The 517,811-nt window shown below is 40.6% G+C and overlaps 11 protein-coding genes, 1 long non-coding RNA gene, 1 other non-coding gene and 1 pseudogene across 24 annotated transcripts; 8 read left to right on the forward strand and 6 right to left on the reverse strand.

Moving 5' to 3' along the window:
- Positions 1-14,640: 14,640 nt before the first annotated feature.
- FIG4 (FIG4 phosphoinositide 5-phosphatase) lies at positions 14,641-150,430 on the reverse strand. 2 transcript variants are annotated; one of them, XM_007190679.2, is made up of 23 exons: positions 150,153-150,430; positions 126,570-126,668; positions 118,784-118,907; positions 112,640-112,796; positions 109,291-109,341; positions 104,595-104,743; positions 101,132-101,260; positions 98,747-98,847; positions 97,328-97,490; positions 96,787-96,884; positions 87,741-87,874; positions 86,368-86,484; positions 84,552-84,597; positions 83,376-83,524; positions 82,217-82,383; positions 71,099-71,237; positions 64,063-64,121; positions 62,107-62,254; positions 59,447-59,530; positions 57,473-57,668; positions 56,379-56,461; positions 54,213-54,299; positions 14,641-14,998 (listed from the first exon to the last, which is right to left on the reverse strand). In XM_007190679.2, exons 1-23 carry the CDS (start codon positions 150,216-150,218, stop codon positions 14,821-14,823), a joined length of 2,724 nt encoding a protein of 907 aa, XP_007190741.1. In that variant the 5' UTR covers positions 150,219-150,430; the 3' UTR covers positions 14,641-14,820. The 2 variants fall into 2 exon arrangements, with proteins under 2 accessions (XP_007190741.1, XP_057384143.1); XM_057528160.1 differs by lacking the exon at positions 150,153-150,430 and adding an exon at positions 130,075-130,145.
- LOC103003538 (uncharacterized) lies at positions 34,646-57,489 on the forward strand. The gene is made up of 3 exons (XR_451785.1): positions 34,646-34,725; positions 48,876-48,931; positions 57,403-57,489. It is a non-coding gene; the product is annotated as an uncharacterized LOC103003538 (long non-coding RNA).
- An 827-nt stretch (positions 150,431-151,257) lies between the features above and the next one.
- Positions 151,258-274,478, forward strand: AK9 (adenylate kinase 9). The gene is made up of 40 exons (XM_057527853.1): positions 151,258-151,331; positions 158,097-158,224; positions 159,489-159,552; positions 161,112-161,164; positions 161,264-161,360; positions 166,717-166,829; positions 170,024-170,212; positions 172,496-172,624; positions 176,264-176,338; positions 183,769-183,867; positions 187,466-187,605; positions 187,686-187,866; positions 192,133-192,277; positions 201,298-201,375; positions 203,329-203,412; positions 204,880-205,028; positions 208,933-209,089; positions 209,914-210,028; positions 213,201-213,277; positions 216,416-216,559; positions 226,284-226,373; positions 226,848-227,048; positions 227,414-227,532; positions 234,214-234,426; positions 237,882-238,142; positions 239,376-239,500; positions 242,843-243,062; positions 249,052-249,120; positions 255,155-255,358; positions 255,716-255,934; positions 258,838-259,051; positions 261,148-261,349; positions 264,294-264,440; positions 264,542-264,762; positions 268,828-269,024; positions 270,092-270,261; positions 270,495-270,593; positions 271,572-271,674; positions 272,817-272,931; positions 273,343-274,478. The coding sequence occupies exons 2-40, from the start codon at positions 158,108-158,110 to the stop codon at positions 273,543-273,545; spliced, it is 5,598 nt and encodes a 1,865-aa protein (XP_057383836.1). The 5' UTR covers positions 151,258-151,331; positions 158,097-158,107; the 3' UTR covers positions 273,546-274,478.
- On the forward strand, positions 177,978-180,503 carry LOC130704776 (zinc finger protein 883-like). The gene is made up of 2 exons (XM_057528170.1): positions 177,978-178,451; positions 178,962-180,503. The coding sequence occupies exons 1-2, from the start codon at positions 178,041-178,043 to the stop codon at positions 180,501-180,503; spliced, it is 1,953 nt and encodes a 650-aa protein (XP_057384153.1). The 5' UTR covers positions 177,978-178,040.
- Positions 184,898-187,473, forward strand: LOC130704740 (alpha-2-macroglobulin receptor-associated protein-like). Its single transcript, XM_057527854.1, has one exon. It carries the CDS (start codon positions 185,055-185,057, stop codon positions 185,826-185,828), a length of 774 nt encoding a protein of 257 aa, XP_057383837.1. The 5' UTR covers positions 184,898-185,054; the 3' UTR covers positions 185,829-187,473.
- Positions 219,515-219,587, reverse strand: TRNAG-CCC (transfer RNA glycine (anticodon CCC)). Its single transcript has one exon. It is a non-coding gene; the product is annotated as a tRNA-Gly (tRNA).
- Positions 274,479-283,740: 9,262 nt separating the features above from the next.
- ZBTB24 (zinc finger and BTB domain containing 24) lies at positions 283,741-299,043 on the forward strand. Its single transcript, XM_057527686.1, has 7 exons — positions 283,741-283,889; positions 284,556-285,539; positions 287,915-288,082; positions 288,582-288,665; positions 289,352-289,435; positions 297,139-297,220; positions 298,006-299,043. Exons 2-7 carry the CDS (start codon positions 284,585-284,587, stop codon positions 298,724-298,726), a joined length of 2,094 nt encoding a protein of 697 aa, XP_057383669.1. The 5' UTR covers positions 283,741-283,889; positions 284,556-284,584; the 3' UTR covers positions 298,727-299,043.
- An 8,181-nt stretch (positions 299,044-307,224) lies between these two features.
- On the forward strand, positions 307,225-320,997 carry MICAL1 (microtubule associated monooxygenase, calponin and LIM domain containing 1). Of its 8 annotated transcripts, none has more exons than XM_057527684.1 (25): positions 307,225-307,415; positions 308,915-309,248; positions 309,342-309,549; positions 309,829-309,933; positions 310,152-310,256; positions 310,367-310,522; positions 311,248-311,348; positions 312,084-312,341; positions 312,595-312,710; positions 312,914-313,040; positions 313,236-313,317; positions 313,912-314,059; positions 314,467-314,672; positions 314,879-314,970; positions 315,094-315,135; positions 315,361-315,444; positions 315,560-315,716; positions 316,033-316,109; positions 316,398-316,668; positions 316,785-316,882; positions 317,149-317,262; positions 317,387-317,480; positions 317,672-317,771; positions 317,885-317,958; positions 318,354-318,655. In XM_057527684.1, exons 2-25 carry the CDS (start codon positions 308,991-308,993, stop codon positions 318,500-318,502), a joined length of 3,222 nt encoding a protein of 1,073 aa, XP_057383667.1. In that variant the 5' UTR covers positions 307,225-307,415; positions 308,915-308,990; the 3' UTR covers positions 318,503-318,655. The 8 variants fall into 8 exon arrangements, with proteins under 8 accessions (XP_057383667.1, XP_057383666.1, XP_057383668.1 ...); XM_057527683.1 differs by having other exon boundaries at positions 308,947-309,248; XM_057527685.1 differs by having other exon boundaries at positions 308,950-309,248.
- On the reverse strand, positions 318,773-321,704 carry SMPD2 (sphingomyelin phosphodiesterase 2). 2 transcript variants are annotated; one of them, XM_057527688.1, is made up of 10 exons: positions 321,571-321,704; positions 321,277-321,373; positions 321,085-321,161; positions 320,637-320,730; positions 320,399-320,488; positions 320,072-320,154; positions 319,812-319,944; positions 319,612-319,716; positions 319,277-319,430; positions 318,773-319,166 (listed from the first exon to the last, which is right to left on the reverse strand). In XM_057527688.1, the coding sequence occupies exons 1-10, from the start codon at positions 321,618-321,620 to the stop codon at positions 318,787-318,789; spliced, it is 1,263 nt and encodes a 420-aa protein (XP_057383671.1). In that variant the 5' UTR covers positions 321,621-321,704; the 3' UTR covers positions 318,773-318,786. The 2 variants fall into 2 exon arrangements, with proteins under 2 accessions (XP_057383671.1, XP_057383670.1); XM_057527687.1 differs by having other exon boundaries at positions 318,773-319,169.
- A 503-nt stretch (positions 321,705-322,207) lies between these two features.
- Positions 322,208-357,644, forward strand: PPIL6 (peptidylprolyl isomerase like 6). Of its 3 annotated transcripts, none has more exons than XM_007190673.2 (8): positions 322,208-322,314; positions 325,495-325,590; positions 328,712-328,900; positions 331,993-332,055; positions 332,160-332,307; positions 341,021-341,077; positions 352,477-352,612; positions 357,444-357,644. In XM_007190673.2, the coding sequence occupies exons 1-8, from the start codon at positions 322,213-322,215 to the stop codon at positions 357,553-357,555; spliced, it is 903 nt and encodes a 300-aa protein (XP_007190735.1). In that variant the 5' UTR covers positions 322,208-322,212; the 3' UTR covers positions 357,556-357,644. The 3 variants fall into 3 exon arrangements, with proteins under 3 accessions (XP_007190735.1, XP_007190736.1, XP_007190737.1); XM_007190674.2 differs by having other exon boundaries at positions 332,202-332,307; XM_007190675.2 differs by lacking the exon at positions 325,495-325,590 and having other exon boundaries at positions 322,213-322,314.
- A 7,522-nt stretch (positions 357,645-365,166) lies between these two features.
- On the forward strand, positions 365,167-379,683 carry CD164 (CD164 molecule). Its single transcript, XM_007190667.3, has 6 exons — positions 365,167-365,455; positions 368,397-368,480; positions 369,895-369,966; positions 371,434-371,469; positions 375,462-375,518; positions 377,181-379,683. Exons 1-6 carry the CDS (start codon positions 365,272-365,274, stop codon positions 377,345-377,347), a joined length of 600 nt encoding a protein of 199 aa, XP_007190729.1. The 5' UTR covers positions 365,167-365,271; the 3' UTR covers positions 377,348-379,683.
- Positions 379,684-390,761: 11,078 nt separating this feature from the next.
- LOC103000602 (coiled-coil domain-containing protein 162-like) lies at positions 390,762-433,576 on the reverse strand. Its single transcript, XM_057528005.1, is given in 15 exon segments — positions 390,762-390,925; positions 392,717-392,770; positions 392,773-392,846; positions 398,394-398,514; positions 400,290-400,499; positions 402,727-402,858; positions 403,105-403,164; positions 403,166-403,261; positions 405,154-405,321; positions 405,964-406,017; positions 406,604-406,753; positions 414,706-414,815; positions 427,870-428,013; positions 428,939-429,168; positions 433,513-433,576. Coding segments are annotated over 12 exon segments (1,335 nt in total). The 5' UTR covers positions 414,796-414,815; positions 427,870-428,013; positions 428,939-429,168; positions 433,513-433,576; the 3' UTR covers positions 390,762-390,799.
- Positions 433,577-434,697: 1,121 nt separating this feature from the next.
- LOC103000327 (coiled-coil domain-containing protein 162-like) lies at positions 434,698-452,299 on the reverse strand. Its single transcript, XM_028168728.2, is given in 5 exon segments — positions 434,698-434,802; positions 436,657-436,810; positions 444,833-444,971; positions 449,403-449,568; positions 452,056-452,299. Coding segments are annotated over 5 exon segments (588 nt in total). The 5' UTR covers positions 452,080-452,299.
- Positions 452,300-457,227: 4,928 nt separating this feature from the next.
- Positions 457,228-493,828, reverse strand: LOC103000330 (uncharacterized; annotated as a pseudogene).
- Positions 493,829-517,811: the final 23,983 nt, after the last annotated feature.

Raw genomic sequence — 517,811 nt, forward strand, 5'->3', positions numbered from 1 at the left:
TTTAGGGGCTGTTTGCATTCTCAAAAGTGCTATGGGGAGAAGGGAGACCCAGGGCTGATGAATCTCTTGACACAGTTGGACTAAATTTCTTTTGAGAGTTTGATTTGTTCTTTCTGCTTTTCCTGAGGATTGTGGTCTCCAAGCAGAGTGTAAACTCCATTTTATTCCTAGGATTCTAGAGACTCCCTTAGTAATTTGAGAAACAAAGGCAGGCCCATTATCACTTTGAATGGATTTAGGGAGCCCAAATCCAGGGATTATTTTCTTGGGCCCTAGAGACCTCCAAGGCAGTCTCAGTTCGGATGGGGAGTGCCTCCAACCAGCCGGAGATGTCAGTCAAAACCAGCAAATATCTAAAGTTTCCTCATGCCTGGGGCATGACTGTAAACAATTTGCCAGTCTTGACCTGGTTATGTGCCTCTTTACTGGGTGGGGGTCACTCCCTTGACCTTGGGGGGGGCGGTGAGTGTTGGAGTTATTCTGGAGGCAGATAGGGAAAGCTTCAACCACCTGTTTAAGGAGACTTCAGAAACTGGGAGTAGTCAAGGATTTGATGAGCCACTGATATAGGGCCTCCTGCCTGTAATGTGTGCTCTGGTGAGCTTCCTGGAGGGCTTTGAGTGCAACAGCTGATGGAAAGAACAGCTGCCCGTGATCCTTAACCATCCATCCCAAGTATCCTGGGCCTTTAAAATAGCCCCATCTCAAAGACTTTTTTCTTTCTTTTGGGGTGTATATGGGACTGTAGGAGTTTAGGGTCTGGGGGAGCCGGTAGGAGTGAAGTCTGTCCCCACCCTCTGCTATTTGTTTTAGCTGCCATGTCTGCTCTGTTATTGCCTTTTATTATTTCTGCTTCTCCCTTTTGATGGCCTCTACAGTAAATAACTGCCACCTAATTTGGCGTGTTGCATAATCTCCAGCCCCACCCCCCCCCCCCACCCCTTTTAATCTGTTTACTTCCTGAGGTCAGCGTTCCTCTCTCCTTCCAGATGGCCCCATGGGCATGTAGGATTGAATAGGCCTATTTAGAGTCACTGTAGATATTGACGACTTTCCCTTTCCCCAGTTCTAGTGCTCTGATTAGGACAGTTAATTCGGCCCCCTGAGCAGAGCAGCCAGAGAGCAAGGCTTTAGCTTCCACCACTTCAGTGATGGAAACCACCACACATCCTGCCTCTAGTTTTCCCTCTTTCACAAAACTACTTCCCTCAGTGAACCATTCCAATTCTGCATTCTCTCTAGGGGAGCTCTTTAAGTCAAGCTTGCTGGAGTAAACCTGTTGTGTAACTTCCTCACAATCATGAGTTAGTTTTGGACCTGTCTGAGGTAGCAAGGAGGCGGGGTTAAGGATGTTACAGGTCCTCAGAGTCACAGGGGTTTGTCTAGAAGTGTGGCTTGGACTTGGAGCCTTTGATCAGGGGATAACCAATCTGCTCCCCTTTCCTTCATGGGGGGTTGGAGGTAGTGTGGGCTCCAGATGGTCAGGGGCTGTCCGAAGGTTAATGTGTTAGCTTCTTTGAGAAGCTGAGAAGTAGCAGCTACAGCCTGTAAGCATTGGGGCCCTCCTTTAGCAGTTTGGTCCAATTGTTAAAAAAAAAATAGGCTACAACCTGAGTCAGAGGTCCCAGTTTTTGTGTAAGCGCCCCAAGGGCAGTTCCTTCCCTCCCATGTACGTATAAATGGAAGGAGCGGCTCAGGACGGGTAAAGCTAATGCTGGGGCTCTGTGAGACGGTTTTTCAATTCCAGGAATGCCTGGTCACAATCGGGGGTCCACTCAAAAGGGTCAAGGTCCTTCCCTTTTTAATCATACAAGGGCTTAGCATTTAATCCGAAGTTGGGGATCCATATGCAGCAGAACCCAGCCATCCCCAGGGAACCTCGGAGCTGTTTTCTCATACAGGGGGGTGGCATCTGGCAAATCAATTCTTTCCTTGGATAATGTCCTTTGCCCCTTTTCTATTATGAATCCTAAGTATTCTACCCGCTAGAGGGAGATCTGGGCCTTTTCCTTTGAAAATTTACATCATCTCTCAGCCAGATGACTTAAGGCGTTAACTGTGTTATGGTGGGAAAGTTCTTTGGTGGGGCTGGGGATTAGAATGTCATCCACATATTGAAGTATAGACCCCTGTTCTAACTCAAGGTCATCAAGATCCTCAGGTAAAACCTCTCTGAAAAGGGTGGCGGAGATTTTTAATCCCTGGGGCAGAACTGTTCAGCACAATTGTTTTCTCATGTTTCCAGGATCCTGCCATCCAAGTGCAAAACTGTGTTGAGATTTCAGGGCTAAAGGCACACAGAAGACGGTGTCTTTTAAGTCTAATACTGAATACCAGATCCTCTCAGGGTTTAAGGTAGATGTGATGTGCACAGGTTGGGCACCATGGTGTGAATTTCCTCCATAGCTTCATTTACAGCTCGGAGGTCCTAAACTAGCCCGTGTTTTCCATTTGGTTTTTTTATCGGCAGTATAGGAGTGTTGCAAGGGGACTGGTGGGGTCTAAGGAGCCCTTGTTTGAGTAGCTTTCTATTATAGGCTTAATGCCCCTAGGGCTTCTTTGCTTAAGGGGTATTGTCTTTTATTTGGGTGATTGTAGCCAGGTCCCAGTTTGACTACAATTACTGGTGCTCTCCTGGCTCTGTCCACAGTGTGGTGTCATGGGCCCAAATGGAGGTTTTAATCTCCCCAAGGTTAATTGAGCCATTATTCTTGGTAGAGGGCAGTAGCGCTAGAGCTACAGAATGGCAGGGAGTTCTAGGTATTTCAATGGTAAGGTTTTTGTCTCTGAGATAAATTGTAGCTCCTAATTTATATAGTAAGTCTCTTCCTATTAGAGGCATTGGGCATTCCGAGACACATAAGAAAGAGTAAGATAACATTTTCCCTTCCAAATCACACTCAAGGGGCTCTATAAAATTGTGTTCCTGTGGCTTCCCTTCCACTCCCATTATCTTACATTTATCTTTGGTCATTTTGCCTTGTCGGGTATTCAAGACCGAGTAGGTGGCCCCTGTGTCAACTATAAAGTCAAACTTTTTACCCACTAAGTCAGGGTCAGCCAGGGCTCCTCGGGGGTAATTTCCAGGGCACTCTGAGGAGATCCCGGGCCCTTCAGTCCTCCTCTTCTTTTATGTGTGCTACTAGTGAGGATGGACCAGGACATGGTGGTCCACTTAGTATCCTTCTGAGACATTTGGGGCATTCCCCTTCCATTGGCCCTCCTCCATGCAGTGTGCCCACTGATTGGCTTGAAGCCATTCTCTCCCTTGTGCGTATGGTCTTCAAAACCTGGGGCAACTCGCAGACATCACAGGGTCCTTTGGGGAAGGGGACGTCATCCTTGGGAGGTCCACTGACCCTGAATCACTAAGGCCAGATAACTGACAGTTCGTTGCTCTCGTGTATCTCCCTTTGCATCAGCCTCTGGATCCCGGTTGTTGAACACCCAAGATGCTGATTCTGCCAGCTGGGAAGTGGACGTGGTGGGCTCTATCTCCAACTTTTGTAATTTTCTCTTAATGTCTGGGGTGCTCTGGGAAATGAAATGGGACTTAAAATGGCCTGCCCTTCCCCTGACTCCAGCTTTACATTGTGTAGCTCAGAGGCACTCTCTTAGGCACTCAAGAAAGGCCGAGGGATTTTCCTTCCATCCCTGGATGACTCCCTGAACCCTACTCCAGTTTATGGGTTTCTTTCCCGCTGATTGAATGCCCTTAAGAATCAAATCCCTGAAATGTGTGAGGTGCTGCTGACCGCTTTGCTCTTGATGGTCCCACCCAGGGTCCGTGTCAGGAATGGCCTGGACTCCAGGCTGGTATACAGCATGCCCCACATTATTTTGATCGGCCTTATCAGCTTCCTCCCTTGCATCAGTTATAATCAGTGCCTTTTCTTCCCCAGAGTATAAGATGCTTAGGAGGGTTTGGACATCTGCTCAAGTGGGGAAATGAGTGGGATATTCCCTGGACTAAATTAAGGACTCCCTCAGGGTCTTCCTGTAAACCCTTGGATCGATCCTTCCAGTTGTATAGATCTGAAGAAGATAAGGGTATATAAATGGTGGTGAATCTGCCCTCTCCATTGGGGACCTCCTGAAGGGGGATAGCTTATTTATTCCAGGGGGCTGGTACTGAGCGCTGCTGTGGGTGTGCATTGGACTAGTCCCTGAGGGAGGCCCACTGAGAGATGAAGGTGGGAGAGTCGGGGAGGGGGGCTCACCTGTTGGGAGGAGGAGGGGGCACAAGGGAGGAAAGTGGTGAATTTGAGGGAGTGGAGGACGTTGGGGATTCAGGAGAGGTAGGGGTAGATGTAGATGACTCAGGAGTCTTGGGTGAACTGTTGGAAGGTGAGGCAGCTATCCTTGGCAGAGGGAGGAAGTCAAGAGGATCCTCAAGCTGAGATTCCAATGATGGGAGAGTGATATTTGAGCTAGCCTCACAATTTTTATGGAGGCCCTTGTTTTGGCTAAGTGCCATGAAAAATTGGACATAGGGGATCTCATCCTATTTTATTTAATTAAAAAATTTTTTTAATTAATTTTTATTGGAGTATAATTGTTTTACAATGTTGTGTTAGTTTCTGCTGTACAGCAAAGTGGATCAGTTATACATATATCCACTCTTTTTTAGATTTCCTTCCCATTTAGGTCACCACAGAGCACTGAGTAGAGTTCCCTGTGCTATACAGTAGGTTCTCATTAGTTATCTATTTTATATAAAATAGTGTATCTATGTCAATCCCAATTTCCCAATTCATCCCACGCCCCTTGCCCCCCTTGGTAATCATAAGTTTGTTTTCTACATCTGTGACTCTATTTCTGCTTTGCAAATGAGTGCATCTGTACCATTTTTCTAGATTCCACATATAAGCGATATTATACGATATTTGTCTTTCTCTCTCTCTGACTTCACTCTGAATGACAGTCTCTAGGTCCATCCATGTTGCTGCAAATGGCATTATTTTGTTCCTTTCTATGGCTGAGTAATATTCCATTGTATATATGTACCACATCTTCTTTATCCATTGCTCTGTCTATGGACATTTAGTTTACTTCCATGTCCTGGCTATTGTAAATAGTGCTGCAATGAACATCAGGGTGCATGCATCCTTTTGAATTATATGGTTTTCTCTGGATATATGCCCAGAAGTGGGATTGCTGGGTCATATTGTAGCTCTATTTTTAGTTTTTTAAGGAACCTCCATACTGTTCTCCATAGTGGCTGCACCAATCTACATTCCCACCAACAGTGTAGGAGGGTTCCCTTTTCTCCACACCCTCTCCAGTATTTATTGTTCGTAGATTTTTTGATGATGGCCATTCTGACTGGTGTGAGGTGATACCTCATTGTAGTTTTGATTTGCATTTCTCTAATGATTAGTGATATTGAGCATCTTCATGTGTTTTTTTTTTTAGCCATCTGTATGTCTTCTTTGGAGAAATGTCTATTTAGGTCTTCTGCCCATTTTTTGATTGGGTTGTTTTTTTGATATTGAGCTGAATGTGCTGTTTGTCTGTTTTGGAGATTAATCCCTTGTCAGTTGCTAGATTTGCAAATGTTTTCTCCCATTCTGAGGCTTGTCTTTTTGTTTATGGTTTTCTTTGCTGTGAAAAAGCTTTGCAGTTCAATTAGGTCCCATTTGTTTGTTTTTATTTTCATTACTCTAGGCAGTGGATTGAAAAAGATCTTGTTGTGATTTATGTCAGAGTGTTCTGCCTATGTTTTCCTCTAAGAGTTTTATAGTATCCAGCCTTACATTTAGGTCTTTAAAACATTTTGAGTTTATTTTTGTATATGGTGTTAGAGAGTGTTCTAATTTCATTCTTTTACATGTAGTTGTCCAGTTTTCCCAGCACCACTTATTGAAGAGACTGTCTTTTCTCCATTGTAGTATATTCTTGGCTTTGTCATAGATTAGGTGGCCATGGGTGTGTGGGTTTATCTCTGGACTTTCTATCCTATTCCACTGATCTATATTTCTGTTTTTGTGCCAGCACCATGCTGTTTTGATTACTGTAGTTTTGTAGTATAGTCTGAAGTCAGGGAGCTTGATTCCTCCAGCTCTGTTCTTCTTTCTCAAGATTGCTTTGGCTCTCTGGGGTCTTTTATGTTTCCAAACAAATTGTAAAGTTTTTTGTTCTGATTCTGTGAAAAATGCCCTTGGTAATTGTTAGGGATTGCATTGAATCTGTAGATTGCTTTGGGTAGTATAGTCATTTTCACAGTATTGATTCTTCCAATCCAAGAACATGGTATATGTCTCCATCTGTTTGTGTCATCTTTGATTTCTTTATCAATATCTTATCATTTTCTGAGTACAGGTTTTTTGCCTCCTTATGTAGGTTTATTCCTAGGTATTTTATTATTTTTGATGTGATGGTAAATGGGATTGTTTCCTTAATCTCTCTCTCTGATCTTTCGTTGTTAGTGTATAGGAATGCAAGAGGTTTCTGTGTATTAACTTTGTATCCTGCAACTTTACCAAATTCATTGATGAGATCTAGTAGTTTTCCGGTAGCATCTTTAGGATTTTCTATGTATAGTATCATGTCATCTGCAAGCAGTGACAGTTTTACTTCTTTTCCAACTTGGATTCCTTTTATTTCTTTTTCTTCTCTGATAGCTGTAGCTAGGATTTCCAATGCTGTGTTGAGTAGAAGTGGTAACAGTGGACATCCTTGTCTTGTTCCTGATCTAAGGTGAAATGCTTTCAGCATTTCACCGAGTATGACGTTAGCTGTAGTTTTGTCATACATGGCCTTTATTATGTTGAGGTAGGTTCCCTCTAAGCCCACTTTCTGGAGACTTTTTATCATAAACAGGTGTTGATCATCCCATTTTTTTAAAACACTGGCAATAGAGGTCCATTTTAGAGTTTAGAGAGCTGTTAGTTGGCCAGCTTTCTCTATCCGCCAATTTATGTCGGGGCCATATGGTGCTACAAAAGAAAATAAGCTGTCTCTTTGTTAGTGGGTGGTACTTGAATAATTTCCAGTTACAGAGAATGCACCCTAGTGGCTATTTTGCCAGGATAGAGACTTGGTTACCCATACTGGGGAGTCGTTATTTTTAGTCTGTTTCCAATTCTCAGTGGTCTCTTCCTAGGGTTGGTGGCAATGCGGATCCCACAAGGTCTGGCCCACACCAAGCTGTCTAGACGCTCTCACTGAAATCTAAACCAAATCTTCACAGGGGCTGAAAGGGGAGACGCTGTCTAAAAGGGCCTTAGTTATAAAGTCCCCTCTTTAGTCAGCAACTAGATGTTCCCAGACCCACCGTGGGGCTGGAGGAGATACCTGATGTGGGTGAGTGCTTTCAGCGAGCAGCCCCCAGAGATAGGGTGAAGGGTGAGTGGGAAATAAGGGTTCTCTAATCAGATAAATTGCCCAGAGAGCCTCTCCAGCAGTCAAGGAGGCTTGTTCAAAAAGGGCTTGTCCCTGCTCAGTTACGGGTAATCGGGTAGGGAGACTGAATGCACATTTGGCATGTGTCCAGTTCTCTACACTCTCAGCTACAAGGATCCAAGGACTTTGGACAATGCGGGGGTCCTCTTCTTCCTTCCTCAGCCAGGCAAAGTGATTTTCCTGAAATCTAGCAAAAACAAGGATTTTTAAAGGGTCTGTGTCTCAGAGGAGGGATCCCTAGGCATCTGTGATGAAGGGTAGTGTGGAGAGACCTATCTGACAGAGACATATACCCTGCCTGGGGATGGTAAGTTAGGGCAAGATGAACCAACACAGAAGACATGCTCTTGCATTTTTTACTATACCCTAGAGGTGGGAACACCTCAGGGGTTGGGGCTGTGAGTGTTTTACAGTGTGCCTACTTACACGGACATTTGCTTCTGGCCAGCAGAGTGCCTCGTGATCATCTACCCTGGTCCATGACCAATTTATACTTTCACAGGAGTCTTTTTGGTGGTGAGTCTCCTAGTAGCCTTTAAGTGCCCAGCCTGTGCCCACAGATGCAGCAAGTATTGCCAAGAGCATTAGGACAAACAAAACCACATAGAACAGAGATTGAAGATTCACTTGCATCAAAAACAGAGACTAGGGCTTAAGTCACACACACAAAACAAAGAGATATTCTTACTGCATGATGCCCTCTGGAGGGCTTCATGTCCAGTGCAGTCCCCTTACCGGGAACTGGTACAACCAGGTGACCAGTTGTATAATGTCACCTCGCCCGTCGCCAGAGGACTGGCTCAATTTAGACAACCAACCACCCAGTCCAGTCCTCTGGACAGAGGTCTGGCTCCAACCAGATGGCCAAGATGCTTTCCCTGAGCCAGCTAATCCCTACAACCAATCTTGGCTTTATCGGCCGAAGTGTGATCAGGGCCCCCTGTGTCGGGTGTCCCTTGGACACTACCTCAATCGGTAGCAAGCATCCTTGCTATAGATGTGCTGGGGGAGGGGGTTTTTACCTGGGGAGCACTCCACTTGATCCTTGGCTGCTTTTTGATCTCAGGCTAAATTTAGGAGCCCTCACTGGCCCAGAGGTCGCGAATTGGGGCCAACTGCCCAGTTATTTAGCCAGTTTTGTTGGCCCTGAGTCGGCGAGTAAGCCCTGAGTTACCTGATGGAATGGGCCCCACGTTGGGCACCAACATTTCTTACCAAATTAAGTTGTATGGACCCTGCTTGAGCTCTAGCCCAGCTGAGGCTCTCTGTCTTGGCAAGGGAGGGTTCTTTTTCTGTTTGGGTTCGAATAGGTGAATAACAAATCTGAAGCTGAGATCCACACAGCACAAGCTTTATTCAGTGGCCAAAGAATGGAGAAGCAGAAGTTAGTTCACAGATCAACTTCTCACCCACCTGGCGAAAATTATTTAATTTTAAAGAGTAAATACAAAGGGAGGGAGGAGTGAGGCTAATAAAGGAGAGGCATATGCATTAGTCTACCAGGGAGGGGGCAGGGCTCTTTCTGAAGGAGTGGGGTACCACCTCCTTTTTATCCTTTTTTGGTCCTTAATGTCCAGTCATGGTCTCTGGTAGATGTCATTTAATACGCTAATGTAGTAAAATCAACATATAATGAGACTCAGTGTCTGTTGGAAGTCAGATTCATTGCTATCTTGGTCTCAGCTGATTCCATCTGGGTTTTTTTATTTGTAGCTTCCTTATCTCTGGACCCTTTAACTTAAAGATTTATGTTAACTCCTGCTGAAGGTGAGGAGGGGGGCTGGCAGGTTTTGAGTGAGGACAGTTTTGCTAAAGCGGGGATTGGAGGGTTGTGAACAAGGACACTCCTGCTAAAGGTGGGGAGGGGGGTTGATGGGTTTTGAGCAAAGACCTGGAGCAGCTCTGGCAACAACTACAGTGGGGAAAAAGGTTAGACAATAAGATGGTGGCTGCAAGCTGTGGGTTGGCTATTGCATTTTATATTAAGAAAAGCCACAGAGGCTGAGCTAACAGCTGAGGTGAAGGTTAACTTGAATGCTGATTCATGTTCCTCTGAAAGTGAGGCATGTGAATGTGAGTGAATGATACGTATTATTGTCTATTACTGTCATTTGTTTAAACTGAATTGGCTATTTAGGGGAAAATATCCCTGAAAATGTCTAAGACGGGACTCTTTTGACATTCTAAAACTGGTTTTTTCATATGCCCTTAGAGGAAGTGAGCTTTCTAGAAGGAATTGATATTTCTTGTGCCTTTGAGATGTAAATGATCTATCTGGGCTCTCAGGAACTTTAATCACCTGATCCCTGAGAGTGAAGAGAAAAAAAAAAAAGAGACCATTTTAAATGCTAGAAGGAAAACTGTGAGATCTGTCTATATAGGTATATATATGTCCATGTGTACCTTATAAATATGATGTGTCTCTGCCTCCAAATGGCATCGCCAAGACTGGTTTGTGGATGAGCTCTATTTATTTGGCTTAAAAGAAAATAAGCACTTACATAAATTCTCAGAGATATAAAGGAAACTAGCCATAATGAATTTCAGGTGCACGTGATCTGGGAAATATTCAGTACTGAATGGATACCTGGTATTGAAACTAGTTTAAGCTTGTTGGTTTCATTAATATAGACTTGTCTTTAGAGTTATGAATAAGTATAATATTGTTCTTGTACCTAGGTTTACTAGAGGTCAAGTAAGACCTTATATCTGTTGCGAATTTGTCAGCAAGGAAAATAACTTAATATGATGAAATTTAAAGCAAATGTAAATGAGCTAAGAGCCTTTAGGTAAACTCTATAGGAATACTCATGTTTTGGGAATGTCTGTCTAAACTAGTCTCTCCAGATTTGGGTAACTTAAAACTAAACTAAGTTAAATGAAGAGAATTCATTAACTATCTGGGTCATTTCAAATAGGATAAAGTATTGGAACATTAATTGCTGGGTGGGTCTAAGTTTACCTACTTTTGCCTTCTTTGGAGAGGAAGACTAAGGCATAAGTTTTGCAATCAGGAAATGTGGGTATGACAAACAGTTCACAATTACTTGCTTCTTGGTTTTTGCCAGAGATTAAGGCTTTTCAGGGTTAAGATTACAATCAGTTATAATTCTAGTTACTGTAATAAAGTTTCTTTATCAATTACATTGTAATCGGGTGTTTAACCATGCCTTTTTAAGTCTTTTGTCGTTTATAGACAGTTATTGTACTCTGATGCTTTTGCAAAAAGCGCTTCATCTTCAAGAAAGTTCATAAGAACTTTTTGACAAGTAGAGGTCTCTGATAAATTTCAGATTATACCGCTGAACTGGCTAAGAAATGAGAGAATCCTAATGGAAAACCTGATAGCTTCATAAAAAGTTAATGAAAGGATTGGTTACTGAGTGAACTGGTGAATATCGTTATAATTTTTATGGGTTTTGTCTGGAATATTACTGGATTGATCTCTTTTCTAGATATAGGGAAACCCTTCCCCTCAAGTTAGTTATGACTTACAGCAATTTGGTAAACTACACCTGTGGGTAGAATTGAAACGTATTTCTTTTCTCTCTGCCTGATCCCTCCAGAAACTGGAGACTCGTAGTTCTGAGCAGCCTAATCAGGTGAATGGGAAAGACTGTCTCCTGGCATGTGCAGGAATCTCGGTGTTTTGGGGACCTCTAGAAGAGAGAAATCCACTGAGTGGAGTCTGATGGCAGGCCTTTGGCATGGCTTTCCTGGCTTTGAGAAGCCTTTTGGGAATTCGGTCTGAGACTCCTTCTGAGGAGTTCCACCACAGCCAGTTTGGAGGAGCCTGTGTGGTCAATTGACCAGACTTATTTTGCAAGCAAATTAGTCTTGATTTGATAGTGTTTGGTGGAAATAAGGGTAGTTTTAGAGAGAAAAATATTATGTTTCAGTGGATGTTAAATTCTAGTTCTGCTAATTGAGGTCTAGATTTATGAAAGTTATTGCATTAGCCACATTTTTGTCCTGATGTTAAGGAGGAAAAGAAAATTATCTAGTTATTACAGAGTATAACTACTCATGATGTGTAAACTGCTTGCTTTAAGTCTGCTTGTGTGACAATTCAATAATTGGTAAAATGTATAGCCTCTAATTCCGCATCAACTACCTCTGAGCTTGTTCATGATATCTCATCAGTTTTTCCCCAACGTGGATAACTAGGCAACTATAAAGGAGGTCTAACACAAAGGTACATGATCTGGACCTAGGGCAGGCAGGCAGCATTCACCCTGGCTTTGTGGGATATGTACTTTGGGCTATCGAAAGTTCTGCAATCAAAAGGGGAAATTATGGAAAAATCTTCACATGTGGAGGTATGGGGAAATCATTCTGGTTTACACATGGTTTAACTTAAACTTTACTGACCACAGTGGCCTGTTTTGTGGCTTATTGAACGTGCGTTGCGCATCTACTTTGGCCACTGAGGAGGGGAATGCATTTGAAAGTCAAAATGGAGTAGCTGTGGTTCTTACAACAAAGGTAAAACTAGGTGGTTATTGTGAACATGATTTTAGACTCATTCCTGTATTACTGAAAACCTCAGTTTTCTGAACTGTATTGCAGACCAGGACAGAAACCACAGGCGCTCAGAATGCAGTTACTGTTTGTATATTGCTTAATTGTCATGATCTCCCCTGTGTGTTAGATGGCTTACATTTCGCCCTGAGCAGAGGAAGTCTACTCAAGGACTGAGCATCAACAATGGCCTCACTGTGAAATGAGTCTAATTGCTGGGTCTACAGTGAGATACTGTTGTTGTCTTCCCCTGGACTTCCATGAAAAATTGACCCAGCTAATGCAACCGTGTGGGGATGACTGACAATGGGGGGGGAAGACTGACCATCTTCCCGTCCCGCACACCAGTACGTCAGAAAGACCCCTGTCGGTAAATGTTAACCATACCACGAATCAGACGTTTTACCAGTGACTGCCCGTGAGCCTCCCTGGACTGTGCAGTGTGGAGTGGAATAGGCTGGCTTCTGGACACATAAGTCCGACTAGTGGGATTATTTTTTGTTTGGAAAGACCTAATGGGTCCACCCCTAGTGGCACTGAACATAACATGGGGTGGCACACTTGTAACTGTGCTGACTCCCGGCTAGGCCACCGGAATGTTTTAGAGCTGGGCCTTCCCCTCCCCATGAGGGTGGGTCTGGGTCTGTGAAAGCCAGGGGTGGCCTTGCCTTCCTGGTAACTGGACAGGGCGCAGCTACACTGACTCCCTCTCCATTGACCTGGTGAGCCCTTGGCTCCAAAATTTGCCCACACCCTGGCGAATGGCTGTTCTTAGCATACTAGGTACTATCTTGCTTTCGATTCTCTTTGGTGGCCGCTGTCTGTACTGTATCGTGGTATCTGGTTGCAGGCACCCCCCCGCCACCTCCCCCACCCCTGCCACATACCTGACCCCAGGAATGTTACAGAAGAGGGCTGGACCAAGATTGTTAGGGTTGTGCAGGGTATGCAGAGGGGGAGCGTACGAGCGGGCCGCCCAAGGTGGCTGATCTCTTGCTCTCTGTACATCCTCTGCTCCACCAGCGCCTGTCTCACCTACCCCCTACTCACATGACTGCCCTTTCTACATACTCGCCCCCCGAACCCTGCAGCCGGCGACTGTTCTAGTCTTTAGATCAGGACAGCTCCACCTGATAGCTTATCAAAGGGGTCGTGAGGGGCCTGCCCCTCTGCTCGTTTCTCGGTAACCGATGAGCCACGTGACATCAATTCCCCCTATATCTGGTTAACAAACCCCTCCCTGGGAGCAAAGACAGCCACCACGTCCCACCTGCCCTCAGCCCCACAGGGTGGGGTGTCACTCCGGGACCTTGCTTCAGACGTGTAAGCTCCCCCTATCCATGAAATCATTGACGTCTCTGTCGCTGACTCCAGGCTCTTTCTTCAGTCTTGAAGCTGGGCCTATACAGGCCTTGCAGGCCTGCGGGGTGCAGCCCAACAATATCCAAACTGTGCCAACCGAAACTCCTGTTACCAATTATTTCATCATTCTTTAATCCTGATTTTACGATGGCATCGATCAAAACCATCTGTGAATTTTATCTGCAACACAGAACACTGCATAGAATCCCAGAATCTCGGGATTTGTGATACCTTAAAGGTCACTTAATTTAGGCTGATCAATTTTCATCTCCCTTTAGATGGCTTGTTTTTCTTCTCTGTTTTATTTGTGAGAAGGGAAAACTGAGACAACTTGTTTTATTAAAAAAATAAAAAGCATAGACATAATAAGATCAAATCATTTGTGTAAAACTGTCAGAAAATGCAGGAAGTTGTCCACATTATATTTGGCTATGTGGAGAGCAAACCATATGTATACATGGCATGTCAACCCTGACTAGACATCAAATATCAAATTATGTAATGCAACTGCTCACCACAAAAGCTATGCAGAGTAATACATTTTTAATGTTTTATTTATTTATTTATTTTTAATTTTTATTTATTTATTTATTTATTTTTGACTGTGTTGGGTCTTCGTTTCTGTGTGAGGGCTCTCTCCAGTTGCGGCGAGCGGGGGCCACTCCTCATCGCGGTGTGCGGGCCTCTCACTATCGCGGCCTCTCTTGTTGCGGAGCACAGGCTCCAGACGCGCAGGCTCAGTAGTTGTGGCTCACGGGCCTAGTTGCTCCGTGGCATGTGGGATCTTCCCAGACCAGGGCTCGAACCCGTGTCCCCTGCATTGGCAGGCGGATTCTCAACCACTGCGCCACCAGGGAAGCCCTAATGTTTTATTTTGATATAATTTTATATTCACAGAAGTTCAAAGAACTTCTGTTTACTATTTTCCAGATTTACCATTTATTAATATTTTGCTGCATTTGCTTTATCATGTGTTCTTTTTTCCTGAACCACTGGAGAGCATTTTGTTGACATCTTGTCTCTTTATCTGTAAATATTTCAGTGTTTATTTCCTAAGAACGAGGGCTTTCAAAATAACACATTTTTTAAATCAAGACACAAAGTTAACATAACCATCAGAATAAATTTTTAAAAATGTTAACTACAAAGAAAAATACTCTGCCTTCGTTTCACACAGGAGGAAAATTTTGGCCCGTTTTGCTAACTATGATATTCCCAGACTCTACCATAGGGCCTGGCATACAGCCAGTCCTCAATAAATACCTGTTAACATCTTAATGTAATGGTGTGATACTAGATTAACCACATTTCTAAGCAAAGTATTTCTAAAATAAAGGCAACGACAGCAAAATATTCAGTCATTTCTTTATTACCAATGATTTGTAATTCCCCAGTTACAAAAAGAGTAAAAGCCTTCTGATGTAAAGGACTGATGGGAAATTACCTTTTTAAGATGAGACAAACAAGTTAGAGCATAAGTAAATGGGACTTTGTTGGTCCCCCTCTGGGCCACCCTGGGGACGTGCTGTCTCTTCACAGGTAGCGGTTTCTGATGTATTCTCGGTACATGGAGGTGTCTTCCTTCCCCAGGGGCTGCATGATACCTTGACTGGCCTGGATGTGGGCTTGGAAGATCTCTGTAGATTTTCTGTCTACTTGTGGAGGCTGAACTTCATAGATGTTGTCTTGGGAGAAAGCTGAGATGGGTGTTCTATAGAAGAGAAGTGAGGACAGAGCTACATTAAAGAAAATAAAGGAGCATAGGGACCTTGACCTAAAAAGCACTTGAGAGCCACTGACCTTGAACGAGTGAACTTAGTAGTAACAAGTGGTGGTAGTGACCTCCCTGTTCCCTCTCGGTTGGCTTCCTCCTCTGCCTGAAAGAGCAGGACCAGCACTTGCCCAGGGAGCCTTCCCCGGCATGCAGGCTGGATGGGCACCCGTCCTCTGTTCCCGCAGCCCTGGGCACACCCATGTCTGTGTGCCCATCTGCCTCCCTCACATGACTGAAGTAACCTGAGGTAGGGGCTGTACAGACTTTTTGCTCTCTTTCCTTGGTACCTGGTATGTACTCAATAGTTTTCTTAAGTAGGACTTATTAGCAGGAATCAGTGAAGTAGCGGATACTAATAATTCCTACCTCATAGGTTGATGGCAGGAGTAAATGAGTTTATATCTGTAAAGTGTTCCCTTAGCATAGTGCCTGGCACACTATTAGTGCTCAATAAAAGTGTACTATTGTTAACAATTACCGGTGCATAATTCCTTGGCTGCAATTCTGAAATGCTAAAAGCTGTAATAACCAAACGTTATTTTGCCAGCAAATCCTGACCCAATTGAAACTCATCTGGTGGTACAACATACAATACTCGGCCCGCTTCATGTGAATATTAATGTGTTTATTTATCAGCCTCAGATCACACTGGGGATGTTCTTATAAGGTATATGCTAACACCCCCAAAATTCTGAATTCTGAAACACATCTGGCTTCAGATTTTTTGGATGAGAGACTATAAATCTGTAATAGGCAGCTTCCTTCCTTTCTGGGGTGATTTGAAAAGCACCCAAGAACCTCTCTATTCAAAAATATCCCTCCATTCCCACCCCACCTAGACTGCCATAGTGCCTGAAATTTCCATCCACGCTTGGGGAAGGCGCTGTCTCCAAAAAAGGCCTTGTCAAAATGCAGCTGGGTGCCTGACACACGCTTAACTCATCGCTGTGTGAGCACCTGCTAGTGATTACCTCCTTGGCAGGGGGCAGGCCCTCTAAGGATGAATCAACCACCAAGTCAGGCATGCTGCAGAGTGCGTGTGTGTGGAAGGTCAAGAAGAGGCAGGCCGTGGGTAGGCGAGGATGGTATGCTACCCCTTGTGGGGGACTGGGGGTACAACGACAGCACCCTCCACCACTTAGCCCAGGGCTGGCCCTGCGGAGCAGTGGGGGTTGGTTCTCCACATCAGGGTACCAAGACCACAAAGAGAAAAGATCTGGAGAATCTATTCTGCTGGGCTGGGACCTCAGTCTTGCTCATGTACATCATATCAGAGGAACAGAAAGGCATCCTGGACGCCTGGCTGTTTGGTTAGCTGGGACCCCTGGAGCTGGGGGGCATTCCCTGCAGTCAGAAGCAGAACTGAACCTCAGACCCAGCTAGGACTGTACTTGCAACATCAACATTTTGTGGGACACTAGGATGGTGCAGTGAGCGACACACAAAGGGAGACAAGAGTTGTCCAGTAAAACCCTCCATCCTCATAGGATGCATTACAATTACACTTAGGTCTTTCTTACTCTCCTAGAAAACAGTCAAGGTAGCTCCCTGTACTTTGCCTTTAGAAAACTAACACATCCTGCCTTGGCTGGAGACTCTGCTTAAAATCGCTGTGAAATAAAATACAACTAAAGGTGGAATATTCTTTCTGTAAGTCAACCTCAATTGTTTTGACCTTGGGGTAATATATTTAAACTCAAATTTGGTAAATGGCTTATGAAATACTCTCATTTTTCCAAAGCACTCTAATAATTTCACATGATCTTAGACTACACCCTTATTTAAATAAATAAAAACCAAAGGTTAGTGATTTACTCGAAGTTTAAAAAAAAAAAAAAAAAGACCCAGGTGAAAGAATCCTGAGCTGAGTCAATTTGAATTCCAGCTTGGCAGCAGTGCTTTTCTTCAAAATACAAAAGTAACGTTATAATGACAAATGGTTGGGATGATTAATATATGAACTCTTCTTCTCAATTTTCCCTCACAAAATCATAGCAACTCTTCAGTCATGTACATAATTCAAAGCAAGATGCTAGAATTCTTTAACGGTTGTTAATATTCAGGGTCAAACCATTTTAACCTGAACACTTAAAAAGGAGGCTTCATTAGTGGTTTTAGAGATTGTCATCAAAGTGCCGGCCACAGCAACTCCTGAACCCCACCATCCACACCTGTCTAGTGTCTTACACCCTCCATTTCACAGATGAGACATTTAAAGTCAATTTAAAAATGGGACTAATGGTTTCTGTGCTTTAAGCCAGACCTTTGCCTGCAACCCTGTGTGCATTAACCAAGAGCTTTCCGGCAGGCATCACACCAGAGAGATACCATCTGGGAACTAAACCTTAATGCAGCTGAGAAAAGGAGAATCCAAGTCATCAAGTCATTGTTTTGTCCTTCAGCAGCTCAGCTGAATACACAGGTGGGCAGGCTGTAGGGAGAACAGCAGCAGGGCTGGGACAACCATGAATAGGGCCACAGACCAGCCACTGCCACCCACTGCCTGGGGTTTCTTACCAGTAAATCAATCAGGAGTCCTCACCCTACTTCTCAGTAAACTGCTTCAATGCCCCGTGGAGTAATGAAAAACCATTACAAACACTCTAAATGTGAAATGTCAACATCAGCCTTAAATGGTATCAGACTGAGCGGCAGGTGGGTTTAGGGCTTCAACACCACCTCACCGTGGTGTTGATTTTGCTACTCGCTACAGTTTGAGAGTCTTTGGTCTAAGGAGACCAAACTGTAATCTAAAATGCTAAATAAAATCTTATTTGTGGTCAGTCAACAGCACTGAACATTTTTAAGTAGAAACTTTCTTCTTAAATGATACACTACCACTAATCCTACACTGAGCAGGCATCATTTAACACTTAACTATAAAGACATGAGTAGCAATATTACATTTCCTAATGTCCTCACACTTGATTTCCCCATTGGCTTATGCAAGGCAAGGAAGAAATATAAAAACATCCAAGACCCTCACAAGGGGCTGCTGGTGGGCACCTTATCTCTGAGGGGCACTGGAAAGAGATGGAGGTAACCCCAATAACACTTCCAACACTACATGTAATAGTCTTTTTATTAGCTTAGATGGCATTTGTTTCTGGGTGAAAAGACCAGTGTTTAAGCACTAAATGATGTGGAAATTGTAAGACTACTTTCTTTTATTCATTCCAGTAGAAAGAGATGGCTTATTATTGCACTTTCATGGTGGAAAAAAACGTTCGACATTTCTCTCCTGTCCATAAACAGAATTTTTGTTTTCAGCTTCTCCCCACAGTCCTCAAAGGGATAAGACTTATTGCCCTTAATTCAAATGCTAGTAGTCTTTTTGGAGATGAATTATTATAATTACAAATTTGCAGGCTCATTTCTTTTTATCTACAAAACCTAGTCCCATCTTCAAGGAAGTCTCTGTATTTCCTCTCAAGGAACGTTGCAGTCTTCTTTAGTTCATTTATGGGCTGCTCAGTGTACTCAAACACCAAGGACTGATGACACTTAGCCTTAACTGCAGTTCCCATTCACAGAAGAGAAACACTTTAGGCAGAAATTCATTAGACACACTACATGTTTTTGAAGAAGATCCTTATTGGTGCCCTTTTATGCTCTTTCTTAAATGTGTTATTATTCGTTTGGTTATAATATGACCATGTCCTATAATAATGGTATCTTACACTTGGATGCATAACAAAAGTTTGAGTTCCTTTAAAAGTTCAATTCCCGTTGAGGGTATTTCTGACTTATACATATTCAGTACCCAATAAGCATATGTTGGTTTGACAAGAAAATATTTAATTGGTCAGACTGAAATGTCTTCTGGATTTAGTAATGATATGACGATTTGTGGTTGGTGATAGAAGAACTAGATAATACTTGTATTATTTCAATAATTTTATACATGTGATACTTTTCCAATATATTAAAACCTTATACTTTTTCTATGATGAGCATTTTGGCACACCATTTGGCTTTTCCAGAAAATTTAGTAATGGTTCTAATCACAGGATATATTTCCCTTCCTGGTGATCCCTTCTGTTGCTACCACAAACTCCCAAGTTTTCCCAAGTTGCTGTTTTCACATCAGCAAATGGTTCTGTTGGTTCATGACTGAGTGACAGAATCCAAAGACTATTACAGCTGAAGAGGCCCTTATGGAAGACCCTGACCAACAGCCTTATTTGCAGATGATGGTCAGCATCAGGTCATTCCTCTCTTTACTTTCCTCTACCTTCTGGGAGAAAACAATCATTAGGGCGGGATCAAAGTTGATCAGGTGCTCCGGTCTCAGTGGGGTAAAACCGCAGCAAATGTCTTAATAGCACAAGCCCTTTATTATTCTATTTGCCCTTCTGCCGGCTTTGTAATTTCTTTTAAGCAATAAGGGCTGTTATTTCCTAACTGGCAGAGGGGCCTATGGCACACATTGCCATGCAATCATTTTTTTAAAAAATATTTAATTTTTATGGCTGCGTCTGGTCTTAGTTGTGGCACATGGGATCTTTCGTTGGGGCGTGTGGGCTCTTCGTTGTTGTGCGCAGGCTTCTCTCTTGTTGTGGCATGCGGGTTTTCTCTCTAGTTGCGGCACACAGGCTCCAGAGCATGTGGGCTCTGTAGTTTGCAGTGCACAGGCTCAGTAGTTGTGGCACGCGGGATTAATTGCCCTGCGGCATGTGGGATCTTAGTTCCCCAACCAGGGATCGAACCCGTGTCCCCTGCATTGGAAGGTGGATTCTTTACCACTGGACCATCACGGAAGTCCCTGCAATGATTTTCTGTCTTTCTAGCTTTTAATACTGCTCAGAGCCTTTAGCCCTCAGTTTGTGGGTGCCATTCTAACATCTTTTTGTGACCATCCATTGCTTCTCGTTAGTTCCCTTATTAGGTTGCTTGTATCTTTCCAACAAAGCATTCATACATTGAAGCCTAGTCACGAATCTATTCTACCAAGATGATACGGTGAGAATGCGTTTGCTTCTTCATGTTAAAAAGTCAAGATAATGCTGCATATTCCTCCCATTCAGTGTACAAGTATAGACACCTAAGTCCAAAATGTAGCTCTCAAATCATGCTTGTCCAATATGGTAACCATTAGCCACATGTGCCTATTTAAATTTATATTTATTTAAATTGATTAAAATTAAATAAAATTTAAAATTAGTTCCTCAGTAGCACTAGTCACATTTCAAGTTCCTGATGACCACATGTGGCTAGTGGCTACTGCATTGAACAGTGCAGTATAGAACATTTCCTTCATCACAGAAAGTGCCATTGGACAGACTGTTCTAGAACCTCTTTCCTGCTATTTTTTTCTCAGAAATCCTGAGTATCTCTTTCTAAACTCATTGCCTTAATATAATATGTCCCTGCATAGCACTTATCACTATCTGATCTTTTATTTATCTGTTTATATATTTTCCAGGATGTGAATTCTATCTTGCTTACCTCTTTACCCTCAATGCCCAGAAGAATCTTTGGCATATAGTAAGTGTTCAATAATTATTCCCTGAATAAATGAATGGCGTCTGTTTAAGGAAGATGATTTTACCTTGGATTTCTAAATTCAGGACCTGAAAGCAGTGTGATTTGGATTACTCTAGAATCTAGAGTCTAGATGATAGGGAGGTATGATTTCCAACAGAAGTCTGGCTTTTAAGTTCGTTTCCTCAGATAACCATAAGGTGGACGGGGCACTGAGGGGAAGCTGAGGTGCTTTCTAGCGGGGCAAAACTATCCAAGTAGCTCAAAAAACAAGGGTGAGGCAGGAGGGGTGTGTTCTAATCCCCCTTTAGAGGTGAGAAAACAATGACTCAGATTAACAAACTCACTAAATGGGCTGAAATCAAGAGGAATGTGTCAATTTTCAAACCACCTCTAATAAAACGAAACAAAAGGCAAAATAAGTCCCTATATCCTGGGATTCTAGAAAGCAGGCTCCGCCTATGTAATTTGCTTTCATATACCCTGTCAAGCCAGTTTCAGTGTTGGAGATATGGGCAAGCACATTTGCTGCCTTCCACACATATGCATTGCCCCGACCCCCCAACCAAGGGCACTTGCATGTGTCTTTGGGTAGACATACATGACATCACAGTAAAGGCAACAGGCTTGAGGGGCAAACACTTATCCATGTATTAGGACATGAAACCATGCTATTAGCTGCTGATGACATTCTAAACATCAAGGTAAAAAAAAATTAATTTTCTTTTTATTCCTGCTAAAACAGCAAATCTATATAGTACACACAAAATACTATGAACCTAATGCATGATTTCCCCACAGTGCAATTAAATTTTCAGTCTTGTTATGCCATTGAGAGCTAATGAGCGAGATACAGAATAGTGTATAAATCTGATTCCTTCAAATCCAAACAAACTCCAAATCCTTTAAACAGCTGCTATTACAATGGGATGACTGAACCGTCCTCCAGCAGAGATACTGGAAGAGAGGTTAGAAATTTCATTAAGCAGGTTAAAATGCATTAAAGCAAATACGACAGTAATGCCAGTCCCTAAACAACCCACCATTAGAAGGAGCAAAAGGGGTGATGAGAAGGAACTGAAGAATATAATCGGTGATGATGGAACCTAAAATGTACAGTCTTGTAGACCAGGGGTGCAGGCAGCCTTCTCTGTATATAAGGCCCTTCAGAGGCTCAGCAGTAAGGAATTTCAGCTGCTTACAGCAGACGAGGTCTTTGTAGATTCTGATAGGAGAGGAGTATGTCATTCGGTTATGGAGTGTGAGGGCAGCAAAGCTCTCATTGTGTGGGTTTCTCAAACACTCATCTACCTTCAACGTGTCAGGAGCCATGTCAGTGACAGGCCAGCCAGAAAGGCACTGCACTCTCACAAAAGTTAGGATTTAATGCCTAAGCCTAAGCCACATTAACAAGAGAGAAAAGTTATTTATAGATCAAAGTACACAATGACTTTAATATATCTCAAAGAAATCCATGCATGTGAATGTCTAAGGCTGCTAAACTCTTTTTTTTTTTTTTTAAGCTTTACTGAGGTACAACTGACAAAAAACTATCTTTTGAAGACTTATTTTTCATCAGATCAACTAGATGAAAAAAGTGTATGTATGTACATACACATACACATGTATGTTATGTACACAGACATATTTATATGTAACAGTTATGCTTATATATACTAATATATACATATATTTTCTTTAAACATAACGCTGAGGTAAGGGCTGTGTGTGTGTGTATATATATATCTCAACACTCCCCACAGTGATATACTTCAAATGAGTCCATGTGACCTCATTTTTATAATGTCCATTCCACTGTGCAGACACTGAAACAAAAGTACAGTTGCTTTTAACATGTGACTTTCTAGTTTACAGTGTTATACATAAGAGCCTTAGAGACTATTACAAGCTTGTGAGAGTAAAGTTTTTGGTTAAAATGTCATAACATCACTGCCCTACATATACGTTGGAAAAAAAAAACAACTAACAATGCTTACCTAATAGTTATCATGGAAAACTACTGTGCTTCAAATCTATCAATGCTTTTCACCTTTTTATTATAAAATAAGACAAATAACAGAAAACCACACAAAACAAACACAGTTATTAGAAGGTAAACACAAGCTGGGTCAAGAAACAGAAATTTTGGCAGCCAACCTAGAAGCCCCTTCTATGTGCTCCATCCCCATCACAACTCCTCCCTCCCCTCATAAGTAGCCATCAACCTGACTTCTACAGTAATCACTTCTTTGCACTTTAAAAAAAAAAAAAAGATTTTTTTCATACAAATGTGCATCCCTATAGTTTAAAAGTGTGATCGGGCTTTTAATCTACAGATTCTCCCTTCTATCTTTTCCTTACAATTTGTCGAAGAAACCAGGTTGTAGAGTTTCTCTCATCTGGGTTTTGCTGATGGCATATTCATGACGCAGTTCAAAAATGTTCCTTTGTCCTTTATATTTCCTGCAAGCCAGCAATTGGATCCAGAGGCTTGGTGAGAATTAGCTTCAATTGCTGTGGCGAGACCACAGGTGGTGGAGTGCTGTGTCATCAGGAGGGCCACAGTGTCTAGCTGTTTATCTTTTTTGATGCCCACAGTCATTGATATGAATGCCTAGATCCATTAATTCACTGGGGATTGCCAGATGATAATTATCTTATTTTTTTTTCATTTATCAGTGTCACACTTTAAAAATATATATATTTATTTTATTTATTTATTTTTGGCTGCATTAGGTCTCTGTTGCTGCGCACGGGCTTTCTCTAGTTGCGGCGAGCGGGGGCTACTCTTCGTTGCAGTGTGCGGGCTTCTCATTGCGGTGGCTTCTCTTGTTGCGGAGCACGGGCTCCAGGCGCGTGGGCTTCAGTAGTTGTGGCACGTGGGCTCAGTAGTTGCGGTTCGTGGGCTCTAGAACGCAGGCTCAGTAGTTGTGGTGCACGGGCTTAGTTGCTCTGCAGCATGTGGTATCTTCCCGGACCAGAACTCAAAGCCGTGTCCCCTGCATTGGCAGGTGGATTCTTAACCACTGCACCACCAGGGAAGTCCTGTCACACTTTCTTAAAAAGATTTTTTTCCTCATCTCTTGTTTGGTTACCCAACGGTACAATTCATATGATTCAAAGTCATATGCTTGATTCTTTGTCTGTTTTCCAGATAATGAAATAGTTCCTTATCATCCTTCTAAGGTGACCAGATTTTTAAAAAATCATCATAAACTCATGGATTTAAACATATTTGATGAGTTCCATCCTACTGTAATTAATATCCTTATTGAAGTGCAAATTTTCCCATCTTTGTCCAGTGGGAGCCAGCATCACAAGAGAGTATCATACTGTATATCACTGCCCAGGAAAAGATCAAAATTCAAAATCTGAAGTATGGTTTCCATTGAACCCATACTGCTTTTGCCCCGTCGTAAAGCCCCAAAATTTTAAGTTGAACCATTGTAAGTTGGGGACCATCTGCGCTCCATTTTTTTTTTTTCTGACATAAAGTTTTTTTCTCTGACATAGCCTGAGAATAATCTAATTTTCTTTCCCTTAAAAGTCACTTTCTCTTTTTAGATGTCTAAAGGATCTTTTTCCTTTAAAGTCCAGTTAACATACTATACTGTATCACTTTTGGTCACTATTCTCAGGTATGTGTTGTGCTATTCAAATACGTAGTTTTAAGTAGTTATATTTCAGAAAAAAAAAAATTGGCATTACTGTTTTTAGTATTTGTTTTGTTCCCTTGCTTTGTTTTTCTTCATCAAGACGACTCCTATCCATGCTAAATCTTCCTTGCCTATTGCCAATATTTGACACTTTCTCTTAAATCTTTTTCTTCATTTCTTTTTGAATTTTAAAGTTTTGTATTTTAAGCTCATTTTGAAATAGTATGCTTCAGTTTTGACCTCTTTTATCAAGTTGTCTTTCTGGCATGCTTTCATTGGAGGGATGTTATTCTGCTCTGTGTTCTTTCATTCTCCCAATAACTTTATATGGGTTTGGACCTCGATACTTTTCTGTTGCTCATTATGCAAAATTAAATTTTCCTGAACCTTTAGAATGGAGTAGTTCAGGAAAATCTGACTAACTTGACAGAACTCCCTCTTTTGTTGTTTAAAACCATGTCGGCTTGCTTTCTGAGATTTCCTTTACTTCTTCTCTTCCCCTCTTCTATCTGGACTTTCTCGTTCCCTCATGCCTCCTGCCACTGTCCTGCCCAGTTTTGACTCCACTGTCATCACTTTCTCCGGGCCTGGAAGGGAGCTTTGGCCGTCGGGTTCAGGAGTTAATCTGGCCCAGACTGCCTCAGCTCTTTTCAGAACCCACCAAGAGCCCCTGCACTCACCTGGCACTGAACTGGGTAAAACCCCTCCCAGTTTCAGCTGCTGTGCTCAGATTAGCCAGCAGTCATTTCCAGTGCACTCCTGTTAGCTACTCTGGGGCTCTCCTGGTCTCAGGTCTGTCAGATGCCCTGCTGTCCCCTCCTGACTCCTTCCTCTCGTACAGCACAGACATCACGCAGGTCTTGTGGCTGTTGGCGGTTTACCTCCACCACCTGCTTATATTTTGTGATTTGTAGATAACTTATGCGGTTTGAGGTAAATGCTGTCCATGTGTATTTGGTTGTGCTCCCTAGTTGTTCTGTTTTATGTGATGATTCAGAGATTTAAAAAACTATGTTGCTGCCGTCTTCTTCCCAGAACCAACTAGGCATGTCTGTTTTTAAAGTATATTTTTCACCCATCCCCAAAGCTGGTCCCTAAATGTGACATATTGTTGCCTGCATGGCTATACTGTCCTTGCTGCTGAGGTAGGCGTTGCCACACCACTTCTCCTTACCCAGAGCTTTGCTCAGAGAAACTCTTTTCCAGCTCAACTCCCATTTCTACTCCGTCAGTACTTGGTCTCCTCAGAGACAGCTGAATACCACAGGGTCCAGATGTGGCTGCTATCCTAGTGATGCAGAGACTTGGGGGAAGTGCGGAGAATGTGGTAGAGCCCTTAATCTCGCGGTTCACTTACATCTGGCTAATCAAGCATTATTACAACTATGGCAGCAGAAAGAAGTACAAGTAGAGTTAGGAAAATTAAAAAATGACTGCCTATCAGCTTTACTTTTATTGCAGCTAATGGGAGATGGCTAGGACATCAGTTAGATTTGGGTCACGGGCTTAATGAACAAGGGAGTCCTTCCGATGGCTACTCAAGGACCTCACTCCATCATGCGAGCAGGGTGCTTTCACCATTCTTGCCTAGTGGCATTTGATGACTGCTAATACAAATGGCAATTGTACATTTCTATTCTCTCCCTTTCTGGATAGTTTTAATCCTCCTTTGCCACCAGTGTATATTGAGAGCAGACAGGCAGTCTTTTAATTTTTTTTTTTTTTATTTTATTTATTATTTATGGCTGTGTTGGGTCTTCGCTTCTGTGCGAGGGCTTTCTCTAGTTGTGGCAAAGCAGGGACCACTCTTCATCGCGGTGCGCGGGCCTCTCACTATCGCGGCCTCTCTTGTTGCGGAGCACAGGCTCCAGACGCGCAGGCTCAGTAATTGTGGCTCACGGGCCCAGCCGCTCTGCGGCATGTGGGATCTTCCCGGACCAGGGCTCGAACCCCTGTCCCCTGCATTGGCAGGCAGATTCTCAACCACTGCGCCACCAGGGAAGCCCCAGTCTTTTAATTTATAGGTCACTAGATCACAAAAAGCCTCATCTGGACTTCAAGAGAGCTGCACAAAGCCCAGAGATCCTGGACTTTGAGTGGGATGCAGTGATGTATGGGGGAGGGAGTGGGTTCTACTTATAGCAAGAGGAATATGCATAGGTAACTGGGTAGCTAGCAGGGCAGACTCCGACAGATAACATAAATTAGATTCCTCAGTATCCATCTGAACTCCCCTTCCTGCATGCAGAGGCTGAAAAACAAAAAATAACATCCCAGAGTCCCTTGCAATTTGGGTTCAAAATGTGATTTAGGTTCTACCCACCACTTATACTCGCAGGAGTCTGATTTGGAACTGACTCATACGCGAAGAAGCAGCATGTAGGGTATCCTTTTTGCAGACTCTGGCAAAGGCGACGTGCTCTCGAGTTGGCCACCCCAGTGGCAGCTTCCTGATTATAGCTGAGGTGGCTGGTTTTGCAGCCCGCAGCTGCTGTGATACCTTCCGGATCTAGGCAGATGCAGCAGCCACTCTGATGATTTGCCATGTGCTTTGCGGAGTCATTCCTGGCAGCTTGGTCTACAGTCTGTCTCTTTAGCCCTCTGGTGATTCTGAAAGCCACTGAAAATCCCATAATAAATCACTTTCTGTTTAATCTACCTAGAGTGGATTATGTTTTCTGCAACTGAACTCTGACCACACAGCCAGCCAACGTGCAAAAGCACAGGAAGCTCCAGCTCTTTCTTGCTTTAGCTGGGAGCAAGCACACGGGCGCCTAAGTAACCCTGTTCCTGGATGGTTCTAGCAACAAGGGGATACTTCCAGCAGTTGGACACATTTGTGTTCACTGCCCTAGGAGACAGAAGGGACAGTCTACTACAAACACATATATGAGTGGCAATGGTGGTCCTTTTGATGTTTGGGCCATAGCTGTTAGTATTTTTATTGGTCCATGTATGGCAGAATGATACTCTTCTACATTCTGACAACTATAAAATTAAACTGTTGTTTGTGTTTTTAAAAGGACTTTTGGTTTTAGACAAAGTAAGATGACTTTTGGACCTGAAACAGGTAAAATGCCTCTAATTTAGGATGCAATTTATAAGTTGTAGGATTTCCCTCCCATTTTGTAGGATATATTGTCTTAGTATAAAAAGAAATGCAGTTTTTCCTCTGTTTCAGCTGTGTCTAGTATTACAAACACCAGGAGAGCACCCAATGATATTTGGCTGCACTGTTTTGTAGGCCATAACGTGAACATTTCAGCTGCTGTTTAATGAGAGCACACTTGGCTTTGAGCCACAGGCAACAGGAACTGGTTACCCTGCACAGCACTGGGTCTGTTCTGCCAGTAAAGGACAGGTTGCACATCAAGCCTGTAACAGCTGTTCTCAAAGGGCAAAGAATACAACTGCCCCTCCCAGAGTCATCCTTTCTCCCTGCCTGTACGCAGGCCCAGACTCTCCCTCAAGGCAACTGGTCATCTATCAGACATTTCCACGGTGACCTTTGGGAGCAATCTGTCCCTTCTGTCCTCAAATTTCCTGGAACAGCAGCAGCAGTGGCCTGTCACTCCTGGAGACGCAGACCAATGGGCTGCAGTAATGGCCCTGTGTCTTATCTCCCACATGGAAGTGATGACACCTACTTATATTCTTTATGCCCATTTGAATATTTTCACCTTTTCCTGATGATTTACAGAGTGCTATCACTGAGCCTGCCATGTCACATCATTACATCTCCTGTTACCTGCATCTTTTTTCTAAGACTTTTTATTGTAGAACCTCTTCAGATTTATAGAACTAGAGTTCCCACATACCCCATACATACCCCAGTTTCCCCTATTAGTGACGTCTTCCATTAGGATGGTACATTTCTTGCAATTAATGAACTGATATTGACACATTATTAACTAAAATCCATACTTAGTTTTTACCTAATGTCCTTTTTCTTTTCCAAGACCTCATCAAGGATACATTACATTTAGTTGTCCTCTCCGCTTAGGGTCCTCTTGGCGGTGACAGTAGACTGACCTTGTTGCTGATGACCTTGATAGTTTTTTTTTTTTTTTAAAGTATTTGCTTATTTATTTATGGCTGTGTTGGGTCTTCGTTTCTTTGTGAGGGCTTTCCCTAGTTGTGGCAAGCAGGGACCACTCTTCATCGCGGTGTGCGGGCCTCTCACCATCGCGGCCTCTCCCGCTGCAGAGCACAGGTTCCAGACGCGCAGGCTCGGTAATTGTGGCTCACGGGCCCAGCTGCTCCGCGGCACGTGGGATCTTCCCACACCAGGGCTCGAACCCGTGTCCCCTGCATTGGCAGGCAGACTCTCAACCACTGCGCCACCAGGGAAGCCCAACCTTGATAGTTCTGAAGAGTACTTAACCTGCATCTTTTCAGAGTTATCCTTCACTTTAATAACAGTAAGGATCAGACAAAACTGACTTTGGAAGGAGCTATCAGTAGGATCATGAGCCTTCAAACCAAAACCTACCTGTCCTGAGTTTTCAGAAAGCTCATGTGGCTTCATTGCTGTCAGGGTTCATCTGTGATGGGGTGTTGGGCACGCTGCCCAGTGGATACTCAGACACAGCTGCTGAGGGAACTCCTGTGGAGGATTTGATGGAGCGGGGGTTCCACAACCTGTCTGATTATTACACTCAAAGGAGAATTTTACAAAGCACAGATACCCAGGTCTTAGCCCAGGTGTACTGAGTTAGAATCTCCAGCAATAGGGTCTGGAAGTCTGTATTTTGTATTGCTTAAAAAAACAACAGTCTTGCTAATTATGTTTTTAATATAGAAAATTATAGAACATGGCCCATAATCCATTAGTATTAGTAATATAAAGGTATAAATGTAGAAAATGTAAAGAGAAACCAAAAGTCTAAAATGAAAACTGAATGCCTCCCTATAATCTATTTAACCATTTTCTAAGGACGCTTTGATTGCTCCCTGTTTTTAGTGTTGTCTTCTGTTTGCTTGAGATCTGTATTTCAGCAAGCTTCCCAAGATATTCTGGTGTAAACAGAAATTTGGAACCCACTACTACAGACGAAATTCACAACTGAGCTGAGGGGGAGCAGAAGGTCCCTTTCCATGCTGGCATCCTTCTGAAATCACAAAGCCCTGCTCTTCCCTTTCCTCCCCTGAACAAGTCAGCCCGAAAGCCATTAGAAGGGGGCAGAGCAAGGAGAGGCAGCCTGTGACAGCCTGTGGGGTGTTGGGGCCCAAGTGGGGTGAGAAGGGCAGATCCAGCGTGGGGAGTTTAGGCCTGAGTGCGTGAGGAGGGCGTCCACGTGTAGGGGCAGCCTGAGGTGGTATTTCAGAGCCTGAGCAGGGAGAAGTGGGTGTGAACATCCATGTGGAGCGGTGGCCTGGGGCCCAAGGGGATAAGGAGGGCACTCATGAGGGTGGTGTCTCTGAAAAGGTGTCAGTGCCTGAATAGAGGGCATCCATGTGGGGCAAGGGGTGGATGCAGTGGTGACGGAAGACTGGTTATATACGAGGGAATGAATCAGATAAATATAGTGAGGGTAACGGAGCCATGTTTCTCACTGTTGGAGAGGGAGGTCACTAATATGGAAAGGGAGACGGACGGAATAACCCCAGAGTACCCTACGATTAGAGGCATCAGTATGAATTTATAGAATTAAAGATATATATCTATATTTTATTTGTATTATACTTACAAATATATAATTTATATTATATGATATATATAATGTAGTATATATTTGTATATACATATATGTATATATTTGCATATGTCTGTATATATTTACATCTATGAGTATATGTAAATATATATATGTCCTTTGAGTGGGCCTGGGAGCAATGACACCCCAGTGGCAATAGTGCCCACACCTTGGCTTTAATACCATTTTCCACTAAAAAGAACCTGAGGTCCTTGGAGAAATGACTGATTTCAGGGCTGGGGCAGGCAAAGAACATGATGAGCTTAGAACATCTTGTGCCAGAAATCAAGGATGTACTTAAAGAATGATGAGGATGTGTCCAGAGAACACAGGAGCCAGGCTGAAGGGACGCAGGTGAAATTTGGAACAATTTGAGTATCAAAATAAATAATGACAGTAACAGACTATATCCCATCGAATAAAACAGAAAACCAAGATCTCATACTGAGAAAAATAAGTAAATGAAATAATTGAAAGTTTGATGAAGAAAGGGATGTTTACATCATTTCAAAGTATCTCCCACAAAATATTTGTTAATTAAAAGAGAGGGGGAAAAAAAAGAGCAAAAAGTGGAAAAGCCCAGAAGATTCCATTTTAATCAAGGGACTGAAATAAAGATGATTAGTAATGGCATGAATTGGAATTGTGTGCCACCTGATAGGATGCAATAAAAAGAACCCACCATCACTTCTGTGATATTCCTGCCTGTATTCATTATGTACTTTAAGCCAACGAACATTTATGATGTCACAGTTTCTGGGGGTCGGGAATCTGAGAGTGGTTTAATTGGGTGATTCTGGTTTTAGGTCTGTTATAAGGTTGAAGTCCTGCTGCTGGCTGGGGCAACAGTCACCTTGAGGTTTAACTGGGGCTGGAGAATCCACTTCCATGCTCACTCACATGGTTGGCAGGCCCCAGTTTCTCACTGGCTGTTGGCTACATGCTTCAGTTCCTTGCCATCTGGGCTTATCCATAGGACGTTTGCTTGCCCCAGAACAAGTGATCCAAGAGATTGCTTCTATAACCTAACCACTTCTGCTCTATGCTCTTGGTCACAAAGATCAACTCTGGTATAGTGTGGGAGGAGACTGCATGAGGGTTTGAATAACAGGAGGTGTGGCCAATTTGAAGGCTGGCTACCAAACTGCCAAAGATAACCATGACAAACTCAGACTGGGAGCGGTTCTACGAAGTCATTAGACTGTATTCTTCAAAGTGTCAAGGTTATGAAAAATCAAGGAAGACTGGGGAACTGTTCCAGAATGAAGGAGACTAAAGAGACATGACAACTAACTGCAATGTGAGATGCGGGACTAGTTCCTTTTGAGATTAAGGACATTATTGGGACAACTAGCAAAAGCTTGAACGGGGTTGAAGGATTAGTTGGCAGCAATGTATTGCTGTTAATTTCCTGATTTTACTAGATTGTACTGTGATTTTATAGGAGAATCTTCTTATTTATATAAAATACCTACTCAAACGTTAGGGAGAGACAGAATATCAGGTCTGCAACTTACTCTCAAATGGTTCGAGGCGGGGAGGGAAACATTCTTTGTTCTGTAATTGCAACTTTGAGGTAAGTTTGAGACTGTTTCCAAATTAAAAATGTATAGAAACTATAAAGACCTATGGGAGAAACTGTCTAAGTTAAGGTCGAAAATCCTAATTCTATTAGGTAGAATTATAAGCCACTGCTGTTTTCGTAGGTCAAAAATATATGAGTATTGGTAACTTCATATGGTTCAACTTAATACAAGAACATTCCAACAAACTAATCAACATCAAAGACAATGAAATTTTGGATTCCAATAAAGAGGCAAAACAATTCACAGGGCCCTTTCAAGGATCTCTCTCCTGCAATTAACTACTCTGTCCAGCACCCCCAGTATCTGACTCTCTGCAGACCACCTGTCAGCACAGAGAACTGCTGTAGTAGCTCCTATTCTAGAAATGATCCCTATACCCTCCTCCCAATGTCCTATTTCTCTGCAGCCCTCCACAGCATTTTTGAAATGGTTTCTGCTCCCCATGTTCTCTTACCCCCTTCCCATTTTTTCCTAAATTCACTGCAGTGGGCTTGCAAAGCTACCACCCATAAACATTTGCTCCTCAAGGCCATCAATACCTCCCTGTTAATTTCTCTGTATTCAAGACTGCTGCCCACTCCTTCCTTCTCGAAACATTTTCTTCTCTTGGCTTCTGTGAAACCACACTTCTCTAGAGTTTCCTCCTATTCCCCTCTTTGCTTATATCCTTGGCCCCTACAATTCACCCTCCAGAAAGCACCCATAGTCATCTTTTAGAGAGTGCATTAGAGCATGCCACTTCTCACTGAAAACGACCCCCCGCCAACCCCCCATGCTTCTCACTGGATAAATAACAGCAAAGCTCCTATGAGATTTGGCCCCTACCTATGCCTCACTCCATCCCAAAGCACATTCCTCTGGGCCTCTCTCACTTGGCTTTGTTTGCTGCTTTTTTTTTTTTTAGTGAAATGTTTTTGCTGTATTTTAATCTATATGCTTTCAAAAAATTGAAGTATAGTTGATTTGCAATGTTAGTTTCCGGTGTACAGCAAAGCGATTCAGTTTTACGCTTACACACATATTCTTTTTCATATTCTTTTCCATTATAGGTTATTACAAGATATTGAATATATAGTTCCCTGTGCTATACAGTAGGACCTTATTGTTTATTTTATATATAATAGTGTGTATCTGTTAATCCTAAACCCCTAATTTTTCTCTCCCCCCACTACTTTCCCCTTTGGTAACCATAAATTTGTTTTCTATGAGTCTTTTTCTATTTTGTAAATAAGTTCATTTGTATCATTTTTTTTTAGATTCCACATATAAGTGATATATTTGTCTTTCCCTGTCTTACTTCACTTAGTATGATAATCTCTAGGTCCATCCACGTTGCTGCAAATGGCATTATTTCGTTCTTTCTTTATGGCTGAGTAATGTTCCGTTGTATAGATGTACATCTTCTTTATCCATTCCTCTGTGGATGGACAGTTAGGTTGCTTCCATGTCTTGGCTATTGTAAATACTGCTGCAATGAACTTGGGGCGCATGTATCTTTTCGAATTATATATGGTTTTCTCCAGATACGTGCCCAGGAGTGGGACTGCTGGATCATATGGCAACTCTTAGTTTTTTTTAAGGAACCTCCATACCGTCCTCCATAGTGACTGTATCAATTTACATTCCCACCAACAGTGTAGGAGGGTTCCCTTTTCTCCACACCCTCTCCAGCATTTATTTGTTTGTAGACTTTTTGATGATGGCCATTCTGACTGGTGTGAGGTGATACCTCAATGTAGTTTTGATTTTCACTTCTCTAATAATTAGCGGTTGAGCATCTTTTCATGTGTCTGTTGGCCATCTCTGTGTCTTCTGTTTGCTTCTTAAATATGCCAAGCTTATTCCTGCCCTGGTCTTCTGCACATGTTCTCTCTGCTTTGAACACCCTTCACCAGTCATCTCAGGACAGACGCCTCCTCTGCATTCAGGTCTCAGTTCAAACCTCAACTCCTCAAGGAGACTTTCCCTCCAAACCTAATTTAAAGCAGCTCCTGACTCTCACCTGCCCCAACCACTCTCTCCCATCATCCTGGTTTGTGCTCTTCAAGGCATTTATCCTAATATGAAATTGTCTTATTAGTTCAGTGCTTGTCGCCTATCTTAGGACATAAGTGCCTTGAGAGACCTTGTCAGTCTTGTTCTTTACTGTATCTCCAGTGTCTAGAACAGTGTCTGACACATAGTAGGTGCTTAATAAATATGTGAATAAATCACGTACTTTCTGCTAATGATCCCATCCAGCAGATGTCTCATGGCTGTGATAATGATAATTACAGAATCCTAGAGATGACCTTCCTTCCAAATCATCTTATCCAACCTCAGATTACAAGAAGAAACTCTACAACACTGCTGGTAGAAGGTTATCCAGCCTCTACTTGAGGACTCTCAGTGATAGAAGAACTCATGACTTTTCATAATGGAATGTTTGCATGTCATTGTTTTTTGAAATTTTTATTTTTTATACAGCAGGTTCTTATTAGTTATCTATTTTATACATATTTGTGTATACATGTCAATCCCAATCTCCCCATTCATCCCACCACCCCCCCCCCCCCCCACCCCGCTTTCCCCCCTTGGTGTCCATACGTTTGTTCTCTACATCTGTTGTCTCTATTTCTGCTTTGCAAACCGGTTCATCTGTACCATTTTTCTAGATTCCACGTATATATATGTTAATATACGATATCTGTTTTTCTCTTTCTGACTTTCTTCACTCTGTATGACAGTCTCTAGGTCCATCCATACATGTCATTGTTGATAGCTCTAATTGTTGAAAAGGTTTTCTCTTCAGTGACCCTAAATCTTCCTCCTTATATGTTCCACTTATTGATCCCAAAACAACTTGAAAAAGCCCTGCTTCACTGGACGGTAATTCAAGTATTACTTGAGGGAATGATCACATGATTCTATGCTCTGAGATGAATACTCCCAGCTATCTCAACACTTCATGTGACATGAAAAATTAACCAAGCCTGCACATGAGAAAGGTCTGCAAAATTTTAGCAGCTTGGTTTAAGTAAATAAAGCCTTTCTAAGCATCTTATCTGAAAAGTAAAATGTAAGCATGCCCTTGGGTATTCAGAGAACATGATCTCATCTCTCATGGCAGTCTTTCTGTTCTTAACAGACTGCTTCTCTGCATCACGCTCTTTCTGATACTGAGGGAACTGCAACAATCACAGCCAGCCAGGCCCACAAGCATCTTTCCTGAGACAAAGACTTGTCTTTTGCAGAACATATTTGTGAGTATATGTTCTCACTTCTGAATCAATTTTATATTTTAATGAGATGAGAGAGAACTTTCATGATGTAACTGTTCACTAATGAGCTTTGTGGCAAGGGCTCTTTGCCGAAGGCATTAAACAATTTATTCTACGAGTGAAAAAACAGTTTGGCTCTTATACCCTTTGGGGCTTTCAGTGTGTGCAGTGCAGGAGGAAGACCATCTGTTATGATTAAACAGGCAACATTCTAGTGCATATTTGTATCCTTCCATGTGACTTCCGCAATACAATAAGCACTCTATGTAATTTTTTAATTTTATTGGAGTATAGTTGATTTACAATGTTGTGTTAGTTTCAGGTGTACAGCAAAGTGATTCAGTTATACATATATTCATTTTTTTTCAGATTCTTCTCTCATATAGGTTATCACAGAATACTGAATAGAGTTCCCTGTGTTCTACAATAAGTCCTTGCTGGTTATCTATCTTATAAATAGCAGTGTGTGTGTATGTTCATCCTAAGCTCCTCATTTTTCCCTCCTCCCAACATTTCCCCTTTGGTAACCATAAATTTGTTTTCTGTAAGTCTGTTTGTTTTATAAAAAAAATTGATTTGTATCATTTTTTTAAAAATTAGATTCCACATGAGTGATATCATATGATATTTGTCTTTCTCTATCTGACTTCACTTAGTATGATCTCTAGGTCCATCCATGTTGCTGCTTATGGTATATATATACATCTTCTTATGGTATATATATACATCTTCTTTATCCATTCCTCTGTCCATGGACGTTTAGGTTGCTTCCATGTCTTGGCTATTGTGAATAGTGCTGCTCTGAACTTTGGGTGTGTGTATCTTTTCGAATTACGGTTTTCTCAGGGTATATGCCCAGGAGTGGGATTGCTGGATCATATGGTAGTTCTATTTTTAGTTTTTTAAGGAACTTCCATACTGTTCTCCACAGTGGTTGTACCAATTTACATTCCCACCAACGGTGTAGGAGGGTTCCCTTTTCTCCACACCCTTTTCAGCATTATTTGTCGATTTTTTAAGTAATGTCCATTCTGACTGGTGTGAGGTGATACCTCATTGTAGTTTTGATTCGCATTTCTCTGATAGTTATTGATGTTGAGCATCTTTTCATGTGCTTTTTGGCCATCTGTATGTCTCCTTTGGAGAAATGTCTATTTAGATCTTCTGCCCATTTTTTGATCGGGTTGTTTGTTTTTTTGATATGGAGTCACAGGTTGTTTTTTTTTTTTGATATGGAGCTGTTTGTGTATTTTGGAGATTAATCCCTTGTCGGTCGCTTTGTTTGCAAATATTTTCTCCCATCCTGTGGGTTGTCTTTTCATTTTGTTTATGGTTTCCTTTGCTGTGCAGAAGCTTTTAAGTTTAATTAGGTCGCACTTGTTTACTTTATTGTTTACTCTAGGAGATGGATCAAAGAAGATATTACTGCAATTTATGTTAATGAGCATTCTGCCTATGTTTTCCTCTAGGAGTTTTATAGCGTCCAGTCTTACATTTAGGTCTTTGATCCATTTTGAGTTTATTTTTGTGTATGGTGTTTGAAATTAGAACACTCCCTTTCTTTTATATGCAGCTGTCCAGTTTTCCCAGCACCACTTATTGAAGGGACTATCTTTTCTCCATTGTATATTCTTGCCTCCTTTGTCATAGATTAATTGGCTATAGATGTGTAGGTTTATATCTGGGCTTTCTACCCTGTTCCATTGACCTATATGTCTGTTTTTGTGCCAGTACCATACTGTTTTGATAACTGTAGCTTTGTAGTATAGTCTGAAGTCAGGGGCCTGATTCCTCCAGCTCCGTTTTTCTTTCTCAGGATTGCTTTGGCTATTTGGGGTCTTTTGTGTTTCCATACAAATTTAAAAACTTTTTGTTCTAGTTCTGTGAAAAAAGCCATTGAATGAAGGAGTGAGCAAGTGAATAAAGGAACCAATGAATCAGGGGGTCTCAGAACTATTTGCTTCCTTAATTCCTTAAACAAACAAAACTATAGAAAAGAAACATTTCTTCAACTGGTCAGGAATATCACTCCTCTGGTAAGGACTGAACAAAGCTATAATGTAGTAATGCCTTGGTTGCCTTAGTGCTGCATACGGACATAAACAGTCAAATATTCTACACCTTTTTAGTCTCAGGACCCCTTTATACTCTTAAAAGCATTATTTAGGATCCCAAAAAGCTTTGGTTTATTGGGTTATAGCTACTGATATTTACTGTATGAGAAATTTTTAAAATCTATTAATTCACTTAAAAGTAACAATAATAGGGACTTCCCTGGTGGTGCAGTGGTTAAGAATCTGCCTGCCAATGCAGGGGACATGGGTTTGAGCCCTGGTCTGGGAAGATCCCATATGCCATGGAGCAACTAAGCCCATGTGCCACAATTACTGAGCCTGTGCTCTAGAGCCCGAGAGCCACAACTACTGAAGCCTGCACACCTAGAGCGTGCTCCACAACAAGAGAAGCCATCACAATATGAAGCCTGTGCACCACAGAGAAGAGTAAGCCCGTTCGCTGCAACTAGAGAAAGCTCACGTGCAGCAACAAAGATAAATAAATAAATAAATTTAAAAAAGTAACAATAAAAAACCTAATAAATATTAACATAAATAGTTTAATGAAAAATATTTTCCAAAACAAAAGAAAATTTAAAAGGAAGTGATGTTTTACATGTTAGCAAACCTCTTCAATGTCTGGTATAAGAGAAAACAACTGAATTCTCAAATCTGCTTCTGGCTGAATCAGTCATAATACGTTGTTTTGGCTGAAGTATAATGAGGAAAATCTGACTTCCCAGAGACATGTAATTGGAAAAGGAAGAAGTATTTTAATAGTCTTCCCAGATAATTGAGGATATTTTTCTTTGATGCTACAGCAAAACTTGACAAATTTCTTAAAGGTTAGTTGCAGTGTAGAATCTGAAATCATGTCAATGAACTTTTCATGTGCTTTTATCTTAAAACCCATTGGTCTGTCTTACACTTGGAATGGGTTTTCTTATTCATGGATGATTTTTTTAATAGCATGCAATGGTCATTTGGACAATATTGACTCACTGAGTTATGAAGATCTTCCAAATGTAAGACATTTCATTACACAATATCAAAAAAAATCACATTTGTTAAGATCGTTACCATCTCACCGGAAAAACCTTTAAGTAAGTATTGCTAATGATGGTGGATATAAGTTTTCCAAAATTCTGATTTTGGCTTGAAATATCTAACTTTATCACTTGTAACAAATACTTGCAATTGTTTTTCTTGAAGTGACAGGCTTACTCTGTTCATTTTTGAAAAAGTGTCTGCCAAATACTCGTCTGAAGAACCATAGTTTGTCAGTCATTATTTTAATTGGTGTTCTATGAAAAAAGTGATGAGTTCAGCTCTCACATGTGCTTTTCCTTGACAACCATCATATTTTGATATACAACAGAAGTCTTTTATGTGTATCTCCCACTTTGCCCCCCAAAATACTAGAAAGACATACATTTAAGGGTTGATACTTACTTAATAATTTTTATTGCTTCATTAACTGGCCTGCCTCCCCCCACCCCCCGCTTCCCAGGCCCTTGCCCCTTCCCTCATGGCCGTTCCAATGCTGAAAGCCTGCCTGGGATGGAGGTGCATTCATTATAGGAGCCAGGCCAGAGAAGGACTTGACTCAGTGGGGGCTGGAGGACTCCCCAGGAGTTTGCAAACCACATTTTGAGCCTCACTGCTTTATGCTTTTTAGTGTTGTCTTTTTCTTCCTTTGGTGGCGAGGTGCTAGTTGTCACTATTTGTTACTATCCATGCTGCCTGTGGGAGGCTCCCCCACTTTTAGCTGCACCCAATAGGAGTATGGGTTGGAGAAATTCCAGCTGCCTGGCTCAGGCTATCATGTTACTGGACTTTGGGTTTAAGTCCCAAAGAAATGAAGTTGAGTCCCGGCTTTATCACTTAAGAGTTCTGTAACTCTGAATGAGCCGCAGACCCTCTCCAGGCCTTGTTTTCTCAGAAAATCAGAGGACTGAGTCCAGTGACCCCTAAACATCTTCCAGTTCCCAAATTTCACAGTCCTAATATGCTAAACACACATATGTACACGAATGGGACATTCTGAGAATGCTGTCTTGCACCTTTCCACACAAATCTGACTGTTATCTATGTATCTCTAGAAGCCATTTATCTCCAGAAGCCATTACAGATGGCTTTTGGGAGGAAAGAAGTATGTGAAGAATTCAGATGACACCAATTGATTTTCTCATGATGAGACTGTTGGGAAATATCCAAGATTCCATATGTAAAAACAGAAATTAAACACTAAAATGAAATAATAAACTAGTAAACAATAAATTCAATTTAATTATATCATCTACATGATATATAAATAAACCAACAACTGATTTTGTTACAGCATGAGAAAATCCAAGAAGAATAATACCTACTGTGTTAAAACTGTTTGAAATAAGTAAAAGCAAAATCTTTGGACAAGTAAGAGTAATAATGAGTAGAAGACAGTATAAAGGACAAAGTTATTGGTCTGAGAAGCTTCAAATATAATTTTATTTAGAGTTCCCAAAAAGATACCTAAAATTATATTTTTGCTCTTTATCTAAACATTTACTGACGTTTCTGAGATTATCAGAATTTTTTTTCCTAGCTCTACTCTATTACTGAAAGTAAATGTATCCGAACATATTAACTAGTCAATTTACTTTCCTATTTTCTAACCACATGATAAATGAACTACCAATTTAGCTATTCATCTTTTGAAATAAGCCTGAGTTTTATCTTTGAAGAGATATTACTTTGATGTACAATGCTTAAAAAGCACTGACTTAATTTTGACATTAAGTAATGAACTTCTAACACAATTATAAATAGTAAGACAAAATGGTTAAGAAAGTCAAGATAGTCTCAAGTCCTCTTTTTTCCTGCATAAGGACAGGATACATTTTATTCAGATATTCTGGGGCTTAATTAGTGTTTTGGTGACATCACACATACAGAATAGAAACTGTGACCCTTTACTAATGGATGTAAACCATCTTATAAAGAGTGTTTTTGCAAGCAAATGGAAAGTGGGTTTGAGAAGGAAGATTTTTTTAAATGTAAAAATTTCCCTTCTTTCCAACTGAGATCAAACTGCCATAATTTTTTTAAATTGTAAGATTCTAAGAGTAAGTTAAATACAAAAAGAAAGCAAAACTTTCAGGGTTTCATGTATTTAGAAACAATAGGCAAATGGAAATCAAGAAATCTTGATTCAATTCTAGGCATGTTGATCAAGGGATTCTTTTGAAGAGCTTCAGCAATTTGAACTGAAAATAAGAAAATCATGGATCAAGATGGCAATGTAGGTTGTCCCCAACATCATCCCCCTCACAAGAAAACCAACTAGCAACTATCCTTAGACAAGTCACCATTGTGAAAATCCCAGAATCCAGGGGGTGAAGTGGAAGCACCCACCCCTGGACCCACAGAGACGAAGAAGGAAAGCATTAGAAGAATAAGAGGAATGGCTACACTCTGACTGCACTGCTCATCCCCTGGATAGTCACAAGGCCACACAAGAGGGCCCCCAGGTCTATAGTTTCTACAGTGGGGGAAAAAAAGAGCCCAAAGTAAACATCCAGCTCCCCCAGCCCTGCAGGGTACTTCCCAGGGGTCCCACTTGGGTCTCACCTCACAGGGATCACTGGGGCAATCTCTGGAGCTTGATCATGGAGAATCAGAGAGAAATGGAGAAGGGGGGCAGGGCTTACAGTAATCAGCACTCAAATCCTGGCAGAACATATTCCTCCCTGCAGCTACAACTGAACACAGATCCCAGCCAGAGGCTCTTTGCATCTGCAGAGCTGAGCTGGTGGCCCTGTCTGGCCAGGGAGCTCGCTGGGCAGTGGAAATAAAAGGATGCTAATTAACACTGTGAAAACATATGAATGTGTAAATCTCACTGGTAATATAAATATATAGTCAAAGTCAGATTCTCTAATGTTGTAATGGTGGTGCATAACTTGCATGCAACTCTACAAGTTAAAAAAAAAAGTATTAAAAATAACCATAACTAGAATAATTTGTTATTGGGTATATAATATTAAAAAGGTGTAAATCATACCATCAGTAACCTACTACCACATAACGGGTGGCGGGGGAGATGTAAAAGTATAAAGTTTCTGCATGCTGTTGAAGTTATTATCACCTTAAAATAGGATGCTGCAAATATATCTTCTGTAAGTCTCATGGTAACCACAGGGAAAAATCTGTAGTAGACACAAAAAAGACTGTGATAAAGGAGTCGAAGTATATTGCTACAAAAAGTCATCAAATCACAGAGGAAGACAGCAAGAGAGGAAGCAAGGAACAAAAGATCTACAAAACAATGAACAAAATGGCAATAGTAAGTCCTTACCTATGAATAATTTCTTTAAATGGATTAAATTCTCCCATCAAAAGACACAGAGTGGCTGAATAAATTAAAAAAGAAGATCCAATGATATGCTGCCTACCAAGAAGCACAATTAAGCTTTAAGGACACACAAAGACTGAGAGTGAAGGGATGGAAAAAGATATTTCAAGTAATTGGTGACCAAAAGAAAGCAGAAGTCACTATACCTATACCAAACAAAATAGAATTTAAGTTAAAAATGGTCAAAAGAGATGATGAAAGTCATTATACAATGATAAAGGGAGTTAATCCACCAAGAAGACACAAAAATTGTAAATAGTCATGCATCCAACATCGGAGCACTTAAATATGTAAAGCAAATACTAAAAGGAGAAATAAACTGCAATACAATAATAGTAGGGGACATTAATACCCTACTCTCAATAATGGATAGATAATCCAGACAAAATAAATTAAACAGGATTTGAACACTATTAAACAAATATACCTAAGAAACATATACAGAACATTCCATCCAACAGTAGCAGAATACACATTCTTCTCAGGAGCACATGGAACATTTTCATGGCTAGATGATATGACAAGTCATAAAACAACTCTCAACAAATTCAAAAGACAGAAATTACATCAAGTATCTTTTCTGACCACAATGGAATGAAACTAAAAATAACAGGAGAAAAGCTGAAAAACTCACAAAGACATGTAAATTAAACAACACACTCCTGAACAGCCAATGGATCAAGAAGAAATCAAAGGGAAGTAAAAAATATCTTGAGACAAACAAGAATATAAACTAACATGCCAAAAAACTCATGGGATGCAGCAAAAGAAGTTCTAAGAGGCAAGTTTACAGACAGAAACACATTTATCGAGAAAAAAGAAAGATCTCAATCTAACTTTACACCTCAAGGAACTAGAAAAAGAACAAACTAAACCAGAAGTTAGCAGAAGATAGGAAATAATAAAGATTAAAGCAGAAATAATGAAATAGAGAATAGGAAAATAATGGAAAAGATTAACAAAACCAAAGGCTGGTTCTCTGAAAATATAAACAAAACACATAAATTTTCAGCTATAATAACCAAGGAGAAAAGAGGACCAAAATCAATAAAATTATACATGAAAGAGGAGACATTACAACTGATATCATGGAAATACAAAGGCTCATCATACAAGACAACTATAAACAATTGATATACACCAACAAACTGGACAATCTAGAAGAACTGGATAAATTCCTAGAAACATACAACCTACCAAGGCTGAATCATGAAGAAATGGAAAATATGAACTAATAATGAGTAAGAAGATTGAATCAGTAATAAAAACCTCCCAACAAAGCAAAGCCCAGGACCAGATGGTTTCACTGGTGATTTCTACCAAAAATTTACAGAAGAATTAATACCAATCTCTCAAACACTTCTAAAAAACTGAAGAGGGAACACTCCCAAACTCATTTTATGAGGCCAGCATTACCCTGATACCAAGGCCAGATGAGGACATTACAAGAAAAGAAAACTACAGGCTGATATCCTCAATGAATATAGGTACAAAAATTCTCAACAAAACGCTAGCAAATCAAATTCAACAGTACATTAAAGTTATTATACACCACGATCAAGTGGGATTCATCCTTGGAATGCAAGGATGGTTCAACATATACAAATCAATAAATGTGATACATCACATTAATAGAATGAAAGACAAAAATCACATGACATCTCAATAGATGCATGTGACAAAATTCAACATCCATTCATGATAAAAACTCTCAACAAGTTGTGCATAGAAGGGACATACCTCCACATAATAAAGACCATATATGACAAGCCCACAGCTAACAGACTCAATGATAAAAGGTTGAAAGATTTTTCTCTAAGATCAGGAACAAGACAAGGGTGCCCACTCTCACCACTCCTATTCAACACAGTACTGAAAATCCTAGCCAGAACAATAAGGCAAGAAAAAGGAGTAAAAGGGATCCAAATCAGAAAGGATGAAGTAAAATTACTTCTATTTGCAGTTGATATATAGACAGAAAATCCTAAAAACTCCAGGAAAAAACTGATAAATGGATTCAGTAAATTTGCAGGATAATAAATCAAGATACAAAAAACCAGTTAAGTTTCTATACACTAACAATGAATTATCTGAAAAAGAAATAAAACAATCCCCTTTACAATAGCATCAAAAACAAAGTACTTAGGAATAAATTTAACCAAGGAGGTAAAAGAGCTGTACAATGAAAACTACATGACACTGATGAAAGAAACTGAAGAAAACATAATTCAATGGAAAGTATCCAGTGTTCATGGTCTGGAAGAATAAATAATGTTAAAAAGTAATTATAGATTCATTACAATCTCTGTTAAGATTCCAATGGCATTTTTTATAGAAATAAATGATTCAAAATTTTTTATGGAACCACAGAAGATCCCAAAAAGCCAAAGCAATCCTGAGAAAGAAGAATTAAAAAAAACAAAACAAAACTGGAGGCATCGGGACTTCCCTGTGGTCCAGTGGTTAAGACTCCAGGACCCCAATGCAGGGGGCCCAGGTTCGATCCCTGGTCAGGGAACTAGATTCCACATGCCACAACTAAGAGCTCACATGCCACAGCTAAAAGATCCCCCACACAGCAATGACAATCCTACATGCTGCTACTAAGAACTGGCGCAGCCAAATAAATAAATAAATAAATATTTTAAAAAACAAAACAAAACTGGAGGCATCACACTTCCTGATTTCAAACCATATTACTAAGCTATGATAATCAAAACAGTATGGTACTGGCATAAAAACAGACACATAGGCTGATAGAATAGAATTGAGAGCTCAGAAATAAACCTATCCATACACAGTCTAGTAATATTTGGCCAGGGGGCCAAGAATAGTCAATGGAGAAAAGATAATCTCTTCAGTAAATAATGCTTGGAAAACTGGATATTCACATCCAAAAACAATTGAAAGTGGACCCCTTTCTTACATCACACACAAAAGCAGAATTGGATTAAAGACTTAAATGTTAGGCCTGAAACCATGAAACTCTTAGAATAAAACATAGGAGAAAAGCTCCTTGATATCGATCTTGTCAATGATTTTATGGATATGACACCAAAAGCACAAGCAACAAAAGCAAAAATAAGCAAATGGGGCTATATCCAACTAAAAAGCTTCTGTACAGTAAAAGAAGTGATCAACAAAATGAAAAGGCAACCTATGGAATGAGAAAATATTTGTAAACCACATTATCTCATAAGGGGTTAATAGCCAAAATATATAGGGAACTCATACCACTCAATAGCACAAAAACAAATAATCCAACTAAAAAATGGGCAAAGGACTTGAACAGATATTTTTCCAAAGAAGACATACAAATGGCCAACAGGAACATGAAAAGGTGCTCAACATCACTAATCATCAGGGAAATGAAAATCAAAACCATGATGAGATATCACCTCACACCTATTAGATTATCAAAAAGGAGAGATAGGGCTTCCCTGGTGGTGCAGTAGTTAAGAATCCACCTGCCAATGCAGGGGACACGGGTTCGAGCCCTGGTCCAGGAAGATCCCACATGCTGCAGAGCAACTAAGCCCATGTGCCACAACTACTGAGCCTGCACTCTAGAGCCTGTGAGCCACAACTACTGAAGCCCATGTGCCTAGAGCCCCTGCTCTGCCACAAGAGAAGCCACCACAATGAGAAGCCCTCGCACACCGCAACAAAGAGTAGCCCCCACTAACCACAACTAGAGAAAGCCTGCACACAGCAACAAAGACCCAATGCGGCCAAAAGTAAATAAATAAATAAATTTATTAAAAAAAAAAAAAAAAGGAGAGATAAGTGCTGGCGAGAATGTGGAGAAAAGGGAACCTTGTACATATTAATGGGAATATAAATTGGTGCAGCCACTATGGAAAACAGTATGGAGGTTCCCCTAAAAATTCAAAATAGAACTACCATATGATTCAGCAATCACAATTCTGGCTATTTATTTGAAGAAAACAAAAACACTAACTCAAAAAGATATATGCACCCCCCTGTTCATTGCAACATTAATTACAATAGACAAGACATGAAAGCAACCTAAGTGTCCATCAATGGATGAATGGATAAAGATGTGTTATATATACACAAAGAATATTATTTAGCTATAAAAAAAAAAAGAAGGAAATCTTGCCTTTTGTTAAATGGATGGACCTTGAGGGCACTATGCCTCAGTGAAGTAAGTGTCAGACAGACAAAGACAAATACCATATGATCTCACTAACAGGTGGAATCTTAACCACCTCCTCCAAAACAAAAACAAAAACTGAACTCAGAAACAGAACAGATTGGTAGGTAGTTGCCAGAGACGGGGTGAGGGATAGGGGAAATGAGTGAAGGTGGTCAAAAGGTACAAACTCATAAGATAAATAAGTTCTGGAGATGCAATGTACAGCATGGTGACTATAGTTAATAATACTGTATTGTGTATTGAAAGTTGCTAAGAGAAATAGATTTTAAAAGTTCTCACCACACACGCACACACACACACACAATTTTAACTAGGTGAGGTGATGGTTGTATTAATTAACCTTATTATGGTGACCATTTTGCAGTATATACAGATATCAAATCATTACATTGTACACCTTAAACTTACACATGCTATATGTCAATTATATCTTAATAAAGCTGGACAAAATTAAATTTAAAAAGAAAATCATGATCCTATTTTAGCCTGTCCTACTAACATAATGTATAAATTAACTAGTAAGGACATCAATGGTTTGTCAATTGAGAAAATCATGAGACCTGCCAAGAACTCTGTGTTATTACATCTAAAACTGAAAATATACTATAGTGAAATAAAAACTTACAAATATTTATCATTTGTCTTGCCGTTTGCTTCAATTTGTTAACACATTTCTCCCTTTTCCTCCCTCACACTTAACTACTGCATGATATTCCTTAAAGAGGTAAAACTACTGAATATCAAATATTATTCATTCATAATTTATTTAATGCTTACTGCACACAAGGTATTATGCTAGGGACTGGGGACCCAAAGGCAGTTAAGCCTTGCCTCAAGTAACAGTTTTTTTTAGATTAATTTCAGATTAAAAATACCACATAGTGGGGGTTTTTTTTCCTTCTTTTTTTTTTTTTTTTTTTTTTTAATTTTAATTTTTTTTTTTTATAGCTACTTTATTTATTTATTTATTTATTTATTTTTTGGCTGTGTTGGGTCTTCGGTTCGTGCGAGGGCTTTCTCTAGTTGCGGCAAGTGGGGGCCACTCTTCATCGCGGTGTGGGGACCGCTCTTCATCGCGGTGCGCGGGCCTTTCACTATTACGGCCCCTCCCGTTGCGGGGCACAGGCTCCAGACGCGCAGGCTCAGTAGTTGTGGCTCACGGGCCCAGCTGCTCCGCGGCATGTGGGATCCTCCCAGACCAGGGCTCGAACCCGTGTCCCCTGCACTAGCAGGCAGACTCTCAACCACTGCGCCACCAGGGAAGCCCTTTTCCTTCTTTTTTAACCAAGGACTTTCTGTTCCCATAAATTGGGAGGGATGGAAGAAGGGTGATTACAAAATATGAGCGTACCTTTAATTTTGAAAATATAATGTAATTGATTTGCATGGTAGTTTTCTTCAAATTTCTTCATAAAACCATAAGGAAAATGAATAATAATACTAAAATGTTAACCACAGAAAATTATGATACAACATTAAAAGACTATTGATGCCTGTTGGTGGATTTTAAACACAATTAGGACTTGATGGGATATGTACTTTATTTTTAAAATCATGTGTAAAAGCCCCAAGGAGTTCTGAGTCACACGTAGGATGACAGACCTACATTTAAATATAAAATTAAAATGGTTTTTGTTGTATTTCAACCCAAATTTTATCTTAACTGGAAAGACTTCTTGCATAAGCTCAGAGAAGACAAGGGCAATGAATACATCATACCTGGGCACACATCATCACTGTGCAAAAGGAAAGGCTGTCAGGAAGGCACGGTGACATAGCACAAGGCTCAATAACCACTCCATCTGCCCGAAACCATCCCACTCACCTTCCATACACAGAATTGATGATAATTGGTAAACTAACAAAATAACAAAAGGTTAAACAGTTACAAAATGTGATTCTTGTATGCAGAGCTAAGAAAACCAATGAGTAATAACCCTCACATGGCTGTATCAGATATGCAAATTTGTTCCCCCAGGATTAACCTGCTTGCTCATGTAAAAAAAATAAGTCAGTGCTTTATGGGCTAAAAATACATTTAAAACCCTAATAAATTCATCTCTATCAGTAATTGAAGGATATTTTTCCTTTTAATTGGACCGTGGATCTCAAGAAAATTTAAAAACCATGTATAATAACCTATTTAACTTAGACCCCCATTAGAGAAAGATACAAAATTTAACTTACTTGCTTTTTAAATCAAGAGCAGAAAAACCCCCACAAAATTACTGAATCTCTCTAATCTAAAACCTCTTGAGCCCCAGACAAATCATCTTGACCCTATTATTGTCGAAAACGAACGACCTTAGCTCCCAAACTTACGTTTGTCATGTACTTCCAATCCTGGTAACCAGACCTACTCAACTAAGCTAGAAAACTCCTGCCTCTAACACATTCCTCACATCTAATCCATTACCAAAATTTACCAAGCCCTACAGAGTCTACCTTTACAAAATAAATCCCTTTCTTTATTTCAACTGCCAATAGCAAGCAGACTCCAATCATTTTCTTGTCCTGATGTTTCCAACAGATATGCTGTTTATCTCTCTCCAATCCATTCTCCATGCTATTTCCAGAGTGACCTTTATCACTCCCCTGATTAAAACAGGCTTCTAGGACAAGGGTCACTCTCTCTCACTTAGCATCTCTTTCTGATCTTGTTCCTGCCGGTCTGTCTCTCTGGCCTCCTTGCTGACAATCCCCTTGCACTAGACACAGAATTCCACATGGGTCTCCAAAAGCGGTGTGTGGTCTTGACCCTCTGCCCTCTCTGCCTTCTTCAACCGGGCAACTCCATTTTTCCCTTAGAATTTAGCCTGAGGGTCAGCTTGCCCAGGAATCTGTCTGATTTGGATTCTTCTCTGCACCCCCAGAGCCTCCTCTGCTAACACCTTCACAGCACCTCCTACACCTGGAATCACTGACCACCCCCACCCCCGCCCCCAGGTCAATGTAAACCCTCAGAGGCAGGGACTATATCTCACTCAACTGTGTATTACTGTATGTACACCCAACCTGGAACATAGTGAACAGTCAATAAATACCTGTCATTTAATGCCTATAATGCCTTACCTAGAAGGTAAGTATACCTTACCTTATAGAAGTGCTAGCTAGGTTCTTGCAAAAAAAGAAAAACCCATATTAAGGGGAGGTACTCAAGTCCTCATGTGAACCTACGGAATCCCCATAAATGGTATGCTTTGTAGTCACCAAAAAAAAATAGTCAATATACTAAATTTCTAAAATATCGAAGTCATTTTAGATACATTAATTACACAAGTACCTACAATTAAATTTCCATTTATTATTCCTTATATGCTAGAAACCTTTCAGGATAGCCTACTCTGAAAGGTACAAAAAATTCACCCTGTTGCATTAAATTTTCTTGTTTTACATAGTATACATAGTGCTATTGTAGATAATATTCAAACAAAGAGGCATTCAACTTTTTTCTGTTTTTCCTTTATCCATCAATCTAACAGCTTTTCATTTTGACTTTCAGCTGTAGCTTCCTGCCACCTCCTTCCCTTGTTTGGTCATCCCAGCTCTCAATTCACTGTGAGTAACAAGAGTGTATTTTCCAAGGCCTGAATTTATTTTACCCACTTTGGATACAGCACAGAAACCCCTCATCGGTTCCTGACGCCTTTTCTTCGTGACCTCTCTCTTCTCTTTGCCTAATTATTCTCAACAGGAATCATTCACACATATTTTCATTCAATCAACAAACATTCATTAAGTGCCTAGATATAAGGAACAGAGTTAAGATTTTTAATTTACGTGGTTTCAGAAAAGGTGCATTCATATAAATCCAACCTGTGACTGTTATCCACAGTGAGAAATGCACTTTGCATGGCAAATTGGTACACAATGCTATATTTATGTACAGAAATAAAATTTCATGAAACAAGACTTAACCATACTATGTGCCATGCACTGGAGCCTTCTACTGGATTCAGTTCAGTTTTGTTTCATTTTGTTACGTGGAGGCCTACTAAATTAATTTCATGGCCCACTAATGAGTCCAGGATTACAATCTGGAAAGCACTGTCTGAAAATACAGGAAGGAAATTTGTGTTGTGGAGAGATAACTGCATTTAAAAATAAAAAGAGCTAAAAATACCCTGGCGGGGTTGGAGAGAGAATGAAAAAAGGAAAAGAGAGAAAGTAGAAGTGAAAGTAAAAGAAATAGGGAGTAAGGGGAAAGCAGAAAGATAATTAGAAAAGTATAAGAAAAGCCGGAGAGGGTTAAAGAGAGAAAAGTAAAGGCCAGAATCAAAGAGAAAGAAAGACTTCTGTGGTAATTTCTGGGGTGAGGGAAGAGGTCACAGCCTAGTTTCCTTGGGCTGAGGAATTGTCACCTACCATCTCCCACCTGTGGAGGGAATTAGCTGATTAATCATTGATCACTGCCTCCCAACTGCTCTAATCCTTAAACCTTTAAAGACTGTACTCCCAGGTGTTTGGGAAAGATAACAAGAGTGACCCATTAAGGCAGAAATACTTCTTTAGCCTGCAGCAGAGAAGACAGTGTTATCTGCAGAGGACTAGCTGAAATCAATGAGGCAGGAGCGGGGGTGGGGAACCCCAGAGAGTGACTTGTATGTAGGGACTCATCACTGAAAACGATAGGTGAAAAGTCAACAAAGTTGAGCTAATCATGGCCTAGTGTCATGCTCACCTCATCGGTGTGAAAAGGTGCCCTAATTCTGACTGTGTTAACAGCACGCTCTGATTTGTGAAATGCCTCCCCTAGCAGAAGCCCATTCCCAGGGGCATTCCCTCTAAGGTCAGTAAATGCTACTTATTGTGAGATGTACTCAGGGAATAAACTCAACCTTACGATCCTAAAACAGTAAACACACTTATTTAGTTCATCCTGCATTGGAAGAATCCTAAATTAGACACGTTTTACCCAAACTCTATGTATTACATTTTGAACCACTTCTTAGAGGTAAGTTTTAAACAAGTGAGACATGTTCCTAGAATAGGTGAACCATGGAATAGCAGGCACTAATAATAGGCGTGTTCATGTTCTTTTTAACCTACACTGATTGGCACTTGCTGCTTGGTTAAAAACTCCTCAGAACTGGTGGGAGTGTACAATGAGGGCAGGGTGGTCTGGCATGAATACAGCAAACCACCGCTGGGCTGCACAGCACCCCGCCCTCCCTGGCACAGCGAGTCCTTCCACGCAGGCCCTTCTCATTCTGCATTTGGTCACAGGTGTAAGTGGAAGCAGGACAGAAAGAAAAAATGCTAAAACCTTGGTGTGCTTACTTTTTTCCTCTATCAGAAGGCAGGAGAGGGCAGAGGGCTTATGAGCAGGAAATAGAATAGGGGAAGAACTAAACAGTGTTCAAGGATGGGTGAGGTGGGCTTCTAGGGATGCTCATGGGGCCCCATGCAGGCTCTGATGGTAATGGGAGGGGTGGGGGGTGAGAGTCAGTACATTTCAACAAACATTTACTGAGCACTCAATTTAGGTACTATTCAGGAGGCAGCAGGGAACACAAAGATGGGCTGCCCTCTAAGAACCTACAACTTACTAGGATGACAGTAACTCTAAATAGCAGTAGCACTGTTCTCATGATGGCTTAAACAACCTCCACATCATGTTATGAGTCAAGCAAAGTATGCTTGCCCAGGAAGCGTGTCTACATTTGGGACAATATGCTGGGTACCAGGAAAAGAGTAAAGGTATATTCTCTTTAAATACTAGAAACAATTTTCAAGCTCATTGGAGCTGAAACATTATGTCTGCATACAGAGCTGCCTACAAACCAGATCATGTCAGAAGATCAAAATGAGGGTTGTTCACACTAATAACCCAGTATTTTTACCACTGTGGGTATAAGAGCAGCTGGTAACACTAGGCATTTATAGCTTAGTGATGGACAGCCAGCTCGTCTGGGTTTGAATCCTGGTTCCTCCACTTGCTAGCTGTTTGACCTTGGGAAAGTTACATAACTTCTCTGTGCTTCACTTTCCCCATCTGTAAAATGAAGATGATAGTTAAGACCTACTTCCTAGAGTTATTGTGAGAATTGAGTTAATACAGATTAAGGTACATAGCACAGTGCCCATCACACACTGCTCAGGAAATGTTGGCTGATGTCATTTCTCCCTAATCACCACCCATACACTTAGGGAGTGGCATGAGTTGAAGGGAGGGTCACACTCACACAGAATACAGCTATGAGTGTTTGGGCTGCCGGTGCAGACATTGACTAGTTTGGGGTTTAACATCCGCTTCTAAGAAATGTCCTGCAAGAGCTTGGGTGACTGTGCCCAGCTCCCCATCCAGGTTTCTGCACCTCTGCTTCAGGAGCCCCTAATCCACTGGCTCCTTGCCCATTGTTTACTGTCAATATATTTTACATTGGTTGTTGTATACCTCATATTTAGAAAAGGAGTATTGGTTTGCCTCATAATTTCAAGAAAAACTGGTAAGATTATGAATTGTCCAGAGATGAGTCGATACATATGTATATAAACTTAAGATAAACTTACTATCAATATATTTAAAAAAATACCAGAACCCAAAACATAAGATGAGAATTTCCAGGATCTCATATAAATCTAATTTCTCTTTAGTTTTGGCATAGCTTTAGAAATTTAAAATTGAATAGCTGACATTTTAAGAACCTAGTTACAGTTTCAATTTAAAGCACGTGTGCACACAACCAAAAAACAACACTCTTGGGCAGTTGCCATGACAACATAATGCAGAGCCTACCAAGCTCTTTGTTATCCTGCTGAAGATGCTGCCCCAAGACACACTCATGTTCGATTCTTTACTAATTAAGTGGAAAAGGTTAAAAAAAAAATCCTAGATTCACATGGTTTTCATCTGTGCTAAGACTCAGAAAAGCAAACACTAAATGTTTTAAGAAAAGGAATTTAAAAGTAACTTAACAGCAAGACCAATTACAGATCAAAGTAGACACGGTGTTGAAGGAAACGCGGGAACATGTTTTCCTTTTATTTTGTACGCTACGTTCACTTCCTCACCTGCTCCTCCTAAGCTGCGCCACACTATTTTAATGGAAGAATCATTAGAATAATACAATTTGGTTAACAGAGTCTCTTGCTTTACTAACACACTGAAATACTTTCCTTCTTTGGCCACATCTATATCAGTTCATTTGGAAGCTCATACTTCCATATGCTAATTAGACCTACAAAAGAAAAACTGTCTCTAAGTTAATAGTTCATATGTTTTTTAAAAAAGAGAAAAAAAAAATAGTGAAGGGGAGAGAAAGAAGGGATAAGTAGCCCTTTTGGAGGCGGCTGTGATAAAAGTCTTGGTTTTCCTTCCCCTTCTCCGATGAGCCATCTCTCTCTCCTCAGCGTTAAACTCAGATCCCCTCAAGACTCAGCTGTAGACCTTTTTCTCACTGTTATTCTCTTTTTCTAAGTGGTGTCATCTTTAACCAGTGGCTTAATTATCACCAACATGCATTCACATTCCCAGAGGCTCTTTTCTGAGTTCCAGATCAGCTGATTCAACTGCCTCCTAAACATGGCCACTTTGATCCCCCTTGAAAGGCAAACGGGTTCCTCCTACAGTGCTCCTTACCTTGATAAATGGCAGCTGTCAATGGTCCTGACACAGGTCCGAATAGGTATTCAATACCTATTTGCTAAATGAATGAATGAATCAAACCTATTGTTTCCAAAAAACCTAACGGCCATCCTTGGTAAGGTCTTTTCCCCATATCCAACTATTTCACTATCCAGTCTATTTCACTTCTTAATATTTCCTAGATTCATCCCATTTCCAAAATCCTCCCAGCCACTGTTCTCTAAGGCACCAGTCTTTGCCTGGATCACTATAGTAGCCTCTTAACAATTAGGAACCTGCACATGTAGTACATGGAGAAGTCAGGCAGTCAGTATCTATCAAATAATTTATTAAACAAACTGATAAAGTTGTACCAAGAAAAGGGAAGAGAACATTTACTAAATGTCAACTCTGTGCCAGACACTGATCTAGATGCCTTGCATATCCTACCTCATTTAATCGCCACAGTGACCCCTTTTTATAGAAGAAACTCAGCTGAGCATATGGCATCAGGAGCCACTCCTGGTCACAACCTTTGCTTTGTTTGGTCCCAACAAGCAGAGAACAATGATAAATATGAAGAAGAAGGGGACAATGGTGATGATCACAACGTATTGAGGATTATTCCAGACACTGATCTAAGCACTCTGTATGCATTATTTCATTTCAGCCTCACCATCCTCCTATGAAGCAGGTGCTACCATTAACCCATTTTGCAGATAAAGAAACTGAGCCACATAGGACTTAAGTTACTTGCTCAAGGTAAAAAAACACAAGAAGTGGCAGAGTGTTAAGTCAGGATATGAACCTAGTTCTATTTATTTAAGAATTTACTAAACTCCAAGTTATTCACTAAACAGCAAGTTAATAGAACTGGTGAAGATACAGAGCTAGAAAAGACAAACCACTCCTGCCCTCAAGGGTCTTGTACTGAATTTGAGGAGCCTGTGTCCAGGGTCAGAGCTGTTTTTTCATCCCACTGCTATCCACTGGAGAGCAGAGTTTCTGGAGGAAAACCCCCACCAACTCCAGTCCCACCTCCAAAGGGTGCATTTCAAGCACAGGCAAGGCTCCCAACCTCTTCCCCATCCCCACAGCTACCCAGTTTTCCTCGGATATGGTATTACATCAGGAGGAGATGCTTTAGTGCTTATACTAATTTGGGGACAAGACAATGTCTTTCTCATAAAGTCTTAAGAAAAAGCACCCCGAATGGCATGAATACAAAGGTTTTTTTTTTTTTTTTTTTACAAGGTCTAATCTAGTACTTACAATTTTATAACTCCATCTGGGCACCTGGAACAGAACTGCTGGCTGCTCTTGTCTTGTTTATGTTGACTCTGCCCCAGCTGCACAAATCTACAAATTATAACAGATACAAAGCTAAAGAACTACCTGCCACAAATTCAGTAGATCACACAAAATGATATGGGCCTTCAAACGACAGTTATATGCTTACGTCAGAAAAGCACACAAGAGTACCCTATGTGACACAAGACTCGATTTATAAATGACTGCCTGATGTTAGAGTGGGTTTATGAGAAGTAAAGGAGGAGGAATGGGTTAAAATGTAAGTCGTAACCATGGGCATAGGAATGAAACAAAACGTGTACTTCGTTGCATTCTGTTTACTCAAATGTGATACAGAACTTGAGCCAAAATGTTCCTGAAGCCAGGGAGATGATCTTGTAAGGCCTCGCATATCTAAGGGTGACAGCAGCAGGAAGCATGGGGAAACGTGAGGTAGTGGTGGGGACGGGGATGTCTGCAGTGAGACAAACAACAAGGAAATGCCAGATCGGGATAGGGATCCATCTCCTGGAGCAAGGATGTTGCTAAGCACCCAGGGCATGGAGTTGGTTTCCTCAGGACCACAGGAATCCCCAGGTATACCTACGCCAGCCGCTCGGAAGAGTACTTTCATCTGAGCTGGAGGGGACGGAGGAGACCACCTGCTGAGCACCACTGGCCCCCCCCATCCCCCTCAGAGAAGCCTCCAACGACACTAATCCCCACTTGCAGCTACCAAAGGGACTCGCCCCAGGCCAGCTCGGCAAGGTAAGAGGATGCCTGGCAATGGGCCACTGATTGGATCACTGATCTGTATCTCAAGTGTACCCATCTGAAGTGTGGCCTGTGCTACGTGCACCCATCTTCCCCTCAGGGATGCAGTTTGTAGTTTTTATGAGCTTTTTTTAAAAGTCAGGAAAAGTGCTGAAGAAACTGCCAATTATTAAATCAGTACAGCACTATGAAAAACTTTTAAATTAGATTACTCTTATCCAAACTTTTATCTTCAGCAAGTGAACAGCCTTGACATGTACACTTATGCTCTCTGCAATAAATAAAGTCATATTACTCAGTCACTAACCCCAGATAAGTCATTCTTCCAGACCATGTTGCTTATGAAGGCCCACTTCAACTACTAAAGAGTTGAGCTACAGAGGGTGACAGCTGTATGAATGTCACTGCGTGTCTGTGTATCCAGGAGTGAGGAGGGTGTGGCTGAGTTCTGAATGACTCAATTGGCTGCGAGTAAGACAGTGATGCACAGGCATACCAGTGCTTCTGTAGCCAAGAAATGCTGCACATTTCTATATTTCACATATTCTACAGCAGATCTTACTAGTTTGAAGCAGAGAGCTGAAAATATCCAGTTCAATGGATTCTGCAGAACAATCACCCTCCTTAAAAAAGACCTGGAGGTTAGTGCTCATTTATATTACAGTTTACATAAGCCAAACTTAGATGAAGTGGGTCCATGTTCACTTGCAATAATTGTCTTCTTAATGCATACATTAGGTTGAGGGGGCATTTACAGTGGTCTCGTAAGGGTTTTAAGGATTTATAGGTGAGAATTTCTTTTAAGAATCTGATAACTATGAATCTTTGCAAGCGCACACAGACACACAAAATTATATCCGTGATTTCAGGGAATACCTTTTTGGCAGATCGCCTCCTTTTAGCTAGGTCTTCCTAAAAAAGGTCAATAACATTCTGAATTGGTGCCCCTACATCACTGCTTCCTTCTCCCTCCTCAGCCTCCACTCCCACCCCAAGCTGAAGGGAATACAAGGTCCTCAGCTGTCCGTATCCCAAGTTCATTTTGTAAGAAGGTACTTGATCTTGAGGATTTGTTAATGCAGGAATGCAGAGATGTATTTGAACTTCAGTTTGCAGCTTACAGGCAGTGAAAATACATGTAAGCATCATAAATTTTTATCATTGAGGGGCCCTGAGAGTCTCAGGCAGTAAGTAGGCCTTTTAACTCCAAATATAAATTGTTTCAGAATTTGACCTAAATGCTACTATTTTATTCCAAGTGGAATTCACTTCCTTCTGTATTGTTGACTATTTTCAATTTTTAAACGTTATACTAGATAAAAGGTATTGTATTACATTTGCATTTGTCCTTAATCTCTCATGAAAATACTTTACCTTAAATAAATGGAGAGATCTTCTTCTGAGAGGCCATCTGAGAGATTGATTCCATATACCTCTTTCATGGGCTGGACCACATTCTGGGGTCAAAAGAAAAGGGAACCAGGAAGAAGTTTTAGACATCTAGAATATGAATAATTTCCAAAGATGAAGAAAATGAACCTGTGAATTTTCCCACAAAGGCAATCACAATGTTTCTTCATCCTGGTTCATTAAATTTCTCAGTTAATGGTTTTTAAAAATCTGACTTCATTTTCACTAAAATAGTTTATTTTAGGGTAAAAAACTATTAGGTAATTACTAATTGCTTTTGTATAGTGCAGAAGTTGGCAAACATTTTCTGTAAAGGGCCAGACAGTAAATATTTTAGGTTCTTTGGGTCATACTGTCTCTGCCATAACTACTCAACTCTGTTGCTGTTATAGGGCAAGAGCAGCCATAGACAATATATAAACAAATAAGTATGGCTGTAAATAGGCATGGCTGGTTGTAAATAAAACTTTATTTACAAAAACAGGCAGCAGGATGTTTTGGCCAATAGGTTGTAGTTTGCCAACCCCAACCCATGGCAACGCGTCTAGCTTTAATGACTTTTGGCCATTTCTAGAAAGCAAATTTCCCCAAAGCTAAATTTCGTTCTTCTGTGGTTTACTTGCCTTTTGTTTTCCCTCAATATATTGGTAATGTCGAATTGAACAGGATGAACTTCCCACTGGGGTTATGCAAAGATTGTGAGGCCTAGATCCAAACCCTGCATTCCAACAATGTGCTGAGCAGGGGAATAAACGGATGGGCTACTGTACCAAAGTAATAAGTGGATGGGCTGCTCAAAGAGGGACAGGATTCTCTCAAGAATTCTGAAGTGACAAGAAATTTACTGTTACACATGGAAGCAAAAACACCCGTTTCAGAAACCATTTTCAGTAATGTCTTTGCCAAATGTATTCAATCTCTGCAGTGCCTGCAACACTGTTCATTAGAAAGGTGTGAGTGAGGTAATGTGACTTTTTCTTGCTCTCAGCCCTTTAACTGAAAGCGGGATTTTGGAGATGAGCCTCACGCCGGACTGCACACTCTCCTTGGCCCCTGACCTCTGTCACTTTGGCACTGTCGCCCGTGTCAGTCATCTTCACTGGCGTGGAGCGCTGGGACACGGAGCCCTCCTCCTCCCGGTCGGTCCCGGAGTCATCCTCAGAGCTGCTGGACACGGCCTCCTCGCTGGGCGGCGGAGGGGCACTGGCGGCCGTTTTCCGCTGTAACACAGCTTCTTCTCTGTTGCTCTTGTTTCTTTAAAAAGATGAATACGGATGTGAACCATCTGTAAACCGAACCCTCAACGCTTACTGTGTATCACTCTGTCCCAAAGCCTTAGTCCTGGTGAAGCAGAAGAAAATGACTGTGAGAAGCTAGCTTCTGGATTCAAGCTGTGCTAAAGGGAAAAGTTTAATATTTTATCATGTATGTGCTGACCTTATATGAATTTAAGCTTTGTTATAAATTCAGAAAATAAACAAGTATGTGCTTGTAGTGTGCAGAAAAGTCTTTTCACCGCTTGGCTACTGTGTCTTCCTTTGGTAACTGAAATCAGTATTTTCAAAATTTATAATATCATAATAGAAGACTATTATGTTTGAGATATTAGTAAAATTACCTATAATTTGTAGAAGCTTCAAGAAAGGGTCGATAGCCAAATCCATATATTTCTGTCCCTCCTATGAATTTTTAGCAATCACAGTGGCAGCTGATTACTTGTACCAAAGTAATGAGCAACTGATGAACATAAACAAAGATTTTAAATTGTTTTATTACTAAATAACTATATTTTCTGAACATTCCTTCTAATAATAGGGAGTAGATGGGGGGAAAAAACATAGAAAAAGCCCACACTTATTTACTTTTATTTTAGTGCCAAATTTGATAGTAAGAATATTGTCTTAATTCAGAAAACATTTTATGGTAATATTTTTGGCTTTTATGAAAAATATTTAATATATTTAATATTTCACTCTTACTTTAAAAAATTTTCTGCAAGGGACTTAAAATACCATAATATTCTGCATTTTCTAGGAAAGAAACATGCAATACTATCTAACTATGGGTTAGATATTATAGACAATAAATTCATTTCTGACTTTCTGCAACTAAAAATTAAAGTTGATACATTTCAGTACTATACACTAATATAGCTGGCCATTTACGTATTTGTCCCAGGAACTCCTTAAATTCTAAATGTCCTGAGGATGTTAACCTTCTTTTAAATTCCTCTTAGCATCTGGTCCAGGGCTTAACATGCAGCTATTTAATAAGGCCACATATTTAAGCCACATAAATGGTGTATCTAGAAAACAGTAATATATATCTCATTGTATAAATCACATGTAGCTAGAATCCAATCAGGCCCCCGTACACATTCCCAAATACAATTAGGACTCAGAATCTACAGGCTGGCCAGGGTTTCTGGCCAGGGCCTAGGAGAAATCTTATCACTGGGATTACTCAGGTCAGTGGCAGTAACAGAGATTCTTACGCTAGAACACATTTCATTCCAGTCTCAAAGCATAAAGACTGTAAACATGGTTTGTTCTCTTCCTCATATTATTGCATATAATAACAGTCATCCCCAAAACAATGTTACAGTAATACACAGAAAATCTATTAAGTCCTCTGTCTGAGCATTTGCTTTAATGTTGCCTCAGGATGCCAACAAAAATAAATACAACTAATATAAATTTTTACCTAAGTATTTTATGTTGTGGGAAACAGAGGATGCTGAGTTATTAAAGGACATACATGATATCTGCTACCTGCCTTTATGCCATCTGTGAAACTCCTGATTTAAAATAGTAAAATGCATTGGGTTGCTGGAATTCCCATGAATTATACTTTCAGTGTCTAACACTTTTTAATGATCCCAGTGCTATAAAAAAGCTACCTGTATAGATGCAGTGAATGGACTGCTCCAAACTATGTGACTTGAAGTTATTCGTTTTTGGTGGAAATTATATTGTAAGCGCTATATTATTTTACATGAATCTTTAAAATTTCATTCTATCTGCAAATCTTACCCCAGTACTGATTTTCCGGTTTCATCTGGCTTACGCACTGTAAACGGACTTGGATCAATGCCAAAAGTCTTAGGCATGAAGTCACTGAAGAAAAGGGAAAAAATTCCACGTGAATCACTGTCCATCCAATGACTGTCCACTTCCATCTCAACTCACATTCTTACACGATTCCTTCTTAGCCCTAGGAGGTATATATATTCTAAGCCAAATAATCAGGGGAGTTTAGGTAATCTGGGCCATAAAACCCCATGAACTAATGGTACTCAGTAACTTCAATGTTAGCAGTCCTCACTGTGAATTTTCTCTGATTAAGAGACCCAATAGTTTTGAATTTAAGATTTTGTTTACTGGAGGAGAATTGGTATCTGAATTACTGCTAAGATGCATACCCTCTGGCTGTATATCACGAATTCGTTTTCAGGTAAAATTAAACTCATAAAACCAATGGCAAGACACTTAGCTGCTCAGGTTTATGGACAATGTTTTTATTACACAATACCACCTAAGGAGGCGGACATAATAATCAAAAACGCAGTGGTATGAACTGAAGTATCAACACCTACCTCATTAGGCTGGGGTTAATTCATTAAAACACTGTTGGAACACTTTAAATAGAAACTGTTAATTTACCACTTACTGAGATAAGCTGAAGCTACTTCCTCACGATACAGGGCCTACCTTACTATTACCGCTGAAGCCAGACCAAACCCTTTAATAGATGCCAAAAAGGCAACAGTTGCATGATTTATGCAGATAAGACTCATAACTTCTGGCAAGGATACTGCTCCAAGTGTGTGATTCAATATTACATTTTTTGAAGGAAAAGAAAGTAATATTGAATCTGACTCAAAATGCCTACTTAACAGTTTGAAAATGTTGTTTTCAAAATGCAAGTGGTTTTATTTTTCTTTCTTTTTGAACATACACAGTCCATCTTCATTATTTGTGGATGCCATATTTGAGAATCTGCTTACTCACTAAAATTTATTTGCAACCCCAAAGGCAACACTCAGAGCTTTCGTGATCACTTGCAGACAAGCGCATGCGCAGAGCAGTGAAAAAAATTAGAGTAACCACGCTCACATTCCCAACCGAGGGAGAACAAGGTGACACTCTGCCTTCTTGCTTTAGCTCTCATACTGAAAACAAGTGTCCTTTTCACAGTCTATTTAGTGCCATGTTTTTCACATTTTTGTGCTTTTTGGAGATTTCACTGTCTAAAATGGCCCCCAAGCATAGTGCGGAAGTTGCCTGGTGTTTCTAAGCAGAAGAAAGTTGTATGTTATAGAGAAAATACATGAGTTAGAGAAGCTTCATTCAGGCATGAGTTATAGTGCTGTTGGCTGTGAGATCAATGTTAATGAATTGACAATATATATTATACAAGGTATCTTTAACAGAAGCATACAAAATAAGATTACGTATTGATTGGTTGACGAAAATGTTATGACCAGATGTTTTCAGGAAACTAACCCTGTATTTCTCCTAAGAGCAATGGTTCAGTGTTCTCTAACTCAGTGTTTGTAGGAACTTTACAGAGCATAACTCCTGCCAATAAATAAAATCAATTGTATATCTGTACATACACATATACGTAATATCATTCACCCTTTGCTGAGTTGAAAAATTCTGGAAAATGACAATAACCTTACAGTTACAACTGCTAAACTTTAACAAGTGTAACTGAAAATCAAGCAAGTGAAAATTCCAAACTTTCTATCTGAAACTGAAGCAAAATGTAGAGTGATTTCTAGGAAACAAACCATGGAATATGTTTCTACATGTACCATGTTAAGTTTAGGCATACATGTATCACATTTGAAGTAAATGAAAAATACAAAATGTAAATACAAAAATGTAAACTTCAGTATAATACATAATGATCAAAAACTGACTTTCTTTGCCTAATTTTCTTAATCTAGTACCATCATCTTCCTAAAAGGCTCCGCCAAACTCGAAAAGAGACAGAAAAATGAAGTATGTTCAAAGGTGGAGAGATACCTACAAACAATGTCATATGAGTTATGAAACAAGGATATTTACCCTTAAAAAAATTAATATTGCTTCCTCAAATATCTAGAGGGCTGTCACACAGAAGAGGAACTAGACTTGTCCTGTGTCTAATAAAAATAGTAATATAATAAGAGTCACCATTTATTAGTCACCCACCTGTGTCAGGTACTACATTAGGCACTTGGTGCATGTGTGTCTGTGTGATACACATTTCTATATGAAATGAAGAAACAGACTCACATAAGTTGGATAATTTTCTCTAGGTCACACAGGTAGGCAATGGCTGGTCTAAGATTCACATTCCGGCCTTTCTAACACCAAAGACTATGCTTTTTGTCCACTAATTTATGCTGGCTCTCAATTTCTAAGTTCAACTTAAAAAGCTGAGTTTATTCCAAATGACAAATTAGGACCGAAGAGAGGCAGATTTCAACTTATCTAAGAGAAGAATTTAACTCCAGTTGTCTAACTGTAGAAGGACAGCCTCCTGAGTAGTGGGCTCCCAATCGCAGGAGGAATTCAGAGGCTGGACAACCACCTGCTAGAAGGCTTGCAGAACAGATTTCGAGTAAAGTAAGATATAGCTGTACAAACTAGGAAAACTATAGTTCCCCAATTCTTCCAGTTTCAGAGAACTCACAACATACCGCGCTGAACTCGTCATAGCCAAGCAAAAGGTGTCATCAAAGCTACTCAGCTCGTAGGGTCGAAAAAATTCGTTGTGGATGTCAATCTCCTCTTCATATTTGTGAAACTTCTTCACTATCAACTTCTTTAAGTTCGCAGCACAGATAACTAAGAGAGATACTGCCTGTTACTCTTAAAGTCTTTAGATTACATCTCTCAAATATTTCTGGAATATCAACTGTGTTCACAGAGAGCGCACTGAACAAGTTCAGCTCCTGCCTCTGGCACTTTCACGCTTGGAAAAGGAACAAGATATGTGCACAGAATACATACTGCAAAGCTGAGCGTGACAAGCTCTAAGGAGGTGGAGGCCTCTGGAAGCTGGGGTAGGAGTGGGGATTTATTTTAGAAATCAAATTATTCAGTTCTTTAAATTCCTTTTTGCTCTTAAATAAATACCCTCTGCCTTCTAGACAAAAATTATGCAATTTCACTGAATTTTCCTTTATATTTCAAATCCTATTTATGGGCAATATTAGGCTGCTGAAGTCCTATCCTTTTTCCCAGAACAACCAAATCTTAGCAATATGAGTTATGATTTTGCCCAGAATTTCAAGGTAACAAATACTTTTTAAAAGTTAATTAATAATTTATTAAGAACCAAAAGTCATTTGCAACCTTTTTACTTTATGGCCTTCACCACTCAAAGTTGGGATGGTCAACCATGACTAGATGGAGTCCTCAACTGGAATGTTCCAGATTGGCAATAGATCTTAATATCCTTTCACAACTGGGAAAACTGGCTTGCCCGTGGTCAGGGGAATCAGTAACAGAATCAAGAATAAACTCTATTGCAAACTGGTCAATTATTTAATTTATTTGGAAACAAATTATATTCTTTTAATATAAAAATTTTCCTGCCTTTCTGACAAATTAATAGATAATTTAAACTTCAGTGACTAAAATGTACTTCTATACACACATCTGTACTTTTTTTCACTGCTTAGATATAGGAAAAGTTTTTATTTCTCCTTGTGAATGGGTCTTCACTTCCTCCCCATTCCCCCCAAATATCTAGACATACATCAAGTACTAATTTTAAATGATGAACTAATATATTATATCCACTAAACATTTGAGGGACATACCTAATAACTGTAAGATACAATAGATAAAAGTATAACACAATCTCTGCCCTTAAAAAAGCTAAGATGTTGTACCCCAATGTTCATTGCAGCACTATTTACAATAGCCAGGACATGGAAGCGACCTAAATGTCCATCAACAGAGGAATGGATAAAGAAGATGTGGTACATATGTACAATGGAATATTACTCAGCCATAAAAAATAACAAATGCCATTTGCAGCAACATGCATGGACCTAGAGACTGTCATACTGAATGAAATAAGTCAGACACAGAAAGACAAATATCATATGATATCACTTATATGTGGAATTTTTTTTAAAAAAAGGTACACGTGAACTTATTTACAAAACAGAAGTAGAGTCACAGATGTAGAAAACAAACTTATGGTTACCAGGGGAGTAGGGGGGAGGGATAAATTGGGAGATTAGGACTGACATATACACATTACTATATATAAAATAGATAACTGCTGTATAGCACAGGGAACTCTACTCAATTCTCTGTAATGGCCTATATGGGATAAGACTCTTAAAAAAAGAGCGAATGTATGTTTAACTGATTCACTTGCTGTACACCTGAAACTAACACATTATAAATCATACCATAAATCATAAATCATAATCATAAATTATACCCCAATAAAAATTTTTTTAAAAAAGCTAAGATGTTACAATCTCCTATCTATTGTAATAGGAACATAACACTGAGTAGTCATTCATTTCTTTCTAATAAAATATTATACGCAAAGAATTGAATGCATCAAGCTCATTTAAGAATAATTCCAAAATATATTAGTATAAAAACTAAAAGAGAAACAGTATACCTACCTTCATCATAAGGCAGTGGTAAATGTTTTATTACCTCTGGTGTCCACCAGTAAGTATAACTATTAAAAAAAAAAAAAAAAGGGATAAGATGGCCCAAATGTAAATGTAGATTTTCTACAATTCATTGGATAAAAGGGTGTATGGTCTAGAGTAAGATGCTGTCCCGTACTTCAAAGTTAATTTTTTTCTTTTAAAAACATGGCCGTGAAGCTTTTGGCACAGTAGGTCTTCAACATGTTCATTCCTTTCCCAACCCCTTCTTGTTTCAACTACATCACAGATCTACAAAAAATGCCATGTACATGTCTGAGTGTCAAGGTGCTGTGATGTTACCTACTTTTAGCTAAAAATGATTCGGGTATACTGAGCCAGACTCTACGAGCTGCTGTTTACTGTGCCTACTTTATTACCCTGCCACCCGGTGAGCAGCGGGACTGTGACCCAAGTCCTACAAGTAGGATTCTCCTGCGTGTAGTTACCTGAGAGTTAGATTACTTTTTCTACTCTGCTCTATGTGTCTGGGTCTGTGTACATGGTTAAACAGTTCAGCAAAATCATTAAGTAAATGGATAATCCTAAAGAACAAATTTCCTTAAAAAATAGTATAGCCCCTGTTAATCTTTAACTGTAAACATTCACTACTTGATTATAGAGGCCAGTCAGAGTAAGCCTGGGAATTTCAATCATCTGGATTTCTGCTAGAAAACTCAGAGAACCTGAAAGAATCCTGAACTGCCTTTTCTCTGAACACTAAATTTAATTCTAAATCAAATTCTGATGAAATGGATATTTACGAGGAAAATGCTATATCAAAGTTAATGAGAGCTAGGAAGGGGAATGATGTAAAATGGGATATCAAATTAAAAAAAAAACAGATTTTCAAAAGGTTCAGAAAAAAAAAGCCTACAGCCAAAAATGCTAAAAGATCATTTAAAATAAATGAAAGGCTTTCTAAAAATAAAATGTTGACATTACGACCTTGAATAACCCCAATTATGGGGAGTATCTAAAGGAAATAGGCAATGTAGAGAACTCTCCTAGAGATGGCAAGCAGATACATGACCAAGGATGACCAACAAAAGAACCAGGAAGCCTAGTGAACTGTGGGGGTAGGGTGGGTAGTACTATGATAACAGGAAAGACTCCTAAAGTTTTGCTTGAGACTGAAGTTACGCTTTAGAGCACTGCTTCTCAAAATCAGTGTATACACAAAAATCACTTGGAGATCCTGTGAAAAGGCGGATTCTGATTCAGTAGGTGGGGCCTAAGATTCTGCATTTATGACAAGCTCCCGGTGATGCCAAAGGGGCTGGTCCTTAGACTTTTTGAATAGCAAGGCTTTAAAAGCATGAAAAGAAGAGAAAAGGGATAAGTCTGCTGCTTACAGAGAATTCATTGTCTTTAAACATTTATTAAGCACCTACTGTGTATCAAGTACTGCTCTATGTGTTAGAAATGCCATGTTGAAAATAATGACAGAGGGTGTAGAGCTACTTAATTCCAGTATCGTTTCCATCTTCACCAGGCATAGTAAGTTTCATGCTCAAAAGAGAAATACACAAGATAAGAAGGAACTGTGCACAGCCCAAGAGGTGGAAGGAAGCAGTAGAACATCTCTAAGAGCACTCAAGTGTCCTGGTACAGTTGAGATCAATAATCTTTTAAGGAACAGTGAAGAACAGAACTGACAATGGGAATGGGCAAATGCAGTCTTGATGTTCAAAAGTGAGAGGGTGAAAGATTCCAAAAACTGTACAGCAATAAGTGTGATGTCAGTGCAGGCGAGATAACGAAACAAATATTTACTAGAGACGTACTGTGAGTAACCTAAAAAGATGACCAGTGGCTTCTATGAATCCACATATATTCACGAAAACAAGCCACATCAGATCAGGGGAATGAAAAAGACGTGTGTGTGTGTGTGTGTGTGTGTGTGTGTGTGTGTGTGTGTGTGTGTGTGTGTGTGTGTGTGAGAGTCAGAGAGAGAGAGAGAGAACTCGCATGTGAGCAAGAGAAGGTATCAGCTTGCATTAAGTAATTTCCAAAAAAATGGTGCACACAATGAGCTTACTTAGGAAAAAGAAGTCAACATTATAAAGAACGTGTTTTAACTCAGAATGTACCATGTGGAGAAAAAGAATTAAGAGGATCATCCTAATTAGTGCTTTTTTTTTAGTATTAGTGCTTTGAGACCAGGCCATAGATTTTTTATTAATATTACTAAACTGTATCTCCCTAAGCAAGATAAAGCAACTTAACAATACTTTTTTAAAAGTCCAACTCTGGGACTTCCCTGGAGGCCCAGTGGTTAAGACTCCACGCTTCCACTGCAGGGGGCACAGGTTCAATCCCTGGTCAGGGAACTAAGATCCTGCATGCTGCATGGTGAGGCCATAAACAAACAAATAATAAAGGTCCAACTCTTCTGAGTGGGTCTCAAGCAAAGAAGCCCAAAGAAACACCTGCCCTGGGGAAGCTGGGCTGAGATGGATGGAAGAGGAGAGCACCTAAGAGGACTGAGCCCAGGACTGGGGGACCTTCATCACCCGACCCACCAGGCACATTCACTCAGGGGAAGAGCACATGCACTGGGACAGAAATCTGCTTTGGGACCAGGTATCAGAGGACAGGAGAGTGCAGGTTGGTGCCACTTCCTCCTTTGCAGAAATACCTAGTAAGTCAGCTTCTTTTCCCTTTTTCAGTCCCCAGTATTAAGAGTGTTCAATTCCACTGGCTCACATAGAAAGGTTAGGAAGATTTTAAAATACTCTTTACTTCCCCTAGTAAACTTGGGAGCCCTCTGAAATAATATACATGGACTTGAGCAAAGCAATTGATACATGTGGACAATATAGAGACATGTGAGCAGGATGACAGGATAGTCAAGTGTTGACAGCATAGTAAGTTACAGCTGTTTAAATGATTCCAACCAAACATCACAAAACAATGTTAAGGTGGAAGGAGTTGTGGGATGGTATCCCACAGGGCTCTGCCATCTACCCTATTCTATTCAAGGACTTACCCTATGTCATCAAGGACTTGTAGGATCAAGATGGCCAGCTGATTAATTCTGAAGAAGCTACAAAACTCGAGGAAAGAGTTAATAAAAAGGATATATATTTACATACTTTTTTTGGAAGCAGGCAAAGCATGTACAAGCATGACAAGATGGCATAGACAAGGCGTGGCAGTAGGACATGTTAAAAAGACTTGGGAATCCCAATGGATAGGAAGCCCAAGGAATTAACATTACAATGGCATTACTGAAAATAGTTAATGTAACCTTACACTTAATGATTAAAAAATAGATTATCCAGGACAAGGGGAATAATGGTACCAATGGTCCCACAACAGTTGGCACAAATCAGACCTAACTCTGACTACTATTGGACCCAGGTCTGGATACCAGAGTTTAAAAAGAGCACTGACATAGGCTGGAATACAGAAGAGAGCCTTCCGAATGCTAAACAGACTTAAAACTACAGTATAGGAGAAACAGCTAAGAAAGTGGAGCTATATTTAACCTGGAGAAGAAGAGATTTTGAGAACGTGTGAACTTGTCTTCATCTATTTAAAAGACTATCAAGTGGATGAGGAAATTGTGTTCTCAAGGTCTCAGGGGTTGAACTAAGATTAGTAAGTAAAGTTATAGAGAAGCAGATATCGGCATGATATGAGGAAGAATCGTGTAAGTGAACTGTCCGAAAACAACTACCTCTCAACCAGACATGCCCCGGTTGACAAACAAGGGCCAGACAAGCATAGTCTGGGAACACAGAGGGAACTCACATATCAGACGGAGAATAGAGCCAGGAAACCTCCCAACTCTGAGTCAATGAGATAATTAATGCTTAATGTCTAAAAATATCTTGGTGACATTATCAATATTCATTCAATAAATGGCATCTGAGATGATATATGACACATTAACCTATTTCAGAACAAAGCTTCAATCAGTGGTTTTGAACAGATCAATAAACATGGGGTTTTGAGTCACAAAAGTAGTTACCTCAAGAGGATTGGTTTGGACAAATTTTAGGCAGAGCTAGGTTTATTCCCCCTTCCCTTATCATTCAATAAAAATGTTATTTCGGAATAAATCATTGGTAAACACAGTATAAAATACATGATGGTCATCAAGTTTGGAAACACAAGCAAATACATAAAGTGTTCATTGATATTATGTTATAATAAGTGATAAAATAATATTATCTAAGTTTCTAGATTTTATGGCCATCCTATATGATTTTTAATTAATGTTACAACTAGGGAATGTAATCCCTTTAAAAAATAATAACAATACAAACATCTGTTGGACTTAGTATGTGGTAAGGATTTATATGATCTCATCTGATTCTCAGAAAAACCTACACATCAGACACTATCATTATCTCTATTTTACTGATGTGGAAACTGAGAACTGGACCAGTTATGTGACTTGCCTCTGTCACACAGGTATTAACTGCAGGCAGTCTCTCCAGAGTCTGGCTGTTTCAGGACTGTGTTGATTGTGTGTCAGACCCAGTACCAGGTACTTCTCACCCATTTTCTCATTTAATCCTCAAAATGACCTGTGAGGTGTGTATGGTCATCTCCATTTTACAGTTGGGAAAACAAGTTTTCCAGATGTTTAGAAAACAAGTTTTCCAGATGTAAGGTAACACACTTGCAGAAATTCCAACTCAGCTCCACCCTGATGTCCATGCTCCTGTCTGGTTACTGCCTCTGGCTAAACTGTTCATTCTTTCTGAGAATTATAATACTGATTTAACTGTCATCAAAATAACTGGTATAGGTGGTGACACTAGAAGGTCGAAAATAAAGCACTGAAATTTATCTGACAGTCTTTATAAGTACTGTGGATGAGGAGTATCAATTGTTGATGCCAAAAACCAATTTTTGGAATTTTGACATTCTAAAGAAAAAAAAACCAAACAAACCAGGAGACCAAGTCAACTGCGAGAGACATAGTATCTACTTTGATAAAAGTTTATTTTCAGTGGGAGACTTCTAGCTGATTCTTGCTGTAACATATAACCAGCTGAATAATCTCAGTCAAGCCACATCCCCTCTGCACTTGTTTCCTTTTTTTTTTTTTCCAATGGGAATGTAACATCAGCTTCCTTTTATTCCCACAAATAAGCGCCAACACTGCCTGCCTCAGTTATGTAACTCAAGGTAAGCAAGTGGTTTTAACTTACGCTTGTAATTTACTAGCTAATTTCAGCAAAATCGAGTTTTGTTTGTTCCCAAGTTGTATCTTAATAGCTTCAATACTTTAAGTTAATATAAAGTTTTAGAAAGTCAACCACATTTACCCATAGTCAGCTGTATCAACAAAGCTAAATATAGGTATTTACACTTATCTCTCATCAAATAAACATAATTAGCTCCAGATTTTTTGTCAGCAAAAATTCACAGCAATCATTTATTAATCTTAAATGTAGTGGAAAAACCAGCACTGCTTCATTTATAGGGAAAGTAAGCTCAAGTATTAAGCTGGCTATTCTAATAATATATGTACTTAAAAGAACAAAGCTGAGGGCTTCCCTGGTGGCACAGTGGTTGAGAATCTGTCTGCCAATGCAGGGGACACAGGTTCGAGCCCTGGTCTGGGAAGATCCCACATGCCGTGGAGCAACTAGGCCCGTGAGCCACAATTACTGAGCCTGTGCGTCTGGAGCCTGTGCTCCGCAACAAGAGAGGCCGCGATAGTGAGAGGCCCGCGCACCGCGATGAAGAGTGGTCCCCGCTTGCCACAACTGGAGAAAAGCCCTCGCACAGAAACGATGACCCAACACAGCCATAAATAATAAATAAATAAATTTTTTTAAAAAAATTGTACCAAACTACCAATTGTACCAACTACCAAAATTGTAGTTCCCAGAGGCTCTCATTAAAAAAATAAAAAATTAAAAAAAAAAAGAACAAAGCTGAGAAACATATAAACTCTGACGTTTCCTTAATATTTTAAATATTCCTGAAGTAACACAGAATTTGGTAACAGCTGTAACATCAGCACTTGCTGATTCACCAGTTGTTTGTGGTCTGTCCACACAATTAGCCCAGACTGGCAATGACCCCTGTAGTGCTCGAGAGGCATCGCTGCACAAAACAAGGACTGTATCACACTGATCCTGTGAGAGGAGAGCATTGGGAGCAAACTTGACATCACAGGCCTTTGAACAGAAGGCACCAAGCTCCAAACTCATATGTGAAAAATGTTGCCCATTATTAGTACATGACTCTTCAATTAAAAATGCTAAAGAGTCCTCTAATTAAATCCTCATAATGACTTTGTGATGTGTGTCCTGTCATTTACTTTTTGTACATGAGGAAAAAGAGGCTTAGAGAGGTTAAATAACTAGTTCAAGGTCACACCACTGCAGAGACTCCAATTCTACCCGACCCTGAGGCCTGGGCTACAAGGCGTCCTGTCAAAACACCTCAGGGAAACAGTCCATTTCTTTGGGGACTATTACTACCAATTTAACTGTCATCAAAATAACCAACACTGGTGAATGACTCTAGAAAGCTCAGACTGAGCAGTAGGGGGGGTGGGAGTGGTATCTGCCACTAGCGCCACCGCTCTAGTTTCCTGTCCTCCCTAGTGTCACCAGGAGTTCCTTGCGCTTCTTGGAGGAAAGAACGTTGGAATTCCAAAGTGAGGCTGCTTAGTACACCACACTTAAAAACCAAAGACTGACTCCTGAAATGCTGAGTTCTTTATCATTCCACATTTGTACGAAGCAGTCAAAAATGATGTTAATGGTTTGCTCGAGTGTAGCTTCAACTTACATTCAATGGTTAAGTTCTGAAACTTTATATCTTATGGAAAATGCCAAACAACTGTATTTGTTAATGATGATTTCCCAAACCTACTATCAGGACATCAACAATACTAAATTCCTCATGGCAAACATGTACCAAGACTGACTTCTTTAGCCTATATGACCATTTCTCAAAAAGAAAACTATCTCACATTCATAATAACATCGAATCTGAGTTTACATAGTAGACTAGGAAAAAAAAATACCTTCTTCTTGTTGGTAAAAGTCTCATGGTATTTTTATGATGCAAATAAAAGTCTGTTGGGAGTTCCCAGAGATGAGGTTTCCCTTCAGTGGGATGGAAAACTCCCAGGAAGAGATTAATGGAATCTTGTCTATCAGCATCTAAAAAGCAAAAATATGTATTTCAGGAAATCCATTACTGACATAAACAACACAGGGGAATGTTCTCTTAGGAGGATAATGGTACAACTGTGATTTCATAGAACATACCTCTGAAAATAATAGCATTTATACTTCAAAAGTCACACACATACACAAAATCTAAAACAGCCAAGATTTTGAGAATTAAAATCTTGCTTCAAAATGTTTCCCTTTTACTCTGTACCTCTCATAACACAGAGGATGGTGAACATAAACTGCTTCTTGAATTTTGAGAGACTCTTAAAAATCTTTAAGGGCTTCCCTGGTGGCGCAGTGGTTGAGAGTCTGCCTGCCAATGCAGGGGACACGCGTTCGAGCCCTGGTCTGGGAAGATCCCACATGCTGCGGAGCAACTGGGCCCGTGAGCCACAACTACTGAGCCTGCGCGTCTGGAGCCTGTGCTCCGCAACAAGAGAGGCCGCGATAGTGAGAGGCCCGTGCACTGCGATGAAGAGTGGTCCCCGCTTGCCACAACTAGAGAAAGCCCTCGCACAGAAACGAACACCCAACACAGCCAAAAATAAATAAATAAATTAATTAATTAAAAAAAAAATCTTTAAGAACAGCCATAGTACCTTAGTGATTGTATTTTTAGAAAACATTCTCACTGTATGTTAGTTTACCTGAAACAAAGGACATCTTCACTTTATTGCAAAGACAAGTAGAGATGTCAGAGACAAATAAAGTGACCCAACTTCTACCCATATTCTGTTGCACAACCTTGAACAAGTCAGCTTCCAAGTTTCTGCTTTTAATCCATGAAAAGACATTCTCCATTTCCTTAGCAGAGACAATGTTTACATTTTCTGTCTCCTACAGCTGTGTTTGATAATGAAGGCAGAGTGAGCACATGGAAAACAGCCTCATTCTAACCATTCAACCACTCCAAAATTACCTTTTCAAAATATACTATGAACTAATAAAACTGACTACATATATATATGCTGTATCTCCTCTTCTTTTTCCCAATTATATTTTGGTGAAAATGCTGATAAGCACTGAAGCAGCCTCACGAGCCATCCTTCCCATTCTGCACTGTCCCCTCCCCAGCAAACTTCATTCCTTCCCCTCATTTCCTTCTTTCCATTCTCATCTCCGATCCCTTGTATATTCAAGTCTGGGGCAGGCTTCCACAATATAAATAACCTCTTTCTGAAAATGAGCACAGAACCAAAAAGACAGCACAATAGAAATGACTGCTTTTGAAACAGGATAACATTATCATAAAATCAATTTCCTTCCAGCAGCTATAGTGAAACACAGAAAAATCTGAAATTAGCAATATTGTTCTCATTGGGCTATTTGGTCATTTTGGCAGAAGCATAAATGAAATACGGTACATCAAACATGTATTCCAGTTATATATTTTGACAGGAAGCATTCCATTAAAACAGCACTTACCTTTTAGGCTAAAAGTAATATATAAAAGGGATGTGTTTATATGATGAATATATTTGGAGCCTTTTTTCCATTTGTTGAGAGAAAACATCCAAGTACTAAATGATACAGGCATTACTGCCCCAATTTTCACCCTCTTAACACAATACGAAAGTAAACATACTGCTTTTATAGTAATTATATTCTTTATGCTTCTTGAATGGCCTTAATGGCACAATAATTCATACTATGCAGTACCCCAAAATATCTTAATACTATCTAAAGAAGCTTTCCATTTTTCAGCCATGTTTTCAAGGAGTTTCTTTTATCCCTTATTAAGCTTACTAGTGGCTTCCTTTAATTTTTAGCAAGTATGATAAAATGTAAGATTGAAAAACATAACCAAATAAAGGATATTCCTTCAAAGGATCATAATGGAGACTTCTTGCATGTCCTGCTGTTATTATAACTTAAAATATATCCATAGTATTTATGGTCACCTACTAAGCTTGGAATCTAAGGCCAGCCCTAATGAGCCTGAGAATCTTCCTGGCTACTTTTGACCGCAAATAACGCGATCACCTTCTGGAAGACAGCAGTAGTTTGGACACAGACAAAAGCTTAAAACAGGTAGGTTCTCTGCAGTTGGAGATAACAAGAGGGCAAAACGACTATCTACTTTTGTAATCAATCATGCTCTAAAGGAAAAAAAAATATGCACCTTTCATACTCCATCCAAACAGGTTAAACACTAACCAGTTTTATTATGCACTGTATTTAAATAGGTCAGGCTTGAATATAACAATTCTTTTTAATTAGCCAAGAATTTTAACTTGGAAACTAGAATATTTGTTGACCTAATATTAAATTAAGTTCGTGATAAAGTGGCCTCTGAAATCAGTAATGGAAAGGGACACTATTCAATAAACAGTACTGTTTAACCATTGTGGGGGAGTAGATAGTGACGTTAGATCCCTACCTCACACTGTACGTTGAAATAAATACCAATTAAATGTAAGAAGAACAAAGATCAACACCCTCACAGAAAAACATGCAATTTTTAAAAGAAACAAGTAGACAATGAACATACATAAACTCAACTTTACTAGTTATTAAACAAATGCAAACTGAAAACAATATACCATCTTCTACCTTTTAAGCTGGCAAATATTTTTCAAAATGGGCTCTCCTATACTCTGCTGAGGGGGACTTGACTGCTATATCCTTTGGTAAGGCTATTTGGCAATATATATATTTTTAAAATGTCCTGAAAATATCTATACTCTGACCTAATAAATATGCTTCTGAAATTTTCATAAGATAAAAAATATGCAAAAAAGGTGTATGTTCAAAGATGTTTGTTTAAAAGAAACCTAAATGCACACTAAAAACAAATAACCTCACTATGGTGCTTCTAAAGGATAGACTGCTACAAGGCTACCAAAAATCATGTTGTAAAAGAATATTTAGGGTCATAAAGATTACTCACATTATCTAAAAGGGCAAAAACAGATATACAGTACCTGTAGAGTAAAACTAGAAGGGTCACGTTCTGCTAAATATGAACAAGTTGCTATCTCTGAAAGGTGAGGATTACATGATTTGTGAGTTATTCTATGCTTCTTATAATTAACATACATTACCTTCATAATTAAAAAAATACACCATTCATTCATTTATCCAAGAGCCTACTATGTCCCACACTAGGGATACAGTCTATACAAGACTGATTTCTGGCTCTCGTGGGGCTTATGTCCCACAGTGGGAAACAAAAATAATATACAAGTAAATAATGTACAAGGTACTTCCAGAGGATGTAAGTTCTATGAAAAAAAAAAAAAGAGTGACGAGAGAGTGATGAGAAAGGAGAGGGACACTTAGGTCGGGTGGTCAGGGAAGTGGGTAGAGGCTGGGCAGCTCCAGGAACAGCAGGAAGGCCGGGGGGCTGGAGGGCAGGGAGCAAAGGAAAGAGCAGGACTAGGGACAGCCGAGGCAGAGCACACAAAGCCTAGTAGGTCACGGTAAAGAGTGTGATTTTTAAGTGCAATCAGAAGCCCTGTAAGGGTTTTCTGAGAGGGGAGTGATAAGATCTAAGTCTTGAAAAGATCACTCTGGCTGCTGTGAAGGGCAAGAGCAGAAAGGGAGGAATCAGGAGCCACTGCAGGTGTTCAGATGAGAGCCAACAGCTGTCCACACCAGCCTGGCAGCAGTAAGGATGAAACACAGCAGAAGGGTCTGGGATATATTTTGGAGCTAGAGCCAACAAGATCTGCTGAGAGATGAGATGGGGGAGGATAAGGAGAATAAAGAAATCAAGGATGATTCCTAGGATTCTGAACTGAACAGTGGGAGCTGAGGTGGAAAACAAAACAAAAAACAAAACAAGTAGAGAAACAGGTCTGGGGCAGAGTCAAGAGTTCCTGTCTCAGAAATTATCAGTTTGAGATTCTTCTTAGATATCTGTGGTAGGAAGAAACTTGGCCCCATGACCTTTCCTCCCTAGTTTCCCATGAATATTTTACATTACATGGCAAAAGGGACTTTGCAGATGTAACTGAAATTACTAATCACTGACTTCAAGATAGGGAAATTATCTTGTCTTATCTGGGTGGGCCCACTGTAATCACAGGAATCCTTTAAAGGCAGAGGAGGAAGGCAGAGAGATTCGAAGCACAAGGGTTTATGCACCGTTGCTGGCCTTGAAGATGGAGTGGGCCACAAGCCAAGGAGCCTTTCGAAACCAAGAATGAGCCCCAGCCACAGGGACATCTGCCCTAGAACCGCCTGGGATTCTGCCAATAACCTGAAGGAGCCTGGAGGCCTCCGGATCAGCATCCACATTCTGCCTTCATTTTGATTTCATCTGACTTCATTTTGATTTCATCTGACTTCACTGCTTTCATTTTGACTTCAGCCGGGTGAGACCCTAAGCAGAGAACACAGCTGAGTAATGCTGAGCCCAGACTTCTGACCCACAAGCACTGTGAGATAACAAACAGGTGTTGTTTTAAGCCACTAAGTCTGTGATAATTTGTTACAGCCCCTATAGAAAACTACCACAATATTCTGGAGGAATTGCCTGGTAGGTCGGCATGTAGATAAATAAGTCTGGAGTTCAGTGGAGGAGCCAAGGGAAGAGATATAAATTTGAGTGTCAAATGCATGGTACTTAAAAGCTGGGTAAGATGCCCCAAAGGTGAAAGTATAGAAGGAGAAGAGGAAGGTTTAGAAATAGGGCAGGAGAAGTCACCAGGGAGACTGAGTGAGACAGCACAGAGGTGAGTTTCAAGAAAGAGGGAGTGCTCAACTGTGATACAAGCTGCTGAAAGCCTGAGTAAGATGAAGACAGGAAAGGAATCACTGGATTTGGCAATGGGGGATTGTTGGTGATTTTGACAAGCACAGGTTCGCTGGCATGACAGGGCAGAGGCCCAGGGAGGCAGGTGGAGAGAACAGGATATGCGAGAGGAAACAGGTGTGCAGATAACTCTTTCAAGAGGTTTTGCTTTAGGAGAGCAGAGAAATAGGACTTTAGCTAGTGGTGGGTGTGGAATTAAGGACAGGAGGAAAGGTTAGACGAAGAACATAAGGTGTGCTTTTATGCTAATGGAAATGAGGCAGCAGAGGGGAGCAACTGACATATATGGCAGTGAGCTGTACGATATGAGGTAGAAACAGTGGGTGCAGATAAGGACAGGCTCTGCATTTGGTGCTAAGAAGGAGGAGTTCCCCCCCAATGACTTATTTTCTCAATGAAGAATGAAGCAAAGATACCAGCTGAGAGTGGTTTAGGGAGAGAGGACAAGGTATGAATGGTCACTTTGGAGAGTGAAAGAATGAACATACCAGGGAAATTTAGCAGGACTCTCAGGCTGTTTTGAGTATCCTTCAGAGAACTGCAGTCAGTTTTAACTGAGGGTCATAATTCCAACTTTTTCTCTTGCCATGTTTAACTGCTTTGGTTGCAGAACAGGTGGACAGTTGGGTTTTAGCCAGAGTTTTATTAATGTGATTTTAAATGTTATTAAAACATAACATTTTCCAACTGTCTTCTTTCTGCTATGGCCAACTATAGCTTACTCACTCTAAACCTGCTGTGAGAAGGATGACCTTAGAAGGCTAGCTCAGTATTCTTGATAAACAAAAATGTGCTCAGATGCTCCTTTGCATGTCCCTCTTTCAGGGGTGGGCAGAAAGGGAAAGACACTGCTCTACTACCTCACGGCACTACCATAATACTGGTGATGCCATCTCGACACTGTTTTCTGTAATCACTGCATTCCATGCATGGTGAGCTTTGAAGTCTTTACCCCATGAGCTTTTTTTTTTTTTTTACATCTCTATTTGAGGAGAATATGACTCCCCTCCATGCATGAATACACACACATTCACACATTTAAATTACACATGTGTGCATGTATGTATGTATATATATGTGTGTGTATATATATACAGCTGGTCTATTATTAACCGTTGCAGGTATCTTATCTTTTTATTTTTTTCTTATAATAGGATTTCAGTTCAACAAGCTTCAGGAAATAAAAAGTCAGGCTTACCCAAATATAAATGTAAAAAAAAAAAATTAGAAAGAGCTTGACAGGGTCCTTCAGTGAATTATAATTACAAAGTTCTTCCTAATATCCAAAGGGAGTACCTAGGTACCTATTCTTTCCTTGTTGGCGTCCTATAACTGCTTACGTAGCCAGTTATATTAGAAACCAAAGGACATTTCTTAGAGACAAACCCCAGAAGATGGTAATATGTGAAGCCTCAAGAACAGGTTTTATTAAAATGAGCGTGAAAGGGAGTCAGGTGGGTGACTCACATAGCATCAATCTGTCTATATGAACCAAGGATAAAATTCCTAACAACCTAATTTCAAGTACCTTCCTGCCTACCCCAGAGGCATAACATGAGGAGATTAACTTTTACGAAGTTATCTTGAGTGCTTTAAAGAAAATGGTTCTATTACTATATCACCATTATATAATATCCATTGTAACTTAAAAGTAAGTTGTACACCCCAATGACACCATGCTTCTTAAAATAAAGAAGTCTATTTTAGCCACATTATTCATAAAATAATTCCTTTCATAATAGTTCCTCTTTCAGTTGTGCATAATTTTGCTTTACCTTTCCATCACGTGCATGTTACTTATTCATGACCATCTTCTGTCTTTTAATGGTTCTCCTTTCTTTTTTAATCATGCACAGCTACACATTCATTCTCTGTGCTCTAATCTTATTGAAAAACACATTACTTGGGCTTCCCTGGTAGCACAGTGGTTAGGAATCCGCCTGCCAATGCAGTGGACATGGCTTGAGCCCTGGTCTGGGAAGATCCCACGTGCCGCGAAGCAACTAAGCCTGTGCGCCACAACTACTGAGCCTGTGCTCTAGAGCCCGCGAGCCACAACTACTGAAGCCCACATGCCTAGAGCCCGTGCTCCACAACAAGAGAAGCCACCACAATGAGAAGCCCACGCACTGCAACGAAGAGTAGCCCCCGCTCGCCACAACTAGAGAAAGCCCGCGCGCAGCAACGAAGACCCAATGCAGCCAAAAATAAATAAATAAAACAAATAAATTTATTTAAAAAAAAAAACACATTACTTGATCCTTAAGTGTCAATAATGACTCCCAATTCAGGGACAACCATGACAGGAGAGGGCAGAGAGTGGACGACCCTTTCCATCAGGGCAGTTTTAAACCTTTTTCATGATAATATACACACCGAGAGGTACATGTATTTGTTGGCACATAACTTGCACAACTGTTACAAGTTGAACTGTGTCCCCCCCAAAAGATATGTTGAGGTCTTAAGCCCCAGTACCTGTGAATATGACTCCATTTGGAAATCAAGTCTTTGCAGATATAATCCTGTTAAGATACAGTCACACTGGAGTGGGGTGGGCCCGTAATCCAGTACGACTGGTGTCCTTATAAGAAGAGACACACACACACAGGGAGGAGAACGCCACAGACACAAAAGAGGGGGAGCATGTCATGTGACACCAGAGATAGAAATTAAAGTGCTGCAAGCCAAGGATCAGCAGCAAACCACCAGAAGCTAAGAAGTAAGGATCTTCCCCTGGAGACTTCAGAGGGAGCACAGCCCTGCTGACACCTTGATTTCTGACTTCAAGCCTCCAGAACTGTGAAACAATAAATTTCTGTTGTTTTAAGCCACCCAGCTTGTGGCTGTACTTTGTTACAGAAGCCCTAGGAAACTAGTAAAACAATGAAGCATAGCCAGTGAGATGCCTTCAGAGAGATCATCTTAAAACCATTCTAATTTATAAGAACAAGTGAAACCATGTATTATTTTTATAATAATCAATTACTTGCAATACATGTTATAGCCAATTGGAATACCTCAATAAATATTAATATCTTCATTGACAACCACAGCAGTAGGTATAACAAAGGATGATGGGAATACTTTAATATTTTTGCTTTAGAAATCTAGAATTTAAAGTTATACCACTGGCTTGAATTTCTAAATCTGACTTTCCTAACTCTTAGTTTTTGTTTGGATTAATATTCTTTGATTGTAAAGTTCCTAAATTCAGCTCAAGAGTCATGCATACAGAGGAATATCTAAATACTCTTAAGGTCTATAGTGGCTTTGTGGTTTATGTTATACATTGAGCTGACCCGGAGTTGTTCAATGGGCATGATTCTCAGTGAATTCGAAAGACATGATCTGAGCAGCCTAAGAGCATTACTGATAGGCTACATGTTATTAGGTTGACATACTTAGTCCTGTCAATTTTTTAATTCAGGGAAAAGGGGAAGTTGGGGAGGACACAGGGAATGAATTAACTCATGCATTTATTAATTCATTCCATAAACAGTTCTTGTGCCATGAGCAAGGCATTAGGGACACCATAGTGAACGAGATGCTCACGGAGCTCTTGGGTGTCACGGTAGGGGCTGGGGGGACACACAACACGACTAATAGCACAGTTAACAATTTAAGTGCAATTGTGCCAAGTGCTACAAAGGTAGAGAATGTTACAAGAACAGAAACTGAGTACCTTCCTTGAGGAAGTGAAAGGAGAGTGAGCTCTAAAGCTCAAAATTCTGCAGTCATGTGTTCCAGTGGGTGGAGCAAGAGCCTGTGGCAGAAGAAGCCTAACTTACTCGGGAAACAGTGAGAAGGTCCGTGTGTCTGGAGAGCAGTGATGGGGGATGGGAATGGCGTGAAAGGCAGGATGGCAAGGTAGGTGGGGCCAGACCACCCAGGACCTCTAGGTCTGTCCTGCATGTCCCTCCCACACCCGCCAGGCTGCCAACCAGTTTCCAACCCCTCCATAGTGTGTAAATAGGGATGGTCTAACTTGATGTGGTGGACTCCAAAGTGACCCCCATGCTCCCCACTTCCTGCTGTTCCTGCCTTAGTGTCATAATCTGTGCTGTGTAGTGAATTGTGTCTCCCTAAAAAAATATATTGAAGCCCTAAACCCCAATACCCATTAATGTAACCTTATTTGAAAATAGGGTCTTTGCAGACATAATCAAGTCAAGATGATGTTATACTGAATTAGGGTAGACCCTAACCCAATATGACTGGTGTCCCTACAGGAAGAGGGAAATGTGACACAGACCTAGACACACAAAGGAAGAAGGCCATGTGACAATGGAAGCAGAGATTGAAGTGCTGCAGTTGCAAGCCAAGGAACACCAAGGACTGCTGGCAAAATATCAGCATCTAGGAAGAAGCATTCTCCTATGGGTTTCAGAGTGAACTTGCCTCTGCTGACAACTTGACATTGAACTTCTACCCCCAACTGTGAGATTAGTTTCTATTGTTTTAAGTCATCTAGTTTGTATTATTTTTTTACAACAGCCTTAGGAAACTGATACAGATTTTGCTTGTGTGTGGGTGGGACCAATGATTTGCTTCTGAGCAACGAGATATGGCAAAGTGATGGCATGTCACTCCAATGATTACATTATGTTATATAAGACTCTGTCTTGCTAGCAGACTTATTCTAGAGACCATCTTCCCCATGCCAGCTATGAAGACGCAAGTCGCTATGAGTCCTACAAGGAACAAGTCCACATGGAACTGCAAGGAATTGAATTCCACCAACAAACATATGAGCAGGGAAGTGGATTCTTCCTGAATCAGGCCTCCAGATGAGACCACAGCCTGACTGACATCTTGACTATAGCTTTGTGAGATCCTGTGCAGAGAACCCAGCTAAACTGTGCTTGGAATTCTGACCCAGAGAAATCATGAGATAATGAATACATGTTGTTTTAAGCTGCTAACTTTTTAGTAATTTGTTAGATAGCACAGAAAACTAATACGCTTGAACAGTAGTATACCAAACTGTTAGTAGTAGTTTAGCCTTTGCATTCTCTCTGGGCATAGGAAATGTTGAAAGCTGACTCTTTTACGGATATTTTCATGCACTCTTCTGAGGTTCCCAACACTGGGGACTCTCCTGCAGTTCCCTTGGTGTGAGCACATGTATCTTTTCACATCAGGCATTTTCTTGCTACTCCTTCCTTAGGAATCCAGTGATCACTTCCCTGGTTCCTGCTGCTACGGTCCCTCTGGCCAGGACCTATGCCAACACCATGCCAGCACTCTCCCCCATGAGGCCTACCTCTGGGCACCTATAAACACTCAAGGATCCTTTGGCCTAACCAACTCTGGGAGGGTAGGCCATTCCCAACATGGTAGCCCTCTCCTCAGCCTGTCCCTCTGCTTCAGCTTTGCTACACAGCAGTCCAAAGCCAACAGCTCCATGGGGTCCCTCCAACAACAGAACGCTACATTAAGCTTGTCCAAAGTCCTAGTTCTCTCTAGGCTGGAGGTGAAGGAGTAGGGGTGGGTGACAGTCACTGCATGGCAACAGTGCACTCCAAAGACTCTCTTTACCAATCTCTTCTCCACATTCTGTAAACGTTTTTATCTTTGATCTGGTTCAAGAGTCCAAGACACACGGAATCAGCCTGAGCACTTCCTTTATAAATTCTGTGCGTGGGATCTGTCTCACAATCACTTTGGTCTGTGATATCTATTGTTTTGGAAATCCCATCAGAATGGAGGCAGGAAAAGTGCCATTTTAACCACCTGTTTCTTTTAGTATTCCCAAGTCATAAAATAAGAAAAGAGTAAAATTCAGTGTTAATGTTACAACTCATTTCTAGCTGACATTTAAAAGAATCAGTGATATTTACATTCTTAGACAATTGTTAAAATGATGAACTCTATTTGAAATAATTACTCAACACTCTTGAACAAATTTATCTATGTCTTGCAAGCAGAAATTCAGAACGAGGCAGAAGCCAAGGAATCAAATATTCTCAAGTATGTAAAAGCTCTAATTATGGGTGGCCAAAGTGCCCTATTTAAAATACAAAGTTTATTCATTCATTTACTGAACAAATATTTACTGAGTACCTCCTAAGTGACAGACTGTTTTATTTAAACTTTTAAAATATTTAATTTTGACTTTACTTATCCAGTTAGCTTAAAAAAAAAAGTATAAGAGAAAAATGCACATCAGGATAAGTCTTAGAAATGCATATTACTCCAGAATTACCTGAAAAAGCATTGCTGTAATATCTAGACAGGGTCTGCATGATGTCTTTTGAGTGCTGGGTCCACGGTGCTATCTTTCTGTAGGTTTTTACACGATGAACAAGTTGGGAACCACCATACTGAAGGGACAGGGTATCCCCATGATCTTCATAGAGTTCCTCAAATAACCTAAGCAAAACACACAAACACTAAAGAATTTCACCCAAAGTATTACACACGTATTCACTTAGCCGTGGACTCAAAACAAGTATTTTACTTTATGAATTCCTCTAAGCCTTTCTTTTCAAGTAGACTCTTCAACATCTTGAAGATATATGCACATGCAAAATATATTATATTTTATAGTAATGGTCTAATAAGCAACAAAGTCAAAGAAAATGCTATTAAAAAAAAAAAAAAAAGCAGGGGCACCAAAAGCATAACTCACCAAAGCCAGACCAAGGTGGTTTTAACTCTATTAAAAGAATCCTAACTTTCTGCAGCCTGCCAAATCAATTTACCTCCCACGACAGAAATTTCTGTTCTCTCTGAATTGCCTTTGGGAAAAAGGACATGCTCTTGTCACAAACAAACCATATTCTTTCCTAGAAATACACGTTTGAAACTTATGTTTCTTCAAGTGCCTGTTAAAGACTTTTTAATGTAGTGATATCTGAGGACCTGGCCATTTGTAAGCTCATCACTTTTTTTTGACAGAGCCTTTATGATTATCTCAGAGGACCTATAACAGCGATCACTGCATTTTCAAGAAATGGTACTTCACGCAATGTCATGGACCCAACGGACAGTGAAGAAACAGTATTCCTTACTTTAGAATCAATCTTTTATCTGTCTTATATGTTTAATTCAAAATATATGAAGGCTTACTACTTTTTTTTTCCTAATGCAGTCTGGCTTTGTTTTTTAAGAAACCCACTAGTTTGGATTTATCTAAAGTACATAAAGTTTATTGATAATTAACACAAATAGGAAAATAAAAACCATGGTAGCAATACACAAGGCTTTAACAGAAATATATATTACCAAATTAATTTGAATAATGTCTTTTAACAACATAGTTTTTGAGAAGCTGAAAGGAGAAACAAGTTCATAAAAGTCCTTATTAATCAGGTTTGCTTTCTGTCATTAACAGCATTCGAAAGGCAGAAAATAAGGCTTACCTAACTGCATCTGTATCAAATTGTAGATTCGGTTTGTCAATTAAGCCCAAGGAATACAGCTGATAAGCCAGCGCACATTTCCCCACCATAAACTGTGCTGTGTTGGTGCGATCCAAACAGTCCACACAGTTGGTTCGAAGAACACCAGTCTAAAGAGAAACACCTTGAACTGTCATTCATTATTCAGTCACCAAAACTACCTCCATCCTACTTTAGATTTCTTTAAGCAGTAGAAGATAGCTGTACGCAGGGTATTATTCCTGAACAAATAATGAAGAACATTTTTTTCATTATAAAAGGTTATATTTGCTGTTCACTTAATACTGCTGCAACAGCATCGTTGCACCCTCTAGTCTATATTTGAATTATTTTCTTGAGTTTAACAAGATAAAAATAGCTAACATTTTCCACATGTATCAATTAGTAAAATATGTGCTTTTTTCCCTGCTCTATCTCCTTTACTGTACAAACTAAAATATTCAGTGGGTGAGGCCATTTCATTCTTAAAGCATAATTAATATATATACTGTTGTATTTGGCTCATTTTCCAAAGTCTTTCTAATTTATTCTTCTCACATTTCTGTTTATGTTTCTATTTCCAATAACAAAATTTATACTATATAGAAAAAATCTGTGGGCGATTATTATTTCAGCTACAAATCCTTTGCAAGAGTTAAACACTAGCAGTAAGGCTTTTAAAACTCATTCTCAGGACTCCCCTGGTGGGGCAGTGGTTAAGAATCTGCCTGCCAGTGCAGGGGACACGGGTTCGAGCCCTGGTCTGGGAAGATCCCACATGCCACAGAGCAACTAAGCCCGTGCGCCACAATTACTGAGCCTGCGCTCTTAAGAGTCTGCAAGCCACAACTACTGAAGCCCACACGCCTAGAGCCCGTACTCCACAACAAGAGAAGCCACTGCAATGAGAAGCCCGTGCACCACAACGAAGCATAGCCCCTGCTCACCGCCACTAGAAAAAACCAGCACGCAGCAACAAAGACCCAACGCAGCCAAAAATAAATAAATAAACATATTAAAAAAAAAAAAAAACCTCATTCTCAAATGATTAATAATTTTGCATTCAATAAGAAGTATTTCTCTCCATGGTTGCTTTCAGAAAACATCATACACTGTGGATACAGATTCTATTCATTATTACTACAATGTCATCTATACCTGCAGGCGACCAGTGGAAATCACACATCCTCCTAGTTCATTCCACCTGTGTTTAAAAATACATGCTTTAATTAAACATTTTAATAACATAATCTATATTCATATTTGGTACTAGCTCTTTATTAAGAATCAAAGTAATAGGGCTGAATGCCCCTGAATAATCAGCTGATTCAGTTTACTTTCATTCTCTCAGGAAAGTGAATATGCAAGTCACAGGGCTGGAATGCTATCCATGCTCTAAAGGGAGACCAGGAAAGGAGCATCTTAACCTGCTCCAGCCCTACACTCTTAGCATTTTGTCACCCATGTTCAACCAAAATCTCTCATGCTTTAATTTAAGCCCATTTCCTGTTTGGTCTCTACAGACATGACTAATAATTGCAGGGCAACTTTATAATAAAATCTTCCAAGCCTGATCCTTCTCCCCTCAACGTTAGGAGGCCCCACCTCCTCCAGCTTTTCTTCATGGAGCTTTGTTACAGTCCTTCAGTTGTTTTTACAGTCTTCCTTATTATTTTCTTTCCTACATACTTTCTCCACGTGCTAATGAATGCCTGGGGAAATGTTCTTATTACATAAGTACTATATAATGATATTACTATTTTAATTATTTAAAATATTTTAATTATTTAAAACAAGGTGCAGTGCAGAAAAGAATTAACACAGCAGGCCTGACTGCTATCCTCAGAAAGGCCTGCTTACAAGGCTGGCCCTCGGCTGGAGTCTGGAACTTCAGTTTCCACCATTCCCAGAACAGATAAGAGTGGCTCAATGTGCCTAAGCCGTCTGTAGAAACAACATGGTTTGCTGAACATCCTTTCCTTCTGCGAGACTGAAATTTTGGAAGCTGCCAGGCAGAGGCTGCCTATAGGACCACCTCCAATAAAAACCCTGGCACCAAGTCTTTCATCATCTCCCCTGGTTGGCAACATTTCACACACACACCGTCACAAGTCGCTGGGGGAATTAGCGCTCTCTGTGTGCCTCTACCAGGAGAGGACTCTGGAAGCATGCCCCTGATTTCCTCTGGACTTCACCCCATGTGCCTTTTCCCTTGGCTAATTTTGCTTTGTTTTGTTTGGTAGTAATAAATCATAGCCAAGAGAACAACAATATGCTGGGTCCTTTGAGCTCTCCTAGTGAATCACTGAGCCTGGGAGTGGTCTTGAGGACCCTGGTCACAGGTGCCCCGAAATTCAAACTATAACAAAAGGATGACTTGCAAAGACGTACACATTAGTAGTTGGTTGTTTTTTGTTTTTGCTTTGTGTGTGTGTGTGTGTGTGTTTACCATTATAGTTAACTTTACTAACTGAAAATAAAATACTGGAAATATATAATATTGGTCCCTTAAAAGATAAATAAAGCACATTTGCTTGATCTGAAGGAGCTCACAAAGTAGTAATGAGGAAAGACTTGTGAGCAACTAACTATAATACAATGATACATTTTCATTAAAACGTTAGTTTAAATACTAATGTATACACTGGTTTATTAGAAAAATTTTCCTGCTCCTATTTAATACTGAAGAATAGAATTCATTACAGAAAATTTTACTTTACAGAAATATTTTATGTAATGTTTATTCTAAGAAGCAAGCGATTCCATGGCTTCCATCTCAGGGTATATACCCGCAGAGGAAACTGCATGCCATCATGAACGTTCGTTCCACAGTCACATGGGCTGCGTGTCTTGTCTCCCCAAAGGAATAAAGTCCTCCATCTTCCAAGGAGTCAAACTGCTCATATTTAGAATATTTTTTATCTGTAAGAGCAAAATTCTTGATTTCTTTTAGGTTTTAAAACACCATACATACTTTTCATCTGGCCGCAAAATGCTACAGTATGAATCAGGGCGGTTTACAAAGAAACCTGTTTTCTTCACCACACTTTCTGCAATCACGTTCAGGCGATCCAGAACATTACACAGCTTGCTGCGGGCAAGGAGGAAGAATGAGAGAAGTGAGAAGAGCCCACGTCTTAATACATATTTATTCTCACATCTAAAGCAAAATCCACAGTAATGATACTCAGGGATTTAATTTTTTAAATCTCTGGTTTGTACTCAATAGGAACATTGTAAGAATTAATTTCTAGAATGCAGTATGTACTCAATAACTAGCAAGATTTGGTGCAAGGAGACATGAAGGGCCTGTAACTCGATAGCAACTATTGGCAAGCAAACTCGGCACATGACATCCCCCTGCAAGAGCTTTTCCCAAAGCCTTTCACTCCCCAAGAGAGCAGTCAGTTAAATATGGATTCATGAAATGTGAGGAGAGCACAATGCACAGTGCAGTGGCAAGGGAAGAAAACACTGGAAAATAAATTACTACTAACGGCACCAACCTGCAACCAGGCTTATACTCTGGGAAAGTGTGTGTGTGTGTGTGTGTGTGTGTGTGCGCGCGCACACACGTGCATGTATCTAACTACATAAAATGATGCAGAAAAAAGTACAATGAGTCAAGTGCAAAACGATACAGTGACATTTAAAAATAACGGAGACCTCAATATGAGCCTAATGTTTGTGTGACCCCTAGTAAATGAATGCAAGTTCCTTGGATGAGATGAGTTTTGAATCAGATCTTGAGAGAGAGAGGTGGGAAAGCAGCCAGTGGAGGGCAGGGGGAAACAACAATAGGAACAAAGGTTCCAGAATTGGACCTTGGTTGCTGCACTGGGGACAGAACATGAAGGTTAGCTTTTCAGGAACAGAACAGCCCTGGGAATAAAGAAGAAGTTATACATTCTGGAACCAACCAGGTGATGGGGCTTTAACATTACACTAAGGGGTTTGGATTTACTATAAACAGTCAAGAGTTAGTGCTGGTTCATCCATGCATGAGATAATCTGAAAGTGGTGTCTGAGAAAGTGATTAAACAGGGAGAAAGAATGAAATAGAAAAAAGTGAAACTAATGCCTTTAAGGAAAAGTAGCAGAGTAAAGATGTTCTGAGGTCACTAGATACTTCAACGAGAATTTCTAAATGGTAAAAATGGTGGGCAAAAAGAATTTGGTCAACTAATTTAAGCCCTCAAATTATACACCAGCAGTTAAACAGCCCCTCAAGCCGGTTCACAAAGGAAATGAAAAAAGTAACATTCACTTTAGCAGAGAGATCAGCTTCCTGCTATTTTACATCACAAGAAGAGGAAAATATAACCAGACGTATGAGCATCTGCTCACCTTTTGGTGTACTTGGCCATATCCCAAGGAATATAAATAATCCTGTGCTCGGGAGGCAAAAACTGGTTGAGGTAGGTCACAGCAGCTACGAGTTCTTCACTCAAAATTCTCTCATGCTTTCTTTTCTCTCGTTCCTTTACCAAAAATTAAACATTTTTAATTAAGGTTCTAACTACCTTAAATCAGAGGAACAGACTTTTAACATAACTTTGCCACTAAGACAAAAAGCTGAAGTGCTAAATATACAAAAATGAAACCTACCTACTCAAATTAAAATAATATAAATGCAAAGAAATAAATGCATCACTGAATTACAGTCAACAGATAATGAGCATTAAAGACTCAAGGAGATCAGATTTCTTCCTCATAACCTCCTACAGTCCCAAGAAGCCCAGCTCACCCTACACAGGCCTGTCCTACACACTCCACACTCCACTTTGGCAAAGGAGAACTTCCCAAGGACCAGAAGAAAGGAACCTCCAACCCCAGCCAGCTAAGGACCAGAGAGAAATCAACTGGGCCTAGATGGCTAATCCCCAAACTGGCAGAGCGGAGGACGCTTTCGCAGGCTTCATAGGCTTTTTTTTTTTTGGCTGCGTTGGGTCTTCGTTGCTGTGCGCGGGCTTTCTCTAGTTGCGGCAAGTGGGGGCTACTCTTCGTTGCGGTGCACAGGCTTCTCATTGCAGTGGCTTCTCTTGTTGTGGAGCATGGGCTCTAGGCGTGTGGGCTTCAGTAGTTGCAGCACACGGGCTCAGTAGTTGTGGCTCACGGGCTCTAGAGCGCAGGCTCAGTAATTGTGACGCGGGCTTAGTTGCTCCGCGGCATGTGGGATCTTCCCGGACCAGGGCTTGAACCTGTGTCTCCTGCATTGGCAGGCGGATTCTTAACCACTGGGCCACCAGGGAAGTCCCGTTCATAGGCTTTTAAACTTGACTTTCATAAAATCCCCGTGAGGAAGCCAAGGCAGCCATGTCTTCCCCTTTTACACTGTGGCTGGATGAACTGAAGCTGAGAGGCGTTCATGGGACCAAACCTCCTTGCCTGCTGTAGCTCCTTAGACATCATACTGCCTCCCACTCAAGAGAAGCTGGTGCATAGCATCCAGCTTTGTGGTTGGAGTGCTGGCTCTGCCTCTTACCAGCCACATGGCCTTGAGCAAGGTTCTCAACTTTCCTGGGCCTCCATTTCTTCATCTGTAAAATGGGTAACAGTAGTATCTCCCTTACAGGATTAATGTGAGGTTTAAATGAGATGAAACATGATAGTTTCTTATCAGAGCATATGACACACGGTAAGGATTAATAAAAATTAACTTTATTGTTATCCTGATCAGGACTTCACATAGAAACAAACAAAAAACAATTAATTCAGCAATATGGATACAGCACTGAGGTACTATTGCTGGCATCAAAATAGGTCTACACTGTTTTCAACCATGGTGATTACTTTTCAACTGTCATGAATTTAATTAGATAATCACTGAGGAAACAGAAAAAGGGTATCTATTTTGCACAGCTGTATATATAGAGGAATTAGATAAGAATTGATTAAGAACAGCATTAAATCAGTTTGGGATGAACAAATATTTAGCTTATTTTTACATCTGAGGAAATTAAATTGTATACCTGTAATTTTCTCAAAAGCACTTTAAGCCAACTAGAGAAACAAAAAGTTTTTGAATTTCTTCTATCAAATCTGACATTTAATGAGATGGAGAGATAAGGTTATTTCATCAACTTTCAATCATCTCTATGTAAAGAATCTGCTTTATGCATTGTCTGCCCACAGTGGATTAGCTAGTGGATTGTTTCATCGACCTTCTTTGGTCACAGACCCCTTTAACAACCAGATGAAAACTTCACATATGCAAGTGATTGTTTCAAAGGGTTCAGAGACATCCCCCAATGGCCGTCCATGGCCCCCAGATTAAAGTCCTCTGATGTACAATGACATCAGATCCCTGGCTGGCTTCCTATTGATCCCCAGTAGCAGCGCTGACAGTATAAGGATTGCTGCAAAATGTCTGACAAGCAGTGTCTCAAACCTCCACATGGTGGAGTGGAGGGAGGGCAGGAGATAGTGCACAACACAGGGCAAAGAGAAAAGAAATCAAGAAGAGTATTCCACTTTAGACACGTCATACGGAGGCAGAATAAAAAGTGAACATCTGTGGGCTTCCCTGGTGGCACAGTGGTTGAGAATCTGCCTGCTAGTGCAGGGGACACGGGTTTGAGCCCTGGTCTGGGAAGATCCCACATGCCGCGGAGCAACTAGGCTTGTGAGCCACAACTACTGAGCCTGCGTGTCTGGAGCCTGTGCTCTGCAACAAGAGAGGCCATGACAGTGAGAGGCCCGCGCACCGTGATGAAGAGTGGCCCCCGCTTGCCACAACTAGAGAAAGCCCTCGCACAGAAACGAAGACCCAACACAGCCAAAAATAAATAAATAAATAAATTTGTCAACATACTCTCAAAAGAACCCCGAGCAGTGCAAAAGCCCAATTACGCCTGGAGCAGTATTAATCATGTTTGGCCTTTGAACTGTAACAAATAAGCCTGTAAAAAAAAAAGAGTGAATATCCGTTGATATCATGCTACACACACACACGCGCACACATACACACATTCTTTGACAATAAGGAATTCTTCTAAGTGAACTGAACATCTTCTTTTATCCTATGAATAAAATAACTAATGACAAAAACAACAGAACATTTTTTTCTATTCTACAAAACAGCAACTTAATCTCCAAACTATTTTCTAGTTATTGCCAGGATTTTTATGGCAATGGAACAATAAACAAGGACAATTTTAAAATCCACTGACTGCCCTTTAAATATTAAGAAATAAATGTTCATTTGAGAAAGCTGGGCAGGAACACTTTACAACAGCACGTATCTGATATTATATTTTGAACCTACATATTTAATAGAGAAATAGATTATTTCAGACATCATAAACTGAACTTTCACTTAACCATAGCTTTTAACCACACTCTAAGGACTCTGTAAAATAAGAAGAAGATTCACTAATTAAGGTCGATGTTTAAGTTCTAGCAATAACCTTGTAATTTAGTGCTTCAGCAATAATTTCTATACTAACAATCTCTTACTGCCTATACATTTACTAAAAAAATGTTCATGAGGGTTCTTATTACTAGAGTTTTCCTTTTTGAATTTTTTGATTATGTCTCTTACAGCTACTGTTCAATATCAGGCTGAGGTTATGGATCATCCATCTACTGCCGTATGTTATTCTGAGTTGATAGGGGGAGAGACATGAAAATGAAACTTCTGAACTGATGTGAACAAAAGTCTAAAAAATGATGTATTTAATACCTGAATGATTTATTTTACAAAGTCAATCCCTGATAGGATGCAATAATTTCATAAAGCAAAGAGCAACAAAGGAAGAAATAAAGCTTCCTGCCTCACTGTCCCCAGCTCCTCCTCCCCACTCCCCTCCTCCCTGGGCCACAGGCTCGCAGGCACACACACACCCCCTGCTCCTGTGAACCCTCACACTTAGTTCTACGGTCCTGGATCTCGGTCTGTGCCCCCAGCCTGGGCGGCTCCCAGTACCTGCTCCTCCTCCTCCACTCTAGCTAAGCCATCCTTCCCACCCTCACATCTCAGATCAAGTCATCACCACAGGTAACTCCTCTGCCTTCAACATTGCTTATCCAGAACCTCTTTTATTTTCAGATGGCTTGTTTTAAACACCCCACCTCACCAGGACCCCAGTCCACCGACAGCACTGCTTTCTCCATCACCCTCTCCATTACTCCCCCTCCTCCAGCTCAGGTTTCATGGTCTGCTTCAATTAGACTTCCACCAACATCCAAAACTCCTATTATCTGTCTTTCTACATCATGCCTGCCTGGCAAAACTGAACAAACCCAATTATCTACTTCCTCTGTGCTCATAGCCATACACAAGCCCTGCCAGGAAAAGTCAGGCAATAGCAGGACTTAAGAAATCTTGGGGCACTTCCTTGGTGGCGCAGTGGTTAAGAATCTGCCTGCCAATGCAGGGGACACGGGTTCGATCCCTGGTCCTGGAAGATCCCACATGCCGCAGAGCAACTAAGCCCGTGCACCACAACTGCTGAGCCTGAGCTCTAGAGCCGGCGAGCCACAACTACTAAGCCCATGTGCCGCAACTACTGAAGCCCACGCACCTGAAGCCCGTGCTCTGCAACAAGAGAAGCCACCGCAATGAGAAGCCCGCGCACCACAACGAAGAGTAGCCCCTACTTGCTGCAACTAGAGAAAGCCCACGTGCAGCAACGAAGACCCAATGCAGCCAAAAATAAATTAATTAAAAAAAAAAAAGAAAGAAATCCTGATCACCAACCTGAAATTAGCCCTTAGCATTGCCTGGAGGTCTCTGGTCAATCCACCCTCGCACATACATGAAGGCTGTGAAACTTCCACCACCCTCAAACCTCTGCTCTGAGCAGGTGACCTTCCCTCTTACCTTAAGGAGAAGTTAAAGTCATCAGGAAGGAGCATGTGCGCATACACAACACACACACGTACCCTTACTATTCTCTGTCCTCCCATTAAAATAATTCCTCCCTCCATGTTTCAGATTTCCTCCTTTCTGAAGCACATGATGCCCCTGATCGTCCTTTCTCTCTCTCGTGTTTTATACCTCTCAAGGATCCCAAATGGATCCTTCCCACAGGCTTTTAAACACATCATTATGCTCTCTTAAAAAAAAAACAACAACATACTGATGAAAACACCAACTCTTCTTCATTTCTCATTAGGTATTTCATTTCCCCAGGACTAGGGAAGTCCTCCTACAGCTCAGTCCACTTCAGTCAGTGCTCTCACTGTTGGTAACACCAAGGAGCATATTTTCTGTTTTCATCTTACTTGACCTGTCAGCAGCCTTTGCCACTGTTGACTGCTTACTTCCTTCATCACGAAACACACTTTCTCTTAGTTGTCATAACGCAGCGCTCACCTGGTTTTCCTCCTACTTTTCTGTCTGTTCTTTCCCAGGCTCCTTTACAGACTCCGCCTGCTCTAACTGGACATTAAGAGCTGGGGGGTCCTCAAGACAAGACTGGAGGCTCTTCCCTCTTCTCACTCTGTACCCTCTATATGGGTATCACCTCCATGCCCATGTCTTCAAATATCGCTGGGACACACATGAGCCACAAAATCACATCTCAGCCCAGACCTCTCTCCTGAGCTTCTATCTCACACACTGGCCACCCACTTGCCAGCTCCTCTGACAGGACTCAACCCATCTCAAACCTCAGCACATCCAAACCGTACTAACCATCTTCCCTCACAGACTGAGTCCATGATCCCCGGCTCAGTGAATGGCATCACCATCCATCCAGCTGATACTCGCCAGAAACCTAGGAATCAAGCCTGACATCTCCTTCTCCCTCATCTCAGACCCAGCTCATCACCAAGTCTACTGCCTGTGTCCACTTCTCTCCACCTCTACCACATCACCCGAGTTTAGGCCAGTTACCCTTTTCTGGATAATTCTAACAGCCACCTATGTGGTCTTCCAACATAGACTTTAGCCTTGTACCAATCCATTCATTCTCTAGGTTGAGGTCACGATCATCTTTTCAAAACAGAAATCTGATCACCATCCTCTCAACCATACAAAACCTTCAATGGTTTTGGAAAGTCAGGATAAAGACCAGACTCATTAACATACCCTACAAGGCTCTGCATGTCTGGCAAAACTCCCTCATCCTCTGGGACCCAGCCAGACAGGCCTTTTCCTCCTTAAATCTACCATATCCCTTCCTGTCTCAGGGCCTTTGTACCTGCTGTTCTCTTTCTTCTTGGCCTTGTTCATGCCTCTTCGCTCAGGCTGAGCTGACTCATCGCTTCCTCAGGGAACACTTCTTTCCCCTTATAAGCTCTCATAGCATTGTAACCCTGTGTTGGTACCTCTGCATCACTTCACCATCTCCTCTGTTAGACTGGTAGCCCTGGGAAGGCAGCGACTGCTTCTATGATTGCGCTGGCACAAAGGAAACCTTCAAAACTGCTTGTCAAATGGTGGACTAAATGGACATAGGATTCCTTGGTTTTTAATTAAATTGAATTATACTTACTAACCAACTTCTCAGAATAATCTCAGATACTACTAGTTTGTCGGCCAACTGCCACAAACATAATATAACAAAACCCTTGCTTTTCATACACTCAGAGTTTTCCTGGCCGCAGAATGAGATTCTTCCATTTCATTTTGCTGCAACAGAGACAGCTATGATTTCTTTGTTTTTAAAATATAAAATTCAGTATTATTTTATTATTGGTTTGTGACTTCTCTTTCTGTTTTTTTTAAACATCTTTATTGGAGTATAATTGCTTCACAATGGTGTGTTAGTTTCTGCTTTATAACAAAATGAATCAGCTATACATATACATATATCCCCATATCTCCTCCCTCTTGTGTCATCTCCCTCTCACCCTCCCTATCCCACCCCTCTAGGTGGACACAAAGCACGGAGCTGATCTCCCTGTGCTATGCAGCTGCTTCCCACTATCTATTTTACATTTGGTAGTGTATGTATGTCCATACCAATCTCTCACTTCGTCCCAGCTTACCCATCCCCCTCCCCATGTCCTCAAGTCCATTCTCTACGTCTGTGTCTTTATTCCTGTCCTGCCCCTAGGTTCTTCAGAACCTTTTTTTTTTAAGATTCCATATATACGTGTTAGCATACAGTATTTGTTTTTCCCTTTCTGACTTACTTCACTCTGTACGACAGTCTCTAGGTCCATCCACCTCACTACAAATAACTCAATTTCGTTTCTTTTTATGGCTGAGTAATATTCCATTGTATATATGTGCCACATCTTCTTTATCCATTCATCTGTCGATGGACACTTAGGTTGCTTCCATGTCCTGGCTATTGTAAATAGAGCTGCAATGAACATTGTGGTACATGACTCTTCTTGAATTATGGTTTTCTCAGAGTATATGCCCAGTAGTGGGATTGCTGGGTCGTATGGTAGTTCTATTTTTAGTTTTTTAAGGAACCTCCATACTGTTCTCCATAGTGACTGTATCAATTTACATTCCTGCCAACAAGCAAGAGGGTTCCCTTTTCTCCACACCCTCTCCAGCATTGTTTGTAGATTTTTTGATGATGGCCATTCTGACTGGTGTGAGGTGATACCTCATTGTAGTTTTGATTTGCATTTCTCTAATGATTAGTGATGTTGAGCATTCTTCCATGTGTTTGTTGGCAATCTGTATGTCTTCCTTGGAGAAATATCTATTTAGGTCTTCTGCCCACTTTTGGATTGGGTTGTTTGTTTTTTTGATATTGAGCTGCATGAGCTGCTTGTAAATTTTGGAGATTAATTCTTTGTCAGTTGCTTCGTTTGCAAATATTTTCTCCCATTCTGATGGTTGTCTTTTCATCTTGTTTATAGTGTCCTTTGCTGTGCAAAAGCTTTTAAGTTTCATTAGGTCCCATTTGTTTATTTGTGTTTTTATTTCCATTTCTCTAGGAGGTGGGTCAAAAAGGATCTTGCTGTGATTTATGTCATAGAGTGTATGTGCCTATGTTTTCATCTAAGAGTTTGATAGTGTCTGGCCTTACATTTAGGTCTTTAATCCATTTTGAGTTTATTTTTGTGTATGGTGTTAGGGAGAGTTAATTTCATTCTTTTACATGTAGCTGTCCAGTTTTCCCAGCACCACTTATTGAAGAGGCTGTCTTTTCTCCATTGTATACTCTTGCCTCCTTTATTAAAGATAAGGTGACCACATGTGCATGGGTTTATCTCTGGCCTTTCTATCCTGTTCCATTGATCTATATTTCTGTTTCTGTGCCAGTACCATACTGTCTTGATTACTGTAGCTTTGTAGTATAGTCTGAAGTCAGGAAGCCTGATTCCTCCAGCTCCGTTTTTCCTTCTCAAGATTGCTTTGGCTGTTCGGGGTCTTTTGTGTTTCCATACAAATTGTGAAATTTTTTGTTCTAGCTCTGTGAAAAATGCCATTGGTAGTTTGACAGGGATTGCACTGAATCTGTAGATTGCTTTGGGTAGTATAGTCATTTTCACAATGCTGATTCTTCCAATCCAAGAACATGGTATCTCTCCATCTGTTTGTATCATCTTTAATTTCTTTCATCAGTGTCTTATAGTTTTCTGCATACAGGTTTCTTGTCTCCTTAGGTAGGTTTATTCTTAGGTATTTTATTATTTTTGTTGCAATGGTAAATGGGAGTGTTCCCTTAATTTCTCTGTCAGATTTTTCATCATTAGTGTGTAAGAATGCAAGAGATTTCTGTGCATTAATTTTGTAACCTGCTACATTACCAAGTTCACTGATTAGCTCTAGTAGTTTTCTGGTAGCATCTTTAGGATTCTCTGTGTATAGTATCATGTCATCTGCAAACAGTGACAGTTTTACTTCTTCTTTTCCGATTTGGATTCCTTTTATTTCTTCTTATCTAGCCTCCCTGCCCTCTACCCCAGGCCTTTGACCTGACTGCCTACTCATATACACAAGATATGTTGACCAGACAGTGTACTCTGACAAGGAAGCACAGAATTATGAGGCCAGGCTACCACTCTGTCCACCCGATCCTTGAGCTACAACCACACCCAATTTCTGAATCTAGTCTTTAGATCCCATTACCACATATTATCTTGCCCAGCAGATCTTTTGGATGGTCAAAGAAAGTGGTTGTATCAAGGCTACGCTGTGGCTGTTTGATCTCCATGCTTCCTTCCCCAAGCTGTCCTAGAAGCTGAGGCAGAATTTCACCCACACCTAGTTCACCCCAGAAAATCAGGAGACTGACACACTCATTGCTCTCTTCCCTAGGGAACACACCACGGATTCTCCCACATACCCAGGGAAGAGGCCACATGGAATCAGAGGCCAAAGGACAGAGGCTCAGACAGTTCAGACACCGTGAGCCATCATAGCATGATAAATCCACAAGTCTCTCCTCTGGGGAGAAGTAAAGCAGGCTTGTTAAACCCCTCCGTGTTGTCCAGTGTAATTGAATTTCATAACCAAACAGATAGCACGTCATACCTTCACTAAATTTAAGATGATGATGGGGGAGCCAAACCTCTGAAGCATCTGGTCAAAGTGAAGGGCAGCCACATGGGCAAATGGATCGGCCTGATCCACTGGGGGGACAAAAAAAATGAGTAAGTACCAGAATGAAAACTGTAAAGAAAGAATAAAAGAAGTACAGTGTTTTGTTTTGCATTATAATGTTTAAAGAAATGCAATTCAACTAATCTTCTGGTAGTTTCATGTCTCAAATTCCTCTTGAGCTTATCAATCATTCTTCATGTATTTACTGAATTTAAATGATTCTTACATTTCTGAATATAAATAATTACATTTATATTTTATAATATAAATAATTTACTAGTGGCCAAAATTAAAAATACATACATAAAAGTTATTGCATAAAAATATTAGTAGTCCTTCTTCTAAATGATCTACTTTTCAGTACTAAAACTTCATTAAAACCCAAGCATTTATGAGATTTCTGTGACAGTAGTTCACTATCTCTAAATGTGGGTAAAGAAGAGTTACTATTAAAAAAGACTGTTCTACGCACATGTAATAGGTGGCTTAGGCATCATAGTTGAAATGTCCTGAGACCAGTATAAGGGAACTGATCCTCTAACTTGCACATAAGAAGAATAACTTCCTGCAGTAAAAGACATGACAGAAGCATCGCAGAGTATTTGTTCAGTTTCCACTTCATTTGCAACATCACCCTGGAAAGAAAGGTGCATTTAAAAATATTTTATATCCTTAGAATTTTTTAATGGAAAAAATTTCAAGTACACAATGAAAATATAATTCCTAGTCTTAGAATGTTTTAAAAGAGGTAAATGTTAATCAACATTCATGTGCATATTAAAAAAAGGAAAATCATTAAAATGCAATAAAGGAAGCAATTAAAAATAGCAGAGACTAGACAAAGGAAAAATCAAATTAAATAGCTAATAATACAAGTAATAGATAGAGAACAGCTTGAGTGATATAAATGGCAGAGAAGAAGACCAAAAAAAAAACAATCACATGAAATTATCCAGGAGGTTAGGAAGACCAGTGAAATATAAAAATTCAATTCTGAAGACTAAGGAGAAATAAAAGGACAAAAGAAAGAGTGAGATTCAAATAAAAGATGCCTGACGGAGAGAAAAAAAAAATCGTGAGATAGCTTTACCTATAAAAGTATATGATGATATGACAAAGAATAATTTTAGAGGCATTAATAATGTACCTGTTTAATTACCCTTGAAATATTCAAAAGTAAATAATAGAGCTGCAAAATTCTGCTTTTTTCTTAAATCACCAGTTATAACTATGTTCATTGTTGATATAATTTTAAGAACATATGTTGCTATTTTAAGGCAGGATCAAAACCTAATGTCTTGCTCCATCTGTCTACTCAATCACACATCTGCCTAAGACTCAAGCTGTCTATTGCAAAGAGAGATGGAACACTCAAAGGACATTACATGACTGAAGGTAGGACAGATGAATTTGTTGTTATTTTCTAGGGGTGAGTAGAGAAGGAGTCTGTCTTGAGCCAAACTAAAGCAGAGGGGAGGGGGTAAAGGGTTTCCCATGACTTGCTCTACTCAGTCTTCTTGTCAAGGATGCATTTCCAATGAGTGCTCCCCTCCATTTATTCCTTGGGTGGAGGTGCTTTGCTATTTTAGTCTCTCCACTAAATATGTACTACATTTTTTCATATATTACAGAAATGACTCATCCTCCAAAACATTAGACATTTCATAACTTCCTAAGGTATTGCATAACTCTAAGATAGTTAATTTTTCAGAATATCTGTACATTAGTCATATTTCTCACAAGTTTCTGATACTCTAGAGAATTCATTATTCTCTTGATAATGTCCCAAACTAAGAAATTCCACTTTCTAAAATTCCACTTTGCTTCATCTGTCAGCAAAGCTGATATAAAAAGTTAAATTGCCAGCAGTGTTGTTGTTTTCCCATCTTACCTCACAGTTTGCACCTCTCTTGAGAAAACGGGTGCCAGCAAACTTACTGGATCTTCTAGCTATTAAAGTGACATACACAGGTCGTCCATAGATCAACAGCTCTTGGAAATCAAGTTAAAGCTATTTAGCACTCATGACTGCCACACCAAACCAAGAGAATCATTATACCCAATATACTTTGTCCAGTAGGTTAAAGAACACCAAAAAGCTCCACCCAAGAATGGAACAACATTGGGTCTAACTGTTCTTTCCAATTACGTAGGTATTAAGGCAAAAACGAACCTCACTAAGGAGTGGTTTCCATGAACTTCAGAGGAAACAGTAACCAGATGTAGGGTTATCGGCCAAGGGAAGACCTGTAGTCCCTCCTTATAGCCAAGTAAGGATGTAAACAGGTACAACTAATCCTTCCTTAGTCTTCAGAGACCATATACCTGTCACAGTGAGCATATGTCACTTAACAGGGTGTTTAAATTATGAAGCAATAGACAACTCTGAGGGAATGGAGTTAGTATAATACAGTGAGAGCACCCAAATTTGTCACCTAACTGCAAAACTGAACACTGGGAACTGTTTAATCAAAATAAAGTTTATTAATTATGTCACCTTATTTAACTTTCTGAGCCTCCATTTCATCTTCTGTAAAATGGTATAAGTACTAAAAAAAGTAACCAATTTTATTAGGTGGTTGGGAAGACTAGGTTACGTAATGTGTGTAATGGTTACTACTGCCTGGCCTATAGCAAACGTTCAGTAAATAGCAATGACCTTTATCATCATATAGACTTCCAGAATTCATTAAATGCTTGATAACTGGGAGACTGGAGTCAACATTTGAACTAACGAGCTTTAAAATTATAATCTATGGTGCTATTCATTACTTTAAAAAAAACCATTTATTGTACTTAATATATGCCAGGCCCTGAGTTGGCTCTTGAGAAATACAAAACAGTTTAGAATTACCTTTTAGAAACTGTCTTTAGAAACTGTAGCACATTCTTTTCAGTGTCCTTGGTGGTGAAAACTGTGTGCTTTTACAGGTTGATTTTACTTTTGGAAACAGAAAGAGTAATTCAGAGCCAAATCTCATTATTCAGTGAATGATCAAGCAGATAATACCACTCACTGGTTGAAAATGATTATAAAGTAATGAGCCATTTCAAGTGTAGCACACAAATCTCACTCATCTTCATTCCAAAAGTCCTCTGCGTCTTCATCTAGCCTCTCCTTGCCCTCATTTGCCACAAAGAAGGCAGTACAGGTCCTCTTCAAGGCTAATCTATCCAGCTCTACCCCCTGACTCCACTCCTCCCAAAAGTTCTGATGCAAGAAAGCATAATATTGGTTCATCACATTCACCCACTTAATGGTCTCAAAACAACCACTCCTTTAAAGTTTTCACTCTAGGTTTTTAAAAAACCTAGAACACAAGGAAGAATGTCAACTAGAAAGCAGGCTAGGTGCACAAATGCCCTACCTGATCTCAAAAGGGGACAGGAAAAACCTAAATACCACTTCTAGAAAGAAGACACTGCCTTCCTAAACCTCATAACATAATAAAACATCCTTGAGAGGTTTCAACATAGCAAAATTAAAGGACAAAAGGTATTTATAAAATTGAACTCATCAGCTTAACCCAAGGCTCAACCTATGTCTATTTAATCTATTACGCCCTAATCCAGACCTTCATTACATTATGCCTGAACCACTGCAATCTTTTCCTAACAAGTGTCCCTTGTTCTAGTCTCATTTTACTTAATCCACCTTGAAAATAACTATCCACTCAAGCTTCCTAAGTACTAACTTGTATGTTACCCTCTTGAAAAAAAACTTTCAAGAGCTCTAGCACCAAACCCAAAGTCCTTGGTCCAACCACCAAAGCAATCTGGTGACTGGCAATCTGACTCCCCCTAAATGATCTCCTTCCTACTACACTGTACCTCCCAGGGATTTTATCGATATATACAAACCACAAGTACACTCCCATGAACTTTTCCATCTCAACATTCATGGTGCTTCCCCAATCCACAATCTCATTGCCAAGGCCTGCCTTTTGACTGAGGCCAGGCCAAGTTCAACTTTTCCTGTGGGCCTGCCCCATCCTCCCCACCTGTCAGGGATTCTGCTCCTTCTCTCCAGTAAGAATGATACTTACTACCTGTATCACTTCCTGTGCACATAGTGTTTTCTTCCTTGTTATTTGTCTCTATACATAGTAGATCTGCATTCCTGTTTGTATTTCAACTACGTGGAATGCATAGGTAATTATAATCTATCTGTTGGATGCATAGATAATTGTAATCTTATAATTCATACATAGCTTTCTACAAATTGGTACAGCATAAGTTTAATAATATGTATCTTAATTTTTTTAAAAAAGGATACTTGACTGCCCACAGAACCCATGAATAATATACAGCAGCCAGTCACGATGGACAGTATTTTTAATTATATCCAGAAGTTCGCCATTCCACACGTACTTCATATAAGGCTCACTACAGATCCCAAATACACCTGAAAAATAAGAGTTGGTATCAGAAAGATAAGGAAATTGGTTGACATTCGTTTTTAAGTTCTTAAACTTTTGTTTTTAATTTCAAAATGCCTGATTAATATCATTGCTGTTTTCAGTAGATATAACTCATCTCGTTGCCCAGAACACTGTGCTGATTCTGTACAAAGTTAACGAAAACACACATTTTCTGATTTGTGAGTTTTTAACCTAAGAGAGAAGAAAACAGCTGGGAAATTAAGGAGACATGTACAAACACATCAATAAGGCCGAGAGACAGCAAGGACAGCAGCTGGGAGCATGGCTCTGGTGTCAGAGTGCCTGGGTCCAAATCCGAGCTCTGCCTCATCAGCAGGGTGACAGGTGTGACCAAGAGGGGTACTTACGCCCAGTGCCCCTGTTTCCTCACTTGTGCCTGTATCATGGGATTGTTATAAAGATGAGATAAGTTGATAATGCACATAAAGTGCTCAGAACAAGTCTGGTGCCTTACTGATACTTCCATAAGTGGTAGTTGTTATTATATCAAGCTTTTTCTATACAACAACACTAATTTCATCAAGCATGATTTCAGGATATCCAAATAAATTAAACATCAATGAGTTTTACAAAACTTATATAAAAGTACAAAATAAGAAACAAGTATATTTAAAAGATAATGGCTTAAAAGATCGTTAACAGTTCTGGATAGAGGCAGTCAATACTCTTTTTCTTCTCAAAACATGTATGTTAAGAGTGTTTATATACTATGACAAACACTTTGGTTTTATTCATAAAAACTAAGCCTTCTCTACCCCTTCAATGACATTACACTGAGCATGAATAATGGATTGGAGTCCTGTCTTTGTCACTTACCAGCTCTGTGACCTTTGGCAAGTTACTTAACATCTCAGAACCTCAATTTTCTAAACTGTGAAATGATGGCACTACTCACCGCAGGGATATTATTCAGATTAAAAAAAATAATATATGCAAAGTGACTAACATGCTGCCTGACACATTAGAGATTTTTTTTTTTTAATAAATTTATTTATTTATTTTATTTTTGGGTCTTCGTTGCTGCGCGCGGGCTTTCTTTAGTTGTGGCGAGCGGGGGCCACTCTTCCTTGCTGTGCATGGGCCTCTCACTGCGGTGGCCTCTCTTGTTGTGGAGCACGGGCTCCAGGCATGCGGGCTTCAGTAGTTGTGGCTCGCAGGCTCAGTAGTTGTGGCTTGCAGGCTCTAGAGCGCAGGCTCAGTAGTTGTGGCACACGGGCTTAGTTGCTCCGTGGCATGCGGGATCCTCCCGGACCAGGGGTTGAACTCATGACCCCAGCATTGGCAGGCGGATTCCCAACCACTGCACCACCAGGGAAGCCCGAGATTTTTAAAAAATGTATTATTTTCCTTTTCTACCTACCCCGATACCTATTACCCTCACCCCCTCTTTCCTATCAGTCTCCCCCCTGTGTAGTAGGAGAATAATGCATCCCTCCCCTACAAAAAAGATGTCTATGTCCTAATCACCAGAACCTGTGAATATGTTATGTTACAATGGCAAGAAGGAATTAAAGTTGCAGATAGAATTAAGGTTGCTAATCAGATGACCTTAAGATGGGGAGACTATTCTGGATTGTCCAAGCGGGCCCAATGTAATCACAGGTCATTATAAGTGAAAGGGGGAAACAGGAGTGTGAGTGTCAGAGTGACGTAATGTGGGAAAGTCCTTGGCCGGCCATTTCTGGCTTTGAAGATGAAAAGGGCAAGAAAATGGATTTTTCCCTAGGGTCTCAAGAAAGGAACGCAGCCTTGCCGACACTCTAACTTTAGTCCACTGAGACCTCTTTTGGACTTCTGACTTCCATAAGATAATAAATTTGTATAGTTTTAAGTCACTGAGTTTGTGGTAATTTCTTATAGCAGCTATAAAAACCTAATACACAGTTATTCATATCTATCAAGTAGAACTGATTGACAGATAGTAAAAAATTAAGTAGCTTTCAGAGGCTTAATTCAGATCCCAGAAGAGATATTCAAATTCAGATGTGGGATGAGACACAGTACAAATTTAGTAATACTTTTACCTTTTCTATTACTAAGTATGATATTTAGAAGAAATGATGTGACAAATATTCAGGCACACATTATTTTACCCTCCACCTGTCTCTAGTGTCACAGGTTACAATCCAGATATCTGAACCATGGCAAATTTACGTGATCTAGATGTTTTGGGGTAGGGAGGGTGCACTGGGTTTGGCCTTAGCTCAAGAGATATTCAATCTAATAAACTAACAAGAGTCAAGGCAATAACAGAGATGGCATTCAGTCTAAGTGACAGTCTAAGTCTTCTTAGAGTGGACCAGAACCTTTGGCAAAATGCTAACAGAGTACAGCCTCTTCCTGTGTGTCCTGTAAGGACAAACCTTCTGAAATTTACATTCTACCTCTGCACTCACATCTCCATCACTATATAGAAGTAGCACTGAGGAAGGCACCCAAAGACACTACTGACTTTTTATGTTTCCATAGTAAGCCCAATTCAGCTAAACTGTCTTAAGTTTGAAGCAATTCCTTCACAACATTAACTCTAGCAATGTCTCTGGCTTTAGATTTCTAGACCAACCCCCAAATCTAGGGATAAAGGTACCAATTCTATTCTGTGACTGGTTAGTCCCAGATCTCCAGGGTCACCCTAGACTAGTCACACACAGGTCCTGCAGTAATCCCACAATGGTCCTGACAGAAGCAGGGCTTGTGAGGGACCAGAGGGGCAAGTTGAGACCAATCAAAGTCAGAACAGCCTCTGACATACTGCAATGGTTCCTCTAGACATTGGCCTTGTGATCTTAATCTCTAGGCCTCAGTTTCCTACTTAGCCTTCATTTCTTTCAAAGTAGCATTACACCTACTGAGCAGAGTTTTTATGAGGATTAGAGATATGACATATAAATGTCTAGGATGCAATAGGCAAGCCATGGTAACTGTTTTCTAAAACTCAATCCATACACAATTGGTCTCTATGAAGAAAAATAAGGTGGTGGTGTGTATTCTCCAATATTTAAAAAGAAAATTCTCCATTCAAAGACTAAACTGAATGTATTCCATAAAAGGTGCATGAAATTTAGCTAGAAAACATCAGTATACAATTTTCTGGCTTGCCCACAAATAAAATTCATTTGGTGATGCATGATCTCTATAAAAATGCATTGGTCAAGTTCATATACCTGAAACAACCTGATGTAAGGACAAAGAGCAAAGAGGAAAGGAGAAGTATGAGGGAAATGTGAGTGAACTTAATGAGATGCCGTTTCACAGATGCCACATTAACATATATTGGATGTGCTGAAAACCACCTACCGCTTCCACCCTGTGTAATTAATCCTTCATCTTCAAAGATGTCGAAACTCTCCTGGCGAGTCTGGGTCGTTTCTGACTTTAACATCTCCAGGGGCATTCGCAAGACAGTGAGATTATATTGAAGTGAGTGGGACAAATCATAGCTGTAACTGAGAAAAGAACTGAAACTTAATAAGAATTAGAAAAGTAAAACATATTTCATAGTCTTGGCTCCCAGAAGGAATTAAAACCTATGAACTAAATTACTTAGCACCTGTTAGTTTCCTTGGAAGCAATGCTGTACAAATAAGCACATTAAAACACAGTAAACCATGAATACAATTGGAAATTTAAAAATCACTGCATGACAGGCATTTGCATAACTAGAAATATACAATACAATGTGAGTAACCTACATTGATTTGCAATGTGCATTTTTTGCTTCACGCTGAAATTAATCTAACTTCAGGGCCTTGTACAAAGGGGTCACACTCTCATATATATCTGAATGGAGTATTAAAAATGTTACAATATCCACTGTAACAGTGCATGGTCTGTACTCTAGTTTACCTATGAATGAAAAGAATTCTATTAATTATTACTGGTGGTACCATAACTGACTTAGTAATAAAACAAGAATAAGCAAATAACACAAGCCTTCACAGTAAAATATGTTTGAAAAGCATAATAGTCATCCAAAAAATTGTATAACAGTCTGTGCAAACAAAATTTGCACAAAATTAACAATTTTTATAAGTATCTCTAGCTACATATTTTTAGCACAGAATTTCAGACAGTATCTAGAATTCTTTACGTTTATACAAATTTGAAAGTATTTTAGTCATATTTTAAGATGGTTACAATTTTGTCTGGAGACTCACACACATTATTTTAATTATTTCTTTAATTTATTAACTATAAAATTTATTGATTTACTATTTATTTGTTTGAAATTGATTTATTTCATCTGTGAAATTAAATTTTACCACATTTGCTTGATAGAGCCATTAGTTTTACTAGCATCTAATCTCACAGGGATAAAATCTGTATTAAGAAGTTGGTTCTTCAATCGCATTTACAAGAGCATAAAAAATACTTAGGAATAAATTTAACGAAGGAGGTAAAAGATCTGTACACTAAAAACTGTAAGACATGGATGAAAAAAATAAGACACAAATAAATGGAAAGATATCCAGCGTTCATGGAACAGAAGAATTAATATTGTTTCAATGTCCATACTACCCAAAGCCATCTATAGATTCAATACAATCCCTATCAAAATTCCAATGACATTTTCCACAGGAATAGAAAAAAACAATTCTAAAATTTGTATGGAACCACAAAAGACTCCTAATAGCCAAAGCAATCTTAAGAAAGAAGGTCGAAGCTGGAGGCATCAAACTTCCTGATTTCAAACCTTACTGCCAAGCTATAGCATTCAATACCGTGTGTTACTGACACAAAAAAGACACCTAGACCAATGGAATCGACTTGAGAGCCCAGAAATAAACCCACTCCTATATAGTCAAGTAATATTTGACAAGGGAGCCAAAAAGACTAATGGAGAAACGATAGTCTCTTCAATAAATGGTGCTGGGAAAACTGGACAACCACCTGCAGAAGAATGAAATTGGACCCCTGTATTACACCACTCACAAAAAATTAACTCAAAATGGATTAAAGCCTTAAATGTAAAACCCAAAACTATAAAACTATTACAAGAAAACATAGGAGAAAATTTCCTTGACACTGTTCTTGACAAAGATGTTTTTTGGATATGACACCAAAAGAGCAAGCAACAAAAGCAAAAATAAACAAACTAAAAAGCTTCAAACTAAAAAGCTTCTGCACAGAGAAAGAGAGTCAGCAAAATAAAAAGGTAACTTATGGAAGAAAATATTTGCAAACCATCTAACTATTAAGGGGTTAATAGTCAAAATACATAAGGAACTCATACAACTCAACAGCAAACATACAAATAATCCAATTTTAAAATGGGCAAAAGACTTGAATAGACATTTTTCCAAAGAAGACATATACAAATGGCCAAAAAGTACATGAAAAGTTGCTCAACATCACAGTATAGAAATGCAAATCAAAACTGCAATGAGATATTACCTCATACCTATTAGAATGGCTCTTATAAAACAAACAAAGAAACAGTAAGGGTTGGCAAGGATGTAGAGAAAAGAGAACCTTTTGCACTAATGGTGGGAAGGTAAATTGGTGCAGCCACTATGGAAAACAGAATGGAGGTTCCTCAAAAAATTAAAAATAGGGCTTCCCTGGTGGCTCAGTGGTTGGGAATCCGCCTGACAATGCCGGGGACATGGGTTCAAGCCCCGGTCCAGGAAGATCCCATATGCCGCGGAGCAACTAAGCCCGTGCACCACAACTACTGAGCCTGCACTCTAGAGCCCATGAGCCACAACTACTGAGCCCACATGCCAAAACTACTGAAGCCCACGCGCCACAACTACTGAAGCCCACGCGCCTAGAGCCCGTGCTCTGTAACAAGAGAAGCCACTGCAATGAGAAGCCCGCGCACCACAATGAAGAGTAGCCCCCACTCGCTGCAACTAGAGAAAAGGCTGCGCACAGCAACGAAGACCCAATGCAGCCAAAAACAATAAATAAATAAAAGTAAATAAATAAATTTAAAAAAAAAATTAAATATAGAACTACCATATGATCCAGCAATCCCATTTCTGGGTACATATCCAAAGGAAATGAGATCACTATCTCAAAGAGATAGCTGCTCCCCCACGCCCACTGCAGAATTAATGACAACAGCCAAGACATGGAAACAACCTGAGTCCATTAACAGATGAATAGATAAAGAAAATGTGGCATATATAAATAATGGGGTATCATTTGGCCATAAAAAAGGAAATCTTACCTTTTGCAACAACATGGTTGGACCTGGAGGGCATTATGCTAAGTGAAATAAGTTAGACAGACAAAGACAAAGACTATGTTATCACTTACATGTGGAATCTTAAAAAGCTGAACTTATAGAGAGTAGAACAGTAGTTGCCAGTGGCAGGGGGAGGAATGGAGAAATGTTGGTCAAAGGGTACAAACTCTTAGCCATAAGATAAATAAGATCTGGGTATCTAATGTACAGAGCATGGTAACTATAATTAACAATACTGAATTATATACTTGAAATTTGTTAAGGGAGTAAATCTTAAATGTTATCACTACACACACACACACACACAATCACAATTGTGTGATGGGATGAAGGTGTTAACTAACCTTATTGTGGTAATCATTTTGCAATATATACATGTATCTATACATGTATCAATCATCACATTGTACAACTTAAACTTACATATGTCAATAATATCTCAATAAAGCTGGGGGGTGGAGAGAAACTGGGCTTTTACTTTTAACAATCAATTCTTCCTGCTTTATTCTAGCTGAATCATAACAATGCAGTATAACCTTTTCAGAAGTCTTTAACCTCATATTTTTACTTATGGAATGACTTGTTCAGAACTCAGTATGGGGATGCAGACGAAGTTGAAAACTGTGAAGCAGGAGAAGACCATTTCTAACAGTACCACTGAGCTTCAGTAGTAACTCACAGAGACTATAAACATAATTAAGCAATAAAGGCTGAAAAGCAAATGATGGAAACAAATACAATGGAAATATACTTTCAATAAACACTGGTGGAAGCAAAAATTATTTCTTTAGGAGTCCTTCACTATACTATTGCTAAATTAATTGTCTTCGGTTTCACATCAATGAAGACATAATCCACTCTACACAGTAGACAAGTTTTTCTTTATTTCATAGATAAAGAAATGGTTAACTATATTAAGTTTAAAAATAAATTTAAAATAATGCAAAGTACCCCAAAAGTATGTAACACCAATAGCTACAACATTCTGGGTCCTCTTCTAGTCCCATGACTCAAGTCTTATTGCTATATGCTATTTTATGTTCTACTTTTTAGTTTGGACGTTATAGCCGATAGAAAGTTATTAGGCTACATGGAAAATTCTATTTACCTGGCCTACATATTGGTCTCATCATCAAAGGTATAATATTTTATCATGATGCTCTGCTATAATTTGCTTGCTTATTTTTCAATTATCGATATTTGGGTTGTTCCTGTGTTGGTTGGTTTGTTTGTTTGGGCCATGATAAATAGAGAAGCTATTAATGTCTCTTTACAAATAAGGATTAATATTTTCTCTCCTGATATATTTTCTTCAGCTATATTTTCACATATACTTAATGGTACGTTCCTCTCCAGGAAAGTTATTAATTTACAATGCCAATAGCATTGGTATCAATGTTGGTATTTCAACAGTTCTTCCTATTTTGAATTTATTTTTACCTAATTTTGCTAGATTGTTAAATTGAAAACTGTGAAACTGTTACAACTCTGTATATAGATTGAATGCAGACTTCATTTTTGTAGTTCAAAACTAAAAAATAAGAATATTTCCTTAAAATCCTAATAAAGATGATTTTTATAGTGAGAATAATCACAATCTATCCTTTCAAAATTTCAAATATCAGATTTTTAAAAGGAGGAAATACTTGTATTTGTACTATTTTAGATGAAAAAATTTGGCTATTTTAAAAAAAAAGAATAACTGAAGTACTACTGCATCCTCTGATTCTGTTTTTACCCTATGGAAAATTATATAAACATTTAAGAGACTGATAAGAGCAAAATTCAGCTCAAACATACCTAAAGTAAAAATTGCTGGACAGGTCCACATTTTGAAATACTCGTAGGTACCTAAAAAAAAATGATGACTATAGTTAACAACCTGATGACTATAGTTACCACTGTTATATGATATACATGAAAGTTAAGAGAGTAGATCCTGAGTCCTCATAACAAGGAAAGAAATTTTCTTCTTTTTTTTCTTTTTCTTTGTATTGTATCTGTATGAGATGACAGATGCTAACTAAACCTACTGCGGTAATCATTTCACAATATATTATATCTAAGTCAAACCATTATGCTGAACACCTTAAACTAACACAGTGATGTATGTCAATTTTATCTCAATAAAACTGGGGAAAAAAATGACCAAAAAACCCCAAAGCATATTGCATTCACACAACACCATTATTTGTTCATAGCTTAACATATACATATATATACACTTATATTTGTAAATACACTCATTGAAACAGAAATTCAATCCATAACTGGAGAAGAGATTTCATCTGGAGCAATTTCTAAGTATCCTGATCATCACTTGAGACCCTTAACTTCAGTTTGACCATTTCCTCATCACTGATTATGCCAGAGAGGGAAAGTCATGCCCCTACATATATAGGGTGCTTAGACTTTGGGCAAGACAGAAGTAAATACTGTTCTTGTTTTCACAATATGCTTTGAGGTTGGAGAGAGTGGAGGAACAAAAACAAGCACAAATGTTTGTGGGTCACCATAATTTTAAGTTGCAAAGTTTTTTTAAACTGAAAAAAAAAGTGCAGAATAAAGTATCCATGTATCTACCACTCAGGATTAATAAATGTTAACACTTTTTCATATTCATTACAACCTTTTAAAGACACTGATCACAAATGGGTATTGAATTTGTCAAATATATATATATGAAAAATATATATATAAATATAAATACACACACACATATTTTTTGGCCACGCCGTGCGGCTTGCGGGATCTTAGTTCCCCGACCAGGGATCGAACATGTGCCCTCGGCAGTGAAAGCGCAGAGTCCTAACCACCGGAGAGCCAGGGAATTCCCTCAAATATATTTTCTACATATATTAAGATAAACATAATTTTTCCCAACAATATTTTAACGTGGTGAATTGCTCTAGCAAATTTTATAATGTTGATACAACCATACATTAGAGGGGTAACCTCTAGTTATCATTTTGTATGAAATGTTTTACAGTACTTTATTTCCTAATATCATACCAAACATTTTTACTTAAATGCATTATTGGATTACATAGTTTTGTAAGTATGGTAAAAGTTTACCTATCCAGTAATAGTATAAGTCCACCTATAACAAGCTATTAATATAATTGTATCTTATTCTGGATTATTCCATTTACTATACAATATTAATCACAAGATAAGTTCACTCTTTAAAGATAGTCATATCACTATATAGAAGAACGTAATTTGTTTTACCATTCTCAGCTAAAGAATCGTAAAGATGAGGCTTATAAATAATATAAACCTCTTCAATTTTTCCCCATCCCTTGGATTTATATGCACTGGCCTATCTGATTCACTTTTTCAAATTAATTTATTTTGTATTGAAGTATTGTTGATTTACAATGTTTCAAGTGTACAGCAAAGTGATTCAGTTATATATACATATACACACACATATATGTATACATATACTCTTTCAGATTCTTTTCCATTATAGGTTACTACAAGATATTGAATATAGTTCCCTGTGCTATACAGTAGGTCCTTGTTTTTTATCTATTTTATATATAGTAGCGTGTATCTGTTAATCCCAAATTCCTAATTTATCGCCACCCCCCTTCCCCTCTGGTAACCATAAATTTGTTTCTTATGTCTGTGAGTCTATTTCTGTCTTATAAATAGGTTCATTTGTATCATTTTTTTAGATTCCTCTCGGATTCACTTTCATTCAACATACTATGCCTGCCTGTAAGCTACAAGAGACATAATTTTTTTCAGTTAGTATAAGACAAAAGTCCACTCTATCCGGTAAACTCTACTTACCCTTGTGTAAACAAATTATGTTTTAACTACTCCGCTTCCAAATACCAAAGACAATGTCACAAAGGTCCAGAAAACCACTATCTAAGAGGGTCTTAAACAAGAGAGCCACACCACCTTTAAATTCTGGTTCATGTATCTAGAACAACACTATGAAAGTATTGAGTGTAATTAAAATCTAAACTGTTACCTTCCCTAAAAACTTATAAGCATGCCTAACTTTGTTCCATTTTAACCTTTATAATATTAAAATAAACCAATTCTAGTCTTTTCTCTATCAATTTACTAATTTATTAATAGCCTTTCCCCACATGCCCAAGGTTCCAGTAATTTCCCCCCCAAAACTTTAAAGGTTTCAAATCCATAGAAAAATTGGGGGGAAAAATAGTGTAATAAACAGCAGTATATCCTTCACCTGAATTCACTGTTGAATATTTCTCATTATACATTTATACACACATACATTCTCTCTCTTTAAATACACATGTACATTTTATTTTTCTAAACCATTTACAGTAAGTAGCAGACATGATGAAACCTCAGTCCTAAATATTTTATTATATATCTATTATGAACAAGGACAATCTCCTGAGTAACCACAATATCATTATACACCCAAAATTTAATACTGATCCAATATCCCCTAGTATATGGTCCATAAACAAACCGTTCCAGTAGAGTCCTTTATAGCTGTGTGTGTGTGTGCACGCGTACATGTACATGAGCATGCACGCACATGTTTTAATCCAGGATCTAACAGAAATTCAAGTGTTGCACTTTGTCATGTCTATTCTAAACTCTAGAACAACTCTCTGGCTCTTCCTGTGTTGCACGACATTGACATTTTTGAAGGGTCCAGACCAGTGTCTTACAGAAAGTTCCACAATATGGATTTATCTCATTATTTCCTCATGCTTAGATTCAAGTTAAATATTTTTAGTAAGAAAACTACACAGGTAGTGGGTGTCCTTCCCATTGCTTCACACTAAGAGGCAAATAATGTCAGTTTTGTCTCACTATTGGTGATGCTAAGTTTGATCATTTGGTAAGTACGTCTGTCATTTTTTTCTCTTTGTAAATAATAAAGATAGTTATGGAGTATGGTATGTTGAGACTGAGCGAATATCTGTTCCTCAATAATAACCTCTCACCTAATGGTTTTAGGAGCCATTGTTGATTCCTGCCCAAATCAATTGTTTTAATGGAGGGTTTTTAATAGCCCTTGAACAAAAGCTGTAGCAGTCTGAGCCAGTATTTTACATTTTAACATAACATTTATAATCTTTTGACTATGTTTTATTTTCTAACTGGTCTACCAGGTAAAAAAATAGCAGTTACCACCAGTACATACCTAGCTTCATCAGGATGAGTAATCCGTACAGAATCATTGGGTATATAGATCATATTTGTATCTTCAATCTTATATATTGCATGACCTCCAATATCTGCCATCTTCCTCCTTTTGGTTATTAACACAATATAATAGCCTTCTAAAAACCTGACAAAACCTACACAAGAAAAAAAGAAAGATAAATACATTTCCTAAACTTAGTAATGCTTTTAGATACATGTTTAAAAGGCAAAAGACTTTTGACACATTTCCTACTTTATTATTTCTATGATTTACAGCCATACAAATTTTCGGTTGTCTTAGAATTATTCTCTAGAAATATTTATCTCACTTAATAATGTTGCTCTAAACAACCTGATTAAAGAAAGACCACATGTATTAATGTTCAGTAGCACTAAGTTCTCAGCAACATACTAGTTACCACACAGTCTTGGTTAAAAATGTTCTGGCTCCCAGAACTTTTGCTTTGGGAGTTAAAACTAATTCTCTTGTTGGCTGGGGGGAGAGGGAGGGGAACACTTCTGAACCGGTTACGTGAGGAGCTCAGTAGAGCCCCTCCCCAGTGAAACAACCACAACTGGTAAAAATTATAAAAACAAAACAAAACAAAACATTGAAAGTTCCTGGAAATTCTCCTAATGGCATACAGCAAATGGAGAAACATTTATTCAAGAAAATCTACTAGATCTTGGAAAGAACAGCAAGTCTGTGACATACGAACTGCAATTTGTTTCCCTTCTACACCCTTCTCCCAATTCAGTGGGACAGAATATCTACTCCCGGCAGGTGTCGCCAAAAAAGACAGTACCCCTTCCTCCCTCCCCAGCTCTCAGTCTAGAGCCTTGGTTTCTGCTCAGGAGGTGCAGGCCACCAGCATTTCCCATTCCTTCCAGCTCTGTGTTGCAGACACTCTATTCCAGGCAAGCACATCTGAAACTGGGGGCTCCTTTCTTCTACCCAGTCCTACTTGTAGAGTGGAGGCTTTACCCCAGCACAAATACTGGATCCCATCACCCCCACGCACTGACAGGGTGAGTCAGATACGGTCACTTACAGCTGACTGCCCATCAGAAAGAGTAGAGGCCAGAAGGCTGTGGGATAACATATTCAAAGCACTGAAAGAAAAACTCAACCAAGGATCTTATATATAGCGTAACCATTTTTCAAAACTAACTTTCTTATGTGCATGTGTGGGTGTACTCACTCGCTCTCTCTTTCTCTCTCTCTCTGAGTGTTACATTCTATAAAGCCTGAGCTAGGATCTTGGTGCTATAAATGGTTGCTCTAGAATTGGCAAATACCCATTGTCTGTGTCTTGTTATTCTTAACTGACAAAAAAGAAAATTAGTAATTGAACATATTAACATAAATGAGCCAAAATATATAAAAGACACCTCAGGGATTTTATGAACCTGGCTACTTCTATTAAAACCATGAAAAATACTTATATTTGAGAGATCCACAAAGCACATTTTTAAAAAATGTTCATTTATGCTCCTCCCCACCTCCCCTTGGAGACTAGCTAAAAATTCCCTGACTAAAGCTAAAGGATTTAAGATAGGAGAAAAAGCTAAAGTCAATCTCATTAAAAGCAAGTTAGGAAGCAGTTATCCTTTTAGAAAGCTAAAACCTACAAAATTAAGGGTCTTGGGAGCAGCGTAAAAACACCCAAAAAAGAGAATCTAATTGGCTTTAAAGTAATAAATATTCCCAAGATGAATGAGTGTCCCCTTTGTTCTTGCTATATATTTATTTTTTATAGAAAAAAAAACCTCTCTATAATAATTTCTCCCAACCTGCGTTCCAACTGAATTTTAATTTTATGTTTTCAGCTCTATTTATTTCATCCTACATGTCCCTTCATAATTTTGATAAGGTAAATATACTGCACAGAAGAATATTTTCTACCAGCATAAAATGCTTTCAGCATATTATGAGATTATTTTCTTTTTCCTTTTTACTACCAGTTGGAAACGTCACTCCTTTTTAAAAGGTTCCTATCAAATATAACCAACAATTAAAAGGCTTTAGCTTGGCATAGACCTGTGTCAAGAGTCAGCCTATTCATTGTTTTAACATACTGAAAACCAGAACAAGTTTTTTCATCTTCATTCTACGTACTTCTGATCCCAGACCAATTTCCCTGAGTATTTCCCAGATGCCTAGATGACAGTCATCATGCAAAAGTGATTTCTCTCTTTCCGAGTAGAGAAGGCTGTGTCATTTGAGTTGGACACCAAGCAAAGTAAATAAAAAAGGACAGTGTGAGAGGATGGAGAGGTGTGGAGTTCTGGTGGCTGGAGAGGACCCACAAGCCCACCAACAGGGAAGAGGGCAGTATCCTGCTGGGAGGTCACCGTGTCAGCTAGTCACTATCCTAAAAGCCTTCAGGGAGAAGAGCACTCTGGCAGAGAAGTATCAAAAACCACAAGGGACCAAAGTGACTCTCTAACACCAAATCTACTGTTCCCTTACTAGTCTGAGGCTCACACTCTATTGTTGTTTTCCCTATATCTTGGATCTGCAATCTATTTCTAAGGGTGTTGCTTTAAAGAACAACTGAGTCCATCACTTAGTCTGCTATAATGACACATTGTACTACTAGCAGCTTACAAGAGTATCTTCTGACAGGTGACACAGGCAGAAAAAGGACATATATCAAAAGGGCCTGGATGGTCACAGAGCTGAGAGTAGTAAAGACTACAGGCCACCAGCCACCGACTCCATCCGAGTGCCCCAGGACCAGATAAAACAACTTTGTGAGGGATGCTCATGATCCCATCCAGTGGTTTCCCAAGCCTCCTGCTGGCTGCCAAATAACAATGGAGTAGGTCAGAAATGGGCAAGGTAGCTACAGGACAGGATCAATCCATGTCTGGGGACCAGTGATGGTCCCTGAGCTTTCGGTACCAGCCCATGAAAAGACAAGTAAACGAATTGAAAGTAAGGGTTTAGAAACATCTGAGTTCATGATCAACGAACTTGCCTTGAACAGGCAAGACTAGGTTGGGTATTACTGAACTTATGTGAGGAGTCACATGTGGCCCAAGCTGAAGACAAGCTATGCACAGTAGGATCCTGTGTTGGCCTGTGACACATTTCTGGAAAAAAATTGGTCCTTTACTACAGATAGTTGAGAAGCACTGCTCTATATTCTTATAGATTGTGAATTAAATTAACCATGATAACAGTCCAAAACATCCCAGCCAAAGTACTATTCACAAATTAGGCATGCTGAAAAAGCTGAGAGAAAATATTTCAGTCACAGAAGACAACCATTCTAGTCCTTTCACACATGTATTATTTTGACAACCAGACTATACATTTTTCAAAGATAAGCATTTTGTGTTTTGCTATTTCAGTAGCCCTCATTATCTCTAAGGCAGTACTAGACAAATCATAGCCCTTTATTTACTCCCTATTTACTCTTAAAAATTCTAAGCTTTATCTACATGGTTGAACTAGAATACATAAAGTGCATTGCCCTGAAGATAACAAATGCTTACTTAGTACATAACTGTGTCACTTTACTGGTAGCTTAGTCTTTTAGTGACTTCACCATCCAAGGACAGTCTCAAAGAGGCCTCAAATTGTGTGAGAAATTGCTACCACAATACCTGAGAGTGCCACCTAAGAGAAACATGGAGACACCTTCAGCCCTTACCCAAAGTTTATTAACTAATACTTGTGTATAAAATGAGTATCTGGTTATAAACTTGGTTATCAATTGATTAAAATAAAGCTTTGGTTTTACAAGCTTAGTTATCAACAGATTTAAAATGAGGCAAGGAGGAATTGGGAGATTGGGATTGACATATGTACACTAATATGTATAAAACAGATAACTAATAAGAACCTGCTGTATAAAAATAAATAAAATAAAATTCAAAATAAAATAAAATGAGGCAAGGAATATTGTTAAAAGCAAATATGCCCAGAACAATGAAGAATGATGAAAGTACCATTACAACAACACAGTACAGCATCTAGAGGCCACTTAGTGTAAAGGCAAACTGCCCAATACAACTCCAGAACAGCCAAGGGCAGCTATTTTTAAACAAAGTTCAATAACTGATCTTCAATTCGTTATACTTAATCATCAAGGAAGGTTCAATTTTGAATAATTAACCTTGGCTAATGAGGCATTCAATATTACATACACTTTAGGAAATTTCCATTTTAAAAAGCTGTAATAAAGAATCAGCATTTAAAGGAATGAATTTAACCTATTAAGTAACTAATTAAGCCTACTGTATTTAAGACACATTTTACTTAAAAGTTTTTTTTCTTTAACATATAAGTAACACTTAAAGTGGAATTTAACACATATGGAATGTATGGAATTTAAACACATGAACTCACATGACATATACCGACATGCACATGCCCACAAACAGGTACCCATTAAACATGAAACCTCAAGGGATTTGTCAAGACTGAGCAGAATGTACAGAGAAGGGGCCAGTCCTACGGAGAAGAAACCAATCATACCTACCACTCTCAACCTTCCTTGGCAGCCACCTAAGGCACAAAATGCACCTAAATGGATTACACATGAAGGGCTATGAGAGCACACCAAGAAAAATGAACTTCAAATACAGGGGAATATGCATAATCAAAGTCTCAACAAATATAGGGTCACCAAATAGAAAGCACTAATCAGAAAAATGAACATAAGAGAATATGAAACTATATAGCATAGTTCAGACCATATTAATTTTGTTAATATCTATAGACACCAATCACTCAGTCAATACTGCATACAGTCCAGTAGGTTTAAGAAGCAGAGAGATAATTTTGTAAGTGTTAAAAAAAAAAATAGACTCGAAATAAGGCTCTGCCAACAGGGAAGCTGAGATACAACTGCCCTCTGCTTGGCTTCCAAGGTCCCAGTGACCTGGCCTCACCCAACTACTTGCCAGCATCCCAGGACCCATGGGCATCTTCATGCCCGCACCTCTGCTGCTGTCCCTACTGGAGCTCTCTCCTCTCTTCCCCACATCCATCCAAATCTTGCTTCTCCTCCAGGGTCCAGCCTGAGTCTCATCTTCTCCAGGAAATCTTTCCTTGTCATGCCAGGTCCAAGAAGTCTACCTCTTATGTAATCTCCAATACCATTTACCTTTGACTACACAGCTGGGCTCTTAATTCCAATCCTGGAGTTGTTTTCATATGCACTGGGTTTTGTCCCCCATCCTAGTCCAATCATCTTAAGACTCCCCGGGACAAACCCATGGTAGAGCAAAGACAGATTACTGACCCACTAAGGACAATGCACCAGAAGAACTGTGGGGCATCTCACAAATGCCCCACAAGCCAGACCACAGACTCCTTAAAGGCCAAGGCCATTTCTATATTTGTTCATGAATAAATAAAGGCGTTATTATAGGATTTGGGGACACGATTAGGTAAAATTTAAACGAAGAGACTCAAACCAAAGCAAGACGGTATGTAAAGAGATAAACATCAAGTCTAGATTGTGAAGCAGACTCGTGGTCTCATTTCTTTGAAAGCAATAAAGTTCACAGAGCTGTAGACTGCTGTGTCCAGAAACCCCTTTTCTGAAACTCTGCATGAGTTGTCAATCGAGGCTGCTTCTCTGCGTCAAAATGACTTAGCTCATCCAGGCAAGAGGGGCATGTTTTCTCTTACTGACACAATTTTAAAGAGCAAAGTTTCTGATAGTCTGTGATTTTAGAGAACAAAGTTTCTCAGTGAGTAAGAAAGCAGTTGTCATTCAGAGAAAGGGGTTATGACACTTTACACTGTAGCATGTCCTTGGGAGAAATTCCTCTTAACTTAAAAGCTGGTTTTACCTGTATCTGTTTTTCCAGCTGATGTTTACAATCCAAGCCAATTTTTAGTTTTTCATTCCTTGACAAGACAGGCTCCTTAAAGGTCCAAACCATCGCTACATTTGTTCCTATCCTACACGAAACTGAACACAGTCCTAAGCACATAGCAGATGCTATATAAAGGCTGTTTGACACTTGGCTGATAGATAATTCAGTTTTAAACAACCAAAGCCACAGAGGATGGGTCATATTTATAAACCTATATAAATATAAGCCTTGCAAACTATCTTCAAGGAGTCTATGTAGGAAAAAAAAAAGAGAGGTAGTAAGAGGGAGGCATGTTTCTTACCTACAACACCAAAAGCTGAAACAGCTCGAAATAACCCGGATGATCCTTTCTGTCCCATCTTTGTCCTATTTCCTAGATCCAAGCGGCCAAGAAGTTCTCGCACTTCTTGCTGAGTATATACATGCTAGAAATAAGCAAATTTAATCTGTAAGGTTGTGCTCGCTTTTTAGGTTCATTATTTATTTACCCCTGAAAATTAGAAGCTGCCTACAACTTTACATCATTAGCTATTTCAGAGAAGTATATATAATAGTGCAGGATTAAGCTACAATTTTAAAAAGCCAACAAAATTTTTGTAACATCTTTATTGGAGTATAATTGCTTTACAACGGTGTGTTAGTTTCTGCTTTATAACAAAGTGAATCAGCTATACATATATCCCCATATCTCCTCCCTCTTGCATCTCCGTCCCATCCTCCCTGTCCCACCCCTCTAGGTGGTCACAAAGCACCGAGCTGATCTCCCTGTGCTATGCAGCTGCTTCCCACTAGCTATCTGTTTTATATTTGGTAGTGTATATACGTCCATGCCACTCTCTCACTTCGTCCCAGCTTACCCTTCCCCCTCCCCGTGTCCTCAAGTCCATTCTCTACCTCTGCGTCTTTATTCCTGTCCTGCCCCTAGGTTCTTCAGAACCGTTTTTTGTTTTTTTTTTTAGATTCCATATATATATGTGTTATCATACGGTACTTGTTTTTCTCTTTCTGACTGACCTCACTCTGTATGACAGTCTCTATGTCTATCCACCTCACTACAAATAACTCAATTTCGTTTCTTTTTATTAAAGCCAACAAATTCTTTAACGTTAGCAGTTAAGGGTGGTTCCTGGCTCCCAGGCTGCTGTACTAAAAAGGTGTATCAAAACCTTATCTTCTGGACAGAGATTCAGAGATTTAAGGTATCCACAGACAAGTTTCAAGAAATCTATAAACCCCTTAAAATTGTATGCAAAGTTTTGGTTTAACGTGCATATGTGCATTTTTTTTTTACAAGTGATTAGTCTTTATTTTATTAAAACAATTTTTAAAATTTTCTAAGGCTTTAAATTTTTTTTTTTTTTTTTTAGGATACCATTTTCATTCTTTTTTTTTTTTAAACATCTTTATTGAAGTATAATTGCCTTACAATAGTGTGTTAGCTTCTGCTTTATAACAAAGTGAATCAGTTATACATATACAATATGTTCCCATTTCTCTTCCCTCTTGCATCTCCCTCCCTCCCACCCTCCCCATCCCACCCCTCTAGGTAGTCACAAAGCACCGAGCTGATCTCCCTGTGCTGTGCGGCTGCTTCCCACTAGCTATCGATTTTACATTTGGTAGTGTATATATGTCCATGACACTCTCTTACCCTGTCACATCTCACCCCACCCCCTCCCCATATCCTCAAGTCCATTCTCTAGTAGGTCTGTGTCTTTATTCCCGTCTTGCCACTAGGTTCTTCATGGCCTTTTTTTTTTTTTTCCCTTAGATTCCGTATATATGTGTTAGCATACTGTATTTGTTTTTCTCTTTCTGACTTACTTCACTCTGTATGACAGACTCTAACTCCATCCACCTCATTACAAATACCTCCATTTCATTTCTTTTTATGGCTGAGTAATATTCCATTGTATATATGTGCCACATCTTCTTCATCCATTCATCTGTCGATGGACATTTAGGTTGCTTCCATGTCCTGGCTATTGTAAATAGAGCTGCAATGAACATTTTGGTACATGACTCTTTTTGACCTATGGTTTTCTCAGGGTATATGCCCAGTAGTGGGATTGCTGGGTCATATGGTAGTTCTATTTGTAGTTTTTTAAGGAACCTCCATACTGTTCTCAATAGTGGCTGGATCAATTTACATTCCCACCAACAGTGCAAGAGTGTTCCCTTTCCTCCACACCCTCTCCAGCATTTATTGTTTCTAGATTTTTTGATGATGGCCATTCTGACCGGTGTGAGATGATATCTCATTGTAGTTTTGATTTGCATTTCTCTAATGATTAATGATGTTGAGCATTCTTTCATGTGTCTGTAGGCCATCTGTATATCTTCTTTGGAGAAATGTCTATTTAGATCTTCTGCCCATTTTTGGATTGGGTTGTTCGTTTTTTTGTTATTGAGCTGCATGAGCTGCTTGTAAATCTTGGAGATTAATCCTTTGTCAGTTGCTTCATTTGCAAATATTTTCTCCCATTCTGAGGGTTGTCTTTTGGTCTTGTTTATGGTTTCCTTTGCTGTGCAAAAGCTTTTAAGTTTCATTAGGTCCCATTTGTTTATTTGTGTTCTTATTTCTATTTCTCTGGGAGCTGGGTCAAAAAGAATCTTGCTGTGATGTATGTCATAGAGTGTTCTGCCTATGTTTTCCTCTAAGAGTTTGATAGTGTCTGCCCTTACACTTAGGTCTTTAATCCATTTTGAGTTTATTTTTGAGCATGGTGTCAGGGAGTGTTCTAATTTCATACTTTTACATGTTCCTGTCCAATTTTCCCAGCACCACTTATTGAAGAGGCTGTCTTTTCTCCACTGTATATGCTTGCCTCCTTTATCAAAGATAAGTTGACCATATGTGTGTGGGTTTATCTCTGGGCTTTCTATCCTGTTCCATTGATCTATATTTCTGTTTTTGTGCCAGTACCAAACTGTCTTGATTACTGAAGCTTTGTAATATAGTCTGAAGTCAGGGAGCCTGATTCCCCCAGCTCCATTTTTCGTTCTCAAGATGGCTTTGGCTATTCGGGGTCTTTTGTGTTTCCATACAAATTGTGAAATTTTTTGTTCTAGTTCTGTGAAAAATGCCAGTGGTAGTTTGATAGGGATTGCATTGAATCTGTAGATTGCTTTGGGAAGTAGAGTCATTTTCACAATGTTGATTCTTCCAATCCAGGAACATGGTATATCTCTCCATCTATTTGTATCATCTTTAATTTCTTTCATCAGTGTCTTATAATTTTCTGCATACAGGTCTTTTGTCTCCTTAGGTAGGTTTATTCCTAGATATTTTATTCTTTTTGTTGCAATGGTAAATGGGAGTGTTTTCTTAATTTCACTTTCAGATTTTTCGTCATTAGTGTATAGAAATGCAAGAGATTTCTGTGCATTAATTTTGTATCCTGCTACTTTACCAAATTCATTGATTAGCTCTAGGAGTTTTCTGGTAGCTTCTTTAGGATTCTCTATGTATAGTATCATGTCATCTGCAAATAGTGACAGCTTTACTTCTTCTTTTCCGATTTGGATTCCTTTTATTTCTTTGTCTTCTCTGATTGCTGTGGCTAGGACTTCCAGAACTATGTTGAATAATAGTGGTGAGAGTGGGCAACCTTGTCTTGTTCCTGATCTTAGTGGAAATGGTTTCAGTTTTTCACCATTGAGGACAATGTTGGCTGTGGGTTTGTCATATATGGCCTTTATTATGTTGAGGAAAGTTCCCTCTATGCCTACTTTCTGCAGGGCTTTTATCATAAATGGGTGTTGAATTTTGTCGAAAGCTTTCTCTGCATCTATTGAGATGATCATATGGTTTTTCTCCTTCAATTTGTTAATATGGTGTATCACATTGATTGATTTGCGTATATTGAAGAATCCTTGCATTCCTGGGATAAACCCCACTTGATCATGGTGTATGATCCTTTTCATGTGCTGTTGGATTCTGTTTGCTAGTATTTTGTTGAGGATTTTTGCATCTATGTTCATCAGTGATATTGGCCTGTAGTTTTCTTTCTTTGTGACATCTTTGTCTGGTTTTGGTATCAGGGTGATGGTGGCCTCGTAGAATGAGTTTGGGAGTGTTCCTCCCTCTGCAATATTTTGGAAGAGTTTGAGAAGGATAGGTGTTAGCTCTTCTCTAAATGTTTGATAGAATTCCCCTGTGAAGCCATCTGGTCCTGGGCTTTTGTTTGTTGGAAGGTTTTTAATCACAGTTTCAATTTCAGTGCTTGTGATTGGTCTGTTCATATTTTCTATTTCTTCCTGGTTCAGTCTTGGCAGTTTGTGCATTTCTAAGAATCTGTCCATTTCTTCCAGGTTGTCCATTTTATTGGCATAGAGTTGCTTGTAGTAATCTCTCATGATCTTTTGTATTTCTGCAGTGTCAGTGGTTACTTCTCCTTTTTCATTTCTAATTCTATTGATCTGGGTCTTCTCCCTTTTTTTCTTGATGAGTCTGGCTAATGGTTTATCAATTTTGTTTATCTTCTCAAAGAACCAGCTTTTAGTTTCATTGATTTTTGCTATTGTTTCCTTCATTTCTTTTTCATTTATCTCTGACCTGATCTTTATAATTTCTTTCCTTCTGCTGGCTTTGGGGTTTTTTTGTTCTTCTTTCTCTAATTGCTTTAGGTGCAAGGTTAGGTTGTTTATTCGAGATGTTTCCTGTTTCTTGAGGTAGGCTTGTATTGCTATAAACTTCCCTCTTAGCACTGCTTTTGCTGCGTCCCATAGGTTTTGGGTCGTCGTGTCTCCATTGTCATTTGTTTCTAGGTATTTTTTGATTTCCCCTTTGATTTCTTCAGTAATCACTTCGTTATTAAGTAATGTATTGTGTAGCCTCCATGTGTTTGTATTTTTTACAGATCTTTTCCTGTAATTGATATCTAGTCTCATAGCGTTGTGGTCGGAAAAGATACTTGATACGATTTCAATTTTCTTAAATTTACCAAGGCTTGATTTGTGACCCAAGATATGATCTATCCTGGAGAATGTTCCATGAGCACTTGAGAAAAATGTGTATTCTGTTGTTTTTGGGTGGAATGTCCTATAAATATCAATTAAGTCCATATTGTTTAATGTATCATTTAAAGCTTGTGTTTCCTTATTTATTTTCATTTTGGATGATCTGTCCATTGGTGAAAGTGGGGTGTTAAAGTCCCCTACTATGATTGTGTTGCTGTCAATTTCCCCTTTTATGGCTGTTAGTATTTGCCTTATGTATTGAGGTGCTCCTATGTTGGGTGCATAAATATTTACAATTGTTATACCTTCCTCTTGGATCGATCCCTTGATCATTATATAGTGTCCTTCTTTGTCTCTTGTAATAGTCTTTATTTTAAAGTCTATTTTGTCTGATATGAGAATTGCTACTCCAGCTTTCTTTTGATTTCCATTTGCATGGAATATCTTTTTCCATCCCCTCACTTTCAATCTGTATGTGTCTCTAGGTCTGAAGTGGGTCTCTTGTAGACAGCATATATATGGGTCTTCTTTTTGTATCCATTCAGCCAGCCTGTGTCTTTTGGTGGGAGCATTTAATCCATTTACATTCAAGGTAATTATCGATATGTATGTTCCTATTCCCATTTTCTTAAATGTATTGGGTTTGTTATTGTAGGTGTTTTCCTTCTCTTGTGTTTCTTGCCTAGAGAAGTTCCTTTAGCATTTGTTGTAAAGCTGGTTTGGTGGTGCTGAACTCTCTCAGCTTTTGCTTGTCTGTAAAGGTTTTAATTTCTCCATCAAATCTGAATGAGATCCTTGCTGGGTAGAGTAATCTTGGTTGTAGGTTTTTCTCCTTCATCACTTTAAGTATATCCTGCCACTCCCTTCTGGCTTGCAGAGTTTCTGCTGATAGATCAGATGTTAACCTTATGGGGATTCCCTTGTGTGTTATTTGTTTTTTTTCCCTTGCTGCCTTTAATATGTTTTCCTTATATTTAATTTTTGACAGTTTGATTAATATGTGTCTTGGCGTGTTCCTCCTTGGGTTTATCCTGTATGGGACTCTCTGTGCTTCCAGGACTTGATTAACTATTTCCTTTCCCATATTAGGGAAGTTTTCAACTATAATCTCTTCAAAAATTTTCTCAGTCCCTTTCTTTTTCTCTTCTTCTTCTGGTACCCCTATAATTCGAATGTTGGAGCGTTTAATGTTGTCCCAGAGGTCCCTGAGACTGTCCTCAGTTCTTTTCATTCTTTTTTCTTTATCCTGCTCTGTAGTAGTTATTTCCACCATTTTATCTTCCAGGTCACTTATCCTTTCTTCTGCCTCAGTTATTCTACTATTGATCCCATCTAGAGTATTTTTAATTTCATTTATTGTGTTCTTCATCATTGCTTGGTTCCTCTTTAGTTCTTCTACATCCTTGTTAAATGTTTCTTGCATTTTGTCTATTCTATTTCCAAGATTTTGGATCATCCTTACTATCATTATTCTGAATTCTTTTTCAGGTAGACTACCTATTTCCTCTTCATTTGTTAAGTCCAGTGTGTTTTGAGCCTGCTCCTTCATCTGCTGTGTGTTTTTCTGTCGTCTCATTTTGCCTATCTTACTGTGTTTGGGGTCTCCTTTTCACAGGCTGCAGGTTCGTAGTTCCCGTTGTTTTTGGTATCTGTCCCCAGTGGCTAAGGTTGGTTCGGTGGGTTGTGTAGGCTTCCTGGTGGAGGGAACTAGTGCCTGAGTTCTGGTGGATGAGGCTAGATCTTGTCTTTCTGGTGGGCACGTCCACGTCTGGTGGTGTATTTTGGGGTGTCTGTGGTCTTATTATGATTTTAGGCAGCCTCTCTGCTAATGGATGGGGTTGTGTTCCTGTCTAGCTAGTTGTTTGGCATAGGGTGTCCAGCACTGTAGCTTGCTGGTCATTGGGTGAAGCTGGGTCTTGATGTTGAGATGGAGATCTCTGGGAGATTTTTGCCGTTTGGTATTACGTGGAGCTGGGAGGTCTCTTGTGGACCAGTGTTCTGAAGTTGGCTCTCCCACCTCAGAGGCACGGCCCTGATGCCTGGCTGGAGCACCAAGAGCCTTTCGTCCACACAGCTTAACTTGATCTTGAGTGTGACAGGGGCCCTGAATCGGCTGAGCGTCTGCTGTCCCACTGCAGGAGGGGCGCGGGGTCCCAGGCGCTAGTACCCAGTGAGAACCCCGAGGGAGAGAGATGCGAGGCACCACGACCTGGTCTCCATATGTGCATTTTTATGAGAAGGCCCATAGTTTTCCTCAGGTTCTCAGAGATCCCTGATCAACCACTCCTACCCCCAAAGAAAGCCAAGAATCATTACATTATATTAATAAAAACTCCCAGATGGTGCGTGTGTTGGGGATGGGATAGGAACCACGACGCCCAGGAGTACAGGAAGTCACAAAATACAATTTATCTAAAATTATTATAACATAGAAAATAGCTTTGCAAAGAGCTTATGTAAAATGGCTTCCAAACTGTAGCTACTAACATATTTGAAAAACCAGGAATCTACATGGATTCAGAAATATTCACAGACAGGAACCTCCATACAAAGGGTTAGTTAGGTGCTCTCATTTGAGAGTTAAAATTAACTGTTCAATTCCACCTTATTGTATTTCTCTTTTGACTACAAGTCTCATATTTTTGTGCCACCTGAATTAAGTCTGTATTTCCAACTCTGGATAATATAACATCTGGATAAGAATAGTTTAACATTTCTCCAGCAAGTGATCAGAAGAGACTCTACCAGTCCTTTGTGACTTCAAGTAGCTTCATATTAAAGCAGAGTAATAAATAATCTCTTTGGTGGATGAAATATTAAGAGTTATACTGAATCCTTAAAATGTCACTCCTTTAAGAAAATATATTCATTATCTTATCCAAAGAGTTTGCTTTGTAAAACAAATCAAAATGAGGGACAAAATGTAATTCTGGCATACTTTCTGACATCAGTAATTTCTAGAAACCAGATAAGAGATTCAAATTCTAGCCAACCATGAAAAATTGTAATTTTTAGATGTATGATAAAAAAAAGTATATATCACTAGAAGCTGTAAGGATATTTCATATCCTGTAAACAACAAGTACGAAAGTTTCTGTTTGTATTCAGGTTTTCAAGATACTTACCCTATCATCAATTATTACCAAATCTTTTGGTTCTGTTCTATCAATTTTCAAAACACGGTATTTTGTTTCTGCATGATTGCTCCCAACTAGAAAGTATCTCTATAAATAAAAAGAAATGTCATTAGTTTTTTTAAGGCAGTTTGCCTTATACACATTTTATAGTCACTTCAGTTTTTTAAATTAAATACAGTAAAGTCAGGTTACTTTTTAAAAGAAATATTTCTGTTAAGTATATCTGGCAGATTAAAGGCTGATTCTAAAAGGTCAACTTTAAAATTGAAATATTCGTAGTGGTGTCATGATAAGCATCAGTCTGATATTTAAAATGTACCCAGTAACCAGGTCAGATGAATTTAATTATATTATACAGAGATTAACCTAACTGATTGGAGACTGATGTTTCAACTTTACCAGGAAGCAGCAGCTCTGGTAAGAATTAGAAAGCTCAACATATAATTAGGAATGCTTAGACAATTATAGCTAATTGATATAAATCAATATCAAATATTGACATTTTAATCAAATAAATCTTTACAAATTTTCTGTAGAAGACTAAAAATGACTTTAGTATAACAACTATAAAAATCCACCCCTAAGTCCTATAAAAGATTAAAATGAGTGTACTTTCCCAAATGGCTTTTTATAGATAAGCTATAGGAAATAATTAGTATTCCTTCTTTTCTGACACACTTCCTTGGAGTGTGTGTAAAACTACAGAAAAATAATCATTCTACATTCAAAGAAAATGCTTTTAAGAGAACCTAAACCAGATGAGTAAGTTTTGAATTGTGTTTAAGAAAATAAGTAAAACTCCATTAGGAAAAATAAATTATTTAAAGATATTTTGCTTCAAAAAAGTCCTTTGAAGTGACACTTTTTCAACACTGCAAAAATTGAGAACACATTGCCACCATCAACTGGCATCTAACCATCTCATAGGTCACATAAGATACAGATACACAAAGCAATTAAATAACAAATAAGATTCTCTAGATTAATGGCCAAACTGAAGTATGTAGACCACAGGATCTCAGAGCAGGAAAGATTAATGTTGGGTACTACAGATGCAGAAAACGTCAGAGGAGTTAAGACTTGAATTGAGCCTCAAAGGATGGGGAAGATTTTTTAAAGTAAGAATTTATAACAGAAGATATGTAAAACAGAATATAAGCACTTGGTTATATTGTTTTAATGCTAAATCTGTAGAAATAGATGGATTTTTAAATTATTAAGTATATATCTGTTTATAAAGATCTGACCTAGACTTCCAGATTATAAAGAACAAAACTCTATGTTAAAAGATGATGGCTTAGCCCAGACTTAAGGGGAAAACTAACCAAAATACTGAATCCCTCATCTCCTAGGGAGAGGTAGAGTCTGGATGACGGTACCAATTATCATGAGGTAGAAATAAAGCAATTATAATAAAAATTAGTAAACTAATTCGAGACATCCAGTGACCAGGATGCACTGGGGAAGCAGCTAGAAGGGCAAGGACACAGCGAGAGGGAGGAAGTCCAACGTGTTCGGGCTGACCTCAGCGAATTCCTCCCTGAGACCCTACCCACCCCTGAGAGGAGAGCAGGGTCACCAGCCTAATAAAATCAACCTCAGAAGAATGGTTTGTAAACTATACATGTTTGTTAGCAGAAAAGGGAGCCACCTTCTTGAGGACTTGAGGAAAAACAGTTCCCAGGAAAGGAAATAGCAAGTGCAAAGACCTGAAAGGGGAAGAAGCTTGGCAAATTTGTTAGAGGAACAAGATTAAAGGAGAAGATGCTCATAAAACACCTAACACAGTGAATAGTGTTCAACACAAAGAAGGCACTCAATGAGTGCTACTTCCTTTTCTTTGCTTTACTTTTTAAGATGTCAGCAAGTCTATGCCATTGTATTTGAGAAAAAGATCCCCAAAAAAGAGGAAAAAAGAGATACCCCAGAGGGGAAAAAAGCATATGCAAGACCGGAATGGAACCAGAGTGGGAAAATGCACAGATCTATTAGTAATCAGTCTTTGTCCTCAGGAGAGATGAACATGCAAATTCACAGCCCTGAATAGACGTCTGAACTGGACGTGATGACAACACAGGAAGGGCACTTCACTCATTTGGGGAGGGTCAGAGCAAGCCAGCTGGAGAGGCTGGTGTTGTCCTGATGCTGAGTTTGGCCTTGAAGGACCTCTAGACAGGACCTGATGTACTGAGCCAAGATAGGGCACGTGACACCCACCCCCTCCTCCTGCCCCCGTCAAAGAACTTTTGCTTATATCTGAATTTAGCACTTCCTCTGGGCACCTTGTCCAAATTTGTTTGGGGCAGGTCTGCCCCCTTCACCTAAATATAAGCAGCTCAGGAGTCTGGGGCTAACCCCCTAACCCCTGTGGTTTTTAATTCTAGTCTAGTAGCACAATCTGGTTCCACAGGCACTGGGTAAGTTAGTCCACTCACCACGGACTAATCATTTAATCTGCTGGGTAACTTTCTACAGCATTTATACTAACCCATCTTGTTTGGTTACCTACACAGAAAGGCAGCCCTTTTAAGTCAACCACTCAGTAAAAGAAGGCACATCACAGCTTTAAGAGAGGGAAAATCCCTGAGTGAAATTCCTAGAATTTCAATAGATCCTAAGGAATCTAAAGATGAACTGTAGTAGGACTATGATTTGGCAGTTTGTAATAAAAAGACAGATATAATTCCTGGGATGCGAGTGGGCAAATGCACTATTGGCCTTTGGAGCACACACAGGAGGGCAGATCTACACCCATCTTATCCAGACCCTTGCATGAAGTCTACTCCACGAAGCAGAGGGGTCAAGGCAAAAATCCAAAGAATTCAGAAGCAGATCGGAGTGGGGAGAAAGAAACGGAAAGCAGTACAACTATCCACATTCTCTATTTTTTTTTTTAAGGAGAAAAAAAACAGTTTATTAACACATGCATCGTGCCTACACGTGGGAGAACTCAGCAATGAGTAACTCAAAGGGGTGGTCAGAACTTGAGCGTATATATAGCATCTTGACAAGGGACCTCTGGGACAACATTAAACGCACCACATTCTCTATTAAAGTGGTCTAAGAATCTTGAAAATGTTTTGTGCCAAGAGGAGCGACCTCTTGTGGATCCAGTTGAGTGAGAAAGAAAACCAGAGCTCTCAGCTGTGCACAGAATCACTCTCCTGCACTGCCCTCTGGTGGGCGGTTCACCATCGACCTTCACACCAAATTTTTAAGAAGTAACTTCTCCAGAAAGGCCTTATTTCTACTTGGTTTTATTTCCATCTTGTTAAATAAATCAGCTCTATAATTATGTATATACTTAGGCTTTATTATATTTAATATTATGCTTCAAAATGAATTTCAGCATTTGGGGGCTTATAAATTGCCCTGAAATATCTTTTCCTTAAATTCTTCTCCACTGATTTTTTCTAATTTTTTTATTTTGAAGATTTTCAAACCCACAGTAAAATGAACAGAATAGTACAATGAAAACCCATATACCACTCACCTAGATTCACCAATTGTTAATGTTTTGCTGCATTTGTTTTCTCCCTCCTTCCTTCTTGAGATAAGCTTTTTTTCCTTCTGAACCACGTGAAAAACCAGTTGCAGGTATCATAATACACCATCCCTAAAAACCTCAACTTGTATTTCCTAAAAACAAGGACATACTCCCACATAATCATAACACCATTGATACAATATTACCTATATACAATCCATCAGATTTCCCCAAATAGCTGGCTTAAAAAACAAAAAAAAAACGGAATTCAATCAAGGATCCTGCATTGCATCTGGTTACCAGGTCTTATTTATTTATTTATTTTATTTTTGGCTGCGTTGGGTCTTTGTTGCTGCGTGCAGGCTTTCTCTAGTTGCGCCGAGAGGGGGCTACTCTTTGTTGCGGTGCGTGGGCTTCTCATTGCGATGGCTTCTCCTGTTGCGGAGCACAGGCTCTAGGCACACGGGCTTCAGCAGTTGTGGCTCACAGGCTCTAGAGCGCAGGCTCAGTAGTTGTGCTGCACGGGCTTAGTTGCTCCGCGGCATGTGGGATCTTCCCGGACCAGGGCTCAAACCCGTGTCCCCTGTATCGGCAGGCGGATTCTTAACCACTGCGCCACCAGGGAAGTCCCAGGTCTTTTTTAAAAAATGTCTTTTAAACTAGAACAGTCTCTCTGCCTTTACTTTCAAAGACTGTCTTTCAGAACATTTTTAAAGGTTCACATTTTTAACACCAATTTTCCTGGTTCCCTATTGACATCATTCACTTGGCCATTTACCAGTGAATGTCTCATATGCGCCAGGCACTGGGCTAGACACCTAAGGGCAAAGATAAATTGAAGATAGATTTTGGGCATAGAACTTGCTAATGGATTAAACTGGAAAAGAAGGAGTAATCAATCCAATTACTTTTGCTTGATGAGCAACTAGCTACATGGTGGTGCCGTTTACGGATGTAGGCTGGACTGGAGGAGAAGCAGGTTTGAAGGAAAAACAAGATTTCTGTTTACAACATTCCCAAAGGGATCAAGTGGGAACTGAGTCTGGAGCTTAGAGGAGAGACTTCAGAGGGTGTCATCAGCACATAAACTGCATTTAAAGTGAAGCAGCCAAAAAAACCCAAAAAAACAAACAAAAACACCCCTAACCTGAGGCAATCTAAATAAAATTATTTAGAGGCTGAATATGGAGAAGGAACCTGCTGGGAAGACTGAGAGGAAGGACCACTGATTGGGAAAAACCCCAGGACAGCTAGAGTCATCAAAGCAAAGGAAGGACATGATTTGGAAAAGAAGGGAGCGGTCACTGCCACATCAAATGCTGCTGAGAGGTCAAGAAAGATGAGGACAGAGAAGCGTCCAGGGGGTCTGACAATAGGAGCTTGTGAGTGGCTGTTCCAGGGGCAAGGGGCAGTCCCCGTGAAGCAGGGGCAAAATCCACAGCAGAGCTGGGTGGAGAGCAAATGGGTAGCCTCCCGGGTAAAGACAGAGGAGTGAACACCTCTGTTCCTCCCAGAAATGTTACGAAAATCATAATAGTTTTTTATGGTCATTTTTTTTAGACATAAGCCCCAAGGGCAAGAGAAAGAGTGAAGTAGCAGCAAAAAAATCATTTGAAACTGAAAAGCATGCCCAAGAAAGCAGTGGGGAGTCAAGAAGCAATCCAATTTATACTACAGAATCTCCAAAGGCACGGAAATTTGTGGCATCTTTTATCTCTGGAGGTAGGAGTGTAAAATTTCGGAAAACTGAAGCTAAAAAGGAGCTAGCACAGCTTCTAAAGAGGAAAAAAAAGGCTTCAAACTAAAGATCAAGAATAGTGCAACACTGGGACTTCCCTGGTGGCTCAGTGGTTAAGAATCCGCCTGCCAATGCAGGAGACACGGGTTCGAGCCCTGGTCCAGGAAGATCCCACATGCCGTGGAGCAAATAAGCCCGTGCGCCACAACTACTGAGCCTGCGAGGCACAACTGCTGAGCCCACGTGCCACACTACTGAAGCCCGCATGCCTAGAGCCCATGCTCTGCAACAGAGAAGCCACCGCAATAAGCCTGTGCACTGCAATGAAGAGTAGCCCCCACTCACCACAACTAGAGAAAGCCCGCACACAGCAACAAAGACCCAACGCAGCCATAAATAAATAAATGAATGAATGAATGAACACTAGAAAGGCCCCACAGCAACACTGAAGGTGGAAGACAGGGACATAATGCCTTCAAATTTTTAAGGGAAAATTAATTTCAATCTTTAATTCAATATTAAACCTATCAATCAAACCTGAGGGTAGGATAAGGACATTTTCAGAAATGTATGGGCTCAAAAAAATTCCTGTCCATGAACCCTTTTGAAACAGGAGGGAAGGGGGTAGAGCACAACCTTTAAAAGAATGACATAGCTCGAGGACATGACATAAACTGATTAGAACCAAATAGGTCCAGGATGGCAGATGAGTCGACTTCCACTAGACTTGAGCCTCAGTATACGTGCATTGTAACATATCAGCAAGCTAAATGACACACCCACAAGCACCATGACAGTTCCAAGACCATAAAGGTCAAAAAGTGGGCGGTGGCCCAATTCCTGGAAATCCCCACCCCCTCCCCAAAATAGCTGGAACACTCCTCCTACCCATTAGCCTATGAAATTATCCACCCCTAAACTGACAACCCTGTACCCTGGTGCCTCTCTTGCCTTCTGAGACGGTGCACACTCTGTCTGTGGAGTGTGTTTCCCTCTAAATAAATCCACTTCTTACCTATCAACCTGTCTCTCCCTGAATTCTTTCTGCGATGAGACATCAAGAACCTGAGCTTCATTAAGTCCTGAGACCAGGGTGTGATCTCAGTTAAAAGACTGTGGGTTCAAGTCCCAACCTGGGTTTTGTCTGGATTCGAGTCCCGGCCTGTGGGTTCAAGTCCCAATCTGAGTTACACAGTTTCACTTTCTCATGAAACAACTGAAGGAGGTGCTCCACCAAAATGAGAGCATAAATCAAGAAAGAAAAAAATACAGGCTCTGGGAAAGTCAGGAGATCATCACAAGAGAGGTTGTTGAATGATGGTCAAGGGAGATCCAGGATGGCGGCTGTGCTGGAGGCCTTGGGAGCAACCAGTCCAGATTTCAGCCACTGCTTCAAGAAGATGAAGCCAGTAAGAATACCTAACATGCGTGAATGTGCAGAGAAGAGACTTACACATCTGGAAAGTTGGGGTTAAATTCATTGTAAGTTCTTAGTAATAACTCGAGATTGTAGGAAGAAGGAAAGGTCATCTCAAGTACTGGCAGTCTGAAGTTCAAATGGTGAAGGTGAAAAAGGAGGTAAATAAAATGCCCAAAAGCAACCGGGAAGGAAAAGGGAGCAGTAATTGGAGTGTACAAGACTTCCATAGATCAGGCACGCATCAGCTAGACTGCCTGAATGCATGCATACACGCGGATGAGATGAATTGACTCCACGGGGGAGAACATCTGTGTATATTAGTAGATTTGTTGGGGGGTGGCGGTTTGGCAAGAACTGGGGTGGAAAATTAGGATACCAAAAAAAGCTACCTTAAAATGCCTATTAAGATAGAAGATGATCTGACCTGGCTCTCTTCTGAAAGTTAAGTATCAAGAAAAAGCTTAAGATTTCAATATGTAGCTTTAACAGTGGTGACTTGGTTTAAAGATGAATGTCTTTCTAAAATATATACCTGAACTCCAAATGGAATACAATAGGTAATCCACTTAACAGGAAATTCGGTATCTACTAACATTATCATCTCCTTTGATAATGACAGGCTAATTAATCACTCACTTTTCAGCTGAGGGAAGAAAAATCAGCCTCCTTGAAAGAGGAGACATTTTAGGTTGTCTGACAGCTTCTATTAATGCTAAACTTCACTTGAACTTTCAGAATAAAGGTATTATTTTTAAAGATCATCACGAAGTTACTTCTCACAATCTTTAACAGTTTTTCAGGCCTGCCACCTCTCTGATTCCAGCAATCCCACAACCAGGTAACACAGCCCAGAAAGAGAAAGGAGCCTCTGATACTCAGAGAGGGATGTCGCCAAGTTCACACTCCTCACAGCTTCAGGGCTTTACTGATGGGCAAGTGTCAAATCACCTCTAGAAACAAGTGGAAACTTTGTCACCTCCAACCAAATCTTCTAAATCTGCTATCATCACCATGATTCTCTCTCCAGTTTATATCATTTGGTTCCCAGTTCCACAGTCCCTTAGTGAACCACATCCTATGCTGTCCTCTCCTATCCCCTAATTCCCAAATCAAGACTAATATCAAGGGCTAATTAAATAAGGTACATTCCTCATGAAGTGGTTCTTACTTATTTTATTCTATTTCGTGTGATGGGGTGGGGAGGAGGGAGAAGCTTCCTTAAATCTTTTTAGAACGAGGCAGGAATTAAATAAACACAAAGATACATACACACACACTAACAATTCTGAGCTAGCAAAAGTAAAAATTATCTTAACAGCTTCACTCCCACAAAACACATGCAGACACAAAAATCATGCAGACACAAAAATCTGCCACAGTTCTGTTCAGCTACCAATTTTAAAGTTAACTGCTATGTGTTCATTTCTTTGTTATGAAATGGTCACTTATTGCAATGATAAGACCCCTAGAGCATCATGTATTAAGGGCTAGAAACTGGAAATCATCTAAGGTAAACTGCAGGTTTTTTCCAGGATAACTTCAGATTGCTAAATCACCTGTGGGCAACTCCTGGTTGCACTGGGGTGTATGAGCATCAGGGCTGGATCTGGCCTTAGTTTATCTGTAGGCCTGGGTCACATGAGCCAAAGGACAACATGAAGGTGCTGAGTGCCAGAGAGAACAGGTAAAGCTTTGGAGGAAGCAGAACCTTCCCAAGGCCAGAACTGTATCTCCTGCACGCTATCTAGCAACCCATCTCCCTTTCCTCTCCAAACAGTCCTCAAAATCCACCTCTAAACACAAGGTGACAATACCAACATGAACCTCACCTCCGGGCAATTCTACCGAATTACTCTTCTAAATGAAGGCTCAGTACAAGAGGCACACTATCTTGCTCACTGTCTCTTTTGTTCCTCAATGTGTCCCCTAACTCCTTCACAACCAATTAATACCCTCCCCACCAACCAAAACAAGAATGCCCATTTCTTTCATACACTTGTCAACAATGACTTTGGTCAATCTTTCCAATCTTTGCCATTCTGACAAGTGAAAAATGGGAATCTATTTTCACATTATTGCTTTAATTATTAGCAAGTTGAACATCATTTCATATTCATACATTTTTGGCAAATCACCTATTCAGGTCCTTGTCCTTTTTTGTCAGGTGTTTTATTTTTCAGATTGTTTTATAAAAAAAAAAAAATTTGTATATAAGGATATACTGCTTTATCTATTGTTCAGGCTACTAATACTTCTTCCATAGTCTTTTGACTATTTTTTTACTTAGATTTATAGTTTTAAATGCTTTGTATTAGAAAAAAAAAATTAAGTCAATGATCTAAATTTGTACCTTATGAAGCTAAAAAAAATGAACTGATTAACCCAAAATCTGTAAGAGGAAGAGGCTTATCTATAAGCCTAAGAGCAAAAATTGATTAAACAGAAAACAAACAATAGAGAAAATTAACCAAGTCAGAAGTTGGTTCTTTCAAAAGGGTAATAAAATTGATAAATGCCTAGCAAGGTGGATCCAAAAAAATGATAAAGAACACAAAACACCAATGTCAGGAATGAAAGAAGGAGCTTCACTACAAATCCTATAGAGATCAAAAGGTTAATAAGGGAATATTATGAACAACTTGATGCCAGTAAATTCAACAACTAAGATGAAATGGAAAATTTTACTGAAAAACACAACTTATCAGAAGTGATTCAAGACCCACTGAAATTCTGCATAGCCCTATACCTACTATAAAAAATGATTCATTATCAAAATTTGCCCAACAAAGCAACTCCAAGTCCAAATGCTTTCAGTAGTAAATTCCAGCAAACTTTTAAAAAATCAAACAGGAAGGAGACCAAGATGGCAGAATAGGAGGATGCAGAGCTCACCTCTCCCCATGAACACACCAAAAATATATCTACATGTGGAACAATTCTCACTGAAAACAAACTGGAGACTGGCAGAAAGACTCTTACACAGCCAAGACTCTAAGAAAGAGCACATGGTGTCGAGTAGGAAGGGAAGAGAAGCAATCAGTTTGGGACCTGGGCCCCTGGGAGGGGACACAGAAGAGGAGGGGGTTACATGGGCTTGGAGATATCCTCCCCAGCGGGTGAGCAGTTCAAACCACATATTGGGCACCCCAGCCCTGGGGTCTGACACCAGGAAGACAAGTCCTCTTAACTGGTTTGAAAACCAGTGGGACTGACAGCAGGGCTGTAAAAACCTAGACTCCACTTGTGAAGAGCACACACGTGCTCGCTTACTCCTGAAACAAGGCAGAGGAAGCGGATTGAAACTGACCAGGATTCTGGCCAGCTTCCCATGACCGTGCGCTGGCCTGAGCTAAGCACTGGCTCCAGACTCTCTTGCTCTATGGAACACTAGGGTAAAGGTTGCTGCAACTGAGGAGAGTGTGCAACTCTGGGGGACAGAGCCAGCTTGGACCAGCAGGACACCTGAATGGGACAAGGGCAGCCACTCCTGGTGCTCATGGAGGCAAAAAATTGGAAGCAATATGGAACTCTGATTGCTGTGCTGAGACTGCCCTAGTGTGCCCTGGCCTACAGCAGGCACCCACTCTGGCCCCGCTTTCTCCAGCACTGCTCCCCTCTGGGGTGAAGGTGCCAAAGCTGGGAGGGGGGAGAGCACACACTTAGAGGCAACAGAACCAGCTCAGACCTGACCCTCCAGCAACTTGGGATGTGACCCCACCACCGATAGGGTGGTGTAGGCCAATGAGCAGAGAGAAGCCCTGGTTCACACTTGGCTGTCGCTCCAACCCCTCCATCCCCAGGCCCACCTCTTACCAAGGTGATAGCTACCAGCACACCATGGGGGAAGACATGACTCATGCTCACAACAGATCTAGTTCTCGCACCAAAGCCACTGGGTACATGCAGACTGTATAGGGACACTCCCACTAAAGGACACCATTCAATACCAGGCTAGGTAACTATTTCACCTAATTTCATAGGGCAGAGAAAGTTAAGTGAAATGAGAAGATAGAGGAATTTCTTTCAAATAAAAGAACGAGGGAAAAAAAACACAAAAAACAACTAAAGAAACACAGATAAGTAATTTACCAGACAAAGAGTTCAAACCATTAGTAATAAGAATGCTAACTGAACTAGGGAAAAGAATAGATGAACAAACTGAGAATTTTAACAAGGAACTAGAAAATATAAAAAGAAAACCAGTCAGAACAAAAGAATATAATAACTGAAAAACACTAAAAGGAATTAACAGCAGACTAGATGATGCAGAAGGACGCATAAGTGATCTGGAATATAGTATAATGCAAATCACCCAATCTAGGAAGTAAAAAAAAAAAAAAAAGCAAATTTAAAAAATGAAAACAGTTTAAGGAACCTCTGAAACAACATCAAGTGTACAAATATTCACATTATAGAGGTGCCAGAGGAAAAGAGAGAAAGGGGTCAAAAATGTATTTGAGGGACTTCCCTGGTGGTCCAGTGGTAAAGAATCTGCCTTACAATGCAGGGGACATGGGTTCAATCCCTGGTCAGGGAACTAAGATCCCACATGCGGCGCGGTGCTAAGTCCATGCACCACAACTACTGAGCTGGCATGCCTCAACTAGAGAGGCTGCGTGCCACAAACTACAGAGCCCATGTGCTCTGGAACCTGCACACCACAACTACAGAGCTGACACACCCTGGAGCCTGCGTGCCACAACTAGAGAAGAGAAAACCCGCATGCCACAACTAGAGAGAAGCCCACGTGCTGCAAAGAGCCCACGCGCCACAATGAAAGATCCCACGTGCCTCAACGAAGATCCCACATGCTACAACTAAGACCCAATGCAGCCAAAAATAAATTTTAAAAAAATAAATAATAAATAAATCTTTTTTAAAAAATGTATTTGATGAAATTGACTGAAAATTTCTTGAACTTGAAGAAGAAACAGATATCCAGGCACAGGAATCACAGAGTCCCCAAAAAGATGAAGCCAAAGAGACCCACACCAAGACATATCACAATTAAAATGGCAAAAGTTAAAGAAAAAAAGAAAATTCTAAAGGTAGCAAGAGAAAAACAAGGAGTCACACACAAAGGAAATCCGATATGATTATCAGCTGATTTTCCTGCATAAACTTTGCAGGCCACAGGGAGTTGCATTATATATATATAAAATGCTGAAAAAGAAAACCTTTAACTGAGGATAATCTACCCAGCAAGATTATCATTCAGAATTGAAGGAGAGATAAAGAACTTCTTAGGCAAGCAAAAACTAAAACAGTTCATCAATACTAAACCTACCCTAAAAAAAATGTTAAAGGATTTTCTCTAAGTGGAAAAGAAAAGGCTACAACAAGTAAGAATCTATAAGAAAGGAAAAAATCACAATAGGAAAGAAATATATAGTAAAGACTGTGGATCAATCACTTAAATAAGATAGTATAAAGATTAAAAGACAAAAAAAATTGTGAAATCAACTATAACTACAACAAACAGTTAAGGGATAAACATGAAGATATAAAACATGACATCAAAACACAAAACGTGGGGAGGAGAGTAAAAATATATAGACCTTTAGAATGTGCTTGAACTTAAATGACTACCAGTTTAAAACAAGTAGATATAGTTAATATGTCAACATATATGAACCACATGGTAACCACAAATCAAAAACCTACAATAGATACATAAAAATGATCAAGAAAGAAACACAAGCATACCACTAAAGAAACTATCAAACCACAAGGGAAGAAACTAAAAGAAGAAAAGAAGAGAGAAGAACTACAAAAACAAGTAACAAAATGGCAGTAAGTACAAACCTATCAATAATCACTTTAAATGTCAATGGACTTGGGCTTCCCTGGTGGCGCAGTGGTTGAGAATCTGCCTGCTAATGCAGGGGACACGGTTCGAGCCCTGGTCTGGGAAGATCCCACATGCCGCGGAGCAACTAGGCCCGTGAGCCACAACTACTGAGCCTGTGGGTCTGGAGCCTGTGCTCTGCAACAAGAGAGGCCACGATAGTGAGAGGCCCGCGCACTGCGATGAAGAGTGGCCCCCGCTTGCCACAACTAGAGAAAGCCCTCGCACAGAAACGAAGACCCAACACAGCCAAAAATAAATTAATTAATTAATTTTTAAAAAAATGTCAATGGATTGGACTTCCCTGGTGGCGCAGTGGTTAAGAATCCGCCTGCCAAGGCAGGAGACACGGGTTTGAGCCCTGGTCTGGGAAAATCCCACATGCCGTGGAGCAACTAAGCCCAAGCGCCACAGCTACCGAGCCTGTGCTCTAGAGCTTGCGAGCCACAACTACTGAAGCCTGTGCACCTAGAGCCTGTGCTCCGCAACAAGAGAAGCCACCTCAATGAAAAGCCCGCACACCGCAATGAAGAGTAGCCCCCACTCACCTCAACTAGAGAAAGCCTGTGCGCAGCAACAAAGACCCAACACAGCCAAAAATTTTTAAAAAAAAACAAAAAAAAAGTCAATGGACTAAATGCTCCAATCAAAAGACACAGGGTGCCTGATCAGATTAAAAAACAAGACCCATCCATATGAGGCCCACAAGACACTCACTTCAGAGCTAAAGAAACACACACATTGAAAATGAACAGCTGGAAAAATATTTCATGCAAATGAAAACAAGAAAGCTGGGGTAGTAATACTCATATCAGACAAAATAGACTTTGAAACAGAGTCTATAACAAAAGACAAAGAAGGGCATTATATAACGATAAAGGGATCAATACAAGGGAGGCTATAACATTCATTAACATATATTCACCTAATATAGGAGCACTTAAATATATAAAGCAAATATTAACAGACATAAAAGGAGAAATTAACAATAATACACTAGTTGTAGGGGACTTTAACACCCCACTTACATCAATGGACAGATCATCCAGACAAAAAAATCAATAAGGAAACAGTAGTCTTAAATGACACATTAGACCCTTTGAAATTAACAGATATCCACAGAAATTTGCATCCAAAACCAGCAAAATACACAGTCTTTTCAACTGCACATGGAACACTCTCCAGGACAGACCACATTCTAGGCCACAAAACAAGTCTCAACAAATTTAAGTGGACAAAAATTATATCAAGCATTTTTTCCAGACAACAGTAGGAAACTAGAAATGAAGTACAGGAAGAAAAACGGGAAGAACACAAACACATGGAGACTAAACAACCTGCTACTAAAAAACCAATGAGTCAATGAGTCTATGAAGAAATCAAAGAGGAAATCAGAAAGTACCCCGAGACAAATGAAAATAAAAACACAACTTTCCAAGATCTACAGCATGCAGCAAAAGCAGTCCTAAGAGGGAAGTTTACAGCAATACACGTCTACCTAAGAAACAAGAAAAATCTCAAATAAACAACCTAACCTACCATCTAAAGGAATAAGGGAAAAAAGAACAAAGCTCAAAGTCAGCAGAAGGAAGGAAATAATAAAGATCAGAGATGAAATAGAGACAAACAAAAAAGAAGAAGAAGAAAAGATCAATGAAAACAAGAGCTGTTTCTTTGAAAAGATAAACAGAACTGATAAGCCTTTAGCCAGGCTCATCAAGAAAAAAAAACCCACAGGACCCAATCAAACAAAATTAGAAATGAAAGATGAGAAATAACAACCAATATCACAGAGATACAAAAAAATCTTAAGAGAATACTACTACAAACATTTATATGTTAACAAATTGGACAGCCTAGAAGAAATGGTTAAATTTCTAAAAACGTACACTCTTCCAAGACTGAATCAGGAATAAATAGGCAATCTGAAAAGACGGATCACAGTAGTAAAAATGAATTTGTAATAAAAGAAAAACCTCCAGGGAGACAAAAGTCCAGGGCTAGATGGCTTTACAAGGGAATTCTACCAAACATATAAAGAGCTAATACCTAGCATTCTCAAATGATTCAAAAAATTGAAGAGAATGGAATAATCCCAAATTCATTCTATGATACTGAAATCAGACAACAACACTACAAGAAAAAAAGAAAAGAAAAGAAGATTACAGGCTAATATGTCTGATGAATATACATGCAAAAATCCTCAACAAAATACCGAATTCAACAATACATAAAGAGGATGAGACACATGATCAAGTGAAATTTATTCCAGGGATGCAAGGTGGTTCAATATCCACAAATCAATCAATGTGATACATCACATTAACAAAACAAAGGATAAAAATCACCTGATCATCTCAATAGATGCAAAAAAAGCATCTGACAAAATTCAACACCTTTTCATGGTAATAATTGTAATCAAAGTTCATACAGATGGAACATATCTCAACATAGAAAAGCAATTTATGACAAACCCACAGCTAACATCATACTCACAGTGAAAAGCTGAAATTTTTCCTCTAAGATCAGGAACAAGACAAAGATGCCCACTCTTGCCACATAGTATTGGAAGTCCTAGCCACAGCAATTATACAAGAAGAAGAAATAAAAGGCATCCAAATTGGAAGGGAGAAAGTAAAACTGTCACTATTTGCAGATGACATGATACTATATACAGAAAACCCTAACATCTCCACCAAAAAGCTATTAGAAATAATAAATGAATTCAGTAAAGTTGCAGAATACAAGATTAATACACAGAAATCTGTTACTTTTTTATACACTAATAATGATCTATCAGAAAGAGAAAGCAAGAAAACAACCTTGTTTAAATTCACATCAAAAAAATAAAATACTTAGGGTTAAATAAACTTAACCAAGGAGGTGAAAGACCTATACTCTCAAAACTATAAATATTGATGAATGAAATTAAAGATAATACAAAGTAATGGAAAGGTATCTTATATTCATGGACTGGAAGAATTAATATTGTAAAGTGACCATACTACTGAAAGCAATCTTCAGATTTAATGCAATCCCTATCAAAATACCCATGATATTTGTCACAGAACTAGAACAAATAATTCTAAAATTTATATGGAACCACAAAAGACCCCGAATTGCCAAAGCAATCATGAGAGAAAAGAACAAAGCTGGAGGTATCAGTTGCTGTAACTTCAGACTATACTACAAAGCTACAATAATCAAAACAGACACATAGATCAATGGAACAGAGAGCCCAGGAATAAACCCATGCACTTACGGTCAATTGATCTATGACAAAGGAGGCAAGAATATAAAATGGAGAAAAGATAGTTTCTTCAATAAGGGGTGCTGGGAAAACTAGACAGCTACATGAAAAAGAATGAAATGAGAACATTTTCTCACACCACATACAGTAATAAACTCAAAATGGATTCTCAACTTATATATAAGACCAGAGACTATAAAACTCCTAGAAGAAAATATAGGCAGCAATTTTTTTTGGATCTTTATCCTAAGGCAAAGGAAACAAAAGCAAAAATAAACAAATGGAACCTAACTAAACTTAAAAGCTTTTCACAGCAAAGGAAACTATCAATGAAATGAAAAGACAACCTACTGAATAGGAGGAAGTATCTGCCAATAATATGACTGATAAGGGGTTAATATCCAAAATATACAAAGAGCTCATACAACTCCATATTAAAAAAACAAACAGTCTGATTAGAAATGGGCAAAAGACCTGAATAGACATTTTTCCAAAGAAGATATACAGACAGCCAACAGGCACATGAAAAGATGCTAATCATGAGAGAAATGCAAATCAAAACCACAATGAGATATCACCTCATACCTGTCAGAATGGCTATCATCAAAAAGAACACAAATTGGTGAGGATGTGGAGAAAAAAGAACCCTTTTACACTGTTGGTGGGAATGTAAATTGGTGCAGCTACTATGGAAAACAGTTTGGAGGTTCCTCAGAAAACTAAAAATAGAACTACCATATGACCCAGCAATTCCACTCCTGGGTATATATCTGAAGAAAACAAAAACACTAATTTGAAAAGATAATGCACCCCAGTGTTCACAGCAGCATTATTTACAATAGCCAAGATACAGAAGCAAACTAAGTGTCCATCAACAAATGAATAAAGATGTGTGTGTGTGTGTGTGTGTGTGTGTGTGTAAAATGGAATATTACTCAGCCATAAAAAAGAATGAAATTTTGCCATTTGCAACAACATGGATGCACCTGGAGGGTATTATGCTTAGTGAAATAAGTCAGACAGAGAAAGACAAATACTATATGTTATCACTTATATGTAGAATCTAAAAAATAAGACAAATGAATGAATATAACAAAACAGAAACAGACTCAAACAGATATAGAGAACAGACTAGTGGTTACCAGTGGAGAGAGGAAAGGGGGGAGGGGCAAGATAGTGGTAGGGAATTAAGAAGCACAAACTAGTATATATAAAATAAATAGGCCACAAGGATATATTGTATAGCACAGGGAATATAGCCAATATTTTATAATAAGTTTAAATGGAATATAATCTATAAAAATATAGAATAACTATGTTGTACACCTGAAACTAATATAACATTGTAAATCGACTATACCAATCTTACACAACCACTTTCAGAAAACAGAGGAAGGAACACTTCAATCATTTTATGATGCCAGAGTTATCATGACACCAAAATCAGACAAAGATGTTAAAGAAAATGATAAATCAAAAGCTTGACCATAAAAGTTAAAATCCTTAACAAAGTATTAGCAAATAGAGTCTAGCAATATATGAGGACAATAACACAGCATGACCAAGTAATATATACCAAAAAAAAAACAAACAAAAAAAACTCAAGGTTTTTTTTTTAACATTTGAAAATGAATTAATGTAATCCACCATACTAAGCAAAGAAAGGAAATGCCATATACAGATGCAGAAAAAACATGTAACAAATTTCAACATCTATTCATGATTTTTAAAAAAAAAGACCTCCTCCTGTTTGGGAAAAGCATCTTAGGAACTTATTTGGAAACAAGAATTTTTTAGAAGTCTGCTGCTCTAATCTACAGATCCTGGACTTCACCTGCAACATTTCCAGCCTCCAGCTAACCCAGCTCACAATCCGAGTTGGCTCTTGGCAATCTATCCTGTTTGTCCTGAATTCAGTGGTTTTTACATACTGATAGACTCCTTGGTTTGTCTCAAGTCTGAAGTCAAGGGGAGATTCTGTCAGCAACCAAGGACCTCTGTTCAGTCCTGAATGGTGGGTTTTTCCTCCAATAGCAGTGCTTGTCCCTATACTTGTGCTCCTAAGTGTATAGTTATATAGTTAAACCACCCCACCAGATTGTCCCTATTTGTTGAATATATTGTGCAGTGTTAAATACATTGCACCCTTAAAGCTGTCTGTTCCTTTATCTTTATTTCAAAAATCTGAACATATGGCCAGGATATACTTGAGCTCATTGTTGGTGAAATTTAAATGTCAACAAAATAGTATACTCATTAAAGAACTTTTATAAATAAAATAAAATTTTTAAAAAACCTCTCAGTGAACTAGTAACGGAAAGAAATCTTCCTCAACCTGATAAAGGGCATCTATGAAAATCTACAGCTAACATCACACTTAATGGTGAAAGACTGAATACTTTTCCTCTAAGATCAGGAACAAAACAAGAAAATGTCTGCTCTCACCACTTCTATTCAACTTTGTACTAGAAGTCCTAGCCAGGGTCATAAGACAAGAAAAAAATAAATAAAAAGCATCCAGACTGGGAAGGAAGAAGTGTTCCTCTTCCTAAATGATAGAAATATTCATGTAGAAAATGCTAAGGAAATGACAAAAAAGCTACTAGAATAAGTGAGTGTGATGAGAAAAAACACTATTTTGAGTTGCTGCCTAGGCATTTTACAGTGTTCTACCCTGCTCATACCAACAGTGCGGACATTTAGATAAACACCAAGCTTCGGAGTCCTGCCATAAATTCCTGCTTTGCTTTTCCCGGGGCACCTTTTAAAACAGTCACTTAGAGCTAAGCCCTCAAAAAGTTAGTGATCTCTACCCCAACCACCTTAAATGTACTAGGTGCTTGCTACCCTGCTTTCTATCTCCTGTTTGCTTGTGAACTGAGATGGAGGACTGCCCTTCCCCCATTCATTGTGCCTCCCCCCAACATTTCTGAGATATATAAGTAATAAATTTTGTGACTCTACTTCCTTTGTGTGGATGTATTCAAACTATGCCTTCAATCAAAACAAGCTCATGGTTTCATGTCCCCAGAGTGAGAGCTCAGATACTGAGAGAGCTACCTGCCAAACCCCTGTGGATGGCTTGTGCCCCCTCATTCAGCAAGTCATAATCTGCATATTCTTAATTCAATACACCAGCTCCAGCTTCTCAACACAGTGAGTTTAGCAAGGTTTCAGGATATAAGATCAATATACAAAAAGCAATTTCTATATACTAGCAATGATCAATTGTTAAATCAAATTTAAAATTCCATTTGCAATAGTATAAAAGTTCATAAAATACTTCTTAGGAATAGGTTTTTTAAAGACATATAAAACTTCTACACTGAAAACTACAACATATTGCTGAGAAAAAGTAAAGACCTATTAAATGGAGAAATACACCATGAATTGAAAGATTCAATATTATCAAGATTCAGTTCTCCCCAAATCTGATTTATAGATTCAATGAAATCCAAATCACAATCCCAACAGGCTTTTTATTATAAATTGATAAGCTGATTGTAAAATTCATATGGAAATGCATAGGATCTAGAAGAGGCAAAACAACTTTGGAAAAAAATAAAGTTGGAAAACTTACACTTCCTGATCTCAACACTTACTATAAAACCATAATAAGCAAGACAAGGTGGAAATGCCATAAAGAAGAACAAATGGATCAATGGAACAAAATAGAGAGTTTAGGAATCAATTCACATTTCTTCAACTAATTTTTCACAAGAATACCAAAAAATTCAATAAAATAAAAGATAATCTTTTCAACAAATGAGGCTGGACAATTGATGTATGGAAAAAAGTGAACCTCAATCCCTGTGGTTGCCAGCCTCCAAGAACCCTTAAAGACTCTCATCTCTTGGTATTCATGACCTCGTATAGTCCCCTGCCACAGAACAGGGCTGGTCTGCATGAACAATAGGATATTGCAGAAATGATGGCGTGTGACTTCTGAGGCTAGGTCACAAAAGACATTGCAGCTTCGCCCTTGTTTCTCTTGGATCATTCTTTCTGGACAAATCCAGCTACCACATCATAAGGACACTCAAGAAGTCCTATGGAAATGCCCATTAGGTGAGGAACTGAAGTCTCTTGTCAACAACCAGCTCAACTGCCAAGCATGTGAGTGAGCCATATTGGAAGTAAATCCTCCAGCCCAGTCTAGAGCACTGTAGCCCACCTGACATCTGCAACTTCATGAGATCCTGAGTAAGAAGCTCTCAGCTAAGTCACACCCAGATTCCCAATCTACTGAAACTGTGAAATACGAAATGTTTGTTATTGTTTATATATTTTTTAATAAATTTATTTTTTTTTTTTATTTTATTTATTTTATTTATTTATTTTTGGCTGTGTTGAGTCTTCGTTTCTGTGCGAGGGCTTTCTCTAGTTGCCGCGAGCGGGGGCCACTCCGCATCGCGGTGCGCGGGCCTCTCACTATCTCGGCCTCTCCTGTCGCGGAGCACAGGCTCCAGATGCGCAGGCTCAGTAGTTGTGGCTTACGGGCCCAGTTGCTCCGCGGCATATGGGATCTTCCCAGACCAGGGCTCGAACCCGTGTCCCCTGCATTGGCAGGCAGATTCTTAACCACTGTGCCACCAGGGAAGCCCCTTTGTTATTGTTTAAAGCCATTAAGTTTGGAGGTAATTTGTTACACCACAATAGATAAGTAATGCAATCCCTGCATCACACCATACACAAAATTAATTTAATATGAAACACATCCCTAAAAGTAAAGTTAAAAGTATAAATCTTTTAGAGGAAACATAGGAAAATATCTTTGTGCTCAGGGAGTAGGCAAAGGTTTCTTAGATAGGACACAGAAAGCAATAACTACGAAAGAAAAAAACTGATAAATTATACTTCATTGAAATTAAAAACTTCTGTTCATCAACAGATTGCTAACACAATGTGTATATATGTATATAAAATTTTATATATATACATAAAATCATCACATTGCACACCTTAAATATCTTACAATTTTGTCAATTATACCTCAATAAAGCTGAAAAAAAGATCATTAATAAAATGTATAGGCAAGCCGCTGACTGAAAGAAAATATTCACAATACATATATCATGAAGGACTTGATTCCATAATATATAAAGAACTCCTACAAATCAATAATAAAAAGGCAAACAGTCTAATTTTTTAAAGTGGGCAAAAGACTTGAACAGACACTTCAAAAAGGAAGATATAAACATAGCCAATAAGTACATGAAATGATGTTCAACATCACTAGTCATTAGGGGAATGCAAATTAAAACCATAATAAGATGCCATTATACACCGCTAGAATAACTAAAACTAAAAAGACTGACAACACTAAATGCCGGCAATGATATGGAGCAATGGAGACTTTTATACCTTGCTGATGGGAGTGTGAAATGGTGCAACCACCTAACATCAATCCTATGACCAGCAATTTCATTTAGAGGTATTTACCCAGGAGAAGTGAAAACATATGTCTACAAATATAACTGTTCAAGAATGTTCACAGCTGGCTTATTAACAACAGTCTAAATGTGGAAACAGTCTAAGTCAATAGGGAAAACATAAACAAATTGTGGAATATGTATACAATGGACAACTATTCAATAAGAAGAAGAAACAAACTACTGATACACACAACAACATGGATGAACCTCAAAGACATTATGCTGAGCAAAAGACACTAGATGAGTGTGTACTGTACAATTCCATTCACATAAAATTCTTGAACAGGCATATCTAATCTAACATTTAAAAAACAGAATATTAGTTGCCAGGAAGGGAAAGGGAGCAGTTGACTGGATAGGGACACAAGGGAACTTTCCACAGCAACATAAGCGTGTGGTTAACACATGTATACTTCTGTCCAAATTCTATAGCTTAGATTTGTGCATTTCGATTTACATAAATTTTAAAGAAAAAGAACCATATAAAATAATAAGTTGTGGGTGGGAACTGGAACAAGTTACAGATAATAGAGGATGACAGAATGTTGGTAATTCTGGAGCTGGGTGATGGCTAGATGGGAGTTTATTATACTATTCTGTTTACTTTGTATTTGCTTGAAATTTCCATAACAAAGCTAAAAACAGAAAGCCAAACACATAAACCATAAACCCAATGTTTAGCTGATTCATCTGAAATACAATTACTCTGTCAAATTGCTGTATAAGTTTCTAATCACTCTCAATTTCTACATGCAATTTGTTGCCATCCAGTTACAAACTATCTATGCCTGGCACCAGCGGCCAGCCCACACTATTCAACAGCACCGTCCTAACCTGTTTTGCCTCATTTTTCTTCTTCACCAAATAATAACAGGAATAGCAACAACATTTGCCCCTTAGAAGTTTTATGAGGATTAAATAATAAAGTATGTAGAGTGCTTTGACCAGTGCCTGGCATAGAACTCTTCCAAAAGCATTAGCTATTAGTCTCATTAATACAACCTGCTACCATTTGTTTTTAATTCCTAGGATCTATTTAGTTGCCAGTAACTAAACAGGCAACTAAGAGATACAGAGTTTACTCTCCTCAGAATGGGAGCCACTGAAGGGTTCTGAGCAGAAAAGCCCTATAATATGAATTGTGCTTTAGAAAGAACACTCACATCTCAGCCAGTCCTCATGAATGTTCAGCTTATTAATGGGCTGAAATTTCTGTGTTTTAAATATAGTATGTATGTTTCTACCTAGGGACATTTATCAGCACTTGTACAGAAAGCAGAAGGTTTTGTTTCAAAATGATACTTCTGTACAGCTCTCCTCAGAGGACAACTGAAGATATTTGCAAATACAGTATATTAGGTAATTTCATCTTCTGGTCTGGATCTAATCAAATGAAGTTGTCACCAAAACTAATTTAGGGTCAACAGTGTTTCTACACTAATGATGACCTGAGGCAGACAACCTATTAGGACCCTGTTATAACTGAGAAACTGTTAGGATAAGTACCTTCTTATACTCTTCTATCTAGTAGAGACAACCCAAGTTCCACTGACTGTGCCTTATAAGACACTCTATAGCACAAGGAAGAGTACTGTGCACGTTTCCAGCACATGCAATCTTGTTACCATAAAGTGTAATTTAAACACAGACCCTAATATCACTGTTACCCCAATTTTAAAAAGTATACTTTATTTTCCAACCACACAAACGACAAAGTACGTATGTCTATAAACACCATTCCCTAAATTTTAGGGAACTAGTAACCTAAACATAAAAACGAATCTGCTTATTCTACTAGCAACTATTTTCATGGCAATTTGAAGTAATAAAACAAAATAAAATGTGTTGGAAAAAAGTCAAGAGAAAAGCAAAATAATGTTACCCCAACAAATCAACTGTCTTTAAACAGAATAAGTTTTTCTTTCCTTTCAAATAAAGAGAACCAAAACTGTCAGCAATAAAAGCGCACGTAATTAACATAAATCATAGCGATGCTATGCCATAGAATAGGAAAACAGACAAGTTACCGATTCACAGGTCAAAAACATTCTCCATACCCCTGGCTGTATTGTAACCAGTGAACTGTAGAACTCTAAGACTTCCTGAAAGTTGCAAAGAATTTCAGTAACTCGTATAAAACCTCATTAACAGTTACTGAGATACCACAAACACCTGTTGCCAGTGTGTTCCGACCGTGGCTTTTAAGTGGAAATGTTTACGTGCAAAAGCCCTGGGTGCGATAACTGGGCGAAGCCCCCTCAGGCATATTCCCGCCGCTGGGATTAGAGAATTGGGAAAATGGGGGGGGGGGGCGGGGGGGGAAATGCTGCCTCTGCCCCACACCTGCTCGGCCGCCATCCTCCCGCCCGCGCTCCACTGCGCAGAGTACTCACAGCTCTAGTCTCGTACAGGACCAGTTTCTGAACCGAGCTGATAATGGGGGCGGCGGCTGCGGGCATGGCCCGAGCTAATGGGGGCCCCCACGGCAGGGACCCAGGCCGCGGCCCAGGTTGTGGCAGCCTCTGGACTGCCCCAGGAGACTCGAAGAGAAGACGTCTCAGACCCTGCACCCCAGCTTCAACCGGGAAAAACACCGCCTGGGCGATAAATACATAGACGACCAACTAATACTGCTTAAGTGTTTCCGGATCCTACGCCCCACCTCCAGGCAAGCCCAGCCCCAGGCACGGAGGGGGCGGGGCTGGAGGATGCACCATAGAGAGGTCGTGTAGAGGTTCCCAGAACCTGCGTACTGCCGAGGGAGGAAGCAAAGAGCGCCATCTTTGGTACTGGCAAGAGAAAAAGTGGGCGGGGAAAAGAGCTGCTGGTTTAGTTGAATCTCTCGTTTATCTGGTCCTTCTCTTTAGAAAAGTGGATCTTTTGGGACTGGATTGCTTCTTTTGAAGAGGTTCTCCGAGTTGCAGATAGATCCATTCCCAAGTTGGTCTGTTTTTCCCTGCCTGCTTCTGCCCTTGAGTTCTTGGAAACCTACAACGTTCTTTCACTGAGTGTCTGTGTTTCCCCCCCGCCCTCGCTCTCTTTGTTGTCTATTTTACCCTTAGGAGAGTCAACAAAACCCACATTGTCCAGAGGGTGTGTGGTTCAAGCAATTTTTTTTTGAATCATCTAAAGTTGGAAATTTCCAACTTTGCCACATACTTGTGCACGAGGTTAACCATCTGTAAATTCTAAAAATGAACTGCCGAGTGTAATGCAGTGCAGTGTAGCACTGGCTTTGTAGTTCTGCATTAAAATAAGCTTTCTTCCTTTGGATGTGCGTGAACATAAATAGACAATACATGTACCTTCTTTGACCATCACCTTCCATTTTTGTGAAAAGAGTGTATTCTAATTATGAATACAAAATTAGGTACAAAAGTGAATATTGAAAATGAGAAAATAAATCACAGCCCCACCTCCCGAGGCCCCGCCCCCCGAGAGGCTTTGCGCTCTTCTCAGCTCTGGGTTCCCTTGGCAACCGCTCAGCAGATCCCTTGGCAACCGCTCCACAGAGAGTCCCGGGAGGCGGCTAAGGCCTGCTGGTGGGGTCCGCTGGAGTCCGCTGCGGCCAGGTAAGTAGGGGTCGGAGCCCACCGCTCAGATGCATTTGGGTGTCGCACGAATGGGATCCCACCTCCTGTGGGAACCCCAGACCAGTTCCTTTTCTTGCAAAACTAAACTTCGGGATCTCCGTAAATTCCGCTTTTTAAACCCACTTCCCTTTTCAAGTATCAATGTCTTCATTCCACAGATAAGTACTGAGCACCTACTGTGAGATGTAAGATGTACTCTAGTGACAGCTAACCCAGCCTAGGCAGAAGTGCTAGGTTTCCCAGGAGATGGGCCCCCTGTTAACCGCAGAACCCACTGCTAGAGGATTTCTCAACTGCTATAAGTGTAAGGAAACTTTAAAATTTAAAATCCATAATGTGGCATTAGGGATTATATTGTAAATTCAAAATTGAGAAATTACAAATTTTTAAATTAATATTTAATTATTTATTATTTTACATTTTCTTTCATAGTTTGGGACCCTTTTTATTAAAAACTAGAAACATGGCCATGTCAGTTCTGGCATTTTGCATTGACTTAGATCTTTTAACTGGGAAAAATATTTAGTTCTGTTCCACTTCATAATGGAAACCAACTCTTCTGAACATGAGTTAAGTATTTGCACAATGTTTTTATTTAGGATAACAACTCGAAATAACTGTAGAACTCTGGTTTTCCAATATTTAGTTTTCAATTATTATGTTATACTATAATTAAGGACTTTCATTCGAACCTGGTCTTAGTTTTGTTCACCCAGAAGTAGATCCTGAGACAAAATTTGAGGACAAATCATTTACATGGGCAATAATCTAGCAAACAACAGCAGGAAAGGGAAGGAAGCTAATAAAGGGAATATTATCAAGCAAATTTCTCTGTGGGCTGAATTCACTGGGGAATGCTTGGATGTCTGTCCCAGTTATTCCTTGTAAGGGGAAAGGGAGCTGGGGTATTTATTCACCAACTCCCATCAGTTATTGGTTGAGGGCTGCTATGGCAGGACATTAATTCCCTGTAACTTCTAGTCTGCCCTGTGCTCAGGCAGAATAAGTTCTGGCAGCTAGAAAGAGTCCTTAGACAAAGAGTCCTTAGACAAAGAATCACACATGCCAGCACTTGGAAGTTGGGCTGGCCATCCCTGGAAAAGGCACATATCAAGTGGATAGGGGCAGGGCACTAATAACATCTGCTACGTTCCACTCTTTGTGCCACTCATAGCCACTCCCCTCCCCACACATTAAATTTCCAACACCTTGTCACTGGTTCTTCAAGGCGGTGTCTGGTCCCAGTTTCTAAAAGAAAAGGAAGCACAAAAATACAGATATCTCCCTGCCCCCAATTATGCAGCAGCAACTACCTCCACCTGCCAGTGCAGTAACTCCTTATACAAGGGTGTGACTCATTGGGGATCACCATATATCATGTTTGTTACACCACTCTCATAGCCCCATTCACATGCTTCTTCCCCAGAGCTCTTCTTTCTCTTATCATCCAGTCTTGCTCCTTCCAGGCCCTGCACCAAGCCATTCAGCACTGTTCTCCAAATTGAGGACCTAGGAATACTGCTTAAAGCCCTACCCGCCAGGAGGATTTCCCCTAATCACCATCTCTCAGGGCTACACCTGAATGGGACTAAAGTCTGAAAGCATTCCATTTACAGCTTGCACCGATATATCGTGATTCATCCATGATTTTTTTTTTGTTTTTTTATCAGCTGTTCCTAGGGAATGCTATATGAGGTATGAGCCAAGAGACATTGGTGAGCCAGAGATAGGTGACATGGGGGTGTCTAGGCTGCTTGCTTATGAAATGTATTTGGCCTGATCCCAGTGTTCCATTTTTCTCATTCAGTGGATTACTGCTGTGCCTGCCCAACTTGAGGATTTGATTGTCTGACATACCCAGCTCATGATGGGCACTTCCGTGTGACGTCCCATGGCCAGGCATTCTAAGATTCCAAAAGGTGTCCTACCCACCACAGCTACCTCTAGCATCGTGGGATCTGGCCAGGTATATGGCCCATGAAGCAAGGCCTCGGGCACCGTAGCCTGAAACTGCTGCAGAGCTCTCTCTTGCTCTTGGTCCCACTCCAAACTGACAGCTTTCCAAGTCACCCCTTAAATGGATCAGAGCAGTATTCCCAAATGTGCTACATGCTGTCTCCAAAAACTAAAGAGACTTACAAAATATTGCACCTCTTTTTTAGAGGTAGAAGGTGTAAGGTACAGTAACTTGTCCTTTACCTTGGAGAGAATGTCTCAGAATATCCCAGACCACTGGCCTTTTAAAACTTCACCAATATAACAGGTCCTCGAATCTTTGTAGGTTTATTTCCCACTTTCTGCTGCCCACACGTCTTAGGAGGGCATCCGGAACACTTGCTACTTCCCGCTCACCAGGTCTGATATTGTCAATATTGTGGATCAACAAGACCCCTTTGTACTATATTTGTTACAAAGAGCAGGAGAGTTCCCGGGGTAAGACTAAATGTCCATTGCTGACTGTTCTAAGTAAATACAGACTGCTTCTGATCCTCCTCCTTGATGTGTATTGAAAAAAAAATGCATTTTCCAGCTGAGTAGCTACATAGCTAGTATAAGAAGCTGTGTCCGTCTAGCAAAGTTCTCTGCACAGCAGTTGCAATTGGGGCTGCCCCTAGTTAAGTTTACAGTGGTCCAATATCATCTGTCATGATCTGGTTTTTGCAGAAACTCAGACTAGAGAATTAAACAGGACGATGCATCTTTTAAATAGTTTTGGGGTAGCACTCTTCCATTTCATTCAGGATGATTTACTATTGTTTATCTAGGGCAGAGGCTAAGGAGCAGGTGTGCAGTTTCATGAGCTTCCACTTGGCCTTTTCAATGACAGCGGCCCTTATTCCACAGTTAGGGAATCCCTGTGAAGGTGTTTCCAGCTGCAATCCCTGTTATGCACTCAAGGACCAGGAAAATAACCACCGAGTGATCCTTCAGACCCTTTGGATGCACTGTAAGACAGACTTGAGCCAAGGTTCCATTTATCACTGGTTCTCCATTCACCCTCACTCTAATACGAGGCTATGATGGCATTTTGGATCTGCTGGTATTGATGTCAGCTGAGACCCTGTGTCCTATAACTGTTGAAAGAGGAGAATATTCCTATTTCCACGGTGTCTATTTCTCTGGTTAATGGTTGTAGGTTCTCTTGGGGAGAACCTATAAGTATTCTCTTATAAATACTTGCTATGGAGTTGTAGGCCAGATCCTCGAGGACTCCTTGCCGTCCCTTCAGTCAGTGGGCTCTGGAATCATGAACAAGGAATCATGATTTCCACTGTGGCTGCTGACATCAGCCTTTGGTTCACTTGCCCTTTTTCGTTTTTAGAAATGTAAGTTAATCAACACTTTCATCGACTGCTCCTCTGTCTCACCCCTGGGGTGCCCATGGTTTATCACTATCACCGCAGATCTCTGTGGGTCTTGCTTGTGGCCATTCTGGGCTTGCTGCCCATTATAGTAATTATACTTACTTTGTTTCTGACAGTTAAGGGCTGCCACCTGGCCTCTGCTCTTCCAGACCCCGTCATCCCCACTGACACATGAGAACCCAGTATCAAAGCGGCCTCTCCCTTACTTTAAATCCTAGCCCAAAAAAGGACAGCCACCACTGAGCTTCTTAATGATGCCAGCGCTCCCTTACTAGCTCATTCCTTAACATCTTAATGAAAAGAGTGCCCTCTGTCCATCCCAAAGAGCAGAGTAGGCTGATGGTTCTCTGGCCTAACATAATAAATCGATTTAACATGCCACTTCTGTGAGTATTTAACACCTGCCCCTGTGCCCTGTCAAGGCAGTTCTGGCATTTACACCTCATTGTTTTTTTCCAAGCTTCAAGTAACCATACCAGCAGTGAATTAGGACTTGCTCCAGGTGTCCTAGCTAGGATGTTAAACTATGAGTCGTGGGAGACAGCCCACTATCAATAAACTCCTATCCAGTCTGCATTCCCCTCACCTGACACCCTCAAGATCTTTCCCAGGCCTGTTCTCCTGGCTCCTGTTGGTACATCATAGCCAGGCCCTGGAGCTCTTTAGGTGCATAACACCTTTCTTCCTGTCCAGTGCCTCCCCAGTTGGGCTGGGCTGACACTTGACCCCAGTTACTGCTCTAGAAGCTATGAGGGGAAATAAGCTTGTAAAAGTTGAGCATTGTCTTCTGAGGCATCTGCCTCAGGTGAGGCACGAAGAGACTGCTCTCTTCCATAAATGAGAAGGTTACTTCTGTTAATACAGAGCATTTGGGGGTAATCTTGGGGTTCAAAACTCAAGGTACTTAGACATCCAACTAGATATCCCCATTCCAGGCCTTATCACCCTGGTTTTAGTGTGCTTTACAGAGACTCCTTAATAAATGCATTATCTCTCTAAGAGGTTTAGATGCATTTTCTCCTTTACAACTACATTTTATACTAGCATTACTTATTTTGATGGTATTTTTTAAAAACTTGAAATTTCAGCCCTTTAGTTCATGAAGTTCTCATCTCAAATTTTTTTAATATACTAGTAATACTTCTTACTACATCTTATTTCATATTGTCATATTAAAATAATATTGGTATATTAAGCCCATTTGAATATTCTTAACTTCCACAGAGAAATGTAATCATATCGCATTTACCTGGAAGTATATAGCCCCCTCCAATCTATTTTTCATTGTTCTGTGAACAATGTCCCAGATCACTGGGACAAAGTTTTGTTCCATTTTTCAAGTCTATTCATTAAAGTATTTTCATAAGGTTTTGTAACTTTTCCATAAAGGGCTTGTATATCTTTTGTACTATTTAATCCTGTTTATTTTATATTTTTACTGCTAAGTCATATATATATTTGGTTAAATTTTCTAGCTATTTTTGATATATAGAAATGCAACTGAATTTTGTATAATGATTTTGAATTCAGCAAATTGGATTATCTTACTAATTCTTAAAATTTATCTGTGACATATTTGGGTTTTCTATGTAGACAGTCATATCAACTGGGAATAATTACACTTTTCTTTCTTTTGTCTTAAAAAGAACATTTTAAATATTTAATCATTAAATATAAGGGTGTCTTTCATTCATACCCTTTATCAATAAAAGAAGTTCCCTTCTATTGTTAGTTGCTAAGAGGTTTATCTTTTATTGAACATTAAAGGGTGTTGAATTGTCTCATACTATTTCTACATCTATTAAGATAATCATATAGTTTTTCTCCTTAAATTTATTTTAATATGATAAATTAATTTTCTCATACTAACCATCCTTGAATTCCTGGGGAAACCCAACTTGGCCATGATGTTATTATCTTCTTCATATATTGCTAGATTCAACTTGCTAATAGTTTGATTAGGGTTTTTAAAAATCTTGTTCATGAATGAAGTTGGCATATAATTTTGCTTTTTTGCACTATTCTCTGGTTTAGATATGGAGGTTATATGAGAGCCATAAATTAAGTAAGAAGTCTCCACTTTATCCTTTTTCTGAAAGAGTGTCTATAAGATTGCAAGACTTGGAGCACTTCAATAAAACCATCTGGTTTCCTTATTGGAAGATTTTTAGTTACTGATTCAGTTTCCTTAATGGTTATAGAACCACTCAAGTTTTCTCTGTTTCTTAAGAAGCTGATTTTTCTAGTAATTTGTCAATTTTGCCTAAGTTTTCAAATTTGTTTGGGATAACTTTATGATAGCCTCTTATTATCTATGTATCTGCAACATTATTTTCTCTGTGGTCCTTCCTCCTATGTCTAATATTGTTTGACCAAGTAGACAGTAAATCAGTAAGCATTATGTAAGATTTAACCAATAAAATTCACAAACTTGATGTAAACAACATTTAAAGAACACTACATCAAACAAATATAAATTGTGTATCCTTTTCAAGGATGTAGACAATTTTTTTGAAAATTACCATGTGGTAGGCCATAAGGCAAAACTCAACAAATTTCAAAGAATTAATATAATATGGAGAACAGTCTCTGATTATAATGAAAGAAATCAACAACAAAGAAAACGTAGGAAAATCTTAGTTTTGAGATGTGAGAAAACACACCTCTAAAAAACTAATGTCTAATATTGTTTAATTGTGCCTTCTATCTTCTGTTCTTGATCAATCTTGACAGAGTTTTCTATTTGTAAATTTCTTCAAAATACCGCTATTTAGCTTTGTTGACCTTCTTTATATAATGTTTTTCTATTTTTCTTTTTATAACTTCTTAAATTGTGAGCTTATATATTTTGTTATATATTATGTTCATTATTTTTCAGTTCTACATATTTTCTCATTTCCATTAGGATTTCTAATTAGAGCCATTAGTAGGCCCTACACACATACCCATTGACAAATTTATATGTGTATACACATATAACATATTTAATTTGATTTTTTAAAGCATTTGCTATTGGGTTTTTGTTTGGCTGGTTGTGTGTACACTAATTTGATCTTTAATAGAATACACACATCAAAACATACATGTGAATATATACATGTATGTATTTTTTCCTTAACTTAGTCTTTCAAAGATACTTTATTTTAGCTGTCTTATATAGCATATAGCTGGCCTTTGCTTTCTGTCTCAAACTATGAACCTATTATTGTCTTAATAGATCAGTTTAACTTATTTGCCATTATTGGCAAAATCCATCTCTTAGTGGCGTGGAACGGCTTCTGGGCTAAGTAAATTCACAGAATAGTCTAGTTCTCCCTAACCTGCCTTCCTGTTCCTCCTAAATTAGGCACTTTAACAATCTTACTCTTTCTTACTGTAGTATTTTGTATTATGACTTCTCAAGAGACGACAGAAGAGCATCCTTTTCTGGATATATTTAATGAAGATGAAGCTGACAAAAACTTTATGTTGTCTAAACCTGTTTGCTTTGTTGTATTTGGGAAACCAGTAAGTTATCTCTTCTAACTTATTATTTAATATGTTTTTTAATTTTTAAAGTCATAATCTCATGTTACCATACAAGATTGAGAACCACAGAGTGTGCTAATTTTTTTGAGTGTTTGTTAGACTTTCACTGTATGACAAACTCTGATATAGTATTGGTTGTAAATTATAACTTTCTCTCCTTTTGTACACTATTATTGAAAAGGAACCTAGATTGTATTTATCTTTGCTTTTATATTATGAATAAATTAACTCATCAAAGCACTGCACCATTACAATTGTTAGTAGTATGTGATCCAAGGTTATTTCACACTTAACTTTCATATAAAACTTTCTGTGAAATTTGTTGTGAGGCTCTCTGGATATGTGAAGACAGGACACTAAAGAGACAAATGGAGGATACTCTCATTAGTGTCTAAAGCTCCTGAGAGGGGATGTGCTTCATCTTTACCCACAGTGTGTTAGTGGACCTATGTATTATCTTTCTGCAAAACAGGAAGAAACCAAGAATGGCTGTCATAAGATAGCTCACCTTCCTAGGCAGTTCTAGTAAGGACCTCTAGATGAGAGCTTTCTTCAGCCTCTGAGCCTAGTTGGTAGTTACCATTAGAGGGCCTAAGGTGGTTAATATAAAAGCCTCTCCAGAATAGCAGAGTCTAAGGGCTGACTTGATTTTCTAGAGACCCTGGGACAGGGTCAAGAAATGGTTCCAATAACTTCTATTATGTTTCTAAAAAACAGAATAGAATTTTAAAGTCAACAGTGGAAGCAATGAGATGCAAGTGTTACTTCATTAAAGTGAACTTTTATCTTTAAACTATGATACTTTTCAAAGATGTACATTAAGAAGGAATTTTTGCTCTTGAAAGTTACTAAATGGAAGTCTGTCAAGACATTCACAATTATAAACTTTAGGAAGGCAATAAAATGATGAATCTCAATATAATCACAATGATTTGTACTCAAAATTACAAAATTTAACAATCGAAAGAGTGCAATACCTAGAATACCATTATAGTACAGCTTCCTGGTTTCAGGGCTATTTTCTTAATTAAAAAAAAATCACTTCATAAAATGTGGCAAATGGGACAGTTAATGGAGAAAAATGAAGCTATAAATATCTAGGGTCTATTCTTTATTGTATGGAAAAAATTTTACTTGATAATATTATGTAATTATAGTAACCATCAATAGAATCTTTTAAAATATCTGTTTTATTGGCAAATAGCTATTCTATTGGGTTTTAAATAATATCTTTGTTTTTAAGGGGGTTGGGAAGACAACATTAGCCCAACAGATAACACAGGCATGGAAATGTATTCGTGTAGAAGGTAAATTTTATCTTTTTTCCCAAATATTTTATTATGAAAACTTTCAAATATGCATTAAAATGTAAAGCATTGTACAGTGAACACCCATACGCCCATCTACTTACTATCTATTAGAGTCTATGATTAACATTTGCTATATTTGCTTTATCACACATCACTATCAACCCAGTGAACATTATCTTTAAAATAGCATCAAACATGTTTTGCCCTTCTGTGAGTCTTAGTTTTGGTCATAGAATTTAGGACGTTTATGAAACATCTTTGACTCCATCCTACTGCTTCCCATTCTCTAATTCCATAATTTAGAACTATTGGAGATATGTGTGTTTTGGGTGTCTCCCTGTGAAATATGAAAAGAGATGGAACGCTCACAGCTGCTCTTGGGAAGATTTTTCCAGGATTTAATTATCTTCAATGATAAATTTTATTTTTTATTAATTATAATTTGCTTTGCATTCTTTGCAATATATAAGACAGGGATTGATGTCTTTTTATATAAATATTCTTTTAATCAATAAAACCATTTATGCCTTAATAGAAAAATAAGCAAAAGAATGAATCTGTAATTCATAAAAGTGGAAATAAAAATGGACAAATATAAGAAAAGAGTTTAACTTTGCTGTTACTCAAAGAAATGCTAATTAAAACAATGCTGATCCATATTTGCCTAATAAATTGGCAGTGAATCTTTAAAGTTTCTACCATCATTGTTGGCAAGAATGTTATCAAATGAGCATTTCACATGCCATTAGTGAAATTGTGATCTGGTACAACTTGGGGGAGAGACAGATTCTGCAACACGTAACACACACACACACACACACAAAACTTTAAAAATTTCCCCTTTTTTAATCAAAATAAAATTCACTTGTAGGAAATCTTAAAAAGTACCAAACTTTCCATAGATTATTAGCAGCTAGGGACATAATCAGCTCCTGGGTCCTCCCCTAGGTTATACCTCTGTCATTTCTGTCCCAGGATATCTTCCATCACGGAATGAAATATCTCCTCTTAAAAAGGAACCAAGTTATTAGAATTTCAGCCTCAGGACCCCTTTTTGCTAGATAAATTTCCATGTTTATCTATTTTTAACATTTCTTGATGCATATTTTCCTTTTATACAATCAATGTGCAAAATTAATGGGCTGTAGGTGTAACTACGTATGATTATAAAAGAATCTGGACCGGTAATACTACTGTATACTTTGTATGATACTTTGTAATTTCCAAATCACTGTCATATACAACCTCATTTCATCCTCGTATTCCCTTGCATACTACACAGGGCACAAGCATGCAAGGTGCAAAGGTGTTTGGGAAGTTAGCTTCCCCAAGATCCTTTAGCTAGTGAGTGTCAGAGACAAATTTTCTGTGGAATACATTCTGCTACCTTATACTTTAGTTAGGCTTAAATGACATAATGTGTATAAATGTGCTTTGTAACCTCTAAAGTGACACAAATATTAATCTTTGTTACTAGTTAAAAAACACACAAATATGTTTCTTAACTTGGAAATTCTAATAACAATTTGTGCTAATATTTTGAATTCATATTTTAGCTTTACCAATTTTGGAAGAACAGATTGCCAGTGACACTGAATCAGGAGCTATGGTAAACAAATCTAACTTTCAAAATTGTTACGATTTCCTTAAAAGCTATGTGTCACAGGTACATTATACAATCATGTACAATATCTGTGTTTGTTCTTAGTTGCAGTCGATGCTGATCAGTGGTCAAAGCATTCCAGATGAACTTGTCACAAAGCTAATGTTGGAGAAGCTCAACTCCCCAGAAGTCTCTCACTTTGGTATGCTTATTTTCATATAGCAGTGGCTATCAAAGCAGCCTTAAAACTCGTGGTTTACCTGAGGCACAAATAATTCCTGAAGTTGCAGGTTTTTTTTTTTTTTTGCCCTGGCATAGGAAAGGAATCCCAGAGTCCGAATTCAGTTGAGCAACTCCAATAGTTTTATTTGCTTGTTCACTTGTTTTTATTCTTCAGAATCTACATTTGTTTTCAAATTTTAAGTTTATATGATTCAATCTTCTTTTAGTAATGTGTTATCCAGCAAAAGCATCAAAAATCTGCTGTGGTCCTTGATGCAGTGCTGACAGCCTCTGCTGATTGCCTTCCTATTCACCCTGAGTTTTATTACTAAGTCCTGACAATGATTAGGTTTCTCTGCATTAATCCACACTAATAAGGCTGGAATGGGAAATACAACGACACCAGCGTACCCTCTGGCTCCAGATATTGGCAGGCTGTAGCCTGTTCATCCAGTCTACCCTCTGCCTCTGGACCCAAGAAATCTCCCTGCCCTCAAACGGATGCTGAGAAGGGGCTTTGGACCTAATTTCTCAAGAAAGACTACTGAAGTTCGGAATGACTAAAAAGAAAAAAGCAAACTCTATGGCATTTGCAAAAGAAGGAAGAAGAATTAAAATGTGTTTGGGAGAAAATCATCCACCTGAAATGGATTTATTGAATGAGAGCAGAAAAATTTAGAGATCTGCTTTATATTCTCAGTAAATTAAGAGAGGACACTGTCACTATTAAGAATACAGGAATACAAATAAAGTGCAGTACAATGAAAATCAATAGTGGAAATAGCAACAGCAGACTTGTCACTGAAGACCATATATATATATATATATATATATATATATATATATATATATGTATAACATCTATGTCTATGTAGAAAGATCTATATATAGATTATGTACAGAATGAACTATATCTATTCATATATATATAGATATATATCCAGATATCATCTCCTTTATTTCATATAAATATGCTATCTGTCTATCCATTTATCTATCTACTGATCAGTAATAAAGAGGATGAACTTGGGAAAAACACCCAGAATGTGGGAAGTAAAATGAGTAAAAAGGTAAAAAGGACAATCACGGAATTCCAACACAGGTCAATAAATGACCTCAAAAAGTATAATGATTGAAACTGAAAATGCATATATAAAGGTAGATAGGCAAATATCTTTCTGTTTATTCTTTACCTCACCTTACCTCTTGAGAAAATTTAGAGTGATTTACATGGCAACAAAAAAATGGCATAAATTATAAGTATTGGCAAAAAGAGAAAGCAAAAAACATGAGAAAAATAAATCTACTCAGCTATGCCATTCAGTGTTCATAACCCTTTTAACTTCTTATTACAGAAAATTTCAAGCAAAAGTAGAGAGAATGATATAAAATCCCCCCATGTGTCAAAAACCCAGCTTCAACAATAACAACTGTTGTTTCATCTTATTTCATCTATGCCTCTGCAATACCTCCCCCCGCAACCTACTTTTTTTTTTTAATTTTATTTATTTATTTATTTAATTTTGGCTGTGTTGGGTCTTCGTTTCTGTGCGAGGGCTTTCTCTAGTTGCAGCAAGCGGGGGCCACTCTTCATCGTGATGCGCGGGCCTCTCGCTATCGCGGCCTCTCCTGTCGCGGAGCACAGGCTCCAGACGCGCAGGCTCAGTAATTGTGGCTCACGGGCCTAGTTGCTCCGCGGCATGTGGGATCTTCCCAGACCAGGACTCGAAACCGTGTCCCCTGCATTGGCAGGCAGATTCTCAACCACTGCGCCACCAGGGAAGCCCCAACCTACTTTATTTTGAAGCTAATCCATATCATATCAGTTCATCTGTAAATGTTTTAGTCTGTATCTCAGAAAGATAAGGACCCTTTTAAAATTTATCACATTACCATTATCATACCTAAAAAATTAATAATAAATCATCTACTAACCAGTCTATTGTCAAATTTCACTATGTGCCTCATATTTTTTTCTAGTTGGTGTTTTTTTGTTTGTTTGTTTGTTTGATTTTGGAAGCAGGATTCAACCAACCAGGTTTCACATATTGCTACTGATCAGTATGTCACAAGTCCCTTTTAATCTGTAAATTGCCCCTACCTCTTTCCATCATCTTGTGTTGTCTATGCTGAAGAAACTGGTTGTTTGTCTTTTAGAGTTTCCTACCTTCTGGATTTTGCTGATTGCACCCCCTGCTATCATTTAATGTATTCCTCTTTCCCCTAGACTTCCTGTACACTGGTAGTTATCCTGAGAGCTTGCAGAGGAAGAGTGCTATAAATGATTTCTTTAATATAAATTTATTTATTTATTTTTGACTGCGTTAGGTCTTCTTTGCTGCGCGGGCTTTCTCTAGTTGCAGCGAGCGGGGGTTACTCTTCATTGTGGTGCGTGGGCTTCTCATTGAAGTGGCTTCTCTTGTTGTGGAGCATGGGCTCTCGGCACGCGGGCTTCAGTAGTTGTGGCTCACGGACTTAGTTGCTCCGTGGCATGTGGGATCTTCCCGGATCAGGGCTCAAACCCGTGCCCCCTGTGTTGGCAGGCGGATTCTTAACCACTGCGCCACCAGGGAAGTCCCTATAAATGAGTTCTTGAGTCTGAGGGCCACACTATCAGCATGCAAGTGCATGGCCACGGTCTAGTCATGCACAACTGGGCTCATTTAAAGGCTACAGTGAAGGCAGGACTTTGAGCCCCTTCTGCCCAGACTCCCCTCACCTGTCCTACAGCAGCCCCAAAGGAATTTATTTGGAACCTAGCACTTTGCTTAACACAGTTTGAAACTCTCTGCTAAGCAAGGATTCTTTCTGATGTTTGGTCTTACCCAACAGCCTGGTAGATGGTGGAAGCAATATTGGAAGTGATGGACTTTCAAAATAGAGATATTAACTTGGGTCAGGGGCTGGGTAAGGCTGGGTAATTGATGACTACAAGATCCCTAAAGACAGATAATGTGCTGTCAGTAAAGTATTGCCAGATCCAATCTTAATTTTTTTCTGTACCAGAGCCCTTTTATACTTGGAGGTTCTGTCACTATTTAGAAAAAATTTACACAATCTATAGTTATAATCCTTTCATTCACAACCTGTCATGCTGTGTTGGCCTTGAGCCAAAATCAGCTTCCATGAGCTGTATCCTCACCTGAGAGAAAAAGGCAGAGTCAATTCCTGGGCACCCTGAGAAGCCCTTCTCTGCATCCTCCTTCTAGATTCCAGAAAAAATCATTTTCCTCAGTGAGTGATGGACAGCCCTGGTCTGGGCAGTCCCTGCCCCAGGTATATAGCACATTGTGGATGGTACTGTAAGTCACTGGTCACCAATATGGCCACTCATGCCAGGCTGGGCTGAGGTGAGATGACTATTAGGGCAGGCTGGACGCTAAGCTACCCAATGTCCATGAATCTCTCAACACTTCGATCTAAAAGCAGTAGCATACCATCTTCAGTTTTGTGGCTATAAGGAATACCTGCTTCTTCTCACTGTGCCAGGAAGCGGGGGCAAAGTGACGGTATGGGCCTGTTGGTTTCCCCTGGGCTGTGGTGTGAACAGTCTTTGAGTTTTCCCTTGGTGGGGGTGATGCAGGCTGGGCATTAGCCTGCCAAGTGCCTATTCTGCCTATGATGGTATACGCAGAACCTTCCAGCAAGGAGTGGCGTGGGGTCTACCATTCCTCTGTTTTCAGCATGGGGTGCAAGGGCTTGGTAATGGTGTCAAGGAGAAGTGGGATGGAGGGTGGAATCCTCACCTATGCTTCCATCTTCACAACATGTCTCTGGGATTAGAGAGGTTGAGAGTGGGCTCAGCAGCTCTAAGAAGTATCCCCCTGAGATCTTCCCAGAATTGGATCCAGAGAACTAAGTTATTCCACTGTAAATCTTCAAAGGTGAGATAAACAAGCGACGTAATTGTCTCTGCCGCAACTCTTCCATAGACAGATTTCCAAGGTCTGGATATGATGATACTGGCCACCTCTCAATGGGTAGAGCCCCCAAATCCATTGCTCAGAACATTAAGGCAACCCAAATAATGGCCTATCAGGAGAAGCCAGACCCCATGGAAACAACCCACTCTTCTGCTGCCTCCACCAGGGAAGAGATCAAGTATGAAACTCATTCAAATATACATGTGCACCCAAGGTTTGGCATGCCTGTGAACAGTCGCACTTGGAATGCCTGATAAGCTCTCAGGACAGTGGCAGTGGTTGTAGTAATGGGCAGGGTGCTGGAGAGCACAGCAAACAGAGTGCCAAGCATCTTTCTGTCATCCACTTACAATAGACAAATGTGGGCAGTGCTGGCAGCAGAGGGAATGGGAGGAAGGTCTTGTGTAATCCCTTGTTTCTTAGAAGGGGAGGGCATGAACTCTAAGGACTGACTGATCTCTGGAATTATCCAAGGTTGAATTCAATCTAGGGCTAAGTTATGCAGTCCCTTCACCACAGCACCCACCATTGCAATGTGTCAGACCAAGGGGTTAATGCCAGCCATCATGTCCCAGAGGAGACACTGGTCAGTCTTGACAGCCTCACTCCATTCAGTTTTTATAAAATGTCTGCCAAAAATCAAAGCTTAATAACCATAATTTGTCTGTCAGTTGTTCCTCCAAGAAAAAAATATTCTTTAAAACAGCAGAAAAATTGTTCAAAGGCCTTTAATTCCCAGTGACACAGTTAAGAATTTATTAACAAGAGAAAGGTTTCTCAAGCAAGAGAGTGACATAATTAAAGAAATATATTAAGGAAACTAATATGATGATGGTATCCAGGGTGAATTTCAATGAGAAGATACAGGTTTCTGGGTAGGGATGCAAGACAATAAATGTACTAAGCCAAAATCATAGATAATGTTGTTTCTTAAAATGTATGAGGGTTACATGGGTATTTTATTACTCTCTATAATATAAACATATACATATATATTCCATTGTATTATGAAATATTAATTCAAGAAATAAAAATAATATGCCATGCAACCCACTATAATATACCTTTACCATTCATCATATGAGCTTTCCTAACATGAGGTAAAGAATTATTGGCATGGAATTTCCTTCTCTAGGCACCTCATGTGCCTAAAATAAATTGATTTGGAATTTTTAAAGATGTCTCCTCCTAGCCCAATGGTTTTATTTATTGTCAGAAAAACATTATTCAGAGTTATACTTCATGTGGCAGTAATGTTAACTATTAATTTTTAAATGTTGACAGATGATTTTAAGACCAGCATTAGTATTCATCAATAACTAACTGATATTTTTATAAAGTAATAATAATAAATCCATGCTCTCAGACATTGATAATATTATAAAACTTTTAAAATTATGTTTTACTCTACAGGCTATGTTATCACTGAAATACCATCACTTTCACAGGATGCCATGACTATTTTTCAGCAAATAGAATTAATTAGAAATTTAAATTTGAAACCTGATATTATAATCAATATTAAGGTAAGAATATTAGTTGTGTTTCTAGTATGGTATATATAACCATTCTTTTTGATAGTAAAATTCAAGGAATGTTCTTAATTGTTTTAAGGAGTTAGGAGAATAATAATTTATGTGTCAGGTATAGGGTCTGAATTATACTTTCTCATACCTCCGTGCTTTTGCACCTGTAGCTCCATCCACGGGAAACACCTCCTTGCCTCTTCACCAGGCTTCATCACAGTTATCCTTTGAACGCCAGTTCAGGCATCATCTCTGTAGAACTTTCCCCAAAAACCAACCCCTCCGCACCAACACAAACATTAACTAACTCTAATTCTCTCTCCCTCTCTCTCTCCCCCACAGCTGCTTCATCCCAGGAAAGTTACATACTTCTCTGATGACCGTTCATGTTGCTCTTTTCTATCATCTTACCTCACTGTATTGTAATTGTCCATTTTCTTCTAGACTCTGCCTTACTTGGAGGCGGGAACCATGTCTCACTCCTGTAAACCTCAACTAGCACAATAAGTGGTACCTAATACGTTTGCCAGTTAAATAAAATGAAAGAATGAACAAATGATTTGGATGTACAAATGTTAAAGAACACTGATGGGTTGGTCCTGTTCCCATTTCTCTCCTTTACCAACTGTAGAACATGGTAAATCACATTTAGGAGCCTCAATTTCCTCTTCACAAAGATGATACAAAGATTGCTGCTTCATAGGGTTGTGGTAAGAATGCAGTGAGGTGAGGACCACTTGTTTATATGAACATGAATGATAACTGTTTATAACAATACCCTGCCTGATTCCCCAAAGGGTTTGACAACTCAAACTAAATTAGATGGTCCTCAGCTCAGGTGCAGGGACTCAGTGGTGTGTTTGGGCTAGCTGTGAGAGACAGGTGGCATTCAGTGATGGGCGTGGTGTCATCTGCAGCCCCAGCCCAATGTCATGGTCAGAGGCCAATCAAAATCCCTGTGTGACCTTCAGAATGTCACCCATGTGAACATATGTATAATGGAGAGAAGAAAAAAAAATCTCAAACAATTAACTGAAACCAAATATAAAGTCTAGGCCATGGAACACATATATAGGAAATTAAGACTGGGTGGAATAAGAACACAGATATACAGGCCATAAGGCTCCAAATGCTCACTAAATTTGGGTCATAAATTTGGTTCTAAGTTTGATGAACCAAAGCAGAAGGGGAAATGTGACCAGTTATATAAAATTCACATTGCCCATGAAAAGACAAGCCATTCCTCAGGAAAAACAAAATGAGAGATATATCTTACATGGGTCTCAGCATAAGGATTGTTAATGTAGAGAATGAAGTCCTTAACCCCACTGATATTGTGTGATGGTGCGTGTCCATGGCAGTTTCCACAGGTAGTTGGGGCATAATCAGAGGGCCTCATGTGAGATAGAACTTCAGTACAGCACACACTTCTCTGATGGTTTGGCCTTATTTGGGGATAGAGTCTGGGATTTCTAGACCAGAAGTTTTTAGCCTGGGATCCATGAATCCTTAAGCATCCATGAACGTTCTGAAACTATATGCAAATTTTATGTGTATGGACATTTTTCTGAAGCAAAAGCCTATGGCTTTCATCATATTCTAAAGAGGTCTGTATACTGAAAAAAAAAAACAAACAAAAAATGTTAAGGGCCAGTGATCTACTACAGCAGTGGGTCTCAGAATTTGGTCCGAGAGCCAACTGCATTAGCAGCACTCACGAAGCTTGTTGGAAATGCAGATTCTCAGGGAGCACCCCAGAACTACAGAAACTGTTGGGGTAGCATCCAGCTGTCTGTGTTGAAAAGCCCTCCAGTTTACGCGGTTGCTGCTGAAGTTTGAGGATCACTGCTCCCAGGCATACCTTCAGATTCACCCTAAGATTAATAAATCACTTCCTATAAGTGAAAACAGGAGACAATAGTCTTTGTCAAGGACCCACAACGTGGGTATTCTGGGTTGCCGAATGAGGGCAAATATACATGTGGTTTTTTTAATTACCAGAATGGGTTGAGATCTTTTTTTGTGAAAAAATTAGAAACCCTAAATAAAAGTCTTGTCTCAGTAAATACCCATCCCATCTCCATATAGAAGTAGTCTGAAGAAATCAGAAAATGAGCACAAAAAGTTCTAAAGTTTCTTGTTTCCTTTGTTTCTCAAAAGTGTGATGCATGAACTGTTGGCATCAGAATCACTGACGATGTTTGTTAAAATGTCTGAGCCTCACTCCAGACAATAAATCACAGGGGAAGCAGAAATCTTTTTTTTACGGTCCTCTGTATACAGTTACACTCTAATGTTTGAGAACCACTACTATAGAATGTCATCCAGAGTTTATTGTGAAAAATATTCAGAGCAGGATTTACAGCTCAAAACCTTAGTTTATCATTAATAATGTGTCACAGAGCGTGGGCTACAGATCAGAAGGCCTGGTCCCGAGTTGTAGTTTCCCCTCATGACATTGTGACCTTACCCTGCCAGAGCAGTCCTTCTCTGATCTGCAAAATGGCTTTAATCATAATATTGTATTACTTCTCTTACAGGGTTAGTTTAAGAATTGAGTAAAATATTACACACGTGGAAGCACTTGAAATGAGAAAATTACTCATAGACTTTGGTTTTGGCCTTTTTTACTATCCAGATTCAGTTTTCTCATTTACAAAATGAAAAGGTTAGACTAAACTAGATGACCTTTCAGGTCCCATTCATTGATGCTGTTTTATGAAATACTTCATCCATAAAGCTGTAAATGATAGTAAATACTATAAATACAAGATATATTTTTTTGTCAGAAGATTGTGGCTATTCCCCCATTTTCATCCATTCTCAGCCTTTTTAAAGTAATCTGACAGAATCCTCCTGTGTACCTTTGCTGACTAAATTGATTTTCTATTCTATTTCTCTGTCTCTTTCTACTGTTATTCTAACCCTCTTTTTTTTTTTTTTTTTAAATCTTAAAGGTTCTGATACTTTCTCACATGTATTACTTTTGGGTAAAGAAAAGTGTTGTCATAGCATAAAAGTTGTATCTTGTGCCTCTCTTGGTATATGATAAAATCTGATTCAAAATGCCATTTACAGTATTGAATTTGCTCAGGGTTTTGAGGAATTTGGGAGTTTATATACTGTATAATATGTGAATAGGAAGTAAAGTCATATTCACAATGTTTTATGTAATTACTAATGTTGTTCCTTAGTGTCCTGACTATGATTTATGCCAAAGAATTTCGGGGCAAAGGCAGCACAGTAGTACAGGATACATATTCACAAGAGATCAGTGGGATCCTGAAGTCATTGAGAGTCATAGGAAAAAGAAGAAAGAAGCCCAAAAGGAAGGAAAAGGAGAAGAGGAAAGGGAAGAGGAAGAAGAGCAAGAAGAAGAAGAGGTAATATCCCCATACCAGATACTACACTTTTAAACTGCTATAATTAAATTAAATGATAGTATAAATAATAAAAAATAGCAGCTATTAGAGAAAATTACACTTTCTTTAAGTTTTCATTTAGTCTGGAGGAAGTAGCAAAAATATTTCATGTTTTCAAGAACCATTAGATCATAATGTAGAGGTCATCAAGTTTAAGGTCATCCTTCTTGTCAGTATGGAAGTCCCTCCATATCCTGACAACTAATCTGCTTCATTTCATAGCAACAGAGAGTCACTGGTCACCTACTATGTGTCAAGCACTATGTAAGCTAGAGTGAGGAGTTAGAACAATGTAAGACAAGTGTAATATGGGGAAGAAGGTAGCCCAGTCAGAATCCAATTTATGAAGTTAGCATAACCCCGATTTCAAACTCTGACAAAGAGAGCACATGAAAAGACAGCTATAGCACAATTTCACATATAATGTTGATACAACAATCCTAAATTCAGTACTAGTAAGCATAATGCAATAGGGCCTCAAAAGAATCTTCTACCATGACTTAATGAGGAAAATTGATATAAAGAAATCTGTTAATAGGTGATGGGCTGGATTTAGCCCACTGGGGTGGGACAGGTCATAGTTTGCCAGTCCTTGCCCTACTGAAATATACCTGTGATTTCTATTATAAATTTATTTATTTATAATGTTTAATAATTTAAAATAATTTCTATAATTTTTAAATTATTATGAATAAATACTATTTCTATTAGGGCCTAGACTCTGTGAAGTCAGATGTTAATTTGTAGATGGCTACATCGCAAATCATTTGTCTAGTGGAAAAGATAAGCCCCAAAGGCTACAGTTTTATTGCCCTGTAGGATATTAAGCAGGATATCAAACTTTGCACTCTGATTTCAGTTATTATAGATACTTCAGCTTTGTCATCCTGCTGGTTCCCTCACTAATAGGTTAAATGAATTTTTGACATTCGTTCTTTCACTTAAGAGTAGATCTTAAAAGTTCTCATCACAAGAAAAAAATTGTAACTATGTATGATGATGGAGGTTAACTAGACTTATTGTGATCACCTCACAATATGTACAAATACAGTTGACCCTGGAACAACTCCAGGGTTGGGGCACTGACCTTCCATGCAGTTAAAAATCCAAGTTAACTTTACAATCAGACCTCCGTATCCGTGGTTCTACATCCTAACAGCTGCAGATCATGTAGTAGTATGGTATTTACTATTGAAAAATATCCTCCTATAAGTGGACCCATGCAGTTCAAATTCACGTTGCCCAAAGATCAACTATTGAATCATTATATTGTACACCTGAAACTAATGTAATGTTATATGTCAATTACATCTCAATTTTAAAAACCTGTTAATATAAGACAGCCCATTTAAAAATATAAAATGATCTTCCCTGTGCAAATAAGGCATTAGATAATAGTCAGCATCTATACCAGATTTTTTAAAAAAGGTAAACCTCACAGCAAATAGGAATAAAAGTGTGTCATTTTAGCATGAATAAAGCATACTGTTGTAATTAAGATAATAAATATGATAATAAGATAATAAATATGATATTGAATGCCTACCAGGCCTTGGGCTGAGAACTTTTACACATACTATTTCCTCTGCCTTGAAATATTCTTTCTCCAGAAATCTGTGTGGCTCTACTCAAATGTCACTTCTTCAGAGAACCCTTTCATGACCACCTTCTCCCATCACTCTCCATCCCCTCTCCCCTGCATCATCTTTCTTCTTAGCTCTTACCACCACAGCCTAACCTGTGATGTATTTATTTGTCTACTTGTTTATACTCTGTCTTCCTCAACTGGGACGTGTGCTCTCTGAGCCCCAGGGCTCAGTTCTGTTCTGTTCCCCAGTTTTGTCCTCTGTCATCTCTCAAGCTCCTAGAACAGTGTCTGGCACAGAGTAGGCACTTAAGCTTTACTAAATGAATGAATCAATGAATGAATGAGCTACAAGCTCAAGTATTCATAGAAAATCTAATTTCTTTGTCTCTAAAAATCTGATGTTATTCCTTTACTCTTCCCTACTTATTGGGGAGCAAAAAGAAATTAGTAAGTATCCAAGTCAATTTAAAGCTTTATTCCATCTGATAAAGGAACTTCAGGGGTGTTCTCTCTCTCTAAAATAAAAACCCTGTTGCTAATCTCCCCTTCTCCCTTCTTCTCATCCCAAAAGGGCATCTAGGTATAAGGAGGGAGGGATATGACTTGTAAATAAAGTAACGATTAACATAAAGATATTTAACATCTTTTCCATTTAGGCATTTATTGCTGAAATGCAGGTGGTGGCTGAAATTCTTCAACATCTAGTTCAGAGGCCTGAGGATTATTTGGAAAATATCGAACACACTGTTAAACTTTATAAGGAAATAATTCTTCACCCTTTAGAAGTAAGAACAAGATGTATTGCTGAAAATGGGAATGTTGATATTTGTGTTTTATCCCTGAAATAACTTTCACATTTCTTCACTGCATGTATTATCTGCCTGATTCTCCTCCTCTTGAGCTTGGTAAAATGCTACCAGAATAAGGTTGCATTCCAAAAGCTGTTTCACAGAACAATATTATTTTACTCTTACGAAGCAGGAATGTTGCTGAAAATTGCATTTTTCAAAAGTCATTAGGGGAATTTATTTATGGTTGGAGGTTGGAAAGTCCATGTCAAGAGATTGTTTTGTGAAAGCATTTATGGGTTTATGAAGACAAATGTACACTTAAGGTGTATCTTTTATTCTAAAAGGAATTGTTAATTTAATTAAATTGCAGTCTAAAGAAGAGCTATCCCAGACTGGTTTCTCTGTTTATCCCATTCAAAGATGATTATTTGTAAACATGATAAGGCCATTATATATTATAATAGGAAAATTTTAATTAAAATAATTAGCATTTAAAAGTATGATTACTGAAATTATGATTATTGAAAAGCATATTTTTATGGTTAAAAATCCAGGGTAGACTCTGCCCAATTTGTGTGGGAGATTTATTCAACAAACATTTATTATCTGGTATTTGGCCAGATACCATGCTAAGCAATGGAAATACAAAGAAAAATAAAAAACAGTCCTCAAATTACCTCTTCCCATCTGATAGAGAAACTAAAATAATTTGTTTCATGCTGTTTTATAATGTTTATATATTTTTAGAGACAAATGAGTGGATCATTTTCATTCCCACTGCCCACCCCCCCCCCGCCAAAATATGAGAATCAAATTGGTTTCTTTTTTTATTGAAATATAGTTGATTTACAATATTGTGTTAGTTTCAGGTGTACAGCATAATGATTCAGTACTTTTGTTTTCTTATGTATGACTTTGATTCCTCCCTTCTTCTTCTTCCATCCCTGGCCTTTAAACATAGCTTCGTAAGTGTAATTTACATGTCTATCTATAATATTCTTTCTCCTTCAACAAAAATATTCTACATATTCCTTAAGTGGCTGGCATTGGGTATCAAATAAAGCATAATTAATATCAGATTCAGAAGATTAGAAAACTATATTCATGGGCAGGGGGTTGGATAGGGACCAGGTCTCACATCCTAGCATCACCAATGCCCAGTGCAGTGCCCAAATTCTGGCGAGTGGTAAATGCTTAACAGATGGTCAGCTGAACAAGTGATGAGATCACAAAGGAAATAGAATGACAGCTTCAGTTTCATTACATGTAAAGCTTCTGGAAATAATTTTTTAAGAAACACCTCACTCAAATTAAAAGACAACAAACTAGAAAAATATCCACATCAACTATGATAAAAGATTTAAAGCTTTGATATATTAAAAGGTCATAGACTCACAGACATAAGAGAACAGACAGGGTTAACAAAGGGGAGGGTGGGTGGGGGAGGGATGGAGTGGGAGTTTGGGGTTAGCAGATGCAAACCAGTGTATATAGAATGGATAAATAACAAGGTCCTACTGTATAGCACAGGGAACTATATCCAATATCCTGTGATAAACCACAATGGAAAAGAATATAAAAAAAAGAATGTATATATATGTGTAACTGAATCACTTTGCTGTACAGCAGAAATTAACACAACATTGTAAATCAACTATTCTTCAATTTTTAAAGTGTGAAATAAAAAGGTCATAGAAATGATTTTTCTAAAACCTGTAAGGTCTCACCCTCCTGATGATAAATGGGCAAGAAATATGAGCAGACAGTTCACAAAAATGAAAGACAAAAGGGTAACAAGCCTGTAGAAAAATGTTCAGCTTTACTGATAATAAAGAAATGCTAATCTAAATTAAGAGATATATCCATGATCAAATTTTAAAAGATGAACAAGGAATAAGAATTACTAATTCTAGCAAGTATATATGGTAAAGCAAACACTGTCATACCCTGCTGAAAGGAATATAAATTAGTATGGTGGTTTTTAGACAGCTTGTCTGAAAAAAGCCCAGAAGTGGAAAAATTCTAAGCCCTGCAGCAAAGCGTAGATAAGAATTGAGTGCCCTGGTGCCAGCAGAGCAAGAATTTCAAAGCCAAGAACCTAGACATTAGGCCTAGGTGATGCTTGCTGAATAGTATACAGCTTGCCTTGTAAGGTAATTCCAAGGTGCTGGTGTGTGTGGAGGGAGGTGGGAGAGCCTTCAAAGGTAGAAGCCTGCAATTCCAGTCTCCTCTGACCTGGCTGAGATGTCAATTCACTTGGAAGGCCAATACCACCAAAATTCAGTGTTCCTTCAAAAGACATGAGGAAAGCAAGTGGGAGCAAAGTAACCTGCATCATTTTCTGGCTTATATCCTACTTCAGGAGTAACCCAAGGCTCAGTCCTCATTCTTGCCTGTCTTCGAATCCCAGCTTGACTCCCGGTCGGACCTGGTATAGGATCTTTAGCCTTAGGATTGTTCCTATCCTTAGACTTAGTAAGTCCATTCTTAAGAATATAGCTTAAGGAAAGTATCTGAAATGCAGAAAAGCATAATGTACTTCCTTGTTCAGAACATGGTTATTTATGGTTAAATAAATAATGCAGGCATAATGTGCCTTCTGTCTAGAAGAAAAGAGATACTTAGAACCTAACCTTGCGCAGTATTATGAAAGACAAAATGTACTGGACATTTAAGGAGATGATTTTGTTCAGACTATTGCAACAGGGAGAATGTTCACTAAGGAGAACTTTCTCAGAGAAAAGTAAGGGGGCTGGGGTTTTATGGAGGCAGGTAAACAAGGGAGCCATCCTCAGGTCCTATGGGAATCATGAAAAAAGATGGAGATGGATCTTATCCGAGTCTTTGAGGAAAGGTAGAGGTGGGTCTTATCTCCCCACCATCCCTACTTTCTGGGAACACAAGACTCAGATAGAGTTCAACATTGCCAATGTAAAAAAATAAAATCCCTTAGATTTTAGATTTTAATAGTAAAAAAATAGTGGAAGAAAATTTACAAGAATATTAATATATCCTTGAGATAGAGAAAATCTAATTTAAGCAAGGAAGGAAATCCAGAAACAATGAGAACAGATTTCATCATAAAAATATTTTATATTGTAAAAGATACCATAAACAAAGTCAAAAGATAAATCATAGCAAGGTAAAACATTTACAAACCATATGGCAGATAAGGGCTAAAGATTCTCCATGAATGTTAAGCAGAAGAAAGAGTCTAACGGAAAATTGCACAGGGGTTATGGTTTGGCAGTTTACAGAGATGGATATCTGGATACTGAACATCACCCACAGCCAGGGGAATAAAAAGTGAAATGAACCAACCCCATTCTTCAGCTAGCAGTTTGGTAGAAATTATTCTATGAATATATACAGAGAGATAGATGCCCCAAAACACTTCTATTGGGAAAGACTCTAAGACTTCACTGTAGAAAAAAATGGAAAAAACAGAAAGAGAGTAAAATTCATGGTAAGAAGACTAGTTTAGGCTTTTGTAAAAGCTCTCCTGAAAATAACATCTATTATGTCATGTATAAAGCAAATAATTTAGCTTTAAATATTTCTTCATGGTATATTAAGATTCTGATCTTTTCCCAATGATCTTGAATGATGAGGCTTCTTTTCAACTATCTGCAGGAAGTAATGGCTGAGCACGATTCCCAGTATCTCATTGAGCTAGACGGAAATAAGCCCCCAGAGGAGCTCTTCACGGTAAGTGCAATGCTCAGTAAGAATATGCCACAGTTTGGAAAATCAAAAAAGTATTGACTGGATTATACTTATTTTAACAAATATAGGAAATAGATTTACTTTTTTAATACCATTTATTTTTGAAAAATTCATCTTGACACTTAAAATTTTGATGTGGTATTTATTCATCTGTCCATATTTAAATCAAAACTGCATTTGAATTTAAAATCTCTGTGTGACCAAAAGTGCCTCAAAGAAAAGGAAAAGCAGATAACAGCCAATAGACACAGGATACGATGCTTAACATGGGCCATAGGGAAATGCAAACCAAAGCCATAATGAGATACAACTTCAAATCCACTAAGATGGCTAAAATTAAAAACAAAAAACAAAACAGACAATAAATAACAAGTGTTGGTGAGGATGTAGAAAAATTGGAACACCCATACATAGTGGGTAGGATTGTAAATGGTGTGGCCACTTTGGAAAACAGTTTGGCAGTTCCTCAAAAGGTTAAACATGGAGTTACCACATGACTCATCAATTCACCTCCTAGGTATATACCCAAAAGAATTGAAAATAGGTGTTCAAATGAAAATTTGTGCATGAATATTCATAGCAGCACTATTCACAATAGCCCAAAGGTAGAAACAACCCAAATGTCCATTAACTGATGAATGGATAAATAAAATGTGGTATACTCATACGACGGAATATTATTCAGCAATAAAAAGGAATGAAGTATTGACACATGCTACAACATGGATGAATCTTGAACACAGGCTAAGTAGAAGTTACAGAAGATCACACATCATATGATTCCATTTACATGAAATGTCCAAAATAGGCAAATCTATAAAGACAAAAAATGGATAAGTGGTTCCTTAGTGGCAGTGGGTGGGGGGCGTGGGTCTACCACTGTGGGAGATCCCAAGATAAATGTGGAGTGACTACTAATGGGTAAAGGGTATATTTTGGGGGTGATGAAAATGTTCTAGGATTAATTGTGGTGATGGCTGCACAATTCTGAATATTCTAAAAACCATTTAATTGTACACTTTAAATGGATGAATTATATGGTATATGAATTATATCTCAATAAAGCTTTTTTTAAAAAGAATATATGCATATTTTAAAATACAATATTATTTTCACTATTAAACAAATGACAATGAGGGGAAATAGTTTCCATACTAATTATAAACAAATGCTGAGTATCTTTTGTAAATATTTTAAAACTTCTGATATTTCAATAGGAAGAAAGCAAATATCTCGATAGAAAAACAGGCAAAGGGCATGAGCAGGTAATTTAGAAAGAAATGTCTAATAATATATTTTTTTAAACTTCTATAATCATATTATTAGTCAAAGAAATGCAAACAGCACAAAGAATAAAGCAGCATTTTCTTAGCAGATTTAACAAATTTATCCAATATCCAGGATTGTGGGGAGGGTTTGCGAAATGCTCTTAATACCCTTTCGGTAGGAGCATACAGTGCACAATCTTCCTGGAAAATAATAGGGCATATATGTACCCAAAAGATTTTTTTAAATGTCTATCATCTGTCCAAAGAGGCCCAATTACTAGTAATTTATTCTAAGGAAATACATGGAGATATACAGAAAGATTTTTGTTCAAGATGTTTATGATCAGGCCGCACTTCTGCGTCCCTGTCAGGGTGCCCTCAGGAGCCTCCAGTTGAAACTCCAGCAAAAGCCAGGCATGATGGCTGTGGACACAAGAAAGTCTGCTGGCCAGCTGTTCCAAGCCCCATGGGGTCAGCAGGGGCCTGTGATGGTAAAAGTGAAGTTGGAGGAAGACCACCCCAGGAATCAGGGTCTCAGCCTTCCAGAGAACCAGCCTCCTGCCTGGGAGATCTTCAGGCAGCAGTTTAGACACTTCTGCTACCAGGATTCCCCTGGTCCCCAAGAAGCACTGAGCCGGCTCCGGGAGCTCTGCCATCAGTGGCTCAGGCCAGAGACACATACCAAGGAGCAGATCCTGGAGCTGCTGGTGCTGGAGCAGTTCCTCTCCATCCTGCCCCAGGAGCTCCAGGCCTGGCTGCAGGAACATCATCCAGAGAGTGGGGAGGAGGTGGTGACCATGCTGGAGAATCTGGAAAGAAAGAGAAATGTACATATAGGAAGAGACTAGTATGATGTGGTTGCGGGGAACTGGGAGCAAAACTTTCTCAAGTGTGAAGGCTCTGAGAGAACAGTGGGAAAACCTAGCATTCAGCAGGGAACTGAGCTTCTTGCTAAGCCAGTCAGGAGGGGAAGGAGGGGAAGGGTGGGAAACAGCAGATTCGGGGGGTAAAGCTACTGAAGGCATCGTGCTCCTTTACTGGTCATTCAACATTCACAGCGAAGACGTAGGTGGTATCACACATGAAAACTAAGTTCGGAGAGGTTGTGTAACTTAGCCAAGGACACATAGCCAATAAATGAAGTGACAGAAACAAGATTTGATCAAACTTTGCTTTGCTTACCTTTCTGGCTGCCTCTCAGCGCCCTAGGGCCTGGTTTCTAGCTTCTTCCTCCTAGTCTTTCTTGGGGGATGTTTCTTGGGGACTCCTCCCTGAGGTTTGGTCCCTGTTAAATTCATGATATCCTTACAGGCGTAACGAGTGCTGCTTGTCTCTAGCTTTCAGCCTGTGCTCTGGAACAGAAGATCCTTTTGCAGACAGTGACACGTAAGACACTAGATGAAGAATCTTCATGTACCCGAGTTCAGCCTCCAGCAGTCCAGTTCAAGGGCGAAGGACCTGAGCCCCACCCATCAGAGGAAAGAGATGGTGGTGTGAGGACTGAGAACCTGACATTAGAAGTGAAGCAGGAACCTTATGAAGAAACATTATGGTGTAGGGAGGGGTCTGATGGACATCATGAAACTGTGTGTCAGCATGCCACATACAGAGGAGACAGTGAGCCTAGTGGAAGTTTGGAGTTGCAGGATGGGGATGCCACAGGTGAAAAAACATATGACTGTGATGAATGTAGGAAAACCTTCACTTGGATAAGAGGCCTTCAGATGCATAGGAGGATCCACATTGGGAAGAAACCATATTCCAGTACAGAATATGGAAAGGCCTTCATCAGACGTGCAGAACTTACCCAGCATCAGGGGCTTCAAAGCAAGGGAAAACCTTATCAGTGTAAAGAATGTGGCAAAGGCTTCAGTCAGAAAGCAGGCCTCTCCCAACATGTCAAAATCCACACTGGAGAAAAGCCCCATCAATGTAATAAATGTGGCAAATTTTTTAGTCAGAGATCAGTTCTTACAAAGCATCAAAGTCTCCACACTGGAAAGAAACCTTTTGAATGTATATATTGTGGGAAAACCTTCTGCCATAGTGCAGACCTCACTGAACATAAGCAATTCCACAACAAAGAGAAGCCTTATGAATGTAATGAATGTGGGAAAACCTTCAGGCAGCGTTCAAATCTTACTGAGCATCAGCGAATTCACAGTAAAGAAAAACTCTATGAATGTAAAGTATGTGGAAAAGCCTTCACTCAGTATGCAGGACTTAACCAACACCGGAGAATCCACACTGGAGAGAAACCTTTTGAATGTCCTGTATGTGGACGAGCCTTTAGCCGGAGCTCAGAACTTATAATACATCACAGAATTCACTCAGGGGAAAAACCCTATGAATGTGCCGAGTGTGGAAAAACCTTTAGAGTGAACTCAACCCTGGTCATACATCAGAGAAGTCACACTGGGGAGAAGCCCTATAAATGTGATGAGTGTGGTGAAGCCTTCAGTCAACACTCAGGCCTCAACAAACACAAGTTAGGAGGGAAGCACAGAAACCCTCCTAAACCGAGAAAATATACATGTGATGTATGTGGGAAGACCTTTACGCAGTTAACTGGCCTGAGGAACCACAAAAGAATTCACACTGGGGATAAGACCTACCAATGTCCTGAGTGTGGCAAGGCCTTCACAAGGGGAGAGCATCTTATTGAACATCAGGGGATTCGCAACAAGGAGAAGCCTTATCAATGTAAAGAATGTGGCAAAGCCTTCAGTCAGAAGACAGGTCTTAGTCATCATCTCAAAATCCACACAGTAGAGAAACCTTTCAAATGTTCTGAATGTGGGCGAGCCTTCAGCTGTAAGTCAAATCTCAATAAACATAAGAGAATCCACTCTGAGGAAAAATCCTATACATGTAAATAGCGTGGGAAGGCATACAAGCAGAGAGCAATGCTGATACAACATCAGAGAGGCCATATCCTACTAAGCCCCAGCAGTGGTGAATGAGGTGAAGCCTGCAGTAGAAGCTCAGTTCTGATTAAGCACCAGAGAATCCACTAAAATGACTCCTTGCCAAGGTGTTTGGTGACAACCTCAAGTAGAATTCAGAATTTTTTTTAATTGAGATAAAATGTCTCCTGAACTTCCTTATTTAAAGAACGTCAGAGATAACACATTGAAAAGTTGTTTAAAGGTCATAAATACTGGAAGAGTTGAGATTTTGGAAAAATAAACATCAACAAGAAATTTACCTGTGGGGGAAAAAAAAAAAAAAAAAAAAAGATGTTTATGATCAGAAAAAAAGCAAAATATGTTTGGGAAAGGGGTTTTTTTAAATGTGTGAATTTGAAAGACTGCATGATTTTTGGCTAAAACATAATAGTAATTCTTCTGTTTATGGTAACCATACTAAATACATCATTTAAATATATTTCATGTGATAACTTCCCACTTAGAATGTAAGGAAGAGAAGGTACTTTTTTTTTCCCCAAAATGTAAATATCTTCATTCTTTTTTTTAAAACTGAGGTATAATTGACATACAACATTATATTAGTTTCAGGTATACAACATAATGGTTCGATATTTGTATATACTGTGAAATGATCACTACAATAAGCCTAGCTAACATCTGACACCATACATAAAGAATTTTTTTTCTTATGATGAGAACTTTTAAGATGTATTCTCTTAGCAACTTTCAAATAGGCAATATAGTACTATCAACTATAATCACCATGCTGTACACTACATCCCCAGGACTTATTTATTTTATAACTGAAAGTTTATACTTTTGAATTCCTTCAACCATTTTGTCCACCTCCCATCCTCCACCCCCCATCTCTGGCAGCCACCAATCTGCTTTCTGTAACTATAAGCTTGTTTTTTTTTTTTTAAATATCTGCATTCTGATTTAAAAGTTGTACACACTCATGGCTTTAAAATAACCAGAAAACACAAAAGTATAAAATACAAAAATAATACAAAATAATATGCATCGTAAAAATTACAAAATACAAAAATATACAGTACATAAAAAAAAATAAAAACAAAAAACATACAATACAAAATAATACAAAAATACATTACCTATTTCTTAAACACCTAATAGGTGTGCAGCATTATGATAAGCTCTAGGGATACAGATGGGAAGGGGTCAGATGAGTCCCTCCCCTCATACAGTATCCATTATGTTGGGGGAAAATAAATATTTAAAGGGCAGTTTGTGTTATCATCCGGGAGGTACAAGGTACTATAGGAGCTCATGGCAAAAGGACAGGACCTAATCTCGTGAGGAAGGCCATGTGTCTGTAATTATTTCTACATTGAAACTCTAAGGATGAGTAAGAATTAGACCGTGAGGGCTGGTGAGGGGAGGAAGGTGGGACAGTGTTCCAGGCTGAGGGAAGGGTCTGTGTGAAGCCCCAGAGGCAAAAAAGAGCATAGTGAGTTCTAGGAAGTGAACGCAGGACTGGAAGATGGAGGAGTTTTTAGGGGGATGGAGTAGGAGGAATGGAATAGTGCCAGAACTTTAGGAATAAGCAGGGGTGGCATCAAGAAAGGCCTCATAAGCCATGCTGAAGAGTTTAGACCTCATCATGAGAGAGTGGGCTGCCAGTGAAAGGTTTTAAGCCACAGAGTAAAATGCTTCTACTTCCATTTAAGAAAGATCCCTCAGACTGCAATGCAAAGGAAAAACTGAGGAGAAGCAGGTTGGTGGGAGGAAGACTAGTTCTGACTTTTGCAGCACATCAGATAAGAGATGGTGGTTTAACCCAGGGTAGTGACTGTGGGAATGGACAGAAGACAGACCTGGGAGCTACTTAATGTAGGAGGACAGGGAGAGAGAAAAGTCAGAAGCAATGCCCAGATTTTTAGTTTGATATGGTTGGTGGCCACATAAGTAATAATGCTGGTGGTGCAACCAAATTAGGAAGAAGCTCCTCACTTAGAATATGCTCTTGCCAAGATCATCCGTGATCTCCTGATCAAAGCCAGTGGTGACTACGTGGTCTTCATCTAATTCACCTAGAAGCAATATTTGACCCAGCTCATCACTTCTTCCTTCCTGCTCCTTTCTTCCCTTGTCTTCTGGGACCCCACACTACTATAGTTTATTCTACCTCTACACTCTACATCTCTAACCTCTAGAATTGGAGGATCCCAGAACTCATTCCTTGAGCACTCTCCTCTGTCTACCCTCATTTCTTAGGAGACTTCATCCAACCCAATGGCTTTAAATACCTTCTAAATGCTGGCAACTCTTAAATTCATATTACTATCCCAGACCTTTCCCCTGAATTTCACACTTGTATAATCAACTGCTAATAAATATATCCAATATATCCCATTGGATGTATAATTGTCATCTCAGATTAAATGTGCAAGATAAAACTCCTGATCCGCCATCACCACCACCCTGCCCCAAATACACTCCTCCCACAGTTTTCCCCTCTCAGTATATGTCACATCCATCCTTCCAGATGCTCCTCTCTTTTTCTCATATCCCACATCCAACCCATCAGCATATACAGCAGGCTTCTTCTTCAAAATATATCCAGAATTTGACTACTTTTTACAACCTGGGACACACTTTCCTCAAGGTAAAGGGCAGAAGTTCCAATAGGCCTGGCTGAAACTTGCCAAGCCTATTAAGGCCCCGGCCGGCAATGGCACCCTGGCACTTCTGCCCACATTCTATTGGCCAGAACAAGTTACATGGAGAAGCTCAATACCAATGAGATAAGGATTCTCACATAAACTAGGGAATTCACAAGGGAAGGGCATGAATATTTGGGGACCAAAGGGTAGACTCTCATGGGTTGAATCCTGTCCCCAAAAATATATGTTGAGGAGCTAACCTTCAATACCTTATTTGGAAATAGGATCTTTTCAGATGTAATCAAGTTAAGGTGAGGCCATAGTGAATTAGGATGGGTCCTAATCCAGTATGGCTGGCATCCTTATAAGAGGAGAGACGCATGAACACAGGGAGAAAATGGCTATGTCACAACAGAGGCAGAGATTGGAGTGATGCATCTACAAGCCAAGCAACACCAAACATTGCCGGCAAACTACCAGAAGCTAGGAAGAACAAGGAAGTATTCTACTCATGAGCTCATGCCTTTTTCAGGACATTTGAGACGTTCAAATGCCAATGTATTAAAAGACTTGTTCTTTAAATTTAGACAGTTATGGATCGACTTAAATATCTGAACCTAAAAAGAGCAGCTGTTTTAACCAAACTTCAGAGTGCAGAGGAAGAAATTAATGACACAATGGAAAATGTAAGTTATTTTTAACTGTTTGAAAGTCTACCCTTTCACTGTATGTTGTGACCTTAATTTGTATCCTTTCAAGGTTTAAAAGGCTCTCAGGATACTTTTATAAAAACGGATTTGATTTTTGGGAAGCTGTAATATTGGCACAATATTCTTGTAGACACTAAACACAACAAAAGTTTTGAAACAAAGAAAGACAATAAAATCAGAACAGTCAACCACAGGAATAATAATAAATAAAGAAACCCAAGTTCAGTTTAAAAATTTTGCAGCACCAAAGAAAGCAAAGACATAAAAGCCCTCAACTCTATACTCATTCATTCCCCCAGTCATTCAACCAATTTTTAAAATAACTACTGTGTTCCTGGCCCTGATGTATTGTGGATGTGATGGTGATCAAATTATAATTGCCAAGTGCTAAAAGGGCTACCAGGACTTTTAAGTGGAGGATTTGATCTATTCTGGGAAGTTTAGATTCACCTATAAAAATAGAAATAAAAAAACTAATACCAGAATCATAAATAGATATTATAATTCAAATAAATTATGGTAATAAATTTAAGGAAAGAGGTCATTTTGTTATCCTGTACTGTGTAATCCCTAGATCTTAATGGGTGAACATAGCTGGAATATGTAACACGAACTGGTGCTGAAGAGGAGGAAAGGTGGGCCTGATGCACACAGAAGCTCTGTACTGAGTCACTTCTTCTAGGTCATAACTGAAGGGAAAATTTAAAGTATTCAGAAAACCTGGGGGCTTTTCCGACCCGCAGTTGCCGGGGTCTCGGCTTCCAGACGAGGAAGAAGGCATCGCGGAGGGTCCGAGCGGCGCTGCGCGAGGTCCGGCGGCTACCGCCGCCGCCGCCGCCGCCGCCGCCGCCGCCGCCGCCGCCGCCGCCGCCGCCGCCGCCGCCGCCGCCGCCGCCGCCGCCCGGGCCTGGCGGGCGGCGGGCCACGGCGGCAAGTTCTCGCGGGATAAGAACGAGCCCGCGCAGCCCTCGGAGCGAGAGCCCAGGTCGGGGGTAGTTCCGCCAGAAGAAGCTGAATCAGCTGTGGGAGGAGGCCCAGCGGCTTAATCTTTCTCCTGTGAAATTGTCCGAGCTCCATGCTGATCAAGATACAAGCTTGAGCTTCAAGATACATACGCGAAAGGGACGAATTCAAGAGGAAGAGATTGAAGGCTGAAGGCTTAGATGAAGATGGAGAGAAAGAAGCAAAACTTAGCAGTCTCAGCGTCATCCTGGCCAAGTGTGGTCGGGACAGGAGAAACGACGCCCAGGCCGGCCGTGAGCAGCAACGTCCTCAGCCCCGGCGCCGAGGACCACAGCCTGGAGGACCCCCGGCTGGAGAAGCTGTGGCACAAGGCGAAGACCTCCGGGAAGGTTTTCAGTGAAGAACTGGACCAGTCGTGGCGGGAGTTTCAGCATCACAGGGAGAAGGTCCAGGAGAATAAGGTCCTTCTGGAGACCCTGAGCAGGACAGAAGAAATTAAGGAAAACGTCGTCAGTCCCGCCGACGTGACCCACGGCCAGGAGAACGTGCTGCAGAGCAGACACGCCGAGCTGAAGGACAGGCTGCGGGACATCAGCCAGGACTTCGACCACCTGCGGAAAGTCGGCCACCGGGGCTGTGGCGCCGAGGCAGAGTTCGACGAGCCCCAGGTGATGGATCTGTGGGACCCGGCCAGGTCAGCCAACTTCACAGAGAAGAAACTGGAATCCTTTTGGGAAGAGCTTAAGCACTTTGACACCAAAATCGAAAAGCATAACCACTATCAGAAGCAGCTGGAAATTTCTCATCACGAACAAACACGTGGTTGGCGACCGGGAGCGCAGCAGGCACGGAACAGAGAGATACGCCTTGTTGGAGGAGAAGACCAAGGAGCTAGGCTACAAGGTAAAGAAGTATTGACAGGATCTGTCCAGCCGGGCCTCCAGATCTCACCACAACGAGCTCTGAGGGCCTAGGGAGCTACACACAGAAGTGTGTAGCTGCAGCTGCTACATACTTCTACTTTCTAGTTGACAAAACTATATAGCTGCGGCTGCTCAGCTGTCAGCTCCTCTGGTCTCTTCTCCCAGTCTCTGTGTCCTCGTGAGTTCATTTCTTTTTTCATTCCTCTGCTGTCATTTTTGCAAGGTTATAGGAAAAAAGCAAACACAAATGCATGTGTTCAGTCTGCCTTTAACCAGAGACAGTCCTGATCATTTTTACGGCTGTGATAATCAAACTCATTTGAAACCTCATCTTCTCATCGCCCCTCAGCCCCCGCTAGATATGTAGCCTCGGGGGCTCAAAGTTGGGAGAGGAGCATGGTCTGCTATTCAAACACTTTCTCCAAGTTTGGACAGGAAATAGGGATGATAAGGAAAAAGTGCCTGCTTCATGACTTAACTGGGTACGTTTCAGTCCCTAGCTCATTGTCTGTGGACTCATGGAGAAGGGTGGTAGGCAAATGTGCCCCACCGACAAGGTTCTCAGTGTCATTCAGCTCCCCTAAGCATTGACAGTTTCCTTCCCATCTAGCTTCTTCCAACCTTCAGGTGGGGACATCCATGCAACATCCCTGCAACTGGCATGCCTCTTTGCTCTCAGATGCTGCAGCAGTGCAGGCAAGACCAGAGCTTCCATTCTCATTTGTCCTCCCCAGTCAGCTCTGGAACCAGCAATACATGTGAGATCCACGTCTGAAGGTGGGAGGGAGCCAGCCTGGACCTGTCCCCCTAGTAGTTGCGTACCATGTCATTTCCCTCCAGTTCTCTTGTCCCCGCCAAGGTAGCGCTAAGACAGTGACCCTCTCAGCAGTCTGCAGTCGGTAGCGAAGTGGTTCTTAGCTACTCTGCAGGTGACGAACGGAGGATTGCTGAGGGAGACTTTACACTTAAGAAGAATGAAAGAGCTAAGTCAATGCAAATCTGCATGTAACATCTTCCTATTTTAAAACTTATGTAAATTAACTAAGATTCTGGTATGTTTTCAAACCTTTTCAATAAGAATTTTTCAGAATCTGTTTCCTGAAACAGATAATAGAAAATGCTCTATCCACCTTATGCTCATTCTACCCTACAAGAGAAAATGCTCAGTAAAATTTAAACAAGGTCTTAAAACAGAAATGAAAACTATTTGTCTTATTAAATTTTGGACAAGTGCAGAATGGTTGCAATTGAGAAAAAAACCAAAATTTCCTTTCTGAATTATTTCTTAAATAGTAGAACATGATAAAATAAGAAATGAAATAATAATGTGAATTTCAGCCAAACTTATGCCCACATTTTATTTATTTATTTATTTATTTATTCATTTTTGGCTGTGTTGGGTCTTCGTTTCTGTGTGTGGGCTTTCTCTAGTTGCGGCGAGCGGGGGCCACTCTTCATCGCGGTGCGTGGGCCTCTCACTGTCATGGCCTCTCTTGTTGCGGAGCACGATCTCCAGACGCACAGGCTCAGCAGTTGTGGCTCACGGGCCTAGTTGCTCCACGGCATGTGGGATCTTCCCAGACCAGGGCTTGAACCCATGTGCCCTGCATTGGCAGGCAGATTCTCAACCACTGCGCCACCAGGGAAGCCCCTATGCCCACATTTTTAATGTTGTTTGCTATTAACAGGATGAGCTGTTCCATACTCTTGCAGCTTGTAAACTTATTGCACCAAGATATAGATGGCAGAGAAGCAGATGGGGACGTACATGTCCGGTGACTTTAAAAGAAGGTAACATTTTTCAAGGATTGCCAGATTTTTCTGTAAGGTAAGTAAGATTTTCAGAATTTAATTTAAAAACTTGCCCATACCTCTTTTCAGTTGTTTATGATAATGGCATTTTTTAAGTTTTCTAGGTAAAATATACTGTCTTTCATCAGAAGAAGCATTAAAAACATTTTTATTGAACCCACGTCCCTATCTTCTTCCACCTATGCCAGTACCACCATTTAAAGTGTTCATATTTGGACCTCAGTCTTCAGGGAAAACAACACTTAGCAATTTGCTTGCAAAACATTACAAGGGAAAGGTAACTACTTAGCTAGCTAGCTAGCTAGCTTTCTACCTATCTATACTGATTATACTTTGTCGGATTTTAGGACTTTTAGGATTTGTGCTCAGTTTTCTTTTTTTTTTTTTAAACCCCCCAAACTCCAGCTTTAATAAATCATTCTTCTGATGCAGCCTGATAGGTGTTTCTTTCTTCTTTTTTTTTTTTTTTTTAATTTTTATTTATTTATTTATTTATTTATTTATTTATTTATTTATTTATTTATTTTTGGCTGTGCTGGGTCTTTGGTTCGTGCGAGGGCTTTCTCCAGTTGCGGCAAGTGGGGGCCACTCTTCATCGCGGTGCGGGGACCGCTCTTCATCGCGGTGCGCGGGCCTTTCACTATCGCGGCCCCTCCCGTCGCAGGGCACAGGCTCCAGGGGCACAGGCTCCAGAAGCGCAGGCTCAGCAGCCGTGGCTCACGGGCCCAGCCGCTCCGCGGCATGTGGGATCCTCCCAGACCAGGGCTCGAACCCGTGTCTCCTGCATTAGCAGGCAGATTCTCAACCACTGCGCCACCAGGGAAGCCCTCTTCTTTTTTTTTTTTAATTAAAAATTTTTTTTTAGTCACACAGCATGGCTTGTGGGATCTTAGTTCCCTGACCAGGGATCGAACCTGGGCCCTCAGCAGTGAAAGCACGGAGTCCTAACTGCTGGACCACCAGGGAATTCCCTGTGCTCAGTTTTCTTAATTTTATACTGTCAACTGGGTAATTGTTCCACTGGGCTTGGAGTGGGGAAGGCATCTTCCTTGCTGCTTTAGTGCAGCTTCCGGACCATAGCCACTCCCGAAAGTCCTCAGATTTGACTGCTATGTCACGCAGACTGTGCCACCCATTACCTTTCTTGGTTTCACTCATCTCCTGTTCCCTGGGTTACACCCCTCCTGGCCCACTGACCCTTCCTCCACACACTCATTCCTGTCATAATTCTTGGTCATTTCACTATCTACAAAGATGACCCTCCCAACACCTTGACCTGACAGTTCCTTGACCCCTCCCCTCAATGATCTTATTCTCCACCCTCGGTAAGTGAAGAGAAATTACTTTTAGCTTAGACCAGAGTGATAGCAGTAGCGGTAGTAAGAAGTGGGCAGATTTGGGATATAATTTGAAGATAGAGCCAAAGGGTTTGATGAGGGATTGGAATGTAGAGGAATTATATGAAGGCCAGTGTGGTTGGAGCATGTAGTGTGAAAGGAGGAACGGCACAAGGTGGAGATGGCTGAAGATGTAGTCAGACAGTGCAGGCCCTGGGAAGGAGTTTGAATTTATTCCAAATGCTATTGAATTCTTTTAAACACAGGGGTAACATTTCCTACTTGCTTTTAACTTTTTTATTGTAAAATATGACAAACATACAGAAAAGTGAAGCTCATTGAAATATCACAAAACAAACCCCCATATAACCACCACCTAGGTCAGACATTGAACCCCAGCACCCCAGAAGTCACCTCATGCCTCTTTCTAATATCAATCCTCTTACTCCTTCCACAAAGGTAACCACTGCCCTGAACTTTATGATACTCACTTCTGTACTTTTCTTTTATGGTTTTACCATGTAAGCACACATTCAAATACCATAGATTAGATTAGCTTTGCATATTTTTTTAACTTTATGGACTTAAAACAGTTTATGTTTTTTGTGTCTGGCTTCTTTCACTTAACATTATAATTGTGATATTTATGCATGTTATTAAGTATAGCTATAGCTTATTTTTATTGTTTTATTGTAGTCTATTGATTGAATTATATTATGATTTATTATCCATTTGAGTGTCAATAAAGCTTAGGTTGATTCCAGTTCAGGAAATTGTGAATAACATTGCTATAAACAGTCTTGTACATGTTTCTTGGTGTATACATGCATATCTTTATATAGTTTGAAGGTATATCTAGGAGTAAAATTCCTGGGACTAAGGTATACATACATAGTCAACTTGTGTAGAAAATGCCAAACTGTTTTCAAGACTAGTTCTACCAATTTACTATCCTACCAGCAGTGTATGAGAGTTCCACATTCCTGCCAACTTTTGTTATGGTCAGTCTTTCTAGTTTTAGCCATCCTAGTGGGTATATCTCACTGAGGTTTTAATTTGCATTTCCCTGATGTCTAATGAGGTTCAACATTTTTTCATATGTTATTCAGATATTTGCTTTTTGAAGTGTTTGTTCGCTTTGTTCAAGCCTCTTGCCCATTTTTAACTTTTTTGCATATTATTGTTAGGAGTTACTTATGTTGTCTATATACAGATTTTTTTTTTATTATAAACATTATGAATATTTTCTACCACTCTGTGGTTTGCCATTTCCCTTTTTAAATGAAAAATGCACCATACTATATTCATTTAAAGTAAGTCATTAAGTCCTGCCTACACTAAAGAAGAGGGGAATTAGGCTTCACCTTCTGAAGAAAGGAATATTAAAGCATATGTGGACATGTTTTAAAACCTTCACAGTATGTGTCAGACAAAAGAATTATAATTTTAAAATGTAAAGAGTTTTTACGAATCAATATGTAAAAGCCCCAACAGAAAATGATAGCAAACAGGCAGTTCACAAAATAGTTGATCCAAATAGCCATTACACATGAGAAAAGGGATATCACCTTGATAATCAGGGAGAGGCCAAAAAAACCAGATATATGTCATGTCAATCTCACTGTTGAAAAATCATATTAACAACCAATATTGATGTGTGGCTAGGATTGGGAAAGTACATTCTCATACGTTGCTGGTTAAGGTATAATCATTAGGGATAGCAATTGGAAATACATATAAAAGCCTAAAATCTATACATATCCTTTGAACTATAAGTTTTTCCTGAAGAAACTATCAAAGACATATACATAACTGTGTTCTTCATAACCTAGTTTATAATAACAAAATCATGTATATGTAAATATAATTGGTATTTTAGTTAAATATTAATTTGTAATCTATTCATCTAATACAATAGTGTTCATCCATTAAAAATGATGGTGTGGATGTATTTTTGTTGGCATGGAATAAAGTAATATAAGCATATTGAAGGAAGAGCAAAATTGAATCTAGAAGTATGGAAATATTATTTAAACTTAAAAGGCATATATAAATCTAACATCCCAACATTCAGTATTAAGTATATTATCTGCCTAACAAAGGACTTATATTCAAAATATATGTAGAATTCTAATCTAATTTTTTAACTAGGCAAAAGTTGAACATATGCTTAAAAACATGGGTAAGTGAATGACCAATAAGCTCATAAAAAGAAGCTCAAAATTGTCAGTGATTAGGGAAATGTAAATGTAAACTGCAATGAGATTTCACACCAACTAGGGTTGCTAAAATGTGAAGGATTCACAAAACCAAGTGTTGGTGATGAGGTGGAATAACTGCAATTTTCATACTTTGCTGCTAGGACTATAAAATAGTTTTAACCACTCTGGAAACAGTTTAGTGGTTTATTATAAAGTCAAACATATACTTAATCATATGACCCAGTAATTCTACTCCTCAGCATTTATGCAAGAGATGTGAAAACATAATGTCCACAAAAAGACTTTCTCACAAATGTTCACTGGTACTTTATTTATAATAGCCAAAACTGGAAACAACCCAAATGTCCATGATGAATGGATTAAAAACTATGGTATATTCATACAATGATACTACTCAAAAATAAAAAGGAATAGATTACTGAGATATACAGTTACACGGATGAATCTCAAAAACATTATGCTAAGGTAGAAAAGCTTGGAAAAGATTATATACTGTATGGTTCTGTTTATATGAAATTCTAGAAAAGGCAAAACTATAGTGACAGAAAACAAAGTGATTGCCAGGGGCCAGGAACTGACTATAAAGGAGGATGAGGGAACTTTTTGGGGTGATATAAATGTTCTATATTTTGAATGTGGTCATTGTCATGTATATATTTGTAAAAACTCATCAAACTCTATACTTAAAATGGGTGCCTTTTATTGTATGTAGATTATACATAAAATGTTGATTTTAAAAATATACATCTAATTTGAATGTATATTACATTATCATACATATATAAATATATATTTATATATCTATTGAATTTCTGTGAAAGCAAGTACTCAAAAATCACTGAATTCTGAGAATAACATACCTCAAGCAGCATTAAGATTTTTGAGATGGATAGGTATAGCTATAGAAATAGATGTAGATGAACAGTGTGCTTAATATTCAGAGTAACTTGTGCTTATGTTGGTTTTCTCAAATATTCTTTGCAGGTAGTTGACTACAATAAAATTGTTCAACCACGTTTTGATAAAGCCCTCGAAACGCTAACCAGAAATACTATAGCTGAGGCCACTGAAGCAGCCATTAAAGCTGTAAAAGAGCAGCTTCTCTCAGAACTACAAGCTAAAAAACAAGGTGAACTATCTTTTTAAAATGTGTGTTTTAAGCTTAGGTCAACAGTTAAGCTTGACTACCTGAAGGCAAGAACTTGGTTTGCTTGTCTTGATATCCCTGGCACCTTGCACATTGCATTGCAGCCTCTTAATAAGTGGTTGAAGAAATGAATATACATAAACCTGAATCTTACACAGAGAAAAAGATTTCAATTCTGGATGTCTAAGGAAAGGAATCAGAGTTTCCAAATTTAGATTTCTTTACTTTAATAGATCTGCTTGCTGGGCAGAGACTGAGCAGAATTTGCACCTTTATTTACACCAGTTGTGATGACAACACTTCACCTGACTCGTGGAGTTTGTGTTGTTGCTGCTGTTGCTGCTGTTGCTGTTGTTTTAGGCTTGTGTGTCAGCCTTGATTGTAATTAAATATTTCTATTTGGGGAATATTAATTTCAAATCCAAAAGTTATAAAACAGTGAAACCGGAGGAAGACTTGGTGATCCATTAACACAATTCCACAACTTTACAGATAAGGAAACAGAGGCACAGGAGGTTAAATGGCTTCCTGATATATTCACCCAGCTGGTGGCATAGCTGAGACTTGAACCCTCGTTTCCGAAGTCCCAGAGTTCTTTCTCTTGACCATTCTGCCTCTTCCTGACTCTCACTCTTTATCATATTATTTTAAAATAGACACAGAGTTTTGGTCTGGGGGAGGGGGGGCGAGTTTCTAGTTTTCTCCAGGAAAAATGAGAGTTTTCATTTCTTGGCTACTTTTGAAAATTTATTTATTGGCTTTGGTAGAATTTATATCTAGAGTTGGCACCCACGTAACTAGTCACATTAGAATACATGAAAGTAGTTTAATCTAAACATCTCTTCTTAATGGAATACTCTCAGTGCAGCAGTTCCTGTACACTTTGTGGGATCTTCCTCACATTCAAAGATCTGGATCCAAAATTTGAGATTAGCTCCAGCAATTTTAGACTAGATTTAACCACCACTGTTTGGATTTCCCAGAAGCTGTGGCAGTATACTGTCATACTATAACTATCCTACTATATAATCATCCTACTATAACCATCACTGCCTCAATTTCAAATATTCTTTTCCTAATAAAATTTTCCTCATTACGAAAGAAATAATAGCTAAATTAATTGAGCATTTACTATATGTTGAGGCTATGCTAAATGCATTACATGTATTATCCTGTTTGATCCTCATAATAGAACTGCGAAGTAGGTTGTTGTTGTTGTTGTTGTTGTTGTTTGAAGTGTTAGCAGAAGGATTTCTTAAATATTTATGTCTAGACTAGGGTGGCAAACCCAGTTGCCAAGAGGGACCAGGCAGGTAACATAAGTTAAGTAGCAAGTGGACAAGCTTTGTTTGTACCTTAAAAATGAAGTTATAAAATTATAACCTCGGGGCTTCCCTGGTGGCGCAGTGGTTGAGAATCCGCCTGCCAATGCAGGGCACACGGGTTCGAGCCCTGGTCTGGGAAGATTCCACATGCCGCGGAGCAACTGGGCCCGTGAGCCACAATTACTGAGCCTGTGCGTCTGGAGCCTGTGCTCCGCAGCAAGAGAGGCTGCGATAGTGAGAGGCCCACGCACCGCGATGAAGAGTGGCCCCCACTTGCCACAACTAGAGAAAGCCCTCGCACAGAAATGAAGACCCAACACAGCCATAAATAAATAAAAATTAAAAAAAAAATTATAACCTCACATAACCATATGGGTAAGGTAGGTATTTGTATCTCTATTTTTAGTGGATGAAGAAATTAAGGCTCAGAGGAGTTATATAATTTGACCACAGGCAGCAAGTTATGAGGATTCAAATCAGTGTCTGTATTCTTCTCTCTTGTGTCTCTCAAGTGATCACAGAAAACTGGAAAAAGCACATGGAAGAAAAAAGTCACTCATACTTACTCCCCAGAGATATTCACTGATAAGAATGTGTTGCATTCTTCACCCCTCTCTTTTTTCTATTCATATTTGTAATGATTAATTATGGTCCTATGGCATATACAAAGTTGCATTATCTCATTTTAAAATAATGCTTCTTTCTAATTAATATGTACTTATTGTCATAAATTTTGTGCTAGAGATCTAAATTCATTTTTTCTAAATGGTGAGGCAATTTTACAAATAACACTTATTAAATTATCCATAATTTTACTGGATGTTTGAAAGGGCAACTTTATCTTAAGTTTGTGTGTGTGTAAACTTCTGAACTTTCTGTGATTTGATCTTTATATTACAACCTTTAAAGCAAAATATTATTAAAATCTTATGATGCGTTCTAAATCCAGTAATGCAAGTTCTTCCTCAAAACATTCTCTTTTAAAATTATTCCTGGGTATTCTTTCATTTATCCGTAAAGTGAGTACTTACTGGGTGCCAGGAGCTATACTAGGCTTTGGGATGCTTGTAGAATTTTGTCAAGTTTTACGGCAAATCCTAGTCGGAGGACTGTGTTAACATTATACAATAAACTGATGAGAATTCACATCTTTACTATTAAATCTTCTCATGCAGACAGATTAAATCTCCATTTTTTGGCCTAATATTTGTATCCTTCCTTAACATTTTATAACTTTCTTCATGTATTGTCAATACTTTTCTTAATAAGTTTATTTCTAGAAATTTTTTCATTTTGTTACTATTAAATGGGATTATTTTTCTATTACATTTTCCAAGTAGTTATTACCTGTATGTTGGAAAGCTGTTTGATTTTTATGTTTATTTGTAACAATCCACCTTACTAAACTTACTTCCTAGTTTTGATAGATTTTTAGTTGAGTCTCTTGAGTTTTGCAGATAGCCAATCTTATCATTTGAAAAGAAGCATAGTTTCAACTCCCTTTTTCCCAATATTTATGCTTATTTCCTTTCTTGAATAATTATGTAGGCTAGCAGTTCTAGAATGATGTTAAATGGTGGCAGTGATAATGGGCCTCAGTAAAGGGATTCTTGTCAATGTTTCTTCATAATGTTATTAAATATTTTTATCCAGAATGGATATTGAACATTATCAAATGCCTTCTCAGAATCTATCAAGATGATCATAAAATTTTTAATCCTTTGACCTACTGATTTGATCAATTATACTAAAATATTTTCCAACACTAAGCCATTCTTGTATTTCTGATTTTCTGAATTTCTCTTGGCTGTTAATCTAGAATTTTTTTTTAATTATTTATTTATTTATTTATTTATTTTGGCTGTGTTGGGTCTTCGTTTCTGTGTGAGGGCTTTCTCTAGTTGCGGCAAGTGGGGGCCACTCTTCATCGCGGTGCGCGGGCCTCTCACTATCGCGGCCTCTCTTGTTGCGGAGCACAGGCTCCAGACGCGCAGGCTCAGTAGTTGTGGCTCACGGGCCCAGCTGCTCCGCGGCATGTGGGATCTTCCCAGACCAGGGCTCGAACCCGTGTCCCCCGCATTGGCAGGCAGATTCTCAACCACTGCGCCACCAGGGAAGCCCTAGAATTTTTTTTATACTCATAAGTGTGATTCATTTATAGTTTTTGTGTGTGTGTGTATGTGCTCTATTTGTCAGAATTTACTATCAGAGTTTCACTAACTTTTTATATAAACTGGGAAGCTTGCCATCACTTTCTATGCTTGAAACTATTTAAATATCAAGGAAATTACTTCTTACATGGCAGTGTTGAGCTTTTGCTAGCAAAAAACACATTTTTTGCCTAATAAATCTGCCTCTCTTGTTTCTTATTAGCCTATAAACAAGTAAGAGGGGCCAACCAGGTGCCTGAGAGATTATAAAAAACAACATCAAAAAGACCAGCGTTCAAATAACATACCATCCAAATGATCATCTAGATGATAAAGAATGAATTTATGATACGATTTCAATTTTCTTAAATTTACCAAGGCTTGATTTGTGACCCAAGATATGATCTATCCTGGAGAATGTTCCATGAGCACTTGAGAAGAAAGAGTATTATGTTGTTTTTGGATGGAATGTCCTATAAATATCAATTAAGTCCATCTGGTCTAATGTGTCATTTAAAGCTTGTGTGTCCTTATTTATTTTCATTTTGGATGATCAGTTCTTTGGTGAAAGTGGGGTGTTAAAGTCCCCTACTATTATTGTGTTACTGTCAATTTCTCCTTTTATGGCTGTTAGCACTAGATATCAATTACAGGAAAAAAACTGTAAAAAATACAAACACATGGAGGTTAAACAATACACTACTAAATAACCAAGAGATCACTGAAGAAATCAAAGAGGAAATCAGAAAATACCTAGAAACAAATGACAATGAAAACACAACAACCCAAAACCTATGGGATGCAGCAAAAGCAGTTCTAAGAGGGAAGTTTATAGCAATACTATCCTACCTCAAGAAACAAGAAACATCTCAAATAAACAACCTAACCTTATACCTAAAGCAATTAGAGAAAGAAGAACAAAAAAAAACCCCCAAAGTTAGCAGAAGGGAAGAAATCATAAAGATCAGATCTGAAATAAATGAAAAAGAAATGAAGGAAACAATAGCAAAGATCAATAAAACTATGGTTCTTTGAGAAGATAAACAAAATTGATAAACCATTATCCAGACTCATCAAGAAAAAAAGGGAGAACACTCAAATCAACAGAATTAGAAATGAAAAAGGAGTAGTAACAACTGACACTGCAGAAATACAAAGGATCATGAGAGATTACTACAAGCAACTATATGCCAATAAAATGGACAACCTGGAAGAAATGGACAGATTCTTAGAAAAGCACAACCTTCTGAGACTGAACCAGGAAGAAATAGAAAATACGAACAGACCAATCACAAGCACTGAAATTGAGACTGTGATTAAAAATCTTCCAACAAACAAAAGCCCAGGACCAGATGGTTTCGCAGGCGAATTCCATCAAACATTGAGAGAAGAGCTAACACCTATCCTTCTCAAATTCTTCCAAAATATAACAGAGGGAGGAACACTCCTAAACTCATTCTACAAGGACACCATCGCCCTGATACCGAAACCAGACAAAGATGTCACAAAAGAAGAAACTACAGGCCAATATCACTGATGAACATAGATGCAAAAATCCTCAACAAAATACTAGCAAACAGAATACAACAGCACATTAAAATGATCATACACCTCGATTAAGTGGGGTTTATCCCAGGAATGCAAGGATTCTTGATTATATGCAAATCAATCAATGTGATACACCATATTAACAAATTGAAGGATAAAAACCATATGATCATCTCAATAGTTGCAGAAAAAGCTTTCAACAAAATTCAACACCCATTTATTTTAAAAACCCTCCAGAAAGTGGGCATAGAGGGAACCTACCTCACCATAATAAAGGCCATATATGATGAACCCACAGCCAACATCATTCTCAGTGGTGAAAAACTGAAAGCATTTCCTCTAAGATCAGGAGCAAGACAAGGGTGCCCACTCTCACCACTGTTATTCAACATAGTTCTGGAAGTTTTAGCCACAGCAATCAGAGAATTAAAAAAATAAAAGGAATCCAAATCAGAAAAGAAGAAGTAAACCTGTCACTGTTTGCAGATGACATGATACTATACACAGAGAATCCTAAAGGTGCTACCAGAAAAATACTAGAGCTAATCAATGAATCTGGTAAAGTAGCAGGATACAAAATTAATGCACAAGAATCTCTTGCATTCCTATATACTAATGACGAAAAATCTGAAAGAGAAATTAAGGAAACACTCCCATTTACCACTGCAACAAAAAGAATAAAATACCTAGGAATAAACCTACCAAAGAGGCAAAAGATATATGTATGCAGAAAACTATAAGACACTGATGAAGGAAATTAAAGATGATACAAACAGATGGAGAGATATACCATGTTCGTGGATTGGAAGAATCAACATTTTGAAAATGACTATACTACCCAAAGCCATCTACAGATTCAATGCAATCCCTATCAAACTACCAATGGCATTTTTCACAGAAGTAGAACAAAAAATTTCACAATTTGTATGGAAACACAAAAGACCCCAAAGAGCCAAAGCAATCTTGAGAAAGAAAAACAGAACTGGAGGAATCAGACTCCCTGACTTCAGACTATACTACAAAGCTACAGTAATCAAGACAGTATGGTACTGGCACAAAAACAGAAATATAGATCAATGGAACAGGATAGAAGCCCAGAGATAAACCCACGCACATACGGTCACCTTATTTTTGATAAAGGGGGCAAGAATATACAGTGGAGAAAAGACAGACTCTTCAATAAGTGGTGCTGGGAAAACTGGATAGTTACATGTAAAAGAATGAAAATAGAACACTTCCTAACACCGTACACAAAAATAAACTCAAAATGGATTAAAGACCTAAATGTAAGGCCAGACACTATCAAACTCTTAGAGGAAAACATAGGCAGAACACTCTATGACATAAATCACAGCAAGATCCTTTTTGACCCACCTCCTAGAGAAATGGAAATAAAAACAAAAATAAACAAATGGGACCTAATGAAACTTAAAAGCTTTTGCACAACAAAGGACACCATAAACAAGATGAAAAGACAACCCTCACAATGGGAGAAAATATTTGCAAACGAAGCAACTGACAAAGGATTAATCTCCAAAATATACAAATAGCTCATGCAGCTCAATATCAACAAAACAAACAACCCAATCCAAAAATGGGCAGAAGACCTAAATAGACATTTCTCCAAAGAAGATATACAGATTGCCAACAAACACATGAAAGGATGCTCAACATCACTAATGATTAGAGAAATGCAAATCAAAACCACAGTGAGGTATCACCACACCAGTCAGAATGGCCATCATCAAAAAATCTACAAACGATAAATGCTGGAGAGGGTGTGGAGCAAGGGAACCCTCTTGCACTGTTGGCAGGAATGTAAATTGATACAGCCACTATGGAGAATAGTATGGAGGTTCCTTAAAAAACTAAAAATAGAACTACCATATGACCCAGCAATCCCACTACTGGGCATATACCATGAGAAAACCATAATTCAAAGAGTCATGTTCCACAATGTTCATTGCAGCACTATTTACAATAGCCAGGACATGGAAGCACCCTAAGTGTCCATTGACAGATGAATGGATAAAGAAGATGTGGCACATATATACAATGGAGTATTACTCAGCCATAAAAAGAAATGAAATTGAGGTGGATAGACCTATAGTCTGTCATACAGAGTGAAGTAAGTCAGAAAGAGAAAAACAAATACCGTATGTTAACACATATATATGGAATCTAAAAAAAAAAAAAAAAAAAAGGTTCTGATGAACCTAGAGGCAGGACAGGAATAAAGACGCAGACGTAGAGAATGGACTTGAGGACACGGGGAGGGGGAAGGGTAAGCTGGGACTAAGTGAGAGAGTGGCATGGACACATATACACTACCAAATGTAAAATAGATAGCTAGTGGGAAGCAGCCGCATAACACAGGGAGATCAGCTCAGTGCTTTGTGTCCACCTAGAGGGGTCGGATAGGGAGTGTGAGAGGGAGATGCAAGAGGGAGGAGATATGGGGATATATGTATACATATAGCTGATTCACTTTGTTATACAGCAGCAACTAACACAACATTGTAAAGTAATTATACTCCAATAAAGATGTTAAAAAGAATGAATTTATGTGTTTATCATATTATCTTCAAAATTAAGACCAAAATTATAAACAAATACTCTTGGACAACTCACAAACTAAAGCCGGAGAAGTATTGACCCAGACTACTAAGATGGCTTGTTATTCAATCTGTTTGAGCCTGTATAAAATGCATTTGTTAATTCATTCAAAAATGAATTCTTTAATTCATTCAAAAGCACTTGAGTACCTTCTTGTGTTAGACATGATTCTAGACACTGAGCAACAGAGGTGAACAAGACACTTGAAGCTCCTGTCCTTGAGGTGGTTACATTTTAATGGGGGGTAGAGGGGGAAAAAGTAAACAAATAGAAAGAATATATAACACAGTAATTGGGCAGGTGGTGATTGGGGTAGGGGCGCTGGAGTGTTAAGATAACCAGGGAAGACATCTCTGAAGAGGGAACATTTAACTGAAACCTGGATGGAGAGAGGAAGCAGGGCTTCTGGAAGATGAACAGTGTTCTATAATGTTTCTCAGAGTCTGTAGTGATTCCTTTCACATCAAATTGTGGCATGAAATCACAGATTTTACATCTTTCCACAAATTGCCTTTTCTCACTGGAATATAGAAATAGATGATATCTCTCATATGCTACAAACCTAAGTCTCTTTTCAAATTCACTAATTATTCCAAATCTGACAGTAAGGTTAACCCGTTTTAACATTTAAAAAATTGGAATATTTTTGCTAGGGGTTTTACTCCAATATATATATATATTTTGAATTTCTGAATTTTATTTTATTTATTTTTTTATACAGCACGTTCTTATTAGTTATCCATTTTATACATATTAGTGTATATATGTCAATCCCAATCTCCCAATTCATCACACACTCCAATATATATATATATATATATATATATATTTTACTCCAATATATTTTTAAGAAATTTTGTCAGTGGAGAATATTGAGGTTTTTTAACACAGAAAATTATATAATAATACAGAGGATGGCAGCTAATATGGAGCAGGCTTCCTGTGTGCCAAGCCTTTTCTAAGTTCATTCTTTACACCCATTATCTCAGTTAATGTTGCAGCGATGTTTTCAGTTTAATTATCCTCCTTTTGCCCAGTAGAAGTTTAGACAAGGAGATCAAATGATTCACCAAAGCCACACTGACTGAGTCATAACTCACACGCCCAAGGCTGTCTACCTACCCCCAGCTACCTTTTGCTAACACAGCCAATTACTATCTTTCAACCCAGTCAACTTCAAAAGACCCTCAAAGAGAATTTAAAAGGAAGGAAAATGAGTTCCCAACTGATGCATATAAAAGCTCAGAAGAGTTGCATCTGTCATTTGATGAAGATGATAAAGAAAATGTTGCTAATATTATTAGCCAGATCTTTCCTAATATAAACAGATTAGCTGATAAAGCATATTATTCTTTCACTGCAGTGTTCACTCTTGAATCCCAAAGAGAAAGCTCTTTAGAGGACAACAAAGAAGCCAAAATGAAGTCAGATGATAAAGACGGTAACAAAATGAGCTGCTAATGCCATGCTTGTGGATCTTATTCCCATTTATTCCATATTTTATCATGTTTATATTGAAGCTTAAAATTACCCACCCCCCTCCCTCAAATTGGAAACTTCAGGAGAAAAAGAGTTAGCTTCTCTCTTACAGATTTAAACTGAGCAGCTGTAGAACAGAAATAGATTTACCAGAATGAAGAAGAAAATAGAACCCAACAAGTCTAATACAGTTAGAACGCCCCCCAAATTTTTTTGTGTGTTTCCAGACGTGACACAATCATTATCATACTATAATAAATTTTCTTAAAAGCTCTCTGCTTCCTTTAATGGGTTGGAATCAGAGCATCATAAACCCAAAGTTGTAGCTATGAAATGTTATCATTTAGTGCTATTTACCCTTATAAAACTTTTCCATTTATATAATCAAGAGCATACAATGTAAACTATTTTTATTTTTTATTCATGTTACATTTAATTATATAATTTCATTAGAAAATATTTTAACCCTCATTTAAAATTACTGCACAATTTCCCTATTTATAGGTAATAGTTTTAACTAGTTCATTACATCGAAAACTTAAATTATTTTTTTGCTACTAATACAAATAATGCTCCAGTGAATTTTTTTCCAATGAATTTTCTACATGAAGTTTTGTCTGCATGTTGACATAAGTGGAGTCACTAGTTTGATGAGTATGAAGCTACAGACAGAGTCAAATTGCTTTGCATAAAGTTGTTCCATATTATGTTCCCATCAGGAATATACAAACTACATATTATAGTTTCCTCGGTATTTTCTCTTTTTAAATATTATTTTAATTTTTATTTGACTATTTCTGAAGTTTAGTATTTTAATACTGTGTTAGCCATTTATATTTCTTCTTTTCTGAGGTGACTATTTTTGTCTTTTGCCCATTTTTCTAAATTGTATCAGTTATATGGTTCCTATATAAATTTTCTATATTACTCACTTATTTTTCATATTTTTTTTCCAAATTGGGTGGTTTGTCTTTTAAATCAGCTTGCTATTTTTGAAGTAGAGGAATTTTTCACATTTTCATAGTCAAATCATTACTTTCCCTTTGTTGATTTCTTCCATTTGCTTTCAGGCTTAAAAAGTCTTCCTCTCAACCGAAGATTTAATATATATACTTATATTCTTTTTTTATTGGTCTGACCTTTTTGTATTTAATTTTTAATTGCATATATAATTTATTGTGTTATATAATGTAGGGCTGATCTTTTCTATTTGGTTTCTCCTCCTGATTCAGATAGACTTGTCTTTGCCTTGTGTTTATTTCAAGCTGAGTAGGAATTGAACTGGGCACTGTCAGAAACTTATATATGACACTCCTCCTCCCCCAGCATGCATGCGCACACACACACTTAACAAAAGACCCAGAAATTAAAATTTTGACCAAGTGGCATCTGGGAACCCCATCTCTGCTGCTGCAGAGTTCCCAGCACCAATACATACACAAAGAGAGCCCCTCCCTTGTATTATCTGTTCCCTCTTTGGGGGAAGCTGTCCAAGGTAGAAGCAGTCATCAGTGCCTCTACCCACTGCTGGAGGGATGCCAATGCTGCCAGTGTACCCTGGTAAAAGGCACCCTTTCTCCCCCCTATGTCTAAGATAAGCACAGCCTTTACCTCCTGGAGCCAAGAGTCTGTTAGTTACCTCAGGAAGGGAAAATTTGATTTTTTTTCAATTTACATCCACTGGCATTATATGAAACTGAAATTACTCTTGGTTTTGTCATAAGTTAAGTCATTATCTTTATTTTCTACTGCTGATAGATATGTTTACCTATTTGATTATTATGGTTGTTATTTTAATTTTTTAAGAAATTGGGAACATGAGTCCTGGGTCCCTGGGCCCGTACCACAATCTTTTTTGGGATTCACCTACACTTTAAATACTGTTCTTTACATGTTAACAGAGTTTTATTCACAGATGAAAAAGAAACAAGTGAAACGCCTACACTTCAAAGAAGTCAACAAGACTCTAGTCAAGATCTAATGTTGGATTCAAAAAAAGGTAAATTAATATTTGTGTAATTTGGTTTTCTTAGACTGTGGATCTAAAAATCACAAATAGTTCCTTTAGAATTTTGAAGGAGTAACGTGTGTGTGGTTTTTTTAAAAAAAGTATTATTAATATCCACTTACTCTATCTTAAAGGCTACTATAATATGAACAGTTAGACATGCAGGAACACAGAAAAAAGAACATGTGATATATTGTTTTTGTGAACAAGAATATTGAGAAGATAGGAGATCTATCTTTTCTGCTATTCCTGGCATGTGGCTACTGTAATAATTCACAAGATGGCTGCTAGCATGCCAGCCATCATATCAGTGTGCAGGAAAAGGGAAAAGGCAAGGGACAAAAAATTGGCCTTCCATCCAGCTGAGTTATTCCTCTTTAAATAGAAAACAAGAAGACTCACTGCCTCCCCTCCCCAAAATTTTCTTGCATCTTATCTACCAGCCATCCAAACTATAAGGGAAGTTAGGAGATGTAGTGTTTTTAGCTATGCACATTGCTGACCCTAACAAAATCAGGGTTCTGTTACTAAGGAAAAGGAGACCAGATATTGGGTAGACCACTAGCATCTTCTGGCACATTTAGTATCTTTGCCTGGCTATTTCTGCCTCCCCATGTCCTCTTTCCCTGGCTATCAGAAGATCTTGGGTTCTTGCCTCTTCCACTCTGGCTCTCCAGAAACTGCTGGCTCTCTCTATCCCTGAGGACAGACTTCTTACTTCACGACAGGGAGGGCAGCAGGCAGCTGCTCTTCAAAGGTCCTTTGGGGTTTTTCTGGGCAAGGATCATTTGGGCTCTGGCAGGAGACCCTGATGGATAGAGCCTTGGGGCAGCTCAGGAGGCACTATTGGAAAGGCAGAGGTAGAGGAGTCAGGTGGAGCTGCCAATCTCATGTCCCATTAGAGGAGTGGATGATTGTTTACATCATGTTGCAGCCTGTGAGCCAGCTCAGCTGTGTAAGGAAACATTCAGCACACAATGAGACAAGAATCAAGTCTAACGCTTCAAAAACCAGCCTATGCCACCATTTCTTCCATCCCTTCCAACTTGCCTACCTCCTGTCCTCTTATTGTCCCATTTAGTTTCATGCTTATAATTGGAAGTATTTATTTTGTTTTCTGACTCATTCCCTAGATGCCCAAGTTTTAGCTTGACCCCTGGAAGCCTTTGGTTCCTACATCTTCTCCCTGGCTTCCTGAGTTTTGACTCCTGCCTGACATGACTTTTTTCATGCCTCATTCACTTTCATTCTGATGCACTGGCTTTAAGCCACTGCTCTGTTATTTTGTGATTCCTGACTTATTTCCTATCTAGTCTATTTCTCCCTTTTTCTGGCATGTGCTGCAGGAACACGAAGAGTAGTTCCTTGGGTTAGGTATTTACAATCATGTTCTATTGCAAATAGCATTGTTTACTAAAATTATTAATGGCATTAATTTATTGATTTATTTTACTTTAGATGTAATAGAATATGTGATAGAAGAGGTAACTGCAGATCATCCAGAAGTTATTTCCATAATAAAGGAGACGGTAAAAATGGCAAAGGACATGAACTTTGAACAGCCACATGAAAAAATTGCTGAAATCTTAGACGAAGTTCTCCAAGAGGTAAGAAATCCAGGCCCTTTATTTTTATCATTGATTTCACAGTAACCGAGAAAATGTTAACCTAGTATATGTACAATTATTTTAGAATCCTGTATGACAGTGTTGAAATCTGTAGCCTTCAAATTCATGTGCATTTTACAGTCAACATTGTTATGTGTAATGTACCCCAGTGAACAGTTGCTTATAAATTTTCAATAATTATCAACAAATGTGCAATATAATTTCATAGCTTTGACGTTTATTCTTCATTAACTTTTATTGTCTTTAATTCAGTCCAGTTGGTTAAAAGATAGTTTATATGAAGCAAGTACCAAAGTTACTTTTTCATCTATGAGCCGGTTATTTGTAAACCAAGACAAATTTTGCTCCCTAGCTAAGTAATTTCATCCAACCACCTTGAACATGTTCATGGGGGATATGGATGGACACACCACAGATTTTCCAGTCTAAGGGGAAAATAAAGCCTCAGGTACTATGTCCTATCCATATCAAATCAGAAGGCTTGTAAAGACCATATGGATCTGTTTTGTACAGAGCGCTTGGGTAAGCATTCAGAGCAAAAGTTAAAGAGAACAAATCAGTTTTGGTCGTTCAATGAACTTATGTATTTCTCTGTAATTTGAAAATGATGTAATTTAAAATCATGAGAAGAAAAAAAAATGTTCTCTGAGAGTATAGAACCACTCTGTAACACACTGGGTGAAATCCTTGAGCCCCAGGCTATACCCAAGGCAAGTTGTTATTCCCCTCTGAGCTTCCCAAAGAGATCTTTCAACTTCTCTATCTCTTCAGGTTGTTCTGTCATCAATTTATTTCTTCAGAAACATTCTGAGTACCTACTGTGCTAGAGCCTGGGGACACAAAGATGAATTAAACATAGCTCTTTCCGTTAAGGAGCTATCAGTCAGGTAGGGAAGGCTGACATAGAATCCAATAATTAACTATCATGTGCTAAGTGGTAACTAGATATGTACAAGGTATAGGAATGTCACGAAGGTCAAGGCTATTATCTCGTCCTGGGAGGTGAGACAGAGCATCCCAAAGGAGGAGACATCCAAGTCAGGGATGTCTTTAGCACTGTGAACATCCCATCCTTGCCCTTCACTGATAATTTGCTCCATTCTTTCCAGAGTTTATTCTGGAGGATACAAATCTACAGGGAGTACTACTAAAACACTTCTGATGTAGGAATATGAGTAGTGTCAATAGATGGTAAGCTGTGAGTCTGGGATTGTGGGGGAGTTTAAATCACATGAGATTTTAACATCAAAGCTCATATCAGATTGTCTTTTTCAAGAGAACAGAGACCAATGCAGGACACTGTTCTACCTGTCATCAGTTTCCATGATCTCTGAGTAGGAAACCTATTTTTAAAAAGTAGGTCATTACTAATTTCTTATATGTAAAGACAAAATCTTATTAAGGTATCTTTCTCAAATTAGTTTATAGATTTGATGCAATTATAATAAAAATGTCAATGTATTTTGGAAACTGACAAATGTCTCTAAAATTTATTTGGGAGAACCAATAGTTGAGACTTGGTAAGAACAGTCTGGCAAAGTATAACAGAGAGAGACTTACTCTACAAACTAGTAAAATGTGATGTTACAGTGGTTTATAAGCCTGATAATCATACAAGAACTAACAGAACCACAGAGCAGGCACAGAAACAGACCTCAGTATAGATAAAAACTGAGTGTATACTAAGGTTTACATCACAACCCAAAAGGAAAGGAAGAATTATTTAATAGTGTTGATAAAATTAACTGGTAGGAAAAAAACAATTTAGATTCTCAGCTTATATCAAAATTAATTCCATATTAATTGTTAAATGTAAAAATGGCATGTTTTTACCTAGAAGAAAATGTAGTGATATTGAAATGATCTTAGAATGGTCAAGTACTCTAGGCGCAAATGCCGTGGAAGAACTCTTAGAGCAAAATCTCAATGAAGATGCTACTTAACAATGATTCCCTTTCCTTAAAAAATACACCATGAAAATCAAAATTTTAAAGCAAACATCAAACTGGGGAAAGTATTTATAATAAATATGACACATTAATTCCTCATAAAGGTTTCTTACAAATCAAGGAAAATATAATACCAATGTAAAAAACAAAGACGTAAACAGATTATTTCATCAAAGAAGAAATACAAATGGTTAACTGAAAAATTTTAATGTTCAAGTGTCAATAAAAATATGAAAAAAAGAGAGGCAATTTCTTACCTGTCAAATTGGCAAAGATTTTTTAAAACTTATAACAATCCATACTAGTGAGGCTGTAATGATATAGTCACATAGGAGTGAAAATTGTTATAGACATTATGGAAGCAACATGACAATGTATATAAAAAGCCTTTAAAATGTTCATTCCTTTATTCTTTTTGACCTAAAAACACTTTTTATAGGAATCTAACCTAAAGAAATATATACTTAGACAAAGATTTATATATGCAGATGTCCATCGTATCATCACAATGTTATAATAAAATTATAAGTTATATAAATGTTTAACATTAAGAGGATGATTAAACAAATTAGGGTTTATTCATTTGACTAAATACTATGAAGCCATTAAATTTTTTTCAAAAAAATTGAATGAGATAGGGAAACTATAAATTATATGTTGATGTTGTTTTAATTTTCATATCTTTGAAACTTAGTAAAATTTTTTATTAACCATTTATAATTTTTCCAGTTTTATTGATATATAATTGACATATAAGATTGTATTAGTTTAAAATGTGCAACATAATGATTTGATATATGTATATATTGCAAAATGATTACTACAATAAGTTTAGTTAACATGGTCACCTCACATAGTTACATTTGTGTGTGTGTGTGTGTGTGTGTGTGTGTGTGTGTGTGTGGTGAAAACTTTTAAGATCTACTCTCTTAGCAACTTTCAGATATACACTACAATATTATTAACTATAGTCACCACGCTGTACATTACATGCCTAGGATTTATCTATCTTATAACTGGATGTTTGTACCTTTTGACCACCTTCACCCATTTCCCCACCTCCAGCCCTGTCTCTGGCAATCACCAATCTGTTCTCTGTTTCTATGAATTTGGTTTTTCTAGATTCCACAAATAAGTGAGATCATGTAGTATTTGTCTTTCTCTAACTTATTTCACTTATACTTCTTCATTATAGCTTTTTTCCCCCCAATTCTCTTATGTGAAACATTTCAAAGTGTTAAAATTCTTTTTTTCAAAATACTCTTCATTCAGATGGAAATTCAAAAAGCAGGTAATCTTAAATTCTGCATAGGCCAGAGGATTACATCAGTCTTCTTGAGATTTCTTCCCCTTTGACTTCTAATATTCTGTGATTTCCTGATGGCCCACAAACTTGTTTAAAACCTTCAGAATTGGTATATTCATAGATCCACATCTAATCTCCATACTTGTGTTGAAGTTATTATTATTGGGTGACAGGTAGAAGCCTTTCACATTGAAGGCTGAAAAGCAAAAGGGAAGTGAAGAGCATTGTCACTAAAAAAGGCAAACTGGGCTAGGACCTTGCTACTCAAAGAGTGGACCAAGGACCATTGTCATCTGAGAGCATGTTAGAAATACAGACTCTTGGGCCTTACCCTAGACCTTCTGAATCAGGATTTGGATTCTGTAATACTGAATAACATATAGTAAGCATGTATTGTTATATTTATTTAAGAAAGGCTTTTGCTTCCTGTTCTTAACTTTTAAAACTTATAGCTTTATTGCTTTAAAATTAAGTTTCTCTTTTAAAATTAAGTGGCTCTTTTTATTTCCTTCTGAAAGTCAGAAAAACTCAAAGGATACTTGATTAAGGTCCACAAAAGTAATATATCAAGGTAGCATCCTTTACTTGGGTAGATATGATGGTAATTTCAGTTTGCTGTTTTTCACAGGTAGCTGAAGAAAACAAGAATAGGTTTTATGGTGCCCCAAAATATGGAGGATGGATACTGGACAACTACCCTATTATGAAAGAACTGTGGATGGTCTTAGTCGACAAAGGAATTCTACCCGATTTAGTCATCTGTTTATCAGACACAGAAAACAATGGTTGGTAAATATTTATCATGTCAATTTAAAGTGAAGATTTTATTGCTGATAATATTTTTAGTTAAAATATAAAATGAAAAACACTCCACCTTCCCTATGTACAAATACCACACCAGTGGTCCCTTCATGACCTAGAGGTACACAAAAAGAGGCATCCATCCGCTGAGTAGGTGGCCACAGATGGTGTGGGATCACCTGATGTTCCAGCAGGCCCTTACAATTATTCTTTGGAGCTGAGAATCTAACACCCCATCCCAGTCAGCATTGTAACTTCTAAATGAAAAATATATGAGGCTGAGGGCAAAACTATATATTAGTCCTTCTTCACATTAAATGGGAAATACTAAGTACATAAAGATAGCAGAACTAAATTTTAATTATTCTGTCACTTTGTATAAAGCTATAGTAATCAAAACAGTATGGTACCACCAGAGAAACAGACACATAGTCCAATGGAACAGAACAGAGAGCCCAGAAGGAAACTCACACACATACGGTCAACTAATCTTTGATGAGGGGGCCAAGAATATTCTGTCATTTTGCCTCTTAAGGAAATATATTTGAAAAGAGAATTTCCATGGGGAGAATATATTATACTACCTCTTTTTATGTTTTAGTTATTTGTGACATGCCCATATACACCTTTTAAAAAGGATTTAAGATGGTCTCTTAAAGAATCTGGGCTCTATTTAAATAAATGCTTAAAGGAAAATATATTTGGATATAGACCGAAATAATCTTTTCATTGTTAATTTCCAAAAATATATCTCACTATATTTTATAGAGCTTCAAAATTAACATTGTTCTCTTTATCTGTATTTCAGGAAAATATTTATTTAATAGACTGTATTTAGAAAATAAACAAGAAATTGACTCTAAGATTTTAGAAAGGTTATTGGATGAACTACTAAAGAAAAGAAAAGAGGAAGAAGCAGCAAGGTAAAATCTGCCTGGCACAATAAACTGGGTTAATTAACCTCTTATAGCTGTTAAATATGTACTTACAATTTATATTTATGAAATGTCTTTAGCGTCAAAACGGTGGCCTACTAACTAGATCCAGTTCTAATTCTAAGAAAAACAGTAATTTCACAAATACTTTCATAATCTCTAAAGTACAGAGTTGTGGCTGTTTTCACAGCCCCAAATCAGACATTCTAAACCAAGTATCTACTTTCCAAAGACACTGTAAAAAAATGAGCACAGGGAAGATATTTTTTTCTACCATGTTTATCTGTGACTTAAATATTATAATTTTGCTAACTAGAATCCACAAATGAAAGAAATAATATAATAAAAAGTGAAAATACACTTGTGTGGTACGACTAAAATCCAAAGCCTAAGTTCTACATAAGGAAAGAACAAGACTACTTATTTATAATTGACAGGTTCAACATCAAGAGCTTATTCTCTAATCTGGGTGCAATGAAGAACATTTCAAAATGTGGACACACTTCCATCTGTTCATGGCTGGGGTCAAGACTAAACTTTAACTATCAAGTTCTTCAGACTGGAAAATAAAGTATAAAAAGAAAGAGTGACTTAATGTGCTAATTGTTCTTCCGTGCTGAAACAAGCTCTTTAGACACTAAAATTTTTAATTTGTCCACTGAGATTCCTACTTCTCCAAGCGTTAAAGACTGAGACATTCAAAAACTAAATTCCTTTATATTAACCCATTAAACCTCCCACTATTAATGATGGCACCTATAGGAGCTTTCTCAAATGTTATTTCCTTTTCCCCTTCAGATATTAGCAATTTGTGCTGGGATTTAGGAGAGCTCTTTAAACTCTAGGAATTATGGAGCTGGGAGGTGGGTATTTGTTAGGGGGTGGGGGGTAACTGATAACTGTGTGTCAGAGGATTTTGTTATTTGATGTTCATTGTTCACCTAAATTGGCCATTCCTTTATGAACTTAACACAACAATACATAAAGTATAATTTAGTTAATAACATTGTTTGTAAAATTGACTAAAAGTATTAAGACAATAATTACAAACTTATTACATTTACTTTTAGCTTTTAAAAGTTCTGTTACAAATGGAGCTACAATTTGCTAGGATTTAAGTGATTACCTAATTTTTTTCCAGTGTATGAGAAATAGTCAAATATTTAAGAACATATGAAGCTATCGACATAACAGTAAAACGAAGTTCATGTGATTTCTAGGCTGAAGGTTTGCTACATTTTAAGTAGATAATTTAAAATACATTTAATCTGTAGGTTTTTTTTAAAAGAAAAAGACATCTCCACTGTCTCCCAACTCTTAACTTTCACCTCCCTCTTACTGTGTGGAATTTTCCGAGCTATCTCTATAATCAATTTTTACTTCTTTTGATTCTAAATTTTTATGTCTTTATAAACTTCTTAATGACACAGACTTGCCCAGGTTGAAGCAGACTTTTCTCCATTTCTCTATGTTGCTTTTTTCTCATATACTGCAGAAAATGAAATTTAAAACAGTTTTTTAAAAAAAATGGTCAGAGATGCATTTAAAGGCCTTGCAACTTGGTTGGAAAAGAGATAAGATTAACAAGATTTAGAATTACATCTTTGGCCATATATCTACAGACATGCTGATTCTAGATTTTCCAACATCAGTTTCCAAATGTGTGAGTCAAATGCAGAATAATTTCTGTTATCACCATTTGTCTTTGACTGTCTATCCAAGTAGTATGTAGAAGTAGCTAGAAACTGGCAGCAAAATTCTTCCTCCTTCTTGTCAGGTCTTAGATTCTTAGCAGCAGCATACAGTACCCAGGTTTTGGATGAGGAAAGTCTCACAAAAGAGCCCTACCTGACTAAGTAAGTAGAAGGATTGCCAGTTCACACACAACAAAGTAGGGAAGGCATGCAGAAACAATGTTCAGTAGTCTCAGAAGTCTGTGGCATGAACAAAGAGAACTCGAATTACACCAAGACTTCAGTCTGGATCACAGACTGTATCTAGAATACAGTGAGAGAACACCCCCTATTAACAAGAAACACGCTTGTTGGGAGGAGAGGTGTAGTAATATCTTTGAAGAGAATATATTAAAGATTTTCAAAGAAAGGGGAAAAAGAACACACAAAAAAGCACTGAATATGAGAGAATGACCAACCTATAGAACAGTCTGAAGAAGACTGCCCCAGAGTGGGCTGCTGAGGTGAATGGGCTCTACTCCACTTAACTGGTCCCCTGTTGGTGAATACTTGATACGGTTTTTTTGATATTATTTTTAAAGATGCAATCAACATTCTTATACATGCTTCTTTGTGCAATAGTATGCCAGTACTTGAGGGCTAAATTCCTAGATACAGAATTTCTAGGTCAAAGGTATGCATGTTTTAATTTTTAATAAATATTGTCTTTCTCCATCATTTTACTAACTTTCCTTATACCTGTCTTCATCATTAAGGCAGGTTTAGTCCTTGAACCCTAATGAAAAACAGATTCCCTCCAGATATTTGTTTCCTTATCCCAAGTCTCTTTAAATTTCATCATTACTATATCAAAAAGAAAATAAATCAGAAAATAATTTTTCTGGTTACAAAGGTAAATTTACAAATTTTCTACTTATTCATATGGAAAATTTTTTAAAGTGCAAAAAATGTGAAATAAAATTTAAAACTCTCAGAATGCCACCATCCAGAGATAATTACTATTAACAGTTTGATTGATTCATTTTATTCTTGTCTTTTAATCATCATTTATATACATTTTAAATACAAAAGTAAATTTGTATTATACATAGTTTTATATTATACCTTTTTTCATTTAACTCTATGTTGTGAACACTTCTCATTTAATCAGAGGGAAAATGATACAAATTATCCCAGCTTGGAGTTAGACAATCCTTTTTTAATTTTTCCAGGTTTCCTAATTAATAGCCAAAGTTTTAAAAATACAATATTTCAACTTTTCATACCAAAAAAAAAAACCCAAAATTTCTGAAAACTAACTAGCCTCAGTATGAGTAAATTAAACATTTACATTATAAAGTAAAAAGTATAATGAATATTATAAATGACCTACTCTTTAGTTTTACCATTATAAGCCTTAAATTCTATAATATTGTGAGATATCTGAATTTCCGAAGATAACTAAATTTTGGACCTTTTCATTTCAGAAAAGCCAAAGAAGAGACATTGAGAATAGAAGAAGAAAATCAAAAGCTATTGGAAGCTATGAATGCGAAAGCAAAAGGCAAACATAAGATTATATGATTAATAATATGCCATTTGATTTTGTATTGTGACTGCCAACAGCTGCAGTATTTCCAGTGAATCATAGACGGGGTGACCATATTTCCCAATTTGCCCATGAGAGTCCAGGTTCATGCCCAGGTTCCTGAAGTATTTGTTTGACCCCCCTCTCATTCTCATAGTGTTCCAATTTGGATAGTAAATTATATGGTCACAGCAGTACTGGATTCATAGGAAAAGGAATCCTGACACAGATACCTACTCATCCACCCTGTAAGAGGGGTACACAGTAGGACAGCATGTGCAGCATGTCTTAAAAGGGTTGCGCTAGTCACAGGTGACATGACTGTTGGAATTACTTCTATTAAAAGGATCCTGTAGGAGTTGAGAAAACAGCTAAACTCTTACTATACCCATTGTCTTTATACTTAAACTTCCATCTCCATTATAGAAGAACTTACTCTAAAAATTTCTTTTAAGACTGGAGTTTTAAACCTGGGGATAAAATTCAGAGGTCTGTGAATTTGAATGGGGAAATAATTTTAACTTTATTTTTTACTAACCCTTAACTGAAATTTAGTATTTTACTCACCTAATAATTAATATAGGCTACAAACCACAATAGTATTAGCAGCACCTTGACTTTGTCACCAATAGAAACAAAGATATTTTCATATCCCATTCCAGTTTCAGATGTCTTGTTTATGCGTGTCACTATTCCAAAATTATGGTATTCAACCAGTTGCTAGTTCTTGTTATTTAATGCATTAGCAAAGATGCACGCATTTCCTATACCACAAAAAATTTTTTGATATCTTTATAACTGTATTCAGTATAATTGGCTTCTTATTTTATTTTATGAGATTGAAAGCATTATTCTAAGAAGGGATCCATAAGTTTCACCAGACTGCCAAAGCCGTCCGTAGCTCAAAAGAGTGAAGAAAGTCTGTTTCAGTGTTCCATTGCTGTGCAGCCAGCCACCCCCAAACTGTAAAACAACCACTATCTTTATTCTGCACACAATTCTGTGGGTCAGGACTTCTGGCCGTGCTTCTCTCCGCTCCTGGAGGACCTTGGTTCTGGCTTTGAGTGTTCACCTTGGAAGGGGCTCTGCCAGCCCCTGTCAAGCCTTCAGATTGACCTCTGCAGCTCTAATTGACATATTCACTGTGACTTCATGAGAAATCCAGAGCCAGAACCACCAACTAAGCCACTCCCAAATTCCTGACCCCAGTAATTGCGAGGGCAATATGTGATTATTGTTATTTTAACCACTAATTTTGGGGGTAATTTATTATGAACCAATAGATAACTAATACAACATATACATGAAGCAATAGATAATTAATACAACATATACTTAATCAAAAATCACAGATAGTACAAGGATCTTAGAACACTTTTCAGTTCATTCCTGACTCACATGGAACACAGAATATCCAGTAGGGTTCTAGAAAAAAGTTTTCAAGCTTTTTACATTTTTCATCATCATTATATAAATTCATTTTATATATACACTTTATAATGTACCTAATGTGGATAAGAACACAACTTACAGATAACCAAATATATGCGTGTTGGAGGTATATGATAAGTTTTTTTTTTACTGTAAGAGATACTCAGCTAAAAGACATTCTGAGTTTCTGGAGTAGAGTATATATAACTTCATCTCTAACCCTAGTAGAATTCAGCAAATGATGCTTCCTCCTTGTGTGTATCACCATAAATCCTTCATATAACACAAAAGGTTCACCACATTCCAACTCACATACTTGTAAGCCACATGCTTGGCAATCCTGGTCAGACTTCAAGATATAAGGACACTTCAGGATGCTTTTTTCTTTGTGTTTAATCACCCCAATTTAGATTAAAAATCCAGGTGCCAGAGGTATCTCATACCACTAGAATGTGATTCTTGGAAGGTACTCACTGGGCAGGGGGCAGCGGAGGGAATAATTCCCACAAGAGTCCAGAAAACAAGCTCATTTAGTTTTTCATATCTTTACATAGAAAATACCTTGTTTCAGTCAATTTAAAAAATATATTAAAGGGAATTGAGATGGGTTTTCTAACACCACCATTTACCCCATCTTCTTCCTCAAAGACTTCTATGCATTTATTTCTTATAACTGTCATCAGCAACTATGTAAAACTTGGAGTTATGTTTTTTAAATTTTAACATACTGATCAACATACTCTATTATTTGTAACTAGCTGTAAGAAAATATATAGTCTAGCCTAGTGCTGCCCAGTAAAAATAAAAGGCAAGCCACATACATAATTTAAAATTTTCTAGTAGTCACATTAAAAGAAAAAGAAACAAGTGAAATTAATTACAATCATCCCTCGGTATCCATGAGGAATTGGTCCCAGGACCTCCACGGATACCAAAGTCCATGAATGCTCAAGTCCCATATATAAAATGGCATAGTATGTGCATATAACCTAAACTCATCATCCCGTATACTTTAAATCATCTCTAGATAACTTATAATAACTAATAAAATGTAAATGCTATGTAAATGGTTGCCAGCATGCAGCAATTTCAAGTTTTGATTTTTGGAACTTTCTAAAAATTTTTTTCAAATATTTTCAATTCGTGGTTGGTCAAATCCACAGACACAGAACCTGAAGATTCAGAGAGCCAACTATATATTTTATTTAATACAGTATATCCAAATTATTATTTTAACATGTAATCAATGTAAAAATTATTGATATATTTTTACATTGAATTTTTCATACAAAGTCTCTGAAGTCCATTGTGTATTTTATACTTACAGCACATCTCAGTTTGGACTAGCCACATTTCAAGTGCTCAATAGCCACATGTGGCTCGTGACTACATATCAGACAGTGCAGGTATAGCCATTCCCTTTTAAATGGACATTTGGGCTGTTTCCTGTCTTTTACTGTTATAATATTTGGGAATGCTATATGCATTTCCCTGTTTTGAATGAATCCTTAGGCCAGTGCTTCCATAGCACTCTGAGCATATTACTATCCTCCTTTACTACTGCATTTTAATAGATACAATATGTAGAGACTGTATCTATCTTTCTCATTAAGCCTCATGCTCCAGGGGCCATTCCCAATTAAATATTTGCTGACTTAAACTAAATAATTTATTTCTTCTCAGTTTTTCTAGAAGCAGAAGAAACTGAAGCTGAGGCTGACAAGGAGATCGAAGGGGAGGAGTCTGAACTTCACGAAGGGTCTGAGGCCCCTGCGGTAGCTGAGGAGACTGAAGTTTTCGAGTTCCCTGAAACAGAACATGAGTCAGGTTAGACATTATTAGGGATCGTATCCTTAAATCCACTCTTGTCCATTGGCATGTATGCGTGTGCATGTGTGTATATATGTGTTTATATGGTATAAAATGGAAGCAGGCTGGGAATGGAGAGATGGGCCCCCAGAGTGCAGCCGGTTAGTCCACATCACATGGCTGGAAGTGTGGTAAGAAAGCTGAGTCTGCTCTGCCTGGGGGGTTGACACTCAGAAGCAGGGCCTGCTATATAATTTGTGGGGCACAGTGTTCAAAAAGTAGGGGAAAAGAGCCATTAAAAGTACGAAAATATAAAGCTCTTTCTTTTCTTCCATGGTCTCTCTCTTAACTTGTCATAATACTTTTTGTTTGCTATTTAATGTCATTCTAAGTAAAGAAAAATTAAAATTTTAAGTTATTAGCATGAATTTTACCATTCATCTTTATGTTGCCCAATGCCACTTTTAAATGCAAGCGTTAAGAGCACTTAACTCATATGCAGAATCATTGAAACTACACAATTTGTATTTTGCAGCTTGAACATGCATATGTATTTTATTCTTACCAGAATACTAAATCAGTTTCATACACAAAACTAACTCAGCTTCTTATTTCATTTCCTAATATGCATATATTCTAGCAATGCTCTCTACTTTTAGCTTCCCAATGATTAAGGAAAGACTGAAAGGAAAAGGAACTCTGGGTTGCCCTATCTTTTCCTTTCTTTCTGTGTCATCATTTTCAGTCTAGCTGAAATGATCTAGCTGCAGGTATCTGAAAACCTTTAGCTTGTGAGATTAGTTTCTAATTCAATACTGACTGTGCCCGGAAGCATTTTATGAGCCCCACATCATTTCAGTTTAGCTAATACAGGAAAGTAACATGAGTAAGAAGGGATGTGCTGAGGTTCCGTGGTCATGTCTCTTTGAATGCCATCACCTTCATTCTGCACCTGGAGCAAGTTCTAGTTCAAAGGGAGACCACGGTCTCTCAAGGGCTGTCAGCATCCTCCCCACCCCAAGCCGCTAAGTCACACTTACTCCCACATATCGTGGGTCCCCTAGAATTCTATGCTCATGATGGAGCGTCAGGAACACTCATGAGAATGAGATGGCAAAGAATGGCAGACACAGATCGTGCATCTCTCTGCTCACACACGTGCCCTGTTGTCCCATTGGAGTCCCTTTGGATTTTGCTTACAAAACTCAATTCAAAGATAAAATTATTAAAAATTTCAAAATGACAACCAAAGTGCATTAAACTAAGTATGAGACCATTCTGGGCGAGAGATCTAGAGCAACTGCACAGCTCGTACACCCATGAAGCCAGCCCTCCTCAGAGGTCCAGTTTGGTGGGTTGGGGCAGGGCAAGAAGGAATCTTACAGACTTCCAGCGAAAGTCACTCTCAGGGCTGGAGAGTGGGCTTAAGCAGCAAGATAGGGTACCTCACTGTGGTGGAAGCGGGGCTCATAAAATGCTTCCGAGCACAATTAATATTGAATTAGAAATTACTCTTACAAACTAAAGGTTTTCAGATACCTGCAGCTAGATGCCAGCCCTGGAGCAATTAAGGGCTGAAAACCTGCTGTTAGCTGGTAAAAGAACCAGGACTAAGGGGAATTTTTACAATGAGGAAGCTTAAATTTAACATAGATCGTTTTTACTACAGGGATTGGCATTAGGTTTATGGGACAGTAAGTATAAAATCAGAACCTTGTGCCAGACAGAAGAGCTAACAGGATGAAATACCCAATTTCCTTTTTAAGAATCCCACACCTTTATTGACTAGAGCTCTCACCCAGAAACTTCATTATTTTCTTGAGTACTTAACCAATTAGGCTGACAACAATCTTCCCACCCACCTACCTTTTGCAAGGAAACAGGCCATAAAATATCAAAAGAAATAAAAGAAACTGACATCCATTAAGTATGACACAAATATCCATTAAATATTTCCAGATTTCCAATATCCCCAATGTTTCACAGTTGGTATTTAATAATGTAACAGATCTAGGGGACAATTTAATGTCACTGCCTTTTATCTCATTATTTCCCCCAGGCAACCTAAATTGGATGTTCTAAAGCCAGGAGCCTACTCCATTCAGGGTCAGTTCTAGCCAGCTCTGTAGACATGACTGGGCTTCTCCAGAAGCAATCGCGTCTGTGAAATCGTGGGTCTGTTTTGTCCCTATTAAACCATATTCTGTTTCACAGAAGGGCTTGCATCTGGTTTAGCTATTGATTACTTCTTCCATCCAAGGGTCCTTTTTCACAAAGTCTTCTCCTGTAAATTGCTTAAGTAGGCAATTTTTTTTTCACTTAAAACTGCCCTGTCTAGCCATCAAAAGACAAATACCATATAATTCTATTTATATGAGATACTTAAAAGTAGCCAAAATCGTAAAGACAGACAGTATAATGGTGGTTGCCAGGGGCTGGGAGGAGGAGAATGGGGACTTATTGTTTAATGAGTATAGAGTTTTCGGTTTTACAACATGAAAACAGTTATGAGGATGGATGGTGGTGATGGTTGTACACAATGTGATTGTATTTAACACCACTGAACTGTACACTTAAAGATGGTTAAGATGGTAAATTTTATGTTATGTGTATTTTACCAAAATAAAAAAGAGAAAGGAAAAGAAACTACCCTGTCTAACATAAATCCATTACTTTTGGAATTTTTTTTTACTTTATCCAGAGTTCCCTGTGGTAGGCTGATGATGGCTGCCAAAGGTGTGTCCACATCCTAATTCCTGGAACGTGTAGATGTTACCTTATTTGGAAAAAAGGTCTTTGCAGATGTGACTAAATTAAGAATCTTTTTTTTTTTAATATTTATTTATTTAGCTGTGCCGGGTCTTAGTTGCAGCACATGGGATCTTCGTTGTAACATGCAGGCTTTTTAGTTGCAGCATGCAGGATCCTTTAGTTGCGGCATCCAGGTTCTTAGTTGCGGCACGTGGGATCTAGTTCCCTGACCAGGGATCGAACCTGGGCCCCCTGCATTGGGAGTGCAGAGTCTTAACCACTGGACCACCAGGGAACTCCCTAAATTAAGAATTTTTTGTTTTGTTTTGTTTTAATGAGGCTTTGAAAGCCCTAAGGAATCTTTCTTTTTTTTTTCTTTTAATATTTATTTATTTGTTTGTTTGTTTGGCTGCATAGGGTCTTAGTTGCGGCACGCGGGATCTTTGTTGTGGTGCACAGGCTCTTTGTTGTGGCGCACGGGCTTCTCGCTGGTTGTGGCGCATGGGCTCTAGAGCGCATGGGCTCAGTAGTTGCGGCAAGCGGGCTTAGTTGCCCTGCAGCATGTGGGATCTTAGTTCCCCAACCAGAGATCGAACCCACGTCCCTTGTATTGGAAGGTGGATTCTTTTTTTTTTTTTTTAATACAGTATGAGGGTACGGAGTATTTTTGTTTTTTGTTTTTTGTTTTTTTTTTTATAGAAAGTCTTTATTTATTTATTTATTATTTATTTATTTATTTATGGCTGTGTTGGGTCTTCGTTTCTGTGCGAGGGCTTTCTCTAGTTGTGGCAAGTGGGGGCCATCTCTTCATCGCGGTGCGCGGGCTTCTCACTATCACGGCCTCTCTTGTTGCGGAGCACAGGCTCCAGACGCGCAGGCTCAGTAATTGTGGCTCACGGGCCCAGTTGCTCCGTGGTATGTGGGATCTTCCCAGACCAGGGCTCGAACCCGTGTCCCCTGCATTGGCAGGCAGATTCTCAACCACTGCGCCACCAGGGAAGCCCCGGAAGGCGGATTCTTAACCACTGGACCACGAGGGAAGTTCCTAAGAATCTTGATATGGGGAGATTATGTGGGATTATCCAGGTGGGCTCTAAATGCCATCATAAATGTCCTTATAAGAGAGAGCCAGAGGGAGATTAGACTCTCACACAGAGGAGAAGGCAATTTGAAGATGGAAGCAGACATTGGGTGATGCAGACTCCAGCCAAGAGATGACAGTACCCAGGAGAAGGTCAAAGAGGCAGAAAGGATTCTCCTCCAGAACCTCCGGAGGTAGCACAGCCTTGCCAACACCTTGATTTCTGACTTCTGGCCTCCAGAACTGTGAACGAATACATTTCTGTTGTTTTAAGCCACCAAGTTTGTGATAATTTGTTTTGGCAGCTACAGGAAACTAACAAATACGCAAAGCAGGCTTTTTATATCTCATGCTTGGGAACACATCTTTTCCTTTGAAGTTTGACTTCTGTCTTGGGCCACAAGATAATTATTATCTCTGTCAAATAAGATGACTGAAGTCTCATTTCAATCCTGTGGTCACTCTAGCCTTAGAATGGAATGACACATGTATTGCTTAGAATCGACACTTTAAAAGGCAATAACCTATGCATTCCGAGGCTGATTAATCACTTTTCTCATTCCCAATTTGCTTTCTTTATGTACTGGTTAGGTATAGCCAATTACATGCAAGAACATGAGCTTAGAGTAACCATTGGCTCAAATCACAGTATTTCATTCCAAGCACTTCATGGACATGTAATAGAGTCAGCTAGTAATAAACATCGGGAAATTCATCCATCCCTTCAACAAGTATTTACTGAACTCCTTCTAAGTGCCGTGCAAAGCAACGGGCACTGCCCTAGGTAGCACAGACTCAGCAGTGACCAAGACAGTCAAGATCCCTACCCTCAAGAAGCCATCATTCTATGGGGTGAAGAACAAGAATAAACAAGTAAATAACTAGGATAATTTCTGATTGTGTTAAGTTAAGAAAAATTTACGAAGACACTAAACCAGTACCTGGGATATAGTAGGAACTCAATAAGTGTTTGTTCAATGAATGAGCAAGGTAGAGACCACGGGGGTGGTTTGGAAGAGGCAACACTAAACATTATGGTCAAGAAAGAGTGTCATCTGAGATGATATTTGAGGCAGGACAAAAGCGCTGAAAGGATCTGGGCAAAGATCCCTCCAATGCCAAGGCGCAGAGGTGGGCACAGCTTCACATGGTCAAGGAAGAAATTGAATGTGGTTGGAGCATGGTGAGCAAGAGGGAGGTGGGAGATGAAATTGGAGAGCAAAGCAGAGGCCAGAGGCTTATGGAGATGGGAGTTTTCTCTAAGTGCAAGTGGTCAATCTGATCTCATTAACATTTAAAAAATTTCACATTGGCTGCTATATGACAAGTTATAGAGTTATTCTGCACCTCAAGTTCTTCATTTGTAAAACAGGGCTAGGAAGATTTACCTAGCAGAGTTTTTATAGGGATAAGAACATTTCTTTAAAGCACCCAGCAGAGAGTCTGCCTCATAGTTGATGCTTTAAAATCATCATTACCAGACTAGCACTTAGAGATTTTTTCCTCATCTGCCTTATGTAAGTTCTGAAAAGACCAGAGCTCAGGATTCCTAATTCAAATTAAGTGAAACTGAATCTTAACGCTCTCAAAATCAATAGTTACATTCCCTCCCCAAATATAAGAAGGAAAGGAACCAGCATTTGGGGCTTAAACCAATCAGGATAAATTCCTGGAGCTGGAGAGAGGGTCCCACTCCCTCAGCCATGTGGGGAAGGGTAAACACTGGAACAAAAACACAGGTCTGCCAGGAAGGAAGAAGAGGAACACAGAGTCTGGGTGAATTACCACCAGTGTCTGTCACAGGGTGTGTGGAATAAAGTCTCTCCATCTCTCCCTTGCTAAATCTTCACTAAATTCCACGTTGCTCTCCAATGCTTGTTTTCAAGTAGGCTATTGGGAAATATATCAGTTTCCTAGGATAGCTTTAACAAGCTACCATAAACTTGGTGGCTTAAAACAACAGAAATTTACTCTCTCACAGTTCTGGAGGCTAGAAGTCTAAAATCAAGGTGTTGGCAGGGCCATGCTCCCTCTGAAATCTCCAGGAAAGAATCCTTCCTTGCTTCTTCCTAGCTTCTGGTTACTCCAGCAGTTCTTGGTGTTCCTTGGTTTGTAGCTGTTATCACTCCAATCTCTGCCTTCATCTTCACATGGCCTTTTTTTTCTGTGTGTGTGTGTGTGTGTTTGTGTCTGTTTTTGTGTGTCTTCTCCTCTTACAAGGACACCAGGCATTGGATTTAGGGCCCACCCTAAATCTGGGATGATTTCATCTCAAGATCCTTAACTAATTACTTCTGCAAAGACCCTGTATCCAATTCATGTCACATTCACAGGTACCAGGGGTCAGGATGTGAGCATATCTTTGGGGGGGGCACAATTGAACCCATCACAAGGAGTGTAATTCAAGGAAAAGGAACAGAGGACAGCAGACACCTAGGGTATATAAAGAGCAGTGCTAGGGCTTCCCTGGTGGCGCAGTGGTTGAGAATCTGCCTGCTAATGCAGGAGACACGGGTTCGAGCCCTGGTCTGGGAAGATCCCACATGCCACGGAGCAGCTGGGCCCGTGAGCCACAGCTGCTGAGCCTGCGCGTCTGGAGCCTGTGCCCCGCAACGGGAGGGGCCGCGATAGTGAAAGGCCCGCGCACCGCGATGAAGAGCGGTCCCCGCACCGCGATGAAGAGTGGCCCCCACTTGCCGCAACTAGAGAAAGCCCTCGCACGAACCGAAGACCCAGCACAACCAAAAATAAATAAATAAATAAATAAATAAATAAATAAATAAATAAAGTTTATAAAAAAAAAAAAAAAAAAAAAGAGCAGTGCTCATAATGCCAACTGCACGGATAGTGTGTCCCTGAGACCAGTGGTTCCTTAACGGCCATCTAAAAACCAATGCCATGGTCTGATCAGGTTTTCTCCAGTCCAATGCATCTCTCCCAGATAAAGCCTGACCTCACCATGTTGAGTTGTCAGGACCAGGCTGGGCAGCCTGGAGTGAGCAACCACTGAACATTTTGCAAGTCGCTTCCTGCCACCCCATTATCCAGAAACCTGACCAAATTTAAGTAGCAAACAATTCAAAGTTTAAATTCTGGAGTACAGATGTTCAGTGTCGTTGGTTAAGGGTTGATCATGTGCTTCGACTATCAAGTAAGTAAGTGGTAGGGTTGACTTTTTAAATTAAGAAGCATAGCTGCTGACCTTGCTTAAGAGGAAGACTATTCCATCTGTATCCATTGCGACTGCATTTGTCTACAAGTAACAGAAATGCCAAAACACTGTATTAAATAAGGGACATGTCTCATCCCTGAGTCCAGGGTATTTTTTGTTTTTTTGTTTTTGTTTTTTTGGCTGCGTTGGGTCTTCATTGCTGCACGTGGGCTTTCTCTAGTTGCAGCGAGCAGGGGCTACTCTTGTTTGCAGTGCGTGGGCTTCTCATTGCTGTGGCTTCTGTTGTTGCGGAGCACAGGCTCTAGGCATGCGGGCTTCAGTAGTTGTGGCACGTGGGCTCAGTAGCTGTAGCTTGCGGGCCCTAGGGCACAGGCTCAGTAGTTGTGGCGCACGGGCTTAGTTGCTCCACGGCATGTGGGATCTTCCCAGACCAGGGCTTGAACCCTTGTCCCCTGCATTGGCAGGTGGATTCTTAACCACAGTGCCACCAGAGAAGTCCCCAGGGTTGGTTTGATAGTGTAAAGATGTCATCAAGCATCTTCTGTCCTCCTGTCTCCATACCACAGTCTTTGGCTCAAAATGTTTTTCTTCAGTTATTGTTTCAGATTCCTTTTTCAGGATCACGTTTTATTATTTTTTTAGTTAGATAGTTATTGCTTTTCAACCACATTAATCTTCTTGATAGTTTTCATCTCATTGTCCTTTTTCTCTGTATTTTTTGGAGAGTTGCTATCCTCCATATCACTGATTTATTTTCTGCTCCTTATTGCCTCTCTCCTGATGCATATTTCAATTCTGCTATTGCATTTTAGATTTTCTTGCATTGTGTTCTTATTTCAACTAGCTTTCTTGTATTTCTGCCTTTATCTTATGTTGGTCTCTCCTTTTGCCTCTTGGTTCCTATTTCACAGACTCTGTTGTCCTCCTGTGCTTTTTGAGTGTACGAAGTACATATCTTCTAAAATTTACTTTATTTTGCTTTATATGAGAAATCTTTTTCAGAAGCAAGCTCTTCATCTGAATCTGTGAATCAATGCTCTCTTTCCTTCATTATAGCTTATTTTCATATGCCTTGTTGTTGGTGTTTTGTTTTGTTGTTGTTGTTGACTTCTCCCTGAATGGAGCAGGTAGAGTAGGGTAACCAACAGGAAGGGTAGATAGAGTATTTATAAGAACCACCCCCCCTCCCCCCAACAAACACACAACACGCATATACTCCCTTCACTTAAACTTCTTGCCAGGCACTCAGATATAGACCTGAAGGTCAGGTCAATGTGCATCACCCTGATTCAACTTATGATATTTAGTATCATCATCTATGGCTTTTCTAGACTGAAGCTGGATCTTCTTCATCCCCAACTATTGCATTCTCTGATTAAGCCAGAGAAGCTAAGACAGTTTAGAATTTTCTATATATTCTTGGTGCTCTTCTTCTCTTTGTCGGGGTTATGCTTTTCTTTAGGTAATTGAACACCTTACAATTAAATATGCTGCCACCAGGCCAGCCCTAGGCTTGTCCCCTTCTACGCCCTGTTCTCCTGAGTATTAAACGTTACAGATTCTGCAGAAAGAGGACCCAACTATTACTTTAGCTAACTTAGAAGACAGCTTCCACAGTATTACAGAATGGCTACATATATATTTTAAAAATTTGTGTGTGTGTGTGTGTGTGTGGTCTACACAAAACTTGTGTCTCAGAACTAGGAGAGACTATGGGCTGAGAAGAAAGATTATTAGTCCTTCCTTCCCTGAAACTATCTATGCTAGATCTGTATGTGGATCATGTCTTATATCATCCAGGAAAGCAGTTGTTGATCTATACCTTTAACAGTATTAGTTGAGACTCTCCTCAGTTTCACCACACCAACACCCACAGCTGAGACTTTGGCATATCATCGCCCTTTATTGCCACTTTATGATCCTTTGGTATATCTTTACGGGTATCTCAAGAAATTAAAAGAACTATCAGGCACTGCTAGTTTGATGCCATGTGAACAGAAGTTTGAATGATATTTAACAACAGTCATCAGTCAAAATTGTATGTACCAATTGTTATTCTGGTCAACGTCCTTTTGTGTATTTAAGAATGTTCTTCATTTTCTGCCTTATACTATTATGTATTTTTATGCCTTGCTGAAACCAAGCAGTGTGCTCGTGTGCCCGCGGCACAGGAAGCCAAACTCTGACAGCAGGTGTTTGCAGCAAAGTAAGGGCTTATTGCAGGGCGCCAAGCAAGGGAGTAGGAGATGAATCTCAGATCTACTCCAACTTGGTCTTTGAGTTGGGGGCTTTTAAAGGGGAAGAACAAAGAAGCTGTAGTTAATCATCATCTTGTGACATTTCTTAATCGTAGTTTCAGGTGTCAGGATGCCTACTGTTTATGAGTCTCTGCTCTGGGGGTGCATGATCAGGGGTCTTGCCCTGGAGAAACAACCTGAGTTTGTACATTAATGATGTTATCTGACTCTGGTTGATTAGAGTTCAGTTAGCACAGGATTGAGGTCAGAGGGGACAAGAAAAGGAATAAAGTTTTGAATAGGGTGGTTAACCATAAACTCGGCAGGGGAACTCGGTTTTAGGGGGACTCAGTTTCAATACTTTACCTAACAAGAACTGTATTATCAATTAGAGATAGTATACACAATTTAAACTATGTTTTGAAATTTTCTTTGTACCAAAAACTTCATAAAGGAATAATGTTTTAAAATTCAAACACTATTAGATTGTTTTTTTTTAAGTGTCTGAGCCTACCGAGAATACTACAGTTGGAACAGAAATTCCAAAAGGATCCAAAGAGGGACTAGAAACTAAAGAATTATCTGAAACAGGTTAGATTATGAAATAAAAGTAGTTAGTGCATAAAAGTGCTTTTCATATTCTCTTACAATTTTAGGCATAGTACCAACTTCCTACTTGTTTCTATGTCAGTCGTATGCCAGTTGATGTGTCTTATATTTATTTATCTAACTTATTATATTAAAAGTGTATCTAGACAACTTATAACAGTTTTTCATCAAATTTTGTTATACATTTTATTAACAGTTGAAGTTGCCGTATGAAATTGATATTAATTATCCAAATAATTTGGATTTTATTTATAAGTAATAATTCATCTACAGCCAATACAAGGAACAAAGTGTAATTGAAATATGAATTTATAAATGTATATTATTGCTTAGAACACTAAGTTTATTTCTTTCAAGTGTTTTTAAAGTATTATAAAGTATAAGTTATTTGGCAACATGACTAAAGATATAATGCCTGAAGGCTCTTTTTTCTTTCCTTTAACTTTTACTCAAAAGTTGTACTACCTGAGTTTCCAGAAGACGCTTATCCTGATGTTCCTGAAATGGAGCCAATTAAAGAGAGTGTCAGATCTTTCTACTCCGCCTGGAGGCAGATGGAAACAGCAATCAGTGACTCTTTTACTCAAGTTTTAAACTTGGAGATTGCTGACAAAACTCCAGAGGAACTACTTCAAAAAGTCGTTGAGACCATGGAAAGTAAGGGCCGTCTGTAATCATAACATTTATTGTCATGAGCAGGTAATATTATTAAAAGTACTGTGAAAGTTTAAATCCTATGGTTTGTGAAGCAAAACAGTCAGTATATCCAGGGATGATATTTAAAATATTTAACAACTGTCATAGTGCAGGCACCCACCAATCAGAACAGCCATGAGGCACAAACAGCACTGGCCAAACTGGCCAGTTGTCACTTAAAGAATTTGTGAAGGCCTGTTTGCATACACATTTAAGCTAAGAGACCAGTCCCTATAATTAATTTTCCTAATCTTTGACTACTGTAATATGCTAATATGCTTTTATCCTAAAAATACCTTCCCAACTATTTCTTCTTTTTTCTACAGAACCTTTCCACTATGCTGGCTGGGAGTTAACTATGGACAATTATGATGAAGAAACAGAAGACTATCAGGCTGAGGCCGAAGGCGATGAGGAGCTAGAAGAGGAGGAGGAAGAGGAAGAGGTAGGAGTCTTTGTTCCTGCTCCCTCACCGTGGTCGCATCGCTGAAAGCGCACATATCCAGAGTGGTAACGGGCACTTTTAGACTCCAAGAAAACAAGCAGCGATCTTCAATTTTATAAACATTTTCAACACATTTTGCCTCCACCCAGCTTCATTTGACCTCTGAAATGCCAGGGCTACTTAGACAGTATATTATGCCCATGAAAAAAGAATTCTTTAAATTTTTTTCCCTGGAAACGTCTATAGGTATTAGAGACAGAAATATTTTATAAACTTAACAAAAGTGGATGTCCATTGACAGGGGAATGGGTAAAGAAGATGTGGTACATATATACAATGGAATATTACTCAGCCATAAAAAGGAATGAAATTGGGTCATTTGTAGAGACGTGGATGGACCTAAAGACTGTCATACAGAGTGAAGTTAAGTCAGAAAGAGAAAAGCAAATATCGTATAATAACGCATATATGTGGAATCTAGAAAAGTGGTACAGATGATCTTATTTGCAAAGCAGAAATGGAGACACAGACTTAGAGGACAAATGTATGGATACCAAGGGGGAAAGGGGTGGGGTGGAGGAATTGGGAGGCTAGGATTGACACACATACATTATTGATACTATGTATAAAATAGACAACTGATGGGAACATACTATATAGCACAGGGAACTCTACCTAATACACTGTGGTAACCTAGAAGGGAGGGGATATCTGTGTGTGTATGGCTGATTCATTTTGTTGTGCAGTGGAGGCTAACACAACATTGTAAAGCAACCATACTCCAATAAAAATTAATAACAAAAAAGATTTAACAGAAGTGGGTGTTTTATACAAAGCACAGCAATGGCATCTTTGAGGGGCTGCAGGCATGATAACAATGAGTGGTTTGCTCAAATGGGAACAGCTCATTTTAGGCCCCAATCTTCTCCCTTGGCACCACAATTTTGATCACTGTTCTCAACTGATAGCCTCCCATTTCGGGCATCTGTCAATAATAAAATAGGAAGTGATTCTTTTAATTCTGGTCTTTATCAATAAAATGGGTAGATAAACATTCAGTTGTAATTAACTTACTGTTGCTTAACTTAAACCCAAATATGTATGTGTCAAACAACAAATGTTACACAACATGATTCTGCTAACAGCTTTCAGTACTTTATCCTAAGGAACTGCTGAGACGTTCAGTCAGGGTGGCTAAAGGATGTGGGTTTTGTCCCACTAATATTCAGATTCTCTCCTCTCAGTCATCCTTCTTCTGCCGTTCTTCTTCTGTGCCCTGCTCTGGTCTGCAGGAACACGGTGTCTTTCTTGTATCTGCAGACAGTTCTCAAGCTGTCTGTAATATTCAAAACTTAAATTTTTAAGTATGGTCTTCATTGATAATATAGTGTCTTTTCCTCACTTCCACTCTTCCTAATTTACCGTAACACAGATCAGTTTTACCTGCAGGATTAGTTTCCAAAGGCTTCCATAACAAAGTACCACAGAGACTTCCCTGGCGGTCCAGTGGTTAAGACCCCGTGCTTCCCCTACAGGGGGCATGGGTTCGATTATTCCTGGTTGGGGAACTAAGATCCCACATGCCGCGTGGCACGGCCAAAAAAAAAAAAAACAAAGCACCACAAACTCGAAGGCTTAAGACAACAGAAATTTATCCTCTCACGGTTCTTGAGACCAGAACTCTGAAATCAAGGTGTTGGTAGGTAGGACCATGCTCCCTCTGAAGGCTCCCGGGAGAACCCTTCCTTGCCTGTTCCAGCTTCTGGTGGCTCCAGATAATCCTTGGCTTGTGGCTGCCTCTGTGTTGGCTTCAGCCTCTGCCTCAGTCTGCACATGGCCTCTCTTCCGTGTCTTCTCTTATAAGGACACTTGTCATTGGATTTAGGGACCACCTGGATAATGAACAATGATATGTCACCTTGAGATCCTTAATTACATCTGCGAAGATGCTTCTTCCAAATAAGGCAGACATGGCTGCCAGGAATTCTGGGAGAACATCCTTAGAAATTTTGATCTAGGAAGAAAGACAACACTCTATCTTTAAATCCACCTGGAAAAATCACAAGAAAGAATTTCACTTCTCCCAGCTCAGTCAAGTTGCCCCTATTAATCATAGTAACTAGAGGACTTTGTATATGATTGAGCCAACCTCAGTCACATGCACTCAGTGGCTATAAGGTGACGAGTTACTGTGATTGTCTGGTCCATTTGAGAACCTTGAATGTGGAAGAAGTGGTTCTCCATGAGAAGAGGGAGAAGGGTCATGTTACTTGAAAAGGGATAGAAAGGTGCTATACGGACAAAAGCAAAAAAATGTACACTAACTCATGATAAAAATTCTGGGAAGATATGTACTCAAATGTTAACAGTCATTCCAGGAAAGACGGAGTAAAAGGGATTGGATTTACCCTCCTGCCTGAAACAACTGAAAAATAGGATAAATACATGAAACAGTTTTCAAGACATTGACATGAGACAGTGAAGCACAGTGATCCCAGAGAGGTGGGAAATAAATGAAGTGCACCCTACAATTTCCCCATCTTCCTGTCTGTAAGGCCATGTACCTTGTCCAGACTGTGGTACAGGGAGTAGGGGCTCAGACAGAGCCAGACTCGTTGATTGGAGGATTGGAGGAGATAGAGCAGAGAACCCCTGGAGACCGAAGCAGCTAGAAGGGAAGGGACCAGAGATGAGAGAACTGTACACAGAGAGAGCTCTGGACACCTGCAGAGCAGCCCCTTCAAGTATTCAACAGAGCACTGATCAGCTTCGCATGTAAGGAAACTACTTTGGGAAGTACCAAAGATTAGTGGGACCAGTACTTGGATCTCACAGAGAGCCAGAAATAATGCCTATTCCCACCAACTAGACTGGAAAAACCTCATAATTCACAGGGCATTGGGTAGTATACTAAAAAGAGTCTAGTCTTAGGAACGGGGAATAATTAGACCTGGAATAGTACACACACAAAAATAAAAACAAATAAAAGAACTACTGATACAGACACCAACCTGGATACATCTCAAAACAATTATGCTAAGAGAAAAAGCCAGACCAAAAAAGAATACATACTATGTGATTCCACCTACATAAAATTCTAGAAAATGCAGACTAATTATAGTGATAGAAAACAGAGCGGTGGTTGTCTGGGGATGGGGCAGATAGGAGGCAAATAGGGGCAGGAGGGACGGATTACAAAGAGGCAGGAGCAAACTATGCAGTTGACAAATCTGTTTATTATCTTGACTGTGGTGATGGTTTCATGGATCAAACATATGTCAAAACTTATCAAATTATAAACTAAGTATATAAGTGTTTTAATGTCAGTTATACCTCAGTCAAGCTGTTGAATGTGTTAATGGTGGTTATCTCTGAGTGATGGACTCGCAAGTAATTTTTATTTTGTAAATACTTACCTATATTGTCTGATTTTTTAACATTCGAGATGCAGTGTTTTTACAACAGGAAAGATCAACAACAAAGATATTTCGCTTTTGCCACACAAATAGAAAAAGAAACAACAGTTCTAATGTTGCTTCAGAAATCAGAAATTGCATCAAGGTGTGACCAGGTGTTTGTCTTTCCTCATCAGTTCTGCCTGCGCTTGGCGTGTGTTTAAATCTGAGGTTATTTCTTTCTCTATTTGTGGCAAATTAATTCTTGCCTCTCCTCCATCTCTTCCATTTTTTCCTTGCACAATACTTAATACCAGTTAGGTCTCTTGGATCTATCCTCCAAATATCTTATCTTTTCCCTCAAGTTTTCCATCTCTTACTTTTTTGTTCTTACATTTGTAGAGTTTGTTCAAATATGTGTAGACTTGTCCTACGCTCAGCCTTCTAATTTAAGACATTCATTGGGGTCTCTAGAGTGGAGTATTAGTTTCCTATTCCTGGTGTAACAAATTGCTACAAAGTTGGTGGCTTAAAATAACCAAATTATTGCACAGTTCTCACAGTCAGTATTTTGAAATGGATCTTAGAGGGCTAAAATCAGTGTTGGCTATGTTCCTTCCTCTAGAGGAGAAGCCTTTCCCTATCTTTCCCAGTTTCTGGAGGTCATCTGCATTCTTTGATTCATGGCCTCTTCCCTATCTTCAAAACTCATCACTTCAACCTCTACTGTCCATCCTCTCATCTCCTTCTGCCTTTGACCTTCTTGCATCCTTCTTATAAAGACCCTGTGATTACATTGGACCCACCTGCATGATCCTCCCATCTCAACATCCTTAGCTTAATCACACACATAAGGTAACATATTCACAGGTTCTGGGGATCTTAGGGGGCCAGATTCCACCACAAGTGCTCACTCTCTTCCTCAGCTCATTTACATATTTTATTGGTGCTCATGAACTCTTTCTAGTGTTTACATGAATCTCTGTAAATGTCTCCATCATTTTTCTACTCTGAGATTGGGTTTCTTCCCTGCCTTTGTTGCAGAGTTTTGTGGTCTGTTTGATCTGACTAATCTTGCAGTGTGTGCCAGGCTTCCTGAGACGGTTGGTTGTTTTCTTTGTTTCTTTCTTCTTTCTTTTTTTCTTTTTGGCTCAGTGGAGTTCAGGACTGTTGCTGGAGTGCTTTAGGTGACAACATTCTCAAAAATTATGAAAGGCAAAGTGACTTTTCTCTCCATCGGTCAGGAGCATAGCAGCAGATAGGTCACCTATTTTGTTGCTGAGGCCTGAGACAAGCTCAGCTACCTGGATTCCTCATACTTACCCAGATGCAGGGTCAGGGAGGACTCCTCCCACCCATACAGCTCCTTCTTGGTCTCTTGCAGGCCACAGAGACTACAAACACTCCTGGGTGGTAGTTGTTGATGCTAACATTCCCCCAGGAAATCCACAGATTTCTACAGGCAAAATTCCTCCGAAGACTTGGCATCTTAATGCTCTTGTACCTCTGTTGTTTGTCTCCAGGTACTCGTCCCCCTCATAGTGGTAAAGAGTGTTGTACAGTTGTCTCCCCTCACGTCCATGGTTACCAGCCACCTGCCCCAGCAGCTATTTACCACTGAGGAGGTGGCAGAGAAGGGAAGAGAGAGTCTCTAGATCACCATCTTTCCAGAATCCCTTGCTCCAAAAAGACCCCCCAACCTTGTCACCCACCACTCACCTACCTCACATTTTTTTAAACTGAAATTCAAATATAACTGGGGAGCCTTCATTTTCATTTGCTAAGTCCGGCAACCTTACTTTAAGTGCATTTATTGAAAAACAAGAAAGACTGGAGAAATTAATTAAGCATCCAACTCAAGAACCTAGGTAAAAGCATAACAAAATAAACCAAAAGAAAGTAGAAAGAAGGAGATTAAAAGCAAAAATTAATGAAACAGGAAAACAAAACCGAATAAAAACAGTAGTCCTAACTTCAAAAACAATGAAAAGTTGGTTCACTGACAAGAGCAATAAAATAGACAAACTTCTGGCAAGTAGAATGAGGTAAAAAGAAGGAGCAGTAAATAACATTTGAGATAGAAAGGGGTATATAATCAGATTTAAAAAGACTGTTGTTTTAAATTACAACTTTAATAAATTTTTAAGTCAAAATGAAAAACATTTTCAAAATACGAATTACTAAAATTTGCTTAGGACGAAAGATAAAAGCTGAACAAACAAAAATAATTGTAGGGAGTTATAGGATAGTTCTTGTTGATTAGATAAGTCCTATGTTATTTAAATCTTCCACATCATAGAAAAACATCAATACTTTCCAGCTCATTTTGAAGCTTGCATAACCCTGACACAAAAATTGAACAAGAATGACACAAGAAAAGTAGAGATTAGTCTTATTTTTGCTCCTTTACAGAAAGTTGTTTATTATATCTTGCTTGGGGGGAAAACAAGAGGTGTGTTGTAGAATAATCATGTAAAGTATTATTTCATTGGTATTTTTAAAAGCAATGTATTTGTGCCTAAATTTGTGTCTATCTTTGTACATAGATGTGTAGGATAAACTTAGAAAAAGAGGTCTGGAAGGATACACATAAAACTACTGAGTGTCAATATAGTATTGTAAGGAAGAAGGTGAGAGGAAATGTTCACTCTATGCATGTGATAAGTTTTGAATATTTTTACAGCAAGCATGTATTGTACAACACAGAAAATTATTTTTTAAATGTACTTTGCTTTAAATAAATTGCAAGAGTCCTTAAGGGACTTTACACACAGCTTCTTCATCTATCACAAATAAAATATACTACACATTTCCAATTGAACAAAATAAAATAGTTCCAAATTATTTGATATATAGCCACTGAGTAGGAAACAAAGCAAATCCTGAGGCATCTCCCATTTCATTTTCAATGGGTAAGAAGTTGCGACCCTGACTCAGCTTTTACTTCTTGGAAATAATTTTATTTTAGAAACTGACCTGACAGTGACCCTGCACCAGCACATTATGGGGGTTTTTATTATACATTTGTCTGTAGAGGACTGGGGACGCCTTCATTCTCAGTGCTGCTTCATTTTCTTTATAAAATAAAGACGTCTGGGATGTGAACTCAGAGGGATATGAGAACCTGATTTTTTGATTAATTTAAATAGTATAAGAACTGGTCTTTTGTGGATTGTTTTAAATGGATATCGTTATGGATTAAATACTATTCAAGTTGCATTCCCTCTTTAGTATTACATGAATAATGCATTAATAGTGTTCTCCAAACTTTGAATAATATTTCTAGAATGAAGATAGAATTAAAGAGAAGAGAAGGCATTTGGGAGATACAAAGCACTTTTGTCCAGTGGCTCTCAAAGAAAACTTCATCCTACAACCAGGCAGCACAGAAGAAGCAGCTAAATATCGAGAAAAGATCTATTACTTTTCAAGTCCTGAGGCTAAAGAAAAGTTTTTGGAGCAACCTGAGGATTATGTGGCTCACGATGAACCATTAAAGGTGAAAACAATATTCCCATGCTGACGATCACTCCTGCGTACTTTTTTAGGGACTTATTACCAACCTCCACCATTTTACTCAGTAGTGAAGTCCCCAATCTAATATAATGGTATGGAAATATCTAGGTTCCAAGAACAACTTTTTGGAATATAACATAATCTAATTATCTATTTCGATTTCTTCAGTAATGCCTGTGTCAGACCAACCATGATATCTTTTTAGCTGAAGTAGAAAGTCACAGCTGAATTTACTGCTTGTAAATTTGTTGGATTTATTTTATTGCCTAATCATTTTGACATACCATTTTAACATCTAATTTCTTGTTAGACATTTTTTCACAGTAATTTTTATAGTGTGATTTTGCCATTGTGGATATGAAATAGTACTTAGGAAATCTTTGGGCATATGATCCTTTGTTTCTCTTAATTATTTTATTAGTATAATTCCCTAGAATGGGATTACAAGATCAAAATATATAAATCACAATACACTGTCACAACTTTCAGTAACGTTAATGCCTTGTTAAACAGAACTTATAAAACACAATTTAAACTCTTCTGGATAATTTGGGCCATTTTCATGGACCTAAATCATCCCATAGGGATGACTGAAGTATGCCAATGGTTGTGCCCTGGCCCTGCTGGTGATGGGAGTCACGTAGGAATGTGGCCTTTTGTCTTCTTTTGGTGTTTTGTTTTCCTCTCAGTCTGTTTCACTACTTGTGATCTATTGCCTTGTTTTACTCATAACCCTGTGGACAAAAGCCTGAAATCTTAATGGTGAGTCCACACTGTTTCTGCAAATCGTCATGTATCTACATCCCTTCACTTCCTAGCTACTTATTTGCTCTGAATTCCACACAGCTCTGTTTGCCAGAGGTTTAACCTGTGGATGAATGAGGTGTCACTTCAGCAGTTTCATCACTGAGGGATTTAAGATGTGATCCAAAAGTATGGTGTGAGACTGCACCTACATAATTTCACACCACTCTATTTTCACTATTCACCATTCTCTTTTTCATTATTTTTCTCAAGTGATTCATCAACTGACTTAAATCTTATCACATGACCAGTTCTTTTTTTATTGACATACAATATTGTATCAGTTTCAGGTATACAACATAGTGGTTTGACATTTACATATATTGTGAAATGATCACCAAGATAAGTCTAGTAACCATCTGTCACCATATAAAGTTATTACAATATTGTTTACTATATTCCCTATGCTGTACAGCCAACCTGACATATTTATTTTATAGCTGAAAGTTTGTACCTTTTAATCCCCTTCACCTATTTTACCCATCTCCCTAACCTCCTTCCCCTCTGGCAACCACCAGTTTGTTCTGTATGTCTATGAGTCTGTTTCTGTTTTGTTACGTTTGTTTGTTTTGATTTTTAGATTCCACATATAAGTGAAATCATACAGCATTTGTCTGTCTCTGCCTGACTTATTTCACTTAGCATAATACCATCTAGGTCCATCAGTATTGTCACATATGGCAGGATTTCATTCTTTTTTAATGGCTGAGTAATATTCCATTATGTGTGCATGTGTGTACCACATCTTTTTTAACCATTCATCTATCGATGGACACTTAGGTTGCTTCCATATCTTGTTTATTGCAAATAAATGCTGCAAAGAACATAGTGGTACATATATATTTTCTAATTAGTGTTTTCATTTCCTTCGTATAAATACCCAGAAGTGGAATTGCTGAATCACGAGAAAGTTCTATTTTTAGTTTTTTGAGGAACATCCATGCTGTTTTCCATAGTGGCTACACCAATTTACATTCCCACCAACAGTGCACATCCTTGCCAACACTTGTCGTTTCCTGTCTTTTTGGCAATAGCCATTCTGACAGGTGTGAGGTGGTATCTCACTGTGGTTTTGATTTGCATTTCCTTGATGATTAGTGATGTTGAGCATCTTTTCATGTCATGCCCAATTCTTTAACTAATGATGGAATCAGTTCCACTGGAAGCACATAAACTGAGAGTGATGAAGGGTGGTCTCCTGGGGGGAATCCAGATAAGGTTAACAGAAGAGTGAATAAATGCTTGGTGGCAAAATCAATGGATATTTACATCATGTCTTTCTCTTGCTTTTGTGGGTTTTTCAAACCCTTGTTTTGCTGAAACACATATTCAACTAACTTTCTTCATATCTGAAAATGTCATCATTTGGTTCTCATATATGTTTAACAATTAGGATGGACATAGATTTTAGGTTGAAAATCATTCCTTTTTAGAATATTAAAGATATTGCTTTATTGTGAGGTAGCATCCAGTGTCACTAGGCTGATTTTAATTTCTTTGTAAGTCAGCTTCATTTTTTAAATATTTGAAAGCTTTTAAGAGCTTCTTTTCATTATCTTGTGTTCTTAAAATTGTCCAGAATCTTTTTTATTCATTGCACTGGACACATGGTACATGTTTAATCTGAAATCATGTGTTTTTCATGCTGGGGAATCTTAGAATTTCACAGTACTACTGAACTTTTTACTTCAGCAATCACATTTTTAATCTCTAAGATCTCTTTCTTTTCTCTGATATTTCTGTTTTCAAATATTCTTTTGTGGACTTGCTATCTTCTTAAATCTCTTAAATTTCTTTCTTTTTTTTTAATTTCCCTATTCCTCAAGATACCTGACTCCTCTTTCTCCTGTATTTCTCTGGTACACTTGCACCTTTAAACTCTTCTCTGAACTGTTCCTTCACGAGGACAGAAGGTGATGAGACTGTGCTCCTTGCTTCCCTCTGCTGCTTGAAATCCGTTACTGCCAGCCCCTTTGAGGCTTATTCCATCCAGATATATCACCATCTCCCACTCCTCCTTGCTGTCACCTACCAGTATCATAGTCATTTCCCCACATTCACAAAAGATTTACCTGCTCCTCCATCCCAGCTCTCACCGTTGTTCTTGACAATTTGAGCATCAATGGACAATCTGTACATCTGGATCTCTGTGGGTTCTGTGGTTTTGGGGCTTCCCTATCTCCAATACAGAGATTACAGGAGTTAATGAAGGGACCCCTAGTGTTCCAGTATCAATGGGCTTTTTGTCTGGTAGAGAGGTTTTGTTGTTGTTGTTTTTATCGTGCTAAGAAAGTGCCTTTCCATTCTTCCTTAATTAAAGCTTTTTTAAAGAAACAAAATTAATTTAATTTTATTAAATGCCTTTTGGCACTTGATATCAAGACGCTCTGTGACTTCAAAAAAACAAACAAAAAAGATGCTCTGTGGTTGTTGATGATCCCTGAGGACCATGGTTGATGCAATGAATCATGTTAATTGGTATCCTAATGCTGAAACATCCTTGAGTTTGTGAAGTGATAATTCAGTCTTAGGGAGGGCAGTTAATAATAAGCCTTATGTTTTCTAAATTCTCAAAGCTTCCTTTTCTTCACTATCCTTCTATCCTACAACCCCCTGACCCACCCCCTGTGGCAGGCTCCTCCATTAAGAATATGCCTTCTGGGCCCCCATGGCTCTGGCAAAACTGTATGTGGAAGACAGTTGGCAGAAAAATTGGGCATTTTTCATATTCAGTTTGAAGAATTTCTTCAAGAAAAACTAATGCTTAAAACTGAGAAGAACGTTGGACCTGAATTTGAGGACGATTCTGAGGATGAACAATTTGCAAAACAAGAAATTGAAGAGCTTGCAATTCAGGCCAATGTTACAATTGAGGAAGAAAATACAAAGAAGCTGGTAGGAATATTAATACTCTCCTTGCAGATAAGTGTGCTTACTGGTGTTTCTTTGGGGGAGAAGAATATAAGCTGATTCACTTTGTTATACAGCAGAAACTAACACACCATTGTAAAGCAATTATACTCCAATAAAGATGTTAAAAAAAAAAGAAACAAACTCTATAAAGTTTCTAAGAAGAAAAAAATAGCCCATAAAAATCATTTAAGAGTCATCCTCCCCATTTGTTAAATACAGATCTTACTGCTCATCTAGAATATAAAATACTGAGTTTTACATGACTCCAATAAAAAATGGAAAAGCTTTTCTGACAAGAGTGTCATATAGCATTTATTTGGGACTATGCTATTTGATATGTCTGACCTAGACTGTAAGGTTTTCCATTATCGTGTTCTCCATTTTCTATTTAACATCATAAAAAATCTGTCCCAGCACCAGTGGAGATCTCAAAATATTAATTTCTAATGATACCTCATAAGAAAGTTTGTATATATCTCTTAGGTGTTTTCTATCTGGAGGTATAAAGAGAAAGTTCTTAATTCTCACTCACTTTTTAACCATTTCTGATACAGCTGGACCCTTTTCTTCTCGAATGATCTCCTATAAATGGACGCAGGTACAGATTATAGTCCAGATGACTGCCTGCCTGGCCCATCCTTTAATCAGGATCTAGGTTGAATAATTATAAGATAAACTACAAAAATCAGTTAAGCTTTATAGGTGTGTGATATAGATTGAACAAGGTTTTAGTAAAAATGATGAGACAGATGTCCTGAGACCATGTATGAAAATCAGTCATGCTAATTGCTAGTAACTCCTCTTAGCAATAGTAAATATCATTTAATATTTAAAACCATATTAAATATTGGTTTAAAGAAAAGAGCTCAGATTTTTAAATGTTTATGAGCAACAGTATAAAAAATGACCTGAGGGACTTCCCTGGTGGTCCAGTGGGTAAGACACCGTGCTCCCAGTGCAGGGGGCCCAGGTTTGATCCCTGGTCAGGGAACTAGATCCTGCATGCATGCTGCAACTAAGAGTCCGCATGCTGCAACGAAGATCCCGTGTACTGCAACTAAGACCCAGCGCAGCCAAAAAAAATAAATACATAAATATTTTTGAAAACACTGACCTGAGAAAAACAGGTCTTATCCTAATCAACTATGTAACATAGTATTATTTATTAATATACAGTTTTAAATTTTTGTTTTGTTTTCTGATTTTTGTTTGTAGCCTCAGGAAGTACAGCTTACAGAAGAAGAAGAAGCAATCAGATTAAATCTAACAGAAAATGAGCCATTGCCTCCCGAAATCCTTGAAGCAATTCTCTCTGAGTGGTGGTTTAAGGAACCGATACGGTATCTTAATTTATATAGGCTTTTATACATTTATTGACTTTTATTTGATTTATTCTTAAAAGTTAAAAATGTAATCCAACATAAATTTAAGAATTTTCTCCTTTACTCTCATGTAAACTAGTGATTCCACACATTAAAAACATCTAGGGGATTATTTAGGGACTTCCCTGGTGGTGCAGTAGTTAAGAATCCACCTGCCAATGCAGGGGACACGGGTTGGAGCCCTGGTCTGGGAAGATCCCACAGCCACGGAGCAACTAAGCCCGTGCGCCACAACTATTGAGCCTGCGCTCTAGAGGCGACAAACCACAGCTACTGAAGCCTGCGTGCCTAGAGCCTGTGCTCCACAACAAGAGAAGCCACAGCAATGAGAAGCCCATGCACCACAACAGAGAGTAGCCCCCGCTCACCGCAACTAGAGAAAGCTGGCATGCAGCAACGAAGACCCAATGCAGCCAAAAGTAAATTAATTAATTAATTAATTTAAAAAAAAACATCTAGAGGATTATTTTAAAAATACTGATGCCAGGGACCCCACCCCAAAATAATTGAATCAAAATCTTTAGAGGTGTGAGGTTGGGACCTGGGCATTGGAGCTCCCCAGGGGATTATAATGTGTAGTTGTGATTAAGGATCCATATTCTAAACCTGTGTACATTCATGACGTACCAGACTCTTTGCCTTGTAGTCTTTTAACAATTACTTAATTCCACTGTCAACTTAAAGAAAAACGCACAACCTGAGGGCTGTGAGTTTAAATTTTATTCCGGGTCTTACTGAGGACTATAGCCTGGGAGGTAGCTCTGAAGACCTGTTCCAAAGAGGTAGGGGAGGAGCCAGTACACATGTGTGAATTTCTTGGCTAGGAAATACATGTAGTTAAGCATACATCTTGGTAAAAGATTGCTGCTAATCACGAAGAACAGATATCCCAAGTTAATGATTTTAGTGCTTTTCTATGTATGGGAAAATGCAAGAATCTGGGGTCATTGAAATTCTTCCTGAGATATGCATTTAACTATCTAGGGGCCTGTTTATCCAAAGGACAGAGTGCCTCATCCTGTTTTTTCATCCTGAATTCTTTTCAGGGTATGCTGTCAGTAGGTGACTGCAGTGGGTTGTGACCTAACCCCCGTATAACTGGTTGATGAGCAACGCTCTTTGTTTTTGTTGCAGTGGTTGTTCACACCACTAAATAGCTGTCCATAGTCTCATCCCTTTACCAACAGCCAGGAACAAGCCTGACGCCAGACAGGACAAACTAAGAATTCCAGGCCACCAGAGTTTAAGGCTTCACCTCGATTTCCTAACCAGAATCTCTTACCTCAGTATCCACCAGAAGAAAGTGAAATGATACTTACAGTACTGATAATAGCAAACACTTATATGGAACTTACTGTGTGCCAGATAATGTTCTCCTATATTTTATTCATATCAATTTCCTTAATCCTTACAACTGCCCTCTGGGACAGAAACTTTTATTTTCTCATTCTGGAGATAAGGAAACTATATCATAGAGAATTCAAATAACTGGCAGGTCCCAGTCCTCCTCTGGTCACTCTCTTTCATTTAGTCCCTGGCCTAACCAAGTAAGTGGGATTATTAGTCACTTTAATTTTAATTTCTTGTTCCCTAAATTAGATCAATAGTCGTAGTAAACTTAGGGATGTTGCTGGCAGCAACATAGTCATGGGTTGTTCTTCATTAACTTAGCTCCTGACCTCACATCATACATTTAAAAAAAAAAGAAAAAGCATATGGATTGAAGAACAGTAAAAAGTGAAATTGTAATAGCCTAAATAAAATAGCTGAACATTAGCACTACATTAAAACTTATTACAATGAAGACTTTGTAATAGCATAAGAAATTTTATTATACAATGTTGAGTTAAAAAAGAGGATACAAAGTTATTTATAATATGATAGAAAGTTGAACAAATGAAGAACCAACTAGAAAGAAACAAAACAAAATGTCAGTAACCTCTTGGATATGAGGTTGCAGATAATTTTGCCCTTTTTTCATGACTTTATTTCTGATTTTTCTATAGTGAGATTTATTGCTTTTATAATCAGGAAAAAACATGTTTTAAAAAGGCATCTGTCCTAGAGATCTAATGTAACTAATTACATTAGTTACATTACTTAGGTTTTGTATGTGAGAAGCAAGAGGGAGTTGAAGGATGTCTCTGAAGTTTGGCACCTGGATACTAGTGAGTCAGAGGAAGAGCTGTGTGGAAGGGAAACAGTGAGCATGATTTTTTGACAGTATGATGCATATATAATTCTTGAAGGGCACTCAGATGGAGAAACTAGGCAGCTTGTTGAAAATTCTAAATCAAAACTCAGAAGAGAGGTTGGGTGTAGAGGTAAAAGATTTAGATGTCATTGACAAAGAAGTAACAGCTAGAACAGAAGAGACTTTGCTGAAGGTACCTCTAAAGAAAACAACACATATCTTACGGCCAATATATGTAAATTTGCCCACTTAATTAGAAAGAAAACAACATTTCTAAATGACAGTTAAGAGCTGAAACTGTCAAATGTTCATGAAAGTCCTATTCCTTTGAAGAAGAAAATGTATATTTAAATATAAATAGTTAAACCAAATTTTAGATAAACAAGATAAACTTTCATTCAAAAAGGGACCAATATTAAATCTCTCAACTAAACCAAGCCAGGTTCTCCAAGTCTGATTGCTTTTATAAATACTCCCTAATGAAAATGTATTAACATTCCAAGTTATTTTCATGATTCTTAAAGTTTCATCATACTTGAGCAAGTTTGATGATCCTGTCTGAATACGATCATCTTACACATGAGCCAAGAAAACATTAATAATTGTCGCTGGTTACAAAGGGAGCCAGGGAAGAGGGTTATGAACTTTCCCATGAAAAGAAACATCATTAGAAGAAAAATGACTAAAAGGTAAGGATTCTCAATAAAGAGGTAGAGGGCAGCCAAGTAAACTCTTTATGTAAACGGTGACACGTTCATTAGGCTGGTCACTCGTCCCAAGCAGAGAACTTATTTTCTCTTTCCCTGTGATCGTCTCACAACTTTTAATAGGCTTCTAATTAATAGTAATTGTCTATAAACTGATTGACAGTACTTTTATACTATAAATATAAGTATAAAATATTATCATTTTAATCCAACTCAGTACATTTGGGAGAAGAAACAGCATGTAGAAATATTAAAAAAATAAAAGGTACTATAGGAAACTGTTTATTCATTGGGTGTCTTATGTAAAGTTGAGAGTTATCAGTACTTTTTCATTTTTAAATCAATATTTATAATATAATATTTTAAGCCAATAAAGTAAGTTATGAAATTTCCACCTAGTTCCACAGGTTTTGTATTAGATGGTTTCCCGCGATATCCTGACGAGGTCCAGTTTCTGGGGGAACATGGGTTTTTCCCAGATGCTGCTGTTTTTATGCAAGTTGATTATCAAGATGTTTCTGATCGCCTCCTTCCTACCCAAATTGGAAAGTGGAAAGTGAAACAAAAGAAGAAATTAGAAAGGAAAAAACTCATCAAAGAAATGAAGGCAAAAATCAAGGTATGTATCTGTTAAAAAAAAAGCATGAGAGTAAATGTGTTCAGCATTTATCCAATTTATAAAGTGGTCTTTACAAAAATGTAGTTTTCTGATTTTAATACCACATTCAGTATGAAAACATTTTCATCAAATATTAAGACAATTTATAATTAAAGAGTTAAGAATTATTTGAGGGCTTTATGATTATCTACATGTTAATGTTTCTCACTCCAAGGCAAGTAAAATTAAAGATAGTGGTAGCACCAAAGTATCCGTATACCAGACACGGGAGCACAGTTGAAGAGGCAGCAAGTGGAGCAGACCTTGAAACACAAAGAATTAAAATTTTCATTGACTTTTTCACTAGCTCCTGGAATGGTGACACCATCCATCAAGGCCATTTTAGCCTGTAGTACAACAAATCCAGGTATTAGCTTACAACATCTTTTCTTAAACTGTAGTCTGAGAAATTTCCATAAAATGTTCAAAAGTGTCATAGAGAACCTAGCAATTTCACTCCTAGGAACCTATCTAACAGAAATGAAAACATGTCCATGTAAAAATTTGTATGTGGAAGTTCACACAGCATTATTCATAACAGCCAAAAAGTAGAAACAGCTCAATGTCCATCAACTGATGAATGGATAAACAAAATGTGGTAAATATTCAGAGAGGGTCCCTTGGCTTCCAACCCAAGGTGGCAACATAGGAGCCTCCTGAACTCAATCCACTCTGAAAGAAATCCAGAAATTAGCTGAGTGACTCCTACACATTGGGCAAATGAGAAAATACCCACATCACCTACATCAAAACAGCTGCTGCTTGAGTGTCTAGCTTCCAATCAGCCTATGCTGACTGTGATCCTCCCATTCGGGACACTGATAGGTCACGGCACACCCTCAACTACTGGGAGCCACTAAAAACAAGAAAGTGGCTTAAACAAGTACAAAGGCTTAAGAGATGGCCAAGAGCTGGGGCCAGCCTGAGCTGTGTTCATCTTCCACACAAGACTACTCTGTCAAGACAGGGAGAGGTGGCTATTTTATCTAATGGGCAGAGACCAACACATAGAGTCAAAGAAAATGAAAAAACAGAGGAATATGTTCCAAACGGAGGAACAAGATAAAATGCCAGAAACACACCTTACTGAAACAAAGATAAGTGATTTATCTGATAAAGAGTTTAAACTAATGGTCATAAGGATGCTCACCAACGTCAGGAGAACAATGCATAAACAAAGTGAAATTTTCAAGAGATAGAAAATATAAGAAAGTACCAAACAGAAGTCACAGAGCTGAAGAATACAATAACCGAACTGAAAAATTCAGTACAATAGCAGACTGTAGACACATAAATCAGTTTAACAGAATAGAAAGCACAGAAATAATCCCATGCATATATTGTCAGTTAATTTATGACAAACTAGCCAAGGATGTACAATGGGGAAAAGATAGTTTCTTCAATAAATGGTGTTGTGAAAGCTATATAGCCTCCTGCAGAAGAATAAAACTGAACACCTATCTTACACCATACACAAAAGTCTACTCAAAATGGATCAAAGACTTGAAACACAAGCTCTGAAACCCTAAAACTCCTATAAGAAAAGGGGATAAGCTCCTTGACATCAATCTTGGCAATGATTTTTTTTTTTTGATTTGACACCAAAAGCAAAAATAAATAAGCAGGACTACATCAAACTAAAAAATTTTCTGCCCAGCAAAAGAAACCATCAACGAGATAAAAAGGCAGTCTAGGGAATGGGAAAAAGTATTTGTAAATCATATATCTGATAAGGGATTAAAATCCAAAATATATAAAGAACTCATACAACCCAGTATCAAAAAAAATCCAATTTTTTAAAATGGGCAGATGAACTGAATAGATATTCTTCCAAAGAAGGCATACAAATGACCGACAGGTACATGAAAAGGTGCTCAACATCACTAATCATCAGATAAATGCAAATCAAAACCACAATGAGATATCACCTCTCACACCTGTTAGGGTATCTAAAATCTAAAAGACAAGAGATAAATGCTGGTGAGGATGTGGAGAAAAAGGAGCGCTTGTGCACTGTTGGTAGGAATGTCAACTAGTACAGCCACTATGGAAATCAGTATGGAGGTTCCACAAGTAACTAAAAAATAGAATTACCATATGATCCAGGAATCCCAGTTCTGGGTATATATATCCAAAGGAAACAAAGTCATTATCTCAAAGAGATATCTCTCCTCCCATGTTCACAGCAGCATTATTCACAATAGCCAAGGTGTGGAAACAACCTGTGTCTGCCAACAGATGAATGGAAAAAGAAGATGTGGTGTGTGTATGTACACACACACACACACACACACAATGGAATGTTGTTCAGCCATGGGAAAGAAGGAAATCCTGACATTTGCAACAACATGGATGGACCTTGAGGGCATTATGCTAAGTTAAATAGGCAGAGAAAGACAAATACTGCATGGTATCACTTGTATGTGGAATCTAAAAACAAATCACTTGTATGTGGAATCTAAAAACAAATCAAACTCATAGAAACAGAGTAGAAAAGTAGTTGTCATGGGCTGGGAGGTGTGGGAAATGGGGAGAAGTTGATAAAATGGTACAAAAGTTCAGCTATAAGATGCATAAGACCTAAGGAGCTAATGTATGACGTGATGACTATAGTTGGTAATACTGTACTACTGTATAATTGAAATTTGGCAAGAGAGTGGAACTTAAATGTTGTCACACACACAAGATAAATATGTGAGGTGATGGATGTGTTAATTAACTAAATGGGAGGAGTCCTTTCACAATGTATACATATCAAATCTTCACAACATATACTTTAAATATCTTACAATTTTATAAAGTTGGAAAAATAATAAATAAACAAATAGTATATTCATATAATGGAGTAGTATTCAGTATTTTTAATGAATGAACTATTGATACCCCCTACAATATGGATGACTACCAAAATCATTATACTGAGTAAATGAAGCCAGGCAAAGAAAATAGTACATACTCTATGATTCATTCCATATGTATGACATGTCTTGAAAGGACACATTTATAGATCTGGATTGAGTAGAAAGAATAGGGCTTTCAAATCTGGAACTAGGAAGACCAAGATGGGACATGAGAACAGTGTTAAATTATGTGACGGTCTTTGATACTGAAGAGAGTATGTCATTGTTCCATGTGGCCACAGGGGAAAGAAGCACCATTGGTAGGAGGAAGGTACAGGGAGATGTATTTCATTATTAGTAAGACTTTCCAAAAAGAACAAAGACTGAAGGCAGTGAGCTACTTGGCAATAGATAAGCATAGACTGAGTGGACATTTGGCAGGGAGAGTATGGAAGAAAGCTCTCTTTAGTGTCAGAGAGCTAATCAGTTAATTCCAGTTTTGAGGTACTGTGACTTAAATTACTGAATACATTATCACAACTCGATACTTATTAAATTATACACAAAGTGTTAAAACCATGAAGTTCCTCTGTCACTGCTCAGACACAGTTGTCAAGTTCTTTTCATCTTTTCATCTTGCCAGAGGAAATCCCTCTAAGGACATTGCCATCCATCCCTTTGCTCCACCACACTAAGATTACATGTCCCAGGCCATCCCTGTCCCACGCAAGATCAAAGCCAATCTCTCAGCCATCCAAGAACTGTGGAAGTCAGGAGAGAGGTGTGGCAAGACACCAAGCTTCACACCATTCTGCATGACATCCTTCCCTTTTCTGCTGCTGATCTCTGAAGAAAATGGGCCAAAGTGTCTGCCAGGCAAGAGGCTCTATAAACATGAGAATGGAAAAGAAAGAAGAGGGCATACCAAAGCACAGTTGCATGTTACCTCCTTGTGGGATCTGGCACCTCTAGACCAGTGTTCTCAGAGAACTCTCTGTGCTGATGGAAATGTTCTGTATCTTCACTGTCCAATACAGCAGCCACTAGCCACACATGTGGCTATTAAGCAGTTGAAATGTATTTAGTTGGTGAGGCTGAGAAATCAAATGTTTAATTTTATTTAATTTTAATAGAGCTGCAAGTGACTTGTAGCTTCCATACTGGGCAGAGCAGCTCTAAAGCAATCAAGCCCCATCCTAGACATCACATGCCCTGAGGATTTTAGGGATATGGAACAGGAAAGAGCAGATTTGCTCCTTTCTTCTCATACCCACAACTCCGCCCTGGTTCAGATTCTTTTCAACTCACACCCAGCACTCCTACGATGACCTCCTAATTGTCCTACCAGACTTCATATCTGGGCCCTCCAGGCCATCCTTCGGGCCACCTGATCTTCCTAAAACTCTGTTTTGGTCAAGTCACTCTGTTAAGATCTGAACTCCTCAGTCTGGCATTTAAAGCCCTCCCAATCCTGTTCCAAACCCTCTTTCTAACTTTATTTCTCAGTTGGAACAAATACAAACCATCCTTACAGCTCCATCATACAATGTGCTTTTTCATACCCTTATCTGGGAGTTTCTTACACCATCCTCACACTAGCTGTGTTATACTATGTGAATTAAACCTTCTGACTTTATTAACTCATCTATAAAGTGGGATAACGCTGTCCGCCTTGCAGTATATTTTGAGCAGAAAATGAAAGAATATACATGTGCAGTGCTCAGAACAGTGATGGCATCTGGCAGACATGCAATAATTAGTTAAACTTCACTGACCACTACTTATTTGAGTGAAAGGATCAGAGGAAAAACAGACTCATAATATGTGTGTGCTTTATTGCTTTATTATACATACTTTGCATTTCTTTTTGGTATATACAGTGGTTTCCTTATATGTTATGAAAACACAAAGGAGACTGTATTTTCATAACTCTACAGTTAAAGCACCTATGGTAAAACTCTGGTTTTAAAAAAGGAAATAATAAGAGTTTTTATAACTCTTACCCTCTGAAAAGCTACAGAATCTCTCTGGGGCTCATGAACTATATTAGTTTGATTCCATTCAGTTTTAGAATTCTATCTACAAATATTTCTTGAATGTCAACAAAACATAAATTATCTGAAATGTATACTCAGTAATTGTCAGATAAAAGGAGCACAGTCCTGCTGGCCTAGACCGGAACCCCCAGGGCATGTCTTTAAGGCACTTCTCTGATCTCCCAGTATTTTAGGGGACTCCAGTTTCAAGAGTCCTGAGCCAATGAGCCCCCAAACCCAAGGGGTGCTGGTTAGTTTTCATGCAAACCTTAAGGTCATATAAAAGGACCCATTCATTGCATTAGATTTAGAGACCCCTAGAAAGACTGGAGGACTACCTATACACCATATGTGTGAATGCATCCAAAGTACATGTGCTTTTCTCACATGGATTCTTTAGGCAATTACATCTTAATAATATGATGAAAGATTATCAAACATTTTCAACAAACAGCCTCCAAGTATTTCCCTGTTTCTCCATGTACAAAATCCACCTCTCCACCAAAGGAAACAAATAAGTAATACATTTTGAAAAGGAATTCTAAAGTTTATAGAAAAAGTGACTGATCCCAAGTACCATTTATCCCTCTGGAGGGAAGTAGCTGATCAAGAGGTCCAGAGGTCCAAAGATGTAAGTGACATAATTACCACTATCACATGCTTTTCTGGAAAGTATCCTTCTGCCCAAATATTATTCCCCTTTGGGAAAAAAAATTAATATATAGAAAGTAATTTTAGGGCTTCCCTGGTGGCGCAGTGGTTGGGAATCCGCCTGCCAATGCAGGGGACACGGGTTTGAGCCCTGGTCCGGGAAGATCCCACATGCGACAGAGCAACTAAGCCCGTGCGCCACAACTACTGAGCCGGTGCACCTAGAGCTCATGTTCCGCAACAAGAGAAGCCACCGCAATGAGAAGCCCGTGCACTGCAACAAAGAGTAGCTCACCTCAACTAGAGAAAGCCTGCATGCAGCAACGAAGACCCAACACAGCCAAAACTAGATAAATAAATTTTTTTTAAAAAGTAATTTTATTATTATCCATTAATATTTTTTAATGTCTCTTTCTTTAACAGGATGACATGATTTCTAAAAGAAGGGCTGAACTTATAATAGAGAGAGAGCAAAAAAGGAAAGGAGGGGAGGTAAGTAAATAAAATTGCTTATTTCAAAAAAAAAGGACACATATTTAAAACATATATATTTTATACATATATAAAATCTCAGCAATGTAAAATAAAAAGATGCATAGAAGTCTTTTTTTAATTTTTATTTTACGTTGGAGTATAGTTGATTTACAATGTTATATTAGTTTCAGGTGTACAGCAAAGTGATTGTTATACATATACATATATCTATTCTTTTTCAGATTCTTTTCCCATATAGGTTATTGCAGAGTATTGAGTAGAGTTCCCTGTGCTATACAGTAGGTCCTTGTTGATTATCTATTTTATGTATAGCAGTGTATATCTGTTAATCCCAACCTCCTAATTTATCCCTCCCCTGCACCTTTCTCCTTTGGTAACCATAAGTTTGTTTTCTAAATCTGTGAGTCTGTGTCTGTTTTGTAAAGAAGTTCATTTGTATTTTTTGTTAGATTCCACATATAAGTGATATCATATGATACTTGTCTTTCGCTGCCTGATTTACTTCACTTAGTATGATAATCTCTAGGTCCATCCACGTCTCTACAAATGACCCAATTTCGTTCCTTTTCTGTTTTGTTTTGTTTTTTGTTGTTTTTGTTTTTCTGCTATTCTTTTTTCCTTTTTTTTTTTAAACGTCTTTATTGGAGTACAATTGCTTTACGTTGTTGTGTTAGTTGCTGCTGTATAACAAAGTGAATCAGCTATACGTATACATATATCCCCATATCCCATCCCTCTTGCATCTCCCTCCCACCCTCCCTATCCCACCCCTCTAGGTGGTCACAAAGCACCGAGCTGATCTCCCTGTGCTATGCGGCTGCTTCCCACTAGCTATCTATTTTACATTTGGTAGTGTATATATGTCAGTGCCACTCTCTCACTTTGTCCCAGCTTACCCTTCCCCCTCCCCGTGTCCTCAGGTCCATTCTCTACGTGTGCATCTTTATTCCTCTCCTGCCCCTAGGTTCTTCAGAACCTTTTTTTTTTTTAAAGATTCCATATATATGTGTTAGCATACAGTATTTGTTTTTCTCTTTCTGACTTACTTCACTCTGTATGAGAGACTCTAGGTCCATCCACCTCACTACAGATAACTCAATTTCATTCCTTTTTATGGCTGAGTAATATTCTATTTAATATATATGTATCACATCTTCTTTATCCATTCATCTGTTGATGGACATTTAGGTTGCTTTCATGTCTTGGCTATTGTAAATAGTGCTGCAGTGAACATTGGGGTGCATGTATCTTTTCATGTATCTTTTCTCCAGAAATATGCCCTGGAGTGGGATTGCTGGATTATAAGGTAGCTCTATTTTTAGTGTTTTTAATGAAACGCCATACTGTCCTCCATAGTGGTTGAATCAATTTACACTCCCACCAACAGTGTAGGAGGGTTCCCTTTTCTCCACACACTCTCCAGTATTTATTGTTCGTAGACTTTTTGAAAATGGCCATTCTGACCCGTGTGAAGTGATACCTCATTGTAGTTTTGATTTGCATTTCTCTAATAATTAGTGATGTTGAGCATCAAAAAGATGCATAGAAGTCTTGATGGAAATATAGAGTTTATGTATAAGTTTGGAGATTATATATCATTTTTATTTTCTTTACACTTTTTGGTATTCTATAACTGTTTACAATGAACTTTTATTACTTTTATAATCAGAAAAATGAACATTTTTAGAAGAAAGAAAACCAAGATGTTTAAATAAGATGTTTAAATAATCTAATACAAAATATAATAATACTACATTAAACTATGCTTCTTGTGGATTTTCATTTGTGCTTTTCACACTTCAGCTCATGCTACAGGGAGATAGGCTGGGAGCTTGGGAATAAGGTCTAGATAGAGAGCCTGTGAAGTTGTGCTGTAGCTAAAATATAGATTACCTTGAGATAAAGAACGGAATGGGGCAGAGCCTGTAGACTCTCAGAGTCACATACTGTGCAGGATGTTCAATGCAGCTCCTCTTTTCCATCTGCTGATTTTTTGAAAAGATAAACCTTGAAGATCATGGATTTTGTTTTGTTTAGAGAGGAGCTAGTCCCCAGTTGACCTAGCTGACCCAAGTGCTACAGCCAAGCAACTCAGATGAAATATTCTATCTTATAAACAAAGTAAGATTTTGTAAGTTAGCTCTTCTGAGACTTAATCTTTTATAAAAATTGGCTATGTATCTCCCACAGTTAATTTATACAAACTGACTTTTGGAAGACAATTCCTGAGATTTTTTATGAGAGTTCCTGAGATTTTTAATGAGATTTTCTGAGATTAAAACTGTGTATTTTTTTTAACTTTTTTGATGGGAATTTTATATGTACTGCTACTGCCTCAGACAAGGAAAGACTAAACACAGTGCAGCATCTCAAGTATCACTTAGTGCAATTGTTATAATCAGTTAATGTGACAACCTGAGTTGAATCCATCCTGACTCCACATAGACCTTGGAGCTTGCTTTCATGCATAGAACCAGGGGTCTTCTCATCATTTGCCTCTCTGTACAGAAATATGCAGCTTCTTGACTCACCTTTTTCCCAAGCAGTTAGGGAACCATATGCAGATAAAGCCCTTCCCAGGTTTGTCTTCTCAGCCTTAACATTATTGCCTTTACTGTCTGACTTTTTAGCAACAAATAAAACACTTTTAACATTAGAAATCACTTCAAAGTCTCAAGGTGACTACTTCCATTAATTTTATAGGAAAATGTCGCCATCATGTGGAATTTTAGTCTCCAAATGTGACTGAAGAATATTCTATAAACCAGTGGCTTCATACAGATTTACAATGCATATCTCCCGATTCCTTGGAGGCCTTGCTTCTACTCTTACCCCTAGCTCCAGAATCTTTGGCCTCATCCTGTACAGTAGCTCTTTCTCCGGTGCCTGGGTCCCTTTTACCAAGTGTAGCGTACCCACATGCAGGAGAATGCCAGGAATAGCCGTGAAGGATTTTATCACTTTTCTAGATATGAGGAGATGCAAGAATTGGGCTCATAAAATCATCTCCTGAAAATATCTAACTATCTGAAGACCTGTTCTGCCAGTTTTTTCTAGAGCACAGAGTACCTCATTTCTGATCCATCCTGAACTTCTTTCCGGGGCTGTTGAAGGTCAGCAGCTGCAGCAGCTCATAATTTAATCCTTGTAGAGGTAGAGGGCAAGTGCCAATTTGTAGGTGACAAAAGACAGAGCTTTCTATCAGAGTTTTAGTCCCCCTCTGCCACCACCACTCTAATGGAGGCTGCCCTCCAAGCAAATGCACAAAGAGAACTGACCCTAAGCCAATCCCTCCCTCCAAATTTTGACTACTCTACAAAATCTGCCTTTGTTCACTCTTCAGAAGCCCTCTGGAGCAAGAGAGAGAGAAAAAAATGTGTGTATTTGTGTGTGTGTTGTCCATGGCTTATGGTTATTAATCTGCTAGAGGCTAAATGAACTTATTCCTTCATACTGGAGGCAGATCTCTGAGACCATGAATTTTAGAACATGTATCTCCTAACATAAGGACTGAAAGATACTAGACATAAGGAACAAAGCAGCGCTGTTCCAGAGGACCAAAATGCCATTTACAGAAAAATAAAACCTTTTTCCCTAAAAAGAATTAACCTGTGGGTCTCCTATGAAGATTTTTAGGCTATTAACCTTTTAAAAAATTTAAAAGAACTAGCCACAGCAACGTGATCAGAAAAAGAAACAGCATACATATTGAAAAATAAGAACAAAATTTAATATTTGCATATAATTTGATTATCTAGAAAGTCCAAGAGGGTAAATTGCAGAAAAATTATTTAAGGTTGATCCCACCAGCTCCTCATGTAACAGTGACATTTGTCCCCACGAAGAAAAAAGTAAATAATTTCTAAAGTAATTAAATAATCTGTCTAGAAAATGCTAGGTGCCACAGAATGTTGGTTGGTGCTCTTCATCATCTGGGACAAGATCCAGGCTGCCTGCCTCTTCTCATCCTCACATCTTAAATGGAAGCATGATACAACCTGTCCTGCTCACAAACCCAGAGCTTACAGTTGCTCTGAATTAATCAGTTTAGTCCTTCATTCGTAAAAATGAATGGACAACCAAGGATAGCCATATATTTGAAATTATCAATACAAAGAAGAACCAAGATGAACAAACAGAATAATTGACTCTAAAACAAATAGACAGGGCTTCCCTGGTGGCGCAGTGGTTGAGAATCTGCCTGCCAATGCAGGGGACACGGGTTCGAGCCCTGGTCTGGGAAGATCCCACATGCCGCGGAGCAACTGGGCCCGTGAGCCACAACTACTGAGCCTGAGCGTCTGGAGCCTCTGCTCTGCAACAAGAGAGGCCGTGATAGTGAGAGGCCCGCGCACCGCGATGAAGAGTGGCCCCCACTCGCCGCAACTGGAGAAAGCCCTCACACAGAAACGAAGACCCAACACAGCCAAAAATAAACATAATAAATAAATAATAAATAAAAATTTAAAAAAATAAAAATAAATAAAACAAATAGACAATACAGGAAATATATTAAACATTTTAAAAAATCCAATTTGCCTTAAATAATTCAAGAACTTGTATCCATAAAACAAAAACAGGATGGTATGAAAAACCAGAGAGCAAAAAAAAGTTCATGGAAACTACAATATAGCATTTAAATTAATTGAAAGTTTCTTGTTAAACTTATATAGTTTAATTTTTCAAATTAACAAACAAGTTGGAAGAGCTATTAAATAGAGCTGGAGAGGTGAGCAAAAGTTCATCTGAAACTAAATGTCTGCAGCTCGTAGTGTGGACTCATCCCACCATACCTCCAATGATCGTTAGCAAATCAAATCTCAAACTAAAAAATTGTCAAAATATAAGAAAAAGGAAAAAGTAGTAAGAGAACCAAATGGCTTCAAAATTCAAATAAAAAAGAATAAGAACTGAGAAACATAGTTCCAATGCCAAAGTCCTTCGGGGGAAAGAGGAGCCTGGGCACAGAACAGGGAAGGGCCCTTTGTCCTCTCATCTTCCTCCCGGCACCTGCAAGTCCAAATCCCAGCTCCAGGCGCCTTTAAAGGAACCAGGGTCTAATCAGTTAGAAAGATCAGGAAATAACGAGCTAATCAGAAGTGTGCAGGCAAGAGGTAATGACAGGGCAAACAGTAGAGCAGGACTAGAAAGGAGGAGAGGGTCTTAAGTATTACTTAGGATTCCTGTTCTTAGAAACTGGATGTGCAATAATGGAGAGCGAGGAGTCAAGATAAGTCCCAGGTTTCCGACTGGAAGGCAGTGCTCCATCTGGGACAAGGGATACTTCAGGGCCACATGCATAGAGGCAGTGCAGGAGGATCAGTAGGACAGGGTCCAGTGTTACGCAAACTGAACTGTAGCACTTCGAGCCTATACAACACCACTTAGTATCAGGATCCTGTCGTGGTCTTCAATAATCATTTATGTGTTATTCTGGTTTCCTCAGATAAGCTGCAGCCTCCTCAGGGGCGTGTACTATTCTATTAGAACAGTGCTTTATACAAAATGACAATAATAACTATAACAGCATAATAATAGGAATAACAGCTATCATTTGCATGCTTACCATGTACCAGACAGTTTTCTGAGGGCTTTGCATGTATTAACTTATTTTAGCACTGCCAACAACCATGTGAGGGAGGTACGTTCCTTATTCCTATTTTACAGATGAGGAAACTGGTTTTGTCCAAGCTAACACAGCTAGGGAGTGTTTTATATACTCTTTGAGTTGCATTAAATATTGTTACTGAAGACCATGAAAAACATATAATGTTCTGACAACTATAGCATTAAATATTAGCAGTTAATATCTTGTCTAGGTATTTATTTATGGGATCACTGTGGTGTTAGAGTCTTGAAGGTATTAAATTTCTTGGGTGCCAGATATTTGAAATTTTACTATATCAGTTGATGAACGTTGCATGCCATACTAACCAATATCCACTTATTCCAAAATATCCCAGATGATTAGTTAGCAGTGTCATTTGTTCCATATTTTATGTATAGTAAAAGGGAATATTTTCTTCCTTAGACTGTTAGAAAAGATGAAGACATGAGCGAGGAAGAACCTGAAGATGAGGAAGATGATATTGACAACATCCTTGATGAATTTCCAAAAGACGAGGAAGTGATGAGTGAGGAAGATGAAGAGCAGGAAATTGATGCGCTCAAACGCCTGAGAGGTGAACTGGGAGAAAAATTTGAAGCAGATATGAATAATTTACAAATAATACAGGTTATTACTTTTTCATTTTTCATAATTCAAAAAATAACGTTTGAGAATGAAACAAAAGCGATTTGGTTTATGCCTTGGTTTCTTTTTAACATTTCAAAAGAAATGTATATTTTTAGGGGTTAGTTCCCTTTCATCAGCACCATTTACAATTATAAAAACTAGTTAATAAATCAAGAGCAACATGGAAGCCACATAGGGTCAAAGTTTTAGCTGCCAACATGCAGTTACTTGGAAGCTGAAAAATATTTGTTCTCTAGACTGAAGTAATCAGTTACTAGCAACATCCATGTGCTGTAACTAAATACTGCCAGCCTCCTTCCCACTAAAAATATTTGGTTTTATGATTTTTTTCATTAGGAAGAATTTGAGAAGTTTTTGATACCAGTAATTCTCATTAATGGAGCTCGGAAAACCCACATTGTACAATACATATTGAATATGAAACTGAAACCGCTGGTGGAGAATCGTGCAAGCATTTTTGAGAAATGTTATCCAATATCATCCCGCCTTGCCCAGAAAATGCTCAGCTTTACCTACAAGTATATAAGCTCATTTGGCTACTGGGACCCTGTAAAGGTAATGTCAGCAAATGTATCTGAAAGCCATGTTCTTTCTCTTATTTCTTTTTTTTTTTTAAGTATGTCTAAGAAGACAGTGGATAAGTTCAAAAAATTGTAAGCATTGTATAGTATTCTTAACTAGCTATAAAAATATGTGTGGTTGTTTCGCCTTTCTGAAGTAGGAAAGTAGTTGAAAGGTTTATTTCTTTCGTCTATTTCTGTAGCAATCATCCAGTTCCAACTTGGTTTTAACTCTGTAGCAGAAGATGGTAGTAGAAATATTTTCAAACTAGACATCTAGCGAGCTGAGCTCTGACACAATTTGCTATCTAATTTTAGGCAAGTCCTTTAAACTCTTTGATTCTGTTTCCTCACCTTTAAGATGGGAGGATACTGCCATCAGGCCAATGTGATCAAATGCAAGAATATAAAGTTCTCTGGAAAGTGTGAGATACCATACAAAATGTGCCTTTAATGTTCGTCACAAACTTATTTCTAAGCACCGTATTTTTATGCAGTGTGGACAAACATTTAACGTAACTGGAATTCAGTAACTTCAAATATGGGATGGTTTTCAACAAATCTTAATCAAGAACATGCCAGCCACTGTGTCAGTCCCTGAGAATAGAGCAGTGAATAAAACAGACAAGGTTCCTTTGTCATGGGCCTTATATTCTAGTTGGGTTGGAGAGGGAGGATAGGCAATAAATAAGTAAACAAATAGGTTCTTGTCAGGTTGTATTAAGTGCTATAAAGACAATAAAAGAATGTCACGTAAAGGTGACCTGCCCTCTCGACCAGTGTACCTTCTTATTTCCATCAGTGAAGTAGCACAGTGGAGAAGACCATGGCCTCTCGAGCCAGACTGCCTGAGTTCAAAACCACCACTTACTAGCTGAGTGACCTTGAACAAATTACTTCACCACTCTGAGCCATTCCCATTTGCACAATGGCAGTAAGAATAGTCCCTACCTCATGATATTGTTACAATTACTAAATCAGTTAATTATTGTAAAGTGCTTGCAACAGTGCTTGTTTTTTTGTGAATGCTCAATTAATATAAGTTGTTGTTGTTATTAACGTGTATTGGTCACTGATAAAAAGTATTTTGGAGGAAGGGATCCAAAATGGAGCCATGTGCATATTACTTGAAACCTCCTTCTTGGTTGATGTTGATACAATCAGTTTCAATTCTACTTAATTGTGATATCTTCTTTACCTTAACTATAAGGATGTCAAGAGAAACCTTTTCAAATATCATGCTGAAATATAGAAACATTATGACAGTTCCCTCCATAGAGAATCAGATAAAGTTAAGCACGTGTTAGGATCACCTAGAAAGCTTTTGAAAAATAGTTACACCCTAACCTTCTCTTTGAGATGGGCAAGAGAGGGGAAGAAGCAGTCAAAGTCAGAACCCTATTTAAGGACCCATGTCCAAACATAATTAGGATTGTATAAAGATGCCTTGTGGAGAAATCAGTGCATGGTCATAGGAAGGGTTTAAGCATATACATCATTTTTTCAGGGCTGTTGGGACTCTTTCTGGGTACCTGACCACTTGATGTTTCTGATTTGATGACACCTTGGGTATTCTGACCTATGGAGAAGAAAGATACATGCTAGATATTTTGGGCAATAGCAGAAACTATTGTAAGAATTCACACTTAATTTGTGAATCTGAAATGGAATCATTAAACATTCAGCTTTTCTTTTATTACCAAGTATAAGAAATAGAGCAGACATTCCCACCCCATCCCTGAGTTTCTTCTTATCCCTAACATTTACTCCCGGCCATGAACGTCACTTCAGCCCAAGAATGATGATGCTGACAACACCACTGACCTGTGACAACTATCCTGGTGTAGTTCTGGGGGAGGAGCAATATTACCAGACTGTTTCCCACCTACTCTGTCAAGTCCAGGGATGACTGATGCTTGGCCATCTGATGGTATAAAAAAGATATCCATTTAATTACCCAGTCGTCATCATCACCAATGCAAAGATGTGGGACCAGTCCTCTGTCTCCATTCCATACCGACACCTTAGGCTGCCTTTTAGGTGTACTCTTCCCTTTTGTGGCTGCTCTTGATGTTTGTGTGAGTGGGATTTCGTCTGTATAAAAATGTAGAAGAGAAGCTAGTGGGATTTGTCCTACCAGTACACTCCCATATATAACCCAGGACCCCACCTGTATTAGTCTACTCATGCTGCCATAATGGAATACCACAGACTGGTTAGCTTAAACAGCAGAAATGTATTTTCTCACTGTTCTGGAGGCTGGAAGTCCAAGATTAAGGTGCCAGCAGGGATGGTTTTTCTGGTGAGGCCTCTCTTCCTGGCTTGTAGATGGCCACTTCTCACTGTGTCCTCAGTGCTTTTCCTCTGTGCTCATGCACTCCTGGTGTCTCTTTTCTCTTCTTATAAGGACACCAGTCCTCAGATTAGAGCCCCATTCTTATAACCTCATTTAACCTTAGTTACATCCTTAAAGGCCCTGTCTCCAAATACAGTAACTTTGAGGGTTAGGGCTTCAAACCATCATTTTGGGAGGACACATTTGCGTACATTACGCCACCTTAGGAATGGACCTGTCTGTGAAGATAAATTGGCCCATGAATATATCCAAACACCTTTACACTCCTTGGCAGAAACATTCAGTATATGCTAAACACATTATAAAGGAAGCAGAATAACTATAATTGTCAGAAACTGAAACATTTAAGAAAAACTACATTTATTCCATATGAGTATAAAATAATTCATTCTTTTTACAGTTTTTTAATATCAGTATTTGATTATAATTAGTTTTCTTGTTCTATAAGAAAGATTTTACAAATTTGTTTTTTCAAGTGTATTTGGGGAAAATGCTGTTTAAAATAAAGCTAACTTATTAATTCAGTTGTGCATATATTGCAGCTAAGTGAAGGAGAGACAATCAAGCCAGTTGAAAATTCAGAGAATCTACTTCATCCTGTAATCCATCGTCAGTATATTTATTTTTTATCTAGTAAGGAAACTAAAGAAAAATTTATGAAGAACCCAATCAAATATATCCGCCAACCCAAACCTAAGCCTACTATGCCCATTAGGATTGCACTTCTGGGGCCTCCAAAATCTGGGAAAACTACAGGTAAGGGTGTGTTTGCCTTTACTATCCTTAAGCATAAAAGAATCTCCTGAAGACCAGGACCACTTTTCCAGGAAGCTAACTATCAAAACTGACTCAAAAAGAGACAGAACACCTAAATAGGCCAATAACCATTGAGGAGAAGGCATTCAAAAATATAGCCCCACTCCAAAACAGCCCAGAATCAAATGGTTTTGGAGGAAAATTATGTCAAACTTTCAAAGAATTAAAAATTCAAGAGATACTTCCTGTGTTTTTATAAGCTTTTGCAGAGCAAGGGAAAAGAAAGTAAACTGACCAATTTATTTTCAGTTTTTTTTAAAGTAAAGAATATAGTCCATACAATTAAAAATGTATAAAAAATATAAATTCATTTTTAAATTAGCATGACCCTGATATCAAAACCTAACAAAGATAATACAAAAAAAGAAACTACAAATGAATATTATTTATAAATATAGTCAAATAACAGTTATATTAAGATTTTATTAGCATAAAAATTATATTTAAAATTTTATAAATATAATCTACTGTATTAATAAGTTAAAGAGTGAAAATCCATTATCTTAATCATTACTGAAAAAGGCATTTGGTAAACTATAATGTTTGAATTTTTTATATCTTGAGACTTTTTTTTTTAAGGCAAATAGTCCAGCAATAGGTGAGTGTGGTATTTCAAGATGACATGTGACATGATAACCACATGAACAGTGGTTGGTCGCGATGATAATAAAATGGGAAAGGGCAGATACCAGAGATATTTAAAAGGGAAATGACAGGACTTAATGACTGACGGCATAGAGAATGAAGGGGAGAGATGAGGTCAAAGATTAATTTTCACCAGAAATAATAAAAGGGAGTTTTGTATTTTAGCTCTTCAGATGAAAAGTGTGTTTTCCCCGTTTAAACGTCTTAACATGATGAAGAGTCTTTAATAGTTGTGTTCTAAAAGTTCCCAAAGATAATGATATTTCCCAAAGAAAGCTGTACATTGACATTCAAGATCCTACAACCACAGCAAAAAGTAAAATGTAGATTAGACAATCCGATTCCTCGATTTTTGTTGAAATAGAGGTTAATCTTTAAACAAAACGTCAAATTGTAAACGCTTAATTGTTTTCATAGCTTATGAATAATAGGTGTGACTCTCGCGTTTGTGGCAAAGCTGAGATGAAGCCTTCTGCGGCCCTCACAGGGGAGTCCCTCCCATGTGGCCCTAATTGTGGCCAGTTAACCTGTATTCCCTGTGGGACCAGATGAGTCTCAGTGTCCTGTACACACTGCTGTCTCCAGACCGTGATGAAGCAGGGTCTGTAGACCCTGTCAGAGCACACCCACATTTAACAGTAACTGGAAGCTATTATCTGTGGTCTCACTTAGCAGAAGCAGAGGCCAAGCCTGAGTCCTCTTTCAACAAATGGCAACATCTATGTGCCCTTGGACAAATTATTCTATTTCAGTGGGGTGCAGTTCTCTCATCTATAAAATTGGAACTTCAATACCCACTCTACGCACTTGATGGAATAGTTGAAAATATCAAAAAAAGTCACAGAAGAAATATTACCTCATAAACTGTAAATTACTATTAAAATGTCAGATATGCCATTATAATTTTTAAAAATTACTTCCTAAGGATTAACTGCCACCTAACTGTATAGGGTAAGCTATCCTGATTGCAGCCTGGAGTCCATAAATGGATAGATAGGGAAATGGTTTAATCCAGTGACACAAGGAGCATTGAATTGTTATTTTGGACATAATACCAAATATTAATAGTACACATAGGATGCCTTATAAAGCTCTGAAAAATTTTGCTACCTCATGCAGAAGGAAAAAAAACACTTAAATGGTTTAGTTATAGAAAAACCTCACAGAGTTGGCTCATTAACCAGACCCATCAGCCACATACCTGAAGTGCTAATAATGATCGACCTTTGAACAGTATTAATTCACAAAGATGTAGCAATTTTAATTTTTGAAATTACTTTGAGGAATGTGAAGATTAGCTTGTTGTTGATGTCAATTAACCAGAGTCTGAAACTAAGATTAACTGATGAATTTGTGAAACGGAATAAGTTTAAAGTTTTAATGTTTTTCAGTTGCCAAAAAAATTTCAAGTGACTATGGCTTAAAGCGTTTGTCAATAGGAGATGCTCTGCGTTATGTATTAAACCACCAACCAGACACAGAGCTGGCACTTATGCTAAATTGGCATCTTCATAAAGGAATGACAGCACCTGATGAACTGGCTGTTCAGGCCTTAGAATTATCTCTGATGGGAAGTACATGTAATACTGCAGGGTAAGTGGGGGCCATGGAGGTGGAGAGGGAGTGGGATGGAGTTACATCTTTGAAGAAATTACTCACTGGAATGTAAAACACTTAATCGTAAACAGGGTTTAAAGCTCTTGTAAAGTGTGTGTGATGTGCTTTTCAAACTCTGGGCACCTATATGGTTACATGTTTTAATTTTCTGTCAAGCTAAAACTCGGCTTGAACACTCAACATGCCAGAAGAGCCAACAGGCCACTTCCCTCCCTGCAGCAGCCCCTGAGCTGTCCAGGAGTCTCCAGGTTTACCCAATCCGTAAGGGAGGCCTGTGCGACTTCCACAGCCCAGCAGAACTCCTCGCTGCCCCATGGGGTGATGGAGGCGTGGCCCTCCCCTGTCCCCCCAGGTGGTACTGGTCCCGTGGAGATGGTCTCTCCCTGGCCCAGCTCTCTGCACAGGAAGCAGCGCCCCTCCCTTGATGCTGCATTTGGACAGGAGAGCCCTGTGCTTGAATGGTCTTCAGTTTACACTCCTCCGCTCCACCACGGCTTTCCTGGCACAGCCAGTGGTCCCAGCCAGTAGTAAAAGCCGATAAAACCTAAGGCCCTGCTCTTGAGCCCAGGTCATTGACTTAAAATCTTGCTGATTTACTCAAGGCTGTTTTCTATTAGGAGCCTCCTGGCCCTTCCCTACCAATGGTCCTTAATCAAGTCCTTGACAGTTCTAATTTCAGTTATCGGGGAGCAGATTCTGGAGTGTCAAGTTTTTTTCCCCAGAGAAGGCCCTGGGACTTAAGCAAATTGTGTTACCTCCTTCCTGGCATTCAGCTTTGCATAGGAGGGACCTTAGTGAGGGCAACATCGGTTAAGTCACAAAGGTTTTATTTCACCTTAATACCAGGACAGTGACTGCCCAGTCACCCTGAATTTCCCTGATCCTGAGGGCCTCTCAAGTGATCCTTCACAGGACAAAGGAGTTGAGCTACTCTCCATTAAAAACCAACAATGGGGGGCTTCCCTGGTGGCGCAGTGGTTGAGAGTCTGCCTGCCAATGCAGGGCACACGGGTTCGAGCCCTGGTCTGGGAAGATCCCACATGCCACGGAGCAACTGGGCCCGTGAGCCACAATTACTGAGCCTGCGCGTCTGGAGCCTGTGCTCCGCAACAAGAGAGGCCGCGATGGTGAGAGGCCCGCGCACCGCGATGAAGAGTGGTCCCCACTTGCCACAACTAGAGAAAGCCCTCGCACAGAAACGAAGACCCAATACAGTCATAAATAAATAAATAAATAAATAAATAAATAAATAAATAAAGATATTAAAAAAAAAAAAACCAACAATGGCAGGCTTCCCTGGTGGCGCAGTGGTTAAGAATCCACCTGCCAATGCAAGGGACACGGGTTCAAGCCCTGGTCCGGGAAGATCCCACATGCCGCGCAGCAACTAAGCCCGTGTGCCACAACTACTGAGCCTGTGCTCTAGAGCCCTTGAGCCACAACTACTGAGCCCGAGGGCCACAACTACTGAAGCCCGCTCGCTTAGAGCCCATGCTCCACAACAAGAGAAGCCACCACAATGAGAAGCCCGTGCACCGCAACGAAGAGTAGCCCCCACTTGCCACAACTAGAGAAAGCCCACGCGCAGCAACGAAGACCCAAAGCAGCCAAAAATAAATAAATTTAAAAAAAAAAACCAACAATGGCAGCTCAATACATTCTCTAGTTGGCTTGCGGGCTATGTTAATTTATAATCCTCTCTGCCATGGAACTTAGAACTAGTTAGTGCCTAGAGACTTAGCTGGAGAGCACTGAGGGAGGACTAACCAGTCCTTCCTGGTGACTGCCAGCCAGCAAGCCCAGCTCAGCCACCTCAGAGTCGGTTTCCTGACTTTGGAATTTGCAGACAGCCTTTAGTCCTCTTCTCAGTTTGCTAGTGACACTCATTACCTTAGAGGGTTGGACTAACAAATTCTCCATCATTTCTGCTCGGAGGCCTGATGGGTGCTGATGAAATGATTCTCTCCCAGATACCATAGGGCTCTCTCACCAACTCCCCATCTTCCCTTCCACATCCAACCTCCTCACAGAATTTTACTACAAAAGCAAGCTTAGAACACAGTGTTTTCCGTATTTGCTTAATCTCTTACTAAAATACTATTAACTGTGCCAGGACCTTTTTTTTTTTTAATTTTATAACATTTAAATGTACTTCTTAAAAACTTGATTTAGAAGACACTTTGTCTTACTGCCACTGACCTTTCAGTACAAAAATTTTACACTATCTGTTTGCTATAAAACTACAACATTAAGATCAGGGTTGGGTAATTCTTCTCTTGCTGGCCATTCTGTTATAAGGAATGTCCATTAGTCTACTACTAATTGCTTTACATACTTGATCTACAATCTTTAAGATAACTCTAAGGGTTAAATATCATTATTTTACTATTTTTACTGAAAACTGAGGCTCAGAGAGGTCAGACCAGGTTTCAAATCTAAGTCTGTGTGCCTCTGAAGCCTATACTCTTTCCACTGTTTCATGCTAGAATGGTAGCACCAATTAAGTAATACAATGTTCAAGGTATTATGTGTATTATCTCTCAAAGTCCGCTAAAACCTAGCTCTATGATGCTAAGTGTATGAATCAGAGCTGTGTCTGTATGTTTGCAGCCCTCCTTCTGGCTCTTGGGCTGACTGAGGTTAAAAATATAGAGATAAAGGGAGTTCCCTGATGGCCTAGTGGTTAGGATTCCGGGCTTTCACTGCTGGGGCCCGGGTTCAATCCCCGGTCGGGGAACTGAGATCCCTCAAGCCACGCAGCCAAAAAAAATAGACAAAGAGGGCAAGGTGACAAGATAAATCAAGTTACATAGGAACAGTACGGGGCTAATCCTAAAGATAGAGTGCTTCTGGAAGACAGAAAGGAAGGTCTGAGAGAAAAGACACCTGGAATTTTTATTTTCATGTTTCTCCTTATTAGTGTTGTCATTGATGGATACCCTGTATCTAAATATCAAGTGAGTCTCTTGGAAGCTAGGTCAGTCATCCCCATGGTCATCTTTGAGTTGGATGTGCCTTCCAAAGAGATTTTCAAAAGATTGCTCCTGGAAAAAGAAAAGGAACCAAGGTAATGTGTGTGATGAAAACAATGATAAAGGAATAAACTTTAATCAACCAGAAAAAGCAGGTTTTTAACAGCTTTTTCCATTCCTTCTGTTTCTCTATTAGTTTGCCTTATCCATTGCATAACAGCTCACAAATTATAGCTGTCAAGAACTCAAAGTACCGCAAAAATATTGATGAGATTAGGCAATATTATCAACAACAACATCAGAACTGGTATGTGATTGATGGCTTTCACAGCAAATGGTGGGTATGGAATGAAGTCATTAAGAAGGTTAAAATGGTGTATAAACACATGCAGATATACCTGGGAAGAATAAAAGCAGGTAAGAAAATGTGTAACTCTGAAAACACAGTAAGATGTGAATTTGAAGTCTATGCATGCCTAACTCATGTTACCATAATTCATTCAGTTTGAACATTTGTTCCCATGACCTTAATCAGTATTTTAAATACATAGTATTTTCCAATTATGTGGGCATGTATATTCGTTCTAATAAATGACTGCCTCTACTCAAGCTATCAGCTTAGCTCTCCAGCTAAGTCTCTAGGCACTAACTAGCTCTAAGTTCAGTGGCAGGGAGGATTATAAATTAACATAGCTCGCAAGCCAACTAGAGAATGTATGGGGCAGCTATCATTTATTCAATGTCCATGTAAACCTATCACCTAAAAGAAATACGTGGTCTCTCACTAGAAGAGTTTATGGTGTTTGGAAAGCCATGTAAGAAGCTAGTTTCAAGCATGGTAGTTATATGAGGGCAGGGGTCTGTGGAGTGACACTTGGCAAAATTTTGTTTAGGAATCTAGAATTAGTTATTTTTACTGTTTACTATGAAATTATAGTAGTATTTAAATGTTGATTCTATTAAAAAATTAATTTTAACATAGAATGTTTTTAATCTGTATTTGGAATGCATGAAAGAAAATGTTTGATTATATATTCCTAGAAGTTTCTTGATTTTTCTCCAAAAATACACAAAATAGAAGGAAAGATATCTATATCTCATATCTCTAAAAAGAGTTATGATGCCAAAGAATTTGTCTGGAGGGGTTTCACAGACATCTGTTTAATGACTTTGTTTAACTTTGGCAAATACGGAGAAGGTATAAGGAGGTATGAGGGAGCAACAGGACACAGAGGATCTTGTACGAGGAAAAATGCAGTGAGGAGTCTGATAATGATGGCATCATTGAATCTTGATTTGCTTCATTATTTGGGCATCACCAGCATCTCTGGTTCCTGTTTGTCTGCAGACTGGGAATTTGTTTTCACCCGAGGATTACAAGGGATGAAGATAAGAGTGCAAGGGAAGAGAGAATTGAGTTTTAGAAACCTACTCCCAATAAGTTTTGGATAGCATCACACTAGTAAAACATTCCACAGCAGGCTTTGAAAGCAAAACTTATGCCTCATTCATCTTTCTGTTACCCTGCTTCACCTTTACTGCCTCACATTGGGTTGCCTGAAAACAGACTCATGGTGAAAGGTTGTGTGCAGGAAGTAATCTCAGGAGTCGAGTTGCCAGATTAAGCCAATAAAACTACAGGACGCCCAGTTAAATTTAAATTTCAGATAAATGACAAATAATTTTTTAGTCTAATTATTTCCCAAATGTTGTATGGGACATATTTATACTAAAAACTGTTTGTTGTTTATCTAAAATTCAAACTTAAGTGGGCATCCTGTATTTTAATGTCAACTCTAATTAGGAGATACACCTGTGGGGAAGTTAGGCTAGTAGAACTGAGCAGAGGGAGAAACTAACCTGCAGTATGGTGGAAACACAAGCCTCCCTGGATGCTAGAGGGAAGCACTGGAGCTACAATGGACCTTCAAAATTTCCCAAATTGAGGGGAGAGGCCAGGCTTTATATCCTCCCATTGGCTTGTCATTGACCAAAGGTCACTCCGGGAGGGTGTACAACCTGTAACAGAGGGGCAATTCCCAGTGCGGCTGTGATCCATTAGCACAGGTATTTCCAGCAGCTGGGGGATGGGTGCATCACCCCGGAAGAGAGGGATCCGGATGGGGCACCACAGTATCCACTACATTATTCCAGATATACTTGCCTCTGCCTTGAATAGTTTAATCTAATTGAAGCTGCCCTCTTGCTTTCCTGCTTCAGCATCTACCTGATAATCTATCCCTGATTGTTTGAATTTAGTTTTGATTTTTTTATATATTCTCCACTTGCTTTGTATGTTATTCAAATAACCCTCCCCCTGTCAAGGGGCCAGTTTATTCTCACTAATGAGATGGAGCAAGGTCAGGGCTAGAAAACTAAAGAGATTCCTCCTCATTCTGCCACATTCCAGAAAAGGATATATAGACATTGCCAGATGTCATCAAGACTATCCCAAGAATCAGAGAAAGAGATACTTGAGTGTCTTTTAGGACTTAAAGTGATTTGAGTCTAAATTACCCTGTCACTAAACCTGTCAGGATTGGTGAGGTCAGCACATCTGAGCTAAAGAGCAACATACAAGTGTAAAACTATATAGTACCATATGGTATAATATTATAGCACTATATAATACTATATACTTTAACAACACTATTATTATACCATAGTACTGTGCGTTATAATACTTTAGAATAATATTACACCAATGTAGTATTATAGTAGTGTAATATTCTTTTTAGGAAAGGACGGATGGGGCTTCTTAGCCTTTTCATCTGTATCATAAACAGTGGATGGAATAGTGGATTAGTTTGTCTATTGCTTCGTAACGAATTATTCCGAAACTTAGCAGCTTAAAACAACACACACACACAGAGTCACTCACGGTTTCTGTGGGTCAGGAGTCCAGGCACAGCTTAACTGGGTCCTCTGCTTCAGGGTCTCTCACAAGGCTACAGTCAAGGTGTTGGCCAGGATTGAGATCTCACCTGAGGGCCCTACTGGGAAAGAATCCACTATCATACCCATTCATATATTGTTGACAAGATTTCGTTCCTTGAAGGTTGTTGGACTGAGGGCCTCAGTTTCTTGCCAGCTGTTTGGCCGGGGGCCACCTTCAGTTCCTTGCCATATGGACCTTTCCAACATGGCAGCTTGCTATACCAGGTGAACAAGATAAAGCGAGAAAGAATGCCAACAGGACAGAAATCATAGTCTCATGTACCTGTTTTAGTTTCCCAAGGCTTCTGTAGCAAATTACCCCACACTGGGTGACTTAAACAACAGAAATGTATTCTCTCACAGTTCTGGAGGCCAGAGGCCCCAAATCAAGGCATTGGCAGGGCTGCCCTCACTCTGAAGGCTCAAGGGGAGTATCTGTTCCATTTCTTTCTCTTAGCTTCCAGTGTTGCCAGCAATCCTCTGCAATCTTTGGCCTATAGACACATCACTCCAATCCTAAGGGTTACTTTTATGTTTACACTGTCACATAACAAACTAATCCATGATTTATGCTTCATAATTTTAGTGTAAGACCTTCCTTGGTATAATAAAAAAAAAAAACTTCTCACTGGTGAAAAGGACCATTAACAAAATATATTGGGATCAAAATTTACTCATTATAATTAAGATGTATACAAAAGAAATTTTATTTTCTGTAACATCTCATATTGTTTTGGAGTCCCCATTCTAGTGGAATACTAGGGAGAAAACTCTTAAACTTGTCCATTGAATGAACTTGGACTTTTTTTTTAAAATAGAGTTGTTAGGGTAAACCTAGTCACTTTTGGGAAAATGTTTCTTCCCCTCTCTTGGGTGCCGTCAGGGCACAGGGAGAGGTTTGTGTCAGTAACATCATGTCAACAAACTATTTTCACTTCCTGAAACCTATCCCATAGAAAAAATTTAAATATGTAGCAAATTGATGTGTGTAAGTGGCTATGTATATATGCATGTACATATATGTGTGTGTGTATATACATATATATTGTTTATAACATATATATAGTTTATAATAGCTAAGAATTAAAAACAACCAAAACATTTATCAACAGATAATTGGTTGAGTAAACTAAATGTACATTTATACAATGGAAAACTGTGCATAAATTAAAAGGAATTAGGTAAATCATATAAACTGATATGGAAAGGTGTCAAAGGCCGTAACTAACTGATAAAAGCAAGTTGCAGAATAATGTTTACAGTATAGTGGCACAAGCATCTTATATGCAAAAAATATATACATGTGTATATGCAAATGTATTAAAAAATCTGAAAACAATACAAACTCAACAGTGATTACCTCTCAGAAGGGATGTTGGACTGAGAGGATGGAGGTGTGAAGAGAAATTTTTACTTTTTACTCTGTGGAATTTTACAATGTGTACTCATTTGTATAGTGCTAGCATAATTGAAATTATTTTCATTTTGAAAACGATTGTGTTTTCTCTGAAAAAAAAATAATAATAGTTAATCTGTTAATAATAGGAAAAGCCGCCTGCATTGACAAGTTATGTATCTCACCTGAAGAACTGATTTCTCGCCTGGGCGAATTTGGACAGTTCTGCCCTGTCAGCCTGGCAGAATCACATGAATTAGTTGATTGCTCTTTAACTGATTCCTTGGAATTTGCAGCAGAGTTCAGAGGGCACTATTATAAAATGAGTTCTCAGGAGAAATTGAATGTAAGTTTGTTCCTAACTCCAAATATTTACCAGGGAAAGAAAATACCTGTCTCAGAATTCACCAAACAGGAAGGGGTGGGCACAGCTGGGAACACCCAGGAATTGGGGACCAGGAGCCCCAATTTTGGAAACTGTGACCCTGGATTCAACGAGGCAACTCAGGGTCCAGTTCTAAGACTGCATCCCAAGACATATTTTGGCACAAAGCAGAAGTTCAGGGTCAGTGATGGACCCTCCACCTGGGTCAGCTTAACAGGTAGGGAGACCCAAGGGTGAGCCCGCCCGTGAAGGGGATACTGAGCATCTGGGTGGGGATTCCGTTCAAAGGGTGCAGAAGGGAAGTCAGAGTCGGTAGAAATGAAGCAAGACCGACGTCTGTCTCCTGTGCTTTCAACTTTTTTCTATCACTTTAATTTCCTGTGTACCATATATTGCTATTTAATGCAACAGAATACAGACTTGTTCTAATATTATAATGACCATAATTTGGTGATATAAAAAGGTTGTAGCTGAAAACTAATCAGGTGCCTCTGAACATTTTATTTTCCTCTGAAGAATTTGAATTTTTTTATCACTTTATGAAAAAGACATTTATTTCTTCCTGCTTATTTAAATGATAATCACAGAATTTTAAACTGGAAATGACATTAGAGGTCATGTACCTGGTCTGCTCCCTTCATTTTAGAGTGATAACTGAAGCTGGAGAAGCTAACTCACCTGCCAAAGGGCACCCGCCTAGTTAGTTATACTGTAGGACAGGAAGACTATGCACTCCAGTGCCTGGGACATAGTAAGAGCTCAACAAATGTTTTTTGTATAAGTAGATGAGTGAGTGAGTGAGTGAGTGAAAGTAGGAGAGACCTTAGATGAAATCACTTGCAAGTATTACTATAAGGCACTTGCAGTCAGGGAAGGAGCTATAGTAGTGCAGAAAGCAGCTCTCAGATGGTTTGAAGGACGAACATTGCTACTGAAAATGGGGACAGTAGCAAGAGAGCCTCAGTGGATTCTCATTGGCATAGTATTCCTGTCTCAAGCGGTCACGTTGCTGTAATCTTTTCTTATAGAGATTTTTGGAGAACCCCGAATTATACGTGCCTCCATTAGCACCTCATCCTCTCCCGTCTGCCGACATGGTGCCCAAAAGGCTGACACTGTCGGAGCTGAAGAGCCGGTTCCCTAAGTGTGCCGAGCTCCAGGGCTACTGTCCAGTGACCTATCAGGATGGCAAACAAAGGCAAGTCCTTGCCCTCGTGCAAGTACAGGATGACAGCTCTACTCGGAATAAGTGGTCCATATTAAGTCTTAACATTTTGATCAAAAGGTCACTGTTGCTTAACTGGAAAATGTTCTATTTCTTCCTTGAGTGGCAAAGATAGAAAAATAAACTATTTTGACACTTTATTTATACAGTACTGCATATTAATTATACAATACATAGTTGTTTTTGTTTGTTCCTTTGTCTTTCAGATACGAAGCCCTAGTACCTGGTAGCATTCACTATGCTTTAGAATATCGTGATCGTATATATACCTGTGAGAGTAGAGAAAAACTTGAGAAATTTTTGAGGTGAGACCATTCACTAAGTCACAAACATTTACTGAATATCTATGTTAACTGCATCATGCTGGGATAGATACACATGTGAGTGCACACACACACACATATGTGCATATATACATACACACAGCTGAAGGGGCAGCAGTTACTTACTTACTGCCACACATTTCTGTTTTTCACAAGAAGCTGGAAACCATATTTCTTCTTACATTTATCTGATTTTTAAACTTTTGTGACTGATTCCGTTTTTTAAAAATCACAATGTGGATCAAATCACATTTGCAGATAGAATTTGTGCAGTAGTTTGTGACCTCTAGTGAAGATCACTGTTTGAAGAAATTTAACAGTAAAAAGAGAAAAGACATTAATTGCTGGAAGGGATATAGGACTGAAGGAGTGAAGGAGTGAAAAAAGGATTTTCTTTTTTCTTCAATGGGAAAGGTACGAGCATGTTAAAATGCAGGTGCCTGGGAAGGATCCAATAAAGAAGGAAATGCCGAAGGTGGGAGAGAGAGAGAAAGTGCTATTTAAGATTTCTGGAGAGAGGGTGGAACAGGGATGCAAAGAACGGGTGGAGACTGACCTTAGCTGGGAGGTAAGCTCCAGCGTGGAGAAAGGAGCCTGTGTGTGGCTCTACTTGTGGTGAGCAGTTGAGGAAGTTTGGTTCTGATGCTTCTCCTTGGATAGCCTGGCCCCCATGTAGGGGTTACTGGGAGGGTTAGAAGTGTGAGGGCAATAAAGGAAGCTTTATATAGTTGCTGTGAAAAATCAGAACACTGAGGAGAGCTGAGCAGGGCTAGGGACCCAGGCAAAGCTGGCCGTCATGAATTTCTAGGAGCCCCAGTCTTCCCACTTGTATCATTTTCTCCACGGGAGAAAAACAGGCAGTGAACGTTATCTTTCAGCTGTCTCTTGTGTGTCCACCTTCGTGTGTACACACAGCAAGCACATTTGTGAGCACCCGTCTAATGGATTTTGTGTTCTTAGGTCGCCACTGAAATACTGGGATCAGAAGCTTCCTTACAAACTTCCCCCGTTAAAGGAACCGATGTATCTCACTAGTCTGCCTTTGCCTGGATATCTGGAACAGGTTCACTTACATGAGTTTCTATGCATAGATATTAGAAGACTACAGCAATCTCTTCTTTAACAATAATTTTTGTTTTGGTAACAATGAAATTCAAGGCAGAGTTTCCTGATTTTAAGCTGCAAATCCACTTTTAACCTATTTTGGTTTTGAGTGGTTATGAAAATAAAATGTGAGAGAAGCCCCCGTTTCCATAGCTAATTCTCAAATACCTGCACTACAGTGAAAAAAGAGTAAGATGTAAGAAAATTATTTACATCTGACTTATAGTTTGTTTATTTTGAATTTCAGTGTCTGTAAAACTTTTTCTTAATTTGAAATGTGTAAATTCAATCTCTAAGAGGTTTTTTTCCCCTGCTCAAAAGAGTTGAGTTGAGGTGTCACCACAACTGAACCACCAAACACATATTTTGCTCAAAATCTGGATGAAGCTATCTACTCAATCACATCTTATTTCTCTAAATATACCTCTTTCTGAATATAGTCAAATTTATCAGTAGCCAACCACTATTTTAAAGGCTTTTAAAAAAAAATTCTATAAAACAGTTGCCTAGGGCACAATTTCATACCTTTCTTACAAATTCCTAATCACTTTGCTTTTTCTCAGCTCCCCTAGATGGTTAGCCTTCAATCTAGTTTAATTTCAAAAGGCAAGATGACACTCACCCGGAAAAGGGTATTCTCTTCTTTTCCTGCTTGGGGCTCCAGAATCTGGACTGCAGTGATAACTGTGGTCTCTGGAATTCCTGGTCAGGTGGCCCAGGGTCCTGAGAGTGGGAGGCAAGTTGGCCAGTTCTGAGCCATGGAAGCAGAGATGGGCTAAGACAACTCAAAGCCCAGGGTCCCCTCCTTTCTTTTTTAACTTTTTGTTATGCAAAATGCCAAACATATAAAAATAGAACTGTGTAATGAAACCCACGTATCCATCACCTAGCTGGCGCTAAGCCAATTTGTAGTTTTTATTTTTCCTAATCAAATGTATTTTGTGTTTCTGTCCTGCTGGCTAAGAGCTCATTTAACTATCTTTGTAAGCTCCATCCTCAACCCCAGGAGGCTATTTGAGGCAAAGAATAACCTATTTATCTATTTGCCACAAGAAAATAAAACAAACTCAAATATACACATAATCTGTTCCCTACCTGCAGGGTATCGCAACTGCTCTAATTAAAGCCATGAATGCAGCAGGATGCTTAAAGCCCAAATTCCCCTTCTTAAGTGTACAGAGATCTGCACTACTCTATATAGCATTTCATCTAAAAGGTATGTCTTTTTTTTTTTTTTGCTAGAAATGATATGCTACTCAGAACTAGTTTAATATTAATTGTAGTATAATGTGATAAATAGGATTGTTGAGTTGGGTTGGTCACTTGCATGGGGTGTGTGTGGTGTTGGTAGCAAATATTTTAGCAAAAATATCAAAACTGAGTTTCTAGTTTTTAAAGCAGGGGCTACGAGTAACCTAATCAGCACTCAATAATCCATTCCATATAGGAAGGTGAATAGAGACAATTATGATCTAAAATAGAATAATCCCCACATCTTATTTGGGATTTGGATATCTTCCTGGCCATAGCTGTGCAACTCAATCACACACAAAGTTCTCCTTCTCTTTAATATAGTGATTCACTAACCTAACAGAAAACATTCACAGTCCTATGAAATTTTCTACAGCCTTTAATCCCAAAGGTTCTGAGTACACAAGAAAAAAATATAAGAAGAAGATGGAGCAGTTTATGGAGAGATGTGAACTCATTACATACCTGGGTGCCAAGATGACCAGAAAATACAAGGAACCTCAGTTTAGAGCCATTGACTTCGATCATAAATTACAGACCTTTCTCTCTCTTAAAAATATAGACCCAGTCAATGGATAGAATGCTTGGGTAACTGCACCCAGAATCTTAAGAGTTACCTGAAAGGGATAAAAAGCAAATAGATTGAAAATCTGGCCCTCCCTGATGTACTTTTCCCTCCTGAGTGATACACCACGGCTGCCAGACTTCAAATGAATTCAGAGCTCTGCCAGCCAGGAAGGAGTGCTCTTCTGTAAGCCTAAGTTCTCATATAATTGTAAAGTTTATTGCTCTTTGCCTGAACTTTGAGGTTTTAACGAAAGTTATTCCATTTAGAATTCCATTTAGAATATTTAGGTAACTTATTTTACTTAATGAATCTATTGTTCATTTTCCTTTTTAATATTTTCAGCAGAAAGGTCAGTCTCTGTTAAATGTAAAGTCATTTATGCAGTAAATGTTAGAAAGCTTCAAGAAACAAAATTAACATGGATATAAATAAAATAGAAATATTGGTTACACTTTTAACATAGGGAGTTGTTGGTAAACTTCATGAACCTAAAGATACTTTATCATTTTCCCAACAAAATAAATGGATTTTGAGGTAACTAAATGGCTGCTGCTTTTCTTTTTCTCAAGTATCCAAGGAAACATGCTTTATACATTATTCTGTAGTTAGAAATCGCCTGGATATTTGAGAGAGATGAAATCTGGAGTCTTTTTATATGACATTATCAAGAAGTATATGCTAGAGGAAAATGACTAAATTGAATTTGAATGAGATTTTAAAAATAAGATTATCAGTTTTTCAGCAGGAGTATAAGAAATCTAGCACGTGAAATAGCAAGATTGTCTCTTTAAAAAAATGAAAAGTACAACCATTATTTAACCTTGGGTAAATCTCAGTTTCGATGAGCCTTTGTTTCTTAAACTCTAAAATGAATGATTTAGCTCTTTTTTTCCAGCTTTATTGAGGTGTAATTGACAAATAAAATTATACATATTTAAACTTTACCACGTGATGATTTTGATATAGGTATACATTGTGAAATATTTACCACAATCAGGTTAATTAACGCATCCATCACCTCACATCGTTACTTTGTGTGTCTGTGTAGTAAGAATGCTTAAGAATCACTGTTAGCAAATTTCAAGTATCATGACAATATTACTAACTACAGTTACCATGCTCTACATTAGATTCTCAGAATTTATTCATCTTATACCTGAAAGTTTGTACCCTTTGATCAATATTTCCTATTTCTCCGCTCCCCCCAACCCCTAGCAACCACTCTTCCACTCTCTGCTTCTATGAGTCTGACCTTTTTTTTTTTTTAGATTCCACATATAAATGATACCATACAGTATTTGTCTTTCTCTGTCTGGCTTATTTCATTTAGCATAATGCTCTTCAGATTCATTCATGTTGTCTTTGATACCTACAATTTCAACAAAGTTAATTAAAAACTAGAAGCCTGTTTTATATATATTTTATATGATATATTTAATAATAAAACAAGTTTTAAACAAAAGCTAGAAGCCTATTGTCAAAGTTAGGATAAACCCCAAAAGTCTTTGAAGAGTTACTGATATACCCGTAGGTGAATCATTATTTTTTCAGGAGACTGGGAGCTGTCAGTAGCTACCAAGTTTTACCAGCAACGTTAAGGTGCCACTCACTCTTCTCTTCCCAGTGCTGAATACTGCTAATTTACCATCTTCCCATAGTGTTCTTAACATGTCCACAGGCCTCCTCAGCCATTGTGTTTTCTTCTATGGGTATAAGAAGTTTCCTTCAGCAATTAAACCCAAACTTTATTGCTTCAGCTCCCTCACCTTTATGAAGGGCAGTAGTCATGCAAAGTACCCCCAGGTATCTCTTGAGAGGCAGGGAGTATCTCATAGGCTCCAGAGCAAGTCCACACCCACTGGATATCTGCCATCTTCTGGGGATCTTGTTCTCTAATATGGCTTCGCTCTGAGAACTGTACAAACCCAAGGGTGTGAGAAATCTCATCCATCATTGTTCTGGAGCTGCTGAGTTCTACACAGAAGTGGGATGAATGCTCCCTCTCTCCTGAGGAGGGAGAAACTTAATCCCTGAGCTGAGCAAGGGACCAAATGCCATGGCTCCCTTTTCATCCCTGTCTCCACAGAGTCTCTTCTTTCAAGTAAATCTATTTAATAGAGTGCAGCAGGTAGGAGCATTGGGTAGGGAGTGGGGAATCAAATTTCCAGAGCAGCTTATAGCTCTGGACATTCCAGGTCCCTAACACTCGCATGCAAATTACAGTTCATTACATGTAGGACTCTATTTAGAATAACCACAGACAGGGCTACCATTCCAGGCTGTTTGCTGTGTGCTACTGGCTTTACATACACTATCTCATTAAATTCTTACACATTGTATTAATACACACGAGAAGAGTTTCTTACCCAAGATCACATAAGTAGTAGAATCCAGATTCAGACCCTGATCAGACTAACTCCAGAAACTTGCTCTTCCTTTACCACCTCCTACACTGTAAGTCCATCTTGGAAACCACCATAATGGTGTCAGTATTCTTGGGGCATTTCATTGGCCAGAGTCCTTTGGGCACTCGTGCATGCATGTGCATGTGCGTGTGCGTGTACTTTAGAATATAAAAATATTACAGAAGACTCAGGAAAATTTTTTCCGTTGAACCCAAGACTCCCTAGCCCCACCCCCTACATGCATTCACACCCCACCTGTAATGGTTGCAAGTTGTGTTTTCTTTAGCAAGTTAGGTCAAGAGGTCTGTGTCCCTAGGAAGGGAGAATGACATTTCTCCAATGAGAAAGGAGAACATGCATCATTTAAAAACCTGTTATTGAAATCTTTTGTTTAGAAACTATGCTTGCATATTATTATAAATAATCCATCAACTGGTGTCCTGAATACGATGAAAGAATATTCTGACTGGGTGTCAAGGGACCGTGAATTTCTTCCCTGAGTGAAGCAGTAAGAGAGTGGGTGGCCAGCCCTCGATGCTCACTGGGGCTCATTACCCCCATGCTCAAGGATGCCACCCGACGACTTCAGGAAGAGGCTGAGGCAATGCCCATCCAAGGGTCAGGGAGAGTGCTCAAGCAGCCTGTGCCTCTTACATAGCTTGTCTAGATGTCATATTTACTACAACTAAAAGAACACATAATTTCACCCAGGAAGGAGAGGTAGTGCCCATTTGACAGACCCTAAGATAAAAAGTAATATAATTACAGTCAATGAAATATGGAAAAGTAGGCAAAGGATTTTGCACTTCCTTTCCAATTAACACTCAGATACATCAAGTGGATATACTATATTTGACCATTCCTATTGCTGGACTATGTACTGTTGTACTATATTTTAAAATGCTGTAATGAAACTTTTTTCACCATATTTGGGATAATTAGCCTGATATAAATTCTGGGAAACAAAAGTACAGGGTGAAAGGATATGAATTTTAAAAAAATAAGATGATGATACTAAATGATAGTAATAAAAGTGGTGCTCTTGGACACTCCTGGGAACACAGTGAATTGCTATTTGGAAGGCAGCTTAGTAACAGGAATTGAGACCCATAAGAATAAATGGGTGGAAAGCAGAACCTTGTTACTTTAACTTGAATTAATAGTGATATTGAACATTATTACATATGTTGGTCATCAGTTGCATTTCTTCTTTTGTGAATTATTATTTCATGCCCTTTGCTCTTACTCATTGGGTATTTTTAAATTGTTTTGCATGAATTCTTTATGTAATATACACAGTAAATAAGTCCTATTTTTTAGGTATCAAAGTAAGAGCTGTTCATCCTCCTCTTATGATATTGAATACTTTTCTAAGCTCTGGAAGTTTTTCCATCTTCAGAGATTTAATAAATATTCTATTTTGTTTTCTTCGTGTGTGTGTGTGTGTGTGTTTATATTTAATTCTTTAAGCCGCCAAGAATTAATTTCGGGATATGTTGTGAGCTGTGGTTTTAAATTCTTCAAAACTCAAAGTAATAAATACTATGGTTTTTCAAAAACATTTTCAGTTTTATTATATATTTCATTTTATTCTCAGTGCATTTATTAAAAGTTTTCATAAATTCATTGGTGAAGGAGAAGGAGTTCAAGAACAGGGAAAAAGTGAGAGATATATTTTATATATGTATGCCTCAGTCTCATTGTGGGTGATTTTTTTTGTTTTATCTTTTTTGGTCTTTTTGTTTTGCTTTTACAAATGAAGGCCTGAGTAGAGGTATATCTACAAAGCCTGAGGGCCCTTAATTATGGGTGGTTCTGGGAATAATACTTAGAAGGGTAACATCTGAATTTAATGGACCTTTCAAAATTGAGATTCTAACCAGGAGGTGAAAGTCATTCCAAGGCTTAAGGAACACATATATTCCCCAAACCTGTGAGCCAGGCATGTTGAAATCTGCTTAACCTATACAGGCATGTGCATATTTACAAGGAACTCTCCCAGTCTAGGATAAGAGATAAAAATATAAACAGATACACACCACCCCTGTGTACTGCAGGAGATATGGAGCCTAGAAACTGGAGCACTACTGAATTAGTGCTATAAAATCCCTATAAAGTGCTTTATAGTCCCTAGAAAATGCCCCATTGGCATTGAACATTGTCAGTTGCCTTTCTGTTCCCCTTCAAATCCCTTTCAGTCATAATGAGCCTTGGACTATAATTTCTTCCAGCTACAGTTATCAGTCAGCTATCATAGCCTACAAAGATGTTTTCTGATGCCCTTTGTAATGGCAAAGGGCTTTCACCAACCTTCAGTTGCCAGCTGATCATGGCCCTCTCCTTCCTTCAAACTCCTGCCAAGTTCTCCATTGACCCAGTCCACCCAGAAGCTGGTATGTGCTGGGCTCTGCTGATGAAGTCCTTGCAACCTCCCAGGGCCAAAGATGGAGACAAGGGTGGACAATGGATTTGGTGGAGAAAGAGAAAAACTCCCTCTTTATCAATATTCACTCTGTAAGTGATTTTACTTACAACAATTTATAGTCTATACCCTGATAACTCAAATATTAATATCTCAAGTTCTTTTCTCACCTCTGAACTCCAGACTCTTAACTATAATTGCCTACTGTATATCTTTACTTGGTTATCTAGTTGACATCTCAAATTCAATATGTCCACCCCATACCTGTTATCCACCCAACCTCTCTTCCTCCAGTTTTCCACCAGATCAGTTAATGGTAATACTGTATACTCAGTTGATTTGGCCTCACACCTAGGGATTAACCTTGATCACATTCCTTCCCTCACTCCCAACATCCACTCTCTCAACAAGCCCTGTCAAAGAGAACTACCTCCAAAGTATACCATGAGTCTGGACTTTTCTCATGTTTTGCACTGATTTCACCTAGTCTCTGTACCTCTACTCATGTCCCTCTAGGATCTACTTTTCATCTAGTACCTGGATACTCTTAAAATACATAAATCAGGTTCATCAGTCCCATTTTAAAATCTTCCAATGGCCCCCTATCTCAGTTAAAATAAAATCAAAATTCCTTACTCTTGGTATATGTTAATTTTATGTGTCAATTTGGAGGGTGTTTTTGGATGAGATTAAAATGTAAACCAATGACCTCTGAGTAAGCAGATTGCCCTCCATAATGTCAGTGGGTCTTATCTAATCAGTTGAAGATGTGCATAGAACAAAAATACCAGCCTCCCCAAGCAAAAGAGAATCTTCTAGCAGCATGCCTTCAGACTTCATCTACACCATCAGCTCTTCTGGGTCTTGAGCCTGCTGGCCTATACTGCAGATTTAAGACTTCCCAGCCTCCATAATCATATGAGCTAATTTCTTATAATAAATCTAAATCTCTATATATCCTATTGGTTCTGTTTCTCTGGATAACTCTGACTAATACAGCATAAAGGGCCTTGTAAGGGCCCTGCCTAACTTTTCAACATATTCTCCAATTCTTTTTTATCTGTTCCTTCCTTCTTTTGTATTGACTAAGGACTTTTTAATTGTTTTCTCCTCTAAGGGTTTTGAAGTGCCTGCATTCTATTTATATCCATTGAGTGGTTACCACTATTCTTAACATGCATACTTAGTCTAAAGGCAATCAATACCTCTATCCTTAAAACACTTAATACCAATCACCAGCTCCCATCTTAAATGCTATTTTTATTCAATATTTTAGATCTAGTCTACTTGTTTACTATCCAAATTAGGCATTTTCTTTTCATAATCAGTGTTTGTTTAGATTTTTCATTTTTCGTCTCTCACCATTCCATCTTACATCTCAGACTTTCCTCCTAGCATTATTTTCCTTCCTAGAGTAGGGTTTGTTGACAGTTAATGATTTCAGTTTTTGTTTGTCCAAAAAAACAAAATTTTTTTTGGCTGCATTGCGTGGCTTGTGGGATCTTAGTTTCCCAACCAGGGATTGAACCTGGGCCCTCGAAAGTGAAAGCGCCAAGTCCTAACCACTGGACAACCAGGGACTTCCCCTCCAAAATTTTTTTGATTTTTCCCTTGTTCCTATGATAATTTTATGGTATACAAAATAGAAACAGACAATCTGAATAGGCCTATATTGATAATGAAACTTAATCAATAAATAATAACCTTCCAAAATAGAAAGCATCAGGCTCAGATGGGTTCACTGGTGATTTCCACCAGACGTTTAAAGAAGAAACTATGTCAGTTCTCTATAGTCTCTTTCAGAAGACAGAGGCAGAGGGAATACTTCCTAGTTCATTCCATGAGGCCAACGTTACCCTAATACCAAAACCTGACAAAGACATTACAAGAAAACTACGGACCAATATCTCTCATGAACATAGATGCAAAAATCCTCAACAAAAATATTAGCAAATTGAGTCCAACAGGTATAAAAAGAATTATACGCCACAACCAAGTGGAATTTTATCCCAGATATGCAAGACTGGTTCAACATTCAAATATCAATTAATGTAGACCATCATATTAACAGGTTGAAGAGGAAAAATCACATGATCATATTAATAGATGCAGAAAAAGAATTTGACAAAATCCAACACCCGTTCATGATAAAAATTCTCGGTGAAATAGGACTAGAGGAGACTTTCCTTACTTGTTAAACAGCATTTACAAAAATCCACAGCTTACATCATACCTAATTGTGAGAAACTAGATTGCCCACTAAGATCAGAAATAAGGCAAGGATGTACCCTCTCACTACTCTTTTTCAATATCACACTGGAAGTCCTAGCTAATGCAGTAAGACAAGAAAAGAAGATAAAAGGTATACTGATCAGGGAGGAGGAATTTTTTTTTTATTCATAGATGACAATGACTATCTATATAGAAAATCCAAAAGAATCAACAACAACGACAAAACTTCCTGGAATTAATAGGTGATTACAGCATGATGGCAGGATATTAGGTTAATATACAAAAATCAGTTGTTTTCATAGATATTGGCAATGAACAAGTAGAAGTTGAAATTAAAAACAATACCATTTATATTAGCACCCAAATAAAATAAGTACTAAGGTATAAATCTAACAAAATATGTAAAATATCTATATGAAGAAAACTACAAAACTCTGATGAATGAAATCAAAGAACTAAAGAAACGGAGAGATATTCCATGTTCTGAGTAGGAAGATTCAATATTGTCAAGATGTTAGTTCTTCCCAACTTGATCTATATATTCAATGCAATCCCAATCACAATCTCAGTAAGTTGTTTTGTGGATATCTACAAATTGATTCTAAAGTTTATTTGGAGAGGCAAAAAACACAGAATAGCCAGCACAATATTGAAGGAGAAGCCCAAAGTCAGAAGACTAACACTACCTGACTACAAGAGTATAAGCTACTGTAGTTGTCTTGGGGAAAGAATAGATGAATAGATCAATGAAACAGAAAAAGGAGCCCAGAAATATACCCACATAAATATAGTCAACTGATCTTTGACAAAGGAGCAAAGGCAATACAATGGAGCAAAAATGGTCTTTGCAACAAATGATGCTAAAACAACTGGACATCACGTGTAAAACAATGAATCTAGACACAGACCTTACACCCTTCACAAAAATTAACTCAAAATGGATCACAGATCAAAATGTAAAACACAAAACTATAAAACTCCTAGGAGATAACATAGGAGAATACCTGGATGATCTTCAGTATGGCAATGACTTTTTAGATACAACACCAAAGGCATGACCTGTGAAAGAAATGATAAGCTGGGCTTCATTAAAATTAAAAACTTCTGCTGTGCAAAAGGCACTGTCAAGATAATGAGAAGACAAACCACAGACTGGGAGAGAATACTTGTGAAAGACATACCTGATAAATGACTGCTATTCAACATATACAAAGAACTCTTAAAACTCAGCAATAAGAAAATGAAGAACCCAGTCAAAAAATGGGCAAAAGCCCTGAACAGACACTTCACTAAAGATATGCAGATGGAAAATAAGTATACAAAAAGATACCCCATGTAATATGTCATTAGGGAAATGCAAATTAAAACAACAATGAGATACCACTACACAGCTATTAGAATGGCCAAAATCCAGAACATTGGTAAGGACATGGAGCAACAGGAACTCTGATTCATTACTAGGAGTGCAAAACGGTGCAGTCACTTTGAAAGATGCCTTGTCAGTTTCTCACGAAACTAAACATACTTTTACCATATGATCCAGCAGTAGCACTCCTTGGTATTTACCCAGATGAGTTGAAAACTTATGTGTACACACACACACACACACACACACACACACACACACAAGATGCTTAGAGCAGCCCTATTCATAATTGGCAAAGCTTGGAAGTAACCAAGACTTCTTTCATTAGGTGAATGGATAAACTGTGGTACATCAAGGGAATTCTCTGGTGGTCCAGTGGTTAGGACTCTATGCTTCCACTGCTGAGGGCATGGGTTCCATCCCTGGTTGGGGAACTAAGATCCCACATGCTGCAGGGCCAAAAGGAAAAAAACAAACAAACAAACCGTGGTACATTCAGACAATGGAATGTTATTCAAAAGAAATGAGCTATCAAGCCATGAAAAGATATGGAGGAAACTTCAATGCATATCACTATGTGAACGAAGCTAATCTGAAAAGGCTACATACCATATCATTCCAGCTATATGACATTCTGGGAAAGACAAAACTATGGAGACAGTAAAATGATCAGTGGTTGGACTCCGAAAATCCTGGGGTTTAGAGGCAATTCAGGACAATGGGGGAAATGTCAAAGAAGAGGCTAATTTTAATAAAAACTAGTAAAATTTTTAAAGAGCTGGGAGGTAATTATGCCCACAGTTTCAAATTCTTGGAGACTAGAGATGGCAAGCTGGGGATCTGGAAGGGTGTGTTGGGGGGGTATAAATTATAAACAATTAGGTGTTAGTGAAGCATAAGTTGAGGGAAAGTGCTGAAATAATTGGAGAGAGAAGTAGGAGGGGACTGAATTGGGGTGGGGCTTGTAGGCCACATCCAGAAGCTAGGCCTTTATCAGGAGGGTACAAAGGAGCCACAATGGATCCCAAGCAGGGCAGTGACTTCAGTCTCTGGATGTGATTTGCATTTGGAAAGATCTCCTGTATTCCCGTGTATTGGAGGGAACAACACTGCAACTTAGGCTAGTTAGAAACCCTTAATAGTCTACTGAAGAAAGATGCTGAAAGTCCGAACAATAATGATCATTTTAATGATAGTAGACATGAATTAAACAATTAAGCCCATTTCATACTTAATCTTGTTTACCCCACAGCCACCCAGTGTTGGCACTGGTGTCAACTTCTCCATTTCACAAGTAAGGTAAACAAGGTTGAGAGGATAAGTAACTTGATCAAGATCACTCAGTACCCAGATCTGTTTAACTGCAGCGCTCTCTTCACGCCCAGGCATTGGATGATGGTTTTGATGCTGATGATGACGGTGAATGTAAAGGCGATGATGACGGTGAATGTAAAGGCGCTTTCATTCATTCGGCACACATTAGAGACCTGAAAGCCGGCTTCAGCGTCCAGAAAGGAGAAAAGACAAAACTGATTAAGGTGTCAGTGAGCAGCTAATAGGATATAAAACTTCCATAACTGCAGAGGACAACGCCGCTACTGCCCGCCGCCCCCCACTAACCGCAAACACCAGACCTGCCAGGACTCTGCTGGCGGCGCCTCCGGGGGACCTCAGGCTCCACTCCACCCCGCCCCGCCCCCGGGCGCCTCCGCGGGCCACGTGGTCCGGCGTCCGCGCAGGCGGGTCCCAGAGCCGGCGCTTCCGTGTTGGCTGCGGCGACGGCGGCGGCGCAGGGGCAGAAGCCGCGCGGCGCAGAGACGGCAGCAGCTTGCCGGGCGGAGCTGGGGGCCTGCGCGGGCCCGGCGTGGGTGCGCCCGCCAGGCCCCGGGTGGGCCACCCGCTATCTGGACTCTGCCGGGCGTCCGGAGAGGTAGGTCCGCCACTGGCCATCCGTCGGTGGCGCGGCACCGCGGCCGTGTCGACCCCTCCCCAGCCGGCAGCTCCCGGGCCCGGCCCGAGAGGTCCAGGGTCGGAGGTAGGGGCCTCCCCGGCGGCCCGCTCCCAGCTCGGCGGGCTCCGGGGAATCGCCCTCCCGCAGCTCCCCGCACCATTGGGCGCCAGCCTGGGCGGTCCGCGCCGCCTTTCCAGAGGGAGGCCGGATGTGCCTTACGTTATTATTACTTCATTGCAGCTACCCCAATTCACTTCGTTTTTCTTCGCTCTTTCTATTTTTGTGTCACAGGCAAAATGGCTAATAATATGTAAAATCGACGACACTGTAGTTTTCATTCTGATATTTATGCAACTATGGAAAGTTAGTGCAGGGAAGGACTTTAGAGATGGTTGATCCCAATTCCTTCATTTTACAGAGCAGAAAACAGACCCTGAGAGGTCACGTGGATGTCGGAAGTTCACCCAGCTGGGTAATGGTACAATAGGAATGAGAACCCAAAGCTAAGTTTTTAAATAGTCTTTTAAAAGTGGTAAATGATGAAATTTAGCCAACAAAGTGAAGTGACTAGTAGGTTCCTTTGGGCTGGGATTAATCTTGTTAGAGAATGCCTCCTCCTTTTTAAACATTATTTTCTTATTTCAGGTTTAATTGTTCTTGGGCTTCTAAAGAAAATGGCAGAAACATCATCAGAGCCTCCTGGGCAGCTGGTTGTACACTCAGACACTCACAGTGACACCATCCTGGCCAGTTTCGAGGACCAGAGGAAGAAAGGCTTCCTCTGTGACATTACTTTAATCGTGGAGAATGTGCATTTCCGGGCCCACAAAGCCTTACTTGCTGCCAGTAGTGAATACTTCTCAATGATGTTTGCTGAAGAGGGGGAGATTGGCCAGTCCATTTATATGCTGGAAGGCATGGTTGCCGACACGTTTAGTATCCTGCTGGAATTTATCTACACGGGTTGTCTCCAGGCCAGTGAGAAAAGTACAGAACAAATCTTGGCTACTGCCCAGTTCTTAAAAGTCTATGACCTGGTAAAGGCTTACACAGACTTTCAAAATAATCATAGCTCCCCAAAGCCACCGACTTTGAACACAGCTGGTGCTCCAGTGGTTGTTATTTCTAATAAGAAAAATGATCATCCAAAGCGGAAACGGGGAAGACCAAGAAAAGTCAACAGTCTGCAGGAGGGGAAATCAGAACTGGCTGCAGAGGAAGAAATACAGCTGAGAGTGAACAATTCAGTTCAGAATAGACAAAACTTTGTGGTTAAAGAGGGAGACGATGGTGTACTGAATGAACAGATGCCAGCAAAAGAATTGGAAGAATCTGAGCCGGCTTGTGAGCCAGGTAGAGGGGAGGAAATGCCAGCTGAAAAAGATGAGAACTGTGATCCCAAGATCCAGGATGGGCAGGACAACCAGAATCGGTGCAGCAAGCGGAGGATTCGGAGGTCCGTCAAACTGAAAGATTACAAACTTGTTGGGGATGAAGACGACCAGGGTTCAGCCAAGAGGGTCTGTGGAAGGAGGAAGCGCCCCGGTGGCCCTGAGGCCCGTTGTAAAGACTGTGGCAAAGTGTTTAAGTATAATCACTTTTTAGCAATCCACCAGAGAAGCCACACGGGTAATTACTCTTTCACAGCTTATTGGAATGTGTTTTGGAGAAGTAACAATAATAACAGCTTTCATTTATTGTGCAATGTCTATGTGATGGGCATTGTAATAATGTATACATGTTATTGCATTGAATTCTCACAACAGTCCTGTGAGACAGTTAATACTGTGCAGATGAAAAGACTAAGTCTAGAAAGCTGAAGGTAACTTGCCCAGGGCATCCATATAGTGACAGGTGGGATTTGAACCCAAGGAACCTGATTCCAGAACCTCTCTACTTATTTGAAGTTGTTGGTTCAAGGCTTGAATGTCCAGGAATCAAGCTGTAGCCAAATTTAATATGCTTTATGATTCTTGAAGATTCCTCATCTTGACCATAGCTGTGTTTTTGCCCAGATCTGTCTGGACAGCTCTCTCACTCAGCCATCTAGCTGTAAATGTCTTTTCCTTTCTGGTCCCTCCAGCCCCGTGCTGGCCAATAGCTCTTTTGTGAGGATGGAAATGTTCTATATCTATGCTGTCCATTTTGGTGGCCACTAGCCACTTGTGTATTTTGAGCACTTGACATGTGGTGAGTGTGACTAAAGAACTGAATATTTTATTTTAATTAATTTGAATAGCCACCATTCAGGTGGAGGCTAGGCGGACAGTGCAGCCCTAGCCAGAAATCCCTCCTCCTTTGAGCTCTCTCTCATGTACCTAACTCACTCTGCTTTGGGTCAGACTGTACTTATATACCTGTAATCTACCCCTCAACCTAATTGTAAGCATAAGTATAGGGTCTGGTACTTAAAACTTCTGTCATCCAGCAGCCTGCTGTCTTATGACCTGGCAGCATCCAGCAGTGGGGTTCTCAGCCTGGCTGCATGTTACAGTCTCTGAGGGAGCTTCTAAAACTACCAGGGCCTGGGTCCCAGCCCCAGAGCTTCTGATTTCATTGCCTGGAGTGTTGGTGTTTTTAAAAGCTCCCCAGAGATTTCAAGTACAGATAGACTGAGAACCCTGAATTTTGGTTCTTTGAACACAATAGACACTTGAGAAATATTTGTTGAACTGTGACAGAGGCTAGTTTAAGGAGTTAAATAGTTCTACAAGATTCATTAAGGAAAACAGCATGTAGCATCTTCCCTTTTCCTCGTGGTTTCTGCGATTTTGCATTGAATCACTTTAGTGTGGGTCTCTTTTCTTCCATTTGAGTGGTTACCAGTAGATCCATACAGTCTGGAAAACCACCTTTTAGTTCCAGAAGAATTTCCTGAATTATTTCATAGATGATTCCCCTCTGTTTGCTCTGCTCTCTCCTTCTGGAACTCCTCCTGTTTGGATGTTGCACCTCCTGGACTCATCCTCTAATTTTCTTATCTTTTGTCTCCTGTTTTCCACCTCTTTCTGCTCTACTTTTTGGGAGATTTCCACTTTATCTTTCAACTTTTATTGTTTTTCTGTTTCTACTCTTATTTTTCTTTACTTCTAGGAGCTCTTTTGTCCTTTAAATTCTTTTTTTGTTTGTTTTTAATTAGAATCCTCTGTGAACCTGTTAATAACAACATTTACTTATTTGTTAATTTTTAATGCTTTCTTCACTCTGGGCAGTCTCTGTTTTCTGCAAGTTGCTTTTTCTCTTATCCGTTTTGGTATCTATTTCTACTACTAAAGGCCTTCCTTGACTGTCTGGTGATTTTTTTTTAATCATATTTGATTACATGCAAGAATGGTTTGCTAAAAGCTACTGGCAACACTGCAGATGTAGACAGGGCCCGTAGGCATCTTGCTGATACCCGGCATCACATTTTCAGCTCTCTTACCGCTGGCCCTTCGCATTCCAGGAGAAGATGCTCCACGTCCCACCTGGAGGCTGTGGGCCTGGCTGCCAGCGTCTAGCGCAGGAGGGGGCAGAAGGCTGGGGGGAGTCTCATCCCAGATGTAAACTTTGACTTGCTCTCCCTGTGGTAGTGGCACTCCACTGCACTAGGAGACCTCTAACCCGGAGACCCCTAGTCCAGAGATCCTTCATCTGATTTACCCTCTTCAGAGAACAATCTCCATCTTCTGCTGAGGAGAGGGTCAGTCTCCTGGTTACATGGAGTAGGAGACTGGACCTGGGGTGCCTAACTACCTTTGAAACAGACTGTCATTTATCCTCCCTCACCCCTATTTTCAGAGATAACAGGTGCCACCAATTCCTGACCTTGTGGAGACTCTGTCTTAAATTAGGTTGTGTGTATCTCAGCGCTCCTCACCGCTGGCATAGGACCCGTCTAGCTCCATCTTGCAAACTGTTATTGCTGATGTTGTCTCTCCTGTTCACTGTCGTTTTAATTTGGGAGGGGACAGAAGGATGTACAGATTCTTGCTTACGTCATGTTTCTGGGGCTCTTATTCCAGGGGAGCGACCTTTCAAATGTAATGAGTGTGGAAAAGGCTTTGCCCAGAAGCACTCCCTGCAGGTCCACACCCGGATGCACACAGGCGAGCGGCCGTACACCTGCACCGTGTGCAGCAAGGCTCTGACCACCAAGCACTCGCTGCTGGAGCACATGAGCCTGCACTCAGGTAGCGGGCTTGCGCCGGGGAGCCGGCTGCCACCAGGTTCCCATTCCTGGGGTGGGCATTACTGTGATCTAAATGGTCTTTTCTCAGCCTCGTATCATTCCCCACACGATATCATTGAAAGACAGAATTGTGCACCTGTCAGAGCGTAGTTTAGAGTTCTGCACAGCGTTGAGCCTTAAACTAGGGTTTATAAACTGGCTGCCGGGAGTGCAGTGTGCAGTCATGACTTGTTTAAGCACCAGAGTTTAGAATTATTTTACTTCGGATGCCTTTGGGGGGGAACTTGAATTCTCCAGTTCTGCCCCAGTCTCCACCACTCCCTGTTGCCTTACATGCTTTTGCACATTTATGTTACTGTGGTAGACTCTGAAGGCATTTGGGTTTGTAGACAAGTCACTTGTGTTATTTGTAGAAAATGGGGACCTGGGCCCACTGGGATACTTACCTTATTAGTGAGCATTCTAGTTCTTTATAGTTTTTTGCGTGTTTTGTTTGGCAGGACAGAAGTCTTTTACATGTGATCAGTGTGGAAAATATTTCAGCCAGAAAAGACAACTAAAGAGCCATTACCGAGTTCATACAGGTACAATAAAGTGAGAGAAAATTTGGATTGGTTGGGGGGAGAAACGCAAATACAAATTGTTTCCGAAACAGTAGGTTCATATTGTAGAAGATAAATGAGTTTTTAGGGAAATAGTTCTTAAAAAGCAATGTAAATTTGGTGTCCTTGGGTTACTCTCTACTACCTTGTGATTTGTATTAAATTTCTGTATTGCAGTTTCGGTGCCACACGCAGAAACCCTGCAAAATTGGTATTGTTCAAGGCACCGCTTGACTAAGAGGGCACCAGTCGATTGGTTGTTAGTGGTGCCTGGACAGAGGTGTCACCAGCCCATAGCCGTCAGTCCAGGCTTTCTGCAGCCTGGCTCCACCCATTGTCCTTTTTTCTTTCCTGCCAACTGATCATAAATGAAGGGGGGATTGGGAGCATCATTTGAGATCGGTTGGCCACAGTGACACCAGTGCGTTGAGGGAAAAAGGAGATCACACTTAGGGAGACTGGAAGGGTCCCACCTCTGTTGGGGAAGCAGTGAGTCGAGATGCCTAGGAAACTATTAACTGTTACCAAATTTAATTTAAAAATTGTTGTGCTATTAAAGTACCATATTTAAAGTGATTATTTTTCAGGGAAGTGCTTTAACACAAATCACTGAAGAAATGCAGGGACAGCATATATGCACTGACACTTTTTTTTATTGTTGCGACAAGGCCACTCGTTACCGGAATGTAACCACTGCCGCCGCAAATTCATGGATGTGTCTCAGCTAAAGAAACATCTACGGACACACACGGGTAAAAGTCCATCTCACCCTGTCTTTCTAGTGTGCTTTATGTTTTTAGGGGAGCGAGAAAGGAAGTACTGGGAGTCCCCTCCTCAGACTGAGTTTTTGTAAATTGTGTGGGAATTTTATAAGTAGATCACGTAAAAAGCCCAGGCAGAATGCTGTCGCACAATCCTGTGGGGACATCCCATGTCTGTAGGTTAGCAAAATGGAGCGTACTTACTGAGCATTGTTCGTAAATGAAACCTCATCTAATACCACAAAATAGTACAGTCTGAATCAGGTTGCGTGTTTAAATTTTAATTTACCTCAGCATTGAAGATTATCAAGATAAATTTTTTAGAAAACTAAACAGACACTAAGGCAGCACAGGCACTGAGGATTTTTCCACTTTCTCTCCTAGAACCAGTACTTATAACTTAAGCATCACCACCTCTAGAAAAATCAGTTTCCAGGATGAAGAGGAGGCAGGATCAATTAGGGCAGATCAAATTCTTTCATTTAAGATCAGAAAAGTAAAAATGTGGGCCTTTTAAGAACTTTGGGTAAGAAGCTTTTCTTAAAAAGAAACCTGTTAGTTTTTCTAAGAAAAACTTCCCATTCTAGATTGATAGTTTAATGATTCTGTTAAATTGTCTACCAACATTATATATCAGATTGCTTTATGTTACTTTGGACATTTTTTTGAAAACACAAGTTTTTCTCAAAGTCATTTACTTTCTTAAATATCTCATAGGGTATGAGTTTTATGAAAATGGATCTCTATACAGTCTTTCTACAGACATCATTAATAGATTCTGTGAAATTTAATTCATCCACCTAACACATATTTACTGAACAGTACCAGGTACTGGGTACCAGGCACTGTTGTGGGCCCTGAGGATACAGCACTGCCTGAGATGGACAGAGCCCCTGGTCTTGAGGGGTTAACATTCAAACAGGAGACAAAGAACAAGCGAGTGAGTAACCTGTTAGGTGGGGGTAAGTGCTCTGAAGAACTAAACGCAGGGACAGGAGGCAGGAGGGGCAGCTGCCCTTTGACATGGGGGCTTGTACGGGTAGGCCTTGCTGATGAGATGCCAGCTTGGATGGAGATCTGCGTGCTGTGGGGAGTGAGCGAGCCGTCGTGTCTACCCCGGAGAAGAGCGTCCCAGGCAGAGCAGACCGAGGTGCAGCGTCGTGCCGGGGCAGAGCCAGGGCGGTGGGAGTAGGAGGGTGCAGTGTGGGTGGACATCAGAGGCTGCTGGAGCCCGTGTGACACGGGGCTCCCGGCCTGGCTGTGTGCTTCGACCCCCTGAGAAGCTTTAAAAAAGACAAAGCCTGGTCCCACCCCCAGAGATTCTGATTGAAGTGACTGGGGAAGAGGCCTTGGAATTGGCATTTTTAAAAGCTCCCCAGGTTTTTCTAGTGTGCGCTGAGGCCTAAGAACTTCTGAAGGCACAGTAAAGACTTTGGATTTTATTCCGAATGGGATGGCTTTACTGCGGGGAGTGACATGATGTAACACAGAATTTTAATAGGATCACAGCAGCCGCCGTGTGGGGTGAGGCAGGGGTGCAGGCGCCCGTAGGAGGGTGGAGAGACCCATTAGGAGGCCGTGCCGGGACAGGGGCTTGGCGCAGGGCGGCAGTGGTGGGGAGGCGGCGAGTGCCCCAGCTCCAGATGTATTCGGAAGGAAGACTCCCGTGATGGGCCCACAATTGGATATGGGGGTGAGAGGAGGGGAGGCGGAAGCGGCCGGAAGGGTGAGAACCCGGGGAAGGCGGAGGGACAGATGGAGAGTTAGACTTTAGACACGTGGGGCGTGAGACGGCCGTTTGGCACCCAGGTGCACGAGCGGAGGAGACGGCTGGGTATCTGTGTCCGAGCTCAGGGGGCACCGCGAGCAGCGGTCGAGATTCCCGTGCTTACACACAGGCCTGTAGGCAGCGTGTGGGGCTCTGAAGAGAACCCCCGCGGGAGGGCGGAGGTGGAGGAGAGCCGAGCTGCCTCGGTTACGTGGCGCAGTGCCCAGGGTGAGACGTTTCATCTTCTGAGCATAAGGTGTCAGTGAGGCTTCTGGTCTTTCTGAGGAGAACCAGGCCTTGAACTGGGGGTGAAAGCAACACGAGTCCTGTCTCCAGGATCCCAGCAAACTCTGCTCCACCCGCTGCCCTGAGGAGCAGAAGAGAGAAGTGGAGGATGCGATGGGTAGGAGAGGAGAGACGTGGGGACTCTGTAAAGTGGTTTGTCTGACTTAGAGATAAGAGGTCAAACCCATCAAGAGATTGGGCTCTTGGAAGCAGAGACTGTGCCCCATCTGTCCTTAGCCTGGAGAATATGCACGACATCGGTGTTGAAAAGAGTTGGGGTGCCTCTCGCCTGCTTCCCGGGCAGAGAGGAAGGTTTGGGAGAGGCTGCCTGGCAGAGCTGGCGCTCAGCCTCCGCGGACAGTGGTGAGAACAGCCGCTGGCAGGGCAGGCAGGTCCTGCCGAGAGGGCCATGCCCATTGGAAAACCAAGAGTCTCTTCTCTTAGCTCTTTAAGTGCAAACTCTCTCTGGGTTAGATATCCTTTGCCAAGCACAAAAAATCAGAGATAAACAAGAGGTGCTTTCTTCCCTAGGGGGCATGTTCAGTGGCGAGGGGATGGATGCAATTTGAAATGCCAGCAAGGTGACAGGCAGTGCCAACGAGGTCGCTGCAGCTCAGTTTTTTCCCCATACCTGGAGCTGGTCAGGCTTTCAGGAACTGAGCCAAGCCATGCCAAGCAAAGGAGTGATAAACCATCAAGTGTGTTCACTTAACAAAGGGACTGCACCTTTCTGCTGTCTGCAGTACCGCCTTCCTGACATCACTGTACCTGCAAACCAAGTTAGTGATCCCAAGATTGCTTGGTGAGCTGGGGGCAAGTTCAGAGAATTAGCCCAGGTCATGGAGAAGCCTGGTGCGTGGCCTCTGACCACAGTACACACAGTAGAGGCCCAGCCCTCCAGTGTCCCTGTCCCTTGCGTGGTGTTAGGTAAACACTGATCCACCCCTGCGGGCTCCCACTTACTCCCAGGTAGATCCCCTGCCTGTGACACAGTTAATTGAGCCACAGCTTTCATTCACAGCCTCATTTTGTTGGATGGGATTTGAAGCTTCCTAAATCTCAGCCACGTTTTCAGACTATCCATTAACGTTGCTCGTCCCCAACTTTGAGAGACCTGGGGGCCCCTCACTGTAACATGCCCTTCCAGAGTCTACATGTGATCTAGTAAGAACCTCAGTACAGCGTGATATGAGCCCCAGTAGAGGTGTGAACATAGGGGCAGAAGTGTTTCACTTGCCCTGGGAAGATCTGGGAAAGCGTCCCAGAGGAAGGACCTGAGTCTTGAAGCCAGAGTAAGTGCTAGACAGACAGAGGAATCTGGAAGAGGTGTTTCCAGACAGGAACAGGATGCGTGAGGTTGACGATGTGAGAGGCCAGCATCCGGGGGCCGTAGTGAGGAATTCCACGGTGAACAGCTAGAGTGAGACTGCTGACAAGGGGCAGGCCCCTGGTGAAGCGGGGGGTGGACTTTGGGCAGAGAGGAGGCATATTTTGGTTCGTGCATTGAAAAGGACTCAGGCAGCCCCAGAGGATGGTCAGAGAGGGAAGATCGTGGGGGTGAGCCAGTTACCAGGCTCTGGGGAAGAAAGATGAAGGCCTTCAAGTCAAGAGAGTGGACAGAAGAGATGTACTTAAGAGATTTTTAGTCTAGGAAAAAAGAGTCACTGCATATGTGACGAGGTGTTAATAGCCCAAATATGGGAACATGAGTGCCCCAGGAGAAAACTGGGCAGGAGGACCTGAAAGGCATATCACAGAAAAAGACATAGGAATGGCCAGTAGACGTCTGAAACAATGTTAACTGCATTAATTGTCAGAAAAAAAGAAATGTGCATTTATTTTGGCCCATTAGATTGACAAATATGTGAGGAAATGGGCATCTTTAAGTTCTGTTGATGGGAAAGGAATTTGGGAACTTCCTGGAAAGAACTTTGACAATATGAATCAAAAGGTAAGCTGTCCAGTTGTGAAAAGATGTTTGCATAAGGATGTTCATCATAAGCAGGATTGTTTATAATGTCACAAGCTTAAAAGTGACCTAAATGTCCCTCAGTAAGGGACTAGTTAGGCAAATTTTGGACAAGATACATAGTGGAACACAAAACACCCTTATAAAATGTTTGTTTTTAACCATTTTTTTTAAGATGAATTTTCCATTCCCATTTGACGTTACAGACCAGCATGCACTGGCTCATCTCATGGTGTACATAGTATATCACCTGTGTGTGTGCACAGAGACGCCTGTAAAGGTGTTCATCACAGTGTGAGGTGGCGATCTACAGGGGAATTCTGAGTGTTTTTTGTACACTTTGTGCTTTTCAGTATTATTTGAGTCTTCTACAGTGAACATTGTTGATTTTTGAAGAAAAGGAAAGCAGCTGTTTGAGGAATTTAAATGTATAGAACTAGATTGCCAGCCGAATGTGCACTCGGAGCAGACTGGACTGTCGGGCCTGGCTGGGTCAGGGGCTGGACGCTGCTGCGTTAACCAAGATGGTCACTTGGGTTTGAGCCAATGGGGTAGGAAACCCGGCCATGATACCCAACAAGCCCGCAGGAGCCGGTACCGTCTGGAGCTGGGATGGGGATTCACAGGTCGTCAGAGTGGGGTGGGATGAGTGGCATGTACAGCTGAGGAGAGGGTCTGGAAGGAAAATTTCTGAGTTACTTAAATATTTCTGTCAGCATCCCCTGGGTGGAACCTATAGTCATACTCGTGTCTCTGCCCTGTCCTTTCATTGCCATTGTCTGATCCTCCTGTAACCAACTCCCTTCTGGCCCCGCTGCCACCCAGGCCCTGTCACCTCACCTTTTCTCTTTCCTCTCCGTCTGCTTCCTGCACCTCCTGGTCCAGGCCTCGGCACTGTGGCTTAGACTGTTACACAGATTCCTACAGCCGCCCCTACCCACCGTCCCCACGTATATTTTCTCAGTACTTTGTCCTGTCTGTCCTCTGCTAAAAACTTCCAGAAGTCCCACGGGTCCTCTGCCTGGAATTTACGGCTCTTCGTGGCCTGGCCTCACCTTTTAGGTCCCAGGCTCCTCAGAGTGAATTCTCATCCCTCATTGTCCTCGCTGTGGTCATTTCCGACACCCGCTGTGTGGTCATTCTGCTTATCCTAGTACCTGAATGGGGCCCCTCTCCAGTCCAGCCAGCTCCTGCCTCGTCCTCACCCATCCTCTCCGCAGTATTGTTGATACCACTCATTTGAGTGTTTAGTCAGCTGCAGCCCTGCTGCGGTACCTGATTACCATGTGTATCTTTTTCAGGCTGTGATCCTGTCTTTTGTTTCCTTTCTGTTTCTCAGCTCTGTGCTTTGTTGAGGGTCCGTCCATCCTTGTAGAGCTGAGGCAAAGGAAGAAGGAGTGTGTCGGTGAACCGGAGGCAGTGGAGCCGTGTAACCATTACCAGAGCAAGTTAGGAACCAGAGGAGTAGGAAGACTTTCCCCAGATTCACGTTGGCTAGGAAAATTTGCCTTCTTACTGTGCTCGAGGATGTTTCTGGAAAGAATTTCCAGTATTGAAAACATTTGCCAACAGAATCCCTGAGGTGTTGCAACCCCAGATGGAATTGAATGATAACGTGAACGTTGTTATATGTGCTCCCCACACAGAACTTTACAGTGACAAGCGGACAGAGCAGGTACTCAGTCTTGGAATTGGGAGAGGGAGAAAAACCGAGATCAGAATAGAACGCAGCTCTGGTTGGAAAGCCATGGAAAGAATGGCAGTGGCCTGGTTTTAACCTTTGGAGTGGTAAGAGTTACTGCTGCAAAGATGCAGACTCACCCAAATTGTCACAAGTGTCCTCTGCCTAGATTGAACTTGGGGAAACATCTCACCTGAATTTTCTAGTAGATGCTGTGAAAGGGAAGCTACCTGACCATCCCCCACTTCACTCATCCCTTGTTGTTATACAGTTAAGTGGGATTTTGCTTTTTTTTCTTTTTCTTTTTTTTTTTTCAAATTCATAGTTCCCTTGCCTGCATTAGGATCACTTAGTTGCATTTCTGGAGGGCATGGCAGTCTGTCATTGTATGTGCAGTGTATGAACTAGTGCTAAATAAATGCTGTTGAAGGCTTATTAAAATTGTCAGGGACTTCCCTGGTGGAGCAGTGGTTAAGAATCCGCCTGCCAGTGCAGGGGACACGGGTTCGAGCCCTGGTCTGGGAAGATCCCACATGCCACGGAGCAGCTGGGCCCGTGAGCCACAATTACTGAGCCTGCGCTTTAGAGCCTGTGAGCCACAACTACTGAGGCCGTGCGCCTAGAGCCCGTGCTCCACAACAAGAGAAGCCACTGCGATGAGAGGTCCGTGCACTGCAATGAAAAGTAGGCCCCTCTCACCGCAACTAGAAAAAGCCTGTGCGCGATAACAGAGACCCAACGCGGCCATAAATAGGTAGATAGATAGATAGATAAATAAATTTATTTCTTTAAAAAAAAAAAATTGCCAGACCCCACTAGGGGTCTGGAGCAGTCACGACATCTTATGTGGGCCTTAGTTCCCACTCTGTGAAATTCATTTACTCAACAAGGATTTCTGGAACAGTGTGCGAGGCCCAGTTCTAGGCACTGGGGTCCTAGGAGTAGGCAGACCCACAAATCATCCTACATAAGAATGGGAGAGATAGGTAATAAATAACATACAGTATATAAGGTGGCGATAGCATTGTGGGAAAACTGACTTGGAAAGTGGACCAAGACGTGCTGGGGCGGTGCTTTGGGTGGTGATAAAGCCTCACTGGTAATGTGACACTTGAGCAGAGACTTGAAGGCAGTGTGGAGAGTGAACCACACTGGGAGACCCTGGGGGAGACATGCCAGGGAGAGGGGATGATGAGTGCGAGGGCCCTGAGCGCGGCTTGCTTGGGGTGTGGTGTTCAGGGGCTCTCCAGAGACTGTGTGGTGAGCAGGGGAGAGTGCCCGGCGAGGTTAGGCAGGTTTGGGGCGAGGAGTGGCAGTGGGTGGACAGATCTGTCAGAGCTGTGATTCCTTGTAGGCCCAGGGCTTTGGCTTTTATCTCTGGATGGGATGGGGAGCCGCTAGAGCACTTGCAGCAGAGCGTGATAGGATCTGACTGTGTAAAGGGTCACTCCAGTTGCCTCATTCATTGTGGACGACAGGGAAGCAGAGCAGAAGTGGGCAAACTCACGAGGAGGCTGCTGCAGGGAGGTGATGGCGGCCTGGGCCAGGGGTGGCAGTGGAGGTGGTGAGAAGTGGTCAGGTTCTGGATACACTGGGAAGGTAGATATAAATGTGAATAATCCATAAGTCACCCTAGTACTCAGGGGCCCTTGGGAAGGTCAAGCAGTAAAGTGTGGGAGTGTAAGTTACCTAAGGGTGGACTGTACAGGAGCGAATGTGTTTCCTTCGTAGAATCACTTACCTCCTTGTTTCAGTGTTTAAGTGTTTGAGGGAAAGAACCGTACCCACTTTCCCTGTATCCTCCTGGCACCTAGGACACAGTGCTCAGGTACGTAGTAGGTGCTGGCTAAGTGCTTCATTCATTCACTCATGCTTATTGAGGGTTCAAGTGGTATTGCCTTTGTTCTTTTTTATATTGTGAAACTATGGGGTGGTTTTTGCTTTTTGTTTTATTTTGGATGTATATTTCTGAACGCTTTCCCCCTTTTTAGGTGAGAAGCCATTTACTTGTGAAATCTGTGGCAAATCTTTCACAGCAAAGAGTTCTCTTCAGACCCACATCAGGATCCATCGGTAAAGTTTTGCAGATCCTTTTCTCACATGGAGTCCTCATCCAACCCTGGCATTCAGTAGGGTGACATACATTGCCTATATAGTCCTTTTCCCCAAATTATTACTCTAGTAGAATTTCCTGGGCAGTTTATTATTTTGTTTTATCTTTTCAATAAAGAAATTCCTCACTTAGGCCAAATCAGGAAAACTGATTCTGGCCAGCAAAAGTTTGCGTTATTGATGTCATTTCTTAAATTTTGATTTCTCTTCAATCAAAACTAAATATTAAATTTAATATTTTCTGAATAACTTATTTGTTCACACAACTTATTTCCGGATTTGATTTAGTAGTTCTTCTAACACAAATAATTAGGGGCTACTCAAATTTTTAATATTGAAATCAATCATATATATTTATTTGGCTTCTAGAATCTAAAAATTGGCTGTGAGAACTAAAAACAAAAAAGAACTTGGTGTGTAATTTATTACTATTTACCTTCTTATCTGAAATACACACCGTGGAATCATCAAGTTTTATCATATCTGACCCAGCGTCACAGCCCCATCTACCACCTGTCCTCAAACACCCCTCCCTGCCATTGTTTTTTTTTTTTTTTCTTAAGGTTAGAAACTGAAGCCCATGGCAGGCGTGACTTGCTCCAAGTACTTAAGTTAGTAAGAGAACCCATGACTTATGCTTCCAGTCAGGTTGATTTTCCTCTCTTCTTGACTGCTTCTCCCTAAATGATCAGGAAGTGATAAATAGATCTTCCTGTTTTTAAAATGAAATGTATACTTTCTCGTAGAGGAGAAAAGCCATATTCCTGTACCGTGTGTGGCAAATCCTTCTCTGACTCGAGTGCCAAGAGGAGACACTGCATTCTGCACACGGGCAAAAAGCCTTTCTCCTGCCCTGAGTGTAACTTACAGTTTGCTCGCTTAGACAACTTGAAGGCTCACTTAAAAATTCATAGCAAAGAGAAACATGCGTCCGATGCCAGCAGCGTTTCCGGCAATAATAATGCTGAAGAGGTCAGGAATATTCTTCAGCTACAGCCCTATCAACTCTCTACCTCCGGAGAGCAGGAAATTCAGCTTCTTGTAACTGATTCTGTACATAACATCAATTTCATGCCTGGTCCCAGCCAAGGAATCAGCATCGTCACTGCAGAGAGTTCCCAGAACATGACGGCAGAACAGGCTGCTAACCTCACCCTGCTCACGCAGCAGCCAGAGCAACTGCAGAACTTAATTCTTTCAGCTCAACAGGAGCAAACAGAACACATTCAAAGCCTCAATATGATTGAAAGCCAGATGGAACCCTCACAGACCGAGCCAGTGCACGTCATCACACTCTCCAAGGAAACTCTGGAACATCTTCACGCCCATCAAGAGCAAACAGGGGAGCTCCATTTAGCAAGTGCTTCAGATCCGGCTCAGCACCTACAGCTGACCCAGGAGCCTGCTCCGCCACCAGCCACCCACCAGGTGCCGCAGTCCACGCCGCTCGGCCAGGAGCAGAGCTGACCCAAACACGTGCCTGACTGCTCCGTCGGTCTCTTCTCCGTCAGCCCGCTGTGACTGGATTGTGTGCTTGAAGTCAGGCTTTCTGCAACGCTCACTCACAGATTCTTACAGAGATGTGGTAGCTCACTGAGCTGGCCCATAGCGTCCATCCAAGAGGCAAGATGTGTATATCGTGTCTTATATCTAATACTGATTTGGATTTAGCATTTCAATATCGATGAATGGTTTTCATTTTCATTTACTACATCTCTTAAAGATTTGTGTAACTTTTCTTTGGGGGGGCATTGCATTAAACTTTTCTGTGAGTATTAAATGTTCACAGCCATAGTTATGGTCTTGCTGACTTTTCCAGTTTTATTTTTTAGAATGAAGAAAATCATATGTTGTATTGGGTACAGTGGTTCATTGTCCCTTCCCCCTTAGGCAACACAATTGCCACTACAAGACAAGTTGGGGCCGAATATGACAGATTACAACTTTGGGGACTCTGACCTTTTAATAACTTCCAATCCCCTAAGACAGAGTAATTTCTCAAGATTTAATCTCTGTGTGGTACCGTGGGCTCATCATGTCGTGTTGAAGATAGAGTCAAAGACATGTGACCTAAATGTCTATTTTAACTCAAAATTCACAAAACAAGAAAGCCAAAAGAATAGGATTATTTTTTAAATTCTAAACTCGACTTTTCTGAGAAACATAGATTTACATGTTTTTTAAAAGCAGGTTGTTAAAAATTTAAAAGTCTAATTAAAGTATGAAATTGGATCAAGATATTCACCCCAAATAAATTCTGAATTTTTGTCAGCTTTGATATTTGCTCTCCATGATGAAGTTAAAGCTTTCTTAACTATCCTGGAATATAAAATTCAGTGTAATTTATGTTAAATATACTATACTGGATTCTAATTGATCTCTGAAAATGTTGATCTATGTATTGTGTCTGATAACTTTTTAGATAGGAACTTATAATCTATTTTTATTACAAAGTAGGTTAAATCTCACAAAATAGACACATAATTTTTAAAAGTAAATTCTCCTAATCTTAAAAATAATTTTGAGCCTCAGAGACTTAGTAGCCAGTGTGTGTCTGTAATTGTGTGATTTTAAATAATCGTCAGAAGATTAAATTACGTTTGGGTTAAGTTTTTTCCAGCTCAGCCTATTTTATTGAAAACGTTGACCACTTTCTCTCAAGTAAACTGGTAGAAGATTTTTGAGAAAAGGTGGGCACTAGTGTATGTTAATTAACATAATGCTGGTGGAGAGTAGGGGTAATCGCCCCTAAAATCAACAGGATCTTCATGTCAGTCACTCTTTGTTTTAGAGATCTTTGATTTCCACCTGAGTCAAATAAGTGTTTGGAGGTTAAAGTAATACAGAATTGTTAAGGTTTGAGAGAAGATGAAAGCAGTTTTCTGACATATCTAGCAAAGTATATTCTAGTGTATATAATTCAAAAATTCATAAATGATTTATATGTGTCAACCAAGGTATGTTAAATTAGGCCTGACTAGAGATATAATTTTTACAAATACACTTATGCCCTAAATATTATTTCAGGTTCTTGACTTTCGTCATTTAAACTATTTACCTTATTGTTAAAGTGCAGTGTTTTTACCAGCTTTTCAAAGCCTACTGGCCCACATTTTCGCCAGGAGATATATAGTATTAAAGCAGATAAATGCTTAACTACTCACTCTGGGTAGCTGGATAATTATTCAGGAAGTATGGTCATATGACTATTTACAAGTCAAGTTTAACTAGCTTTATGACAGTCTGCCTCTGCGCGAAGGGAAATGTAATGTGAGCCACATGTGTAATTTAAAATTTTCTGGTAGCCACGTTAAAAACATAAAAAGAAAGTGGTGAGATTAAAATTGCTTATTTAATCCAACATGTGCCAAATATTTCAGCATGTAAATATTCAATATTAAAATATAATAATATTTGACATTCATTTTTTCATACTACATCTTCAAAATCTGGTGTGTATTTTACATTTACTGCACACTCAGTTTGGATGCTACTGTTCATGGGACACACTTGATCTGTTTTTAGGATTTATACAATTTACAGTTGAAAACCTAGATTCACATATTCATGTAGTTTCAGACATAATTTTTTCCCCAATAACAAACAAGTATCAGTTTTTAAATTTATATTAGAATTAATTAAAAATAAAACCTAGTTCCTCAGTCACACTAGCCACATTGTGAGCACTTGGTAGCCACATGTGGCTAGTGGCTCCTGTGGCACAGGCCTACCCGTCTCTAGCATGAGAGCCAGTCTCAGCCATAAAAATCTCTTCTGGAAGAGTTCTGGGTTATCTGACCAGCTGTTAAAGGGAAGTGAGAAAAGGATAGCTTTATAAGTCAAGCCTCTCTTCTGTGTCCCAAATATACATTCTGCCCCTTTGAAGGAAATCCTCAATTTTACGGTTTCATTGGTTTTTTTGTTTGTTTGTTTGTTTGTTTTGGCCATGCCGTGCAGCATGCAGGATCTTAGTTCCCCAACGAGGGATCAAACCTGTGCCCCCTGCATTGGGAGAATGGAGTCTTAACCGCCAGGGTGGTATCCTCAATTTTAAAGTTCAGTGACTGCACCCAAAGGAAATGACATGTACGTAAAAATGTTTCTATTGTGTCTTTGAGAAATTGCTGGCTAATTTTTTCACAACTTATTTTGTACTAAGCTTGCACAATTTAAATACTTGTTTTAACAAGTGCAGAAATACAAATTGTACTTCTTGGGGATTAGTAGAATATTATGCTTTCAGACTGCTGAAACGACCTTGTCACTTTTGAAGGTGAATCTCTGGTTTTCTCTCAGTAGAGGGCTAGCCTTGGGAAGACTTGAGCTCTTGCCATCAAAATGAGCTGTTGTTCTTGTGCTTGGCCCTGTGTTTCTTGAAACTCCTCTTTCTACCTCTCCTCTGTGTATTTTTCTGCATTTGGTTCTTGTGTTGTAAATGTGAGCAACCGGTTAAATGATGCTAAGGAATATGAGAGTCTCATTATAGATGCTTACACCTAGGTTTTCATAAATTGGAATAATAACAATATCTGGCACATATTGAGTCTTTACTATAGGCCAGGAGGAAAGCCAGGTATGTTAGGTCTGTATCTTAGGGCTTCTGAAACCTTTTCCATATCATGGTGCACAAAAAAGACTTATACAGTACCCTTCAGTTAGAGGACTCCAGGCACCTCTGGCCATGACTGGCATATTAGTTTGCTAGGTAGGGCTGTTATAACAAATACGACAGACTGGGTGGCCTAAACGACAGAGATTTATTTTCTCACAATTCCGGAAGCTGAAAGTCTGAGATCAAGGTGTTGGCAGGATTGGTTTCTTCTGAGGCCTCCCATCCATCTTTTCCTCCCTGTGTCTTCACATGGGCTTCCTCTGTGTTTGTCCTGATTTCCTTATAAGGACACCACTCATACTGGATTAGGGCTCACCCCGGTGACCGCATTTTAACTTAGTTACCTCTTTAAAGGCACGACCTCCAAACAGTCATATTCTGAGGTACTGGGGGTTAGGACATCAACATGAATTTGGTAGGGGCGACACAATTCAGCCAGTAACAACGGCAGCTGGAGTGAGGCGGGAAGCAGTGTCTGGGACACACCTGTAACCCATTTGCAGCACAATCTTATTTTACTTAATTTTCATGACATTCCTATGAGGTAATATTATTATGCCTATTTTATGGATGAGAACACTGAGGCCCCAACAGATGAAGTCCATTTCCTGAGGTCACACAGTAAGTGGCAGAGCCAGAACTGGGGCACAGGGGTGGCTGCTTCCACCAGATGGGCTTAATACCATCAGCCTTTTGAAACTTTAAGCTGGATTTCTCTTTACATATGATCTGCTTTATGTAATAGAACCTTTTTGACTAAAATTGAGGGTCTGTGTCTGAAATTTTAGCATACAATCATAAACTTTTTACATAGAACAATAATAGTAAAAGTTACAATCTTTCTACAGAAATGCAGTAACTACCATATTAATAATACTCAGGTCAGTATTTTACTACTATTCATTTAAAGCTTAATTGAAATTTACCACTTGGCTGAAAGATACTACTAAAGCAAAAATGCTTTAACTAACCTGAACTTCTGTTTGAACTTTTTTTAAACTTCTGATTGAGGATATTTTATATTTTGGGCAGATTTACTTTATTTTGGTTACCCTTATAAGTACTCAGGTAAAATTTCATCCTCAGTTTCCAAACTAAAATAAGCCTAAACTCTCAAGAATTGAAAGAAAACGCTTTGTCTTGTTTTTGTAAAGAACAGGTTTGGAGGAATTACCTCTAAAAAAAAAAAAATCCCCCTTTTGCCTTTTGTAAACAGCAGGTATAAAGGAATGACCTCTAAAAGAAGCTGGAATGTCACTGTGATAGTTTATCTTGCTTTCAAATTCTTTACACGTAATTAAGCAACAAACACTTAAGTTGACTGGACTATATGTACATATCACCATTCTCACTGGAAATGTACCAGAGTAGGAGAGCTTTTAGGTAACAAGTTTAGGTAACATTAGCAAGAGATCTTAGCTTTTTTCTTTTTTAATGTAAGTGAAAAATACTACTGTATCCCTTTCTACTACTATGTAGAAAGGGAAGAATTTGAGCAGAGCTCAGGGAATTTCCCCGGTCTTACAGCATAGATTTATTATTTATTTTGAATTAATATCCATAATACTAGATTTAAAATATGGATTTGAAGATTTTCCAAAAGAATAGTTTGGCTCTTGGTTTTAGTTCATTTGTATTTTATCCTTGTTAGATGAAAAGTTAAACTGAAGCTTCCTTAGGCTAAATTAGGGTTATAAACAAGAATGTTTACATTTTAAAAATCTACCTCTCATAGATAATTCTAGTATGATTAAGTGACTTCTGGACAGATTTTCCTATAATCTTAATGTCTGAAGTATGAAAGTACTCTCATAACAAAAATATGGGAAAGTAAACAGATCTTGAATGTATTTGTATTTTTAATCTTTGTCCCTTGTGTTATCTCGGAATCAATGAAATCATCACACTTTGACTTCTGGGGAAGGTATTTGAATAAAAAGCGGCATATAGAGGATAAAGTTGCAGGGAAGGGTAAGAAAGAATGAGAAACTGAAACTTTCAATTATCTCCCTCTTATCAGCCAAGAGAGAAGGCTGGGAGTCATTCTTGATGGGCCCTTCCTCAACCCCACTCCCAATCCATCATCAAGTTATGTCAGTTTCATCTCAAACTATATTTTGAGTCCATCCACTTCTCAATCCCAACTGCTACACCATCACCATATCCTCTTGCCTGGACTCCTGCCAAGGCCTGCCTTTCTTCCCCTCACCCACCCCTTTCTCTGCTGGAAATGGTGATCTATCTGGGCTTAACCATTGTGCCCTTAGCATCAAGCAGAGTGCCTTGCTAAGTGCGTGGATATCATGTTATTAATGCAAATACGATTGTTATCTCTGCTCTGCTTACAATCCTGCAGTTTCCCACTGCACTCAGAATAAAATCCCCAACCCATCTTCCTCTTGGGTCCCTTCCCCATTCTCACTTCCAGCCACACTGTCTTCCTGGCTGTTCCCCAAACATACCCGGCAACTTCCTGCCTTAGGCTTTAAGGCAGGCAGTTTCTCAGGCTTGAAAGGTTTCTGCCCATTACTCTCTGTCTCACTAACGTCTGCACATCTGTCAGAATTCAGTTCAAGTGTCGCTTCCTCACCCTCTAATCCTCCCTGACCCTCTGATCTCAATCAAGCCACACTTTCATATCCGTCCACAGCACGCTACACTTTGGTCTCAGCTGATAATTATTTTTACATTAGGAGCTGTGTCTGCCTGTTTACACTGCAGCCATGGCTCCTGACCCAGGACCATGGCTGTGGTGTTTGAACACGCTGACCTACAGGTGTAAAGTCATATATAGGGTGGCTTAGAACCGTCACCTGCAGTGCTAGGGATCTAGTTTCTGACTCCAGGCTCAGGAGATGAAAGGTTAGGAGGTGAAGTAAGGATGGCATTGCAGGAAGACAGAACATGATGTGGATTAGAGGAAAGGGATCCTGTTTTAATGGCTCAGGTTTTTGACCTAGGCCACTGCTGGTGTGATTATTTGCAAAAACATTAGAATGTGATTCTTTTAAAACTTAACTTTTTGTGGAATTCCCTGGCAGTCCAGTGGTTAGGACTCGGCACTTCCACTGCCAAGGCCCCGGGGTTCGATCCCTGGTCAGGGAACTAAGATCCCACAAGCTGTGCCGCATGGCCAAAAAACCACAAACTGACTTTTCATGTATCAACCACTTATTTGACCCAATATGAATTAGCCAGTGTGTTTGTGCCAGTATTTTTAGTTTCATATACACATATAATGTGGATCATGACTCAAATAAGATTCTAATTAAGAAGAGAAACACTTGTAGATAAATAATGATTTATTCTTTTAGTTTTATTAGAGGTCTTTTTTTTTTTTTTTTTTTTTTGAAGAAAATCTAAATAGAACTTGTTTTGGGCCTTCTGGACTATATACATTTCTTAGAGTCACCAACATTGAACAATAGGATTTTAGAATCAAAATGGGTTGATGAGGTTGAGTAATTAAACTGCCTCCATTTAGATTTAAGACTGAAGCATGGTGGTTGGTGACTTTTCAAGGTTACGTAAGTTTGTGTGAAGCAAAGCTGGCATCTGGCCAGATCTTCTAGATTACAAACCAATATATTCCCCATTGATCTTTGCTCCACTGTGTATCGTTAATTAACATAAAGTGAAACTCCCAAGTCAGCAGTTTTTTAAGCATTGATGAAGTCATTTATTGTTCTGTGATCTTTTTTAAAGACAAATTTTACCATCTGCCATTCAGAGAGCCACATAACCCTGTTTGGCTGAGCACAAGTCATTGAGTCAAGGGCCAGACCCTGCTGGGCCTCAGCTAATCCACTAAATCAGAGCAGCTGCCTATTTACCATCAGCTAATGAAAGGGAAATGGAGTGATTCTAAAAGCCTGGTAACCCATTCAGACTGGACTTTAGAACCCTTCTTACACTATGTATTTAAAGATAGGTGTGTCCGATATTTGGCAAATTGATTTCAAGCCAAATGACTAGTCATACTCAACTAGTCATACTCAAGAGCTAGAATGGGTCCAACTGGGAGGCTGTCCTAGTTTCCTGAGCCTGACCTGGCTGAAGTCAGGCCTCCCCTGGCAGAGAGCAGGCATTTCCCCTTCCCTGCCTGCTTCTCAGCTCAAGCTGGGAGCAGTATGAGTATACAGGTCTTACTTGTTCTCAGAGGGTTTCCAGACGAAATGCAAAGTGAGAATAAAGAGAAGGGGAGAGCCATAGGGTACCCAGTTCTTTTCCGTCCCTGGATCTCAAGGGGAGGACCCTCCCATTCATTCCTGTTTTGTTAGTGTTTGTTGTCACTTCCTCCAAACAAGAAACAGCTTCTTACGAAGCCAGCCTTTCATTTGTCACGTTGGATCAACACTGGTGTAGTGGAGTCCAGATAGACCTGGGCTCCATGCCAGCTCTGCCACTTGCTGTGTAACTTTGTTGTGGGTCACAGAACCTCTGTGACCCTCGGTTTCCTTTTCAGTAAAGTGGGACTCATGTGATCACTGAGATTAAGGTAATATTCATGGTAGATGCTTAACAAATGAGATTGATGTTTTATTAATATTAACTAGTTGAATGACCTTGGAAGAGTGCCTTCACATTCAGCTGTTTCCTTATGGGGAATATGAGGAAGTTGATCCCAAAGGTCTCTCAAGCCCTTTTCAGCACTGACAGCTCTGTGGGTCCTTTCTCCAAGGCATTCTTGAATATTGGGGAACTAGCCTCTCACCCAAACACCCCTCTCATTTCCGCCTGTCTTAGTAGTGGTCTAGTACCCTCACCCCCAAGACCCTCTTGCCCGCTCACTCATGCCGCTGCGGAAGCTGCAGACTGCCGAGTTTCCAGGGCTCTAAATCCGTGCCGGTTGCCCTCAGCCCGGGTCTAGAGGCAGACTGGTTGCAGGGTAGGCGGACCCCGCGCTTGGATCCATCGTGGGGCGCCCGGGCCGTGGATCTCCTGGTAGGAGAGGTGAGGAGGACGCAGATGCTACCTATGGATCCAACAGCTTCTGCAAACTTTTTGCCCAGTCCGAGCGCCCTCTCCGCCCAGTTCTCGGGGGCGGCCGCGCAGTACGTACTGCGCAAGGGCGGGTGGCCTCGCCCTCCCGGGAAGCGCTAGCTTTCAGGCGCAGGCTCCGAGATGGAGCCAGAGGCCGCGGGTGCGCAGTAGGGCTCCGGATGCCTCCGACCCGCTTCTCATTGGCCCCCACCAGGCGGGGCCCGGGTCTTCGGCCCTCAAGCGGAAAGCGGCGCCTGCGGTGCCACGCGCTCGGGCACCACCCTGCAGCCATGGGCGGGGCCCTGGCTGCCCCCAGCCGGGAAACGCCGGGTAATGAGATGCTAATGAGGCGCGAATAAAGCCTCTGCGGGCTGCGTGCCCTTGTGCGGGAGTTCACACCCTGCTAACTCCCCGGCCGGGCGCACCCAGCGCGCAGCCCTGCAATCCCGGCTTTTGGTCCGCGCCTCCTCCACCTCCCTTCTTCCGTCCCCGTCCCCCAACCCGCCGGACTGGGACGCCCGCCTGGCAGGAAGCGGCGCCTACGGGCTCCCGAGCCCCCTGGTAAGTTGTCCAGCTGCGCCAAATGTGCGGCCCCCGCCCGCGGAGGCCCGGGGTAGGCGTAGGGATGCGCCTCCGGGGAAATGTGGCTCGAGGCGCTCCTGAATTCCGCCTGGCCGGTCCGGCCCGTCTCTCTGCACCTCCGCCCTGCTCAGCCCCTCTCCAAACTGTACGGTCTAGAGTGTGAGTACCCCCGACCCCCGCTGCCAGTGGTCCAGCTCCCTCTCCATCCTTCCAGACCGGTCCACCCCTCGCACATGATTTGTCCTGGTGTTTACAGGTTGGGTCGCCCCTCTCCCCACTTCGCCGAGGTCTTCCTCCTTCCCACCCCCCCCCCAAGAGACACCTTTGCCCTTCTTGACGTTCCGTCCGCCCCCGTCCGGGTGACCTGCGGCGGCGATTTTCATCTCCTGCTTCGGCCTGGCCGCTGGGCTCGGGCAGGGACCGGTGAGGCGACCGAGCAGGGTGAGGGGGATCAGCCCAAGGATCTCCCCCCATCAATGCCACCCACCTTCCCGAACTCCCCCGTGGGCAACCACATCCCCGTCCCCTCTGATTCCTCCGGGTCCCAGCGTGAGAAAGCTCTCTCCAACACCCCTCAAGTTGCGTGGGGGCCCGAGCGAGGGAGAAGGGGACAAAGGGAGGCCTTGTCTCGGGAGATTCCTGGGAGAGCATGCAGGGATGGGGTGGGGTGTCGATGGGAGTGAGAGGAAGCTGGGAGGGGCGAACTCTGCTGCCCTGTCGCCGCCCCCCCCAAGTCCCCCAACCGTACTGTGGCCCACTGGAGCAGTGGCAAGTCACAAGGGAAGTATTTTGACCACAGTGAGTCAGAAATAGACCCAGTTGTGTGTTACTCAGTCAGATGCAACATCCTGGGGCTGTTCCTTGCAGTATTTTGGTGGTGGGAAGTGGAACCTACGGGGTTAGATACCATCTCCTCCCCGTGGGGAGGCAATGAGCAGTGCTAAGGAGGAGAACTTTGCCCCTGGCATAAGATGCACCCCACACCCAGCGTCGCACTGAGTCCATCGAGGGGTGCTGGGCACAGGGAGGCTTGGGGTGAGATGGGGCAGTACATGTGCCTAGCAGCTGGTGTTGCCGGTGTTAGATCTGTCCCTGTCTATACTGCACGGAAAGCTCTCTTCCTGGGCACCCTGCCCTCTTGACATCTGGGAAATTCCCCGTGCCCTGCTTCCAGGGCCTCGGGAAGGCAGGGTAAGAATTCCTGTCCCCTGGGCCCCAGAGATGGAGCAGGACTTGGAGATCCCTGAGCAAGAAGGCTGAGCTGGAGGCTCCCTGGCTTTCCGCGTGCCCTCTGTGCCCAGGACTGCTGATTTTTCATCTCCAAATTTGGCAAGTTTCACTTGGAGTGGAAGGGATAGCAGTTGTCTCTGGAGCAGCTGGCAGAGAGGAGCAGAGCCAATCAGGGTTGGGCCTGGAGCTCCCTGGGGATACCAGACTTTCTTCTCCTCCCCTTCCTTTTCCCTTCCTCTTTTCTCCAGCCTCTTCCCTTCTCCTCCTTCCTTCTCTCCAGCAGCCACGTGCCCCTGCCCCTCCCTGGGAGCCCCAGAGGTCTCCATGGCCTCACCCACCTCCACCAACCCAGCGCATGCCCACTTTGAGAGCGTCCTGCAGGCCCAGCTGTGCCAGGATGTGCTGAGCAGCTTCCAGGGGCTATGCAGGGCCCTGGGGCTGGAGCCCGGTGGGGGGCTGCCCCAGTACCACAAGATCAAGGCCCAGCTCAACTACTGGAGTGCCAAGTCACTGTGGGCCAAGCTGGACAAGAGAGCAAGCCAGCCTGTCTACCAGCAGGGCCAGGCCTGCACCAGCACCAAGGTGGGTACACGGTGCCTGGGACGGGGCTTGGAGAGTGGGGGGAGTCAGAGGAGGGGCCAGATGCCATGCCGATGCTGCCTTGTGTGTTCGCAGTGCCTGGTGGTGGGTGCCGGACCTTGTGGGCTGCGGGCTGCTGTGGAGCTGGCGATGCTTGGGGCCCGGGTGGTGCTGGTGGAAAAGCGCACCAAGTTCTCTCGCCACAACGTGCTCCACCTCTGGCCCTTCACCATCCATGACCTTCGGGCACTCGGCGCCAAGAAGTTCTATGGGCGCTTCTGCACAGGCTCCCTGGACCACATCAGTGAGCACCATGTGGTGGCCTGGAGGGGCGGGTGAGCCTGGGCCTAGAGACAGGCCAGTGGAGGGCGTCGGGGGGCTGCTGCTGGGCCGGCCAAGAGGCAGGGTGGATAAGATTCACTTCAGCCAGGAGGCTTTCAGGACTCAGGGCCCTCACCTGTAGAATGGGCAGTTGGACTGAGTGATCTCTAAGACTTTCTCCGGCTCTGACCAGGTACACACTGGTGCTTGGGAAGGCTGGGGGGACCTGGGGTCCCTGTTCCTAATGTCCTCTCCCTTCCAGGCATCCGGCAACTTCAGCTGCTTTTGTTGAAAGTGGCATTACTGCTGGGGGTGGAAATTCACTGGGGTGTCACTTTCACTGGCCTTCAGCCCCCTCCCAGAAAGGGTAAGTACTTTGCTGCTCCTGAGGACCCCCAAGTATTTCTTTCCTTACCTACTTTCCATGGCTGTTGTGAAGGTGTAATTTGATAGACAGTGTGTCATTGCTTTCTAAACCATAAAACCCTTTAAACGTTTATTTAATTATTTCACTGGATTGTCCTGGGAATACAGGGGCCCCTTCAGATTTCCACACCTTTGTGCCACTCACACCCTCTGCCCCAGGGAGTGGTTGGCGTGCCCAGCTCCAGCCCAGCCCCCCAGCCCAACTGGCCAACTATGAATTTGATGTCCTCATCTCTGCAGCTGGAGGTAAATTCGTCCCTGAAGGTGAGTGATCCCTTCCCTCGAAGAAGCCAGCATCTTGAGCTCCTTGTGGGCCTTTCTAGGCTGTTACACCCATCCTCCTCCTGCCACCACCCCCCTGTCCCCACCTCTAGGCTTCACAGTGCGGGAAATGCGCGGCAAACTGGCCATTGGCATCACGGCCAACTTTGTGAACAGGCGCACCGTGGAAGAGACACAGGTGCCCGAGATCAGCGGCGTGGCCAGGATCTACAACCAGAGCTTCTTCCAGAGCCTGCTGAAAGCCACAGGTCAGGACCCCCCTCACAGGGTTTCCCCTCCTCATGCCTGACTGTGGCCTGCCTCCCACCTCTCCCTCTCAGACCTGTCTGCAGTCCAAGGAATCTCATACTTTTCCATCTTTGTGGTCTTGGCAGCAAAGAACCTGAGCCCCCAGGGATTCAGCAGCCACAGCCCCACTCGGCCACCCAGCATGACGAGTCTTAGAAATCTCTTGCAAAGTGCATGGGATTTTGCTTTGTGCTTCTTTACATATGCTTTAATATAAAAATGCTATATAACCTGCTGAATAAAAAATAAATAAAACAAAATTCGAAAATTCAAAAAAACCAAACCAAAACAAAGCGCTGCATATTCAAAATGAAAGTGGTACTTCCAGAAGATGCCCTATGCTTACTTTGGCTTCGCACTGCCACGCCTCCCGGAGTGTGCACATACCAGTCGGAGAAGCCAGGCTGTCCTCTGCAAGCCTGTGGATTATGTGGTGCACGTCTCCCAGCTGCCACCCCACCCAAGTTTCTCACTTTGCTCCACACCTTTAGGCCTCCTGGGCCTGGGACAGATGGTCCACTGTGCCACCAGAACTCATGGGCCCCCCGGTGTGTGTGGGTGGAGGTGCCGCTGCAGGCTGAGCCGTGATCCCAGCTCTCAGAGGTCAAGCATGGCTGGGGTATGTGGAGAGGTGACACATGAGGAGGAGGAAGCACATCCCTTGCACCCTGCCCTGTCCCCACAGGCATTGATCTGGAGAACATCGTGTACTACAAGGATGACACCCACTACTTTGTGATGACAGCCAAGAAGCAGTGCCTGCTACGGCTGGGGGTGCTGCGTCAGGTGGGGCCTGGGCCCAGGCAGGGAGGGGTGGGTGGGGGGCCCTGGGAGGTAGGGGCCAGGCCTGGACACAGTCTGCCCCTGGGTGTGGAGGGAGTCCATCCTCTCTGCGATGGCACTTCCTCCACCTCAATAAGCTCTTCTCCCCTGGGACTTAACGTGGCAACCTGAATCATATTCTGGGCTAAACACCTTATACCAGCCACGGGACTACACAATGTAAGCTCCATGAGGGCAGGGGTTTTGTCCGTCTCTTGTTTGCTGATGATTCCCAGTGCCTAGAATGGTGCCTGCTATGTAGTAGCACCCTGAAAGGATTTGCTGAATGAACTAGTTGAACATCTATGTGATAGGTACTTTATTGAGAGCTTTATGTTCATTTTCTCACCTAATCCACATGAGTACCTTGAGAAGTTAGGTACGTCATCTCTAAATGATGGGGAAACAGGCTCTGAGAAGTTCAGTGACTTGTCCAAAGCAGGTGTATGGTAACAGTAATGATACTGGGCCTTGGAGGCAGGGTGGGACCTGGGACCCCCAGCAAGCAGCAGGCTGAGAGTTGAGGACGGGGCTCGAGCGTGGGAGGCTGGACGTTCAAATTCTCCTCCCAGCTCAGCCTTCAACTGCTGTGTAGTCTGGGGAAGCCCGTTATTGGGGCCTTAGGATGTGTACCTTCTACACCTATGGGGACGTGATGGCCCAACTGACCCTGCTGGTTCTGATCTGTTGGCCACATAGGACTGGCCGGAGACCGACCGGCTGCTGGGCAGTGCCAATGTGGTGCCCGAGGCTTTGCAGCGCTTTGCTCGGGCAGCTGCTGACTTCGCCACCCATGGCAAGCTCGGGAAGCTGGAGTTTGCCCAGGATGCCCACGGGCGGCCCGACGTCTCTGCCTTTGACTTCACAAGCATGATGCGGGCAGAGAGCTCTGCTCGGGTGCAGGAGAAACATGGCGCCCGCCTGCTGCTGGGGCTGGTTGGGGACTGCCTGGTGGAGGTGAGGGGTCAGTGTCCCCTGACTGGGGAGGGGCTCTCCGGACCCCTTGTGAGGAGGCACAGGGGTTCCCTGGCTGGGGGAGGAAGCAGCCTCGTGGGAAGGAGGGGGTATAAAAAGGTCTGCTGCTTGTAAGGAGGAGCAGAGGGTGGCTTGCTGTGTCAGGGCCCCCTCTGCTATGGCCCTGGGGTCATCTGGGCGTGGACACCCTTGTTGGACTCTCTCTGAGCTGTTTCCTGTCCTTCTGCCCCTGCAGCCCTTCTGGCCCCTGGGCACTGGAGTGGCCCGAGGCTTCTTGGCAGCCTTTGATGCCGCCTGGATGGTGAAGCGCTGGGCAGAGGGCGCTAGGCCCCTAGAGGTGTTGGCAGAGAGGTGAGGCCTGAGTTGGGGAGTTGGGGGGCGGGGTGGGGGCAGGGCTGGATATAGGACAAGAGTCAGGAGTAGGGTCAGGGATGCTGGCTGAGTAGATGGGGGTGTAGGGAAAAGAGAACGAAAGAAAGGCCTGGCACTTCTGGAGGGGTGGGTGCTGATGGTGCCCTCCCACGTGTGCCCGGCCCCCGCCCTCATCTCCCCAGAGAGAGCTTGTACCAGCTCCTGTCACAGACATCCCCAGAAAACATGCACCGCAATGTGGCCCAATATGGGCTGGACCCAGCCTCCCGCTATCCCAACCTGAACCTCCGGGCCGTGACCCCCAGTCAGGTCAGAACCCCTGGCACCGCCCGCCAAGACTTCCCAGGTCAGCTTCCGCACCCCAGGTCAGGCCTTCCCTCCTGTGGTCTGCCCAGTCCCTGCCCTGTGGGTGAGTCCCACCCAGGCAGCCCCTCCCCCATGGACTGGGGCAGGGGGTGGGGGGTGTGGTCTGCCTGCCTGGAGACCTGAGAGGGGCTGCCTTAGGTACGAGACCTGTATGATGTGGAGGCCAAGGAGCCTGTGCGGAGAATGAGTGACAAGACAGACTCAGGAAAGCCGGCCACTGGTGAGTAGGCCTTCCTCCGGGGCCACGTCCAAAATATTTACCAAGCAGCGAGGCACAAGCACCAGTGATCAGAGCAGTGGTAGCCGCTGGCAGCAGGGAGCAGGGTGCTGGAGCACTGCTGCGCAGTGGGGATGTTTGGGGCCTCCTGGAGAGTGCAGGGCAGTGGGGTGCTCAGCAGCAGCCATTTGCCAACTTGTGTGGAGTATTTCAGCACTTCAACAGCCACTGTAACGCAACAGCTGGATGGCAAACGAGCTGCACTGTTCTCAGCTGTTCTGCCCCTTCCCGCCTTGCAGACCCCAAACCTGCCTCTCCTTTTAGTCTCTGGGCCTCCCTTGCCCCTCACCTCATAGCCTGCTGCCCTCTCTGTGGCCAGCAGTGGTTTCACTCTATTCATTCCCCTACTTTATTGCCAGAAAGATTTTTTTCAAATGAGAAAACTGGGATGAAGGAGGTGCTGCTGACAGTGAGTGTTAGGCTGGTGCCCAGTAGGCGTGGGTCCTGCTTCCCCCTCCCATATAGACCCCGCACCCAGCAGCTGGGCTCTCTCTGCAGGCCCCGGTGCCTTCAGTACAGTGCAGCTTCCTCTCCCAGGGTCGGTGGCCACCCAGGAGGAGCTGCTACACTGGTGCCAGGAGCAGACGGCTGGTTACCCAGGGGTCCATGTCACCAACCTGTCTTCCTCCTGGGTGGATGGGCTGGCTCTGTGTGCCCTCGTGCACCGGCTGCGGCCCGGCCTACTGTGAGTCAGGAATTGGGCTTGGGGGTCCGTGATAGCCCCTCCCTCTCCAGGCAGTGTGGAATGGTGGGCAGTCACTGTGTAGGAGTTAGCACACCCAGCTGCGTCCCAGGCCACCCCTTGCTAATAATCCTGCTCTAGTCACTTCGCTTCCCTAGAGATAGATTTCCCACCTGACTCTGCCTGCCCACGAGAATCAAATGCATTCAATACGGAGAGTTTTGTGAATGGTAGAAGCCCCCCAAGGCCAGATGCTGTTGTCACTGGGGAGTGGCGTTATGTAGCACAGAGAATAAAAAACCCTTTATGCCCTCTCCTCCCTTTCCCGATGTCCCTCCCCTACTGCTCTCTCCCCCTTCCATGGGGCAAGTTCTGGTCTCCCACTGGCCTTTCTCCCTGACGCCCCACAGGGAACCCTCAGAGCTGCAGGGAGTCGGGGCTCTGGAAGCGACTTCTTGGGCACTGAAGATGGCAGAGCATGAGCTGGGCATCACGCCCGTGTTGTCCGCACAGGCAATGGTGGCAGGGAATGACCCACTGGGCCTCATTGCCTACCTCAGCCACTTCCATAGTGCCTTCAAGAGCACACCTCACAACCCAGGTGAACCGGAGGCGGGTAGGACGGGGTGGGGTGGGGAGGGAGGGAGGGAGGGTGAGTGAGTAAGTGAGTGAGTGAGTGAGTGTGTGTGTGTGTGTGTGTGTGTGCGCGCGCGCCCGCCCTCTAAGGGACAGCCTGGGATTTCCTTTATCCTTCTGGGCTGGCACATAGCTGTCTGTTCTGGGGGTACAGTATCGGCCCCCCATCTACCCTGATTCTCCCAGCAGGCCCAGTCAGCCAAGGCTCCTCGGGCACCGCCAGCGCTGTACTGTTCCTTGGCAAACTGCAGAGGACCCTGCAACGGACCCGGGTCCAGGTGGGGAGTTTGGGTGGGGTTGGCCTGGGCAGTGGGTTCCTTGTGGGGATCCCTGGGGTGATGAGGATGTCCAGAATGGGGGAAGGGGAGAACTGGAGGCTCAGAACGTAGGACTTCTTGCAGGGAAACGGGGAGGATGCTGGTGGCAAGAAGCCTCGCATGGAGGTAAATGCACGCAGGGGCCGGACAGTCCCTTCCCTGAGGTACTCTTTCCCATGTCCTGTCCCCCCAGGCCTTGCTCGCCACCCCAGCTCCTTGTAACCCCCCCATCCAGTCTCGCTTCCTAGTCTCACTCCCTTTCCCTTCCAGTCCTTTCTATTCATCTGTACACATGGACTCCCCAGCTGATCCTGCCCCTCTACCTCTGGGCCTGAGCACTTACCTTTTTAGGTAGAGGCTGAGACCCCAAGTACTGAGGAGCCACCTGTCCCAGAGCCTGATGTACCAGTGACACCCGCATCCCAATACCAGGAGGTAAGAACAGGGGCCCTGTCTGCAGGCAGAGGCCTTGGAAGGGCAGGGAGGGGAAGGGAAAAACCTGGCAGCTGCCTTGGACTCCAGCTGACCTGCGGCCTGGGGGTTGGTGCAGGCCAGTGCCGAGGATCTGTGTGCACTGTGTGGGGAACACCTCTATATCCTGGAACGCCTCTGTGCCAATGGCCGTTTCTTCCACCGGAGCTGCTTCCGTTGCCATATCTGTGAGACCACATTATGGCCAAGTGGCTACGGGCAGCACCCAGGAGATGGTGAGTGGGCCTGGGAGGCATTCAGAGGGACTCTGGGTCTGGCCCTGCTTGGGGGGGGGGCCAGGAGCTTGAAGGTGGAGGGGAACCGGGGTGCTGGGCGTGAGGTAGAAACAGGCTGAAGATGACACTTTCTTCTCCTGAGCTCCGTCTCCTCTGTCCCCTCCAAAGCCCCAAATGGGTTCTGAGAAGCCAGGAGGCTGGTATAAATTAATCAGCCAATGCAGAGGCCTGTCACCCCCACCTTCCCTGATAAACTGAACATCTGGTCACCGGGCTGCCTACATCTGATGGCTCCTCCCCTCTCCCGCCTTCCCAGGACATTTCTACTGCCTCCAGCACCTGCCCCAGCCAGGCCACAAAGAGGATAGCAGTGACAGAGGCCCTGAGAGTCAGGTAAAAGCTGCGGAAGTGTGGGATGGCGGGCGGGAAAGAGGAAAGGGCTCTCTAAGCCCGAGGCTTTGCTGGGGGTAACTGAATGTTCTCCACTACAGTGTAAACGGCATGATGGCAGGGATCTCTGTCCTGTCTTACTTATTGATGAATCCCAAGTATCTAGAACACTGCCTGACACTTCAGTAGACGGCATAAATGAATGAACGCCAGGGCCCACATCTGTCTCAAGGGGCTGCCTCAACCCACACTGGGCAGGTCACTGACCAGAGCATATGGTGGCTCTTCTAGGTCCTTCCCATACACAGTGAGAATAACATGCCATCACGCCCCTCGATTCCCGTGGCCCCCCAGGAGGGGACCAGTCCTGTCCCAAGCCAGCCCACCCGTCGGCTGATCCGCCTCTCCAGCCCAGAACGCCAGCGGTTATCCTCCCTTCATCTCACCCCTGACCCGGAAATGGAGGCTCCACCCAAGCCCCCCCGAAGCTGCTCCATCTTGGCCCGCCAGGCCCTAGAGGGAAGCTTTGTGGGCTGGGGAATGCCAGTCCAGAGTCCTCAAGGTAGCTGCTGGCCCAGGGTGGGGATGGGCGGGTGGTATTCGGATTCTTGGACAGGGATGTGGGGAATGGGGAGGGAGGTCCTGGGGATCTCAGCCCATGTCCACTTCTCTGCTCAGTTCTTGTGGCCGTGGAGAAGGAGGAGGAAGAAGAGAGTCCCTGCTCCAGTGACGAGGAAGCAGAGGAAGACGTGCCGTTGGACTCAGACACGGAACAGGTGAGTGGGAGGAACCTGGCCACCTATTCTGCCCAAGCCAGCATGCATCCACTAAACATACCCCGGCCCCTGCCCGGGAGAAACCCACAGCACCCAACCTCTTCTGAGCCCAAATGTCTCTGAATGTCTTCTCACCCAGTCTGACGCTTTCATGTCTCTAGGCCTCCACCTTTTCTATCAGAACGTATCCCACTTCCAGCCCAGGGTCTTTCTGGTCCCTTTCAAATGGAGCTTTCCCAACCCCTCTCCACGTGACACTGTCATAGGTTCTGTGGAACTTGGCTAAGAACTCAGGCACAATGAACAGTTACCCAACGTGGCGTCGGACTCTGCTGCGCCGTGCTAAGGAGGAGGAGATGAAGCGGTTCTGCAAGGCTCAGGTGTGGCCTAGGGGTTCCCGGACGTTCTAACGGGATCAGAGTTCTGAGACTGGGTATCAGAGCTCCTCCGGGACTCTGTTCTGGAGCAGTCCGCAGACTCCTGGGCCTCCTGTCTTGTACTCAGGCCATCCAACGGCGACAAAATGAGATCGAGGCTGCTCTGAGGGAGCTGGAGGCCAAGGGCATGGAGCTGGAGCTGGCTTTGAGGAGCCGGGGCAGTGAGTGAAGATGGGGAGGATAAGCGAGCCTAGGACACCTCTGCCTTCTGGCCCTGTGTTCCACCCCCAGCGAACCCCCCCCCCGCCCAACACTACCAGGCTGTGGCCCACAGCAGGTTCTGCTCCTCATGCCGTGATTCCTGTGACCCTGGTTAGAGGCCTGACTGGCCCCTCTTCTTCCTTCTTGTCAGGTTCCCCCGAACAGCAAAAGGCACTATGGCTAGAACAGTTGCTACAGCTTGTTCAGAAGAAAAACAGCCTGGTGGCCGAGGAGGCTGAGCTCATGATCACGTAAGGGGTGTCGGAGTTGGGGCGTGGGGGACGATGGCGTGTGAGCCAGGCCCCACAGCCAGGTCTTCGGTCACCCTAGACACCTGTGCCTTTTCTATCCCTGCCCCCCACAGGGTGCAGGAGCTGAACTTGGAGGAGAAACAGTGGCAGCTGGACCAAGAACTGCGAACCTACATGAACCAGGAAGGTAGGTGGGATGTGGGGAGAGGCTGGTATTTGCACAAGCCTCGTGATCTCAGATACTGCCCAGGCAACAGTCCTCTAGTCTGAGCACCTCTGAGGCTGAACTGCCTTCTGAATTGCTTCTTGAACTGGAGGAAGGCAGAGGATGGGGCTCTAGGCCCACATTCCGCACCTTCAGTTCAATCACAGCTGCACAATTGGGCTTTTACACAAGATTCCTTTAAAAGTGGTGTTGCTGCTAAACAAACAATGCTAGAAAACCATTAGTGTTGATAAACCAAATTCAGAGTGGAAAACAGCTGGGGTTGTATAAGTCACACAGGCCGGGATTAGGTTGCGCCTCTCCTGCCGCCCTCCCCGTTCTCTGTTCTCTAAGTAAGTTTCACCTCCTCCCTTCAGAAGCCCTGAAGACAGCTGCCGACCAGCAGGCTGAGGACAAGGTCCTGAGGAAGCTAGTGGACGTGGTGAACCAGCGAGATGCCCTCATTCGCTTCCAGGAGGAGCGCAGGCTCAGTGAGCTGCCCTCGGGGCCAGGGCCCCAGGGCTAGAAGAGGGTAGGTTGCCTGTCTTCTTCTCTGCAAGGAAGACTGCCTCACCCCAGGACAGTGCCACCCTGTTCATTGGGGCTGCCTGGGAGAGGCCTCACTGTTTACAATAAAAAAGCTTCTGCCGTAAACAGGACTTTGGCTACCTACAGGGGGGAGGTGGGGGAGTGTGCAGGGAGGGCAGCTGTGTAGGAGTCTGAGGGTCTACACTGTGACAATCACACCGACCCTTGGCCCCAGTCACTGCCTCTACAAGGAAAAGGGCAGCGCCACCAAAGTGTCAAGCTTTATTGTTCCTCTGCTCTGTCTCCCTCCTGCTGCCCCAGGAGCAGGGCTGGCTGGGACTCTGGGCCCAGGTCCTGGGCCTCCCTTGCCCTTCCCAGCACATGCTGGAGCTCGGCTCGGGCCCGACACAAGCCCTTGGCCTCCTGCACGTGGAAGAGATAGAATGCACCCGCCCCCAGCACCAGTCCTACACTGGGGGTCCAGAGCAGTACAGCAACTTCCCTGATCTCTCCTCCAGCCGCCAGGGCACACAGCAACGCCAGGAGAAGAAGCCCTAGACCAATCACGTAGCCAGCGATGGTGGCCCACCAGCGACCTTGAGCCATGCCCTGGTCCAGTTCTGCCCAGGCCTCCCTTAGCACACTGATCAGCGGCGACCTCTCTGCTGGTCCAAGAACAAAGCGGGGCAGTGGGGAGGGAGAGTGAGGGTCTGAGGGAGGGATGGGGCTGCCCCGTGGGGAAGGGCCAAGGAAAAGGATGGGGCTGACTCACCATGGGTAGGGCTGGGGTTGTGCTGGGGGGGGCTGTGTCTCACACACAGAGTAGCCATCAGTGCCTCATGATCAGAGAGGGGGCTGCCGCTGTGAGGCTCGTGGCCTGTAGTAGTTCTGAGAGTCTTACAGGAGATGTATAGCCCAGACACCGCCTAGAAAAAGAGCCAGAGAGAAATTTCTGAGAGCGCCTTTCCCAGAGAACCAGTTCCTAGGTATCTCATTCTCCAGCCGCCACTGATAAAAGACTAGACTAGTTGGACAAAGAATCAGGATAGGCTGGTGAGCCATGAAGAGAGACAGAGGGTGAAGGCATGTTGCAGGGAGAGGCCTGACCTTATAAAGCACATAGTCGATGCGGATACCCAAGGGGAATTGCTCTAGCTCCTGCCGGTTGACGTAGCAGTTCTCGGGTACCATCGTACAGCCTTCTTCAGGGCCCTAGGTGAATAGGGGGCTTGAATGAGGATGCAGGGGAAAGGAGGAGGGAGAGAGGCTGGGGGTGTAGGTGGGGCAATAATCAAGCAGGTCCTCACCTTGAAGTCCCGAGTCTCCAGAAAGGCATCGTGCAGTCCCGTCCACTCCTTCAGCAGGCGGCAGCCCAGGTCCTTTGGGTGCAAGTTGAGGTCCCCACACAATAGAACCACATCAGCTTTCTTGGACGTGTGGCTGGGGGAACCAAGATGGTGAGGCAAGAACTCTTCCCTCATCAGCTCTGCCCTAAAAGTGGGGCCTTAGCCACCCCTCGGTTCCTGGACCCCATCCCACTTCCCCTGTCGAGCCCAGGCTCACACACTGGATGAACTGGGCCAGTTCCCAAGCTTGGGCCACACGATGTGCTAGGTAGATGTCCTTCTGTCGATTGTACTCGGCATGGAGCTGAGCAAGATAGAGGAGACAATTGCAAATGAGACTGAGGGTCCCAAGGGCAGGAGTAAATCAAGCTTGGGTCTGTCACTTGGCACGCCGCTTGGTAAAATATGTGTGAACCTTGCCTACTGGCCTTAGGAGATCCTGCCGCCACACCTCAGCCCAAGGCAGCCTGGCTAGAGGAGGAGTCCCGTCTCTCCCTCCCAGGACCAGGCCGCCTGCCCCAGCCTTAAGCACTGCTGGCCTCACTCACATGGGTCACGTAGGCGTTGAGCACCAGTCCACCCAGATGGAGCACCAGCAGCCCCACGGCCTTCCCACAGAACCAGTCACCGTGGTGGATCTGTAGGCAGGAGGGGGCGGGAGCTCAGGGCACTGCTACCCTCTTTCTGCCCATCCCCTGCAGCCCTAGGAAGGCCACCTCCTTTACCATGTGTTAGCGGGCGGCGGGGTGGGGAAGGGAGGTGGAAGAGGTCAGAGGTCAGGCTCACCATGTAGGGGTAGCCGTTGAGGGTGAAGACGTGCTGGGTGAATTCCTGGATTGGGTGTTTGGAGAAGACACAGAGACCACTGCCAATGATGCCGCTGAAAAGCCAAGTCCTAGTCAAGAGCCGCAAAAGCAGGGAGAGAAATACCCAGCCCCTTTCCCCTCCCCCATCTCCCAGCTCTTATCAGCTACTTTTTTCTCCCTCTGCTGCTGGTACCACCCCAGATCGAAGCTCAAGGAGACGGCTTTTACGTGGGCTGACAAGATGGCCTGATGATAAATTTGATGACCTGAAGAGATAGATCTTCGTCATTCCACCTTCGTCCGCTGCCACACCCAGAAGAGAGGACACCGGGGAAGAGGGAGGCGGGCGCAGGAAGCACGGGGAAGGGCTGGCAGGGCCAAGGGCCTCCAGCTCCGAGACCAGGCTTCCGGGCCAGTGGGCTTCTCACCTCCTGAAGTAGTGCGCTGCTGGGTAGGCGGGCAGCAGCTTCTGCCTCAAGTACTGGAAGTCCTGCTCGCTCCACACCTGAGGGGAGGGGTGATGATACCTGCCGGCCCTTCCCCCAGGGCGGGAGCCCCCGCCCGCGCCCCAGCCGCCCCCACTCCCGCCGGGCCTCCACACCAGGTCCGCGCGGCCCCACCTCCTCCAGGAGAGCTAGGTCGAAGCTCTCCCTGTTCAGAAAGTCTCCCAGGCGCTTCACGCGGTCGGCCCGGTGCTTGCTCAGGTAGGGAATGCCCCTGAGGACGAAAAGCGCAGAGGAGGTGACGGCTGGGACACTCGGGCAGCAACGGCCAGGTGCGGGCCCCGGAGGGAGGGGTTGCCCCGCACCCCGAGGGGTAGGGCAGGGGAGCGCCGTGGCCCGGCTGTGAGGAAGGCCTCCTGCCTCTGGCGAGCGAGGCGGCGGCCCCAGACCCGGGTCGGCGGGCGCACTCACCAGCAGTTGAGGTTAAAGACCCTCAGTCGCAGGGAGAAGTTGGGCTTCATGGCGGGGACGCTCGGCGGCGCGGGACGGCTCGGCTTCCGCAGCGACGGCCGCGTTGGGGACAGCGGCGGGCGGGCGGCCTTCCCCGCGGGGCACCGCGCACAGGTGGTCGCCCTGCTTCCGCTCTCCCGGGAAGGCCGCGGCCCCGAAGTGCACGCGCCCGGGGACTGACTCCCGCGTTACCCGGGCAACCGGCCGGCTGGCCCCAATCTGGCTGCGCGGCAACCCGGAAAGGCGACCTGCGGTGAAATCAGGCGCTGACAGGCGGCGACTACCGCGCTGGAGGACCCTGGGCTTGGGGGTCCCAGAGGAGGTCGGGGCGGGCGGGGGCGGCGGCGAACCACGCTGAAGCACGCGAGGCGTGGGGTCCCCGTTCCTTTTCTCCGAAGCTCGTCGCTGGTGGCGGCCGCCCACGCGTCCTCTCCAGCCTCTCGGCCGCCTCCACAGCAACAGGCACAAAGTTGAGGAAAGGGCGGGCCTTCGCCGACCGCCCCGCCCCCGGCCCCCTCCTTCCGGCGAGCGGCGGGGGCGGGGCCGCGCGGTTGCCCTGGCGACGCGCTGTGTTTGTGACCCGCGGAGTCCCCGCGCGCAGCCATGGCGAGCAGCTCGCAGACGCCGCCCGAGCAGCCGCTGCAGGTGAAAGTGGTGGGGCTCTTCAAAAGCTCCAGCTTTCAAATTGCGAAGAGCGCCGCTGAGGTAACCGCGAAGAAACCACAAGGGCGGTAGGCCCGTCCCGCTTCCGGTCGTGCGCCTCCTGGTGGCGGGGGTCGAGGTTCAGGGAGGGTATGTCCCGGCCGGGATGGGCTGTCTCTGGATGGATCTCAGCGTGCAGAGGGCGAGGGCCGGTCCAGGCGGGAGTTCCACTTCGAGAAGGGCTACCTTTAAAGGGAGATCCGAGCGAAGGAATCGTTCAGAACCTTGTTGGGAATAAAGGTGATTCCTACCTCTACATTAACACACATTTTATCCCACATTAATTTTTAACTGAAATTACAGATTTTAAAACTTTGTGAAAAAAATGTTACCATTATAACTAGCTGATTTTTTTACAAACTCCTTTCCCAAGTGATTTTTGAAAACTATTCATTCGGGGAGGGTTTTTGTTGTTGTTGTTGTTTTTCTTTAAAGTTTCTATAGCAGTCACTGCATTCCAATCGAATTAGGTGCTTACGGGATTTCTTAACAAATGACCCACAAGTGCTTTGGAGAATACAGACATTTCTTTGTAAACATGCAGAACAATGTAAAACGAAAAACACTTTAAGTAACTGGAAGAATTAGGCCAGGTCAGTAATGCCGCAGCATTCCTAAAACCCGAATGCAGCAGAAATGTAGAAGTGTATAAAACGTTGAAATGTAAAATTCAGCACTTCTTTGGGGTTTGCTCCAGAAATGCTGTTGTAAGATTATGCCAAGCTTCTCTCCTTCAAAACCCCACTAGACTCCAGGACAATGCCTTATTCATGTCTGTATCTCCCTAAGTACCCAGCTGGATACTTGACACAAAATGTTCCCAAATAGAAGAAATCTTAAGAAATTCCTAACTTCTTACCTGCTCCAAGTTCACAGAGTTAGTTTGAATTTAAATCAAGTCAGGAAATAGTGACTAATCTGTGAAATAGGTAAAGTTTACATCAAGATGAAAAGAACAAGTGATAAGAAGTCTGTGAAAATGATACATGGACCATTAAAAGAAGTAGAAATTATGGACTGTGTTAGCTGGGCTGATAGGATCAGCAAAGTTATATGGCCCAAATTGTATTTCATAAGTGTGAGGGATTTTTTTTCTCTTGTTTTTCTCAGCTCCTTTTCTGAAGGCACATGTTTTGTCCACACTGTAGAGTAGATGTTGGCAAATTTTTTTTCTGTAAAGTCCACATATAAAATTATTAGGCCTTTGGAGCCATAGGTTCTCAGTCATGACTACTCAACTCTGTCCTTGTGCAAAAGCAGCCACAGACAGTATGTAAATGAATGGTGGTTTTCCAATAAACCTTTTATTATGGACACTGCAATTGGACTTGCATATAATTTCACAGGACATGAAATGATTCTTCTTGTGATTCTTTTTCAACTGTTTAAAAATCTAAAAATTATTCTTAGTTCTCAAGTCTTACCAAAACAGGCAGTGGGCCAGCTTTGACCTGCTGGCCACAGTTTGCCAACCCCTGTTGCAGAGGACACTAAGTCAAGAAAACAACGTCTTTATTATATTAATAATGTTAATTTTCACTTTCTTAAGTTTTGCCTACTGTAGCTCTACTTGAATATGAAAATATATGAATGTAAATTCAGTTAGTTCTATGTTAATAAAGGATCCTTGAATATATTTCCAACATGATCACTTGTGAGCAATCCCTGATGCCTAATTAACTGAAAGATTTAGATTTATAAAGAGTATTACATAATGTATGGGCTTCCCTGGTGGCGCAGTGGTTGAGAATCTGCCTGCTAATGCAGGGGACACGGGTTCGAGCCCTGGTCTGGGAAGATCCCACATGCCGCGGAGCAGCTGGGCCCGTGAGCCACAATTGCTGAGCCTGCGCGTCTGGAGCCTGTGCCCTGCGACGGGAGGGGCCGCGATAGAGAAAGGCCCGCGCACTGCGATGAAGAGCGGTCCCCGCACCGCGATGGGGAGTGGCCCCCGCTTGCCGCAACTGGAGAAAGCCCTCGCACGAACCGAAGACCCAACACAGCCAAAAATAAATAAATAAATAAATAAATAAGAAAATCCTTTAAAAAAAAAAAAAAAGAGTATTACATAATGTAGTCCATTCTGGAACAAATTATGAAGAAAGCATGATTAAGTATGCTTAATTTGAAAACTATTGGGCTTATTAGTTATTCCAGATGGTCCCTCAGAAACAGCAGTCATCCTGCACGACTGCCTCAGACAGAGCACAGACACTGGAATTGAGAAAAAGGACACATCAGCTGTTGGGTGGGTACAGCAGACTAAGAAGGAAATGGCCAGATTCCTGTTGCCCTCTTCTGGTCCCAAGGCAGGGTACACTCACATCCTGGCTTTCTCCCCCTTGGACTATCCACCCTTGATGAAGCATGCCAAGCCAGTGTCCCCTTAGACCACAACAGAAGTGGCCAGATGACACTTTTCCCTGTTGGTCCATTTACTTCTCAGACCTGCTCAGAAAGGTGATGCCTAACTGTTACTGCCTCAACTGCCTTCCCTCCTTGCTTTAGGAGGAGGCAAAGTGTAACATAACAGGAACCAAAACTTTTTTTTTTGACAGATGTTGTTAACCAGTAAGAATTTTCTCTGATTCATACAGACAAAACAAAATACATTAAGTCAATACATGCTCAATGTCTAGACCAAAACACATTTAATATTTACTTCTCTTTTTCCCAAGGGGTATAACCACAACAATATCCTTTTGGTCATTCTTCATATGTCAGTGAATTAAAGCAATAACATTTCTTTATTTTAGTTAAAAGTATCCATAGATCCACTGAGGTTTAGTAAGAGTTTAATTTAGGGAAAAACTGGTCCTAAAAGAACATGGCAGGTCATGAAACTATTGGCATAAACTCACTTGTACATTTGTTTATGCAGTTGCTATGTGTGGATGGTCCACTATGTACCAAATATTGAGGCCAGTGGGAAACTAAGACATAGTCTTTGCCCTCAAGGAGCTTATTCTCTTCAGATGAGAGACCAATTAGTATGGCCTGGGGAGGGACTTACTGGAGGTAAGCACAGGGGCCTCTGGGAGCTGGCAAGGGGCATCTAAGCCAGACTGTGGCTTGGGTGTATGTTGCATAAAACTTCCTGAAGACCCCATAAAAATTGGGGGGAATGATTTCTACTTTAAAAGAGAACTTACTCTAAAATAATTATTCTATTTTGAAACCTAGAGTCTGAAGAGTAATTATCCATCCAAATTTGAAGACCCTATAATAGTTCCTGTTCAAGAATTTGCATGGGATCAATATCTACAGGAGAAAAAAAGGGTAAAGGATATTTGGGGTGTGGGAAATGAGCCAAGTTTTGCCTGATTTATTTACATATGCATTGGTTTGGAAAAACTGAAGCAGTAATTTTGATACAACTAGATTTTATTTCTCTAAATTATGCACTTTTCCTAAATTATTTCAGTCATTTTACCAAGCTGATTTTAAGAAAGGGTCAAACATTTACAGAATTTTCTTTTGGAAAGCATATGATAAAGGTAAGTTTTAAACTCTCAGTGCTGCTATTTACTCCTGCCCATGGCTACCCCTCTTTCCCGGCATATCACTTACTCATACTTCCTGTGACACTCGGGCACTCAGGTTACTGTGGTCTGGCACTCTTTTTGGCCCTAACTCTGGAAGGTTTCAGTGGTGTCCAGCACAGATATAGCAGGGGAGCACGTAGGGTTGCCTAGGGGAGCTCTGATGGTAGGTGCCAACTTCCCACAGGGTAGCCGTGTCCTAATGGAAGCTTCCTTCTCTGCATTCTCCCCCCTAACAGTACCCTTGGAGAACTCCAGACCCTAAGGCTGGCAGAGCTTATCCAGGGATGGCAGATTGGTTTCCTCTTGGGTGCCATCCCTGATTAACTGGTAGTGCTGCCTGGAACATGTGGCATCCCGGCTCAGATACAGCTCATGTTGGGGGACAGGCTAGAATGGGTACGCCTCCTGCTTGTCACCCTTGGCCCAGTCCTGTAGAGTCCCAGTCCTGGCTTCCCTGCCCAACCCCATCTCTCAGTGGCTGATGAGATCCCATTTCCCCTGACCAGAGCAGTTTTGATTGTCCTGTGCTAGATTGCACAAGGATGTCCTGTGATGTATCATGCAGATAGTGCGGCTTTACTTCACTCTCTGCTCAGTCACATGAACGGTGCAAGACTGAGTCAAGAATACCATATGTTAAGTCTCATACCATTTTCACAGCCACAGTACATTTTCATTATATAATTCAAACAGAACCGTAACAAACACTTACCTATGGTGCTTATTATATGCCAGGCACTATTCTAATGACTTCTATAAATATTAACTCTAATCATTACAACAACTAGGGTGACCAGTGGTCCTGGTTTGCCTGGATCTGAGGGGTTTGCTGGAATGCACGAATTTCAGTGCTAAAGCTGGGACAGTCCTAGGCGAACCCAGACAGTTGGGCACCCTAACGTAAAACAGTATGTTTTTCTTAATTTTTATCACCAAACTTCCTAAACTGCCTATCGTATCGTGCTCTCCACCTACAGGAAGGCCATGATTTCACGCTTCGTGGTTTGCACCCATTACTCTTCCGTATTCCCACCATACTCTGAAAGACTGGTGTGGATTCCATTCTGCAGTTTCTGACCCTTGTCAGCCTGGGTTGCTAACCTTGAGCTGTTTTGTGTTCTCTTCCTTCTGCTTTTCTCATGGGGCCTGAATGAGGCTTCCTAGGTCATCAATGCTGCTTCTTCCCACATATCCTTAACTTCTGTCTCCTCCCTCATCTCCTGGATACTTGCCACCTTAACCTCTTCTTCCTCTTCAGGCCAGCTTTTTGTTCTCCTTTCACATAAGCATTGTCTTATGTTATACATAGTGCTTCTTAGCACATTTGAGGTTAGTCTGCACTGGCCTCACTGCTTCAGTATAATGTAATGCCAACCATGAGGGATGGCTTCAGAACCTTTGGGAAGGCCCTTTTTCCCCCCTCCAAAAAAAGGCAACATCATACATCTTAGTGCTGGAAAGCCCTAGAAAACATCGGGTCCAGCCTGCTATCTTGAGGCAGGCGATAAGGGCTCCTCATGTATAGAAGACACCCAGACAAGGCACGTAACCTTCAGCCTCCAAATAAAGTGTACCTGCTACTGCATTTCTCTTACCAGGGTAGCTAAAATATCCACAATTAAACTTTCCCTCCCCTTTTTAAAGTTTTGTGTCCCGTAAAATGTGAGAACCCTGATGAATTTCAACATTCCAGGGAGTACTGACCCATAGGCTCAGCGACTGACAGTTCAGCATGAACAAGTTTAGGAAGTGAGGAATCTGAAGCGAGCTCCTCCTGAGAGAAGAGCCGGGAATGGAGCACGCTGGCAGCTGAAGGCAAACCGTTCCCCAAACCGGCGTTTCTCCAAGTGCGGTCTCCAGACCAGCCGAAGCAGCAGCGTCCCATGGGACGTTGTTAGAAATGCAGATTCTCAGGCCCCATCCCAGAATCAGAAACTTGGGGTGGGGCTCAGGAATCTGTAATTCTGACTGCCCACTAAAATTGGAGAACAGCTGTCCCAGACGATGCATGGCTTTGCCAGGACTGGCACCGGGTAATAATAAACCAGATCTACTCAGAGGCCACATTACTCAGTGGCCACACACTGAGGTTTAGGAGGTTGGCTGGCAGTGCTGTATGGATGAAAACACCAATGCACTTCATTCTGAGGGGCTTAGGGCTTAAAAGTGTTAAGAAGGGACTTCCCTGGTGGGCCAGTGGTTAAGACTCCGCACTTCCACTGCAGGGGGCGCAGGTTTGATCCCTGGTCGGGGAACTAAGATCCCGCATGCTGCGCAGCCAAAAAATAAATAAATTACTTGAGTTAAAAAAAAAAAAAATTATTATGGAAGAGGTGAGTTCTCTTCCTCACGGCCCCTGGCGTGCCCCGCAAACTGCTCCTGGCCCTCAGGAGGCATTTCCTCACCTGGTCTGATTTCCCTCCATCAAAAAAGCGTTCTTTCCATCCTTCCCATTGAAAACCATGTCTTATTTAGGACCCCTAACCAACTATGCATACAGTAAAATGTGCTTCAGAAATGAAGCTAAAAGACTGCATTTTGTTTTCAAATTAATATAACAAGTATGCTATGCACATAGACTTTTATTACCAGATTACCATCTATTTTCTAAGATCGTACCATTTTAAAGATCACTGTTAGGTCATTCTTTGATTTCAACACCGTCAGAGTCTTGAAAATGTTCTTAAATTCCCTTTGAGAACAAAAAATATATTTTCTGAAAGACGGCAAAAAATATATTTTTTAAAGATTCAGCCCTAGGGTTGATTTAGGCTCTGGCTTGTGGGTTTAGCTAGGTTCCCCCCTATCCCTACCCCCACCCCCCTTTACCTTTTTTTGGTCCTTTTCCTTTACAGGAACTTAAGAATGAAATCTGGGAATATTCTTCCTATGTGATGTGTTTTATTAACGATCAGCTCCTGGGTGATGCACTTGATCTTCAGAAATGGGCCCACAAAGTGTGGGATATAGTTGATTTTAAGCCTCCTGCACTTTATGAAGCACTTACTATGGATTATTCTGCCAAATTCTTAAGAGACACGAAGGCAAGTTGCACTAATTTTTTAAAGGAAAATAGTGGCATCTTTGAGCATTTACATTGCTTGACCATTAATTACTGATAACCTAGCAAAGGGAATATAAAAGAGTAAGAGACTAGGTTAAGTTCTCGATGACCTTATGATCCAGTTGCAAAGGATTCATGGCAGGGTTTGGCTTGGTGGTGTGTAAAGCAAGCCTATCTCACAGCAGGCAGATGGCACCGGGAGAAGATCATCCCTGTTCAAACATTTCTACTCCCCGCTAGAAGCTTATATGCATTAATTGTCATCTATTTAAAAATATTAAGACCTTCCCCCTCAGAGAAGGTCAAGCCTATCCTTCATTCACCTTGAGCATGAAATATTTTAATTAATACTTTCTAACAACCTAAGTGACAGCTACTGCACTAGAGAATGGCAAGTTTGAGAAGGTGACGTTTTAAAGCATGACGCATAGTTGGCAAGAGCAGGACTAGACAAGCTATGGCATTGGGGAGGTTTCCAATGGCAGAGGACAGTTAGGAAGTGTGAGGTCCAGAGAGCAAGAGACCGCCATCAGGGTGGAATGGCAATAGAGGTAAAAGTATGTAATTTTGCTCAGAAACCTTGTAGCCAACACTTACCACATGCTGAAAATTATTTCACGCCCATGGTGGCCTGTGCCTACATAAAGCCCCAGTGCTAGGATCTGAGTTGTGCAAAAGCAAAGACCTTGTCTCGTTCACCCTTGTTCAACCACTGCCTTGAACAGAATCTGAAACATTGGAGGTGCTCTGTGAATATTTTGTTGAATAAACAATGCACTTGGAAAATGCTTGAAACTCTAGGGTGTGGGGAGGAAGTTAACATTCATAGCAGTTCATTCCCAAAGGGACAGGAGTCTAGAAGTACATGGTGTACTCTGGGAATGGCAGGGGACAGCAGGGAGGCCAGAATTAGTGGGAAATGACACTGGGAAAATGAGAATCAGTCAGGATTCTTGGTGCCAACAGTACCAAGCTGTTCTCATTAACTTGAGGAGAAAAAGTATGTATTAAAAGGATGTTGGTAACCTCACAATTGACAGGAAAGCTGGAGAATCAACTTTGGAAAGCAGGCAGGAACCAAGGGAGACCTGGCAGCAGGAAAACATGGCCAGAGTCACGCCCCAGGAATGTGCAGCCAGGATGCTGCCATGGGTGCCCAATGGCCCTAATGCTGCCTTCACCGAGCATAACTTCTCAGCTCTCCTTGGGTCTTTGTCACTTCCTAGACATCTAAGGCCCCAGGCAGGAGCACCTGACTAGTCGAGCTCAGGTTATATGCCCACACCCTGGCTCACACATAGCGGGGAAAGAGAGGAGGTTCTCCAGAGGCTGGTGCAACCTTGTGAGGAGTTTCTCAAATAGGAAAGGTGCTTAGATGTTTAAAAAAAATAAAAAACAAACAAACCCCAAAACCAGATCCACTAGAGAAAGGTTGAACTTACTGTCCTCTCTTAACCAGTTAGTTAGATTTCATCCAGAAGGAAGCAAGCCAACAGAACTTTTCATCAAGAGTATGACATCATCTTCTTTGGTGTTTCGGAAAAAATTTTAGGGCTGTGACCAAACAGGGTACAGTGGGGAAAGCTTGGTGGCAGGGCGGCCATTTGGAAATCTGCTATAGTAGTGTGAGCTAGAAATAATGACAGCCTGAATTAATTAGTGGCAGTAAGGAGAGAGGACCTAGATTCCAGAGAAAATCCTTGGATTTTTTTTCCACAAAGGCTAGATTTTTCGTGCTGAGTAAAACCCAGGGACTTGTTTACTTCTGGTTTGGAATGATATAGCAGACAATTAGGTTTGGCTGCTAGGTGACATTATTTGTGTCACAGTCACTTACTCTCTTTTCATTAGAATTTTTAGAATTATCTACTCTTGACAACCACATAAAGATAATATATTGATGCCCAGGGAAGTTTAATGATGTCTGAATGGACTCACTCACTTCAGAAATCAATTATGACTTGCAATATGTCCTTTTTCCTCCTAAACCTATGAAGTTTACTATATTATGCCTCTTATTCTAAAGTTATAATATTCTTTTATAATTAAGAACTTGTAGTTCAGAAGCTTAGAGGCACAAACAAATTAATTATAATAAGTATGGATGTAATACTTCATTCCTGGATGCCAGATATTACAATACTATTTCAGTCTTTTAATTAAAAAAAAAAAAAAAGCTTAGAGCGACATAAAATAATGATAGTGATACAACTAAAAGTGATTTCATTTATGCCTCCTAGATTCTTAAGAAATAGGGCAGGGCAAATTATGTACTTGTTAAATCAGGCAGCATTTTTATATATGAGAATGGTGCCTAAGAGTTGAAATGTATTCCATTAGATGTGTTCTGCTCCCTAAATGAATGCTACTGTGATGGAGAACAGTGTTTTCACTTTGGATGCCTCTTTGTAGGGCTAGACAAGGGCTCACAAATGTTAGCTGTCTCTACCAGAAAGGATGTCAATTGAAAACAAGAGCTGGGGGCATCTGGGAGTATGAGGTCATGAATGAAATAACTCAAAAGCACAGCATCCTCTCTTCCCTACCCCTGGTATGGTACCTCCTATTCATATAGTGGCCTTATTTTCCTGCTCAGAAAGACTATGGCCTGGCTCTGCTCAGCTAATCTGTGCAGTCTCTGAAAATCCAGAACACACAGTAACCAAATCCATGGGCTCATGTTGGATCTTTTCCCAGAATTACTCAGGAAAGAAAAGAATTCCCAGTCTGCTGCTTTTTCCAGAGGGAATGACCAGTGTTCCTTTCCACACCCAGTTTGTGATGCAGTGGATATCTAGGCCATGTGCTGTCAGTCTTGTGTGATAGGTTAATGTGATTCAGAGCTTTACCACTTAAGGGTTTTAAAAAGCATGTTATTTAGGTAGTAAAATTTTGGTATAATGAAACAAAGATCCTTAAGTCATTCTTTTAATTTTGCTGTTACATTATCTACTGTTAATGCTGTCAATCATCTTATCACTGAAAACATTATTCTATTATATTTTTGGTCATTTCTAAAATTTTCTGCTAAAACACTGACCTGCATTACCTTCTTCTCTCTAATTTTAATAGCATAATTTTGTGTTCTTGGACATTTCTATTGATTTTTATCCAATTGGAAGATTGATTTTTGAGGTAAGAGGTTTTTGGTTGTTGTTTTTTAATAAGTTGGGGAGAGTGAGAATCTCTGTCAAAATGTTAGGTTTTTAATATTTGAAACCTTTTATCTTTATTTTTAGCTATATTGTGATACATGTCCCAAAACATGTAAAAATTTTCAGATCCTGTGCACAGGAAAAGCAGGGTTTTCCCAAAGTGGCATCAGGCTACATTACACAGGTTCCATTTTTCATCGAGTGGTACGGAATGGTTGGATACAAGGAGGAGGTGAGTTTAAAAGCTTAAATACAACTTAGTTGCAACATTAAATCAAAATGTCCAAACTTTTGTTTATCTGCCTTTGTGAAATTCATATAGAATTAGATATATTTAATATTAGATGTTATATATATATTTAAAGGATGTTTTATATGGCCAAATAATGAATTAAGATATTCATACTCTTTTAAAAAATTCCATATTAAACTAAACAAATCTAAAGTGTGTTACCAGGAATATTCCAGGTTAAAAAGTAATACAAGAGAGTAGGATAGAGCAGAAGCAAGAAGAACTACAATCCTGCAGCCTGTGGAACGAAAACCACATTCACAGAAAGATAGACAAAATGAAAAGGCAGAGGACTATGTACCAGATGAAGGAACAAGATAAAACACCAGAAAAACAACTAAATGAAGTGGAGATAGGCAACCTTCCAGAAAAAGAATTCAGAATAATGATAGTGAAGATGATCCAGGACCTCAGAAAAAGAATGGAGGCAAAGATCGAGAAGGTGAAAGAAATGTTTAACAAAGACCTAGAAGAATTAAAGAACAAACAAACAGAGATGAACAATACAGTAACTGAAATGAAAAAATATACTAGAAGGAATCAATAGCAGAATAACTGAGGCAGAAGAACGGATAAGTGACCTGGAAGACAGAATGGTGGAATTCACTGCCATGGAACAGAATAAAGAAAAAAGAATGAAAAGAAATGAAGACCAAGAGACCTCTGGGACAACATTAAACGCAACAACATTCACATTATAGGGGTCCCAGAAGGAGACGAGAGAGAGAAAGGACCTGAGAAAATATGTGAAGAGATTATAGTCGAAAACCTCACTAACATGGGAAAGGAAATAGCCACCCAAGTCCAGGAAGTACAGAGAGTCCCAGGCAGGATAAACCCAAGGAGAAACATGCCGAGACACAAAGTAATCAAATTGACAAAAGTTAAAGACAAAGAAAAATTATTAAAAGCAACAAGGGTAAAATGACAACATACAAGGGAACTCCCATAAGGTTAACAGCTGATTTCTCAGCAGAAACTCTACAAGCCAGAAGGGAGTGGCATGATATATTTAAAGTGATGAAAGGGAAGGACCTACAATAAGATTACTCTACATGGCAAAAATCTCATTCAGATTTGATGGAGAAATCAAAAGCTTTACAGACAAGCAAAAGTTAAGAGAATTCAGCACCACCAAACCAGCTCTACAACAAATGCTAAAGGAACTTCTCTAAGTAGGAAACACAAGAGAAGAAAAGGACCTACAAAAACAAACCCAAAACAATTAAGAAAACGGTAATAGGAACATACATATTGATAATTATCTTAAATGTGAATGGATTAAATGCTCCAACCAAAAGACACAGGCTTGCTGAATGGATACAAAAACAAGACCTGTATATATGCTGTCTACAAGAGACCCACTTCAGACCTAGGGACATATACAGATTGAAAGTGAGGGGATGGAAAAAGATATTCCATGCAAGTGGAAATCAAAAGAAAGCTGGAGTAGTAATGGAGTAGCTATACTCATATCAGATAAAATACACTTTAAAGTAAAGAATGTTACAAGAGACAAGGAAGAACACTACATAATGATCAAGGGATCAATCCAAGAAGAAGATACAACAATTATAAATATATATGCACCCAACATAGGAGCACCTCAATATATAAGGCAAATGCTAACAGCTTTAAAAGAGGAAATTGACGGTAAAACAATAATAGTGGGGGACTTTAACACCTCACTTACACCAATGGACAGATCATCCAGACAGAAAATTAATAAGGAAACACAAGCTTTAAATGACACAATACACCAGATAGATTTAATTGATATTTATAGGACATTCCATCCAAAAACAGCAGACTACACTTTCTTCTCAAGTGCGCATGGAACACTCTCCAGGACAGATCACATCTTGGGTCGCAAATCAAGCTTTGGTAAATTTAAGAAAACTGAGATCATATCAAGCATCTTTTCCAACCACAACGCTATGAGATTAGAAATCAATTACAGGGAAAAAAAATGTAAAAAGCACAAACACATGGAGGCTAAACAATATGTTACTAAATAACCAAGAGATCACTGAAGAAATCAAAGAGGAAATCAAAAAATACCTAGAGACAAATGACAATGAAAACATGATCCAAAACCTATGGGATGCAGCAAAAGCAGTTCTAAGAGGGAAGTTTATAGCGATGCAATCCTATCTCAAGAAACAAGAAAAATCTCAAATAAACAATCTAACCTTACACCTAAAGGAACTAGAGAAAGAAGAACAAACAAAACCCAAAGTTAGTAGAAGGAAAGAAATCATAAAGATCAGAGCAGAAATAAATGAAATAGAAACAAAGAAAACAATAGCAAAGATCAATAAAACTTAAAAGCTGGTTGAGAAGATAAACAAAATTGATAAACCTTTAGCCAGACTCATCAAGAAAAAGAGGGAGAGGACTCAAATCAATAAAATTAGAAATGAAAAAGGAGAAGTTACCACAGACACCGCAGAAATTCAAAGCATCCTAAGAGACTACTACAAGCAACTACTACAAGACAATAAAATGGACAACCTGGAAGGAATGGACAAATTCTTAGAAAAGTATAACCTTCCAAGACTGAACCAGGAAGAAATAGAAAATATGAACAGACCAATCACAAGTAATTAAATTGAAACTGTGATTAAAAATCTTCCAACAAACAAAAGTCCAGGACCAGATGGCATCACAGGTGAGTTCTATCAAACATTTAGAGAAGAGCTAACACCCATCCTTCTCAAACTCTTTCAAAAAACTGCAGAAGAAGGAACACTCCCAAACTCATTCTACGAGGCCACCATCACCCTGATACCAAAACCAGACAAAGATACTACAAAAAAAGAAAATTACAGACTAATATCACTGATAAATACAGATGCAAAACTCCTCAGCAAAATACTAGCAAACAGAATCCAACAACACATTAAAAGGATCATACACCATGATCAAGTGGGATTTATCTCAGGGATGCAAGGATTCTTCAATATATGCAAATCAATCAATGTAATACACCATATTAACAAATTGAAGAATAAAAACCATATGATCATCTCAATAGATGCAGAAAAAGCTTTTGACAAAATTAAACACCCATTTATGACAAAAACTCTCCAGAAAGTGGGCATAGAGGGAACCTACTTCAACATAATAAAGGCCATATACAACAAACCCACAGCAAACATCATTCTCAATGTTGAAAAACTGAAAACATTTCCTCTAAGATCAGGAACAAGACAAGGATGTCCACTCTCACCACTATTATTCAACATAGTTTTGGAAGTCCAGCCACGGCAATCAGAGAAGAAAAAGAAACAAAAGGAATACAAATTGGAAAAGAAGAAGTAAAGCTGTCACTGTTTGCAGATGACAGGGTACTATACATAGAGAATCCTAAAGATGCCACCAGGAAACTACTAGAGCTATTCAGTGAATTTGGTAAATTTGCAGGATACAAAATTAATGCATAGAAATCTCTTGCATTCCTATACACTAACAACAAAAGATCAGAAAGAGAAATTGAGGAAACAATCCCATTCACCATTGCAACAAAAAGAATAAAATACCTAGGAATAAACCTACCTAAGGAGGTAAAAGACCTGTACTCAGAAAACTATAAGACACTAATGAAAGAAATCAAAGATGACACAAACAGATGGAGAGATATACCATGCTCTTGGATTGGAAGAATCAATATTGTGAAAACGACTATACTACCCAAAGCAATCTACAGATTCACTGCAATCCCTGTCAAATTACCAATGGCATTTTTTACAGAACTAGAACAAAAAATCTTAAAATCTGCATGGAAACACAGAAGACCCCAAATAGCCAAAGCAATCTTGAGGGAAAAAAACGGAGCTGGAAGGATCAGACTCCCTGACTTCAGATTATACTACAAAGCTACAGTAATCAAGATAATATGATACTGGCACAAAAACAGAAATATAGTTCAATGGAACAGGATAGAAAGCCCAGAGATAAACCCACACACCTATGGTCAACTAATCTATGACAAAGGAGGCAAGGATATACAATGGAGAAAAGACAGTCTCTTCAATAAGTGGTGCTGGGAAAACTGGACAGCTACATGTAAAAGAATGAAATTAGAACACTCCCTAACACCATACACAAAAATAAACTCCAAATGGATTACAGACTGAAATGTAAGACCGGACACTATAAAACTCTTAGAGGAAAACATAGGAAGAACACTGTTTGACATAAATCACAGCAAGATCTTTTTTGACCCACCTCCTAGAGTAATGGAAATAAAAACAAAAATAAACAAGTGTGACCTAATGAAACTTCAAAGCCGAAGTTCTTTAACCGTAAGATAATTTTAAATGCTCACTTAAAAAAAAAGTGTATGTAGAAAATACAGTGCTTTTAAGAAACATACTAAAGGTGGGAATTTGAAAACAGAATGAAAGAAAAACAGCTTATTTCTCACCAAAGATGTTACATTGTTACAACTGAAGTAAGATCTAAAGCATCTTGGTCTCCATCTTTGCTTTCTGTTCAGGTCAGTCCTTTGGCTTTACACAGACTAGGTGCCTGATTAGCAGCACAAAATTAAATTTGGAGGCTTTTTAGGAGATATCCCATAGGGAGCAATCAGGCAGCAATTTAAAATTAATTGGCTTAGTGTGGAAGGCGATTTGCTTGAACTTGATGAAATATGCAGGGGCTTAAATTAATAATGTTTCATTATTCTTCTATAATCTGGAACATTCTGAGGCTGATGAGGAGGAAAATGTAGATTTAATCCAAGTATCTTGTATGTAAATCAACTTTTTTCTTCAGTTTCTCTAAAATGAGATATCACCAATACTGTTTTCTAACCTAATTATTTTTCACTTTATATAGTATTCATCTTCATATGTCAATATACATAAACACATAAAATGTTTAGGGTCTGCCTAATTTTTCATCATAGTGCTATGCCAATTTAATTAATTTCACATTAGTGAACATTTAGACTGTTCTCCATTTTTTGTCAGTATAAAACAATCCTCAAGAGGGCCCATATCGGGACTTCCCTGGTGGCGCAGTGGTTAAGAATCTGCCTGCCGGGGCTTCTCTGGTGGCGCAGTGGTTGGGAGTCCGCCTGCCAGTGCGGGGGACGCGGGTTCGAGGCCTGGTCCGGGAGGATCCCACATGCCGTGGAGCGGCTGGGCCCGTGCACCACAGCTGCTGAGCCTGTGCTCTGGAGCCCGAGAGCCACAACTACTTAAGCCCGCACGCCTGCAGCCCGTGCTCCGCAACGGGAGAGGCCACCGCGGTGAGAGGCCCGTGCACCGCAATGAAGGGTGGCCCCCGCTCGCCACAACTAGAGAAAGCCCACATGCAGCAATGAAGACCCAACGCAGCCAAAAATAAATAAATAAATAAAATAAATTTATTAAAAAAAGAATCTGCCTGCCAATGCCAGGGACATGGGTTCGAGCCCTGGTCCGGGAAGATCCCACATGACGCGGAGCAACTAAGCCCATGCGCCACAACTGAGCCTGTGCTCTAGAGCCCACGAGACACAACTAGTGAGCCCGTGCACCACAACTACTGAAGCCCATGCTCCTAGATCCTGTGCTCCGCAACAAGAGAAGCCACTGCAATGAGAAGCCCATGCACCACAGCGAAGAGTAGCCCCTGCTCACCACAGCTAGAGAAAGCCCGAAGCAGCAACGAAGACCCAACGCAGCCAAAAAAAAATATTAATTTAAAAAAATAATTAAAAAAAAAGAGGGCCCATATCAGTGTCTCCTGATACTTAGTTCAGTGTTGACTGATGTGTTGGGCTTCCGGATGCTGTGTTCTTCTTTGTTTTGCTTTTGGCTAGACCTCCCCTCACCGCTGTGAGCCCCAGAGCAAAATTTGGGAAAAGTAGGCCATGTTACTTGTCTATTTATTTGAAGTAAAATTTCCAAATGGTAAGTGTATAGGTCTCAGGCCATGGTTTCAGATCACAAGGCAGTGATGTTTAAGGACAGTTTGGAAAAGAAATTCTGGTTACTAAATTCAAATCCAAACTGATACATATAAGTTGTACCATGCTGGATAAGGCATTTGTCATCTCTGAATAAGTTTCTTAATCATGATTATAATATCACAGGTTGCGGTGAGGATTCAGTGACATGGTATATTGAACGTGCTAAGCTTTTTAAGTATTCTCTTCCTTCAGATGTCAGATTCCCACAGGGCTGTGAGTAGAATTTCGGAGTATAGGAGCTAAGTGTGGTTTGGTGCTGTGCCTTAGGATGCTTCCGGGCACTACTGCTCACCCTTTGGGACCAACAGGCCCAACACAGCCTTCCTTCTCCCCCCAACCCCATCTCATCGTCTGACCCCTCCCTCTTGCTCACTCTGCTCCACACATTCGGCTCCTTGCTGTTCCTTAGCACATCAAGCATATGTGTGCCCTGAGGTCTTTTGTTGTTTCTTTTGCCTGAGATATCTATACCCAGCTATTCCTCCATATATGCCCTTGCATCAACCCCTGATCTGTTTCTGATTTTTGCTAAGAGTTTATCTCAGCAGGGACTACATGACCACCCTATTCAAAAGCTGCCACCTTCCTCTCCAGATACCTCTCCTCACCCCCTTCTCTGCTGCTCTCCTATCCCCTTACCCAGCTTTATTTTTCTTCCTAGCACTTTTCACCACTGGACATACTATTAATATTTCTTTGTTAACTGATTTATTATTTCTTTTCACTAGAATATAAGTTCCATGTGGGCAGAGATTTTTATCTATTTTGTTCACTGTTACATCCTCAGGTTGGAGAACAGTGCCTGGCCTATAGTAGATGCTTTTTAAGAATTTGTTAAAAGAATGAATGAATGAATGAACAGATAGTTAAACAGGAAACATACATTCTGTTCATTTCTGAAGTATGAAGTTAATGAAGATACCAAGTTATTAAGCCACTTTGGCAGTTATTAAGCCTCTTTGTGGCTCCCATAGGCCTACTGCCTTTAGAAGGATCTCTTAAGAAATAGTTCAATACATTTTATCATCATCATGGTCATCAGAATGATGGTAAAGATGATAATGAGAGGATACATTCCATAAGTGTTTGATGCTGCACAATAATAATGGCCACTAATGAAGGAGCGTGACGCCCTGCCAGGCACCACATCATGTGCTCTCCCTACATGACTGCCTTTAACCCTCAGAACTACTTGGGAGGCACTTCCCATTATCCCTGTCTATATAGATGAGGAAACAGTTTTGGAAAAGGTAACCAACATCAAGATTGAAATCAAAATCATCTGACTTTGAAGTTTACTTTTAACCACTATTCTGCATTGCTGAATTTGTTGTCAGAAGTATAGAAATAATATTAGATATCCAAAGCTGAATTCAAGGGGGTGGGTTATGGACACAAAAAATATTAAATACTGATTGAAATGGTGTCAATATAAAATATTCACCTGGGAGATCTAAAGCAAAGGGCAAGAGTAATGGCAGGTGTTGGAGACAGAGAGCAAGGGAGTGTCACTGGTGTTTACATAAGTTAGCAGGGGAGGGGAATCACCTGGGCAGATTTGCCTGAGCTGAAGGAACTGGTGCTAGAGGACATTCAAGTTCCGCACACCTGGATTTAGCCTGGGGCTATTGCAGCAGGCTCCTGAGAATAGCCGTAGGCTGGGGGTTGAATGGGGGGGGGGGCGGGCAGAAGTATCAGGCAGAGTAGTTGGAGACTTAAGGTTTATCAGTTAACTTCTGAACCAGCTTTAGGAATAGTATAATTTAAATGCTATATGCCCCTGTGCTGCATAAATTCTCTCCCCATGCTTGCAACAGATTTCTTTAAAATAGCACAGACTCTTTTATTATAGATAAAGCACTCATATTGAGTTTAAATGGCACAGTCCTTCAACAGTTATTTATTGCGCACTATTCAAGGAGGGTGGTCTAGAGAGCTGCAGGAAGTAAAGGGGGTGATGGGGAAAACACAGACCTCAGAGACCTCTAGTTTCATTAAAGCTAGCTTTGCTTCCCTGGTAGCTGTGAATCAATAAAAAAAATAACTTGTGCATGGAGGATTTTTATAGTAGGATCATTGCCTAAGCCAAAATATGCATATAATGCATATAATGTGAAACAAGTCCTATAAATACCATTTTTTAAAAACCTCATTATATTACAAAGGAACTTCTTTTCTAAAATACCAGATAAATGAGTTATCACCATAGGGCAAGGAATAAAAATTTGAACATTAATTCTTTTTAGAGTATCTATTTTTATTCTTGTGTTAAAAAGACCTTACTGTTCCTATTTCATCCTCTCAGCTTAATCTTTCCATTTTTCTGAAAAGCAAGATGTATCATGGAATAACTTGTGAAATAAGCAGAATTTATATGAACACACACTCTTTAAATCGTGACCACAATTATAATTTAATACTTCATCATTTCAAAGGTTTTTGCATTAAATTTAACCTATTTCAGAGTTATGAGGGGAAAAAAATGGGATCATGAATGTAAAAGTACTTACAAAATACAAGTGAAATCATTATAGAAATATTTTCATGGTATAGCTATTGAACAATTAGGTAACTTACTCTAGTTATTGTTATAAGTGGAATCATAATTTAAAGCATTCTTTCCCTGCCATTACTGTATTCTCTTTTTTAGTCTCAGAATGCTAATGTTTATTTATTGCTGTTTCTCAGATATAGTTGCTGGAAGAGGAGATGGTGGAGAGTCAATTTATGGACCAACATTTGAAGGTATGTATCTTTAAATTTTGTCAGTCATATTTTATTTATTTATTTTTTGGCCGCGTGGCACATGGAATCTTAGTTCCCTGACCAGGGATTGAACCCACGCCCCTTGCACTGGAAGCGCAGAGTCTTAACCCCTGGACTGCCAGGGAGGTCCCTGTCAGTCATATTTTAATTGATTATTCAAATTTAACAGGACTGGACGATTTCACAACCCCAAATAAGATAGTGTTTGGGGTAATATACCACAAGTACACATACTAAAAGCGGGAGTTTAAAATAGGGTAGGTGGGAAGGCATCCCAGTCCAGTTCAGAACAGCTTTGTACATAAAATTTTTCACTTGCCTAATTATGTTATTTCTTTAGGATAAGTTTCTAGAATTAGGATTGTAGGGGTAGAAGGGAATTTATATTTTTAAGGTTTGTACTTTGCCATGCTCACACTTAGAATTGGTACCTTGATAATCATCCTACTAAGACTGCTGTTGGGGATTCTGGGAAGATGATAGTGGTGGTGGCATAGTTCTTTAATTTTCTGAAATCCCAACATACATACAGACAAAAAAAAATTAGATAGGAAAACTAAAGACCCATGGACAACACAACAAAACTAGGTGACAAGGTATCTACATGAATTCCAAATATAAACAGGTAAGGACAAACTACCAACAGCCACAAAATCTGCATGGTATCAGCATGTATGTGAGAGAAAGCAGGGCATCTGACAGAGCTGAGAGTACAGAACCCCACAATAGGCAATAGCAGGTGAGTGCATGGAGCCCCTCATAAGGCTCGAGGAGGCTGGAGCAGTCTAACCTCTGCGAACCCTCAAAACCGATCTGAAAGGCCTCTCTTCCAGGACAGGCCCTCACTGAGGAAGAAGTGCTGGGAATGGAATAAAAATTATGCAGCTATCGGGACAACAGTGATAAAGAGGGAAAGGCAACAGAGTCAGGAAATCTCAGAAAGCAAGTTACCACACAGCTGAACAACACATGAAAACAGCACAAGAGGGAACTTTGTGAAGTTAGGAAAACTACCTTCCTTCTAAAGCCACACCTACTTCTAAACATTGAGGAATACTAATTTTACATAAAACGAAAGTTGCATTAAAAAGCAGCAGAAATTTTCATGATAATTTTTTTTTTTTTTTTTAAATTTATTTATTTATTTATTTTGGCTGTGTTGGGTCTTCGTTTCTGTGCGAGGGCTTTCTCTAGTTGCGTCAAGCGGGGGCCACTCTTCATGGGCCACTCTTCATCGCGGTGCGCGGACCTCTCTCACTATCGCGGCCTCTCTTGTTGGGAGCACAGGCTCCAGACGCGCAGGCTCAGTAGCTGTGGCTCGCGGGCCTAGTTGCTTCGCGGCATGTGGGATCTTCCCAGACCAGGGCTCGAACCCGTGTCCCCTGCATTGGCAGGCAGATTCTTAACCACTGCGCCACCAGGGAAGCCCTTTCATGATAATTTAAGAAAAAAAAAAAAAGGAGCACAGTAACATCGCTACAGATAATGAAAATACCCTAGAAAGAAGGCTTACAGAACAGAGCAAAACTGTAACAATTTCAAAATGAGCTAAAAGACATGAAGACAATGATATAAGACAGGAAAGAATTCATAAATCAAAATAAGGAAGCTTTAGACATGAGGTTACAGAACTAAAGAAAAGAATTAACAATAAAAGAAAATTTCAGAAATGAACAAATTAGAAGGAACACAAGACCAAATAGGCAGTCCAGTGGTTAAGACTCTGCCCTTCCAACGCAGGGGGCATGGGTTCAATCCTCGGCTGAGGAACTAAGATCCTACATGCTGTGTGGCATAGCCAAAAAATTAAAAAAAATAAGAGAAGTAGAAGGTAGAAGGAAATTTTTTTAAACCAAAAAGAGATGAAGAAAGATAAAAAGGATTTACAAGAAAGTGATAAATATTAAAGATAGAAAGAGAAGATCCAGCATACAGATGATAAGTATTCCTAAGGAATTAAACCAATGCAAGGGAACGGAACAAACACTAAGAATTATAATTAAAGAAAACTTTCCTGAAATAAAAAAGGATTTGATATTCTATATTTTGTTTTGGGTGGTAATTACACAACTATACCCAACTGTCAAAATGCATCAAAGTGAACATCTAAGATATATGCATTTTACTGCATGTTTATACCTCAAGTAAAAAATATCTGTTTAAAAACTTGAAACTACTTACTGAAAGAACACACAGCTACTGGACAATACTGAACCAGAACAACCAACACCAGATATATTTTACTAATGTTATTAGATACTAAAGAGAAAGAAAAAAATTCTTTGGGCAGGTAGGCAAAAACAGCAAGTGATTTATAAGGGAAAGAAAAGTACATTATCATCATACTCTTATGCCAGAAGAAAATACAGTAATATATTTAGGATGGCTCAAGGAAATGAAAAGTGAACTGGGGACTTTATATCCAAACTGAATTTGAATTATAAAGGGCACACAGAGTTATCAACATGTAAAACTTTAGGGAATAGTGTTGTCATGAGTCCTTCCTGAGGAATCAGTGACTGTAGCATGAGTTTCATTCAGCCAAATTACAAGAGGGACCCTGAAAGAAGAACTGGGGTGAGCATTAATCATATAGTTACTTATAAAACTAAAACTTAATGAGGATTAAAAGGGTGAGAGTATGGTATACAATGACTACACGCTTAGTCTAACAATTTTTTTTAAATGAAAGAAATGGGGAGAATATATGCAAAATTTTAAACTACTTTCAGTAAATTTTACTGGTGATGGTATTATTAATATTATTTTGAGATTGTTATATATATAATGTAGGAAAAAACAAGTAAGTAATTATGGGAATTTCTAATTTCATCATTTCCTGTGTCCTTGAGAACTGGAATCTTCAATGTGGAAGAAAGGAGATACAGATGAAATACGATAGAGGTTAATAAGTAAAATATTCCATAGTCCTGAATTTAAATTGGAAATATCACTTTAAACTCAAGAAGTATCATATCTGTATCTATATCTATATCTATATCTAATCTATACCTGTATCTATAGTTCTGCCCATGGAATTCATCTGCAAACAATGACCAGCCAAGTAATGACATACACTCCTGGAATTTAGATTGTTGTTTTGAAATGTCATTTCTTGATTAAAGAAACCAGGGCCACTGGGACAAATGGCAGATTCCAGTTCTGAGACAGGAAATTTTGAAATGAGCCTGGAACCTCAGTCATGCTATCATGGCATCAGATAGCCAGGAGTGCTATTAAAGATTTACTGGGGTCATGGCAAAGGGCTCAGGAGCCAACTTGAAGAGTCTCTCACTGGCCAAAGATGAAATTATTTGAATAGTAATTACAGTTGATTGAAACCCAACAAATATTTTAAATCCATGAGTTCATAATGATATTATATTATAAAATAAAACCTACTTGCTCACCTCTGGGGGAATGATAGGAAATGAATTCATTATCTTGAAAACTGATAAATATAGGTAAAGAATCAAGCATTTATCTTGCCTTTCCTATAGGAACTATACCAAACTGTAGATAAGGGGAAACATCTTGTTATAAAAGTATTCCAATTAATAATGAAAAGGAAAAATAAAATTAGAATGTCACCATTTTGCTGCCTCCAGGGAAATAATGGATGTAGGCATTTGCTGCATCAGCTAACTTCACAAAAACAGAGGCAATCAGACAGTATGAGCCTTCTGTTGAGAGGACACACTACCAAAGGGACAGAACAAGAGTCTGATGAAGCTGTTGGACCTAGCTCCCAATTTGCAAGAAATGCAATCAGTTCTGCTATAATGTGATCTTAAAAATCTCTGTGCTGTGTAAAATCATGCAATGAAAACCACAGAACTTATGGCAAAACTGAGGTAAAAAAACTTCCTCGGTGACACATTAATAAATAAGTTAATAACCTAATAAAAACAGTAACACAGTTTTATATATATTATGTGGTCAAGAAATACATCAGTACCATAATAAATAAGGCACTTTACCCTGAAAACTCCTTGACATCTGTGGAGGTGGCATGGGAAGAGCTGCAGCTTGTGAGTGATCTTGAGGTGGCGGAAGGAGCATTCTCTGCAGCCAGAGGGAAGCTGTAACTCCAGATGTGGGTGGACGCAGCTCATACGTGGTGACGGATGTGGCTGGTCACGTCTGAGGTGTGTGTGTTCCTGGGTAGCTAGCTCAGTTCAGCAGAGGCAGTTTCCTACGTTCGCCTGGTGGTTCTCCTGGAGGGAACTGCATTAAAGCAGGGGTGAGATTCATCATGCTCAAGTCATTCCCTCCCTAATATATCAATCAGGGTGAAACAATCTGCATCTTCAACACAAGTATTAGCACAGAACCCACAGGACAGGGAACAGAGAAACCTGTTGAACTGCACCGTGTGTGCAATCGGCAAACTCTGGCCTGGGAGAAATTCTAGAGGTGAAATAACTTAGGTTCATTAACAGATAAAGTGTAAGAAAAGAAAGGGATAGAGGTAGAACCTGTGGAGGGAAGGCTGGCAAAGTTCTTTTTCTTGGTCTGAATGGTGGTTAAAAGGGTATTTGCCTTATAATAACTTTTAACAATAATTCTAACTATAGTGTTCCATGGCTTTCTGTGTCTATATTTTAATACAATGAAAGGTTTAAAAAAATAATATTCAATCAATGGCCAAAGGAAAAGCGAAAAGTGTAAAAGCTAGTTTTCCTTCTAAATTCATGTGGAGACAGCTTTATCAAATGAAATCATGCAAGTGACACCACTCATTTATTTACTCATAGAACTTTAAACTCTTAGTTAGGTGCCGACATGGTACTAGGACCTTAGGAAACAAAGATGATGTGACCAAGTTTCCACACTCCAGGATTTTAGTGTTTTTGTACAGACAGACATTTAAACAGATAAAGTACAGGCGCGGTGCCCATCGCCATTACAGAGGAAGAACCCAGTGCTGTATGAAAAAGGAAAGAACAGCTGCCTGGGAGATCTGGGGGCGGCACCCACAGCAGCTCTGAGCTGGGTCTGAAAATAAGATGTTGCAGACAAGGAAAGGACGTTTGGGCAGCTTTCCTGGCATCCTTAATCCCTGATGAGAGTCTACCATACCTCTCCACCCCATGGCCATTATCAGATCACCCAAACTCTTTCTGCTTGGAGGTGCAATTCTGGGCAGAACTTGGGTCTTCTGTCCAGTAGGAGACTGATCTCTTGGCTCATTTCTTCACTTGCCCCTTTGGACATCCCTGTGCCGCCATCCATTCCCCTTTGCTCCCAACCTTAGATACTATGGGGATTCAGTCTCCAGCTGGGTGCCTGGCTCTTCTGGTGCCCAGGGAGCCCGGTGGGTTTAGGGAAGCTCTGATTCCTCAGTTTGCCTGTGTGTTTCACTTCACACAATCAAGTGAAAAGGAGAGATGCTCCAGAAGGAGAAATGAGTGGATGAAAGAGAGAGCACAGGGCCAGTACTCAGTACAGCTAAAGCATAGGTTTCCCTCCTCCATTTATACTCACCACCCCCGCCTCCACATGGAATGTTAATATGTTGTTGACAGCCAGACCTTCCTCCACATTTCTCTCATTGGACTGTATTTCCATGAGGTGCAGAATTAAAACCCAGGGCTTGTTAAAAACAATCACAACCACAAAAATCACTTTTATTAAGCTTAACACAGTGAATTTAAAAGAATGAAATATATGTATAATTCAGTTAGTTGATTGTTTTATAAATTGGTTAATCTTTTTTTTTTAACTTGAGGAAAGTCTGTTTTGCTTTATTTATTTATTTTTTTAAAAATTTATTTATTTATTTTTGGCTGCATTGGGTCTTCATTGCTGTGCATGGGCTTTCTCTAGTTGCAGCAAGCAGGGGCTACTCTTCCTTGTGGTGCACGGGCTTCTCATTGCAGTGGCTTCTCTTGTTGCTGAGCACAGGCTCTAGGCATGTGGGCTTCTGTAGTTGTGGCATGTGGGCTCAGTAGTTGTGGCTCACGGGCTCTAGAGCACTGGCTCAGTAGTTGTGGTGCACGGGCTTAGTTGCTCCACAGCATGTGGGATCTTCCCGGGCCAGGGCTCAAACCCGTGTCCCCTGAATTGGCAGGCAGATTCTTAACCATTGCGCCACCAGGGAAGCCCTGCTTTATTTTGAATCACAACTTTTTTTCTCTTCCCAAATCCTGTTTTGAAGTCAGAAGCTGAATATCAACCCTTTCCCCCCGCCACCTTGTATTCCTTATATAATATCCCTAATCCTTCCCACTCTCAAAGGATTGGTGACTCCATGGCTTGAGCTGACTAAAGAAAACGTTATTTATATGAAAAGCAGAAGAAAAAAAGGAATATATTTTTTAAATACAGTATTATCCTTGTTATATTAAGTAGAACAGTTTCTTAACATTAGCATGTGCCCTATTTCACAGATACAGCACTTAAAATCCATTTGTCTAATTCCTAGATCTCCTTGTCTTTATTATTTTTTAAAATAAATTTATTTATTTATTTATTTATTTTTGGCTGCATTGGGTCTTTGTTGCTGCGTGTGGGCTTTCTCTAGTTGCAGCGAGCGGGGGCTATTCTTTGTTGTGGTGCACGGGCTTCTTATTGCGGTGGCTTCCCTTGTTGCGGAACACAGGCTCTAGGAGCATGGGCTTCAGTAGTTGTAGCTCACGGGCTCCAGAGTCCAGGCTCAGTAGTTGTGGCCCACGGGCTTAGTTGCTCCACGGCATGTGGGATCTTTCTGGACCAGGGCTCGAAACTGTGTCTGCATTGGCAGGCGGATTCTCAACCACTGTGCCACCAGGGAAGTCTCTCCTTGTCTTTAAATGAAAGTGAACATTAATAAAAAGCAGAGAGCCTGATGCACTGTCAATATTCAATAATGCAACTAAGTTATACAAAAGTATTTTTTAGTAGAAATAAGAATTGAAGATAATGTGGTCTGGGTAGCCATTTAAGGGCTATTCATTTTTTTAAATTGTGAGATTTATTTATATAGAGAAACTGCATATGTACAATTTAAAAATAATTACAGGGACTTCCCTGGTGGTCCAGTGGCTAAGACTCCGTGCTGCCAATGCAGGGGGCCTGGGTTCAATCCCTGGTCAGGGAACTAGATCCCACATGCTGCAACCAGGCGCAGCCAAGTAAATACATAAATAAAAATATATTTTTAAATGTATTTAAAAAAATAAACTTAAAATAAAATTATAAAGCAACCCCCCATATTACCATCTTTGTCAAGAAATAAAAACTGCCAGCATGCCAGAAGCACCCCATTTGTCCATCCTCAATAATAACTCCATCTCCCTATTAGAGGTAACCACTAACCTGACTTTTTCCTTGCTTTTCTTGTTAAACACTTGTGTATAGATCCCTAAATAACAGAGTTATTGACTATTTTTGGACTTTATATAAATGGACTCATATGGCAGGCATTCTTTGTGTCTTGTTTCTTTTGTTCATCACTGCCTATGAGATTCATCCATGTCGTCTATAGCTGGAATTCTCTCATTTTCACTACTGTTTAATATTATGAATATACCCGAATAATCTATCCATTCAAGTACTGATAAACACTTGGCTATTTATTCCTAACGTCATGTACACAATCAACATGTTTTAAAATAAATATTTCAGTGTCAAAGAGTGTTCTGCCTATGTTCTCATCTAGGAGTTTTAGGTTTCAGGTTTTACATTTAGGTCTTTAATCCATTTTGAGTTTATTTCTGTATATAGCGTGAGGGCATGTTCTAATCTCATTGTTTTACATGTAGCTGTCCAGTTTTCCCAGCTTATTGAAGAGACTGTCTCCTCTCCATTGTATATTCTTGCCTCCTTTGTTGTAGATTAATTGACCATGGGTGCATGGATTTATTTCTGGGCTCTTTATTCTGATCCGTTGATCTATGTGTCCATTTTTGTGCCAGTGCCATGCTGTTTTTTTTTTAATTAATTAATTAATTAAATTTTTTTTTTTTATGGCTGTGTTGGGTCTTCGTTTCCATGCAAGGGCTTTCTCTAGTTGCGGCAAGTGTGGGCCACTCTTTATCGTGGTGCATGGGCCTCTCATTATCGCGGCCTCTCTTGTTGCGGAGCACAAGCTCCAGACGCGCAGGCTCAGCAATTGTGGCTCACGGGCCCAGCCGCTCCGCAGCATGTGGGATCTTCCCAGACCAGGGCTCGAACCCGTGTCCCCTGCATTGGCAGGCAGATTCTCAACCACTGCACCACCAGGGAAGCCCGCCATGCTGTTTTGATTACTGTAGTTTTGTAGTATATTTTGAAGTCTGGGAGGGTGGTACTTTCAGCTTTGTTCTTTTTTTTCCAAGGTTGCTTTGGCAATTTGAGGTATTTTGTGGTTCCATATGAATTTTAGGATTATTTGTTCTAGTTCTGTGAAAAATGTCATGGGTATTTTGATAGGGAGTGCATTAAATCTGTAGATTGCTTTGCATCTTTGTTTCTTAAGGCAAAAGAAATTAAAGCAAAAATAAACAAATAGCCTAATTAAACTTAAAAGCTTTTGCACAGCTAAGGAAGACATCCACAAAACAAAGAGACAACCTACTGAATGGGATAAAATATTTGCAAATGATATGACCGATGGGGGTTAATATCTCCAAAACATGTAAACAGCTCATACAACTCAATATCAAAAAAAGAAAAAAAGAAAACAACCCTATCAAATGGGTAGAAGACCTGAATAGACATTTTTCCAAAGAAGACATACAGATGGCCAACAGGCAGGTGAAAAGATGCTCAACATCACTAATTATTAGAGAAATGCAAATCAAAACTACACTGAGGTATCACTTCACACCAGTCAGAATGGCCATCATCAAAAAGTCTACAAATATCAAATGTTGGAGAGGATGTGGAGAAAAAGAACACTTGTACACTACTGGTGGGAATGCAGTTGGTGTAGCCACTATGGAAAACAGTATGGAGGTTCCTCAAAAAACTGAAAATAGAACTACAATATGATCCAGCAATTCCACTCCTGGGTATATATCCAGAAAACACAAAAACACTAATTCAAAAAGATACATGCACCCCAATGTTCAAAGCAGCACTACTTACAACAGCCAAGCTATGGAAGCACCCTAAGTGTCCATCAACAGATAAATGGATAAAGAACATGTGGTATATATATATATATATATATATATATATATATACATACATATATATATATATATATATATATATATATATATACACAATGGGATATTACTCGGCCATAAAGAAGAATGAAATACTGCCATTTGTAGCAATGTGAATGGACTGAGAGAATATTATGCTTAGTGAAATAAGTCAAAGAAAGATAAATACTGTATGTTATCACTTATATGTAGAATCTAAAAAATAATACAAATGAATGTATATAACAAAACAGAGACAGACTCACAGATATAGAAAACAAACTAGTGGTTACCAGAGGGGAGAGGGAAGGGGGGAAGGGCAAGGTAGGGATATGAGATTAAGAGATACATACCCCTATGTATAAAACAGAAAAACAACAAGGATCTCTTATATAGCACAGGGAATTATAGCCATTATCTTATAATAACTTTTAATGGAATATAATCTGTAAAAATACTGAATCACTATGCTGTACACCTGAAACTAATACAATACTGTAAATTAACTATACTTTAATTAAAAATATAAAAAATAAAATATTTCATTAGAGCAGCAGTTTAAAAATGCTAGGTAGCACACCCAATTTACTTTTATGTAACAATAAAGAATTAGTGAAAAGCTATTATTATTTAAATATGCTGGTAAAATTAGGGCAGTAGGTTTAAAAAATTGATGTTGCAGGATTCAAGTCCAATTTCTACTTGACATTATTGTCTTTAGAAAATTATACAGAAATGTCCCAAATTGTCTGCTTATTCCCTTACCAGAGAGAATAGAAGCAGTTTCCCCAAACTTGAGAAAGCAGTAGTTGCTTTCATTATAAACATCAGAATGAGTTTTATATTAAATAAATTCAGAAACTGATTTTCTTCAGTAGGTGAATTCTGATTTCTCTTTCAAACAAAGTTACACCCTTAATGCTTTAAAAGTTCTCCCATAATCACAGAATTTTTGGTAAAAATATTACAACTCTATAAATTTTCTTTCCAATTACTTTCAGAATTTAAGAAAAATTGATCATAATATCTAAGAGCAATGACAAATACCATTTTGTTAAAACTCTCTGAATCTCTGCTTGGGCAGATTTCTATGCCATGTGATTTTCTGTGAAATTAACGGGCTATTCTCTATTCCACTGAAATGAATATGGAGTATCAATGTAATTATAAAGCTATATTGGCACAAAAATACTTTATTTTCATTTCATAAGATTTCAGAGGTCTTTATTCAGTGTGCAGTTTAACAAGCTAAAAGTAACCACCATAGATATGGCTTAATTGCTTTGTTGGCTTAGCTCTGAAACTTAAAATGAGAATAGTCAGCAATTGCAGTTTAAGAAAATCTTGACAGTTAATATTCATATCTCTCAATTATTCCCAGAATTTGATAAAGTTATTGAATGAAAACTTTTATTGAATTTCTCTTCTATTACTTCCTTCTGTGTTTTTGAGTTTGGAGGCAAATCTTATTTCATGCTGGAAATGGTTCTTCCTGAAAATGGTGGCCCGATAATCACCGTATAATTCTCTTTACTTGTTAATCTTACACTAAAAAAAATTAACTTTCCACAAAATCTTGGTCAACCCATATAAGGTTTGAGATTAAAATTTGTTTAAAGACTACTAAAAATAAGCATAAATTAACTTATTTTCATCATCAATATTTAAGGCCACACATGTGCCAAGTAATGTGCTAGGAGGCCCTGGGGGTAAAGCGATGATGAGATAAAGCCCCTGCCTTCACAAACATGAAACAGCCTGTAAACAATTACATAAAGTGTTTTAAAGACTATAATAGAGGTCTGCAGAAGATGCTGTGAGGGGAAGGGTCTGCCTGTGAAAGGTTTCTCCAAGGAGTCATTTTTAATAATCACATTGATAGTTTGAATAAAATATTACTGCCAAAACAATACAAGAATGTTTGCTGACTTTTATTCCTAAAAAAAGGTATGTGCTTCCTTTTATATTATTAATTTCAAGTTCTTCCTTTTACATTATCTATTTTCTTAGCACACTTGTTTTTAGCTATATTAATGATAAACTAAAGGTAAATGCTCAAATAGGTCTAAGACTTTCCAGCTTCTCTTTTTTAACAGCCCAGTTGAGTGAAAGTAATATGAAACAAATAGAATATTTACAGTTTGGGATATATTGCTAAATATGATTGAGAACCCTTGTTACCAAGCATTGTTTGTGCTTTATGTATTACTATCAATCAAGAAAATAGAAATATTTTAGTGACCTATTGCATATTGTCTTTTCTAGATGAAAACTTCTCAATTCCTCATAATAAAAGGGGAGTTCTTGGAATGGTCAACAAAGGCCGTCACAGCAATGGGTCACAATTCTACATCACACTACAAGCAGCTCCCTATCTAGACAGAAAATATGTGGCTTTTGGGTATGTGCATTGTAAGTTCGTCTATATAATATTCATATATGTAAAAATGTGGTTCAAAAAGATGTGGGTAAGTATTGTACACAGTCTACGGGTAACTAAAAATAGAATTTAAAAGCAAAAGTAATACAAATACTGTAGACAAACATGTTCAGAAGTAAGTATTTCATAAGAAGCTTGCTATCTATAATAAACACGGAAACCATTTAGGCACACCCATTATAATGTCCTGTGCATCCATCCATCGATCTATCATCCATCCTTCTATGGATCTTCAGCCTCAAGGATATTGTCAATTCTTAGTAACTATTAACACCATAGTTCTTAATAATCTAGATATATTTAGATGCAGAAGTGAGGCGAAGCCATTTATGTAATTGTCCATGAACATTGTGAAGAGAGAGATAAAATCGTCCAAGCTACAAGTAACTTTTTATTTTACTGAGCAATTTAAAATATGGAAATATCTCAGGTAATAATTACTAGAATATTATTAGCAAGAGGCTTATAGGCATGTGGACCGAATATGGATGGTGACTATACTTTTCATCACTCCCATGTTTCATATCTCTGTTTGATTACTGAAATGAATATAAATTGAAGCTTACTTTGTCTTTCCTGAAATGATGTATAAGGCATCAGAACTTTTCTGAATATTAGATTATTCCAGCTACTCCACACGGATAATTACTGACTCTTCATCCTCAGAAAAAATTCCAGGCCAATGTTAATTTTAAGCACAATTTAAAAAAAAATGTAAGCACAATTATTCCTTCAGTGTAATGCAGGTGATATTTCCAGGTTGAAAAAGCAGAAAGTATATTTTCATCCAAAGGAGATTTCTTTAAAGAGATGATTTTAACAGCTACATAAGCTAAAATAATGCATTTTCCTCCATCTTTCCTGGTCTTAATAAACTATATTCTGATTTTGAAATGCATTCTTCCATTATTTTTTAAATCCAAATAATTCTTACAATTTCTTAGATCTTTTAAATATCTTCCTGTCATCTTGCTGGTAGTATCTTGCCTTCAACCATATGCTTAGGTGATCCTTTATATCCTTCCAAAAGGTACCTTTCTCAAATGCAAACATGACTACTTTAAAAAATTTAGTGCCTCCTTCACCACCTCCACCCACAGATGCATAGAGCCTAGAGTTCAGAGCGGCATTGCAGGTCCTCCACCCTCTGGCCCCGCATCTTTTTTCAGCCTTCACTGCTGCTGGCCTTCTGACCCATTCATTCAACCAGCATTTTATTAGGCACCTAACAAGTGCTAGTCCCAGTGCTCAGTCCTGGGGCAAGAGTGATGTGGCACAACTTCCGCCCTTCGGGGAGCCTATAGAGTGTGCTGGAAAACCCAACAACTGTAAGACAGTGAGACATGAACATGCAAGCCCTGTAAAGAGTGCACTGGGGATACAGGAGAGAGGGCAAGGCAATAAGTACCCTCCAACTCCTTAGTAAAAGCCAATGCAGATCCTACAGGATGGTAGTGGAGAGGAGGAGTGCTTGTTCTCCTTTTGGTGATTGCCTTTTTCTACGTGATTCATCTTTATGGGAATCTCTCGCACTAATTCGTTATCACCAACACACTGGCCTCAGGGAGGCGCTGCACTGCTTTTATTGCTCTAGCCTAAGTATAATCTCAATTTTTTTCCCTTAAGCCTCCAAGTTACAGCTGAGTCTGGGCTGAAATATTTAAACAAGACCTGACAGAACGCTAGGCGAGAAGCAGAAAAGTAATACCATAATAGGCAACTAGATAATCTGACAAAATATAACTAACTCCTTCAGGGATACCCTCCTTCCCTGCTGTAGAGCTGCCTCTAGTGGAAGATGCTTTCTCTTCCCTATCATCACAGAGCACCCGCAGGTTTATCTGAGCTTCCAGAAGCCCAGACATGGTTAGCAAGGTCCAGAGAGAGACAGAAATTTCCTTTCCTATTTGAGACAGACCCTCCTTCCAAGCCCTAGTTTCTGGTACATGAACTTGCCTTGTCTTCAGATGGATGACACTGGGAATGCCCTTTAGGGGAGATTGCATCAACCCCCAGTCTTGTTGATGGCCCTACCCTGTGGTTTCACAGGGAAAGAATATCAAAATATAAGCCTGTAAGATCTCCATTCACACATACATAGGTCAAAGGGGTATACGTTGGGGATAGTGCTGGGGAGGAATTAATTAATTATAAGGGACCCCTAAAGTGGGGAGGAGTCATGGGAAGCTTCATGAGAAGGTGAAATGAGTACTGAAAGTCCTGTAGAAGTTAGCCAGATAGAGAAGGCTGGAAATCAAAGGGAGTAAAATAAATTTTAGAAAGAGTGGAGAACCTCCGTAGAGAGACCCTAAGGAGTATCCTATCTACCGGTCATTTAGTTTGGCTAGAGCTTAGAGCCCAGGGGGAAATGGAGAGAGTAGAGGCTGGAGAAGATGAGACAGCCAAGTCCCAGCTCTCAAAGGGCTGTGGGTGCCATGCTGCTGAGCACAGACCCCCACCTGAAGGGGCCGGGAAGCCATGGGAGAATTTTTAACTGGGAGCAACATGACCAGGTTCTTGTTCTGAAAAAAATCTCTTTTTAGCAGAAGTGAGGAATTAACTGGCAAAGGATGAAAATGAAGGTAGAAAGGCCAGTTAAGAAACGATGGTAACCACCTAGAGGGGTGGGATAGGGAGGGTGGGAGGGAGATGCAAGAGGGGGTATGGGGATATATGTATACTATAGCTGATTCACTTTGTTATACAGCAGAAACTAACACACGATTGTAAAGCAATTATACTCCAATAAAGATGTTAAAAAAAAAAAGAAGCAATGGTAATAGTAGGCCATAAATGAAGTCCTAGTCTAAGGCACTGGCAGTACAGGTAAGCAGGGGATAAATGGAAAAATTCAAAAGATATTTGGAAATTAGATTCAACAAGACTTCATGACTATTTAGATGTTGGTGGTGAGGTTATGGAAAGGTATAGAGCCATGGTATCTAACAGAACTTTCGCAGTGATGGAAATGTACTATGATCTGTGCTGCCCAATATGACAGCCACTAGCCACATAAGCCACTTAGCACTTGAAATGTGGCAAGTGCAACTGAGGAACTAAATTTAATTAATTTAATTTAATTTAAGTAGCCACCTGTGGCTATTGGCTACCATATTGGGCAGTGAAGATGTGGAGGAGCTCCTAGGATTTTGGAACCGGTTGGATGGCTGGTACCATTCACCACAGTAGAGAATACAAGGAGGAGGATATGGGAGAGAAGATCGTGAATTCAAGGTGGACAAGTTATGTTTCAAGTGGAGATGCCTGTATGACAGGCAGGTGGCAACTCCTGAATACCAGGAGTAGGTATTCAAGCTGGGCAAGGGCTAGAGATGTAGATTTGGAAGCTTTGAACATGGCAGCTGAGCTGCAGCCAGACCAGAGTACCATCCCTCCCAGAACAGCCTCTGGGCCTTTGCTTGTCTTGTTACGTTCTGCCTTCCTTCAGTCTGCCAAAATCCCGTTCAAGGCTTAGGTCAGAAATATCCCCCTAACTACCAAAATCAAACTGCCTCTTTGTCCTCTTTGGCACACTGTGAACAACTTGAAATAGGAACTGAGTCTCACTTACTCTGTGCCCTAACACCTGTCACAGTGGAAAGGTGCACACAGTAGGTGCCCATTCAGTATTTGTGAAACCAATGTGGAGAATAGGCTTCACAGCCTCTTTGGACAGAGGTGAATCTGTCCATTTATTCCCTGCTCTTCATCCTCAGAATGTATCTTGTGTCCTGCTCTGTGTCATGTTTTCTAATTGGGATGGCAAAAATAGAGCCCTCCAGAAAAGAAATGACTAGAGATGGTCAGTGTCAGCACTGACACTGTCCCCGTAAAGGATCATGAAATGGAAATTGCACCTTCCCCTTAACCACTGCTTCAACCCAAACACTGGCAGAGGGCACAGTCCTATGTTTAGAGCTATCTCTCTGGCCTCTGCTGCCTTTTTTTAGTTGAGAGAACCATCAGAAGTCTAGTTCCACTCGGGGAGTTCTGGCTTGTGGCCAGCGAACATGTACAGAGACCTGAACTAGCATGGCTCTGGGCTGTCTTTTATTCATGTATTCAGTGGATGGCAATGAGGTGCCCACTCTGTGCCAGGCACTGAGCACTAAGCAAAAGCATGATCTCTGCCCTCAGGGGAGAATCAGAAATTAATCCAAGCAGCATAGAAATAAATGTCAAATTTATCCCTGATCACTCCTATAAGGGAGAGGGGGAACTTGACATAAGCGGGGCGGGGAGGGGGGCGATGTCTGGGAAACATCCCCCAAGGTAGTGATGGCTAAGATCGGAAGGAAGGCCAGGAGGTGACCAGGCCAGGGGACAGAGGGAGGCAAGAGCAAAGGAGACAGCTGTGGCAGGAAGGGCACATGGGGCGGTGGCTGAAGTGCTGAGAGCCAGTCTGGCTGGAGCCGACAGAGCAAGGGAGCATGCTGCAAGGCACCCTCGAGGGGAGTGGGGAGGCCGGCCATGGGAGAGACCTTTGGTCTTTATCATAAGGATGATGGGAAATTATTGAAGTGTTTTAAGTGGAGGAGGTGAGACCACATTAGCATTTTTAAAAGATCGCTCTGATGGCAGTGAGGATAACAGACTGGAAGGGTCCTGGAGCAGGTGTGGAGGAGCATGGCAAAGTGGACATATCTACAGCTATTTAAGGTATTTATGACTGATGTTAATTTAATTTGTAGGGAACAGCCTTAGCTAAGCTAGATAGGACTCAATTTAGGGATGTAAGCTAAATGTGAAAATTTATGACTGACTGAATTTTCCATTCTGTTCTCCTATATAGGCAATTGATTGAAGGAACAGATGTTCTTCATCAACTAGAATTGGTTCCAACAGAGAATGAAAGACCAATACAACAATGTGTAATTATTGACAGTGGAGAGCTTTATGCCTAACCTTCGTATCAGTATTTTCTGACAATTTTTTATTGTACATCTGATCAGCTGTTTCTAGATTTAATTAAACAGTGCTTGTTAAAATTTGATTTGAAAGCTGTGGCGGACTCTGTAGGTTAGCTCTCCCAACACCCAATCCCTCCCCATTTTCCTTTCTTGCCTAAAGCAAAATACACAATTTTCCAGCCTCCTTTGCAGCTAGGAGTAGCCACGGGATACTGTTCTGGCCAGTGAGACAGCAGCAGAATGCCAGTGGTCCTGCCCCTTCCCCTCTATCCAGTCTTGAATGCAGAGAGGCTGGAGCCATGAAGGAAAGGCCAAGAGAACAACAGAGGTGTCAGCCCCAATTCTTGAGCTGCGGGACCAATACCAGCAACTCCCTATGTCTAGATTTCTTGCTATCTGAGACAAACAGATCCCTGTTTCTTGGTCGATTATTGTTACTTGTAGCCAAAACCATTCTTAATTTAGCAGCAGTACCTAATGGCCTTTGAATCCTAAAACATTTGTACCTATAACAGAATTATGTTGGTGTCTGTAATTATATTTCTGCCATAAGAAAATTGGTAAATAACCAAATAGAAGAGAGGCAACAGAAAAAAATTCATTGTAATATTTCGTTGTTTATACATGACATTCAGAGAAGGATATACACTTTAGATGGTTTTATGAATAGAATGCTTGTCTCTGAGCCATACCAACTCTATGAAAACCAAGGGCCTCGGTTAGAGTCCCTGTGGTGGTGGACTCCTGAGATGTTCCTGGGATCCAGCTTTATCAGCTGCTCCTTAAGCTGAGATTCTCAAACCCATGTCACCTAGGGAAGTTTTTCAACAAAGACTACTGGACCCTGTCCTTGCCCTGCAGAGTCTCTAGATGTGGGACAGGGATTCTGTGCATTCGCTTAGCTCTCTCCCCAGAGGTTCTTATTTAAGCCACCTGGGCACTGGGCACTCGGGAATCACTGCAAGACATAAGCAACATGTTTCAGCCCCCTTTTTGCAGTCAGTGAGGTGCTTGCCTCTGTTAGTGGTGACCCCGCTCAGCTGCCGCCACCACTGCTGTCGAACTGCTGCTCTGCCCAGACCCACTGCACTTTTCTTGCCCTTAAGTGAAGGTCTGTCTTCCAAGCACAATCTCTCTTTGAGCTGATCTTAAGGAGACAGCCCCCTAATTGACTTGGGGCTTGCCAAAGGGAGGCAAAGGATTTTTAGAAATTTTTAATTTTGAAATGATTATAGATTCACAAGTAATTGCAAAAATAGAACAGAGCAGTCCTGTGTACAGATCACCGTTTCCCCAGGGGTCCTATCTTACACTATAGTATAACATCAAAACCAGGCAACTGACAATGGCAGAGTTGTCATCTTATCCTGTATATTGTAGATCTGTGTGACTGGCACCACAATAAAGACACAGAACTTTTTCAGCACCACAAAAACCTCCCTCGGGCTAGCCCTTTACAGTTAACCTACTCCCTTGCTCCCCACCATCCCTAACTCCTGCCATCGGGCATCTATATATACATCTATCTTCCTCCCTTCCTTCTTTTCTTTCTCTCTCCTTCCCTCTCTCTTTTTCTCTCTCTGCCCTCTTTCTCTCTTTTCCTGTCTCTCTCTCTCTCTCCCTCCCTCCCTTCCTCTCTCTCTCTTTCTAATAACAGCTTCATTGCTATTGCCATATGGTTCTATCCTAAGATCTGAGGTGGATGGGGAGGAAGCGTACTGCCTGTGTCACGTTCTCAAGTGACCCAGGGGCAGCAGAATGTTAAGAATGTGTGTTCTAGAGCCAGACAGCCTGAGTTTGAATCCTGGCTCTGCCCTTCCCTTGCTGCATGAACTCGGGTAAGAACTTCACTGTGCCTCTATTGCCTCATCTCAAAACAGTAGTACCTACCACACAGAGCTGCTGTGAGGGTTCAGGGGATCAGGAATTTGTAGACAGGATCTAGAATATGACCAATTATGCTGTAAGTGTTCGATACACGTATGATTAATAAAATCCTGGTATATGACCTTCAGGGTGTTGTCTAGGAACTTGTATTTTTAAAAAACTCTTCAATGACTGACTAACAGCCAGATCTGGGAAACACTGAAGAGGAGGTATCTCCTCTTCTTCTGCTCTTAGGAGTTTTGGCCAACCTGAGAATTCAAGCTGTTTGTATGAAGCCTCCGGATCCACTCCCTGGGGCTTTGGAGGGGTTCCTCCAGTCACACTGGTGACACCTCAAACAAAGGGGCGCTGGGCTTGCCGCAGAGGCTCTCAGCAACTCCTGAAGCACGGGATGAAAGAAACTGACACATTGCAAGGGTCCTGGTTAAAACATTACAGGCATTAGTCATGTAATAACAAGCAGCAGAGCAATTCTTACTGGCAATGAACCTGTATATTAGGGCATTAAGCATTTATCTGATATTGTGAAAGAACTGGGATATTTGCATGGGTGTAAGAAACTGATGCCAGCTCCCCTTATTTTTCAGTTTGGCTGCAATGTAAAGGTAGACCTCTGCTAACCGCCTAAAGGATGGCAAGCAAGTTCATGGTCACTTTGTTTGCTCTCACTTCCCAATTTTAGGCTGTGTAGAAACTTTAGTCACAGATCTATATATGCAGTGGTTCTTACTGCCATCGTTTAAAGGTACATGCACTGATACTTCTGTCTTAGAATATATTGTCTTAGAATGATTTATGTTTAACTATATCGTTTGGAGAAACTGATTGTTACAAAGGACTCAGAAGCTTATCCCAATTAACTCCAAATATAAGACTTTGATTTAACCAAAATGAAAGATTCTGATTTGATTAAACAGAAGGAATTCTAAATTTTTCCAAGTCTACAAATATGAGAGTAAAGGCATTCTGATGCTTTGTACAAAATGTTAGTTATGTGACCTAGCCCTAAATGCTGATATGGCAAAGTCAAGTACATATGCTCTGTCTTACACCAAGCCATGTGAATAAGCAGAGTGTGGTATCTTCATTTTTTTTATTTTGGGAGATTTGAGATAAATATTTTAAATTCTATCTAAAGAATATGTTTTCCCCAACTCCAAACAATGCCAGCTATTTGTTAATGAATGAATAGGCTGGCAACCTCAGGATTCCATACTATTTACATTTTATACATATTTAAAATCAGGTGTGTTTGTTTTAGTCCCAGCTAGCTAGCAAAATGGTGCCCAAATCACTTAACCTTGCATTTTCTTCATTTGTAAAAAGAACAAATAGGAGTAAAGAAGTTGTTAGCTCCCTTCAGGCTCTAAAACTTCAGTGGTTCCCTGAGTAAATTTATAAAATCAATAACAATACTATTATCTACTTTTGGGCTTCAATTTCACTAGTAAAATCGGGGTACATCTATCTCATAGTGGTTTGAGGATTGAGATAATTTGTGAAGACACCACTAATGATCCTTGACACATAGCAGAAATTTGATAAAAATTATCTTCCCATCTGGAATGTCAACCCACAAAAAACAGAGAAACTGCCACTGACAGAAAGAACATCATCATTTCAAGGAACAGCAAGTCCCTGTTATGCTCAGTGTTAGCTATTCTCACTAACGTACTAATTTCCAATTGACTGAATTAATTCAAAGGTATATCCTCAAAATTAAAATTAATCTCTACCAACCTAGTGATACTCTTTCCCTCATGCAAACTCATTTTTTAAACTACTATATTGCTTATACCATCCACTACCCTTCCCAAAATGGAATCGCAACTTAAACTTGCAAATCTAGTTGGTCTGTATCTCCAATAAATTGTATACATCATACAAAATGTAACAAACTCAGTAATAACACATAAAACACAAATTACAAAGTTTGACACTTGATAGGGGGCTTTGAAAACGTGGTGGATCATAGGTTCTTCTACTTCAGTGAGCATCAGAAATGCTTGAGCCTATTAAAACACAGATTCCTGGGCCTCACACCAGTTTCCGGTTCAGTGGATCTGGAGTGGGTTGGAGAATTTGCATTTTTAACACGTACCAGGTGATGCTGATCTGCTGGCCTGGAGACCGCACGTTAAGAACCACTGGGATATATGAAAGTCATAGATACATGAGAGACTTGTGGCATACAGGTATGCAGAACAAAGATAAAAGTTATTAAACACTAAAGTGTGACAACAGAAAAGAATGAGAAAAAATGATGAGACAAGAAACTTTGATTTCATCAAAGCAGCAGGGAGGTATGCAAACACTGACCAATCAGAAGGGACAGCAACTAGAGGCCTGGTGCAGGGTCCTAGAGCTCTTGGCTGGGCTGGAAGTGAGCCCTCCGCTTCTAGAGAGGCAACAGGGCAGTCTGGGGTTTCAGAAGAGTGACTGGGACCCTTGGGCTGCTCAGGCAGTGCTCTTTACCATTCAGTACAGAATCAGTTGAACATTTTAATAAGCAGAATATCCATCAGGGTGTGTTCCGGCTGAAAAGCAGCACTACGAGACAGGACTGGGAGGAGCACAAAGGATGCCTGGGCACAGGGGGAAGTAGTAGGTAATGCTGGATATCAGAAAGCTGCCTGGGTGTAGTTTACTTTGAACTTGGGGGTTGTTCCTAAGGAATGAGTTATTAACAAGTCTTCGTTCTGTTTCCTAAAGGACTAAGAGATACAATGGGGAAAGCCCTAGCCTGCCCAGGATTTAAAGCAGTATAGAAATAAAAATAAATGTCTCAAGTGCCAGCCTAAAGGGAACCTAGGCTGGGCTCCAAGACTCCTGCATATCCAGTAGTTTTGTGTTGCTTGTACCATAACCTTACATATCTTTGTAAAACAAGCAAAAACCCAAATAAAGAAACAAAAACTTCACAATATGTCTTGCTTGATGTAATTCTGTAGAGGATTCACCACTAAGAATTGCAGCCACTTAGGAGAATAGAATAGTTCTCCACAGGTTATAGTGTAAAGCAGTCTTCTCAGACTTTAATAGGTGCACATATGGATCTCGTTAAAATGCAGATTGTGATTCAGGCGGTCTGAGGTGAGGCCTGACCTGCATTTCTAACAAGTTTTCAAGTGGTATGAATGGTATTGGTTCATGAACCACGCTTTGAGAAGCAAGGGTAAAGCAGTAGTTTGCAACCTAAGCTGCAGACAAGAAACACCTGGGGAGTTTTTACAACTCCTGACGCCCAGACTTTATTCCAGATGAATTAAATCAGTACCCAGGCATCAGTATTTTTCAAAACGTCTGGGTGGTTCCTATTTTCAGCCAAGGTTGAGAACACCTGCTTTAAAGTATAATGCTCCCCTATGAAACCCTGGAACAATTATCAAGGAAATACCATAGTCAAAGTGGAGAGCATCTAGTATTTTATCACCAACCCTAATCACAGTGTGAACAGTAAGAATATGAATATACAGTTTTAGCTCACTGTTAATATTTGACTTATTACAATCCTCTAATTTTGTTGAAAGTTATTTAAATATTACACAAGGTTTAATACATGTTAAAACTGTATTATACGCATGTAAATCAATGAAGTTAGAACACTACCTCACATCATACACAAAAATAAAATCAAAATGGCTTAACTTAAATATGACATGACACCATAAAACTCCTAGAAGAGAACATAGGCAAAACATTTTCTGACATAAATCGTAGCAACGTTTTCTTAGGTCAGTCTCCCAAGGCAAAATAAACAAAGACAAAAGTAAGCAAATGGGACCTAATCAAATGTATAAGCTTTTGCACAGCAAAGGAAGCCATAAACAAAACGAAAAAACAACCTGCGGACTGGGAGAAAATATTTGCAAAGGATGCAACCGACAAGGGCTTAATTTCCAAAATATATAAACAGCTCATGGAACTCAGTAACAAAAAAAAACAAACAACTGTATCAAAAAATGGGCAGAAGATCTAAACAAGACATCTCTCCAAAAAAGACATACAGATGGCCAACAGGCACATGAAAAGATGCTGAATATGGCTAATTATTAGAGAAATGCAAATCAAAACTACAGTGAGGGACTTCCCTGGTGGCGCAGTGGTTAAGACTCTGTGCTCCAAATGCAGGGGGTCGGGGTTCAATCTCTGGTCAGGGAACTAGATCCCACATGCATGCCACAAGTAAGAGTATGCATGCCACAACTAAGGAGCCCGTGAGCCACCACCAAGACGCGGCGCAACCAAATGAATAAATAAATATTAAAAAAAAAAAAGCTGACTCGTGCCTTCATTTGGTCTGGTGTCAGATGGTTATGTGCTAAATAAATACCGTGTGAGAAGTATCCTGAGAAAAGAAATACCTTTCTTTGTTTGAAGGCTGATAATGAGACCTCACTTACTTGGCTGTACTCTCACGCTTCTGGCCGTAGGTTGGATCAGTCAAAAACCGAGTTTCTTGTTTACATCCAAGCAAATCTCCAACTAGTGTAGTTGATGGAACAAATATTCATAGTCCTGAGGGTACAGAAGGATCCCACTGATTCGATTTTAGGGTTAGGAAAGCCTTCAAGTTTAGGTAAAAAATGATAAAGCGCTTATGCAGTCTTCTTTTTTGGGGTTTCCATAGAAAAGCAGATCTCAAAAGCAATTGATGTTGTTATTTTATTAGACTAAATGCACGTAATTAAAATTAGATGATAAATACAAATAGCTGAAAACAGCGTTAAATACAGCTTTTATAACCTAAGTTTTACCATTTGATACAAGCATGGCTGCACTTGTGAATATTTTTGTGAGTTGGGCATCAGATGGCGCTCACCCTTACTAAAAGCCTGAGCAGTGACAGAATATTAACAGGCATTTCGAAATCCGGCCCTGACGCCAAACAATTGTGCCTTTCGGTCAAGTCACTTTTCTAAGTTTCGGTTTCTTCATCTGTAAAGTAGGGGTGGGAACAGACCAGATGGATTTCCAACCCATAGCGTCTTTGATTCTTCGACTACAGCGGTGGCACAGACTGGCTGCTGCTACCGCTAACTGAAATCGTCACGAAATTCAGATAAGTCAGGGTGGGAAGGCGTGACAGAGGCAGACAGTGTGCGTTCCCGGCTGGAAGGCAGGAGACCGCTTTCGGTGTTTCAGCCGCTCACATTACGTGGGCGGCGGAGCAGAAACTCCTTAACCGCGTGGTGCCTCCATTTCCCTGGGGTGTCCCAGCACAAGGTTATACAATTCCAGGAAAATCGACTTTGAAGGAAAAAAGCGCGGGTCCTACGAAGGATACTTATGCAAGCACGTTGGGAACGCGGGAGGACAGTACAAACTTAATTCTTTCTCAACGAAACGCCTGAAAACAACTTCCGCCCAGCGGGTCTCAGGTCTGGGAGATGCTGCCCCGGAGGTCACGTGGGACCAAGCTGGTCGTTCGCGAGGAAGCAGTCGCCACATCATGTAGGTTGTTCCATCCAAGCCGGGGGGGAGCCTTCTCTATTGCAGGAACGAGAAAAGCCCAGCCGTGCCCTGTATGGCAACCTGAGGGCAAATAAAAGAGGTTCCTGTGTCTAGGCAGTTTCTTCGCTTTGCCAGTACAGTCGCTTGGGGGAAAATCCTCCCTCAGTTTCCTCTCGATTCCTCTGTTCCCCCTGCCGTAGAATTCCAGTTGGTATCGCCGGCGCCCCGCCTCCGCACGCCGCCCTCACGTGACACCGGAGCGCTCCCGCGGGGGGAGCGGAGTCTGAGAGGCGGCGCCGCAGGGGACGGAGGGACGGGCGCAGCGTTGGGTGTCCTAGCTTTTTCTCCAAGGCCAGCGCGGAGGACGCGATGTCGGGGCTCTTCCGCCCGCTGCTTTTGGCCGCTGGCTGCCTGGCCACGCTCTGCGTGATGACCGCGGCTCAGAGCACCACCCTGGCCCAGAACGAGACTACACCCTCGGTTCTACCGACCACCACCACGACAACCCCGGTGCCGCCGCCGACGCTCCCGACGGTCACCACTCCAGCACCAGGTGGGCTCCGGCCCAACGGGCTTTCTGCTCTCGCCCGCACGCCAGCCCGCCCGCGCGGCCGAGCCGCTCTCCCTGCGGGTGGTACGCGCGGGGCCGGGGCGGGCCGCGGTCCGGCAACATGGCGGCCCGTCCGAGTCCGGCCGGGGACGGGCCGAGGTGGTCGCTGTTGGGGATCGCCCCGGGGGGAAGGGGCGGCTGAGCCTTAGGGCCGTTGGGCTGTTTACGACCCAACAGTGTCCTGCCCGGAGGTGTTGTTTAAAAGTGCCTCGTGATCTCCAGCCTCAATTCAGGCTCCGAAAAGGGGACGTGGCTTTCTTCCGTGGTGGCGGCAGTGAGGTTGATTATGGGGCGAGGCTACCGCCTCCAAAGTTGGCGATGAGACCGAACTCCCTCTCTCTGGGGTTAGTCGTTTGTCCACCCAGGTCTTCTTTTCGAAGGGAGGCTTCTCCCGAAGTTGGCGAAAGAAAGAAAGACGCTGCAGGCTAATGCTCGCTGGTGTCTCAGCGCTAGGTCTGAAAAAATAAGTCGCTTGAGATTTAATTACATCGGTTTGGCGGGTAGGTATGGGATATATTTGAGACTTGAGCATTTAATTAATTAAAGTTTTGCACTCCGTGCTGTGTGCAAAGGAGAAAAAAGTACCCATTCGTGTACCCGGTGCTTCGCATATATCTGTTAGTATTTTAGGCTAAACTAGAAGATAAGTGGTGAAATCTAGGAGGTGGATGGAGATAAAGTAACTCCGCCAGAACCGTATGTTTAGTAGATTGTGAGGCTGAGATTGGAACCCAGGTTTGATCGTTTTTCTAAAACTCGATCAGGACCTTTTGTTAAGCTCTGCAGTCGATTTGGAGACTGGTTGAGGCATACACTGAATCTTACAGCAGAAATTGTCAATGCCGTGACAACACTGCGCGAGAGGAGGGAAGATAAATTTTAGATAAGGTGAAGAACTTCCTTAGATATTTAGAACTTGCAGTCTAGTGTGATTGGTTATCCTAGTTAATATTGGGTAAGGAGTAACTGGCATATAGACCGAAGACTTGCTGAAGTGTAAGAATGTTTACCTTTTTTTTTTCTTTTTCAGGCCGATCACGTTGTTTTACAATATCTTCTCTAGTTTTTGTATTTTGTAGGAGTTTAATTACATATATAGTAAACTTAATGTTATTTGTTAGATTTAGAAAGATGTAATGGCAAAATTCAAACATCTTTTACTGAAGAAAGGAAATTGCAGTACAATACTGGAGATTCTAACCGCACTATTTCTAAGATGATAGAGCACAATTTGTTTCGTTTTCCGCTTATTTGGTAGTTTCCTCCTAGAATTTTTTTTGGGGGGGGAGTGGGGTGGGGTGTGTGTGAGTTTAAAGAGAGGCTTGGAAATATGTTAATTGCATTTGTGTAATTGAAATGAGTGCAAAGGAGATGATTTGTGTTTTATGTTAAGTGGTGGTTGGATAAACTGCAGTCTGAAAGGCAGCAAGTTTAGTTCGTTGTAAGTAACATACACTGTGCTACCCAAATATTCATCATCAAGCACAAAAGATTTTAAACAACTAGCATTTTTCATGTGTATACAAACCTCTGAAGAACTTATTTCTACTTTGTGACTCCCTGCCACTCCCCAAAGGGTACAGTATATGTCCCAATCTCTGATAAATATTGAAATGCAATGTTTTTGTGCAGAACTATTTTTTTAGGCACGGGGAAAGCAAATGAGAATGTTTTTTGGAGGCATCTAGCTTCTAGGAAAATGTATAGAGCCTATTTCTATAGTCCATTTGTTTGTCCAGACTTTGAATTGTAGTTAGCTGCCTTTGATGTCCTGTCTCAGAGCCATTTGGCTTAAATTATTGACAAAGACCTTGCTAACTTGTTAAATTATGTGACTGTAGCCCCCTCCAGATGTGTTGTCTCTTACCCTCCCGTCATGGAAAACCCCGGAAAAAGTGGACCATTTATGAATTACCGATCTCAGATTTTTCAGCATAGGCATCATCGGAGCTTGGGTTCAACCTGTAATAAATCTTTATTACTATTAAAAAATTCCAGTTTGCATCTGATGTTTTGGGGCAGTGATTTCCCTGTGTATAGTGTTGTTGGCCTTTTTCCAGTATTTTTCTTTTTAAACAGCCTATTTTCCAGTATTTTTCTTTTTTAAACAGCCTTTTTTCCAGTATTTTTCCAGTATTTTTCTTTTTTAAGGATGCCTCAAGAAACTCTTGAGTGTCTGAAATAGTTGCTGTGCAAAAAGGGGTTGTTTAGATAGGTACCAAGAAATATTGAGCGTTCCCACTAGCTTGTGGTTTTTTCCCCCCTTTCTCTTGAGTTGACCTCTGGCTTCATAAGTTTTTTATAATGATAGGAATTTTTTAGTAAGCCACTTTATAATTTTTTTTTCTGTGTGTGGTTTTAAAAAAACACGTTAGATCTACCCTCTTAATGGATTTTAAGTGTACTGTACAGTATTAACTATAAGCACAGAAGATCTCCAGAATTTTTCATCTTGCTTGAAGCTTTATACTCATTGAACAGCAAGCCTCCATTTCCCCTCTCCCAGCTCCTGGCAACCACCATTTTACTTTCTGCTTCAGACTTTGACCATTTTAGATACTTTATATAAGTGGAATCACGCAGTATTTGTTCTTCTGTGACTGGCTATTTTCACTTAGCATAATGTCCTCAAGGTTCATCCATGTTGTAGTGTATAACAGGATTTCTTTTTTTTTAATGGCTGAATAGTATTCCGTTGTATGTGTATAACATATTTATCCGTTCATCTGTGGATGGGTTATAAAGTTTTGCCATGTTCCTGAATTAGTAAGTCTGGTACTGTATGTAATACTTGCTGCTGTTTATAAAAGGTAACTAGTACAAACTCAAAATGAGATACCAATTAATTGATTTTATATATTTTAACCCCCACTCTTACCCCCAGAAATCTGTGAAAGCCGCAACAACTGTTTCTCCTGTGTTGATGCCAATGCTGCTAACACTACCTGCTTTTGGATAGAATGTAAAGGTAAGAAACTTTGGGATTGCTTTAATTTTGAGAGTTCAATGTTGTTTTGTTCTAACATTTAAAAAATACTGCAAGGTATTCTTGAACACTTGAAAGTTATGTAAAACATTTGGGATGGTGTGCACTATTTATTTTGCAAATCAAATACTTTTCCTTTAAACTTTAACCAATTGCTTAATACTCTCCCTAAAATCTTTTGTTGTCTCCCATGCTCCCCCCTTTAATTTCTTAGACTTGATAATTAAGGCTCAATAGCTTTAAAAGGAAGAGAAATTTTAGACCTTTGTGGTTAGGTTAAGTATACTAGTACGCTGAAATTAGCTGTGAAAGAAAGCTGTGGGATTTTCCCCTGAAAACTGTTCCCCAGAAAAATGTTTGAGGCATTTATCTTCTGTAGATGTCCTACTAGATGAACTATAAAGAGACCTTATGAAGCATTGTTGGATACTTAGATATGGGAGAATGAGGTGGGAAAAAGTGACTTTTTTTGTGCTATTGTTAAGTTTTAAAGTTATCTTTGATTGAGGGATAAAGAGCTAGATGGAGATAGTTTGAAATGCCAATAAGGTTTTTGTTAGAACCACCGGATTACAGCATAAATTATTCTGTTTTCTTAAGGTAAGATGGTTGCATTTTTTTCTTAATCAGTAAAACAATCTCAGGTTTTTTTTTATATAAAGAAAAAGCCAAAGCTACATGTTAAGCTTTTTTATTCTTCATTGAAAAATGTAAGAGTTCTGGAAATTGTCACTATGTAACAAAGTTTAAAAGCCTCTTTTAAAATTAAGGTATTAGCTTAAGTTTGAATTAAATTAACTTCTTTGTTGTATAAGGGTCACTTTTCTTTAGCTGATAAAATGGAATTTAAGAGTGTGCTCCTCCCCTCTTGTATGGCAGAGTTGGCAAGTTTTGGAGATTGAATGCCTGCCTTACTGTAGGATATGTTGGGGAAGGCTTTCCCTTGCTGATGTTACAAGTCTTCCCATCCAGGAAAGTGGTTTTAGAAAGTGTAGAAGACTAAAGCAGAGATCTGGAACAGAGATCCCACTGCTGCTGTGGGGCACCTCCTGTGTTTACTAAGCCTTTATTAGTTTCTAAGGACTTCTCCCTACTGACTCAGCCCTCTTGTGGATTCTAGCAACCTTCCTGGTATAGTACCACAATTCTGAGATATACGTGTTTCTGACTTAACTGTTCAGTATATTCATGTGGATTTTAAAAGGATGTTTGGAGAGATCCTGTGTAATATGTCTAAAACAATGGGAAAAAGATAATAACAAAGTATTTTGTTTATCTGTGGACTTCTAGAGAGTTTATACCTGAGTTCGATTTTTGGAAGCAACTCTGGAGCATAGTAACAAAGTCAGAGATAATGTGAATAATTGATGCTCTTCCCGTCCCCTTCCAATAACAGGTAATGGCTACTGTTCAGATAATTCAACAGTTAGTGATTGCAAGGTGGTGAACAGCACGGAATTCTGTACTGGTAAGTATTCACATTGGCGTCTGGGAAAAGTGGCCACAAAGAGGTTCGGAAGATCATTGCCTCAGGAAGCCTTATTTCAATATTTGGTTTAAAGCATTTCCATAATTCTAATCTCGTTACAAACTTGGATCTGAATAGTATATTCCTATTGATTGCTGAAAGGACAGTGTTCTGAAGCTTGATTTAGTCATTTGCTGGTACATACTGTGGAGTGCTGTAGGTACAGATATCTCCTCCTCTATGTTTTTTTTTTTTAACTCTTCCAGATACCCATTGTATTTTACACCCTCTCTTTATTTGCATTTTACAGGCCTGGACAACCTTGTTCTGGCACTTTCTTGATTATGGTACTGGTGATTATCACAGTCTAGAGCATAGTTTGTGCTATGGTTAAATGAATCCTCTCTGTATTCCTCCATTTTCTGTACTTTGGTTTGGGGAACTTGATTATTTAACCTTTACTCCTTGCCCAGGAAATAGTTTAAAAAAATTCCTAGATGAAAACTGATTTTTCTAACAAGATTATAAATTAATTGGAAAGTCAAACTCCTGATTTGGTGTGTAGATAATAAATAGAATAAAAGATTTTTCTGGAGTGTGTCAGTAACCTTGAAAGACTACCTGTAACTATTTAATTTTGGTAGGGGTTTCCCCATTCCTCTCCCCTCTCCCCATTCCCAACTTGAACTTTGTAACTGAAACTTTCGTTAGTATGAGATCAGTTATACCCAGTGTAGAGTCCCTAATATGGTTTAGGTGGTAAATGAACAAACAGTTTTAATATTTATTTTAATGTGTGTGTACCTGTGATTTTATAATGATATTGCTTAGAACTAAGATTAAGTATAGAATTTTAAAATACATTGAAGAAAAACTGAATAAGTAATTCTACTCATTTGATGTATCAGTTAGAATTAGTTTTGGCTATCAAGGACATAAAACCCCAAATTAAAATGGTTTAATTGATAGATTAATTTGGCTCTCGTGTAAAGTAAATCTGGGTTTCAGTGCAGCTAGAGGGCTAGAGAGGCATCTCTACAACCATTAGAGACCCAGGCTCCTTCTAGGTTTTTACTGTGTCGTTCCTCAGAAATGGCTTTGACCTTACTCTCCAAGGTGAATGCTTATGTTCCAGCCATCAAAATGGTTTTCCTGCCAACAGGAAGAGGAAGGGAAAGTGAGAGACCTCTACCTTACAGATACTTCCTAGCAGTTGCACATGGCTACCTAGCTGCAGGGGAGGCTAAGAAATGTCTTTGCATGGGAGGGTGTCACTAAAAATTGGTGCTATTTCTAAAGAAGGGGGAAGGCCAGTATTGGGACAGAGCAACTGTCTACTCCATATGTGGCACTTAAATGAAAACATTGTAAAAGTGGTACTCAGATGACTGCAGGTTGGGAAATAGTGTTACAGATTGTGATATTTTAGACAGCTTTGACTTACATGTTTGTTTGTTTTTTAAATAGTGCCCACTACCACAGCATTGCCAACCAATTCTACAGGTAATACAAGATAATTGACTCTTTTCCCCCTCTTTTGAAGCTTTTTTTGATGAATAACTTTAGTAATTAAATATCTAAAAATCATTAGTATGATTTTAAAAATGAGTAGACATAGTCTTGGACTACAGTAATTACATTAATGTGTACTATTTGTGACAGTGAAGCATAACTATAGTGTTTCACGTTCATTGAATTTGAGCAGATTTGCCATAGCTTTGTACGTTGAGTCTGCAAACAGCTTTTTGTGCATTTTGTGGAACTCTAAGGAAATATAGAAGCCTAAAGGAAATTAATTCTCATCATCCATAGGTACACCAAAAGGTTTTCAGTTCTTCCAGACTTTTCTCTGTGTGTATCTAAATAAATATACTTATTAGGAAATTGGATGATATGCCCATGCAGGTTTGAATTGTTCTCCCTCTTACTGCACACATTGTTGTATGCACTTTACTCATCTACTCTTGGTTGGATAGTTAGGTCAACTTTCATTCTTCATGCAGTGAATATCTTATAGGAAAGTATTTGCTGTCATCTCTGGTAGGATTGATTCAAATAGCATTCTGTGTCAGAGGATATGATTATCTTAAGACTCTTAATACTGATTGCTTCCCAGAAAGATATGCTTTTGATTCCTGTCAACAACTGGAAAGTTTTTTACCACATCTTCAACAGCATTAAATAATATCTCCTTGTATAAATCTTTACCAATTTGATAGTAAGAGTAAATAATTAAAAAACCTCTTCTCCAGGACAAGTACTAGGCTAGAAGATAGGGATATAGGAACACAAGTAAGATAGTATTTTGTCTATTGTAGGAACTATGAAAGGTCAGGAAGCACAGTGTATTGGGGGATTTGTAGGAAGGTGTGTGTGTTGAGTAATATGTGGTGACAGCTTCCTGGAGATGTTGACTGAGTCTTGAAATTACACTGGTAAAATCTGAGGGTAACTTCCCAAGTGGAGCAGGCTGGTTAGCTCATGTGAAGGACAGGTAAAAGAGTATAATAAAGTCAGGGAATTGGCATTTGGAGTGTACACTACGAGGCAAGAACAAGTTAAGCTGGACAGTCAACAGGTCGAGAGCCAGATTGGGAAGTGCCATTGTATACTTTGCTGGTGGGTTTGAAGCATGATGAGATTTGCATTTTAATAAAATAACTTACTTTAACTGTGTAGAGAGGTGATTGGAAAGAGGCAAGAGTGAACACAAATGAGATATGCTGTTGTAGTAATTCTAGAGAACTAATAGCGGAGGAGTTGCAGATGTATGCAAATTGGCTTAGGAAGTAGAAAGGAAAGCACTTCATGATTGAGGCGATGGGAGAACTCGTTGCTACACAGCACAGATAAGTTAACCAGTGTAGGCAGTGGTAGAGTCCACTGGAGCAGCTTTGAGAGAGAACAGGGCTTGAGGACCAAGCTCTTGGGAACAGCAATGTCTAAGAGGTGGGAAGAGGACTGGATAGGAAACTGAGTAGGGATGGGCAGAGAAGTAAGCCCAGAGATGTGTGCCTAAGAAAACCTGTGTTTGTGTGTGTATGTGTTTTAAGTGTAGTTTTTTAGAGGAAAAAGTGGTCAAATGGTGAAACAAAGCTAAGAACTCATTTTGAAAGACTTTGGCAGTGTTGAGCTAGCTTGTACCGGCTTCTGCTGGCACAGCTCATCCCACCTGTACCCTCGGTGATGCTATGTTGGCAGCTTGAAGTAATGGCTACAATGGGAGTAGTCACTTCATGGAAATCTGCAAATTCTACAGGACATATTTTGGAGAGCAAACAGTGGTGTGCTCATAAAACCAGAAGTCATTGACAAGGAGGATGTTGTTAAAAGTTGATGAAAGCAGAGATAGTGAAAGAATATGAATTTCCAGAAGGTAGGATATGAACAGAGAGGGGGAGAGGAGGAAATCCTTTCCCCAGAACTATTGTGGGTTGCTTTTCATTTCTTCCTTATGAATCTTGATGTAGTTCTACTTGCTCCACACTGGGTTCTCCTGTGATCTCCTTGAGTGTCTTTTGTTTTCTCTCTCTTTGGTTCTGTGAAGTGGAAGGAAGTCAGGGCTTGCTTGCAGAAAATGCATCAATTGAGTGGTAACTAGTGGTTGAAGAGCAGCGTTTATAATGGTCTCTTTCCATGTCAGCTGCTGAAGAGAGCAAGTGAGAAATAAAGGAACTGTTAAAGAAACAATGCAAGGAGAATCTGATTTATGTAGATAGGCTTTCAATGGGGTTAATTATATAGTCTTCCACCAGTACAAATAATATAAGTATATAAACATAAATAAAAATATTTATAGGTAACAATATCTTACAGTAGAATGACTAAATTATATTAGAAATACAGTGGAAAATATATATTAAGTAGAAAACAAACTGTGTTAAGTGGTTCCAGTACAGTTTTATTTTTTTGTTGTATATATGTCTAGAAAAATGGCCAGCAGGAAGTAACATGTTTCTCAGAGTGATAGAATCACTTAAATGCTTCTACTGTATTTTCTAAATTTTCTATCATCAGTAGCAGCTTTTATAACCTATGAATTATTTTTTTAAATGAAAGGAACATAGGGTAGGTCAACAAGGTATTCCCTAAGTAGTGCCTGATTTTGAAAATCTTACCAGTGTAATACTTTGGTCAAAAGTAAAAATATGTAAATGTTTTGCCTATTTCAAAAAATGAATTATTTTTTAAAAAGTGAGGGCAACTTCTACAAATACCCCAAAATTAAACCTCATAGCTCTGCCTTCATTGATTTTGTAGTGGGCTTCTAGTGCTTCAGAGATTTAAACCAGTGCAGATTTCAAAATTAAAAAAAATATATATATATATATATATATATTTTACCATGTTCAGAGGGTGGGTAGTGAGAAACAAATAGCAAATTTGCAAATTTTTTCCCCTAATGTTGTCAGACAAAATTAGTATTTTAAGATTGAAAAGAATTTGATATATGTTTAATTTATGAAGTGTATTTTTTGTTTCACAAAATGTATAAGCAACAAAAACTTTGAAGGGATTGTGAGTCTTAAAATAACCATACCCTCTAATCTAGGAATTCTGTGTAAGAATCAGTCCTATCAGAGATGAGATCAAATATTGCCCTGTAAGATGTTCATAGCATGCAGAAATGAAAGATGACCTAACTGTCCAACCAAGAGCTGGACCACGGTGCTTACAGTTAAGAGAGAAAGGGGTACAAATAAATGTGTGTGAACATATCATAGCGTTTACTAATATCTATTAGTAGTATCGATACTATCAGAAGTCTCAATATAGTGCTTTAGTTCCTAAAATGTTTTTACATTCAAACTGATTCTTCCCATGAGTGCATTTCTTTAGAGACACTCATGCAGTATGGTAGATGAGAGCTTACCCTTGGGCTCTTAACATCATTTAGATGGGGAATTATGGCCCCAGGGCACCTGTTATTTTAAATAAAATTTTTTGGAACACAGCCATGTCCATTCATTTGCTTGTTGTCTTTGACTGCTGGTGCATCACACAATGCACAAAGTCTAAAATATTTACTGTCTGCCTCATTAAGAAAAGTTTGCCAAGCCCTTGAAATGAAGAAGATAAGCAAATCTTGATACTTACATAGACCGAATTGTATTTGTTTCTTACCATGACTTATTAATAGTTTTTGTCTTGGAAGCAAGATTATTGGGGAAGAACTTGTAGTTCCCTCACCTAAATACTAATTCTTGCCCTTCTGTGTGTCTCTTTGCAACTTTATCCAGGTGTATACATAAATTTTTATACTTAGATATGTACATAGATGTTAACATAGATAGAATTTTATGATTGCTTAATGTTTTAAAATACACTTCAAAGCTAATATTTTGGATGCATAGATATGTTAGTGAACCATTAACTGAGATTTGGCCTTTATTCTCTAAAAAATTTGAAAGCATGTTGAAGTGGTAGTAGTGTTTCTAAAAGATGCTAGATAATTGAGAAATTTAAGTTTTTAATACATTTTGTTTACATTCCAGCTAAAACCACAACTCTGCCTTCCCCTTCTACAGCTTCCACCACAGCTACTACATCAGGTAATTGAGGTTTTTTTAAACTAACAGTGAGGTAGGATGTGTGTGCAGTGTTGCCTTTTACTATTTCTGCTATCACTGTCCAATTTTATTCATGAATAGTTATGAACTGAAATTCATCTCTTGTATTTGGAGGACCAAGATAGTAGGCTGTTAAAGCAATAATGATATGTTTGCTGAGAGTCCTCTTCTGGATTTTTAAAGTGTAACCACATTTGGAGTGACATGTTAGAATTAAATGGTAATGGTTTTCCAAAACCCTTTTAGTACAACCTGTAGGTGAAATCTAATTTCTTATAGCTTAAAAATTAAATACTGATTACTGTTAGGGATTGGTTGTGTGCTGTATTAGACCATGACAGTTTGAGTGAAGGTAATACAGCCATCCTTTTTGCTGTGAAGGGTCTAAAAAGCCAAGATCACTACCAAATGTGCACCTCATTCATATTTCTTACCATTTCTTATATTCCTTTATAACCTTTGATAGTGTGTGTGAAAATTAACTTTTTATTAATTAATGATTTGACGTGTTATTAACTAAATCATATTTAGGTTATGCCACAGGGCACTGTAGGTACACAGGTTAGGAACCCTTCCCTCCAGCCATATTTATAATACTGTTTTGATTCTCATGAATATTTTATGGTTTTTTTGATCCTTTTGGTTTCATTCTTGTGCTACCTTTCTCTAAATTGCAGCGAAGCCATTCTGTCTTCACAAGAAGAAATACGGAACAGTTGTAATTAATTTTAAAGCTGGCCAACTTATACAGCCACAGGAACCAGTATATATTTGCTATTCCAGTTAAGAAAATAAAATTTATTTTAAATATAAAATTGCTGGGACTTCCCTGGTGGTCCAGTGGTTAAGAGTCCACGCTTCCACTGCAGGGGGTGTGGGTTGGATCCCTGGTCAGGGAACTGAGATCCTGTGTGCCGTGTGGCACAGCCAAAAATTTAAAAAAAAAGAAAGAAATTGCTCTTTGTTAAAGTGGATGGTGCTCCACTTGAAACATTTTAGTCTCTGAAAAGGAATTTTTGTTTTGTTTCTTGTTGAAACATTTTACTGCCTGAAAAGGAATTTAAATTTTTGTGCTTTATTTCCTTTGGTAATACTTTTTCATTATAAAATTTGCTGAGTAAAATTTAAATGCCTTTAATGATGAGTTCTGCTTGTTAGAATTACAAATTGCAGATTTATAAGATTATAATTGTAGATTATTAAGATTATTTTTGTAATTTGAAAAAGTAATCAAATTTTTATTTACCTTATATATTTAGTAAAATGCAAAAGTTGTATAAATTTTAAACACAAATATTAATATTTACTTTAGCAATTAACTAAAATATGTAGTCTGAAGGAACCAAGTTTTAAAAGTGCTTGACATGTTCCCAGGGCATAATGTGCCAGGAGAGTCATTTTTGTCATTTTCATATTTGAAATTATATAGCAGCATTGACCATTTGATGTTGCTGGATAGAATGAAGAACGGGATTGATAAATGGTTGTCTTCCTCAATTAGGAAGCTGTAAAGACTTGACACAAGAGGAAATACTTTATAGAATTTAACACATGGCAAAAAAGAAGCTCAGGTGAGTCTTGAAATTATCATAGAGGATCATGAGACTTATTAAGTGTTGTTATTTCTTTCATTTCATTTAACAGGTACAACTAATACCACTTTAACTCCAACTTCACAACCTGCGCGGAAGTCTACGTTTGATGCAGCCAGTTTCATTGGAGGAATTGTCCTTGTCTTGGGTGTGCAGGCTGTAATTTTCTTTCTCTATAAATTCTGCAAATCTAAAGAACGAAACTACCACACTCTGTAAACAGACCCGCTAAATTAACAAGGACTGGTGTGTAACTCACTGAAACCAAAATATTATCTTTCAAGATGTCCCACATGGAAGACGCTATTCTAGGATCTTTAATTTTTCAAAGGATGCATATAGGAGCATCGCCCTTGAAGAAAAATCAGTTAAATCTATTTGCTCAACGGGAATATTTAAAATATTCTGCATGAATCCTTGTGGCTGTCTTCTTTTATTTTAAATGGCTGCTGCTGTGGGATTATGTTCTCTCTTCTTGACATGCCAAATGTAACTCTGTAAGTGATGGAAAACATTGTCCTGCTCAGACAACCTCATGACTCTTTTGGCAATTTACATGTAGTCATTTTAAAGCTTGAAAGCTGCATTTTTTCATCCTAACTCAGGATGTAGTTTAGTGACCAGAATTGAGAAGAATGTGCCAAATGAGCATCAGTCAGGTGGATTTTGGGCTGTCATTGCAAAAGTGGAATAAATTTATAAATTTAGTATCCTTAGAGTAAAATTTTGTGCTTGATAAGTTATTTTTTCTACATTAGAAAAAAGATGCCACACAGGGAATTACATTCCAGATTTAAAGAAATGAATGGAAAGGATACAAAACAAAGTGTAGCAGGTTATTGTTCATACTTGTAAAGCACCTTATATCATTGAGAAAATAAAGAACAGTGCCTTAAAAGACAGACTGAAAGGTAGACTGTAACTTAAAATGTTGGTGATTTGTTCTTTCACATTAATGAAGGGAAAGGTTGGTCTGAGGATGTAACTGTTAATGTGAGCAGTAGTAAACCTGCTTTTAGATACCATACTGTTAGTATTTAATTGAAAACGTACCTACTTTATTTCAAGCCTGAGTAACTTAAAGGATGTTATACAAAGTCAAAAGCCTTCATCTGTTGAATCTCCCAGCATTTTGCTTATGGCTGTTAAAAAGTATAGAGATAAAGTTGATTTAATTATATTTTCCTTTGTACTTCAAAAAATTATCCTAAAACTGTTGTACCTTAAAATGATTTCCACAGAGCTTTCTGGAAAAGTAACTTCTGTAAGGCAAGAAAGAAAGAAGTTGTTTTAGAATCATTTATTAACTCTTTAAATGAGACAATCATTTTAAGTTTTGAGACAGCAAATGTGAGCAGTGTAATTTCAGAAAAAATTTTAGTTGATCAGATTACTGTAGATTTTTAAAGATGATTGCCCTGGATAAACAGGTTGTACTTTTTCTTTCTCCTTCTCCATCCTGTCTTCTTCTCAGTTTCAATTGCTGTAGTATAATAAGCATGCATACTTTTATTTCTTTAGCTTCCTTATGAAGCACTAGTTTTTTCAGGTTTAGAGGGATACTTCTTCCCTGCCTTTGACACATTGGATTAGTTCAGAGGCTTAAGTCAGTTTAAAATGAGCTTTTGCTTTTCTAGGTCATTAAGGTTTTTTGTTTTAGTTTCTTTAGCCTATAGTGGCTGTGTTTAGCACTTGGTTTTCAATATTTTATAGTAAGAAATGACAAGTTGCTTTGGTCCATTTCATAAGCCAAAATTCCTTACATTTAGATAATTAAAGTTCTTAAAATGAAGATTTACTGTTTCTTCTTTACTTGCTGGTACAGCTAAAGTTTGTTTTACTTGCACATTGGTACATATACCTAATGTTTTCAAGTGCCTTAATTGTTTAAAATCTCTGGCTTCAAAGGTTTTTGGGGAAAGGTAGGCTTACCTCACATTTTTGTTTCCCTCAGTAGTAATATTTTAGGTACCTCACAAAAAATTTTATTATGGTGCCATGGCTGTTAGTTTTTAGTGAGTGCTTTAAGATACAAGATTCCGTTGAAAATATACAGAATTTCCATTCTCCCAAAGTGGTAAAAATTAGCTACAATGGTATAATTGTCATTTACCTAGATAGGAATACCTTGCCACACATTAATGTTAACACTATAGCTATTTTTGTGAAAATATAGCTGATGAAGCCTCTCATCTTCTGTAATTTTGAATACTGCTCTAACAGAACCATAATATGGAATTAGATTTTACAAAAAGAGCTCTTACAACAGAACTCACAGGCTTTTCCCCTCTTCCTTTAGCAGTTTAGTATCTTGGGCCATTAATAATTTTTGGGTTCTTTTTAATCCAGAAGGTATATAGAAACCTTTTCAGATTTTTCATCTGATTTGTTCATTCAGATTGTAGTTCTATTAAAATCCCTTATTTTACCTTACAGATATTTGTTGCACAAACACTGCTGTATTTAGAAATTTCTATTTCAGTTCGTTAAAAACTGCAAAACCAATCTGTATCATGTACCAAACTGATCTAAAATAAATCTACATGTTTGTTGGATTAATCTGCTCTCTTTTATTAACTAAAGTATGTTTTTATATTTTGATTATAAAGTTTGATGCTAGTGAGTTTACCTTAGTCTGTTGGGGGATGGCTTGTCTCCTCAGTTTTTCATCGCTCCTGAAGACTAGCAGATAGTAACTAAGGGACGTATTCATCAGTGGAGAACAGAGCCTTAGAAATGATAGTTGGAGGGAGGACTTGGTATGCCTATGGGATTGACATGCAAGTTGATCTTCCTCAAATCATTAGAAATCATCTACTTATGTGCTAGTTAAGCAAGTATTTATGAGAATACCATCTGTTGTTAGATATCTGAAAGCTTGTTTGTGACTTTCTGCCTTATTCAGATTGCATATAAAGTAAAATTGGGTTTCTGTTCAGAGTCTTTGGTATAAATATCTAGGACCAAGCCACATGCTGGTATGTGAAATCTGGTTCTTTAGGCCCATGTTTGGGGCAACATTATATTCTATATTAAATCACAGAACTTGGACTAAGAAGAGAGAATAAATACTCACCTATCAGCCTTAAAACCCAGAAGAGTGGATTGAAGGCTCCCAAAAACATTGCTAGAGAAAAATTGTTATTTTGATAAGAATGGTGTTCACAATAGGTTTTTTCCTTGTTTTTTTTTTTGATGATAATGAAAAGTCCTGTGTATTTCCCCATGTAGTTACCATCCCTGTGCTTTTCCTTAATTTGTGTAGATAACCTGTTGCTGGTGGTATCTACCTTCTGCCTAAAGGATGTCCTTTAACCTTGAACATTTCTAGTTTTGATGGTACAGGTATTGTTGATGAATTCTTCCAGTTTTTGTGTGTCTGCTTTCGTTTTTGAAAGACGTTTTCACTGGATATAGAATTCTAGGTTGACATATTTGCTTTTAGCCCTTTAATGATGTTGATCCAACATCTCACATGCATCGTGTCCTATGAGAAATCTCATCTTTATCTTTTGTCTCTCAGTACATGTTTTTTTTTTCCTCTTTTTAAAGATTTTTCTCCTTATCACTCATTTTGAGCATTTTGATTGTGATGTGCTGTGCTGCAGTTTTCTTTGTTTCTTGTGGTTGAGGTTTGTTGAGCTTCTTGGATCTATGGTTCTTCGTCACATTTGGAAAACTTTCAGCTATTATTTCGTCAGGTATCTTTTTCTGTCCTTTCCATTCTCTGTGTTGGAGACTAATTACACAGAGGCTGCTAGAAGGTGACTTACAGTTTACCCATGCACTGTTTAGGTTTTTAAAAAATCTTTTTCTATTTCATTTCAGATTATTACCATCTTCAAGTTCACTAACAACTTCTGCTATGTCTAATCTGTTAATCTTACCCAGTGTGTTTTTCATTTCAGATGTCGTCACTTTTAAAAGTTCAATTTGGGTGTTTTTCATGTTTCTACATGTTCCATCTTCACTTTTTGAACATATAACAGCTTTTAACATCTGGGTCAGTTTCTGTTCATTGACTTTTTTTTTCCCCCCTCATTATGGGTCATATTTTCCTACTTCTTTGTAGGCTTGGTAATTTTTTATTGCATGCCAGACATAAATTTTAACTTGTTGGATGCCGGTTATTTTTGTTCTGGGACATAGTTGAAAACTATGAAAACAGTTGGATCCTTTCAGGTCTTGCTTTTAAGCTTTGTTAGGTGAGACCAGAGCATTTGTTCTAGGGCTAATTGTTCCCCAGTTCTGTGTACGTAGTGCCCCCTGGATTAAGAGGCTTTCTGGTCTGGGCTAGTGGAAACAGCCTCTATTCCTAGACTTGTGTGCGTTCCAGGTACTGTTTCCTCTAAACCTTTCCCCAGCCTTGGGTAGTTTCCTCATGTATATGTGCTGACCAATACATTGCTGAATACTTGAGGGGAGGGGTGCCCTCTGCAAATCTCTGGAGTTCCATTTTGTGTAGTTCTCTTCTCCCTGGTCCTCTGCCCTGGGAACTCCATCTCCCTTCGTCTCCCTTAACTTTCAGCTCCATCTCCTCAACTCAGGAAGTCCACTGAGCTCTGCCTGGTTGTTTCCTTCCTGCATCATGGCTTAGAAATTCAAGGCAGTAAGCTGGGTCGGTGGTTTTCTTTCCTTCGGGGATCACTATCCTCCTTTGCCTAAAGTCCAATGTATTGAAGACCACTGTTTAATGTGTTTTGTCTAGTTTTTCATTTGTTTCAGGGTATATCCAGTCTCTTATTTCATCTTGGCCAGAAGAAAAAGTTCAAGATAGGACTTTAGTTTTAATTTTTAATTATTTAAGTAATAAATACTTTTTTTTTTTCTTGAACTATTACAGGTAAAGTCTGCTTTGACCATCCCTAGCCCCTTCCCCTTCCTTGCCCTCCTCCACTTTCCAGAGGTAATTACTAGAATTGGTTTGGTGTTAAACTCTTCCCCTCAGCAATTTATATACAGATAACTAAATGTACCCTTAAAAAAATATATGATGTGGATTTTTATTTTAACATTATCCTGCAACTTTTTTCCACTCATTAGCTATACCAAATTCTTAAATTCTCTGTTGGTATATGTAGTGTGAATATTGTAAGTATCTACCTATTGAAGCACAATTAGGTTGTTTGTAATTTGTAGTTTTTACTGTTTTCTAAAGAATATCTTTGTACCTGTCACCTTGTTTATGTATGAATATTTCTCTAGAGTAAACATGGAGAAGTGAACAGCTACGTCACAGGGTTTCCACTTTAAAAATTTTAGGGCTTCCCTGGTGGCGCAGCGGTTGAGAGTCTGCCTGCCAATGCAGGGGACACGGGTTCGAGCCCTGGTCTGGGAAGATCCCACATGCCACGGAGCGACTAGGCCCGTGAGCCACAATTACTGAGCCTGCGCATCTGGAGTCTGTGCTCCGCAACAAGAGAGGCTGCGATAATAAGAGGCCCGCGCACCGCGATGAAGAGTGGCCCCCACTTGCCGCAGCTAGAGAAAGCCCTCGCACAGAAACGAAGACCCAACACAGCCATAAATAAATAAATAAATAAATAAAATTAAAAAATAATGATACTGTGCAAAATAGTCACTACGATATTCTTTAAAAAAAAAAAAAAAAAAAAAAATTTTAACACACTGAGATTGCCTTCCAGTCCCCACCAGCAGATATCAGAATGTTTTCTGTGTCCTTACCTTGATATTGGCAAAGTTAAATTTTAATATTCCGGTAAGTAGAATGATTTATTTGGTGACTATAATTAATTTGTACTTCCTCTGTGAATTGCCTGTTTTTCTATCGTCTTAACATTTTGTAGATTTTTTAATCTTAAAATATGCTGGGTGCTAACCTATGGTCAGTGGACTTTCTTCAATCACTATTTTCAAGTCTTTGATTTTGGTGTCTGTTTCAGCAGGAGACAGAAGCCACATAATATGAACAGGAAGATTTGACAGAAGTATTAACTGTAGGAGTAGATTGGAGTGATGGGGCATATTATCTGTAATGTTTTAAGAAATAAAAGTCTGCAAAGCAGTAAAGAGAATAGCAAATCTAGGGAATAGCCACTATCTATGTTCCTTGTGGCTGGATTCCAGAAATCAAGATACAACCGTGGCTCTTGGGATGAAGCTTGTGAGAGCTGTAAATCCCTTGGCGATGGTGCCAGGGAAGCTATCCATGAGGAGATACTACACCAGTGGCAGTCTGTGAAGTCATCCAACAGGGGGTGAAGGGTAGGGTGACACTGTACTGCTAAGCTATATGCACTGCTAGAGCTGGGCACTGTAAGAATCTACCCAGAACCAGGAAGAGAAGTCCCTCCAGTACCTTCTACTGACAAAACATGCCACCTAGCAAAAGAAGTATTCATATGGCCCAGCTCCATTCTCACCATAATAATGGATGGAGCAGGCAACAAGGGGTAGATTCAAAGCCCTTGTTTCTAAATTTATGAACTTCCACTATACAATATTTCTTTTGCCCTTTGTCAGAACCTCAGTTGGTCAGGGTTCTTCACCTGGTGGAGTGACCCAAATATTCATTACCAAAGGTTCTGAATCCTCTAATTGTCCTACCTGTTTTGGTCGCTGTCATTTTTCATTAACCTTTTCTGTTTCTCACGTACCCAGAGAATCCCCTGTGTTCCAGATATAGTCCTTGCCTCAATTATGTACCAGCAATAACAACCTCACTTTGGTGATCAGAATTGATCATTCCAGCCAGTGTAGTAAAACCTTTTGCTGCCTATTGGTTTTGTGGCAAAAGAGTCCTGGCCAAGCGGCAGTCTCATCTTAGATCAGTAGGCCCGTTGTTGTGTCCCGAGTTGAAGCATCCCTTGGAAACAGACCTCCAAACCAGCCCAGTTTGAGGTTGCTGGGATGAGAAGTATAATCGTGAGAGGAGCCACTCCCTTTGCCACCCCTTGATCTTGGACCGATATACTCCATCTCAAGCCAGATGCTACCTTTAAGACAGAATTCCTTCCTTGCAGGGTGGTGTCTCCCAACTGTTAGGCACGAATACTCGGTGAGCTGTTGCACCTTTCAATTAGACCAGCCACTTCTGGGTGTTGGGGTATGTTAATTTCATGAGCTCAGTGCAGCATTTCCTTTATTGTGAAGTTGTTTCCTTGGTTAGAAGAAATGCTATAGGAAATGCCATGATGGTGGGTAAGGCATTCTATGAGTATATGACATGGGTCAGGTGGTAATGCTGAAAGAAGCATTATGGACAGGAAGGCAATCCATGTCCAGAATCCATGTCTATTTTAGTGAAGTTGAATCTCTGCCCCATCTATGATAGAAGGGGTCCAATGTAATCAAACTGCCACCAGGTGGATGACTGTCACCCATGGGATTGGTGCCGTACTGTGGCCTTAGTATTGGTCTCAGCTCTTGACAGATTAGGCACTTGTCAGTAGTGCATGCCAGCCTTAGGAAGGGGACGTCTATGTTGTTGAGCCCATTCAAAGCCTCTGGCCCTGCCACCAATGCTATATTGTTCATGGGCGCAGTGAGCAAGCACTAGGGTAGGTGGGGGATGAGGTTGACTGACACCCACAGAGTACATTATTTTTTGTCCACTGGATTAATAAGAGCCTCCTCTGCTGTGGATGACCTTTGCTGGACATTGACATGGGACACAAATATCTTCACAGTGTGTGACCATTCTCAGAGGTCCATCCACATACCTCTTCCCAGACTTCCTTATCACCAGACTTTCAATCCTGTTTCCTCCTAGTCCTTGGATAATCAAAGCATCAGCCCATGAATCAGTATAGATCTGTAGCTGTGGTCATCTCTCATTCAGACATAATGGACAACCAAATGTACTCTCAAAGTTCTGCTCACAGGGAGGATTTTGTTTCACCATTGTCCTTCAGGTCCACCCCTGGTGCTACATATGTCCACTTTTGGGTGGAACCAACATATGCAGACCTATCTATAAAGCAGGCTTGATTTTTTTTTTTTTTTCTTTTTTGGCCAGCTAGTTGTTAGAGCACCTCAGGTCAGAGGTATGGATTGAGAGAGAAGAGGCAATGGGAGTTGGTATTGAGTCTGAGCCACGTGTTCAAGAACACTATTTTTATCTTGCAGACCAGCTCAAGCAAGCTAAGTCTATTGTATACCATTTCCATTGATGATGATAGATTGCTGCTGTGCATGCTCAAGTTTATGACTAAGTGGGTCCTACAACACCCAAATCATGATGGGAAGCTCGGGCTACATGATCACCTAATCTCCCTTGGTTAGACATTAAGTCTCTACCAAGGTGCAAAAGGAGAATAGTTATCTTCAGAAGAGGGCAAAGATTTGCTCCAAAATCCTAGGGGTCTGCCCTGTGATTCTCCTACTGGTGCTTGACAGAAGCTCCATGCTGTGTCCCTACATTCCTGGACACTTAGTATCATTGGCTCTGTTGGATCATAGGACCTAAATGGCAGAGCAGCTTATACTTTAACTCAAATTCACAACAGGGCTTTCCTGAGTGATTTCCTACTCAAAATTGGTAGTCTTATGGGTGACTCTCTAGGTTGGTTGAAGTAGCACACTCAAATATAGTATATGCTTGCCTTTAAAATCCAAAAAGGCCTACTTAGCATCATACCTCTTTTTTCATGGTAACATACTGTGAGATGAAGCAATATGTCTTTCATCTTGGGGGTTCATCATGCTCTAAACCCCCAGAAACTTTGTTGCAGTTAAGTTTTGTAGGATTTATCTTTCACCCTCTAGTTCTTACGAGTCTTACTAAGGCACCTAAGTACTTAATACTTCCTGCTCATCGTATCCAATCAGCGTAATTTTGTCAATGTAGTGGATCAGTGTGATGTTTGTGGACTATCATGATGCTCTAGGTCTCTATGAACTATATCATGACAGAGCAGGAGAACTGACGAAGCCTTGAGGCAAGAATTTGAAGGTATATTATGGCCCTTCCAGGTAAAAGCAAACTGCCTCTTGTGGTCCTTGCAATTTGATATGGAGCAAAAGGCATTATAACAGCATAACAAGTGCCAAGGGCATACTCATTTGCCCCAGTAAAGATACTGCATCTGGAATCACAGCAAGATCCTTTTTGACCCAGCTCCTAGAGAAATGGAAATAAAAACAAAAATAAACAAATGGGACCTAATGAAACTTAAAAGCTTTTGCACAGCAAAGGAAACCATAAACAAGACCAAAAGACAACCCTGAGAATGGGAGAAAATATTTGCAAATGAAGCAACTGACAAAGGATTAATCTCCAAGATTAATGTAAGCAGCTCACGCAGCTCAATAACAAAAAAACAAACAACCCAATCCAAAAATGGGCAGAAGACCTAAACAGACATTTCTCCAAAGAAGATATACAGATTGCCAACAAACACATGAAAGAATGCTCAACATCATTAATCATTAGAGAAATGCAAATCAAAACTACAATGAGATATCATCTCTCACCGGTCAGAATGGCCATCATCAAAAAATCTAGAAACAATAAATGCTGGAGAGGGTGTGGAGAAAAGGGAACACTCTTGCACTGTTGGTGGGAATGTAAATTGATACAGCCACTATGGAGAACAGTATGGAGGTTCCTTAAAAAACTAAAAATATTACTACCATATGACCCAGCAATCCCACTACTGGGCATATACCCTGAGAAAACCATAATTCAAAAAGAGTCATGTACCAAAATGTTCATTGCAGCTCTATTTATAATAGCCAGGATATGGAAGCAACCTAAGTGTCCATCATCGGATGAATGGATAAAGAAGATGTGGCACATATATACAATGGAATATTACTCAGCCATAAAAAGAAACGAAATGGAGTTATTTGTAGTGAGGTGGATGGAGTTAGAGTCTGTCATACAGAGTGAAGTAAGTCAGAAAGAAAAACAAATACAGTATGCTAACACATATATATGGAATCTAAGGGGAAAAAAAAAAAGTCATGAAGAACCTAGTGGCAAGACGGGAATAAAGACACAGACCTACTAGAGAATGGACTTGAGGATATGGGGAGGGGGAAGGGTAAGATGTGACAAAGAGAGAGAGTGGCATGGACATATATACACTACCAAACGTAAAACAGATAGCTAGTGGGAAGCAACCGCATAGCACAGGGAAATCAGCTCTGTGTTTTGTGACCACCCAGAGGTGTGGGATAGGGAGGGCAGGAGGGAGGGAGATGCAAGAGGGAAGAGATATGGGAACATATGTATAACTGATTCACTTTGTTATAAAGCAGAAACTAACACACCATTGTAAAGCAATTATACTCCAATAAAGATGTTAAAAAAAAAAGATACTGCATCTGGGATAGCAGCTGCAGTTGGAATCACTACCTGGTTAAGGTGTGTCCTTGCAATTTGATATGGAGCAAAAGGCATTATAACAGCATAACAAGTGCCAAGGGCATACTCATTTGCCCCAGCAAAGATACTGCATCTGGGATAGCAGCTGCAGTTGGAATCACTACCTGGTTAAGGCGTGAACCTGATAGTCCCTAGTCATTTTCTAAGATCCATCTGTTTTCTGCACAGGCCAAAGTGGTGTGTTAAGTGGTGATGTTAAAGGTATCACCACCCTCACTTTCAAGTCTTTGATGATGGCATTAATCTCTGCAATTTCCCCAGTTACTGCTTCTAGTTTCTTGATAGAAAGGGGAAGTTCCAGGGGCTTTTCATTATCCCTTCCTACAATAATGAGCCTTTAACTAATGGGTCAGAGAACAATATTCGAATCCTTTCAGTTGCTAGTTATGTCTATTCCAATTATATACATTCAGGAAGTAGGGAAATAACCACACTGGACCAACTGGGTCTACTGTAATTTGGACCTGAGCTAAGCTTCTATCACCTCACTGTAAGCCTCATTTTGACTGGTGAGCCATAGTGGTGTTTTGGGCTCCCAGGAATTAGAATTAATGTAGAGGTAGAATTAATGTAGAGGTAGAATTAATGTAGAGGTAGTACCTAGTAAATGCCAAATGGTCTACATTTTTTTTTTTTCCTCTCATGAACAGTCACTCTAGCAAATAATTATAGATCCCTAGGAAAATGGAGGAAGATTTATGGTATGTACCTTCAAGGGGATCTAACCTCCTGTAGTTAAGGGGCCCTGGTCTGTGAATTGACTTAGGTCTGGAATCTGGATGAGAGGCTGTAACTCTTCATTGTGCCTACTCAAGTCAGGTTTTGGCTACCAGAGTTTTTCCTGTGTAGATCAAGCAATATTCTATCAATAGTTGGCTGCCCATAGGATTTCATTCATGGAGATGCATCAACCACCAAAGATCTCTGTGTGCCAAGGCATTTTGACTACTCATATGTCCCTGCTGCCCTTTATGATAGATGTCCCACCTTGTCTTGGCAGTTGGCTTCTGCTACTCTGGAAGTGCATCATCACCACTGAAATGAGAGAGCCCATTTCAACAGCAGTGAGAAACAACAAGATTGTAAATCCAACTGTCTTTGTAATTTAGCATTTTGCACAATTAAAATTTGTACTTGACTTTTAGCAGTATTATCCTCCTAACTACAAGAAATAAGAGATTTTAAAAGGCTACTATCGAAGCTCTCTGGTTCTCAGGGCCATGATTTGAGCTGGGAATTAAAGGACCTGAGCTTGTCATTTTCTTCCCTAAGTGCTGAAGTGCATTAAAAAAACTCCATCCCGGGGGCTTCCCTGGTGGCGCAGTGGTTGAGAATCTGCCTGCTAATGCAGGGGACACGGGTTCGAGCCCTGGTCTGGAAAGATCCCACATGCCGCGGAGCAACTAGGCCCGTGAGCCACAACTACTGAGCCTGCGCGTCTGGAGCCTGTGCTCCGCAACAAGAGAGGCCACGATAGTGAGAGGCCCGCGCACTGCGATGAAGAGTGGCCCCCGCTTGCCACAACTAGAGAAAGCCCTTGCACAGAAATGAAGACCCAACACAGCCAAAAATAAATAAATAAATTAAAAAAAAAAAAAAAAACTCCATCCCACACCACAGTCTTTATGGTCATCATTACTGCCATGAGAGTCAATGTAGGAGCACTTTAGGTTCCCAAGGTAGTGCTTCAGCAGGTACTTCATCACAGTCTACGACAGGTGGTAGCTTGGTTAATTGTCATTCCACTGCATGCAAAGGATTACACACAGGCTTCCACTTCCCCTTAGCAAGGAGCTCAGCATTGTGTTCAAGCCCAAGGATGTAACCAAACAAATCCCCAAATCCCATCTTTGTGGGTCTGTCTCCTAGGACAACTCCGTTACTGGTATCTGTTCTATATTGGTCGTGGGCCATTTAGGTGGCAGAAATCACATGGAAATCAAACAGGGAAAGTTTAATATAAAGAATTATTTAACAAGGGATTGAAGTAATGGGAGGATTGGCTGGTAAGCAATAAAGAGAGTTCTAAAGAATATAGGAATATCAGATACAGGGAGCCGCCACTACCCTCCTGGGCTGACATCCAGACCTCATGGGAGAGGGTGTGGCCAAGGCTGAATGGCAGAGAAGTTCACTGAGGCTGTGAAGCATCCAAAGGGGTGCTGGGGCAGGAGAAGCCCCTTCATAGGAGGTGCCATGCCAGTGGCACTCCACCAGGGAATTGCATGCACCACTGGAGTTGGGCATTGCAGAAGCTGCATGTGCTACAGGAACCTGGTGCTGCAGAAGCCATGCATACTGCAGGAGCCTGCCTAGAGGAGGACCCCATAACCTGGAAGAGAAACCCTTCTTCCTTCTCCAGGGTCCCTCCAGCACCCTCTACTGAAAAAGCTTAACATCTTGCCAGGTGGCAAAGAAGAAATGTTTACAGGGTCCAGATTCATTATTTCATAGAAGACAGTGAAGGATGAATTTGGAGCTGAAAGGTCATAAATCGTAAGTGGTATCATACCTGGTCATATCATGTTGAATTTTTAGTTTTGATGTCAAAGTCATCAATCTTCCTTTTGTTTTTTATGTCCTATTTCAGAAATAAGTTTGTATGTCTGTGCATATGCATGTGTGTGTGCATGTAGATATTTAATCCATTTGGCATTCATTGTGTATAGTGTAAGGTGATGATTTAATCTAATTCAAATAGACCCAACCTTTTCCTTAATTTGAAAAGCTACATGTATCATATATAAATTTATGTATGTAAATATGTTTCTCTTGTCTCTTCTGTTCCATTCATCTATTTATTTATTCCTTTACCCAAGATAAAATTTCCTGTCTGAACAAAAAGACTTGGATTAGGACTTCACAAAAGTCTGAAGAGGGTCTTGCCATTTATAGGAAGAATAAAAAGACTGTTAATAGAGAATGGTGTTCTTAAGTGAAACAAGCAGAAATAAGTGCTTTGACGTTTCTTTGGATTAATCTCTGTCCTGGTTTTTCACTTGTTAGTAAATACTGTCTGGTAGCAATGCCCTCTCTCCTGGCTCTCTCACCTAATCAGTAACTCTAGAAACCATATTAAGAGGCTGCTCGTTGACCAGAGGCAAGGCCTAGGTTGTAGAAACGCAAATCAGCTCTTATGTTTTAAAATTTAGGGCCAAACCCTACTTCGTCTGGGACAACAACATGTAGTCATCTCAGTCCTTCCATGCTATCTTCACAATACAGATAGTAAAATTTAGATAAAAGGCTTAATGGAATTTAGAATCATTTTTATTCATTCAAATGCTCATAGAAATAAAACTTGGAAAAAGGATATATGATTACCAGTCAGGTCTGAATGGGATTCTGGATGGAGCCATCTTAACTTGAAAAGCTGAAAGTTGAACATTTTCTGCCACATTGGGTAGGAAGACATGGTCAATTCTTTTCTTGTGTTTAATAGGTACCTGCAATATAAATATTAAGTAGATACTGGAGCCTTTAAAAAAGATGGTGAATAATTCTTGTTATAGCATCATTACAAGTCACTGTTGTTAATGAGACCAAGGTCATTGGTTCAGTCTGGGTTAGGCCATTTAGTGTGCCTTCTTGTACATATTTTGCCTCTTGTTATAAAGGGTCAGGAATGAATCCATCAATGGAAAGCCTTTTCCAGCTAAGGAAGGAAAGATATTCCATATTTGGAGTAATCAATAAATTCTTTAATATTTTATCATTTGTGTTAGTGCAGTGCTACTTTTTAAAAGAAAATCATTGGTGTTCTTATATCTCAGCCATGTATAGACTCCTCTCAATCTGTATTTATCTGACTTGTCTCATAGGCCTTATTTAAGAAGTCAGACCTTAGATAGATTTGAAGAGGCCCCAACTAATTTTGTGGCTTTCCTGGACCTCAGCCTTTTTGCTTGGGGTCTCTATACTGTACGCAAGCCAATGGGCCCACAAGACACTTCCTTATTTATTAGAGTTTATTTAGTAGGGTAATGTGGCCAACAATTAGTCTTAGACCATCACCCTTGTAAATCTCTAAAACCTAGTGGATGTCCACTACTGTACTTAAGCTACTTAGCAGCTTTCGCAACCATAAGAGTTGTGATCAGCAACCTGCCCCACTGCAGGAACATTTGCTTTGGGGAGTGAAATGGGGATGGAGTGAATCTTAAAAGCCCTTGTGGTCCCATACAAATCAACAGAATGTTGCTTCCTTTTGGAAAGGGCTTTGCAGAAACAAATAGACATATAGTAGAACTTCACCTTTTGCTGAAAGATGACTGCACAGAGATTGGTGGGTCAAGCAAAAGGTGGGCATTGATAATGTGGCCCTACTTGGTCAAGGATCTCAATTGGGTATGTTCCTGACCTGCTTCTTCCCTCTCTGTGTGTCTCGCCTTAACTGTGTGTCTAGAAATACTGCAACAAACTTTTGGTCCACTAACTAGACCATCAGCTTCAAAAGAGGCCTTAGGATGGCATATTTTCTCTGACAAAATGATTATATTTTTTCCTCTTAATTTTTCTCAAGGTAAGAGGGGAGGAATTCTTAAATGTGTTGATTAGATATATAAACCTCTGGAGGGGATTCTGAAAAACAGTGGAGCAAAGAGTGTAATACTTATTAAAGTAGTACAGAGAGGGCAGTGGAAGAGGATGCAAATGGTGTTTTACATAAGCTAAGAGCTGAAATATTAAAAAAAAAATTCTTCAAATATGTGCTATACTTCAAACTAATCTGTATTCCAAGAATTTCTTTGGAGGGTAGATTTCTCACGTGTTTTAAGATGACTTCTGAAATTCTTTATTTCTGCTCTGCCAAGGAACTCAGATAAAGGCTCTGATGCTGCTAGTTAATTACTGTAGATGATCAAAAAAAAAATTCAGAGACAGAACACAGCAAGGTGTTGGTACTGACTTTCATACCCATTTACTGAATTGTAATTGAGTAAGTGCTTTTGGACTTAATTGTTTCAACATCAGAATTTTATTACTGAGGAGTGATGTCATCAAGATGGCAGAGTAGGAAGCCCTAGACCCTCCTTCCCGCATAAACACACTGATTCAGCAACAATTCATGGACAAATTCCCTTTGTGAGAAATCCAGAATTTTATTTTCTAAGACCCAACCACTAAGATAAGGTCCTGATACACAATTTTTTTAATGTAAGTTTGAAGTGACCCTAAATCCATAATTTCATATTTACATTTTTCATTGTTTCATAATCAAATTTATCATTACTTACAGTCTTTGGCCTTTGAATCCTTCTTGTTATTTTACTGCCCATGAGGTGAGTCTTTTTAGAAGGTGTTGCTGGGTGTCTCTGGATGATGTGGAAGCAGAACTTAGGGAGTAGTGAGCCTGGGATATAAGGCCTATAATGTGAAAAATGTTAAATTGTATCTCTGGTTACAATGTACAGGCCTAGATTTAATTCATAAAATTTTAGAGCTTAAAATGGGCCTCTGATCCAGCTTCATCAGTTTTGAGTGAAGATGTCAATACTTGGATGGAGTCTTTTGCCTGAGGGTCCATGACCAAGTGAAAGAGAAAGAGATGATGGGTTACTTGGACCTGTGGGTAGAAGTGGACAGACTGAGGTACTCACATTAATAGGACTTAGTAATTAATTAGATTTACAGAGTGAGGAAGAATAGCTCTAAGATTTCTGGCTCAACTGGTCAGATATTAATTTTATTTTATGGTGGATTTTATGATGATGGCACATACATGCTCAACAAGTCATTGTTGGTTACAAGATCAGAAGGATAGATGTGTGGGAAATATGAGTGTGTAGAGAGGAAGCAGATAAAGATTAGCTCAAGGCCCCTGAGAAGACAGAAGCCCATGGGATGCTGTTCACAGCAATTGTCCCAAGGAAGAAAGGGGGGACCTTTTCCATTTTAACAGGAGGGAAGGAGAAGCAGCTGAGTATAGATGTAGGTAGGCTGGGGACAAGAAGTAGAGGGAGTTCCCATCTGATAGGGGAGGAGGACAGTGTCTGAAAGTCTGAAGAGACCAGGAAGATTTAAAATAGTTGCTGCATTATAATAACTTTAAATAGAATATAATCTATAAACATATTGAATCACTATGTTGTACACCTGAATCTAATATGATATTATAAATCAACTATACTTCAATTAAAAATAAGTGAAATAAAATAAGATAAAATAGCTGCTGTGAAGAGGAGGAGAGAGTGAGCTGACCCTACCCCTGGCTCCAGGGGAGAACATGTGAGCCGGGCCTAAGCCCACCAGGCATCTCAGTCTCTGGCTTCAGTGATTTGTTCAAAATTGGTCACATGACCTGAGTCAGCCCAGTCAGAGCTCGATTCTTTTTAACGGTCCCCTCTCCACACCCCACTCTTGCCATGCGAGCTTGAACAGAGGATGGAAGCTACAGGGGTGGCAGCCATCTTGCTTCCCAAGGGCTCCACTTCCCGCCTGGTCCCAGCCTGCTCAGGGCCCAGAGATGCAGAGAGAAATCAGTCCTCAAGAAATAGTTCAAACCTTGATCGCGCCCATATGGATCAATGGAATGGAATAGAGAGCCCAGAAATAAACCCACACATCTATGATCAATTAATCTTTGACAAAGGAGGCAAGAATATACAATGGAGAAAAGACAGTCTTTTCAGCAAGTGGTGGGAGAGCTGGGCAGCCACATGTAAATCAGTGAAGTTATTAGAACACTCCCTCACACCATACACAAAAATAAACTCAAAACGGCTTAAAGACTTAAGTATAAGACATGACACCATAAAACTCCTAGAAGAGAACATAGCCAAACATTCTCTGACATAAATTGTAGCAATGTTTTCTTAGGTCAGACTCCCAAGGCAATAGAAATAAAAGCAAAAATAAACAAATGGGACCTAATCAAACTTTAAGCTTTTGCACAGCAAAGGAAACCATAAACAAAACAAAAAGACAACCTACAGACTGGGAGAAAATATTTGTAAACGATGTGATTGACAAGGGCTTAATTTCCAAAAGGTACAAACAGCTCATACAACTCAATAACAAAAAAACTAACCCAATCAAAAAGTGGGCAGAAGACTTAAATAGACATTTCTCCAAAGAAGATGTACAGATGGCCAGCAGGCACATGAAAAGATACTCAACATGGCCAATTATTAGAAAAATGCAAATCAAAACTACAGTGAGGTATCACCTCACACCAGTCAGAATGGCCACCATCAAAAAGTCTACAAATAATAAATGCTGGAGAGCGTGTGGAGAAAAGGGAGCCCTCCTACACTGTTGGTAGGAATGTAAATTGGTACAGCCAGTATGGAAAACAGTATGGAAGATCCTTAAAAAGCTAAAAAATAGTTGCCATATAATCCAGCAATCCCACTCCTGGGCATATATCCAGAGAAAACTATAATTTGAAAAGACACATGCACCCCAACGTTCATAGCAGCACTATTTACAATAGAGAAGACGTGGAAGCAACCTAAATGTCCATCAACAGATGAATGGATAAAGAAGATGTGAGATATATATATATATATATATATATATATACACACACACACACACACACACACACACACACACACACAATGAAATACTACTCAGTTATTTAAAAAGGATGAAATAAAGCCATTTGCAGCAACGTGGATGGACCTAGAGATTGTCATACTAAGTGAAGTAAGTCAGACAGAGAAAGACAAATATGATATCACTTATATATGGAATCTAAAATATGATACAAATGAACTTCTTTACAAACCAGAAATAGACCCACAGTTGTAGAAAACAAATTTCTGGTTACCAAAGGGGAAAGGTTGGGGGGAAGGGGTAAATTAGGAGTTTGAGATTAGTAGATACTAACTACTGTATATAAAATAGATAAACAACGAAGTCCTACTGTATAGCACAGGGAACAAGATTCAATATCTTGTAATAAACTAATGCAAAAGAATATGAAAAAGAATATATATATATATACACATATGTATATATATATATATATATGTGTATATATATATATATATATATATATATATATATGAATGAACTTGCTGTACACCAGAAAACTAACACATTGTAAATCAATAAAAATTCAAAAAATAAAAACGAACCTTCATCAAGCCAGCTTAAGCCAATCCATCTCTGAGCATTTCAGTTTTGTGAACCAGTTGATTTCATTTTTTTCCTTAAGCATTTTGAGAGTAACTGCACTAGAACAAATTGTAATTTCTCAGGAGTTACAAGATCCTAAGGGGAATCCATGTTAATGCTAAGTAAAGAGAACTTGCCCCTTAATTCTGCTTCTGCTGGGAGGCAGGGAGGCTGCTGTGACCACCTCTACAGAAAGGAGACAGACCTGGGGCACCTCACGCTTCTGGCTAGACATCTGAGAAAGGAGTGGTAATGGCTGACTTTTACCTTTTAGCACCAATAGTATAGGTAATATCTGGCTCTCCTCTTGCAGTGCTTGGTACTAAATTTAGACAGGTATGATCTCTGATGAATCTACACTGTGGAAAGGGAATGTTGCCTGCCATTCCAGTAAATGAAGAATGTTGCCTGCCATTCCAGTAAATGAAGAATGTTGCCTGCCATCAAGCCATCAGCTACTGCAGTCCTACGCCCCTCAGTGTGTCCTGAGGGGAATTTAGGATGGAGAAAAACAGGAAACATTCTGTGCTCTGGAAGCTGGCCCTAGATGGTTAAGATGCATATCTAGGGAATAATTTCAGTGAGCCCAGACTCTTGCATCTTCCCATACATAGAAAAGCACGAAAATCATTAACTTGTTTTTTTTTGTGATTAGCAGTAATCTTATGATGTTCAACTACATGGTTTGTTTTTCAGCAAAACTCCTCTATATCCTGGATCCTTCTCTACCTCTTCAGAGCAGTTCCTCAGAGCTATCTGAGAGGCTGTCTCCTGGGCTACAGTCCTTAGTAAGCTCCCCAAATAAAACTTAACTTGCAGCTTTTAGGTTGTGCATTTTTCTTCAGTAGACAACATGTAGAAAGTCCTAAGCAAACCGCCTCCCGTCACTGCAGAAGGGGACAGATGGGGGCTGAGACTTGGGAGTAACTTCTACCTCTGCTTCCTGAAAGAGAGGCTTCTCTTTTACTCCTGCCGTGTCCCCAATCCTGGGAATTAGGGTTCTCCCCACCTGCCTCCTGCCCCACTCTGGTCCTTCTCTGTAAATGTGCAGGTCTTAGAGGACACAGATGGCAGTTTGAGAGGACATGTTAACTCGGAAAGGAATTTAAAAGATGCTTGGCTGGGCTGGAGGCAAAGGGGAAAGGGAGAAACAGAAAACCCCAGGGAGGGTGGAGAGGAGAGTGCAAGTACAGAACCACTCAGGGTGGGTGGTCAAAATAGGGCCCTTGGGCGCTCTTGATATGCTTCCTCTCTGGACCTGGGCTGGGGTGGGGGACGCCAGCCCTGCAGTCAGTGCCCAGGCAGCAGGCACTGGCAGGCAGGAGCACCCTTGGGCTTTACCAACAAGCCCAGCCTTGTTCTTAGAAAACCCAAACTATCTTGACCTTTGAAAATAATCTTTCTGCTTCTGACAGACTGTTTTCTTACATCATTCACACTGTAAGTAGCCAAAAGGAAACACATAAAGGAGGACACACATATATGAAAGTGTAATAGCCAACATTTGCACAATGACCTAGTGCTACTACACTCTGTGGCAGACACACATTGTTTCATAGAGTCCTCAGAATACACCTTTGAGGTGGGTATTTTTCAGAGAGGTGAATTAACCTGTCCAAGGTCACACAGCTAGTAGTGACAGAGGAAGGATTTGAACCTTGGCTGTCTTACCCCGAAGTCCATACCCTCAACCACCAGCTATGCTATGGAACAGAAAGGAGGAGCTTGGCTGAGCTTAACAATAGGCTGATCGTGGCTACTGATTGGGTAATATTTTTGGTAGATCTAGAAGAGAACTTGGAATTTATTTAGTCCTCATCTTATAGGGGAAGAAGTTAGTTTAGAGACATCCCGGGGTCTGGCCTCTGTTCCATTGCTATTTGCTAGCTGCATTGTCCAGAGTGCTGTTTTGATTGCCATTTCCATAATACTCCTCAAGCCCCTAGGACCCAAGAATCATGATGTACTTTATGAATAACATCTGAGAAATGTGGTCATTAACATCCTATTGGGGAGGAAGAAATTTTCCTCTACCCTTCTAGGTTCTTCTGGCTGGTCTAAGAATTGAATTGACATGAGATTGATTAACAGGAGAAAATCAGACAAAAGTTTAATAACATGTATACACGGGAGAGACTGAGGAAAACTGAGTTACTTGCCAACGTTACTGAAGCTCTCAACTTAAATACCATCCTCAGCTAAAGACAGAAGAGGATAATGAGGATGGGGGAAAGTCAGCTATGGGAGGTTACCAGGAAAAGCACAATAAACAAGGGTAAGACTGTTACACAGATTTGTCTTTTCCATAGATAAATTTCTAGAGATTTGGTCATCCTCCTCTTCCTCGTACTGAAGAGGGAAACACCCTTACAACCGTAAACATTTTTTACAAAAGGGCAACTTCTTTCCGATGTCTGCTTTTTCTCAAAAATAACCAGCTTAAAACAATATGCCAAAGAGGGACATAAGGGTGGCAAATTCTACTCCTCTATAGGACCAAGGTGTTAAGATGCTTCAAAATCTAGTGAACTACACAATGTTCTTTAGGTGACATATTTCAACTGGAACCAGTTTTTATGATTGAAACTTTTTAGTATAGCCTATCAGTACTCCAAAGTGGACTGAAGTAGAAAGTTCTGACTGCAATTGAGGATGAAGGTTTATTCATTCATTCAACAAACATAGAGCACCCACTCAATAACCGCTGGTTTGTTATCATTAGTCCCTGGGGCCCTCCTTCAATCCCGACCCTGGACCCTGAGAGCTTAGAGAGAGAAAGGGTATCCTTACCGCCTGGTGAGCTCCTCTGGGCGGAGGATCTCTCAGTGTCATTAAGCTGACTTTGTAGCTCTTCCACCCACTGGAAAGCGTCCAGCTCCACGCTATGCTCGTGGGCAAGCCGGCTTCTCATCTGAGGGGAAAAGTGCTTGGGAAGCAGAGATGCTTCTTGGTGCACACTTTCGTCAGTTCACTGTGAGGGGTTAGGGTTAGGGGGGATTCCTAGGGAGAGTGTGGGTCCCAGGCTACCCCAGGAATACAAGTCTTCATGAAATCCTGGTCAGGCTGAACTCAGCCTTCTGAAAATCAGGAGCTCCAGGAAGGCCAAGAACTTAATCAGAGAGGGACAGAGGCAGCCCTTGGAACCCTTTATTACCTTATAATAGCCAGAAGTTTACTCACAAAAGTCATATCTTTTATGTTTATTTTATTAGAGGGGAAGTGGGGAGGGGGGAGGAACCAGTTCACCTTGTAGGCCAAGCCATGCATCTACCCCAAGAACCTGTGGGAGCCCCTGGATGGCTTCAAGCAAAGATATGATCTCTCTCCCAGATCCTTATGCTGAGTTCAACTCATCATGTGCAGGGAATGCTCTGAGCACTGTCTCCAGGCCTGACACAACGCCCACAACCAGAGGCTAACTTTGTGTTTGCTCTCCCTTGCACCCCTTACCCAGAGTCCCCTGGCCAGAGAGTCGCTAGGTCCAAAGCATGCCTCATCTGCATAGATCACAGGCATTTTTTCTTTTTTAATTTATTTTTATCATCTCCTAATTGTTTTTAATTATAAAAAAAAGTAATAGTGTAATGAGTTGAATAGTGTCCCCCACAAAGTGTCCACCTGGAACCTCAAAATGTGACTTTATTTAGAAATAGAGTCTTTGTAGATGTGATTAAGTTAAGATGAAGTCATACTGGATTACAGGGTGGGCCCTAAATCCAATGTTGATGACCTTACAAAAAATGAAGCAAGTACAAACACAGAGAGAGAGACAGACAGAGGGAAGGCGGCCAGGACTGGAGAGCTGTAGCTGCACGCGGAGGGACGCGGGGGACGGCAGGCAGTCCCCAGCAGCTAGGAGAGCCATGGAAGAGGTCCTGCCAGAGCCTCCTGGAGGGACCCACACCTTGATTTCAACTCTGGCCTCCTGAACTGTGAGAGGATACATTTTTTATCCTTTTTTTGTCATTTATTTTTGTAAAATTCTCCTTACTGATCTCCTTGAGCACTTGAAACACTTGGCCAATCATTTAATTTAAACTTCTGATTTCTGTTTCCTAATATCTCTGGTGAATTAACTGACTTATACATTCAATGAATATGTGTGAAGCACCTACCCCAGAAGGTGCTGGGGGGTTTTTTTGTTTTTTTTTTCCCTTTGTGTTGAATTTCATTCTGTGGTCTCCTTTGTTGGGACTTGCAATAGTCCGCATGTACACTATATAATTTCCTCCTTTTTTTTTTTTTTTTTTTTGCTGTGGGGTATATTTAAGAAGAACACATTGGGTCTGGAAACCACTTTGCCTTTCCTTTTTTATTTCTGCAGTTCCAGAAACACCATGAATAAAATTCCCTTATAATAGCTTCCATAATACTTGCTGCTTTTCCAGATTACTCGTCGGGATTTTCCAAAAGATCCCTCCTAGTTCAAAGATTAGAGCCAGGTAGAAATATGTTTTTCAAGTAGCTTACAAAGATGCCAAGATTCTGGGCCTCATGGCCGTCAAGCCATCATCTTTCGTCACAAGCAGCCTGAACAATCACCCAGGTATAGATATTTCCATTTCCCTGCTGTTCCTGGGAGTGACAAAGGTGAGGAACACCGCTGTGGAGGCATGGAAAAGACAGGGGAAGAATGAAACAGCTGTGGCTGGTACACCCTGATTTACTACCTCTCACTGGAGTTACCTGTCGGAGTTCTCTCTGAATTTTCTTCTGCTGGAGCTGGCCCAGTTTAGAAGCCCTCTTGGCTTCTTCAGTAAGGAGCTGCAGGTGCTGTTCCTTTTGCTCCACATCCTCCAAAAGCTTCTCCATGCTGGAGGTTTTCATTAAATCCAGCTGCTGCTGGTGGAGAGCTTCCTGGGTCACTCTGCGTTCTAATTCTTTCAGCAATTGCGCCTATGGCAGGAAAAGGCCAAAGGAAACAAGAAAGGCACAGAGTCTTTCTTCTCAGCAGAGGGCAGGGGATGAGAGGTTGGCCAACACAACTGTCCCCTCCATTAGTGCCCAGGGGCAGAACTGTGTGAAGTATTCTTGGGCTCAGGGTACCACAGCCCAGCTGCTCTATCCTGTCCTGTGCCAGCCAGTAGCAAGACCAAATAGTCATATCTACCACAAACTACATTTGCCCTGTCACTGCGCCTTTATCACGCAATAGCAATGGAAGGGCTGAACCTGGAGAGACGGGGTGATGCAATACGTACAGTGAGTGGGGAAGGGAGGTGCTAATCTTGTCTCTGTTTCGACTTCCAAAATAGCCCTGGGGAAGCCAGATTCCAGATGGTTGGAAAAGGAAAAGAGTAGTAATAATTGGTTCTGTTCTGAAATTTTTCTAATCAACAGTCACTAGAAGGTCGATCCTTAATTATAATATTAATAATGATGATTAATATTTGTAAGGTGACTTTATATAATTATACATCATAACTCACTGGCACACAATAATGGAGGAATTAGGGTCCAAAAGGAACAAATTATATTTTATGTTTTAAAATATGCCCAGCTTTCCCAGGCTGTTATTTAAACTCAGCTGTTCTCTCTCTAAACCTAGGGTCTCTGTTTCATTCATGCTCAGAGGGTTGGCACGGTTATTAAGAGCTTAAACTTAAAAAGCCTTTATTTTGGTGCCAGTCCCTATAGAGCAGCAGTAACTTCTGAAATTAAGACTTAGTGTGTTGGGCTTCCCTGGTGGCGCAGTGGTTGAGAATCTGCCTGCCAATGCAGGGGACACGGGTTCGAGCCCTGGTCTGGGAAGATCCCACATGCTGCGGAGCAACTGGGCCCGTGAGCCACAACTACTGAGCCTGCGCGTCTGGAGCCTGTGCTCTGCAACGAGAGGCCGCGATAGTGAGAGGCCCGCGTACCGTGATGAAGAGTGGGTGGCCCCCGCTTGCCGCAACTAGAGAAAGCCCTTGCACAGAAACGAAGACCCAACACAGCCAAAAATAAATTAAATAAAAAAATTTTTTAAAAAAAGACTTAGTGTGGGTCATCAGGAAAGGAACCAAGACTCTCTGCTTGGGGCATAATGCTGATGGCTGGGCCACACTCATGGAAAACATGCTTGGAGCGTGAAAGGAATGTGTTAGAGGCAGAGACCCAGACCCCAAGATGCCCTCTGGGTAAAAAGATCCTCAGAGAAACACACAGAACACTCTTAGTTATGAGCTATATTTCACCATCTTAGCCAAATATGAATAAGAACAAAAGCCTTTTGGCCACTGCCCCTGGTTTCTGGGCTGGAAAGAAGGCAGAAGGGAAGCCAGGGTCCGGGCCATCTTTCACCGGTAGTGCCGTCTGCTTGGCTTCACACTGTGTTCCTCTGGTGACTGCTACAGGCAACTCAGTGCCACGTCTGGTCGCCAGAGCGTGTTCAAAGAGAGGGAGGAAGAGGGGTTCTGAGCTCAGACACCTGGCTCTCCTGCTGCTTGCATATCCTCACGTTGTCTGCCTGAGCCTTGGCCAGGGCCTGCCTTAGAGCCAATGGCTATTGACAAAATAAAACCACTTCTTGTTTTGCCATTAGTTTGATGTTCACTCTTTTTTACTTTGCATAGCTTCCTGTGAACATCCCAAACACAGTAAGGTAGGATATAAGTTTCCTTTCTGTATTTTCAGCTTCCCAAGCAGTCTCTAAACCACTTCATCATCCATCGTTCTTTAAAATTTCTGGTAGAACAGAGCTCCTGCTGGCCACTGCCTCCTTGATTTCAATTAAGAATAGTGTGACAGATCAGAGTAAATAAAGACTTTCGGAAACAGTAAGTAAATGTTTCCAAACCACTACTGATATGTGCTTTGGTTTCAATTTTCCTTAAAGCAGATTTTCCACTTATTGTTACTTCATTTCCCTCAGATAATATGCTTGAAACTCAAGGATATGCAGTGTTTTGACAAAGCTTGCCAGCTCCATCTTTTCCCTTCCCTTGTGCTAAACTCTCTGATCTGTTCTCTCATTTGCTTCTTTGCCATTTGCTTCTGGCTCTTTCCTATTTCTCCCAGGCTCTGATATTGCCTGTTCCCAGGAAAACTTGCTACCTGACACCAGCACAGCAGCTGCAGCCGAGGAGGCCAGTGCCACCCCCTCCCCCTGCTGGGCCGGGCCTCCCTCCCCCAGCGCTCTCACCTTCTCAGCCCTGCTCAGCTGGCCCCGGAAGTGCGCCTGCTGCACCGCCAGCCTCCAGTGGCCCAGGCTCCTCATTTTGCGCACCAGGGCGGCCAGGCTGCAGTTGTCCTGCTCCACGGCCAGCAGCTGCTCCTGCTTAGAAGGCTCACTTTCAGAAAAGGCTGCCCCCAGCACTTTTCTCAGGAAGGACATGAATCCGGACATCAGAAACATGCCTTCCAGAAGATGAGACAATTGTGCAGTGAGACCCAGTGCCCTTTTTAAATGCCTGACACAAGGATTTCTCAGGGAAACAGGACAGGAATGCAAACAGAGTGAGCAGCGAGGTCAGACGCTAGGATGAAATGCTGATACCCCACTCAAAGTGAGATCACATACTATGGCTGGATTTTCTTTCATTTCTTCGTCAGGTCTGGCGGAGCCCCATTTCTTCTTTAGGCCTTTCTTTCGTATTGTCAATCCCTTCTGTTCTTACTTCACCGATGAGCTCACACACTTTCTGGATCAAATTAAGCTGATTCTCCTCCAGCTTCTCCTGCAAATTGCAGGCTCAAGTTCAGGAAGGTCAATTGAGGAAGAGTCACTTTGCCCCCTAAAACCCAACTTTCAGAAATGATATCACATCAAAACAACATCCACCCAGACAATTACTCCATCGGGTATTGTCTGGAAGCCTCACTAGTGGCCCCTTTAGTGTTGTCTTCAACCCGCAGGGCTTCATCACCTGCACATCTCAGAGCCTGTGGTTGTCAGACACCAAGACAAGCTGAGCCGGTAGAAGAATGGGAGGTCACAGGTGGAAAACCAAACCGCCCCCCAGCCCCACCCCCCCCCATACACAAAAGGTTACTTGGGAATTTGAACCTAGGGATTTTTGCTATCAGGTTGGCTCAGCAGAACCTGACCAGGTAAGACACTGTCCATGAGCCACTAACAAGGAACTCCGTTAAAAACAGATAAATTAGAGGAAGGAATCAAGCTGGCTGCCTTCCTCTTTAGGCTCCAACAGAAATCTCATTGTGAAACAGCCCATTCTGAATGGCTATGGCTAACAGCTTATGGTGAAATAGCTTGCTCATTGGTAAGTACAACTTGGAGACCCAGCATCCTTGGGTGAGGGGTGACTGTGGGATATCCTTTCACCTCTGAACCACTTCCCGGGAGAGGAAACAGGAGGTTAGTGCCGGGGAGCCAGAGCAGGAAGCCTGGATACTGGCCACACAGCAAAAGCTTCACCATCTTCTTGGGACCCTGGGGTAAAACAGCAATTCCCTACCTTCAGGGGCTTGTGGAACTAACTGAGCCTGTGAGAAGTGGAGAATTTCCTTTTTGTCTAGGAATCTGGCAGAAGCTAAAAAGAACCTAAGAAATTTTTCAACAATTTCACACCCGAAAGATGGCTTAGTAAGTTCTAGATTTCACTGTCTGCTCACCTCTCTCCTGCAGCACCAGGCCCAATGCATGTTGGTTTGGATACCTTAATATTTGTAAGCATTTGTGTTTTGTGGACACTTCACAGTAAGGAGAAAGGTCCAGTCCTCTCTGGAATAACCAGACCAAGGCAGAGCATCAGTGGAAACTCCTCTCAATGGACCAACTCCAGGGACCACCCTGGAATCCTCTGGGGGAAGGGAGTAAGGGAAGGACCCAGTTGGGGCTGGCTCTGGGGAACATCTAATAGCAGAGAAGGGGGCAGGTTTGGGGGAAGCCATGGACTTGGGGGTGGTAGGTTTGTACTGAAATTCTCACTTGTAGGACTGGGGGACCAGGCTCCACAATAGCCCACTTTAGGCATGGGTCTCCATCTTACAGCTGCTCAGACATCATAAGACAGTGACAGGCTTCCACAGTGCTGTGGGCACATGGGAACGCCCTCACTCCTCTGCTGGGTGGACCTTTACTGACAGGTCAGCAGCTCCCTCACACCAGATGTGAGAGAAAGGCTGGTGGGCATTTTGAAGGTTGTAAAATCTCTGAAAGCTGATTCAGATTCTGAATCTGCCCAGTGAACTTCCAGGAGGCGGCTGTTGCTACCTACACTGGGGTTTGGCCTGGCCCAGGGCACTGTGCTCTCCTGTTTTGGATGGTCATTCAATAGACAAAACAGTGACATAAACTGTTGGGGTTTTGGAGAAGAAACTCCCCCTTCCCTCAACAGCAATCAGATGGCAACACGGCAGTAGAGTGAGGAAAACTGCAAATATCTAACTTATTTAAAATTCAGTGTCTCTTTTGGGAAAATAATGACCACTCATTGCTGACTCACTCTCTGCAGTGAAAGCCTGGAGCTGGAGAATTCGTGGGCCTAACAATCTCTTGTTGTCACAAAGCCCACTCTGTTATTGATCTCTCTGTACAGCCACCGCGGGGGTCAGGTACACCCGGGTCCCCATAGGACTGCCCAGACATCCGACCCAGGTCACTTACTGTGATGTGCAAACATGTCACAAACAAAGCTTGAACTAATGCTTCATATTCTTCTGGGACTTCTTTTTGAATTTGCTTTTTGAGATTCAGAGTCTCCTCCTCCAAATCCGTGAGTCGAGCTCTCAGAGCAGTGACTTCCATGATCACATTGTGACTGAGCTCTGCAATCTAGTAGCAGAAATTTTTTTTTAATGGAAAATAATTCAGGAATTCCACATGGCCACTGCAAAAAGAGTCCTTTGTATAAATATATCAATGTTGAATTGGTATTCTACTTTGAACTTAATGAAGAAGGTGAATATCCTGTTGTGCAAGTATGGGCAGAAGAAGCTAAAGTTGGCTTAAGGGTCCCAGAACAGTTCCAGACACATAGTAGGTGCTCGATAAATGGCTGCTGAATGAATGAACCCAGAAGAGATGCTACTTAAGTACTTTGGAGAAAATACTTCAACTCTCTTGGCTTCCATTTCCAAACTGGCCTCCCCATGACATCTTAGCCTATATACCACCTCCTCAGAAGGCACATTGGCCTCAAAAGAAAACAAACACCCCCCCCCAAAAAAAACAACAAAAAGAAAAAACAAAGCAATAAAAAATAACAAAAGTCACCAAAAAACTAAGAAAAAAAAAAGCCCTCATTGCTTAAAAAGTACAGGCACACTCCTTGGATGTCTCTGCAGTGGACCAGTCATTGATGGGATTTCTATAGGAAGGGGCACAAGAAAATGACACCAGGATGTCCCATGTCTGACTACTGCTGAGATTGTGGATTTGAGAAATGGAGAGCTTTTTTAGTAATAACTGACCTACCTGACCAGCCTTGTCTTCAGGTGGACTCTGACCTCTTCGTATAATGTCTAATTCCTAAAGAGGAGAAAGCAGTGCACAGCCAAACTCAAACATTTATTCAGTGCACCACGCTCCAGACAGCTCTTATCTGTGTTATTCATGCTTCTTTTTGAGATCCTCGGGCTCCACCTGGAGCCAGGACTGTGCTTATTGCCCCACTGCACTTTAGGACGGGATCTCATTTTAAGGAAGTCTCATCAGTGAGACCCATGATGTGCATCCTAAAGACAGAGTTTATTCAAGGATCCTAGCTTCTTTGCTGAACCAGGAACAGCACAAAGTCCCTTGTGCTTGCTGAGGGTGGGAAGGTCAGCTATGGATCTTCCCCTGGGGACCAGCTGCCTTACTGCTTACCTCTTATATTCCCCACTAGACCCCTCCAAAGCATACAACCCAGTGTTGCTGGGGCCATCACCTTCCCAGCTGAGAAGACCAGAGCCCAAGGAAATGAGCCAATGAGAAGAAAACCTTGGAGAGGACCATCTACCCTCAATTCTTGCATAAGAACACCTCCCTGCACCGTGTTTTATTTCCTCTTTGGAGTGATTCCTGGGCCTCCCTGCCCACACCTTCCCCAATGCACTTCTGTCTGGGAACATACTTGCTCTTTCTGGCAGAGCTTCTGCCTAGCATGCTCCAATACATGCTTGTAACACATGGAGTAGTTCTCGAAGTTGCTGCGTTCTCTGGCCATCATGTCACAACCCAGGGAAAGGAGGCAGGCCTCGAGGTGGTCTTTCCTGAAAGTGATCTGAAAAGGGGCATCATTCATAGCAGCTCCCCCAGGCAGCCCCACCACACCAGAGCTCATGGCACATGTTACCTTGGCTCACAGACCCACTTCCATTTCTCCTCCATGGAAAAACATCAGCTCTATAGCCTTGAAAGTCTCTCTTTCAGGTCTGCTCTTAACATTTGCAGGGCCAGGGACAAGAGTACAAATGGAGGCCCACGTTCCACGTGTCTAAGTGTTCTAAATATTTAAAGGTTATAAATCAAACTATTAAAATGAAAAGGTTTAATTCTCCTACTTTGGAAAACAGACCTTCAAAGGGACTCGGGAGGCCAGGTTTGATTTTTATCATCCTTGGACTACTCTGAGTTCTATGCTGAGATATGGTCAGGGAGAGCTAGTCCCCAGCCCATAGTTTACAGTTTGACCCCCTTCGCTTCCTCCCTTTGACCTCACATCACACGGGTGGGAGGGGGGCTTGCATGCATATAAGCAGACACCCCAGCTGTCCACACCCCTGCACAGCTGTCCTTGTCTACCCCACAGGCCAGGGTTGCTCACGGGTGGTGAGGCCCATTCTCTCTCTGGGGAGGATGATCTGGGGAAGGGCCAGGAATTCCAGTGCCCAGGTATCTGGAGCATGGTCCAGAAGGAAGGCCAGGGATTGGAGTGGGCACGTCCCCTTGGCCGTGGGGATTTCCTGTGGGGAAGCGTGGGGCTGGAGCAGAGCCAGAGGGGCCTCTGAAGTGGGGCATCTGACAGGGGCACTTCCTGCCTTGGTCAAAGGGCCACAGTTCTCACTCTCTAGGCAGTCCCATTCCCTCCCTTTCTCTAGGTGGCTGGGCACCCTTTTTGAAGAGGTGGTCATTAAGGAACAGAGGAAAAGTCCACCCCTCCAAGGTAGACATAGGTTTAGACTCCAAGAGAAATGGGAGCTAATATGTGGAAGGTAGGGCAGATCTACCTGACTAGGACCTGCATGTCCATGGGAGTGCTTGCGTGTCTCTGTGTGTCTATATCAGCGAGTGTGTCTGTGTGTATTTGTGTGTGTGTGTGTGTCTATATTCATAAATGCATGTCCATGTGTGGTTCTCTGTGTGTCTGTACCTCTCTGTGTATGTCTCTATCTGTGAGTGTTTGTATAGGTCTCTATATGTCTGTATGTGTCCCTCAGCGTGTATCAGTGAGTGTGTTTGTGTGTGTATCTGGCAGTCTTATGGGGCCCACTCCAAGATTCAGCCTGCTCACTTGATGAGCTTTAGCTGTGACACTTCCAGGGTCTGGACGGCTCTAGGCTCGCTGGAAGTTTGCTGCAGAAACTAGGTTCTCCTTCCAACCTGGGGTGATTCCCCTGGTTCTGATTTGATTGTCCTGGTGACACTGTCCTATCAGTGCAACCTCTGTGCCACTGACCTCCAGAGAGGGCCCAGACACGCTTTGCCAGGTGAGGCAAACTAGCGGAGATGGCAAACAGTGATAAAAACCCAGTACTGACGGAGTGAGGAAAGTGGCTTGCTCACCACTGCTGACAGGAGGAGAGATCAGTGTGGTACTTTGGAGGGCAGACTAGCAGTAGCTGTGAAAGGATTTTAAAATATTCATGCTCTTTGATCCAGTAACTCCTCTTCCAGGAATTTATTTTTAGAGAATAATAAAAGTTATACACAAACATATATGTTAACAGATGTTCTTTATAGTAGCTCTTCCAATAGAAAAGAAAAATGGAAACAATCTAAGGTACTTAATAATGGAAAACAGGTTGAATACGTCTCATTCATCTGTATGATGAAACACTAAACAGCCACCAAAAATTGTGCTGTGGATGTATGTTTATTGACAAGGAAACATGTTTATAACATATAGTCTAAGGGGCTTCCCTGGTGGCGCAGTGGTTGAGAATCTGCCTGCCAATGTAGGGGACACGGGTTTGAGCCCTGGTCTGGGAAGATCCCACATGCCACGGAGCAACTAGGCCCGTGAGCCGCAATTACTGAGCCTGCGCGTCTGGAGCCTGTGCTCCGCAACAAGAGAGGCCGCGATAGTGAGAGGCCCGCACACAGCGATGAAGAGTGGCCCCCGCTTGCCACAACTAGAGAAAGCCCTCACACAGAAACGAAGACCCAACACAGCCAAAAATAAATAAATTAATTAATTTTTTAAAAAAAGTATAAAAAAACCCCAAAAAACATATAGTCTAGTGAAAAAAGTACACTACAACAAAAAGGCATATAGAATAATCTTATTTTGTTAAAAAAGTGCATGAATTTTTAAAAGTTATAAATAAAATTTGGAAGGAAAGACACCAAAATAATAATAGTGGCTATCAATGAGGGTAAGATTATGAGTGTATTTTCTAATACATCGTATTTCTATTTTCTAATATAATCATAAAATGTATATATAATTAAAATAATTATATATAAAAATATATGTCTAAATAAAATGTATATACTAATTACAAAATAGTAAAGCTTTGGTAAAGGTTATCAACTATAGCAGCTTGGCAGGATGCACTCAAGACATGCATAGTGGAAACAGTAGATGAAACTTCTGCTCATGGGGGATTTTATGAGCAGGAGCCAGGCAGTCAGGGGAGGCGCTCAGCCTCCCACCCTCACTCTCCAGGGCCTCCTCAAGGGGTTCCCTCAGAGGAGATGGGTGAGGGCAATCCATCCTGGTCCTGGAAAGTGAGCAGTAGGACAGCCAGAGTCAGCTGCTGACACCAAGACAAAGGGCACCAAGATTCCATCCCCTGGACCTTGACTTCTTTATGGTGAAAGGGCCAAGGCTACGTGAATTAGTATTGACAAAGACAGCACTTCCCAGACTGAGTGCGTTGAAAGCCTGAAGCCTTGAGAAGTCATGAGACCACATCTGGGGCCATCAAGGTGTGGCCGGTGACCTCATCCAGGTGGGCCGGGCCCAGTGCTTGGAGTCAGCCACAGTGACTCACCCCTCTCTGTCCTGGACAGCAGTGCCCAAACTTGAGCATGCCAGCATGGCCTCCACAGGGCAAACGCTTCTCAAACTAATGCCTCCATAGCCACTGCAGATATAGGATCCCAAACAAACAGAAATGCAGACTTGAACCACCGTGGCCCTCTGCCATCCTCTCTTAGCCAGCATGCTATTTTTTTTTTTTTTTTTTTTATAAATCTACACACTTAAACTGTTTTTTTTTTTTTTTAAATCACTCCATTTCGAGGAGGGTTCTTTTTTTTTTTTTTTTAATTTTATTTATTTATTTATTTATGGCTGTGTTGGGTCTTCGTTTCTGTGCGAGGGCTTTCTCTAGTTGTGGCAAGTGGGGACCACTCTTCATCGCGGTGCGCGGGCCTCTCACCATCGCGGCCTCTCTTGTTGCGGAGCACAGGCTCCAGACGCGCAGGCTCAGTAATTGCGGCTCACGGGCCCAGTTGCTCCGTGGCATGTGGGATCTTCCCAGACCAGGGCTCGAACCCGTGTCCCCTGCATTGGCAGGCAGATTCTCAACCACTGCGCCACCAGGGAAGCCCCCAGCATGCTATTTTAACCAGCCAAGGAGGAAGCCTTGGATGAGTCTGTGTTACACCAAAGAGGTGAGAATGGCCAGGACTCCCCTTGAGCATCTCAAGAGGCCAGAGAAATCATGTTGCTTCCTTCCCTCAGTGGCTCTGCTGAGGCCTCAGGAGGCTGGGCTGAAAGATCAGCTCAAGGTGATGGCATAGAGGGGGTGAGTGGGAAGGCAGGGAGAGGAGTAAGGGCTCTGCCAGAGCATCTGCAGTGGGCAAGTGGACCATGTCTGAGTGGGGCAGACAGGCAGCAGTGACTGACAGGTGACAGAGAGGTGCCGGGAGACTCCCAGTTCCCGGCAGTCCCTCTCTCCAGGTGAACTTTGCTTCTGCAGATGGTACTTGCCCTCCTAGAAGCAGCATTGGAGCCACCTGAGCAGCATCTGTTGTGGGACTACAGCCTATGTGCTTCTTTTGGCACAGTCCTATGAGCTCTCAGAGCAATTTGTTTCTCAAAAGCTGTTCTACAACTCACCCCTGCCTTCCTAGGTCACTAAAAGCCAGCTCGATGTCAAAGTGCAGCACAAAGGGCCTTCATCTGCCAACTTCCCCTCCAAGGCAGGCCCCTGGGTTCCATAAGAACCAGAGTAACGACCGTTGGCCCAGTGCCCTCCAGTGGGCTGATTCCTTCACCAACACTTAAACCTGAACTGTATTGGATAGCACTGGCTGGAAGAGCACAAGATTGCCCCATGGATTCTTCTGGAGATCCAGCCTGGGGTGAAGCATGGTAGGTGCCAGGACTTGTTATGGCAAAAGTCTGACCCTGCTGGGAGCAAACTGTGCTTCTGTGGTTTGCTTCCTCTCGGAGCCCCTCATAACAATCCATCTAACATCAGGCACACACAAGGTGTTTTGATGATATTTCTAAAACCTACCTCTGCTGACAAAATGCTTCAGTGACTTCCCACTGACTCTGGGATGAAATCCAAACTCATAAGGATTGCACACAAGGCCATTCAGGATCTGGCCCTGCCTACCTTTACAATGTCCTCCTCTGAACTCTGCTATAACTCCCTTCCTGGATTGCTGCCTTCCCTCCCCAGCCCCTCTTCCTCTGGCCAACTCCGACTTGTGCTTTAAAACTTCGCCCAAACAATACCTCCTCCAGGAAGTCTTCCCTGACTACTTCCCACCCCTCCCCCTAGCTGGGTTGTATTCACCCTTCTTGGAGCTCACATAGCACCCCACTTGTGCCTCTATCAAAGTGCTTAATGTGAAGAGCCTCTTCCGGACATTGCTGGTTCACCTAACTTCTTCCATAAGTTCTTTGCGGGCAGAGACTGTGCCTTTTGCCTTTATATCTCTAATAAAGCATCTGAGAAAAAACAGGAGATCTATAAACACTTGCTGAATGAGTGAATGACTCTCGGCATATAAATGGAAATGGTTCTGGAATCCACAAAACAGACTATTACAGTTCTGATTTGCAAAAAAGGTCAATCTCTAACTTCAGGCCAGTGTGTTTGGTACAAAATTTGGCCGAGATATTAGAACTGATTGTGAAAGGCTGGTGTTCTAGAATTTGGAGAAGGAAGCAAAAATCACGAGAAGCCAACATGGGTTCAAGAATAGTCAGATCAGATTAAACTTTTCCCTCAGGAAATACAGCAGATGCAGTGTATCTGGATTTCAGCAGGACATCTGAGAAGGTTTCTTATGATGTCCTTTTGGACAAACGGAGAACATGGGCTGGGTGAAAGGACAACCGGATGAGTTTCTGGTCACTGAAAGACTGTGCCCATAGTACCTGTTAAGCCTGGAGGGGACCCACAGTGGGTAGCACAGCACTTGGGGCCTGTCCTTTCATACACTGTTATTAAAGGCTTGAAGGAGGATACCAAGGGTAGGCTGACATGAACCTGGAAGAGAGAGAGAGTATTCTGGATGATAAAAATCCAGAGTTTTAAAGATTTCAAGAGGTTCAAAGAGCGGACCAAGTTGAACAAGAACAAGGCTAATAATATGGCAGTAGCAGGATGCCTGAAGGCCATGTGTGGGCTTCAGGTGGCTGTTAGCCTAATGAGTCAGCCTAATGAGTCAGCTGTGACAAAACCTAACATTCATGGGCGTTAATCAAAGCAGAGCACCCAGGACAAGGGTACTCTTGGCTGGCCAGACAACCTTGAATTTAGAGGATCCTGACCAGGAGGGTGGGGCACTCATAGAGGTTGAAGGAAAGGAAGCTGGTTTCGGCTGAAGGAGGGAAGGTGGGGCTCAGGCTCTCCTTGCACATCAGTGCAGTCTGCTCTGCGCAGGGGCACCCAGGTGAGGGGAGCACCATTTCCCTGTCCATGTGCCCTGGTATAGGCTGTACCGCCTGAAGGAAGGGGTAACAATTTGTTATCCACCACCCAGAGGGGCACCTGTTGGGGTCTGTCCTCCTGGAGCTGGCCCTACTTGTAATTTTACAGAAGATTCACACATGCTAACAATGGCCCAACTGAGCATCTCTGACTGACCTGCCCTCAGATATCTAAAGGCTTGTTGTGAGGGGTCAGAACCATGATCTGTGGTGTCCCAGGGACAGAACTAGAATCCATGGTGGAGACGGTGGGGAGGCCAAATCCAACTCAGTAAGAGGTGCCTGAAACAAGAGCTGCCAGGAATGGGGGTGGGGAGGTATGGGTGAGGATTGAAAGAGAGTGAGCTCCCAGTCACTGCAGATGATCCAGAAGAGACTAGAAGCCCACCAGGCACAGACTTTGGGGGGACCTAACATCCTGGGATCCTGTTATTCCAAGACAACCACAGGCTGATACCAGCCTCTTCAGTGTGCCCTGAGTTTCAGCTGTGCCTGATCTAGATTTGCCCTGTTTACTAATACATTTCTTTCCCAGAAGATCCTGTCTTCAACGTTGGGGTGAAGTACATAGATAATGGATGAGCAGATCTTGAGCCACAAACTTTTTGTTTGCTTTTTTTATCATAGTAAAACATACATTAAATTTGCCATTTTAGCCATTTTTAAGTATACAGTTCAGCAGCATTAAGTACATTCACAACGTTGTGCGATCAATCTCTAGAACTCTTTTCATGTTGCCAAACTGAAACTCTGTACCCATTAAACACTAACTCCCCATTCCCCCACCCGCCAGCCCCTGACAAACACCATTCTACTTTCTGTCTCTATGAATTTGATTACATTATGTACCTCATGTAAGTGGAATCGTGCAGCATTTATGTTTTTGTGACTGGCTTATTTCACATAACAGAATGTCTTCCATAATGAAGCATGTGTCAGAATTTCCTTCCTTTTAAGGAAAGCCACAAAATTTTTTGATTCAAACATTTTTCTGAGCATACCCCACCTTAATCACCTCTGTACTTCTGCTTGAGAATCACTGAACTGCAGGGATCCAAGAGGAATTACTTCACCCCCTCATCAGAATACACAGCACCACAAAGGGTATGATTGAAAGCTTAAAACAAATACATGTAAATCACATGTAAATTCTGAGGAATAGTGTATCTCTAACCAAGCTTGTGAATCCTCTACCTTATAAATAAGAACTGAAGTGCTTATTATAAAATTATGGGGACTATTTGGAGAGCTTAGAAAAATGTAAATGTGGAGAAAATGTTGTCCAAAAAATTGAGCACATTTTTCTAAGGCAGGCTTTTAAAAATGATTGAATTTCAAAGGAAACTGGATTCACAGCTACGTACTGCACTTAAGGCTTAATTCCTTAAAGATCCTAAAAACTCTGTTACGGCCAAATATCCACATACACTCTCTTATCCTGCCTTTTCAGCAGATTCCTTTGATTTAGAAAGGCACCTCCTGTCAATAGTAAACAGTTAAAAACTCCAAGGACTGTGTGTATGCCTGTTGTATGTATTAAATATATATTATTGTTAAATACGTATTATATGGAGTTGTTATGAATTCAAATACATATACACACATACAAATTGTTGATACTGGCTTCCTTTGGGAGAGGAAACTGGGGATGATGGAGTGGAATAGAGGTAAAAATGTTACCTTTCTGAGCTGTTACATTTTCTTCATATTGTACATTTAAAGAAGTTTTCTAGGTAGTGATTTCATAGGTTATTTCGCTTTTTCTCTTAAAATTTTTATACTAAAAAAATCAACAACAGGAAATATTGCTAAAAATAACTCATCCATAAACTCCAAGTTTACTCTAAAAAATTGGCCAAATCTGAAATTAGCCAACATGCATATTCTAATTACTCTCCCAACTTAATTAGAAATCAGTCTTTTTCCAAAATTAAAATGGTAACATGTGATTTCTACTTTGAGTTCAGCCTCAGTTTTCACATCTTCAACTCTAAGGGAGTAAGGGAAGCATTAGGAGATGTGTTGAAGGGAAAGTCTTTCTTGTTTGCGTTTATGTTAAAAAAAAAAAAAAAAAAGCAAACCACACTCTAGGATGACTAATTTTCAGTACATACCTCTAGTCCACCATCCTGGTAATTCTCCAGTAATCTCTGTACAAAATTTTCAACTATTTGTGGTCTGATAACTGAAAAGTTTTCTTTCATGACTTGGTGTTTCCAAAGATCTAAGGGAGAAACATACCAACACTAGTACCAGGAAACACTGAACAACCATTAATAGCTACGAGATGGCAACTGTCTGAGACATAACACTGGACACAAGCTGTCATTTCCAAATACACAAAAACTAATGGGTGAGGCAGGGAAGGGGAGGTGGTGGTTGAGGACACAGGATCCTCCAGAACACAGGAATAAGGAAGATCTCTAACAAGATTCCTAAAGAAAAGATTTGGAAAAGCACCTCTGAAGTCCAGTGAACAATATTTTGTTACCATAACTAAAAATCCCAAATCAAATGTAATTATTGACCCTATATGGCATCTGTTTTCATAAAGTCCCTATATGTATCTGAACAATTATTTTGACCTAACACAACTATCAGAAATAAATGAAGAGCTATTATATTTACCTATTTAAGTACATTGCTGGTGTTACAAGGCAAAATTAATTTGAATGAAGAGTTAATAAAAAAAGAGGAGGAAATCCAAAAGAGAGAAGAAAGAGTCACAGATTAGAAATGTTGAGAGCCACAGAAGATGAACTTTAGCTCCTGCACTGAAGCAGCAACAGGGCTGACACATATGTGATGAGGCATACACACAGTTATTCAGAATAGCATTGTTGAGGACAGCAAAAACTTAGAAACAACACACAAACTGTAGTATATCCTTACAATGGGATAGTATGCAGCTGTAAAAAAAGAGAAGAATTTCTCCATGTACTGATGTGAAAAGAACCACAGATTAAGTGGAAAATGCAAGGTGTGGAAAAGTGGATATAAAATGCTATCTTTTATAAGAAAGATACAGAAAATACAATAAAGGGAGAGGCCATCCCCTCAAGCCTATTCAAGGTCATTGGTCCAAATATTTGGCTTTCTCTGATATCATCACTTCTTCCCTCTTTCCTGAATCATTCCCAAGAGCACACATTATTTCTCCCACCTCATAAAAATTCTCCACTTGACCCCATTTCCCCTGTCAGCTTTTGCCTCATTTCTTTGCTCCCTTTCTAGCAAATCTCTCAGAAAGAGATGTCTATACTTAATGTCTGTGACTTCTCTCAAAATCCTTCTTAGAACCACTCACACAGCTTTTACCTTCCACTCCACTGAAACTGATTTTGTCATAAACACCAGTGACCTCAACATGGCTAAAGCCAGTGGTTTTACTTGACTGCTAATAACATTTCACACAATTTGTCACTTCCTCCTGCTTGAGAAACTTCTATCACCAGACTTTGGGACACCACCCTGCCTAGTTTTCCTCTACCTCACTGTTCCCTGTAGGTTCCTTTTGCTGGTTCTCCTCCTGCCTCCTCCCTCCACCGCCAGCTCTTAACATTAGAGTGTCCTAGGACTCAGCCCTTGGTTCACCGTTTCTGTTTTTTCTATCTGCACTCACCCCCTTGGCTATCTCATTTAGTATCATGGCTAAATACCATCTGTATGCTGACAACCCTCAAATTTAGATCTAATATCCACTTGGCATCTCTTCTTGGATGTCTAAAAGGCATTTCAAACTTCACTTGTGCATAATTAAATTTCTGATCTTCCCTCCCTAACTTGCCATCTCAACTGATGGCAATTCAGTTTTCCCAATTGTTCAGGTCAAAAGCCTTGGAGTCATCATGGACTCTTCTCTTTTTCCCAAACCCTATACCCAATTCATCAGTGACTACTTTAAAAATATGCCCAGAATCTTACCACTTAATACTTCCACTGCTCCCAACCTTGTTTGATTCACCATCTCCTCTTGCCTGGATTATTGCAATAGCCTCAAAACCAGCCTCTCCCTTCTTCCACCCTTTGTTCCCAACATAGCAGCCAGAGAGATTCTATTCAAATATAAGTCAGATCATGCCACTCAAAATCTGGGACAGGCTCTCCATCGCATTCAGAGTAAACATTGAAGTCCTTGCAAGCTCCTGCACAGTCTGTTGTCTTTTCATGCTTCCTCTCTGACTTCATCTCCTACTACCCTCCCTCACTCTCTCCACTCCAGCCACACTTGGGTCTTTGCTGTTCCATGAATATGACAGGCATGCTCTGCTTCGGGCCTTTGTATGGGCTGTCTTTCTGTCTGGAATGCTCTTCCCCCAGATACCCACATAGCTAACTCCCTCACCTTCTTCAACTCTGCTCAAAATGTCACTTTCTCAGTGAAGTCTATCCTGACCACCCTATTTAAAATTACAGTGTGCCCCTTTGAACCTTCACACCACCATCCTCCTCACTCTATTATTTTCTTATTTCTTATGTTCATTGATTATTGTCTGTCTACCCCCTTCTAGATGATAAATTCCATGAGAGTAAGGATTTTTGCTCCATGACAGTTAGGATGTACAGTAGTCTTCCCTTATTCGTGGTTTTGCTTTCTGCAGTTTTAGTTACCTGTGGTCAACTGCAGTCCGCAAATATTAAATGGAAACTTGCAGAAATAAACAATTTGTAAGTTTTAAATTGAGCACCGTTTTGAGTAGCGCGATGAAATCTTGGGCCATCCTGCTCCATCCCGCCCCACCCGGGATCCCCAACCACTAACATAGTCTCCTCCTGACATCCAACCATGGACGTCATAATGGCCCGATGATCCAGGGTCACCTGAAGCAGACGATCCTCTTTCTGACCTATCGTTAGAAGATCAATAGAAGCCCAGTGCTAAATCACAATGCCAATGTCATTTGCCTCACTTCCTCTCATCACGTAGGCATTTTATCATCTCATACCATCACAATAAGAAGGGGGAGTACAGTACAATATTTCAAGAGAGACCACATTCACATAACTTTTTTATAATATATTGTTATGTGTTCGATTTTATTATTAGTTATTGTTGTTCATTTCTTACTGTGCCTAACTTATAAACTAAACTTTATTGTAGGTATGTGTGTATAGGAAAAAAACACAGTATACTATATATATATAGGGTTTGGTACTAGCCCTGGTTTTAGGCATCCACTAGGGGTGTTGCAACATACTCCCCACAGAAAAGGGGGGACTATTGTATTCCCCATACAGTGCTTAAAATATATAGCCTAGAAAATAGCAGGTGCTTAGGAAATAGGTATTGAATAAAAGAATGAAATAGTATATGTATAAAAAGCACTGAAAAGGATATATTAAAAACTGAAAAAGATGATTACATAGGGGTGGCAGAAGGGGGTCAATGGTGGCAACAAGCCTGCTAAATATATATGTTTTATGTCATTTTGAGTTTTGAACCAGGTAAGTGCATTATCTGTTAAAAAATAAAATCAAATTTAAAAATAGTATGACAGTGCTGGAACAATGAAGTATGTCAACACTCTTTAACTTCCATATGGGAGAGCAAAAGTACTTGTGTACGTCAATTATTTTGTGTGGGGCCTACTTCCTCGCGCATGGCCCCAGGAGAGTCCTTTTTTTTTTTTTTTTAACTGAGGTATAATTGATCTACAACATTGTGTTAGTTGCAGGTGCACAACATAGTGACTCAATATTTCTATACATTACAAAATGATCACCACCATAAATCTAGTTACCATCTGTCACCATACAAAGTTATTACAATATTATTAACTATATTCCCTCTGCTGTACATTTCATCCCCATGACTCATTTACTTTGTAATTGGAAGCTTGCACCTCTTAACCTCCCTCACCTCTTTTTTTTTTTAAATTTTTTAACATCTTTATTGGAGTATAATTGCTTTACAATGGTGTGTTAGTTTCTGCTTTATAACAAAGTGAATCAGTTATACATATATATATTTCCCCATATCTCTTCCCTCTTGCGTCTCCCTCCCTCCCACCCTCCCTATCCCACCCCTCTAGGTGGTCACAAAGCACCGAGCTGATCTCCCTGTGCTATGTGGCTGCTTCCCACTAGCTATCTATTTTACGTTTGGTAGTGTATATACGTCCATGCCACTCTCTCACTTTGTCCCAGCTTACCCGTCCCCCTCCCCGTATCCTCAAGTCCATTCTCTAGTAGGTCTGCATCTTTATTCCCGTCTTGCCCCTAGGTTCTTCATGACCTTTTTTTTTTTTTAGATTCCATACATATGTGTTAGCATACGGTATTTGTGTTTCTCTTTCTGACTTACTTCACTCTGTATGACAGACTCTAGGTCCATCCACCTCACTACAAATAACTCAATTTCGTTTCTTTTTATGGCTGAGTAATATTCCATTGTATATATGTGCCACATCTTCTTTATCCATTCATCTGTTGAGGGACACTTAGGTTGCTTCCATGTCCTGGCTATTGTAAATAGAGCTTCAATGAACATTTTGGTGCATGACTCTTTATTAATTATGGTTTTCTCAGGGTATATGCCCAGTAGTGGGATTGCTGGGTCATATGGTAGTTCTATTGTTAGTTTTTTAAGGAACCTCCATACTGTTCTCCATAGTGGCTGTATCAATTTACGTTCCCACCAACAGTGCAAGAGGGTTCCCTTTTCTCCACACCCTCTCCAGCATTTATTGTTTCTAGATTTTTTGATGATGGCCATTCTGACCGGTGTGAGATGATATCTCATTGTAGTTTTGATTTGCATTTCTCTAATGATTAATGATGTTGAGCATTCGATCATGTGTTTGTTGGCAATCTGTATATCTTCTTTGGAGAAATGTCTATTTAGGTCTGTCCATTTTTGGATTGGGTTGTTTTTTTGATATTGAGCTGCATGAGCTGTTTGTAAATTTTACCTCACCTATTTCTCTCCTCTTCCCACTCCGGGGGAGTCCTGAAACTGACAGAGCCCTATGGCGTCAGAGGTGGAAGCCAAGCCCCGCCCCACTCCCTTTTCTGTTGGGGGTGGGGCTGGCCACCAGCAAGTGTACCCACAGGGCCTCTCCCTGCCCCCACCTGTTTCTAATTTTAGATGAGATTTCCTACTCATACTTTCATTTTCTGACGGGAGACTCAGTGTACACAAGAGAAAGCGTCCAGCAAAATCCTCCCAGAAATGTGGATATGACAGAGCAGGAGCCTCTGGTATTTGCACTTATTATTTATCAGGGGTCCTGTTTTTCAAAACGGAATTCCACATCTCTTCTACAATTGGCTACTTTCCATCATAAACAAATAAATCTGATTTTGCTTTTTCTTTAATAATAAAGGTGAATAGACATATCACCACTGTCCTAGCATAGTTGAAGTAGAAAATCCAAGAGTTAATGTTGTGCCTAGAAGTTCATGCTTCTAAGATGTTTAAGACTTCCATAAGTCTAAACTTTGACAAGACAGAGCTCATGTATGTTTCAGAAATGTTCAGATAAGAAACTGGATACTTTTTCCAGGGTACTCTCCTGGCAGGTCTCTGGTTCACAGATAAGCCTTGCGAGGGGCCACACACTTCTAATTTGGGGATCTTCGCCTGGCAAATGCCCACAGAGCTGGTTTGGGGTTTAGCTATGGGTTCACCTGAGGGGGTAATATTTTACTGAAGTGTTGGGAATTCTTCCCGGCATGCTTCCTCCTCCTGAGTTCAAGTTCAGACATGCACCTGCATCTGTAGGCAGGAGTCAGGCGAAGTCAGGATGAGAAGAATTCATCCAAGAGAAACAGTTCCTGGCCAGGTGGTGTTGGTGGTCTCCAAAGGTGTCCCATTTTCAGTGTGTGTGTGTGCATGGCTTCTTTAAGACAAAGCATGGAGGTGGGAGGGAGATAGCACACTGGGGGTACAATTAGGGTTTTTTCTTCCCTCTCACTCTGTTCCTAGGTCATTTGACTGAAGGAAACTTTGACTTCCTGGTGGCCAAACCACTTCCTCTCTCTTCCTCTCTGAACACCCCACACCCACACAGCCCCCTCCCTCTGAAGGGCATCTTGGTTTGGCAGCACTTCACGTCTCTAACACAACCACCAACGCTCTGCACCTGAGCGGCCCCTGCATCCTAAGCCAAGGCAGAACTGAAATTTGAAGGCACACAACTGCCAATCACAGTTGTTCTCTTGATCAGCTGGGTGGCCGGGGGCAATGGGTAGGTTGAAAACCTTATTGCTTCAAGCATATGTATGAATTTTGTACTCCTGTGTTTCTCAAACTGCTCCCCAGAACACTAGTTCTTTGAGGTGATGAAAGATATTCCCAAGGGAATAAAAGGGTTCTGTGGTCAAATAAATTCAAAGAACATTTCATACTCTCTCTCTGGAGATTCAACACACAGTAGGATAGTAAAGGCTCTGAGAAAGTCTGGAGTAAAGGTACCTTTCTAACATTATTTACTCCCAGTTTCCCAAACTTATTTTTAAATAGCAAATAAAACCCTTCTTCCCTAACCCCTGCAAAACACAGTAGAAATCCTCCTGTCCAATGCAATCAAGACTAAGAGTTAGTTGGTCAATCATAAGAAGTCTGTTAAACCAGAGAATGCTTAAAAAATGGCATGCACTATCTTAAACATTTTATTTAAATTAAAAATACACAAATATACAAACATTTGCCAATCTTCTAACATAGAGCCTAGGCTTTTTCTTTGTATGTAACCACTCACTGGAGTTCTGTACCATCTTTCCTCTATAAATCATAATACATAGTGTGTGGTCTACAATTTCTAGTGTGTGTGTGTTTTTTGGTGTGTTTCTTTTTATGGAGAGAAATCTTAAAGACCATGAAACAATCCGAAAGCATCATTTTTTGTTTTTTAAATGAAGTTTTAGGTTCACAGAATAATTGAACAGACAATTCAGAGAGTTCCCATAAATCCCCTGCACCCTCACCCAAAACATACAGCCTCCCCGGCTATCAACATCCCACACCAGTGTGGTACATCTGCTACAACTGATGAACATACATTGACACATCACTATCATCCAAAGTCCACAGTGTACATTACGGTTCACTCTTGTGAAACTATGGGTTGGACACATGTATAATGGCATGTATCCACTACTGTAGTATCATACAGAATAGTTTCATTGCCCTAAAAAATCCTCTGTGCTCTGTTATTCATTGGTCTCTCCTCTCTCAACTGCTGGCAACCACTGATCTTTTTACTGTCTCCATGGTTTTGTCTTTTCTTGAATGTCACATAGTTGGAATCATACAATATGTAGCCTTTTCAGTTGGCTTCTTTCACTTAGTAACATACATTTAAGCTTCCTCCATGTCTTTTCATGATTTGATAGCTCATTTCTTTTTAGTGTTCAGTAATATTCCATTGACTGGATGTACCACAGTTTATCTATTTCAACTTAGTTTTTAGAGAACAGATCTTTCTTTTTGTACTCCTATTTCATTGGTTTACATAATAATTAAATTACTCAAACACAATGACAAGTAAAACTGGCACAAACAGGTTTGGAGCAAACAACGATCAATGATGCTAGGTAAACGTATGCAACCCAAAGGCTGTGATTAGTGAGTACTTTGCTGGCTTGTGCTACCAAGGGAATGGAAAGCTTCAGGTAATCCATGGGTCTGTTAGTGAAGCGGGGTTGGGAGAACTACTGCATTAACATGCTGAGGAGTTAGTATTCCAGGGCACACTGCCGGGGAAATGCTGACTTAGCCCATGTTCTCCCAAATGTTTTGATTGTGCTTCCTTCAAGAAAAGCATTTTTGTTCACTCACCTTTAACATATGTCTGTTTATGTATTCATAACTACCTCTAGTACTATCAATGGCTTATATTGCAAAGCATGATGTACACAGGGTGAGATTCATCAACAATAAGAATGAATCTCAATCCACATTCTCAATAGTTTCTTTGACTTAAAAAAAAGTTTTGTCTGACTTCTTAGATGTGATTAGGTTATATTTTTAACCTCATAATGTGGCTAAAGATAAGCATGTACTAGGATTAGTACTGTCAACTCTACTCTTTCTTATTATTCTCTTATGTATTGCCTCCCCGTGGTCACTTCAGGACACCTTAGTGTAGAGTGTAACATGGGCTTCTTACATACAGATGTAATCTATTTAGAAGTTCTAGTATTTTCTTCCCACACCCCTGGGATATATGCCTCCACTTTGGAGGCTGCTGGCCTTAGAAACTGCTCAGAGAAATTTAGAAAATCAATTAAAAATTACTTCAATGCCAAAATGTCAAAGATGGGGAATGGCAGACCCTTTTTGAATCAGTGGAGCCCATCTCTTTGTTAAGCAAGCCCTGAGGCTGAGTGAGGATATCTGGGGCTGCTTTTGATCACTCTCAGGGGAGCACAAGCTACCAAGAACTAGCACCAGACCAGGTGTGGCTGCCACATTTTCAGATGCTCACTGACAAACTGGAAGCTCATTCAGAAGCTGTATAAAAAGATTAAGCTCCAAGACAAGGTGGGGAGGAGGGAAGGAAATAGGGGAGAAGTATTTGAGCCTGTGACCCTGTTCTCAATACTCTCCATTCCCAACTCCTTCTGGAGAAACCCCTAGCCCCAAGCTAACCTTTACCACAAATGGTGATCTCTGCATGAAGAAGCAGCCCCTGCTGGAAGCCCAATCCACTATGGCTGCTTCTTGCTGCTGAGATGAGCAGTAGGTGAGTGTGAGTTCCAAGGTTTTATCACCCTCTTCCACACACCCAGCTCATAGAGGTCTCAGAAGGACTAAGTCGAAGAATATAAAAACACCCCTAGCACACAGTGGGGACTCCATCACTTGTGCTGGGGGAACTCAGCACAGGAGACCCAGGCCTCTCCACCAAATCATGCTGAACCATGATTCAAAAACAAAACCCAACAATAACAAAACACCCTCATTACTGGCATTTATTTTAAAAATCTTAAGAGTACAGAATCTGAACAAGACTTTAGAATTGGCCAGTATACTCTAGGTTTTGGTAAGGTTTGGTAATATCGACCTTACCACCATTAAAAATAACTCTACCCCTCCCCTTTGCCTGACTCCCACCAGCCCCTTACTGAAGGCCGTTTCCAAGCACAGCTGACAAGCACCCTGCACAAGGCAACACAGCACAGCTGCAAAGCAAAGACACTTCCTCCCCTGGGCCCCCACCTGGACTTCTCAGAAGCATCACAGCCCTGAAACGTGCAGATGGTTGCACCTGCCGTGAGCTTGTGGATTTTCTCCAAGGACTCGGAAGGGAACCGCCTGGATGCAGCAAACACGGCACAAACAACAGACGCTTTGTGTCTTGTTAAATGTTCTGTAATCGGAGCTCAACCACACTCCACTCTCTGGTGACAGTCAGAGATGCCCATTTGGTGGGGGCTTGCTCTCTCACTGCACAGCCTTTTCCCAAAGTCCTGCTTACAGAATTCAGTTACTCGAAGCACTGATAAAACCACAGTGTCTTAGATGCCCACAGAGGTTATTAATTAACATTACAATGTCTGTGAACCTTGTCTCAAAAGGAAACCCTTATTTATTTTGTCAGTCAAACAACTCCCCTTAGCTCAAAGGTTGTGGATTTTCCTACAGAATTAGTAGGAGTTAGGGGTAGACACTGTAGTTCAGAAAGGACCAGCCACATAATCTATGGTGCCCCATGAAAAATAAAAACGCAGACCTTGTTCAAAAGGCAGGAAAAGGGCTTCCCTGGTGGCGCAGTGGTTAAGAATCTGCCTGCCAATACAGGGGACACGGGTTCGTGCTCTGGTCCGGGAAGAACCTGCATGCCGCAGAGCGGCTAGGCCTGTGAGCCACAACTACTGAGCCTGCGCGTCTGGAGCCTGTGCTCCGCAACGGGAGAGGCCGCGACGGTGAGAGGCCCGCGCACCGCGATGAAGAGTGGCCCCCACTCACCGCAACTGCAGAAAGCCCTCGCACAGAAACGAAGACCCAACACAGCCAAAAATAAATATAAATAAATAAATAAATTTATTAAAAAAAAAAAAGCAGGAAAAAAGTGCCGTTAAAGGTACTAAAATATAAAATGTTCTTCTTTCTTCCTCAGTCTCTCTCTTGACCTGTCACAGTGTTTTTGTTTTTAATGTTGGCTCCTTGGCATGGGGATGTGCTCAGGGCAAGTAGAACCTTCATAGGCACCAGGGGCCCTGCCCTGTGACTGGTGCATGAATGTACCTGGTCTACTAGCTACTGGACTGAGGCTTCGTGCCGAGCCAGGGGCGAAGAAGTTGAGCTGGGTGTCTCCTCTTCCTGCAGGCCCATTGCTCCTATCTACCGCGGATGGGCAACCCCAAGGGTATTGCAACCTCTGCCCTGGGATATTCTAGGTTCCCAGGGATGGGCAACAAGCTCACACCCAGTGAGTCACCCATCAAACATAGCCTGGTGCTGCCAGTCTGGGGTCCCTGAAATGCTGTCAGGTACACATGCCCTACACATGCCCTTGCCGTGTTCAGGCCCCCACTGGGTGGGGAGTGGCAGCCATTGCTGGATGCGGATGGTGAGGGGGAAGTTAGTGGTGCCTGGGGTGCCAGAGGGCAGAGGAACAGGCAGCTGAGAACTCCTCCTGGCAAGGTGGGGAGGCAGCAGGAGTGCGTGTGAGCCCAGGCTACAAGCCTTTGGTGCATCCTCCATTGACTCACTGGATGCCACTTACAAAATACAAATTCTAAGTGAAAATGAAGAGTACAAGATGGAACCTACAAAGCATTAAACCCCAAGTGCCCCTGTGAGAGTCCTGTGGGAGTGCACTAGTCACTTGCCCATTAAGTCACCCTGACTTTAGACCTCAAATGAAACAATTTTGATTGTCTTCCTACCCCAAATATATGTATTTCTAAGATATATATTTATATACGCTTATATATAAGAAACAGCTTTATGTGTTTCCCCCATTTCAACTTTATTTCAGCTATGAGTTAATCAGCAGAGACTGAAGTTTATAAATGTTTTCTACTTAAAAGCCCTTTAAGTCAAGAATATATATCAAAACGGTAAAAGTACTTCTCTCTGAGCACAGAGAACTATAGTCAATATCTTATAATAAACTACAACGGAAAAGAATCTGATAAAGAATATATAACTGAATCACCAGAAACTAATACAACATTGTAAATCAACTATACTTCAATAAAAAAAAATTTTTTTAAGTACTTATTTCTTGGGCCAAGGTGTTAAAAAGTAATTTTTATACTATTTTCTGGGCGTTGTAGTGTTTTTGTTTTTGTTTTTCCATGAATATGGACACATGGATTGCTTTCATAATTAGGAAAAAATAATAAAAATGTTACTTTATAAAGTAATAAAATAAACATACTTTACCTACAGGGAGAGTATGCTGCTCCTTGGACTTTTCTGATACAACCAGTGTTATCTCTCTGTTAACTTAATACCTCCTGGATCATATGAATTTCAAGATTTTCCAGAAGTTTCTGAAGCTAGAGTAAGCAGTTTGAGAGCCACTCACTCTCCACCATTAGCTTATACTCTAGGCTCCTAAATTCTTGCATAAGGGCCTTGGGCTGGGTCCTGTCCTTTTGTTACTCTCTCCTGGGGAAGAAGAAACGGTTCCTTTTTTTGGGTTCCCAAGTCGGGTAGATGCACCTTTTTGGAGACAGACATCTTTTTTTCCTGGCCCACATCTTGATTGATAAAATATATCCCTTTTTACCAGGTTCTGCTAAATTGCAAAGTGCTCAATGTCTGAAGCGACCTCTTGTGTTTTGGAGTCTCTAAATGAGGCCAGGAATTTCATGAGCTGTTATTATAAGAAGCGCTTAGGTCTGAAACTCAATTTAGTTACCAAAGAGGATTTCACGGGAAGATTTAAAACTCCATACATGATCAAGAAAAAACTGTGTTCCAATACCCCTGAGCCCTTACTCTACCCATTATGCTTGCAAAGCCCACGTTTCTCCCTGTCAGAGGACCCCAGGTGCTAGAGAGGAAGCAGAGTTCAGAAGGGTAAGCAACGGGCTTGGGACTGGGGTGTGTGTGTGGGCGGGGGGTGGGGAGTGCTGAGTTCTCCTGGATGCTCAGTGGACATGCACCTCTGCACTTACACCCAACCAGCTAGAGTCTTTGTTCCCTGTTACAATAAGCACAGCCAGGCAGAGCCCGCATCCCAGGACCAAGAGGAACAAACACTTGGGAAAACAACCCCTCCACATAGACCATCAACACACACCAAATAGACTAGTACATAAATTGTGTTGTCTTATTCTCGGGAAAACAATCACAGGAGCTATTTTAAATATTCCACTTCCATGAGTGAGCGTGTTGCAGGGGGGATACCTGTGTGCAGGATTTTATGTTTAAGACTCTAGTGGTTATGTTTTCTATTGTCTTTTTTGCAGTGGTGCACTTTAATTTGACGAAAATAAAAATATGAAAACCTAGACTTACAGAACTGAGATGTTAAAGGGTAGTTATTTGCTTAATCAAAGCCCCACATACCTTTACATACTGAGTTTCCTCAGTCTGTTCAGCAATTCACAAACCCTCAATATACACTTATCTTCTTAGAAAAAACACCACTTGGGTATATCTGTAGTTTTACATGCTAATGTCATAAAGCAAATTTTCAAGTCAAGTTCAAGATAGCTCCTGCAATGGACTTGAGGACACGGGGTGGGGTGGGGGGGAGGAAGCTGGGGTGAAGTGAGAGAGTGGCATGGACATATATACACTACCAAACGTAAAATAGATAGCTAGTGGGAAGCAGCCACATAGCACACGGAGATCAGCTCGGTGCTTTGCGACCACCTAGAGGGGTAGGATAGGGAGGGTGGGAGGGAGACGCAAGAGGGAGGGGATATGGGGATATATGTATGCATATGGCTGATTCACTTTGTTGTACAACAGAAACTAACACAGTATTGTGAAGCAATTATACTCCAATAAAGATCTATTAAAAAAGAAAAGAGGGGGCTTCCCTGGTGGCGCAGTGGTTGAGAGTCTGCCTGCCAATGCAGGGGACACGGGTTCGAGCCCTGGTCTGGGAGGATCCCACATGCCGCGGAGCAACTAGGCCCGTGAGCCACAATTACTGAGCCTGCGCGTCTGGAGCCTGTGCTCCGCAACAAGAGAGGCCGCGATAGTGAGAGGCCCGCGCACCGCGATGAGGAGTGGCCCCCACTTGCCGCAACTGGAGAAGGCCCTGGCACAGAAACGAAGACCCAGCGCAGCCATAAATAAATAAATAAATAATTAAAAAAAAAAAAAAAGAAAAGAAAAAGAAAAAAAAATAGCTCCCGCATACCTGCTGAGTTTTTATTTCAATTTCTGAAGCTCCTTTGGGGAGAAGAGTAGACTTACTACTTATTATAAGTCCTTCAAATTCATCTTCTTTCTCTATTCGCCTAGCTATAGCTTTCATGCTGGGGTAGAGAAATAAGGCTCAGTTCTATTAAAGAAGAGAGACAGAAATTAACAAACATTTTTTCTCTTTCAGATTCTCTGACAATTCTTTTCATTCATGTTCTGTTTCCTGTCATCATGCATAAACCTCCCAACTTATCACAGACACTTACATCGACATCTAAATCCACCACAGTTACCACTCCCTTAGCCAATATTAAATCGTGAGGGCTTTTCCCATTGGGCACATTTAATTTCAGTCTTCATTCTTCAAAATATTGACAAGTCTTCTCACTCCCTGTTTACCAGGAAAGCTGACTGTCATAACTCATAAGATAGACAATTTGGACTAGACCACCAAAGTGAGCCCTAATACCCTCAGTAAGGTCCTGGGGTGGTGGTTGGGTGCTTAGTGAATGCTTGTTTGGTTACAGACACATGGCAGAAACCACATGCCTTTCCCGCCAGCTAAGTCATCCCAGCCAGGGCTTGAAGTTGAGAAAACAACATAGCATTCTGCAGACTAAACACCTCATGCTGCACCATATTGTACCCTTGGCTGTGATGCCTGAAGCTCTCAGAGACTCATTAGACTTGGGCCTAATGGGGCAGAGAGCGGAGAGGAGGTCACGGCAGCAGCACTCCCCACTCAGTTCTCGCTGGGATCCTATGAGCTAAAAAGCTTAGAGTTAGCACTGAAGAGACACTTCAGAAGCACCAGTTCCCAGGGACAGAACTCTGGGTAAATGATATACAGTGTTGCTCAGTGGAATCCAGGGCTGTCCCTGCAGTCAATAGAACTCAGCTTTTCCTGTAAAGCACTGTTCATAGAGACACTGCCCAGCTTCCTCTGTGATCAGTGGGGCTAGGCATACCAAATTCATGGACCAAATGTCACCCTCAGAGCAAGGGCAGTAATCTGCCAGATCCCAGGTTCCACTCCACATGAATTTCCCCCTGAGCACACTCACCCATAGAGCTCCGAGAACTGTTTGTGGAGAGAGGGAGAATTGATGTCCTGGCCTCGCAGCTTGAGTCGGCCCCAGTGATCCTTTAGCACTTCCAGTTGCTTCCAGAGCACCAGAAATGATCTCAGCAAAGCAAGGGACATCACTGCATCACATGGGCCCCCCAGCAGCCTGGAGGTCTTTGGGCTGCTTTGGAACCGACTTCTGAATCCTTGCACTCTGGACAAATCTGGCTGAAAGCATTACAGAAATTCCTTTTTTTATAGACCACTACAGGATGACCTTTTACATTCATTCAGCTCATGCAGAACGAAGTCTTTGGAGAATGACTTTTCTCCCCAGGAGGAATGGTTTACAGGCCAGCAGCACATGTAGAGCTTAGAGAGTATAAGCATCCTTCCTGAATAGACAGTATATAGAAAGGAGAGAAATGTCTCCATTTCAATTTTCTGCTTGAGCTGTGAACCACTCACTTTAAAACTCTTTTACTTGGGTGCCAACATTTTATCTACCTTTGAAAAATTGAGCCTTTCATGTTTAGCCTCTGCATTTTGGAAAGAGCTCTTCAACACACTCAAGATTTAACAACCCATCATGGTAGAGCTATGTTATAACTTTAAATTGGGGATTTTACCCATTTTATGGGTAAGGAAATGGAAACTTAAGTTTATCTTATCTCCTATTCCTCCTCCCATCCTTTAAAAGTTAGGCAGAGAACATGTCTCTTGATTTGAATTTATTATTCAATAGGAAATTTCACTTTAAAATTATGATTTGTTCATTCATTCACTGGTGCTTTCCTTAAATAAGTGTTTGTTGAGGGGCTGCTGTGAGCCCGGGGGGACGTGGAAGGAATAAGGTTTTCAGGTCCCTGCTCTCCTGCACCAGCGATGTGAGGGCCAGGGCTATCCAGAGAGTGACAGACAGAAGGGGAACCTGTATCCCACCCTCAGCCTGAAGACAGTGTCTCAGGTACAGGAAAAGGAGCTTTCCTTTGCACACCTGGACCATGATGTTATGACAGGAAGGGACTCAGAGGACATTCAGGTAACAACACCTTGGACACTCAAGTTTCCTGGCCAGGAACAGGAAGAACCACCACCTGATGTAACTGGACCCTAGATCAGTGCTATTAACATATGGGGAGGGTGGGATGGGGGTGGGGCCGCCAGAAAGAGAGGAGGTTAGGGGAAGAACTACAAGCAAGACCAAGGGGAGAGTGAACTCCTGCCAACAGCTGGCAACCCTTACACCTAGTAGCCTACCTCCTCAACAATCAGCTAATTCATGCATTTCCAAATTTATTTTATCCTCAGAAGCCTTTCAGCAAATGAAATCTTACTCAGTGACCCAAGATATCCAACAGACCAAGGCCAAGCATGGTGACAAGCAGGGGGCTGCCTACAGGCCATGTAGTTGGGCCCCTCCGCTCAAAAAGCCCCAAGGTACCTCTGAGGAACCCAGGGCTCCTGGGAGCATTTTAAAGGTCCTGAGCTAATCCATCACCTTCCCTTGGGAGTCTTAGAGACTGAAGTCTAAGAGGTCACAGAACTGGTGGCATAGCTGGGACAGGAAACCTACAGTCCTAAGTCACAGGCAGTATAAATTCCAGTGCTGCCTATTGTCTATGAATATTGAAATACTCTTAAATAGAACCAATCATAAAATAAAACTAATTAAAATAAATGATAATTTAAAAGCAAACTTACCTTGTTAATATATTCCTGTTAAGAGAAGTCTTCTCTTCCTAAGTGTTTTACAGGATGGGAGAAGGAACAGGAAACAGGATAAAGAACAAGGCAGGGGAGGGTAGGATTGTCAGGGAAAGATGGTAATCCATCAGAAACAGGGCCAAAAGAGAGTAAACAGAAGGCCCAAAGGGCCCAGCAGGCTTCTTGGTCTTGGCACTACTTGGTCTATATCCAGCTTTGCAAATGCTCCTTCTGGGTGAAGCATTGAATCCCGCTGTGGAATTTAGTTGGCACACCTAACATACTTCCTTTTCCACTAGTTGGCCTGAAATGGACTTGCGACTCAGTTTTAGCCAGTGAGACACAAGAAAATCTACTGGAAGTCTTCTGAAAAAGATTTCCCTCCTTGATAAAAAGACAAAGCCCCTTAAGGAGAAAGCTTTTTTGCTCCTGTCTTCATCTTACAAGGATGAGGGAGACATTTTGCTGACATACCCAGGATGGCAGAGCTGGGTGCCTGCATCAACATGAACTGCCTCCTTCTAGACCTGTTTGGAAAGATTAATACACTTTCTAATTTAAGTCATGACTAGTTACTTCTAGCAGGTGCACCCTAACTGGCACAGAGGGGCATTGGCTCAAAGGTGGGAGATCAGATAAAGCTTCTGAAAGAGTGGTTTGGAAGTTGAAATCTGAAGTATAAGTAGGAGTTAATCAGATGATGAAGCAGAGAGTGGGAGGACAGGGAAGTTTTCCACCAGAGGGGCCAGTTTGCATGAAGGTACTGAGGAGAGAGCATGGTGCATTTGACAAAATAAAAGAAGTTGAGGGTAGAGACATTGGCAAGAGTCAGGTTGTGAAGATCTGGTTAAGGCACCCAGACTCTATTCTCAGGGCATTTGGAAGTCATTGAAGAGTTATAGGAGGGAAGTGACATAATCGGGTTTGCATTTTAAAATACTATCCTGGTGAATGGACGTGAAGGAGGCAAAGGGAATACAGGGAGTCCTTTGGAGGTTATGATCTTGGCCCAGCATTAGGAGATGATAGTGATTTGGACTGGTGGAGGGGAGTGCTGAGGGAGGATGGGGAAAACTTGAAAGATATTAAAATAATAGGATAGTAGAACTTGGTGTCTGATTGTGGGTATGATAGACAGAAATCAAAGATGGGTGTCCAGTTTTTTTTGCTTGGGCAACTGGGCAGGTGGTGGTTAACTGACAGGGAATAAGGAAGGAAGAGCACATTTAGGGGCAGTAAAATGAGCTCAGTTTGGGACATGGTGTCTCTGAGATGGAACAAGGCAGTTGAACATATGAATCTGATAGGATTGAGATTTGGACTAGACATGTAAACTTTGGAATCATCGCATAAAGCCATCCAAGTTATAAAAGTAGTTGGGTTTGCCCAGGGAGAGGGTGAGGAGTGGAGCAATATCATGGATAAGAGTATGAGGGAGCTCCGGGGCCAGACTGTTAGGTTGGAACCTGGGTTTCTTTTCTCTCTCGGCAAGTGACTTTTAGGCATATCATTTAACCTTTTTGAGTCTTGGGATTCTTATCTATAAAATGAGAATAATGAAAGTACCTACCTCATGGGATTATTGTTAGAATTAAAGAAATTAATAGTTAATAAAGCCTCTGAACAGATCTCAATCATAGACATTATTAATTAATAATGTTCTATTAATAGTGTTCAGGGCCAACTTATTGATTAGACATAGAAGGCACAGTGCTTAGGGCCCAAAAAATGTTTTAATTTCCTTTAAAATCAGAAAAAAAAGAATATTTAGGTTGAATAAAATGCTATAATTTATGATAGTAATATATTTTTCTTTATATTAACACAGTTGTAAACTATAACTCTTCATGTTTTTTAATGGAGAAATGGGCCCACAAAGACAAAAGTGGCTAGAGTCATGGAAGTCAAAATGCAGCCCTGGCAGTGGTGGAAGTGGGACAGAACCCAAAAAGCAACATTTTCAGGATTGGCAGAGGTAGGGGACTTGACACAGAAGTCTGAGAAGGCATGGCCCACGATGTCAGAGGAAAACTGGAGAGAGTTGTGCTTTAGAAGCTAAGGGCAGAGAGGCTTCAAGAAGGACACACTGTGTCAAATGCTGCTAAGGGGTCAGGTTGGAAGGGGACTGAAAAGTATCCAGGAGATTTAGTGACAAGGACCACGGTGCTCTCAGTGAGAGCAGTCTTGGTGAGATGAGGAAGAAGACAGATCACAGTTTCTAAGGAGTGGATGGAAGGTAAGGAAATGGAAATGGCTGGTGCAGAGACTTTGGCTCTGAAAAGGGGACTCTAAATGGGGGCACTGGCTAGCTTACCCCATGTCCAGACAAGTCTCTGTCTGGTTCCAGAATCATGCAGAATTGCTTCAAGTTATGATACTAGGGGGACTACTGGCTCTTGGTACCTTAGAACTTCAGGGAGACAAGTCCAGAGAAGGGAGTGCTTGCCTAGGAGTCCATGGGCTAGCAGAGTGATGCAGACAGGAGCCAGGCTGGAGATGTTCACCTGGGGCCTCTGTCATACCCTGCCAACTCCAGCCCGAAATGTGTGAGACTCACAAGGAAAAGCAGCCAGTTGGAGTTCAAATTGGTTTCAACGGACCGCCCCCCACGGTTTGTTCTAGTTTTAAAATTAAAAGAAATGTATATATCACTGATCATGGGACTTGCTGTGAAAGAACGCACTTTGGAGGGGCTCTCATGGGCTACCCCTGCTTCACTGCTGCTCCCGTGCGGCATAAGCACAGTCTCGGGACCCTGGGAGAGGCTATGGGATGGATGAAGCTATCTAGTCCGTCTCCCAGATAGAAAGGTCCTTCAGTACGACGCAGCACTGGTCAAGTACGTAGACCGTTCACCAAGAATACCTGTGTATTTTTGTCCAGTGTGGCCTGCCATCCTGGGGGACCCTCCATGATCATATGATAGTTACTCAGAAGGACATCTTCCATTAGCAGCTGCATGCCCGCCAGCTCTCCATGAGCTACCTTGAGGTCACGGTCACTCAGCCTACAGAGGCATAGCTAAAAACAAAAAGGAACAAAACGAAACCAAAACATCCATTTTAAACACTTCTATGTATCTTTTACATGTGGTTTTGAGGGAGAAAATTAGGAGTAGTTGTGTTTACAAGCCTCATGCTCTCAACTATTAAAAAAAAAAATCCATAAAAATCAGAGCAACATATCTAGCTCAAAGTCCCCCTTGAACATATCAGACTTTCGGCTCTGTGTGGAAGTCCAAGTTTCCTAAACCTTATGGTGGTGTCCGTATGTGGTGTATTATAGTGTGATACATGTATGCACAGGGAAAATCCTGGAAAAAAACCAAAATGAACTGTGACCGTCCCCTAGTGGGGGACTATGATTAATTTTTTTTTAACCACTCTTACTATTTTACTTAAAAAAAAAAAAATCTTTTTACTTATGGAAAATTTTGAGCACATACAAAAGCAAACAGAATAGTTCCCATCACCCGGCCCTAAGAACCACCAACCTATGGCCAGTCCTGTCCCATCTTCATCACTCCCCACCTCCATATTATTTTGAAGCAAATGTGTCATTGACTTTAATATTGTTAATAATACTTTTAAAATATTTTCTATTTAAAAAAATGAACACAATTATACTTGCTTAAATAATCAGGGGGAAACGTATAATTGAAAGAGACTCTCCCTTTGAGTCCTGCTTAAAGAGTTCTCTTCCTACTACTGTAGGTTGGTCAGTAGTCACACGTCTCTGAACTGCCAGCCTGGGAGTTACTCTAAGAGGCCCAGAGAGTGACCATAAATGGATGACCACTCCCCAAGATCATTATTAGCCATGAGTATTTCAGCTGTTTCAAGTCTGATGCCAGCTGAAACCATGATTTTCTTCTGTCATAAGAAAACATGACTCACCTTGCAGCACTGGGTTTACAGTTTCATAACCAAACACCTTGCTTATCTCATAAATTATTCACCGCTGACTAGAGTATGAAGGATCAGACCTATGGACCCAATGACACCTGCTTTGTGGTCTGCATTCGGCTCTCTCTGTGACAAGTGGGAAGACCTATCCTACCTGCATCTTATATTCTAGGGTATCTGGGCTGCTAATTGTAACTGGAAACGGTCCTCCATCTTCCAGAAATGCTCTCCAAGGGAACAGCACAAATGCCTAAAAGAACCAAAACATAAATATAATAATGCTGCATAATAATGTCCATAAGAAACAGACATTTGTATATGAACAAGATGTCTGTGTCTGCACACCAAAACACTGTGGGATGATTTCTCTATTATGTAGAAATAGTTCTTGATGGATAGTCCCCGATGATGCACAGGAGAGAGTAATAATCTTATTTTTTTAATTGATTTTTCAGAAAGTGACTAAACACAGAGGGTACTTAAGATTTCAGTGTAAATAGTCAACACCAGTATTTAGAAGTCCCAGAATAGTATAAAACCAATGGTACATATTTATAATCAAAAAAGGTAAACTTACTCAAATTTTTTCAATATTACAAACCTTAAATATTTGTCCTTTATCTCCATTGTGCTCCAGTTCTAGGCACCAACTCAAAACCAATGCCACAACGTTACACATGGGCCTCTGTCTCCTCCACATCACTGTCCAACAGCCAAGGCACCCCCTACTTGTTGGGGCATGACATGCAGCCCTGGATATAGTGGGCCTGTCCATCTGACCCCATTCTACACTTCCAGACTCGGTACTGGCTTCAGACAATTCCTAGAGCTGGAGTTGATTCAGGTAGCAGGGAGCCAGGACACCTGCATCCACCTAACCCCAGGCAACACTCAAAGGCAGCAGGAGCAGGCCCAATGGTCACGGTCCAACCCTGTCTTCGGGTCTAAATGAGGGTCAAGGCTTGGGCCAAGAGTCACTGTCTTGTAGCTAGGGAAGGTAGAAGTGTGAGACTTACATGGGGTTGATGCTGGCATTACTTGGCTTAGCTTTGTAACATAAAAACATTAAGTTGGAGGTTCTGGAGTCAAAAGATCTGGGCTTGTGTGGTGGTTTTAAAGATATGTCCACAGGGACTTCCCTGGCAGTCCAGTGGTTAAGACTCTGAGCTTCCACCGCAGGGAGCACGGGTTCGATCTCTGGTTGGGGAACTAAGTTCTCACTGTGAGGCCAAAAAAAAAAAAAAAGAGATATGTCCACAAATTCTTTTTTTTTTTTAAAGATTTTTTTGATGTGGACCATTTCTAAGTCTTTATTGAATTTGTTACAATATTGCTTCTGTTTTATGTTTTGTTTTTTTGGCCACGAGGCATGTGGGATCTTGGCTCCCTGACCAGGGATCGAACGCACACTCCCTGCATTGGAAGGCGAAGTCTTAATCAATGGACTGCCAGGGAAGTCCCAGTCCACAAATTCTTTGATTCTCTTCCCATTAAGAGGTGCAGCACCTTGACCACAGCCTCATGAGAGATCCCGAACCAGAACTACCCAGCTAAGCTGCTCCCAGATTCCTGAGCCTCAGAAACTATATGAGATAATTAATGTTTATTGTGTCAATCTGCTAAATTTGGGGGTAATTTGCCCTGAAGCCATAGATAACTGATACAGTTTGTGACCTAGTGTTGCCATGACTATGCAGCAGTCTGATCTCTGGACTTCTAGAACATCAAACTCTTTAGTTGTAGCAGGTGGGTAATATAGTTAGTGCCTAGGAGCAATAATAGTTGCCAGGATTACATTCGATAACGCATGTTGTTACCAGGCTGTTCAAAACTCAGCTGCTGACCTAATTTATGTATCATAATTGCTATCATTATTATTTATTACACGGAAGAGATCAGGTGTTGGTTTTGCTACCAGCTGTGAGCAGATAAGCTCCCAATTAGCCTGCTGAGCGGTTTAGGGGGAGAGCCCCTGACTGGGAATAACAAGGGGCCATGGGGGCCTAGCCCACTCTATCATGTGAGTGAAGGGGAGCCTACCAAGGCTAAAGGGCATTCCAGCACAATGCACGTTTGATTGGTATAAAAATAGCTCTCAACACACCTGGAGGCTCTGTGGATCCAGCGGCTGTGGCAGGCTGAGCTGGGAAGCAAAAATGCTCTTCATGAGAGAGTTGCTCAGTGGCGGCAACCCATGCTACATGTCATCTGTGACAGACTGGTAGGCAGGAGCATTTCCAGCTGCCAAAAATGTTCTTCTACCAAAACAGGAAGGGAATCTCATTAACAGCAGTTACTCAAGTTTCTAAAGCTCAAAACTCTCTTCAAGGTTACTGGAGCAAGATAACATTTTGAGATATCAACAGGTTTCTTCCTCAGCAACATCATCCCTCACTCCCTTTTCTTTACACACTGCCCTTCACTCTCACAATTCACAGCCCTCAAGGGAAAGGTAGCTATCCTCTAGACTAGCACGGTCTAACTGCAGAACTTTCTGCAGGGCGGAAATGTTCCATATTTGACTGTCCAATATGGTAGCCACTAGCCACATGTAGCTGTTGAGCCCTTGAAATGTGGCTACCATGACTGAGGAATTGAATTTTAAGTCTTATGTCACCAAAATCAATATTAATTTAAACTTTTAAATTAAAATAGCCACATGTGGCTACTGTACTGGACAGCTCAGCTGTAGCTCTAGAACAAAGACATCAGTTGCTGAATTTATTTTAAGACCAGTAGCTGAGACAGCAATTCTTGATATGTAAAACCAAATTTTAAGTTAAATAATAAGAGCCTGGGGTTTGAGAGAGAAAGCTTCTTGTTTTGTTTTGAACAAAACTTGGCTTTGCATATCAAGAACCAAAAATCCTGAAGACTAGAGCATGAAATCTATACCATAAGTCACAGAGAAGGAAGTCTGCTTGATAAATTACAATCATTTACTTGCCCCAAAGGAAATGAGTTTAGCAAGCAAGGAAGACTGTCTCTAGAGCTTAGATCTTGTGGATGCCCAAGAAAAGATGATGAAACAGAATCAGTTGCAGGGGGATCCAAAAGGTCCCCAGGACAGAAGGGATCTTTTGCCTAAATCCTCCATGGGCTTTGCCAAGTCATGCAGAAAGCAGATATCAAAAGGGAGATTAGCAATGACTGAGGGAGATGTTAGCACTGATGGAAATGAGGCAGCCTCCCAGAGATGAGCAGATAGTCAAGTGTTGTGGAAAGACCTGGGAAGTGCTTAAGACCCTACAAGGGGGTTCCAAGTGGGGTGCTGAGCAGCAGGCCAACCAGAAGAGATCTGGGATTGGACAGAGATGGGTGAGGGAGCCACTCCTCTTCAACTGCTGGGATGATTTATAAGCACCCCCAGGAATTTAGATCACCTCTGAGAAGGATAAAGGAGGAGAAGGGTGTGGCGTAAGGCCTAAGTTAAGGTCCAGTATTAGTTGCTGCCTTGACATCTGGTAAAATTGGGAGGGCTTTGAATGACCTAACTATAAGTTCCCCTGCCTACTCTGCTCCCACGGGTAAGGTCCCCTAGTCAAACAAACTTCCTTATCAAAGGGACCAAGTACAATCCCTGCTTATCCCCAAGTAGTGGTTTCAGTTCCCTGCCAGACCACAAAATTATTCACATGAACCAATCACATCCTCCTATGGGAACCAGGAAGCACTATATCCTCTTGATACTACAAAGCCTGCCTCTCAAGCCCCTAGTTGTTCACTCTAGTCACAAGTACAAATCCTCTGTGGCCCTGCATGGCATGCAATGTTCTGCTCCCCTCTGCTGTGAGTATATGTGACGAGTAAACTGCTGTTGATCTCATCTGTCCAGTATTTAGTGTCATGTGTTTGGCCATCCCCATAACCTTGGGGCAGAATCCCTCCCTCACCAACAGGGTAAAGAGGAGGCAATTAAAACAAAGGTAAAAGGGGATAATCTTGAATTAATTGATTTTATATCTCAAACTGACCACTTTAAACTGTAAATGTGGCTGAATGACATGGAATTGAAAAGTTTAATCTTTTTGTCATCAGCAGTAGGGGCTTATGAACTTAAGTTCAAAGACAGATAAAGGTAGCTCTATTATTTGCATATCAAACCATTGTACTAGTGCAAAAATCATACCACCCTTTTCATGTTTTTGTGAGAATTAACAAAAGATAGTTGCATACAGTTATATACTGAGACACTGAATAAAAACATTGACTTATCCTGATAGCTCAAGGATGGCACTTGGAGTTGCTCAATGGATATATAAACATTTTCTCCTGTTTCTCATATTCACATGCTTTCTCATGATTCTCAATGAGCCCTGCCAAGAGGCCCATGACTCATTCAACACCCATGTGACAGTGATGTATCAAGCATCTACTATGTACAGGGTACTGTGTCAGGAACTGTCTGAGATACAAAGATGGGTCCCCCATGGGTCTGACCTTCTAGCCCAGTAGGGCCCAGTGAGGCAGAGCTCATTATCCAGCCGCTTCTGACCTTCCTCTAAACTCCCAAGGCACTTTCTACATATATACCTCCCTTATAGGTTGTATATATCTACTTAAAACAATGGTACTGCAGACAAAAAAATGTTGCCTGCCATTTCACTAAACAAAGAATGTTGCCTGCCACCAAGTCATCAGCTGATACAGCTGCCCCTCAACGGTGCACCCTGAGGGGAATTCAGGATAGAAAAAAACAGGATACTGGCCCTAGATAGGTAAGATGCATATCTAAGAAGTAATTTTAATGAGTCCAGACTCTTGTATCTTCCCATACATAGAAAAGCACTAAAATCATTAACTTGTGATGTCTGTTTTTTGTGATTAGCAGTAGTCCTTTGATGTTCAACCACATGGGTTTTTTGCTGTTTTTTCAGCAAAAACTCCTCTATATCCTGGCTCCTCCCTTACCTCTTCAGAGCAGATCCTCAGAGCTATCTGAGAGACTGTCTCCCGGGCTGTAGTCTTCAGTAAGGTTCCCGAAGAAAACATTTGCAACTTTTAGGCTGTGCATTTTTCTTTAGCCAACAGTACCAAAAAGCAGAGTATTCTAATGGAAACATTTATTTTCAGCCTAAATCAAGAGCACAGAAGCCCAATATCCCACAAACCTCTTCCTGGTTGACTCCTTCTATGTCATTCCTATGCTTTTCTCCCACCAATCCACAAAATTATTTTCTCTCTCTCAGCCTCTGGGTCTAGCTTTGTTCGCACCTTACTGTTGACTGTATTGCTTATATTTTAAATTTTCTTTTTTGTTTATTACGATGTTTTAACATCTTTAAAAAACCTTGCTGGCTGGGGAGAGACTGCCTTTCCCTGCATAGCCAATTCTTAGAGATAGCTAAGGGCCCAGCCTGCCTTTGATATGCAAACTAACCAATCTGAGCCATACCTCCTCTGACCCTTGCAACCCAGGAGGCAATATTTCTCTCCTTTAATCATCCCAGGGCTAGTTAACAGGCAACTAGAGACCTCTCCTACAACCCAAAGCCCGCTGGAATTATTCAAAGTAGCCGATCTTAACCTGTTCTCCTGCCCTGCCTTGCCTTTCCAGGTCATGGCCTAAGCACTCTCCTTGCTCCCGACCTGTGGCCCTGTGTGACATGGCATTATGGATGTTTCTAGGAACTGAGTATAATAATTTTGTTTTCCTGAGTCTCTCCTGTGTCTCCTCTTGTGGCTGCACCAGACTGATTTTCACATAAGAGAACACAGAACATTGACTTGCTCTCTTATCTTGGTAAGTTTGTGCAGAACTTTTAACTACTTAGTGCCACAAACAACCACAATTCTTGGCAGAGTTTTAGAGCCCCAAACATGTACTAGGTCTATTAATTTATAGATGCCTGGAGACTATTAAAAAATATCAAGAGTTCAGATGTAAATATGACTGCAACTCTAAGCTAGAGAACCATAGCACATGATACACTCTCTAGAGAGACGAGAGTCAGATTCTAGGCACCACCATTGATCAAATCATTGGTTATCCTTTTCCTCACTTTCCTAATTCTTCAGTCTAGATCACTGTCCTTGATAGGTCCCATCTCTCCTTTATCAATAGTACTGCTTATGGGCTTCCCTGGTGGTGCAGTGGTTGAGAATCTGCCTGCCAGTGCAGGGGACACGGGTTCGAGGCCTGGTCTGGGAAGATCCCACATGCCGCGGAGTAGCTTGGCCCGTGAGCCACAACTACTGAGCCTGCGCGTCTGGAGCCTGTGCTCCGCAACAGGAGAGGCCGCGATAGTGAGAGGCCCGCGCACCGCGATGAGGAGTGGCCCCCACTTGCCGCAACTGGAGAAAGCCCTCGCGCAGAAACGAAGACCCAACACAAGCCATAAATAAATAAACAAATAAATAAAAATTAAAAAAAAAACAGTACTGCTTATTAGGGAGCTGTACAATGTAATGCTATGTATAGAAAGGGGTCTCAGAATGATACTTAACATTTTTAGCACTATATCCTCTTTTATTTCCTTCCTCTCCATGGACCCCATATTTTGAAAGATTTTTCTACCCAATTAAGCATTCTCCTGTTTTTAACTCAAAGCCACATAAACACCTAGCCTAAGCTCTGAGCTGCAGGAAGAGATGAAGAAACATGATATAAAGGAAAGAACAGGGCTCTGGAGTCAGAAAAACCCTGTGAATGTAAGGTCTGCTACAGCAAGCTTGTGACCCTGGGGCAAGTTATGCAACTTCTCTGACTCTCTATTTCCTCATCTGTAAAGATGGTGACATGATTGCTATCCCACGGAGTTGGCACATGGCGGGAACTCAACCAAAGCAAGTTCCCTCTCCTCCTTATCTCATTTGTTCTTATGATTCCAGTTAAAAAAAGAAAGAAATGTGACATTTTCTTTACCTGCAAAACTTTTGGGCAAATGTGTCTTTTTCATTATGTCTTTAGAAATACTGAAAACAGCTCACTGTGACAACTCACTCAGCCCCTCAGCTGGTAAACCCTGGCCTGAGCCTTCTGCTGGGGTAGGTCTGATCAGTGCAGCTTGCCAGCAGCACTCAAGATACAGGGAAACTCATAGGAATGAAAGGTCAGCTTGTTGCTTGTGCCAGTGCTACACCTGCCAACTGCCAGCCCCTAATAAAGTCGGGTCTCCCCAGCAGTCCACTAAAATACAAGGATAGATGCATCACATTCTCCAAACTGTTTTGCCACAGGGCAGCTGCCTTACTGTCAATAAGCAGTCAAGGGTTTCCTAGAATACCAGTCATCTTGTGTGTGAGTTAGCCATAATGTGATCCCAGGCAAGCTGGCTGTAGCCACAGGGAGCAGGGAATTCATGGGACACATGCTAGGGTTTTTCCTGGATGCAAGGATATGAAAAAGAAAATGAAACCCAAAAAAAACGCCTGCAAAGTGGCCCGGAGGAGGCCAGGCAAAAGTAGTGGCTCTTCACTTCTCAGACGCTGGAGACCAGGAGCACATGGGGCCTTCTCTGTATCGCCCAGAAATCCCCAGATAACTCTGAAGCACACTTTAATATCTGTGTGTTCAGAGACACTTAAACTAGGTGAGCATAAAGATAAACTGAAAAATGAAGAGAAAACCAACACAAATTCGAGGACTAAGAAACTGGTGTTGCTTCTTGAGAGATTGCTTAATGTACTCTTAAATCAGGCTTATTGCAGAAAGTTAAGGTACCTTTGGTTTATTTCCTTAAATTCCTCCTTTTTACCGTAATCACTCTGAACATCAATAATACACTCAGATCAGTGGCACTTTGCATGCCATATGTTTTATTCTGTCCTATAGAATTCCTTTGAGGGACTTCCCCCACCCCCCACCCCCCCCCACCCCCGTTTCCCTCCATTCTTGAATTTCAAAAGAATTCAATCCTTTAAATCAGGGAGTGGCAAACTCTTTCTTAAAGGGTCAGATAGTAAATATTTTCAGCTTTGTGAATCATACAATCTCTGTTGCAACTATTCAACTCTGTGGTTCTAGTGTGAAAGCAGTCAGAGATTATCCATACATGAATAGGCCTGGCTGTGTTTCAAAAAAACCTTCATTTCTAGACACAGAAACTTGAATTCCACATAATTTTCATTTGTCACAAAATACTACTCTTGAGTTTTTCCCTCAACCATTTAAACACATAAAAACCATCCTTAGCCCACAGGCCTTACAAAATCAGGCAGGGGCTTATGGCAGTAGTTTGCTGATCCCTAACTTAAACAGATGAGATTGATTAGAACCAATGTACCACTGAAGCATTTACCTTTGGCGCAAATGATTAATTCACCTGAAATTAAAGGTAAGCTCAATCCTCAGGCATTTCTTGCACTGGCTAATAAATAACTCTTATAGGTTGGTGGACATGCCCAGAGGTGAATGACAGGCCCTGGGCAATGTGATTCTGATGCCATCGGAGGACAGCACCAATTTCTATCAGGTCCTTGGCAGAGGACAGGTCGACAGGAGCAGAATGAAACTTTTGTGCCTAGAAACATTAAACTTTCTTGCAATCTGAGCTGGTCTATGCCACAGAGAAGCAGAGGACAGATATGAGGGGACTCTATGGGGCCACTGTCCTGTTGTCCTTGAGCTACATGCTTCTTCTCCTCCCCTGGTCTATGGAAGTATGCTGTTCTCATTCCAGGTAAGAGTTCCTTCTTTTCAAACTCTGGAGAAGGCTTCAGTTTACATAAGCAAAAAGTTCCCTGGGGTAAACAGTCATATTTACTCAGTTGGTGAGCTCTGGGAAGGGCGAGGGAACTTCTCCAAGCTTCCTGTCTCTTTTGGTTATCTAAGGACTTCTCCTTGCTTGCAGGTTCAGCACTAAGTAAAACCCTCAAGTGGAAAGACATTTATCTTTCAGCTTCTCCTTTCCTCCTGCCTCTTGCCTTCTCTTCCGAGTCTCCCTTTCCATCAATCCTGCTGCTGTCTGGCATCCATCCTAGTTCTCAGGCTTTGGAGTCAAATGCACATAGGTTCTAATTCTGGTCTGCTACTTACTGGCTGTGTGATTCCAAACACAGACACACCCCAAAGACCTCTGAAGAAAAAAGGCTGGAGGAAATGCTATGAATGAAGGACTCCTGGTTCCTTCTGAGGTCCTCTGAAAAATATACTGAAACCAGTCATAGGACACAGTGCCCTCCATTCCTGCAGACTGAGTGCACCAGGGCAGAGAAAGTCCCACAAAGCAGTTCCTGGGGGAAGCAGAGTGGTTCCCCTGGGAGAACAGGAGCAAGCTGAACTCCATGGAGCTGGAATCCAGGAAGAACTTCTGGGGTGTAGTCCTATTTCTTCATCCTATGTAAATTCCTTGCAAATTCTGACTTGAGATTTCAGAGCCCAGAGCGCTAATGAATGGCCATCATGACAATTAGTCAAAGCCTTTATATCCTACGTGCTTGACAAAGGTACAGCTCCCAAAGCTGTTTGTCAATCAAAAGAAAACAAATTAGCCTGATTTTTTTGTCCTGCTGAATTTGCATCCTAAATCCAGAGTCCCATGATGCTCAGAGTAAGAAAAAGCAGAGCAGAAAGAGAAAATATGGTTCAGTACAAACCCCACATTTCTATTCTCTGTGGACACTCATGCTAATGGTGGGAAGTGATTATAATCCACAGATAAAAGTACTGCCCTCCAAGGTCCCCCTCATTGACTAAATACTCACACTGGGAATTTATCAAATGAAGTTAATTAATTTTGACAATTTAAGAATAGGCAGAGACCCTCAGGCCTGACCTCTTCCCTTCCCATACACAGCTTATTATTTATACAGGAAACATTGTGACTCTTAATCCAAGCTAATTTTTTCATCAGTCATGAGTAATTAACCAAAAACCATTCTTTTTGAATGCAGAATATTTAATACCTACAAGGCCAGAGGTAAATTAACTTATTTATAAATTTAACTCAGGTGGTGAATTCCATTGGTTTCAGATGTGCAGTGAAAATTCTGTTTTTTTGAAAGGTAATTAAAGGTTGAAAAAATAAAATTCTTAGGAAGAATCATCTTCAGAAGTATAAAAAATGTGATTCCCAATAAAACAGCCTGTTATGCAAACTAACTATATTGAAATCACATTTAATAAAATCAAGAATATTATTATCCAACAAGAACACAGTTCACCCGGACAACCTCTGCAGCCGAACGTGTTTGGTAGTGGCAGTGCTCTGGATCAGGTTGTGCCCCCGACTATTTTAAGCTCATTATCTAATAGTGCCAAGAGTGGCCTCCCTCCATGATCACTCAGAAACACCTGCCCCGCAGAATTTATTAGACAGGATTAGCACTCCAGCCCTTACCGGATGAGGTACCTCACTGCAGCGTCAAACTGCAGAAACATAACCTCCCTTCGAAGACCTGGGACCTGGGACAGCAGAGTGGGGTCTTGGGGGCTCTGGAGGCTGTCAATCATTTTCTGCAGCTCTTGAAGCTCAGACCCTAGAAGATGGACAACATTTTATTCAGTGTGAAACACAGGCTACCCTAGCTACCCTGTGAACCATTTCTCCTCCAAAGCTAACTTTTTACCTAAATTGACTTCTCTTTGTTTGTGAGTACACTAATTATATGTTTTGCAAGATCAGCAAAGCCTTATGTTCTAGAACCCAAGGTCTGATTTATCTTTCCTTCCTTCCTTCCTCCCTCAGGAATGTAATAACTTGCTTTGCTTTTCAGCAGAATAAGAACATACTGTTGAAAGAAAGTTTCAGTGTTTATAAGGCTACAGACTCTAAATAGATTGAAAAAGAGAAATTACAAGGAATGGGAAAGTATAGGCCTCAGTAAGTCTATTAGGCGCTTGAAATTACTATAAACCAGCACTCATTTCTCATAGCCATGCCATTCAAATCAGCCCTGTCACTGGCTCATCCTGTCAATGGCTCATAGATTAAAGAAGACTCAAGACCATCCAAGGCAAGCAAAAATATGTACACATATATGTATACATGTATACACACACATACATAGATCCTTCTAGGAGATTCTCATCATTTCAGGAGTAGATGTGGGAGATCCTAAATTGGCTTATTTCTTGGACCCTTACTACAAAAGATTTATATGTGTTTTGGATGGAAATTTAAGTTAGAGGACTTTTGGGGCACTCAATACTGGTTTGAGGAACCCGGCCTGGGTCTAGATGTCTGTACTAGCATCTCTATTATTGGCTCAGGAAATGAGCTGCTTAGAATGGGAGAGCACAGCAAGAAAATGACAAGCCCTTAGGGAGCACTGATGGGGCGGGTGGGTGGGCCCCATTTCCAGGGCTACCAGAATGTCAGCTGATCTGAAATGCTCATCAGCTCCCTGTGGGGACAGTGATAGTTTTCTACTTGAGAGGACATCCCTGCTATGGGAAGAGAAGGATTGTGGAAATTGATCACCGTCCCTGATTGTAGCCCATGGCAGAAGTGAGATGGGAGATCCACGAAGCATTTCCGGAGTTACTCTATGTCAACCTCTCATCCAGACTTGAGCAGCCTTGTACCCTATCTGGCCCGGTACTGGATCTCTTCCTACATTTCTGGCATGGAAGGCAGGGGAACTGAGGGAGCAGGGAGGCTGTCCACGAGAGCCTGATCAGGGCAGAGCCAGGTCTGAGAATGGTTGCTAATATGTACTTGCAATATATGCTCTTGGCTTTAGGAAAAGATGAGCAGTCCAGATTTCATATCCATTTGATGTTTTACACACCACAAAAAAATGTTTTTTGGGTATTTTCCCAGCCACAAAAGAATTGGGGCCAATCATTAGAGTTTTTATGAATCCTCTATAAATCTGATGGTCATATTGGGCTGAAAAGAAACTTCCACCAGAAGAGGAGTCACAGAGCAAATTGTACAAGAACTTTAAGAATGTTGTACTGGATGGGAGGAGTGATGGTCAGTGAGCCTTATTTGTTCAAGGTCTAATGTGGCTGGTCTACAAGCAATATACTGTCAGGCTATGCAGCAACCAGGGGAAAAGGTTTATCATCCCCTGCAATGACAATGAAAAAAGAATATGAAGTTGTACATACCCTGTGATTAAAGCTCTGTAAAATGTATTTGGGCAAGGGCTAGAAGGAAGTAAGGATAAATAAAAATATTTCACTTGTTACAATGGTTGGATTATGGGTGATTTTTCTCTTTTCACTATTTCCATTACTGTTTATATAATGCTGTGTGTGCACTTTTATACGATCACTTCCCAGCAAAATTGTTCTGTGCTGACAGGTGGCATTATCATTAAAGTACAGATGTGGAGGAGGGCCTACCTTTTCTTTGTTACGCACTGATAACAGTCCTCATTTGGGCCTCCCTCTCTTGCGGGCTCATACGGCTCAGCGGGAGCAGAGATGGCAGGCACAGGCAGGGAAGGCAGCCTGTCTGTGAAGATGGGGCAGATGGTTGCCGTGTGGTCGTGGGGGTGGTGGGAGGAGACCCTCTGCCGGGAAACAAATGAGCCTCTTCTTGTGCCTTTCCCCAGGAGGGTTCCGTTTGGGAAATCAGACAGAGAGAGCAGAATCACAGTGGCCCTGCCTCCATGTGAATACTCAAAGCCAGTACATTTTGTTCCTGAAACCCTGAGTTCAGTGTGTAGTGTCTGGGTTTAATTGGCCTCCTAATCCTTTACAAGAAACTCATAATGTAAACTCCTACATTCTGATTCCATCCTCTGCTTCACACTGACTCCAAAGGGAGTTGCTGGCTTTCAGGGAAGGAGAAAATTTGGCAGGGTCCACAGAACTAGCCCACAGTATCTAAGAGCTGCTTCCTCAGTCAAGTGGGAGGACCACAGCTTAAATTCGAAGTGTCTCTTTAAAAAATATTTTAAAGCACATAAGTCTTCAAAAGTCACTTTAACTCCAAACAGCTCTGAAATGGCTAAAAGGAGTTGGGTGGGTCTATGAACAGACCCGTCTCCTCTTTTCACCTTAGTTCTCCTTGCCTCCTCTGGGAAGCAGGCCAGGAACTGAGCAGCCTAGTCTTTTAAAAAAGATGATTATCTTAGAATGGAATTTTTTTTAGTTCAGTTTGCTCTTTATCTATTTTCAGCAAAGCAGAGTATGTAAAACTTTGCACATTCTCCCTGGAGCACAAATGTTTTTACTGGCAACATGACAAGGTGTGTGTCTCTAGTTGTACACCTTGGAAAGCCTGGGCCCCAATTATTTCAATGGTTTCCGGTTCATAAGCATATAAATAGTAAAAAACCAATTTCCTTCATCCTCAGTTCTAGGTCCTCAACAATTTGGCCTCATTTACCACTATCCCTCAGTGTTGCACTGGTGGGTTCATCATTCTCTCTGGACTGGCCACGTGTAGTCCTGCCTGTTATCTTTGCCAGTATCCTTTTCTTGTCCCCCTTTAGGACAAGCCCTCCGATTTTTCTCCATTGATTCAAGGGAGGGCAAGTTCCCCCCAGATCACCCTCCCTGCGGGCTCTTCCCTCCCAGCTGCTACAGAACTTCCTATGCAGTGACTTCTTTTGGAAACATGGCTCTGGCTCTACCTTGGCTTCTATCTCATCTTCTCGAGGGCAGGGATGGCATTCTTCCTGGCCCATCCTCCTTTCTCCTGTCCCTCATCTACAGTCCAGCCCCAAACCCTCCCAACATCCAGCTCCACTAGAGAGCATCTTAGTTTATTTTCTGAGTTAACCCCTTACGACAGTCCCCAGATTAGCAAAAGGAAAGGAGCTAAGAGTGCTTTGGAACTTCTATAATCTCTTGATGCTTATATTGAAGACTTGCTAGTAGGCCTGCAACAATTCTGTGCTTTCTGCTGAGGTAGCACCAACCCCTTCCCTTCTTCAGGCTGCCTCTCCTCAGATATAGGCATCAATCTTCCTCCTGGAACAAGTCAGAATCTCCCACAAACAATTCCTTGATGCACTGCCCAGAGAGGAATAGATTCAGATTACATCATATTTGTTTTAAGACCACTAAGTTTAGATAGGCATGTTACCTCATTTCTTTGGCTCTTCTCACACTTTAAAATCCTTGTCTACTATGTTATAATATACTGCTATTAATTGATTAATATTTACATGACTAATGACATAATTAGGATGGGAGTCAAGTTATTAAAATAGTAAGACCAGTTTCACTGCTTCTGATAAACCAGCTTACTAAGCATTTCAGTGTCTTTAATTTACCTCATGCATTTATCTGAGAACTTGTGCTGAGTTAGAGTTCACGGATTAGCACTAGGCAGATAAAACAAAAGCCTCAACTGTTCTTATTAACAGGACTACTGGGTCATTGTTAGCTAACTGAGGGCTGTCTGCAAGCTTCTTGACAGTGAATGCTTGGCCTTGAACTTGCCACATTAGTTCACGAAGCCCAGGAGGGGAAAGGGAATGAAAGCAAAGCTAATATTTAATGGGGACTTGTACATCCTTTTAGAATTTTTACAGATTTCAATCCACAGAACATCTCTCTGAGACAGGTGTTGTCACCCCTGTTTTACAGATGACAAACAGAGAGCCAGGGAGTAAAGTGCCCAGCTTTTAGTAAACCAAGTGACAGAGGCAGGGTAAAAACCCAGGCCCCCCAAATTCTGACTTGGCATACTTCATGGTTTAACCTGTAAATGTGGAATCAATCCATTTGGAGGCAATATATAATGGGACTTTCCCTTTGCCCTTCTGTCATTTATGAGGAAATATTTTAGTCCTGTCTTTCCAGGTATTAAGAGCTTCATAGTAATTAACTAGATGGGGGAAATCCTTTCACAGTGTATATGTATATCAAATATAAAGTTGTTCACTTCAAATATATTACAATTTTATTCTTCAATTAGGCCTCAATAAAGCGGAAAAAAAAAAGAGCCTCATGGAATTTCAACTGAATATTGAAGGCAATTTTAATCACCTTTAATCACTTACCAATACCCTTAGTTCCTCCCCAGTCGCCTCTCAGAGGGTTAGGACTTAGAGGAAATTCAAAACATGCTGGACAATTTCCAAGTTTAGCCAAACTGAAGAGGTAGGCCACAATGTCATGGAGAGGGACTATCAGCTGTAGAGTTAGCTTTAAGGCTCTAAAAGCTACCTGTGGGTAAAATCAATACAAGGAAATAATTTTCAAGAAGCTTCTAAAGGGATATAAAAATATATGAGCATTGATTAGGAATAATATATTTAAACAAGAATATTTAGATAAATATTTTCACAGTATAATACAGGATAATAGTTACAGGATAATATCTGAAAAAAAGAACAACAAGCCTTTTCATGAACTCAGGTTATATATGTCTTTGGACAAGGTAACTCCGGCCGGGGAATTAAAGCAAAGTGTTTCTCTTTGCTTAAAGCCATTGGAGGCCAAAAACACATCAAAATGTGTTTGTATGACTAACTATCAATGAATTACAAGGGTCACAAATAAATTCCTAGCAGGGATTCATATTCAGACAACATTGCCCTGAGGGAATACCTGTAAGCAAAACATAACTACTTATCAACATAGTTTAAACACATGACTGAAAAACAAACAATGGATCATAAATATCAACATTCAGTGTACGATTTAACTGCAGAAGGTAGTAGTTTTATATATTTTTAAAAACCCTAAAAATTCTTCAGTGAATGAATGAAATAAAGGGTAGTTCTATTTCTAATTTTTTGAGGAATCTCCATACTGTTTTCCATAGTGGCTGCACCAATTGACATTCCTACCAAAGGTGTACAAGTGTCCCCTTTTCTCCACACCCTCACCAAGACTTGTTTTCTCTTGTCTTTTTTTATAATAGCCATCCTAACAGGTGTGAGGTGATATCTCATCATGGTTTTGATTTGCATTTCCCCGATGATTAGTGATATTGAGCACCTTTTCATTTATGTGTTGGTCATTGGTATATCTCCTTTGGAAAAATGTCTGTTCAGGTCCTTTGACCATTTTAAAATCGGATTATTGGTTTAAAAATTGTTTTTCTTGTTTTGTTTTTGCTTTTGCTATTGAGTTATATGAGTTCCTTACATATTTTAGGTATTATCCCCTTATCAGATATATAGTTTGCAAATATTTTCTCCCATTATGTAGGTTGCCTTCTCCTTTTGTTGATTTTTTCTTTACTAGCAGAGACCTTTTAGTTTGATGTTATCCCACTTGTTTATTTTTGCTTTTGTTGCCTGTGCTTTTGTTGTTGTATCCAAAAAATCATTGCCAAGACTGGTGTCAAAGAGCTTTTCCCCTGTTTTCCTCTCTGATTTTACGGTTTCCAGTCTTACAGTTAAGTATTTAATCCACCTGAAGTTAATTTTTGTGATTGGTGTTAAAATAGGGATTCAGTTTCATTCTGTTGCATGTAAAATTACCATATGATCCAGCAATCCCACTTCTGGGTATATATCCAAAGGAAATAAAATCGGTATATCAAGGAGATTACTCATACTTCCATGTAGCATCACTCACAATAGCCAAGATATGGAAACAACCTAAGTGTTCAGTGGATGGATAAATGGATAAAGAAAACGTCACACACACATGCATGCAAACACACAGGAATATTACTTAGACATAAAAAAGAAGAAAACCTTGCCATTTACAACAACATGGGTAAACTTGGATGACATTATGCTAAGTGAAATAAGCCAGACAGAGAAAGACATACACTGTATGATCTCATTCATATGTGGAATCTAATAAAAATGAAAAGGTCAAACTTATAGAAAGGTGGTTGCCAGGGGATGGGGGAGATGGGCTGATGTTGGTCAAAAGGTACAAACTTTATAAGATAAATAAGTTCTGAGGATCTAATGTACAGCATGGTGACTATAGTTAATAACACTGTATTTTATACTTGAAATTTGTTAAGAGAGTTAGACAAGCATTCTCACCTCCAAAAGAAAAGGTAACTATGTGAGGTGATGAATGTATTAATTAGCTTAACTGTGGTAATCATTTCACAATGTATATGTATATCAAATCATCATTCTGTACACTTTAAATATATGCAATTTTATTTGTTAATTACACCTCAATAAACCTGGGGGAAAAAAGAAAGGGTAAGAAACCTAAATTGCTAAACAGGTTTTCACTTACAAAGAAAAATCAGAATGTTCCCAAATTGCCATTTTCAACATTGCATTTTATTTAACTAATACTTGAATGCTTTATGTATTTCTATAACTACTCTTTTTTAATGGTCACCCTCTATCAGTAAATGAGGTACTTAGAGGAACCCCTCAAAAAACAGGAACCAGCTAATGACCGTGATTAAGTGCAATCTCAACCTCTCCTTAGTTTCAGCACATCAGGGTGGGGTTTTCTTGGCATTGTGGAGGAAATTAAGGATTAATAAGGAATGTCGGAACCTCCAATTAGTGTTCAGTAATGACCATGGAGAAACAGAACTATGAAATAATGAGGCACAAGGGAAAATATAATAAAGCAGGCAAAAACATGAGGAGCTGTGAGATTTCAGTTATGAGGTGTTCCTGAAAAAAACACAAGAGATATTCTCTGAAATTGATATGTTTAACTGTGGGACATAAAAACAGCCAATTTCCATTCTGGCACCCATAAAAAAATACAAACCTTTTCAGGCAGAGTTTTGAACATAATCAGCACTTCAGAAGGATGGGGTATGAACCATAAATTGAGGAAGACTTTCCCGTCAGCAGGCAGCAAACATCGCGGTGGCCGGGGCTGAAACCTCCTGTGGCGTGAGAAGAAAACTCCGGGAGTACAGCATTTCTCTTTCTAAAAGGGGCGTCTGGTGTGAGATTATACCACCGCCCTCCAGCCACAGCCCCAGAGCCCACGTTGTGGTGACACACACATCCAGCGTCTAAACCCAAGGGCAGCAGTCCTCCTTTTTCAGGCTGCTCACAAGTGGCCACAGTTATAAATAACTCAACAGGAGAAGAGCAGCTGGGCTGGTTTTAGCTTCAGCTGTATTGGGAGGAAGGAGTGGGCACAGGGGGGAGGGAAAGGTGTGATAAGAAAGGAAGCGGAGGGCATAAATTAAGTGCCAGCACCATACCTGGGGTGACATTTTCTCACTTAATTCTTACGACAACCTTGGGATGTTCCTATGTCGTTCCTGTTTCACAGGTGAGAAAACTGAGGCCTTACCAGGTTACGTAGATCTTTCCTATCCAGCTCCTAAGAGATGAAGTTGAGATTTAAGCGCAGGTCTGTCTAGTTCTAGAATTCAGGCTCTGGAGACCAGCCTCTATTTTCCTTCCCTCCCCACCACGTTTCCTGCCAGGTTCTCTAGACTCTGGTCCTCTTTTCCTTCTTTCTCCTTTGTTCCTCCTCCAAATACTTTATCATTTCTTAGGCAGCAGTACTGCTATCTCTTCGTTACTCGTTTACATTACAAATACATAATTCATGTATGTCTGGTGTAAGGAATCGCACAAGCCCAGGTACCTGGTCTGGGAAACAGAATGTCTCCAGCTCCTCTGAAGCCCTTCCACAGCTCCAGAGTCCCAACTTGCTCCACCTTGGCTGGCAGTGCCTCAGGGCACCTCAGTCAAAAAAGGCAAGAACTGAACTCCTCACCCCCATCCGCACCCTGATCCCAGGCTTCCTCCTGTGTTAAAAGAAACACAACACCCAAGTCCTCAAAACCAGAAACCAGGAAGTCATTTTTACATGCTTCCTTATCTCTCAGGTCCTATTGATCCCATTGCTCTCTTGTACCAGTTTCCATTCCCACTCCATTGTCTATAGCAAGGACTCTCAACGGGAGGGTCTCACCTTCTAGGGAGCCTTTTGGAAATCATAGGGGCATTTTTTGACTGTCATTATTTCTGGGTCCTTAGGAGAGACTCAGATGACCCTTTCCATTTCTTAAAGTAAAATGTAATTCATTTTAACTGAGGGCTGAATGTTTTCGATATCAAACATTCTGAATATGAAACTTTTTAAATTACTAAAACTCTACTTGGAGTAGTCTCAAGTCTCAGGGTTTTAATCAGGTAATTTGAAGCTCAGGAACAAAGTATGGTGGTGTTAGTTTGGAGAACTTCTCTTATTTCAGCAACCACAAAGTCAGACTATCCTGTCCTGGAGTAGGTCAAAACCAGCTTAAGCTCGTCTTATCTCTATTATTTGTTTGAAGGTGCCCCAAGGAAACACTATCAACAATAAAAAGTCATAAGGCCCATGTCTGAGCACACAGGTCTGTGGGCCATGGGGCTGGCAGCAGTGTGGCTGAACTCAGTCTTGGCCTCTGAGAAGCACATGTGTTCCTGGAGCCACAGGGCCCTCTACCAAATGTTATCCTTTCCTTCTCATCCGTTATTTCCTGCCATTTCTACCCCTGCCTGCAGCAGGTAGCCCTCTACTGAAGGGGGACAGAGAGGGCAGCAGAAAGCTTTAGGTGCTCAGTGCAGGAGCAAAGCCTGGTTCTCAGCCCTGCAAGGAGGATTCTTCCCCGCTTGTGATGGCCCATCAACTCAGTGGCCTGACAATTCCTTGACCTGCTCAACATCACCCCCTTCACCTCCATTCTCCTTCACCGCCCACTCCAGGGCCACACTCCAGACCTTATCATCACCTGGAACCATATCACCTCTAAAGACTTAAACTCAAATATCCTACTTCCCAGCTCAACCTTTTATTCTTCCAGTTTTCTCACTCATTCACTCCCACTAAACCTCCTTCATCCCCACAAAATATGCTCCTTAATGTCATCCAGCCCTCTGGCCTCCCCTTCCGTCTGTCAGTTCCATTCTGACCCCCACGACTCCCTTCCCTACCCACACTGGGTCTCACAGCCAAGCACATGAACTACTCTCCCACCAGCACCTTCAGTTCTCTGCTTTTTTGTACTCATGACCCACTTATCTAGCAAAACCCCAGCTCTGGATCCCTCTAGCTGGTCTGCTTTCTGCTTCTAGTTGCATGCTGCTGAGCACAGCTAGAGGAAATCACACCGCTAATTGCATTGATGCAACAACAAATAAATGGTTTCCAGCCTGAGATATGTCATGCCAGGGAAAATTGGTTTTCTTTCCTTTGATCAGCTCTCATGTCCATTTCCTTTTTTCATCAGCTCCAAGTCTTCCTTAAGCCTCATACCAAATTCCTAGCAGCAGATGATGACATGGTCTGTTATTTCATAATTGAATTAAAGGGGCTGGAACTGCCCCCACTTCCTGTGGGCTCACTCTCCCCTCCCCATCCTCCCTTTCAAACCAAGGTCGAAGGCACAGGCACACACACAGGATATGAAGTGAAGACAATCTCTGCCCTCAAGGATCTTACATTCCACAGGGAGCTAGACCTGAGAGCATGATGCTATGATAGAAGCATGGAGGAATGGAAGTATGTGAAAGTGGAAAACATCCAGAATAAGAAGCGTCTGAGACTTGTTGGGAGACCAAGGGAAGAAATTCACAACAGGGGCTTCTGAGCTGTGATTCATTATCTCCCCCTCCATATCTCTCCTCTTAATGGCATTACCATTCTTTTTTTCCTCCATTATAAAATGTGATAAAACATACATAACATAAAATTTACCATTTTAACTGTTTTAAGTGCACATTTCAGTGGCATGAAGTACATTAACACTGTTGTGCAACCATCACCACCATTTATGTCCCGAAAAATTTTTTTTCCATATTCCAAAACTGAAACTCTGTACCCATTAAACAACAGCAACACTGCCATCTTTTTATTCACCCAAGCCAGAGACTCTGGGTGACATCCTAGATTCCTCTTCCTTCTCCTCACTCAGTTCTGCATTAAATCTAGCACCTGGCCTAGCTGATTTCACTTCCTAAACATCTCCTGTCTGTACAGTTTTAGTAGGTCCCTAAATGGTCACTGACAATCATCTTGCCCCCTTCTCCCTGTTTGTTGAAGGACAAATGGCAGACTTCTGGATCTTGCCCTTCGTGCTGTACATTCTGCTTCCCCAACTCATCCTCACATACCCTGGACAGGAGCCACTGGGAGGTCCACATGCTGTCTCATATCTCTGTGCCATTACACATGCGGGTCTCCCAGCTTGCACTGAATTTCTTTTCCTTGTGCACCTGAAACACTAGTCATCCTTCAAGACCCAGGTTAAGTGTCCCCTCTTCCCTGAAGCACACCTAGCTCCTCATCCCCACCTCCCTGATCCTTCAGATAATACTGAATATTTCCTGGTGAGTGCTTTCATTATACTTTAATTTTATTCTTTATCACAACGTACTGTAATTGCCTATTTCCCCTTGCCTAAAGGGAAAGAACCATGTCTAATTCATTGCTATACAGTGCTTGGCACCAAGGCTACCATGTACTGTTGTTCAGATTGTGCCCTGAGGCAACCAGCAGTGGCTGAGATCCAGCCTATACTTTACTTGCCAAGCTCTGCACCCTGGCATGGGGCTACCCCTGCCCGGGGGAAACCGTGCTTTCTTCTAATCCTCATAAAGCAGCAGTGTGGCATAGTGGTGGGTCTGGCTGTCACACAGTAAGGGCTTGAATGTTAGTGTCCTCTCTTTCTGTCCCTTCTTCGCTCCTCTATCAGCCAGCGCCATGGCTCCTGGGAGTGTGGCCAAGTGTCATCCCAGTCTCCAGTCTCCTCTAGAGCCATGAAGGACATAGAGCCCTCAAGGGGCATCATTCTTTGGAGGAGAGCTTCCTTTGGCTCCTATTCTATTTAGGTTCTGGTTTAGGGGCAGGGTGTCTCTGCTAAAACTAAACAGTATGTTACAGCCTTTAAGGATTAAGTAGCATCTTAGAATTTTAAACCTACAGAATTTATGGGGTTCTTCTCATCAAGGGGATGGCAAACACAAGCAGAGAGGCCTCCTTTCTCCCTTTCCTTGACAATGGTATGACACTGCCAATCAATCACAACAATCTCACAAGCTTGGGATGTCTTAGAGTCCTCAGCAGGACACTAATACAGCAGGACACAGAATTGACATTTAAAATAAAACATTTCTTATCCTTGATCTAACACAACTCCTTATTTTAGGAATAAGGTGAGGACCTCTGTTCTCCATGACCCTCATTCCTCAACTCTGTCCCTTTATCTCTAGTTAATCTTGACCTGGGATGATTCCCATCGATCATTTCATGAACATTCCCAGATGGCTCCCTTCCCAGCAAGTCTTTCCTGAGCAGTCCTATTCCTTGGAATAAAGCTCTAGACAATTTAGCACTAAGAAACTTAGCATGTTTAACTTCAGAGAGCTGCTTCAATCTCCTCACTTATTTGATGGAAAGTTGAAATCCAGAGATTGAAGAAAAGTGATTTGCCCAAGACCTCAGAACAACTTATGACTGAGCCGGGTAAAGTCCAACATTCTAATTCTCGGGCATGGCTCTCTCTACTATACCTTCTTGTGGCTGAGGTTCATTTCTTATTAATACTCAATGCATGGAATCATAGACTTTGGAGTTAGGGTTAGGGTTAGCGTTAGAATTATATACAGTACCTTTTCCAAACTTCCACAGAAGACAGAACTTCCTTTCTCCATGCTCCATTTCATGTGAGTGTATTAAAAGGGACATATTAAAATCTAGAGATTTTAGGAAGCAGGAGATGGGGGTAGTGGAGAATTGCTGAATCTGTATCAGTTGCTGTTCATCCACTGCCTGACTATATGACTTGGGCTCTGGGTGGGCACTCCCTTTGCTCACACTTTCCTAGACCAAAGCCCTGTCCTGAAATGATCACACATTAACTGACCAGATGATTTAGGGCTCTAGCCTCTCCCCCTTAAATGACTGTTTCCCTTAATCTTTAGGTAACACACATCATCTACAAACAACAACAACAACAACAAAAAAATGAACAAAAAAACCCAATAACGGAATAGAGCAAAACCTGCAAGTTGGAGAGATTTTTTTTTTTCCCTCTCTACATCTTGACCTCCTTATTTGGTGGCTGCAAATAAAACAGATCAGAAACCAAAATAGACTTCCGTAATCCATTTATCCTAAATAAGAAGGCAGTGAACTCACGGTTAGAGTTCTGTAAACTATTTTAAAAATTTGATCCAAATGTAGGTTGGGTTTATAAATGGTTGACATGGCTATTGGGTGGATGAGAAAATGGAACTAAGAAGTCTTAGAGGATTATCCTGTGATGTTTTTATATGAAAGAAAGATGCACTTCGGCCTCACTGGGCAATAGATGTCCAGTCAAACTTTCAGCAAAATTATACGTCTCCTGAGGAATTTTTTCCCTGCTTCTCTCTCTAATGCATTCTTCCATTAGGTAAATCCTGAATTCTACCCAAGTGAATGTACTGACTGGGCTCATGAGACAAAACACTGGTAATCCACAAACTGGTCACCTTATAAGTATCAAGGTCAAACTGGCCACTATTTTGATAGCCAGCTATCAGTCAGCCAAGGGCAGAGACTTAACTTCTTTGATTCTCTAGCATTCTCTAGTCTGTTATATCATCACCTTTTCCTTGGTGAACTCCAACTTACCTGTCACCTCTTCTTTGACTTTCTCCCTGAGGCCCTGGGCTAGAGTTTAACACTTCCTCTTTTGTGTCCTCACAGGATTTTCACATAACTCTAACATGTTATCTTTGAAATCTTTGAAGTGACTTGCTTGTAGAGATTTCCTCCACTAGACTGAATTTATTGCCAGAGTCAAAATGACTTACTCACCTTTGTAACTCCAGTATACATAACAAAGTGCTTGGTACTAAGTAAATACTGAACAAATAATGGTTGAATAATCCATGAATGATAAGTGAGTGAAAGAGTGGTCTGATACAAATGGTCTTTCAATTCCCTTCCATCTCTCTGTTCTGTGATCATATTTATTATTACTCTTACTCAGAACTAAACTCTGTGCCACGCCAAAAGGGAAAGAGTAAGGAGGGAAGGCAGCTCACCCTATAGGGTATTTTTGCTCCCTCTTGGAGGCTGTGTAACTGTGTAATACCCCCTTCTTTTCCTCAAAGGAAATTTGATTACTTACAACACAGGTATGCCAACTCCTCCATCCAAGTGAATGAACTCTAGGTAGGCTGAATTACGAACATCTGGAAAACTGGTTAAGGCATGATAAGGAGGTATGGAAGCAGCTCCACTCTTATCACTTAATATCATTCTACATATATATATTTTTCTCTATCAGTGAAGTGCAGAAGGACACTGATTTATCCAAAGCACTGGAGTATCACTGTTTTGTTTTGTTTTGTTTTTTCCTGAATATTTCTTCTACTCCACTGAGTAAAATATTTGAAGCCAGAACAGTTCCAGATTAAGTTTACTTATTTGTTTGCTTATTTTAGATGCTGGCTTATGTAAAAGGCTGTGACTGATGAAAATCTCTGGGTACTCCAGAGGTAAACGAAACTTCATAGATTGAAAAAGCAGTCAAACAGCCCATAAACAAAGAACTCCTTTTGCGTTCAAATACAAAGATATGCTTATTCTTGGAGTGTTAGCTCTTTCTTTTCCCCTTCTGGACCAGAAGATCAAGGTTAAATATGTTAAAGGGAGCAAGATTTCCATACCAAACTTAACAAACCTCTCCCCTAGGAGAAGTGGGATGGGGAGGGGGAATAACAAGCTCTAAAGAAAATTCTGCACCTGGGGTCAGTCTTGAGGCTCTCCTTGGAGTCCCTCGACCCCTTCTTTTCTTGTGGTTGTCCCACCACGAAAAAGGTATCTCTGATGGTAGGGAAATCGTCCAGCAGGGCTCTCAGGCTGTTGCAGTACGCCATGATCTGCCCCCGAACAGCATAGTGAGACATGTGGCGGTTGAATCTAAAAAGTCAGAAGAAGAGATGACGTGCAGAGGTGAATCCAAGTTGTTCCATCTCTCACGGAAGTTCCAGGATATAAGTCCCTGGAGACTTTTCAAAGAGAATAGAGGACCTCTGTCAAGAAGAAACTTCTGTCTTGGTCAGGTTGCTATTGTCTGAAGGCAGAGGCATGGATCTCTTCCAAGTGTCTCTTAGCTGTCACTTCTGATACTGCTTCCTGTGTGTGTCAGAAGACAGTTTAATTTGCTTTTATCCAGTAGGACTGTGGCTTATTTAAACACAAACCAGCTGATTAATTGTATGGATTTCTGTATAATACTGTTGTTTATTGAGTTCAGAGTCATAAATCAGTCTGTGTAGTTCACATATACTATACTTACTTCTGGCAATATTCAACTATAACGTCTCTCTTGACTTTCCCAATTACATCCTGTGATCAAAGAGAATGACAGTTTTCCTATTAGACAGTTGGCTATAAGAATTCCCCAAGCTAATACATCTGTACAAACTTATAGCTAACTTAAAGGAGGAGAAGGCCACAAGCTGAGATATTCTTTCTGAAGGTCAACCTATTGGGAGATATTCCTCTGTGGGTCTTTCCTACTCCAGCACATCTTATGAGTATGCCAAGAATTCAAGGCCCTTACCACTCTTTACCTGAACCACTTCTCAGGATTATGTTTGCAGAGAGCAGTCTGGAGGGATGAGGTAACATCTCTCTCTAGAAAAAAGAGCAGGTTTGCTATAAAAGAGATGGATTCCCAAGCTCAATGTTACTCAACTGTGACACAAAACTCCGTGTACCTAGGCTCCTCCATGTTGCCCCTGTGGGACTTGGGAGGCAAAAGGAAATGACACAAACATGAGGCTCATGAGGCTGGCTCTGCTGTGAGTAACAAAGTTCTTTGTCTCTGACCTAGGAGTCTTGTGTCCTCTGCCAGCATCCTCATAACAGTAACAGGCTAACTTATTAGCTTATAAGTAGGCTAAAATCCCAGACCTTGACAAAACTGACAATTATATTGTCTGAACCCTTTCTAATCTGATAGGCATTGGATATTCCTAAAGGGCAGTTAATGAGCTAATATATTTTTCACTTGGTCAATATTTTTTGAATATTTTAGTTAAAATAGTAATTTACTTATCAAAGTAATTTACTTAATTACTTATCAAAAGGAGTCCTTTGCCCCCATTACTGCTCAGCAGTAATCTAGAAGGTCTAGCCTCCATCATATCCAATTTGTAGAACTTGATTAGGCAAATTGAAGTCCTTCCTTTTCAGTCACAGGTATGGACAAAGCCTAGAGATTGTAAACCTTGTCATTTCGTTCCCAAATAACTATGTATTAGCCTAAGGACTTCTTCATTAAAAAATTAATGAATAATGAAATAATATCCATAAAATTAAGCAACACTTTTAATTGACAAAGGTTTGAATTTCATAATACTTTTCAAAAGATTAGGTTAGTATAAAACTGTTTAATAGAAACATGGTGGTAGTGTCTGAAAAACCAAGATAACAGGTGAATTTGATGGCAAGAGCCCTTGCGCACCTTGTCTAAACCCCCTAAGCACCTGTGGGTCACTCAGGAGTTGTCAAATGTTCCAGAGCAGGTGCTGAAACTAGTTCTGCTTAGAAAGCGACAAAACAAAATGTGCCCTTGGAAAAATGCACATATTTTAAAAACTAGACTGCAATTAGCTTGAATTCCTTCCTTTCTATTTCTTATTGAACTCTTTTTCATTTCTTTATATTTTCAATGGTTCTATCCAAATAGGCTGAAAGCAACAGGTTCCAAGTTAAGAATTTTTATTTGCTCAAATGTAAAAGATGATGCGATCTTTAGGGAGCCCTTCTTACTACACTCACGAGGTTCTTCATTCTGTCAGCCATGGCTTGTTTCCTGAGGAGGAAGGCATTCAGCATCATGTCCCGCAGCCCCACCTTTTCTAGTTGAACAGACACGAAAGCTTCCAGAGCCCTGACAAGTGAACAGAGACATGTGAGCCCAAGGCAGGAGGTAAATGGACATATAACAATAAGATTCTGGTGGACAGGAACACCTGGGGCTGCATACTGGGCACTGCAGCAGGAGATCAGGTGGCTCTGTTTCTGTGGTTCTTACCTGCTCCAAGTGTTTCTCTTATATTCACTGGGGATGCTGATATGTCACCATCCTTGCTGGGGACCACCATGTGCCTGAAGCATGCATCGTCAGTCCCTCCTCACTCCCAAACTTCATAGCCTGGCCCAGTGTTTGTACTCCCAAGGTCCCTTTGTGCCCTCCTGGTCTGAACTGTAGGGGTACCTGGACTGAAGTGGCCTCCTAAGGGTCCTCTTGACTAGACACATTGGTCTTAAATCTCCCATCCACACACTGGGAATGTGAATTTAGAGCACTCAAACTCTGGCCATGTGTCAGATTAATGGCATCTTGAGGAGTAGAGTAGCTTTGCCTGTTATTTTTTTTTCATTCTAAATTTGCCAGAATTAGACTAGAGTCTCATTGGTATGCCTCAATAAAATATTCAGAGTATTCATAATTATTACAGAATACAAATCTCATATTCTGTAATACAAATTATTACAGAATACGAGATCATGATATAATAGGGAAACCCTGGTTTATAGATATATGTCTGTAGAGGCCGTGCCTCTCTAGCAATGTACCATTCTATTATTCTAAGCAATGGAAAAACCCTTGTTAGAATAGTGAGGGTAGTTCTGTGCTTTTCTGTTTAAGATAGACGTGGAAAATTTGGACATGCTCATATTCTTCTTCCTTATGTTCTACCCTCGTTGGAATTTGAAAAATATAGAGAGAGGGAAGAAGGAGGGGAAGAAGGGAAGAGAAAGAAAAAGGAGAAGAGGGAGAAGAGAAAAGAGTTTGAAATTAGGAACTGTTGACTCTCCTTCATAGACTGGAGCATATTAGAAGGAGCTGAGCCTTCTCGGTGTTTTATAACGTTTTCAGACAAGGTCTTAAAAGTTTAACACATGCTGGTGACTCTGGGAGTTTAGGCATCCTTCAATCCCATAATACTGTTATTAACTGACTTGAAAGAGGATACTTTTGTTATTATAAACAACCCTTCACCGCCACCCCAATGCAGTACCTTTTGGTAGCCTGGAATCTTTCTGAAGGATGAATAAGTGTGTCTGGAACTTTTGGAGTTGCGGCTAACAGCATGCTTTCTATGCCATTCACAATTCTGGAATTTCTTCTTCTGGTTGGACCCATTCCACTATGATTTCTCAGACCTGAACTTATTTCCTAAAATATTTCAAACCAAAGTGAATTAAATTTGTTGGATTTTAAGTCCTGTGGTACTGACTGTAAAATTATCTCACAGCCATAACTGACCCCAAATACATGTAAATGGCTGGATACACTGGGGGTGGGAGGGAGTGGAAGGGAGAGAAGAGAAGGGGAGGAGAGGAGAGAGTAAGGGAGCGAACAGAAGAGAGATACCATTTTGCACAATGAAGGGGTGAGGCACTAAGTGTGACTATTTCCAGAATAGAGTTGTCTAAGGTGCTCTGAGAAAAAACTCTCCATTTTACAAGGTGGCTAGTTGGAGTGCTTTGTATAGTGCCCTCTCAAGAAATACAGCTGATGAACTTCATGGCTGCAAGATCTGAAAAATCATCTCAGGGTGCCCATTCTTGTATAGCCTAAGCAGATGGAGGTGGGTTGTATATGCTGCCCTGCACAATGTAATAATGAGGGAGGGAGAGGTGGAGGGAGGGTGGGGAAGGAAGAGGGGGAAGAAAAAAAGGGAAATCTGTATCTTCCAATATTCCTATTGGTTATGGAGCTACAGGGCATGATGGATGGAATTCTTTAACATTTTTCTAAAATACTAACTAAAAGAAAAATATTAAGCCTTCAAAGGAAAGACTATTCTTCAAAGAAAGAAATAAGTTCTCCATAGCTGAATTACTAAGGACACTTAAGGAAAATGAGACAAAAAAAAATCTGGGTTTAAAAAGGCTAAAGTTCCCATCTTGACTTTTTCTGAAGACTCTTGGGCTATCCCAGTCTCCTGGAAATAGTAGAATATACCAGTTTAGAAGACTCAAGAGGTCTTCGAAAGGCTATGAGTAAGCTAAGAGGGAAGAAAATAAGCTCTGTAATCAGATCCTAGTGCTGACACTCAGCTGGTGATCTTGGCTCTGTTCCCTAACCTTTCAAAACCTGTTTCCTCACCTAGAAAAAGGGGATGATGTCCTCCATCTCCTAGGGCTGCTGAGAGGATCCATGAGCTCAGGTATATCCATCACTTAGCTCACCGCCTTGCCTGGACCATAGAAGCTGCTAAGTTGAACCCTTAAATCCTTGACTCCCTCAAGTTGCACTCAAAATCCCAACCATGACCATCTTTTGTTTCTATCCTCAATTTCTTCCTTTTTTCCAGTCCCTTCCTACAAATATGATCACATCTATTTTATTCTTAATTCTCTGGCCCCTCAAGCTTCCTCTTCAATTCTGACCCAACTTCTTAAAGAGTTATTATGGACTAAATGCTTGTGTCTCCTCCTAAATTCTTACGTTGAAGCCCTAACCCCCAGTGATGGTATTTGGAAATGGGGCCTTTGGGAGGTAATTAGGGTTAGATGAGGTCATAAGGGTGGGGCCCGAACCTGATAGGGCTGGTGTCCATATAAGAGGAGGAAGAGACACCAGAACTTTCTCTCTCTCTGCCTTGTGAGGACAGTGAAAATGCAGACATCTGCAAGGAAGAGAGCTCTCACTAGAAGCTGATCATGTTGGCTCCTTGATCTTGAACTTCTAGCCTCCAGAACTATGAAAAAATAAATTCCTGTTGTTTAAGCCACCCAGTATATGGTATTTTGGTATGGCTGCCCCAGCAGACTAATGCAGGAGCTGTAAATATACCCTACTTCTACACTTCTATCATTCTCTCACTCCTTAACTCTGGCAGTCTGGCTTTCACTCTAACCCCCTTAGAACTGCTCTCTCAGAGTCAGCAATGAACTTTTGAGAATATAAAATAGCCTCATTTTAATTCCTACTCTTCTGGTTCTTCCCTCTACATTTAACTCTATCAACTTCTTCCTCCTCTCCCTCCTGCTCTTTCACCTCTTCCTCCTCCTAAAAATAATAACTTTATTTAGGTATAATTGACATTCAATAAACAACACATACTTAAAGTGTACAGTTAGATAAGTTTGGGCATATGTATACAACTGTGAAACCATTACTGCAATCAAAATAATGACCAGAGCCATCCCTCCCACCCAGCCCCCTTCCTCAAGCAACCACTGCTCTGCTTTCTGCAACTATAGATTAGAATGCATTTCCTAGAATTTTATATAAATGGAATCATGCAGTATATATTCTTTTTTTGGTCTGCCTTCATCCATATTGTTGTAGATGTCAATAATTCATTTCTTTGTATTGCTGAGTAATACTCCATTGTACAAATATACCACAATTTGTTTGTCCATTCACCTGGTGATGGATATTTGGGTTTTTTTCCAGTTCTTGGCTATTTTAAATAAAGCTGCTATAAACATTTACGTATGTCTTTGTATGGACGTGTGCTTTCATTTCTCTTAATACCTAGGAGTAAAATGGCTGAATCATATGGTAAATATATGTTTAACTTTCTAAGAAACTGCCAAACTGTGTTCCAAGGTAACTGACAATTTTGCATTCCCATCAGCAGTGTATTAGAGTTCCAGATCCTCCACATCCTGCCAAGACTCAGAATAGCTAGTTTAAATTTTAACCATTCTAGTGGGTATGCAGTTGTTGCTCACTGGGGTTTTAATTGCATTTCTCTAAAAACTAATGCTTTTGAACATTGTCTTATGTGCTTATTTGCCATCTGTACCTCTTCCATGGTGACTCATTTCTTCTTGAAACACTCTCCATCTTTGGCTTTGATAACAGTAACAATTTTATTCTCTCTCTGTCTCTTTCCTTCCTTCCTCCTTTCCCTTCCTCTTGTTCCCTCTCGATGTCTCCATCATTTATCCCTCCTTACTATATCATTAGACCTCTTCTGTCCCACATTTGTAGAAGAGTATATAAATATACACACATATATATTACTATATATATTCACATATTCATATGTATATAAATAACCCTAATGCCTTCCTACCCCTCCTTGTGCTGTGAGTCTTTCCAGGCTATTACTCTAATGCCTTCCCACCCTGCTCTGTCCTCCTATCCAGTGACTTTTACCATTTGCTTCCTGGATGAATCTCAGGGAGTGACTTATAAGCCTCTCAATCTGGAAAACCCCACTTACATCTGTCTTACATATTGGTATTCTTCATAAGATTAAGTTAACTGAATAAAAAATTCCATATGTCAACTATGCATGAAAATCACAGGTGGGGTCAAGCTGGGCTCCCCATTTTTTCCTAGTACTCATCTGCTCTTTCATACTATGCTTGAGTATCTGAAGGGTCATCTCTACCAGTCAAAAAACTCATCCTTCAGGTTTTCCCAAATGCCCCCCCCGCCACTCTGTGCTGCCCTTCCTGGCTCCCCAGATGTGACCTCTCTTTTATTTAAATTCCTTCTATAGCTTGTTGAACCTCTACTATTCCTTGTATTTGAACCACTTATGAGCCTCTCCCCCTTTTATACACCAGACGTAAGTTCCTCAGGAGTATGAATCGTACCTCAGTATTATCTGATGAGCCTAACTTAAAGTAGGTACTGAATTAAGATTTGGTGCGTTGAATTTTTAAAAATCAATACAACTCACTCTATCCCTATTTTCTACTTCAGTATTTGATTTCTATGGGCATTAGTATTTGGCAGTAGAAGTGGGGATTGAGTATTCTTGCCATACTCATAAACTTATACTCATTTATTAATGTAAAGAGTAAAAATAGAGAAATAGAGGCAAATAAATTGTGCTAAGTGGTAAATGTGGTGAGCTATACAGAATTCATTAAGCTTAAAGAATGTTTAAGAACCATCTGGAAAGTTGACTTCCTAAAGTCATATTTAATTTTTTTAAAATTTATTTTTGGCTGCACTATGTCTTTGTTGCTGCGTGTGGGTTTTTTCTAGTTGCGGTGAGTGGGGGCTACTCTTCGTTGCAGTGCGCAGGCTTCTCATTGTGGTGGCTTCTCTTGTTGTGGAGCACGGGCTCTAGGCACAAGGGCTTCAGTAGTTGTGGCACACGGGCTTAGTTGCTCCGTGGCATGTGGGATCTTCCCGGACCAGGGCTCAAACCCGTGTCCCCTGCATTGGCAAGTGGATTCTTAACCACTGCGCCACCAGGGAAGCCCCTGTCATATTTAATTTTACACTTAAGTTACATTCACAAGTATATACATACAAGAGAAAACTATACAGCTGTTTTTAAAAATGGGGGGAAAATCTCTATGAACAGATCTGGAGTGATTTCCAGGATATACTGTTAAGTGAAAAAAAAAAAAATGCCGAAGAGTATTACATACAGATAAAATCTGAAACCCCTTCATGATAAAATCATCAAAAAGCTAGGAACAGAAGGGAATGTCCTCAACCTGGTAAAAATTATGTAAGAAAAACTCATAGCTAACATCATACTTCATGGTTTAAGATTGAAAGCTTTCCTCTTAAGATCAGGAATAAGACAATAATATCCACTCTCACCATTTCTATTCAACTTTGTACTAGAGGGTCTAGTTAGGGCAATTAGGCAAGAAAAAGTAATAAAAGGTATGCAGAATGAAAAGAGAGTGGTAAATTCATTTCTATTTGCAGATGACATAATCTTTTATATAGAAGATCTTAAGGAATACATACATATACACACAAGTAAACTATTTACAAGTTTAGAAAGGTTGCAAGACAAAAGATCAACTGTATTTCTATATACTAGTAATGAATACTGAAAATGAAATTAAGAAAACAATTCCATTTATAATAATATAAAAAAGAATAAAATATTATGGATTTAATTTAACAAAAGAAATACAGAACCTGTACACTGAAAACTGCAAAATATTGTTGAAATTTAAAAAGACACAAATAAATGAAAAGACTTCCCATATTCATCAATTAGAAGACTTAATATTGTTAAGATGACAATAGTACTCACACTGATCTACAGATTCAACGCAATCCCTGTCAAAATCTCAAATGGCTTTTTTTTTTGCAGAAATTGACAAGCTGATCCTAAAATTCATATGAAAATGCAAGGGACCCAAAATAGATGAAGCAATTTTGAAAAAGAAGAACAAAGTTGGAAGACTCATACTTTTTAATTTCAAAACTTACCATAACTCTACAATAATCAAAACACAGTGGTACTGGCATAAAAACAAACATACAGATCAATGGAATAGAATTAAGGGTCCATAAGTGATATATACAGGACATTCCATCTGAAAACAACAGAATACACTTTCTTCTCAAGTGCTCATGGAACATTCTCCAAGATAGATCATATCTTGGGTCACAAATCAAGCCTTGGTAAATTTAAGAAAACTGAAATCATATCAAGTATCTTTTCTGACCACAATGCTATGAGACTAGATATCAATTACAGGAAAAAAAACTGTAAAACATACAAACACATGGAGGTTAAACAATATGCTACTAAATAACCAAGAGATCACTGAAGAAATCAAACAGGAAATCAAAAAATACCTAGAAACAAATGACAATGAAGACACGATGACCCAAAACCTATGGGATGCAGCAAAAGCAGTTTTAAGAGGCAAGTTTATAGCAATACAGTCCTACCTCAAGAAACAAGAAAAATCTCAAATAAAAAACCTAACCTTACACCCGAAGAACAAAAAACCCCCAAAGTTAGCAGAAGGAAAGAAATCATAAAGATCAGATTGGAAATAAGTGAAAAAGAAATGAAGGAAATGATACCAAAGATGAATAAAACTAAAAACTGGTTCTTTGAGAAGATAAACAAAATTGATAAACCAGTAGCCAGACTCATCAAGAAAAAAAGGGAGAAGACTCAAATCAACAGAATTAGAAATGAAAAAGAAGAAGTAACAACTGACAGTGCAGATATATAAAGGATCATGAGAGATTACTACAAGCAACTATATGCCAATAAAATGGACAACCTGGAAGAAATGGACAAATTCTTAGAAAAGCACAACCTTCCAAGACTGAACCAGGAAGAAATAGAAAATAGAAACAGACCAGTCACAAGCACTGAAATTGAAACTGTGATTAAAAATCTTCCAACAAACAAAAGCCCAGGAGCAGATGGCTTCACAGGTGAATTCTATCAAACATTTAGAGAAGAGCTAACACCCATCCTTCTCAAACTCTTCCAAAACATAGCAGAGGGAGGAACATTCCCAAACTCATTCTACGAGGCCACCATCACCCTGATACCAAAACCAGACAAAGATGTCACAAAGAAAGAAAACTACAGGCCAATAACCCTGATGAACATAGATGCAAAAATCCTCAACAAAATACTAGCAAACAGAATCCAACAGCACATGAAAAGGATCATACAACATGATCAAGTGGGGTTTATCCCAAGAATTCAAGGATTCTTCAATATACACAAATCAATCAATGTGATACACCATATTCAAAAATTGAAGGATAAAAACCATAAGATCATCTCAATAGATGCAGAAAAAGCTTTCGACAAAATTCAACATTCATTTATGATAAAAACCCTCCAGAAAGTAGGCACAGAGGGAACTTACCTCAACATAATAAAGGCCATATATAACAAACCCACAGCCAACATCGTGCTCAATGGTGAAAAACTGAAACCATTTCCACTAAGATCAGCAACAAGACAAGGTTGCCCACTCTCACCACTATTATTCAATATAGTTTTGGAAGACCTAGCCACAGTAATCAGAGAAGAAAAGGAAACAAAAGGAATTCAAATTGGAAAAGAAGAAGTAAAGCTGTCACTGTTTGCAGATGACATGATACTATACATAGAGAATCCTAAAGATGCTTCCAGAAAAGTACTAGAGCTAATCAATGAATTTGGTAAAGTAGCAGGATACAAAATTAATGTACAGAAATCTCTTGCATTTCTATACACTAATGATGAAAAATCTGAAAGAGAAATTAAGGAAACACTCCCATTTAGCATTGCAACAAAAAGAATAAAATACCTAGGAATAAACCTACCTAAGGAGACAAAAGACCTGCATGCAGAACACTACAAGACACTGATGAAAGAAATTAAAGATGATACAAACAGATGGAGAGATATACCATCTTCCTGGATTGGAAGAATCAACATTGTGAAAATGACTATACTACCCAAAGCAATCTACAGATTCAATGCAATCCCTATCAAACTACCACTGGCATTTTTCACAGAACTAGAACAAAAAATTTCACAATTTGTATGGAGACACAAAAGACCCCGAATAGCCAAAGCAATCTTGAGAAAGAAAAACAGAGCTGAGGAATCAGGCTCCTTGACTTCAGACTATACTACAAAGCTACAGTAATCAAGACAGTATGGGATTGGCACAAAAACAGAAATATAGATCAACAGAACAGGATAGAAAGCCCAGAGATAAACCCACGCACATATGGTCACCTTATTTTTGATAAAGGAGGCAAGAATATACAGTGGAGAAAAGACAGCCTCTTCAATAAGTGGTGCTGGGAAAACTGGACAGAAACATGTAAAAGTATGAAATTAGAACACTCCCTAACACCATACACAAAAATAAACTCAAAATGGATTAAAGACCTAAATGTAAGGCCAGACACTGTAAAACTCTTAGAGGAAAACATAGGCAGAACGCTCTAAGACATAAATCACAGCAAGATCCTTTTTGACCCACTTCCTAGAGAAATGGAAATAAAAACAAAAATAAACAAATGGGACGTAATGAAACTTAAAAGCTTTTGCACAGCAAAGGAAACCATAAACAAGACCAAAAGACAACCCTCAGAATGGGAGAAAATATTTGCAAATGAAGCAACTGACAAAGGATTAATCTCCCAAATTTACAAGCAGTTCATGCAGCTCAATATCAAAAAAACAAACAACCCAATCCAAAAATGGGCAGAAGACCTAAATAGACATTTCTCCAAAGAAGATATACAGATTGCCAACAAACACATGAAAGGATGCTCAACATCATTAATCATTAGAGAAATGCAAATCAAAACTACAATGAGATATCATCTCACACCGGTCAGAATGGCCATCATCAAAAAATCTATAAACAATAAATGCTGGAGAGGGTGTGGAGAAAAGGGAACCCTCTTGCACTGTTGGTGGGAACGTAAATTGATACAGCCACTATGGAGAACAGTATGGAGGTTCCTTAAAAAACTAAAAATAGAACTAACATATGACCCAGCAATCCCACTACTGGGCATATATCCTGAGAAAACCATAATTCAAAAAGAGTCATGTACCACAATGCTCATTGCAGCTCTATTTACAATAGCCAGGACATGGAAGCAACCTAAGTGTCCATCGACAGATGAATGGATAAAGAAGATGCGGCACGTATATACAATGGAATATTACTCAGCCATAAAACGAAATGAAATTGAGTTATTTGTAGTGAGGTGGATGGATCTAGAGTCTCTCATACAGAGTGAAGTAAGTCAGAAAGAGAAAAACAAATACCACATGCTAACATATATATATGGAATCTAAAAAAAAAAAAAAGGTTCTGAAGAACCAAGGGGCAGGACAGGAATAAAGACACAGATGTAGAGAATGGACTTGAGGACACAGGGAGGGAGAAGGGTAAGCTGGGATGAAGTGAGAGAGTGGCATGGACATATATACACTACCAAATTTAAAATAGTAGTGGGAAGCAGCCATATAGCACAGGGAGAGCAGCTCGGTGCTTTGTGACCACCTAGAGGGGTGGGATAGGGAGGGTGAGAGGGAGATGCGAGAGGGAGGAGATATGGGGATATATATATATATGCATAGCTGATCCACTTTGTTATAAAGCAGAAACTAACACACCATTGTAAAGCAATTATACTCCAATAATGATGTTAAAAAAAAAAAAAAGCAACCATCCTAGCTTCTACATGATTCCAAGGATTTTGCAGCACATCGAAGAGAATGTTATTAATGAAAACATTTTGGAAGAAATAATACTAGAGATGTTGTTGCAGCTCACTTCTCTATGTCAAACTTTTAACCACTTATTCCCAGAAGAGAAATTTGAAACACTAAGACAAAATTGTTGGGTAAAATATGCATTCGCTTTTTGAAACCCAGAATCAATAATTGAGTTCAACTTGGTGCCTGAAGAAGAAAATGAATTATTGCAGCTCAGTTCTTCATATACATTGAAGAATTATGAAACATTAAGTATATCGCATTTTGGATTAAGATAAAGGAAGACTTTCCTTTGATAAGTCGAAAGAGTATGCTGCTCTTATTACCATTCACAACAACTAGTTTGTGTGAACTAGGATTTTCAGTCTTAACCCAGAAAAAACAAAGGAAAGGAATGGATTAAATGGTGCAGCAGATATGCGAGTAGCATTATCCTCCTGTGTTCCAGACTGGAATGAACTTATGAACAGGCAAGCACACCTACCACATTAAATAAATCTTTTTTTTTTTTTAATTGGAGTATAGTTGCTTTACACTGTTGTGTAAATAAATCTTACCTGGTTTTTGTTTTTTCATTTCTTATTTTGTGATTTTTTATGTGTTGTATTTAAATGTTAATCTAGCACTGTATGTGATAACTTTATGTTTTAATTTTTGTTATATTTTAATACTAACAAAATCATAATGTAATTAAAAAAAAGAAAGTAAAAGGGAAAAATTTGTCATCTACAACTTCAAAGGAATATTATCAGTATGCTTAATCTAATTAGTGCATAACTATGTGATTCTCTGCCTCTTTATTACTTTTTTATCTTTGGAGTGAAAATTCTTTTTAAAAAAAAAAAAAGAATTAAGGGTCCAGAAATACACTCTTACATTTATGGTCAAATGATTTTTTTCAAGGGTGCCAGGACAATTCAATAGGGAAACATGAGTCTTTTCAACAAATGATACTGCGACAGCTGGATAAGTACACTCAAAAGAATGAAGTTGGACCCCCTATCTCACACTACACATAAAAATTAACCATAAATGAATCATTGACCTGAATGTAAGAGCTAAAACTACAAAATTTTTAGAAGAAAACATAGGAGTAAATCTTCCTGACTTTGGATTAAGCAATGGTTTCTTAAATGTAACACCAAAAGAGTAAGTGACAAAAGAAGAATAGGTAAATTGGGCCCAGTCCCGAAAGTGATGGTGGTTGCAGTTGTGGGTCTTACTTCTCCTCCCTTGCCCTAGAGGATCTTCTCTTTTTCTCCCTTTCTGCCGTTCCAGCAAGCTGCAAACCCTCTGAAAAAAATGCCTCTGCACCTCTAGCTCTTGCGGAGGTTGGTGTCTACAGTGGAGTCTCCTATTGCAGGGGGACCTTCAAGATGGCGGACGAGTAAGACGTAGAGATCACCTTCCTCCCCACATATACATCAAAAATACATCTACATGTGGAACAATTCCTACAGAACACCTACTGAACACTGGCAGAAGACCTCAGACTTCCCAAAAGGCAAGAAAATCCCCACGTACCTGGCTGTGTGGCTGACAGGCTCAGGCCTGACATGAGGCCTGGTGTCAGGCCTGAGCCTCCGAGGTGGGAGAGCCGAGTTCAGGACATTGGACCACCAGAGACCTCCTGGCCCCACGTAATATCAATCAGCGAGAGTTCTCCCAGAAATCTCCATCTCAATGCTAAGACCCAGCTCCACCCAAAGGCCAGCAAGCTCCAGTGCTGGACATCCCATGCCAAACAACTAGCAAGACAGGAACACAACCCCACCCATTAGCAGAGAGGCTGCCTAAAATCATACTAAGTTCACAGACACCCCCAAAACACACCGCTGGATGCGGCCCTGCCCACCAGAAAGACAAGATTCAGCCCCACCCACCAGAACACAGGCACCAGTCCCCTCCACCAGGAAGCCTACACAAGCCACTGAACCAACCTCACCCACTGGGGGCAAACACCAAAAACAATGGGAACTATGAACTTGCAGCCTGCGAGGAGGAGACCCCAAACAAAGTAAGTTAAACAAAATGAGAAGACAGAGAAATATGCAGCAGATGAAGGAGCAAGGTAAAAACCCACCAGACCAAACAAATGAAGAGGAAATAGGCAGTCTACATGAAAAAGGATTCAGAGTAATGATGGTAAAGATGATTCAAAATCTTGGAAACAGAATGGAGAAAATACAAGAAGAATAGGAAGGGCTTCCCTGGTGGCGCAGTGGTTGAGAATCTGCCTGCTAATGCGGGGGACACGGGTTCGAGCCCTGGTCTGGGAAGATCCCACATGCCGCGGAGCGGCTGGGCCCGTGGGCCACGGCTGCTGAGCCTGCGCGTCTGGAGCCTGTGCCCCGCAGTGGGAGGGGCTGCGATGGTGAGAGGCCCGCGCACCGCGATGAAGAGTGGTCCCCGCACCACGATGAAGAGTGGCCCCCACTTGCCGCAACTGGAGAAAGCCCTCGCACGAACCGAAGACCCAACACAGCCAAAAATAAATAAATAAATAAATAAAGTAGCTATAAAAAAAAAATTTAAAAAAAAAAAAAAAAAGAAGAATAGGAAAATTGGACTCATCAAAATGAAAAACTTTTGTTTCAAAGAACACCATCAAGAAAGTAAGAAGATGATCCTCAGAATGGAAGAAAATATTTGCAAATCATATACTTGATAAGGAACTTGTATTCAGAATATGTAAAGAACACTTACAACTCAATAATAAAAAAAAATCCAATTTTAAAAAAGGGCAAAGGATTTGAATTGACATTTCTTTAACAAAGATATACAAATAGCCAATAAGCACATGAAAAGATGCTCAATGTCATAAGTAATTAGAAAAATACAAATCACAGCCACAGTGAGATATCATTTTACCCTCACTAGGATGGCTAAAATGAAAAACAGAGATAATAAAAAGTGTTAGCAAAACTCAAAACATACATATGTCCTTACAAAAACTTGTACATAAATGTTCATGGCAGCATTATTCATAATAGTTAAAAAGTAAAAACAACCCAATGTCTGTCAACTGATGAATGGATAAATAAAATGTGGTATATACATATAATAAAATACTATTCATCAGGGCTTCCCTGGTGGCGCAGTGGTTGAGAATCTGCCTGCTAATGCAGGGGACACGGGTTCGAGCCCTGGTCTGGGAAGATCCCACATGCCACGGAGCAGCTGGGTCCGTGAGCCACAGCTGCTGAGCCTGCGCGTCTGGAGCCTGTGCCCCGCAACGGGAGGGGCCGCGATGGTGAAAGGCCCGCGCACCGCGATGAAGAGCGGTCCCCGTACCGCGATGAAGAGTGGCCCCCACTTGCCGTAACCAGAGAAAGCCCTCGCACGAACTGAAGACCCAACACAGCCAAAAATAAATAAATAAATAAATAAAGTAGCTATAAAATTAAAAAAAAAAAAAAAAATACTATTCATCAGTAAAAAACAAAACAAAACAAAAACGAAGTACTGGTACATGCTATGACATGGATGAAGCTTGAAGACACTATGCTAAGTGAAAAAATTCAGACATAAAAGGCCATATATTGTATGATTCCATTTATATGAAATGTCCAGAATAGGCAAATCCATAGAGACAGAAAGTGGATTACTGGTTGCTAGGAGCTGAGGAGAGTGGGGAATGGGGATTGACTGCTAATGGGTACAGGATTTCTTTTGAGAATGAGGAAAATGTTCTGGAATTAGATAGTGGTGATGACTGCATGATCTTGTGAATTATACGTTAAAGGGGTGAATTTTATGTTACGTGAATTATATCAATAACAACTAAAAAATTCGGAAAAGAAAGAGAATACATTTTGTGTTACCTTTTGTGAAAAAAAGAAGGGCAAATGTGTCTGGTTACTTTTGCAAAAAGAAATACAGGAAGGATAAAACAGAAAACAATGGAATCATTTATCCACAAAGGGTAGGGGTGGAGGAACAGGATATTTTCTGCTGGTTGATTCTAGCTAGTCAATATTATAGAGTCACATACAATGGAAAAATTATCAGCAAACCACTGAAAATTAAAAGACCCAGTAAGAATTTGATCATATGTCAGACTGTATTAGGAAAGAAGGAAGGGAGGGGAAGAGGGAAGGAAAGAAGGTAAAAAGATAGGGAAAAAAATGGCCAAAAAAGGGAGAAAGACAAGGAGGGAAAAGGGGAGGATGGGAAGAAGGAAAGGAGGGAGGAGGGGAGGAAGGAGGAGGGAGGGAAAGGGGGAGGGAGGAAAGAATGGGACAGCCTGACAGTAGCTGGTGGTAGTGGTAGCACGCCTCAGGCTTCTCTATCTTACAGGCTGACCTTGACATCAGCATGACGGGCCCCTCAGGGAGTGTGATAGAAGGACGCCTGCTGGACAGACACCATTAAAGCATTTTTCTGAGTAGCTTGGCATGCAAGGGTCACTTGCATATTTTCCACTCCCGAATGGAACAAGAGCTAAAGGAAGAAATGTGAAAGTGATTAGGAATTTCTCTCATAACAGAAAGGTGAAGTTGAGGGTGGGGATCACCACTTACTCAACATGTAAATGTATGGATCAAACTGCTGGATATGTTGAGATCCTTGCTCCTCAGCCACAAGCCTGAATTTGGTCTCTCCCTAAGCAGTGTTCCATCCCATGAAGGCAGGCTCCAGGCCTAATTGCTCTGTATCTGGACAGCATCAGGTTTCCCCAGTTGTCAGAAAAGGATGAGTAGACTCTGATTAACTAGCAAACATATGCTCAAAGGCAGGCTTTTGTAAAACTGCCAAGATTAGATTAGTATTTAAAACATACACACACAAATACAAACCTGCACATACACATATAGAAGCAAAGAAGTCCATCTGAGTGACAAGAGAAATGCAAATCAAAACTGCAATGAGGTATCATCTCACACCAGTAAGAATGGGCATCATCAGAAAATCTACAGACAACAAATGCTGGAAAGGGTGTGGAGAAAAGGGAACCCTCTTGCACTGTTGGTGGGAATGTAAATTGATACAGCCCCTATGGAGAACAGTATGGAGGTTCCTTAAAGAACTAAAAATAGAATTACCATATGACCCAGCAATCCCACTACTGGGCATATACCCTGAGAAAACCATAATTCAAAAAGACACATGCACCCCAATATTCATTGCAGCACTATTTACAATAGCCAGGTCATGGAAGCAATCTAAATGCCCATGGACAGATGAATGGATAAAGAAAATGTGGTACATATATACAATGGAATATTACTCAGCCATAAAAAGGAACGAAATTGGGTCATTTGTAGAGACATGGATGGATCTAGAGACTGTCATACAGAGTGAAGTAAGTCAGACAGAGAAAAACAAATATCGTATATTAATGCATATATGTGGAACCTAGAAAAATGGTACAGATGAACTGGTTTGCAGGGCAGAAATAGAGACACAGATGTAGAGAACAAATGTATGGACACCAAGGGGGGAAAGTGGCAGAGGCGGGGGCGGTGGTGGGGGGATGAATTGGGAGATTGGGATTGACATGTATATACTAATATGTATAAAACAGATAAATAATAAGAACCTGCTGTATAAAAAATAAATAAAATAACATTCAAACAAAAAAAAGAAAGGAAAAGAAAAACAATGACATCATGGCAGATAGATTATAAGGGAGAGAATTTAGAATGCAATTGCATTTGCATGGCCAGCAGTGATAGAAATTATGTTTTACTGGCCACTCATTCTACTGTTACATTATTTTTACTTTGACCCTCTCAAGGCTCACCTATCTACGTGGTCACTGTCCTCCAGCAGAGAGATTATAAAGACAGGAAGTGGATGGACCACCTTGTCCTCGTGTGATGCAAATTCAAAGTGAAGAGGCTTCAGATACAAATGGAACTCTTCAAAACCCATCTCCCACGCCAAGTCCTTACAGAGACTAAAAGGGGGGGAAAAAAAAGCCAAGAACATTTGCTATTATTTTCCCCTAAAAGGAAAGTAAGTGGTAAGAAAACCAAACCATCTGAATAAGCACAAAACCAAAAGTCAAAACAAAAGTAAGCCAAGTCCGGTGTGAAGTGAATGAGTCACAAAGGTTTTGAGTCTGCCCTAAGCTCTGACAGTTAAAGATAGTAGTTAAGGTAGGAGGAGATATGCTTGGGCACTTCCTCAACTCTCATTTCCTACAAGCTGGCTTCCGTCCTCAGAGCCCTCCTGAGGTCACCAATATTGCCCTCAACAGGAGGTTCACCAGTTTTTCTCAGAGCTCCTCATGGCTGGCCTGTCTCCTCCTTGAGGAACATTTTTGTTCTCCTGGATCCAGGATCTCCATGCTTCTGCCTCTTGACCACTCTCTCTCAGTCTTCACTGGCTTCTCCTCTTTTTTTTTTTTTTTGAAATAGCCCTCCTCTACCACCCATGCCACGTCACTGACCTTGTTGGAGACCCTGCAGGACCCCGTGCAGGTCACCCGGATGGCTCGGAAGGGCAGTGGCGCCAGTCGCATGTGCACAGCCCCTGCTAGACATTCCCCCGGGGTGTTGATGACATGGTTGTGGCTCTGGTGGACCACAAAGAGCTGCACCCACCCCATGCCAGGGCACTGGCTGAGCAGCCAAGCACCACTGCCCCCGTCCCGCCACCGCTGCTGTCGCTACGTTCCGGCTTCTCCTCTTTATTTTCAAATCCTGGTGTTTCCTGGTGTTCTAAAACCAATCCTCTTCTCACCTTCTCCATGCCCTCTTGAGGGAGTCTGTCATCCAACTCCAGGCCCTAACCATCACCCCCTTGTGTAAGAACCTGTGACCCCCATCTTTGTCCTGCTTCAACTCTGAGCTCTACTCTCACGTGTCCATGGCTTGCAGCCAAGATCTATTCAGATGTCGCTCTGGCATTTCAGCCTTCTGTGTCTAGAATGTCTTCCCTTCCTCTCTTACCCCCATTCTAACACACTTCTTCATCTTGAGAAGTTGGTACATTAAGGCTGAGTTCAAATGGCACCTGTATTAGTTTGCTAGGCTGCTGTGAAACGGTACCATAAACTGGGGGGCTTAAACAACAGAAATTTGTCTCAGTTCTGGAGGACAGAAGTTCAAGATCAAAGTGTTGCAGGGTTGGTTCCTTCTGAGGGTTTTGAGTGAAGGAGCTGTTCTAGGCCTTTCTCGGCTAATAGATGGCCATCTTGTCCTTGTGGTTTCACACAGTATTCCTTCTGGGTATGTCTGTGTCCAAGCTACCTCTTCTTATAAGGACACCAGTCATATTAGATAAGAGCCTACTCTTCACTTTAACTTCATTTTAACTTGACTACCTCTGTAAAGACCCTATCTCCAAATAATGTCACATTCTGAGGTACTAGGGGTTAGAGCTTGAACATACGAATTTTGGAGTTACACAATCATCCCTAGGCCATTTTCTATGGAACTTTCTCTGATTCACTTAGAAAGAGTGAAATACACTATTTCCTGTGCTCCCATGGTATTTTGTTCATATGACTAAAATATCATACTAAACTTTATTAGGGGGAACTTTTACATTGTGAACTCCCTGAGAACAAGGATCAGAAATTATGAGGAGGTAGTATCATAGCAGTTAATAATATCTGGGCTCATAGTTTGAATTCTGCTTCTACTACTTTCTAGTTATTTGATCTTAGGCAAATTACTTAATTTTTCTGAGCCTCTACCTTCCTGCTGGTAACATGTTTGTAAGCTATCATATCATAATATCATAAGGACATCACAAAGCTATCATATCAAAAGAATATTCTGAGGAGTAAATGAACTAATACATGTAAAGTCCCCAGTACAGACCCTGGCCATACTAGGCCCTAGACAGTGGTTGATGGTTGATGATTGGACTCTTTGCGTCTTCAGGGCCTCTCATGGGGACAGAACACAACAGAACTCATACATGTTTGCAACAAATCTACAAGTTCCATATTTTTCCAGTTTGGGGAACATGTTCACTTAAATGTCTTACCATCATCTCACGCTCATATCTAAAACCGAACTCACTAAGTGTTCTCTCCCCCTGCCTGCTGAACCTTCTATACCTCTGCCAGACCTGGATGCTGTCTCTGACTCATTCTTTCCTTTCTTTAGGCCCTCCATTGCTTCTGCTCTGCTATTCAACTTCATTATATTTGAGAGCAAATACAGTCAGTATTCACTGAGTTCCCAGTGAGGGTCAGGCTTCATACCCCTGATAGGATACTATGGAAAACAACATAGAGAGAGCTTTTCCATTTAGGGAGCTTACACTAGCAGGAAAACCAACAAACCAATATTAAGCATCTAATTAAAAGGCAATGGCTGAATGAAGAGGAAGCCCGGGTGCTCGGAGGAGAACCCAGCCTAGCTGAGTGGTCAGAGAGGCATGTGGTGAGGCCTGAGTGAGAGGATAAACAATGGAGGGAGGGAGAAAGGGAGGTCATCATTTCAGCCATTTAGAAAGCTCATTCTGGCTACTCTGGGGGCACAGATGGGGCAAGGCTTGCAGGTAGGGGGACCCGTAGTCTGTTATCCTCCATCTGTATCCTCAGTCCCCCTACTGACCGTGCTAACTGTACACTCTCCAGACTCATCTCTATCAGCCTATGCCGGAGGGTCAAGAGTTCCAAAAGTTTGGAAAACATCTGTAGGAGCGGCATATGAGAATCTTGGCCTTTGTTCTGTCCTTCGTCTGCTGCAGACTTGAATGCAAGCAGGCCTACCTCCCCCACGAGGAAGGGATCGCCCATCACTTTAGCTGAAAACAGCTGAAAGAAAACAGAATACTTTAAAACACACACACACACACACACACACACACACACACAAAGAAATTTGACATATTAAGAAAAATACATCAGCAGCATAGACTTTGGATCCAGAGTTCCAGGGCTCAAGTCCTAGCTCTGACACTTATAAGCTGTGAGATTTGGGGCAATTTACTCAATTTAGCTGTCTCTCAGTTTCCTCATCTGCAAAGTGGGGATAAGGATAATAACAGCACCTAATAGGAACTGATAGATCAAAACTGTATCATAGGGTTGTTGAGAGGGTTAAGTGAGTTAATATATGCAAAAGTGCTTGGTACAGAGTATTTGCTATTACCATTATCATAAATGTTTTAAGCCAAAATAAAGAGAGAAATGACAAAGATGACCTAAATAGAAATAGAAGTCTCTGATATATTTCAAGTATTTTAGTGGCCAATAATAATAATAATATTAATAATTTCTTATAAACTCTAATTGAAGTTTAAAAAATTTCAAGTATTTTCACGTATATTAACTCATTTTTATTTTCACAAGATACCCATGATTTAGGCATCACAGATACTATTATTTCCATTTTACCAGTGAGGGGTCGGAAGCAACACTGAAATTTTCTAAGGTCATACAACAGTACCAAGAATAAACTTAGGTTTCCCAGCTCCAAGCTGTAGTTTTACAGTATACCAAACTGCCTCTGCAGTGCTCCTCCACTCAGAGTCAGCCCTGAGTGATCTGTGAAGTAACCACATTGTTCTTTAATGTCCTTCTGCCTTGGTCACCTCCTCTGGTCTGACATTTTTGCTACCCTCTAATATACCACTCCCAGCAAGGACCCAGTTTGGAGACCCCCTAGTCTGCCTTTCCTGGTTTGGCTTCCCAAGGGTAGATCCACTTATCTACCAAAGTCCTTGCCTACTCAAAGATGCAATTTCTAGACAATTGAAGTCTTTCAGAGTGATAAAGAGATTTATTAAACTAATTTCCTGCTTGTCTTCTGAGGGCAATACCTGCCCCATTTTCTGTCCCAATACAGAAGATTAATCTGAATATTTATCATTTCTAGGTCCCAATTTGAACACATTTCAAAAATAATAACAATTAAAATTGTGTGGGGAATTCCCTGGTGGTCCAGTGGTTAGGACTTGGCACTTTCACTGCCAAGGGCCTGGATTCAATTCCTGGTCGGGGAACTAAGATCCCGCAAGCCACGCAGTGCGGCCAAAAATATAAAATAAAATAAAATAAAGTGTGGGATCAATGAGAGACTGGATAGTTACCCCATATATTTACTACGATTTATAGGAGAACTAAAAATACATTTAAAAAAAAATCTGGTACCATAATACAATGTGAAAATAATCCTCAATAAATGGTAGTAGGATACATGGCTGGTAATTTGGGGAAAAATTCTATTTTGAGCCATACCTTACACCACACACACACTCATATACACACACATACATGCACACACACTCCAGGTGGAACACTCAAAGGAGTTACATATTTTTGAAATAAGATAAAACTTTAAGCAATTAGAATAAAATAAGATAAAATATGAAACATCTGGAGGAATTTTTGCTTTCTGGATTTAGGAGGATAGAAGAAATTGCAAAAGAAAAGACAAATAGATTTGACTACATGAAAATAAGTTTCTGTTAAAAAATAAAAAGACAAATTGGGGAAAATATTTGCAGAAAATATGATGGACAAAAGGGTTAAAGTTTTTTTTTTTAAAGAAGAGCTCATGTAAGTGGATAGGAATGACATTAGGATTCCAAGAGATAAATAAACTAAGGGAAAGAACAGAAAATTCATAAAAAATACAACTAATAACAAGACATTTGGAAGAATATTTAATCTCAACAAATAGCAAGGAAAGAAAATCAGCAGTGTAATGCCACCTTTATATATAATATGTCTATATTAGCACAGACATTACATGCTTATACCTAACATTGTAGGGTATAGCAGAACTGGTACTCTTATACACTATCAGTGGTATTATAGTTTGGCATGACACTTCTGGAAAGTGATCTGCCAACATATATCAAAAGACTTCAATTTTGTTTCAGCAAATCCACTTCTGTAATCTATCCAAAGGAATTGATCCAAAATATGGAAATATCTGTGAGCATGGAGATGTACCTTATAGCATTTTTAATAATAATGAAAAATTGGAAACTACTTGAATGCCCATTGATGGTTGGATAAGTTATGATTCACCACTTAGGGGAATTATGTGGTTGTAAAGTGAGTGAGTAAAAAGACTATTAGCAATATGGAAGAATATATAATATGATGTTAACTGAGAAAAACAGGAGATAGTGTATGAAGGATATGATTAGAAAGAACTATGTAAAGCGTATATGAAGAATACTTGAATTCAGAAAAATAATTATTACAAATGCATTTGAGTGGTTATATTTAGAGTAATTTTCTGTTTTCCTCTTTTGCTACAATTCTAAATTTTACTTTCCATCAACTCAAAATTAATTTAAAAGAAAATAAAACTTTAGTTTGGGCAGGAGGAGATAGGAGGCTGAGGCAGACCTGTGGAACAAATATTTTTGGCAGCTGGGGACCTTGAAAGTTCCTTCATCTTAACAGCAAGTACTCACCCAGAGTAAAGTCAAATTAGAAACCCAGGTTCAACTGTGATAGCCTTAATAGAAAAAGAAAAGAATTAAAATCCAATTACAAACACCATGTAAATCACTGGGCCACAGTTTGAACCATAGTGCATTAGAGCTGGAAGGGGCTTTAGTGATCATTGAGCTCACTTCTACCCTCTTCCCCTCAAATACACAAACATTATGTTAAAAAATAGGAAAGTAAGGCTCAGAGTCACACAGCAAGTTAATGGCAGGACTGAACTTGAGTCCAAGTCACTGACTCCTCACTCAGTGCTGTCTCTCCTCTACCAGATCTCAGCTCAGGACAAAAGAGTACATTTTAGGAAGAATCTTAGAAAGAAAAAAAATTAATTAAAAAAATATAAATAATAAACCAGAAAATATTCTCCCCATACCTAGTACATCTCCCTTTAAATTATAACTGTAGCAGCATCCTGATAAACTAGAAACTTTGACCAATAATGAAAAAAAATAAAAATAAAAATGTTGGCAAGCCCTAGGACTATGATCTGCCCCTGGCCAAATAGAGGGGAATAGAGCCAAACATAAAAACAAAGCTAAGTAGTAACATCTGGGAGGAAACATTCTCTTTGCCAAGGACCCACCTATCCCTTTCAGAGAACCTACGTCTTCTTGGAGCTGTGCGCTGTACCAGGACTTGGGCTTGGCCGGAGTGAGCCACACATCCAGGGCCAGCCGCAGCATGTGTCTCTCTAGCAAGGTGAGGGCACTGGCTGATGTGGGCGTGCCGGTGTGGCAGGCCTCCCTGAGGAGGTGCTCAAGGGCTCTGGGGATGCGTAAAGCCAGGCCCAGGGAAGGGTGGAACTCCAGCAGATAAATGTTTGTCAAAGCTGGGCTTAATGAAGAGAAACAATTAATGACGATTTTAACTGTGAAGAACTTAATGTTTCCACAGGTATTTGGATTTTATATTTTTCAAGACCAATAAAACACTCTTATAATCCAGGGCATTATAAAAAATTGGAAGCTCAATGGGGCCTCAGAGGCTGTCCAGGGAGCCCATCAAGTTACACAACGTGCTTTTTGCTTTAATGTGAACCTTTTTAAAATCGGAAGACATAGTTTACTCTAAAAGCCAAAAAGAATAAGATTCATTGTAAGTCAAATCATTATGCTGTACACCTTAAATGTATACAGTGCTGTATATCAATTATACCTCAATAAAATTGAAAAAAAGGATTCTAAAATTGTATATGGCAAACCTGTCAACATTTCAGTAATCAATATTTAGCCAAATATTTGAAAACAAAACAACTTAAAATAAAAGTATCTAAATATTAAACAAATACTTTCCATGACTATTTCTATTTTTCAAACGATTCTTTATCCATTTTTTTCCCCCAAAATGATAATGGATGAAGACGATTTTTTTTTTTTTTTGATGAAGACGATTTTTAGGTTCTGTACACAACTGCTGGAATCATTCATGTTTGCCATAAAAAGGTTATATTTTATGAATGAATGAGGCCAGAAATAATAAAACACTTTCCTGTGGGTTATTCCTTTGGAAATAAAGGATATAGCACCAGTCAAATCAAGGGCCCTTCTATATCTAAATACTTCTTAAACCCATGCAAATGGGATTCTTCTTAGTCCTAGATCTTAGAAAATACAATCCTAAGTCTGGAAAGGAATCTCATCAAGTAAATATCATTTGCTTTTGAGACACCCTGACGGGTTTTAGTATCCATACAGTCCTAGCATGTTCTGTCAAAAACCACTTCCTGAACAGCAGATGTCTCAAACTTACTATAGTTAAAAAATCAGTCCTGAGAAAGGTCTTTGGAGAAAATGCAGTCTTGTGCCTGGAGCTCCCAGGGTTCTTTCTCAAGAGAAAGGAAGAAAAGGTTAGAACTTCAGCTGTGAAATCCCATGGCACCCTACCCATGGGATGCCTGTCCATGAAATGATGGACCAAGATGACATCACAGCCCATTGTGGCAATCTCTTGCTGCAAGTCTGCCTGTACTGCTAGACTATACACTTCACAGGAGCATAGGGCCGTGCCTGCATTGTTCATTCTGTGTCCTCAGCTCCTAGCACACTGCCTGGTACATGTAGATGCTCAAAAATATTTGTTGAATGTTGAAAGGAGCTGGACAATTTCTCCACCCATTTAGAGCAACAGAGAGGTTGTGATCTTGGGTTACACAGACCAACTTGGAGCTTGTCACCAGCTTCTTGGTTCCTCTGTACCCTTGAAGCCTGGAAAGGAATGGTGAGGGGGTATCATACCACATATCAAGGGGGTGACTTCATGTACTCTCTCTGAGTGATCTCAGGAAATTTAATCTGCTCCTTAAAGGGGTGAAGGTGGTATCACAAGGTAAGTCTGCAGAAACCTTTTTGCTGACACTTGCTAGAATAAGGAAATTCCTTTTTGAGAAATTTAAAGCACATCCGTGTTTCATATATGTTGGCTTGTGTGGCACCTCTGATAAATCCTATGACAGCATTTCAAGAGCAACTGGGGTTTTTTAGGACTCCTCAAGGGAATGAAGATTCTGCACCCAGTGGCGTAAGTTTAAATTCTAGCCTCCTATTCTTTATTTACAAAGTAAACAGATATTGAGTATGCAAAGGAATCCCTCTTCTGTGACTTTTATATTTACTTCTCTCAGCTCCAAATACTTGAGAGGTGCTTTGTAGAATAGTATTAGGCTTAACATCATACCCTTAAATTATCCAGAAATTAAATATAAAATGTCTAAAGACAACACCAACTTACCAGCTATTGGTTGATGGAAATGAGTTGTCTGCAAATTATGTTAAGGGGAAGTCCAAATGTATTGCTAGCATCTGGATGGCCTTCACGCCAAAGCCTCTGGACATACTCTCACTGACACTCTATCTAGAAATATCACATAAAAGTTAAAATTAGAAAAGTCAAACTTTCCCATGGATGTGAGTTATGAGCCTTGGCATGATAAGAACAGAACATCAGCCCTTTGCATCTCTTCATTATTTGACTAATTTTCACCCAGACACGGGTTTTAAGGATTCACTCACAAAGAGACATGGTTGTCTTTAGTCTGAGCCGAGGGTCAGCCAGGGAAAGCAAAGGCAACCAGCTTCAGGTGATCTTAAGAGGCACAAGAAAACTTCTTTCTGTCAAATAATTGACTACAAGGAAAAAATTCTAAGCAGGCCTAAGGTAACTGTACTGCAACAATCGCTATCTCCTAGCTTTTCCCCAGAGGACATAGACTGTGATCATTTCCCGTAGTGTCCTAGAAATAATTGCAACCTTTTAAAAAATAAATATAATTTTACACTTTAATGTCTTACAAGGGGGTAGGTTTCACCCTTCTTTCGCTATAAAGTCTGTGACTGAATGAAAACAGGTTGTCAATTCTTTGGTATCATTAAATGTAATTAGGATTGGAAACCTCCCTTTAAGATTGTAGTCATGCTTGGAATTCAACAATGCAAATAAGCTTACAAATAAACATCGTGTACGTGCTGCCCTAGAAAACCCAGATTCTGGGCTGGGACTGAAAGGAAAACATGACTTTCAGTTCTGGCCTGTGTTTTTCATCCTCTTCTCACATGGAATCTTCTAAAACCCAAATATATTCACGTGAGGATGCCCCTCACCAGCTGCAGGTGAAGCCTCAGGCAGGTGCATTCCTCTCGGTAGGCCTTAATGAAGTAAGGGTAGCTGAGATCAAACCTTGGGCACCTGTGTATGACATCAGTGATCGCTTGTGCTAAGGCAAACCTCTCCTCTGGGTCCAACGCATGCTGGTAGGCTTCAGAGTAACTGCCAAGAAGTTTCAAATAAGGTTGATAGTCAGGGAACAGGACCCAGCAGAGAGAGGTGAGCCTCCACCCTCCATGCTTTGGAAAGACCCCCACCTGCTCCCCCAACAGGAGAGAGACAGCTCTGAACCTCTGGGTACCGGGCCAGGGTGGGCAGCTGCCGCACCAGTGCGACACAGACCAAGCTAGGGAGGGTGAGGGACAAAGCACTCGTTTCACCTCTGTCCCCTCTTCCTCTGCTCTCCACAAATAAAGGGGGGGGTAATATAATGAATAATATAACATCTAATAATTATAAGCTCCAATGAGACAGTGCATTCAATGTCACTTCATCAAATCCATTTATCTCCAACACCTTTTTCCACAGACCCACTCTCCCTCCCCCATTTTACTCTATCACCAAAGGTGAGCAGGTGGCCTCCACCCCTCTTCTACATCCTCAGTCCCATTTATGATCCTTTCGCTTTAACAGTTTGCCGAAGTTTCACCTATGTAGAAATGGTGGGGGAGGGGGTTAGAGTGGCAAGCTGAGGATGAAAGTCCCCTCTAGCTATAAAGGCATTTATCCCAGATCAGACTTCACTAGGAAAGGCCTACGTACAGAACTCTCAAGAGCATCGAGGGAGCTTCTGTTTTAGTGGAGTTCACAAGTCTTTTCTAAAAACCGAAGAAAGCTTCCATGCACTAACCGTTGAAGAGGGTTCTTAGTGTGGGAATTCAGAAAGAGATGCTCTTTATTTTGTTTTTACATTTGTTTATGCACTTAAGGAATTTCTGTTCGGTGTGTAAAATCTATTTGTGTGTAATTAGTCATGGTGCTAATCAGAAAAAGCTCTTCAGAGATCACTGGGCTGGAATCCCAAACAGGGACCTAAGGGCCAATATGTAAGTAGTTCTGAACAATGTAATTACTGCCTTAGGGTTGTTTTAAAACTTTCATAGGCCTTAGACTCACTTACTTTTGGAGACCCTGACCCACATTATATCACATACATTAAAACTCACATCCCAATCAATTATTTTCTGTAAAAATGTTACATGATATTTGTAATTTTGTTTTTCAAATTATTTGGCTATGAGCAATACATTTCATTAATGATTGGCTATGATTTCTGGGTAGTATGTACTTGAGAATTCTTATGAAGTGAGAAAATCTGATCTATAAATTGTTTTCAAATGTAATGAGATGTTTACAAGTGCTCAGTTAAAGTTTTAACATTTTATGGACATGTCATTTAAGCATTTATTGATAACTATTTTGTATTTTCTTTTTGGATTTCCGAGTAATACATGTTTTTTCTCTCAGATCTCACGTATTTCCAATGGTCCCTGAAAAGTTCTTAGATCCTAAACACCACGTCTATATTACCTGATGGATAAATCAACTCTAACTGAAAGCTTCTGAACTTTTACTCCCAATGGTCTCACAACAGAACAGATCCCTTTCCTCTGCCGATCTAATCCAACATCCCCCCAAGAGTTTCAGCTCAACATGTCCCTCCCCAGTCTTCTCTGACCCACTCCTCTAATGGAGGTTTCACGCTTCTGAAAGGCCTCAGCTCCCAGGGTAGCTGTATCACCAAAGACACAGGTGTGCCCAGTGTGCGCATTTAATTGACAGCAAGGAGTGGATTGTTGAGCCTGCAAATTCTACCCACCCGACAGCCTAGCACACGCTGAGATGCATTAGAGAAAGAGCATTTTTTGTTTCCTTGGGTGTTGGTCTTTCCTGGTAGTTTGAGGCCAGGAAGCCAGCCCACTTCTTAACAAACTACGGAATTTCCTAAAAGGAGATAAAGAGCCCCTTTCATTGTGTGGAGCCCATAGCTAAGAATGCAAGACCAGAAAGAATTGAGAGGGTGTAAGCACTACTTGAATATAGGTGGCAACAGCGCAGCGGGGAGTAAAGGAACCAAGTGGCAGGAAAAGCCAGGAGTGTCTGCATCTTGCAATAACAACTCCTGAGGCTCCCAAGGAGGTAAACACTTGAGAATCAATAGCAGACTAGGAATCAAATACTGCCTTAGTAATAGAAGTCCAATGTCTGAGGGCTTCAATGCTAAGGCTCAAGCAGGGAGAGCCTGGGACACTTTATTTAGCATCCAGTTTTGCAGGATGCCCTTTGGGAAACATTGGTCCAAGGGGCCTTGGGTCAACCTTAGTATAAAAAGGATAACACCAGAAGAGGCTAAAAGCTTAGGACACAGAATGTGCTCCACAGGTTAAAAACTCACACAGCTCAGAGTGTGAAATGAAGGAAGGTGCAGCTCCCTTGCCTTTAAGTGAACCCCAGGGAAAATGAAGTAAGCAGGGTGATCTAAATGACCTTATCCCATCCACAGGGCTCTACTCTAGAATAGCATTCAGTTATTAAATAGCAGAAGACAAAGCAGAAACGAAGGAGTGATGGGGTAAGAAGGGTGCCACTCAATAGCCTAGGGGAAGATTAGAAAAGAAACAATAACTTCCCTAAATCATTCTGGACGAATTTAAACCTTTGGCTGGGCCAGGGCAATCCCAGGAGCTGGTTTATAGTATTTGTATTGCCTTGACCTGTTTTTGTACAATAAGCCCTATTGTTTGGTTATTTGGCAGGGGAAGTTTGTGGTAAGGGTTCTTGCTGGCGATTCCAATCTGGTGATACCAGGTTGCAGAGGCTGGTGCTAAATTGCCACTATCACTTTGTTGTTGGTAGGATTACCAGATTTAACAAATAAAAATCAGGTCGTCTAGTTAAATTTGAATTGCTGATAAACAACCAATACTTTTTCAGTATGTCCCCAATATTGTCATATTTTACCTGGCAACCCTAGCTGTTGAGAAGGAAAATGTGGCTCTTTTTAAATTGACAAGCCTTTTTCAAGCTTTGCCCTCCACCTTGAAAAGCTCTCAGATGGCTCTTTGCATAATTTTATTATGACTTCTTTCTCAGCAGGGGTAGGACTGTGATCTTTCTGCCTCACAGTTGCTATTTATTATCTGTTTGCTAACTGGCCCATTTCCATTTAAACTCTGGGCTGATATTTGTCTAAGAAGTCTTCCTAGCCTGCCAAATGCCACCTGTGTATGTCAAGGGCCAACTCTCAGGCAAAATAATATGTGGTGCACACTGCCGGTAGGCATCAAATATTGGAGAAAATAGAAGAATGAATAATCTCAAACCGTACTGTGTTTATATTTTTTACCTCAGCCTTTTTTCATTTCTTGGACTTAAAAAACTTTTAAAAACAGTATTTTAGGTCAAATGAAAGTGCAAAACAGAAAATCAGTGTCAGACACATCTTGTCACAGAATTTTTGGCCTTTTTTTAGTGCTCTAAACACTAATTCAAATTACCCTGAAAATGTGTCCTCTGGTGGCTGTGGAGAGAATTAGCAGTTGGTATAAATGTCAGGAACTGGCACAGCTGATGCCCAGCTTCTGAGTCTCTTAATCCACCTAAATTCACACCAGCTCTATTTTTATGAGCCTTTTACATAATATGGCTACTTTAAGGATTTAAGACAAGCCAATGTGTTTGAACAATTCTTGACTTTAGTGATTCCAATATATTTAACAATAAAAAACAGCTGAGGACACTTGGCAGTAGAATCAGTACTGGGGGAAATCAATTGTACTTTAGATAAAAATCTGGTTTATCCATTAAAATTAGGCCCTTTCGACAATTTCTGATTTAGAAAGCCACATTTTCCAGTTTTTGGCACAGAGAGCTCAGTTTCCATAGGGAACACATTCTCGGGGTAGAAACGAGGGAGATATTTTCAATGATTGTTTTAAGTTAAAATAATTTCACGTACCACAGAAGAAACCAGTGGACAGCCCTGGTAGCTTAGCCCAGAATGAATCCTAGGCCAAAGTAAGGAGAAATTTATTTGTTTTTTATTACTCTGCCTTTCTATTCTTCTCTGCTGTTGAGTCCTGCCTGGGGCCTCCATAAAAGGCCTAGAAGAACTGAAAGTGGAGGTGGGGAGAGTACAGAAAAGGGGGGCTGCTTAAAACTCATGTCTGGCCCAATAAACTTGTCAAGTTTGAGGGTTCTGTATTACTTTACGTTTAATGCAGCCTCTCCAGTTTCTACACTGAGTCTAAATCTCCCATTTACTCAGCTGATCACAGTAAGGTTCTGTTTGGCAGATCAAGTTTGCAGATGCAAACTCTAGAAGCCAGTTGTCTTTGAAAAGAGGAACAATTTTCAAGGCCAAGTCTTGCACCCTTTAAGTCCAGCCAGTTGTTTTCAAAAGTGGGTGACCTACATCTCCATGAGTAACAGACCAGAGCGTAGATGAAATGGTAAACCCTCTACTCTACTAGAAAAACAATTCAAAGAAAACATTTCCACTTCCTCATCCTCCGACCACATCACAACGCACTGTAACTGGCTTCTATCTCTGCTACTCTTTTGAGAGTCCTACAAAGCTGGCAATGACCGCCTGATGGCGGACCCCACTGTCTGGTTTTTAGGACTCACCTTTCTTGATGTTTCACGTCCACACAGGAAACCATCCTCTCCTAATTAAAATGTTCTTTTCCTGTGGGCTTTCCTAACACTATCCCTTTCTTTTTTTCTGCAGTCTCTTTGGCTCCTCCTTCTTGTTCCTCTCATGGATACTTGTTCCATGACCTTCCCCTTAAATGTAAGTGTTCCCAGGAACCCACTTCAGGCATCTCTGGCTTTTCCTAGTCATTTCGATTCATTACTATGGTTCAACTTCCACATTCATACTTCAGCTCATACCTGCTCCTGAGCTTCAAACCTACAGCTCCCGCAAAACATTCACACCTGGGTTTTTGCAAACTCTCCTCACATACCTTGTGTCCTAGATTCAATGTTACCTTCCCCTCTAAAGAGGCCCCTCCTCTTTCATTCTGTTTCAGTTAACACAGTCTCCTCCCTGAGCCCGAGGAAGTCATTTTAGTTCCACCCTCATTCTCTCACTCCAACATCCAGTCTTCAAATCTATTATTTCCATTCTGGAAATCCTTGCCCAACTGCTCTCACCCACCCACATGTGGCATACCCTTCTAAAGGCCATAATAAGGTCAGTCAGTTTGTCTGTGTTTAGCAAAGTGAGGCTTGTCCCTGACAGGACAATGAACATGAATGGAATCATCCTTCGTTCTCAATAAAAGCATACATATTATAAAAGGGCCTGAATTATACAGCCCTCTAACAAATTGCCCTTAAGATAAAGTCATATCCTTCACATTCTATTTTTTGTAACAAAGAACCACAGTAAAGAACGTAAAATTTATTACTCACATCCTTACAACTAGCTAAGGTTATTTAAATAATTATTCATTTTATTGAGAGCTGCCCTAAAAGACCCACTGGGTTTAAAAAAATATATTGGGGTTTATAAGAATATTCAATAGATGTTTTGTTTTCTAGGCAAAAATACCTGGCGCTTGTTTTCTAGAAGAGTTGCTTCCCAAGTCCACATGTCATACAGCACAGCAAATCTGTCCACACCTGCATGGGCCCATCCCCAGTCCTGGTCAATATTTGACTCGCTGCCCTCTTTGTGACCTGGTAGAGAAATGGATGAAAATGACCAGAGACAGGCCTCTCTATGAAGCTATTCCTAGTAGAAATGGACCCCTCAGATTGTCAGCTCCCTCTCAGGAAGGAAAACACTGAATGGGTAACTGGGATTCCTGAGAGTCGGTTAAAGAGCCATGGGCAAGACCAGGCGCTAAGTTCATACTTGCTGACTTTTAAATCAACAGAGGTTTTTGTTTTTACTTTTAGTTTTAAAAGACTAATTTTAGAAATATAACCAAAATTCAGTTAACATGAAATATTTACTAAAATGTCTGCAAACTTGTAATTTAAAGGCAAAACACACATTTCTCCTTCGGTAAAAACAGGTCCCTGGTGGTTTAACAACAAACTCAGTTTAACCTGCTGTATCAACTGATGCCAGCCAAGTCAAAATTTTTCAGGGAAATTTCTAAGATATTCCTTAATTATGTTAATTACTAACTTAAATCAATAAGTGTAATCATTGCCATTATTCAGCTAAAATATTTTCCCACTATAGTACTGTAAGTTTTCACTGTCGACATCACTATTGCTTAAAATTTTAAGTGGTCTATTTCAGAATAAAATATTAAAAAGTAAGAGATTTTCAGGTTTAATAATTATCAAGTACATGGTGCGTACTTGAACAAGAGAAAGCCTTTGGTCAGGAATTCTATAGCAGCAGTTGGGAAATCATTTTACAATGGATGACCGTATACTCACTAGCTCAGCGAGAGATGCTCATGTGACTAAGTATTTCAATCAAAGTAAGTTCTTAGCAGATGGAAATAGTCGAATCGTAGTGTAAACTAACATCAGCAAAAATGATGCATTAGTATGTAGGATGACCAGTAGAGATAAAAGCTAAGAGCTGAAATTAAATGCCCTGGAATGTTGGATGCCGGTACCGCATCCCATGATTCAGATCCCAAATGGTCTGTGGCAAAGACAGAACAAAGAATTCAATCTAATACAAAATTAATTCTGTCTGGGACCTGAAAGGTTAACTGTCAAACATTCTTAGAGCAGCCTTTTATAACAATATGAACATGAATTATCCTTAATTAAAGTCTACATATATTACAAAATAGCACAAACTCTTGCTAAATTTCCCTCCAGGTGTTGCAGTGTGTCTAGAAACTCTAAGTTCTTTCCAAATGCAATGTTAATGCAGTCATATTATTCCAATAGGAATATTCTTACCTCATCTATTTCTAAAATTGGATAAATTTGAGTGATGCCAAAAGGAAGAGAAAATACAGATTACGGGTTATTTGATTACCCTGACTAATGATTTCGCCCCCTGGGGCTTGTCTGGCATTTTCCTACCCAGGGCTTTTTGCATCCTGGTGGTTTTCTGTTAGGAACTCAGGAACATCTCTGCTTCTAACTGCAGTTTCCCCAAGGTCAATCACCTTTTTTGTCACTTAGAAAAAAAATCATTAATTTCCCTCAGGGCCCTGCACCCAGTGGGTAAGGCAGAAATGCCACTGGGCAACAAGTAGAGTCTAAACAACAGTAAGAACTATAACCAAGTTACAGTCTCCAACGAATGGGGGACCTGAGCTGGAAACAAAACTGTATCTTTTCTAAAATGGTGTGTGTTGAGGAGGTGTATGTGCTTATTGAATTTTCAGATACTATTGTATATGCCTATATATTTTGAGGTGGGAGGTGTTAAATAGAGCCCTTAGTGGTTTTTGTCTGTTTGGTTGGTTGATTTGAAAAAATCTGACTTCTGACCTTTTTCTTTCTCAGTGTAATGGCTGGCCACAAGCAGCAGTTCTGTCTCTAGTTCCTTCAGATCATTCAAGGCTTCATCATACATGACATACTCTCCTTGCTGGTCCTGGGTGTGGACGTAACCAGCATCCATGCTGTAGTAGTCATTCTGGTTCTCCACTTCCAAGAACTCCGTGAATTGGACACTTTAGACCTGGGAAAGAAAGCCAAGCCTGGAAGTTACCAGAAGAGGGAGAGCTATATTTTGCCAGCCCAAACGGACAAAACAGCAGGCTTCTGTTCCCACACAGTGGGCTGTCAGCATGCAGCTATAGACATGATGAATGTATAAAGAGCTATATGTAGAGAAAAAAGATATTAGCAAAGAACGTCAGGGAAGCGTAGTTCCTTAGATAGATAACTAACTAAATTTTATGATTAACTCAGGATTATCTGGAAAAAGGTAGACAACAGAGCCAAGGGCTAAAGGTGGTCTCTGAAGCCAGAGTGCCTGTGTTCAGGTCTTGGCTCTGCCAGGATCTCACCTTAGGCAAGTCACGCAGCTACTCTTAGCCTCCATTTCCTCATCTGTAACATGGGCACAGTGGAGACACTACAATGGTTGTTGTAGGGAGTATATGACACCATGAATATGAGGCCCTTGAGATCTATAAACATTAGCTGTTAAAGATATTTTTCTTTTAATCTTATAAATACTTCTAAAATGCATTAACACAATCTCATGTCTTAGTAATATACTGGGTTGAATGTGTCCCCCCAAAATTCATGTCCAATTGAAACATGTGAATGTGGCCTTATTTGGAAATACAGTCTTTGCAGACGTACACAAATTAAGACGAGGTCATACTGGATTAAGGTGAGCTCCAATCCAATGACTGGTGTTCTTATAAAAAGAGGAAATTTGGAGACAGATACATAGGGGAGAAGGCCACGTGAAGGCAGAGGCAGAGACTGGAGTGATGCATCTACAAGCCAAGGAACACCAAGGATTGCTGGCAACTACCAGAAGCCAGAAGAGGCAAGGAGGATTTTCCCCTGGAGCCTTCAGAGACAGCATGGCCCCGCCGACACCTTGGTTTTGGACTTGTAGTCTCCAGAATTGTCAGAGAATAAACTTCTCTCCCAGTTGTTGTGAGCCACTCACTTTGTGGTACTTTGTTATGGCAGCCCTAGGAAACTCATATAAGTAATTTGAGTATTCCAATCATAATTTTATTTTTTAGATGACCAAGGGCCTATTGCTTCCTGAGAATCATTATTCTAATAATAATTCTCATAATTTCAAACTTCTCTACCCTTCTCCCCACCCTCAATGCCCAGCCTCCCTCAGTCTCAGCTAACACCCCTCCACTTCTCCATTCACACACAAACCCACCACACTCCCGCCCCTCCTTTCCTGCTCTCTCTGCACTGTAGGGGCCGATTCCACTCTCCTTCTCTAAGGCCATTCCCTCCCCCTCTGAAGCATCTCTTCTCCTTGGACATCCAACTCATCTCAACCAGAGATTTCCCAATTGACACTGAAACATGCTCACAGCCCTCTGATTTTGAAACATCCTCACACCCTTCCCCAGGTTCCACCTTACGTCTCTCCTCTTTCTCACAGTCCAACCTCCTAAGATGTCATCTGTACCCACTGTCTCCATTTCTTCACCTCCTGCTCCTCATCCATTCCCATCTGGCTCTTGTCTCCATCAAGCCACCTGAACCATTTTCACTAAGACCAACAATGACCTTTGCTCCACATCCAGCAGACTTTCTTTAGTCATCTTATGTAATCTCTCAGGAGCATCTGACACAGTTTAGCACTCCCTGCTCATATTCTTCTTGCTCTCACCAATTTTCCAGCCATTTCTTCTCTATCAGGTCATTAAATGGTGGCCACACTCAAGCCCCAGTCCTAGGACCTCATCTTTTCTTCCTATAGTCCTTCCTTAGGAGATAGTACACTTTCACAGCTGAGATTACCATATTTAGACCATTTGCTCCCTAATTTATATCTCTGATCCAGACCTCCTAGAGCTCCAGACACACATATCCAATTACCTATTTAGCATCTGTTCCTGGGCATCTCAAAGGCCCCTCAAATTTAACATGATCAAATCGTGTGATCTCCCCCACGAACCAAGGCCACCTCCAGCTTCCCCATTTTAGTAAATAGCACCACCACCCAACCACTTCCTCTAGCATTAAACATTCCGGATGTCTCTTTCTGCCTCACCCTACATGTCCAATCTATCACGAAGTCCTGTTGATTTTACTTCCTATCTCTCAAATCCATCCAATTATATGCATCTCCACCACCCACCACCCTAGTCCAAGCTGTCATTAGCTTGCACTAGGACTAGTCTAGGAACTTCTAAACTGGCCTAGCCTCTTTTTTTTAATAAATTTATTTATTTATTTTTGGCTGTGTTGGGTCTTCGTTTCTGTGCGAGGGCTTTCTCCAGCTGCGGCGAGCGGGGGCCACTCTTCATCGCGGTGCGCGGGCCTCTCACTGTCGCGGCCTCTCCCGTTGCGGGGCACAGGCTCCAGACGCGCAGGCTCAGCAGTTGTGGCTCACGGGCCTAGCCGCTCCGCGGCATGTGGGATCTTCCCGGACCGGGGCACGAACCCGTGTCCCCTGCATTGGCAGGCGGACTCCCAACCACTGCGCCACCAGGGAAGCCCTGGCCTAGCCTCTTAATTGGTCTGTCCACATCCCCTCTGGCCTGGGCTTATTCTCCCTTCCATTTTACTCACTACTGGCAGAGGATCTTTTAGAAATGGAATTTAGATTATGTTATCCCTTCTCCCCTTTAATATCCCAAAGGGCTTCCCATTGCTCACAGAACAAAGCAAAACTCCATAAAAGGACCTATGTGGTCTGGCCCCTGCCTATCTCTCTCCAGTGGTTTTGAACCAAATGTGATTTTTCCCCTCAGAGGACATTTGGCCATGTCTGGAGACATTTTTGGTTGTTATAACTTGGGGGAAAGTGCTACTGGCATCTAGTGGGTGGAGGCCAGGGATGCTTCTAAATATCCTACGGTGCGCAAGACAGCCTCTCACAATAAAGAATTATCGGGCCCAAAATTTCAATAGTGCCAAGGTTGAGAAACCTTGGGCTACTTTCATTTTGCATCACTTTCCTCCTGGATCACTGTGTCCCAGCCATTCATGTCTTCTTTTGATTTCTTGTGGGTGCCATGCTCCCTCTTGGCCACAGGTCCTTTGCATAGGCTATCTATACCCTCTTCATGGAATTGCTGGAGCATATGATAATTCTATTTTTAATTTTTTGAGGAACCACCATACTGTTTCACACAAGCAGCTGTACTACTTTACATTCCCACCAACAGTACACAAGAGTTCCAATTCCTCCACATCCTCACCAACATTTGCTATTATTTATATATATATATATATATATATATATATGTATATATGTATATGTATATGTATTTCTTCTTAGTTGTTATATTCATGAGTCATTTAAACTATGGAACCAATAGATCCCAATCTTCTGTTTTTATAGATCCCCATTTATTCATTCTTATAACATAAATACTTTGTTAAGTAATCAGTTGTTGGATAGAATCCATTTATCTATAAATTTTAAGCAGTCATTATATCCTGGCTCTCGGGAGACATGTCATTTGGTTTGTGTATGTGGCATTGCCTATTGTATAACCACAGGAATCCCTCTGGAACCTTCACAAACAGGGCAGATGATCACCTGTGGGGATGGTTAACTGTCATTATCAGAAAGGTAGATCAGGGGTACTCTGTGGGCCCTTTCGATTCTCTGGCTCTGATTCAGTTTTTACGTGCTGTTGTAAGTACACCAGGTGATTAAATACTTAATCTCCCTGAAGAGACTCCTCTTTAATGAGTTGCTCATTCAATTATAGATTTTTTATTTAAGCTGAAACTTAGAAATCTTCTAATAAGTAAAACCATGAGCGTTTCCAAATAATAGCTATGGTTCATAATATTCCATCAAGAAGATATTTCACTGTTAAACATTTTTCTGATAGGTGGTTGTTTTTGGTTTGCTTTGCTTTTTACTACCCTTTTTTTGGCTGTGTTGGGTCTTCGTTGCTGAGCACAGGCTTTCTGTAGTTGCGGTGAGTGGGGGCTACTCTTCATTGCGGTGAGCAGGCTTCTCATTGCAGTGGCTTCTCTTGTTGCGGAGCACGGGCTCTAGGCACGCAGCCTTCAGTAGTTGCAGCACATGGGCTCAGAGTTTGTGGCTTGCGGGCTCTAGAGCGCAGGCACAGCAGTTGTTGCCCACGGGCTTAGTTGCTCTGCGGCACATGGGATCTTCCTGGACCAGGGATTGAACCCATGTCCCCCGCATTGGCAGGCGGATTCTTAACCATTGCGCCACCAGGGAAGTCCCTGCTTTTTACTATTCATTATGCATAAAACTTTTTAATAATTAGGAGCTTCCTTTGACTAGAAGTTCCAAAAGTGAACATATTGTTTTTTATGAAATGACAGGCACTGGTGGAAAACAGAAATGATGCTGAGAAAATTACATGTAACATACAAAAATTAAACAGTTTGCTTAGATTTATAAGCTAGCATGTCAGCTTCTGTTGGCATTCAGCTCCTATAGCCTGTTATGCAAAATGAGCTCTCCTCTGAGGAAAAAAGGGACAACTTAATGTGGTATGCTTTATCCACTTTACTGGAAAAGACCTTTCTTTCCCAGTGTTCTTGTACAGGGGAATTTTCTGAGACTTTAAAGAAATGGCTACCGGATTGAGTTCTGAAGCTGATGGAAAGCAGTAACAGTGTCAGGATGCCGACTGTAATGCCATCATCCACTTAAATGGTCTTTTTTTCCACTTTCCCCACCCCCAAGTCATGGTTCAAGCCCTTTATATAAGACATACATATTTCTTTCCTTTCCCTCCCTGACTTCCTGTGTCTGAAATGTACACTTATGTCCATAGGAGATGAACTGTGAAGACGAGATGGCCAAACTACCTCACATAGGGTTATGGCTCAGTCACTGTAATATTTCCTTTTTATTTTCATTTCTTCCACAGCCATGTGGAAGATCTTCCTTCTAAGGTCTAAGGTTTTTGTGGTGTAGAGAGTTGAGCCTTCAATATTATTCTTGGAGGAGTGGCAAGAAAAGGATGGCAATAATTACCTGTTTGACTAAGGTATAATCTGATCTTTGGGATGATTCATATGTTTTTAAGCCTGCAAATTAACTGATGCCAAAATAACTATTTGAGTATAGTAACTATAGGAAAATTGGTGGCCATCATTAATTCTTTTCACTCTATTGATTTCTGCCATCATTTGTTAGTAAAAAGTTTAGGCCTTTTGGCAATGTAGACAATACTTCTCTGGCTAGCTTGCCTTTTTCTAAATCATCTTTTCATTAATTTCAAATAATAAATAGTACTACTACTACTATTACTACTACTACTACTATAACCCAGTCTAAGTACTCATCAAACTTTGTTGGGTGACTGACCCAATCCTTTGGCTACAATCTTTTAAAATGAAAATAAAAAATATCTTCTAGTCTCCGCCTCACCTGCAGAGTGATACTTTATCATAGCTATTTTTTCTGCATTTGAATAGCATGATATACTTTGCAAAGCACTTTCATTTATATTGTCTGTCTGTGACCTCACAACCATTCTGTTACGAACAGAACATTTCTTTTGTTCAACAAACATTTACTAGATACCTACTATGTGGAAGATATATATACAACTCCCTACTTCCTTTTGCCACCTAAACATCTATTAAGAATGGCAAAGTTTCAATGCCCTTAACCAAGATCCTGATCTTCCCAACAAACCTGCTCCAACCACATCTTAGATGATGGCAACACCAAACTTTCAGATACTTAGGCCAAAACTTTGGAATCAACCTTGACTTCTCTCTTTCTCTCATATTCTACATCTTAACTGCCTGGAAATCATAGTGGCTATACCTTCAAAATATATCCAGAACTTGACCATTTCTCATCATGCTGTTTTCCCAGATGCATTGTCTCTAGTTTGATCAATGTAATAGCCTCCTAATGAATTTCTGCTCAGCCCTTCAGTCTATTCCCAATACAGCAGCACAAGTGTTAAAATGTAAGTTAAATCACATCACTCTCTGGCTCAAAACTCTTCAAGGGCTCCCCTTCTCACTCAAAGTCCTCAAAATGATCCATAAGGCTCTACATAACCTGTTCCACTCTTCCAATCTCTCTAACCTCATTTCCTAACAATTTCCCCCTCATTCACTCTAGCTGCACTAAGCTCTTTGCTGTTCCTGCAACACTGCTGGACACGGTTCTGCCTCAGAGCCTTCGCATTGGCTCTCCCCTCTGCCTGGCACTCTTCTCCCAGTCAGTCACATGGTTTGTTTCCTGATTTCCTTCAGGTCTTAACTCAGTACCTTCTCAGTAAGGCCTTCCCTGATCACCCTACTTACACCTGGCAATGTCCCATCACCAACTCTCTATCCCCTTTTCCTTCTTAATTTTTCTCCACAGCTTCTACCACCATCTTCACCAGTCCACAAAGGCTATTCTATGATAAACAACCCCAAAGCTCAGTAGCCAATACTTAAAATTAATTTATCACTCAGGCAGAGCCCACTGCAGGACTAGTTGCTTTCTAGGCCTCTCTCTTCTAGCAGTGACCCAGGGATCCAGGATGTTTCTATTTTGTGGCTTGACATGCTGGAGCGTCATGGATTGGCTCTTACATGCTTTGGACTGGAAGTGACACATCCCATTTCTGCTCACAGCCCTCTGGCGCCTCCCAACTGCAAGGGCCTAGGATATCTGGAGAAGCTTTGGTGCCAAACCATTAGCCATTCTATATATGTTACTTACTTATTTATTTAATGTCTCTTTCCATTAAATAGTTCCATGATGGCAAGGATTTGTGACAGTTTTGTTTACTGCTGTATCCCTAGTGCCTAGTATATTTATTGGTCAGAACATTTGTGGGGTGAATGAATGGGAGGATGAATGAATGACAGGCTCACAGCCTGTGGGAGTAGATAAGCCAAGAGTTTTAGAATGAGCCAAGTGCTGTAATGTAGGTAGACAAGTCATAGGGAGAAGCACTCAGCTCTGCAGAGAGATGTAAGAAAGACTTCTCAGAGAGGTAATGTTTGGATGGACTTGAATAGAGCAGGCCTTTATCAAGGAAAGAGGAGGTGAGGGACAGAAGGGCCATTATGCACAAGACCCAGAGGCATGAACAGCTCTGCCCATTCAGAGGAAGGCCAGTCCCAGCTCTGTAAGAATGAAGGTATAGGGACAGTGGGGGGAAATGAGGTCTGAAAGGTTGGCAGGGGCCAGCTTGCACCCAGCCTTGTAAACTTCACCAAGGAGCCTGAACTTTACCTTGTGAGAAACAGAAAATTCATAAAGACTTCAAGCAAGGGAATAAATGTGATTATGTTTGGGCAAAGATCTGGAGAAATGTATAAAACAATAAGGAGTGCCATTTTCTTATTTAAAATTCTGTTCCTCACCAACCTTGGAATTAGTCCCACATCCTGAGGAGAGCCTAGCCTTTCATGGTCCGCTTTTTTCTGCAGCCTCATCTCTCACTACTTGCTCACAACAGTCTCTGCTACCAGCATGTCAAGTCCAGGCAGATCCTGAACACACTATGAGGTGTCAAGCCTATGTGTCTGAAGAGACATGCTCAAGGTCAAACAGCCAGGAGAAGCCTGCTGCCTCTCATTCTGGGGCCCTTTCTACCCTGCCACATGCTTAAAGTAGGCACATGGCAAAGTGTCCATGACAGGTTGTAGGGGCTTTCCTTTTCTGGTATTATCACTGAGCAAACGTGTGTTAACACTGGCCCCAGACTCTCCTCATGGGATCAAATACACTGGGCCCAGGGAAGAGGGTCTCCATCTCAGAGGCTTCTTTGATGTTAGCTCCCCTGGCTGGTAAGCCCAGTGATCTTGCTCCCAGTAGCCTCAGCCCTGGCCTGGTGAGATCAACCCAACAAATTAGCATCTGTTCCTTCCATCCTCTACATGGGAAAGAATCACATAGTTAGTCTGGACATTCTAGATTAAATGCTGACATGGCCACATACATGGAGTGCAGTAAACCACATGGTCCTATTAAAGACCCTGAAAGAAGGTCACTTCCTTGAGTTTCTCACGCTGAAGTAGTAGCTGCTGGCAGCTTCTTAAGGGTGATGTTATTCCTATCATTTATGAGAGCATAGGAAAGAAATACTGTATTACCCTTGAGAAGCTCCTCCTACAATTAATGGGACAGGATTAGGATTTGTCTCCCCTCTCCTCCTTCATTTTCACCCCACCCCATCATAGAACAAACAAACTGGGAGATGGGCTCAGTGGTAAGAAAGATCTTTTTTTAATCTACAGCTGTGGTATAAGACAGGCTGGATATTAGCAACAGAAAGATGTGTTTGTTTTATGGGTGTGCTTGTTTCCAAAGTGTCTTAACCTTCCTCTCCAGCTCCACTGAGGAACATACTAACTGGACTTGACGAACCATGAACTAGGATCAAGGGAAGAGGGCAGAGGGGTAAAAAGGGAAGTCTGTGTATGGTGAGGAGATGGGAGGGGGGGAATTGTTAGGGAAGGAGACCAAAAAGAGGAGTCTCCCAGATACTGTGTGAAAGTTGGACTCGAGGTGACTAGGTAGGAAAAATAAGGAAATGTTTTCTAATATCTAGAGCTGAACTGTTCAATACAGTAGGCTCTAATCACATGTGGCTACAGAGCACTTGAAATGTGGCTTGTCTGAAATGAGATATGCTGTACATATAAGGTACACACTAGATTTTGAAGATTTAGTATGAAAAAATATATATCTCATCAATGATTTCTTTATATTGATTACATGTTAGAATGATGATATTTTGGTTACATTGGGTTAAATAGATTACATTATTAAAATTAATTTCATGTTTCTTTATACTTTTTATTATGTGGCTACTAGAAATTTTTAAATTATACCTGTGGTTTGTGTTATATTTCTACTGGACAGCACTGCTCCAGACTGCATATTAACAATAGTTGATAAGATTTCATACCCTTATAAGACATGACAATCATAAGTCAGGGGTCATACAAGCTTAAAATATGACTTATTTAGCAGCTAAATAGATTTTATTTTTCACATTTGTCAAGTTAGTATCTTGTAAGAAGATAAAATCCATATTAAACCCCACCTTCAGGAATAAACCTTCTAGAGATTGAGATGAAAATATTGCAAGAGTGTCTACGATATTTCAAGAAAATGTATGCATTTTCAACTTTACTCCCAAAGAAAGGGATTTAATATGAATTTTTTAGACTATAGAAAAACATATTCAAGAGATAGTAAAAGCACCAAGGGACAAGTAGGTTTTGGGAGGGATAGATTTTTCCCTGTTTCAAATTTTTTTCTACATTTGTTTTCTAACCTATTTTTTAAATTGGGGTTTAGAAAACAGGAAAGAGGCAAAAAAAAAAAAAGTACCTCTAGCAATGTCAAGGAGGGGGGTCTTACAAGAGTTTCTCTGTAAGGACATGTGGTTCTCAGGATAACAGAAAGCGCCCCTCTTGCTCTGTTCACTATCAAGTGGACAAACCAGCAGCTGAAATGCCTTCCTTCCTTCCTATTGTGGTTTCCAGGGCTGAGTGTTCCCTGCCCGTGTCCTGCTCTCAGGTGGACACTGCCTTTTATTGTGGGTTAAAAAGTCATTTCCCTTTTCACCACAATTTTTCAAAAAAGCTATTTCCCTAGAAACTCCCTGTTACCTGTTACTTCATCATGTTAACTGATTCCAGGTGCTAAGAAGAAGGTGGCTTGGGAGATGAGATAATCATGGAAGAAAAAATTGTAGCAGAATCCTCACCTTGTGCTCGGCAGATGTCCCATGGGCATAGTGGTGAGCGCTTAGGCCTTGCGAGGTGCCCAAGCCTCCTTTTGCCACATTTACCCTGGAACTATCTTCTGAGGTGGGGACCAGGCTCCCTGCAACCAAGGTAAGGCCTGAAGTGTTGATCGTCAGTGTTCGCTCAACAGATCTGAAACAGTTCAGAATTCCTAAGCAGATGCGCTGAAACAAAGAAAGAACAGGGTCAAGACCCTGCCTTTGCTGGCCCACCCTACAGAGTGAAACTTACTGGGGCCCCAGAAGTTGGCAGGTCAACCCTACTGCTGGAAAAGGAACACACCACCCCACAAAAGGCCTGGTTTCATGGAAGAATCAGAACAAAGAACAAAGTGTAAAAATGCATTACTACTAGAGCAGCAGGAAAGCCTGCCCCCTTTCCAGACAACCAAGAAATTCAGATACATGCAGGGCCATCCGCATACCTGCAGCTCCCTGATCCTCAGGTGGCGCAGATACAGAAAGGACAAGTAGGTCCCCCTCATCAGGACAGGATTCCTATCAATGGGCCCAGTCCTGTCATCCAAGCCCAGCAGTTGTAGGGCCACTGCATAACTGTACCTTTAGCAGGCAGGAAAAACAGAACAAATGCCTTTCTCCTCAAAGTGGTTCAGAAAATTCACATATACCATACTGAAGTCATTTTATTTAACTTCACAATAGCCACTTTTTAAAAATGTACTGGAAGGAAAATAATGGCTCTATATGTATAAATTTAAAAAGAAATTTCTCTTAGCAATCACTCTCGTTAAAAATTCAGTCCTAGGGTGAAACATTAGTTATCTGGTCTGCTGTAACACTCTTGCTTTTATTTCAGCTTCAAATATTTTTGAGTTAATATGTAACCTACATATTAATCAGTCACTCAATTTTCTCCACAGTGTTTAATCCATTTCCTTGAGTCACCAATAAATGATTTAATTTTACCCTGTCTCTTTCTTCTGCTTGACAGGCTCATTAGCACACTGGCTAAGACTTATTTGTGTTGGGTCATTTTCATCTCGTTCCACTGAAAGATCATCTTCCTTCATGTTTTCATTCTAGCAAAAAAGTAGCATTAGTTGAATTATATGAACATTCGCAATATTATTAGCAAAATCAAAGTTGGGTCATCACAAAATTAAATCTCATGATCCAAGGCACATTTCGATGAACAAGTAGAAGAGCATTATGATCCATTTCAACCTGACATATGAAAATCTGGATTTCTACAATAAATTAGAGGTCGCTGTTCTTACTATGATTCATCTTATGAAAAGAGGACACACATATTTGTAGATGTTTGGAACCTTGAACCTCTCTAATCTAGTCTTGTCCCAGGCTGAGAGAGATCAGTGGATTAAACTCCTCTACTTTTTAGCTATATGATTTAATCATCTAAAGTCTAAAGTTATTTTGTTTTTAACTACAACCAACACACAAACCTAATCTTAACTAATAAAGTCCCCAAGACTCTAAAGATAGACTACCAGTTTTTATGACAGGCAGTGGGGAAGAAAACTTTGGACAGGGATATTGGGAAGGGACGGTGAAAGAGAAAGTTGTCTAACTGGGTATCTCTAAGTGGCTTCCCATTCTGCCTGTGGGTAGAGGTAGCTCCTGTCTGTTTCAGGTAAGTATGTACATCAGTGTATTTCTGTGTAAACATCCCGCAACCCAAGGACTGGAAAAGACCCTAGGAGGTGACACGGTGCACTCCTGTTCCTTAATACAGGAACACAGGATCATCATCCCTCTGTTATTTAAAAAAAAAAAAAAAATTCATAGGAAATCCATGAGGGGGGTTGAATTTTGATAGTTTCTATTTGACCCAGAATTTTGGGTGAGAGGGGCTCTACAGAAGCCTTTTGCCTCCGGGACTTATACTGCTCTTGTGTTCAGCATTGCCCGATATGGCTCCAGAGGGAAGCCTAGGAGTCACAGTTTTTCTCTGTGGGGTTGTGACTTTTTCAGCTGCTTCTAAAATTACCCAGAATTACACAGGAAGGAATAGGAAGTGATGTCAAGTTACAGTGAAAGACACTTTGAAGGAATGACTGAACAAACCACAAAAATACTGTTGGACCGGCAGATTGCCAGGAAGAAAGGAAGCGGGCACAGCAGGCTAGGGTGAGTAAAGATAGACAGCCCAGCATCCTCCCGGAAAAGTGAACCAGCCACAGCCCACAGAAGCAAACTGCTTAGGAAATGCTGAAAGTCCATGAGTGTTTTCCCCTAAGAGAACTGGACACAGCGCAGTTAAGCAGATGGCTAACGAGAAACCAGAATGTCAATACCACCTGTGTTCATTCTCTCTTCCTGGGTAGGTTAATTCTTTGACATTTACACTGCCTTGTGGCTGGGTCTCTGAAACCAGAATGACTGAGTTCATGTTTTTTGACAGTTCAGAGATTTCCGCTGATTGCCAATCTCATTTTCTCCTGGAAAATTCGCAGGGGCAGTGGAGTGGGAGGTAGAGTGGAGGGAATAATTAGGGGAAAAGTAAGCCTATTATGCATTCCCCACCTGCCCAAACGTCTCTACGGTTTACTTGTGTATACCCACAAAATAAAAAGACTAGAAGGATATATACCAAATGTTAACAATACTGTTGTTATATTTGGGTGATAGTATAATGGGTGATTTTTATATTCTCCCTTGAACTTTTCTATATTTCCCGAATTTTCTGTGATAAATACATGTCACTATTGTCATCAGAAAATGTTTGTTTTTAAAATGTCCTACTGAATTTAATGACGAAAGCCAGGAAGAAGGTGTTTCATGTTTCCCTAAACTTCCTGTACATTGGAGCTACCACATACACCACCACTTTGGTGAGAGCACGCCACGTACTCACTATATTGCATTATCGCTGGAGATGGAGGGGAGCAGGAACACAGATGGGGAAAATGGCTGTTCCCTTCTTCCCTCCTTCGTGTGGCCAGTGAGAAGAAGCAAAAGAAGAGGCAAAGGATGCAGTGTTTTCTGCCATTTCACCACTCCATAAAGTTAAAGAACACTGGCCAATTTAAACTGTATCTTTAGAAATATGATGGTCAATAGCAGTATTAAATGTCTGTACATAGCCATTTTAGTAAACAGGTGTTTTTGAGAAGAATGGAATTGGACACAGTAACAGAATTACAGGTCTGGGAGTATCTACGCAGGGCTAGCTGGTCCTTCTTCTGATCAGGACTACAGTTAAATTATCTTAAGTCTTCTTCAAAAGAATATCCCAAAATGCAGTCCATTTGGATCAGAATTATCTCTTTCTAGTTATACACCGTTGTCAATTAAAAAGGACATGAAAATCTGATATTTCTTCTTTAACTTCCAAACCCAGATCTTTAAGTGTATGTGGAATTAGAATTGTGTTTAAAGAAAAGCCTTCAATGCTAATGGTAAATACAAAACATTTTAAAACTCTCTAAAGAGAGGTTAATGGCCAACAGTATTTACTAAGAATTTTTCAGAAACTGTTCTGAAGTTGCACTACATTTAGTGTCTGTATTCTCTCAGAGCTGTCAAAATGAACAGTCCTCTGAGGTTTGCTTTCCTTCATGCAGAAGGCCGTTAAGAAAGTTATTTTTCATAGGGTATTGGTGTTCAGAATCAGGATGCTGCCCAGCTTACACGTGCTAAAATTCATACTTGACTGCTATGTGCTTGCAAAATAGTAACAGAGCTTTTAAAATTCATATCCACATTCCTGTGACTCCTCCCAGTTGTCACCTTTTCCTTAATCCTAATCTCATCTGACTAGTATTCAACATTCAGAATGGCAACACACTACTATTGGTGCTCTGATACTGCATAAAGCGCTTGACCAAAGCAGAAATACTGGAGGAGGTCACAAAGTAACAGCCACAGGAAAATGTGAAGGAAGGTAGAAAACTATTGGTTGTTGCCTCAGGATTTCCTTTTTAAACCCTGGGCTATTTTCTGTTCCCTATTTGGATAGCTCTTCTCCAGGTTGTGTGCATGGCTGACTCCTTGTTCATCAAATTTCAGCTCAGATGCCCCCCACTCTGAAAGATCTTGGGTGACCTCTCTATCAGAGGATGCTCCTCTCTGCCCCACTGCCCTCTACTGCTTGGTTTTCTGCATGGCACCCACACATTAGAGATGTAGATTTACTTCTTTGTTACTCGTTTATTGCATGTTTCTTTCCTTAAGCCCAGCACAATTCATGGCACAAAACGTAGTATCCATGCAATTATCACTGAATGAATGAATGGGAAACTGGAAAACTTGTATGACACTAATATGTAGGGTAATCTGTGTGTGTGTATGTTATGTTTCTCTCCATGCTCCACCTCTAGGAACTATAGATATTCTAAGTCTCTTTAGGGTCTACTTACCATAAATCAGCTTGAAAATACAGTGTTCACATTTTTCTCCCTTTGGTCAATTCCAAGAACAACTAGCCAGTAACTAGCCAGAGGAAGTGGTATTCTTTCCCTTCTTTCCTTCCTTCCTCCCTCCTCCCTCCTCCCTCCTCCTTTTACCACTATCGGCCCCCAGGAGTTTAGTTCCCCCTACTCTCATAGCCAAGGAGGAAAACAGATTTGTGGTAATGGCCCTCAGATGTTAATACCAGAACTTCCCAGGTAATTTCATCAGCATCATTGACTGTCAGGATCCTAGGGACAGAGGTCTTGTTCAGAGATACCTGGGCTCACTTTGCCTTCACCCTCCTCCTTTCTTCCCTATTCCCTGTGTCCTCCCCCACAAGTTTGGTTCAAGAAGCAGAAGAGTCAGATGTTTTTAAATTTCCCTTTGTTAGTAGAAGGTCTTCTTGAATGCTGACACATACCTCTGTGTGAAATGGCAATGGACTAGGAAAAATGTGGCTGTTTTCTCAACTCTGGCAGGATATTAGCTGAGGAGGGGGTATCACTGGTAGCTGCATACCCTGTCAGGGAATTCAGGGGCCAGGGAGAGCCATGCTCTGATATGCTGCATCTCCTCCTGGTCTGTGTGGCCAACTCATTTTTCATTAGATTCTCTAGATTTTTGTCTACACAGATTAAAAAGGTATAGAAGGTGTGCGTGTGTGTGTGTGTGTGTACGTGTGTGTACACACAGGCATGCTTCCAGCATGTGTTTGCTTACATCCAATCTGTAACTCATTAGATGCATTTCAGGCTTCACTTTCCCCCATACCCACCCTGGGATGGTGGACCATGACAGTGCTTCTTTCTCTAGCATTTTACTAAACTTCTCCATACCTGTGACTTTATGTGTGATTTTTAGTCACTCTACAATTATCTTTAGGGGTGAAAGTAATAGAATTATTATGCAGAATGGGCTCACTACAAATTCATGCCCTCTTACTTCAACTGGGCCCTCTGAGCTACATCGTCATCCTTATATTCTTTTCTTGCTGGTGGTCCTGTGGCCTTCCCCCCACAGCGATACTGCTCCTCACGTGTCACTCACACCTTCTACCTCACTAATGCAGACCTCCTCCTCCTCTCTCTCTGAGACAGCCAGGGCCATTCACAAGCTCCAGCATCTTATCTTTTGCACCTGAAAATTCTATGTACCTCATTCACCTCAAGGGAAGTGATGTCATTCTCCTTTTCTCAAAATTACTCCTCCACCTGGTTTCTTCATCCCATTCCCTCTTTCCCCAGGGTCATCTGTTTCTCAGATTTACCCTTTCATGTCTTCCATCTCTTCTTGTCCACTGCTCCTTCCTCTCAGACTATAAACACACCAAGTCTTCCCATCTTAAATAAGCAAATGAAACAAAACTCTTCCCTTAGAGCAACAAACAAATAATAGCCAATTATAGCTTCAAAAATCTTATAGTTCCATTGTAAAGATAAGTATCCACTAGCTTTGTGTAGAAACATCCTTTCATTGCCAAACTCCATGCCTATCCTATGTAGCAGCTACCTAACTGGCTTTCCTGCCTCCAATCTCTCCCTTTTTCAATCCAACTAATAGCCTGCTGCCACATTAATCTTCCTAAAATACAGGTTTGTATATATATCACTTCCCTTATAGGATTAAGCACAAATTTCCTTAGTCTGGAATTCTGGGCATTCACAAGATGCTCCTCCCCCCCCCCCCGCAAAAAAAACCAAAAACTTCTCTTCACTCTATTTCCACGTGACTCTTCCACTCAACCTAACTGAGCTTGAACACTCCATATACAGTATCTCCTCTGCATTGTTGTTCACGCTTCCCTACTGGAATAGGCTCCCCACTTCCCTCTCCACCACCACTTCCCTAAGCCCTATGCTTCCTTCAAGCCCAGCTCAATTTCCTCCTCCTTCAAGAGACTTCCCCCAATAGAACCAACCCTGTGAAGATCACTTTCTCTCTAAACACTCACAATATTTAACATCCGTCCAATTCATCTAGTGTTCAGCACTAGAGTGTGCAACTTTGCACTGGTATTTATTGGTTGAGTATGTCCCGGCAGCAAGAACATCTTGTGTTACATCTCTTTATATCCCTCTTTTAAATTATCATTTAATATTTTTTATAATGAAAACAAACCCAGCTAGGTATACAGCTTTTGGGGGAGGATCTCTAAAAAAACTACCAGAGTAAATTTCTAAGGTCTACACACAGGTGGTGAGTTGAACAGAAAGGCGTATTGGTTACTTCTTCCTGTTGTACCTGGTAGAGGTTGATGTTGCTATAAATAGTCTCCCAGATTTGGTCATAGTCGCCCTGATGCAAACCCTGGGAAGCCACAAATGTTGGATGAGATGAAGCCAGCAAGACTGTTTTTGCAGCATGATCTTGGAGCACTTGCATTACTCTCTCAGGGCTGGAAATCTTGAGTAGAAGAGAGAGGAGAAGGGATGGTGGGGAGAAGGGCTATTCCCTTCTTTTCAGCAAGAATCTGGTCATGTACACATGAATAAGAAAGAAGTCCCAGGTGGGACTTTATTCAATTAAAAAATAAAAGTAAACTCAAACATCATGATTCCCTTAGGCATGTTCCTTCATTCAACACTGTAGCTATTCATATGTACATAGCAACTCATTTAAAATTCTGTGACAACCCCCTCAACACAACAGCAGGTGCACCCCCACACATGCTGTGGCACCAATGAAAAGATAAACACTCATCAGCTTTGGGTTTGTCTACTCCTAGGAAGCTGCGAGGAGACAGAGGAGGAGGCAGCTCGGTAGTGTGAGAAAAGTACAGGCTTTGTAAGGACACAGACCTGGGCTCATATTCCTGCTGGAATCCTGGCTTTTCATGCAAAGCAGGACAAGTCAACCTAACAAGAACACTAGTGAGGTCTCTCCTAGGATTGCTGCAATAATGCCTGGCATGTAGTAAGTGCTGAATAAATGTTCCTTTTCCTCCTCTAGAGGTAAAAAATCAAATAATAGTCCCAGAGCTGAACTTCTACTTCAATGATACACATATTACTATATTTCAATTATTTTAATACCACAAGGAACCTCAAAGATAATTTAGTCTAATCCCCATCAAAATCCCAGTGGCATTTTTTGTTGAAGTAGAAAAATTCATCCTAAAATGCATATGGAATCTCAAGGGACCCCAAATAGCCAAAATAACTTTGAAAAAGAAGAACAAAGTTGGAGGACTCACACTTCCTGATTTCAAAACATATTACAAAGCTACATTAATCAAAATGCTGTGGTACTGGCATACATTAGACATATAGACCAATGGAATAAAATAGCAAGCCTAGAAATAAACCCTTGAGTGTATAATTAAATGATCTTAGTAAGGGTGCCAAGACCGCTCAAAACAGAAGGGACAGTCTCTTCAACAAATGGTGCTGGGGAAAAACTGGATAGCCACATATAAAATAATGAAGTTGGATCCTTATCTTATACCATATACAAAAGTTAACTGAAAATGGATTAAAGATCTAAACATAAGACCTAAAACTTTATAAAACTCTTAGAAGAAAACAGGGGAAAATTTTCATGATACTGAACTTGGCAATGATTTCTTGGATATGACACAAAAAGAACAGTCAAAAAAAAAAAAAAAAATCAGGGACTTCCCTGATGGTCCAGTGGTTAAGACTTCGCCTTCCAATACAGGGGTGCGGGCTCGATCCCTGGTCAGGGAGCTAAGATCCCACGTGCCTCGTGGCCAAAAAACCAAAACAGAAGCAATATTGTAACAAATTCAATAAAGGCTTTACAAATGGTCCACATCACACACACACAAAAATCTTAAAAAAAAAAATCAAACATAGACAAACATGACTACATCAAACTTAAAAAATTCTGTGCAAAGGACAAAATTAACAGAGTGAAAAGGCAACCTACAGAATGGGAGAATATATTTGCAAATAATATATCTGATAAGGGGTTAATATCCAGAATATATAAAGAACTCCTACAACTCAACAATTTAAAAATCAAATAACCCAATTAAAAAAATGGGCAAAGAACTTCAAAAGACATTTCTCCAAATATGATATACAAATGACCAACAAGCATATGAAAAAATGCTCAAAATCACTAATCATTAGAGAAATGCAAAGCAAAACCACAGTGAAACATCACCTCATATCTATTAAGATGACTAATGTAAAAAAAAAAAAAAGAGAAAGAAAGAAAATAACAACTGTTAGTGAGGATACAGAGAAGTTGAACCCTTTTGCACTACTGGTGGGATTGTAAAATGCTGCAACTACTATGGAAAATACTATGGAGCTTCCTCAAAAGAAACTAAAAACAGAATCATCCTACAATCCAGAAATTCCACTTCTGGGTACATATACAAAAGAACTGAAAGCAGGATCTCAAAGAGATATTTATACATCCGTGTTCACAGTAGCATTATTCACAACAGCCATGATGCGAAAGCAACCCAAATGTCCAACAACAAATGAATAGATAAAATGTGGTGGATACATACAAAGAAATATTATTCAGCATTAAAAAGGAAGGAAATTCTGACATATCCTACAACATGGATGAACCGTGAGGACATAACGGTGGGTAAAATAAGCCAGTCACAAAAAGACAAATACTGTATACTTCCATAACATGTGGTACCTAGAGTAGTCAAACTCACAGAGACAGAAAATAGAATGGTGGTTGCTAGGATCTAGGGGGAGAGAGGAATGAGGAGTTACTGTTCAACGGGTAAAGAGTTACAGTTTGCCAGATGAGAAGAGTTCTGGAGAGGGGTGGTGGTGATGGTTGTACAACAATATGAATTACTTAATACCACTTAACTGTACACTTAAAAATGGTTAAGATGGTAAATTTCATGTTTTGTGTATTTTACCACAATTTAAGGAAAGAGAAGGAAAAAAGGAAAAAAATAATATAAAGGGATCCCATGTAACCCTCACTCTGTTTCCCCCAATGTTAATATCTTGCAAAACTAGAGTACAGTATCACAACCTGGATATTGACATTGATACAGTCAAGGTATAGAACAGATTCATCACAAGGATCCTTCATGTTGCCCTTTTACAGTTACACTCCCTTCCCTTCCCCTCCAGTCTCTCCTTAACCCCTAGAATCCATGAATCTGTTCTCTATTTCTATAATTTTGTCATTTCAAGAGTATTGTATAAATGGACTCATACAGTCTTTATGGGATTGAGTTTTTTCACTCACACAGTTCTCCGGAGATTCATCCAGGTTCTTGAGTATCTCAGTAATTTGATCCTTTTTTATAGCTGATTGCTATTTCAGGGTATGGATGTACTTCAGTTTATTCACCCACTGAAGGACATCCAGATTGTTTGCAGTTTTTGGCTATTGTGAATAAAGCTGATATAAATGTTCATGAAAAACAAGGAAGAAGGAAATCTGGTCACATGCTACAACATGGATGAACTTTGAGGACACTCTGATAAGTGAAATAAGCCAGAACAAAAGGACAAATACTGCATGATCCTATGTATATGAGGTATCTAAGAGCAGTCAAATTCAGAAACAAAGTGGAATGGTGGTTGACAGGGGCTATGAGGAGGAGGAAATAGGGAGTTGTTTAGTAGGCAGAGAGTTTCAGTTTTGCAAGATGAAAAAGTTCTGGAGATCTATTTCACAACACTGTGAATATACTGAACACTAATGAACTGTACACTTAAAAATGGTTAAGATGATAAATTTTATGCTATGTGTTTTTTTTTACCACAATAAAAATAAGGTAATTTAGTCCAATATTTTGGTTTCACAGATGAGGAAACTAAAACTCAGAGAGGTTATGTGACTAGAGCAATATCACACAGAGAGTGTTAAAGCTGTACTAAAATCCAGCTGTTTTGACAATTGTTACTCTCTAGTGAAAGCTAAGAGGATATAAAAGTTTGGCAATTAGATTAGAAAATTCCAAATATAGCCTTCATAGTGAATCCATGACTAACATTTTTTAAAAGTGGAAAGAATTCAATTTTCTGAGAACAGAATTTTATCTACAAGGGATCATGGTTAATTTTTTACCTTCAAAAACTTTGCTTGGAGTTGCATTAATACATCTGTTCTTCTCCGTTCTTTTAGTTTGGTCAAAAGCTTCTTTTGCCAAGGATCACATTTTGGCTTAATCTAGTGGACAAACATGTTCACACAAACTTACAATGTAACAGAATGGTTTTCAATAAATGTTGCAAGCAAAGATAATCAAGGACCTTCTGAAATGGGATCTGGCCTTCAGTGCTACGAAGTGTGCTAGAGCATGTGAAGTCTTGGAAAGGGTCTGTGTGGCTTCACAGATCTGTGGAGGGAGATGGCAACAGCAGTTCCTGTTTGTACCTGGCCTATGAGATGCAGTAGCTCCATCTGGGATGACACAGCACTATCCACTGGCAGAAGGGACCCCAATTCCATCAGTGTTGGGCATTGCACTTAATTTATGGGGCAAGAGAAGTTTGTCCACAAAAACTCCTTGTGGCGGGACTTCCCTGGTGGTCCAGTGGTTAAGACTCTGCGCTTCCACTGCAGGGGGCGCGGGTTCCACCCCTGGTTGGGGAACTAACATCCCACAAGCCTTGTAGCGCAGCCAAAAAAAACCCCACAAAACCCCTTTTAGTTCCACATGTAAAATTTCACCTTTCATATTAACAAGTTGTATTTAAAAAATTAGTACTATGGCTGTAAATATCAATACATGAATATACTGATAACTCTCACATTTAGATCTAGCTCTAAGCTCCAGCCTGTTATATCCAACTATCTCCTTGATATTTATACCTGAATGGCAAGTGTAACAATCTAAAACAGAAAGCCTGGCTTCCCCTATACCAACCACCTATTTGCTCAAGCCCCAGATTTAGGAATAATCTGTGGTTTCTCTGCTTTCCTTCCATCTATCTTTATCACATAAGACTTTTCTTTCCTTCATGATACAGTTGATCCTCATTATTCATGGGTTTCGTATTTGTGGATTTGCCTACTCACTAAAACTTATTTGTAATCTCAAAATCTATTCAGAGCTTTCCTAGACAATCATGGACATGCACAGAATAGTGAAAAGCTTGAGTCACCCAACTCCGTAGTTCCAGCTGAGGTCAGACAAGTTGACATTCCACCTTCTTGTTTCAGCTTATACTGTAAACAAATGTCCTTTTTACGGTCTAGTTAGTGACACATTTTAATATTTTTTGTGCTTTTCGTTAGCTATTTCACTGTTTAAAATGGCCCCCAAGCATAGAGCTGAAGAGCTCCCTCGTGTTCCTAAGTATAGGAAGGCTGTGATGTGTCTTACAGAAGGACATGTGTTCAAAAAGCTTCATTCAGGCATGAGTTATAGGCCATGAGTTCGATGTTAATGAATCAACAACATATATAAAATAAAGTGTCTTTAAACAGAAACACACAATAACTATTTATGTATTGATTATGTATGATGAACCTAACCCCATATTTCCCCTATGAGCTGTGGTTCAGGATTTGTTAACTCAGGGTTCGTGGCAACTTTATAGAACATAACCACCCCAAATAATGAGAATCGACTGTATTTACCACTACCTCAAATCATCTCATTTAATCTGCTCACTTTTGTATTATTGTGAATTGTGTATCTCCAGCACCAAGGGCCATGCCTGACACACAATATGTAGTCAAAAAATAGTTTTTGACTAAAAAACTGGATTTACACAGCTCAATTATAACTTTGAGTGTTATTCTTTGTTCTTGCCAAGTAGCCAAGGTCACTAACAACAAGAAAGGAGTTCTGACACAAAAGAGAGGGGCACAGGAGTATGTGGGAACTTCCAGGGAAGGCAGATCAGCCTGGCTAACTTCAACATAGACCCGAGGCAGGAAGGAGCTGGGAGATGCTGGTACACAAGGCCAGGTTCTCTGAGCTGCCTCTCCTGAGTCAGGTAGGCACCTACCCTTGCTCCTAGGGGACAGTTTGCTGAGGGCATTGAGGAGAGGGGATAATAGGGATCTGACAGACCTGATGCTGCCAGGTTGCCTGGCCTCCCTGGAGGACACGTTATGACCCTTCTTACGTCATTCACAGGTGACTGTCACCACAGGTCTTACCTTTATAAAGGAAATCCAGTTTGCTCTCTTTTTCAAGGCCATACCAGGTCCTACCAAACCCAAATTCTCCACTTTAGCTATCTCAGCGTCATAATCTGGAAATGTTTGCATTCTCTGTTGCTCCATGAAGATGCTTTGAAATTTTGGGGAAACCTAAATAGGATTGAGAAAAGAGAAGCGGAGCCCAGAAAACAAAAGTCTCAGGTTGTAGGCAATTTCAGAAACAGGTACTGATTGCCTCTGAAACAGTCCTGGAGTCAAACTAATTCATAAAACATGATTCTATGACAGTAACAGGACCTTAAAGGTATATACCTAAGGGGCACATGTATTCAGTCAGCCCATTACCGTAACTGTGTCGTGTTACTTGTTCCAAATATCTGCTCCAAAGATTGGAAATAATGTAATATATTTATTTATATGTATTTTGAGTTGGACCATAAATGGGAAGTAAACTGTCCATCTTTGGAAACACATTCCCTTTTCCTGGCCACCTGGTAAATGAGAAAATCTAAGGGTTGGGTAAATCCTGCTCCCAGAAGCTTGACCAGGATATTGCTAGAGAGGAGGGTCCAGATGCTAGGGCCTGTTAAAAATCTTTAAGGTACCTTAGTCAAACCCCTCACATCTCAGTTCCAGACTGAGGCTACCAGTGCGTTCTATGATATAACTTCCTACGGCCAAGATGCAGATACTGCTTCCTCCCTTCTCCAGGGCAGACCCAGGCCTACCGAGCCATGCGAGCACCTTTATCAGTGTACCAGCCACAGGGCGTCACGACTTCCTCAGTACAAGGTGAGCTTTTTGAGGGATCTCTAGAATCTACCACATGGTGATGGTTGCAAAACAATGTGGATGCTCTTACTGCCTCTGAGCTTAGAAATAGTTAAAATGGTAAATCTTATGTATATTTTATTACACACACACAGAGACAGACAGACAGACAGGCAGAGAAAAAGACAAAGAGAGAGAGAGAGAGAAAGAGAGAACCTACCACAGTGCTGGCACACACTAGGGCCTCAACAAAGGTTTCTGGAATAAGTAAGTTCAGTGAGTCACAGACCTAAAGATTCTTCTAGTTAATGCTGGTACCTCCCAGGCTGTGCTGTCCAATACTGTTGCCCCAGCCACATGTGGCTATTTAACATTTAAATGCAAATTTATTAAAATTAAATAAAATTTAAAATTTAGTTCCTCAGTTACTCTACCCACATCTCAAGTGCTCAATAGCCACACGTGACTAGTGTTAACACATCGGACAGACACAGATCATACCCATCAGTGCAGGAAGTTCAATGAGACAGTGCTAGTCTAAGGCTAGGGTGGCAAACTTTTTCCTAAAGGGCCGGATAGTAAATAGTTTAGACTTTGCAGACCACATGGTCTCTGTTGCAACTACTCAACTCCGCAGTTATAGTGGAAAGCAGCCACAGACAGTACATAAATGAAATGGCATGGCTGTATTCCAAAAAAACTTTATTGTAGAAAAACTAGGTGGTGGGCTATAGGCTGTAGTTTGCTGACCCTGCTCTAGGGCATTAGAGAACCAAAATAAACACTCTTCCTGTTTGTAGAAATTCTTCCTACACAAAAAATTTGTTGTAATGTGATTATCTTGGAAGCACAATTAGCATTGCGCATAATACTGTTATAAGAAAATCAAAAGTAGAAACTATCTCTGTATAAAGAAGACAAGCTATCCTTTGGGGACAGGGCTGCTCTGTGGGAGGGCTCTGCAGCCTCATGTTCTTTTGTTATCACCGATGATAGTCTACTGTGCCATAAACTACTCTTATTTATTTGGACTCTTTTTAAACACCATCTTGTTCC

This window comes from Balaenoptera acutorostrata, chromosome 14 (assembly GCF_949987535.1).
Source record: "Balaenoptera acutorostrata chromosome 14, mBalAcu1.1, whole genome shotgun sequence".
Lineage (NCBI taxonomy): Eukaryota > Metazoa > Chordata > Mammalia > Artiodactyla > Balaenopteridae > Balaenoptera > Balaenoptera acutorostrata.

Coding starts and splice junctions, on each gene's coding strand:
- FIG4 (XM_007190679.2), bottom strand. CDS start 150,218: ATGCCCGCAGCCGCCGCCCCCATTATCAGCTCGGTTCAGAAACTGGTC. Junction 112,797..118,783: donor TTCAGCTTTTGGTGTTGTAG/GTAAGAAACATG, acceptor TTTCTTGTGTAG/GTTTTGTCAGGTTTTTAGAA. Junction 64,122..71,098: donor CTTTTACCAACAAGAAGAAG/GTATTTTTTTTT, acceptor TTTTTTTAATAG/TTATACTTACTGGTGGACAC.
- AK9 (XM_057527853.1), top strand. CDS start 158,108: ATGACTTCTCAAGAGACGACAGAAGAGCATCCTTTTCTGGATATATTT. Junction 176,339..183,768: donor CCCCAGAGGAGCTCTTCACG/GTAAGTGCAATG, acceptor CTTTAAATTTAG/ACAGTTATGGATCGACTTAA. Junction 205,029..208,932: donor TAGACGAAGTTCTCCAAGAG/GTAAGAAATCCA, acceptor TGTTTTTCACAG/GTAGCTGAAGAAAACAAGAA.
- LOC130704776 (XM_057528170.1), top strand. CDS start 178,041: ATGATGGCTGTGGACACAAGAAAGTCTGCTGGCCAGCTGTTCCAAGCC. Junction 178,452..178,961: donor ATCTGGAAAGAAAGAGAAAT/GTACATATAGGA, acceptor GCTTGTCTCTAG/CTTTCAGCCTGTGCTCTGGA.
- LOC130704740 (XM_057527854.1), top strand. CDS start 185,055: ATGAAGATGGAGAGAAAGAAGCAAAACTTAGCAGTCTCAGCGTCATCC.
- ZBTB24 (XM_057527686.1), top strand. CDS start 284,585: ATGGCAGAAACATCATCAGAGCCTCCTGGGCAGCTGGTTGTACACTCA. Junction 289,436..297,138: donor ACATCTACGGACACACACGG/GTAAAAGTCCAT, acceptor CCCCCTTTTTAG/GTGAGAAGCCATTTACTTGT. Junction 297,221..298,005: donor ACCCACATCAGGATCCATCG/GTAAAGTTTTGC, acceptor ACTTTCTCGTAG/AGGAGAAAAGCCATATTCCT.
- MICAL1 (XM_057527684.1), top strand. CDS start 308,991: ATGGCCTCACCCACCTCCACCAACCCAGCGCATGCCCACTTTGAGAGC. Junction 316,669..316,784: donor GCCAGTCCAGAGTCCTCAAG/GTAGCTGCTGGC, acceptor TTCTCTGCTCAG/TTCTTGTGGCCGTGGAGAAG. Junction 317,959..318,353: donor AACCTACATGAACCAGGAAG/GTAGGTGGGATG, acceptor TCCTCCCTTCAG/AAGCCCTGAAGACAGCTGCC.
- SMPD2 (XM_057527687.1), bottom strand. CDS start 321,620: ATGAAGCCCAACTTCTCCCTGCGACTGAGGGTCTTTAACCTCAACTGC. Junction 319,431..319,611: donor TCGACTATGTGCTTTATAAG/GTCAGGCCTCTC, acceptor CTCTTTTTCTAG/GCGGTGTCTGGGCTATACAT. Junction 319,170..319,276: donor CAACCCCAGCCCTACCCATG/GTGAGTCAGCCC, acceptor TTCTTGGACCAG/CAGAGAGGTCGCCGCTGATC.
- PPIL6 (XM_007190673.2), top strand. CDS start 322,213: ATGGCGAGCAGCTCGCAGACGCCGCCCGAGCAGCCGCTGCAGGTGAAA. Junction 325,591..328,711: donor ATCTACAGGAGAAAAAAAGG/GTAAAGGATATT, acceptor TTTCCTTTACAG/GAACTTAAGAATGAAATCTG. Junction 341,078..352,476: donor TTATGGACCAACATTTGAAG/GTATGTATCTTT, acceptor TGTCTTTTCTAG/ATGAAAACTTCTCAATTCCT.
- CD164 (XM_007190667.3), top strand. CDS start 365,272: ATGTCGGGGCTCTTCCGCCCGCTGCTTTTGGCCGCTGGCTGCCTGGCC. Junction 369,967..371,433: donor CAGCACGGAATTCTGTACTG/GTAAGTATTCAC, acceptor TTTTTTAAATAG/TGCCCACTACCACAGCATTG. Junction 375,519..377,180: donor CACCACAGCTACTACATCAG/GTAATTGAGGTT, acceptor TTCATTTAACAG/GTACAACTAATACCACTTTA.